General features: G+C 42.3%; 4 protein-coding genes, 2 long non-coding RNA genes and 2 pseudogenes across 7 annotated transcripts; 3 read left to right on the top strand and 5 right to left on the bottom strand.

The window, feature by feature from the left end:
• Positions 1 to 1557: 1557 nt before the first annotated feature.
• LOC134759237 (uncharacterized) lies at positions 1558 to 19580 on the bottom strand. The gene is made up of 2 exons (XR_010135278.1): positions 19387 to 19580; positions 1558 to 3932 (listed from the first exon to the last, which is right to left on the bottom strand). It is a non-coding gene; the product is annotated as an uncharacterized lncRNA (long non-coding RNA).
• A 43621-nt stretch (positions 19581 to 63201) lies between these two features.
• Positions 63202 to 67516, bottom strand: LOC101147887 (uncharacterized). Its single transcript, XR_008673054.2, has 2 exons — positions 67376 to 67516; positions 63202 to 64469 (listed from the first exon to the last, which is right to left on the bottom strand). It is a non-coding gene; the product is annotated as an uncharacterized lncRNA (long non-coding RNA).
• Positions 67517 to 124019: 56503 nt separating this feature from the next.
• On the top strand, positions 124020 to 342685 carry ACBD6 (acyl-CoA binding domain containing 6). Its single transcript, XM_004027995.5, has 8 exons — positions 124020 to 127667; positions 134230 to 134294; positions 137398 to 137494; positions 199215 to 199297; positions 216025 to 216130; positions 231913 to 232002; positions 314466 to 314496; positions 342398 to 342685. Exons 1-8 carry the CDS (start codon positions 127446 to 127448, stop codon positions 342550 to 342552), a joined length of 849 nt encoding a protein of 282 aa, XP_004028044.2. The 5' UTR covers positions 124020 to 127445; the 3' UTR covers positions 342553 to 342685.
• LOC109028245 (voltage-dependent anion-selective channel protein 1-like) lies at positions 193483 to 198918 on the bottom strand (annotated as a pseudogene).
• On the top strand, positions 280243 to 280336 carry LOC115932231 (uncharacterized; annotated as a pseudogene).
• Positions 342686 to 351917: 9232 nt separating the features above from the next.
• On the bottom strand, positions 351918 to 400611 carry LHX4 (LIM homeobox 4). The gene is made up of 6 exons (XM_004027996.5): positions 400270 to 400611; positions 382419 to 382590; positions 364310 to 364512; positions 359381 to 359535; positions 358909 to 359080; positions 351918 to 356736 (listed from the first exon to the last, which is right to left on the bottom strand). The coding sequence occupies exons 1-6, from the start codon at positions 400343 to 400345 to the stop codon at positions 356342 to 356344; spliced, it is 1173 nt and encodes a 390-aa protein (XP_004028045.1). The 5' UTR covers positions 400346 to 400611; the 3' UTR covers positions 351918 to 356341.
• A 32248-nt stretch (positions 400612 to 432859) lies between these two features.
• QSOX1 (quiescin sulfhydryl oxidase 1) lies at positions 432860 to 476224 on the bottom strand. 2 transcript variants are annotated; one of them, XM_019027371.4, is made up of 13 exons: positions 475839 to 476224; positions 464422 to 464522; positions 455648 to 455693; positions 454981 to 455083; positions 452115 to 452205; positions 448693 to 448838; positions 446961 to 447095; positions 444815 to 444944; positions 441326 to 441448; positions 440319 to 440466; positions 436499 to 436678; positions 434296 to 434633; positions 432860 to 433562 (listed from the first exon to the last, which is right to left on the bottom strand). In XM_019027371.4, the coding sequence occupies exons 1-13, from the start codon at positions 476101 to 476103 to the stop codon at positions 433554 to 433556; spliced, it is 1815 nt and encodes a 604-aa protein (XP_018882916.1). In that variant the 5' UTR covers positions 476104 to 476224; the 3' UTR covers positions 432860 to 433553. The 2 variants fall into 2 exon arrangements, with proteins under 2 accessions (XP_018882916.1, XP_004028043.2); XM_004027994.5 differs by having other exon boundaries at positions 432860 to 434633; positions 475839 to 476220.
• On the top strand, positions 437051 to 439914 carry LOC134759238 (uncharacterized). The gene is made up of 2 exons (XM_063710400.1): positions 437051 to 437470; positions 438886 to 439914. The coding sequence occupies exons 1-2, from the start codon at positions 437437 to 437439 to the stop codon at positions 439590 to 439592; spliced, it is 741 nt and encodes a 246-aa protein (XP_063566470.1). The 5' UTR covers positions 437051 to 437436; the 3' UTR covers positions 439593 to 439914.
• Positions 476225 to 513312: the final 37088 nt, after the last annotated feature.

Below are 513312 nucleotides of genomic sequence, written 5' to 3' on the forward strand. Positions count from 1 at the left end.
GGTGGGTGGATCATTTGAGGTCAGGAGTTCAAGACCAGCCTGGCCAACATGGTGAAAACCCATCTCTACTAAAAATACAAAAAAAAAAGAAAAAATTATCCAGGCTTGGTGGCACATGCCTGCAATCCCAGCTACTCAGGAGGCTGAGGCATGAGAATCACTTGAACTCAGGAGGCAGAGGTTGCAGTGAGCCGAGATTGCACCACTGCACTCCAGCCTGGGAGACAGAGCAAGACTCTCTCTCTCAAACAAAAAAAAAAAAAGATGGGCAGATAGACCAATAGCTCTTAGACTACAGTGCGATACATGCTATAATTGACGTATGTGTAAAGAAACAAACATCCAAGGATCAGAGAAGCTGATTTTGAAATCCAGTCTTAGTCAATCATCTGACAGGGAAAAAGACACCCCAAAGATTCCCTAAGGCAAAAGGCAAAGTCAGAATTGTTAAAGAATGACGAGAAATTTTCTGACCAGAGTATCCTTTAAGGCAGCCGAATGCCCCCTCTCAAAGAAACGGTCTGATACAGTTTGGCTGTGTCCCCACCCAAATCTTATCTTGAATCTTAGTTCCCATAATCCCCATATGTCTTGGGAGGGACCTGGTGGCAAGTAATTGAATCATGGAGGCAGGTTTTCCCATGCTGTTCTTGTGATAGTGGATAAGTCTCATGAGATCTGATGGTTTTATAAAGGGCAGCTCCCCTGCACATACTCTCTTGCCTGCTGCCACATAAGACGTGCCTTTGCTCCTTCTTCACATTCCACCATGATTGTGAAGCCTCCCTAGCCATGTGGAACTGTGAGTCCATTAAACCTCTTTTCCTTTATAAGTTATCTAGTCTTGGGTATGTCTTTATTAGCAGCATGAAAACGGACTAATACACTCTCCCTGCTCCTGTCCCTTGTCTTCCCAGTCTGGGTCCCACATTGCCTGAGTGCACTCCCCTTACTGTATTGTCAATAATAGTTTGTATCAGACTATGAGGTCCTTGAAGATAAACTGCTCGTCTCTTGTTTTCTCCAATTTAGCACAGTGCCTGGCACTCAGGCATTCAATAAAGGTTGAAGGAACAAAGGAAAAGAGGCCAACAGAGGGAGAAGGAAGAAGGAAACAGGAGGCCACATGGAGTAAAGTTGTAGGAAATATAGTTAAGTTGCAACAAGATTGTGAAGGAATAGTTCCTGACGGCATAGGCAGTGTGAGGTCTTTGAAGAAGGTTAAGCAGTGAGTGACTAACTTAAGTTTGGAAAAGCAGGCTAGTGTAGCTTCCTGGTTTTGAGCACTAGCTCTGGGAGTAAACAGGCCTGAATTAAAATCCCAACTCTGGCATTTACAAACTATGTGACCTTCGGCAAAGTGCACTAGCTCTTAAAGCCCCAGTTTCCTCCTCTCTTAAATGGGTATTATCACACCTCCCTCACAAGTTGTTTGGAGAATTAAATGAGATTCTGCATATAAAACACTGAACATAATGACTGGCCCCTGATTTAACATAAAAATTGGTAACCCCTCAAAAACATCTGTCAGCAGTGTGAAGGATGGACTAGGGCAGGGACAAACTCAAGACCAATTTATTAACAAGCAGCTATGTAACACTTACGATGTGCCAGGCACTGTTCTAAGCACTTTACAAATATAAATGTATTTAATCTTCACAAGAACTCTAAGAAGTAGCTACTATTGTTATCTTCATTTTATAGATGAGTAAAGTTAGACATAGAGGTTAAGCATCTTACTCAAGAGCACCCCCCTAGTGAGTAATAGACCTGGGTCTGAGCCCTGGCAACCCAGATGCAGAGTCCTTGCTCTTGAGTACTATGAGTATTATGCTGACTGTGGATGCAACAGCTCCAGCCAATCAGGATCATGGACAGAAGGAGATGTGACGTGTGACTCTAACTGTAGTGATTGGGTAGATGCTGCTGTCAGGAACTGAGACGAGAAATGAAAGTAGAGAGCAGGTCTGGGGTTCCATGAGATGTGGGAAATATGAAGGAATCAATGGAACATGCATTACTCCAGTTGGAAATACTGATCTAGAGCTCTAGAAAGAGAAGTTAAGACTGAAAACTGAGGAACTATTTGCATGTAAGTGATAATTAAGTCTGGTAAATCTGCCGAGAGAGAGAATAGAGTGAAAAGGAAAAGAGCCCAAGGGAACGTCCTCCCGTGAGCCTGATAAAGAAGATGGGTCAAGGAGGGAGGCTGAGATGTGGTCAGGGTGGGCAGCAAGACTATCAGGAGACAGTAGTGTCAAGGAAGCCATAAAAAGATGAAAATTTCATAAAGGAGGCAGTGATCAACAATGTCAAATGTCATAGAGAAGTTGAGTAGGGTGACTTCTAAGCCATTGGGTTTAGCAAGTAGAGAGTCATTAGTAACCTCAGAAAAATGGCTTCAATAGCACAAAGGGCTACAAACGGCTGAACAGTGAACAGCATTTTGTTTTTGTATATCATAAACTGTGTTTATTCCAGGTACATGTTTTAAGATGACCAGGAATGAGAACTTAATAGTATACTCAGCAATTTATCTAGAAATTCATAAGTGCTGAGTTGGAACACTTTATATTTATCACACATAATGCTAAGTTCTGGAAGAGTTATACTTACCACAAAGTAACTGTTCTAAAACTTAGAATTATATGTGATAAATATAAAGTCAAATTGTTGCTTGAAAAAACAAGACTGGGGATCATGCTGAAAGGTGAAGAACTGATCTGCAGAGAGATAAAATCTTAGGCAATATCTCCCATTGAATCTGAATAAGCTAAGGTGTCTCAGGAGTAAATATCACATTTTCAGTTCAGCTCAGACTCAGAATTACACGGGACCCAGCTCAGTTTTAAAATACAATAGACTTATCAACCCAATATCTGTTTGAGTCCCTGCGCTCAGTTCTTTTGGGCATACATCCAGCAGTGGAATTGTCAGATCATATGGGAATTCTATGTTTAACCTTTTGAGGAAATGAAGGTTTTTGAGTGACATCTTTAATCAGATAAATCATACACTTTTTTTTTACTAAGTGGAAAATAGTCTTCAGGGGAGAGAAGGAAGAAGCAAGGTATATTAGGTTTCCTAGGGCTACCATAACAAATTACCCCAAACTGGGTGCTTAAAACAGCAGAAATGTATTCTCTCGCAGTTCTGGAGGCCAGAAGTCTAAAAATCAAGGTTTCGGCAGGCTTGTGCTTTCTCACAGACTGTAGCAAAGAATCCGTTCCACAACTTTCTCTTAGCTTCTATTGTCACTGGCAATCTGTGGCATTCTTTGGCTTGTAGATACGTAACTCCAGTCTCTGCCTCCATCATCACATGCTGTTCTCCCACCATGTGTCTCAGCATCTTCACATGGTGTTCTCATTCCTCATGTCTGTTTTCTCTTCTTATAAAGACATCAGTCTTATTGGAGTAGAACTCACCTTAATCCAGTATGACTTCATCTTAACTTGATTACATTGGCAAAGACCTTTTTTCCAAATAAGATTACATTCAGAGGTACCAAGGATGAGGATTTCTATTTATCTTTTTGTGGAAACACGGTCCACCCACAACACGGGGAGTGTAATGGCACTACTGAAATAATCCAAGGAAGAGATGATGGTGGTTTTGATCAGAGGGTAAGCAACAGAGGTGAAAAGAAACAGTTGGAAATTCAATATATTTTGAAGGTAGATTGAACTGGATTTGTTGGCAGATTAGATGTGGGATGTGACAAAAAAGAGAGGCATCAAGGATGACTCCAAGATCTTTTGTCTGAGTGACCAGAACAATAAGGTTGGGAATATTGCAGAAGAAGCAGGTTTGGAGTGGAGGGAGGAACTCGAGAATTCAGTTTCAGGTATGTTATGTTGAGGATGCAGGTCAAATGTGCAGGTGGAAATGTCCAATAGGCAACTTGGCATCTGGAGGTCAGCAGAGAAGCCCTGGATAGAAATATAAATATATGAGTCAACAGAATAAGATTAGTATTTAAAGCCACAAAACTCCATGAGATCACCCAGAGAGTGAGTGTAGACAGAAAAGAGAAGAATGACTGGGCATGATGGCTCACACCTGTAATCCCAGCACTTTGGGAGGCCAAGGTGAAAGGATTGTTTGATGCCAGGAGTTCACGAAAAGAGAAGAGGTTGTAAGACAGATCCCTGGGCAATGCTTAAAGGTTGGGAAGATGATGAGAAATTCACAAAGGAGACTGGAGGAGATGAAATCCATGCAGTGAAATTCATCATTATTTCAAGAAACTTTTCCATAAGAGGGAGCAGAGTAATAAGGTGACATCAAATAAAAGAGGGTGCTTTTCAAATGGGAGAAATAACATCGGGTATGTATTCTGATAGGAATGATTCAGTGAAGAAAGAAAAAAATGATTATACAGGAAAGAAAGGGGATATACATTTTCTCTATGTAAAACCAGATACAGAATACACATGGGTTAGAACAGGGAGACAACATCAAGAATGATGTTCAGAATGGTTATCTCTGTGTTAGAGATTTCAAGTGATTTTTACTCCTGGCACTTTTTTATGTTGCTTTTAATTTTTACAAGATACCTTTATCAAATCTACAAAAACAATAAGGGTTCTATTTAATAACCCAGTGGTATCCAATAAGTGTCACAAAGTGTCTGTGCAGCATTTGATACTGCAAGTCACAGAGACGAAACCAGTAGACTAAGAGATGCGGAAAATCCAGGCCAGGCCTGGTGGCTCACACCTGTAATCTCCACACTTTGGGAGGCCAAGGTGGATGGATCACTTGAGATCAGGAGTTTGAGACCAGCCTGGCCAACACTGCAAAACCCTGTCTCTACTAAAAATACAAAAATTAGCTAGCCATGGTGGTATGCGCCTATAATCCCAGCTATTCAGGAGGCTGAGGCATGAGAATCGCTTGAACCCGGAGGCAGAGGTTGCACTGAGCCGGGATCACACCACTGCACTCCAGCCTGGGTGACAGAGCAAGACTCCGTCTCAAAAAAAAAAAAAGAAAGAAAGAAGAAAATCCAGGGAGGGAAGCCCAAGCAAGTGCCCAGAGAAGGCAAACTAGTCCAGACAGAGGGAGGGATTGGCCCTTAAAAGGAGGAGAGACCCGACATCACTTCTGACCTGGGAGTGGGGATGATAGCAATAATTAGCACAAATATACATGAGTTAGTGGGTGGATGGGGGGGAATTTAAGGGAGTTTACATGCAAAGTCTGTCTTTCCTCCATCAAGGAGACAAGTTAATCCACTGGTTCTCGAGGAAATGGGAACAGAGCTGGGCAAGAGGTATGCAGGCAGCACTGAGGGCCCCTTGTGGTTGTGATTCTATTACAAATGATTGTAACTGGGATGATTTTACTAGTTATTCCAGCAATCCAGAGCAGGAATTGAGGGGAAGGATAGTTGGATTGATCCAAGATTAGGAATTGCAGAAATTGCTTCAGGACATTGAGGTAGTAATAAAAACAATAAAAACTAAGATTTATTGCATTTTACATGCATTATTTAATTTAATCCTCAGCAATGGATAAGGATGAAAAGGATATTCAGATAAAATATCATAGCAAAGGACAAGGATTTTAAAAGGGTATTGTTGTTTCCATTGTACAGATGAGAAAACTGAGGCTTAGAGGGTGTGGTAGACATCTGTCAGGTTTTGCCTATCTGCATTCTTCCTAGATGGAAGGATCCCCCATCTCTCAAGTCTTGTTGGGAGGCAAGATCCAAGTTCACTGTGCCTGAAGTGAGCATGTAACCCTATCCCAATTCCTTGACAAGAAGCATGTGGCCCAGATTTGGCCAAACAGATGCTTCTGTCAGGGATTTTGCCTCATGTGTAAGTACTCAATGACAGCAATAGGCAGAGAACATTCTCAGAGGCTGCAGCAGATTTAAGAGTCCAGGAGTGGCTGGGCACAGTGGTTCATTCTTGTAATCCCAGCACTTTGGGAGGCCAAGGCATGTGGATCACCTGAGGTCAGGAGTTCAAGATCAGCCTGGCCAACACGGTGAAACACCGTCTCTACTAAAAAAAGCTGGGTGTGGTGGCAGGCACCTGTAATCCCAGCTTCTTGGGAGGGTGAGGCAGGAGAATCACTTGAACCAACGGGGGGCAGGAGGGGGCGGAGGTTGCAGTGAGCTGAGATCACGCCATTGCACTGCTGCCTGTGCGACAGAGTGAGACTCCATCTTAAAAAAAATAAATAAAAGAGTCCAGCAGTGAAAATGGCAGTAGTGTCCCAAGTTGGACTACCAGAGTCAAGGTCCTAACCTGACTTCCTCTGGCATGACCTCTGTTCTGTTCTTAACTATAAAACTTTCTTGGGCTCTGCCTTTTCCTTAGAGTCATTTACCTACCTTCACATTCATACTGAGAGCTACCCAAAGCCATCCAATCAAATCTATTTCTGCTTAAATTAACTTGAGTCAGATTTTCCTATTTGTAGCCAAAAACCCTGAATGGGTCTTAGGGATTAAGAATTTTACCCACAGCTCTTATCAAAAAGACATCCAATAATCAGATACACAAAATTCTTTTCTATAGATGTCAGTTAACCTCTTTCCCCAGTCACCCTGGGGCTTAGTCAATGGGCTCATGGATAATGTAGCCATAGTAACAGAGATGGAAGATATGCAAGGGCTCAAAAAATATTGCCTTCCTTCACCCAGGCTGGTTTGGCAACTGCTGATTGTTTAACCTGATGGTGACAGAAACCAACTTTGAGTCCCTAATATAATACCATATTCGAAGTAGAAGTAGATCAGTCAAATATATGGTGGCAGGTTAATTACATCAATTTCTTTTCATCATGGAGGCAAGGGAGAGAAGCAGTTATTTATCATCACTGGAATATGATACTCATTATAGATGAATATTTGACTTTCCTGCCAGCTATGTTTCTGCCAGCCATACTGACTGTGAACGCCTTTATTCATCACCACAGAAACAGTGTCCCATTCAGCATTGCTTCTACCAAAGAAGTGAGAGAAAGAGATGTCTATGGATTTCACTGGTCTCACCATGTGTCCCATCACCTACAAGCACATGCCCTTGCAGAATGGTAGAATAACCTACTGGAGACTCAGTTATGGTACCAGCTAGTCAACAGCAGCCTGATAAATTGGGGTGCTGTGCTATAGAATGAGATAATGCTCTAACCAATAGCCAATACATAGTGCTGCTTCTCCCAGTATAACGGCAGGAGTCTAGAAATGAAGAACTGGTAGTATCACCTTCCATTATTTCATATAAGGACCCAACCACAAAGGTTTTGTACCTGTTTCTTGTGGCTCTTGGCTCTCTGCTGACTTAGAAGGCTTAATAATGAGAAAAAGACGGCTTCCACCTAGAGACTCAACAGGCAGGATCAGGAAGGGTTCAAACCCCTTAAAACGAAAGTTTGAGTTACTGCATCAGGTAAAGTAGCATGATTAGCTGAGGTGCTGGCTGAGGGTAAAAAAGGAACATGAGCTGGAAGTAGAAGAAAGTCAAAAATATCAACTATGGGCTTGGGACCAGATGCAGAAATATGGTCTGTCCTAGCTACTCCAATTTTCTTCCTTGCTTTGTTATGAATACAGTAATAAATTTCCTTTGTTTAGTTTTTCCTCTTTCTGTAGCATTTTATATTACTGTGTTGGAGGTAGTCAACTTTTTAAGTTATACCTCAGGTTATAGGATATAAAAGTGCCATTGTGAGCAAACTAGAATAGGAATGAACATCCCCTTGGAGTGAGGAATTTCTCTTGGGCCTTCCTGATTTCTCAGACAGCAGCCCACTCCTCCAGCCCTTCTAATGAATTTGTAAGCACCTCATTCCCCGTATTTAGCCCTTCCTGCTTAAAATTGCTAGAGTGGTTTTCTGTTATCTGCATGCAAGCTCTGACCAAAAAGCAAAACAAACAAAACAATCATACACACAATGAAAAGGCAAAAGGCATGGTTATTTTGTTATTGAATCGAAGTGATTAGGGAACAGTGGTTTAGATGGTTTCTTTCAGTTACTTAAAAGAGCTTTTTGCTTTTTATTCAGGCTATAAAAATTGCCGTAGGCCATTATGTAGCTCCCTTTGACATGGCTTTGTCTTTTATGAGTCTCACAGATGTTTTGATTAAAGGAAAGAATCACTATTTTCTGCCAACACTTAAATCTTTAAAGTTGGAGAAATAATCTTTCCCAAATTGCAGCTAGCTCCTCAGGGATAGGAATCATGCCTATGTTATTCACTCCTAACAGCACTTAATGCAGTAGACTCCACATAGCAACATGAATAGTTTCTTCAATATATGCTTTTATTTTTTCCTGGAGTAATAAGCATGGTGATTTGAGGGTCTATGACCTCCTAGATTTCTGGGCCTGTGATCTGGGGCGGCCTCAAAGATCTCTGAAATGCCTTTGGGGTCTTTCTCCCATTGCCTTATGAATAGCCTCTGGCTCCCTTCCATCTGAACCAATCTTTCAGCAAAGGGTCGAGAACATGCTTCTTCACTCTACATGGCCCATCTGCAAATTTTCCAAATCTTGCCATTCTCCTTCTCTTTTAGCTATAAATTATGTCTTTAAGTCATATCTTTGCACTCACATCTCACTGCATGCAGTTCAAAGTAGCCACGCAGCAGCCTGAATGCTTTGCTGCTTAGGTATTTCTTCTGCCGTATATCTCAGCTTATTGCTCTTAAATTCTACATTCCATGGAGTCCTAGGATATGAACACAATTCAGCCAAGGTCTTTGTTACTTTATAACAAGGATGGCCTGTACTCCAGTTTCCAATACCTTGCTCCACATCTCCAACCGAGACCTCATCAGATCATTTCCACTTGAGACCTAATCAGAAAGGCCTTTACTGTCCATTTTTCTGCCAACATTCTGGTCACAACCACTTAAGTAATCTCTAGGAAGTTCAATACTTTCCCTAGTCTTCTCTTCTGAGCCCTCACCAGGATCATGCTTAATGCTCTGTTAATGACAACCTAGTCTTTTTCTATCCTGCTTCTCTAAAGTCTTCTAGCTTCTACCCATTAATCCAGTTTCAAAGCCCTTTCCACATTTTCAGGTGTCCATTATAGCAGCAACTCCACTTCTGGTACCAATTTTCTGTCTTAGTCCATTTTCTGCTGTTATAATGGAATATCACTGTCTGGGTAATTTACAAAGAACAGATATTTATTTGGATCATAGCTTTGGAGGCTTGGAAGTCCAAGATCATGCTGCTGGCATCTGGAGAGGGTAATCCCAATGGCAGAAGGTGGAAGGTGAGCACATAAGGAAGAGAAAGGCAGCAGGGGCTGGACTCATTTTGTAACAACCCACTCTTGTGATAACTAACCTGCTCTCACAATAGTGACATTAATCTGTTCATGAAGGCTCTGACATAATGACCCAATTACTTCTTTTTAGGTCTCACCTCTCAACACCGTTGCACTGGGATTCAGTTTTCAACACATGAACTTTTGGGGGGCATATTCAAGCCACAGCACTTCCCATGGCCACAGAGAATCTGGCTCTTGTTCTCTCTCTCCATCATCTTTTTCCACCCGACTCCTGTGCTTCCACTGTGCTCCAGTTTCACTAGTCTTTCTTTAAGGCATCAAGCTCTTTTCTTTTCCTTTTAGAGACAGGGTTCTGCTCTGTCACTGGCTGGAGTGCCGTGCCATGATCATAGCTCACTGTAAGCTCAAAATACTGGGCTCAAGTAATCCTTCTGCCTAAGCCTCCCAAGTAGTTGGGACTACAGGTGCATGGCACCACACTCGGCTAATTTTTAATTTTTTTTTTTTTTATAGAGGCAGGGTCTCACTATGTTGCCCAGCCTGGTCTCAAACTCCTGACTATAAGTGATCCTCCTGCTTCAGCCTCCCAAAGCACTGGGATTACAGTCATAAGCCACCAAACCCGACTAGCAAGCTCTTATCTATGTTAGGTCTTTTGCATGTATTATTTTTCTGCATGAGATGTTCTCCTCCTTTTCTTCCTGCACAACCTTCAAACTTCAACTTAGCTATTACTGACTATTCATGCCCATTCTAACTCAGGTTCTCCCTATCGTACATAGGACCCTGTACATTTCTTTTACCCTTCTTATTACAGTTTGTGGATATATATTATTTCTAAGATTGTTAAGGTCTGGGTCCTCCACCCGGATAACGGATTCTTAGTAGGTAGAGATTTTGTTTGTTTTGCTTCTGTTGTCTTCTTTTCTATGCCCTAGATGCAGAGTAGGTAGATACTCAGTGTTTCTAGAATGGATGATTTATCCAAGGGTTTGAAGAGCTTAAACTAATAATTACCAAAAAAGTAATTCCCTGTGTCTGTTTTCTGCTAATGCAGAACACATAAGAAACACCTAATAAATATTTGTTGGTTAATTAATTGGCTAACTAACCTTAGGCTGATATTTTGGGTGGGAAGAAAGATATCACACCTAGAGGTAGGTTAGGATCAAAGATACCCAGATATAATGACAGTCAAACCTTTTCTGATTGTGATGGAAGTATAAATTATCATAGTGAGGATTAGGTACAAACATTTATAATTACTTTAATGATAGGAGCTCTCATAAGAAAAAGAAAGCAAGATGTGCTACAGCTGAATATTACTGGGCATGGTTATGTTACATGCAATGAGAGGCTATCATTGACTAGAAGGGGCTGTGGACTGAAATCAAACATCTCAGTTTATTCAGCAGGCCTGGAAAAAGAAGGAGAGTAGACATTAAATGTGAGGGGCATAGAGAAAGCCCTTTCTACTTGGGCAGAAGATGATATTTTATATCTTCAGCAGCAGTCCCAGTTGATAGCCCAATCCAACAGTTATTGATGATAAGCCTCATGCTGTGGTTAAATATTTTGTGGTATAATTAATTTAAATATATCATGGGAAGCTATAGTCTTGGCTTGAGAAACTAAGTTGCATTTACCCTAGGATTCTTGTTAATATTTCAGGACATGTCCAGGTATAGCAGAAGTTTATTTGTACCAAGAGGCCCCGTAACAGCCATCATACCAGGGGAAAAGAGAAGTGAGGCTCACAAGTTTGGTTCAAGGTCAGTATCAGCAGGAGGGATAATTAAGTCCCAGACAGCATCTGTCATTCTGATTGTCCCCTAGTCCAGTGGAGCTTAGGGACAATCAGAGGAGTGGACAAAAACAAAGCATAATGTAGAGCACTACTTTGCAATAGACAAAATGACTGGGGACTAATGGGAAGGCGGGCAGGTTGCAATGTGGAGCAAGTGAGAACTCAGAATTGACACAGCAGAATAACCTATAGCTTGGATCAGAGAGGGCACAGGACTGGAGACCAGGCTGCAGTAGCATCAAGAAGCCCCTGGTACTTTTGGTGGGCATTGTCCCTCTGATGCTTCTTTGCAGCTTGGGAAGCATTTGCAGCAGTATATTGACCTTGGCAGCAGGAAGGGAGACAGTGCTGTAAGAAATCAAAACAGGAGAGGGGAAATGCATGCGGAAACAAAGAATACTAGCTTGTGACCACCCAGGAGCGGTCCTGGGCACTTTCAGAACTAATTGGAAGGAGTTTATTATGGGTTGAATTGTGTGCCCTGGAAAGATATATTAGAGGCCTAACTGCCAGTACCTCAGAATATGACCTTATTTGGAAATAAGGTCATTGCAGATGTAATCAAGTTAGGATGAGGCCATTAGGGTGGGCCCCAGTCCGATATTACTGGTGTCCTTATAAGAAGATTAAAATGCCATGTGAAGACAGAGATGCACAGACAATGCCACGTGACTACAGAGGCAGAGACTGGAGTGATGAAGCTGCAAGCCAAGGTGTGCCAAGGATTGGCAACCACTACCAGATGCTAGGAAGAGGCAAGGACAGGGCCTCCTCTACAGGTTTCAGAGGGAACATGGCCCTGCTGACACCTTGATTTCAGACTAGCCTCCAGAACTGTGAGACAATCACTTCCTGTTGGTTTAAGCCACTGGGTTTGTGGTGTTTTGCTCCAGCGGTCCTGGGGAACTAACACAGAATTTCAGGAGGAGAGTTTTTCAGAGTGAATAGGACAGAGTCATTTTGACCCTAATTTTCCCCCATAGATTTGCGAAGCCACAGAAACACAGCTTACATATAAAACTATAAAAATAAACATGCCAAAGAGCTAAGTTTTTATTTGCTGACTTGAATTTGGCCAATGTGCCACTAACTAGTACATTTCATGCAACTTTAAGACCAGCCTGCATCTAATTAAATGAGATAATGTCTGTAAAGCTCTTAAAACAGTACCTGGCACCTAGTTAAGGCTTCAATATATGTTGGATAATATCAGTAATATTACCATCTGATTATCCTGATCCTCGAGCTCTGAGCTGCTCATCTCCTCTGCATCTAAGATCTGCTGAAAGCTGCTGAGAAAACCTCACACCTAGGCAATCTGGTGTCACTAAAAAGTAAATATCACCAAACTCACAGAGTCCTTCACCCTGCCTTGGTTTCCCTAGTAAGTGCCCTCTCCTATTCACTACGATGTGTTCTAAATTGTGGTTCCTCAAACCTCCACCACCCCCATTTCTCAGCTCATCCCCAGCAGGGCATTCCTAGCACTGAACAAATATAAAACCTTAGAAAAAATATCCCTCAACTGTCACCACTAAACCTATCAACCCGCGTGTACCCACAGCTCTCGTGGATTCCTCCCTGTTATTTGGACAAAAAAGCACTTTTCTAGTCCAGATCGTCATTCTTTATTCTTCCCTCTTCCTCATTCACACTTTCAATCCATAAGCAAATGTTAAGTCTACCTACCAGATAGCCTGCCAAGCCACACATTTTTGCTTCTCTCCATGACCACCAGCTTGGCCCATACAAGCCTCATTGTGTCATTGTTCTGCTTAAACTGTTTCAGTGATTTCCTACTGCCGTACCGATCAAGAAAATCCTTCACATATTTTCAAGACTTCTCTCCAGGCTGGGTCCCTCACAATCCAAGCTCTATCAGCTTTTCTAAGCTCACCTCTTACTCTGCTCTGTTCTTCCAACATGCTACACTCTAGGCTAGAGAGTAACTCAAAATACTGTCACTTCCTCATTAAAATAATAACATTCACATAATGCTTACTGTGAACCGGGCATATAGCAACTCATTTATCAGGGCAACAATGAGATTAGTACTATTGCTATCGCCATTTAACGATAAGGAAACGGAGGCACAGAAGTTAAGTGATTTGCCCAAAGTACAAGGAAAGTAATGACAAGCCAGGATTTGAACCAAGAGTGCTGGTGGTGCAGTCCTGTTCTGTTCTCTGATCTTGCCTGCATGCCTCTAGACTCCTCCCTGAGTCCCAGCATTCACTACCACCCTTTATATTTGGCCGATTCCTATAATCCCTTCATGACTCAGTATAAACATCCCTTCCTCAGCGTCAGATCTCCTTGCTCTGTCTCATATCTTCCCATCCTCCATATTATAATATTATTAAATATCTATCTCCTCTGCCACATTGTCAGTTTCATGAGGACAGGAAACATATCTGCTCTATTTATAGCCACACCCTCACTTTTTAGCACATACCTAACAGATGGTAGGTGCTCATTAAGCATTTTTTGATTGAATGAAATAACGAGTAATAACTAATCACCTTGAAGAACTTCTGTGTATATAGAACACATAACATCATACCTGGCACATAACATGGACTTGATAAATATTTATTTGATATTGTGTTCCAGAAATGGCAAGGAATCCAGTTTGACTAGTGTCAAGGGTGTGAAAAGAGGTTTTGGCAAATGGTCGAGCCAAAAGAGGAGGGAGTTCCATGATAGAAGGAAGGGGTTATCAGCAGTATATAATCTTGCAAAGGCAAATATTAGCATTTCAAAATCCCTCCTTCCCAGCCCAAGATGGTTCTAAATTTTTCTTTTAAACACACCATCCAACCGTGTTACAGCAGACTTCAGCAAAGTGTAATTGGTATGCTCATGGGACCTTGGCATAAGAGACTCACGCACTAATGACCGAGGTGAAAATAAAGGTCTACTTGGGTGTGTTTATGTAACACAAACAGCTACCTCCTCCCTACTTAGTAAGGGTCTGATTATCAAAAAAATCTAATCTCTATGAGCACAATAAAAGATTTCCTATTCCTATCTCCTTTGGAGAAAGTAAATTTATTATCCTCAAAAGGCTTCCTGGAACACTGGGTTAATCCCTTTAAAAAGATACATCTGGACACCCTAACTTCATTACAATTCTAGACTTGAATGCTACCAGGTATATTTTTTTTCTTCCCCCAACTGAGTGGTGCCAGGGAGTCTAGAGACAGCAGTCAGCAAACCAGGTTCAAATCATTGTCTCTTTGAGGCTGTGTTTTGGCAGCCCTGGCGACAGCAGACTGAGCCTTCAAGGAGCAGTAAACTTCTTGTCACCCTCGAGTGACCCTCTACGGAAAAACTGGAAAGAGAAGAGGATAACTTCCAGGGAAAACAGCCGATTTACCACCTGTGCAAACATGCATCTAACTGGCCTGCCATGAGAGTCCTTGGGAAAGGCTTTGGTAAAACAGCAATTGCCAACATGTGGAGTCAAGCAGCTGCACTCTATACAGGCCAGAACCACAAAAGATTGTGCTATGTGTCAGAAACCACCACCATTACAAAGGTGCTTTATCCCAAACCATTTAGTTAAATCAAATCCCCACCAACTATAGGGTGATGAGTGTATAGGACTCTTGTCATAGGATCAGCGTCTTTGGTCCTATTTTCACACCACAGGAGACATTTATGCCTTTACAACATTCTGATCTATGGCTAGCTGTTAATTATATTTGCCGCCAAGAACCCGTTAATGAAGGGCTATTTCGTGGCCTTTGGCGAAAACCTCAGACTCAGCAACCAAGGAGCTGAAAGCCCTGACCTCAAGGCAATCTCCACACCAGCCTCCTGCCTGATGCATATTTCAAAGGTTTCCAGGTTTTAAAGCGTGGATTACCTTTGCGAATGAAAAATTGAACAAGCAGAAGCATTTAGTGACATGTTATTACAGTTCCAATGATTTTGAAAAGGCTGCTCAGTTTAACCAGAGGCAGAATTTCAAATGAACATAGAAATAATTATTCACTGCTTTTTTCATCATTTTCTGTTTATTCTACTAGGATTTAAAATATAGTACATATTGATTCCCACCTAAGGTTTCTTGCCATTATGCATATATCAATCTACTGAAAAATCATGCATATTGATAAAATATTTAATGCTTCAGGGGCATTCAATATTCACCCACCTCCCAAATAGGTTGTTTGTTTGTTTTATCTAAATAGGATCTTGCATGGTAATGAAATTTTAAACTCCAGTCAAAAGGTAGAGTTTTATTTTTTCAAATATTTCAAACTTTTCATTTATGAGAAAAATGATGAAAACAGAAAGTAAAAGAAAGCAGTGTTGTCTTCGCCAGTAGAGAGCATTTAATCATTACCTGCCAGGTACATGGCATTCTACTAGATGCCATTTATCAAAATACATTCATTGTGCACCTATGATCTACTAGGCACTTCCTCAGATGAAAAGATTATAGACACACAGTCTCTGTTCCATACAGTTCAAATCTAGAAGGAGAAACAAGTAGTTACAACATAATGTGGTATTATGGGAGTACAATACATGTTTGCTGTACTAGATGTATAGATGTATAAACGAAGAAATGAATGAATGGGCATGGAAAATTTCAGAACATAATAAAATCAACATGAAGGGCAGGCAATAAATACACAGTATTCAGGCTGGACGCAGTGTCTCATGCCTGTAATCCCAGCACTTTGGGAGGCCGAGGCAGGCAGATCACCTGAGGTCAGGAGTTCAAAATCAACCTGGCCAACGTAGCGAAATTCCATCTCTACTAAAAATACAAAAAAATTAGCGGGGTGTGGTGGTGGGTGCCTGTAATCCCAGCTACTCAGGAGGCTGAGGCAGGAGAATCTCTTGAACCCTGGAGGTGGAGGTTGCAGTGAGCTGAGACCACGCCACTGAACTCCTCCAGTCTGAGTGACAGAGCAAGACTCTGTCTCAAAAAAAAAAAAAAAACAAAAAACCGTATAATCTGTAATACCAGCACTTTGGGAGGCCAAGGTGGGTGGATCACCTGAGGTCAGGAGTTCGAGACCAGCCTGCCCAACATGGTGAAACCCTGTCTCTACTAAACATACAAAATTAGCCAGGCATGGTGGCGTGTGCCTGTAATCCCAGCTACTTGGGAGGTCGAAGCTGGAGAATCACTTGAACCCAGGAGGCAGAGGTTACAGTGAGCCAAGGTCACGCCACTGCACTCCAGCCTGGATGACAATAGTGAAACCCCATCTCAAAAAATAAATAATAATTAACAAATTCAGTATTCAACAATAATAATAGAGGATGGGCTATTTTATTTTATTTATTTATTTTTTAGATTTTAGCTCCTACTTAGATGAGAGAGCATGAACTATTTCTCCATTTTAAATGGAGAACATTTCAAGAGGATTCTAAAGACTAAAATCTTTTAGATGTAGGATTACAAAAGAAATGAGAAGCCCTATATTCAATTTACTAATGATGTGTTGGTAAAACCGAACAAACATGAAACACATGATAGTAAAGAACTAAACTGCATAATATAGGAAAAATAAGAGGGATGGAAATCAGATTGTTACACAATGGTATTATTACTCAAGCTCTTATTTTGAAATTATGTCTTCTTTAGATTCAATTATTATGACATTCCCATGTTAATCTCTTCACTGTAACTGCAATTAACCACAGTGTAAGTCACTCCAAGTGAAGGTATTGGAAAGTGGTATAAGGCAAAATTGGGCCAATTCACTCCCTTTGGGCATTCAAAGTGCAATATAATATCAATTTTCACCACAAAGGGAACAAAACCCTCATTTATCACTCTTTCAGAAGAAAGATTTTAAAAATTATACATCAAACAAAACTTTTCAAAGACTTCTACGGACTCTTAACTCAGTGCCAGGGAAAAGAAAGAAAATAAAGATAAGTTTACGCCTAAAAATATGATTAGTTTTTGGTCTAAAGAACTGTGTTACAATTTTATTATTACTTTGCTATGTGACCTTGGTCTTCATTGCCTCCTTAATAAAACAGGAATAATAATCATGCCTACCTACCTGATAATAATGCATGCTTATCAAGTAAAAGAACAGTTCTAAAATGTTTGAAAACATTGTAAAAATATTAAAATCCTATATTAGATTTGTTGTACATTTGAATGATAAAGTTCAAATAGGATGGTATTTTTCATCTATAAAGGATGGGATGGCTTTGTTTAGGGAAAGGAAAAGCATATTGTAAAGTACATAATCCTCCAACAATCTATGCAATAATAGAAATGAAGTAGTAAAAATATTACAATTTTTTCTCTTTTAACAGATGCATCTATTTCTAGTTCCAGGGTATAGTTAGTTTTCACATTACTCTTTTTTTTTCTTGCTAAACCTTTCATCATATTTTCATAAACATTACCAAGGTTACTTCTTGACTTTGCCTTTAAAATATTATTTTGATTATCAAATCTTATGTGAAAACCTGAAGGAAAAAACCATAAACCTGTTCTTTCCTCTAACAAAACCTGGCCTTGCTTCTGCCAAGAACATCTAGAAGTCGTTAAAAATAGCACAGTTCTTTATTTGGACTCAATTGACTTGTACTTCTGTAGACCTGTCAAAACGTTAAATAATAAATTGTTATCTCTGAATAGATTCGTCTTTGCCCAAGATACAGTTGAAAAACGTGTTTTAGATGAGTCATTTAACCGGAATAATCTTCCTTTGGATTACTGGAGTCATTAGGGGGAAAAAAATACAAAATCATGTGAGTAATTTTCCATGTATCTAGGGTTCAATATCTCAAATGTTTCACAGGCCTTCTGCATCACAAGGCAGTTTATTTAAAAATACAGGCACATCCTCCTCTCTGCTTCTCCATGTCACTTCCTCTTTAGCAGCTGAAGGCAGGCCTATCATCGATGAACAGAGTGTCAGCCAATGCCCCTTGTGCTTCTGTGTCATCATTCTAAGATAGAAATGAGCATGAGCATATTTGAAAGGCCCAAGGCAGAGAGCTCTCTTCCTCTTCTCATCATTTTAACAACAACAACAAGAAACAAAAGTTATTAACAACAATTAAAACAGCACGGGCACAATGCAAAGGTATAGCCTCTATAGCTACATAGAGCTGCAGCCAAATAGCCACCCACATATTTGCTGCTGTTGCTGGGGAAGAAAGGAAATGTTGCTTTGGTTCAAAGAAGAGGGGAGGGGCCGGGGGTGATGGCTCATGCCTGAAATCCCAGCACTTTGGGAGGCCAACGCAGGCAGATTGCTTGAGCTCAGGAGTTGGAAACCAGACTGGTACATCCACCATAGCAACATGGTGAAACCCTGTCTCTACAAATAATTTTTTTTTTAATTAGCTGGGCATGGTGGGACCACCTGTAGTCCCAGCTACACAGGAGGCTGAGGTGGGAGGATTGCTTGAGCCTGGGAGGTCGAGGCTGCAGTGAGCCATGATCATGCCACTGCACTCCAGCCTGAGTGGCACAGTGAGACTGTCTAAAAAAGTTAAAATAAAGAACCATGGAGGAAGATGTGGACGCAAACAAGAGAAAGGGGCAGAACACTGTGTTTGACACGAGTGTTCCAACTGAGAAGATCATTTCTCACCCTCAGTGAGGAGCAGGTGAACCACAGAAACAGATAGGAGAGCGTGTTGTTTGTGACCTCTGCCAGAAGTTGCAAGGAGATTAAGACACTCATCAGGAGGGGCAGTGCCCTGCATGGAGATCTCAAGCTTTGTTTTCTTGGGTGAAGGAACTATTTCAAAAGGAATGCATAGCCAACATTCCTACCATTAGCCTGTCTTGCTATTGTATATTGCATGGCTGTCCTGCTAGGGAAATTTGATCAATATATTAGATTCCTGGCAGAAAGATGCTATCAGACAATGCACGTATGCCTTGACATAGCTCAATTTCCACCTATCCAAGAAGGTATTGATTTTTCTCTCCCCGAAGCGCACACACACATACTAAGAGCGCTTACAGAGGATGGGGGTTGGGTAGGCACTTAGTCAAGAACAGACAGTTCTGCCATTCCCCAAATGCATTCAAAATACCGTCTGGCTTGGTGACTTAATATTTGGATGATCTATATAAACTCCTCACATCAGGATTAAATCAATGGCTGATGAGCAAAAACACTCTTTGAATGCTCACTCTTTAAATGTTAAGAACTCTATCAGCTTCAGAAACATTTCAGAAAATGTGGCCCTTCTTGGATTCCTGTTCCAGAGTTACTTCATATGAAATACCATCCTGAAGCCACATCTTTCTAACACAACTGAAATTAATTCTCTATTACTTGATCACAGCCTTCTTGCCTAATACCTGGAGTCGTGTCAACACTTCCGTTACCACTCCACTGTTTCTTCTCTTGTTTCCATCTGTCTCAAGTTGCTCGCAGAACATTTCCAGCTTTTCACCTTCCGGTGTGATTATACTTCCTGATCCCCGTGTGGTTGGGTGGGGCCATGTGACCAGTTCTAACCCATGAGCTGTCAGCAGAAGTAATCTGTGTCATTTCTAGGTTGAGCTTTCAGTGGCCAATGAGAGACCTTCCAGAAGTCTCTTCCCTCCAGAAAGGCAACCAGAAATTATCAAAATAGCAGTTGCCCCATCAGCCTGAGAACTTGAGTGATTATGAGGACAAAGTTCATGGTCACTGTGATGAACTCTTTCTGAGGGAAAAAGTTAAAAGGTAAGAACCAAACTAAGAGAAACTGGTATCAAAATACATAACAAAAAGCTAGTAACTGTACATAGAGTCTACAAATCAGTAGAAAAGTGTGCCTCAGATATAAATAGGTATTTCACAGTAGGAGAAATATAAGTAGTCAATAAATATATTAAAAGATTCTTAACCTCGGGCCGGGCACGGTGGCTCACACCTGTAATTCCAGCACTTTGGGAGGCCGAGGCAGGCAGATCATGAGGCCAGGAGATTGAGACCATCCTGGCTAACACAGTGAAACCTCGTCTCTTCCAAAAATACAAAAAATTAGCTAGGCATGGTGGCACGCATTTGTAGTCCCAGCTACTCGGGGGAGGCTGAGGCAGGAGAATCTCGAACCTGGGAGGTGGAGGTTGCAGTGAGCCAAGATCGTGCCACTGCACTCCACCCTGGGCCACAGAGTGAGACTCCGTCTCAAAAAAATAAAAAGATACTTAACTTCAGTTGTAATTTAGAGAAATGAAAATCATAACAACAAGATGCCATTCTTACCTATGAGATAGACAAAAGTTAAAACTTAAAAAGCTTAATAAGTGTAGTCCCAGCTATTCAGGAGGCTGAGGCAGGAGGATTGCTTGAGTGCAGGAGTCTGAGCTATTATTGTGCCACTGCACTCCAGCCTGGAAAATAAAGCAAGACCCTGTCTCTGAAAAACAAACAAAAAAAAGCTTAATAATTTCCAGAACTGGCCAAGCTGTGGGAAAATTGACATTCTCATTCCTGCTGGTATAACCTTATTGGAGGGCAATTAGTAAAAAATTTTTTTTTTTTTTTTTTTGAGATGGAGTCTCACTCTGCCACCTAGGCTGGAGTGCAGTGGCGCGACCTTGGCTCACTGCAACCCCCGCCTCCCAGGTTCAAGCGATTCTCCCGCCTCAGCCTCCCGCATAGCTGGGATTACAGGTGTGTGCCACCACGCCAGGCTAATTTTTTTTTTTTTTTTTGAGACAGATTCTTGCTCTGTTGCCAGGCTGGAGTGCAGTGATAAGATCTTGGCTCACTGCAACCTCTGCCTTCCAGGTTCAAGCAATTTTCCTGCCTCAGCCTCCCAAGTAGCTGGGATTACAGGCGTGTGCCACCACGCCCGGTTAATTTTTATATTTTTAGTAGAGACGGGGTTTCACCATGTTGGCCAGGCTGGTCTTGAATTCCTGACCTCAGGTTATCTGCCCGCCTCGGCCTCCCAAAGTGCTAGGATTATAGGCGTGAGCCACCATGCCCGGGCCCAGCAATATTTTTAAAATATAAATACCTTGACCCAAAATTCTGTTTTTAGTAATCTAAACTATAGAAACATTTACATATAATATTAACAATATTTACTGAACACATGCCATGTGTCAATCCCCATCTAACTGCTTTATTTATATTAATCATTATCCCTGAGAGTTTTCTATTCCTTTTCTATTTTACAGATGAAGAAACAGGATAAGCAACTGGCTTAACTAGGAAGTTGCTGTGCAGGGATTCAGATAAAGTGCTCTCTTCACACTAGAGTGTCTCTCTCAGAGAAATATGCATGGGGATTTTCATTGTACCATTATTCATAATCAATAAAAAATGAATAAAATGTAAATGTTTGGCCGGGCGCGGTGGCTCACGCCTGTAATCCCAGCACTTTGGGAGGCCGAGGCGGGTGGATCACGAGGTCAGGAGATCGAGACCATCCTGGCTAACACGGTGAAACCCCGTCTCTACTAAAAATACTAAAAATTAGCCGGGCGTGGTGGCGGGCGCCTGTAGTCCCAGCTACTCGGGAGGCTGAGGCAGGAGAATGGCGTGAACCCAGGAGGCGGAGCTTGCAGTGAGCCGAGATCGCGCCACTGCACTCCAGCCTGGGCGACAGAGCGAGACTCCGTCTCAAAAAAAAAAAAAAAAAAAAAAAAAAGTAAATGTTCATCAATTTGAGAAATGGTTACAAATGGTAAATTCAGATTATAGAATATTATGCAGTAATTCAAAAGAATGAGCCCAAAAGAATTGAAAACATACAGCCACACAAAAACATGTAGAATGTTCATAGTAGCATTATTCATGATAATCAAAAAGTAGGAACAACCCAATGTCCATCAACTGATGAATGAACAACAAAATGTGGCATATACATACAATGGATATCTATGAGGTATCAAAAGAAATGAAGTACTATTCAGTGCTAGCATATGTATGAACGTTGAAAACATTATGCTTAGTAAAAGAAGTCAGACATAAAAGTCCACATATTGCATGATTCCATTTATATGAAATGTCCAGAGTAGGCAAATCTAGACAGACATGAAGTAGATTAGTGGTTGCCATGGGATTGAAAAGATGCGGGGAATTGGGACTAACTGCTAATAGGTACAGGATGCGATGGTTAACTTTATTGCCAACTTGACTAAGTTAAGTGATGCCAAGTTCTCTGGTAGTGCATTATGTTGGGTTGTATCTGCGAGGGTGTTTCCAGAAGAGAGTAGCATTTGAATCAGTAGACTGAAGGAAGAGGATCTGCCCTCGCTAATGTGGGTGGCCAACATCCAATCCATTGAGGGTCCAAACAGACCAAAAAGACAGAGTAAGGCTGAATTCTCTCTCTCCATCTCTGAGTTGTGACATCCATCTTCTCCCATCCTTAGAGATTGGAGCTCCTGGTTCTTGGACCTTTAACCTTTAGATTCTGGGACTTACACCAGCAACACCTCCCCAGCCCTTCCCTGGTTCTCAAGCCTTTGGTCTCACACTAAATTGTTGCTACCCTTCCCGGTTCTCTAACTTTCAGATGGCATATTGTAGGACTTCTTGGCCTCTATGATTGCATGAGCCAATTTCCATAATAAATTTCATTTTATACGTATCTATGTATATTTACACACATCTACATGTATCTACATATCTATATATCTAGAGCTACATCTAGATCTATCCTATTGGTTTTGTTTCTCTGAAGAAACATGACTAATACCAGGGCTTCTTTCGGATGATGGAAATGTTCTGGAATTAAGGTGGTAATGAAGGTTGCAAAACATAGTGAGTATGCTAAAAACCATTGAATTGTACACTTTAAAATGATTAATTTTATATTATGTGGATTATAGCTCAATTTTTAAGAAGAATGGGATTGGTATCTTTGTACCATTGTAGTAGAATGTTAAATGAAAAAAGCAAGCCTCAGAACAACATGAATAATATGTTTCCACTTATGAAAAAGAAAACAATATATGTGCTTATAAATGCATGGGGAAATTTAGGAGGAATACACAATAGTTCATTAACAGAGGTTTCCACTAGAGAGAAAATGTATCTACTGAAAGAGAGAAGTTAAAGGGAGACTTATTCTCCTGCTGTAAATTTCTTTGCAATGAAAGCAACAAAAATGAAGACAAAAGCATTTAAATATAAATAAGCAATTAAGCAAATATAACCTCTGAAAAGAAACCATAAGTAAAATAATAGGACATAATGGGAAAGCCCTGGACTCACAGCTGGGAAGCATACCAGTTCTACCTTAATGCACTGGGCATCTAAGGAAAATTTATCCAGCATCTCTGGTGCTCAGTTTCCTTGTCTTTCAAACAAGGGGACCACCATGAACTCTTAAGCTGTTAAAATCCTTGTTTTCCACAATAAGCCATTCTCCTTACTTGCTTTGTTGCTAAGGTTACTTGCAGCTCCAGCATTTCAGGCCACGTTTTAGACAAGGCATCAAATACAGTCATGAATTTACAAACATTCTAAGATCATAACCTTAAGGGAAAAGGATCATCAACCTCATTGCCCAGCTTCTGCTTAATTATGACCCTTTTTGTTTTATCTGATCGCAGTTAGTTACATGGACCTTATGGCTAAATTGAGTAATAAAATAATTCTTGGACAAAGAAGATAATTAGCCAGACAGGTCATTTTTTTGTTTGTTTAATACATTGAAATCTCATTTCAGAAAGCATGCTATCCTGAAATAATTTATTTTCCTTTCATCATGTACATAACCTCCCAGTTGTCTTTTCATTAAATTCTACTGGCCCTAGACTAAGAGGAAGTTAAAAGAAAGAGAGAGAGAGAGACTCACAATTGCCCTGGGAAATCAGAGATGCAGAGGAGAAAGGCTCAAGCAAGTAATGTACATGAATGAACAAATGACTGTATGAGAGAATGAGAGACATTTCTGTTCTCTTCTCCACCAGCATTCCAGTTCCTCTGGCAGTCAGGCCACTATGGTGAATAGTGGAGATTAGGGGCATATCTAAAGAGCCTAGAAAGAATCCCCCAGAAACAGAAGCTCATTCTCAAACAGCTGGACCGACTCCATCAAGCAGAGTGCTGGCACCAGGAGATGCTCCAAAAGTGCTAGCATCCCACCCTTTCCCATCTTCCCTGGGAGACACTGAAGTCCAGTAGAAAGAACTCAGACTTGAGACCCTGTAACACCTGGGCCCATATCCTGTCTCTGCCACTCACTATCTACATGACCTTGTAGAATCTACTGTAGAAACAACGAGGACTGTCATGAAGGTCAAACAAGATAACATGTGTGAAATTTCTCCCACAATGCCTGGTACACAGTAGGCAATTAACGAAAAACATACTTGCTTTTCATCTCTGAATTCCTGGGGGGCCTGGGCCTTGTGTTTTGCCCAAAGTGGGCCTCAAGGCCTGCTTCACCAGGATTTGTTTTCAAGAGTAATGGCACGATTTTTTTCCTTTAAATAATTTGGTACTTTTAATGCCATCTTTTCCTACTTTCTGAAAAAGGGGCCCCACATTTGCATTTTGTACTGGATCCCACAAATTAGTTAGCCAGTCATGAGGATGTGTGAAATTAGCTGAGTATTTCCTTGACGCCTCTTCCCCTGGGCCTAAGATGAAGGGGGAACCCAACTCCCATCTCCCACAGACAAGGCAGGATCCACATCACACCACCTGCCATCTCCCAGTCAGCTTCTTTCCCCTCACTCTTTTATAGAGCAGAGATAGGTAATGGCTAGGCTGGCAGGTTCTGCATAGGTGGTCTAGCACCTTGTTTTGGAATGCATAGGTACTTGGGGCTTTTTTTTTTTTTTTTTGTCCTTTGCATTTGGAACTTTGAGACTGTAACTAGAAGAATACCATTTTATCTTTATTTTGAGACAGGGTCTCACTCTGTCCCCCAGGCTGGAGTGCAGTGATGTGATTATAGCTCACTGCAACCTGGAACTCCTGGGCTCAATTGATCCTCCAGCCTCAGCCTCCTCAGTAGCTAGGACTACAGGCACAAGCCACCACACCTGGCTAACTTTTTTTTTTTTTTTGAGAGACAGGGTCTCACTATGTTGTCCAGACTTGTCTCAATATCTTGGCCTCAAGTGATCCCCTGACCTCAACCTCCCAAGGATCCCATTTTAATATCTTCTTATTCATCAATGTACAGAAAGCACTGGGTGTGTAAGGTCCTGCAGGACTTAAACTCATTTATGTGTGCCAGAAGTTTTAGGATGCTCTCTCTCTCTCTCACTCTCTCTCTCTGAGTGTGTGTCTGTGTGTGTGTGTACAGGTATATACAAGAATGTGCAGATGAAACTTAGTTCTTTCTGCATGTAAAAAGCTAAGTTCCACAGAGTTTCTTACATCTTCATGTTCTCAATGTACAGTGGAGGCACAAATGTGATTTTTTTTCGCCTCTACACAACCCCTCTCCTTCTCTATTACACTTCTAGATTTGATTTTATTCTAAGATGGGTTTACTTTTATACCAAATGGTTAAATAGGTGACACTAGGGGATCTGTGTATGTAGGAGAGATGAACTTAGTATATCCACGTGGCAGAGTTGTGTGTGTGCCCAGCCCACTTTTAAGCTAAGTCTCCTTGGCCTTTTGAGCATAACACTGCTGTGTTGACCACTGATTCAGAGGCTATAACAGGGTAGGCAGGGTGAGCCTCATGTGCCTGGGGAATTTATGAAATGTGCAGCTTCCCACCTGGGATGCAGGTTATGGTGAGGTCGTGCATTGGTAGGCATGCCAGGCCCTGCATCAGCAAGAATCAGAAGGGGCATATTATAAAACATGTGATCATTACTTTGTAATACCCTGCCCTGACTAGCAGAGGCCAATTTGGGGCATTCAGTCATCCCAAGAAGGAAATGATAAACTCTGGCAGACAGGTAGCTGTGTATCCAGATCAGAATGCAATAACTAGCAAAGTGAAGCTGAAGCACCCACAGGGCCTAGGCTCTAAGGGACCTTTGGCCCTGTGCAACCACAAGAGTGCCAGAACATTCCAAGGAAGGTAGCTGGACAGGTAAGGAAGGAGGTGGGATCCCCTCAGTCCTGGCTGGCTTCCTTCTCTGCTGAGAGAACATGATATTTCTTTGTGGAAGTGGGGTTCCCCAAGCAAGACACCTTTGTACAGAGTGGTACTTCATTCCAGACAACCATGGCAGCTGTGCCCTCAGCCCCTTAACAGTCTCAGGCAGCTCACTGTGGAGCATCCAGCCAGGCTGTTGGAAATGAAACTCAGAGCAGTACTGCTCCAGGCAGGTCACGGGCCAGGATCCAGAGGCCTGTTGCAGAGTGGCTGATAAGGTCTTAACCCTGCTGGAGTTTGTGAAGGGCTCAGCCAGTACTCCTCACTTGGATCAAACTTCCATACACGAAGCACAGCCTGCCCAAGAATGCGTCACGTTATGTATGGCAGAGAGACCAGGAAAGCCACATGCTCGGTCCCCACTGGAAAATGGGCAGCCTGGGTTATAAGGGTCACAAGAATTTCCAGTTGTAGCAGGAAGCCCAGCAAGCAGACTGGGTCTCCATCAGGGTTCAATCAGGACAGAGCTGATGTGCAGCAAGTGGGGAGATTGGTCTTGATCATGTAAAATAATAATTCCTCCATGTAGTCTTCTATTCTCCTGTCAAATTCAGGTATGTCCACAGACTGACAGATGAGTTGAAGGGATGTTAAGATTCTTTCATTCTGCCCGGTGTGGTGGCTCACGCCTGTCATCCCAACACTTTGGGAGGCCAAGGCAGGCGGATCACAAGGTCAGGAGTTTGAGACCTGCCTGACCAACATGGTGAAACCTCATCTCATCATCAAAATACAAAAATTAGCCAGGGATGGCAGCACGCACCTACAATCCTGGCTACTCAGGAGGCTGAGGCACGAGAATCACTTGAACCCGGAGGCAGAGGTTGCAGTGAGCCAGGATCACACCAATGCACTCCAGCCTGGGTGACAGAGCCAGACTCCAACTCAAAAAATAAATAAATAAATAAAGATTCTTCCATTCTGACTCCCCCAGTGTCCTAAGGACAGTGCATCTGACCCCTGGCCTGGAACCAAGGCAGGTCCTGGTAATGCTGGTCTTAACCACCAGGATTGATTGTCAGCCTGGATAATAAGAGATGATCCTTATTGGCTGAAGCACTGCTGGAGAAAATCGTACACTGGTGCAGGAGGTACTGGTACACGTGCTGAGTCTTTAGCTTCTACAGGTCTTGCAGTGCTACTCCATAATCCTGTTCCTTGCTTAATTCACTTTACCTTTCACCTGAGTGGCCACCAAACCTTCGCAAGTTTTCAAACCTCTTGCCCAACCTAACTTTCAGGTTCCTAACTCTCAGGGGAATCCTTACCTCCTACAAACTTAGTTGTACTGATCCTTATTATCATCTCCTTCCCTCTTGCCTTAGAGGGTGAGATCCCTTCCCTTGGTCAAGGCCTCCATCTATGTCCTCAACCCCTTTCCACTCCACCTATGGGAAATGTGTCCCAGCAGTCTTGCCTCCTCTCTTCTACCTTTAACATCCTCTACTGGGTTTTTTTTCCCCTCTAACCGGTTTCTCTCAGAGTGAAATTGCTTCTTTGGCTCAATCCTTCTCTATCACTGCCTTATATCTCTCCTTATGAACAAATTCTGTTCCAAACTTTGGCAAAATGGGAGGCTCAGGGAAGCCAGGAGCCAGGGTGGGTGCTCAGATGGAAAGGGAGTAGGGTAGAGCTCAGGCCATGAAACAAAAAGGGAACTGAAGATAGTGTTCCAGGTGAAATAGGGTCAGAACCAAAGAGACAGCCACACACTGTATAAATCTAAAATGAGCTGGGCAAAGAGGAAAAAAATGGATGGGAGTTAAAAGATCGGTAAGTAAGGATAGAAGAATAGAACCAAAAGTTTAGAAAGCTGGATGAGAGCCAGAGCAGAAAGAATTCTCAAAGTGTAGATAGCTAAGTCAAGCTTGCATTTATAGGTTGACTGTAGCCTTGCCCATGGGTGAAGAGGGAGCATTTAAGGGTGCCAAGCCTTCCTGGACACTTCCTCCTCTGCTAATCTCTTTAAGAGGGTTAGCAACAATCACTGCTCCACTTCCTTAGTTCAACCTCATTTCTAAACACATTGCAGTCTCAATTCTATCTCTACCTTCCCACTGAAACCTCTTGGGAAAGGATTGCCAGTTGTCTCTATATTGGTCTCTTCTCTGAGTGTTCCTCCACGAGTTCCTTCTCCTCCTTCTCTGTTGCCCAGTGTTTAAGCATTTGTATCTACAGAATTTCTTCTAGGATCTTCTAACCACCCTTACAATCATTGGGCATCTTCCTCTACTTTTGCAGATTTTAAATCAGCAGTTTTGTTAACTTCCAAATCTGTATCTCTGGTCCCTACCTCTCTACTGGCCATCAGACTCACACCTGAACTGTTTGGCTCTGCGGTCCTTCAAATGTTCTGGTGTCTAGATTGCTGTGCAGGCATGGTAGGTGGCAAACAGGAGAGTGGGAAGAGCTGTAGGATAAGGAAAGAAAAGTAATGGGTGATTAGCTAAAAGCAAGCTGCTGTTATCAACTTATTTCTAAAAGAACGGGGCTTTTTAAACTCCTCTCCGAAGTGCTTGCACACACCAAAACCACCTGTGTTGGATAACTAAGTTAAGAAATCCTTGAGTGTATGCTCAGCTTTACCTATTTCCTAACTATGGGACCAAGAGTGGACTTGGGTCACAGAATTGTCATTCTGGGGCACTGTCATTAAGGGAACTCACTCTGCAAGTGGGTTCTTCTCTCCAACTAGCAAATTCTTTTGATTCTATTAGTTTCAATTTCTCTGAAAGAGAATTTGATTGGCCCAGCTAATCTTTTCATGCTAGGACCTCATTAGATGGGTCGCCTTGGGTCAGGCACATACCCCCAAGTCTAATCCAAAGTTACCTTTATGCAAAGAACATCCTAGCATTAATTCCCTGGGAACGAGCTGAGAGCAGTGCACTTTATGATGGAAGGCAAAGTTGCTCATGGCTGACACATCCAGCGCTTAGCTGTGGAACATATAGAGGAAGTTCCTACCACTGCCTGGGAAATTAGGAAAGGCTTCATCATGGCTGTGACATTTGAGAAGGCCTTAAAGGATAGTAGGTATTATGTGTGATTTGTGTGGCAATTTCAAAATGTTGCAGCATTATTCCAAACCTAGGATCTTCATTCAGTTATTGCTCGTTCACTTTTTTCCTTTTCTAAATCATGAGTCACTTTCATTCTTAGGAAACTCCACACCTGAAGGAACTGGAACTTTCTCCTTTCTTCTCTCTTTTCTCTCTTTCTCTTCTCCTTTCTCTCTCTTTTCACCCTCTCTGTCTCTGTTTTTCTTTTACTGTCTCTCTCATTTTGTGTGGACATTAAACAAAGTCTAGAATAATATTCCCTAATTCTTTCATTTATTCACTCAATATTCAGTGCCTACTATATGCTAGAGCATTTTATAGATCATAAAATGCATTTTATAGATCATTTTGTTTAGGCCTTATCACAAGCCTATTAAGCGGTTATTATTACAAAATACATTTAATTCAAACAACCGAGGCTTAAGGGGGTTAAGTAATTGATCCAAAATCAAATTGGAAGTATAGTGGGAGAGGGGAGATTTGAACCTAAGTGGAATCTCTAAAACCTATATACTTTTCACTATACCACACTGGGATGACTCACAAATCACAGAAAAACATGACGTTAGATCTGATATGATTAATTGAACAACATCAGGAATTTGCCATTAAATGCTACCGATTAACATCTGTCATATTCTTGCTGAGCATTTTCCTAAACTGAGGGTTCAGGTTACGTAACTAAAATGAGTAATCTTCCAAAATAAGTCTGTGAGTTTGAAAAAGTTCTCCAATTAAATTAAATAAGTTTATTGAGTTTATTGTTTAACAAGTTAATTTTTTAAATGAGAAATAGAAAATTCTTTCTCTCTGGCATTTGTTCTTTGCTTCTGCCCTTAGAACCCTATCCTGTGTATGTAATATTTATTAATATATAACAATGCTACCTTTTACAGTATGTACAGTCCATTCCCCATTGGTAAGCTTCTTGTGTTTGCATTTGGATAGCTCAGCTAGTTTGACTGTAGGACTAAGAAATCAGTTGAATTTTTTGGAGCGACTTTATTTTTGCACCCCCATTCCCTTTCAGATTCGAAAGTAACAGACGCTTATTGTATAAAAGGCAAACCATACAGATGTCTTAGAAAGTAAAAAGCCCTGGCAATTCCACCCTCAGACATAACAGTTATTAATAATGTGGTGCATAGTGTTTCAAATTCCTTCTACTCAAATACTAACACATACTATATTTACACATATTTTTACATAAATGGGATCTGCCATACGTACTATCTGGCAATTTCTGTTTGTTTGTTTGTTTGTTTTTGACTTAACATCTTAACTATCTTTGTCAGTACCTACAGATTGATCTTAGCTTTCAGATGGCCTTTGACAAAGCAAAACATCCATTTCACAGAAAGAGAATGCATTTCAAATGTTTTGCGAATGCACGCCTTAATTAAAGCAAAGTCAAGGTGAGAAAGTGGGAATACTGCTATGTATTGTACCCATTGTCACTCCTGAAAAAAAAAGTAGATTAACAGTTGCTACTACTAAACAGTACATTGTTGTAACTAACTCAGCCCTTGAAAAAAAAACTTAATTACATCCACTTTTTGAATTCGCAGCCAATGGACAAGAGCTGAAAGTAGGGATGTTTTGGAAACTATCCTCTCCTGGAGTTGCCTTCAGGTCGTGAATTGTAAGGCTTTGAGGCATTTTCATCAGCTTGCTGTTTGCTAGAAACACACTTCCCAACACCTCAGCGCTGATCTGTTAAAGCCTCTCATTTAGTAAGAAACACAAGACAGATGATTCAGTGTGCTGGGTAATTCATTAACCCGTCAAGGGCTTTTTTTCCTGAGCCTGGGATAACAGGCAGAAAAAGGAATGTAATCCTTAACGAGCAATAAAGGGCACTGCTGGAGGGATGGGAACACACACAGACAAGACACGAGATGGGCTCTCCTTTTCCATCTGGAACAACCAGTTGTCTCTGAACTTACACAGATTTTTACCATAGATTGATCCTGCCTGGCAGCAAAATAATTTTTTTTTTTCCTAGCTGTCTTGGAAATGGGAAGTGACATGTTTGGTAGACCACACTCACAGAAGGCCATATGTCTGGTATCTCAGGGCTTGGACTGTCCATAAAGAACCAAGGAAGCTGGCCAAGCCCTGCCAGTATTTCACAGGACACCAAAGAGAATATATGTTCTCAGGTTGAGCCACAAAAATCAACATTAGTCCATGGACTATCTAAAATTTGGCCTGCTAGAACCCAAGTCACAGACCTCAGAAAACTGACTCTGCTATCTTCTTTTTCATTGCTTTTATGTAACTTCTGGACTTATTAAAGAATGCTGAGCCTAGATTTACTGGAAACAAATGTTTTGTGATAATGTTCTCTACTATTTTCTAACACTTTTTCCTCTCTTCATATTATTTCTGTATCCCATGAGATATTTTGATATCCAACTATGATTCCTGGTTTGGGAATCTCCCCTTTTTCAGCTGAAAAGTTGAATAGTGCTAAACATTTAGAAGAGGATTCTCCCCCTTTCCCCCCAGATTTTGTGTTTGTTGTCATTAACGCAAGATCCAACAAGAAGATTGCTGGAAGATTCATCTACTCTTTCACGGTGATACACTATGGGAGTAATAAAGTAGGCTTTGGAAGGAAAAAAGGAGGATAATTGAAATTTCTTAAGTTATTTGCAGAACTGTCAATTTTTCAATGATCTTATTCTCACTGATGATGTTTATATTAATAATTATTAGGGTGACCAAATGTTCCAGTTTGCCCAGGAGTAGTCCTGGTTTATGCCTGTGGTTCCAGCATGATAATTAATCGAATCTACTTTCTCTCTCAAAAGTGTTCTGGTTTGGCTGCTAAATAATATGGTCACTCCATCAATCATAGAAGACAGTATTCTGCCATCACAGTGGCAGCAGAGTCATATAACAACTGTATATTAAATAATGACAGTTTTCTGTCAAAATTTTAAGTGTACATATAATTCATCCTATACATCTTCTTTCTATGAATCTATTCTACAGAAATTCTCATGTTATAAACAGAAGACACACACACATACACAGAGGGAGGGAGAGAGAAAGAGAGAGAGAGGAATGCTTAGTGAAAACTGGAAAACATCTAAATGTTTATCAATAGGAGATTAATTAAATGCAGTGGAATTCAATGTAACTATTATAAAAGAAGGTGGTAGATCTCTATGTGTTGGTGACATGGTAAAACGTTCAAGACATTTTTAAGTCAAAAAAGCAGGTTGTGGAAATAGGTGGCAGTGCTTGCCATAGCTGGCTCAGGAAAGCCTTTAGCTCCTCCCATAATTTCCTCCAGCCCCCATTCCCACAAAAGACGCCAAATCAATTCAATCTAAAATACTAACTGCTTACTATGAAAAGGCAGCTTCTCTCCTAGCCTTCCCATTTAACTAGATGTCTCCCCTGAGCCTCTCCAATATAGAAATTCTGGAGATGCCACGGTCTATAGTACAATCTTCTTGTATAATACATACATATATTGGAAAGAGATCCACAAAGTTGTTGACTGTAATTACTTCTGGGGAGTGACTGTTATTCCCTCTGTACTTTTATTTTAATCTATAAGTATACAGCACTTATACTTTTTTTTTGAGATGGAGTCTCGCTCTGTCACCCAGACTGGAGTGCAGTGGTGTGATCTCGGCTCACTATAACCTCTGCCTCCCAGGTTCAAGCGATTCTCGTGCCTCAGCCTCCCAAGTGTCTGGGATTACAGCTGTGCGCCACCACGCCCGACTAATTTTTGTATTTTTAGTAGAGACAGGGTTTTGCCATGTTGGCCAGGCTGGTCTCAAACTCCTGACCTCAGGTGATCCATCTGCCTCAGCTTCCCAAAGTGCTAGGATTGCAGGCGTGAGCCACCACTATGCCCAGCCTAGCACTTATGCTTTTAAAAATGAACTTAAAAGGAATACACCTATAGTCAGTTTGCTATATAAAAAATAAATTTGGCCAGGCGTGGTGGCTCACGCCTGTAATCCCAACACTTTGGGAGGCCGAGGTGGGTGGATCACGAGGTCAGGAGTTCGAGACCAGCCTGACCAACATGGTGAAACCCCATCTCTACTAAAAATACAAAAATTAGCTGGGCGTGGTGGCGCACACCTGTAATCCCAACTACTCTGGAGGCTGAGGCAGGAGAATCACTTGAACCCGGGAGGCGGAGGTTACAGTGAGCCGAGATCATGCCATTGCACTCCAACTTGGGCAACAAGAGTGAAACTCCACCTCAAAAAAAAAAAAGAAATATATATATATATATACACATAATATAATATATTTTAGGTGCATTTTGGGCACCTGGAAATGCTTTATTTAGAGCTAAAGAATAGACAACCAGATCTCTGGCATTTTTCCTATAAATATGCTTTAGAGTGGATGTGGCATGCTCTGTAGTTATCTCCCAATTATCAGGCTAATTGAGGAAAGGAATAGCTTGGGGAAATAAAGTTGAAATGTAGCTTTTCGTTTCTAACTTTTTCACAATCATTTTAACCGGATCAGTTAAACAGATACATTAATTGTTTCCTCTGAGTCTTTTTGGAAGTAGATTATAAAACATTAACTACTTAAAAATGAGTGATTTTCACTTTTTTTTCCTTGCATTTCTCTGATCCATCTTCTAGGACAAATGTGAATCCAAAAATCTAGGAGCAGAGAACTGAAGATTTGAAGAAGCTTAACTGTGTGAAATGAACAGGTCATAGTATACCGTTTCCATTTTCAAGGGTTACAAAATGTTGTTTGCACTTAGTTTTGATTTTAGAGTTAAATGAGAAACAAAAGAAAAATAAGCTAATGTAAAAACATAAAAATCTAGGGTTGGAATGCTCCAAAGTAGAGGAGAGTTCATCTCCCTCTCCTCTCCTGCACCTCACTTAGCCACTCGGTTAACTAATTATCCTTGAAGCCCTTCCTCCAGGGTCACCTGTGCCTCCCCGCCTCACAGCTTCCTGCCTCTCCACCCACCCAATTCCCACCTGTGCCTCAGTCCTGGCAGGAGGACTTCAACACTTCCTTGTCCCTGTTCTTTTATCTTCTCTTATAGGACTTAATTGATTGTATTACTGTTTGCTCCATCATTTGCACCTGTGCCCATTGCCACCCACTAACTGAATTTCAGCTTCTTTTAGAGCAGGGACTGAGCCATATTCATACTAGAAACCTCAGTACCTGGCATAATACTCAGTACATAGTAGATACTTGTAAATGTTTAATGCACGAAACTGAGAAAGAGAGAGTGAGAGAGCACCCCGAGAGCAAGAGAGCACCCCAACCTCTGCTTTACAGAAAGAAAGAAAGCCTCTAAGCCATTTTAAATGTCCCCCAGGGAAGGGATTTCCTTGGACAGGTAAAGCCTGGTTTTGAACTGGCTCGCTGGCTGGAGTTCAGAGCGTGTCTGCATTTCTTCCCCTGTTGGGTATTGGTTTGAAGTGTTTTTGTAACTGCCACACGTTGCAGTTTCCCTAACCTTTTTTCTGGGAAATCAGAATAGATCTTCAGGACTAATGGGGTGAGATAATGTGTATTCTGTGTACACCTATTGTTATTTGTTGGCTTAGCTGTGCACAACATTCTGGATAAGCTGGCTTAGGAGATGCAGTGACTCATGTCATTTTCTCCGTAACCAGGGGTGACCTAGAGCACTTCAGGCTGGAGGAAATTGGTTTCTCGCACTCTAGCTTTGTAGCTCCCACTGCAGATGAGTCTAGGCACCATCTCGGCGTCCATCAACATGACTGAATTAGTTACTGCTCTATCTGATATTAATGGTGATGGCGCCTGGCTGCAGGAAACCCTTCCTGCTTGGCTAAAAGAGGTTGTGACCTACTTGCACATAGATTTAATGCGAGCGGGAAAATCTGCATTCGACTATAGCTTTGATATCACCAATTAGAGACACTAACATTAATTGGGCAACCTCTTTTAAAACTCAGTGAGTATGAAGCTATTAGCTACTCATTCAAATGTTGTGAATGAGTTTAATATTTATTAGCTCTGTTTCTAACATCCAGCTGAGATCTTCCTGGGAAGTAAGTAGGCATTTGGATGGAGGGTGGGAAATGGGAGACTGTAGGAGAGACAGAGAAGTGATTTGGGAGCACAGACTTGGTTACTAAAGACCACAGACTTGGCACTGCAGAGAGGACTGCAGGGACTCAGAGGCTGTCCCGAGCACTTGGAGAATGAGTTGAGTATTCGAGAAGTGTTCAGGAAAGGATTCTGAAAGGGAGACTCAGAGGGCCCTAAACTGTGTATGAAGTGGTCCCTTATTGCGTGTGCAGTCCCCTAGTCTAGGAAGATGAGAGTAGTAAGATGATCTAGAGTGAAACTTGCAGAAAACACTAGTGCAGGTAAGAGCCACATGGGTGAAACTGTGAGGGCCTCATAATTTTTAAAATAATGTAGTTTTTTCAAAAATTATTTTCAGAAGTAATATATATGCAGAAAATTTGGAAAATATAAAAAAAGCACAAAGGTCCCGACACATCAACAAAACCAGAAGAAGGCTGGGCACAGTGGCTCACGCCTGTAATCCCAATACTTTGGGAGGCTGAGGCAGGCGGATCACCTGAGGTCAGGAGTTCGAGACCAGCCTGTCCAACATGGTGAAACCCTGTCTCTACTAAAAATACAAAAATTAGCCCAGCATGGTGGCGGATGCCTGTAATCCCAGCTACTCGGGAGGCTGAGGCAAGAGAATCACTTGAAACCGGAGAATCGCTCTGGGAGGCGGAGGTTGCAGTGAGCCAAGAGCGTGCCAATGCACTCCAGCCTGGGTGACAGAACAAGACCCTGTCTCAAAAACAAAAACAAAAACAAAAAAACAGAAGTAATTCCAACCCCCAGAGGTAACAAGCCTTACCATTTTTGGCAGCACGAGCTTTTGTCTGTCCATACTTAACGCATGTGCAGACCTTTTGTAGACTGCAACTCTATCTCCAGCACACACTGTCCTGCAGTCTAGGCCTGGCATATCTTGAAACGTGCCAGTAAGCTGGCTGTGAGCAATTTTTTTCTATCTTTCTGTTCCATACACCCTGTCCTTCCCACCCTCCTTCACTGCCCTTCTGCAGGGAGGTAGATCTCTCAGAGACTGATCACTATAAACTGATCCTGCTCACCCAGGGGCCTCTTTGTTCATTGACAGGGTACAAGGGCGCAGCTTAAAACAATGACAAGTCTCTGCTTTGTACATTACTTTGCATATATTTTCTTTCTAAGTACAAGGAGCTTTTAAGTAAGCATGTAAGATAAAACAAAATAGATTGATTAATGTAATCCACAGCCTAACATTCAGGGCACCCCGTTTGTGAAACTAAACCTTGTAATCACAGCCTGGGGTAACAAAGCCGAGTCTGCACACAGAGGAAAAAGCTGAGATATACCAAAGGAGACACGCTAACAGCATGCGCAAGGCCTCTGCTCTATGCCTTCTTTTCCTAGCCCATCTCTTGTGTTTTGTGCTGTTGATACCGGCCAGTGGGGCCATAAGTGTTGAGCCTGAATATTTCTCCATTGGGCCCTATCTCTCCTTCCCTACTACCACTGCCTTAATTTAGCTGCTGGTCTCTCATGTGGATTAGTGCAAAACCCTCCTACCTTGTCTTTCTGTTCCCAGTCTTGTCCCCTTCAACTCCATCTTTACCATTTGCAGTTCAGTGAACTTTCTAAATAGCTGTCTGTTCCCATTACCCATCACTGTGTAACAAGTCACCCCAAAATTTAGTAACATAAAACAACCACCATTTCATTATGCTTGCAGATTCTGTGGGGCAGGAATTCAGACAGGGCATAGCAGGGTTGGTTTTTCTCTGCCCCATGATATCTAGAGCTGAGATGGCTTGAATGGCTGGGAGTGGAACAGCTGGAGTTAGAAGAGGTACTCCTTACATTTTTCTTTATGCACATGTCCTGCCACCTGGCCTGCAATGCTGAAGGATGGGTTCAGCTGGCACTGACCTATGTGTGTCCTCCCCAATATCATGTCCTCGGGGTAGTCACACTTCTTTCATGGTGGCCTGATGCTTCAAATGCTAGTGTCCCCAGGGATCAAGGTGGAAGCTTCATGCCTTTTAGGACCCTGCTTCATAAGTCACAACCTTCATTCCCACTGTATTCCACTGGTCAAAGCAGTCACAAGCCTGCACCAATTCAAGGGAAGGGAACATAAACGCCACCTCTTGATAGAAAAAATGTCAAACATTGTGTAGCTATGTTTTATTTATTTGTTTATTTTATTTTATTTTTTGATACGGTGTTCCTCTCTGTTACCCAGGCTGGAGTGCAGTGGCACAAGCACAGCTTACTGCAGCCTTGACCTCCCTGGCTCAAGTGATCCTCTAACCTCAGCCTCCTGAGTAGCTAGGACTACAGGCACATGGCACCACGCCTGGCTAATTTTTAAATTTTTTGTAGAAACCGTAGGATCTCTCTATGTTGTCCAAGCTGGTCTTGAACTCCTGGGTTTAAGCAATCTTCCTGCCTCGCCCTCCCAAATTGTTGGGATTACGGTGTGAGCCACTGCACCTGGCCATAGCTATGTTTTACAATCACCTGTCTATCTATCGTCTGTATTTGTATAACCATAACAAATTTTTGAAAGATACACATCAAACTGTTATAGTTGAAAGGTGGAAGGAGAATTTTCTCTCCTTATTCTCTATACTTCCAAAGGAGAAAAGAAAAAAAACTATTGGAATTATGAATGATTTTCATTTTTTAAAGAAAATTGCTTCCTCTATTTTCTCAACTCTTCAAAGGCTAAGAATACTAAGGTAGGTCATACACTGGCACATTCTAAAAATTTTGCTAGACCAATTTTTAATAGAATTGCTAGACCCCTTAGCTATGTTCAGGGCACACAAAGAGATTGTGAACTGGGCTCTGTCAGTATAAGCCCATTACCCACCTTAGGCTATGGAAGAGAGGCTAGAAACATCCTTTGGGGGCTTAAGAAGCCAGATCAAGGTCTTCTTTATAGACAGTGGTCCTGGTGCACTGTTCCAAACCCACCCTACTCCTGCCATAGGAAACACCACCTCCCTTTAAGCCAAGTGAGGAGGTTTCACAAGAGTCATTTGGAGTGAGTCCTTGATCTGTGTCTCCTGGAGTTTGAGAGACACAGGACTGACTTTCACCAGAGGAAGCCTGAAGGTGAAAGTCTAGAAGGGCCTGCCCTGCAACAGAATAAAGAGAGAGGACTCATTGGCAGGGAGCTGCACTTTTATTGACGAGTGGGCCATGGAATGAGGGGACCCATTCACAGTCCATGTCAAAGGGAAAACCACCTGCAGGGTGAAGCTACCTGGCAGGAGGGTACTCTAGCCAGGGGTCCCTAGTAGAAGGATCTCCAAGGTGCGAATGGCACACCATATGACAACTGTGTCAGTCACATAAATCTGAGTAGTTTGCCCCTAATCCATCCCCAGAGGCCTAAGGAAAGAGCAGCTAGTGGGTAGAAGAGGGAAAAAGCTGACTGTGCACCCTTCCTTCACTGCAAGCTTCCAAGACTAAAGCAAGCCTAGCCAGACGGATGAGAAGTTTTTCAATGAATAAAATATTGAAGGTGTAATATTACACTTCACACAACTTTTGCAGTACTCAAATGAGAGCATTTTTGTGACAGAATGGGATCAGAAAAGCAAGGATTTTATCCTAGAATGGATTTTTCTGAAGCAATAGGAAAGAATAAATAAAAAGGTCATGTCATGAATGTCCAGGACACACTATAGGTCTAAGAATGTTTTCAATAACATCTGTTACACTTTTTTTGTGCTTTTCTGATTTTCCAGATTTTGTTTGGAACACATATTGCTTGTTATTATTCAACTGCACATCTGATCATATCACTTCTGTGCTTAAACCTCTCTGATGTCTTTGCATTGCCCTCATGATCAAAGCTAATTTAAAAACCTGGCTTACAAGGCTCTTCATGATCCAGCCCCTGCCTACCTCTCTATTCGCTTTTTCCAGCTTCCTGTGAGCCACATACACTCTGTAGTCCAGCTATATGGACATAAATGTTCTAAATGCATCATGATCTTCTGGGTCTCTCCTCAGTTCAGGTTATTCCTTCTTTACTTTAATTTTTTTTTTTTTTTTTTTTTTTTTTGAGACAGGATCTCACTCTGTCTCCCAGGCTCAAGCGTAGTGGCATAATCATAGCTTACAGAAGCCTCAACCTCCTGGGCTCAAGCAATCCTCCCAGCTCAGCCTCCCAAAGTGGTAGGATTACAGGTGTGAGCCACAGCACTTGGCTGATTCTTTTGGTTTGAAATATCCATCACCCTCACCTCTTATCCGAGGGGCTGGCTTTGATTCACCCTTCAGCTCAGGCACCACCACCTTTGCAGGCCAAACCTCAGTTGGAGAGCTCCTTTAGCTGAGAGATTGGGCTTTCTAGTTGGCACTTCCAGTGCCTCTAACCAGGTAACACAGCAGGCATTCTGCTTCCAATCCCATAAACAAACTAACACACAAATAATGGTTGGTGCCCAATGTTCAGTAACCAAGGAAAGTCAGGGAAGGCCAAGAAGCATTCTTTGATCATCTGACCGGAGATGGGCAAAGGTGCTAAGTTTTCTGTGTGGAAGCAAGGCAGAGAGTACTAGGGAAGGCTTTGGAGAGAAAAGAATGCTGGAGTATGTCCTCTGCCCAAACAGTGGCCACTTTTACTTGAAATCTGAAAGGCTCCATTCTTGGGGTTGATCATTGCTCTGTTTTAATTTGGCCTCAGTATATCTACTCTTTAGATTTCTGACTTGTTGATCTTTCTTCTGAGCCCTGCAGGGATTTGATCATATTTGAGGTAATAGATGTGGGGTGCTAAGGAATCTCCTGGATGTGAACAAATGATCCAGAAGCCAAGTATGTTGAGAAAATGGGATTGTACAGAATTTTAGTAACTGATGATTTTGTTTAGAAGTTTATGCCACGCTTAGATCACATTCTTCTTTTTGCATTTCAATATAATGAAACACATTTGTGTTTTTATGTTTTGTTTGTTTTGTTTTACTGCAAGCCATTATTTCCTGATTAAATAGGAGGTTGTTACCTAGTCCAGAATCAGCTTCTGAAGTTACAGACTTCAACTTTAACTTAATCTAGACCTGCCTCTTGGAATTTCTTCACTGTTACTGTGATAGGCAGCCACGGAGTTCTCAGATTCTTAGATTGAAAGGAGTATAACACTTTATATTTGTGAAATTCTAACAGGTTTACAAACATTCTTGAGTTTTAAAGCACATTACATAATCTGAATTTCACAAAAACTTATAAACTTATTATCATCATTTTAAAGATTTTATACCAGGAGTTCAAGACCAGCCTCACAACATAGCAAGACCACACCTCTACCAAAAAAAAAGAAGATTTTATAGATGAAAGTGAGTGAAAGTGAGGTCAGGGTGGTGGCTCATGCCTGTAATCCCAGCACTTTAAGAGGTCAAGGCAGGAGGATCACTGCCAGAAGTTCGAGACTAGCCTGGCCAAAACAGTGAGACCCCAACTCTTAAAAAAGAGAAAGAATGGCTGAGCACGGTGGCTCATGCCTGTAATCCCAGCACTCTGGGAGGCCAAGGCGGGTGGATCACGAGGCAGGAGATCGAGACCATCCTGGCTAACATGGTGAAACCGTGTCTCTACTAAGATTACAAAAAATTAGCCAGGCCTGGTGGCGGGCGCCTGTAGTCCCAGCTACTTGGGAGGCTAAGGCAGGTGAATCACTCGAACACGGGAGGCGGAGGTTGCAGTGAGCCAAGATGGCGCCACCGCACTCCAGCTTGGGGGACAGAGTGAGACTCTGTCAAAAAAAAAAAAAAAAAACAGAAAAGAAAAGAAAGAGAGAGAATCAGAAAGGTTAGGAGATTTGTCTGAGGTTACAGAGTTAATTAGTGCCAAGTCTAAGACTTTGCTAACTTTGCTAACACCATAGCTTTCTCTATCTTGGTTAGCACATGTCAATATGATAAGGTCATTAATAACAGACTTCATAGTTGCTTGTGGTTGAGAGTTCAGAACAAAATCAACAATGACCATATCTCCTAAATGACTGTTTCAAAACCCTTTACAAGGCAGCCAGGCCCACGTGAAGTATCTAAGGAAGGATAAATTATATCAGTAAGTGTTAGAAATGTAAAATGTTTGTTCTTTGGTGCCACAAGGAAAAATCAGCATTTAGACAAAAAGTTGTCTTAGCAAGGCAATTTTTACTTTCTGCAGAAAGGGTGTCCCTTGCAGATGGGACAATGGCAAGGGCACACACAGAATAAACAGACACCAGAATATTTATTCCTTACACATGAGGTCCTTATTGCTGTGTCCTGTCTCCATTGGCTGGAGCCAGACCTCATAAAACCTGACTGGCTAATAATTTAAAACTTTAAAAAATAGGTAGAAAAGTAATAATATTTCTAAGTAAGGAAGGGACACAGGCTGTGAGCTGGGACATGCCTATGAGCACATCCAACACAAATATTTTGGTTAAGATTCAAGGACATAGAATGTGCTATGCCTGTGAGCATGTCTAACAGCTACATAGGATAGGGCTTAACAAAGAGTTATTAGCATAAAGCAAGGGGGCTTGAAGGAAGTTAGTCTTTAAAAGAAACTATTATTTGTAACACTTAAGATTTATTTTTAAACTTTGAAGAGGAAACTTGTAACTTTCTACAGTAAGTCACTTCGTGTGTTGTTTTTCTTGAAGCCAGCTGAATTGTTGGTTCAAATCATTCTGAAGATGAAGTCAAAAGCATGCCCTGTATCTTTAATAATGAGTCACATTCCCTTTCTTTCCCTTGGCAGAAAAACTTGGCCATTGACATATTGGAAAGAGAGTTATACCTTCTTAGAGGGCTTCTTCTGTCTCCTGGGGTACATTTGCAGGACAAGTTAAGGAGAATTTTCATTATGGAAAATTTGACATTAATTCATTTACTCTAGTTATGCATTCTTGTTTTTATGTATTTAAAAAGAAAAAACATTTCCTCTGAATAAATGGAACAATAATATGGCTTGTTAAATGTAACTGACAGGATTCGAGCTCCTGTTCTATCAATTACTGGCAGTGTACACCCCTGAGCCCTAGTTTCCTCATCTATCAAAGTGGAACACTAACACTCACAAGGGTTATGAAAATTTTTTGTTGCTTGCTTTGCATCTATTCCCCAAATTTCCATCTGGAGATCCTTCTCCCCTAGTCTCTATCCTTCTGGTCTAGTTAAGGCTCCTCCACCTCCCTCCAGGAATGGAGGCCGGACACAGTGGCTCACGCCAGTAATCCCAGCACTTTGGGAAGCCAAGGCAGGAGGATTACTTGAGCCCAGGAGTTTGACACCAGTCTGGGCAACATGGTGAAACCCCACCTCTACAATAAATACAAAAATTAGTCGGGCATGGTGGAGTGCACCTGTAGTCCCAGCTACCCTGGGGGCTGAGGTGGGAGGATCCCTTGAGCCCAGGAGGTCAAGGCTGCAGTAAGCAGTGATTGCACCACTGCATTCCAGCCTGGGCAACAGAGACAAAAAAAAAAAAGTCTAAAAAAAATAGTAAGAAGAAGAATGCAGACCATGACTCAGGACAGACTCTTCAAAGCCCCTGGCCATGAGGCCAATTCAGAGATGAGCATGTGATGCTGTCTAATTAGAGTACATCTGAGCACTCAGGAGGAAGCTGAGTGCCACTCCTGAGTGCTGCTTTCTACTTCCTGCTGAAATGGAGATGCTGGAAGACTGTCTGGCTGGAGCAGCTCCAGCCACCTACCCCCACGGGGAACCTGAGAACAAAGCCAACACACAAAGGAAGGTGGAGCCATGCCAGGAGATGGAGGGAGTCAAGGTTCTGATAATGTTGTTTGAGTCCAGTCATGTATGAAGGCAGCCCTATTCCTGAGCTTCCCAGTTTTGTAAACCAATAAATGCTCTTTGCTTTTACACCCATTTGGTTTAGGTCTATCAAGAGGATCCTAAATGATATTCTACCTAAATTTAAGAATTAAAGAAAATAATGTAAAGTGCTTAGCAAAATACCTGGTATAGTAAGTGCTCAGTAAAGGTTAGCTTAATTGTGCCTATTATGGAGTTTAGTTCAGAAAAGAGAGGACTCCATAATTATTGTGAATATCAAGTGAACTCCTTCAGGCATGGCAAAGAGCCAGTCTTATTGGTAGGTTGAATCTCACGAGATACGAAATAAGCAATTTCAAGAAGTCTTTCCTATCCTTAACACCTCTCTGCCTCCTTGGCACTGAGAGCCCCAGATGTCAAAAATTGTCATCAATCCCTTTGTTTTCAGACATTTAAAGAGAAGTTTCTCTTTTAGCTATAGCACCTGCACGAATGAGTCCATGAGCTCCATTCCTGAGGGCGGATTTTGAGAGTGGCCTATAGAGATAGCAGAGTCCCCTGGCTGCCCTGAGAGATGAAGAGAGACACAGCCACACCCAGAAGAGGTGATGGACGGAAACTCCTGCCATCTTCCTATGCAGTTTTGGCCTGGCTGTCCTTGCCAGGCACCCTCAAGAAGCTCCAGCCTCAGATTTTAAAAGCTGCGTAACTTTTTGAACTCAAAGAAGGATCTTTGGCTAAAATGGCCCCCCAAAACCTTTGTTAAACAAGCACAGTATGTAACCCAGTCCTCTTCTTCTGCCCGGGCATCCCCCAGATACTGCCCTTTGCAGTAGAAGCAGCCCAAGGTGTTGGGGCCCATGACAAGGGAATCAAAACTTTTCTCTTGTCAGGTGTGTGTGAGGAGGTACCTTGGTCATCTGTGATTCTTGCCTTGCCAAGCAGATGGCTGGAGACTAAGAATGGAGAAGCTGCCTAGAGGGAGTACAGAGTAAATATTTTAAAGTTCTGTCGGAACAAGGTCAGACATGCTCCTGGGTAAGGACCTGAGTCATATTTCAAAGAAATGAGGCAGAGCTTCCTGGAAGCCACAGTCGAAACAACTTCAGACATCCAGTTTAATCCGAGAAGTTTGAATTCCTTCCTTTCTCTTATCTTTCTTTCCTTTTTTCTTTTGTTCACTTTTAGCTCCAGTTTTCTTTCTTTCTTTTTTTTTTGAGACAGAGTCGCACTCTGTCACCCAGGCTGGAGTGCAGTGGCGCGATCTCGGCTCACTGCAAACTCCGCCTCCCAGGTTCAAATGATTCTCCTGCCTCAGCCTCCCGAGTAGCTGGGATTACAGGTGCCCACCACCACAGCTAAGTTTTGTATTTTTAATAGAGATAGAGTTTCACCATGTTGGCCAGGCTTGTCTCGAACTCCCGACCTCAGGTGATCTGCCTGCCTCAGCCTCCCAAAGTGTTGGGATTAGAGGCATGAGCCACCGTTCTCAGCCAGTTTTCTTCTTTTTAATCATACATACCACCCCGTGCCAAAGTCTCATTCTGTCGATGTGTGTAATTTCCAGCTCAAAGTCCCATTCTGTGGCTACATCGACATTTTTTGTTGCTTTTCATCACTAACACTGGTAAGGCAGCAAAATGCCAAATATTTGTACCACGTACTTTGCTTAAATGGCTGTAAGCCACTGCCAGCTAGGTCAGCTAGCACAGAACTCCAGAGAAGGTGGAATGCCACTTTCTGAGCCTGATGACTTGAGGAAATGGACCATTTACAATAATTGAGAAGAATCGTAAAGGGAATAAGCTTCTTGTACATTAGTGTTATTTAAGGCTAAATACCTGTAGCATCTGAAATTATTTTGGATTTCCTCCCCTTACTCTGTGATAAATTACATTCTAAATATCTTATTTCTTACTTCCTATTCTTTCATCCTCTCCCCCTCTATCTCACTGCCTGTATTTGAATACATTTTCTGTATGCACCCCCTAAATAGTATTAGCCCCGGTACAAATTAGCATTTCCAAGTATCCATACCTCTATATAACATGCGTAAGATAATTTGTCTGGCTGGGTGCAGTGGCTCACACCTGTAATCCCAGCACTTTGGGAGGCTGAGGAGGGGGGGTCACCTGAGGTCAGGAGTTCGAGACCAGCCTGGCTAATACAAAAATTAGCCAGGCATGGTGTCAGGCGCCTGTAATCCCAGCTACTCAGGAGGATGAGGCAGGAGAGTCATTTGAACGCGGGAGGCGGATGTTGCAGTGAGCCAAGATCGCGCCATTGCACTCCAGCCCAGGCGACAAGAGTAAGACTCCGCCTCAAAAAAAAAAAAAAAAAAAAAAATGACAGCAAGAAAACGTATGCCTGATACACAGCAGTGAAAAAATGATTTGTCACAGGTACCATAGGATAAAATATGAGACTTAACATCAAATTAGGGTATTTTAGCTCCCTCAAAATCACATTCTTTTTTTCTTTTTTTTTTTTTTTGAGACCGAGTCTCGCTTTTCCGCCCAGGCCGGACTGCAGTGGTGCAATCTCGGCTCACTGCAAGCTCCGCCTCCCGGGTTCAGGCCATTCTCCTGCCTCAGCCTCCTGAGTAGCTGGGACTACAGGCGCCCGCCACCGCGCCCAGCTGATTTTTTTTTTTTTTTTTTTTGTATTTTTAGTAGAGACGGGATTTCACCATGTTGCCCAGGATGGTCTCAATCTCCTGACCTCGTGATCCACCCGCCTTGGCGTCCCAAAGTGCCGAGATTATAGGCGTGAGCCACCGCGCCCGGCCAAAATCACATTCTGTATCAGACAACTTCTTACTTAAATTGATAAGCAACCCGATCCTACTATTTAGAAATATTTTTCATATGCTAAGGAATCTGTTAACTGGCTCTATGATGAAAGTAATGATTTTAGTTAAAGTATAAGCAGTGGCAGTTCTGAGGGCTCAAAATAGTAGCACATTGGAATGATGAAAAGATTCATTTAACATACACTTACTGTGCAACTACGATGTGCCAGCACTGTCTAGACGAGGAAAGGTCAGGGAGACTGACCCTGCTTTGGAGGATCAGGAAGTCTTACAGTTCAGTCAAGCTCTCTAAGAAGAAAAAGAGTTTATAAGATTATCCAGGACAGTAGGATACTTCAGGCAGGGGGAACAGCATGTGCAAAGTCATGGAGGACTGCTCTGGGAAATGTGAGTGGTTCGATGTGGCTAGAGTGAAAGGCTGTTATAAAGGAGTGTGGCAGAATATGAAGCTGAAGAAGTAGGTAGAGGCCAGCTCACGCAAGCCTTATAGGTTGGGGTGCACACATTATAGGTTGGGCTGTCATCACATTTGCCATTTCTTCTTACTGCTAACAGAGTTTTGATTTTGTTCAGGTGGTAGAGTGCCCAGGGACAGAGTATAAACTGCAACTGGCCTAAGCCAATTGTCTTAGTTTGTTCTGTGCTGCTATAACAGAATGTCAGAGATTGAGTAGTTTATAAAGAAAAGATATTTATTTCTTACAGGTCTGGAGGTGGGGAAGTCCAAGATTGAGGGGCCAGCATCTTGAAATGACCTTCCTACTCCGTCATCCCGTGGCAGAAGGCTGAAGGGCAAGAGAGGATGAGAGAGAGAGAGCGGAAAAAGGGGGCTGAACTCATCTTCTTATAGGGAACCCACTCCCAAGGTAATGAATCCATTCCCAAGATAACAGCATTAATCTATTATTGAGACTAATGGTGCCCCCATGACCCAAACACCTTCCATTAGGCCACACCTCCCAGCACCACCACATTAAGGATCAGGTTTTCAACACAAGAACTTAGGAGAGCCCAGTCAAGCCATAGCACCATTCATAGCAATCCCCTTTACTTTTGATGATAATGCATGGTTTAGGGCTGTGTATGGCATTCAATTCTGGCCTAAAATATAAGAAGTCTGGAGGAAGGCATCAAGGAAAGAATTTCCTCCCTGATTAAAAACAGAAGAATTCTGTAACAGAGCTCTTCCTTTGCTCCTTCCCTTCCTTTGTGATCTGGATGCTGACACATGAGAATGCAGTATCTAGAGTTACAGTCGTCATCTTACAACCATAGTAAGAATGAGAAGCCTGAGGATCCAAACCTCACCCTAAGGATGAAAGAGAAAGGACAGGCTAGACACGGTGGCTCCTGCCTGTAATCCCAGCACTTTGGGAGGCTGAGGTGGGCGGATCACTTGAGGTCAGGAGTTCGAGACCAGCCTGGCCAACATGGTGAAACCCCGTCTCTACTAAAAATACAAAAATTAGCCAGGCGTGGTGGTGCGTGCCTGTAATCCCACCTACTCAGGAGTCTGAGGCAGGAAAATCACTTGAACCCAGGAGGCAGAAGTTGTGGTGAGCTGAGATCGTGCCACTGCACTCCAGCCTTAGTGAACGAGCAAGACTCTGTCTCAAAAAAAAAAAAAAAAAAAGAGAAAGGACAGAAAACATTCAGGTCTTCAACAATATCACAGAATCACCAAAACAAGTTTAAGACTGCCTATATTAGAACATTTAAGAAAATAATAAAAGTCTTTATAGTTAAAGCCACCATCAGTTGTGCCTGCAGTCACATTTGTTATAACTGCTGTCATTCCAAGGATGGAACTTACCATGAAGAGGAATGGGAGCTGTGCAAACGTTTAGGTGGGGGAATGAGTTGTCAGATTTGTGCTTAGAAATTATTACACTGGCTACTGTGTGCAGAATGGACTGGCAATGGATAAACCAAGGAAAGAGACCAGTTTTGAAGTTATTGCAACTGTTCGAGAGATTAGGTAGAACCTCAGCAAAAGCAGAAGCAATGATCATTGGAAAGGAGGAGATAAGCCTGAGAGCTATTTTTAAGTCAAAATAACATAACTTAGTGACTCAGTGGATGTGAGAGTGGAGAAGCTAGGATAATCAAGGATTGCTTGGTCTTCTGGTTTGGCTGGGAGGAGATCTGAGTCTAATTCTGACTTTGCCACAAGCTAGTTGAGCAGTTCTAGGCTGGTTTCCTCATTTCTAGTGGGTCAGATTAAAAATATGATAGCAGACTTACTTTATCTCCCCTGACCCCTCCAATGCCCAGGAGGTCTTTTTATAGAGAGAGAGAGATGGGGGTCTCGCTATGTTACCCCAGACTGGTCTCGAACTTCTGGGCTCAAGCAATCCTCCTGCCTAGTCCTCCAGAACACCTGGGATTATAGGTGTGAGCCACCGTGCCTGGCCAGGAGCTCTTTTTTGCTGAGAGTACTAAAAGAGGTTAGGCCATTCTGGGGAAGAAAAAACCCCCCTTCCTCTGCCAGATTTATTTGTGCAGAGCTGTTTGGTGGGCAACGTTGAGCTTTTGTCTGCCTTTCAGCTTAGACTGACAACAATTTGTAATGATTTGAGAAGTGGAGCAGAGGGCTCAATGATGGGTGATGACCAAGTATGTGAATTAAAACCAGCAAACCATCATTTCCCTCATGCATTCAAGGGTTATTCTTTTTTTTTTTTTTTTCTGAAGACAAGTCTCACTCTGTTGCCCAGGCCAAAAGGCAGTGGCATGATCATGATCATAGCTCACTGCAGCCTCCAACTCCTGGGCTCAAGCAATCCTCCTGCCTCAGCTTCCTGAAGAGCTAGGACTACAGGTGCGTACCAAGTTAAAATTTTTATTTTTATTTTGTACATATAGGATCTCTCTATGTTGCCCAGGCTAGTCTTGACCTCCTGGCCTCAAAGGGTCCTCCTGCCTCGGCCTTTCAAAGTGCTGGAGTTATAGGCATGAGCCACCATGCCCAGCCAGGAGTTACTCTTTTTTTTTTTTCTGAGACGGAGTCTCTCTCTGTCTCGATTCTCTTGCCTTAGCCCCTCGAGTAGCTGGGATTATAGGCATGCACCACCACGTCTGGCTAATTTTTGTATTTTCAGTAAAGACGGGGTTTCACCATGTTGGCCAAGCTGGTCTCAAACTCTTGACCTCAGGTGATCCACTTACCTCGGCCTCCCAAAGTGCTGGGATTACAGGCATGAGCCTCCATGCCTGGCCGAGTTATTCTTCACCAAAGTTATTGTAAAAGCCTTGTCCACATCTCCTTGGATTTGCTACTGGGCATGAGGGTCTTTCCCCTCAGCAGTTTGTTTATCACCCAGACCTGCCAGCCTAGAAGGGCAGCCATGTGCACTCAGACAAATAGTCATTCCTTTTCTTCTGAGGGTAAGACACAACAGAACAGGTAAAAGTGGTGTGATCACCCTGAGGGAATGAGGCAAACCAGGCAAAAGGCCCAGAGACTGTTGCCAGGATACTGGGTTGCTGGGTGGCAGAGGTCACAGAGCCATGGGAAGGGTTTCACAAATGACTAATTAGTTTTGTTTTATTTGTCCTTATAAAAGGATTGCCTCACCAAACTCACTACACTTCAAATAATTTTTCTCTCCCATTTCTATACCACGTTTTATATTAATTTCTCACATTATCTCCTTTGATGGGCAGAGGGGCTGAGGGATGCAAGTCCAGACCCTTCCCTCTATTCAGCGCAGCTCCACAGGGTCATCCAAGCTCCAGAACTCCCCAGAGGAGCAGCTGAGGCCTCTGCTGCCACAGCATCATCATTCATCTCCTTTTTTCAATCTGCTTTCGCCCACACCTTTAGAGGTGTTGTTTCTGGTAGCACTTCCCAATACAATTCCTGGGTAGTAGTTAAAGTGATAAAAACAGATTTCATTCAGGAACTATCGTAGCAGGGAGAAAGAGGCCTCAGTATAGAACAGGACTCAGTTTTGAACACAACAAGGACAAGTGTGGATTTATAGGCCAAGAACAGGGTTGGAGTTCAGTGGGTGAAAAATCACCAAGATGAAAAATTAGGGGTAAGAGTATCTGGCTATACCGACTCAACAAGATTCTTGCTGAAGGCTGACAAGGGTGATCAGATACTACTTAGGAGATGGTGGGGGATGAGGAATTTGATTTGATATCAAGTGTGATCAAATAAAGAGAGTAGTAGATTCTCTCTGAACTGAATTAACAGGATTCTTGCTAAACTGGGTGATGTGACTCTGACAAGAAAGAACACTGAAGCCCAAGGTCAAAGCCTAGTTGAGGAAAGGGGTTAGTGAAGCCTTACTAAAGTTTAGTCAGGGAGAGAGGATTTGTCACATGTATGTTCCTTGGGGAAACTGACCTATGAAGCCAACATAGAAACATTGGTCAATTCTATTTTACCAGGCATGAAAATGTGTGCACATGCATGCACACACACACGATTCTATCTATTATTACTTTATTATTTTAAAAAGATACTTTAAGTCCAATAAAGAAAGAATCACAATCTCAAAATAAATTCAAATGCTTTGAATTAAATAAGCATAGTTTAAAAACAAAATCACTGATTAAAGATTTCTTCGATAGGACACAAAAAGCATGAAGCATAAAAGGAACATTTGATAAATTGGACTTTATCAAAATTTAAAACTCTACTCACTGTCACTCAAAGACAAACTACGGATTAAGAGGAAAATATATGATAAAAATATATCCAATAAAGGACTTGTATCTAGAATATATAAAGCACCGTCACAAAACAATAAGAATATAAACAGCCCAATTTGTTAAATGAACAAAAGATCCCTTCATTAAAGAAGAGACATGGGTGGCAAGTAAGGCCATAAAAATATGCTAAACATCATTAATTATTAAGGAAATGCAAATTAAAACCACAATAAAATATTGCTACACACCCTTTAAAAGGGCAAAACAAACAAACAAACATTGATAATCCAAGTACTGACACAGATGTGGAGTATCTTGAATTGTCATACATTGCTGATAATACAAAATGGCATAGCAACATTGGAGAAGAGTTTGGCAGTTTTTTGTAAGATTAAACATACATTAACCATACGACCCAGCATTCCTACTCCTTACTATTCACCCAAGAGAAATAAAAACATATGTCCACAGAGACCTGTACACAAATATTTATAGCAGCCATTCTTACATAGCTATAAAAAAAAAAAAAACTAGAGACTGGGTAATTTATAAAGAAAAAAGGTTAAACTGGCTCATGGTTCTACAGGCTGTATGTACAAGCACAGTGCTGGCATCTGCTTGGCTTCTGGGGAGGCCTCAGGGAGCTTTTATTCACAGCACAAGACAAAGGGGGAACCAGCATCTCACATGGCAAGAATGGGAGCAAGATGTGTTGGCTGGTGGGGAGGTGCCACACTTTACAACAACTAGATCTCATGAAAACTCACTCAATGTCTCAATGACAGCATCAAGCCAGGAGGGATCTACCCCCATGACCCAAACACCTCCCACCAGGCCCCACCTCCAACACTGGGGATTACAATTCAACATGAGATTTGGCGGGCTGGCTATGGTGGGTGGCTCACACTTGTAATCCCAGCCCTTTAGAAGGCTGAGGAGGGAGTATCGCTTGAGGCCAGGAGTTCAAGACAAGCCTGGGCAACAAAGCAAGACTCCTGTCTCTACCAAAAATATATATACAAAAACTTTAGCTGGGCATCATGGCACACACTTGTAGTCCTCACCACTTGTGGGGGCTGAGGTGGGAGGATTGCCTGAGGCCAGGAGCTGGGGGCTGCAGTGAGCTAGGATTGTGCTGCTATACTCTAGCCTAGACAACAGAGTGAGACCTTATCTCTAAAAACAAAACAAACAAACAAAAACCACCTCAATGCATTATCCTTATTCTTATTCATTTATTAATGTTATTGATTATGCCACAGACTAGGGAAAATCTCATCACTTACAACTCTTGCTTGTGGCTAGGAAGGGAATGAGGGAGAGCAGGCAGGGGCTACGGGACTAAAGGAGGGTTTTCCTAGACAGGTGGAGTCTGGAGCATGTATTTAGGTGAAGGAAATGAGTTAATTTTGAGGGGAGAGACCAAAGTTACTGGAAAGAGAGGAGAGCTGACTGACAGATAACAACACTAATCAGAATTCTTGGTGGCAAACAACAGAAACCCAATTCAAACAACCTTAAGCCAAAAGAGAAATTTTTGGCTCACGTAACTGAAAACTCCAAGGCTTTAAAAACAATGTTGTCAGGGCTCTAGCTCTGTATTTCTTGGCATCATTAGCCTCTCCTTGGCTTTGTTCTCAGGCAGACTCACCCTGTATAAGATGGTCAGGCTTATACTGGGCAGATAGGTGCAATCCCAAAGAAAATAACGCAACTGACTCTGCCCACCAGGGCCCATATCCACCCTTGAAACAGACTCTAATTGGCCTTGTTTGGGACATGGGCCAACCCATGCTAGGCAGGCAAAATCATATTACTGGCAGCCCAAAGCATATGGAAAGGGGAAGCGGGAATTAGAAAAGGAAGGAATGCCCTGAAGAGAGAAAAAAATGACAGTAGGTGTTTGTCACAGACCTACAGATTTGGGAAAGCATGAAATTCAAAGGAGAAATTCAAAGGAAAATTCAAAGGTCGAATCCTAGGGGATTACTTTTATGACAGTTAATTTTTTTCAACTTGACTGAGCTAAGAGTTGGCCAGGTACCTCGTAAAAACGTAATTCCTGGGTGTGTCTGTGATCCTCTCCCACCAATGTGTGCAGGCACCATCCGATCCTTCAAGGGCCAAATAGAACAAAAAGGCGGGAGAAGGGTGCATTTACTCTCTCTCTTCTTGAACTAGGACATCCATCTTCTCCTGCTCTTGGACATCAGTGCTTCTGGTTCTCGGGCCTTTGAAATATAGCACTTACAACAGTGGCCGCCCAGGTTCTCCGACCTTTAGCCTTGGACTGGGAGATGTACCATTGGCTCCCCTGGTCCCCAGGCCTTCAGACCCAGAATGAATTAGACCTGCTTCTCCAGCTTGCAAACAACAGATTGTGGAACTTCTCTGCCTCCATAATTGTGTAAGCTAATTCTCATAACATATATCTATATAAATTCCAAAAATTATATATATATATATATATATACCTCAAATCCATCTCCTCAGGAAGTTTAGGGCTAGGGTTTTTAAGGGTTTTGGAGTGGGCTGAAGTGTCACCATTGACCGGTCCAAGAGTGCAGGGTGAAGTCTTAGGACAGGGAGATGAAGAAACTCTATTCTCATGTGGAACTGATTCCTCCTTGAGAGCCTCTAAACTGGTTGTTAGCTGTTCTCCTGGAATTCAGGATCTGCTTAAACAACTCTTAAATGAAAGCCTTATGATTCTGTCAGAAATTCTATCTATTGGCATAATGGGGATACATACGGTTAGTATCTAGGGTTATGTGACTTTCGGTTACAAGTAAGTGAGTCAACGTGCAGCCTGAATAATGCTTAATTATAACTATATTTCTGTCCAGAATTCTTGTTAACACTGGAAGGATGGCTTCAGTAAGGATGGATGAAATGTAGAAAGGTGGGGTGGTTTTACTGGGGAGAGGTGAGTGTGGTCAGGAAAATGAGGTCATGCAGGGCTGGCAGTCCCTATTTTCTCTATCTAAAGTAAGAGGGAAGGTCATTTTCTGAGAGTGAAGGGAGGAAAGCAGAAGTAGGGGACTTGAAAGACTGGTGAAAGGCTTAGAAAGGGGGGTGTTGGGGAAAGGACACATAGGGGAGAAATAAAAGAATTGCTAGAGGGCACTGAGGTTGAGGTTGTTATTTGTCTAAGTAGGAACACACAAGGAGGCGTGAACATTGGATTTAATTTCCATATATACTATTAGTGCTGTCGTCTTTGACATGTCATGGCACTGAGGTTGGCGATGAAACATTCTACCCACTGCTCAAGGCAAAAGTAAAATATATTCTCCACTAGATTGTACGCCTATCTCACACTCTTCCAAGCTTCATAGCATTTGGGGCCACTCTTATAGCCCTTATCATGTTACATAGTACTAAAGTATCCTGCCAGCCACACCGATCAGGTTCCTGAATTTGGAGACTGATTTTGAATGGTGTGTCCAAGTACCGATGACTGGAGGTTCTTGAGTTTTGGAAAGCAAGTAGTAAAAGCTGGGATGGAGATGGATTTATTCTAAAATGTATCTGAATCTATTTAATTCTTGGGTTTAGGTAGCAAAAATTTTAAGATTGAATTAGATTAGTGAGGATAATACGTGTGTGTGTGTGTGTGTGTGTGTGTGTGTGTGTATTAACTTGCCTGCAGTATTGTGCTCACTTGAAGGCAGACCTTTTATCTGACTAATCATCATGTTTCCACAGGTCCCAATGTGGTGCTTTCCATGTGGTGGGTGCTAAATATTTATTGAATGAATAAATAAAAACTTCTAGGCCAGGCATAGTGGCCCACATCTGTAATCTCAGCACTTTGGGAAGCTGAGGCAGGAGGATTGCTTGAGCCCTCAAGAACAGCCTGGGCAACATAACGACTCCTACTAAAAAATAAAAAAAAAGTAGCTAGTTGTAGTGGTGGACACCTGTAATCCCAGATACTTGGGAGGCTGAGGCAGGAAGATCTTTTGAGCCTAGGAATTTGAGGTTGAAGTGGGCTATGATCATGCCATTGCACTCCAACCTGGGTGAAAGACCCTGTCAAAGGAAAGAAAGAAAGAAAGAGAAAGAAAGAAAGAAAGAAAGAAAGAAAGAAAGAAAGAAAGAAAGAAAGAAAGAAAGAAAAGAAAAGAAAAGAAAAGAAGGAAAGAGAAAGGAAGGAAGGAAGGAGGTAGAAAAGAAAAGAAAAGACAAAAGAAGAGAAAAGAGAAACTTCCAGGTTTCCTTTTCCCACTTTTCCTTGTTCCTACTAAACTGTACTCTCCCATTAAGATAATTTAAGGTGAAACCAAAAGAATAATTTTAAAGAACTGCTCTTGTAACTGGGACTGCTTCCAAGTGCAATTATAATCACGTGCTTTTCATTTTCCTTTTCCACCCCTCCTATAAGAGAAAACCTGAATCAATTTCAAGAGATGAATTCCACTGCTTGTGTAAAATGTTCTGGCTTGTAGTCAAATGCACATTGCAGGAGTATATAAAAATGACTTTGTTTTCCACACAAGTGAATTCATTTAGGCAGTACCCGGTTTCTATTTCTTATTACCTTTTGGGAGGGCAGAGCATTAGGAAATTAAAAGGTAGCATTTTTGTACGAAAACTGCTGAATAAGGAATACCTGAGTGGTAAACAACTGGCTGAACCACCTTTGTGCTTCTGAGATAAGGGAGCACATTGTTTATTGTACCTGAAACCTGTTTCCAATACAATGATTATATCTGCCTTGCTTCAGAAGGAACAATAATAGCATGCAACCTTGAACATACACATACAGCTCTTTTCCTTGTTCTTCATTTGTAACTGTATCCTTAGACAAAGCTGAATCTCCTTGGCTCTAACAAAAAGATTAAAAGGTTCTGATAATGGCTGAAATATCTTGGTTTCTGCATGTTTATGTGTCAATTAGGCATTAACACAGAGCTGTGTTTAACAAATATTCATTGAAGAAGTGGAGGAGTAAAGAAACAGACTCCGCTGGTAGAGAACAATGATAACGTTTTTCCAGGAGGAGGCAAAGACTTTAGACTCTATCTTTAGACTCTATCTTGCCCAAGCTGGAGTGCATTGGTGCAATCATGGCTCCCTGGAGTCTTGAACTCCTGGACTCAAGCAATCCTCTCTCATAGCTAAGACTACAGGCACACACCATTAATTTTTAAATATTTTTTGTAGAGATGGGGGTCTCACTATGTTGCCCAGGCTGGTCTGAAACTACTGGGCACAGTGGCTCTCCCACCTTTGCCTCCCAAAGTGCTAGGATTACAAGCATGAGCCACTGTGCTCAGCCTAGACTTTTTTTTTTTTTTTGAGATGGAGTTTTGCTTTTGTTGCACAGGCTGGAGTGCAATGGTGCAAACTCGGCTCACTGCAACCTCCGCCTTGTGGGTTCAAACGATCCTTCTGCCTCAGCCTCCCAAGCACCTGAGACTACAGGCATGTGCCACCATGATCAGCTAATTTTGTATTTTTAGTAGAGACGGGGTTTCACCATGTTGGTCAGGCTGGTCTCAAACTCTTGACCTCAGGTGATCCACCTGCCTCTGCCTCCCAGAGTGCCGTGATTACAGGCGCGAGCCACAATGCCTGGACAAGACTCTGTTTTTTGTAAGTACCCTAGAAATGTGTTCGTAGACTCAAGAATGTGGTGGAAGAGAAGAAATACACACCACCGATAATAGACTTAGGATGAAGGTTAATCAACTCCAAAGTGGGTGCATCCACATTTCAATTCAAAACAGCCATAAATGTTATTTGTCTAAGTAGGAACACACAAAAAGTCACGAATATTGGATTTAATTTCCATTTGTACTATTAGCACTGTGGTCTTTGACATGTCATGCAATTCTTCTGAGCCTGTTTCCCCATATAAATGACATATAAACATGTGTAGGATTGAGCCTGGCATATTTATTTACTCAACAAATATTCATGTGCCAGGCATATGAGATAAAAAAGCAAAAAAAAAAAAAAAAAAAAAAGACAAGATCCCAGCCTTTGAAGAGCTTGTAGTATAGTGGGAAAGATATACAAATACATGAGTACTGAGATAATTACGGATGGTGTATTAGGGCAGTAAAAGGAAGAATGCCTAAATCAGACTGGGGAACCCAGGAAATCTTCCTTGCGGAGGCAGTGCTCACACTGAGATTTGAAGAAGTAGGAATTAGACAAAAATGGGAAGGTCATTTCAGACTGAATGGGCAGCTGTGCAGGGGCAGAGTGGCATGCATCAGCTGACTGTTTAGGGAACTGTTACCCATAGTTCAGCACCATTGGACTGGATCAAAGGTTGTGTGGTAGGGAGAGGTAGCACATGGAGCAGGAGAGGCAGGCAGAGGCCAGATTCTGAAGAGCCTCGGGTGCTATGCTTAAACAGAGTGAACTTTACCACCAAAGGTATGGGGAAACCCCTTTACTACCAAAGGTACAGAGAAACCCAGGAGTTCAAAGGAGGGGTAGGTGAAAATTAGGTTTCTCTTCACCAAGAGCACTCTGGGCACAAGGTAGGGAAAAGACTGTAGTGGGGACAACTTGGAGGTAGGAGGTCCGGTTTAAGGCCCCTATAGTAATCCAGACCAGCAAAAAAATGAGTCTCAGCTAAAGTCATGGGGATGGGGAGGAGGAGATTTGCAGGGGTGGCACTCTCAGAGCAGGGAGAGAGGACAGGCAGTGAAGGAAATGCAAGAGTCTAAGATGATTCTCATCCAAGTAGATGAATGACATTACCATTCACTGAGGTGGTGATCACAGGAGGAGGAGCAGGTCTGGGACGGGAGTAGGTGGGGAAGCACAACACTTTCCATTTAGGGCTGGTTTTGTTTAGCTGTGTGTGAGTCATCTGTGTAGAGGTGTCCAGAAGACAATTGACTACATGGGTGTGGACTAGAAGTATAGATTGGAAATAGCAACCAAGGTTGCCAGTTGTCCCCTAATATTTGTTTATTCTTATTTCATGATAATAGGATTCCTTCCCTCCCTTCGCTTTTCTGTGGGGGGCAGGGTGCATGGCCACCTGGAATAAAAACTACATTTCCCCATTTCACTTGCAACTGAGTATGGTCCTCTGACTAAGACATGTATGATTAAGACTGAGTATGGTCATATGACTAAGACAATGAGAAGTTCTGAAAACCTTACTTAAGATTCAGCCCACGTGTACCCTGCGCCCCTTCATCTGCCTCTGTCCCTTCTGCCATTTTCCTTCCTGGAAGATAAATGCTGCCATCTTGGACAACACAGATGAGACCACTTAAAGAAGACAAGAGAGAAGGGTCCTGGGCAGGGCCATCACATTGCTCTACTCCAGAAGGAACCACTCACGCTGTCTATGGGAATCGCGCTCACTAGAGCTGCTCGGCACTCAGCCTCTGAGGCTGTAAAGGGAGGCCCAGAGAGAGGATCTCAGACCTCACGGAGCTTCTGGACTGTTTACTCAGACGTTATGTGAGAAAGAAAAAGACATTCTAAAACTTAGCTTTTGCTTAAGCTTTTAAGCTCCCAGTATTTTAGTTTCCTTTTCCTCTTGCAGCCACATGTAATCCTAAATCACACAGGGAATCACCAACCTATGGGAGGAAGTTGAAACCACAGTAAACGATCAGGTCAGCCAAGGACCTCGTAGAGTGAGAGGGCAAAGGATGATGACAGAGGCTGGGGGCAGGCACTTGAAACGTCCCTCACACTCTTTCCTTCGGCCATTGGGAAATGTTCCTTTAGCATTTGCTCTTTTCCTTCTCACCCTGCCTCTGGAATGAGAATGTCTTCTCTACTCACCCAGCTGTTAAACCATCACCATTACATCACAGGCTTCTTCAGTCTAACCTTATAGAATCACGGTTGGCTGTGGGGTGAGAAAATCAACAGCAATGAGTTCTACGGCTTCCTTGAGATATCATTTACATACCAAATAATTCACCCATTGAAGTGCATGATTCAATATTTTTGACTATTTTCATGGAGTTATTCAGTCATCACCACAATCTAATTTTAGAACATTTTTGCCTGCAAAAAGAAATGACATTCAATTATTCACTAGCAGCCACTCCCCATTCCACAGTAATGATTTTTGACTATGCCATTGTTGGTTCCTTCTAAATCAGAACTAAACCAACTAGTGAAATCAATTGCCTTAGGTGTAGAAAAGCAGAGAATGATAAAGCTGAGGAGACTGAGGTTCAGAAAGGTTAAGTTACCTGCCCAAGGGGACCCAGAGAGTGGCAGAACCAGGTACCCTGGCTTTCCCTCCAATGTCCTTTCACTTTCTGAATGGGAATTCCATAAGTACTTTTTGAATGAAAGTTACAGGGTACCATGGTAGAATAATTATCTTTTTTCTTTTTAACTTTTCATTTAGAAATAATTTCAAACTTATAAAAATGTTGCAAGAATGCTACAACAAACTCCTATATGCCCTTTACCTAGATTCCTTAATTGTTAACATTTTACCACATTTGTCTTTCAATCTTTCTGCGTATTTTTATAAATTATTGTGCTGAACAATTTGAGAGGCAGGTGCAGACATAATGTCTCATTATCTCTTAATACTTTAGTGTGCATTTCCTAAAAGCAGGACATTCTCCTACATAACTAAGTAGAAACATCAATACAATGTCACCATTTATTCACAAACTTCCAATTTTACCATCTGTCCTGATAATATCCTTTATGGGTCCAGAATGCAGTTGAGGATTGGTTGTTGGAAGCAATTAATTTGGAACAGTTTCTCAGCCTTTCCCTGTCCTGCATGCCTCTGACATTTTCAAAGGGTACAGCCAGTTATCTGTAGAATACTCCTCAGTTCAGGTTTGTCTGATACTGCCTCATGATTAGCTTTAGGTCATGCATTTTTGGCAGGAACACCACAGAGTAATGCTTTGTTCTCAGTCTATCATATCAAGGGTACATGATGTCAATTTGTCCCATTACTGGTAACGTTAAATTAAAAATGAGTAATAAGAGTTAACAAGTATTTTGTTGGAAGACACTGTGAGATGATGTAAAGATGCTGTTTCTCATCAAACTGTCATCCACTAGTTTTTGCATCCATTGATGATTCTTGTCCAAATTAATTTCCATTCTGATGGTTGCCAAATGGTGATATTCTAATTCCATTTCTCTTTCTTTCTTTTCTCTCTCTCTCCTTTCTTTTTTTGAGACAGGATCTTGCTCTGTTGCTCAGGCTGGAGTGCAGTGGCACAATCACGGCTCACTGCAACCTGACCATCCTGGGCTCAAGCAATCCTCCCGCCTCAGCCTCCTGAATAGCTAGGACTACAGGCACATACTACCATGCCCGGCTAATTTTTGTAATTTTTGGTAGAGATGGGGTTTCACCATGTTGGTCAGGTTGGTCTCGAACTCCTGACCTTAGGTGATCCACCAGCCTTGGCCTCCCAAAGTGCTGGGATTATAGGGATGAGCCACCGTGCCCAACTTTTATTCTTGATATTCCCTTTGATTCTTTATTGCCCTCACTTTGGCCCATGGAAGTCCCTTCAGGCTGGTCCCTGTGTCCTTTTTCATCCTGAGCATCACCTCACTTTCTGGCTCAAGAAGATGCTCCAGGCTCATCTTGGACATTCCCTGCCCCAGGCCTGTATATTAGCTTCCTTTGACTGCCATCTCAAATTACCACAGATTTGGAAACAACAGAAACCATTCCCTTACAAATTTGGAGGCCAGGAGTCTGAAACCAATATTAATGGGCTGAAATTAGCTATTGGCAGAACCACACTCCCTCCAGAGGCTCTAGGGGAGAATCTGTCTATTGCCCCTTCCAGCTTGGGGTAACTGCTGGCACTCCTTGACTTGTGACTGAATCACTGCCTCCATAGTCACGCTGTCTCCTCTTCTGTCTGTAATCTCCCCCGTCTCTCTCTTATAAAGACACTTGTGATGGCATTTAGGACCCACCTGGCTAATCCAGGATAATCTCCTCATTTAAAAATCTTTAACTTAATCACATCTGCAAAAATCCTTTTTCCAAATAAGGTAACATTTACAGGTTCCAGGGGTTAAGATGTAGATATCTTCGAGTGGACCAGTTTTAAAACTACCACATCCTGGAATCAGCTATTTCCTGATGGAGTCCTACTTCCTTTTAATAAAGAATAATATCTAGAAGCCATGATGTGGATGCTAGGTATGCTTATTGCTACTTGGGTGCCTTTACTTTCAGGCACTCGGTGCAGATAGAGCTAGGAAATTAGGTATATAGATAGATAAATATGTCTATGCATGTATATGTGTATCTCTATATATGTATATATTTATATATACACACATAATACACATAAATCTTTGTTATATATTTACGTTAAAAACCAGGAGTTCACACCAATACTTTCAGTTCTATTCCAACACCACAGCATTTATTCTAGCCTTCTTTCGTTCTATATTTGTAACTCAAATATAGATCTCTCCAACAGTGAGCGGCCTGGCTCCCATCATTTTCAATATGTTTACTTATTTGCTCAATTCCCCTGTAACCAATCTCCTGATCATACCAGCTAAATCTACTCAGCCCTGTTACTGCCAACCACAGCTTTAGGGGATGAATCCCTTCAGCCCTAGGAAAGGGGAAGGGCGAAGAAACCTTTTAATAAAAAAAGAGGCACAATATGATTTTATTAGAGAAGTAGAAATGTCAGTGTTGAAGATAAACCTTTCTTCCATTAAGCTCAAGGCACCTTCATTTGTGATCGCACATTTGTTATGCTCAGAGACATGTCCTTAAGTCCCAGAAATGAGAGAATGACTTTTATAATCCAACATCCTCAAGAGCTTCCCTCTTAAAGGCTTCAAGATGACAGTGAAAGGTTCAGAAATTCCCCAACACAGCGTACATAAACACATTTCATGCTGCATTTTCTCTTCCTTAAAAAAATGTGCATTGCCAGACATGCTGAATCTCAAATTGCTTATAGATATAGAATTTTTTCAGTTGGATGAACACCTTTATGCTTAAAAACCCTAGAAGGTCCTGGGGGGAGCAATTTCAACATCCATGCAGAGACAATCACAGATGATTTTGCCCCTCACTAACTATCTCTCTGATGTTGTTAATGGGAGGAAGGATGGAGTTCAGCAGTGCCATTTACATTATCCTAGACAAACACTGGATTTATATTTCTATTGTGTGGCATCATTGTCTAACACCTAACATGGTTTTCCTGTGGGAAAGTCGAGATGGGGTGGTGAAGGCTGGGGTGGCAAGCAGAGGGAAATCAGTGGATTCAATGCATTTGGGTGCCTCTTCCGGACAAGTTTCTCCTTGCTCTCTGGATTTAAGAGTTGCTCTTTGCTCTCTAGTGAGAAAAAAGTTGGGGGTGGGGATCCCTATCTTAGCTGTCGCAATCCCTGGGCTGCTTCAGTGTTAATAACATTCCAAAAATGCAACAGACTTTGTTTTTGCTGCTATCGCGTATGCCAGGCATCTGGGGTGAGAGAAGGAAAATGGAAACCTGAAAGCGTGTGAAACTGTGGAATGATCGTGGTAGATTTTGGTAGCAGGGACTGGGTCTAATTTTCCTGTGTCGATGACAAAGGTTCAGGAATCAAAGGGGAAAAAAAATTAAAAAGGAAAAAAAATCTCTGCTTACTACACATCAGTGTTCTAAAAAGACATATATCTGGACATAGAGGAAATGGCAAGGCGGATTTGCAATCATTAAGCCTTTTTTACAATGTCCATATTTGTGGTGTGGCCATAAAACAAAGAGAATTTCTTTAACACCAAACAACTTACTTAAACATTCAAAGGAATTGAATCCCTTCAAAGTGGCTACCCAGCCAGTCTGTGCACAATTCTAAGGAGAATGTGGTCACTCAGAACATTTTGGAAACATCTTTTGGAGTGAACTTCAGAGTCATTTAACGAACCACACAAAATTGTAGGATAGTGACTATAGCAACAGTTTTTTTTCCCTCTAAAACTAGAACGGCCAGCCATTTATTATCCACTTCTATTCTCTTAATTTGACTTTAAAAGACATGAGATTCTAAAAAAAAAAAAAAAAAAAATCATCCTAAAACATCTCTAAGGAAAAGACATATCATTAGTGATAGTTCCAATCTTGGTAACTACTAGCTTCTTGAGATATGCAGACATTTTGCATTCATTTTTTCTTATCTTTTTTCTCCTTTTACCATTGAGGAAACTGAGGCTCAGAAAGATGTTAAACAATTAGGTCAAAGCGGCAACAGCTAAAATGTGGCAGAATGTGATTTGCATCCAGATCACCTGCTTCCAAAGCTTATACTCCTTTCCGCTGCACTGAATGAGTACCTCCCAATTTTTGGAGCCAAGGTATTAGCCCCAGAAGCATGTGTATTTTAGCCCTAGAAGCATGGCCCCCAAAAGTGGCCATTTCAAAGGCATGATGCTCCTTTGCTTGCAAAAATTCTTATCTAATTTGTTTAAAATCTATTGTTTCATTGGTCTCATCTCATATTTTATTTCACATAGAAAATGTTTACAACTGAAATAATGGAAAGTTATCCATGAGTGAACGTGGCAAATGTTAATATTACCATTTGGAACAATGAGTCTCAGGAACTGGAGATGGGAGGGGTGCTTGTGCTGACCCACAAGAATCTCAAGGGCAGCGGCTTGGGGCCTGATTTGAAAACAAAGCAGTGCTTTCTTCTTGTGCTTTTGTGTCCCCTGATATTTATTTTGAATTTCAGAAAATGACAGAAGGGCATGAAACGTTTTAAAATTTATTAAAGGGCACAGGTTTTCAAAAGCTTGTAAAATATTATATAAGAAGACATCCGTTTCAGTGTTATACATATCTTAGCCTTGGTACAAGAAAACACTGACTGGTAAAAGCTAGAAGTACAGAGGTCAAAGAAAACATATTTTTCAATACCCATTGTTTAATAATTCAATGCAAACCTTCCTTATTACGCCTCTAAAAAAAATTTCCATTGTTCTGAGAGGAGAACTGGGGAGAGGTTGCAGCCGCCTCTGGGCACTGAAGACACAGCTTGTGAAGTTCTAGGAGCCGAAGACGTTCAAACCTGCTCTCTTGTCCTGACTGCAACCCTGGTGGTGAGAGACAAATACTCTTGCACATCTGCTCGATAGACAGTTGTGGATGGTGGGGGATTCTTTCTGAACAGATTTGTAGCTGCTGTGTAAACAGCTGGGTTTAAGAAATAGCTCCATTTGCACTAGCCTATTGTTTGAATAAAGAATTTGAGTGTGTGGCCTTGCACCTCAGGAAGGCCAAAGGGATTGATTATTGGCTGGGTGAAATGCTGCCTTTAAAAAGCACTGTAATCTCTTTCGGCCTTTTGGCTAAGATCAAATGTAAAGGGCACTGTATGTTCAGGGACTTCAATCTCACCCTCATTCTGCTTGAGTATTTCCGTCCCACTTGTCCTTCAGATTCTTCTTATTTTTATTATTTGTGGCTAGATGGTAAGATTCATAGGCTCCAGGGACCATATCTGTTTTATTTGCCAGTGTACACTCAGCATATAGCATAGTATTTGGCACATGGTAGGTACTCAGTGGATGAGTAAAGCAAATAATCTTGCTGTATCCTGCTCAGGGCTCTGTGCTGGTCATTGTCCAGAGTTTATTCAAGTTCATTGGGTTGAATTCCAAACGAAGCAGGAGAGTCCATTTTTAATGATACATGGACAGGGTGCCACTGCCAGGCCCTTCTTATTACCATTTGGAAAGCAAACCACTGCTACCCCTTTCTGCTGCTGTCAACGGTATCCTCCCCAGCTTGTTAGAAAGAAATTGGCACTTTGATACACAAGGCTCCATCAATCCCTGCACTGGAAATGCAAAATCTGGATTCTCTCTAAGGCTAAGTGTCTGGAGCTTGGACTCCTTGGGGTGGAGCCCTGGACAGTGGCCAGTGTCATCAGTATAGGCTGCAGAGACAGTTCTCCAGAGGGGGTCTTCAGTCCAAGCCAATAGGACGGACACTTGATGGGTCTGAAAGGAAACCAGCTGCAAAATGGAAATTGACACGTTATAAACAGAGAAGGAGGAGACAAGGAAAGCCAAAGCTGAAGAGAGGCTTAAGCAGGAGGGAGGAGAAGGGAGGCTTGGAGAGAGCCAGGAGTCAGCACAAGACAAGGTCATGGAAGGACAAGGAACCCTTCTGGGCAAATCCCATCCATGCCACCATTTTAACACAGAACAGGTGCTCCAGTCATATTTTCTGGGCTATAAAATGTCCAATACTACAAAGAGGGTATTTAAAGGAGAAGAATTAAACAAGAACTGATGCCACTGGGAACAGAGCGAGGGCATAGGACAACGGTTCTCATTAGAACCTTAAAATCACCTGGGAACTTTTGGGAACCCATGGATGCCACAGCCTGCCCCTGGAGATCCCGATTTAATTGGTCTTGAGTGGGGCTCAAACATCAATGGGTTTACAAGCTCCCCAGGCAATTCTAATATGCAGCCAGGGGTGAGAACCACTGGCCTAGGAGATCAAGCAAAGGTGAACATCGAGCGGGGAGAAGATGCTTATCTACTAAGCTCCTTGTCACACAACTGAGGACACTCACCTGCTGGCCTGGCTCACCCCAAGCACTGGGACTAGTCCCAGCCTATTCCTAGTTCAGAGACATTTAACAAAGCTGATTTTAGTGGCTCAGGTGACTGGTCCAATTGGAACAGATGCCTCAATTTTCTCCTTTTGCTAACCAGACTATGTCCTAAATCATTTGGAGCCTAAAAGACTTACATCATAAGCAGGATGACAGAATTGAATACAACACAGTAGTTTAACTTTAGACTAGTTAAACTAGTCTAACCCTAGTTAGACTAGGGTTGTCAGCAGCAAATAAGAATACAGAATGCCCAGTGAAATTTTAATTTCAAATAAACCGTGATAATTTTTAGTATGTCTTATGAAATATTTAGGACATACTTATACTTACAAGTATTCATTTATCTGAAATTCAAATTTAACAGAGCATCTTGTATTTTAACTGGCAATCCGACTTTAGACTCAAATGCTGTGTTTTAATTTAAGAGCATGGCTAGCTTTTTAGAAAAAATGGAAAGGATTGGGTTACCATATATGAGTTGGATGGCTGTAGATATTGATTATCCAGAGACATCCACATTCACACCTGTTTTGCCAACATAACTAATAGTGCCCCCCTTCACTCTCAAAAGTGTCTAGTAGTTTGAATGATAAATTATATGGTCATCCTGTTACAGTAGGTAGCTAGTCAGACACAAACAGGACAGAAGAGGGCCCCCACACCACACCGGGAAAGTCAGGCGACCATCGAGTGATGGTCGGGCCATTGTTAACTGTCTCTCTAAAATAATAATTGGTTGCAGCCAGCTCCAGGGAAAGGCAGTCTCCCTATAGATAGAAGAAACCTGAAACTGGTGATCATCAGCTTCCTGATAAGATCCCAGGAGTTGGGCGTGCGGACTCACACATGAGCACCAAGAGGCAAAATGGCGGAGTTTAACTGGTATTTGATCTTCTGGGGGCATGTCACCAGAAAAGGGAAGAATGTTTCAAGTGAGCATAAGTACAACTCCAGTAAACACACTGCGCATGCTCACCTCCTAATTGCTAGCAGGTCACTACACATATGGACAAACCACCCTCAACGAAAGAATCAGGGGAGAAGACCCCAGAAGTATGCCAACATATAAAACCCTAAGTCAAACCGCACTTGTCCTTCAAGTCGCCCGTTTGGACCTCTTCTAAGTGTCCTTTCCTTCCAATCCTGCTCTAAAGCTTTTTAATAAACTTTCACTCCTGCTCTAAAACTTGCCTGGGTCTCTCCCTCTGCCTTATGCCCCAATTGAGGTTGCTGCCGACCCGTACGGATTCTCCACTGCTAACAATTCCATTCACAGTGACCCAAACTGTGAATACTTGGCTATACTCAGTAAGACAAGATTATACTTGGTTAGTCCTACATAAGAGATCTCTGGTTTTCTTTCTGGAAGCCTGAGGAAACAGAACGTGAACTCCACCCCGGCTGTTACTGTTAAACCCATTATAACTTGCTGACTCACTGTTGTCCTTCTCTGACTAGACCCAGGCCATCCTAGGGCCTGCAGGAGGCTGGGAAGGCAAGTCTCCTCTCTGCCATAAGCATGCCCTGAACCCTGCTGGGAGTAGCTCTAAACCTTTACTCTCTCTTGGAGTGGGAGACTCCTTACTTGCCCACCAGAACTGAAAACGAAGGGAAGTAGCAGTAAAGCTGCTTTCGTGTTTATCTATAGCTGGTGTCTTTAATCTGCCAGTAAAGGACCACTTGGCTAGAGGAAAAAAACATGTTCTCAGTTTTATCTTTGTGACTAGGAAATTAGTCTAACCAGATGAACACACTCAACACTAAACTGATTCTGCTGTTTGTTCTATTCTGTCACTCTGTCTGTGTCACTCTAACTATAGTGGCCTGCTCACATATCATGCCTTAGGCATTTCAGAAAATATCAGCCCTGGGCCATGGCCCTGATTCAGATATTTGTCCAGCCTTCCTCTCTGTGCACACCCCATCCACTACTGAATACCTTGTGTCCCTTGACAGCCTCACTTCATATTCAGCACCTGATGGCAGCCTCAGGTTTGTCTCCTTGCTTTGATCACCAGGCTTTCTTCTCTGGGTTATCAAATTTGCCCCTTTTTCCACCTGTGCCTCTGCTTGACTTAGGGCTTTATAGATCCCTGAGTTACAGCATTCATACAGCTCTAAGAGGCATAAAAGATACACCTGTTATCTTTGCTTTCATGGGACCCCTCAGGACATTATACCTGAGACCCTCGATACCTTAGTTCCCTACCTATCACTTAACTGGGATAAACATTCTGTCTAGGTAACATCATTCACAGTATAGCCATATTATTCAAGTGTCCCAGACCTCACCATTCTGGGAGTACCACATATAGTCACAGTTCTTGTTCAGAACAGCAGTCAGTTCAGTCTTTTCTCTTCTTTCTGTACCTCTCCCCCAAAATGCCTGAGTTACCTCCCTTGTCTGCATATTGGCCTCCATACAGCTGCCGCCTGAAAAGAAAATAGGAGCTCTGATGAGTACTTGCAAGCCAATCTCCATACCTACTGATTTCCAGACTGACCAGAAAGCCTCGCTGCCATAGCCAAAGTTGATGGCTGGTCCTCCTGCTGACACCTGCGCAGTCTAGGAAGGCCAAAAAGGAAAAGCGAACTCTAATTTTTTTTTTTTTTTTTTGAGATGGAGTTTCACTCTTCTCGCCCAGGCTGGAGTGCAGTGGTGCAATCTCAGCTCACTGCAACCTCAGCATCCCTGGTTCAAGCAATTCTCTTGCCTCAGCCTCTCAAGTAGCTGGGATTACAGGTGCTCGCCATCATGTCCGGCTAATTTTTGTATTATTAGTAGAGATGGGATTTCACCACTTTAGCCAGGCTGATCTCAAACTCCTGGCTTCAGGTTATCTGCCAGCCTCTGCCTCCCAAAGTGCTAGGATTACAGGCGTGAGCTGCTGTGCCTGGCCAGAACTCTAATTAAAAAAATAAAATTAAAATTATTATGACCAAATTATTATGACCCACTTGCTGGTCTTCGATTTTCCAGACCAACTTGTTGGGGTTTTATCTTCCCACTGAGCCGTAGGCGCACCTACAGCTTCTCACAGATCAAGATGAACAATGACAGAGAAAGTTCTCCCAGACAAGCCTCAGCCAGGCTGAGTACCCAACCACTCCAGGCAAAGCAACTGCTCTGAGCTGCCAGATAACCCGATGCTGAGAGCTGTCAGCATGTGTAGATCTCCATGGATCTCCTATTCCCCAAATCCCTGCTGTGTGCTCCACCCATCTCCTGCAACACCACCTGTTACCCTGACTGGATTGTTCTGACAGCAAATGCCAGGTCCCTAATGCCCACTGCATCCTCTGTGGTCATGGAGATTCCCTTCCTTGGCCACTTCTTGCCATACCTGCAGCTGGGGCTGCCACTAAGTATCTGGTCACTACTGTGGTTTGGGTTTGGTCTTTCCAAGTACACTTCAGTCAAATGCCTTCTGAGCAACCCTTCCAACAGTATGCTGGGGTAAAAAACAACACAGATGGAAAAGAGGAGCATGCTCAGGCAGGAGCAACTGAGAGGTGCCGGGGAGAGCAGAGCAAATATACCAGATAACCCTGGTTCCTGATAGCCTTTTTGTGCCCTTTTCTATTATCACTAATTCACTAAGCCTGGAACGCAGTGACTCAAGCCCCACCGTAGGACTGAAAATAGAAAGGCCAATTCAGATTTTCCCTACCCTAAGATGACTTACCATATAAAACCTTTAAAAAATGCAAGCATGGCGTTCTTTGGTATTCCTAGAACAAGTTGAATTCAGCAGATATTTAAAACATAATTTAATTTGCCAAAATCTATACACTTCTAAAAGGAGTTTGATTACTATGTAAGTTACTAACTATAGAAGTATTATTTTATAAGCTGTTAGGTTAGTACTAACATAATTTGTTGGAGGGCAAAGTTGCAACAGCTTGTAAACTAAGTAAATACTGCTGAACATTTAGTGGGCTGAATGTTCTCTCTGCTAACTTAGCCAGTAAAGGTGTAGGTTATACAAAGTCATTTCTAATGTATGTGAACTATGTAGATCTATAAAATAAAACCATTTCAGTAATTGCTGGGCCAGAGAAGAGACATATCTTTATTTCTTTGGAACTCTGAGGTACAGCTAAAAATCCAAATGCCAGGTATCTCTAAATGTAACTTCTAGTGTGTCTTCTTTTTTTGAGACACCCTAGGAGGAACAGCTAAACGGTAGGGTAATGCCCTGTGCACTCTAGACTTTGTATGATCCTGGTTCTATGACCTCGCATTCCTGTAGATTCTAACTACCTCCTGGCTGGCACAGTGCCTCCCAGGAACTGCCCTTGCTCTGAAGAGATACACAGTTCTCATATCGAGTGCTTGTGGGCTTCATTTTCTGAACTACTCGATATCACCTACTTTATCTCTGTACCTCACCCTCATTCTCTTGATCCCTTTCACCTCCACCCTGGATGCCCTTACATTCTTATTTTGTTTTGCTCCCTCAGCTCATATCTTGGGGAGACAAAATAGCATTTTGATTCCATTTCTGCCACTTACTAATTCTTGTCAACTTACCCTCTCTAAGCCTCACTTTTTTCCTCTGTAATAATACTAATGTATCTTCTCATATGGTTATTATGAAAGTTAAAGGAGACAAAGCATGGAAGATGCTTAGCAAACTGCCTGGCACATAGTAACCACTCAATCAATGTTAGCTATTATTACTATTATTTTGCTTTCCTGAGGTGGCTATGGTTTCAGTCATTCTTTTTTTTTTTTTTTTTAAACGGAGTCTGGCTCTGTCACCCAGGCTGGAGTGCAGTGTCATGATCTTGGCTCACTGCAACCTCCGCCTCCTGGGTTCAAGTGATTCTCCTGCCTCAGCCTCCTGAGTAGCTGGGATTACAGGCACACACCACCACGCCCAGCTAATTTTTGTATTTTTAGTAGAGACGGGGTTTCACCATGTTGGTCAGGCTGGTCTCGAACTCCTGACCTCGCGATCCGCCCACCTCGGCCTCTCAAAGTGCTGGAATTACAGGCATGAACCACCGTGCCTGGCCGGGTTTTTCTTTTCCACTGCATTGTCAGGCTGCAAATTTTCTGAACTTTTATGCTCTGTTTCCCTTTTAAAATGGAATGCTTTTAACAGCACCCAAGTCACCTCTTGAATGCTTTGCTGCTCAGAAATTTCTTCTACCAGATACCTGAAATTGTCTCTCTTAAGTTCAAAGTTCCACAAATCTCTAGGGCAGGGGCAAAAATGCTGCCAGTCTATTTGCTAAAACATAACAAGTGCTTTGCTCCAGTTCCCAACAAGTTCCTCATCTCCATCTGAGACCACCTCAGCCTGGACCTTATTGTCCATATCACTATCAGCATTTTTATCAGTCATTCACCAAGTCTCTAGGAGGTTCCAAACTTTCCCACATTTTCCCGTCTTCTTCTGAGCCCTCCAAACTGTTCCAACCTTTGCCTGTTACCCAGTTCCAAAGTTGCTTCCACTTTTTGGGGTATCTTTTCAGCAACGCCCCACTCTACTGGTACCAATTTACTGTATTAGTCCGTTTTCATACTGCTGATAAAGACATATCTGAGACTGGGAAGAAAAAGGTTTATTTAATTGGACTTACAGTTCCACGTGGCTGGGGAGGCCTCAGAGTCATGGCAGGGTGTGGGGGTGGTGAAAGGCACTTCTTACATGGCAGTGGCAAGAGAAAATGAGGAAGAAGCAAAAGTGGAAACTCTTGATAAACCCATCAGATCTCGTGGGACTTATTCATTATCATGAGAATAGCACAGGAAAGACCAGCCTCCGTGATTCAATTACCTCCCCCTGGGTCCCTCCCACAACACATGGGAATTCTGGGAGATACAATTCAAGTTGAGATTTAGGTGGGGACACAGTCAAACCACATCAACATGGAAGGAAGCAGTAGAGATAAGTCTTACATGATCACTTCATGATCACAAATGCCAAATTTTATTAAATCAAGAAGCACAGGCTAGGCACAGTAGCTAACACCTGTAATCCCAGAATTTTGGGAGACCAAGGCAGGCGGATTGCTTGAGCTCAGGAGTTCAAGACCAGCCCGAACAATATGACAAAACCCAATCTCTACAAAAAAAAAAATATAAAAAATTAATTGGGTGTGGTGGCACACACCTGTAGTCCCAGCTACCCTGGAAGCTGAGGTAGATCACCTAAGCCCAGGAGTTGAAGCTGCAGTGAGCTGTGATTGCACCACTGCACTCCAGCCTGGGCGACATAGTGAAACCCTGTCTCAAAAACAAAAACAAAAAAGTACATTTTGAGGGTTTTTATCATAAATGTCAAACTCGGGATGATCTAATGTTGATCTTATCAAGAATAGCACCTATGAAATTCTCCAAATGGGTACACTGAAATACTTATTTATTTATTTATTTATTTATTTATTTATTTATTTATTTATTTTTGAGATGGAGTCTCATTCTGTCACCCAGGCTGGAGTGCAGTGGCGCGATCTCGGCTGACTGCAACCTCCGCTTCCTGGGTTCAAGCGATTCACCTGCCTCACCTTCCTGAGTAGCTGGGATTACAGCTGCCTGTCAACATGTTGGCTACTTTTTTGTATTTTTAGTAGAGGCAGGGTTTCACCGTGTTGGCCAGGCTGGTCTCGAACTCCTGACCTCAAGTGATGTGCCCATCTCAGCCTCTCAAAGTGCTGGGATTACAGGCGTGAACCACCGTACCTGGCCTGAAATACTTTTACAGTCAGTAATGCTTTCAGCTGATTGTTGACTCCATTTATGAAATTTAAATCTAAATAGTAACCCATGAAACTGCAGAGAAGTATGCTTTCTATAATCCTACAAATTCATCTAATATTAGTCTAAGTTAAAGTGGTAGTTGGGGGAGACTTTACTATGACTTGGGTTTGAGCCGCCACAAATTTTTCTGTTTGAAGAATAGCATACTTTCATTCATGGCCCATTTGTTCACTTTGAGATAGAATGGAAGCCTCTTTGTATGTCATTTCCAGAAAAATATTGACATTTGGCCACCAAGCATCTATGTTAAGCATGGTGTTTATGTGATCATTTTAAACTCTTTGATATTCTACCTGTTGAGAGGTTGGATCTATGTCCCTTTTACTTGAATCTGGGCATGTATAGACAATAGGGTTTGGTGAAAATTTTTTTGCAAGATTAGGAATAGGGTGAATCAAGGGAGGTGCCTAGGGTGCAAAACTGATAGGCACTCACTATTAGGACCATGAAAGTGCAGGTATTAATGTGTGATAAAAAATCCTTACGCATGTGCCCGTGTCTACATCCAGCCACATGCCCTCACCCCAGACCTCCTTGTCTTCAGTCATTTTGTCTTTTTTCTTCTTCTAAGCCCCTGATCAGATCCACTCTCTGGGAACCTGTATGTATTCTTACCTTGAATGCCTTCTTCCACATACACTGGATGCCAGGTATACTGCTCTCTGGACCTCCCATTGGGAAGATTTTCCCTTTTCAGCTGTCTTTCAAGGCCACCCCTTAAAACACCCACAAATAAAACTCACCAGTTTATAAGCTAAACTTAGGCAGGTCTTTCAGCTGGTCCAGTGGGATCTCCTATATGATCACAACTACAACTCAGTGCAACTATAGTGGGTGACATGGGGCTCTAGGCTACCTGGTCATGCAGCTGTCTCATACCCTCAGGTCCTGCCTGGGCTCAATCCTGAATGTACCACTGTTAACTTATGCTGCTTTGCTGGGACTATCTGACTTTATGACTTGGTGTATGTGACAAACCCAGCTCATAGTTAACAGTTCCAGAATCATAGTCACTTGGTGTTTCATGATCAAGTGCTCTATCCCTGCTAGTAACACACCAAGAGCTGTTTTTCAAAGGGCACATCGTTTCTGATGTAGATGGCGTGAACTTACTCCAGAATCTCAGAGGTCTGCACTGGGGTCATTCTTTCTGGAGCTTGCCATAAACTTCTTACTGCATGTTTCCTTACCTATGATACTTCCAATAACATAAGATCTGATAGATTATGTGGCCCAGGTGGCATGGTTGATTGCAGCAAAGCCTGGACTTGCTGCAGAGTCTTTCTGCTCTGGGCTCTACTCAAAAACTAGAAACCTTTGGTGTCATCTTGAATATTGGCTGGAGCGACATTTCTAGGTGTGAAGTGGGTTGCCTCCAAAACCCAAAGTGGGCAGACCAGGAGCTGTGTTTTCTTCCTTTTGGTAGAGAATGCAAAGTGCAGCAATTTCTTTTACTTTGATTTCATTGATCTTCCCTATTCTTCTTTTGCCTCTCCTATAATGGATAAGGTTGAATGTAATAAACTCATTACCAGGTGGCTGCTGGGTACCCCCAGGAACTCCGCGTTGGTCCCTGCTGTTGGCAAATGAGACACTTAACAATGGCAGTAGCCATATCGACCTTGGTGAGAAGTTGGTGTAGTTGAGCCCACAACTACTTAGGGCATGGACCCATCGAGTAAGGACTGGAGTGTCTGAGAGCCACAGAATACTTCCACCTATCACTTTGATTTTTTGATGGCCTTCTCTGCAGTGAGCATACACAAGGGAAACAAATATCCTCATACCCCATGCCCACTTCAAGATGTCTATCCTTATGCCATTTTCCTGTTCTCCAGTCACCAATCTTCCAATCCTGTTCTTTCCAATTCTCTGACCACCCATCCACTGTCTATGAATGACTGCCTATTTGCAGTCCTGACAGGGTGGGTAACCAAATGTACTTCTCTCAATTTTGCCTATTGGAAGAATTTCTCTTTACTACTCTCTTACATGCACCTGATTTGGGCTGTAATGCTGCAGCAGTCTACTTCTGGAACCATTTGTAAACTAAATATGAGTTTTTCTCCCTCAGTCAGCTGATTAAAAGAAACTCCCCATGACACCATAAGGTTTGTACTGAGAAACAGGAGGCAATGCCACAGGACTAGGTGCTACATGAGTCTAAGGCACTGCTCATGTAACTTACTTGTGTTTTTAGGATCTTCTTGAGTCCTATCTCATTATTATTTTCATGTAGTGATAGATTAATGCTGAGTATACTCCCAACTTAGAACCTGCTGGACCAGATACCACCAAGTTCGTGATAAGCATCTTGGTTTACATTGTCACTTGTTGCCTCTAGCAAAGTGCAATAGCAAGTGAGGAATTGTTTCATGGGATGAGAATTGTCATCTTAAGAAGAGAACACAGCTTTGCCCACAAATCCTAGGAGTCTGCACTGTGACTCTCTTGTTGGGAATTGCCAAAAGTGTCCCTATTTGCCACAGATACTTTGAGTACCACTGGATCTGCCAGGTCATATGACCACAGATTGCTGTAGAACCTTCTCTTCTTTTGAGCCCCATTCAAAACTGGCAGCCTTTGGGTTATTCAGTAAACAGCTTGTAGTAACCCACCAAAATTAGGTGCATAAAAAGATCCATAAAATCTTTTTAAAAAATCCATAAAATCTAAGATCCATAAAAAGATGCATTTTCATGAGGTTTATATCATGCTACTCTATAGCATGCATGTATTTAGCTAATGTCTTTGGTGCTTGCTATCTCCTGCTGCTCAGGCCTAATTAGCAAATTATCAATTAATGGAGCATCATAATGTTACATGGAGTGGTAAGATGACTAAGGTATCTTCAGCCTAGATGATTGCAGAAAGCAAAAGTGTTGATATAACCTTGAGGCAAATCCTTGCCAATTGGAAACAAACTTTGCTGGTGGGTCTTTTAAATTGATTTGGAGAAAAAAGCACCCACCAGATCAATAGCTGTATGTTGGGAGCCAAGGTCTGAGACGATTTGCCCCAATATATATACCAAATTGGGAAAAACAGCTACAAAACAAAAAGCCAATTAATTTATACTAATCTATAGTCGTTCTCTAAAATGTATCTACCTCTTGCACAATCCAAACAGGTGAGTTAAATGGGGATGTGATAGTGATCACTGCCTTGGGATCTTTCCGGTTTTGGATGGTATCACTAAAATTGACAGTTGCCCCGGGGTGCAGTATTGGTTTTCATTTACTATTCTGATTAGGAGAGAATGCTCCAAGATGCTCTACTTGCTGTTCCTACTATGATAGCCACAACTCCATGGGTCAGGAAGCCAATGTGGATATTCTGTCAGTTGCCTAGCATGTCTATTCCGATTATACATTTAGGAACTTGGAAAATAACCACACATGGGTCCATGGATCTACGGGGCTCACTGTGGGATGGACTTATGCCAACATGTCATTTGTTTACCTGACCTCCATATTCCCCCTGGTGGGCTTCTGGGTCCTCAGAGATCAGCATCAAGTTAGAACCTGTATTAATTTCCTAGGGCTGCAATAACAAATTACCACAAATTTGGTGGTTTTAAACAACAGAAATATATTCTCTCATAGTTCTGGAGGCCAGAAGTCTAAAATTAAGGTGTTGGCCGGGCTACTCTCTCTCCAAATGCTGTAGGGGAGGATCCTTCCAGCTTCTGTTGGCTCCTGGTAGCTCTTGGCAGCTCCTAGAAGTCCTTGGCTTATGGCTGTATAACTCCAAACTTTGCCTCCATCTACACATGGCCTTCTTCCCTTACTCTCTATCTCATAAAAGAGTATTTTCATAGATTTGAGTCCTCCTCTAATCCAGTATGACCTCATTTTGACCGTTACTTTATAATAACATCTGTAAAGACTCTATTTCCATATAGATCACATTCTGAGGCTCCAAGTGGAAATGAATTTGGGGGGACATTGTTCAACCTACTACAGAGCCAGTGTCCCATAATTTCATAAAATTATGGGTTTTTTCCCTTTTTCATACGTACAAACAGTCTAGTAAGAGAATGTAGATCCTTTGTAAAAGGGTTATAGGAAGATTTATGCTATCTTTTTGTTGCAGCATTGTAGTATTCTTCTTCAAAATGGCCCAATCTCCTTTTCAGCCAAGGGGCTGTGGATCGCTGAATTGGCTTAGATATGGCAACTGACTGAGGGGACACATGAAATTAATTCTGGGGGCAACAAACACTAAATTACTGCAGCATACACCTAAAAGAACTTCAAAAGACATTTTTTAAAATAGCTAACTTTAGGTTGCAGAATTTTTCAGTATACTGAACAGTTGGCAAGGAACTGGCTGCTTTGGTTCATGAAGGGTATAGTTGCGGCCGGGCACAGTGTCTTATGCCTGTAATCCCAACACTTTGGGAGGCCGAGGCGGGTGGATCACCTGAGGTCAGAAGTTCAAGAACAGCTGGCCAACATGGTGAAATTCCGTCTCTGCTAAAAATAAAATAACTAGCCAAGTATGGCGGTGGGTGCCTGTAATCCCAGCTACTGGGGAGGCCGAGGCAGGTGAATAGCTTGAACCCGGGAGGCAGAGGTTGCAGTGAGCCGAGATCTCACCACTGCACTCTAGCCTGGGTGACAGAGTGAGACTCTGTCTCAAAAACTAAATAAATAAATAAATAAATAAATAAATAGTATAGTTGCAAAACAAGTAGAGCATAACAGTTAAAATAACAAAAAGAAAAAATGAACAGAAACAAAAAACAAGGCAATAGCCCATAGCCCACGAGGCTTTATCATACTTTCTTACCCTGAGCTCCTAATTATGTTTTCCTTTGTCTTGATCAAACTTTGGATTAAGGAGTGTACCAGCTGTGCAGATGCCCAGGGCACCTATTAATAAGTAGGCAAGAAAACATCAATAGAGTACATTGGCTATATGGTGGCAGTTAATGCAGGTCTCCACAAGAGAATTTTTATATAGTTGTCTAAAATAAAATTCAGTCGTACTCTCATCAAACCAGATAGTAATCTCAAGTGGAAATTTTAAAATATTTCTCTCCCACAAAATAAATATTGAATGAACATCTAAAGAGCATTGGTTTGAAGAGGGACTAAATTATTAGCCTTCCGGACCTGTCTTGGTCTAGTCTTGCCTACCTGCCCTTGTCCACACTATGACTCTCAACTGGTTTTCTTTATGTCCTAGCTATTATCAAAATTCCTCTTGAGTTAATCTCTTTTCCATTTGGTGTCCTGGTAAATACTTGCGGGGTATTTAAAGTAACAGGCCTTAAAATGTGGAATTTGCTGAACTGAGTTTGCTAGCACCTCCCTCTTTCTCTAGAGGGAAGATGGCAACCCTTTCAGAAGGTAGCAAAGCAACTGGTTGAATTGTTCCCTATTGTTTCATGGGGTTCAGACAATGTGCCTCCTAAGGCTGGAAATTTAGAGCACTTTGTAAAAAGGTATCAGGTAGGATTTTGGATATGTTGGCTGCTTCTGAAAGCTTTCAATTATGTCTTTAAAAAAAAACTTCTATTTTAACTGGTCCATCTGAGAACAGAAAGAAAAAATAGGCAGTTTTATTAAAGAGAAGCCCTTTCTGCATGGCCAGAAAAGTCATGCACCTTACAGAATTGTCAAAGCTGAATTTTCTTGTCCAACCTAAAGTTAGTGTGAACAAAGTCAGGCATGCTGACTCATCATAAGGAATCATAAGACAAAGCCCTGGGTAGAGCCAGAGTAATGGGAAGGACATGGTCCCCAAGTCACTATGGGTCACCATATAACATAGTGCCCAGGCTGTGTTAAAATGTATGGAGCATTGACACACCAAGGGCAAGGGTGGTTGGAGCAGTTCACCCCAGATGCAGACAATAAAATGATGCATTGTCTGTAGAGAACATGGAAGTGTAAATGCCTATACTACTGAGGAATCATTAAAGCTCTCTTCTGCTGCAGTGCATGTCTTTAACCCTGTGGAACACATGTTCGTGTCTTTAAAAAGTAGATTTGAAATTAACTAGAAAAGTATAGCAATTGTAAAAGTTAAAAAAAAAAAAAGAACTTGAGATACTTCAATTCTGTCATTCTATGTGACATTTTGGAATGTTTATTTCTGCTTAAAATTGAAAAACACTGAAACAGAATGAACTGCAAGGTGTAATTTTATTGTTGATAAGTATAAACTGTAGTTCATACCTGAAACATTTTACTGATTTTGAATATCTTTAAAATAGAAATGTATTTTCCTTTCTTGATTATTAATTATTGTAAAAACTGAAGAATGGATCAAGAAAATAAAATATGACATTTTGGCTAGGCACGATGGCTCATGCCTATAATCACAGCAGTTTGGGAGGCCGAGGCAGGCAGATCGCTTGAGCTCAGGAGTTTGAGAGCAGCCTGGGCAACATGGCGAAACCCTATCTCTACTAAAAATACAAAAATTAGCCAGGCATGATGGTGTACCTGTAGTGCCAGCTACTCGGGAGGCTGAGGCACGAGGATCACTTAAGCCAGGGAAGCAGATGTTATAGTGAGCTGAGATTGCACCACTGCACTCCAGCCTCGGTGACAGAGAAAGACCTTGATTAAAAAAAAAAAAAAAAAATATATATATATATATATATATATATGCCTTATGATTTCAGTTTTATTAATATTTACTGATTAGCTAGTGGACACTTATGTGCATAATGTACTATTATATCAGACTGTAACCAAACGGTCAAAGTTTAAACTGCTAGGGAAATATAAACATTATTGAATAAATATTGTGCCTCTTTTTTTTTAGTATTATAATTTTTTTTTACTGACATGATTACATCTATAAAGTTCAATAAAAGAAAATTTTCACCTTCTGCATTTCTATTCTGATCATTACTATTGTTTGTTTCATTTCATAAGGATTACCAAAAATAACTTCATCTTATAGAGGAGGGGAGTGTTTAAAATGACTGTTCTGGGCATCAAATGTAGTTGGGCATCAATTGAGTTGATAATATGGAAGCTCTGTGATAGGTTCATGGAGGTTTATTATACTACCTTCTCTACTTCGACATATTTTTTCATAATAAAAAGTTTTTAAAAATTATGGAGACCAAATGCAAGCTATAGAGTGCTTATATCTGGAGGCATCACAAGGTTGGGATTATAAATGTAGCCAGCAGTGGGATGAAACAGTAAATAGAGACTGGACCTGAGTGAATTCCTGGACAGACATTATTTAATGTGCCTGCTTGAGTATAGTGAATGCAAAGGTAGCTACATTCAAAAAAGAATGGAACAGATTGAGAGAAATTCATGATTGTTAATATGAGGTTGGAAATTACAAAAGTAGTTCCAAGATTATTACTATTGTGCATACCCTTGGGATTCTAGAGACCCCAGGATGAAAGAATCTAGAATAGCTATATAAATTGTTATTTTCCTTTGTGGACTATATCCAAGAAGTTAATTAGGGTAAAGGGAATAGCAATAATTGAGGCCCACCAATAACAGCGGGAACTGAAGAGTTCCAGTGGTAATCTTCCTCTGGAGCCTGCTTTAATTAATTAGATCCTTTATAGTCATAGGAGTTATCATATCCCAGTAAAGTAAAATTCCTGAAAGCCTAAAATAAAGAACAAAGAACCAGGGCTGTAGAGTCCAGAGTAAAGGCCAGTCGAGACAACAGTGATGATGTCTGCTTCATTGCTTCCTCTCAGTACAGCCATGCCATGTGTAGTAATTTCCAAGAATCTGCATTTGTAGGACTGTTTGCTAAACGCAGGGTCTCCTGTTGAGATGTATCGAATTGCAGTTTTTTTTTTTATGTTCTGAGAAAACAAGCTATTTGTAAATAGATTTCAATGTAATAGGTTCCTGGGTTGTTTCCTTAGAACCAATTTTTTTTTTTTTTTTTTTTTTTGAGACAGAGTCTCGCTCTGTCGCCAGCCTGGAGTGCAGTGGCATGATCTTGGCTCACTGAAATCTCCGCCTCCCAGGTTCAAGCGATTCCCTTGCCTCAGCCTCCAGAGTAGCAGGGACTACAGGAGCGCACCAACACGCCCAGTTAAATTTTTTTTTTTTTTTTTTTTTTGTATTTTAGTAGAGACAGGGTTTCACCATATTGGCCAGGATGGTCTCCATCTCCTGACCTTGTGATCCACCCACGTCGGCCTCCCAAAGTGCTGGGATTAAAGGGGTGAGCCACCACGCCCGGCCAGAACCAATTTTTTACTGTTATCTTTGTTTACTTCACGGTAAGCTTTCCTCCATATTAGCCCCAAGGGAAGGCTGGTTGGGTAGCCCTTTGACTAAAAGTTTTGGATGATGATGGGCAAAGAGTAAAATCACACCATAGCCCAACAAACTCCTTAGAATCCACTAGCACATATTTCTGTTCTAAACAGTAAGTGGTTGGCCAGCCCTTTGAGCATATTGCGCTAGCCCTGGCTTCCACCTTACTGGGCTTTGTAGCTCTTAATCTCTTCCCTCTCTTTCCTATTTTCCCTGCCAGTTAGCACTCTTATATTGAATCACAGAATTTTAGAGGCTATAGGTGCTTTAGAATTAATTTAATCCAAACCTCTCATTTAATAGATGAGGACACGGAAGTCCTGAGAGGTGGGGCAATTTGCCTGAGACATCTCAGCAAGGCTATGACAGAGCTGGACCTAAAAATGAGGTTTTGCTTCCTAATCTAGGACTCCTGCACAAAGCTGTGCTGTTGCCATGGTTCTGAAACTAGCAAGTCAGACAGATTTGAGGTGCTTATGGATGGATGAATGCACAGCATCAAACAATAGCTCTGTCGATGAAAAGAAAACCTGGCTGATAATTGAAGCCGCTGAACCACAAGCGGGTGAAAGAAGTAAAAGGCTCTGTGGGCTGCTGCCCCACTTGGGAGATGGGGGGAGGGGGGCAGGAGGAGTTGAAAGTGGATGGACAGAGACTTGGGTGAGGCCCTGGCTCCACTGTGTCCCAGATGGATCATGTGGGAAGCCCTTTGGTTGCGTGACACTGTTGTAGGCACCCTGTGGATTTTACATCACCCAAAGCTATAAATGGTTTGCACGAGGGGAAAAAAAAAAAAAAAGAATTACAGGTCTCCCACAGCCCACAAAAATATGCTCCACCTAAAAAGAAGCCCATAATTTGGCTGCATCCAGCCGGGTTAGACAAAATTGGAGCCAAGGTTGCCCTGGATTGTCCTGAGAGGTGGCCTAGCATTAGCAGGAATGAAAGAAATGTGAAATTGCTCACAATGGACTAGATTTTCTTCATAGGGAAAGCTCTAATAGTTACACAGCAAGACCCTTGGCATCAGCCAGGTTAGGTCTACTAGCTACATTAAAATCACTCCAAGCTATTATTTATAATTTCATACCATCTCACATTTGCAAATTGCCTAGTGACTAATTGAGGCAGTTTCTTACAACAATTCTGAGCGTGAGGTTCAGATTTTAACCCTTCTTTTACTAAGACACAAATAAATTGAGACAAATAATATACATCAACCATAAAAATACCTGGACAGTCTATTCATTTTGGCTATGGCCTGAGTTCTGTGACTTGGCCTGCTCTCGGGTGACCAAATGTTCCAGTTTGCCTGGGACCAAGGTGTTTCCTGGGATGTGGGACTTACAGTGCTAAAACCCAGACAGTACTGGGAAAACTGAGGCAATTGGTCACCTTAAACCCTGTGCATGGCACTAATACTTGGCAATTTCTATCTGCATATCTTAAATGAATATGGGTCTATATTTTTTTATCCTAATCTGTCTTATATGGCTGTGTTTAAGAAGGCAGAGCCTGAAACTGGGTTTTTTGCTGCCTTAAAATCCCTTAGGCCGGGCGCAGTGGTTCATGCCTGTAATCCCAGCACTTTGGGAGGCTGAGGTGGGTGGATCACCTGAGGTCAGGAGTTCGATACCAGCCTGGCCAACATGGTGAAACCCCTTTTCTACTAAAAATACAAAAATTCCCCAGGCATGGTGGCACGCGTCTGTAATCCCAGCTACTCGGGAGGCTGAGGCAGGAGAATCGCTTGAACCCGGGAGGCGGAGGTCGCAGTGAGCCGAGATCACACAACCGCACTCCAGGCTGGGTGACAGAGCAAGACTCCACCTCAAAAAAAAAATCCCTTAAAAATAGTATTTACTAGTTGATTGTTTGTTGTTGCTTCATTTGAGGGGATTCAGATGCCTGCTACTGACCTCTGAAATGCTTTTGGTACTGTGTGTCAAAAAAATGGCTTGAAGAAAAATGCAAGTAAGAGAATATGATTCTATTTTTATATTAAGTAATCCAACCTGGATACCATTCTCTGTCTCCCTAGAATACCTTAGCCAAAAGTCACACTTTATATCTGAGATATTTTCTTTGACAGAAAAATGTTTAAACTTATACAATTCAGATGGCCACCAGTATAGATATAAAGAAACAATTTACCTCTGGCCAAGAAACCCCTTGAGTCAAAATCGTTTCCAACTGGAATCACAGACTATTTTATCACTAGCCAAGAGGATATGAAAGGGCCATGCATGCCAACATTGTTATTAGTGGGATGCCATCAATTGGATAAAGCTTTCATTAGCATTACAGGATTGAAAATCCAAAAGGGTCTCAGTGAGGCAGTCACTGGAAAGGCCTAGTGGTGTGAGGCCTAAGGTCAATGGGCAAGCAGGCTCCAAACACACAGCAGGTAACAGTGAAAAAATCAGAGTGGGCTTTATCTGCAGAATTCTATTCTTAACACATTCATTCCATTGCCCTCTGGTGGGAGATAGCATGACCTATTTAAAGAAGGTTAGGGAAGCAGAGAGGGTGCAAAGAAGCAATGGCACAGATGCAGAACTGGGTTGAGGGGCAGGCAGGACAGCTGCCTTAGGAGTCAATTTCTAAAGACCACTTTTAAGAATTAAGTAGATGGCCAGGCCCGGTGGTTCATGCCTGTAATCCCAGCACTTTGGGAGGCCGAGGCAGGTGGATCACTTGAGGTCAGGAGTTCAAGACCACCCTGGCCAACATGGTGAAATCCTGTCTGTACTAAAATTACAAGAATTAGCTGGGCATGGTGGTGCGCGCCTGTGGTCCCAGCTACTCAGGAGGCTGAGGCAGAAGAATCGCTTGAACCCGGCAGATGGCAGATGGTGGTTGTAGTGAGCCGAGATCGCACCACTGCACTCCAGCCTGGAAACAGAGCAAGACTCCGTTTCAGAAAAAGAAAAAAAAAAATTAGCTGGGCATGGTGGCGGGTGCCTGTAATCCCAGCTACCTGGGAGTCTGAGGCAAGAGAATCGCTTGAACCTAGGAGGCGGAGGTTGCAGTGAGCAGAGATCATGCCACTGCACTGCAGCCTGGGCAACAGAGCAAGACTCTGTCTCAAAAAAAAAAAAAGAATAAAGTAGAAATACAGTGCCAGCTAAGTCCAATACAAGACTCCACATATAACTGGAAAAAATGCAAATTGGCCTTACTTCAGTGAAGTAGACCATGTGCTTCAGTGAAAATAAGACGACACCTTTCCCCACTGTCACCCCTCACCAGCACTAAGTCAATTGGAAAGGCACTTAATTCTTAACCCAACTGGGATCCCCATATTTCTTAATCTGCTGTATAGAAAATCCTAGAGTATTTCTCATGCCAGGTGCATGCTGGTTAAGAGTGCCCTGCCTCCACTTCTGAGTACCAGGTTGTCTTTCTTGAAACCTGTTCTCTGAAGCATTCAGATGGAAACAGTGTGGTATAACACTGTGGGCCTTGAGAAAGGTGCTTAAAAGTTATGACAGCCTATCTATCATATGTCTAGAGGTGACTAAGGTCATTCTGCAGCATCTTTTTTCTCTCTTGTATAGTCCCTGCCTGGTTAGTCAGCTGTGGCTGTGCACAAGCATCTGTTACCTTGGGGGAAGGGGTAATATAGGTCTTTTTATGATCTGCCAAAGCCAATCAATGATACTTTTAGCTCAAATATCTTTATTTATTTATTTTTTGTTTGTTTGTTTGGTTTGAGACAGGGTCTTGCTCTGACACCCAGGCTGGAGTGCAGTGGTATGATCATGGTTCACTGCAGCCTCAACCTTCCAGGCTCAAGCAATCCTCCCATCTCAGCCTCCCAAGCAGCTGACACTATAAGCACACACTACCATAGCTGGCTAATTTTTAAAATTTTTTGTAGAGATGGAGGTCTCACTATGTTGCCCAGGCTGGTCTCAAACTCCTGCAGCCAAACAATCCTCCTGCTTTGGTCTCCCAAATCACTGGGATTACAGGCGTGAGCCATTGCAGCCCAGCTGAAAAATCTTTGGATCTCAGCACAAAGCCCGGGTAACCAGCTCCAAATCTTCCTTCTGTCCTGGTGAGTCTCTCTTTGGGGGTTACACAGAAAAAATAAACTGTTTTTCCCTATACTCATGCTCACTACAGAGCACTTCTGACGCCAGATGTGTGGGATTTTTTTTCCCAACACCTATTCCTCACTTCTCAGAAGACACCAACCAGGTGTTCCACAAGTTAACTCAATTCTGACACTATCTACCTGAAGTTAGCATCTGTTCTCACAAGCTAAGGGCATGATTTCATGAGACTGCCCCCTACCCTAGATGTCAACTGCAAGTGGTGAGTCCCCAGTTGACCCATAACTTTGCCTGACTTGGCTCCAGATCAGAGGTTCCCAGGACCCTCTCCACAGGTTTGACCGTTTGCTATTGCAGCTTACAGAACTCAGGAGAACAGTTTCCTTACTAGATTACCAGTTTATTAGGACATATTAAAGAATACAGACAAACAACCCCATGAAGAGACACATAGGGCAAGGTCTGGAAGGGTCTTGAGCATAGGAATCTTCTGTCTCCATGAACGAGTTCTGCCACCCTCTCAGTATGTGGGTCCAGTCTCGCTCTCCAAACCCCATACTTTAGGGATTTGTATGGAGGCTTCATTAGGTAGGCATTACTAACTCAATCTCTAGCTCCTCTCCCCTCCCTGAAGGACAAAGGATGGGACTAAAAGTTTCCAGTGTCTACTCATGGGGTCCCAGAGGGCAGAGACCAAATATGTATTTCTCTCTCTATCTCTCTGTTTTTTTGTTTTGTTTTGTTTTTTGTGTTGTTGTTGTTGTTGTTTGTTTAGACAGGGTCTTGCTTTGTCACCATGCTGGAGTGCAGTGGCACAGCCATGGCCCACTACAACCTTGACCTCCAGGGTTCAATCGATCCTCTCACCTCAGCCTCCCAAGTAGCTGGGACTACAGGAGTGTACCACCACGCCCAGCTAATTTTTGTACTTTTTGTAGAGACAGTTTTTGCTATGTTGCCCAGTCCAGTCATGAACTCCTGGGTTCAAGCAATCCTCCCGCCTCTGCCACTCAAAGTGCTGGGATTACAGGCATGAGCCACTGCGCCCAGCCCAAATATGTATTTCTTACGCGTCACAGGAATATTCTTTCCTCAGAGGGACTGGTTCATCCCTACCACAGCAGATCCAAAAGTATTATCTGAGACCTGGCTCTGACAAACCCAGTCGGCTCCATTTCCCTGGAACCTTGGCAGTGCTCTGGTGAACATGTGGCACAGGCAGGAAGCCCCTCGGCATGTAGCTGCCCTGGCTGGGTACTGAGAGTGTGAACAAACCTCAGAGCCAGGCCAGGAGTCCATCGCAGCAGGGACCTGAGCTGGCAAGGACGTTGCTGCAGAGTAAACAAGTTCTGTTGGATTGTGCAGTGCCAGCTTTTGACAGCCCTGATTGACCGGCTTGGGTCATTTGCCTGCCCTGAACTAATGACAATGGTCAGAATGATGGTGTACTCAGATTGGCCAATCTGGGTCAGCATATTTCCCACTGGAGCCAGAAGAGGGATGGGGTACTGTGATTGACAACCTCACCAGGGCCTGAGGGGGTGAGGAGGGATATATTCCTAAAGAAAAGAGGGAGCGTGTCATTAAAATAAAAGGGGAACTGCCGGCCAGGGGCGGTGGCTCACGCCTGTAATCCCAGCACTTTGGGAGGCCGAGGCGGGCGGATTACCTGAGGTCAGGAGTTTGAGACCAGCCTGACCAACATGGAGAAACCCCGTCTCTACTAAAAATACAAAATTAGGCAGGTGTGGTGGTGCGTGACTGTAATCCCAGCTACTCGGGAGGCTGAGGCTGGAGAATCGGTTGAACCCGGGAGGCAGAGGTTGCGGTGAGCCGAAATCACACCATTGCACTCCAGCCTGGGCAAAAAGAGCACAACTCCGTCTCAAAAAAACTAAAAAGTAAAAGGGGAACTACCATTTCTTGGTGAACTATTCTTTCAATGCTTTCTCATTGCCCATGCAAGTCCAGTGTTTCTGCAAGATTCCCATTTCTTGCAGCAAGTGGAAGACTGACAAAGGGATGCTATATTTCTTCCTGCTCCAAGAAAAAGATTAACATTATTTTACTACAACCCACTTGGAACATTGCTCTGTTGAACTGTTAGTGGGAATACAACCTAGCTTTTCTTTACAAATATGGTTGAGTTACAAAATAATATGATGGACTAAAATAGAAAGGAAACCAAATTCCTTTATGCTTCTCAAAATCAGGTGATTAATGGAAAAGACATCTGAGGAGAATATGGGAAGAAAATGGCATCATTGCCACGGCACAGAAAGGGGTCTTCTTCCAGGGGGCCAGGTGCAGTCACTATTTTATTAATTTTTATAAAATCCCAGAGTAGGGAGGGAAAAGATAAATATAGAAGTATGATTCTTCCTCTCCCTCTCCCTCTCCCCCTCCTCCCCCTCCCCTCTTCTTCTCTCCCCCTTTTTCTCCCTCCCCCCTCCTCCCCTCTTCTTCTCTCTCTCCCCCTCCTCCTCTCCCTCTCTCTCTCAATCCATTTCAGAAATTCAGGAACTGAGGCCAAGGTGGCACAGAGGAGTGTTCTTGGTTGCTATGGATATGTTCAGCATCTGACATTTTTTTCTGAGTGGGGCCTGGGAGAGAAGAGATGTCTCTGATGCCTGAGTCATTAAGGGAATGTAGGTACTTTAGTCTTCCTCAGAGTGCCGTCTGAGAATAGACATGGCTGCATACTCTTCATCCACTTCTATTTGTCCAGTAGATTCAGAGAAACAGTGCTCAGCCACGTTGTAGGTAATTTAAGTTTGTTTTCATCCTCCCTATGCCCAGGGCCCTCTGCTGTCTCTAGTTTTTGCCAGCAAGGGAAGGAAGAACGTGATCTTAGTCCTTTCTGCATTAGGGTGAATAAGCTGCAGTCATAGCCAAGAATTTTAACACTGTAAACTGAGCTCTAGATGTGGAAAAGAAAGACCTCACCCCTTTGGGTAGAATTTTAGGTAAAGAAAGAGGGAGGGGAAATATTTTGGGAGCAGAGACAGCCCTTCCCAAGCCTCCCACAATCACACCATGCCTGTTCCTAAAAAGCACTGTTAGGAGAATCTTGTCATTTTAGGGCATGTGAACTCCAGAGAAAACAGTAATTTCTATTTTTTTCTCCCTACACGTTTTCTCTGTTTCCAGAGGAAAGACTAGCCAAAGACTAGCCCTGCTCTGCTGGAGAGAGGCTAGCACATTCCAAGAAGCAACGGGGGTGTAACATGGCCTGGATGGCACCCAGCGAGCAGAGGTGGAATCCTGCAGCCTGTGTCTCGGTTGGATCTCTCTCCTCTTCCCCCAGTTCTTGACAGAGCACTGGTCTGTCTCACTTTACAGCCCTCTCTTTCCCCCAGACTCCAGGATACAGAATTCACTTTCACCAGAAACTCTCACCACCTCCAGCCCCGGTAATGTTCACCTCTGGTCCAGGTTTCAATCGCCCCTCATGGCCTCCCTTGCTATCAGTATTCAATCCGTTGCTCATGGCCTACCAATCTTGAGTTTCTACTGCCAAAAACTTTTGGTCAGCAACTTTTTTTGTTTTTTGTTTTTTGTTTTTGGCATGAGAGCTAATTCAGTAAAATAGAGAAAAAAACAGGAGACACTGCCATATGCCCACCCCCCATATCCATAATTATGAAGTTTTTGCTACATGTATTTGATCTATCCTCCCTTTTTTGTTTATTTTTTATTTGCTGAGCTCCTTTCACGCAAATTCCAGACCTTATATTATTTCACCTCTGAATCTCTCAAAATATTTTTTTTGAAAACAAAATAAGTAAATAACCAAAATGCCATTATCACACCTAACAAAAGTAACCACAGTGCTTTGGTATTATGGCTACCCAGTCTGTAATTAAGGTTCCCCAATTGTCTCTAAAATGTCTTCTTATAGTTGCTTTGTTTGACTCAGGACCCAAACAAGGTCCCCACATTACATTTTGGCTATCATTAAGCATCCCTGATTTGTTTCATTTTGAGGTATATTTTCGTTTTTAAAAAAGCAATCTGAATAGCATATAGAGGCAGTATTTGATTAGAATGCTTGGGGGCGGGAGTGTTGCTGTTATTGTTGTTTATTTTTCGATGAGATGAGACCTGGTAGGCTGGGTGTGGCATGGTTGAAGAGGGGCATTGAGATACTGGCGTCTGAAGAGACAAGTGGCACTGCATCTGTCTTCAGACCAGAGACAAAAATAACAACTATAGCTAGCATGTAGTCAGTGCTGAATATGCGCCAGGCATTGTTCTAAGTGCTTCGTGTGTGATTATCTCATTTTAAAAAGATAACTTCATTGGGAGATTTTCAGGGGCTGGTGAAAGTGCGCTCTTTTTTGGTTGAGGGGAGGTTATCAAAATGGGTCAGAGTTTGTGAGTGTGTCAGGCCAGGGAGCATTCGCTGATGCAAAATACTCTACAAGGTGGCTGAACTGTCTCCTCAACTTCCAAATAGAAGTCACGTCGAGGAAATGTTTTTGCTGTCACCAGGTCTCAGGAGGTGAGTGTAGTCCTGGTGACCTTTGAATCCTTTGCCCTGGACAGATCTTATGTCTTCTCTTTCTCACCTCCACTCCCATCCTGTGTCTTAAGTTGTATGTGCAGAGTCCCAAAATGTCCCATCTCTGGCAGCAGCCTCTGTGATTCATCACCGGTGGTGGCGGCTGAAGGCTGCCTGGAATTGCTTAGCCTGGCAAGGTTTTCTTAATGTTCCTGTGAATCAGTGGGGTTATTATTCATCGACTATAATAATTTTGGTTTCTTACCCATGAAATGGGATCACAGGGGATATTGCAAAGCTTGGAGGGATATGTTTTGTTAAATATTGCATTCTTAAGATACTCTGAGGTCAGACCTCAAAAAAATAAGGAGTAGACAGTGAAGCCAAAACTGCAGCTGAAGGACTCTAGGTAGAGGCACCACGGGAGATGGGCCTAGGCACAGGGAAACCTCTGAGCTCCAGGTGAGTCAGAGTGAGGGGCTCACAGGGGAACTTAACTACTGGGACACTGTCAAGATAAAGTCAGGGGCAGGCCAAGATTGGTGCTGGGAAAGCCTGGGCTGGACCCTAGAATCTAGTCCATGAAACCGAAGTAGAGTTGATACAGTCCAAGGTTCGGTACCTGCTTAAATCAGAATCCCAGGTATATATATATAACCAAAGGGTATATCTGTGAACAAGCTGGCAAAATATGTCAGGAAGATAAGGCATAAAATTGGGATGGCACCAGTCAGCATAGACCCATTAAAATTCTTTTCCGTCTGTCCCCTGCTGAAGACCAGAGGACCTGACACTGTTAGCAGGCCTACTTCCTTTCTTTCCTTCTTTCCTTCTTTCTTTCTCTTTCTTTCTTTCTTTTTCTTTCTTTCTTTCTTTCCTTCGTTCGTTCTGTTGTTTCTTTCGACAGAGTCTCACTCTGTTACCCAGGCTGGAGTGCAGTGGTGCAATCTTGGCTCACTTCAACCTCCGCCTCCCAGGTTCAAGCGATTCTCCTGCCTCAGCCTCCCGAGTAGCTGGGATTACAGGCGCATGCCACCAGGCCTGGCTAATTTTTGTATTTTTAGTAGAGATAGGGTCTCACCATGTTGGCCAGGCTGTATATGTACTTTAAAGGCGCTGCTCTCTGAGCCCAGTGTCTTCCCCATAGGCCTGCCCTGCAGGCCCTTTCCCAACCTACCTCCTCTTGCTGTCAGTGTCCACAGAGCTGAACGTTGCTGCTTGGCCAGGTGGATGAGTATGAGGTAAGAACTGCTTATCCTGGCCAGTCCCTGGGCATTTTTCTTAACTGAGAAATAAAACAAGGAGCCATTGTTCAGGCAAAATATTTGGGTGTAAGCTTCCACCTCTTGTTGTAGCCCTAGTTACTTTATCCATTAAGATCTTTAGAAAAAAAAAATACATTTTTAAGATCCATAAATGCCAACATCTTCTTTTCTGCCTTAGGGACACAAATCTATATCGAGATCCACAACCAAAATAAGTAGGAATTTAAATCGAATGGGCTTGCACACCTAATGACCCCCTTCAGTGGTAGAAATATTTAATGATAGCTTAGTTTGTGGAAAACCCCAGCGACCAGGTTCCAAACAGTCTCAGCTGGGAAACCCAAGCCTTTTTCGTTTGGAAATTCTCGATGATAGGTTTTCAAAGCAGCTGATAAAACAGTTAATTATAGTGAGGTGTTTGGCTTCTCTGTAACATACACTTTCAACTGGTCTATGATTGGAGCTTCTTGTCATGTACTCTGAGCAGGGCCAACTAATGCTACCGTACTTTTTTTTTCCTTTGGGGGAGAGGCTTCTTAAATTACTACATAAGTAGAACTTCAGATAAAAATGCGACGTCTAGCATGAGCATTCAATAGAGCCCCTCCAATCTCCGCTATCGCTTCTTTTTCTCTGGTGCATTTCACTTTAGTTATGCTGGGCTTGTACAAGCCTGGCACAAGCTCAGCACAAACCCACTAGATTTTTCCTCCTGCTCAGTAGCTCTCAAATTTTAGGGAACACCAGAACCCTCCAGTGAAAGATTGCTGGGCCTTCCAGGGTTTCAGATGGGACCTGAAAATGTGTATTTCCAACAGGTTCCCAGATCATGTTAATGCTCTTTGTCTTGACAGGGAATCACATTTTGAGAACTATCACTCTAGCTGTTCCTTCTGCCTGAAGCTCCTTCTCCATAAATCTGCTTGACTCACTCCTTCACCTCTTTCAAGCCTTTCTTACATGTTACCATATCAGTGAAGCCCAGCTTGACCACCCTATTTTATATTGCCACCTAATATCTCAAACTCCTGGTGCTTTGGATCACCCTACCCTACTGTAGTATGTCTTTTCTATTGTACTCATAACCTTCTAACATTCTGTATAATTTATTTATTATGTTTAGTGGCAGTCTCACCCAATAGCATGTAAGCTCCTCAACCTTTTAATTTGTCCACTAATGCATCCCTAGCACTTAGAGTAGTGCCTGGCACGTAGTAGGTGCTCAATGAATATTTTCTGCATGCATGATTCAATGCTTAATGTTCCTGTAAATTACAAGGGGAAAAATTCTAATTTCTTCACAGGCTTCAAAAGAGACTTTTTTTTCCTGCCTGTGTTCCTATTTTCATGCTAACCCCTTTATATAAAATGTCTCCTTTCAATTGCTTCTCCTTAAATCTATTTATTTTTTAAGTCAGATCATTCTCTTTTAATTCCTTTCTTCTTCGATGGTAGCTCAGCTGCTTCTAACCGTTCTCATTGGTTTCCTAGGTGTCATTTTGGGATCCCTGGTTATAAAGTCTCTGAGCACAGAGATCATGTTCTGAATAAATGGCCAAATAGTAGGATCTGAATAAATGCATGTTAGGTAATTGAACATTCTTTTCATAGTACTATAAAGAGTGTTTCATAAAAGAATGGCTATTATATTCACAAATAAAAAATTGACAGTTTGCAAGATCCCTTCACATTAAATTCTTTTCATCTTCATAAGAACTCTTTAGGCTAGGTAGGAAAGGTATTACACTCATGTTATTTCTGGGTAAAGTAAACAGGTTAAATTTAGATAACAGCCACTTCATCAAGATTAAATGACAAAAGTCATGGAAGTTTCTGGCACAAAGCTGGAACTCAAGATAGGTTAGTTTTCCTTCTCTAAGAGATCTTAGAAAAGGCTTTTAGATAAATGCGTATATATTGTGTGTGTTCTTACAATGTGCGAAGAGCTTATAACAAATCTTCAATTCTGTGTCTGAATCTGAAGCTACAATTTCTGTGAAGTATTGTTTAGTCTTATTTACTAACAAAGTTAACAGATTCAGAAAAGTTAAGTAACTTGCACAAAGTCACTCTAGCAAATGATGGAGTCAGAATTTGAACTCAGCTCCAAAAGCATGATTTTTTTCACTTCTGTAGTGCATAATGCCTCCTTGATGGCATGGAACTCATGTTTTTTGATTCACAGTCTGAGACTCTTCTGTGTACACCAACCACTAATTGTTATGCTAACCCTGTGCTAATTGCCTGAAAAATATTAATACTGATTCTCTTGATTCTGCTACACGGCAGTAAGTCAATAGCTCCTGCAAGATATTTTTTCTCCTTTGGTTTTACATACACAGAATCATAAAAAGTTAGAGCTGAAAAGGACATCAGAAGTCATTGGTCCTACCCTTTTGTTTCAAGAATCAGAAAAATAAGGTCCAAAAAGTATAAATGGCTTGCTTAAAATCAAAGCTGGGGACGAGGGAAACCAAGGTATGTTTTGCTCTCTGTGCAGACTTTATTTTGTGGAGTGCCTTTGTGGCAGCTTTTGCATCAAGCTGGACATCTGGGTTTGCGGTTGCATGTAAAGCTGCTTGGCAATGCTGGTGTTGTCAGGTAGCAATGGAAGCCTGGCCCCTTCCTCCTCTGGTGGCTGCGGCTGTTGCTCCTCCAGTTTCCTGTCATAATCACTGCATGATGGTGCATTGACCCGTATCTGCATCACAGAACAGTTCCCATGCCTGGAGAAATAATGGATAGAAGCAGCCAAGACACACACACTTGATGCAGCACCCAGAGGACCAAGCTCAGAGGGACAGAAGGTAGCAAGGGACACACCAAACACTGGCTGAGAATCTGACCAGCTCCTGTCTGCAGTAAGAGGCTGATGTACTATTGGTGTGAGCAGGATGTAAGACCGCAGGTATGCTCCTTCCATTTGCTAGAAGTGGACAGGGACATGGAATCCTGTCCATTGTGAACCACAGTGCTTAGGGCATTTCTGTTAACCAGATTATACAATGCTGACTGTGCTAGAGGCTGATATTTGACCTCAACCTTTGTGGAGACATTGAAACGGAGGTAGTGGGGCATCTCTCAGAGCAAGTCTTGGTGTTAGAAACAGGGCAAATGCCTAATTAGCCAAAAATCTGGCTCTTCTGCCTACTCAGGTTTAGAATCCTGGAAAGGCTTCTGGCAAATTCCTTGAACGGTTCTCTAATTGATTGTAACTTTAATACTGAGTGTAATCTTGGGAGCAGTTTTAAAAGCAGTACTTGCTTCACCCCTACCATCTCATCAGCACTTCTGTATAACCTTGATCATGTCAATAAAATGGGGTTTAAAAGCAGCTGCTTCTCTTCACTGTAATATATCAATATTTCAGTTTGGAGCCTTGGGGCTTTTCAGACATCACCAATGCACAGAGTAGAAGCTCAACACATATTTTTAAAATAACTTTGAAAACTACTTCCTCATTTGAAATGAAAGCTGATCAAAAGTATGAACTTTTTTTTTTTTTTTTTTTTGAGACAGGGTCTCGCTCAAAGATTGGAGTGCAGTGGCATGATCTTGGCTTACTACAACCTCTGCCTCCTGGGCTCAAGCAATCCTCCTACCTCAGCCTCCCAGGTAGCTGGAACTACAAACATGTGCAACCATGCCTAGATCATTTTTGTATATAGAGATGGGATGGGGTTTCACCATGTTGCCCAGGCTGGTCTCAAACTCCTGAGCCCAAGTGATCTGCCTGCCTTGGCCTCCCAAAGTGCTGAACCTTTTTATTTTTTTTAATCCTGTGAAAGGAAAATAAATTTTGGGACCCCCAAATCGCTAAGCCAAAGGGAAAAGCCAAGCTGGGAGCTGCTTAGGGCAAACCTGCCTCCCATGCTATTCCTTAAAAAGATAGCTACTAAGACTTAAAAAAAGCGACATACCTTCCTTACAATTTGATCACAAGGAAATTCTTTGTGGACAAAGGACAGATAGACTCAAAGTCATCCCTCTGCTCACGTGAGACAAATGCATATCTGATTGTCTCCTTCGCGCTATTGTTTCACTAAGCCAGACTAAAGTGTAGTGACTATTCCTATAAATCATGTATTCAGAGAAAGGCAAATCAGAAACTAAAAAGAATGCAACCATTTGTCTTTTATCTGCCTATGACCTGGAAGGCTCCTCCCTGCTTTGAGTTGTCCCACCTTTCCTGACCGAACCAATGTTCATCTTACATATGTTGATTGATGTCTCATGTCTCCCTAAAATATATAAAACCAAGCTGTCACCTGACCACTTTGGGCACATGTTGTTAGGACCTCCTGAGGCTGTGTCACAGGTGTGTCCTTAACCTTGGCAAGATAAACTTTCTTTTTTTGTTGTTTTTTTTTGAGACGGAGTCGCACTCTGTTGCCTAGGCTGGAGTGCAGTGGCGCGATCTTGGCTCACTGCAACCTCAGCCTCCCAGGTTCAAGCAATTTTCCTGCCTCAGCCTCCCAAGTAGCTGGGACTACAGGAGCCCGCCACCACGCCTTGCTAATTTTTGTATTTTTAGTAGAGACAGGGTTTCACCGTATTGGCCAGGCTGATCTCGAACTCCTGACCTTGTGATCTGCCAGCCTCGGCCTCCCAGAGTGCTGGGATTACAGGCATGAGCCACCGTGCCCAGACAAGATAAACTTTCTAAATTGATTGAGACTTATTTCAGATACCCTTGGTTTACAATCCTTTAAAAGTTCATCTCTTGGCTAGGCGCAGTGGCTCACACCTGTAATCCCACACTATGGAAGGCCAAGGCAGGAGTACTTCTTGAGCTCAAGAGTTCGAGACCAGCCTGGGCAACATGGTAAAACCCTGTCTCTACAAAAATATACAAAAATTATCCAGGCATGTTGGTGCATGCTTATAGTTCCAGCTACTTGGGAGGCTGAGGTGGGAGGGTCACTTGAGCTCAGGAGGTTGAGGCTGCAGTGAGCAGTACCACTGCACTCCAGCCTGGGCAACAGAGCAAGACCCTGTCTCAAAAAAAAAAAAAGGTTCATTTCTTGTGCTCACATATGCAAAACCCTTTGCTCAGTGCTGAGCATATAATAGTCCATGCATATTTGATGGCTAAATGAATAAATTACAGGAACAGAGGAAGTAGGCATGATTTACAGCCCTGTTCTTACGGGTTTGTATTCCCTTGCTGTGTTCTCCCTCCCCACCTCAGGAACTCAAACCATTACACGCATATTCAATGCACACCCTCTGCCATCCACCCCAGGCCCTGGCACCAGTGAGGGCCACCTGAGTACTTTTTCTGTGTGGATTCACCCAGGGGTAGAACCCTGCCAAATAATTACTTTCTAGGAACCATATGACTCTGTTCTGTTTCTGTAATGCAGCCAGAGTGATGTGCCAACATGTGCAAAGATGGATCTCACTCGTTCATGACACCGTATCAGAAAAATCTACCATCGGGCTGTTTGCCCATTAATTAAATTGCCTGGTGAGCATGGAAGGGTGGGGAAAGGATCTGGGCAAGCTGTTTATTCCCGTGTTTAAGTGAATTTTTATTAAACTTTGAAAGGGAATTGTGATTTTTTTTCTTCCCTGAGTTAAAACCATTTTATGAGCACACACAGGAAAATAATGTGATTCTGTGATTTCCTTTTTCTATTGAATTATTTGTACTGCTATTTGTTTTTTGGCTGTCTTCATTAAACAATGATCTTCCTGCAAAATAAAAGCTGGATTTTATTTCGGCATGATTGGAGGAAAGAGCACTGACCAAAGAATCAGAAAGCCTGCCCCTTCAGAGCCATTTGAGGTTTAAACATTGATTTAACCTCCCCAAGCCAAGGTGTCTGTTCTGAAACAGGTGATCACCATGGCTGCCCTGCCTACATCCTTCCAAGAGATAGTACTCCTGAATACTCCTTGAAAAACGGTATGAGTGCAATGTAGCATTTTTCCATATGTTAAGAATGCCACCCTTTGTTTCTTTTTAAATGAACTGCAGAGATTGGTAATGACCATTCTATTATAATATAGAGAGACCAGAAACCAGGTCAAACACCTAAGAGAGAAGGCAGGCGGGAAAATGGCGATGGGAAGGGACAGAGGCATTAGACTGCCCCCAAGTGGCGACTTGGGCATGATGCCTTGAAAGCGGTGGGGAGGGATGACCCCGCTAGGGTGACTATAATGAAAAAAGGAAACAATCTAAGAAGAGGTCATACTCATTTCTCATAAGAGCATTTAAATGCCATCAAAAAAAACAGGCAATAATAATATATTTCACGCAAATGATGCTCCGACTCACTGGCTTCCCTTTTAAGGTCTGCCACTTTATATTCAATTCGCTGCTCTGGTGAACACAATGAAATGTTTAGACTCCATTAAGAAACCTCAGAGAAAACAAACCTTGGGCCTTTAGAGTTAGCAGGAAAGCTCTTTAAATGCTTCTCACAAGCTGTCATTTGTGCATTCAGAAAACCATTAGGACTTCCTCCTTTGGAAATATGTGTGATTCTTTAGCTTCTCATTTGAAACATTAATATTTTCTTACAGTGACCCTTATCCTCGAGAACAAATTTCCTATGCTTCACCAGACAATGCAATCAATTTCTGAGATGCTGAGATGTGAACTGGGTTGGTAACAGTAAAGCAGCATATCTGATGGGAGGAAAACTGGAGTTAGGAGTTGGGAAAGTGGGTAGCATATATATCCTGAGTACTTAGAAATGCAGTAGATGCACCAGGGCTTTGGGAGAGCCTTGTGGCTGAGAAGGGTGCTTGCCAATTGTAGTGAAGATATCAGGAGACCAGACAGATTCACAGTGGAAAACATCTACTCTTCCCTCCTAACTCTGTCAAGAAATGGGACTTGGGTAGACACTGGAGAGGCATCGTGAAGTGGCTGGCAGAATCATGCAAACTCAGGGCAATTTCTTAGATTCGACCCCCTGTTCTGTCTCTAGTTGCATGGGCTGGGAAGCCAGAGAGTGGTGTCTTCAGTAGCCCTGAGAGCAAAGTAATTCCTATCAGATTCCACAGTCTCCTATTTAACAAGACTAATACCCCTCTTTTTACTCAACAAACCTGGTTTGACTAAGTTCATGAATTGGATGTGCCTTCCCGGTTCTCCCTGTAAAGGAAGGAGTATGTATGGGTAGCTGTGAAGAGTGTGGGCTTTGGAGCCAGACTGCCAGAGTTCAAATGCCAGCCCCACCACTTAGTAGGTAGCCACATACTGTCTCAATTTCTTCATCTGTAAACTGGGAATAATAATAATTTCTAGCTCAGGGTTGTTGTGAGGATTAAATCCAATAATATATACATATGTACATATATACACACACACATACACACATACATACATACTTCTTAACACACTACCTGGCACAGAATAAGTACTCAATAAATTATAACTATAGTAATAATAATAATTTTTATTCTTAATATTTGAAACATGATATGATTCTTGGTCAAGCTGAGGAAAATTGGAATGTCAAAGACATCCTCTATATAAATGTTTAAATCAAAAGTTTTTTCATAGAGTGTTTGACCTTCATATCTCTCTTTTAAAAAATGAAATTAGTTGCATTTATTCCTAATCAGAAAGTGATACTTGAATGCAATATAAAATCTGGATATTTCAGAAAAGCACAGACATACCCATTGTAATTGTTTGATATGTGACAACCCTTAAATATGCAGATATATGTATATATCTTAAACAAAACCACTTCATACTTACAGTTTTATAAGCAGCTTTTTTCACTCAACAATGTTGTGTGAATACTGTGAAATTTGTTCTTTGAAAAAACATGATGTTTAATTTCTGCATACATTTGACTGATGACTATGGAATCACTTAATGCTGTGTTGTTGAACATTTAGATTGTTTCCAGTTTTTAACCTATTAAACTTATAATGCATATTTCTTCAGTATAATATTTCAGTAGAGAAAGTTATGAACCTTTTATGACTTTTGGTTCATGTTGCCAGATTTCCCACTAGAGCAGTGGTACCAATATACATTCTTCTAGTAGTATTTGAGTATTGAGTATTGACTTTTTAAATGTCGATTTTTCTGAATACTATAAAAATGTTTAGCCTGGGCAACATAGAAAGACCTCGTCTGTACAAAAATTTTTTTTTAAATTAGCTGAGCATGGTGGTGCACCTGTAGTCCCAACTACTCAGGAGGATGGGGTGGGAGGATTGCTTGAGCCCAAGAGGTCGAGGCTTCAGTGAGCCATGATCGCACCACTACACTTCAGCCTGGGTGATAAAGACGCTGTCTTTTTTTTTTTTTAAAAAAAAAGGCCGGGACTGTAATCCCAGCATTTAGGGAGGCTGAGGCGGGCAGCTGGCTTGAGCCCAGGAGTTCGAGACCAGCCTGGGCAGCATGGCAAAACCCTGTCTCTACAAAAAATACAAAAATTAGCCAGGCATGGTGGTGTTTGGGCCTGTAGTCCCAGCTACTCAGGAGGCTGAGGTGGGAGGATCCATTGAGCGCAGGAGGTCGAGGCTGTAATGAGCAGTAATCATTCCACTACACTCCAGCCTAGACAAAAAAGTGAGACCTTGTTTTTATTAAAAAGAAAAAAAAAGGAATTGGCTGGGCTTGGTGGCTCACGCCTGTAATCCCAGCACTTTGGGAAGCTGAGGAGGGTTGATTGCCTCAGGTCAGGAGTTTGTGACCAGCCTGGCCAACATGGTGAAACCCTTTCTCTACTAAAAACACAAAAATTAGCCAGGTGTGGTGGCACATGCCTGTAATCCCAGCTACTCAGGAGGCTGAGGCAGGGGAATTGCTTGAACCAGGGAGGTGGAGGTTGCAGTGAGCCAAGATCGTGCCGCTGCACTCCAGCCTGGGCGACAGAGCGAGACTCCATCTCAAAAACACACACACACACACACACAAAAAGAATCAAGACTTTAGGCTTCTGGTTGATATGAGATTCCAGCAGCTAAACGTGGGCAATGAGTAGAGAAAGTGGTGCTTTGGTTAAACTCTGCCCTCCTGCTATTGCTACATGGCATTTCCTTACAGTACAGAGTCAAAAGGGAATTTCCGGGATTGCTTTGTCTCTTGGCTTGTTAGGAGTGCAGCAAATGTGGTCCCACAACTATGTGAAGAGGAGGCTTGCTGGTAGGGAGTGGTCAGGACTGGCGGTCAGGAAACCTGAGTTTCCTGCAAATGGACAAAGGCATTTGTTAAGTAATATTGAAAAGTAGCTAAGAAATAATATTCCATTTAGTAAGATTGAGGTCACAGTTGCCAACGTATTAAGATCAACTATTGTTAATGATTTTGCCTTAATGAAAATAAGTTAGAAATCCAGCTCTTTGAGGATAAGCTCTAAGTAGGGACTGAGCGATTGGGATTTAGGGTACCTCATGCTTTAGGCAGCAAAGCCAGTTATTGGGAGATTGTCGTATCGACTTTGCCTTGAAGGGTTCTCTCTTTGCCTGAATATCAGATCATGGCCTTCTTAGAAAAGTGCTCCGTGACATTTTATTGATCAGCCTTCAAAACAGAGCACAGCAGTAGGGAGAGGTCGGGCCAATCTCCCTCAGTCCTCTGGGCCGGCCGAAGCCCAGACACCTTCACAGGATGATGGAGACTTGGCAAAATGCTGTATTCACCTGGGAGGGTCCTTGTGTACCCGACTACAATTCTGAAGATACTCAGTATGGTTGCCTGAGACTTCTCCTGGTCAGCTCCTCCCAATATTCTTTTCTCCTCCCTTTCTGACACCCTCCCCTTAACACCTCCCCACTCTGCCACCCCCATATCACTTGCTGGAACACCTATTTCCTTATCTTATTTGAAAAAATGTATTATATTGTCAAATAAATCAAACTGTTCAGGAGGTGTAGCAGAAAAAGCCCTTTGTCCCCATACAGAAGGCACTTATAAAAATCTCACCCATTATCTTCCAGGTAATTTTTCCTTTAAATACTTTTCTTTCATGGAGAACATTCCAAGTGACAGTAAAAACAGAAATAGTTCATTTGGAAGACACAATATAACAGTATTTTCTTAGGGTATTAAATAATGATCCTCTAATTGCTGAACTTAAATCACACAAAAATGCTAGACATAAAAGTTGCCTTTTAAAAGGAAGCTTTGCACATACCTCATTTTCCCCCAAATAGCCACCTCTATGATTCCTTTGTGTTGCAGAAAAACCTGTCATTTACAAAGTGCTTTTGTATACATTTTGTCACTTGGTCATTACGTGTTAAGGCAGGCTAGAGCACAAATCTTAGCTCACTGTAGCTTCAAATTTGTGGGCTCAAGTGATCCTCCCACCTCAGCCTCCCGAGTAGCTGAGACTACAGGTACACACCACCATGTCCAGTTAATTTTTTATTTTTTTAAATTTTTTGTAGAGATGAGGTCTCTCTGTGTTGCCCAGGCTGGTCTCAAACGATCCGCCTGCCTCGACCTCCCATAGTGCTGGGATTACAGGCGTGAGCCCCTATGCCCAGCCGCTCATTTTCTAAATGAAGATGCTCGGAGAGGTTGGGTGAGTTGGCCAAGGACACCCAGCTCCCTGCAGCTCGGGTTTGCTTGCTCCTGGTTCTGTGCATGTTCTCAGCTCCCTGCTGCATTTCATTGCTTAAAACAAAATGGAAAACAGTGTATTACCCTTGGCACTACTTTGTGGCTAGGTTATACTTGGCTTAGCTTTGCACCTAGGCACCCTTTGAAATGTGATTCTGAGCTAGGAAAAAGGCTATTTTAATACATCCAAATGAGGCTTAGTTGAATTTTCCCTCCTATGTGCCTGTGACTAAGAGAACACAATGTCTCGAGTAGTTGTTCCTTTAGTACTCTAGTGTTTGTTTTGCTTTTTATTTTGCTGAAGTCATGAAGTGAGAATTAATTTCCTTTCTAAATACACTGGAAATGTATAGTAACCATTTAGGAAAGCTAGGTTGGTTAAAAAACATTTTTAAAATATGATAAGTATAGAGAGCTTCCTGTATGTTTTGAGTCAGAGGTAGCTAGTATTCCTCAATAGAAAATACTGAAAAACAAAAGCATCTTCCATAGAAAATATCAGAAAAGCAAAACAATCTTCCTGCTTCTGTCATGGAGGTGAGACTGCCTCAGTGCTGGGAAACTACCATACAAGCCACCTCCGTGAACACAAACCCTGGAACTCAGAGACAGAGGACGGCGCTCATCTGCAACTGCAGTCTAATCCTCAAGAAATGCGTGGCTAACAACGTGAAACCCCATCTCTACTAAACACACACACACACACACACACACACACACACACACAAAATTAGCCGGGCGTGGTGGTGGGCACCTGTAGTCCCAGCTACTCGGGAGGCTGAGGCAGGAGAATGGCATGAACCCAGGAGGCGGAGCTTGCAGTGAGCTGAGATCCTGCCACTGCACTCCAGCCTGGGCAACAGAGCGAGACTCCATCTCAAAAAACAAAAAATAAAACAAACAAACAAACAAAACACACCCCACATCAACTGCGGATGTGAAATCACCAAGACATTTGTGTAGCACTCATTAAAGAGGGCAACACTAGGCGTGGTGGCTCACGCCTGTAATCCCAGCACTTTGGGAGGCCAAAGTGGACAGATCACCTGAGGTCAGGAGTTCGAGACCAGCCTGGCCAACATGGCAAAACCCCGTCTCTACTAAAAATAGAAAAATTAGCTGGGTGTGGTGGTGCGCACCTATAATCCCAGCTACTAGGGAGGCTGAGGCAGGAAAATGGCTTGAACCTGGGAGGTGGAGGTTGTAGTGAGCCGAGATCACACCACTGCACTCCAGCCTAGACAACAAAGTGAGAGTCCGTCTCAAGAAAAAAAAAAGAGGACAACAATGTTTCCTAACAGGATTAGCCTCCTCGTAGAGATATTTCCTGGCTCCAAATAGCTCTGAAGTGTTTTAAAACAGGGGGAAGGTTAGTGACCAATTCTGACAAAGTCAAAATCATAAATGATGCTATGCTTAGTAATTAAGATTTAACCAGGTTTTTTTTAGGTTTTCCAAAGATTAGAGTCCTGAACCACAGCATTAAATCAATGGAGTTTCCAGCAAATGAGGGTGAGAATTTTGACAGGGCTCGGATTCACCTTGACCTCCTCAGGGTCACTGAGCACTGGGGTCACTGAACACTAAATTGAGAGTCTGAGTCTCTTGCTTTATTCTTGAGGTCTTTAAAAACAGAAAATAATAATAATCAGTTATGTGTCCACTATTATGTGGCAGCTGTAAAGAAAGCCAAGTGAATGAGTCATTGTCCCTTGAATACACCATTCACATTCCTGCCCCCGCACCTTTGCTCATGCCATTCTCCACACCAGACTCTGTACGTCCTTCCCCCTCTGGCCTACTGAAGAAGGCTATGCACAAGCCTTATCTCTTCTCAGTGAAAGTCTCCTTGTCCTTTCCCAGGTCAGTGCTGCCTCCCCTCTCTGAACTCCCGGAGCCCTTGCTGTCTACCTAACACATTTATAACTTGGCATGTCATCTCCGGAACGGATAATTATTCTTTTCTATCCTATCTTTGGAAACAGGCTGTAAATTCCATCAGTGCAGCTTATCTTTCAGCCTTTCTTTCTTTTTTTTTTTAATGTCTCTGATAGCATGCCTCCTACCAAATTGGTTCTCAAAAAAACCCATTGATTGGTTCATGCCTTCATGTAACCAACTGCTGTCATTGTCATCTCTTGGTACCTAGAGATGGGGCTATATATTAGTTTGGGTTGCTTCTCACCATCCTCTGGGTTAAGGTCTCTGTGGGACTGTGGATTTGTTTTGTGACAGTGTATAGAGCAAGGTCAGGGAGGAGAACCACGGTGTGTACTTTATAACTCCATTTGAATGTCTGCTCCCTTTTATCTGTGGCTGTTATCCCAACTAGCGGCAAGGACATAGTTAAGAATTATGAGGATTCAGGAGGGCTGAAAGTCCTGGCTTAATGGAGTGCCAAGCTCAGGAAGAAAATATGGCTTCGGGTTGGGAGGGGTCCCCCTTCTCTCCCACACCACTGAAAAAGGCACCTGAGAAATTCAGTGCAGAGTCCACCGTCCTGTTGCCTTATCTATGGGGCTTGATTTCCTTGCTTCAAGATGGGAGGGAGGCAAATGGATCCTAGTTCCTGGCATTAAATGAGGCTCTTTCCTTAGAAGAGCTGACAAAGCAGCGAAAAGGGCAGTGGGGGAAGCAGAGACAGCAGAAAGTTATCTAGAAGTGTAAGTGAGGAGAAACACTTCAGCACAAAGGAGATCAGAGTGAATATGAAACTTATCTCGGGAGAGGGAGGGCCGTTTTTGCAAGGGAGCTCTTGGAGAAGGGATTCAATTGCATGGAAGAAAATGTTAGGGAAAAATTTTACCTGACTCTACAGAAAGCTTTGCTGAGTTAAGGGGTAAAGTAATAGATTTCAATTCTGATGACCTAAGGGAATGAGAAGACTAGGACTACACAGGGAGACAGCAAGTGTTGCAGTGAGGAGCATGGGTGTGGGGCAGAAGGAACTGGATGCAAATCTCAGCAGTGGGTTCCTGGCCAGGTTACCATCTCTGAGACTCAGTTTCCTCATCTGTAAAATAGGAATGTATACCACAGAATACTGCTGAGAGGATTGAGAGAATCAGACTGTTAGCGCTTTCAGTCCCTGGCATGTAATACATGGTAGTTCCATCCATACGGAAGGATATTTCTTGATCTCTTTTTAGGCAATTCTGGCATTGGAGTGCCTGGGGGTGCCAAGGAGGGACACAGATAGAAAGAAATTCCTCATGGAGGGAATGGCCAATGCATTTCTAGAAACAATCATCTCTGACATTGTATTTGAAATTATTTCCTACCCCAGGCTATAATAGCTCTGTCTGTTCTCATTAGTTATGACATCTTCAGAAAAATCTGTTTCATGCAACTGCTCTGTGTTAGTGGTGCTCTGCAACAGAGAGGAGACAGGCTGTGTCTGCTTTGGCTACCTCGAGAGGGAGGAAAGAGCAAGCAGCAAGGATTGAGCAGGAAGCAGGATTCCAGAGCCAGAGGTGATGGATGCATTAAAGGGCAACGGTGTTTCCACAATGAATAGCAAAGGCAGGAGGCCTCAGAAGCAAACTGGACTTGGTAACATCCAGGTTACAATTACATTCGTAACTGAAACAGGAAGAAGAAATCAGGAAATACCATTAGTTGTTGAACGAATCAACCCAGAGCTGAAAGTTGGTAAGAAGGCTTTCTCAGGTCCTTTGCCTAACAGCAGTTTATCCCTTACTAAGTTAGGTGACTCACCTGAAGTAGCTCTAGCACGTTCTAATTAGTCTGTACCTGTCCAGTTTACGAGGCCAGCATCGCCAAGTGTCAGATGTTGCTCCATGCACTCATACTTCTCCTGTCTGTGACAGGAGTGTTTCCCCAGGTGGCCAGCCTCAGGTCTAAGCAAGGGGGCAAATTAATAATAGCACAACAATGATTTGGCTCCAAATGAGGAAGGATTTCTAAGATGGCTCACAACTGCTGTTGTGTTGTGTCCAGGGCAGCAGTGACCCTTCCTTGACTGGCTGCTCCAGCAGCTACCAATGAAATAATTCACAAAGCCCCTCAGATGATGAACCAGCCACTGTGGCCACTACCCTCATGATTGACTTCCCTCTAGGGCAGTGCCCTTGCACATATGGGCTTCCTTTGCCTGGGGCTGGGGGCAGGGCCCACCCTCATAATACAGGCAGGAGCAGGGCCTTGCTATTCTCAGGCTCTCACCTCATCATGTGGTACTGTTGAGTCTCCTTACTCTGCCTGCGATGTCTTCTGGAAGGTAAGCAGCTGTGCTAAGGGCAGGAGTGAACTGCTGTCACTCATTTTTTCCTACTTCTTTCAAGGAACCCAGTCCACCCTCACACGTGGCTGGAAAGCCTTTGCAGGCCTCAGTCCTAAGTCTTTAGAATCTCTCCAGACCCTCTCCCACTTGCTCACTCTGCCAGTCATTAGTCATTCTCAGCTTTCCCATCAGTGACCTCTGCTTTCCTACCCATCCTCCTCCCTACTTCTGATTCCACATGTCAGCTTCTGTCCTTCATATTAGGAACTCATTTCTCTGGCTCAAACGCCAGCACCCGTTTGGACAGAGTCCCAGCTTTCCTCCACCTCAAACACTTAGGGGTGGACTAAAGCCTTTGAAACCTCTAAGCGATGAAATATGTAAACTATACATTTTACATTATAAATTATAAAATAAATATAAACCCCAACAAATTAAATGATGACCCTTTAAATGCTTTCTTAACTGTCAAAAGCTCCTCCTGCTCAAATATTTTGGAGGCCTGATTTTCTGATACCAAAAGCCCATGCTTACCCTGCCCACTGGTGATGGATGCATGTTCCTCTCTAGCCCCATGCTCAGCTGACCAAAGGCGCCTGTAAGGACTAACCAGCTGGGCTGCCCTGTTCAGCCTTCCTTGTGGAGTGAGGGGTCAGTCCAGCTTGTGGGTTCACCACATACCTTGCTCCTAGCTCATTCCCCTAGCAAAGCCACCTCTTCTCTTCCTTCCCATCTGCCCAAGACAGTGTGACAATACGTGTATCTGTTTTGTCCCTTCAACTCATTCTCGTTGACTTGATTGCTGCTCATTGGTTTTGCAACAAAGATGACTAAAACACCTGGTGGTAGGCATTACGGTAGATGTATGTATTGACTTAACAGTCCCTCCTCCAGCCAGGCCCAACGTGATGCTAGGAATAGAGAGAGCAATTTGGGCAACAGGCTGAGACAATGGTTCTGAATCCAAGCAAATTTACATGGGTCACCAGAACGTCCATCATTTCTCACTACAGGTACCTGAATGCCAGCGGAGAAGGTTATGAATAATTTATTATCTAATTGATTGACTAAAAGGCCATGAGAGGAATAACAGGCATGCCCAGGAGGCTGCTCGCTCTCTCCTTCCCTTCCTCCCTCCTTTGTTCTCTGTCTCCCTCTCCCCAACCCTTCTCTTTCTTTTTTTTTCAAAGTGAATTCAAACCTGGGCCTACTTTTTATGCATAACTCAAAATCTTGATCTCATGACTTCATTCTTTGTGGCACAATCCTCCCTAAACTCCTTCTCACACCTTCCTTTGAACAAAGTGGAACAGTTGTACCACTTATGGCTCTGTCTTTACTCTTGAATAATTGCCATTGCAGGCAGTTTTCTCATCATAATTTAGAGAGGATTTAGAGATTTTTACCCAAGAAGAGAGAATTTGATTGCATCACAACAAAAGAGGTCCTCAGATGGACAATGGGGCATGGATCAGATGGAGGAAACAAAACATACAGGCCTGAGCAGTGTGTGTTTTCTAGGGCTGCTGTAACAAAGAACCACAGACTAAGGGGCTTAAAACAAGATACATTTATTGTCTTACAGTTCAAGTGGCTAGAAGTCCAAAACCAAGATGTTGGCAGGGCCATGCTCAAACTGAAATGCGGAGGAGAGAATCCTTCCTTGCCTCTTCTGGCTACTGGTGGTTCGCTGGCAGTCCTTAGCATTCTTTGGCTAGCAGCTGCACCACCTCAATCTCTGCTTGCATTGTCACATGGTGTTCTCTCTGTGTGTCTCTCTTCACATGGCCATCTCCTTATAAGGACATCTCCTTATACAGTGGCACCTTCTTAGGGCCCACCATAATCCAGTATGACCTCATCTTAATTAATTACATTTGCAGTGACCTTATTTCCACATCAGGTCACATTCTCAGGTACAGGGATCAGAACTTCAACATATTTTTTTTTGTGGGGGGGTGGGGACAAAATCCAACCCCTAACAAGAAACATGCCTATTCTGAGAATGGCCGGTAGTTCCATTTGGCTGGAAAGTTGGGCATGACTAGAGTGTGGTGGGAGAGGAAAACAATCTAGCAACTAAAATAAGGGGAAAGCAAAGCTGTGGACTTATTAGCTTAGTTTACTGTGGTGAAGGTCTCTGCATCTCTCATTCCAGTCCAATAGCTTGCAATTTTTTGCCATTGGTCAAGAGAAAGATAGAGAACTATCATGCAGGTGAGTCAATAATGTCTTCTCTATCTGTCATTCATTCATGTATTTATTCAATAATATTTATTGAGCACCATGTGCCAGGAACCATGCCAAGCAATAGGGATTCAGTGGCAAACCAGACAGACATGACTTCTGTTCTCCTAGAAAAACAGCTCCAAGTATGGTTTAACTTGTCTTCAGTCATGACCTTCCTTATCAACATGTAACAATGTCTAGAAGGAATTCCAAGGTAGATTAATTAAAAATAGACGGGTGGCAAAGTTGTGAAACAAAACAGGAAATCATTTTAAAAGCAGAAAATAAGTAGACATATCCCCAGGCGAATGACAAGCCTGTGCAAAGTTCTTTCTATGTCAAAGCCAGTGTCCTTTCCGGTATCAGATAACTAACTCCTCCAAATTGCTAAGGCATGCTCATCATTCCCGTCATTCCGGTAATGCAAATAGAAAACCCTCATGTAACCCTGCCAGAAGGTGACAGTGTAACACATTGCCCAGTCCTCAATCAGTAGCTGAAGATCAAGGGGCACAGTGGGAAGTACATAGCTTCTTCTCCCATGCATTAAGGTTAAGTGATCATGCCTGGACAAGCACCATAGATTGGAAGAAAGCCTTAGACTGGAATCTGGTCAGCACACTTGTTGATAAATTGCAAAATATCTCATGTTTCCGTGGAAAACAGGGCACTACTGACATGTGGCTCAGTGTAATTATAGTCACTAAAGTTAATATTTTCCATAAACTATAGATGGTCTCTGAATTGGGCTACATTTGCAGAAATTGTGCTGTAGTCCTTGAAAACACCGCATGGAATTACCTTTCAAACTAATAATGTGCATGAGGTATCTCACCTCTTATTATTCAGCAAGTGATCCTATCCCGGCAGGGAGTTTTCCATTAAATAATATTATATGTTTATACAAAAAGGAGGTAAGAAGGAAGAGAAAAGAAAAAGAACGTCCCTAATGACATTCACAAATACTCTGGCTTTCCTCTCTTTCCAGGAATGTAGTAAGATTGCACGTCACTGCCCCCTTTGAAGTTAGGTTTGACCATGTGACTCACTTTGACTGATGAAATGTGTGCAGAAGTGACCTAAGTCCTTCCTGAGTGAAAGCTTTAAGAGCCACAATATGCTACATTCTCCTTTACTGCTGCCTTCGAGATTGTGTGAGCAGATGTCAAGATGGGTCTTGTCAGCATGCTTCCCCCAATGATGCTGACGAGCAGAGCAACAGAGTGCAAGCAAAAATAAAAGATTTGCTGGGTGCGGTGGCTCATGCCTGTAATCCCAAATTACAGGCAAATTATGCCTGTAATTTGCTGGGATTGGGAGGGCAAGGTGGGCAGATCACCTGAGGTCAGGAGTTCAAGACCAGCCTGGCCAACATGGTGAAACCCTGTCTCTACTAAAAATACAAAAAATTAGCCAGATGTGGTGGCAGGTGCCTGTAATCCCAGCTACTCGGGAGGCTGAGGCAGGATAATCGCTTGAATCCGGGAGGCGGAGGTTGCAGTGAGCTGAGATTGCACCATTATACTCCAGCCTGGGAGACACAGCAAAACTCTTTCTCAAAAAAAAAAATAAATAAAATAAAATAAAATAAAAGATTTGTGGTGTTAAGCAATTGAAGTTTTGAGTTTTTTTGTTGTTGTTGCTGTTGTTGCTGCCACATAACCTGTCCTGTCCTGACTAAAATTGACAGTGAATTCTGCATGTTAACTCCTATGGACCAACTAACCAACACCGCCAGTGTTAATGAGACAGAGTTATCAGATGCATGAAAGGGGCTCCCTAGAGCAGATTCTCCTGGGTATTCACCTGCCAGGGCAGATCTGTCAGGAAGGCCAAGGTTGGGCTCCAGAGAGGCTGTACAGGTTTTAGTAGGAAGTACTAGAACACATTTATTTTAACTACTCAGTTGTAATGGATGCATTGGATAACTATGAAATACTTTGATATGATAAAGGTTAATACAATTTCATTCTAGCCAATACTGAGCAATAAAGTCCTGAGCATATTATGAAGAGCAAAGGGATAAAGGAAAAAGGAAAAAGAAAAACAAGTCAGCGGAATGCCATTTTAATAGATGGATTGTAGTCATCAAATTAAATTAATGTCAAAGTCATCCATCCTTCCCGTTCTCAATTATTTTAACTAAGCCAAAATTCTACTCCAACACTTCGACAATAACTTTCATAGCTACCTAAAATTACTTCCAGGGGGCCAGGAGTGGTGGTGCATGCCTGTAGTCCCAGTTATTTGGGAGGCTGAGACAGGAGGATTGCTTGAGCACAGGGGTTCGAGGCTCTAGTGAGCTATGATAGTGGCACTGAACTCCAGCCTGGGTGACAGGGTAAGACCCGGTCTCAATCAACAAATAAACAACTTCCAGGGGGAAGGCAGGGTACTAATGAAAGACCAGACTAAAACTATTTCTTTATCCTCGGAAAACTGGAGGTTTATTCTACTATGGCTTTATCATTTCACTGCTCATTTTTCCTTTTCCCTCCCAGCTTCCCAATCAATTCATTTTACCCTAAACCACTGTCCTGCAAGTGCGCCCTAATGGCTTTCTCACATGCCTTCACTCACCTGCCAAATGCCCATCTCTCTCACTTTTTTCTATTCAAATCTCACCATCCCTCTGGGCTAGCTCCCATCTCCAGGAAGCACTGGCCTCTCTCTCAACTCAGGCCTCACAGATCTTTCCTGTTTCCTGAATTCCTGAGGCAGCAACAATTCTGAGCACACGATTTAGTGCTGACTTACATAACGGTTCTCTCTCTTTCATGTGTGGCAGTCCTGTCTCTCAATCACTCTACGGCAGGGACCCCAGCCCTGAGCCCTGCTCCTGTCAGATCAGCAGTGGTATTAGATTGTCATAGGACCACAAGCCCTATTGTGAAGTGCAAGGGATCTGGGTTGCACGCTCCTTATGAGAATCTAACGCCTGATGATCGGAGGTGGAACAGTTCATCCTGAAACCACCTGCCCTCTTGTCTTCCACAAAATCCATCCCTGGTGCCAAAAAGGTTGGGGACTACTGCTATATGCATCTGTGCACACCTCAAGAATTCTCTTCCTTTTCCAACTCTTCTTTCTCAGTCTTCTCTCTTCATAAACAACTCACCCTGTACCATGCATCGAAATGCAACAGGAAACAGACCTTACTATTAAAAAGGGCATGACGGCTGGGCGCGGTGGCTAACGCCTGTAATCCCAGCACTTTCCAAGGCCGGTGGGGGGGTGCAGATCATGAGGTCAAGAGATCGAGACCATCCTGGTCAACATGGTGAAACCTCATCTCTACTAAAAATACAAAAATTAGCTGAGCGTGGTGATGCACGCTTGTGGTCCCAGCTACTCAGGAGGCTGAGGCAAGAGAATCACTTGAACCCGGGAGGCAGAGGTTGCAGTGAGCCGAGATCACGCCACTGCACTCCAGCCTGGTAACAGAGCAAGACTCCGTCAAAAAAAAAAAAAAGAGCATGACAACATAATGTACTCAAAATAATTCAAATATTACCTTTACTTATGATAGATAACATGCCCTTTCATAAAAGTATGATCTATGTAAGATGACTATCACATGGAAGCTATTTCACTGTTAAAAAGCAAGAAAAAGGCTGGTCCAAGTGCAGTGGTGTTTACAACTAATGGATCACACAATCAGTTACAGATTTCTTTGTTCCTTCTCCACTCCCACTGCTTCACTTGACTAGGCTTAAAAAAATAATAAAAATGAAAGCAAGAAAAGAACAAACTACTTATTTAGGATAAAATATCACAAATACACTTTATTTCTATCTTCTGGATATTTTATATGAAATTATGTCTCTTTGAAACATTTTTAAAACATGCCAATTAAATAGAAATTTGGGGAGCCTTTCACTGATATGTTATGCTTTTATTATATTAAGTACAAATATAGGCTCAATATGTTAGTTATATTAAGTATAAACATAGACTCAATGCCTTTGATGCTTTTATATACTCATAGACTCAGAAGTGGTAATTAACATGTGGGCAATTGTCAATAAATTCTTGCTGATTATTCACCTTCCATACAAAGTGATTTTTTTCACCAAGTCTTTTCAAAAAGCTCTGGCTTTCATATGCTAGCTTTTACTGACGCTGTATATGTGATGTGATGTGTGTGTGTGTGTGTGTATATATACATATATGTAAGTCATATGTAATTTGTGTTTGTGTGTATTTATTTATTTATTTTGAGACAGGGTCTTGCTCTGTCACCCAGGCTGGAGTGCAGTGGCACAATCGCAGCTCGCTGCAGCCTCAACCTCCTGGGACTCAAGCGATCCCTCCCACCTCAGCCTCCTGAGTAGCTGGAACCACAGGTGCGTGCCACCATTCCTGGCTAATTTTTTTGATTTTTTTGTAGAGAGGGGTCTTGCCATGTTTCCCAGGCTGTTCTCAACTCCTGGGGTCAAGCAGTCCACTTGCCTCGACCTCCCAACGTGCTGGGATTACAGGCATGAGCCACTGCATCTGGCCATTTATTTTTATTTGAAAAAATATAGTTTTTTTGAGACAGGGTCTTGCTCTGTCACCCAGGCTGGAGTGTAGTGGTACAATCATGGCTCACTGTAGCCTGAACCTCCTGGGTTCAAGTGATCCTCCCACCTCAGCCTCTCAAGTAGCTGAGACTACAGGTGTGAGCCACCATGCCCTGCTAATTTTTGTATATATTTATATTTTTTTTTGGTAGAGATTGGTTTTCGTCATGTTGCCCAGGCTGGACCCGAACTCCTAACCTCAAACAGTTCTCCCACCTTGGCCTCCCAGGGTGCTAGGATTACAGGCATGAGCCACCATGTCTGGCCTGTGTGTGTATTTAAAAGCTTTCTTTGAAAAATGGGAAATTTGGGCCGGGCGTGGTGGCTCACACCTGTAATCCCAGCTCTTTGGGAGGCCAAGGCGGGCAGATCATGAGGTCAGGAGTTCGAGACCAGCCTGGCCAACATGGTGAAACCCCGTCTCTATTAAAACTACAAAAATTAGCTGGGCATGGTGGCTGGTGTAATCCCAGCTACTCAGGAGGCTGAAGCAGGAGAATCATTTGAACCCGGGAGGTGGAGGTTGCAGTGAGCTGAGATCACGCCATTGTACTCCAGCCTGGGCAACAAGAGTGAAATTCCATCCCCGCCCCCAAAAAAAAGAAATATGGGAAATTTGAATACAAAGGACTGCATTCTAGATGATATTTGTCAATTTTCTTAGGTATGATAATGTCATATTATGGCTCTATAATAGAATTTATTTTTAGAAGATACATACTACAGAATTCAGGATTGAAATATCATAATGTCTGCAACTTATTTTCAAGTCTTTTATCAAAAATATTGGTAGATAGATAATGCAAATATGGCAAAATGTTAACAATTGTTGAATTCAGGAAGTGAATTCAATATGAGTGATCATTTACTATTCTGTCAACTTTTCTATATGTTTGAGAATTTTCATAATGGTTTATTTAAAAAAACAAGTTATCATGAAAAAAACATCAGAAGCAGAAACATCAATATTCAGGCCAATTAAAAGAACCAGTGTTCTGTGTGTGTGTGTGTGTGTGTGTGTGCGCGCGCGTGTGTGTGTGATGGTATATCTGCCTGTAAGGTTTACAGTGCTGTCACTTCAAAGCCATATTTGATGCACTCAAATAAATGTTACTATTTTCTTGACTCATCTGGAGGATGAGGGAAAAGAGCTTTAATTCTACAGCCAAAATAATGGCCTAAAGGTATTCATAGTCATATGACATTTGAAGCAATAGAAATTTAAAACTTATAATCAGACTTCAACCAGAAAAATAAATGGGTAATTTTATTTTTAATCTAAAGACATTTTTTGAATGTCTTCAGAACCATTTGAATGTTATTTCCTGTTCTTAAGGTAAAATAAACAAAATTGTTTATATCTGATTGTGTATGCCTGACCAGATTTTCTTGATGATAAAAACCATTCCCAGCTTTTGAAGACTGATGTCTGATTAACTCTTTCAAACATAAATGCCACAAAATTAATCAAAGCTGTGGTTTTTTCCCAGGATGATACTCAGCTGTGGACATTAGTATCAACAAAGAAGGGATATTTTGATGAATACAAACTTAAAGAAAATTTAGCATATAAAAAATTTTAGTTTTTAGTATATTTTCATTTGCAGTTTTTAAACTTTAGTAAACATATGTTAACATATACATGCTAAACATTTCATCTTCTTGTGCATATTTTAGAATGTCAATTTTAAATTTAAAGTTCCCCAAAATATTCGGGAGAAGAGGGTGAGGCACAGGAACTGGGGAATGGTAAAAATGTTAATATATACATAAGGAAAGAAAATCCAAACGAAAGCAAAAACAACAATCCAAAGGGAGTAATGATATAGGTTCAGAGCTAAGTTGATCTCAGCCTACACTGTATGACTTTTATTTCTCACTGTTACAACATTCAGAATGGTAAGTGGACTTGTCAGAGCATGTTTTTTAAAACCAAGCACATCTTAACAAAGCCTGTTTTCGTCTTTACTCTCAGTTCCTGGGTTCTAAGTCTAAAGAAGAAACACAATTAGGGTTTGGCTGCTGTTTAAAATAAAGATATAGTTACATAAACAATTTGTTCCATTTACTGTGCCATACAACGTGCAAGGCCTCTCTTTCCTAAGCCTAAGGACCCAAAGAACAAAGATAATCTCAGCCAGCCCGTTACACGGGCAGAACCCAAACCTAGCTCCATGCCGCCATCATCTGGTCAATATGTATATTCCACTTGCACTCCGGCAGTGCCCAGAAGACAATGGATATCCGGAATCCTGAACCACCCAGAGTGGAATTCAAACTCACGGGACTCATTTTTCATGCAAAGAAATTATATTTTATGAAGGCACAATATAAAATTATATATTCTGTCTTACTGAGGCCCTTTGTTCTTCAAACCAGTAACTGAAACCAGAAAAATATTGCAGAAATGGATAAAAAAATTTCAGTTTCTTAGCTTCAAGTTCAGGGAGACTTTCCTTAAAGATCTTTACTTCAGGCCAGGTTCAGTGGCTCATGCCTGTAATCCCAGTGCTTTGGGTGGCTGAGGCGGGAGCATCGCTTGAGGCCAGGAGTTTAAAGTTACATTGAGCTATGATCTTGTCACTACACTCCAGTCTGCATGACAGAATGAGACCCTGTCTCTAAAAAAAAAAAACAAAAAAAAAACTTTACTGCAAATGCATCTGCAAATAGTTCAATAGCACCTTCTGCCAATTGAGCAGAATGTGTTTTAGTAGATATGAAAGGCCCACACTCCTTAGAAGACCTGGGAGTTAGATCCACTTGGTCACTCACCTAAATGTAAGGCCTAAGGCAAGTCACCTAATATTTAGGGGCCTCTTCTGGAAAATAATGGGGCTCAACTGAGACCTTTTTATGGAGAGGATATCCAGCTTAAAAAATCCTATTATTATTTAACTTCAGTTTGTACCACAAAATTTAGTACTTAATTTTACTGTCTTGCTGGATTTTCTAATTGTTTCATGAGCACTAATTTTGTTTTTCCAACTAAAATTTAGGTTACTTAATGGCAAGGATGATATCAGACTCCCCAGTCTGTGTACTTTTTACTGTATTACATCACCTGAAAGATCAGTATCAGCATTTAATAAGTTATTGTTGATTAATTTTTAGAAAGTCAAAATGATATGAAAATTTAAAAATATATTTACTAATAAATACACGCTGAACACATTTAATATAATAGCTACTGTATTTACAACAACAAAAATGTTGCAAATGTGGGCAGAAGTCAGCTAGCCACTATGCCCTTAATTGAGTCCACCAATTTTGCCTTCCTCAGTGGTTCCATACTTATCAAGCACAATGAAATCTCTTCAGGACTGGTGTCTAAGAGAATGCTAGGCTTTTATAATCTAATCCTATTTTGCTTTGTGGCATTTGATTTACCCCTATATTTGTATCATGTAATGATAAATAACATCTCTAAAGTCAGTTTGTAAACCCACAAACACATTTCCCAGAAGTCTTTCTTATTCATGCTGGGTTAAGTTGTCCATCATCATCAAACAGCCTCTGCCGAGGGGGTTTCAAAGTTAATGACATTTCCATTTCCCCCTCCTCCTCCCCTCCTCCTCCTCCTCCCCCCCACCTCCTCCTCCTCTTCCTCCCCACCCCCCCGCTCTTCCTCCTCCTTCTCTCTGAAACCTGTCACCCAGGCTGGAGTGCAGTGGCATTATCACAGCTCACCGCAGCCTCCACCTCCTGGGCTCAAGAAATCTTCCCACCTCAGCCTCCAGAGTAGCTGGGACCACAGGTGCATCCCACCACGCCCACCTAATTTTTGTATTTTTTGTAGAGACAGCGATATGTTTCTCAGGCTGGTCTTGAACTCCTGGACTCAAGCGATCCACCCATCTTGGCCTCCCACAGTGCCGGGATTACAGGCATGAGCCACCACGCCTGGCCCATTTCTTCTTCTTAATTTTTAGTAGGAAATACCTATTTCTGAGAACTTGAAGATGTGATGTTTTTCATTAAATTTTGCTCATTATACAGATTTCACAAAGACTCCAAGTTCAAGACTCTGGTTTTCTTGTTGTGATTCCTTTTTTTGCATTTAATAAAATTCTGTAATTATTTTATTTGAAGGTTGTCAAATGAACTTCCAGATTATGCAAATTAGATAACGCTGTCTAATATCTCTACCTGCTTATCTGCCTATATGCTAGAGTCCTCCTAACGTGCTTAAAGAGTTGGATTAGAGGTCATGGATTTCCTAGGAGATTATGTCTTAGGTAAATACTGCCAATTTGAGTTAGTGCAGTAAAAATATGAGACTTTATTTCAGTGAACAGTTTGCAAATCAGGAATATACAGCTTCCATTGTGAAACCAAGGTGCCTTTCAGAGAATAAAATGAGGGTTTGGCTTTTATAAAGTTCCTGCCCTGGTTTCCAATCAGATCAGTTTAAGCAAATGAATGATTCAAATTTGCTTAGTTCCGATTGATTGACAGCTGAGCCCTGATTGGCAGAGGTAGTGAGACCTAATTTGTCTGTTTGGGTGAGCTCTGATTGGTTGGTTCAGTTGAGCTCTGAAACTGCCAGAATTGAACAGAGGTGTGGACTTCTGGGGAACTCAGGGTACATGTATGACTTACAGTCAGCAAATGACTGCTTGGCTCGATTTTAAATTTAGGCCCAGGTAGCTGCTCCGGATTTATCTTGAAGGATTGGGTCTTTCAGGTTCACATTTGTTTACATAAAACACATCCCAATTATAAATGTATACTAGATAAGAGAGGAAAACAGCTAACTGCTTTTCTGCTGTTTGCTTATTGAATCTTATTTTCAAGTGAAAACAAGCAACACTTGTTGCTGTTTTTGCACTACTACTATGCTTTTACCCATGCAACTCCTGCCTGACATGCCCTTTTCTGCATCACTTGCAGTATTTTATTGACCTTATTAATTTACTATCTATAAACCCTTAAAGAATGATGACTGCAGCTGGGCACGGTGGCTCACGCCTGTAATCCCAGCACTTTGGAAGGCTGAGGCGGGCGGATCACAAGGTCAGGAGATCGAGACCATCCTGGCTAACACGGTGAAACCCCGTCTCTACTAAAAATACACAAAAAAATTAGCTGGGCATTGTGGCGGGCGCCTGTAGTCCCAGCTACTCGGGAGACTGAGGCAGGAGAATGGCATGAACCCGGCAGGTGGAGCAGCCTGGGCGACAGAGCGAGACTCCATCTCAAAGAAAAAAAAAAAAGGCCAACGACTGTGTCTTTTACACATTCACTCATTTATTTATTCAATAAAGATTTAGCTGGCTGGGCGAAGTGGGTCACACCTGTAATTCCAGCACTTTGGGAGGCCAAGGCAGGCAGATCACTTGAGGTCAGGAGTTGGAGACCAGCCTGGGCAACATGGCGAAACCCCATCTCTACCAAAATTCAAAAGTTACACAGGCGTGGTGGTGGTGCACGCGTGTAGTCCCAGCTACACAGGAGGCTGAGGTGGGAGGATTGCTTGAGTCCAGGAGGGGGAGATTGCAGTGTTACAAGAGTTATTAAGAAATTATGTTAGGCAGATAGAGAGGAAAACGGGTTGTTGTAAAGTTATTTCTTTTAAAGCAGCTCCAGAAACATTTCTTGTCTAGCAGGAAAGCCCTGGCTCTTAGAGCTAGGCCAGCAACCTTTGATACGCAAATGCAGGCCATTAGAAACCGGGTCCAAACATGGCAATTCCTGCCCCCTTCTTCTTGCCCTTGCCCAAACATGTGCCTGGTAACATGGCTGCCCCCACATATCCCTACCTGTGTGGAACATCATGGCACCCTGAATTTGCATCTTAAAAGGCTAGGGTGGGATGGCCAGTTTTTTCCTCAGGCTACCATGAAAGACGTGGCTGATCAAACCAATCCCCTGAGCCCTATGCAAATCAGACACCACTTCCTCCAGTCTACTCGTGTAAGCAGCCACTTTTCCATGGCTTGTGGAGTTTCATCTCTCCACTTTGGAGCCCCTCCGCCCCCTCCCCCTCGTCTGTGCATGGGGGAGCTTCTTCCTCCTTACTTGCCTATTAAACTCTCTGCTCCTGAAAACCACTATGTGTGTCCATGCCGTTTTATCTAATTTGACTCGAGACGAAGAACCCTGGTGTTCCTCCACTCATTGGAACCGTATCAGCAGCAAGACAAGATCGTGTCACTGCATTCCAGCCTGGGTGACACACTGAGACCCCATCTCAAAAAAAAAAAAAGAAAATATTTAGCTATGTGTCAACTCTGGAGAGTACAGCAGCAATAAAAACTGACAAAAATCCCTTCCCTCATGAAACTTATATAGATTAGATGTAATAAATGAGTAAAAGATACCACGTATTAGATGCAACAAGTGCTAAAGAAGTAGAATAGAGAGTGTTGCTGGGAGTCGGGTCGCAAGTTTTTAATATGGTTGTCAAGGAAGCTTTTATTAATGTGACATTTGAGCAAAGACCTGAAAGAGATGAGGGCAAACTGTGGATATTTTGGGGCAGAGTGTTCCAGAATGAGGGAATAACAAGTCCAAGGATACTAAAATGGTAATATGTTGGATCATGCTTGACTTGTAGAAGAGCTACAGGGAGGTTCATGTGGCTGGAGTAGAGTGAGGGAAAGAATAATTTTGTTCATTGTAGTATTCTTAGGAGTTAGCACTGTGTCTGAATCATATCAGGAATTAATGTATTTTTAATGGATCAGTCAGTATTTTGGTGCTAATGTAAAAAAAGTTGCCAAACATCAACATCATTTTTCACAGAATTAGAAAAAACAATTCTAAAATTCATATGGAACGAAAAAAGAGCCCCAGTAGCCAAAGCAATCCTAATCAAAAAGAACAAATCTGGAGGCATCACATTATCGAGCTTCAAATTATGCTATAAAACTGCAGTTACCAAAACAGCATGGTACTGGTATAAAAGTAGGCACACAGACCAATAAAACAGAACAGAGAACCCAGAAATAAACCCAAATACATGCAGCCAACCGATCTTTGACAAAGCATACAAAAACATCAATCGGGAAATGGACATCCTATTTAATAAACGATGCTGGGGAAACTGGCAAGCCACATGTAGAAGAATGAAATTGGATCCCTATCTCATCTTATACAAATATCAACTCAAGATGAATCAAATACTTAAATATAAGACCAGAAACCATAAAAATTCTAGAAGACAACATTGTAAAAACTCTTCTAGTCATCAGCCTTGGCAAAGTATTCATGACTAAGACCCCAAAAGCAAATGCAACAAAAACAAAAATAAATAAATGGGACCTAATTAAACTAAAAAGCTTCTTCATAGCAAAAAAATAATAATCAGAGTAAACAGACAACCCAGAGTGGGAGAAAATATTTGTAAACTATGCATCCCACATAGGACTAGTGTCAAGAATCTACATGGAACCCAAACAAATCAGCAAGAAAAAAAAAAGTCCCATCCAAAAGTGGGCAAAGGACATGCATGGACATTTCCAAAAGAAGATATACAAATGGCCAACAAACATGTGAAAAATGCTCAACATTACTAATCATCAGGGAAATGCAAATTAAAACCACAATGAGTTACTGCCTTACTCCTGTAAGAACGGCCATTATTAAAAAGTCAAAACACAATAGATGCTGGCATGGATGTGGGAAAAAGGGAATGCTTATTCACTGCTGGTGGGAATGCAAATTAATACAACCTCTATAGAAAACGGTATGGAGATTCCTTAAAGAACTAAAAATAGGTCGACCATTTGATCCAGCAAGCCCACTACTGTATGTACCCAAAGGAAAAGAAGTCATTTATTTGAAAAACACTTGCACACACATTTATGGTAGCACAAATGCAAAAGATGTGGAACCAACCTAAGTGCCCATCAACCAATGACTAAAGAAAATGTGGTATATAGACACCACGGAATACCACTCAGCCATGAAAAGGAATAAAACAATGTCTTTGGCAGCAACTTGTATGGAGCTGGAAGCCATTATTTTAAATGAAGTAACTCAGGAGTGGGAAACCAAAACCTGTATGTTCTCGCTTGTAAGCGGGAGCTAAGCTTTGAGTACATGAAGACATACAGAGTGGTATAATGGAGTTTAGAGACTCAGCAGGGGGAGGGTGGGAATGGGGTTAGAGATAAATAACCACATATTAAGTACAATGTACACTACATGGGTGACAGGTGCACTAAAATCTCAGAAGTCACCACTACATTATTCATCCATATAACAAAAAAAAATGTGTATCTCAAAAGGTATTGACACAAAAATTTTTTAAATGTCAATATTTCACAAAAACCTAAATTGTACTAAACCCAGTGCAGTTACTTTTGTAACAAGGAAAATATTTTGTCTGGTTGCCCTGACTTCAGTAATCTACTGAAACAGTTATTGTGTCTGCAATTGGTGGGTTCTTGATCTCACTGACTTCAAGAATGAAGACGTGGACCCTCACAGTGAGTGTTACAGTTCTTAAAGATGGTGTGTCGGGATTTTGTTCCTTCTGATGTTCAGACGTGTTTGGAGTTTCTTCCTTCTGGTGGGTTCGTGATCTCACTGGCTTCAGCAGTGAAGCTGCAGACCTCCGCGGTGAGTGTTACAGCTCTTACGGCGGTGCGTCTGGAGTTGTTCATTCCTCCCAGTGGGTTCGTGATCTCGCTGGCCTCCGGAGTGAAGCTGCAGACCTTCGCCATCAGTGTCGCAGCTCACAAAGACAGTGCGGACCCAAACAGTCAGCACTAGCAAGAGTTATTGCAGAGAGCAAAACAACTAAGCTGGAGACCTGAGCGAGTTGCGTGCAGCTGGCTCTGGCAGCCTGCTTTTATTCTCTTATCTGGCCCCACCCGCATCCTGCTGATTGGTCCATTTTACAGAGAGCTGATTGGTCCGTTTTGACAGGGTGCGGATTGGTGCATTTACAATCCCTGAGCTAGACACAAAAGTTCTCCAAGTCCCCCACTAGATTAGCCAGACACAGAGCACTGATTGATGCATTTACAAAGCCTGAGCTAGATACAGACTGCTGATTGGTGCATTCACAAACCTTGAGCTAGACACAGGGTGCTGATTGGTGCATTTACAATCGTCCAGCTAGACATAAAAGTTCTCCAAGTCCCACCTCCCTCCCTCCACCCAACTCAGGAGGTCAGCTGGCTTAGCCTGATGGATCCCGTGCCAGGGCAGCAGACGGAGCTGTTCAACCAGTCCGGCGCTGCGTGCCTGCGGGCTCCTCAGCCCTTGGGCGGTAGATGGGACCGGGTGCTGCGGAGCAGGGGGCGGCGCTCATTGGGGAGGCTAGGGCTGCGCAGGAGCCCATGGCTGGGTGGGGGAAGGCTCCGGCATGGTGGGCTGCAGGTCCTTAGCCCTGCCCTGTGGGGAAGCAGCTGCGGCCCTGTGAGGATTCGAGCGCAGTGCCGGTGCCCGGTACTGCTGGGGGACCCGGCACATCCTCTGCAGCTGCTGGCCTGGGTGCTAAGCCGCTCACTGCCCGGGGCCAGTGTTTCCGATCTGCCGCTCCAAGTGCAGGACCCACAGATCCCATGCCCGCCCAGAACTCACGCTGGCCTGCGAGCGCCACGCGCAGCCCCGGTTCCAGCCTGCGCCTCTCCCTCCACACCTCCCCGCAAGCAGAGGGAGCCGGCTCTAACCTTGGCCAGCCCAGAGAGGGGCTCCCACAGTGCAGCGGCAGGCTGAAGGGCTCCTCAAGCACCGCCGAGGCCGAGGAGGTGCCGACAGCCAGCCCTCTGCGAGGGCTGCCAGCAGGCCGTCACCTCTCATTATGACTTTTGTTAATTCAGATGTTTAGATCAGTTCAGATGTTATGTTGGGAAGTATTTTACAACAATCACATATTTTTCTCTTTGCATTTCTTCTTGAAATACTTAGAACTGTAGTTTATAATGAATATAAACACTGGAAAATGCCACAACATTGTTGGGTAGTATTCTAATAACATAACGTTCAGACCTCCTAGCAAGGTTAATAGAACTACTCAGCATCACTTAAACAAACTGCCAGTCTGAGGACTTATTTTGCTTCTAATTTCTTAGAACATGACTCATAGAATTTTATTTATTATGCATATCATGTCATCAATATTTATTTTACTTGCAAGAATGACTCATTGTTACCAGAAGATGGGGCTGTGAACACCATATGCAACATGGCCACCATCATGAGCGAGACTGATTAGATCTTCACTACTTCTTTCCTGCCTGCTCCTTTTTCTGCTCACTTTAGACTCCTTTTGTCAGTGTTTCCTGCCATTGCTTTTCACTTGTTAGCGGGTTTGTTTGAATCTGTATGTTGACTGCTAAACTTCAATTCCTGCAGAACTGTAATACTTTCTTTTGACTTCCTGATTTCTTGGCTGATTTTTCTTGGGATTCAAAGAAACATAAACAGTTAAGCTTTGAACAACTCAGCAATAAGGGGATCGACCCCTAAGCAGTCAACTACTGTTGACTGCAAGCCATGCCAAGAACACAAACAGTTGAGTAACACATATTTTGTATATGTACTATGTACTGTCTTCTTGAAATAAAGTAAGCTAGAGAAAAGAAAATGTCATTAAGAAAACCATAAGGAAGAGAAAATACATTTATAGTAATTATTATTATTGTACTTATTTACCAATACTGTAAGTTTATTTCTTTTGCTTACAAGATGAATCCCTGCCTGAAGTGGCAGCAACCACAGCTGCAGACCTCAATCTACAGTACTTATTAAGCAATTAAACTTTTCCTTGTAATGACTATTCTCTGCTTCTTGGGAGCACTTACAGCATCGCTAGTGACACTTTGTATAGGTACCACGGTGTTATTCAAGGTTTATGGCAGTGCACTAAACACGATGAAAAATACACAGGAACCGTGAGTGATCACTTTTTACTATGATACACAATTTACTGGAGAGACAACTGCTCTTGTGGAGATGATTAACATCACGAAGTGTTTTAAGTGGATAAATTCAAAACACTTGAGCTCACTGCAATAGCAATGAGAGGTGCCATGAAATTAGTACAGCACTACAGTATGTATGAGTTATATGCAGTTATGATTTAATGCTGCATCGTTATGTTTGTTTCAATTTCTCTCAACTGTTAATGGTGCCACGGTCTGTGTTATTGTGTGTATGTTTTGATAAATTTTAACTTTTTATAATACATTTGTGGGCCGGGAGCAGTGGCTCACACCTGTAATCCAGCACGAGGCGGGTAGATCACCTGAGGTCAGGAGTTCAAGACCAGACTTACCAACATGGTGAAACCCCATCTCTACTAAAAATACAAAAATTAGCTGTGCGTGGTGGCGGGCACCTGTAATCCCAGCTACTCGGGAGGCTGAGGCAGGAGAATCCTTGAACCTGGGAGGCAGAGGTTGCAGTGAGCCAAGATCGCTTCATTGCACTCCAGCCTGGGCAACAAGAGTGAGGCTCCGTCTCAAAAAAAAGTTATATTTGTGTATATTTTAGGGTATTAAATGATAAAAGATGAGTATCTACATATTTTATGCATTAATGACATACTGTTCTTAATTTTTCAATATTTCTAGGCTATACAGTTTATCTGTTTTTTAAATTGTTGCAAATATCCAAAACTTTTTCCAATATATGTAGAAAAAACCCGTGTATAAATGTATGCAGAGTTCAAACTTGTGTTGTTCCAGGGTCAACTGTACTATCTTTCCCAAAAAATGAGTGAAGGGAAACACTAACGGTAAAATATCTGTCTCCTCAGTGTCACCAGATCCTGAGAGTTTTGGGATTTCGACAGACTCTTCGAGAAATAAAAGCTTCTCAAGTGTCAATGTCCTTTGGGCAGAGACCTCCAGGAACACATCTGTAGTTAACCAAGTTGGAACTATTTCTGGTTGCAGTGAGGAAGAACACACACCTTGAGGAAGAATGGGCTGCCTCGGTAAAAGGGTGTAAAGAAAGAACCTATTATGAGATTTGGGCTTTGTGGTGATTTGGGGGAGCATCTAAGGAAGCCGGAATATGCTCTTAATTGGATGCAGTCAGAAAGCTGGGGGAAGTCTATGATTGTGTCAGCAGGGAAACGTATCCGAGTCACACGACTTCAAAACAGTAATACCAGTGGTGAATCCCTTGGGGTCTGCAGCACCCTCAATTCTGGCCTCCTCCGAATAAAGTATTCAACTGACGGTCGTAAGGCAGAAGGAGAGACCCAGGCAAGTTTTAGAGCAGGAGTAAAAGTTTATTAAAAAGCTTTAGAGCAGGAACGAAAAGAAGGAAAGTATGCTTGGAAAAAAGCCAAACAGGCAACTTGAAAGGCAAGTACACAGCTTGATATTTTGACTTGGGGTTTGTTTTTGTTTGTTTGTTTTGAGACAGATTCTTGCTCTGTTGCCTAGGCTGGAGTGTAGTAGCGCGATCTTGGCTTGCAACCTCCACCTCCCAGGTTCAAGCAATTCTTGTGCCTCAGCCTCCTGAGTAGTTAATTTTTTTTTGTTTTTTTTTTGTTTTTTGTATTTTTAGTAGAGACAGGGTTTCACCACGTTGGCCAGGCTGGTCTCAAACTCCTGACCTCAGATGATCCGCCCTTCTCGGCCCTGCAAAGTGCTGGGATTACAGGCGTGAGCCACTGTGTGCCTGGCCTTGGGGTTTTATATATTGGCTTACTTCTGGGGTCTTGCATTACTTCTCCCCGATTCTTCCCTTGGGGTGGGCTGTCCGCATGCACATGCTTGAGCCCACTCGCCCCACTCCTGAGATCTTATCGGGAAGCTGCTGATCACTAGTTTCAGGTGTTTTCTATCAGGAGCCTGCTGTTCCCTGGTGCCAGCTGTGATCAATTATTATTTTAGTGAGACAGTTAACAACCGCTTGACCATCACCTGATGGTTGCCCGACATTCCTGATACGTGTGTGTGGTGCGGAGCCCTCTCCTGCCCTGCTCATTCCTGACTAGCTACCCACTGTAACAAGATTGAGATCTTGGGCATCTCAGTCTTATCTATAGAGAAGTGGCTAGCATGAGAATAAAGCTGCAATTTTAAAGAAGTAGTAGTTGTTTGTTTGGGCCAAGAAAAAGGTGTTGTATTTTGTAGTCAGTAAAGTGAGCTTTTTGTCTGTGCTTAGAAAAGCTTAATGAAGTGGTTTGCTTTGTATCATTGTATCATGATTTCAGAGTGACCTTGTCTGCAGTTGCTATTTTGTGAGATTATTTCTCTTCAATAGGAGAATAACAAGGCGTAGCTGTGAGTGTCAAGCCAGCTTCTCAATGTTAAGGACTCTTTCCTTTTTCTTTCTTACATGTTAGTTTTATAATACATTTTTCATTCAAATATACATACAGAAAAGTACATAAATTATAAATGAATTTTCATAAAGTGAACACATCAGTGTACTAATGTTCGGCTTAAGAAACAACATATCCAACTTCCAGAAGTCCCCTTCATGCACCCTTCAGATCACTAACCCTGAAGTTACCCACTATCCTGAGTCTAACACCACAGATTAGTTTTGCCTGATTTTGAATTTCTTATGACTAGAAACATGTAATATGCACTTTTTTGAGTATAGGCTTATACTCAACATTATGTTTGAGATTCATTCATGTTATTCTGTGTCATTGTAATTAGTTCATTCTCACTGATGAATAGTATTCCATCATGTAAGCACACCAGTTTATCTCCATTCTAGTGCTGATGGACATTCGGGAGCTTCCAGTTTGGAGCAATTAGGAATTAGTTCATAGTGCTGCTATCAATGTTCTCGTACATGTTTTTGGTGAATGCCATGTATATATTCCCGCTGGGGAGGAGTCAACTTGTTGTATATTTATGTTCAGCTTTAGTAGATAGTGCCAAACATTTTTCCACAGTGATTGTACCAATTTATGCTCACACCAGCAGTGTAAAAGAATTCTGGTTGCTCTCTTTCCCATGTTATGTAAACTCTTCCAGAATACAGAAAAAGATGAAAACTTCTAAATGCATTCTACAAGGATTCTATTACCTTGATACAAAATTGAGAAAGTATAGAAAAGGAAAACTATAGGTTAATGACATCTTTAAGTGGAACTGTAAAGATAATGAAAATATTAGCAAACTGAACCTATAAATTTTTTAAAAAAACCAAACCAGGACCAGAATGGGTTTATTCCAAGAACAGAAGTAATGCTCAAAACTAGGAGGTTTTGAAATAATGCATACTAATTTATCAATGTTAGCTATTATATAATTCATTAAATCCCAAATTTATTTTTGTTAATATAATTCATTAAAATAGAAACTGTTAATATAATTCCTTTCGAAGACTAGAGGAGAAAAGCAGATAATCTCCAAAGATGCCAAAAAAGCCGTTGATAATATTCAATTCTCACTTTAATAAAAATTCTAGAAACAAAGATATAAAAGTCCATGTTATCTCTCCTTCAGTCTACTTGTCGGGTTCATCATCCATTATTACCCCACATGAAAGCTAACTTCTTTTTCCTTGCTCCTCCATTTGCTAGCTGTGCAGCCTTTGACAAGTTACTTAACCACTCTGCGCTGATTTCCTATGTGTAAAATAAGAGTACCTACCTTATGTTGTAATGATCAAGTCCTCAATACATTATTCTTAATCACTTTTTAATTGCAAGAATTTGGTCATTAAACATCCCTTTGACTGGATTGCGAGCACCTTGACAGCAGGGACTAACAGTGGAACTTTCTGGAGACTTAAGGAATGTTTGTTGAATCCTGATGCAAGCTTTCTCACCTTCCTGTGTTCTCTCATTGCTTCCTCATCCTGTCCAGCCGTCCGTCCACCCGTCGCAAGCCTAACCCCAGTCAATAACCACTGTTTACAACACTTTCTTTGTACCCTTCTTATAGTGCTTATTACATTGTTTTGAATACTAAATGAATATATAGTGCGTCGTTGTGTTTAACATTTAGGACATAACCACTCATAATGTTACAGTTAAAAAAATAGTTTTGTGCATTCCTCTAGGGCCGAACTGTGCCGTACTTCTGGTTTCACTGTATAGTGTCTACAAAGCACAGTGTCAAAGACAGAGCTCGGGATGAGAACTGGGCTAAGGCGCGCCCCGCACTCCCCAAACCCTATTATTCAGGGCCCGGAGAGGTGCGGGCTCCGAAGGTGTGGAGAGCAAAACACGCAGAGCAGTGATTCCACTCATCAGTCACACAGTAAGGCGGGACAGCCCCATCTCGCAGTTTTTCATTATTCAACACAGAGCCCAACGCGCACGCAACAGATCCGCGCGCAGGGCTGTTTGGGGGCGCTTGGGGCGCACAATCTGGGGCAGGCGGAACCTTAGTCCTCAGCCCCGCGTTTCCCGCGACTCCGCTCTCACCGCTACACTACCACACAAACGGCCTCCTTCCCCCACCCCCGGGGGCCCATCCCGGTGGCGGGCTCCGGAGCTCGGGACTGCTAATTTCAGCGAAACGATTAAAAGACGCCTCTACAGCTGACAGCACTTTCTCTCCTCCGGCAGGGAAGGACGTCCAGCGTAGCGTCGCCCACGCTTCCCCGCCGGCGCAGAGCAGGCCTCACAGAAGCGCACGCCGCTGGCACGCACGCCGCCCCGCCCCCACGGCCCAGCGCCAGCCGCGCCCCGCGCTCGCACGCATCCCGGCCTCACTGCCCCTCGACTCCTGTTCCGTTGGAGGGGCCTGAGGCGAGCCTGAGCGCGCTGTTGGCCGGAGGGAAGCCGGAGGAGACCGGGTCGACTGGGCAGAGCGGCAGAGGGTCGAGGAGCCTGCTCTGCACGCCCAGGGAGTAGAAGTGGGCAGGGAGCAGGGTCAAGTGAGGGAGCGCGCCGCGACTGAGCTTGGGTCCGACTGGAGCTCAGGCTCGCGACCCAGACTGGTGGGCCAGGCCTCCAAGCCGGCCTTACACCCAATCCAAGGAGGACAGACCGGACACAGAGGGACGGAGCGAGCAAGGAGACATGGCTTCATCATTCCTGCCCGCGGGGGCCATCACCGGCGACAGCGGTGGAGAGCTGAGCTCAGGGGACGACTCCGGGGAGGTGGAGTTCCCCCATAGCCCTGAGATCGAGGAGACCAGTTGCCTGGCCGAGCTGTTTGAGAAGGCTGCCGCGCACCTGCAAGGCCTGATCCAGGTGGCCAGCAGGGAGCAGCTCTTGTACCTGTATGCCAGGTACAAACAGGTAAAGTAGCAGGGAGAGAGAGGGTGGATGGAGGAGAAAGACACGGAGCCTTCTTCCTCAACAACTGATAGCAAGCATGTATGGTTAATAGCTAGGTGTAATGAAGCTTGTGTATGTGTATTTTGTTTGTTTGTTTGTTTGTTTTTTGACCATCTGCTGGGGATGAGCATCATCCTGAACGTGGAAAAGATGTTTGCTTTCCTAGGAGTGATGTTTATTTAGCTGGACACTGGACATTGTTTTTCTGTTTTTTTCTCTGACTTATTCAGTGATCTTGCATTTTACCAGCCCAAGAACCTTTACAAAATGAGGATAAAATAAGATATATCATTCATTTACTCTTTCCCAGAGGGCTACATGGAAGTAAATACGGTAAAGTTAATAAAACTATATAGAGATCCAAAAAGATAATGGGATTGTAATAATGTGATGCAGGGCTGGGCGTGGTTGCTCACAGCTGTAATCCCAGCACTTTGGGAGGCCGAGGCGGGAGGATCACCTGAGGTCGGGAGTTGGAGACCAGCCTGACCAACATGGAGAAACCCCGTCTCTACTAAGTTAGCCGGGCGTGGTGGCGCATGCCTGTAATCCCAGCTACTCGGGAGGCTGAGGAGGCGGAGGTTGCGGTGAGCGAAGATTGTGCGCCATTGCACTCCAGCCTGGGCAACAAGAGCGAAGAAACTCCACCTCAAATAATAATAATAATAATGTGATGCAATGCAAAATGCAGTATTACAACTTTTATTGTGATTTTTATAAAATCCTAAATATCTTTGATTTATGTTTTCGTTGAGTATGTCTTCCTTTCTGTTTGATACAATCTAAAAATTTTAGAGCTATGAACACCAGAGGAAATAATGCGCTTCTTTTACAGTAAAGGAAACTGAAGGCCATAGAGAGTAGGCACCTTTCCTAGGGTCATACAACTACATCAGTCAGAACTGGATTGTAGCTCCTGACTCAGTCTAAGGCTGTGAACTTTACCTGGAAATAGGGAGGTGTATAGACACGTTTAATTTATAATTCAAGGTGACATTGGTTGGTACCAGAAGGAAAATAATTGCTTTATCATAAGCAACATATATTTGTTCAGCAGCTTTTATGTGCAAGACACTTGGGTATAATGCCTACAGAGAATGCAGAGAAGCAAAAACATCATGACACTTTGCAGAGAAGCAAAAACATCATGACACTCACTTTTTTTTTTTTTTTTTTTTTTTACAGAGGGTCTGGGTTTCACCACATTTCCCAGGCTGGTCTTGAACTCCTGAGCTCAGGCGATCCACCTGCCCAAAGTGCTGGGATTACAGGCATGAGCCACTGCACCTGGCTGACACTTTTTTTTTTTTTTTTTTTTTTTTTGAGATGGAGTTTTGCTCCTGTTGCCCAGGCTGGAATGCAGTGGCTGGATCTTAGCTCACTGCAACCTCTACCTCCCCGGTTCAAGCGATTGTCCTGTCCCAGCCTCCCGAGTAGCTGGGATTACAGGTGCCTGCCGCCATGCCCGAGTAATTTCTTGTATTTTTAGAAGAGATAGGGTTTCATCATGTTCGCCAGGCTGATCTTGAACTCCTGACCTTAGGTGATCTGCCTGCCTTGGCCTCCCAAAGTGCTGGGATTGCAGGTGTGAGCCACCACGCCCCGCCAACATTTGCTTTAAGAGACTTAAAGTACTTGAGGAGTCTAGGTTTGAACATACCTGAAAAATTGCTGACAAGTGTTAAATAACAGTTCAGGAAAATTACAGCTCTTTGAAACACTAGAGGAAAGGAAATTCTGGATAATAGCCTATTTTGTTTTATTAAAAATGTGTAACCTTTTTTTCTTTTTGCCTCTTGACATAGTTACATATTTTCCCCTCTATTTGTTAAAGGAAAAATAAGTTGGGGGAGAGGTCCTGCTGTGTTCTTTTTTTTTTTTTTTTTTTTTTTAACTAAAAAAGTTTTTTTTAGAGACAGGATCTTGTTTCGTTGCTCAGGCTGGAGGGCAGTTACACACTCATAGCTCACTGCAGCCTTGAAGCTTCTGGCTTCAAGCGATCCTCTTGCTTACGCCTCCTGAAGTACTGTTATTACAGACATGATCCCGCATGCCCAGCCCCACTGTGTTCTTAAACTGGATGTACTGAGTAAAAATGAACCTTGTTTTGAAGGTTGATGGTCATTATTATGAATATCAGTTAATGTGACCTGAGAGAGAAAGCTGTAGGAACAAATGGTATAAATTATAGTGTCGAATGAAAATTACCTCCAAATTGGCCTTGGAATTAGCTTTCTTGGAAAAGTTGTAGATATCTGTTTTCTCTTTGGTCATTTGTTATACTTTGTCCTAATAACATTAGAGTGAAACTTTTGATTATTTAACAAATATTTACTGAGAATCATGTTTTAGGACCTGTAATATGTCTGATGATTCTCTGGGCAGTATGAGACTAATTTTCCCCAAATTCCCTAGAAAATATTATTTTTCGTTCTAGGATATATCTTTATTTATTGATATTGGTGTCATTATTAAATACTATATTTCTAAGTCATCAGTGAACTGTAGTCACCTATCGACTTGGGAACCATTTTGTCTCAGGTATACTCACTTCATCCAGATAATATGAAGGAGGGATGTCCCTCATCCTTTCAAGAACTTGACTTTATGGTGTTTAGAGATATTCTGTATCTGAAAATAAAATTCTGCATTATTAGAGAATAATATGCTTACTTATATATGACACTGGGCCACAGTTTTCATCAGTCTCCTAAATATTTTTGACAAAATTGTGAGATAGTGTTAAGAATAGCATCTTTGATAGAATAATAAAGTTGGAAGTCCAATATCATTTCTGCATATTGGATCAAAATTTATAAAATAACGTTTTGTATTCAGAATAGCACCCTATTTTGTAGGCTGGATGAGGTTGTTGGCAGGAAGATAATAAAAATAAGCTGAAATATGAACCTTATTTTCTCAGGGAGAACTCTAAACTTAGCATCATAGCTTTATTAGTCTCAGATAAGCCTATGGCTTCAAAATAATATTTTAATAAAGTTTCAACAAAATCAAATGAATGAACAATTTTTTGGTCCTTCTTTACATCAGCCTACACTCTCCCTCCTAAAGATAGCTAATTGACAGCTGTGAAAACTGGAGAGTAATGAAAATTTGTGAATTCCTGTTGACTTCATAAGATACTGTTTAATAACATATATATATATATATATATATATTTTTTTTTTGAGACAGTTTTGCTCTGTCATCCAGGCTGGAATGCAGTGGCGTAATCTGGGCTCCCTGCAACCTCCGCCTCCTAGGTTCAAGCGATTCTCTTGCCTCAGCTTCCCGAGTAGCTGTGATTACAGGTGTCTGCCACCGCACCTGACTAATTTTTGTTATTTTTAGTAGAGATGGGGTTTCACCATGTTGGCCATGGTTGACCAGGCTGGTCTCCTGATCTCAGGTGATCCACCTGCCTTGGCCTCCCAAAGTGCTGGGATTACAGGCATGAGCCACCGTGCCTTAATACTACTTTATTAAATATTAACCCTTGAGTCAAGTCTTACATTTTGTGTGATGAGATGGGAAGTACACACAAAGTAATTCTGCTGCATACTGAATTATGTTAACTATTTTGAGGAAAAGCACTTGTGTAATTTCTGAGTCGCAAAATGAACTATATTCTTTTCCATTTTTACTTAACAGAACAACTCACAGATAATTATACCTACTCAAATTTGGGTATTTGGCAGGTAGTTTCTTAAAAATGAACGAAATAAGCCTGTCACTTTAAGGAAAACAACTCAAAGTGTTTGTTGCCAGTAATAACATTTGAACCTTCAAGTGAAAATGAGAAATTTGGAAAATCTGTATCTGCCACCATGAGCTTGACAGCTTCCCAGTACTTAAAAACTTTTTTTGATGAGATAAGTGGTGACAGTCATGAATGTGAACGTTTGCTATTATATCATGAAATGTGTCAACATTTGAAAAGTCTGTGTAACTCAGTAAACCATATTTTCTAAATATTTCATGGAATGATGTTACAAATTATGTGTTGGTAAAAGATGCCTTTCAAAGTGCAAGTCAGACCAATGGATTTCAGTGTTAACAGTATGAAAAATTCATTGATATGAGTTCAGATTCCTCGTTGCAACTGACCTTAAACTACCATCTGTTAGGTTTTGGCATAGTATCAAAGAAGAATATCTACAATTATCTGAAAATGCTGCTAAAATACTTCTCTCTTTTTCTAACAACATATCTGCGTGAAGCCGAATTTTCTTCATATACTTCAACCAAAACAACATATTGCAGTAGACTGGATGCAGCATTAGATATGCAAATGCAACTGGCTTCTACTAAGCGAGACATTAAAAAAATTTAAAAATGTATAACAGTGCTACTTTTCTCACTAATTTTTTTAGAATATGTAGTTATTTTGCATGAAATGTTATTTATGCTAACATCTAATGGGTTTATTATTTTTAAATGAATTAATACACATTTTTTAAATGTCCCAGTTTTAATTTCTCATGTGGTAAATATCGATAGATATAACCCATATAAATGATGGCTCTTTAGGATCCTTAATTTCTGAGAGTATAAAGGGATTACAAGACTAAAAAATTTGAAAACTGCTGCCCTAAGTTCCTTTTTCATGGTCAGAGGTGGCTTACCATCACCACATGTATATCCTATCCAGAGCAAAGGGAAAGGGGAAGACAAGCTCCTTTTCTTTTTAAGGAAGGTATTTGTATCACTCTTCCACACATCCAGTCCCCAGAACCTAGGCAGAAGTTGGATGGCCATGTATAATGTTTAGCCGGATGATCATGTGTCCAGCTGAGACTTCTGTTACTATAGGAGAAATGGAGAACTATTGGCATTTGTTTCTGCCACTGGATAGTGTCTGGATAAAAAACAAAAATAGTTATAATTGCTATTTTTATGTCTTAAAGTTTGTATAATTTATCTCATTTATTATTTCTAACAGTCTGGTAGTTCATGTGATTTTAGAGAGTCCAGAATTGAAGCCCAGACTCTATTTAGCATTTAAGACAGAATGATGTAGTAAAGGGATATTGAGCTTTGGAGTCAAACACTCTTTGATTTAAATCCGGACTACTAATTCAGGATATACTAATGTGTGAACTGAGACAACCCTCCTGAGCTTCTCTCTTCATTTATAAAATGAGTTTGTGATGGCATACCTAGCAGGATTTTTTTTTTTTTTTGGCCCATTGGAGATAAAATATGTGAAGTGTTTGGTCTATCGTGATTGTTCAAGAAATGAGGCTCCTTCTTTTTCACCCTTTCTTCTCTCTATTCCATCATAACAGGGCTGCTTCTATGTAAGTATACATTTTAATAACAGCATAGGGCCATGCAATTAATCACTAAGCAAATGATAGAGGTGGTAATTGTTATGAATTCAGAGGTAGATGAGATCATTGTAGACTGAAAGGGTTCTTAGAATCTGAAATTTGAGTAGAACTGGAAGGTCGTGCAGCATCTTGAAAAGCTGAGGAAAGAAGAAAAGGCATTTCAGGTGAGTGGAGTAACAAGCAAAACCCTGAACTAGGAATACCTAAGGCAGTCAGTAGATCATTCTGGTTAGATGAAGGCATCAGTTAGAGTAATGGGAAACAGTGGGAAAATCCCTGAGAAGTAGATAGGTTCTGTGGATGAGTTAAGAACAGTTACAGGCTCTATTCTAATAGAAAGATGAGACTTTACACAAAACTTTCTAAACACATGGTAGAAAAAGTGAAAAGTACCATAAAAGATATATAGAGTAAATGCTCTAAGAGTTCATAAGGAAGGAAGATGACTTCTGGCAGTGGGAATCAGGGCCTGTATAGTGAATTCTGCACTTGTGTGAATTTCATTTATGCTTATTCTCAATGAAAATTTCACTGTGCAGTTTAACTACAAATGTCATTTGAGGATTAAAATTAAGTATTGACCTCAAACAAAAGATGATAAGACTATTGTAGAAAAACAGAATTGTATTTTTGAGAACCCCTGAAATTTTTTGCATGGCTTTTGGCATCCAAATTTATATTGATGAATTTCATAATAGGGCACTTTAAAAGTAGTACACTGTTTTCCCTGGAATTTTGGAGAGTTAAAATGCTAATAGAGTTATGAGAATCAGCATGAAGAAACAGTGTTATGAATTCTGATAAATTATGAATTCTAAACCTTATTAATTTCATATTAAAAATTCTTTTACTTTATACATGGTAATAAAGAGTATATAATCTATATTGATAACTTGTCTTATATATAGTCTACTAACTTCGAAATGCAACCGTTTATCACAGTTTTTCTGTATTACAGTATTAGATAATAGTTGTTTTATGCAGTAAGCCAAAGTAGGCTGTATGTAATGTTTGATTCTGTTTGGTTGTTTTTGTTTGCTTTGGCAAAGACTGTTAAATTTTGCTATTCCATATAGATGCAAATATTTTCCAACCTATGGTTACTGAATATACATAATACATTTGAAAAGGAGAAGTTTCCCAGACATTTCTTTGAAAAATAAGTTCTTGATTTTCCTTCCCTCATTTAGGTCAAAGTTGGAAATTGTAATACTCCTAAACCAAGCTTCTTTGATTTTGAAGGAAAGCAAAAATGGTAAGAAATTCTTGGAATCTTTAATGAGGTTGTTGGAATGGCTTTGGTGTTTAGGAATTAGAAAGCAGTGAGCTGATTAAAGAATTATTTTTATATTAATCTCTCTGCTGTAGATTGTACTAATGACAGGCAATTGGGAGAGATTAAAGAAATCTACTTTTAGCTAAGTCTCCTGAAGGATTCTTATGCTAGCATGTTGGAATATAAGTGGTTCACGACAGACATACGTGCCTTTCATTTTAATACCATGAGAGCTATTGCTTGAGATTTTTCTTTTCTGTCATTCAGCCGCTAATGGATCACCACTTCTCCCCTCTGGAGGGATTTTTGGAAGAAGGCCAGAATGATGGGAAGGGCAGAAGAGCAGGATAAATCCCCATTTTTCACCCATCTTCCTTGTCCCAGTTTTATCTCCCTGTCTGTTGCTACTTACTCTTGTGTTCCTTGCCCCACCCATGCCACAGTAAATAACTGCTTATAGTACTCTTGGGAAGAAGGGAAAATTTCAGTGAAAAGCCAAAACCAGATACTAACTTCTCTTTTTCTCTGAATATATAAAAAAAAGAGTATACTTTTGCAAACTTTTTTAACTTATAATTCAGAAGTTCCCCCTTGTCATTTATGAGACCTTATCTTCTCTTACCTTGTCTAAGTGAAAAAAGAGAAATTGCATACAACTGGGAATCTTAGTTATAGAAGGGAAGGCTTTGGAGCATCAGCCCTGGAATTAAAAGAAGGTTAGAAGGTAGAGTTAGAAAAGAAAAAAGATAAAATATGGTTATAGAGAGAGGAAGTGATAAAATATGGGTTCTTACTTTACATTCTAGAGCAGTCCCACATAAAATCTGGTCCCCTGGATACATTTCCTGCCTGCCAACCGTTTGTTACCCAACTGTTAGGAGATACAGAGCTTGAACCCAGATATAAATCACGTATGTCACTAACCACGCTGTTTAGTTCAGCTGATATTTTTTCGTATAGGACAGTCTCAGTGAAGGAAGCAGTGCATTGATTATATTCTTGCACAAGTTTTTTGGTTGATGATAACCAGCCAATGTATTATTACTGTTCTAAAGAATACCTGATGTTAACGTTGACTGTGAGTTTTTTGTTATAATTTATGAAATTTTATACCTTTATTTTTTTCTGTGCTTTGCCTGTTTCTCCATTGTTTTTAGCAATTAAAAAATTTAGATTTTATAGCCACCATAATAATAGTTTATGCAAGAACATCAATGAATGATTAAATATTAGATGACAAAATATTGGGTAACTATTAGAGAAAAACTATTGAGGAAAATTGTTGTTAAAATGCTAGGTGAAAAACTATTGGGGAGCAAAACCGTGGGTTACAGGCTGACCCACCATTTACTTTTTAATTATGAGAGAGAAACCTGACAGTTACTGCCGTTACCAAACCATGAATCTTATTGATGATGGGACAGACTGACATCACGTGCCCCCAGTGTGATGCATTGAAAAGGGCATGTCACCTATATATTACTCTGCTGAAATAATTTAACCCAATTCTAATCATGATTAATCATTTTTGGCAAGAACACTATGTAGGTAAGGAAACAATTAGACAAATTCAAATTGAGGGATATGTTATAAAACAGTTGGACTCTTAAAAAATACCAACAATGTGGAAGACAAAAAAGCTGAAGATACATGAAACTCAATGCTGTGTGTGGATCTTGATTGGTTCCTGGTGTGGGAGAAGAAAGCCGTAAAGGACATTATTGGGACAATCAGGAAAATCTGAATGTATAGCCTCTATATTGTATAATAGTAATTGATGATAAATTTCCTGAGTTTGTGTAAGCTGATCTATTTAGGGATGAAGTGTTATGATGCATATAAGTAATTCTTAAGGAATTCAGTGAAAATAAATTTAGAAAACCTCAGAAAGATGTTATATTCATCATAGAAGCAGGAAGGTAGTGAAAAAATGTGGGATTGAGTTCTGTTTCACAGCAAATTAGGGAAATCGAGAAACACTGGTTGGAATTTAGAAAGAACTGGCAGGGAAAAACCAAGAAGAAGCCCTGTCCTGGCTGCCTGTTGGGGGGGCAGCGGGGTAGATGACCCAAAAGGAAGCTCAGGACTAAAATGTTGCTTTTGCCATTTATATTGTAGGAAGTCCCTAACTTACTCATTAGTATTCTTTAGTTGCTGCTGTTGTTTTTTTTTTTTGGTTTTTTTTTTTTTTTTTTTTTTGAGACAGAATTTTGCTCTGTTGCCCAGGCTGGAGTGTGGTGGTGCCATCTCAGCTTACTGCAACCTCCGCCTCCCAGGTTCAAGCAATTCTCCTGCCTCGGCCTCCAGAGTAGCTGGACTACAGGCGCACACCACCACGCCTGGCTAATTTTTGTATCTTTAGTAGAGATGGGGTTTCACCATGTTGGCCAGGCTGGTCTCAAACTCCTGACCTCAGGTGGTCCACCTGCCTCAGCCTCCGAAAGTGCTGGGATTACAGGCGTGAGCCACCAAGCCTGGCCAGTATTCTTATTTCTGCCCTCACTATCCCTTACTTTTGAAGTCCCAGACTAAGTCCCCAGGATCAGTTACTAGAAGCTTATAGATGAGATAACAGCAGAAAGGGAAGGTGGACTTCTTGTATCTTAGTAAGAAGTTTGATGCATTTTCCTTGGGAATATTGTTTTTTATGTGATGATTAGTTTCTGTACGACCAAAATGCCATAAGCACAGTTAATTTATGAGAATAATCTCTATTAGTCTGTAGATCATATATCCTCAATAGGGGTGAAATTTTGTTTGAGGAAATTATAAAATCTTAGATTACAGTGGTTTGTGGTCTTTCAAAATTTAATAGCTATGCATCGTATCTGTGTTTTTAAAATTTCACGGGGAGGACGATTAGGAAAAAAAAATGTCTGAAAAGTCTGCTTAGTTAGGGCAATAAGGTCTGTATAGCTCTAGACCAATGTAAATGCAAAAAGACAGAGCTTCTCTATCCATAGTTTATTATCTCTATATTCAGAGACCCTTGAAATGTGCATACAATTTTTTTAATAATAAGAAAAATGCTGTTTGTGTTATTTGCATAATGACAGGCCATTTTGGATATTCCATATTGTAGGGAAGCATGGAAAGCACTTGGTGATTCAAGCCCCAGCCAAGCAATGCAGGAATATATCGCAGTAGTTAAAAAACTAGATCCAGGTTGGAATCCTCAGGTAAGACTTAATGATTGTAAATAATACTTTCCAAAAACTTATGATACTTCTCTGAAATAAATGTCTAAAACTAAGCTTAGTTTTAAGTAACATGCTTAAAGTTTTACTTTCTTGAAATATTTTAAAGTTATTGTAATATTTATCTAATAAAATAATTGCTGGCCAGGTGTGGTGGCTCATACCTGTAATCCCAGCACTCTGGGAGGCCAAGCCAGGTGGTTCACCTGAGGTGAGAGTTCAAGACCGGCCTGGCCAGCATGGTGAAATCTCATCTCTACTAAAAATACAAAAATTAGCTGGTCGTGGTGGTACACACCTGTAATCCCAGCTACTCAGGAAGCTGAGGCAGGAGAATTGATTGAACCTGGGAGGCTGAGGCTGCAGTGAGCCAAAATCAGGCCACTGTACTCCAGCCTGGGTGACAGTGTGAGACTCCATCTCAGAAAAATAAAAAAAATTAATAATAATTACTTAAATAGTAATATAACCAGCTACTGATGCTGAGAACTTCTCTGAGTTGCAGAGTTTTTGAAAGCAGAAAAATTTGAATTACATAAGAATTGGAAAGAGTTTAACTTGAGATTATCATGCTGGAAAAAAGGTTACTCTTGGATTTCGTTTTTATGATCACCTTCTATGCAAGGGCAAAATGCTTATTAGGGATAAAAGATGAATAAGACATGATTTCTGCCATTATGTAGTTTAAAGTGTAATAGAGAAGATAAAACATATCAAAATATATATCTTTAATAGTATAAAACAATAATAATGTAAATGCTAGGGAATCCAGCAGGAAAAGGGATTGCTTTGGACTTTGGAAGCATTGGATATTGTTCACTTAAATATACCCTGTTTTTCTCATATACTTATTGGAGAACATCTAGAAAGAATTTAATAAAGGTGAGGTTACTATTTAAGAATATTGTTAAATGATTAACAGGTATTTCAGTGAGATAGAGGTTGCATTGTACCACGTAAAAAATGCAAATTGAATTTTTTTCAATAAAAATATTAAGGCCAAACATTTTAGCAGTTAATGAATTAAACAATTTTCAATGTTTTTGTAATAATTACATAATTTCATGGGTACATAGTTGTTACTGGTATGAAGGAATTTGTTCCATTAATCATGGAATCTTAAAAATCTCAGACTTGTTAGGAACTTTAAAAGATTATATATTATGACATATTAAAAATGTATCTTAAGAGTACAAAGTGGGAGAGATAACCAACTTTGGATATCTTTAATGATATGACTGCCTTTTAGAAGTCATTGAAAAATATCCTTTTTTTTTTTTTTTTTTTTTTTTTTTTATATGAGACAGAGTCTCACTCTATCACTCAGACTGGAGCACAGTAGTAGGATCTTGGCTCAGTGTAACCTCCACCTCCCAGGTTCAAGTGATTCTCCCACTTCAGCCTCTGGGACTATAGGTGCACACCACTACACCTGGCTAATTTTTAAATTTTTTTTCTTTTTTTTTTTTTTGAGACAGAGTCTCACTCTGTCACCCAGGCTGGAGTGCAGTGGTGCGATCTCGGCTCACTGTAAGCTCTGCCTCCTGGGTTCACGCCATTCTCCTGCCTCAGCCTCCTGAGTAGCTGGGACTACAGGCGTCCACCACCACACCCGGTTAATTTTTTTATTTTTATTTTTATCTTTAGTAGAGACGGGGTTTCACCGTGTTAGCCAAGATGGTCTCCATCTCCTGACCTCGTGATCTGTCCGCCTCGGCCTCCCAAAGTGCTGGGATTACAGGGGTGAGCCACTGCGCCTGGCCTCTTTTTTTTTTTTTTTTAGTAGAGATAGGGTTTTGCCATGTTGGCCAGGCTGATCTTGAACTCCTGATCTCATGTGATCCACCCGCTTCGGCCTCCCAAAGTGCTGGGATTATAGGCGTGAGAAATTTCCTTATGTTTCTGATCTGCATGAGTCTTCATTTTCAGAAATTTTCTATTTTATTATCTTTTATAAGACACCAAATATGCATACAAATATGTTTCTCAAGGTTCTGAGGGCTTAAAATCTGAAAATCAGTGCTCAAAACAGGTGCCCCCTGAGCTGAACTCAGCCTGAACAACTGTTGCACAATGTTTAGAAATGAAACAAAACTTGAATGTGAGTGCCTTTAGGCAGAGTATTTTTCAGGTCCAGTCACTGTGTTCTCATCCTTCCCTGTTGATTTATACTACACTATTGGTGATGCTTGGCCTATGAAGGCATTTTAGTTTATAAATTCTGATAAAAGACAGAATTTATGATTTCTTACCTTCAGTACTTTAGTAAAATTTTGTTAACTATTACTCTTAAAATGCTTGCAGGCCAAGCGCAGTGGCTCACGCCTGTAATCCCAACACTTTGGGAGGCTGAGGCGGGTGGATCACCTGAGGTCAGGAGTTCGAGACCAGCCTGACCAACATGGTGAAACCCCGTCTCTACTAAAAAATGCAAAAATTAGCCAGTAATGGTGGCAAGTGCCTGTAGTCCCAGCTATGCGGGAGCCTGAGGCAGGAGAATTGCTTGAACCCGGGAGGCAGAGGTTGCAGTGAGCCGAGGTTGTGCCATTGCACTCCAGCCTGGGCGACAGAGCAAGACTCCATCTCAAAAAAAAAAAAGACTTGCAGATTCCAAACAGGTGTTGAGGATGCTTTTTAAAAATGTCTAAATCTAACCTATTGAACATACACTTGAGTAAACCAAGCAGAACCAAAGGCACTTTCATATTCTTTAATTAATTATTTAATACATTAAATAACAAACTTTTAAAAATTAATATATTTAATACATTAAATAACATTAAAAGAATATATAACGTACTATTCTAAAAGTATTTTAACATTGGAATCCAGTTGTAAGGAGGAATTTTATTTTTTATTTACATTTTAGTTTTTAGTTTAAACACTGAGCTGGTCCCCTTTGACTCATAGCTTTTTTTTTTGTCTTTACTTTTAAACTGTTAGGAGGCAGATCATAACCTCCATCTCAGAAGAGATTTGGCATTTAGTTCATTATCTTTTAGGTTAAATAATAACTTTCTTTTGATATTCTAAAAAATAAAATAAAATAAGAACAATACTCATTCTGAATGTGCTGAGTTTTTTTTAATTTTTTTGAGTTGGAGTCTCTCTCTGTCACCCAGGCTGGAGTGCAGTGGCACAATCTCAGCTTACTGCACCCTCCGCCTCCCAGGTTCAAACAATTCTTCTGCCTCAGCCTCCTGAATAGCTAGCATGAGCCACTGCACCTGGCCTGAATGTGCTGAGTTCTTTACATGTATTGTCTTTTGATATCTTCACAAAAAGTCTTCACAGTTAGAAACTACTATAATCTGCATTTCAAAAACGAGGAAATTCAGACACAGACAGATTTAGTAACTTGCCTAAAATTAGCCAGCTAAGGCCAGGTGTGGTGGCTCACTCCTATAATTCCTATAATTTGGGAGGCTGAGGCAGGAGGATCACTTGAGGCCAGGAGTTTGAGAGCAGCCTGGGCAGGCAACAAAGCAAGACCCCATCTCTATTTAAAAAAAAAAAAAAAAAAAAAAAATTAGCCAGGCACAGTGGTGTGCCCTGTAGTCTCAGCTACCTGGGAGACTGAGGTGGGAGAATCCATTGAATGTAGGAGTTCAGGGTTGCAGTCAGCTGTGATTGCACCACTGCACTCCAGTCTGGGTGACAGAGTGAGACCCCATCTCAAAAAAAAAAGCCAACTAACAAAAGATGGCACTGGATTTAGACCTATATTTATATGAGTCCAGAGCCCTGTTGTTAACCACTCTGCTATCTGTTCTACAGCTGATATTGGAAATGTATCTATAAGGTGTAAACTTAAGTGTATGTATACGTGTAAAAAATTCAAGGCAGCTATTTTTGTCAAAGCTCTGTGGTACCTTGAGGTATAAAACAATGCTTTAAAATTCATCTTTAAAAATAACTATGTTTTCTGTTATGTGTTTCATCTTATCTCAAGAATGTGTTGTTCAGTGTCTACTATAATTAAGGCAATTATTTTGCCTTTGTTTTGGGGGGAGGGTAAGTTTTTTTTTTGTTTTGTTTTTACAGTTTCGAATAATATAAGGAACTTCTGTAAGGCCTTTATCCAGCTTCACTGCTGGTTATATTTGCTTTATCATTCTCTTTCTTTACACATAGACACACATGTATGTAACACACACACACACACACACACACACACACACACAACACACACATAAATACATTTTTTCCAAATTGTTTGAGATAAGTTGGAGACATCATGTTCCTTTATCACTGGTTCAGGATTTTTTTCCTAAGAAAAAGAACCTTTTCTTATGCAGTGGTCCCTCCTTATCAGGGGATACATTCCAAGACCCCCCAGTGAGTACCTGAAACTGTGGCTAGTACTAACCTGATTGCTGTCAGTTGGAAAACATTTCTGTGCATGTCTTCAATCCACAAAGTAAATGTTTTTGTCTTCTATACTGAGTACTTTTGTTGCATTATGGCTGTAACTTTTGTAGTTTAAGGTGTGACAGGAAAACTAGCACAAGTTTTTTTTTTCTTCACAATTTCTTGGGTAGAAGATTTGTTCTTACTATAGACCTTAGTAACCTCAGCATATGATTTTTTTCTTTCCTTAAGTTGAGAACTTTTACCTTTTCACCGAAAGGAAGCAATTTATGGCTTCTCTTTGGCACACTGAATTGCCATTATCACAACTCTTGTACTTTGGGGCCATTATTAAGTAAAATAATGGTTACTTGAACACAAACATAGTACTGCAGCAGTCGACAGTCGATCTGATAACCTTGAAGGGAACTAAGTGACTAATGGGCAGGTAGCATATACAGTGCGACTATACTGGCTAGACAAAAGGATGATTTGTGTTCTAGGCGGGATGGAGTGGGTTGGAGTGGAGGGCGTGAGATGGTGTGAAATTTCATCACACTGCCCAGAATGGTGCACAGTTTAAAACTTAGGAATGGTTTATTTCTCGAATTTTCCATTTAATATTTTGGGTTGGCAGTGGGTAACTGAAATGGTGAAAAGTGAAACTGTGGATAAAGGAGGGCTACTGTATAAGTATACTATAATGATCAAAATCAGCGATTTTAACATTGATTTAGTATTTTCAAGTCTGTAGTCCATATTCAAATTTATTATTATAATGATAATGTCCTTAATAATGCCCTTCATAATTATTCTTCAAATGCTGATCCATCTTCTAACGCAGGGTCATGCATCGTATTTAGTTGTCATGTATCTTTAGTCTCCTCTAATGGAGCAGTTTCTCAGCCGTTTTTTTTCCCTTTCTTGCCCATGATACTTTTGCAGATTACAGACCAGTTGTTTTGTAGAATGTCCCTTATTTTGGGTTTGCCTGGTGTTTCCTTATAATTAGATTTAGATTATACATTTTCAGGAAGAATACCACACAATTTTGTCCTCCTCAATGCATCATACCAGGAGGTACATGATATCTGTTTGTCCCAATATTGGGATGTTAACTTTGATCACTTGGGTAAGGTGTTGTCTGCCAGACTTCTCTACTATGAAGTTCCTATTTTTCCCTTTGTAATTAATGGGAAGTTAATTCCTTTTGTAATTAATTAATGAGTACTTTGTGGGGAAACAGTTTGAGACTATGTAAATATCCTTTTCCTAGTCAGATTTCACCCACTAGTTTTAATATTTGTGAATTATTTTTTAACTCCATAATTTTGTCTTCATTTATTATTTAGCATTCCACTGTAAGGATGGACTTTCCCTTTCTGCCCATTTATTCATTGTTGAGAACTTTCCTCCCATTTATTTATTTATTCGTTGTCAAGAACTGTGAAAGGTCTGAGATTTTACTCTACCTGGAACCTGGTAAGTTAGCCTGTTACTGTTTCTTAGATGCTGGCAGAAAGCGGAAGACTCTTGGGTCAGAGCCAAAGGGCTTTATTATCCATGGCATGGCAAACTGTATGAGCTTCATTTGGTTTGCATTGATTTTTTTGTGTCCCTCAAATTCCACAGGGATGATGCAGGTGGTCCTAGCTGGATTCTTACATATGCAGTGTATTGTGCTATAGGGAAGGAGCACTGAGCTATGGGGATTGACCACTTTTTTAGCAAGCCTGATTGTTGTCAGGGGATGGAGATACGTTACCTCATCCCTGAAGATGGCTTCCTGTGTACACAATCCTGAGAAATGGCCCGGGTAAAGAATGGTCAGGGCCTGGTCTATTGAACAAGAATGTGTAGGGACACTCGGGGCTCATAGTAGATTGCCTCTCTCAACATTCATGTGTTTATATCAGTTTAGGCTCATGGATTTTTATTCAGTGGGATATAAAAATCCATTAAAATCATTATTTTTTTTGCTACTGGGAGTACCTTCAAGATGGCTCCTGTATTTATATTGGTATAAACTCATGGATTTCTCTTTTATTCAGTGGGGTATAATTCATTAAGAGCATTTATTTGGCCATTTGGAGCTTTTTCAAGATGGCTTCTATGTCCTTTTTGATATATCCCCATCATTGAGCATTTTCTTACTTCTTGGCACAAGACGTTTCAAGCAGTGTTAGTTTCCTAGGGCTACTGTAGTAAAGTACCACAGACGAGCACATTGTGGTTTAAAACAACAGAAAATTATTCTCTCACAGTTGTGGAGGTGTTGGAAAGAAGATGTTAGTAGAGCCATGCTCCCTGTGAAGGTTGTAGAGAAGAATCATTTCTTGCCTCTTCCAGCTTATGGTGGCCCCAGGCATTGTTTGACTTGTGGCAGCCCAGCTCCATTCTTAGCCTCTGTCTTCACATGGCTTTCTTCCCTATGTTTCTATATCCAAATCTCCCTCTCCTTTTTCTGGTAGACACTAGTAATTGAATTTAGGGCCCACCTTAATCCAGTATGACCTCATTTTAACTTACATCTGCCAAGATTCTATTTCCAACTAAGGTCTCATTGACAGGTACTTGGGATTAAGATTTCGGCATACCTTTTTGGGGGTCACAATTTAACTCACTACACAGATTTATCTGATGTTTGCCCTGCCCTATCCCTGGAATTGGCTGCTTCTCTTTAACTCTTTAGTAGAGAATAGTATTTAGAAACCAAGGTCTGGATGCTAGGGTATGTTCATTGCTACTGGAGTGTCTGGAGTGTCATTGCTTCTAGGCCCTCTCAGAAGACAGATCTAAAATTACATACCCTCAAATGTATGTATCTATAGATACACACACTTTTTTTTTTTTTTTTAAGACAGAGTCTCGCTCTGTTGCCCAGGCTGGACAGATTTGCAGTTGTGCAATCTCGGCTCACTGCAACCCCCGCCTTCCGGGTTCAAGCAGTTCTCTGCCTCAGCCTCCTGAGTAGCTGGTAGCTGGGATTACAGGCGCCCACCACCACGCCCAGCTAATTTTTGTATTTTTAGTAGAGACGGGGTTTCACCATGTTGGCCAGGCTGGTCTTGAACTCCTGACCTCGTGATCCACCCGCCTCAGCCTCCCAAAGTGCTGGGATTAAAGGTGTGAGCCACCGCGCCCAGCCATACACACATTTTGTATATACATGCATACATAACATATGTCTGTATACGTATACATACATACGTAGATACACATGTTGAATACATATTCATTGTAGACACAGACATGTGTATACATGTATTAATACTTACATTACTCTGACACTTGTATATCGTATATCAGTATTTATATATTTATCTACTTGTATACTAAAAACCATAAGTTTATATTCATACCTGTAATTCCAACCCAACACTACAGGGTACATGATAGCCTTCCCTCTTTCATATTTGTAACTCCTTTCTCCAACAGAACAACCCTGCTCCCAGTATCCTCAATGTAGTTACTCATTTGCTTAAGTCTAGAATATACAGAAAGTAGTTTCAGGATTTCTAACCTATACCACTGTGAAAAGAAAATTTACCAATAAAGTTCTCAATAGGAGTCTTACTTTGTTTTTTGGCAAAATTTATGTATAGTGAAATGTACAAACATTAAGTGTGTAATTCAATGAGTTTTGACAAATAATAAGGCAGTTTTGTAAAAACTTTGGTGAAATTGGAAAATAACCGCACCCCGGTCACCTTGTTTTTTTGGCTACTACTAAATTGACTCTGATCACATGGAAGTGTAATAATTTTCTTTAGTGTGAATGCCCTGAGCCATGAGGTAACCCTGTTCTGAAGTGGTTTCCTTGCTTGTAAATAATGTTGACATGTAAAGCAGGACCACCAAACTGTAAGTCTTGTAGTAATTTTAATGTATTTTCCACTCTGGACAAAAAGATGTGTTTTTATTCCTGATAAATATTAATAGTTCTAGAAGAGGACATTTTCCAAATTAAAGAATTAGGTATTTTTTCATAATTCCCGGGTAGTATCTGATATTTTCCATAGCTCTTTGGAGAAGATTCTTGTTCAAGATGCATGGGTACTATTTCTTTTGAGTCCTATTATACAAAAACTTTCAAGTACTAATAGCAGAATGATTACATTTGAGTGTATTTGGTATCTTAGTCATATACACTAGGCAAAAACAGAAAAGCAGCCCATTAATGACATTAATGATCTCTCTCCAGATATCACTGATTAAAAGATTAATAGTATGTATTTTACATATATAATTGTATCCTAATCTGTAATAGATTACCATTTTATATTGAACCAAATATAAAATGAGGCATTTTGTTCTTTTTTCTACCATGTATTAAGGTATTATTGATACTAGTCAGTCATTTATTTCACACATTAATTTTATACTTACTGTGTGCAAGTTGTAGTTCTAGGGGCTGGGGATTTAGCACTGAACACAGCAGAACAACCCCTGCTCTTAGGAAGCTTACAGTCGGACAGAGATAAGTAATAAAGTAAATATTATAGTAAATATTAATAATGTATTAGTAAAGTTGTAGTGTCTTAGAAAGTGATTAGCACTGTGGAGAGAAAGCAGGGAAGAAGGATAGGGCACACAGGAGGCAGGGGTACCTTCTTAATTTAAAATAAGATGATCAGGAGAGGCTCACTGAAAAGGTAACATTGAGCATAGATTGAAATTAAGTGAAAGAATGAGCCATACAGGGGGAAGAACATTCTGTATAGAGGAAACAGCCAGTGCAAGTCTCTAAAGTAGGATCATGCCTGACGTGCTCTAGAAACTGCAATAAGGACTAAATGTATATGAGAACGAGGGGTGGAGAAATAGAAAATGAGGCAGAGTTGGGCACATGGTATATAGCCTGCTGTAATAAGGATTGTGGCTTTTACTCTGAGAAGCGAAATATACTGATTGTAAACTTGTAAAAAGACTTAGGTATTCCTCCACATTGTCCACTAAATAATATTTTCATGAAAATAATAGAGGCTTATGGAAACAAAAATTCAAACAGTATGGAAGAGTATAAAATGAAACTTTTAGAACAAGTACCTTGCCCCACACACTCACACACTTTCAGTCCCATTCCCTAGAAGTATCTTTTCACTTGTGACTTTCTGTAATCCTCAGAGCTACCTACGTAACACTGAGCTCTAAATTCTTCTTTTAAAAACGTTTTCTTTGAAAAGTGAACGTTTGTCTGATATATAGATGAAAGTTAACTTAGTTTCTGCAATTCCACTTCTCTTTTGTCCTCTTCCTCCGTTTCTACTCGCATCTAGTAAAACCTTTAGTGACCACCAGAGGGAGCAAAGTTCAACATAAATAAGATGCGTTTTTATTCTCGGGAATTTCTAGTGTTTTCTGTGTGTTTCAGTGGTATTGTTAATACCTTGGTTCTCTCTTGCTTTTTTTTTTTTTAACTTCTTAGATCTTTAAAACTTTTATATTTACTCGGGATCTTATTATTAACTTCATTTCTCTTCACCTCACTGATCTGATGATGTTTAGACTAGCATCCGTTGTTATTTGTGTGTTGTCCATGGAGAAAAATAGCATAGATGGGAGAACTGACACTCTCCTTGCTTTAGTTCCAGCAGCCAAATAAGTGGTTGTCTAGCTGTCCAGTATCCATCTAGCCTTTTGCAAAATTGGCTGCTATTCATCTGTGGTTTTTGTAACATCAGCTAGTTATCTTTTACCTATAAAAATTATTGAAAGATAGATAAATTTATACCTGTTGTTTATACTTACCTATGAAGGCAGTCATAACTTTTATAATTTATATTTAAAAAAATAACTAAACAGATTTGTTTGTTTTTGACAAAAATTTACCTTTGACTTTTTTCTTGTTATTCATATCTAATTTTTGTTGACTATAAGGTATTAAATTGAGGTTCTCTAGCTGCCTTATGCTAGAGAATAATTCTTTAAGTTATATATTTCTCATGTATTAAAACTCTCATCTCAGAAAGAAATTCACCTGACTGTTGAACTTGATAGTACTCCATCCAGCCCATAGACTCTTCAAGGCAAGGACCGTGTCAGATTCGCCTTTGTGTTACTATTTACCACCTACAAAGTTCAGCACAGGGCCATACCGTAGAGGATACCTAGATTATTCTAATTTCCTTCTAATTCTCTTTTCCAGGGTAAATAACATGAATCCATTACATTTCTCTCTTAGAGTGTATTTCCAACCTTCTGGTTCTTCTTTTGTTTCTTCAAGTTCCAGGGCATAACTTATGGTCAGTATAAGGGGAATACTTTATTTAATTTAATTAGCATTTTTAGAGCATATAGATATGTAGGATGCTATTAGCAATTCCTGAAAAAAGCTACCTGGGAATAAATAGAAAACTTAGCATTTTTGGTTAAAGACTAACAGTGTTGCTGAAGAAATTAAAATATACACAGGGAAAGTGAATTTTGAATTAAGATTTGAGTATGGTAAAGGCCACTTTTAAGGTAATAGAAATATTATAAAGCACAAAGTCTGCATGATTAAGTATTTTTTTGCCCCAAGATTCAGCCTGTGTTGATGATTTTCAAAACTGTGTCTCTCCCTGTCATTCTTGCAGTTTTAACCACAGTCTATATTGATTCTAAATTTATTTTTTAGCCCTGATCTTTTCTGTGATCCTGATCAGGGATTAGGGTTTTTAGACCAGGGTCACAAAAAAAAAAAAAAATCAAAAACAAGTGCCTTCATGGGCCAGGCCATTAACATAAGTGAATGAAGTCGGTTTTGATTTATATAGAGAGAATCACAAGGTTGTGGTTTGCAGTGAAGTGCATGCCCTATTTAAAGAGGGGAATTGGGCGTTAGCTCCAGCCAGTTATTGCCATGAATGCTCAGTAGTGCCAGATCTGATATAAAATCTTGTGTTTTTTTTTTGAGACGGAGTCTCACTCTGTTGTCAGGCTGGAGTACAGTGGTGCGATCTCGGCTCACTGCAGACTCTGCCTCCTGGGTTCCAGCAGTTCTCCTGCCTCAGCCTCCTGGATAGCTGGGACTACAGGCACATGCCACCATGCCCAGTTAATTTTTGTATTTTCAGTAGAGACGAGGCCTCACCATGTCGGTTAGGCTGGTCTCGAACTCCTGACCTCAAGTCATCCACCCACCTCGGCCTCCCAAAGTGCTAGATTACAGGCATGAGCCACCGTGCCCAGCCTGAAATCTCATTTTTTAAGTGACATCTTCTGATTTTTTTTAAAGTTAAACATAATGTGAGCCTAATCAAGTACTTCTACAAGCTCCATTTGACTTGAAGAACTCTGCCTTTTTGGCTTTGAGTTTCATGTGCTGGAATACTTATTGAACATTTCTGTTTAGCGTTGCATTGGCACTTCAAACTCAACAGGTCTAAAATAGAACTTATCAACTGTCTACCCCCTTACCCTGCCTTCAGATGCTTTCTTCTGCTTCTTTCCTTATTTAATGGTACTGCCATATACTGAGTTCATTCAAGTGAGAAACCTAGCAGTGATCCCTGAATCTTTTCTTACTGCTTTTTCTTAGTGACCTATTTAATTAGTTACCAAGTGTCACTAATTTTATCTTTTAAGTAATCTGCATCTATCACTTTCTTTCTACCCCTACTGCCTCTTTCTTAATATATCATCATCTCTTGCCTAGGCTGTTGCAATGCCTCCTGTATTCTCCTTGTTTTGAGTGTGGTCCCTCTTAGTTCTGTTTTCCACATTGCTTCTGACGTGACTTATCTGAATGTATATCTGACCATGTTTACCCCATTTAAAAGTGGTTCCCCTTTACTTACAGGCTAAATTAGCATGATATACAAAGTCCACCATAATCTGGTTTATATCCACATTTGAGTCCCACCTTTTATCCCTCTTCATCTTTTATTTTAGATTCCAGTACTATCAGACTGCTTGTATTTTCTGCTTGTATTTTCTTTTTTTCTTTGGTTTTGAGACAGGGTCTGGCTCTATCACCCAGGCTGGAGTGCAGTGGTGCGATCTCTGCTCACTGCACCCTCTGCCTCCGGGGCTCAAGCCATCCTCCCACCTCAGCCTCCTGAATACCTGGGATTACAGGTGCGTGTCACCACACCCAGCTAGTTTTTTGTATTTTTAATAGGGACAGGGTTTCGCCATGTTGCCCAGGCCAGTCTCGAACTCCTGGACTCAAGCAATCCACCCGCCTCGGCCTCCAAGTGCTGGGATTACAGGCGTACCTGCCATACTGCTTGTATTTTCCTACAAATATATGGGGTACCTGTGAAATTTTGTTACATGTATATAGTGCTGTACTGATCAGATCAGGGCATTTCGGGTATCTGTACATTTTTGTCAAGTGTAGTCCCTCTACTCTGCTATCAAACATTGAATTTATTCCTTCTTTCTTACTGTATGTTTATACCCTTTAACCCACTTCTCTTCATTTTCCCCTCTTCCCCCTACTTGCCCCTCCCACTCTCTGTTATGTGTCTTTCTACTCTTTACCTCCATGTGATCAAATTTTTTAGCTCATATATATAAATGAGAACAAGTGATATTTGTCTTTTTGTGTCTGGCTTATTTCACTTAAGGTAATGACCTCAAGTTCCATCCATGTTGCTGCAAATAACATTTCATTCTTTTTTATAGCTGCATAATATTTCATTGTGTATATATACCACATTTTATTTATTCATTCATCCGTGATAGACATTTAGGTTGACTTTTTATCTTTGCCATTGTGAATAGTGCTGCAATAAGCATGCAAGTATTGATTTCTTTAGAGAAGAGGCTTTAAATGAGATTGATGAATATTTTGTTTGTTTTTAGAGACAAGGTCTTGCTGTGTTGCCCAGGCTGGAGTGCAGTGGTGCAATCCTAGCTCATTGCAGCCTCAAACTCCTGGGCTCAAGTGATCTTCCCACCTTGGCCTCCTGAGTAGCTGGGACTACAGGTGTGTGCCATCACACCAGCGAATTTTCTTTTTCTTTTTCTTTGGTAGAGATGGGGTCTTGCATGTTGCCTGGGCTGGTCTTGAACACCTGGGCTCAAGTGATCCTCCTGCCTTGGCCTCTCAAAGTGCTGGTGTTACAGGTGTGAGCCACTGTGCCCAGCCAAATGGATATTTGAAATAGGCATTTCTCTAGTATAAACTTCTTTTTTTAAAAGGGATTTATAGGTCGGGTGCGGTGACTCATGCCTGTAATCCCAGCACTTTGGGAGGCCAAGGTGGGCAGATCATCTGAGGTCAGGAGTTTGAGACCAGCCTGACCAACATGGTGAAACCCCGTCTCTACTAAAAATACAAAAATTAGCCAGCAATGGTGGTACTGTAATCCCAGCTACTTGGGAGGCTGAGGCAGGAGAATTGCTTGAACCTGGGAGGCAGAGGTTGCAGTGAGCCGAGATTGGGCCATTGCACTCCAGCCTGGGTGACACAGCATGACTCCGTCTCAAAAAAAAAAAAAAGAGATTTATAGAGCGGGAAAATTTTGCTTCAGGAACGAGGCAGAAAGTCCAAAATTCCTTGTCTAGATTGTATTGTTCTAAGTATTATAAATTGAATTGTTGTTTAATTCAGTGGACTATAGAGGGCAGTGTTTCACAGTTTAAAGTTACTGATTTTTCTGTGAAACTAAATACACTTCAATTATGCTTATTTTGTGTATTTCTCTAATAGACACACAATAAAAACTATAAGATTAGAAATTATTTTTTAGCTGTACTTAATAAATAAAAATACATTTTAATGTAAAATTATAATAATTTCAATAAAGATAATCTTATTATCTTTACATCCCAAAATGATGTACTTTTGGGATAATAGATTAGAACTAAAAATGACATTGTTTTCTTATTCAATCCATGTAAGTTAAGAAAAATAAGCATCATATGGTGATCTAAATTTATTAGAAAATTTAGAGAACATTAGTATCCTGTGCAACTAAAATTTTCTTTTGCAAAAGAATTTTTTTTTTTTTTTTTTAAGGAGATGGAGTCTCACTATGTTGCCTAGGCTAGACCTGAACTCCTGGGCTCAAGTGATCCTCCTGCCTCATCCTTCCAAGTAGCTGGGACTACAGGTGCACACTGCCTTGCCCAGCTCGCAGAAGACTTTTTAAGACTTCTTATTTGTGCATTAGAGCAGAATAAGCTTTTTGCAGATACAACAGTTACACATTTTAGTAGATTAATTGAATTATGATGTTAAAGCAATAGCTAAAAGAAATAATCTAGAAATAGTTTCTTTCCTGATTTTAATAAAACATTTCTGACTTATTTTAGTAAAAAAGTAACCTGTGTGTATTAGTTGGGAATTAAGAACTAGAACTGCATTTTATCTGTTTTTTAAATTATAAGGAGATTATTTTTTCTACTGAAAAAAAACATTCGTTCTAATGATAAACTCTATTATGACGTGTTTTGTTACTAAGAACAGAGATTGATTATATTTTGGGCCAAATTTATTAACCTCCATATAGAGATAATTTTCAGTACAGAAAAGCATGGTGTGTTATTAAAAACATTTAATGGTCTATCCTACTGACTTTATAAAGAGTTACGCAATATTTAGGAACTGTAGGATTCTTAATGCTTGTGTGTATGCTCTTATATGTGTGTATGTGTTTGTTAGTGGTCCCTGTTTGTGGTTTAAAAATGTATAGCAGTCCTCCCTGATCTATAGTTTTGCTTTCTGAGGGGTTTCAGTCACCTGAGGTCAACGGTGGTCCAAAAATATTAAGTGGAAAATTCCAGAAGTAAACAATTGATAAGTTTTAAATTGCACGCCCTGTTGTGATAAAATCTCTCCTGTCCCACTCCATACATCCCTTTGTCAAGATGTATCCATTACCTGTTCCTATATAGGAAAAAACATAGTATATATAGGGCTCTGTAGTGTCTACAGTTTCAGGCATCTACTAGGGGTCTTAGAATACATACCCCATGGATAAAGGGGTATAATGTTATACAAAGCATTATATTGTGTAATGTTTTGGTTAGCTTCAGAGGGGAACTGGTGAATAGATATAATAATCTGATATATTCGTTGGATATTTTCCCATTTCTTCCATCCATGTACTTGTGTTGTTTTTGAGTTTTCTTGGTTTTTTTTTTTGTTTGTTTGTTTTGAGACAGAGTCTCACTCTGTTGCCCAGGCTGAGCGCAATGGCATGATCTCAGCTCACTGCAACCTCTGTCTCCCGGGTTCAAGCAATTCTCCTGCCTCAGCCTCCCAAGTAGCTGGGATTACAGGTGCCCGCCACCACGCCCGGCTCATTTTTGTATTTTTTGTAGAGACGGGGTTTCACCATGTTGACCAGGCTGGTCTCAAACTCCCGACCTCAGGTGATCCGCCCGCCATGGCCTTCCAAAGTGCTGGATTATAGGCGTGAGCCACTGTGCCCGGCTGAGTTTTCTTGTTTTATTTGCCAATTGTACTTTTAAATTTTCTTTTGTGATACTTGTCAGTTGAGGAAAAGAAGCATTGTATTAGCCTATATGTGTGCATAGGCAAAAACCTTTGAGTGACAACTTCATTCTTTTTTTAAAAAAAAAAATTTAACCCATTTATGCCTAGTGTTCCATTATTGGAATGCAAAGCTTGTGGGAGTTATTTATATCCTACTGCTCAAGGTCATTGCCAAGGTCTGATTTTCACAAAAAAAATTTTCAACCTCCGGCATAAATGAGTTAATGATATAACTTAAACAGAACTTGTGAATGCTTTTTGGCTTCACATTCCATCTTTAAATAACACCATAGTTTTGCATCAGAGATCTCAAATGATTTTACCTGGGGATAAACTTCTAGTCTTTTCATTTGTGTTGGTAGGATTGGGTTGCATTGGAACCAGATTCAGATTTTGGTATGTGATAGTTGTTTGTTTTGCTATTTTCCCCTAGCCATAATATATACCTGAGTGCCTACACATGATAAATGTTATCTTCCAGTTGTCCCGTTTTTCCTTAGGTTGAATTTTAATATATTCGATAACAAATTTAGTGAAACTCTTAATAATCCGTGTTGTTGATTTAAGTAAAAGGGAAAATGAAAAGTGCCCCACCAACTCTTTCTAGGTGTTATAGCATTTTCCATCATATGGTAAACACTAGGTCATTTTACTTTATTTTTTTACATGAATGTTCATAGTCACTTTATTTATAATAACCCCAAACTGCAAACCAAAATTTCCATCAACAGGAGAAGGCTAAACAAATTATGGTGTATCTACAGAATGGAATACTAAATAGGACCAAACTATTGGTATACATAACATGGTGGCTCATGCCTGTAATCCCAGCACTTCGGGAGGCCAGGATGGGAGGACTGCTTGAGCATAAGAGTTCAAGACCAGCCTGGGCAATACAGCAAGACTTCATCTCTACAAAAATAAAAAATTAGCTGAGTGTGGTGGTTTACACCTGTGCTCCCAGTTACTCAGGAGGTTGAGATGGGAGGATCGCTTGAGCCCAGGAGGTTGAGGCTATAGTGAACTCTGATCATGCCATGGCACTCCAGCCTGGGCCACAGAGTGGGACCCCATGTCAAAAATAAATAAATAAATAAAATTCTAGAAAATGCAAACTACAGTGACAGAAACCAGATCAGTGGTTGCCCGGGGATACAAAGTAGGAATAAACAGCAGGGATTACAAAAGGGACACAAGGAAACTTTCCGAGATGGTGGATATATATGTTCATCATCTCGACTGTGGCAGTGGTTTCACCAATATACATCAAAACTCATCAAACTGTACAATTTAAATATGCACAGTTATTATATGTCAATTATATTTCATTTAGGCTGTTAAAATAGCACCACCTTTCACTGTCAAAACTATCTCAGTTTGAATGCTGGTAATATTCTATTTCTTGATCTGGATGCTGGCTTAATGGATTTTTAAATCTGGGTGTTGATTTCATATTTATTCAGTTTGTGAAAACCCCCTTAAAATATGTACATTTTTCTGTATACGTGTTAACTTCAACTCCTTTCCTCTCCACAAAAAGCCTGAAAGAATCCCTGAAAGGGACATGTAGAAAATGTCCCAGTTGGACAGTAAATTACAGGGAGACAACACTGGATCATTTTAAATGTAGATCCTGAAAGTCTGTTGATTTGGATTTGAAATCCAGTGAAGGAGGATATTTTTTAATTCTCCATTTGTTTTAAAAATACACTGGTACAAAAGTAGGTGAAATTATATAACACAGACTTAATGAATGTATTATTTCTATTCTAATATATTTGATAGCTAAAAAGTTTTTAGGTAAAAAGCCAGAAAGATTCTATTAGTCTCAATTAGTCCTTTTAACAATCTTGTAGAGAAAATAATTCCCCTCTTACAGATGAGGAAGCTAAGGATCAGAGAGGTTAAGTAACCCAGCCCATAGCCAGAATGTCCAAAAGCAAAATTTCAGGCCTAGGCTTGCTTAACTTAGATACCTGAATTATTTTCTCCACATGACATTACACATTTTAGAAGATTTGTTTTTTAGCTTTTCAGATATATTTTATGTTTTATGTTGTATTTCTTTAAATATCAGCTATTTGGCCATATTTTATTGGAGGCTGGTGCTCTTTTCTAGGGCTGCATACCCTTTTAAAAGCAAGTATGAATTTCACCTATATTTAAGCTATTCTAATATACCTCTCATTTTATAACTTTTTAAAGAGCAATATACTCCACATGTGTTTCAGGATGGCTTTATAGCTTTCTGTGCTACCTTGACAACATAGTGCTATCTCTTCTTGTATTTCTCCCTGCGTATAAGTGAATATTAGCAGAATTATGAATAAATTGGAAATTGTAAATGAATAGAAAAGTGGTCTTTAATTCAGTAAGAATTGGTAGTCTTTGGAAGTATTTTGAAATACTACTTTTAGATTTACAGGGAGGCAAAATCTCAACATGGAATGAATATTATAATTTCATAATTTTAACCCTATTATGTATAAGATTGACTATGGGTGTGTGTATGTATATACGTATATATACAGGTGTTAATATGGACGTTACTTTTTAGTACAAGTAAAAGGTTATAAGAAATATTTTAATCAAGTGAATCCAGAACTTATTTTGGCGGTGGTGATGGTTTCATTTGTATGTTTATGTGTGTGTGTATATGTGCATATGTGTGGGTTTAATCTCTCTGTGCTACTGTTATTATGTACCATTCAATATCAGTAACTATAGCAAAGGGAGTTTGATGGTATTAGCAACAACTTAGACACAGTAAAAAGCTGAAAAACAGCAAAATTGTGTATACATATATTACTGACTTGTATTCCAAACAATCCTATCTATATTGCCTCAATTTTTTAAAATGTGTGGACAATTTATCTCTTTTTACAGTTTTTGAAATTCTTAACATTTTGGGATATTAAAATTTTGTATTACAAAGTTAGATAGAGACATTTTAAAGTTGATTTCTTTCCCCTTCGCCCTCCCCTCCACTCCTGCCAAATTTGACTCGTGTAAAAGTTTTACATATTGAGAGACTAAATGTTTAAAATATCTAATATTTATACAATAGCTGATTAAATCATTTTTACCACTATCTTAATCTTTGTGCTTTTTCTACATACAAATTTTTATAGTCCATGGAGCATTTCACTTGTATATATTTTATTCTATGGAATTATTCTATGCTTTTGTTCAGTAGTATTCTACTAGATTCCTATACTTCCAAGTACTGTATAGTCTTTGTTTTCATATCTATTTGTGTTGCAAAACTAGGGGGTGACTATGTTAATTTGTCCCTTGAGATTCAGTTCAGCTAAGATTTATTGAACCTCTTCAGGCTGTATTACTTAGCATAAACTAATGCTGTTTCTTGCTGAAGTCTTATAATAATAATAATGATTAATTATATGTCATCTTCTTAAATTTTTAAAGAATTAATGTACTTTAGAATGTGTTTTTCCTAGTAAACTCAGGATACCAAATTACTCAGCCTTTAGCTTTTTTCTTTAACATTCCTGCTGATCAGTGTAACATGAAATCATCCAGTTCAATTACTGTATTATTGGACTATGATTTTGAAAAACTGATTTAGATTTTATTAATTTTTTAATCGTTATTGATGATATACACACCCGCACACCCCCCCACACACAACCACCCAGCCTGCCTTTGTGTTTGTAGTGTCTTCCATGGAAATTTAAATTGGGGAAGTTTCTCTCTAGACCAACAACTACCCTCTGGCTTTATTATCCAGAGATTCCAGGAATGCCTGATGAAGTACTTCAGCTACATCTACCCTAAATCACAATGCTGTTGTCCTCTGATACTCTGATCCATTCTTGTTTACCAATAAAGTGTGTGCCATTCATTCATAGTATAATTTTTTGCCACACATCACCTAAACGTTACACATCAACTCTTGAATAGTGAAGTAATGGAGAGTTAACAAATTTGGTACCCAAATGGGCCCAGCAGAGGATACCTTAACTTAAAGGAGGGGTTTGACACTATAGTGGGACTGACCAAGATAGAGCAAAGATATTTTGGAGCTCCTCAGGTCTGGCCTTGCCCTATACGTACCTATGTTCCTAAAATGTCAGCACCTTAGAAATAATATCATTAAGTGAATAACTTTAGTCATTAGAGATAGAAACATTTTTCTTTGTTTATAAATATCTGCATGCATGTGTGGGAGAGAGATTTTTGAGGAAACTCATTGGTATAAACCTCTGCTGAGGCAGAAGACCATGTATTTTGAATAATTTGCTATACCAGCCATACTTGGTTTTTGTTTGATCATTTTTATGCTTAAATAAAATCTGGAATTTTAAATTTTATTACCTTATACCTATTGGGAAAGAGTAAAGTGCCAATTTTCTTGATGTGGTGTGGCTGTGTCCCCACCCAAATCTTAATTTGAATTGTATCTCCCAGAATTCCCATGGGTTGTGGGAGGGACCCAGGGGGAGGTAATTGAATCATGGGGGCTGGTCTTTCCCATGCTATTCTCGTGATACTGAATAAGTCTCACAAGATCTGTTGGGCTTATCAGGGGTATTCGCTTTTGCTTCTTCATTTTTCTCTTGCCGTCACCATGTAAGAAGTGCCTTTTGCCCCCCACCATGATTTTGAGGCCTCCCCAGCCATGTGGAACTGTAAGTCCAATTAAACCTCTTTTTCTCCCCAGTCTCAGGTATGTTTTTATCAGCAGCATGAAAACAGACTAATTCATATCTCCTTCCAAGTTGACAGATAAACTTTTTTTTTTTTTCCCTTAAAATCTCACTCTGTGTTGCCCAGGCTGGAGTGCAGTGGCACAATGATGTCTCACTGCAGCCTTGACCTCTCCAGTCTCAGGTGATCCTCCCACCTCAGCCTCTCGAGTAGCTGGTACTACAGCCACATGCTACCACGCCTGGCTAATTTTCGTATTTTTTTGTAGAGACGTGGTTTTGCCATGTTGTCCAGGTTGGTCTTGAACTCCTGGGCTTAAGAGATCTGCCCACCTCAGCCTCCCAAAGTGCTGGGATTACAAGAGTGAGCCACTGCACCTGGCCAACAGATAAACTTTCAATTATTTGCGTCACTTAGGAACAAGGAAATATCAATTGCAAAAAGAACAGAAGAACAAATTCTTAAGTTGCAAATTTCTATTTATGTTATATTCACAGGTTAATACAAAAAGTTCTGAAACTTTAGAAAACAGAATATTTTTCTTTAAGAGACGGATTTATTTCATCAAAGAAATTGAGCAGTCAATTATTTTTACCCATCTTCACACAGTGGTATTTGGTCTTAAATACCATTTTAATTATGTGCTTTAAAAAATCAATTCAATTTAACTTTATTTAAAAAAATACTTTTTGTGAGCACAAACAAAGTGACCTCTTAATGCCCGGATATGATGAAATGTGGATGTAGCACTTGTTGGTACGCAAATAGTTAAAACTGTGGTGTTGTCTTTTCTAGGTGTTTAGCAAAGATTTTTCTGTATTCTAGAGTTCCTTGTCAACTGTGTGATCATAGAATCATGGGAGGCTTGAGATCTTCTAGGCACTGTTTGAAATATTGTAATATATACCGTAGTTTAAGTATGTGCTGTTTTGCAGATAGCCCTCATTTCATGCAGAGCCCTGTATTTAAATAACTCAGTTCATTGCTATTCTAAGTAGTGCTTTTGCAGTCAAACATCTGAAAGGCGATTGACTTTTTTCCTATAGCACCATAATTTATAAGAAAACATAAAATGAAAAGACTAGACCAAGATGATTCTGGTACATGGTTGTAATCTTAATATCAGTTTAGAGAGTAAAGACTAAGTCTGTTCAGAATAGACTGTTTAACCAGCTGATCAGCTGGAATTTCATATAACTTCATGGTTCTTGTGGGTATTTTTTTTGCTGTTTTTTATCTTTATGTTTAGGTGTTGGGTGTCTTTGATTTTATGTCTTCTGAGAAATTTATGATCCTATGCTTTATTTATGACACTAGTCTCAGCTTAGGCAATTGATTGAAATACGATATAGGGAAATTTAGCATGCATTTTTTAGCAGCTTAAATTGGAAAAATGAACCAACAATGTTAATGTGGAATTGTTTTGGAGCAAGGTAAGAAGGGAACAATAGGTTAATTTCTTTCTATTTGTATTAGTCTTTTATTGTTAAAATCTTATTTATTATATTTGACATAATTTGCTTTTGGAGATTAGTAGTGTATTATGCTTTAAAGTTGTGAAGGAAGATTGTAATTCATTGAAATTATATATGTAGAAAACAAATTTGTAAACTGTAGAGTGCAATGCAAGTATAAATTTTATATCAAATATGATACTTAACTGAGGCAAGTATTTTATTAATATGCCACCGAAAAATAAACGGGATGCAATGTTAGTGTTGCTGAGGATATTAGTGAATGATAACCTGCACATGGTAGGCTATGGTAAATAAATGACCAGGTTGAAATTATAGAGAAATTATTCACAGGGAAACATTAATACATTTCCCTTAATGTGGCTGTACCATGGCAAACCTCGATTCTTACGGGATCAATTTAGTTGTCTAACTCATATTCCTTTAATTTAGAGTTGGAAAATTATTTTCTTCATCTATATTGAATCTGTCAGTTGCATGAATTAGATTTTATTAACCAAGTTGAAAATGAATTCAGTTTTTGAAAATGTTTTTAAAGGCCTAGATTTAAAACTCTGTAGAATTACTATATTGTTTTCAGGCTCACTATAGAGTATCCTGCTTCTAGAGGCAGTGGAATTTTATTTTCTTTACAAAGCATGTGAAATACGACTTCTAGTTATTTGACACAATTTCTACTTCAAGACCAAAAATATTACTAACTTTACAGCTTTACTTTCAAAACTACCAATGTTTGTTGGACTTTGAATTCTTGGAGTATGGCAAAGATGAAAAGGGGGAGAGTTAGGGGATGGGTTGACCTTTGCATACAATGCAGAATCAAATCTAAAAAAACAATCAGGGTAATTCTTGACAGGTAAAAGGAGCCTAAGAGGAAAAATAGAAGATGCTATTACAAATTTGGGTCTGAATTTCTCAATGTGTATCTGTTGATGGAAAAGGACTATATATTATTAAACATGGTTATCTTATGGTCAAAACCCTGTAGTAATAAAATAAATTCGAGCACTGGAAGTGCAGCTTGGTTGGTGTATAGATAGAGGTGATGGCAAGCAGGTGTTGTTCTGTTTGATACTGAAGCATTCTAGCCACAAGTTGAGGACATATGGAAAACTGGGTGGAATTGCAAATTTTTCTTAAATGTCAGAGTTTCCCTAACCCTACAAAATGTAGTTGTGGAAACTAGGATAAGGCAGTCGTCATGTTTTTGCCTTGTCTTCCTCTGTGGTATCTATGGAAAGAATAACCAGCAAAGATTTTTATGGTGTTAAGCTAATTGATAGCCTTAAATATCTGATTTAGGGGTAACTTGAAGTAATTTTTGGAAATAGGGCAGAACCGAGATTAACAGAACCTTGTAGTTTATAGACTCATAATGGAAGGGTGAGACATTTGTAAAAATAGTCTGTCTCCAGGAGAAATAACAAATGCCAATAAACAGAGAAAGATGTTCAACCTCACTAATAATCAAGAAATGTAAGATAAAACAGTATATACTACTTCTTATCTGACAGATTGGATTAGAAGACTTGTTGGCAGAGCATGAGAAAATAAACCCAGTCACGCATCTTTAGTGGAGTGTAAATTGGCAGCAGTCTTCTAGGATATAGTTTCTTTGCCTCCTTAAACCAGTGGCCTTCTTAGCCTCCTTTGGTGTGAGGACCCGCGTCAGCAGGACCTCCTATCCAGCCAAACTCATGGAGGCTTTGACTCCTACTGCTTCTGGGCTTAGGACATGGGGGACAAAGGTGGCAGAATCTCTATCCTCAGTAATTGCTTGGAGGAATTACCTAGCAAGCCCAGAAGTTCAAGAGGCAAACTTTGCCCAAGGATAGGCAGGAGATAGGAAAAGACTGGCAGATGATTCCTTTTTTCTTTCTTCCTTTTCTTGCTGGTTCTGAGCTACATTGGTCCATAGCCTGGCTGGAAAAAATCCTATGTGACCTAGATCACTCAAGCCAGTACCATCTTTTGTTTGCTTTTCCTCCACTCCTGCCACACCCCCGTTTTCCTCTCATCCTTCATATTCTGGGATTTTACTTTCCAAGAATTCCTTAGCTTGGGAGCTTTGCCTCAGGTTTTGTTCTTTAGGGCTAAGTAGCTAACAGTCCCATTTTTGGGACTCTGAAAATATCTGCAGGTTTTAGAAGATTTATGTACATGTTTACATTGTAGCATTGTTTGCTTTACTGAAAAATTAGAAACAATCTAAATGGATCTCAATAGGGGAATGGTTAAATAATGATATATCATACAGTGAAATACTATCCAGCAATAAAAAGAATGATATGGAAAGTTGTTCATGGTGTATTAAATGAGATAAAGTGCAGGTCAGTATGTTTAGATTGATCTCATTTTGGGAAATTAAGCCCTTTATTTTATTTTTTTAGAGACAGGGTCTTGCTGTCACCCAGCTGCAGTGCAGTAGCGTGATCATAGCTCCCTGCGGCCTCAAACTCCTGGGCTTAAGTGGTTCTCCTGCCTCAGCCTCCTGAGTAGCTAGAGACTACCAGCATATACCACCATGTACAGCTAATTTAAGTTTTTTTGTTTGTTTGTTTTTGTTTTTTTTTTTTTTTTTTTTTTTTTGCAGAGATGGAGTCTAACTATATTGCCCAGTTTGGTCTTGAATTCCTGGGCTGAAGTGATCCTCCCACCTCAGCCTCCCAAAGTCCTGGGGTTACAGGCATGAGCTACCATGCCTGGCCTACTTTTCACTTTATATACTTCTATAAGATTAAATTTTTTTGCATGTTGAATATCAATAAAACGATGGAAAAAGAATTTACTACATGCTGGGTGTGGTAGCATGTGTCTGTAGTCCCAGCTACTCAGAAGGCTGAGATGGGAGGATCACTTGAATACAGGAATTAGCGCAGCCTCAGAAACATAGTGATACCTTGGCTCTAAAAAAATAAAAGATATAAAAGAATTTGCTACTTAAAGATATAAGCACTGAAATAATTATTTAAAATGGAGAACAAATATGTTTAAGAGATAGAAAACTATACTAGAGTCCTTAGACTCTAGTGTTAATCTTTGGGGATCATATAGGAACTAAAATTTAAACTTTATTTTAGATGTTTTTACAGGTACATCTATACATATTTATATAGATATATATGGGTTTACCTTAAACTGGGGCATTATTTTAAGTGCTTTATATGTATTATCTTATTTACCGGTCACAATAACTCTTTGAGGTAGGTGCTGTTGTTACTCCTTTTTCACAGACTGGGAACCAAAGCCTAGAAAACTTTAAGAAAGAAAAAAACAAAACCATGCTTGATGTTGTATGTACTTAAAATGACAGCAGATAAAGTTTTTGACATTCATGAGCTATATAATGGACATTTTGTGCATAGGCAAACTATTAATTAAAGGTAAATTTTAATGAAGTTTATCCCAGTTGTTTTAATAATAAAACAAATTATTTAAAAAATATAAATACACCCAATAATAAGTCATTAATTTCATTCACCAGCAAGTCAGAGAAACAAGCAAGCGTTGGGAAAGTGTCAAGCTCTCATTGCATGAACACTATAAGCAAACTGCCAGACCACCTACCAAATAGTAAATATTAGTTTGGTGCAAAAGTAATAGGCAAAACCACAATTACTTTTGTACTAACCTAATACCTAGTAAATATTTTAATAGAAATGTGGCCACAAATAGTCCCAGAAAATTCCTTTGACTATGTTATGTTTACATTTCAATTTTATGTTGTTGGTTTATTGCTTTAACACTGAATATAATTAGAATAAAAATATGCTAATACTTTAATTTTATATTTTGAGTCAAAGCTTACTAAATTAAACCTTTACTCCCAAAATAGTATCTGAAGTAAATATATGCAGTTTGCCCACTTTATTTTTTCTTTTAAAAAATTTTTATTTCAGGTTTACGGGTACATGTGAAGGTTTGTTACATTGATAAACACATATCATAGGGATTTGTTGTACATATTATTACATCACTCAGGTATTAAGCTCAATACCCAATAATTATCTTTTCGGCTCCCACCCTCCCCCCTCAAGTAGACTCCAGTGTCTGTTGCTTCCTTCCTTGTGTTCATGAGTTCTTATGTAGCTCCCACTTATAAGTGAGAACATATGGTATTTGGTTTTCTGTTCCTGTGTGTGTTTGCTAAGGATGATAGCCTCCAGCTCTATCCATGTTCCTATAAAAGGCATCTCATTCTTTTTAATGGCTCCATAATATTCTGTGATGTATGTGTACTGCATTTTCTTTATCTCCTCTGTCATTCGTAAGCATTTAGGTTAATTCCATGTCTTTGCTATTGTGAACAGTGCTGCAGTGAACATTCATGTGCATGTGTCTTTGGGTAAAATGCTTTATATTCCTCCGGGTATATACCCAGTAATGAGATTACTGGGTTGAATGGTAGTTCTGTTTTCAGCTCTTTGAGGAATTGCCATCCTGCTTTCTTCAATGGTTGAACTAATTTACACTCCCACCAACAGTGTATAAGGGTTTCCTTTTCTCTGAAACCTCACCAGCATCTGATTTTTTTTGAGTTTTTCATAATGGTCATGTTGACTGGTGTCAGATGGTATCTTATTGTGGATTTGATTTGCATTTCTTGAATGATCAGTGATGTTGAGCTTTTCTTTCATCCTTCTTGGCCACATGTATGTCTTCTTTTGAAAAGTGTCTTTTCATGTCCTTTGCCTACTTTTTAATGGTGCGGTTTTTCGCTTGTTGATCTGTTTAAGTTCCTAATAGATGCTGGATATTAGAGCTTGTCAGATGTATAGTTTTCAGATATTCTCTCCCGTTCTGTAGATTTTCTGTTGATAGTTTCTTTTTCTGTGCAGAAGCTCTTAAGTTTAATTAGATCCCTTTTGTCAAGTTTTGCTTTCGTTGCAATCGCTTTTGGTTTCTTTGTCATGAAATCTTTGCTGTGTCCAGGATGGCATTGCCGAGGTTGTCTTCCAGGGTTTTTATGGTTTTGAGTTTTACATTTAAGTTTTTAATCCATCTTGAATTGATTTTTGTATACGATGTAAGGAAGGGGTTCAGCTTCAATCTTCTATATATGGCTAGCCAGTTATCCCAGCACCATTTATTGAATAGGGAGTCTTTTCCTCATTGCTTTTGTCAGCTTTGTCAAAGATCAGTTGGTCATAGACATGAGGCCTTATTTCTGGGCTCTCTATTTGGTTCCATTGGTCTATATGCCTGTTTTTATACCAGTACCATGCTGTTTTGGTCACTGTAGCCTTGTAGTATAGTTTCAAGTTGGGTAATGTGATTTCTCTGGCTTTTTTCTTTTTGCTTAGGATTGTCTTGGCTATTTGGGCCCTCTTTTTGGTTCCATATAAAATTTAAAATAATTTTTTTTAGTTCTGTGAAGAATGTCATTGGTAGTTTGATAGGAATAGCATTTAATCTGTAAATTGCTTTGGGTAGTGTAACCATTTTAATGATATTGATTCTTCCTGTCCATGAGCATGGGGTGTTTTTTCATTTGTTTGTGTCTGATTTCTTTGAGCAGTGTTTTGTAATTCTCATTGTAGAGATCTTTCACCTCCTTGGTTAGCTGTTTCCTAGGTACTTTGTTTATTTTTTTGTGACAGTTGTGAATGGGATTGCCTTTCTGATTTAGCTCTTCATTTTGTTGGTGGTGGTGTATAGGAATGCTAGTGATTTTTGTACATTGATTTTGTATCCTGCAACTTCGCTGAAGTTGTTTATCAGCTGAAGGAGCTTTGGGGCCTAGACTATGGGGTTTTCTAGATATGGAATCATGTCGTCTGCAAACAGATAGTTTGACTTCCTCTCATACTATTTGAATGCCCTTTCTTTCTTTTTCTTGCCTGATTGCTCTGGCCAGGACTTCCAATACTATGTTGAATAGAAATGGTGAGAGTTGTGCTGATTTTCAAGGGGAGCGCTTCCAGCTTTTGCTCAGTTAGTATAATGTTGGCTGTGGGTTTGTCATAGATGGCTCATACTATTTTGAGGTCTGTTTCTTCAACACCTAGTTTATTGAGAGTTTTTAACATGAAGGGATGTTGAGTTTTATCGAAATCCTTTTCTGCATCTATTGAGATAATGTGGTTTTTTTCTTTAGTTCTATTTATGTGATGAATCACATTTATTGATTTGCATATGTTGAACCAACCTTGCATCCCAGGGATGAAGCCTACTTGATCATGGTGGATAAGCTTTTTGATGTGCTGCTGGATTCAGTTTGCCAGTATTTTGCTGAGGATTTTGCACTGATGTTCATCGAGGATATTGGCCTGAAATTTTCTTTTTTTGTTGTGTCTCTGCCAGGTTTTGGTAGCAGGATGATGTTGGCCTCATGGAATGAGTTAGGGAGGACTCCCTCCTTTTCAGTTTTTTTGAAATAGTTTCAGTAGAAATGGTACCAGCTCTTCTTTGTACCTCTGATAGAATTCAGCTGTGAATCTGTCTGGTCCTGGGTTTTTTTTTGATTGGTAGACTACTTATTGCTACCTCAACTTCAGAGCTCGTTATTCGTCTTTTTAGGGATTCAGTCTCTTCCTGGTTCATTCTGGGGAGAGTGTATGTGTTCAGGAATTTATCCATTTCTTGTAGAGTTTTTAGTTTATATGCATAGTGGTATTTGTAATATTCTCTGATGGTCATTTGTATTTCTGTGGGGTCAGTGGTAATATCTCATTATTTCTGATTGTGTTTATTTGAATCTTTTTTCTTTTTTATTCTAGCTAGCAGTCTATTTTATTAATTTTTTCAAAAAACCAGCTTCTGGATTCATCGATCTTTTGAATGAGTTTTATGTCTATATCCTTCAGTTCAGCTCTGATTTTGGTTATTTCTTGACTTCTGCTAGCTTTGTGATTTGTTTGCTCTTGGTTCTCTATTTCTTTTAGTTGTTAGGTTGTTAACTTGAGATCTTTCTAACTTTCTGATGTGGGCATTTTAGCGCTATAAATTTCCCTTTTAACACTGCCTTAGCTGTGTCCTAGAGATCTGGTACATTGTATCTTTGTTCTCATTAGTTTCAAAGAACTTCTTGATTTCTGCCTTAATTTCATTATTTACCCAAAAGTTATTCAGGAGCAAGGTATTTAATTTCCATGTAATTGTATGGTTTTGAGTGAATTTCTTAGTCTTAGGTTCTAATTTGATTGTGCTGTGGTCCGAGAGACTGTTTGCTATGATTTCAGTTTAGCATTTGCTGAGGAGTGTTTTACTTCTGATTATGTGACCGATTTTAGAGTAAGTGCCATGTAGCATTGAGAAAAATGCATATTCTGTTGTTTTGGGATGGAGAGTTCTGTAGATACTTATCAGGTCCATTTGATCCAGAGCTGAGTTCAGGTCCTGAATTTCTTTGTTAATTTTTCATCTCAGTGATCTATCTAATATCGTCAGTGGGGTGTTAAAGTCTCCCAGTATTATTGTGTGAGGGTCTAAGTCTCTTTAAAGGTCTCCAAAAACTTGCTTTATGAATCTGGGTGCTCCTGTGTTGGGTGCATATATATTTAGGATAATTAGCTCTTCTTGTTGAATTGAACCCCTTAACATTATGTAAAGCCCTTTATCTTTTTTGATCTTGATGATTTATAGTCTGTTGGAAACTTAAGATTGTAACTCCTTTTCTTTTCTGTTTTCTATTTGCCTGGTAAATTTTCCTCCATCCCTTTATTTTGAGCCTATGTGAGTCATTGCATGTGAGATGAGTCTCTTGCAGACAGCATACCAATGGGTCCTGGTTCTTTATCCAGCTTGCCACACTGTGTCTTTTAATTGAGGCATTTAGCCCATTTTTTTTTTCTTTTTTGAGACGGAGTCTCACTGTGTCGTCCAGGCTGGAGTGCCATGGCACAATCTTGGGTCACTACAACCTCTGCTTCCCGAGTTCAAGTAATTCTCCTGCTTCAGCCTCCCAAATAGCTGGGACTACAGGTCTGTGCCACCACGCCCAGCTAATTTTTGTATTTTTAGTAGAGATGGGGTTTTACCATGTTGGCCAGGCTGGTCTCAAATTCCTGACCTCAAGTGATCCGCCTGCCTCAGCTTCCCAAAGTTTTTGGATTACAAGTGTGAGCCACCGTGCCCAGCCTACCCCATTTACATTTAAGGTTAGTATTGTTATGTGTGGATTCGATCCTGTCATCATGATGCTACCTGGTTATTTTGCAGACTTGTTTATGTGGTTGCTTCGTAGTGTCACTGGTCTGTGTACTTCAGTGTGTTTTTGTAGTGGCTGGTAGTGGTTTTTCCTTTTCATATTTAGTGCTTCCTTCAGGAGCTCCTGCAAGGACCTCCTGCAAGGCATGTTGGGTGCTAACGAAGTCCCTTAGCATTTACTTTTCTGAAAAGGATCTTATTTCTCCTTTGCTTATGAAGCTTAGTTTGGTTGGATATGAAATTCTAGGTTGGAATTAGTTTTCTTTAAGATGTTAAATATTGGCCTCAAATCTCTTCTGGCTTGCAGGGTTTCCATTGAGAGGTCTACTGCTAGTGTGATGGGCTTCCCTTTGTAGACTACCTGACCTTTCTCTCTGGCTGCCTTTAACATTTTTTCTGTCATTTCAACCTTGGAGAATCTGATGATTATGTGTCTTGGAGATGATCTTCTCGTGAGGTATCTTACTGGGGTTCTCTGCATTTCCTGTCTGCATTTCCTGAATTTGAGTGTTGGTCTGTCTAGTAAGGTTGGGAAAGTTCTCAAGGATGATATCCTGAAATACGTTTTCCAAATTGGTTCCCTTCTCCCTAGCTCTTTCGGGTACACCAGTCAGTCATAGATTTGGTCTTTTTATATAATCCCATATTTCTCAGAGGTTTTGTTCATTACTTTTTACTTTTTTTTCTCTATTTTTGCCTGCTTGTCTTATTTCAGAAACATAGTCTTCAAGCTCTAAAATTGTTTCCTCCACTTGGTCTCTTCTGCTATTAATACTTGCAATTGTATTATTAAATTCTTGTATTGTGTTTTTCAGCTGTATCAGGTTGGTCGTGTTCTTCCCTATCTTGGATATTTTGTTTGTCAGCTCCTGCAATGTTCTATTATGGTTTTTAGCTTCCTTGCATTGAGTTAGAATGTGCTCCTTTAGCTCAGTGGAGTTCATTTTTATCCACGTGGTGAGGTCTGTTTCTGTTGTTTCAGCCATGTCAGCCTCAGCCACATTCCGAACCCTTGCTGGAGCAGCGATGTTGTCATTTGGAGGAGAGAGGCCACTCTGGCTTTTTGAGTTTTCAGTGTTTTTGTGCTAATTATTTCTTATCTTTGTGGGCATACTACCTGAATCTTTGAGGTTGCTGACCTGTGGATGGGATTTTTGGTTTTTGTTGTTTTGTTTTTTAAGAGTCTGGCCACTTTTTTGTAGGGCTGCTGTGGTTTGCTAGGTATCAGTCCGTAGTTGCCTCAGATTTTCCAATACCTGGAGGTATCACCAGCGAAGGCTGTGAAACAGCAAAGATGGCAGCCTGCCCCTTCCTCTGGGAGCTCCATCCCAGGGAGGGTACAGACTTGTTGCTGACTTGAATGCACCTGTAGGAGGTAGCTGGAGACCCTGGTTGGGAGGTCTCGCCCAGCCAGGAAGAACGGGATCAGGGACCTGCTTAAAGAAGCAGTCTAGCCTCACTTTCATAGAGCAGCCATGCTGTGCTGGGGTACCGTTTCTGCGACCTGTTGGGTTGGGCTCTCCAAAGCCTGGAGGCTGGAACGGCTAAGTTGCTAAAACAGCAAAGATGGCAGCCTGCCCCTGCGCTAGGAACTTTGTTCCAGGAAGTTTTCAAACTTCTGTCAGGCAGAGAACAATGGTGGGAGTGGCTTGAGGCCCCTGTTGGTAAGTCCCACCCAGTGAAGAGGAACAGATTGGGGACCCACTTAAGGAACATCACACACCAGGGCCTGCTGTGGGGTAGGGGGAGGGGGGAGGGATAGCATTAGGAGATATATCTAATGTTAAATGATGAGTTAATGGGTGCAGCACACCAACATGGCACATGTATACATATGTAACAAAGCTGCACGTTGTGCACATGTACCCTAAAACTTAAAGTATAATTAAAAAAAAAAAAAAAGGAAGCAGTCTGGTCATGCTTTTGTAGAATAGCTGTGCTGTGCCGGGGTACTGCTTCCATCCCTAAATGGTTCGGACTCCCCTAAGCCCACAGGCTGGAACCAGTTTACCAGTTTTAAATGTTTTTTTGAGGTCATATGTGTTTGATATTTTCCCTTTGTAAAATTTAAGAGTATATATCTGGATGTGTAACAATCTTTTCCCTGTATAAACATCACTCATTTAATAGAATTTAGAAGATGAATTTATGAATTAAATAACAAATTGACTTTAATTTTTTCTTATCTTCATAGAATTTGAGAAACTTGACATTTCACATAGATTGCCAGAGACTACCAAACCCCTTTTACTCTGTAGGTTATAAACTAAAATGAATGTGGGAAAACGTTTTAAAATGTACTAACAACTATTAGTGAGAGCCCTTGTCCTAGTAAACAGACCCTTATACTTGTACTATAATTGTCACAAAGGCCCAGTTTTATCATTTGCCTATCTTCATCAGGATGTTCATTAGGTGTGTGTGAGTTGCAGGACCTAATTAGAGCTGAGTTTCCTTAGCTATGCTAGAATTGAATATTTCAGTCTATGGCTTTATGAGCTGCTATTGCTATGCAAGGATACCTTTAACAAACGGGTCAGATATACTTAGCGGGGAGTGTTAGTAAATAGAACAGTAATTATAATTATGGAAAAAGTGCAAAAAGAGTTAAATTACTGACCATGGTTTCAAATTTAAAAACATTAAGTTGAACTGGAGCCAAATTACTAAAATATTAGAGATTTCTTTTGAATAACGGGAATATTTTAAGTTATCTGTTAGACTACCAGATTGTCTAACGAACCTATCATTTTCAGCATCTTACGAATAACTTTAGTGCTTTAATATGAATTATTTTTAGTGTTTTACACTACCGAGATCTTGAAAAAATATCATTACTTTTATTAGAACTTTGAGGTTCTAATAAAACTTCTAATAAAACTTTCTAATAAAACCTTTAAAAAATTTGTTACATTCTAAGTGTGATTGTACTGCATATGGAGATAAACAGTTTTATAATGGAACATATGCCTTTTTTTTAATAATGAAGTTTAATAGGAAAATGACAAAGATTTTATGCCAGACTTTTTAGGAATCATTATTTAAATCTAAGTTTTTAGTTCTTTGAAGGTCCTTTGTAGTATGTACTTCTCTTCCCAATATTATGAATCCAGACTTAGCTCTAACTTTACACACTGTAAATTTGATTGCCATTTGATATAACTTTTCATTACCCCTCAACTATAGTGGATTTATTATGCCTTTTTTTAACTCATGCTGTTTTCTGAAATGCCTTTATTACTGTTCCTACCTATGGTTTTGTTTTTTTTTTAAGCCCTGGTTAATTCCTGTTTATTCCGTGAAGCCTTCAGTCCACACTACCTTCTCCCTTTCTGCAAATGAATCACATTTATTATTTATGGCAAATGTTTCAATATTTGATCTTATTTGTCTTATATTGTTTCTTATCTATATTATATGACAACATACCTAAATTCCTGTTTATACTGAATGTCTTGATAGCAGGTGTCTTGATTAATATACTTTACAGTGATGAGCTCAGTGTTTAAGACAGTAGGTTCTTAAAAGTACTTATGCTGTTGCATTGAGTTGAACTGAAATAGGTTGGGGATATTTCTTAACATAAATTATGCCCCATAATATGGCATGTGTGCTTTTTGAATGTGGTTCTAACAATTATGTGTATTTTTCATTGTCTTTTTGAAAACATTCCAGTTGCTGAATCATGCTTATTTATTGAAGGACTATTTTGAGCCATGCCGTAGGAAAGATGTATTAGGATTATACTATCAACATTGGTAAAAAGTTAATTTTTGGCCGGGCATGGTGGCTCACACCTGTAATCCCAGCACTTTGGGAGGCCAAGGTGAGTGGATCACCTGAGGTCAGGAGTTTGAGACCAGCCTGGCCAACATGGTGAAATCCTGTCTCTACTTAACAAAATACAAAAATTAGCTGGGTTTGGTGGTGGGCGCCTGTAATCCCAGCTACTCAGGAGGCTGAGACAGGAGAATCACTTGAACCTGGGAGGTGAATGTTGCAGTGAGCTGAGATAATGCCATTGTACTCCAGGCTGGGTGACAAGAGCGAAACTCCATCTCAAAAAAAAAAAAACAGTTAATTTTTGTGGTACAGTAGACTTTTTTGGAATAATGCATTTAGTGTTTGTGTATGCCTATATGTCTTTATATTTTATTATGTGAATATTCTCTGGTTTCTTCTATTAATTTTGCTTCCCTCAAAATAACCCACTCATTCTGATTCATGTTAGCCTCTTGCTCTCCTTAAATGGTTGTAATTTTTCTCTGCCCTTTGATTGTAAGATTCCTTAGCACTAGGTCTGGCTTTTGAGATCTTTTGAGCAGAACTCAGGTCTGACAGGTTAAGGGAGATCTAATTTTTTCCTAGTCTTGTAGGTTAGTGATCCCTACTGAGACAAGATGAGATGGAGTAAGAGAGACGTTTCTCCCCTTAGGACTATCCGGGTGAATGCTGAGTAAAGGTAGGTCAGTCTGCAACAAAGAGATTGAGAACAGTTCAGCCTACCAGCATAGTTTGGGACTGCCAGAGTAAGCAGGATTTACCATATGTAGAAATTATATGTAGCATGTAGCAAATGTGGCCCCTCTCTGCTTGCTAAGGTAATCTACCTTCACCAGGCAGTTGGACCCTTTTGAAGGTTCAGGTTTTACTGCCTGAGTAAATTTCTGTTCTCACCTTTGGGCCCGTGGATCTCTTGCCCCTACATGCTCTCCTTTAGGTACACTGGGCTTGTTTCAGTTTTTGATATGCCATACTGGGGAGAGGGAGCCAAGGGTATGTGTTTACATCTTCCTATTATTGTTTATAGGAAAAGTTTGCTGTTTCTACTGTCTTTCTATGGTTTCTAGGTTTGCAAGGCTTTTTAGTCAATATAGTTTTTTAAATACTTGTTATAGTGTGATGTTATAAAATATGTTTGTTTGTAAAGATGAATATTCTAGCAAATATTCTCTACCAAAAAATTTAAAAATAGCCAGGCATGGTGGCACACACCTGTAGTCCCAGCTACTTGGGAGGGTGAGGCAGGAGGATCACTTGAGCCCAGGAGGCTGAGGCTGAGGCTGCAGTGAGCCCTGATCATGCCACTGTACTCCAACCTGGGCAACAGAGAAAGACGGTGTAAAAAAAAAAAAAAAAAATTTTAAAGATCAACATTTAGTCACATTCATTGTGTGAATTTTTCTGATATTCTTCATAGCTAGTTGGAAAGTATAGGTGGAAATACCTTTCAGAATTGCATGTTTGTTGTTGCTGTTTCATGATGTATCAGTCTCTCATCAAAGAAATGTTCTGTGTGCCTATAACTATCACGTTTACACTTCTCATGTGCTTTCTTAGGGTGGAATTCCTTGACCAGTGGCAACCTAGGTTAAGTTTGCTATGGATCCTCTTTGAGCCGATCCTCAATAAAATACCAGAGCAATTACTGTACCCACATTAATGGTCTTCTAATCTCCAACCTTGCATGTAATTGCTACTGTCACATACAATTGCTGTCTGCCCAAGTTTCTTTCCCTGGGGACACTTGTGCCGTGCCTTGATATAGAGTTAGAAAATGAAAAGAGAGTTTTTGAAACTTTTTGAGGGTTTGGCTTTTAAATCTGTCTACTTTGAGATTTAAAACTATAAAATTAAGTCACTTTTTTTTTTTTTTGAAATGGTGTCTCACTCTGTTGCCTAGGCTGTAGAGCAGTGGTGCAGTCTTGGCTCACTGCAACCTCCGCCTCCTAGGTTCATGTGATTCCCCTGCCTCAGCCTCCCGAGTAGCTGGGACTATAGGCATGTGTCACCACGTCCAGTTAATTTTTTGTATTTTTAGTAGGGACAGGATTTCACCATGTTGGCCCAGCTGGTCTCGAACTCCTGACCTCAGGTGATCCGCCCGCCTTGGCCTCACCTTTTTTACTTTTGTTGGACTGACCCGAATAAGTCTGACAATAATAACAGATGATAAAAAAGATTTCAAGTTTCATTGATTGTAATTATATTTCTGAAGAATTAATTATGAATACATTTCCTTTATGGATTAGGACCATATTGGCCACAGTTCAAAAAATGTAATTCTAAGACGGTGTTATTTTTTAAAAAGTGTATATAAAAAGTGCATAATCTAGAATTAATTCAATTTATGGTTGTGGTAATAGGACAAGATCATAATCTAGTGGCTCTAGATTGGGGATTACCTATTAAAGTAATGCCTTCTTTACCCCAGATTTGGAGAATGAATTCTACAGAGTGAATTTTTCAGCAAATCAAACCTACCTTTTCAAGTATCTAAACTTTTTTTCACTTTTAGGTAATCTTTGTAAAGTGATAATAAGTTTCCTAGTTTCTTTTTTTTTAAATTATACTTCAAGTTCTGGGATACATGTGCAGAACATGCAGGTTTGTTACATACATATACATGTGCCATGATGATTTGCTGCACCCATCAACCCATCATCAGCATTAGATATTTCTTCTAATGCTATCCCTCCCCCTGTCCCCCAGCCCCCAATAGGCCCTGGTGTGTGATGTTCCCCTCCCTGTGTCCATGTGTTTTCATTGTTCAACTCCCACTTATGAATGAGAACATGTGGCGTTTGGTTTTCTGTTCCTGTGTTAGTTTGCTGAGAATGATGGTTTCCAGCTTCATCCATGTCCCTGTAAAGGACATGAACTCATCGTTTTTTATGGCTGCATAATATTCCATGGTGTATATGTGCCACATTTTCTTAATCCAGTCTATCACTGATGGGCATTTGAGTTGGTTCCAAGTCTTTGCTATTGTGAATAGTGCCTCAGTAAACATACGTGTGCATGTGTCTTTATAGCAGCATGATTTATACTCCTTTGGGTATATACCCAGTAATGGGATGGCTGGGTCAAATGGTATTTCTAGTTCTAGATCCCTGAGGAATCACCACACTGACTTCCACAATGGCTGAACTAGTTTACAGTCCCACCAACAGTGTAAAAGTGTTCCTATTTCTCCACATCCTCTCCAGCACCTGTTGTTTCCTGACTTTTTAATGATTGCCATTCTAACTGGTGTGAGATGGTATCTCATTGTGGTTTTGATTTGCATTTCCCTAATGACCAGTGATGATGAGCTTTTTTTCATATGTTTGTTGGCTGCGTAAATGTCTTCTTTTGAGAAGTCTCTGTTCATATCCTTTGCCCACTTTTTGATGGGGTTGTTTTTTTTTCTTGTAAATTTGTTTAAGTTCCTTGTAGATTCCAGATATTAGCCCTTTGTCAGATGGATAGATTGCAAAAATTTTCTCCCATTTTGTAGACTGCCTCTTCACTCTGATAGATAGTTTCTTTTGCTGTGCAGAAGCTCTTTAGTTTAATTAGATCCCACTTGTCAATTTTGGCTTTTGTTGCCATTGCTTTTGGTGTTTTAGTCATAAAGTCTTTGCCCATGCCTATGTCCTGAATGGTATTGGCTAGGTTTTCTTCTAGGGTTTTTATAGTTTTAGGTCTTACATTTAAGTCTTTAATCCGTCTTGAGTTAATTTTTGTATAAGGTGTAAGGAAGGGGTCCAATTTCAGTTTTCTGCATATGGCTAGCCAGTTTTCCCAATACCATTTATTAAATAGGGAATCCTTTCCCCATTGCTTGTTTTTGTCAGGTTTGTCAAAGATCAGATGGTTGTAGATATGTGGTGTTATTTCTGAGGTGTCTGTTCTGTTTCATTGGTCTGTCTCTCTGTTTTGGTACCAGTACCATGCTGTTTTGGTTACTGTAGCCTTGTAGTATAGTTTGAAGTCAGGTAGCATGATGCCTCCAGCTTTGTTCTTTTTGCTTAGGATTGTCTTGTCTATATGGGCTCTTTTTTGGTTCCATATGAAATTTAAGGTAGTTTTTTCTAATTCTTTGAAGAAAGTCAATGGTAGCTTGATGGGGATAGCATTGAATCTATAAATTACTTTTCACGACATTGATTCTTCCTATCCATGTGCATGGAATGTTTTTCCATTTGTTTATGTCCTCTCTTATTTCCTTGAGCAGTGGTTTGTAGTTCTCTTTGAAGAGGTCCTTCACATCCCTTGTAAGTTATATTCTTAGGTATTCTCTTTGTAGCAGTTTTGAATGGAATTTCACTCATGATTTGGCTCTCTGTTTGTCTATTATTGGTTTATAGGAATGCTTGTGATTTTTGCACATTGATTTTTGTATCCTGAGACTTTGCTAAAGTTGCTTATCAGCTTTAGGAGATTTTGGGCTGTGACAATGGGGTTTTCTAAATATACAATCATGCCATCTGTAAACAGAGACAATCTGACTTCCTCTCTTCCTATTTGAATACCCTTTATTTCTTTCTCTTGCCTGATTGCCCTGGCCAGAACTTCCACTACTATGTTGAATAGGAGTGGTGAGAGAGGGCATCCTTGTCTTCCACCAGTTTTCAAAGGGAATGCTTCTAGCTTTTGCCCATTCAGTATGATATTGGCTGTGGGTTTGTAATAAATAGCTGTTATTATTTTGAGATACATTCCATCAATACCTAGTTTATTGAGAGTTTTTAGCATCGAAAGCCTTTTCTGCATCTATTGAGATAATCATGTGGTTTTTGTCATTGGTTCTGTTTATGTGATGGATTATATTTATTGATTTGCATATGTTGAACCAGCCTTGCATCCCAGAGATGAAGCCAGCTTGATCGTGGTGGATAAGCTTTTTGATGTGCTGCTGGATTCGATTTGCTAGTATTTTATTGAAGATTTTTGCATCGATGTTCATCAGGGATACTGGCCTGAAATTTTCTTTTTCTGTTGTGTCTCTGCCGGGTTTTGATATCAGGTTGATGCTGGCCTCATAAAATGAGTTAGGGAGGTTTACGTCTTTTTCTCTTGTTTGGAGTAGTTTCAGAAGGAGTGGTATGAGCTCCTCTTTGTACCTCTGGTAGATTTCGTCAGCTGTGAATCCGTCTGGTTCTGGGCTTTTTTGGTTGGTAGGCTATTAATTACTGCCTCAATTTCAGAACTTGTTATTGGTCTATTCAGGGATTCGACTTCTTCCTGATTTAGTCTTGGGAGGGTGTATGTGTCCAGGAATTTATCCATTTCTTCTAGATATTCTAGTTTATTTGCGTAGAGGTGTTTATAGTATTCTCTGATAGTAGCTTGTATTTCTATAGGATCAGTGGTGATATCCCCTTTATCATTTTTTGTTGTGTCTATTTGATTCTTCTCTCTTTTCTTCTTTATTAGTCTTGCTAGCAGTCTACTTTGTTAATCTTTTCAAAAAATCAGCTCCTGTATTCATTTATTTTTTTGAAGGATTTTTCATGTCTCTGTCTCCTTCAGTTCTGCTCTGATCTTAGTTATTTCTTGTCTTCTGCTAGCTTTTGAATTTGTTTGCTCTTGCTTCTCTAGTTGTTTTTATTATTATTATTATTTAATTTTTTGCGATGGAGTCTCACTCTGTTGCCCAGGCTGGAGTACAGTGGCATGAGCTCGGCTCACCGCAACCTTTGCCTCCTAGGTTTCAAGTGATTCTCCTGCCTCAGCCTCCCGAGTAGCTGGGACTACTGGCATGTGCCACCATGCCCAGGTAATTTTTGTATTTTTAGTAGAGATGAGGTTTCACTATATTGGCCAGGCTGGTCTCAATCTCTTGACCTCGTGATCTGCCCACGTCAGCCTCCCAAAGTGCTGGGATTACAGGTCTGAGCCACCCACGTAGTTGTTTTAATTGTGATGTTAGGGTGTCGATTTTAGATCTTACCCGCTTTCTCCTGTGGGCATTTAGTGCTATAAATTTCCCTCTAAACACTGCTTTAGCTGTGTCCCAGAGATTTTGGTACGTTGTGTCTTTGTTCTCACTGTTTTCAAAGAACTTGTTTATTTCTGCCTTAATTTCATTATTTACCCATTAGTCATTCAGGAGCAGGTTGTTCAGATAGAAATGATCCCTGAAAGTATAGTCTTTCCTAGTTTTTTTAAATGTAGTTTACAGAACACATTTTTTCATTTTTCTCTGCTTTTTAAATTGAGACATTAAAATTCACCCACTGTGTTCTCCCATTTAAGTGTACAATTCAGTGGTTTTTAGCATATTCATGAAGTTGTACAACCATCATTACAATTCATCTTAGAACATTTTCATCCCCTCAAAAAGAAACTCCATACCCTTTAGCTCTTAGTTTCAGTCTCCTCATTTCCCTCAGCCCTAAGCAACCATTAATCTAGTTTCTGTTTCTATAGATTTGCCTATTCTGGTTTCAAATGGAATATCACAGGTAGTCTTTTATGACTGACTTTTTTTATTAGTATGTTTTCAGGGTGTTCTTTCACATTGTAGCATGTATCAATACTTCATTCCTTTTTATGGATGAATAGTATTCTATTGTATGGATATGCCACATTTTGTTTATCCATTCATCTTTTTTTGGACATTTGGGTTCTTTCCGCCTTTTGGCTGTTTTGAATAATGTTGCTGTGAACATTTGTGTGCAAGTTTTTGTGTGTACATATATCTTTATTTCTAATGGATATATATCCAGAAGTGGAATTGCTGGATTGAATGGTAATTCTGTGTTTAACTTTGAAGAACCATTGGACTGTCTTCTAAAATGGCTACAACATTTTACAGTCCTGTCAACAGTGTATGAGGGTTCTGATTTATTTTCTGCCTTTTTGATTATAGCCATCCTAGTGGGTCTGAAATGGTATCTTGTTGTGATTTCAATTTGCATTTCCCTGATGACTGATGATATTGACCACCTTTTAATGTACACATTGGCCATTTGTATATCTTTTTAAAGTTACATTTCCCTTTCTTCTCTTGTTGTAAGCTTGTAATCTCATTATTAGAATGAATTTATTGGTTATTTAGACTAATTTTCTGTCTCCAGATTATTCTAGCATACAGTCTTTTAGCTTCTATTGGAAGACTCTTAATGAAGGGAAATTTACTATTTGTGAAGAAATTGGCCCAATTTTTGAAGAACTCCAGTTGTTAGAAGCTTCTTTTTATATTAAGCCAAAATTTATTTCACTGTTTTGGTATCGTTATTGTTTTCTAATCTGTTATATTTTTGCTTTTTGGGCCCACATAGACGATGTTCAGTTTTTTATATGAGTCTTTCAGAAGTTTTGTTTGTTTGTTTGTTTTGTTTTTTTGACAGAGTCTCACTGTCGCCCAGGCTGGAGTGCAGTGGCGCAATCTCGGCTCACTGCAAGTTCCACCTCCTGGTTTCACGCCATTCTTCTGCCTCAGCCTCCCGAATAGCTGGGACTACAGGCGCCTGCCACCATGCCTGGCTAATTTTTTTGTATTTTTTAGTAGAGACGGAGTTTCACCGTGTTAGCCAGGATGGTCTCGATCTCCTGACCTCGTGATCCACCTGCCTCGGCCTCCCAAAGTGCTGGGATTACAGGCATGGGCCACCGCACCCGGCCGAGTCTTTCAGAAGTTTTAAGACAGCTTTTAAGTCTCCTCATCTCCAGGCCAAATATTTCTGATTTCTAAAATTGTTCTTCATCTTCTTCACCATCAAGTCCCACTACCTTCCCAGTCATTCTTGTGTGAACAAATTTCAGTTTCTCAACACCTCTTTTAGAGTATGGCCTTTGGAATTGAACAGACTGTTTTAGGCATAGTGTGACCACTACAGAATAGAACTTTTCTCTCTTTAGAACACTATACTTGCACTGATTGTGGCTTAAAATTACCTTAACACTTCTTGCAACCACATTACAATGTTAATTATTCTTTAACTTTCAGTAAACTAAAATCCTGTCTTTTTTTATACATTCTGTTATGCAATGTCTGTTGTGTACTAAGTTCAGTACTTTATGTGTACCCATATTAAATTTCATTTTATTTTATTCAACATCTTATTCCCACATTGAAGATTTTTGGGGTGGAGGGGTCCTGAATGTGACATCTAGTGTGTCAACTGTCTTTCATTGACCCTGTCATCAGGAAATTAGATTAGCATGCTTTTTTTTTTAAGTTTTTTTTTTTTTTTAATTAAGTTCTAGGGTACATGTGCACAACGTGCAGGTTTGTTACATAGGTGAACATGTGTCATGTTGGTTTGCTGCACCCATTAACTTGTCATTTGCATTAGGTGTTTCTCTTAGTGCTATCCCTCCACCTGCCCCCCACCCTACGACAGGCCCCGGTGTGTGATGTTCCCCACCCTGTGTCCAAGTGTTATCATTGTTCAATTCCCACCTATGAGTGAGAACATGCGGTGTTTGGTTTGGGAGGCCGAGGAGGGCAGATCACTTGAGGTCAGGAGTTCAAGACCAGCCTGGCCAACATGGTGAAACCTTGTCGCTACTGAAAATACAAAAACTAGCCGGGCGTGGTGGTGGGCACCTGTAATCCCAGCTACTCAGGAGGCTGAGGCAGGAAAATCACTTGAACCTGTGGTGGAGGTTACAGTGAGCTGAGATCACACCACTGAACTCCAGCCTGGGTGAAAGAGTGAGACTCTGTCTCAAAAAAAAAAAAAAAAAAGTGCGAGTTGTAGGTGAGTGATATGTTGCTCCATTTTGTATCCATATGGGTTGCTTGCACATTTAGTTTATGGAATGTAGATAATGGGCCTGCACATCATAGCTTCAAGAAAGTCTAAGAAATAAGATTTTGAGAATTCTGCTTTAGAAGTTGGGATTCACAGTTTCGGAAACTATTAAAATGTTGAGATAGTATTCATACTTTGGTAAGCTACAAATAACTGATGTTCACTGAACTTGTGTTGTCGGTCTCTAAATCTCTCTTTCATGAAATCATGCAACTAAGATAGTTGCATGGAGACAAAAATAATGGAAAAGAGAATGGAATGGAAACATACCAACTTTAGCAATACTAATCTATTTGTGTATTCCTATTCATGTGTTACATTAAAAATTATTTATGGTATTTTAATTCTGGGAAGATGGTAGTGTCTGTAGCATAGTTTTTGAATAGTCCTGCTTCCTTAACAGAATAACTAGGATAGCATAATCAAAAGCTCTTGAGCAATATCTGTAACAAAATTAGTTGATTAGAGAAAATAGGGACAAACCACCAACAGCTACCAGATTTATATTTTTAAAAAAATGAAAGAAAAAAGATTTGTGTGGCATTGGCATCTCTTCAGAAGGAAGCAGAAGGAGGCAGTAGAGTACCTATGAGTACCTTACTGTCTTGAGAATGGCAGATTTCTAAAATAGCCAACAGGTAAAGCTAAAAGGGGTTTTTATGCACTTCAATTCATGGCTGAGTACAAGAGGTTCATGGTAAGGTTCTCTAGAGCTGCCTAGGCTCTAAGCTTCTAAAATTAACTAGCCAAAACTTTCTTCCAGTATAAAGCTTCATACTAAGAGCAATCTACTGGGAATTTAATCAAAATCAAGTAGGACAACAAGGACAATAAAACAAGGACAACAAGGACAATAAAGACAAAAGGAAAAGGAAGAACCAGAGGGGGCAAGAGCTAAGTATCCTAGGGGCCAAAATTTTTACCACTTCATGAAAACAATAGAAAAGGGAGATAGAGATCTAAAAATCTATCCTGACCTATGTTTCTGTCTTAAAAATTTAAGAACATTAAATTTAGGTAAAGATGACCAACAAAAAAGATTGTTGTTGAATCTCATACCAAGTTGCAATAGTTAAGGATTGTATGTTTTTCTTATAATATCCAGAAGTTATATTATTGGTGAAAATAATTAATATGTGCTTAATATTTTTATGGGTCTTGGTAGGATTGCCATATACTTTCCAAAAGACTAATACCGTTTTACAAGGCCATTAGGGCCATTAGCTTATTAGTACCTGTTTCACTGTAATTTTACTACCTTATTTATTCTAATGTAGCTAGTTAAACATTCATTGTTCATTGTTGCTTTAATTTGCATTTTGCAAATTATTAAGGGATGTTAAGCATTTTCCCAAGTATTGGTGTATGTGAGTAGAACCCTAAACCCATGGGTAACTTCAAGTATCTAACTGTTGCCTACTTATAATCATGGTCTGTTTATCCATTGGGTCTTAATGATTTTTTTTTGTACACATGAGATCATTTGGATACATTATAGAAATATTAACCATTTGTTTTGCTGCTTAAAATACAGTTTCTTCTTTTCCTGTTTATTTTTGAGACGTTATTACAGAAATGCTGGTTTAAATATTTGAATCTTTTGATGTTTTATGATTTCCTTTGGTGTTTAAAATCCAAAAAAAGTTATAATTTCTGAACAGCTATGATAAATACTATATTAAAGATAATTTTCTAAAGAAAATCTAAATTTTGATCAGTGTTATATTTCTAGAAAATTAGTCATAATAACCTGAAGGTAGTTTTCCATGATAGCCATTTTAAAACAGTGTTAAATTGAGTAAAAATACTAACAAATACAAATGACTTACATATTGCACCTTAGTTTTAAAGTGTGCTGGAACCAAGACAATTGACAAAAGCCAAGAAATCGACAAGAGTAATATAATATTTATTCTTAAATTCTATTGTGGGGTGGTAGAAAGCAATTTACCATTTTTGGTTTGTTGTTACAAAGTGATGACATTTACTTGGTGGACTATAAGAGAATCTTCGGAGTTCTGTTGACCATATTAATTATATGTAAAAATTATCTCATATTTTTGTGATGTAAAGTGTTTGGTTAAAAGAAAAGTGTTCTTCAGTCTTTTAATCTTTAAAAAATGTGTTAGCTAGTGTATGTAGTATATATACAAAAAATATTAGGAAAGGCTGAAATTTGGAGGATTGGATAAAATACTTGTTCATATCATTTCTGTTCTCATTGCTTTTATTTAAAATTATTTTCCAATGCTAATTTAAGCATTTATGCAACATTTCTAGAGAACTGACATTTTTATAAATGTCTGGGTTTTTTTGTTTGTTTGTTTTGGGACGGAGTCTCACTCTATCACCCAGGCTGGACTGTCGGGGGTTATCTCAGCTCACTACAACCTCTCCCTCCCGGGTTCAAGCAATTCTCCTGCTTCAGCCTCCCAAGTAGCTGGGATTACAGATGTGCACCACCATGCCCAGCTAATTTTTGTATTTTTAGTAGAGATGGGGTTTTACCATGTTGGCCAGGCTGGTCTCAAACTCCTAACCTCAGGTAATCCACCTGCCTCTGCCTCCCAAAGTGCTAGGATTACAGGCATGAGACTGCACCTGGCTAAATGTCTGTTTTTTAAAGGTTGTAGGAGATGATTTTTTAAAATATTGCTGTGTGTTTGTAATTTTAAGAGAAACAGGTTAAAAACATACATTTATGGAGTTCCCCTTTCTTGAAAAATTTTATAAATATTACTGTTATAAGTAGCAACCAACAATATTTTCATGGTAAAGTTTTCTTTTTAATGCTGTGACAAATGGTAGATGAGATGAAACCAATATTCTTACTTTTCTACTTGAAATGAATAGCTATTCATGTTTCAGGAAAAAAAATTTAGTATTTCAAAAGGATTATCAGAAAAGTGTTCCTCTTTTAAGGGTTTAGAATGGTAGTATTAATCTATCAACTAAATTATGCATAATTTATCAGAATAATTTTGCTTCAAAAATGTTTAAAGTTTTCTCTTTGAACTAATGGAGTACTTTATGTAAACATTTTAAAAGTACACTTAAGGCTGGGTGTGGTGGCTCACACCTGTAATCTCAGCACTTAGGGAGGCTGAGGTGGGTAGATCGCTTGAGCCCAGGAGTTAAAGACCAGCATGGGTGACATGGTAAAACCCCGTCTCTACCAAAAATACAAAAAAAAAAAAAAAAAAAAAATTATCCCGGCATGATGGTGCTTGGACCAGAAGGTCCCAGCTACTTGGGAGGCTGAGGTGGGAGGGGATCCCTTGAGCCTGGGAAGCAGAAGTTGAATGAGCCAAGATCACCCACTGTACTCCAGCCTGGGTGACAGAATGAGACCCCATCCCCCCCAAAAAAAAATACACTTAAGAAACAGACAAAATTTTAATTTAGAATATTGTCAGTATGTAATAATGGTTTCCAAAATAGCTTGGAGAAGTAATATAATTTAATTTAATAGAACACAGGCTTTGGAATATCAAAGTATCTTGGTGTGAATCCCAATTCTGCCACTTATGTGGCATTGGATACTTCACCTCTTTTCAGTTTTTGAATCTGTAAAATAAATATTTACTTATATTTCATCAAATCTTTTTTTTTTTCTTTTGTAGAGACAGGGTCTCACCATGTTGTCTAGGCTGGTTTTGAACTCCTGAGCTCAAGTGATCCTCCTTCCTCAGCCTTTCAAAGTGCTGGAATTAAAGGCATGAGCCACTGCACCTGGCCAAATCTAAGGCAGATATTTATTCAGTTTTTAATATTTTTGAAATCTGTGTGAGTCTTAGATAGTGTATTATATTTAATTGGCTAGTTTTTCTTTCTGAACATTACAGAAAATAATGGTGCTTCTTATAATTGAGGATATCTTAGATTAAATAAAATACAGTGATAATGCCAGCTTTATAGACTCGTTTTGAAGTGGAAATTGGATAGTATAAGCACATAGAAAATATTCCTTAAGTATTAGTTTTCTTTCTCTTTTTCTTATAACAAAGTATGTTAGAGTTTTTATGATTGGTTTGTTTGGGGGATTTGTTGTTGTTTTATCAAGAGAATCAGAAGTTTAGAGCTATTAGGTAAAGACCATAGGTCAATATTTTAAGTCCCCACATCACAACATCTTGTATCTATATTGCTGAAACACTTTTGCGTTGGAGTAATGGCCATGTTTTGGGCAATAATAATTATTGTATTAGCTAACACTTACAAAATGGCCACTTTGCACTGGATACTGTTTTATTTATGTATAAATATAAATAGGTATGAAATAGGTACTATTATTCCCATTTTTACAAATGAGGAAACTGAGGCAAAGAAGTAGATTAATTTTCCCAGCATTCTACAGTTAGACTATAAATGAATTAAACAAAACAGTAAAACAAATCCAAAAAAGGTAGCACACAGAAGCAAGAAACCTCTTTGCATCGATTAGCTTGATAATCTTAGGAATAGAAGAAAAAGTTTCACAAGGCTTTAAATCTTGACTCTAAAACTGACTAAGGTGGAGTCTGAATCAAGTGATGAAGATTTAGCCAACAACTTATCCTTTCCCTTTTGAGTGAAGGAGCATTTTAGTTTCTCAACTAATAGAGTCTCAGGCAATATAAGAACTGGCAAATTTTATCCTGTTCGCTGCCAAATTGGACTCTATTTAATTGCTGATGCAACATAAAAGTGACTTAATGGATTTTGAGTAGAGAGAAATGGAATAAACTTCTAAGCCTCTATGAAAGAAATTTCACTGGAGTGGATATCAAGAGGGTAAAGTAGCCAGAGTTTATCCACTCTGGTAGATGAAGTGTATAGAAAGGAAAACTAACGCATCTTTGGCATCTTTATTCTGGATTCAATCTGATAATGGCAGGTTATTTTTAAAATATTATTTCTGCCTAAGATATAATCTTTTTATTTCCCCACAAAACATTGTGACCATGTGTATTCTAACATGTGTATTTGTGCAGTTGCATTAGAAACAGGAACTAATCCCAGGAAAGGGGAATGTATTTAGAATATACCATAATCAAATTATGGGGTCAGTTTTTTTTCTAAAGATTTTAATTAAAAGTACTTTCTTTTTTTTTTTTTTGGAGAGACGGAATCTCACTCTGTCGCCCAGACTGGAGTGCAGTGGCCTAAAAGTACTTTATTTCTTATTTTTAAAAATATTCATTATGTCTGTTTATGAGTGAAAAAAATGAAAATAACCTAATATACAACTGTTAGATAATGGTTAAGTAAATTATATTACATTACTGCATGGAATATTATGCTGGGTTTAAAATTAATGTTTGTAGGACTTATGTTCCTGGGAATGGTGGAGTAACAGGGACGAGATTTACCCTTTTGCCAAAAACAGGAAGAAAACCAGATGCATGGCTAAAATTACTGGATGAAACAGTAATTTTCAGACATTGTATTATAAGTAGTGTAAAGTTACAAAAGAAGGGAAATGGCCAGGCACGATGGCTCACACCTATAATCCCAGCACTTTGGGAGGCCGAGGCAGGCAGATCACGAGGTCAGGAGATCGAGACCATCCTGACTAACACAGTGAAACCCTGTCTCTACTAAAAATACAAAAAAAAAAAAAAAAAAAAAATTAGCTGGGCGTGGTGGCGGGTGTCTGTAGTCCCAGCTACTCGGGAGGCTGAGGCGGGAGAATGGTGTCAACCCAGGAGGCGGAGCTTGCAGGGAGCCAAGATTGCACCACTGCACTCCAGCCTGGGCGACAGAGTGGGACTTCATCTGAAAACAAAACAAAACAAAAAAGACAAGCTGTGCCTTGCAGGTGCGTCCGTTTATTACCTGGCAGCATTTTCCAGGCTGCAAGGAGGGGGATCCCAAAATGGCCTGGCAGTCTCACCATTTTGAACTAGAATTTGCAGGGCTGAATACCAGAGAGGATGATCCTATATTGACAGTTCCAGAGGTCTGCAGAGGGGTCCCTTTGGCTGAATACTGATCTATGCATGTATAACAGGAAACTATTAATAACAGGCCGGGGAAAGAAACATAAGAAAGCAGTAGGCCAATTTCTGGAGCTGACATAGGACTGAGAATATTTTGTTTCCTACCAGTCAGGAGTAGAATGAAAATGTAATATGTGGGGCATATGGTAGAGGCTTCAGAAGGGTTTCACTTCAGTAGCTGTGCTAAATTACATGCTATATCAAAGGCTGCTTTGCCCTTGCCTTAACACTGCTTAAAATTGAGCCTCAAAAGGATCAGACTAATTCCAAGTAACTTAATGCATGCCAAAACAAAGTCCAACATAATTTAAAGGAACACAACAAAATCCAGCAAGCAAGAATGTAAAATTTACTACAATGCCTTGCTTAGAATAGAGGTCTTTAAAGCTTGCCAAAAAGGAAAAACAAAAAGTGGGGGCAGGAAAATATGACCCAGGAGAAAAACCTGTCAATAAAAGTAGATGGTGGAAATGATAAAGATGATAAAATAACAGACAAGGACATGAAAACACTTACTTTACAAATATATACTATATATTCAAGAAAGTAGAGGAAAAAGTGAACATATGTAGAGAGAAATGGAAGATACAAAAGTATCAAAATGGAACTTTTAGATAGGGAAAAATATCTGAAGTAAAAAATATACTGGATATGATTAACAGCAGATTAGACATTGCATAAGATCAGTGAACTTGAAGCTCGAAGATGGAGCAAGTGAAACTAATCAAAATGAAGCACAGAGCATAAAAAGACTGAACAAAAAAAGAACAGAACTTCAATGAGCTGTGGGAAAATACAAAGCAATGTAGCATTCATATAATTGGAGACCCAGAAAGGAGAAAAAAAGTGAGAGAAGACAGAAACAAAATTTAGTTAATAATGGTTGAAATTTCAAACAGTTCATAAACTATAAACCAGAGTTTTTCAATCTTTGCTCCATTGATATTCTGGGCCAGAAAATTCTTCTTTATGGAGGATATCCTGTACATTGTAGGACATTTAGCAGTGACTCTGTTCTCTATTCACTAGATGTGAATAGCACTGCATAGTGTGACAGCTAAAAAATTGCCCCAGACATGCCAAATATCTGTGGATGGAGATGGCAAAAAAAAAAGTGCCCCTAGTTGAGAGTCACTGCCATAGACCCATAGATCCAAGAAGCTCAATGAACCCCATGCAGAAGGAATGTAATGAAACCATACAATACATAACAAATTTTTGAATGCCAGTGAAAAAGAGAAAAAAGCAGACAGAAAACATGATGAAGATAAACAAGGTAGAACTACAGCAGACTTCTTTTCAGAAATCTGAAGTCAATAGGTTGACAAGAAAAGGAAAAGACGATCAACCTGTAATTCTATACTCAGTTAAGTTATAATAGCTTTCAAAAATGAAGGTAAACTTTACTTAACATAATGGGTATTTATGAAAAACCCAGAGGTAGATCAGGAATAAGACAAGGATGCTTGCTTTCACCACTCCTGTTCAACATTGTATACATAAATTCTAGCCAGAGCAATTAGACAAGAAAAATAAAGAAACAGCATCCAAATTGGAAAGGAGGAAATAAAAATGTTAATTGGTGACATGATCCTACACAGTATATAAGAATCCACAAAGACACCGCTAGAGTTAATATGTTAATTCAGCAAAGTTGCAAGATATAAGATCATAAGATCAGCATGCAGAAATCATTGTGTTCTTTAGACCATCAGCGGATACTCTGAAATGGAAACAAACAAAAAAATCCCATTTACAATAGCCTTCAAAAGAATTAAAAACAAAAACCTGGGAATTTTAACCATGGATGTGAAAGATTTTAGACTGAAAACTATATTGCCGAAAGAAATTAAAGAATACCTAAGTTAATGGAAATTCATTTTGTGTTCATGGATTGGAAGATTTAATTTTATTTAGATGGCAGCACTGTCCAAGTCAATCTGATTTATATGGAATTGCAAAGGGCCCCAAATAGTCAAAGTATTGAAAAAGAGCAAAACTAGTGGATTCAAACTTTGCAATTTCAAAATTTACTATAAAGCTACAGTAATTAAAACAGTATGGTACTGGTATAAGGATAGACATATGGAAAAGAATTGAGAGTGCAGAAATGAACTCTCAAGTTTATGGTCAGTTGATTTTCAACAGGGCCACTTCATACCCAGTAGTGTGTCCGCAATAAAAAAGATAATAACAAGTTTTGGCAGGGATGTAGAGACATTGAAACTGTCTTAGATTGCTGCTAGGACTGTACAATGGTGCAGCTGCCATAAAAGACAGTTTGGTGGTTCCTCAAAAAGTTAAAAATAGAATTACCAATTCTTTTGGGTATATACAGGAGTGGAATTGCTGGCTAATTTGGTACTCAAATACCTGTATACAAATGATCATAGCAGCAGTATTCACAATAGCCAAAAGTGCAAACAACCCAAATGTCCATTAACTGATGAGTGGATAAGCAAAATTTGGCATTGTTATATACATATAATAGACTATTAATCATAAAAAGGAATGAAGAACCGATACATGCTATAATATAGATGAGCCTTGAAAACATTAAACCAAGTGAGAGGCCAGACATGAAAGATTACATAGTGTATGACTCAATTTATATGAAATATCCAGAATGGTTAAATCCATAGAGACAGAAAGCAGATTGGTGTTGCCAAGGTTTTGGGGGAGAGGGGTATGGGGAGTGACTGCTTAGTGGGTTCAAGGCTAAAGGTTTGGGGGAGAGGGGAATGGGGAGTGACTGCTTGGTGGGTTCAAGGCTAAAGGTTTGGGGGAGAGGGGAATGGGGAGTGACTGCTTAGTGGGTTCAGGGCTTTTTGGGGGGAATAACAAATATGTTGTGGAACTAGATGCAGTTGGTTGCACAATATTGTGAATGTATTAAATGTCATTCAATTGTACATGTTAAACTGGTTAATTTTATGTGAATCTCATGTCAATACAAAAAGAAGTAAACGTGAAATAAAGACTTTTCAAGGCTGGATCTGGTGGCTCATGCCTGTAATCCCAATACTTTGGGAGGCTGAGACGGGCAGATCACTTGAGGTCAGGAGTTCGAGACCAGGCTGAACAACACATTGCAACCCCATCTCTACTAAAAATGCAAAAATTAGCCGGGTGTCATGGTGGGCATCTGTAATCCCAGCTACTCTGGAGACTGAAGCAGGAGAATCGCTTGAACCCAGGAGGCAGAGGTTGTAGTGAGCTGAGATTGCACCACTGCACTCCAGCCTGGGCCACAGAGTGAGACTTCATCTAAAAAATAAAAATAAATAAATAAAAACTTTTTCCAAATAAACAAAAGCAGGTAATTCATTGCCAACTGAACTGAACTATAGTAAATTTTAAAGGAACTTCACATGAAAGGAAAATTATATAAGATGGAAATTTGGACCTCCATAAAGGAATGAAGAGTCCTGGAAGTGCTAAATATATGGGTAAATTTAAAGACTTTTTTTAAATTTTAAAATCTCTTTAAAAGATCACTGAACTTCCAGTTTCAGCCTCAACATGTGAAGAACCTGCAAGTTATCACTCCTCTCCTTAACAATAACAGTAATCTGACCAAACTGAAAATCAAAGACTGTTCTAGATCCATCAGAGATTGAGGTACCAGTTCAAACTGCCATCCCCAAAACTGGAGAGACAGGTGAATACAGAGAATCATAACCAAGATAACAGAAGATGCTTGGGCCATAAACTGGTAGAAACACTTCAATGGTAATGGATGAATTGCTTGAGGCTGAGTGTGGACTAGGGAGTCAAAAACTCCTCCCCAGTATTTTTTTTTTTTTTTTGAGACAGAGTCTTGCTGTGTCGCCCAGGCTGGAGTGCAGTGGCGCAATCTTGGCTCACTGCAAGTTCTGCCTCCTGGGTTCCACCATTCTCCTGCCTCAGCCTCCCGAGTAACTGGGACTACAGGCGCCCACCACCATGCCCAGCTAATTTTGTTGTTGTTTTATTTTTAGTAGAGACGGGGTTTCACCATGTTAGCCAGGATGGTCTCGATCTTCTGACCTTGTGATCCACCCGCCTCGGCCTCCCCCAGTGCTGGGATTACAGGCGTGAGCCCCCATACCCGGCCCCTCCCCAGTCTTAGTAGGGCCTTCCACTTTGGTAGGTTTTATCTCCCAGAATCCCATTTACGGTAAAGATTCAAGAAAAATCTTGTGTTTTGGGCCAGGGGAAGGAGCATATAGTTAACACTACTGAGTTAAATACCAAAAATGGTTAAAATGGTAAATTTTATGTTTACAACAATTTAAAATTTTTAAAAAGAAATGAGCTATTAGATCATGAAAAGACATGGAGGAACCTTAAATGCATAATGCTAAGTGAAAGAAGCCAATCTGAAAAGGCTGCATACTGTATGAGTCTAATCATTTGACATTCTGGAAAGAGTAAAACAAGGCAGTGAAAAGATCACTAGTTGCCGTGGGTTCAGAGTATGGAGGAGAGTGGGGAGGGAGGGAAGGGTGAATAGGTAGAGTACGGGATTTTTAGGGCAGTGAAACTATTCTGAATGGTAGCGCAGTGGTGGGTACATGTCATTATATGTTTGTCAAACCCATAGAATGTTCGATACAAGAGTGAACCCTAATGTAAACTATGGACTTTCATTAATAATAGTGTATTAATATAGACTCATCAGCTGTAACAAATGTGCCACTCAATGCAAGATGTTAGTAATGGGGGCAGTGGATGGGAGAGTTGTATACATGTGAGAGGTATGAGATAACCCTATTTTTTGTTCATTTTTCTGTAAACCTAAACTTGCTTTAAAAAGAAGGCTAAATAAAAAAGAAAAAAGAACTATACTTATTTTTTTTGAACTGCCACATAACTCTTAATTAGTAGTCTTTATTTCACAGCAAATAATTACCAAGTGGACCATAGCTATCTCTTCCCAATTGTCTATTTCACTTTAAGAGAGTCAATGAATGGCGCCAAAAGAAGCTATGATTGTCTCATGAACAACCTTTTCTTCTTGCTTCTTAAATGGTTATGTCCTTTGCCTATTCTATTTAAGACACCCTGTACCTTAAATAGAGTAGGCAAAGGACAGAAACATTTTAAGTTCTCTAACACAGCAGTCCCCAACCTTTTTGGCACCAGGGACTGGTTTAGTGGAAGACCATTTTTCTGCAGTAGGGATTAGGGGGCCGGTGTTGGAGGGGGATGGTTTCAGGATTAAACCATTTGACTTCACATCATCAGGCATTAGATTCTCATAAGGAGTGCATAACCTAGACCCCTCACATGTGCAGTTCACAATAGTCTTCACAGTCCTGTGAGACTCTAATGCTATTGCTGATCTCACAGGAGGTGGAGCTCAGGTGGTAATGCTTGCTCAACCGCCGCTCATCTCCTGCTGTGCGGCCAGGTTCCTGACAGGCCATGTATTGCTACTGGCCTGTGGCCCAGGGGTTGGGGACCCCTACTCTAACATTCTGTGCATACCCTCATCATAGGGCCTTTGCACTGGCTTTTTCCTATGGCTGGAACAGTCTACTCCAGATATCTGCAAGACTCACTTCTTCACTTCCTTTGTCTTTATTCAAAGGGCCTTCTCTAGAAGGCTTTCCCCAACCATCTTATTCCAAATTATAACCTTGTTCCTGGACCTGTTTTTTTTTTTCATAATACTCTTTAGGTTTTAATATTGGAAAACTTATTCATTTATTGTCTGTCTCTGTCAGACCTAACCTGATTTTTGTGTGACGATTTTGTATCCTGCAACTTTGCTGAATAACAGATTGGGTGGAATCTTTAGGATTTTTTTACATATAAAATCCTGTTGTCTGTGAACAGATAACTTTACCTCTTCCTTTCCAATTTGGATGCCATTTTAGGAAAAACTTTCAAACCGTGTTTTTCCTCTGCTCTCATACCACTACAACAACAGAAGACTTCTGTGACCAAATACATGGGGATTTCTCCCCAACATTATGTGAGCAGTTCTGCAGCAGACACCAACTGGGTATCCTCCTAATCAGTTCTGACACTAGGTGCCTAGAGATAGTGTCAGATTCCACAGGTTGAGGACTCAGTCCCCAGGACTGCCTCCCACCCCTTGACCAGTCACAAGCCCCGGTCTCCAGAATTTCTTACCAACTGGCTTCAAGTTGTGGTTCCCATGACCCCCTCTTTGGGTTCAACCAATTTTCTGGAGTGGCTTACAGAACTCAGGGAAACACATTTGCCAGTTTATTATAAAGGATGTTACAAAGGATACAGATGAAGATGTCGAGGAAAAAAAGCCAAACTGCAAAGTATTTGAAGAGATTTATTCTGCACCAAATGTGAAGACCATGACCCATGACACAGCCTCAGAAGGTCTTGAGAACATGTACCCAAGCTGATGGGGTTACAGCTTGATTTTATATCCTTTAGGGAGATATGATAGCATTAACATTGGCCTGGATACCATCTTGAATAGAAGTGATGAGAATAGATATCCTTGCCTTGTTCCTGATCTTAGAAGGAAAGCTTTCAGTTTTTCACCACTGAGTATGTTGTTAACTGTGGCCTTTTCATATATGGCCTTTATTATTTTGAGGTAGTTTTGTTTTTGTTTTTGTTTTTTGAGGTTTCAATATTTTATTCAGGTTTTTTTAAAGTGATGTTAATTACAGCATTTGAAGGGGAGGATCTAATTCCACACAAAATGGAAGACTCTAAAATGTACCCATTAAACTGCTAAAAAACAAATTGAGTGGTGAGAATACAACAGAAGTCCAATTTAGATTCTGAGTGTTGTCACCATGTGATTACAATCACACAGACACTTCTAAGCTTATAGCTGGAGCTCCTGGAAGCTATTTCATACTCTGGTGCAAGGGCAAAAAAACACAACGCAAGAAGGAATAAGTCCTGAATTATTGGCTTTATCATGTCCACCCTCTCCACCCCAAAATGGCACAAAAGAATCGTGACCACACCACTCTGCAGAAGTTTTGGTGTAAAAGAGGTGACGATGAACTGGGGTGGGAACAGGTCATGAAGATATGTCTAAAAAAAATCCCATTCAGGTGAGTTTGTACACACCATCAAGTAGTGAGCTTCTCATCAATTAGGGTTAGATAAACAGGGTTCGATTCTCAGGAAATCACAATTTCTTTCATTTACTCAATATGAATTTACAGAGTGCCTACATATTATCAGCTTCCACTTGCAGCCATTTCTAGATAAAAAAGAAACCTGATATCTCAAAGGGGCCACCAAGTTACCCCCAAGTCTACCACTGAAAGGACCTTTTTTGGAAATGGTTTTCTTTTGTACCTCTGAAAGGGTAACATCTTAAAGCTGAATCATCTTTAACCTGGAGGTCTAACATATTTAGCAATACTTGCATTCCAGACATACAACATTAAACGATACAGTAAATTCTGAAGGTAGCTATGCTGCAAAATAGTTTAAAATTAAACAATTGTACAGTATTCATTTATGCTTGAAATTCCAGGCCTAAACTAAGCTTGTGGCCACCACCATTGACGTTCTTGCCATCCAGAAGAGCTGACAGTGTCAATTTGATACCTGGTTTTAGGGTCTGAGTGTATCCTAAACCCATCAGGCTGGAGTTATTCACTTTAGCCGAGAAACAGCTGTCAGAGTCAGTCTGATACTTGGCTGCTATTCTGAAGTGCATGTTACTGTTTCCTGCTGCCCAGGTGAGATTGACAGCGGTCTCTAACTTCTTGTTCACCTTCTGGTAAATGGAGCTGCCAAACTCTGTCCCGTCATTCATATTAGTATGAAGCTGGAATTCATAAGTCTTGTAGCCAACTGCAAAGTTGCTCTGGGTTACTCGGGACTTTGCAGTCTCAAAATTCATCCAGGCTGGGCATGGTGGCTCATGCCTGTAATCCCAGCACTTTGGGAGGCCAAGGCGGGTGGATCACGAGGTCAGGAGATCGAGACCATCCTGGCTAACGGTGAAACCCCGTCTCTACTAAAAAAAAAAAAAAAAAAAAAAATTAGCCAGGCGTGGTGGCGGGCGCCTGTAGTCCCAGTTACTTGGGAGGCCGAGGCAGGAGAATGGCATGAACCCAGGAGGCGGAGCTTGCAGTGAGCTGAGATCCTGCCACTGCACTCCAAGCTGGGCGACAGAGCAAGACTCCGTCTCAAAAAAAAAAAAAAAAGCATCTGGTAGCCGGCCAGCCAGCCCTCGTAACCCAGCACCAGAGTACCCCAGATGGAAAGGCCAGCAATGTTGAAATCCATGTCGCAGCCCAGGTTAATGTGCTTCCGCTTGTACCCTGTCTTGATTTTAACCTTTTTTTCCCCAGTGTTAGGTGAGAAGGATGAATCGAAGGTAAGCTTCAGACCATGTGCAAGCTGACCTTCCACGGTAATCTCGGTGCCTAGTGTATTGTCGGTGTTCCATTTCTCTGTAAACGTCAGGCTGTACTCAGTCCATCTGTACTTGGTTTACAGACTGCCCATGACTTTGGTGGTCTCAGTGTTGGCTGAGCCTGAGCTTGTAAATTCCAATTCATTCTCAGATTTTGTTTTCAAATCAAGCCAAATCCATAACCCTTGGTGAAGACATCCCTGGCAGATTTGCCAAGATTGGCATTCGTGGGTGGCACAACCACCTTCTGCTTAGAGGCATTGGTGGCAGGCTCGGTTGCGGCTATGGCCTGTTGAGGTAGTTTTACTCTATTCCTAGTTTATTAATACATTGGTTTGGTTTGGAAAGACAGGACAACTCGAAGCAGCGACTTATCATAGGTAGATTCAAAGATTTTCTGATTGGCAGTTGGTTGAGAGTTAAGTTATTATCTAAAAGCTTGGAATTAATAGAAAGGAATATCTGAGTTAAGGATTTGTGGAGACCAAGGTTCTTACTATATAGATGAAGTCTCATAGGTGGCCACTGTTAGATGCAATAGATGACAATTGTTTCCTATTCAGATCTTTAAAAGATTCTTCAGATCTCTCAGCTAATCTCTTTAGGATCAGAAAAAGACCTGGAAAGGGAACAGGATTCTTTACATAATGTAAAATTTCCCTTTTAAGAGATGGCTTTGCAGGGCCATTTCAAAATATGTCAAATATATTTTGGGATAAGATATTTTGATTTCTTCCAGGGTCTGCTCTCTGTCATGTGATACTATACTAGAGTCAGGTTGGAATTTGATATCTTATTGATACAAAGAGTCTTTTTTGTCAGTTGTGAGATCTCTGTTTTAATGTTAATGCTGGTCAGTTGTTCCTGAATGCTAAAGGGAGGAAAGTATAATGAGGCATGTCCAGACCCCGACTTCCCATCATGGCCTGAACTAGTTTTTCAGGTTTCTTTGGAGAAACCTTAGCTGAGAGGAGGGGTTCATCCAGATGGTTGTAGGGCTTAGAACTTTATTTTTGGTTTACAAGGAGATGTGTAGGGTGAGGCATGGAGGAAGGGACATGGCGCTTTCATGATCTCTCTGGGCATGCCACCCTCCAGGAACCTCCATGTGTTCCACTATCCCCAAGCTCCCAGCACCCATTCCTCTTGGGTTTCATGATGTCAGTATTCCTTCCCCTAGGGTATAGGGCAGGACACTCTCTCTCGGGATTGTGACCCACAATCAGAAAGGGTAACTTGGGGCAGGTAAAAGGAGGGCAGGAGAAAGTCCCATAGATTCTCTTTCCTGAGGCTTGCTCCTGAGGCCTGACACACCTAATTATGTAACAAAAGACTGTAACAAGGGCAATAGGAGTTAGAAACCAGGAACCATGGACAAAAACAAATCTCTTTTGTGCGCACTCTCTCACTCTCGCTCTCTCTCTGTACACACATACACACAGCATAACACCACAAATGCCTTTTATTTCTTGTCTGATCGCTCTGGCTTGGGATACCATCTTGAAAAGAAGTGATGAGAATGGATATCCTTGCCTTGTTCCTGATCTTAGAAAGAAAGCTTTCAGTTTTCCACCACTGAGTATGTTGTTAGCTGTGGCCTTTTCATATATAGCCTTTATTGTGTTGAGGTAGTTTTATTCTATTCCTAGTTTATTTAGTGTTTTTATCATGAACACATGTTGAATTTTGTCAGATGCTTTTTCTGTATCAATTGAGATGATCATGTGGGTTTTGTCCTTCATTGTATTAATATGCTGTGTTATATGATTGATTTTTGTATGTTGAACCATCTTTGCATTCCAGGAATAAATCCCAGTTGATCATGATGTATAATCCTTTTAATGTAATGTTAAATTCAGTTTATTAATATTTAGTTGATTTTTTGGATTAATATTCATCAGGGATATTGGTTTTAGTTTTCTTGTAGTAGTTTTGGCTTTGATATGAGGATAAGACCTCATAAAATGAGTTAGAAGTGTTCCCTTTAATTATTTTGATGTTTGAAGAGGATTGGTGTTAATTCTTTAAATATCTGATAGAATTCTCCAGTGAAGTGATCTGGTTCTGGGCTTTTCTTTGTAGGGAAGTTTTTTTTTTTTATTACTGATTCACTCTCTTTCTTGGTGATAGGTCTGTCAGATTTTTAATTTCTTCGTGATTCAGTCATCATAGATTGTATGTTTCCAGGAATTTATTCATTTCTTCTAGGTTATCCAGTTTTTTGGCATGTAATTGTTCATAGTTATCTCTTATGATTCTTTGTATTTCTGTGGCATTAACTGTAACATCTCCACTTTCATTTCTGAGTTATTTGACTATTCTTTTTTCTTAGTTAACCTAGAATAGCTCATTTCTTTGTGTTGCTGAATAATATCCTATTTTATGGGTGTATCATTTGCTTATTAATCTATTTAAGGACATATTGGATTTTAGCCATTCCAATAGGTGTGTAGTGGTTTCTCATTTTTGTTTTCATTTGCATTTCTTTAATGACATGATGTTTAAACATCTTGTCACTCGCTTATTTGCTATCTCTGTATCTTCTTTGGTAAGTTGCCTATTTAGATCTTTTACTCATTTTTCATTGGGTAACTTATTTTCTTAGTGTTGAGTTTTAAGAATTCTTTGAATATTTTGGATACCAGTCTTTTATTAGATATGTGTTTTGCAAATTTTCTTTCAGTTTATGGCTGGTCATTGCATTGTCTGAACAATATCTTTCACAGAGCAGAAATTTTCAATTTTAATAAAGACCTACTAATCAATTTTTTTCTCTCATGGATTATAATTTTTTTTTTTTTTTGAGACAGAATCTTGCTCTATTGCCAGGCTGGAGTGCAGTGGCATGATCTTGGCTCACTGCAGCTTCTGCATCCCAGGCTGAAGCAATTCTTGTGCTTCAGCCTCCTAGGTAGCTGGTACTACAGTCACGCACCACCATGCCTGGCTAGTTTTTTGCATTTTTAGTAGAGGTGGTATTTTGCCATGTTGGCCAGGCTGGTCTCAAACTCCTGGCTTCAAGAGATCCACCTGCCTCAGCCTCCCAAAGTGCAGGGATTATAGGTGTGAGCCATTGCACCTGGCCTGTCATGGATTATACTTTTGATATTGCATGTAAAAAGTCATTGCGAAACCCAATATCACCTAGATTTTCCGCCGTGTTACCTTCTAGGAGTCATTCTTTTTTAAGAAGCTATGCTTGCCACTTCATACTTGGTTCTATCTCTATTTTTTTTCCTTTAGTATCCAGTTTTCTCATTTTTAGTTTTATTTATTTAGTTATCATCTCGAGCGCCAAGTATGTTTTAGTTTTATCCTATCAATGGAACATGTATTTGGAATATAATTGGATTAAGTAAAATAAGTTCTCCCTTTGTACATGTTCCTCAACTTATAATGAGAATACATACTGGTAAATCTATTATAAGTCAAAAATATCATAAATCGAACCATTGTAAGTTGGGGATCATCTCTACTTTTTTTTGGCATAAAGAAATACATTATCTATCCCAGAAATTCTTCATAGCATTTATTCTCTAAAAATGGCCCTCAGAGCACAGAGAAATCTGTCATTTACCTAGTGCTTCTTGTTTGCTAGCATCATACTAATACACTTTATATACTTTGTCATTTAATCATGTTAATAGTTGTCGTCTATGATTTTATAACTTTGTTTCTATTACAAGTTGATAACTGACTTGATTCATCTCCTCAAAAATTTACAACATTTTTTGAAACCTTAGTTCCCCCAGTAGTGTTAGGAACAGATAGAATATGCTATCTCCGGGGAAGGGGGTCTTTTTCCTCAGCCCAGTGATCCACAGACTGAAACAAACAATTAAAAAAAAACCAAAACTCGTACTTCTCTTAAGTACTGAAAAAATGTATATGGGGATTGACTGTATTTTATTTGAAGTAAAACTAGGCTTTTTGCAGTCAAATTAAATAATAATGTAATTTTGATTCTAAAGGAATATTTATGTCCGGAATCAGAGTTTTGACTTTTGCAGGGTGTCCTGTACTAAACGCTGTCAATACATGGGGTTTTGCAGAGGTTGCACTTTGATCCTTGCAGACAGTATTATCCAGGTTCATTGCTTCCACATTACATGTTTTAGAAGAATCTTATTACTAAATTAATTTTACTCTTGTGTGTTTTGAGAACATAGAGGGGCAAGACGTGTTGAATCCTTGAGTTTGGAAAGTATTTCTGTGCAGTTTGCTTCTTTTTTCTTTTATTTGAGATATAAACCTCCTTTCCTATCCCTCTTCTACCTTTTCTCCTTCCTTTTTTTTTTTTAACCCAAAAACATTTTCTTTATAATTAAATTTGAACTTTTACTGTAATGTAGCTTCTTATTTGGGAACTTTTATTTTATAAATCTAGATACGATTTTGCTGATCACATTCATGTCTGGGATTTATTTTTCTTTTTCTCACCTGAACATCCATATTTACCACATTGAACATCATCTCACAGTCAGCTAGGAGAATTGTTTTTTGGTGGCTCCAGAAGGCTGTACTGGAATACCTTAGATTGCCAGCCAGGTACCCATTCCACTCCTGTGATGACCTGAGAATCCTATTGCCTTTCTGTTACCACCTTAAAAGTTTTACTAGGGTTTGAAGAGATGGTTGAGGGTAAAATCCTTAGTCTTTCTTAGCAAAATAACATTTTGTAACTGATTTAAATACCTATCGTTTTAACCCATTTGTCTTTTTTTCACTTTTTTTTCCCCTTCCCACAGATACCAGAGAAGAAAGGAAAAGAAGCAAATACAGGTTTTGGTGGGCCAGTTATTAGTTCTCTATATCATGAAGAAACCATCAGGTAATTTCTCTTCTGATCTTTGATAATAGAAATATATATGCCTGTGTGTGTGCATGTGTGTGTATGTATGTGCTTATGTATGTGTATATGTGTACTATATATTTTTAATCCTGAAATCTTCAATTTGTGAAGCATTCCTTCTTAACATGAAACTGATTTGGTGGTATTTGCCAGCAGGACAATAAATGACAAGAAATAATTTTTTAGGTGTATAATCTTTAAAATCAATTAAATGTCTGAACCAGTGCCAGATAAGTCTGAATAAGTGATAATAATTACTTTTCATTGGTGTCTAGTGACAACTGTCTCATTCAGTGACTTTCCCCACACAAGTAGTTGGTGGGACAAGATGTTGTGTCTCAATCTAAAGCTAAGGATTTTTGTGTTAATTTTCCTCAAAATACTATTATTTATTTTAAATATTTTAATTTTTTAATTTAATTAAAAGTTAATTTAATTTGCTCTAAATTAAAAGTAATTTTGGAGTATAAAATGATACAGCCACTGTGGAAAACGGAAGTTTCCTCAGGAAGTTAAAATAGAATTACCATATGATCCACCAATTCTGTTTCTCAAGAAGCAGAAACAAGAAAGCAGAATCTCAAAGACATATTTGCACACCCATGTTCATAGCAGCATTCTATACAGTAGCCAATAGGTGGAAGCATCTGTTGACGGATGGATAAACAAAATGTGGTATATACAATGGAATATTATTCAGCCTTAAAAAGGAAGGAAATTTTGACAGCTGTTGCAACATGTATGAACCTTGAGGATATTATGCTAAGTGAAATAAGCCAGTCACAAGAACACAAACACTTTGCGATTATACTTACATAAGGTATTTAGAGTAGTCAAACTCACAGAAACAGAAAGGATTCAAAAATCAGAGAGACAGTAAAATGGTGGTTGCCAGGAGCTGGGGGTAGGGGAAATGGGAAGTTGTTTAATGGGGACAGAGTTTCAGTTTTACAAGATGAAAAAGTTACGGGGATTGCACAACAGTGTGAATATACTTAACACTACCGAACTGTATACTTAGAAATACTTTTAGCTTTTAGTTTTTGATAGTGAAGATCATATTTTACCCATCTTTGCATTCTCACTATCTGAGGAAGGCCCCCAAACTTAGATCTTCAGTGAAAGTGCTCAGAACTTGGGAGGTAGCCACAGCTGCTTCCCTTGAAGAGCTGATAGTTTAGTGACTATTGCTTATGTAGAGTTAGCCTAAGAGCCCTATTGTAAGACAGAGAGCTGCTGGTTTGTTTCTTCTGTGATATGCCTATCCTCACCTCTTTCTCTTCAGCAATAAAAAATGTATAGGCCATTTTTCTTTCCTAGTTAGGTAAATAAATTGAGATAGTTTCTTGACTTTCCTTTTAAAAAAATTACTAAGCTTAAGTTTCTAACAATATCAGTCACTTATCTGTAAATCATAATGATCTTTATTTTGTATGCCATTTTCCTTAAGGGCTCCCATACTCTAGTATTTTTAAAAATGACAAACTGAATACATTTTCTTTTCAAATGTCTGATTACGTGACTGATCACAGCAGCCCTACAGAACACGAAGCAAATCAAATGTACTCCAGTTGTAGTGAGAGTAGAAATCCTGAGATAGAGTTAAACTGTATTGAAAGGGTTAATCTTCCTTCCTTTATCCCCCACCCAATTGCTAGTGAAGTGATTCTTAGATTTAAATCAGTATTTAGAATTTTGACAGTGATGAACAATGACAAAGAATAATACAGTTTATTTTTGTAGAGATTTAAATTCAATTCAACACACATTTATTATGAACCTATAATGACAGAAAACATTGTGAATATTTGTGCTTTTCAACTTCTTCACTTTTGAATAATATGTTCTTACTACTTTTGGCATTTTCATGAAAGTATGTTTAATAAATATTATTAATTGAATGAAATATGAACCTTTGTGGACAAAATTGGTTAGACTTGGCCTTTTTTTCATGAAGTCTTCAGTAAGTGTTAGTCTTATGATATCATCTAAATCTTCATATTCTGAACATATTGTTAAGAAAGAGTAAGAAACATGAATGTGAGCAAGCCATTGAAAGCTGTTTAACTATTACAAACACAGTAATTTTGTTACTACTACAGCAGATCAGAAATTACAGCAACTAATCATACTCTTGTATTGGGAGAGTTCTTTTTATAGTGTAGAATTCCATTATAACAAATTAGGCCATAATGAAAATTCGTTGTTTTTTGTTTTTTGTTTTTTTTTTGAGACAGAGTCTTGCTCTGTCACCAAGCTAGAGTGCAGTGGTACGATCTCGGCTCACTGCAACATCTGCCTCCTGGATTCAAGCGATTCCCCCGCCTCAGCCTCCTGAGTAGCTGGAACTACAGGCGCACCACCATGCCCAACTAATTTTTGTATTTTTAGTAGAGACAGGGTTTCACCATGTTAGCCAGGATGGTCTCGATCTCTTGACCTCGTGATCCACCCGCCTTGGCCTCCCCAAAGTGCTGGGATTACAGGCGTGAGCCACTGTGCCTGGCATGAAAATTCTTATGTACTGAAATGTTGGATTATTCCAGTGAAGAGCCAGATGTAGTCCCTGTGGTTTCTTACGTATCAGAATGCAATTGCAACAATGAAAATGGGTTATTTCTTGAAGTTATGTAATCAAATTATGCTTGTATTTTGGTGAAATATATCTGGTGTTTTATTTTTCTAAGAGAAAGTTGTGCTTTAATTGATATTAATTGCAATTTCTTGGCAGAATTATGTTTAACTGAGGCGAAAGTGACAGTAGGTTTTAGAGTTTTAGAAGCATCAAATGGTAGACTTGGATGAAAGCAAAAATTCTTTTCTATGGAACTGTTGTTTTTAAAAAAGGACATAAAATAATGTATTTTGAAGGTTTGTTTTGATACTTTATAACTCCAGATTTTTTTACATTTGTAAAGATCAGGCAAATCAGTATCTAATAAATCCATTTGGTTAAGTTTGGGTTCCATTGTTGTGGCAGCTTTTCTGACGAATGTGTATTGTATAATAGATGATGAGTTATGAGTTTGTTTTAGTTTTAAGGTAAATGTTCTTGAGCCAAGGGCCAGTGGGGCCAATTCTGAGCTTGCTTCCTGCTTTCTACTCTGTCATAGAAAGTATCAGTATAATGTCAGAGGTTCAGATCTCTGTGTTAATATTGCAGAGCTCTGACATCAGTTTCTCATTCTGAAGCAAGTTAATTGTTCTGTAATATAATTGAGGGGGTGTAGGGGGATTCTAATTAGGTACAAAAAATTATGGAGCCAAACCGCTGGCATTCAAACGCTAGTTCCACCACTTACTAGCTGTGTGATCTTGGGCAAGTTACTTACCTGTAAAATGGGGATAATTATAGTACTTGTCTCACTTGATACTTAGCAGATTATGTGAATACATAGACATCCTCGAACAGTACCTGGTGCAAAATAAGTTACTGTGTAACTGTTAGCTTTTATAAACAGTATTGTTATTCGGCAGAGGGAGTCCCTACAGAGGAGCCAGGAGCTGATGTTAGGAGCTACAATAACATGGCATTCTGGTTATATAATTAAATGCAAGTTGTTTGCTTTTGCAAAAGAAAATGGAAAACAAGGAAGGGAGAGCCAATATTTTTAGAACTATAGAAACGAGTGTAACAAATCTTATAACAGGGAGTAACCTCTGGTTTTGCGATCAGCTGTGTTTTTCATTTATACTGCAGATGGGCAGAAAAAGTACTGGTTAATAAGCATAGGGGTTTGTAGAGTAAGATGATTCTGCACTACATATACAAGAAATTGCTTCTGGTTACTTGCATGCTTCAAAGGTTTGATCTAGAAGTTTGCACATAAATTGAGAAATTAGGGTAAGAATTAAAAATGTAGTAAATGAAGATTGAACAGTACCCACACCACCCTGCAATAAGATTTGGTCCTCCCTGTTATATTTTGTAGCTTGATGTCATGTAATCTATTAGAATTTTATTAATTCTGCTTACACAGACAGCCATCTGGATCTTCTCTAAGCAAGACCAGTCCTAGTATACAACTGAAATGATTGATGGGTTCTGGAATTGATTAGTTGTTCTGTGAGACAAATGAAGTGTTTTGGCAGAAAATACCAGAGGTTGCTGCTTGTGGTCAGACACAAAAGCCTGTAGAATTTCAAAGAGATGCTTTAATCATTGACTTATAAAGTTTCCATTTTTAAACAATAATGGATTTTGAAAATATTTCCCAAATATCTTTTCATTGGCTGCTGTCTAGTCCTGATTATAAATGGAAGAATAAAAGTATAAAAATTAGAATGAAAGTGATTGTTTTATGCTTTAATTTTGTATTCTTGGTGAAATATGAACTAACTTGGAAGTAGCATAAAAGCCTGTCATGCATAAATTATACTCTAAAATTTTCCTGAAAGAGATATGATTGGAGAAAAAGCTGTAACGTGTATAGTTTTATTGTAAATTACTTCTAAAATCAGATGTTATAAAATTCTATTTATTTATTCAAAGCTTCACATTGTTAGATTGCAGCCTGTTTTTAACAAATCTACTTAAAGATTCTTAAGCTTCAAGAGTATGTGTTCTACATATTTGTGTTTTAAAAAATGAATATTTGGATTTTTATGCATTTAACAGGCCGTCATTCTGGAACACCACTATCCTAATGATACCACTGCCTTTAGCACCAAAAAGCTTCCCTCCATCTGTTTGGCTGGTGGTAGTGTAATACTTCTCTATTTCACCATGTTGCCTATGATCAACATTGTGTTAACACCTTGGTGATAGGTGATAAATTGGATGACATATGTCTTGTTAAATTCTGGTTATTCTTTGAGGACTACACAAGTGTGTATAGGCAAGTGGGCAACTCCCCCTGGAGAATCTGACTGCTCAGAATGAACTTGAGTTATGGATTTATTCAGCCTGTAAAACCTCAGCTGGCATAAATAATTGAGAAAGCAAAGGTTTGTCTTTGGTGCATACCTCAGGGACTCATGGCTCCCTTCCTCCTCTCTACCTCCCTTTCTTATGAAAATGATTCCAGTTGCACTCCTAGATAATAACACACCAAGCAATTAAAAGCCATGGGTGGCTGGAGAGAGGAGAAAAGGTTTAGTTAATGAGCTTTTCCTCTTCCAGTGCCCATGAGAACCTCAAGAATGACAAGGCGATTAAAGAGAAGAGATAATTATAGATTATGTGAAAATGGGTCCCCTGGGACATGTGGGTCTTGACATAAACAGTAACTGTTGTAAGAGTCTCCTGGCTCTCATGTTCACCCTTTTCTAGCGTGCTTCATTTACCTCCTGTGTGCTCAGTGTCATGATGCCAACCAAGCATGTACACAAATCTAGCCCTTTCTGAACCAAGGGTCATTCATCAACTGAAACCATCACCTTTTCTTCCTCTCTGTTTTCTTCTTTTTTCTTCTCCTCTTCCTTTTTCCAGTTTTGTTCTCTCTTTCCTGTCTACCCCATCTAATTTTTCTTTCTCTTCTTCCCATATCCTTATCTGTATGTGGTACCTACGAAATGCTTGTTTACAAAATTTGGTGTGTGTATGTATGTGTGCATATATAAAGATATATAGAGGTGTGGGTATACTGTATCCATTACAGTAATGAGAAGCGGAATATGCATTACAAATAATATGAACAGGACCCCTTACCATCTCATCTAATGCCAGTTTTCCGCTCACCCCCTTTTTCACTCTGTTCCAACCACATTGGCTTATTTTTTTCCTTGAAGTTCTAATTAATATTTATTAGATTAATTGACACTTACATAGGGTATGAGGAATGACCTCCAGCTTACAACATATGCTGAATTCTTAAGATAATAATAATGAGTTAACATTTATTGACCATTTATTATATGCTAGTATAGTAACCATACTATATGTATTACTTCTCTTAATCTTTAGGATGACCCTATTAAATACAGATGCTATTAATATTCTTTTTTTTACAGATAAGGAAACTGAAATTCAGAGAAGTTAGCTTACTTGCCCAGGGTCACATAGTTAGTAACTCTGCTGTTAATTACTGTGCTATGCTGGCTCTGGAAATGTTTGAGGAATCATAATCTCTAGTTAATGAAATTGAGTCTGATAGTTGTTACTATTTAATATGGTGAGTATCTTCAGTTAAAATTTTTAAAATAAAATTTCTTTTCCATTTAATGTTTTAAAAAAACGTACTTTACTGGTAAAATTGGAGACTTTGGTCTTTCATTTATCAATGTACTGATGATGATATTTCCTTTGGATCGATTATCTTACTGATTTTAGACTTACCTTAATGGTTAAGAATGAAACTCAGCTCTGTAGAGACTTTTAGGAAAGCGGATCTGTGCTTTTTCTGATACGGCAACTGATTTTCCAGAGATTTATTAGAACTTAACTACATTTTATGTTATTGGCATTTAAAGTATCAGAAATTTTCAGTCAAGTTTGTTTAAGGTTAAGCAGCTTTTAAGGGGTGAAAATACATTTTTAGTAAATGGTGTCTTTATAAGTTATGGTTATGTAACTTCTCCAGTATAACTAATTATCTGTAAGAAATATCTGGGTCATTGATTTTTTCTTTGTCAATACTTTATTGAAAGATTGTGAGAAAAATACATAAAAATATATGTAGTTTTATTTGAAGGGACCCTTATCAACGTAAATAGTATAACAAATGGAAGTTTCAATTTGAAGGCTTTAAGAATTTTCTAGACCTAGAACTAAGTACCTTGCATATATTAATATAATTCAGTCTGAAAATAGTTATGTAGTAGAAGAAGATGTTGCCATTATCATATAACAGGAAGGGGGAAAACTAACTGGTTTGTTTCTATAACTGTCTGAAATCAGTTGCAGATATGGCACTGTGAGTGCAGGAATTGTGATTCAAAATATAATTTCTGCTCAAAAAACACAGGTTGTGACTGCATAGGTCCACTTATACGTTGATGTTTTTCAGTAAATACATTGGAAACTTTTTTGGAAATTTGCAACAATTTGAAAACACTTGCAGATGAACTATGTAGCCTAAAATATCCAAAAAATTAAGAAAAAGATATGGCATGAATGCATAAAATATATGTAGATACTAGTCCATTTTTTCATTTACTACCATAAAATATACACAAATCTGTTATAAAAAGTTCATCACAATGTAGGCACATAAACACTAGCGGACCATATCTGGTGCCATTCTCAATCCAGAAAAATGTAAAAAAAAAAGCAAAGATGCAGTATTAAATCATAACTGCATGAAATTAACTGTAGTACATACTATACTACTGCAGTAATTTTGTAGCTACCTCCTATGGCTAGTGTGGTGAGCTCAAGTGTTGCTAGTATCCACTTAAAATGCCAAGACACTAATCATCTCCAAATGAGCAGTTTGTCCCTCCAGTAAACTGCGTATAACAGTAAACAGTGATCTCTTATGGTTTTTGAGTATTTTATCATTGTATGTAGCACTATACTCTAAACCTTGAATAACACCATGAGACCCATATGAAGTACCACTAGTGATGCTGGAAGTACTCCCGAAAAGCAGAGAAAAGTCATGACATTATAAGAAAAAGTTGAATTGCTTAATACGTATTGTAGATTGAGGTCTGCAGCTGTGGTTGTCTGCCATTTCAGGGTAAATTAATTCAGCATTAAGGACTTCTGTAAAAAAGAAAAGGGATGGGCCAGGTGTGGTGGCTCACAGGGTGGCCTTGGGAGCACCTTCGAAGGCCAAGACGGGTGGATCACCTGAGGTCAGGAGTTCGAGACCAGCGTGGCCAACATGGTGAAACCCCATCTCTGCAAAAATACAAAAATTAGCCGTGAGTGGTGGTGTGCACTTGTAATCCTAGCTGCTAAGAAGGCAGAGGCAGGAGAATTGCTTGAACCCGGGAGGTGGAGGTTGCAGTGAGCCGAAATCATGCCACTGCACTGCAGCCTGGGTGAAAGAGCGAGACTCCATCTCAAAAAAAAAAAAAAGAAAAAAGAAAAGGGAATTCATGAACCATCACCGCAGCCGCACTGGCAAGTACAAGAACCTTGCACATTTTGTGCAATATCTTTTTATCTCATATTGTAAGTTCAGCTTTTATGTAGGTGTAGTATTGCTATGGGAAAGGCATACTTAGAGACTCTACTATGATTTGAGAAAAAAGTCATTCTGTGACAAAGCAAAAGGAAGGTGAAGGATCTATACCTGGAAAATGTAATGCCAGCAAAGGATGATTTGATAAGTTTAGAAAGAGGTTTGACTTTAGAAAAGTCAAGATGATAGGAGAAACAGCTTCTTCTCACCAAGAGGCAACAAATAAGCAAATTTACAAGAAAAAAAACATTAGAAAGTGGGCAAAAGACATGAACAGACACTTTTCAAAAGAAGATGTACATGCAGCCAACAAACATATGAAAAAAAGCTCAACATCACTGATCGTTGGAGAAATGCAAATCAAAACCATAATGAGATGCCTTCTCATGCCTCTCTTTTAGTAACAGTCAGAATGGCTGTTATTAAAAAGTCAAAAAACAACAGATTCTGGTGAGATTGTGGAGAAAAAGGAACACTTTATACATTGTTGGTGGGAGTGCAAATTGATTCAACCATTGTGGAAGACAGTGTGACAATTCCTCCAAGACCTAGAGGCAGAAATAACATTTGACTCAGCAATCCCTTTACTGGGTATATACCCAAAGGAATATAAATCATTCTGTTATAAAGTTACGTGCATGCATATGTTCATCACAGCACTATTCACAATAGCAAAGACATGGGATCAACCTAAACACCCATCAATGATAGACTGGGTAAAGAAAATGTAGAATACTATGCAGCCATAAAAAGGAACAAGATCATGTCCTTTGCAGGGACATGGATGGAGTTGGAAGCCATTATCCTTAGTAAACCAACACAGGAAGAGAAAACCAAACACCACATGTTCTCACTTGTAAGTGGGAGCTGAATGATGAGAACACATGGACACATGGAGGGAAACAACACACACTAGGCTCCTTGGGGAGTAGGGGGAGGGAGAGCATCAGGTGGAACAGCTAGCTAATGGATGCTGGGCTTAATACCTAGGTAATGAGACAGTTTGTGCAGCAAACCACCATGGCACCTATTTACATATGTAGCAAACCTGCACATCCTGTACATGTACCCCGAACTTGAAAAAAAAATCATTGAGGAGAAAGGATATCTATTTGCATGAACAGGTGTTTAATGTAGACAGAAATGCCATATTCTGGGGGAGGAAAAAATGCCACAAAGGATATTTATTAGTAAGGGAGAGAAGCAAGCACCAGGATTTAAGGCAGGAAGGGATAGGCTACCTCTGTTTTCTGCAAATTCAGGCGGGTTTATGATCAACACTATACTTACCTATAAAACTGCTAACCCCTGTGCCTTGAAGGGAAAAGGTAAACACCGTCTTCTGGTCTTTTGGTTGTACAATAAGAAGCCCCGGACAATGAGAACCCTTTTTCTGGATTGGTTCCATTGATTCTTTTTCCCTGAAGTCAGGAGGTACCTTTCTAGTAAGAGACCGCCTTTCAAAGTTCTTTCAATATTGGACAGTTTGCCAGCCACTCAGAAACTCATGAGTTCAACACTGAAGGCATCTACTGCAATCTACTGGCTCCCAAACACAACATCTCTAATTTACCCTCTAGATCAGGGGGTTATAAGGACCTTTAAGGCTCATTACACATGGTACTCTATGGAAAGGATTGTCAACACCACGAAAGAGAACCCTGGTAGAACATCATGAAGGTCGGGAAGGATCCATTGGAGATGCTGTCATTATAGAAACGGCGGTGAAAACCGTCATGCCTGAAGCAATAAATTTCTGCTGGAGAAAACTGTCTACATGTTATATGTGACTTCACAGGATTTACGACAGAGCCAATCAAGGAAATCATGAAAGATTGTGAGTATGGCAAAAATGTGTGGCAGGGCAGGGCAGAGAGTTGGTTTTAAGATATAGATCTTGAAGAAATTAAAGAGCTAATAGACACCACACTAGAGGAATTAACAGAAGACGACTTGATGGAAATGATTGCTTCCAAACCAGATAGATATGATGAGGAACAAGATGTAGAATAAATAATGCCCCAAACAGATTGACATTAGACAGTCTTGCAGAAGCGTTCTGATTATTTAAGACTGCTTTTGACTTTTACTACATGGAGCCTTCTATGATATGGGCACACAAACTTAAGCAAATGATGAAAGGATTGGTACTGTATAAAAACTTTTAGAGAAACAAACTAAAAAGGGAGAAATTGTGGTGTATTTTCACAAAGCTACACTGAGTGTGCCTGCCTCACCTGCCACCTCTTCTGCCTCTGCCAGTGCTGAGACAGCAAGACCAGCCCCTCTTCAGCCTGTGAAGACAACAGGGTGAAGACCTTTATGATGATCCACTTCCACTTAATGAATGTATATTTTCCTTATGATTTTCTTAGTAACATTTTCTTTTCTCTAGCTTACTTTATTATAAGAATATACTATATAACACAAATAAAAATTTATCAACTGTTTATCGATAAGGCTTCAGGTCAACAGTAGCCTACTAGTAGTTTTTGGGGAGTCTAGTTACATGCAGATTTTTGACTATGTAGGGGGTCAGTGCCCCCCACCCTCCATGTTGTTTAAGGGTCAACTTATACGAATTCCTTTGGTCATTCACTAGTCCATTGGGTACTGTGTATTTTGAACCTACCTTATTACCTCCTTGATTCCTGCACACCGTTATTTAAATACCATTATAAGAAAAACATGCCATCATTTAATTGTAAGATGCTGCAAATTATAAGATTCATAGGAGATGTTAACATGAAAAAAATTTGCATTTAGAATCAATGAAATATGACAAGGTAATAGTTTCCAAATGTCTATTTGTCATCCAGGATTTCAAGAACAATATATATATTTTTTTGAGACGGAGTCTCGCTCTGTCACCCAGGCTGGAGTGCAGTGGCGCGATCTCTGCTCACTGCAAGCTCCGCCTCCTGGGTTCACGCCATTCTCCTGCCTCAGCCTCCCGAGTAGCTGGGACTACAGGCGCCCACCACCATGCCTGGCTAATTTTTTGTATTTTTAGTAGAGATGGGGTTTCACCGTGTTAGCAAGGATGGTCTCGATCTCCTGACCTCGTGATCCACCCGCCTCGGCCTCCCGAAGTGCTGGGATTACAGGCATGAGCCACCGCGCCCGGCCTCAAGAATGATTTTAAGAACAGCACAACACACAAAAAAACACTTTATTAAGTACTTTGTTTTGAAGGCTAGACTTCTTACGTGTGGTTACTGCCCAAGCAATGTTTTGCCTCTTCCAGGGATTAAACCAAGGTTTTTCAGAAAGGAGGTACTATTTGCAAGATTTTACCTGAGGATCATAGTATAGATTCTCATTTGTTGTCTTTGGTAAGATTGAGAGTCAAAAACAGTATCCTACAATGTGAAATCAACATCTGTAATTTTAATTAGATATTAATTAGAAGTGGGGGTTTTCAGTGTGCTAAGTATGGCAGCCATGACTATTTAATCCTTGATTTAGGATTTGATTTTACCTATTTTGCTTCTCGCAGATAAGTCTTTTTTTTTTTTCTTTTTTAAGAGACAGGATCTTTCTCTGTTGCCTAGGCTGGAGTGGAGTGGTGTGATTACAGCTCACCGTAACCTCAAACTCCTGTGCTTAATTGATCTTATCACCTTAGCTTCCCAAATAGGTAGGACTACAGGCACTCACCACCACACCCAGCTAATTTGAAATTTTTTTTATAGAGGTAGGGTCTTGCTGTGTTGCCCAGGCTGGTCTCAAACTCCTGGGCTCAAGTGATCCTCCCTCCTTGACCTCCTGAAGTGCTGGGATTATAGGTTTGAGCCACCACACACTACCCCATATAAGTCTTAAACGAGCTTCACTAAACACCTTTGAGTAAGAATAGATTCTTTTTTTCAGGGAGAAAAACATCTGTAAGTAAAATTAATATATGCCTGTATGATTGTTTTATATTTATAAATTAAAACATACTTTTTAATCTCAACTTATAAAATATTGATGGTTTCCTCAGATAAAGATTATATAAAAATTGTATTATTTATAAAATTAAGATTAGATATGTGAAAGATTATATTAAAAAGAATCAACATTAGACTTTGAGTTTTATATTTGGCATATACAGAATGTTGAAAAACATAGTTGAAATCAGTGAGATGACAGCATTATTTTCTAACATTATATTTGAACAGAATACATTTCTTTGCCTTTCAGATCAACAACTTCTGGCCATACATCCAACAAGTAAATCAGGAACTTAAATTCCTACAAAGAAGTAATATTCACTAGCAGTATGACTGAATTTTGGAAGATAGTGTGCAGTGCCAGCTTTTATCCTAGAAAGACTACCTCCAAAGAAACTTCACAGAGTGGCATTTTTGGTGAATTACCATTGATCAGAGTCCATTCTTCAACCTCAAAGATGTAGAAAAAAGATCCATAGATCAAGCAGACCCTTAGAAACAGAGTAGGAATAATAAAATTGGCCCAAAACTGAGGTGTAAACTAAAATGCTTGTTTGCTTACCAAAGGGACTATGTCTTTGTAGTGATTGAAGTGCTGGGTCCCTCCTTTCTGAGAATTGAGGAGTCCAGAAAAACAGATTAATAGTTAAATGATTATTTGTGAGCATAAAAATAGAGCCAGGGAAAGTGTATCATTTTGAGGATTGCCTTAGCCATGGTCCTAATGAGACCTCATGAACAAACTGTCTTTCTCCAGATAAATCACTCAGAATGCTTTTTTGCCTCCGTCTTTTGGTTATACTTCCTGAAGTATACTAACTATAGTAAGGAGAGAGGTGTAATGCCTCTCCTTTACAAACGAGGAGAAGAATGTTTGAGCAGAGGGAATGTGGAAAAGGAGAATGGTAATGAAATATTTGCCACAGGAACCCTTTCAGGTAGATCAGTTTAGTAAAGAATACATTTATCTAGAAGTTGAAGAGCTGGAAATTGAGTCACTTAAAATGATCTATACCTGCATATCTCTTTAAAGGAGTTTATGTACCCTAGAGCCCACAAATACACATTCCTTAGTTTGAGGAATTATGGCATTTGTTTTTATCTTTGTAGATATTGGCTTACTTTCTTTGGATTTTCATTCAGCAATAAATACTTATTCATTGTCTATTTACTAGAATACTGTGTTTTATATCTGATTTCCAGTTGCTTAGTAAATATATGAATTGAATTGAATATTTGTTGAACGTGCCTATTAAATAGATTTCCAAGCTAGTTCCTTCCATAATTTTTGTAGCTAAATGGACTTTATATGTCTTGCCATGACACCTATTTGAAATATTATTTTGATAAGAAAATGCCATCTGAGTAGAAAATGGTACAGATAACATATTTAGGAATGGGCAAGGATCTTCCTGTGATTGGGTGAAAAAGCCGTACTTAAACACTATCCCTCTTTCCCATAGAGTGTGCTCTTATATTTCAAAAGAATGTCAAAACCAGTGATTATTCCTTCAGGAATATAAATGTATTTGCTGTCAATTTCAGAAAAAAGTTGTAGTAACCTGAAGAAGAGACTTTCTGTTTTGTGCTAGAGATAACATGGGACATCCTTTAGGGTAGCATCATAAACATAACTCACAGTCATCTATAGATAATGAATATGATAATTTTGAGATTCACAAAGAGAGGGAACAAGATACCTGAGTAAAAAATCAAGAAAGGAAAATAAAGATATGGAGAGACACATTTATTTATTAAAGGCTCTACTGTGTTTCATAATGGTTGGATTCATTTGCATGTTATTTTATTTCAAATAAGCATGGATATAGTGGGCAAGATTGACTATGGAAGGCTGTATTGAGCTCTTAGAAAATGGTAGAGGGAGAAAGTTTGATTTATACATTGTACATAATTTTGTTAGGGGGCAAGAAAGGAAATATGGAATGATATTGCTGTAGATGTTTCTTCATTTTGGCCACTAGATGGTGACATTGTATAAAAACAGCTTGGTTGTAGAAGGTAAGATACTCAAAATTTGGTGTGGGATTGGATAGCTGTATTTAACAAGTAAGCCCAAGAGTGTCACTTAATTTTTTTATATTCGTCATTCAGCCTTGTAGCGCATTTTTGGCGAATTTATTGAACTTCTCTTTTTGGTATTTAATTTATATGTGTATACTATCCTGAAGTATTTTGTTAATATCTCTGTGCCTAGCATATTTGGTGATGATAAACTATATACGATAAACAAATACTTAAACAAATGCTACCTGCCCTCCAAAAAATTCACATAGCAAAAAAAAGCTAGTTGATATATTTGATGTGTCTAAGAAACATATTTAAGATACATTAAACAAAATAGAAATTTATATGTGTTTGTACTGTGTTTACTTTTTTACCGCTTACAACATAGGTATACATGCACATTTGGAAGTTGGACTCAGGAAGAGGGGCCACTCCAAAGGTCCTCTCATCTGTGAATAACCTTTACATATTACTGGGTATGCGTAACCCACATGCCAAGGATCCTTCTGCTTTCCTTTCTGTGCCCTACCACCAACTTCCCATTATTTTCCAATTCAGAAACAATTGGCGAGTAGCACTGTAGTATTGCTATGACTTTAAAAGACATAGTTCTTTCTGTAACAGTTGAAGTTGGTGCCTCTTGAATTAGTGGGTTTTCTGTTACTGGATTGGAAGAAAGTAGGTCCCTATTATCCTTAAGTTGGAACTCTGAAGGTATTCTTTCATAGACATGGTGTTTTTTTTGCGTGTGTTTGTTTGTTTGAGACGGAGTCTCGCTCTGTCACCCAGGCTGGAGTGCTGTGGTATGATCTCGGCTCACTGCAACCTCTGCCTCCTGGGTTCAAGTGATTCTCCTGCCTCAGCCTCCTGAGTAGCTGGGATTACAGGCACATGTCACCACGCCTGGCTAATTTGTGTATTTTTAGTAGAAACGGGGTTTCACCATGTTGGTCAGGCTAGTTTCGAACTCCTGACCTTGTGATCCACCCGCCTTGGCCTCCCCAAATGCAGACCTGATGTTTGTTTTTGTTTTTTTTGTTTGTCTGTTTGTTTTTTGTTTTTGTTTTATTTTTTTGAGATGGAGTCTCGCTCTGTTGCCCAGGCTGGAGTGCAGTGGCGCGATCTCGGCTCACTGCAAGCTCTGCCTCCCGGGTTCACGCCATTCTGATGCCTCAGCCTCCCGAAACATGGTGTTTTTAATGGTGGTTAAATATGGCTAAAGTGGTATTATTTGCAGCTCTACTTTTTAAAATCAGAATTCTCTTTTCTGGGGTTTGACCTCACTTCTTATTTTCTTTACAGAATAAGTGATCGAAAAAGCATTTTCTCTTCTGTTTAACAGGGCCTCTTCAAGTGACCATATAGTCCTATTAAACATGATTTCTTAAAACCTACTTCATTTTCTCTAGCTTTGAAGCAAGTTGTTTCTCCTCTTCTGTTATAGTCCTTTTTAAGGATCCAACTTTTACCTTATGTTAATCCTGTGTAGATTTTTGTCATCCCAACTATACTGTTTGGGTCCTAAAGGCAAACTTTCTTGCTTAGCCTTTTATCTGTTATCAACAAATTCTTGTCCAGTGCCTTACATGTAGTAGGTGCTCAATAAAATACTTAAGCGGCTTAAAGAACACTTAGATGGCTGATGCTAAAGTAGTGTCTTTTAAGAAAATTAGCTATGACTGGAAATAACTTTCTGTATGACACAAGATGTTTAGATTGGCTTTTAGGATAGAAGAACTCCTATGACCAGGTGTTTTGCTTTCTGATGAATGGATGCTCTGGCATTGCAGGTTATAAAACACATTAGTTTGATTTTTGGAACGCAAAATGCATTTCTTTACACTTGTTCATAAAATTCAGTCCACATATGGGGCAGTTTGATTGTTGGTATTCTAAATTACTGATCGTTATGGGAGTCACTGATTCTTTTGAGAATCCGATTGAAACAATTCTCCCCCCTATACATACAACATCCGGAAAAATGCACTTGCATTATAAAGATAATTCTGTACATTATTTAGAGAGCTCATAGATGTCATGTTAAGAACTTCTGCTTCAGATTTTGGAATAGACTGCAGCTGATTAGTCAAAAGGCAGCATAATATAATGGAAAAATGTACTGTATACAAAATCAGTTGGTCTAAGTGAGTTCTAGCTCTTATTCCACCTTTGATAAATGTAGTACCATTTGGCAGGTCATTTAACGTCTCCTTTTTGCCTGTTTTTTTCATTTGTAAAGTGAAGTTGCATGAAAGATTAAGTGAATTAGCACATGCAATATACTTAGAAGAGTGCTGGGTATGTAGTATGCTTCCCAGCTTTTCTTTCTAGTCTTTGATTCTACTATCTTATAAAGGATTTTTGAATTTTTTAATGCCCCCCTCATTTTTTCTAATTGATTTTCTTTGCTTTAAGAAAATCACTTTCATATATATTTTTAAAAGTTGAGTAACACTTTATTCTCTTATCCTGTAAGGCAAGTAGGAAACTAAGAACTTTAGTCTTTTCAGGAGTTGGATATATTACAGCTACTGAAAAACTGTTACTGTTCATGTAAAATTTTTTTGTAAGCAGAGTCCATTAACATCTATGTCAGCAGCAAACAGATTGTGTTGAAAATATGTAACTTTTATGTATTACCCAGTAAAAAAAGACCTTTCTTTTTTTATTCTAGGGAAGAAGACAAAAATATATTTGATTACTGCAGGGAAAACAACATTGACCATATAACCAAAGCCATCAAATCGAAAAATGTGGATGTGAATGTGAAAGATGAAGAGGTATGAAAAACATGCCATGTTAATTATTTTCCTATGCATGGTTGTTCTGCCCCAATGCCTTTTCCTAAATGGTAGGCCAATGAACTACAACTCAAAGTATAGTATGGTTAAGAGTATATCAGAATATCTAAATGAGATGGTGTTACCTAGTTAAGATACGTTCTGTGATTATGTCCAACATATTTTTATCTGTGTTTTAGAAGTTACTACCTGAAATTTGTAGGAGTCTGATAGCTTCCATATGTTTATGCTAAAGGGAGAGATTATTCACATAATAAGTGAAATCTACAGGTAATAGCAAAATCTCATTTATACATAGCTTTCGTGTCTTCTGTTATTATACCTTGAACAGCTAGGTATATTGTTCTTTGCTCAATAAATACATCTTTAGAAAACTGTCAGAATTTTGGTAAATCAATAATTTAAATGCTGGCCTACTAATTAAAGGAATCCTATAGTAAATTATTTTATAAAATATATTACTCCTTTTTTTGGAGGGAGAGACAGGGTCTCACTCTGTTGCCCAGGCTGGAGTGCATGGGTGCGCTCATAGCTCACTGCATCCTCAAACCCATGGGCTTATGCAGTCCTCTTGCCTCAGCCTCCCAAGTAGCCAGGACTACAGGCATGTGCTGTCACTCCTGGCTAATTTTTTTATTTTTGGGGGAGATGGGGTCTTGCTATGTCGCCCGGGTTGGTCTTGTCCTCCTGGCCTCAAATGATCCTCCTCCCTCAGCTTCCCAAAGTTTTGGGATTATAGGCATGAGCCACTGTGCCTTGTGTATTACTTGTTAATTTATTTGTGTTGTGAATAATACCATTCACATACTGAGTTTTAACTGACCCTGAATTATAGTTGTTAAAAGAGCAAAATTTGCTAACTCACTTCTAATCATTTTCTCATTCTTTGGTGATGCTGTGAAAGATTACTGAAATGGCCAAAGGTAGTAATTGTTAGGAAGAAAGCATTAAATGATCATAGATAATCTGTAGAATAGATAATAATCAACTTATATGTAATTCAGAGCTCCCTATACAAAAGGTTAGCCGTTAATATTATCTCACCTTTAGGCAACATCTTTCCTGTGATAATATTGTCAATGGTGTCTGGAATTGAAAATGTAAGACTATGATACTGCACAAAGGGACTAGTAATACTATGTGTTTTTCACTAAGTAGTGAAACAAAATAATACCAGGTCTTCTGATTCTAATTAGGTTTGTGGTTTTTTGTTTTTTGGGTTTTTTTTTTTTGTGCCTTTCAGAATCAAAATACAGGCATACCTCTGAAATATTGCAGATTCAGTTCCAGACCACTGCAATAAAGTGACTATCGCAATAAAGTGAGTCACATGAAATTTTTGGTTTCCCAGTGCATATAAAAGTTGTGTTTACTGGCCAGACACGGTGGCTCACGCCTGTAATCCCAGCACTTTGGGAGGCCGAGGCGGGCGGATCACAAGGCCAGGAGCTTGAGACCAGCCTGGCCAACATAGTGAGATCCCATCTCTACTAAAAATACAAAGAACAATTAGCCAGGCGTGGTGGTAGGTGCCTGTAATCCCAGCTACTCGGGGGAGGCTGCAGTAGGAGAAACGCTTGAACCTGGGAGGCAGAGGTTGCAGTGAGCCTAGATCGTGCCATGGCACTCCAGCCTGGGCAACAGAGCGAGACTCCATCTCAAAAAACAAACAAACAAAAAAGTTGTGTTTACACTGTACTGTAGTCTGTTAAGTGTAGAGTAGCATTATATCTTTAACAAAGTACATACCTTAATTTAAAATACTTTATTACTAAAAAATTCTGACAATCATCAGACTTGGCTTCAGCAAGTCGTAATCTTCTTGCGGTAAAAGGTCTTGCTTCGGTGTTGATGGCTGCTGACCGATCACAGTGGTAGTCACTGAAGGTTGGGGTGGCTGTGGCAATGTCTTAAGTCAACAGTGAAGATAGCTACATTGATTGAGTCTTCCTTCGTAAAAGATTACTCTGTACATGCAATGCTGTTTGATAGCATTTTACCCACAGTGAAACTTCTTTCAAAATTGTAGTCAATCCTTTCAAACCCTGCCACTGCTTTATCAACTGAGTTTATGTTGTATTTTAAAATTTTTGTTGTTATTTCAACAACGTTCACAACATCTTCGCCGGAGTAGATTCTGTCTTAAGAAACCACTTTCTTTGCTTATCCATAAGAAGCAACTCCTCATCTGTTCAAGTTTTATCATGAAATCGTAGCAATTCCATCACATCTTCAGGTTCCACTTCTAATTTTAGTTCTCTTGCAGTTACATCTGCAAGTAACTTTTCCACTGAAGTCTTGAATCCTTATCTGTGTCATCCATGAAGGTTGGAATCAACTTCTTCCAGACTCCTGTTAATGTTTATATTTTGACCTCCTCCCATCACACGTGTTCTTAATGGCATCTGGAATGGTGAATCCTTTCCAGAAGGTTTTCAGTTTGCCCAGATCTATCAGAGCAATCATTGTCTATGGCAGCTATAGCCTTATAGAATGTATTTCTTTAATAATAAAAGTTGGAAGTCAAAATTATTCCTTGATCCATGGACTGCAAAATGAATGTTGTGTTAGCAAACAAGAAAACAACATTAATTTCCTTATGCATTTCCATGAGCACTCTTGGATGACCAAGCACATTGTCAATGAGCAGTAATATTTTGAAAGGAATCTTTTTTTTTTCCTGAGCAGTGGGTATCAACAGTAGGCTTAAAATATTCAGTAAACCATTTTGTAAAGTAAACAGATATACTGTCATCTAGGCTTTGTTTTCCCATTTCAAAAGCACAGGCAGAATAGATTAAGCATAATTTTTAAGGGCCCTAGGATTTTCAGAATGGTAAATGAGCATTAGTTTCAGCTTAAAATCAATGGCTGCATTAGCCCCTAACAAGAGTGTCAGTCTATCTTTTGAAGCTTTGAGGCCAGGTATTGACTTCTCTCCAGCCGTGAAAGTCATGGATGGCATCTTCTCTCCGTAGTAGGAGTAGTCTATTTTCTCTACATTGAGGATCGTTGTTGAGTGTAGTCTCCTTTATCGGTTACTTTAACTAGGTCTTCTGGATGACTTGCTGCAGCTTCTGCATCAGCACTTGGTGCTTCACCTTGTACTTTTATGTTATGGAGATGGCCTCTTTACTTTAACCACATGAACCAGCCTCTGCTAGCTTCAGACTTTTCTTCTGCAGCCCCCTTACCTTTCTCAACCTTCATAGACTTGAAGAGAACTAGGGCTTTGCCCTGGATCAGGCTTTGGCTTAAGGGAATGTTGTGGCTGGTTGAATCCAGACCACTCACTTTTTCCATATCAGCAATAAGGCCTTTTTACTTTTCTATCATTTGTATGCTCACTGAAATAGCACTTTTAATTTCCTCAAGAAGTTTTCTCTGACATTCACAAATTGGCAGTTTGGCATAAGAGGCCTAGCTTTTGGCCTGTGTTGGTTTTCAGTATGCCTTCCTCACTAAGCTTAATCATTTCTGGCATTTGATTGAAGGTGAGAGATGTTGCAGCCCTTTTCCTTTCACTTGATACTAGGTTTTACTTGAAACTTAGAGATTATTGTATTATTGGCTAATAATTTCAATATTTTTGTGTCTCAGTGAATAGGGAAGCCTGAAGAGAGGGGGAGAGACCAGGAACAGCCAGTCAGTGGAGCAGTCAGAACACACAAAGTATCTGTTGGTTAAATTTGCCATCTTTCTCAGTGTGGTTTGTAGCACTCCAAAACAGTTACAATAGTAACATCAAAGATCACTGATCATTACCCTAACAGATATAATAATAATGAAAAACTTTGAAATATTGCAAGAATTACCTCAGTGTGACACAGACATGAAGTGAGCACATCTTGTTGGAAAAATGGCACCAATAGTTGGCTTAACTCAGGGTTGCTACAAATCTTCAATTTACAAAAAACAGTATTTGCAAAGTGCAATGAAGCATAGTGCAATAGAACAAGGTATGCCTGTATAGCTTTCTTTTTTAAATAAATTTGGCATGATTGCTTCCCTTGATTTTTTTAATTGTAGTTTTTTATCTTTGTGCTTGTGAGTTAAAATTTTTATAAAGTTAATACATTCGTTTTTTAAAAAAATCAAATGTTACTGTTAGTCTTATAAACAAAAAAATTCTCTCTTACCTGCATCCTTCTTACATTTTATTCTAGCTCCTTTAAGGCAAAAATTTTCTCTTTTTTTTAGACAGATTCTCAGGCTGGAGTGCAGTGGCATGATCAGGGCTCACTGTAGCCTCTGCATCCTGGGCTCAAGCGATCCTCCCACCTCAGCCCCCAGGTAGCTAGGACCACAGGTGTGCACTACCATGCCTGGCTAATTTTTGTATTTTTAGTAGAGATGGGGTTTCACCATGTTGGCCAGGCTGGTCTCGAACTCCTGAGCTTTAGTAATCTGCCTGCCTCAGCCTCCCAAAGTGTTAGGGTTACAGATGTGAGCCACTGCACCCGGCCAGACTTCCAGTTCTTTTAATGTGTCTTTAGCACCTTACCTACATAATTCTAAATAATATACTTCTATTTCTTGATTTTTCAACTTTAGACATTATTGATTTGTTTCTGTGTTATATTTAGATTTAACTGTTTTACTCATCTTCCCTCTCTCTCTCTGACCCTTCTAACGTAATTATATCACAACTTTTTTTTTAATTTTGTTATTATTATACTTTAAGTTTTAGGGTACATGTGCACAATGTGCAGGTTAGTTACATATGTATACATGTGCCGTGCTGGTGTGCTGCACCCATTAACTCATCATTTAGCATTAGGTATATCTCCTAATGCTCTCCGTCCCCCCTCCCCTCACCCCACAACAGTCCCCAGAGTGTGATGTTCCCCTTCCTGTGTCCATGTGTTCTCATTGTTCAATTCCCACCTATGAGTGAGAACATGCAGTGTTTGATTTTTTATCTTTGCGATAGTTTACTGAGAATGATGATTTCCAATTTCATCCATGTCCCTACAAAGGACATGAACTCATCATTTTTTATGGCTGCATAGTATTCCATGGTGTATATGATATCACAACTTTTAATTTCAGCTTTCTGATTGAATCTCTGTTGAATCAATATTAATATTATTATGACTATGTAAATACTCATTGCTAAGCTGTGGATTGTACTTGTGTGTATCAGTCAGCTTTTGCTGTGGCACAACCCCCAAATTTCAGTTGCTTACAGCAACAAACATTTGTTTTTTTGCTTATATCACTGTCTCATGAGATGAGTGACACCATCTCATTTATATATTCTGATAATGCTCTTACTTGATTTCTTTATGTTTATCTGATATTTCAAAAGGGTTTTGGATCAGTTGAGACAGTCTGTATATTTTATCTACTTTTATTATTAATAGTATGAGTGAAGGATGATGATAATATAACAAATCAATAAGTAGGCCACTTAACTTTTCAAAGTCACAGTTTTTTCACTGGAAGTATCTTGTGTGTACTATATGGTGCCTGTTAATATTTATCTTTCAAATAACACATAATACTTTATACAATGCATGTGATAGTTTACAGAGTACTTTCACTTATTACTATATTATCTCTACAACAGTTCTCTAAGGCAGATATTGTCCTTGTTTTACAGACAGGAACTGAAGTTCAGAGACCTACATTTACTTGCTCAAATCCATATAACTGCTAAGTAGAAACCAGGTCTGGAAGAGTATTCTTCCTACCACTAGATTTTAGAAGGATAAATAAAAAGAAGAAAAAGAAGGATAAGCAGTTGTCATTTGGCCTTCCTTGTGTTATGCTCTGGTTTTCAACAATTTCTTTTATAAAATATTACTGGAAGTCAAATCCACATGTGACCTCCACAAAGATCATTGGATGGACAACAGTGATAGGGGTGGAATAAGTGCCTAGAACACAGATAGCTTACACTAAATAACACATATTTTGTGTGTGTAAAGACAAGGAAAACTTGGCAAAATGTATTGTTTCTGCCATTTTGTTACTTTGATGTAGTGCTGCTTTCCAGATCTTCCAGTTTGTTAACCATGCAGCTACCTTTACCCTCAGCCTGCCAGAACGTTGTATTTCATGAACAGATGAAGTGCTTACACATTCATAGACTGAGACGCCAAGAATTCAGTTGGGTTCTCTCATTGCTCCAAGCAGATTTCTGCCCTCTCAGCCATGACAATTCAGGCTGAGCTTTGAATACTGATGGCAAACCCTTTTATTATTAATCAGGGATTTGTATGAATTAATTTAAGAACATAAGGGAGGTGGGAGCTTAAAATCAAAATCAAACTTAACATCCCAAAATAAAATAAATAGTATTGCTTCATCACATTTAAAGCTCTAGCAAATAAAACAATTTGGTAAGCTTTGATGATGGACTGAAAGTGTGTAGCCTCAAAGTTAAACTTCTAGTTAAATACTTGTAACCCTTTCTGTCCTTTTGACATTTTCTTATTATGAGTTGGGTAACAATTATAGTTTTGAAAGGACATTCAGTTCTTTTTTGTATTTATCTGATATTTGAAATTGAGATATTTCCCTACTGATTCCCTAAGATTCTCTGGGATAATATATGTTTTTACTTAAAATCTTAATTCAGCAGGTTCAACCTAATTTTACGACTAAAAGTCATGTTTATTGCACTTAAAATTTGCTGTGAGCACATAAAGAAATTTAATTATAATAATAAAATAAGCTACATTTATTCCCACACGTTGAAATAAATACATTATTCACTGATATCTATGAATCTATAATTTATAAATTATTATTTGAAATACATACATTTGGATCTAAGTATATGCATATGAACAAATATATATGAAATGCCTTTTAAATAAAATGTATTTGTATTTCATAATGAAGTTATTTTATTGTACATAAGTATAATTCCTAGTGTACATCTTTTGTTCATTTAAGTTGTAATTACTACAGGTTGGATATTCCTCATCTGAAAATCCAAAATCTGGAATGATCCAAAATCTGAAACTTTTTAGCAACAGTGTGACACTCCAAGGAAATGTTCTTTGGAGCACTTTGGATTTCAGACTTTTGGATTAAGGAGGGGCCATCAATAAGTATATAATGTAAATATTCCAAATTTTTTTTAATCTAAAATTTTAAACACTTCTGGTCCCCAGCATTTGGGATAAGGGATACTCAACCTATGCTAATATAGTAAGGCATATATTTCTAATTTGAGAAAATTACCTGGTATTTCCTACTGGTATAGTAATTAGGGGACATTGTCTGTATTTTGCATAATATAAAAAAGTTTCATAGTTATGCTTAGATGTTTTAGGGTCCAAGTTTGTAACACCATGGTGTGATACGTACTTTTTTAAAAAATTAAATTACAACTTTTATTGTGTTTTCAGTCATTTGAGAAATGCTTGAAAATTGAATTCAAAATATGAGGGGAAAAGTTAAAGAGAAGATCTTAAAGCCTATTTATTTTTTAAATGGCGGTTCAATTTTTATCTTTGACCCACATTAGTACAGCTCTTCACACATACCAAATATTTATGGTTCTTCCAAGAAAATATTTTTTAAGGGGCAGGGATGATTTCAATAATTTGTGAAGTGTATTTAAAGTATGGGGAGAATATTTGCTATCAAACATCAGGCTCAAATTATGTTTACATAATTCTTGTCACACGTTATTTCTCAGATTAGTGTACTATACAATCAACACTAAATACATGCTTATTGATAGTATTTAAATAGTATTTTAAATCTTTGAAGTAATTTAAATGTTTTAGATCAAATGTAACAGTGTAATATTTTAGCAAAATAGATGACCATCCAGTGCAACTGTTTATCATCAGTCCCCCCAAGAGCATTCATACATAGTTCATTGGTTTTCCATAGATTCTTATCTAATGCACTCCCAAATTCCACTTTCACTGGGCTGCTTCTTTAGTTACATTCTTTCCTTTTCTGTCCTTTTGACAGTTTAATTGTTGTCATTAGCCATTTTCCATAGTCTATTGATTCTTTCAGATACTTTGAAGAAAGTCACCTTTCTCTTGACTACTGTTCCTTTCCTTTTCTACTTTGTTTTAAATCTGTGGCTCCTAACAGAATACAATTTGCATGCTTTTGGCTTGAGAAACTGCTGCAAACTCTGGTGAAACTGTGACAGTACTAAGTAACAGAAAAGCAAAAGATTTAAGAGGCAGGGTCGGTATACTGAGACTAAATTTATGCAGTTATATGAGATTTGAGAAAGGAAGGAAGAAAAAATGCATCCTCTTAAATCACTTTCTATATCAGGGTATATGTTATTTTGGTTATATAGTTGATTAAGATGTTAATTTGAAGGAACTTTATTCACACTAATGACTGAGAAATGCGTTACAAATTGTCTATTATGCTTATTTGCATTCATGTAGGCAGTGCCATTTAAAAATCAAGTCTATGGTCATGCATTGCATCAGAAACTTAGATTTAATACAAAATCAGAAAATAGTGAAAGTAGCTTAAATCCTATGAGCTTTGGCAACTTATTTTGGGTATTTTTTAATTGTGGTAAAATATACATAAAATGTATCATTTTAATTATTTTTAAATCTACAGTTCTCTGTCATTAAATATGCTCACATGAGGCCGGGTGCTGTGGCTCACGCTTGTCATCCTAGCACTTTGGGAGGCCAAGGCAGGTGGATCACCTGAGGTCAGGAGTTCAAGACCAGCCTGGCCAACATAGTGAAACCCCGTCTCTACTAAAAATACAAAAATTAGCTGAGCATAGTGGCACATGCCTGTAGTCCCAGCTGCTTGGGAGGCTGAGGCAAGAGAATCACTTGAACCAAGGAGGCAGAGGTTGCAATGAGCTGAGATCGTGCCACTGGACTCCAGCCTGGGCGACAAAGTGAGACTCTGTCTCAAAAATATACATATATATATATATATATATATATATATATATTTTTTTTTTTTTTTTTTTTTTTTTTTCTCATGAGCCAAGTGTAGTGGCTCATGCTTTCAGGCACAAGGAATTCTTGAGCACAGGAGTTTAAGACTAGGCTGAGCAACATAGTGAGATCCCGTCTCGTAATAAAAAATGAATAAATAAAACAATACATTCACATGTGTAACCACCACCACCATACAACTTTTTTATCTTCCCCAATTGAAACTCTGTACCAAGCCAGGTGTGGTAGCTGATGCCTTAATCCCAGCACTTTGGGAGGCTGAGGTGGGCAGATCACCTGAGGTCAGGAGTTCGAGACCAGCTTGGCCAACATGGTGAAACCCCGTTTCTACTGAAAATACAAAAATTAGTCAGGCGTGGTGCTGAACTTCTGTAATCCCAGCTACTCGGGAGGCTGAGGCAGGAGAATCTCTTGAACCCAGGAGGTGGAGGTTGCAGTGAGCCGAGATCGCACCACTGCACTCCAGCCTGGGTGACAGAGTGAGACTTTGTCTCAAAAAAAAAAAAAGAAACTCTGTACCCATTAAACACCCCCCATTCCTCCCTTCCCCTGGCCCCTGGCAACTACCATTCTATTTTCTGTCTCTGAATTTGACTACTCCAGGTACTTCATTTAAGTGGAGTCATAACAATATTTGTCCCTTTTGACTGGCTTATTTCACTCAGTGTAACGTCTTCAAGGTTCGTTCATGTTGTAGCATGTGTCAGTTTCCTTGCTTTGTAAGATGAATAATATTCCATTGTATGCATATACCACGTTTTGTTTATTCAGATATCCATTGATGGACACTTGGTTTGCTTTTACCTTTTGACTGTTGTGAATTATGCTCTGAACATAGGTGTACAAATTTTTGTTTGATTTTTTCCCCAAGAATCTATTATGAAAAATGTTAAACATACAGAGAAGTTGAATTTTACAATGAACATCCATATTTCTACCATCTCGATTCTACCATTAATATTTTACTATGCTTGCTTTATCAATATCTAGCCATTCATCAAATCTTTTTTATTTTTTGATACATTTTAGAGTACACAGACAACAGTACACTTTCTTCTAAATATTTTAACATGCATATAACTAACTAGAATTCAGTATTTGGTTTTTCTTTTAAAATAATATTTATATATAATGAAATGCACAAGTCTTAAGTACACATTTGATGAACTTTGACAAATACATATACCTGTGTAACTGAAGTGCCTATCAAGATATAGGACGTTGCTGTTGCCCCAGAAAGTTTCCTCATGCCCCTTCCCAGCCACTGTTTTCTTTTAATCCCAAAAAGGTAACCACCGTTTTGATATTATTCTACCATAGATAAGTTCTGCTTGTTCTCGAACTTTATATATATGGGATTATACATATGTACTCCTCTGTGTAGGGCATCTTTCATTCAGCATAATGTTTTTGAGACTCATCCATATTGCTATAGTTCAGTACTTCCTTCTTTTATACTGCTGAATATGTTCCATCATGTGAATATACCATTGTCTTATGATGGATACCTGGGCTGTTTTCATGGCAACTTCCTATTATTATTGTTGTTAATTACCTCCTTTATACAGGATGAAATAATACCTCCCTTTCATATTCCTTCACCCTTAAGTCACTGATATTATAGCTTAGTAATTTCTTGTGAAGGGATTTTTTTTTTCTTTTGAGACAGAGTGTCACTGTGTTGCCCAGGCTGGAGTACAGTGACGTCGATCACGGCTCACTGCAGCCATGACTTCACGGGCTTAAGTGATTCTCCTGTTGAGCCGAGCCTCCTGAGTAGCTGGGACTACAGAAGTGTGCCACCATGCCCAGCTAATTTTTGTAGAGACGGGGTTTCACCATGTTCCCCAGGCTGGTCTCATACTTGCCCGCTTTGGCTTTCCAAAATACTGGGACTATGGGCATGAGCCACCGCACCCAGCCAGATTTTTTAAAGTAGTGTATTCAAAATCTTTCTCAATTTCCTGACAAATAAGCAACACCATTTTTCCCTACCCTAGATCTTTGCCAGTGAAAGAGATCAAGATCCAGTAGTTGCTGATTTTAAGTGTGTATCATACATACTGGTGTGTGATTTTCTTTTTAATGCTTGTAAGTAAATTATCCCACAAGCAGTCATTGGCTTCCATGCTAGGTATATCTTGAGATGTTAGACTATCTTTCAATCTTATTCCTAAGTGTTTGAAACAACATTGTCATTTCACTATGGACAGGGAAGTGAAAGAAGGGGGCATTGTGTAATTTCTGGTGATTGCAGGTAGGGGAGTTCTCACTATGACCAGCTGCTACAGTAGTAGCAGCAAAAGGTAGAAGATAGTACAGAGGAGATGGGGACATTACAGGTTGTTGGTAGTTGAAGTCAAGCTCTACTACAATTATAAATTGATACCCAATTTTTTTGCAGAGAGAAATTCAGATCTACCTGTTTGCAGTATTTCATTTGCTAATTAGACAGTACCATACCATATACTATATGTGTTTGATAGAATGACAGAAGGACAACTCTTACAAATTTAAATATACCAAATTTGCCATGTTTTTATCTGTTATATGTATGGTATACATACTTTGTATTTGATCTCAAAATACCATAAGAACATCAAGACTCATTTTATAATAGAATCTCCTTCCTTCCCTCCTCTCCCCTCCCCTTACCATTTTTTTTTTTTCTGGACAGAATTTTGCTCTGTTGCCCATGCTGGAGTACAGTGGCACAATCTCATCTCACTGCAACCTCCACCTCCCAGGTTCAGGCGATTCTCCTGCCTTCACCCTCCCAAGTAGCTGGGATTACAGGCACGCGCACCACCACACCCCACTAATTTTTTGTATTTCTAGTAGAGACAGCATTTCACCATGTTGGCCAGACTTGTTGCGAACTCCTCATCTCAGGTGATCTTCCCTCCTCGGACTCCCAGAGTGCTGAGATTACAGATATAAGCCACCGCGCCTGGCCAGAATCTCTTCTCTTTTTTTAAATTTTGTGATATTGAGGAGAAAAGTCTAATTAAAAAAAAATTCTACATGGTTTATGGACGAGTTACTAAGGAAATCAGAGAAGCATTTCATATATTAAGATGTACTCTCTGTATTTTCCAGAAGGTATGAAAGTAATACCACTTAATAGGTTAGCTGCTACCCTGCACTTTCAAAGCACTTTAGAGTCATTCATCTGTCTGAGGTAGGACAGTGTTAGCACCCTTGGTTAATAGATGAGAACTCTTATTCTCCCTGCATCTTACTGTATTTGAGTTCCAGAATTTATTCAGGGCTCTCCAGTGTTCGTGGTCTTCTGGTGGCCTAACAAAGGTTCCTTTTAATAATGGCTCTCCCTCACCAATCTCCTGAATACTTCTGAGATATTTTTCCAGAAGAGTTTTAAAAATTAGAAACAAAGAATTGTCACTTATTTTGCTAGCAATAAAAATAAATTTAACTTGAAAATTTATAAGAGATTATATTACTCATGGAAAAAGATAAAACAATTATATAGACAAATATGTAAAATAGTTCATAAATTTAGATAAAATCTTAGAAGATATAGCTTTAATGCACACCTAAGTCATGGTTTTCCTTCTGGAGGAGAGATTATGGAATTCTTTACCTAAAATAGTTTAATAATTGTATTGTTCTAGGTGTGTTTGAGAGAAAGGAAAAGAAACCGCAGGTGTTTATTTCCTGATTTTGTCATGATTAATTATAAGGATAGCATCTCTGCAAATTACTGGTTATGTTAGTGAGTGAATAATAATCTTAAATTAGAGCATGTTTATAGGAATTTTATAATTTGAAGAAGTAAAAGGTATCACAGACACCTCATTTTGCTGGTTTTTGTTCATTTAAATATAGAGCATCTTGAAGGTTAAAATTCCAAAGCCTGATTTGTTTTGTCTGTGTTTATTTACAAGTATGTTTAATCCTACTCTTGTTTTTGAGCTTTTTAATACTGCATGGAATATTAATCATTAGGTGGTCTTAATGTAGATATCTTCAGTGCTTCTACAGAAAGTCATTGTCAGAGAATTCATTCTAATTCAAGGTTAATTAGTGTACCATTAAAATAATGTGTTACAAGAATTAATTGCATTGCAGGTCAGAAAATGTGTTAAAAAGTATGGTGTAAATGTCTGAGAGCACATCATCCTTCTTAAAACATTGCTATACATGTGCCCCGCTTCTGGAAAATATATCCAAAGTGAAAATCACTATGGAGGTCCAGTCATAGGTGTTTCCCCTAAAGTAAATTTTTGGCATCACATGGAAAATTTAAAATATGGGAAATTTAAAATATAACTCCCATTAACAGTAAAGTGTGTTGCTTGTCAGCTTTACCATTGAAACAGCTAAGGATTTATATTTTAGCTTTAGTTGATATAACCCTATTGGGTCAAACCTAAGGAAAATTCAGGAACGTGGCTGAGAGATAGAAATTATCTATACATCTTATGGTAAAAGTACAAGACATATTATGTTGTCCTACTTAACTATTACGTAGTTTTTGTAAGTACCCTATGTAAATATATCACACATCGTCTTAACTATGTAGTAACTCTTGTCAATAGTTTAACCTAATAGCCATAAAATGCACACTTACAATTAGAACTAAAAATGATAGACTTTGAAATTTTGTCTGATTCTTTTAATGTATTAATAAATGCTGTGAAACAATAACATGGACCTGTAGAATATTTTATTCATTAGTATTTATTCGGAGTCTTATTAAAATATCTAATTGTTCATATTGAGGATTTCTGAATTAGAGCCCTAGTAACAGCAGGTCACATTAGAGCTACAAAAATTTTAACATAGGAAACTGCTCTAGTACTCAACAATACATTTTCACCTGGACTTTTAGAATTGTCTCCACTGAAAAATAACTCCTGGCTCAGCGTGGTGGTTCACGCCTGTAATCCCAGCACTTTGGGAGGCCAAGGCAGGCGGATCACAAGGTCAGGAGTTCGAGACCAGCCTGGCCAGCATGGTGAAACCCCATCTCTACTAAAAAGAAATACAAAAATTAGCTGGGCATGGTGGCGGGTCCCTGTAATCCCAGCTATTTGGGAGGCTGAGGCAGAACTGCTTGAAACCGGAAGGCGGAGGTTGCAGTAAGCGGAGATCCCGCCACTGCACTCCAGCCTCGGCAAAAGAGCAAAACTCTGTCTCTAAATAAATAAATAAATAAATAAATAATAACTCCTAGTGGGCTCTGAACAAGGCAAAATAAATTTTTTTTATTTTGATACTACAATAAATTGTGAATCATTCGACCACATTTTTTCTCTGCTTTCCTCCCTCTTAGGATTTTGTGTAAGCCTATTAGAAAACAGATATTTACAGGTAAATAAAAGTAAATCAAGCAAATGAAAGCAAAAGAAGAAGACAATTTGTAGGGAAGAAGTTTTCCTACTTTGTTTTTTGTTTAAAGAATAGATCCTAGTTTAATTATTTCAAATAATAGGTATGTGAAGAGAGTCTGAATGATAAAAAGAATGTAGGCAGTTTTAGAAAAGCTATTCTTGAAAGGTGCTTTTTACTTTAAATCAATCCTTGCCCTAGCTTATATCTATTTAAATCTTTTCTAAAATGACGTAAAGTAGGGATGTCAACTTACTGTGGAAAAACATTCCATTCTTTATAAATGACAACATCATCACCATCCTCAGAAAGTAGTAAGCCATACATCACTCATTTATTCAGAAAAGCCCTTAGCTTTTGGGGTTTTGTTTATTCTTTTGAACCAAGTAGGCTTTTTTTCATTAACTAAAACAAGATTTTCTGGCAGTAGAGAATAGAAATAACACACGTAATAGTAACTGTGAGTCTTTGGTAGACAAGTGTTAAAATTAATATTTCATATTTAGTACTTTATCTCCTAATATTTAGTCATCCATTCTCTTTTACAAGTGGCTTTCACAGTCAACTGTTTGGTGATAGACACTGATAGATTGTACTAGTGTTTTTGAGGTATTTCAGAGTGTAAACTTGCAATAGTAAGGAGAAATGCTTATTTTCAAACTGGTTAAATAATCTTTTTAAGGAATGAACTTGAGGAAATTTAGTTATCATACATTTAGATTATGATTTCTACCTAGGTTTAAGTGTTTGCTTTTTTATTCTTATGATTTCTTTCCAGAAAAAAAGAAGAAATGGACATAATATTTAAGAAAACTATACTTTATATTTAAAGTACAGTTTACAAAGCATTTTCTTATAGTTCATTTAGCAGGTATTATTTATATTATTGTTGTTATTACTATCATTATCTCCACTCTGTAAGTGAACTGATTGAGCTGAAAGCAGGCATTGGGCTAGTACAGACCCAGAAGTAGATATTGGGGCTTCCTGTTGATTGTTTTCATTGTTGTTGTTGTTGTTGTTGTTGTAGTTTTTGAGATGGAGTTTTGCCCTGTCACCCAGGCTGGAGTGCAGTGGTACAATCTCGGCCCACTGCAGCCTCCGCCTCCCGAGTTCAAGCAATTCTCCTGCCTCATCCTCCCAAGTAGCTGGGATTACAAGCACCCATCACCATGCCCAGCTAATTTTTGTATTTTTAGCAGAGACAGTGTTTCACCATGTTGGCCAGGCTGGTCTCGAACTCTTGACCTCAAGTGATCCACCCGCCTCGGCCTTTCAAAGTGCTGGGATTACAGGCATGAGCCACCATGCCCTGCCCCATTGATTGTTTATTGCTTTTTCCATAGTGCATTTTTTATATCAATCATTCTTAGAATAATTAACCCATAATTTTTTATATTTCCTTGTCTTTCTTAAAACATTATATCTTTTACATGGCTCCACAACTGAGATAACAAATTCATTTATCTTCTGTGTTTTTAGGGTAGGGCTCTACTTCACTGGGCCTGTGATCGAGGACATAAGGAACTAGTCACAGTCTTGCTGCAACATAAAGCTGACATTAACTGTCAGGTAAGAGTGATAAGGAAGAGCTTTTATTTTTTAAATTGAAGTATAATTCGCATAACATAAAATTTACCAGATTAACTCTTTTGAAATGTGTAATTCAGTGGCGTTTAGTACATTTCACAATGTTGTGTAATCATTGCTACTATATAGTTCCGTAATACTGTTGTCACCGCAAAAGAAAACCCTGTTCCCACTAAGCAGTCACTTTTTAACATTTTTTTTATTTCTCGCCTTGCCCCAGACCTTGGCAACCACTAATCTGCTTTCTGTTTCTATAGATTTGCCTATTCTGGATATTTTATATAAATGGGAATCATAAAATTTATGGTTGTGTTTGACTTCTTTTACTTAGCATAAAGTTTTGAAGGTGTATCTATATTGTAACATGTAACAATACCTCATTCCTTTTTATGGCTGAATTTTTTTGATATCCCACATGTTGTTTATCCATTAATCAATTGATGGGCAGCTTGAGTTGTTTCTCTCTTTTGGCAGTTGTGAATAATGCCACTGTGAACATTTGTGTCCTTGTATTTTTATTTGAATACCTGTTGTCAGTTCTTTTGGTTGTAGACATAGGAGTGGAGTTACTGGGTCATATGGTAATTTGATGTTTAACTTTTTGAGCAACTGACAAACTGTTTTCCATAGGAGCTACACCATTTTTCATGCCCAGCAGCTGTGTATGATGCTTCCAGTTTCACCACATTCTCACCAATACTTGTTATTTTTGCTTTTTTAAAAATAACTATCTTAGTGGGTATGAAGTGATATCTCATCATGGTATAATTTTGATTTACGTTTCCCTAATGACTAATGATATGGAGTACCTTTTCATATGCTTGTTGACTATTTGCATATCTTTTTTGGAGAAATGTCTGTTTAAGTCTTTGCCCATTTTAAAGTGATTTCTCTTTTTGTTGTTGAGTTGTAGGAGTGCTTTATATATTCTGGATACTAGACCCTTATCAGATACATGATTTGCAAGTGTCTTCTCCCTTTTTGTGGGTTTTCTCTTTATTTTCTTGATAGTGTCTTTTGATGCACAGGTTGTAAATTTTGATGAACTCTAATTTATCATTTGTTTTCTCTTTTTTCCTTTTGTTTATGGTGTCATACTTTAGAAACCATTGCCAAATCCAAGGTCATTAAAATTTACCCCTTTCCAGAACCTAAGGTTTTGGTTTTCTTCCTCTTTTTTATTGTGGTAAAATACTCATAGCATAAAATTTACCATTTTAACAATTTTAAGTGTATAGTTATGTGGCATTAAATACATTTATATTGTGTGTGCCCATCACCACCACCCATCTCCAGAACTTTTTCATCTCCCCCAACTGAAACTCTAACCATTAAACACTAATTTCCCATTCCTCCATTCCCTCAGCCCCTGGCAACTACCATTCTACTTTCTATTTCTGTGAATTTGACTACTCTAGGTACCTCATATAAGTGGAATCATACAATATTTGTCCCTTTTTGACTGGCTTATTTCACTCAGCATAACATCATCAAGGTTCGTCCATGTGGTTGCATGTGTCAAAATTTCCTTCCCTTTTAAAGCCGAATATTATTTGTATGTATTTACCATACTTTGTTTATTCCAATATCTGTGGCACTTGGTTTGCTTTTACCTTTTGGCGATTATGAATAAGGATGCTGTGAACATGGGTGTACAAATGTCTGTTCAAGTCCCTGCTTTCACTTCTTTTGAGTATATACCCTAGAAATAGAATTGCTCGATCATATGATAATTCTACATTTAATTTTTTGAGGAATTGCCATATTGTTTCCCACAGTAGCTGCACCATTTTACATTCCCACCAGTAATACACAGATATTCAAATTTCTCCGCATCCTTGTCCACACTTGTTATTTTCTGTGCTTTTGACAATAGACATCCTAATGACTGATTTGGGTACCTTTTATTTCATTTTCTTGCCTAATTGCTCTGGCTGGGCCTTTCAGTACTAGGTTGAATAGAAGTGGTAACATAGGCATCTTTGTCTTTTTACACTTAGGTTCTGGAAAAAGCTAAAAATAAAAATAAAAAAAATCACACAACACTGGTGTTACCATAAATCATGGTAATATCATCATTAAATTTGACTACCTAATCTTCTGGTCTTTATCTTCAGAATACCTCCTATTTCACAGAGAAAGTAGAATAAATGTTTATCACCAACCCAGATCTCAGCCAGTAGCTCCAGACACACATATCTCTTCTTTGAGGGACACTTCAAACGCACAATATCTAACACTAAACACCAGCATCCCTCAACAGTCCACCCTTCCCCGCCCACTACTCACCATAATTGGCACCATCATCCAACCAGTTCCCAGGAGAATGTATCATAATTTAGTTAACTAGTACCATGTAAATGGACTGTAACAATTTATACTTCCACCAGCAGTGTGTGAAAGAATTCCTGTTTCTCTAGCCATGCCAAATAGTTCATCATAACACTTTTTGTTCTCTGCCTGTTTGATGAATGATGAATGGTATATCATATTTTTAATATAGCTTTTCCTCAGTTTCCCATTGTATTGATGGTATTTTTCTCCTTACAGGAACTTTTTATGTAGTAAGGAAAATTTGCATTCTTTGTGATATAGTTGTTTAAATTTTCCCCCACATTTTCTTCTAGTGCTTTCATTATTTAGTGGTTTTTATCAACTCATCTATAATTGATATATGTATCCTATGTATGTAATAGGAATTTTACTTTTGTCCAGATGGTGCCAACTTTATTTTTTGTCCAGATGACTAGCCAGTTCCAGTAATGTTTATGGAATAATTGGTATCTTTTCTATAGCAATTTGAACTGTCTTATCATAGTCTCAATTCTTTTATGTATTTCAGTCTATCTTGGGGGCTTGTTCTTCCTTTCCATTGCTCTGGTTTTCTGTTCATGTATTTGTGCTACACTGTTTTAAGTATTATAGCTTCAAAATATATTTTTAAATCTGGTTGGGCAAATTCCTTCACTACTCATTCAAAATACTTTCTACTATTTTTGCTTATTTATTTTTCTATGTAAATTTCAAAGTCATTTTTTCAACATCCAGCTTTCCCCAACCACTATTACCACTAAATTAAAACAACAAAGAAAAAAAAAAACTGGCCAGATGCAATGGCTCATGCCTGTAATTCTAGCACTTTAGGGGGCTGAGTCAGGAGGATCACTTGAGGCCAGGAGTTTGAGACCAGCCTGGGCAACATAGTGAGACCTCATCTCCACACAATTTTTTTTTTAATTAGATGTAGTGGTGGGTGCCTGTAGTCCTAACTACTCTGGAGGCTCTGGTGGGAGGATCACTTGAGCCCAGGAGTTTGAGGTTACAGTGAACTATGATTGTCCCACTGCATTCCATCCTGGGTGACAGAGCACAAGACCCTGTCTCTAAAAAACAACAAAACAGTTTTTTTAATCAAACACATTGTTTGGAGGTATTGTATATGGAAATTTCCCCAAGTTAGGCATTGCCTGAGGTTTTTGCCTTGCGGATTTCTTACGTTCTATTTGTTTGGATAGTGTGAGACAAACAATCCAAAAACTATAGGTGGCTTTATAGAACATTCTTTACTAAACACTAAGCTTTAATGCAAAGTAAAAGTTCCGTGTAGGTTTTTAGGACGGATCTGTTAGAATTATATGCCTGGCACAGTGTTTTCCTTTGTATTCACATGACCATTGTGTGTAGCCACCAGCTTTGATTCTCTTTTGACAGTCATAATCTATACAATCTAACTTTAGTTAATGGGATGCTTTTGGCTTTTCCAGTTTGAGTTGCTAACATGCTTCGAAGTCAGAGGGCTTCTGGAGATTAGCACTCAGAATAACTCTTTTGCTTGTAATATCTTCTTTGGTTTTGTTATTGAAAACGCTTTTCAAATATAGACAATACAAACATAATAAATGGAAGGAAAGGTTCATCTCCCTCATGACTCTATATTTCTTAAACAACATTATTATTGACTGGCCTATTGGTTGCCAAAAAGGAAAATCAATTTTATTAGAAGTATTTGCTTGGCCACAGATCTTGGTACTAACTCAGCACAGACAGTCTGATGTTATCAACTATCTGAAGGCTAATTTTTACCATTAGTCTGAAACGAAGCAGTAATTAGAGATATGTCAAAGTCTACTCTGTGTTTTCCTGTCATTTTTTACCCTTCAGTCTATCTCATACATTTTTTTTTATACTGCGGCTTCTATGTTGTGTGACTGTGATGGAATTGAAACTTGAAATTTTATTTCTAAGAAAGATGCTGTATAGATTTCATTTGTTATCTGACAGCATTATGGATACAGTTTTGTCTCTTCCACTGCTTGGTATTGATTTTTAATTCCACTCTGGAAGTTAGGTTCTTGCCACATTTGGGATTAGGATATGGCTTACGTGCGTGCGCGCGCACACACACACACCCTTCTCTGACTTCTTGAGTAGCTTTGATTTTTCAAGCCCTGAAGAAAGATTAAAACTACCCCCCAAAGCACATTAAAAGGTATTTGAATGCTGAACATTTATTGGTAGGAGGAGTAGGAGCATCTGTGGTGTATGTGTCAGTACTGTGTATGTGTCAGTACTGTGTACTGGTGTTATGCAGTTTAAAAGAAAAACATTTTGTTTTAAGTGGTACAGAAATGTGTAAAGGCTTTATGACATATAAATTGTATAAGCTTACGGTTTATAGACTAGCCCTGTGCCCTCTCAGTGAATACCTTGTGCCTGTCTGTGTCTTATAAAAGATTTCAAAAACATGAGAAAAGTATAAAGCAATAAATAAAACCATCTGTAATCCCATTACATAGTACATATCTGTGTGGGGAGGGGTGGGTTGGGTAGGATATAACAAGTATTTAGTGTTTACTATGTGTCAAGAATTTTATGTGCATTGTCTCTTTTAGTCATTGCATCAATCCCATAATGTGCGTATATTATGCTCTACATTTTACTGGTGAAGAAATAGGAGCCTAAAGAAGTTATAGAGCTAGTGAAGGCCAAAGCCTAGATTTGAATATTCTGACTCCAAAGCCCAAGCTCTTAACCTGTTCACTGTAAAATTTGTATATATTTCATTTTCATCTTTTTTCTACTTACATGTATATATTTTAAAGCTATTTAGTATAATATTATACATACAGTTTTTTCTTCATTATTTAAAATTATCAAGTCTAAAATAAATTCAGTGAGGTAATGTACACAAATCTTAAGGATACAGCACAGTGTGTTTTACATACATATACACACACACACACACATCTATACACATACACATACCCTTGTGTAACTACCACCTATTTCAAATTAGAACATTCCTGGAACCTCTAGAAAGTTTGTTCCCTAAAGTTACTTCCTGTCAATATGCATCCTTCACTTCCACCCTGAGGTGACTATTATTCTGAACTTCTGTGACCCCTGATTAGTTCTAACTCTTCTTAAAATTCAAATATTTGGAATAATAAAGTGTATATACTTTTGGATTAAGCTTATTATGTTCAACATAACATTTGTGAGAGTCATTCATGTTACATGTATCATTTGTTCCCTTATTGCTGTATAACATTTCATTGCGTGTATATACCACGATTTTATCTGTTCTGTTGATGGACATTTAGGTGTCTTTTTTTCCCTTCAGTGTCTGGCTATTATGAATAAAGGGGCTGTGAGCTTTCTTGAATGTAGACATATACACATATATTTTCATTCCTCTTAAGATATATACCTAGGAGTAGAATTGCTGGGTCATAGCATAAGTCTATGTTTAACCTTTTGAGGAACTGCTTGTTGTTTTTCAGAGAGGCTGCACCATTTTATATTCTCAGCAGTGATGTATGAGAGTTCTAGTTTCTCCACATCCTTGCCAATACTTGTTATCATCTGTCTTGTTGATTATAGCCACCCTAAGGTATGGGAAGTAGCATCTCACTGCGGTTTTGATTTTCATTTCCTTGATGGTTAATGATATTGAGCATCTTTTCATGTACTCATTGGTCATTTGTATATGTTCATTGTGGAAATTTCTATTCAGATTTTGTGCTTATTTTTAAAATTGTGTTATTTGTCTCTTTATTATTGAGTTATAAGAGTTATATGTTTTGGATACAAGTCCCGTTTCAGATGTATGATTTGCAGATACTTTCTTCAGTTCATCGAATTGTCTTTTTACTTGCTTGATAGTGTCCTTTAAAACATAAAAGTTTTAAATTTTTATGATCTTATTTATTTTTGTTGTTGTTGTTTGTGGTTTTAAGAAATCATTGTCTAATCAAAGATCATGATGATTAAGCCTTTTTCTTCTAAGAATTTTATAGTGTTATCTCTTACATTGAAGTCTTTGATTATTTTGAGTTAATTGGGTAGAGTGTGAAGTAGGGGTCTTAACTTCATTCTTTTACATATGGATATCCAGTTGTTTCACCACCATTATTGAAAAGACTGTTCTTTCCCCCATTAAGTCATTGTAGCACTCTTGTCAAAAATAAATTTGTTTATAAATATGAGGGTTTATTTCTAGATTCTTAATTTTATTCCGTTGATCAGTATGTCTTTCCTTATGTTAATACCACACAGTCTTGATTACTATGGCTTTGTAGTAAGTTTTGAAATTGAGAAGTGTTATTTTTCCGCCTTTTTTCAAGGTTGTTTTGGCTATTCTGGGCCCCGTGAATTTCCATGTGAATTTTAGGATCAGTTTGTTCATTTTTGCCAAAAAGGCAGTGAAGATTTTAATAAGAATTGTGTGAACTCCCATTCACAATTGTTTCAAAGAGAATAAAATACCTAGGAATACAACTTACAAGGGACGTGAAGGACCTCTTCAAGGAGAACTACAAACCACTGCTCAATGAAATAAAAGAGGATACAAACAAATGGAAGAACATTCCATGCTCATGGGTAGGAAGAATCAATATCGTGAAAATGGCCATACTGCCCAAGGTCATTTATAGATTCAATGCCATCCCCATCAAGCTACTAATGACTTTCTTCACAGAATTGGGAAAACCTACTTTAAAGTTCATATGGAACCAAAAAAGAGCCTGCATCTTCAAGTCAATCCTAAGCCAAAAGAACAAAGCTGGAGGCATCACGCTACCTGACTTCAAACTATGCTACAAGGCTACAGTAACCAAAACAGCATGGTACTGGTACCAAAACAGAGATATAGATCAATGGAACAGAACAGAGCCCTCAGAAATAATGCCGCGTATCTACAACTATCTGATCTTTGACAAACCTGAGAAAAATAAGCAATGGGGAAAGGATTCCCTATTTAATAAATGGTGCTGGGAAAACTGGCTAGCCATATGTAGAAAGCTGAAACTGGATTCCTTCCTTACACCTTATACAAAAATTAATTCAAGATGGATTAAAGACTTAAACGTTAGACCTAAAACCATAAAAATCCTAGAAGAAAACCTAGGCATTACCATTCAGGACATAGGCATGGGCAAGAACTTCATGTCTAAAACACCAAAAGCAATGGCAACAAAAGCCAAAATTAACAAATGGGATCTAATTAAACTAAAGAGCTTCTGCACAGCAAAAGAAACTACTATCAGAGTGAACAGGCAACCTACAAAATGGGAGAAAATTTTTGCAACCTGCTCATCTGACAAAGGGCTAATATCCAGAATCTACAATGAACTCAAACAAATTTACAAGAAAAAAACAAACAACCCCATCAAAAAGTGGGCGAAGGACATGAACAGACACTTCTCAAAAGAAGTCATTTATGCAGCCAAAACACACATGAAAAAATGCTCACTATCACTGGCCATCAGAGAAATGCAAATCAAAACCACAATGAGATACCATCTCACACCAGTTAGAATGGCAATCATTAAAAAGTCAGGAAACAACAGGTGCTGGAGAGGATGTGGAGAAATAGGAACACTTTTACACTGTTGGTGGGACTGTAAACTAGTTCAACCATTGTGGAAGTCAGTGTGGCAATTCCTCAGGGATCTAGAACTAGAAATATCATTTGACCCAGCCATCCCATTACTGGGTATATACCCAAAGGACTATAAATCATGCTGCTATAAAGACACATGCACACATATGTTTACTGAGGCACTATTCACAATAGCAAAGACTTGGAACCAACCCAAATGTCCAACAGTGATAGACTGGATTAAGAAAATGTGGCACATATACACCATGGAATACTGTGCAGCCATAAAAAATGATGAGTTCATGTCGTTTGTAGGGACATGGATGAAATTGGAAATCATCATTCTCAGTAAACTATTGCAAGGATGAAAAACCAAGCACTGCACGTTCTCACTCATAGGTAGGAATTGAACAATGAGAATATTTGGACACAGGAAGGGGAACATCACACTCTGGGGCCTGTTGTGGGGTGGGGGAGGGGGGAGGGATAACATTAGGAGATATACCTAATGCTAAATGACGAGTCAATGGGTGCAGCACACCAGCATGGCACATGTATACATATGAAACTAACCTGCACGTTGTGCACATGTACCCTAAAACTTAAAAGTATAATAATAATAAAAAATTGCATTGAATCTATAGATCAGCTTGGGGAATAGTACCATCTTAAAATATTAAGTCCATGAATACAAGATGCCTTCCCATTTATTTAGGTCTTATTTAATTTCTTTCATTGATGTTTTATAGTTTTCAGTGTACAAGTCTTGCACTTCTTCTGTTAAATTTATTACTAAGTATTTTATATTTTTAATGTTATAAATGAAATTGTTTTCTTCATTTCCTTTTCTGATTGTTCATTTTTAATGTATAGAGATACAATTAATTTTTGGCCAGGCATGATGGGTCACACCTGTAATCCCAGCACTTTGGAAGGCCAAGGCAGGAGGATCACTTGAGGCCAGGAGTTTGAGACTGGCCTGGGCAACATAGTGACTCTGTGTTGCTACAAAAATTAAAAAAAAAAAAATTGATCTGTGTTTATTGATCTGTATCCTGCATTCTTTCTGAATGCTTCTATTAGTTCTTACAGTTTGTTAGTGGATTCCTTATAATTTTTATATACAAGATTATATCATTTGCAAATAGAGATAGTTGTATTAGCTGCGTAAAACCAGATGGGAAATACTCCTTTATTCTCTGAAAGAGTGCATTTAAGATTAGTATTAACTATTCTTTAATGCTTAGATGAGGGGTCTTCAGTTCCGGATAAGACTTATTTCTGCCTGTTCTTCCTATTCAGTTCAGATTTAAAACCCTGGACATACACAGCAAATAAACATAAGAAGACTAAAGGGTTAGAAGAAGAGAGCTGACTGACTAGGGACCTCAAGAATTGAGAAATGACCCTGTGGTGATTTCTCTGGGTTTTCTTTCTTTTTTTTTTTTTTTTTTTTTTTTGAGATGGAGTCTCGCTCTGTCACCCAGGCTGGAGTGCCGTGGCGCGATCTTGGCTCACTGCAAGGTCCGCCTCCTGGGTTCACGCCATTCTCCTGCCTCAGCCTCCCGAGTAGCTGGGACTACAGGTGCCCACCATCACGCCCGGCTAATTTTTTTGTATTTTTAGTAGAGACGGGGTTTCATCATGTTAACCAGGATGGTCTCAATCTCTTGACCTTGTGATCCGCCCGCCTCAGCCTCCCAAAGTGGTGGGATTACAGGTGTGAGCCACTGTGCCCGGCTTCTCTGGGTTTTCTTTTTGTTTCTTTATAAGCTGAAGTGGGCTCTGGAGAAGCCCACAACCCAGAAATACCAACGGGTGCAGATAAGAAAAGCCTGTTATCTCTTGCCAAAGGACAGGAAAAGGGGCAATCTAAAAGAGCAGAACTTTTCAACAATACCACCCTAAGCCAGCCAAATACATGGAGGAAGAATATGCCACCCCCTTGCTTGGAGGCTGAAAGGGAAGCCTACACATCCTCTGGCTGGTGGTAGCAAGCAGTGCTTCTCTTCCCCATCAAGGTATTATCAACAGATGCTGAATGAGTACCCTGAGCTTTCAGTTCCTGCCCAGTGGTAGCAGGGAGTGATTTCCTTTCCTCACCAGGGTGGTGCCAGAAGAGGCCAAATGGGAAGCCTAGACTTTCATCTCCTGCCCAGAGGTAGCAGATGATACTCCCCTTCTGTCATAAGTGTGGTGTCAGTGGAGACCAAGTGGTAAGCTTGGATATCCATCATCTCCCACCCTGGAATTAAAAGCAATAATAAGGTAGTACTTCTCCCCTTCCCAAATAGGGAGTGATGGTGTGGGGGAGAATTTTAGAGAGGAGGGAGCTGGAGAAAACGATGCTTTAAACTTGTATGTAGAGTCCTGGAAAGATCCCAGAGTGACTCGTACATTATACTGACCAAAATTAACATGACAGAAGGGTTGAGAACTGAACTACAGTGTGGAATAGTGCCTACATTTTCACATTGACCTCTAAGTAGCACACAAGCAAGGCAGACCCAAATAGTACTGTAAGGGCTCTGAAAATGAAATTATTATTGGAACTACAACTCCTAAAAGTATATCAGGAGCTGCACAAGAAACCCAAATAGAGAAACTGCCTGCTAAACTAGAAGATTTAAATAGAATACAGATTCGCATGCTCAAAATTGAAAATTACTCATCATACCAACAACCTGGGAAATCACAACTCGAATGGTAAAAGGAGGTCAACATACACCAAACAGTGAGATGTTGAAATTATCTGACAAAGATTTTAGAGCAGTCATCATAAAAATGTTTCAATGAGTAGTTACAAACATTCTTGAAACAAGTGGAAAAAACAGAAAATCTCAGCAAAGGAATAGGAGATCTAAAAAGGAACTAAATAGAAATTATAGAATTGCAAATATAATAGCTGAAATAAAAATTCACTGGATGCACTCAATACTAGATGGAAATGATAAAAAGATCAGTGAACTTAAAGCAATAGAAAGTATATAATTTGAATAACAGAGAGAAGTAGATGGAAAAGAAATTAACAGAGGCTCCAGGACTGTGGGACAATTGTAAAAGATCTAACTTTTTTTGTCATCAGAGTGCTAGAAGGAGAGGAGAAAGAGTGTGGAACTACAAGAAATATTCAAAGAGTTACTGGCTGAAAACTTCCCAAATTTGATAAAAGGCATAAACCTATAGATTTAAGAAGCTGAGAGAACCATAGACAGATATACCTGACAAAATCCACAGCAAGACACATTAAAATCAAGCTTTGGAAAATTAATGAGAAAACAACAACAACAACATTGAAAGCAGTTAGAAGGAAAAAGTACACTGCAGATGCTCCTCAACTTATGATGGGCTTACATCCTGATAAACCCATCATAAGTTGAAAATATCATAAGTTGAAAATACACTTAATACACCTAACTTATCTCATAGCTTAACTACTGAATGCGGTTTTTGTTTGTTTTTTGAGACAGTGTCTAGCTCTGTCGCCCAGGCTGGAGTGCAGTGATGCAATCTTGGCTCACTGCAACCTCTGCCTCTTGGGTTCAAGCTATTCTCCAACCTCAGCCTCTAGAGTAGCTGGGGCTACAGGTACGCACCACCATGCCTGGCTAATTTTTGTATTTTTAGTAGAGACAGGGTTTCACCATGTTGGCCAGGCTGGCCTCAAACTTCTGACCTCAAGTGGTCCACCCGCCTCGGCCTCCCAAAGTGCTGGGATTACAGGTGTGAGCCATTGTGCCCAGCCTTTTCTATCCTTTTACTTGTACCCTATGTGTATGTGTTAGTCTACTTGGTCCGCTGTAACAAAATACACAGACTGAATAGCATAAACAACAGACATTTATTCCCACAGTTCTGGAGGTTCTAAATCAAAGATAAAGGCGCCAACAGGGTTGGTTTCTGGTGAGGCCTCTCAACTTGGCTTGTAGATAGCCACCATCTTGCTGGGTCCTCATGGGCCTTTCCTCTGTGCTCATATATGGAGAGATCTCTAGTGTCTCTCTCTCTTCTTGTAAGGGAACCAGCCCTATCACATTAAGGCCCCACCTTTATAACCTAATTTGACCTTAATTAGCTCTTTAAAGGCCCTATTTCTAAATATAGTCATATTGAGTGTTAGGGCTTCAACATAGAAATTGGGTGTGGGGGAGCACAATTTAGTCCATAACACTGTATCTTTATATTTAAGGCACGTCTCTTATAAACAGTGTGTAGTTGGGTTTTGGTCTTTATCTAGTATGATAATCTTTGTCTTTTAATTGCAGTGTTTAATTCATTTACATTTAATGTAATTACTGGTATGGTTGTGTTTAAGTCTACCAGCTTGCTATTTGTTTTCTGTTTGTCCCATCTGCTCTGTTTCTCTATTTTTTTCTTTCCTGACTTCTTTTGTGTTTATAAGTATTTTGTTGCATGTATAGAATGTGTAATGATAAGTCAGGGTATTTGGGGTATCCATAACCTGGAGAACATTTCAGGTTCTCTTTTCTAACTGCTTTGAAATATACAATGCATTGTTGCTAACTGTAGTAACCCTACTCTGCTATGAAACATTATACCTTCTATCTAACTGTATGTTTATACCTATTGATCAAACTCTTTTCATCACTACCTCCCACCAGCACACTTTTTCCAGCCTCTGGTATCAGTCCTTCTACCCACTACCTTCATGAGATCAACTTTTTTAGCTCCTACATATGAATGAGAACATGTAAAATTCGTCTTTCTGTGTCTGGCTTATTTCACTTGACATAAGGGCCTCCAGTTCTATCCACATTGCTGCAAATGTCATGATTTCATTCTTTTTCATAGCTGACTAGTATTCCATTGTGTATGCATACCACATTTTCTTTATCCATTCATCTGTAGATGGACACTTCAATTGATTCCATATCTTTGGTATTGTGAATAGTGCTACAGTGAACATCAAAGTGCAGGTGTACCTTTGGATACACTTATTTATTTTCCTTTCGATAAATACCCGGTAGTGGGATTGCTGAAGTGTATGTTAGTTCTGTTTTTAGTTTTTTATGAAATCTTCATACTGTTGCCCCATAGTGGCTGTACTAATTTACATTCTCACTAACCATGTATAAGAGTTTTTCTCTGCATCCTTGCCAGCATCTGTTAATTTTTAATCTTTTAATAATAACCATTCTAACTGGGATAAGATGGTATCTCGTGGTCTTGATTTACATTTCCCTGATGATTAGTGATGTTAAGCATTTCTTTCATGTAGCTGTTAGCTATTTGTTTGTCTGCTTTTGAGAAATGTCTATTCACATCCTTTACTCATTTTTTAATAGGATTATTATTTTTTAACTATTGAATGGTTTGAGTTTCTTGTATATTCTGGATATTAGTCCCTTGTCAGATAATTTGCAGATATTTCCTCACATTCTACAGGTTGACTCTTTACTCTTTTGATTGTTTGCTGTGCAGAAGCTTTGTAGTTTAATATAGTCTCATTTAGCTATTTTTGTTTTTTTTTTAAATCTCTGCTTTCAAAGTCTTAGCCATAAAACCATTGTCTAGACCAAGTTCCGTATGTTTTCATCTAGTAGTTTTATAGTTGCAGGCCTTGTATTTAGGTATTTGATTCATCTTGAGTTGATTTTTATATATGGTGAGAGATGGGAATCCAGTTTATTCCCTTGCATGTGGATATCCAGTTTTTCCAGCACCATTTATTGAAAAGGATGGCCTTCCCTCAATGTATATCCTTGGCATCTTTGTTGAGTATCAGTTGACTCTAAATACCTAGATTTACTTCTGGATTCCCTATTCTGTTCCACTGGTCTGTGTGTCTGGTTTTATACCAATACCATGTTTTTTTGGTTACTATAGCATTATAATATATTTTGAAGTCAGACAGTGTGATGCCTCCAGCTTTGTTCTTTTTGCTCAGGATTGCTTTAGCTATTTGGGCTCTTTTCTGGTTCCATACACATTTTACAATTATTTTTTCTATTTCTGTGAAAAATGACGTCAATATTTTGATAGGGGTTGCATTGAATCTGTAGATTACTTTGGGCAGTATGGTCATTTAAACAGTATTCTTCTAACTCATGAGCATGGCATGTCTTTCTATTTTTTTGTGAATTTCTTTTGTCAGTTTTGTAGTTTTCCTTATAGAGATCTTTCACCTCCTTGGTTAAATTTATTCCCAGGTATTTTTTTTATAGCTGTTGTAAATGGGATTGCTTTCTTGATTTCTTTCTCAGCTAATTCATTATTGGGGTACGGAAACCCTACTGATTTTTTATATGTTGATTTTGTATTCAACTTGACTGAATTTGTTTATTAGATCTAAGAGATTTTTGGTGGAGCCTATAGGTTTTTCTAGATATAAGATCATATCATTGTCAAAGAAGGACAGTTTGACTTCAAGTTTTCCTGTTTGGATGGTTTTTCTTTCTTTCTCTTTCCTAATTGCTCTCACTAACACTTCCAGTACTGTGTTGAATAGGAGTGGTGAAAGTGGGCATTCTTGGCTTGTTCCAGTTCTTGGGGGAAAGGTTTTCCGATTTTTCCCCATTTGGTATGATGTTAGCTGTGCGTTTGTCATATAGCTTTTATATGTTGAGGTATGTTCCGTCTATGCCTAGTTTGTTGAGTGTTTTTTGAAGAGATGTTGAATTCTATCAAATGCTTTTTCTGTGTCTGTTGAGATGGTCGTATGGTTTTTGTCCTTCATTTTATTGATGTGATGTATCACATTTATTAATTTGTGTATGTTGGACCATCCTTACATCCCTGGGATAAGTCCCATTTGATCATGATGTATTCTGTACTGTTGGATTTGGTTTGCTAGTATTTTGTTGAGAATTTTTACATTTATGTTCATCAGGGATATTGGCCTGTAGTTTTCTTTTTTTGTTGAGCCCTTATCTGATTTTGATATCAGGTAATGCTGGCCTTGTAGAATGAATTAGGGGGAATGCCTTACTCTTTAGGTTTTTTTTAAAGAATGGTTTGAGAACTGGTGTTAGTTCTTTTTTGAAAGTTTGGTAGAATTCAGCAGTGAAGCCATCCAGTCCTGGACTTTTCTTTGTTGAGAGACTTTTTATCACTGATTCAATCTCATTACTCACTATTGGTCTATTCAGGTTTTATTTTTCTTCCAGATTCAATCTTGGCAGTTTGTGTTGTCCAGGAAGTTACCCATTTTCTCTAGGTTTTCTAGTTTTTTTATTGTGTAATTGTTCATAATTGTCTCTGATGATCCTTTGTATTTCTATGGTATCAGTTTCAATGTCTCCTTTTCGTTTCTGATTTTGTTTATTTGGGTCTTCTCTCTTTTTTTCTTGGTTAGTCTAGCAAGTGGTTTATTAACTTCTGTTTATCTTTTCAGAAAACCAACTTTTCATTTTGTTGATTCTTTGGTTTTGGGTTTTTTGTTTGTTTGTTTTTTAGTCTCTTGTTTAGTTTTGCTGTGATTTATTATTTCTTATACTAATTTGGGGTTTGGTTTGTTCTTGTTTCTCCTTTTCTTTTCTTTTCTTTTTTTTTTTTTTTTTTTTGAGATGCAGTCTTGTTCTGTCACCCAGGCTGGAGTGCAGTGGTGCAATCTCGGCTCACTGCAACCTCTGCCTCCTGGGTTCAAGCTATTTTCCTGCCTCAGCCTCCCTGGTAGCTGGGATTACAGGCATGCACCACCACGCCCGGCTAATTTTTGTATTTTTTAGTAGAGATGGGGTTTCACCATGTTGGCCAGGCTGGTCTCAAACTCCTGACCTCAGGTGATCTGCCCACCTCGGCCTCCCAAAGTGCTGGGATTACAGGCCTGAGCCACTGCACCTGGGTGTTCTTGTTTTTCTAGTTCCTTGAGGTGACTTGTTAGATTGTTCATTTGAAATATTTCTACTTTTTTGATGAAGGTTTATATTGCTATAAACTTCCTTCTTAACACTGTTTTTACTGTATCCCATAGGTTTTGGTACCTTGTGTTTTGATTTTCATTTGGTTCAATAAATTTTTTTTATTTCCTCCTTAATTTTTCTCTTGACCCAATGGTGATTCAGGAGCATGTTGTTTAATTTCCATGTATTTATACAGTTTCCAAAGTTCCTGTTGTTATTGATTTCTAGTTTTATTCCATTGTGGATTGAGAAGATACTTGATATGATTTCAGTTTTTTAAAATTTCTTGAGACTTGTTTTGTGACCTAACGTATGGTCTGTCCTGGAGAATTTTCTGCATGCTGATGAGAAGAATGTGTATTTTGTAGCTGTTGGACAAAACGTTCTGTAAATATCTCTTAAGTCCTTTTGGTCTAATGTGCAGTTTAAATCCAGTATTTCTTTGTTGACTTTCTGTCTAGATGATTTCTGTCTGGTGGCGAGAATGGTGTATTAAAGTCCCCAATTGTTATTGTATTGGAGTTTATCCCGCCCTTTAAATCTAATAATATTTGCTTGATATAATATCTGGGTGCTGCGGTGTTGGGTGTATGTTTACAATTGTAACCTCTTTCTAAATTAATCCTTTATTATTGTATAATGACCTTCATTGTCTCTTTTTACTGGTTTTGACTTAAAGTTCATTTTGTCTGATAAAAGTATAGCTACTCCTGCTTGCTTTTGGTTTCTGTTTGCGTGGAATATCTTTTTCATCCTCTCATATTGAGGCTGTATGTGTCTTTACAGGTGAGATGAGTTTCTTGTAGGCAGTATATAGTTGAGTCATTTTTAAAAGCCATTCAGCCACTGTGTATCTTTAAAGTGGAAAATTTAATTTACTCACATTTAAGGTTATTATTGATATATGAGAGCTTATTCCTACCATTTTATTGCTTGATTTCTGGTTGTTTTGTATATCCTTTGTTCCTTTATTTCTCTCTTATTTTTTATCATTGTAGTTTAGTGGTATTCTGTAGTGGTAACATTTGAGGTTTTTCTCTTTCTTGATTTGTGTGTTTGCTCCACCAGTGGTTTTTATATTTTCGTGTGTCTTCATGATGGTAGTTATTGTTGTTTCACTTCTGGGTGTAGGACTCCCTTAACCATTTTTTTTTTTTAACTTTTAAAAACCTATACAGCATGTTATTATACTGAGTATCCCTTAAGCATGTCTTGTAGGACCTGTCTAGGGTGATGAATTCCCTCAGCTTTTGCTTGTCTGAGAACAACTTTATTTCTTTTTCATTTCCGAAGGATAATTGTGCTGGGTATAATATCCTTGGGCAATTTTTTTCCTTCAGGACTTTGAATATATCATCCAATTCTCTCCTGGCCTGTAAGGTTTCTACTGAGAAATCTGTTGTTATTCTGATGGGGGTTCCTGTGTAGGTGATTAGATGCTTTTCTCTCTCTGGTTTTAGAATTTTGTCTTTGATTGTTCTTTGTTTGTTTTGTTTTGTTTTTGTTTTTGTTTGTTTTTGCCACATGATCTCACTCTGTCACCCAGTAGCATGATAATGGCTCACTGCAGCCATGATTTCCCAGGCTCAAGCAATCTTCTTGCCTCAGCCTCCCAAGTAGCTGGGACTGCAGATGAGTGTCACCATGCTCAACTAACTTGTTTATTTTTTGTAGAAATGGAGTTTCACCATATTGCCCAGGCTGGTCTCGAACTACTGGGTTCAAGTGATCCTCCTACCTCACCTCTCAAAGTGCTGGAATTGTAGGCATGAGCCGCTATGCTTGGCCTGTCTTTGACTTTTGACAGTTTGACTATAATGTGGTGTGGAGAAAACATTTTTACATTGTTTCTATTTGGGGATCTTTGAGCTACCTATATCTGGATGTCTAAATTTCTTGCTAGACTTGGGAAATTTTCACTTATTATTATAGTTTTTCTAACCTTTTGTTTTCTCTTTGCCTTCTGGGGTTCCAATACTTTGCCTATTTGGTCATTTTATGGTGGCCCATATGTCACAGAGGTTTTGCTCATTGTTTTTTTGTTCTCTTTTCTTTATATTTGTTTGGCTGAGGTATCTGCGAAGACCTGTCTTCAAGTTCTGAGATTTTTTTTCTTCTGTTTGATCTATTCTGTTGTTGAAGCTTTTGAATGTATTTTGTATTTTATTCAATGAATTCTTCAGTTTCAGAATTTCTGTTTAGTTCTTTTTTATTATATCTACCTCTGACAAATTTCTCATTCATATCCTGAATTGTTTTTCTGATTTCTGTGTGTTGTTTTTCAGAATTCCCTTGTATTTCACTGAGCTTATTTAGTATCAATTTTTTGAATTCTTTTTCAGGAATTTCACGAGTTTCTTTATGATTGGGATATGTTGCTGGATAATTATTATGTTCCTTTGGAAGTATCATATTCCTTTGCTTTTTCATGTTTCTTAGGTCCTTACATTGATACCTGCAATCTGTTGTGACAGTCACTTCTTCCAGTTTTTGAATTTGCTTTTGTAGGAGAGAACTTTTTCCTACAGATATATCTATGGTGTTGGTTAGGTAGGGCACTTTGGTTTTGATTCTGGTAGTGTAATTTCTGGATGATTTCTTCAACTGTAAATAGCATCAGTGTTACCTGTGATTTCCTTGGTGGCTTAGCATACAGTTGTTAGTGAAGTTTTTCTGGGGACTGGGATGCCAAGTGGGCCAGTCTTTAGACCCCAGGGTGGTGTACCCTGGCATTGGTATTAGCAGGTCCAGGCAGGCTGACTTGTAGGCTTCCAGGTAACTTGCTTGGGTGCCAAAAATGGCAGTGGTGGGTCAGTCAGGTGGGTGTGTTCTCGAGTCCCTAGGTAATGAGTGTGACATGGGCAGTGGCAGTAGCAGTGGTGGGACAACCCTCTGGGACCCAAGCAGAGGGTCCCCACTGGTGGTGGTGGTGGCTGTGATGGGTGGAGTGAGCCAGTGCCCAAACCTGCAGGTAGCACATGCTGGGGGGTGCCATCTATGGTGGCAGTGGTGGGCTGGGTGAGCCCAACCTCAAACCCCAGCAGGGAGTGCTCAGGTGCCACTTATAGTGGGCTGGGCTGGGGACATTCCCTAGGCCTCTGGAGCTATTTCCTACTTTCTGTCTTGAATCCAACATTAACAGTTTACACTGGAATTTTTTTCATTTTTTATTTGGAAATAATTTTAGACTCTACAGAAAAGTTGCAAAAGCAGTGCAGAGTTCCTGTATACTACTCATCTAGCTTTCCCTAATAATTAACTTCTTGTATAACCATAATATAACTGTCAAAATTAGGACATTAACATTGGTATGATACTATTGTTTAAATTACAGACCTTATTTGAATTTCAACAGTTTTTCTACTAATATCAAGAATGTTTTCTGTTCCAAGATCCTATCCAGTATTGTAATTTGGATTTAGTTATTCAGTTCCTTAGTCGTTCCTTATACTTTAATTATCCTTATGCTTTTGAAGATAACTAATTAGTTTGTTCCTCACTTGGGTTTGTCTGATGTTTTCTCTTGATTGGAATTAGGTTATGCATTTTTGGCAAGAATATCACAGAAGTGATATGCCCTTCTTAGTGCATTATATTAAGGGATTCATAATATTATGTCTGATTACTGGAGATGTTAACCTTGATCACTTCATTATGATAGTGTCTGCCTGATTTCTTTACTGTAAAGTTGCTGTCTTTTCTTTGTAGTTAATAAATATGGGGTGGAGTGAGATACTTGAACACTATGCAAATCCTGTTTCTCCTCAAACTTATGGCTATTATTATTATTATTATTATTTTGAGACAGAGTTTTGTTCTTGTTGCCCAGGCTGGAGTGCAGTGGAGCAATCACGGCCCACTGCAACCTCCACCTCCTGGGTTCAAGCGAATCTCCTGCCTTGGCCTCCCGAGTAGCTGGGGTTACAGGCATGTGCCACCATGCCCAGCTAATTTTGCATTTTTAGTAGAGACGGGGTTTCTCCATGTTGGTCAGGCTGGTCTCAAACTCCCGACCTCAGGTGATCCACCCACCTTGGCCTCCCAAAGTGCTGGGATAACAGGCATGAGCCACCATGCCTGGCCTATGCCCATTAATTTTAGCGTCCATCAATGAGTTGTGTCTCCAACAGTTGTTATTGTGGTATTTGCCTAATGGTGATTTTCTGTTTTCCTCTTTTCTTTTACATTTACTAATTGGAACCCTCTATAAGGAAGAACTGGCTATTTCCCCCGATTCTAGGTTCATCTTATATTTTTCCCTACTCTAGTCCTGGCACCAACCATTTCTCCAAGGATCACTGGTTCCCTTTATTAGAAAATGTGTTTAAAAACTAAGAGCTGGACACTAGATGTGCTCAATCCTGTTGGAACGGTATTGTTTCTTGGTTCTCTTAATGGCCAGAGCTACAAAATATATGTATATGTAGAAAATGTATGTATGTATACTAATCCATGCATGTACACATACTCTATTTCTGTATCTCTGTATCTGTATTTGTATTGAATATCGTGTGTTTACACTGATAATTTGATTATAATAAAAAATTACAGGGTTTAGTTTAGCCTTTCCTTATTTATAACTTTTTCTCACAGAAACTCAGCTCTTATTTGCAGTTTTTTTTTTCTGTTCAACTCTAGTATATACGCATAAAGGAGTTTCAGAATTGTTAACTCATACCTCTGTGTGAAACATTTACTAACTATGTTAAAACATTTATGTATATTTCATTTTGCCATTAGCCTTACGGTTTCCAGTCAACATACTGTTTTCCAAAGTTACTTATGTTTGTTTCTTCCCCACTCCCTTCAGTATAGTTAAGTTATTCAGGTCAGGTTCATTTGTGGGTGTTTGTATGCGATTTTAGATTCACTTCAAATACATGGTTGGCTTTAATGTTTTGTTTATTTGGGGTGTATCTGAAACATTACTATAGATATGAGCATCAGAGGTGTATAAATAGATGTACACAGAGATTGTTATTTTTTCCCCCGTTCCTGCTACCTGAGTGCCATCTCCGTCTTTTCAGTCCTTTTTCACCTACTCCCTACAGGTAACCAGTCTCCTTTGTTTCTGATTTATCTTTTCTATATTTCTTTTGCACTAGTGAGAGAGTACGTGCACATTTTCATATCCCATTTTTTTTACATGAAAGGTAACATACTATAGATACTCTTTTGCTCATCACTTTTTCACCTAACAGTGTATCCTAGAGTTACTCCATATCACTTCATGAAGATTTTTATTTACAGCTGCATAGTACTCCCTTATGTGGATGTGCCATAGTTTATTGAAACACTCTCCTATTCTGTGGGCATTTAGGTAGTGTCTAACGCTTTGCAATTACAAACAGTGCTGCAAATAATAACCTTGTACATATGTATTTTCATGTTGTTGGAGGTGTACCTTCAGGATAGATTCCTGTAAGTGGAATTACTGGGTGAAAAGGTAGGTGCATATGTAGTGTTTTGTTAGATGTTGCCAAATTTCCCTCTAGAAGGGTTTACTAATTTATATTCCCATTAGCAGTTCATAAGAGAGCCTGTTTCCTTATAGCTTTTTCAATAGATTGTGCTCTCTCACATTTTAGAATTTTTGCCCTGATAGAGAAATGGCATCTCAGTGTTGTTTTAGTTTTCATTTCTCTAATTATGAGTGAGTTCTTATTTTTATCTATTTCAGGGCCATTTTTATATCCTGGTTTTGGTGAACTATCTGTTCACATTTTTTCCCATTTTTATATCAGGTTTTTGGCCTTTCGTGACTCAATTTTTTCAGAGTTCTTTATATACCATGGATATTAACCCTTTGTCTGTGGTATATGTTGTAGATATTTTTGCCCATTTTTGTTTCATTTGTCTGTTGATTTTGTTTATGGTATCTTTCATCATGCAAGAACTTTTTATTTTTATATAATCAAATTTATTAGTCATTTTATTGCCTCTGGATTTTAAGTCATAATTAAAAGCCTTTTCAAGAGGGATTCCATATTTTCTTCTAGTACTCGTATGGTTTCATAGTTTACACTTAGATTCCGAAATGTATGATTGGAGATGTGGATCTAATTTTGTCTTTTTCCAAGTGGCTTACCTGTTGTCCTGGCACCATTTATTTAAAAGTCTATTCCAGCTGGGCATAGTGGCTCACGCCTATAATTCCAGCACTTTGGGAGGTCAAGGCAGGATGATCCCTTGAGCCTGGGAGCTCAAGAACAGCCTGGACAACAAAAGCAAGACCCCATCTCTACAGATAACAAAAAAATTAGCCAGGCATGGTGGTGTGCACCTCTCGTCCCAGCTACTCATGAGGCTGAAGCAGGAGGATCACCTGAGCCCAGGAGATCGAGACTGCAGTTAGCTGTCATTGTGCCACTGCATTCCAGCCTGGGTGACAGAGACCTTGTCTCAAAAAAAAAAAAGTCTGTTCCCTCATGATTTGAGATGCCACCTTTGTCTTATATTGTATTTCCTTATGTTTTGGGGTTTAATTTTGGACTTCATAACCTCTTCCACTGGTTCTTTTGTGCATGTACATTATTTTAATTAAAAGGCTTTATAATAGGTATTAATGTCTAGAATAGGTATTTCTCTTTCATAGTTTTTCTTTTTAAGTGTTTTCCTGGTTATTGCACTCTTTGAAATATGAAGTTTCATAATAATTTATGTAACTCCATAAAATAGCTTATTGGTATTTTTATTGGGATTGCATTGAATTTATAAGTTAGGGAAAACTGACATCTTTATAATATTGAGTCACCAATACAAGAATATAGGGTGTCTTTCCATTTGATCTAGTCTAATTTGCATCTTTCAGGAGTTTTACATTTTTTTCTCATATAGGTTTTTACACATTTCTTATTAAATTCTTAAATGTTTAATATTTTTGCTATAAAATGTTTACTGTTTTTAAGTTTTTCATGTTTGAGGTTTTTAGATCTCTAATTTCTATACTTCAATATAATTCTTATACCATTTATATGATGTTAAGTCATTGTCTATATTCAAATATTTTATCTGTAAGTGAAGGTGTAAATATGTTTCCTGTTTTCCGTCACATAGTGTCTTTGTGATTTTAATTCAAGAGTCTTTTGAAAAGTCTGGGCTAATGTGTTAAGTCACCTGTTGATTTTCTAAAGAATTGCTTTAATTCCACTTAAGAATAGGCAGGTCAGCGAAAGTCAGGTGTGAAAACAGAAGCTCTTTACCAAAAACACAATACATTTTGTCAGTTGATCTTCTTTTTCTGCTGAGTGGGTAATTGTGAAAACACTCTTAGCCTTCAAATTATTTTCTTAATCCTTGATTCTCTCACACATTGTAAACAGTCTCTCCATATCAGTTTTACTTCCTTCCTAGATTACTACTATGTTTCAGGTACTGAGGAAGAAATGTTTACTAGCACTTGAGTGTAGCACCTTTCCATAGTAAAATACTAAACTCTTCTCTAAAATGAGTGAAAGTTTTACATACTCTGCAGCGAGTGTGCATGTGAGAGTAAGGGGGGAGAGGGGCATGTGGAGATTAAATCCAGTTGCTGTACTTAAAAAATATGTAATGGTTTATTTTTCATTATGGGAATCACTTTCATGCATGCCAGTTTCTTTTCTACAAGATTATTTGATGAGAAAACTTCCATTTTTAATGGTTTGATAAAACACTGATTTATTATGTTGTGGCATATCTTTTTGCACTAAGGATGTGCCTTCCAAATATACTTGTAATTCTTGCCAATTTAAGGGCAGAGTTTATGTGTTAATTTTGCATTGCTTTTAATATTGAAATCACTACCTGGGCATTCTAATTAAATATTTTCTTTATGTTACCTGGAGCCAATCAAAAATTAGAATTTCAATAAATAAATAAGTAAAAGGGTTTTTACTACATCAAAAATATCAATTGATAATGTATGTGGCTTTAGGATTTTCTTTACACTTTCTAAAAATTTTATAATTTCATTATCAAATACCAAAAACTATGTCCCAGAATGCAAAGATTCTTAAATAATATTCTTTACATTTTTAAATTACTTTTTTTAATGTCTGGAGGTTAAATAATAAAATTAGGACCATGTAGTATATTTAGCAATTTCTGATCCCGCTAGTCATTGTTAGTATCAACATGATTTAGAATTGCCACTGGCCAGTATGTAATCTGGTCCCAATGGATTATGGGTTAAACATAAATGTATTTTACACATTCTTGTTCTTTGTAAGCTTGGATATTGCTCTTGCAGTGACATTCTATTTGTCTGCTTTTTATGCATTAGCCAGCTATAGGAAAAGTGCATTTAGGTAAAGGCTAGTACTCTTTTCCCTAGATGATGATATGTTTTTTTCTTGATGCTCTTAGATTATTGAATGTTTTAAGTTACATTTTTGCAAATGACTGCTTTGATGAGTTACTCTCTAATGAAACTCTGAAATAGCAGCAAAGTGCTAAAATGGCAAGTACTTTGATTTTTGTATTCAAAGAACATGTTTGGAAAGCTGAAATTAGGAGAAATTTCAGTGAATGAAAAGAAATAAAAAATAAATGAGGTAATCAAAGTCAGAGAAATTGATATTGGCAGGTTCTGAGTGATGTTTCTAGATGAGCAATATTTCAAAATACTTCTTGTACATTGCTGCTATTCCTTTATTTATTATTAAAATAACATGATCCATGAGGAGCTCGGGGTGACTCTCGGCCTAGCTAATTCTAATTAATCCAGTCAGGGAGAGCAGTAGGGTAAGTGGAGCAGTCTATCGGATTGAAATTCATAACTTAATTGAGGTCAAAGTCCCGGTCTGGGAGAACAAAAGTCTTTTGCTAGGACCAGGCAGATCAATAGCAATAAATATCTGGCTTGGATACAAGTAGCTTATAGTGACAGATTATCTGACACTGGCCAGAGGTCTTGGTTCTGTTAAGGGCAAAGTCTTGAGCATGCCATGGTTCTTGCTGATGTTCAGTCTGTACCCATGACACTTGGAAAGAAGTGATACTCTCAAGAACACTGGAAAATCTTATGGAAGCACTATGTATGAAATTCCAAGTGACTTATACTTGTTATCAAATGAACATTCTCTAAGGATGCATTTTTTACATGACAGAGGAGCTTCTCTCACATTGCCGGTAAAATCCAAAGGATTTGTGAAGTTGATTAATCTTGAGAACTAACTTTCCCACTAATAATTCAAAAATAATGTATAGAATTGCTTTATGGGAGAAAAATAACAGGCCTATATTATCATGATTTATACATAACCATAAAAGTTAAGAGGACCATGTAACATTAATTTCACGGAATTAGCATTAAGTCTTTTAGGTGTAACAATGGTATTGTGGTTACATAGGAATATGTTTTTGTTTTTAGGTGCATACTGATATATTTAGAGACAAGATGTCATGATGTCTGTAACTTATTTAATCTACTTCAGCAAAGATAGATAGGACAGAAAGTTAATTGTTGAATCTGTGTAATAGGTGTCTACTTTTCTGTATATATAAATATTTATATAATAAAAAGTAACAACAAAAGAACCATGTGTATTAAAACCATTAGGCTAGTATGTTACTAGGAAAGGTTTCCCTCTGTCCCATTCTGTTCATAACCTTAAATTCCTATTGAGTTATCAAAATCTTGGTTGTTCTTTTATGTGGTATATTGTTGTTTATCCATCATCATCACCATCGTAACTTAATTAGTATAACACTTTGGTATTCTGTTTATCATTTGATAACATTATTGCCACTCAGGTTCAACTACCACGTGACTGTGGGGAAAGGAATTCTTGTGATCTGCAGTTGTTGACCTTGTAAGGTGTGAAGAGCTTCATAGTAAATATTCCACTCCTGTTGATACTTCACTAGTCCAAACTATCATTTCTTCATGTGTGAATTATTGTGGCAACTTCTTATGTGACTTTTTTTAATCCTAAATAATTGTGACAGATTAGTCTTCCATAAACTTCATTGTCTAGATTCTACTTCATATCTAAATGATTCTGTGATCAAAAACCTCTAGTGGTTTTCTTATCTATGAATCATTTCTCAATTTTTATGATTAACTCTCAAGGCCCTACGTCTTATGACCAAACATTTTTATACAGTGTTCCTCACTTTGGTGAAATTGGTGAGCTTACTTTGTATATCTCAGAAGTTCTGAAACCTGGATCACCAAGAGTCGACTATAGATCTTTTAAAAAATAGGCCCCAACTCCAGAAATTAGGACTCAGAGGGTAGGTTAGGAGAGAGCTGTCGGGAAGATGAGAATTTCAAAATTATAAAATATCCACATCTAATTTTGTGGTATCAGGTTTGTAATTCTAAACTCTCTATCTACCTGCCAGACCTTCAGTGCTTCCTATCTCAAGTAGGAGTTAGGAGAAAAACAATCAGGTTAAACTGATTCATTCGTGTGATGAATCACTAACAACTGTCTAGAATTCCCATATACAGTTGTATTTTTAAAGAAAAGATGCAAATTTAGATATAATCCTATTGGCTGAGCACTTGTTATTTGTAAAATAATTGTACAAAATATATATATATATATTTGATCTCTTTTTTCCTTATAATCATCTGTGAAATGTTTTTTTCTTTATAAAATAACCCAAAGTCACAGAGCTACTATACAGTCAAGATTCAAATCCAAGTTTTCCAATACCAAATGATCTATGATAAATTTTCAGTTTATCAATTTTCAGCTAGTTTGTCAAAATAAAGTGAAAAAAATTAAGGCATTTTAGAGAACATTTTTTAAACAGAACTAGTAAGGCAGTCCAACATCAGATTGTTTTTCAGCATGTTTTCTTTTTAAACAGTTTCTGCCCTTTATTTGTCTTGGAACCCACATGTTTTCCATAAGTTTGCATACACATTAAAATAATAATAAAACAACTCCTCTCTGATGGCAAATTGGAGAACATAGGTGGAGTTTTTTAATGGGTCATTTGGAAGCCAAATGAAGTCAGAGACTACATTTGTATACCTGAGTTTGAGAAAGCATAGTAGAAAATGTATAACTAAGTAATTTAAAATTTAGACAAGCAACCTCTGCTCTCAGAAAAACACACACACATGATAGTTCCATAATACAGAACTGTTGGAGAATGATATATATGAATACACTTTATATGTATATAATACTTGTGTAAATGTATATTTGTACAAAAATATAAAATCTATATTTAACTAATGTTACTGTATTATATTTACTTCATCGTCCACTTTGTGTTGTCTTTCCAGTGGATTGTAAGTTCTTTGAATGCAGGGACCATGTTTTCTGTTTCTTCAATATTCCTAGTGGTCTCTTGTGTAATGTTTGACATACAGTATTATAAAATATGCAAAATGATTGTTCCTTTGTAGATAGATACTCCCTCAGCCTAAAACACATGTACATGTGCATATGCACACACACAAACACACAATTCTTTTCCCCATACCCTCTTTACTAAAGTTTTCACCTTTCTGAGGAAGACCCTGACCTAACCTCACTCCTTTTCCTCTAACTACAACCTCCCTTTAAACCCCCCTCTTTTGTGCTTCTGTGATATCCTTTGTTTAATCTGTCATGTAATTTATCATTCTTTATTACAGTTGTCTCCATCTATTAGACTCCAGGGTCCTTGAGAATAGGGACTTTGATATTTTTCCTTTTCTTAACTCCTAACATACTACTTGGCACATCACTTAATATGTTTGATATAAGCTAAGAATACTTAGAGTAGAAATAATATTGCCTCAAAGAAATGATGCATCCAAATTTATGGAAAAGAAAAAAAGAATTCAGATTATGAATACTCAATCTTAAGTTTATTTGAATGCTTCGTGACTTTCTTGATATATCTGGTCAATATGCTTATTTGTTCTCTAGAAACTTGTGTGTGGCAGGAATAAATAAGTATGCTGTAACACATATATCAGATAGACATTCTTGAGTGGTGGATGCTAAATACTTTGTTCTAAAGATAAATTTGATGTACTCTTAGATGAAGGTTATGCATTAGAGACCACAGTGCCCATGTTGACATGACTTACTGCTCAGAAATCTCTGCAATGGACTGATTTTGTTTCATGCAACTGTTACTTGTCTAACAGTTTTTTATTTTTTAGAAATTTTTTTTATTTTAACATTTTAAAAACTGAGTAAGTTGAAGGAAATATAGAGAATCTCTTTAAACTGTAGTAGAAGGTATTAGTTTAGAGATGGAAGAAGAAAGCTGAGGTATACGATAATCATCTCTCTCTGTCTCTCTTTTATTTCTCCCTTCCCAAAATATAAAATTTATAGCTGCTTAGTACTTTTAAAATCACATCTTCCATCAGTTATGCAGTGGACTTTATATAGAGACAAGTCCAAATGACCCAGCTCACTCTCAGGATCAACCAACGGCAGATCTTGCTGTTGATACATGTGCCCCTAGGCCTGAAGGGTGGCCAAGGGGCAAGTGAGCGAAAGGTGAGGGAGTGTGTTGCATTTGGACATGTAAACTGAAATGTCTATACTCACGTCTGTGAGGACCTTTGTGATATGGGTTGGAGCCCTGCGTAGACTGCTCCGTTTATACTCTTGCCCCAGGCCCACACAAATGTTGGGGGAGGCCTGCCTACCAGCGTGGTAGTTTCAAACTGTTCTGTGAATTCCTACAGAGATGCCTAAAGGTTTTCTTCCTTTGAACATTCTTCCTTGAACCTTTACTTATTTTTAGATTAGACTTCTGAATAAGATTTGTTTTTAAAATGAGTTCCCTATAAAGGATTATAAACTCCTTTTTTAAGGATTGAGATTATGAAGGTAGATACTAAATCTAGTCCTCGCTGTGTGCAGTAGCCTTTCTTATCCATGGTTTCACTTTCTGCAGTTTCAGTTACCTGTGATACAGCATAATAAGATGTTTTGAGAGAGAGGAAAGGATACCACATACACATAACTTTTATGACACTATGTTGTTATAATTGTTCTATTTTATTAGTGATTGTTGCTGATCTCTTACTGTGCCTAATTATAATTTAAACATATATATATATATATGAGAAAAAATAATATATGTAGGATTTGGTACTATCCACCATTCAGGCATTCACTGGGGATTTTGAAATGCATCCCCCTGAAAAGACTTCCTATTCAGTAAATGGTGCTGGGATAACTGGCTAGCCATATGCAGAAGATTGAAGTTGGACCCCTTCCTTACACCACATACAAAAATTAACTCAAGATGGATTAAAGACTTAAAAGTAAAACCCAAAACTATTATAACCCTGGAAGACAACCTAGGCAATACCATCCTGGACATAGAAACTGGCAAAGATTTCATGATAAAGACATCAAAAGCAATTGCAACAAAAGCAAAAATTGACAGATAGGATCTAATTAACTTAAGAGCCTCTGCACAGCAAAAGAAACTGTCAACAGAGTAAATAGACAACTTATAGAATGGGAGAAAATATTTGCAAACTATGCATCTAACAAAGGTCTAATACCCAGCATCTGTAAATAACTTAAATTTACAAGAGAGAACCCCATTAAAAAGTGGACAAAAAACAGGGACAGACACTTCAAAAGAAGACATACATGAAGCCAACAAGCATATGAAAAAAAAGGTCAATATCACTGATCACTAGAGAAATGCAAATCAAACCCACAAGATACCGTCTCACACAAGTCAGAATAGCTATTATTAAAAAGTCAGAAAATAACTGATGCTGGCAAGGTTGTGGAGAACAGGGAACACGTATTCACTGTTGGTGGGAGTGTAAATTAGTTCAACCATTATGGAAAGCAGTATGGCGATTCCTCAAAGAGCTAAAAGCAGAACTACCATTCAACCCAGCAATCCCATTACTGGGTATATACCAAGAGGTACATAAATCATTCTACCATAAAGACACATGCACGTGAATGTTCACTGCAGTACTATTCACAATAGCAAAGACATGGAATCAACCTAAATGCCCATCAGTGACAGACTAGATAAAGAAAATGTGGTACATATACATCACAGAATACTATGCAGCCATAAAAAAGAACAAGATCATGTATTTTGCAGGAACGTGGATGGAGCTGGAGGCTATTACCCATAGCAAACTAATGCAGGAATAGAAAACCAAATACTGCACATTCTCATTTATAAGTGGGAGCTATATAATGAGAATTCATGAACACAAGGAAGGGAACAATAGACACTGACTGGGGTCTGCTTAAGGGTGGAGGGTGAAGGGTGGGAGGAGGGAGAGGAGAAGAAAAGATAACTGTTGAGTACTGGGCTTAATACCTGATGAAATAATTTGTACAACAAACCCCTATGACACGAGTTAACTATGTAACAAACCTTCACATGTACCCCCAAATCTAAAATAAAAGTTTTTTAAAAAAGGAAAGAAATGTATCCCCCTCGGATAGAAGGGGACTGCTGTACCAAGACTTTAGTATTATTTAAGTCCTGGAACTTGGAGTCATTTTGTAAGTATTTGTTGACTAATGAAACAAATTTATTCATTCCCTTATGCAAAGAAATCTCTACATCTGCAAAAACATAGGCAGAGTTTCTGGGTTAACAAAAAGACAAATGCCAATGCAAAGGAAGTCTGAAAATTGTGAACAAAGATGATTAAACCAGTATTTACAGATCGAACATTTTAATCATGTTTCTATTCTGCAAAGTATGTTTTTCTGTATTAGCTCATTTTATCCTTACAGGAATCTGTGTAGCATTATCTTCATTTTACAGTTGAGGAAACTAAAGCTCAGAGAGGTTATGTGAATTGCTTGAGGACACAAAGCTAGTAAGTGGTGTAACCAGGGTTCACAGCCCCCTGGTATTTTCACTGCAGATTCCACCCTTTTTTTCCTGCATTGTGTTGCCATCATAGTTTATCATACTGATTCAGTGCTTCTAGAATTCATAGCTATCGGATGCATTTTATGAGGATATAGTAATAAGTTCCTCATGTCTTCTATATTATATATAATGAAATTCATATATGTAGATGACATTTTATTCATCAGGCTTTTCCTTTCAGTGTAACTTTTAACCCATATTCCTGTTCACAATTTTGTTTAATCAGTTATTTCTCTGTCATTTTTGTATTGAATAGTCACTTCTTTTGCTAAGTTTATATCTGAGAATGAACAGCTGGCTCACAGTACAGTGTGAATCAAGTTCAAATTACTCTGAGTTCAGAGAACACCCAGTGTCATCTTATTTTTACATCTAACTGAATTATAGGACACTGTCAAAGTGTTATGACCTGCTATAGTAAATTGCTCCTCCTTAATGGTCCCCTGGCTACATTCTCTCTTGGTACTGCTATTAACCAGAAATTGTTGACATTTTGCACTATTGTAAGCTTGAAAACAAAAGAATTAGTTTTTATCCCCAGGAAAACCTACCGTCTTCACCATAAAGGTTTCTAAATGTCTAAGCTACCTACAACTGAATCATCACATTTTGTAGTCTAAAGTTGATGGTACCCTCAGAATTGAATTAATTCTGTAATTCTTTAAATTTTTAAAATGTCAGGCAATTCTTCCTCATTGAATTCAGGAAATTAGTTAATCATCTGCCTTAAAAGAACTAACTTGTTTGAATGTTGAACTGGTGGCTCATTGATGGTTTCTGAGATGTACTATTTAAGTATGTGCATGTTATAAAATATATTTGGCTATGCCTAGTGTTGCTAAATTTTAAATGTTCTTTTAAATGTAACATTATAAGAACCAATTAATGATGAAGGAATTACACAGAATAACAAAATGCTTGCAAATGAGACCAAGCAATTTGCTTAGTTATACTAAGTAAACAGAGTAAGTTCTAGAAATGGTCAATATTGCTTTTGATCAAACTGATATACTCAGAGTGATTAATGCCTGAAAGATGGGAAAAAGATAAGAAAAAAAAGACTCTTCAAAGAAAAGTAATTTTTCCGTGAAATAATTATAGAATATGGAGCATATTTAAATATACTTGTGGACCATATGCATGTATACATGTATAAAGATTGTTTATGCACAAATATCATCAGTAGAAAATTTGACGGCTATTGTGGACCGTAGGTAAACAATGAGATGGCAATGTAGTGTTGCTCTTACAAAGCAAATTTAATGCTGCCATTATAGTAATAGGAATATAATCTGTAAAGGCCAGGGCAAAGTACTGTTATATACATAGCAATTATTAGGATGTAATTAATATAAAACATAAAGCTTAGATTTTTGTATTTCAAAAAGGATGTTGATAAATTTGAAGACTCCAGAGAAGGATTTTTTAAAATCAGTAGTTTGGAAATGGAGTTTTTGAGTAAAGTCTCATGGTCACAAAACAGTATAAGTCATGTGCAGCCCATAGAACTGTTTTTGTTTGACACCTGTAGTGTTAGTCCACAATTTATTTATAACTAACTGTCAGTTAATTTCATATAAAAGTACAGATTTTAGACTTCTCTTGAAAAATCTGCAAATATGGCAATCGTGGGCACGTTCTCCTATCAACTAGAGCTGAGTACCTACTGCCCTCTGTTGACAGGCTTTGAACTCTTCAGTTTCCCTGACCCAGTTGACCTCAGTCTTTTATATTTTTGCCTGAAGACTTTTGAGGAGTTTATAACCTTGTGTTTGGAAAGACTGTGTTTGGAGTCACGTTACCTGAATTCCAATTTCTATTCTGCCACTAACTATGACCTTGAATAAATAATAATTGTAAAATCTTAAAAGTAGGAATTGGCCAGGCGCGGTGGCTCATGCCCGTAATCCCAGCACTTTGGGAGGTCAAGGTGAGCGGATCACGAGGTCAGAAGATTGAGACCATCCTAGCTAACACGGCGAAACCCCGTCTCTACTAAAACTACAGAAAATTAGCCAGGCGTTGTGGCACACGCCTATAGTCCCAGCTACTCGGGAGGCTGAGGCAGGAGAATCACTTGAACCCAGGAGGCAGAGGTTGCAGTGAGCCAAGATCGTGCTACTGCACTCCAGCCAGGGCGACAGAGCAAGACTCCATCTCAAAAAAAAAAAAAAAAAGATAGAAAGGAATTTAAAGATCATCTGGTTCAACTCCCACCTAATGCAGGACTCCTCTCCACTAAATTTCCAAAAGATGGTTAAGCCAGCTAGCCTGTCTGAAGATTTCTGTTTACTTCACAAAATAGCCTATTCTGTTTCAGAAAGTGCTAATTATTAGAAATTTCTCCTACCTGTTAAATCTATGTCTGCCTACCTATAACTCACTCTCGTTTTAGTTCTGACTCTTAAAACTATGAAGAAAAGTTGTATCTCCTCCCTTCCAGGTGTCAACCGTTCTGTTATTTGAAGACAGTAGACATTTTCTTCCTAAGTCTTCTCCAAACTAGTTTCACCAACCTAGTGGCTCATTACTTAATCAATGTCCCTTTTTAAGCATGTAACACTAAAAATGTACATTATATAAGATGTCTTATCACTGGTAGGGAACAAAGTAGAGCTGTAACTTAATAGATGTGACATCAAAGGCAAGGTGTCTGCCTTTACTGTTCCTCTTAAAGTGTAGCTTATTTGTAAAATGTGCTAGGCCATTAATAAGTGAATGGTTTTATAGCAAATCACTGTATAGATGTAGATATTATATTAGCCCAATATTAGCCAGACAAGTTATAGAGTTTCTTTGTAGACTTAGTGCCCAGTCTTTATTGTAGCATTGTTTTAAATATTTGCCATCCCTTTTTTTTAAAAGGTAAAGAAAAAGCAGGAAAAAAGGCTTAGACACATCTTGTATTCTTGTTGGTATCATGGCATTTGTCAGTGTGTTCATACTTTTTAATTTTCTAGTACTTGCCGACTTAATCCCATGAGCTTACTTCTAATATCAGTAAAGGGTATGAGCTGTCTATGTGGTTCAAGCTGCCACTTGAGGGTTTCTCCATTTTGTGGAGCTTTCTAATGGAATTCAAGGTTCTCTCTAAGGATGAGCATTACAAAGCCTTCCCTGGCTGCTGTGGGAGGAGGAAGTGCACCATAGGTTCAAGGACACATGTGAAGTTTAATGTGCACAAGCATGCTCCCGCTCCTGCTCCTGCTCCTGCTTACTCTGATTGGCAAGGTTAACTCTGAGAAGCTGCTGCTTTTTAAAGTGATTTGATTAGACCCATCACTTCATTCCTTTCACTCCTCCCTCCCAAGGACCAAACCACCACTTTGTCTTTGCAGTCTTTGCTTTGCCCGTTACATTTTCTCTCCTTTTTTCCTGCTTTTTCATCAACTTTTAACATTTTGTAAAACAAAATAAGGAACTCAAAAGTAAACTAACTCGCCTCACTGAAAGCTTTGACATGAAAAATTTCCATACTTTTGTTTTCTACACTCGTAAATTACAAAACTTTTATTTCATTTTCACTTAGCTCATAAGGAAAAATAGAATTATTATTCACATTAGTTCACTTAGATAATTCCACAGTCCTCTATCAAAATTTATTTTGTACATAATGAATTCTTTTCTCACAATCGTTTTAAAAATAACCTTTTAATTACAAAAACTTCAACAAGGTACAAAAATAAAGAGAATATCTAGTTTCAGCAATTACCAATTTGTGGCCAATCCTGTTTAATCTGTACTGCTATCTCACAACAGTGGTCTTTAACCATTTTAGGAAGAATATGAGGAAAGTTATGAACACCAGAGGAAAAGGACGTACATGTTAAATTTTTGCAAAATATGTTAATAAGTTAATACATTTGCCAGAGCCCTTCTTTGGCTATCCTAGGAATGCAAGAATTCAGAGTGAGAATCCCTGCATCCCAGCAAAGAGAATATTAAAGTTTCTCAACTTCTCTAGTCACCTGAGTGTTGGAATTTGGGATTAGCATAGGTTCTATGCCAACAGTGATGAAGTTAAGCCAATGGCAGGATCTTTGTAATGATTAAATATTCATTACATAATCGCTTTTCTAAATATACTTCCTTACTGTCATGTTTAGCTTCTTTCCCTTTGGTTGCTTATTAGTTTGTCTTTTTAAAATTAGTAGTATTTTTACCAGTGTTGATAGATTTGGTGACTTTGAACCATCTCAACTTTTAAGGCCTAACAACTCAGAATTTTATCTGGAGCTTCTGAGTTGTCATTGCCAACAGCTAAGAAAGAAAAACTACATCTCTCTGTATAAAGGATAGAATGATTAATAGTGAATGCATTAGGAACTTAAGTAGTAAAGCTGGGATTTCCATAAAAGAACATACTAGCACTTGAATATGAATTCTAATTATTAAAGCATATTTATTTAAGGTATAGGGATAGCTGATTGTTACATGACAAAACAGTCATCTTTTTTTTTCCCATCCTGTTTCACCTTCTTTTGTCAGTTGGCATTTGGTCTCCCTCTGGAGCAGCTGTGGTCATAGGGTGGACTCAAAACATAGCAGTTAGTAAAGTGGCACTAGCAGCCTGAGGATTTCCCTGTAGAACTATGTCATTGTTGAATCTCATACCATCTGGCCCTGTTGTGAGCTAAAAGTACTTTTTAAATGCACGTAATAAAAGAATAGTTGACATAACTTAATTATTCATTATCCCATTTGAAAATACTAAGTATTTTGCCTTTAGCACAGTTTCTTTTGTCTCTCTCTCTCCCTCTCTCTTTTTCTCTTCATTTGGTGTGGGGAGCTAGGGAATGGATAATGTACATTTCTCTCATTTTAGTATGATTAAAGATATTTCTATTAAGGTGATGATTCAGGAGAGGAACCACCTTCATTTATAGATAGTCACGTGTCTATCTCGGAATAGATTCTCATTTTTTAAAAGTTCCCTATTGTGTTCCCTCTATAACATTTTGTGGTTGGCAGTACTTTTAATATTTTATTGAATGGGGGTGGGGGGAATCAACAGCAACAATATAAAACCTAGAATGTTCAATAAATACAGCAAAATAAATATATGTTCAGAGAAAGTAAGTGTAAACCACCTCTTTATTATGTTTCTAAGGATGTATGTAATCCATATAACATATAAATAACCCTGGTTTTATTGATTGATGTTTCTGTGGTATTTTGAAAGTTGTAAAATGTGGGGTTTTACCCCATTATAGGCATTTATCTGCATGGCTTGGGAATACAGTATCTGCATTTGCTAGATGCTGTCTCTATTGGAAGGCCGTTGAATGCCTAATCTCTGTGCTCTCCTTTGAGGGTTGGCTTTCTTCAAGACCAAATCCCGTAAGAAATTATTCAAGAAGCTCAACAGAGAAGCATCACTTATAGAATTACTAATCATTACTTTTAATACATTTTAAAACATTTTCTTTTAAAAAAGTGTCTGTAAAATTTGTTTGAAATATTTTACAGATTCCATTATGTGTTTACAGATTTTACAGATACTTTACAGATTCTATTATTTGTTTGTTATTTGGACTGAGGTCTAGTTCTCTGCTCTTTAAGGTAGCACCCTGACATTCTCTCAATATAAAGAAGCCTAAGCATATCTAAGCACCTGTTTAAAAAAAAAAAAAAGGAAAAAAAAAGTTGCTTGTAACAAAAACTATCCCCACCTACAATTTATTAAACCTTGACATACTGCATTACTTAAGAGTTCTCAGAGAAAATTAAAACCCTTTTGACTGGGCTTTGCAAAGCAGGGAAATTTTTAGTGACATTTAAAAGGTTTCTCTTGTGTTCCTCTAATGGGATAAATAAAAAAGGCTTGTTTTAGCCCAGCAAATGGGGGGACAATCCAATTTCCTTGATTCCATCAAGACACTCTTAAAGCATTAGCCTGTGCAGTAAAAAAAATTCAACTGACCCCCCTTTGCGTGATGGCTTTGAAAAGTGTCCTGATGTGTAGGTATTTGCCCAACACAGCATACTTGGTTATTACTCTTCCAACACATCCGTTGATGGAAAAACCTTATGTGAAGCTCCAATAAATGTCAGTTTATGTTATAGAACTATAAAAACAGTGTACCAGACTATAATGCTCTCCTTGATGGGTAGCCTTTCACTTGAAGATGAAAAGAAATTCTGCCAAGTATGTTTAAATTTTAAAATTAAGGAATAAGATAATATTATTTAAAATAATATTTTAATAATTTTTTTGTCACATGTAATTACTTCACAAAGGTTGACTTCTGTTTGTCCAAAAGATAGTGCTCCTTTACAGAGAATTTACTAGCATAGGGCAGTGGTTCTCGAATGTTAGATTCCATTAGAATTACATAGAGCTTGTTAAAACAAATTGCTGGGCCCCACCCCAGCGTTTGTGATTCATTAGGTCTCTGGTGGAGCCTGAGAATTTCCATTTTTAACAAGTTCCCAGGTGAAACTGATACTGCTGATCTGGGACCCACAGTTGGAGAACCACTGGCCAAGGGCATGTGTGAAAAGAGATACCTCTGGATTAGTGGTTCAGATTTTGAATCAAATCAGTTAGTTCTGAAAGTCATTAACATCTGAGAGCATCCTAATAGGTGAAAAATGTGCTGATGGATACCAATATAGTCTTGAGTGGATGGGCATTTTTTGGACATTTGTCTCCTTAATTGGCAGTTTTTAAAACCCAGTCTGAAGGGGGGAAATAACATGAAGATAAAACTTTCATTTTAGAGAAGGTGCAGAAGAGAAAACTTAGGTCCCTGTGTGTTCTTTAAAGAATAGAAACTGAATGTGTTTTCTATAACCAATTGCATAATAAAGCTGTTGTTTATATCCTATTTAAAAAGTTCTTTTTATCAAAACTTCTGCCTTTATCTATGTAAAAACCCGAAGTACCTTGTTATTCAATAAAAAATTAAAAAGTATGTTTGATATTCTGATTTTTTAAAATTATTTTTGCGTAGTAAATAATAATGTTATCCGGAATATCTCACTTTCTATGTCTGTAATATTTTACTTAAAAATACTTAGAATTGACATAATGGTCTTCTCTAGAGTCTAGAATTACATGCCATTTATTCATCTGTTCTTAAAATGAACTTTGGAAATAAATAGGAGACAAAAAAACACCATTATTTGACAAGGAGAAATTCTAAGAGAGGGATTTGTTGACTTATCTGAAAGTCATAACAGCAAAACAAGAATAAAAGAGGCTTAGGAACCAGAATGGACCCCACTGAAAGAAGGTAGTGCAGCAACCAGTCTCATTTTCTTCTGGTGGAAAAATACATATGATGATGAGTACATGTATATCTTCTAAATGTCTAAATGCTTGGTAGTAATTCATAATTTTCTTTTGTTTAACACTTTTCTTCCATCAGTCCAAGTAAATTCCATCCTAACAAATCCTTTTCATAAAATAATACAGGCATCTTATATTTGCGTGACACTTTATATTTTTACAGGGGGTTTTACATGCATTGATTTCATGTCATCCTCAAAGCTATTTTTTTAATGGTTTCCTTCTAAAGTCCTGGAAATACTGTATAATAGCGATAGAGGGGGGCCAAAAAAATCCATCTCACTCAGTATTATAAATATTTTTGTTTTATTTATTGGCACTGTCACCTTTTAAAAAATATACGTTGAATTTGTGGCTAGCTTTCAAGTAAAATAAATGTTATTTTAAAAGAGTTATCAGTCGCTTTGTGCTTCCTTTGGGATTAAGGGTACTATCTGCATTACTTAAAACTCAGTTTGAAAATAATTAAAGGTGACTTTGAAATTGCCGTGGGTTAAATGAATGAAATCAGGTAATCAGCACTTTTCTGGAGCCGTTCTGCATTTCCCTAGAGTCCTCGGAGCCCTGTATTTTGTGATTCCCTTCCAGCACCACCTTTCTTCTTTTTTTTATCCTCAGCAAAGGATAGGTAAATCAAGTCAAATGATGATTTTCCACATTGTACTGGTATTATTAAGCTAAAGTTTACTTCTGGTGCAGTAAGTACTGAAGATGGAGTCCAGAGAAGACTGCATAGAGGAGGTCAGTGCAGAAGTGGTAGCAGTTAATCTCTCCACTGCTCTGATATCCGACAGCTGGTCTGACATGGGCCTGGTGCCAGCAGTGTCTTTACAGGCTTTGTGGCAGAGATTATTCAAAGGAGATTAATCCCTCTAAACCCCTTATATTTTAATTATTTCTGTATGTATTTATAAAACCTGCAGTCTGCTAGTTTCAGGACACAACTGTTCAAGCCCTCATCTTTAACCTGGTTTCCATAATCAGACAAAATATATTTCTTTTACCAAAAAGAGTACATCATTGATTTGATTTTGTTATTAAAATTTTTTTTATTTTGGGGTTTTTTTGGGGTTTCTGTATGATATTGCTAATGTTACTTTTTTTTTTAAGGATAACCAAAGTTAATATGACTTATTTTAGAATACATGCTAAAATGCTGTGAGTTTTTTGTTGTTGTTGTTGTTTTTGAGACGGAGTCTTGCTCTGTTGCCCAGGCTGAAGTGCAATGGCACAATCTCGGCTCACCGCAACCCCCGCCTCCTGGGTTCAAGCAATTCTCCTGCCTCAGCCAACTGAGTAGCTGGGATTACAGGCATGCGCCACCATGCCCAGCTAATTTTTGTATTTTTAGTAGAGCTGGGGTTTCACCATGTTGGTCAGGCTGGTCTTGAACTCCTGACCTCATGATCCGCCCACCTCGGCCTCCCAAAGTGCTGGGATTACAGGCGTAAGCCACCGCACTCGGCCCTAAAGTGCTGTTTTTGTATTACATGATAGAAGTCTAAAGTTGCAGACATGTAGAATGTGAAAACCTCTTTGTTAAAAACAACATGACTTTCAAGGAATTTTTCTTTTTAATGGCTACCATACTTTCCAGCATTGTTAGGCAACTTTATCCCTGACCAAGGTATCCAGAACAATGATTTCTGTATGCCCAATTTATGTTATTGAGGGCTATAAAATTTTACCCCAAATTCAAGAGTTAACACAATATGAACGACCAAAGAATTACAAGAGCTTATGAAATAAGCTCTGCTGGCAAGAGCATCAAGTCTCTAGCACCATGAAAGTCTTGCCAAGTCTTTCACCTGTAGGGAAGCAGTTCTGCTTCTTCATGCACACTGTTGCTCCTTCTTTCATATACTGAGAAGAGGAAGACTTTGAGGATCATCTTCCTGAAGGTCTTCCAGCTTCTAGGGAACCTCTAGTGAGACCTGTCTTGATGTGTGCTGGTGATAGAATGTGTTTGTGATATTTGTATCTTCAAAACACTTGTTTTAGATCATTTAATCTTAGTATAAAGTTACCTTTTTTGATTATTGAGGCTGTCCTTTCTTCTCTTAGTTGGATTTCTTCATGCTTATCTGAATGAATGTCAGCAGCATATTTGGGGCAGGGATGCAGAGGGATCTTGGCTAGCCAGAATATTAGTAGCTTGTGTTTTATTATCCAAATTGAACAATAACTTTTGCTTGTGCTCTAAAAATGGGAATTAGACATTAATATCTCAAGACTTGCCGTTTCTTTACTTATTCCATTTGTATCGAGGAACATAAATTTAAGCCCTAACTCTGCTGTTTGGCATGCTATCATTTGGGGGCAGGTCATTTAATCTTGTTGAACTTGAGTTTCCTTATCCACGAAATATAGCTACTATTAACCTACCTTACTTATTTCAGGATGTTAGTTTCAAATGAGTTGGCACATATAAAGTGTTGTGTAAAAAGATATATAAATATGTTTTAATGTTCTTAAAGAACAGCATGTCTGAATCAAGAAAGATCTGTGGAAAGCTCAGTAGTGTCATTAAAAATCTTTTATGCTGTCGATATCTTGTGAATTATTTTTTAAATTGGTGTTAGTTGAGCTTTTTCCTTGTCTCTTTCCAAATAATGTAATCTTCTCTTCCTGTCATTGTTAGTTTTCAAAAGTGTCTTTTACTGTAATGGTTATGATAGAAGTGTAACCATAAGGAATTAGATTATAATATATAATATCATAATACCGAATATAAACAATCTTTGTTTTTTGTTTTTTTTTTTTTTTGAGACAAGGTCTGGCTCTGTTGCCCAGGCTGGAGTGCAAGTGGCTCAATCTTAGCTCATTGCAACCTCCGCCGCCCATGCTCAAGCCATCCTCCCACCTCAGCCTCCCAAGTAGCTGAGACTACAGGCACACACCACCACAACCTGGCTAATTTTTGTATTTTTTTTGTAGAGATGGGGTTTCGCCATACTGCCCAGGTTGGTCTTGAACTTACGAACTCAAGCAATCCACCTGCCGCAGCCTCCCAAAGTGCTGGGATTACAGGCAGAAACCAGCACGCCCAGCCAACAATCTATTTTCATTATACAATATATTATCATATTTGAACTGATCTAAACTTCCTGTATATACGATGTTAATTTAAAAAATTATAACAATAGGCCGGGTGCAGTGGTTCACACCTGTAATCCCAGCACTTTGGGAGGCTGAGGCAGGTGGATAGCTTGAGCCCAGATGTTCAAGACCAGTCTGGGCGACACGGTAAAACCCCATCTCTACAAAAAGTACAAAAAATAGCTGGGCATGGTGGCACACACCTGTAGTTTCAGCTACTTGGAAGGCTGAGGTGGCAGGATCACCTGAGTCCAGGGAGGTCAAGGCTGCAGTGAGTCGTGATCATGCCACTGCACTCCAGCCTGGGTGACAGAGTAAGACCCTGTCTTAAAAATTGTAACAATAGGCCGGGCACGGTGGCTCACGCCTGTAATCCCAGCACTTTGGGAGGCCGAGGCACATGGATCACCTGAGGTCAGGAGTTCGAGACCAGCCTGACCAATATGGTGAAACCCCGTTTCTACTAAAAATACAAAAAAAAAAATTAGCCGGGCGTGGTGGCGTGTGCCTGTAGTCCCAGCTACTCGGGAGGCTGAGACAGGAGAATTGCTTGAACCCGGGAGGCAGAGGTTGTAGTGAGCTGAGATCACGCCACTGCACACCAGCCTGGGCAACAGAGCAAGACTCCATCTCAAAAAAAAAAAAAAATTTTAGCAATATGACAGATTCTGTTCAAAGCTAGGGAAATCCGTAGTTAGAAATTCTTGTATGACTTGAAGACAGTTGGAATAAGCTTCAAAGTTTTAAACAGAGTAGTGGCATGCATAAGACAATGCTTGCAAAAGGGATGGGAGACTAGATAAATTATTAAGGAAGCTCTTGTAGGAGTTAGTGGATTAGGAAGTGAGGGCCTGGATAGAGTTCATTACTGTGGAAAAAGAAAGAACCAGAGATATATATATTACAGAAGGAGAATTCAATCAACCTCACTTGATGAAAGATAATATAAAAAATAAAAGAGAAGTTGAACATGACTTCAAAGCCATGGGCAAAAAAATAATGAGCTCTGGTTTTGACATGGCTAATTTTAGTGAGCTATTATGACATCCTTGCTGAAATGTCCTAAAGAAAAAGAAAAGTCAGTACAGGACATGCACTTAAAGATGTTTTCCCAAAAGAATGGTAGCATACTCAAAGAGAAGAATGAATCTTAAGATTAGAATACTGTAAAACCTCCATATACGTATGAAGATACACAGAGAAACCCATGAAATCCCAGTCATAGTTAAGAGCATAAGGTTGGGAGCCAGAGACCTTCTAAGTTCTGACTCTGCCACTTACAAATCATGTGACCTTGGACAAGTTACTTAACCTAAGCGTGCGTTTCTTCATTTGTGAAATGAGATAACTTAGTACCTATTTCATAAGGTGGTTGGATGGGATTAATAAAAGAACTCATGTAAAAATTGCCTAGTGCAGTAAACAGCATTAGCCACTACTATCGTTTTTACTCACAATTGACATAAATCTTTTTTGTTGTTGTTACATTGACAGTATACAGCATGCAGAAAGGTATACAAAATAAGGTATTATTAAAGCCACCTGGAATACTGCATCTTTGTGTGCTTTACTATTCAGAGACAATGTTGCATATGTCTTTATTATAGAATTCTAATTCATAAGTGACTTGGAGGACGTGTTTTATTCTTATTTTTAAAAAACTATATCAGAAATAAGACCTTCTTATTTGGTTCTTAGTTGTACAGTCATACACAAAAGTTGTTAAATTACAGAAGGGCTGGTAGATAGAGGTGCAGCAGGGGAATAAACTAAAGCTAACATTTATTGAGAATCTATTCCCTTTAATACAGTCATTCATTCTCCTTAAAACCAGTCACTTATAATAGAAAAAATAGCTCAAAATAGTTTTATCTTTGAATGCATGGGTTTTGTTACTTTTCTTTCATTGGCAGTCCTACTTTATTGGGGCCCTAAATAAAACAGCTTATTTAACTTTTTTTTAGGAGACCCAGGAAAGAATTTAGGCGGCAAGACTAATGTGTACAGTAAAAATTGAAATAAAAATCTTTTCATGTTTTTAAACATTTTTTAAAATTACCATATCCCCTAGTCCATGGCAAGTGTTTAAAAAAAAATACCATAAAGGGGGATGAAAGCTTGTGGGTGGTGATGAAACCACATTTGATAATATTTATAGGCAAATAGTTATGAATAAATTACAGTACTCAAAACTGACATTGTAGCTTCAGGGTAAATAGAGGGTTAAATCTCTGAGCTGTAGAAGCAGATTGTGTTTTCCTTTTGTGATCTGGGCTGACAAGACATCAGTATTCTATTCATCTGTTGGGAATTAGGCTGTTAATCCAATCAATGACTCTTGAGTGAGCTGTGGCGTACCTCCCCCACTAGGGAACAATCGGATCAAACTGCAGATTGTTTAAGAGCACAGTGCTGTCCTCATGTCAGGTGGAATTTTCAAATGTTCCCTGGTGAATTGGGGATAGGGAAAGCTGTCTTGGCCCATTTATCCTGCTCCTTAAATAACCAGGTATCTGCCTCATCCATACGAAAGCATTTGGTAGTAGTGACAACAGGAATGCAATAGAAATCCATTAACTTTAGCTCATAAAAGTGTGGATGAAAGGGAGGAAATGTTTTCAAACACTCACAAAATTATCTATATTAAAATGTTTTTGCTTTATTAATATTTTTTCTATTCCTTAAACCTTAAATCATTTTCTTTGCTGGGCTTTTTTTTTTTTTTGTGGTTGTTAACTGTTTTATGTCATTGAATTTTTTTAACCACCACAAGCTCTTTTTGTATCTTTACCCTGCCCTGCATATATTTTTGTAAGTCAGCAGGATACAGATAAATTTTTAATATAGATTATGGGAAGACTAATTAAATAAAATTTTAATTTTAAAATATATTTCTCTGAGGAATGCTAATTAAATACAATTTTAATTTTAAAATATCTTAGTCTGAGCATACATAATTCTGACATCTTTTGCAGCCTAGCAAAATTTGATTTCTAATTACTGATTTAATAGGCCATTAAGTACATTTGGAAATTATTATTGAACTGATTGGATAGATGTTCAGAGTTGCAGTTGTCTTCTATGAAATGCTGCCCAAATTTTTTCTGTTAACCAGTAAGGTGACATGGGCTATCACAGAGTGAAACATCTAAAATGACAAAAAGAAATTCTCAAGAAGTATTTGCTAACCAATCTCAGTGAAGAAAAGCTTAAAGAATAATTTTATTATTTTCTATCTATATTACATAAGAATATTCCAAAAAGAATTTCATAAGTCAGCCAAATTTATCCATTCATTCTGTGGATATTTAGTGCCTACCTTTTATGTACCCCATACCTCTTCTAGGCATTAGAATTATAGTAAACAAGACAAGATTCACGTTCTTTTAGAGCATACATTCTAATGAAGAAAATATGCCAAAATTAATATCAGTTAAGTTCTAAGAAATAAAATAGTGGTGGTTACTTTAAACAGTGATCAGGTAAGACTTTACTGAGAAAGTGACAAGCTGAGAATTCAATGAAGAGAAGTTGCTGTAAGTCGTAATAAAAAGATCCCTGAAGTAGGAATGAGCTTGACATACCACGAACAAGCTACTTACAGGTACACTATTCTCTGGGACAGTAAGTTTCAGACCTGGTAAAGTATTTAATTTTCTTGGGAACTTTGTAAAAATAAAGGTATCTGAGCCTTCATCCCTAGATATGCTGATTCAGCAGGGCTGAATGGGATGTACTCTGTGTATAAAGTGCAGTGAACAGTATTGAAAAATCTTATCTCTAGTTAATGTAGTTTCTTTCCTTGAACATATCACACACTTGTTCCATCTGTGCCTTTGCTCATGTTTGTTCTTTACCTGTATTGTTTACCCTTACTGTCTCTCACATGCTTCCATCCTCACTGTCTCAAATGCCGTCTGCTTTTTAAGGCCCCCTCTCAGTAGGAAGCAGAGTAATACTTGTATTCTTCCAAAAAATGTTGAACCCAAATCTAACAAAACCTATAAAAAATATGGCTGGGTGCGGAGGCTCACACCTGTAATCCCAGCTTTTCGGAGGCTGAGGCGAGTGGATCACCTTAGGTCAGGAGTAAGAGACCAACCTGGCCAACGTGGTGAAAACCTCCTGATCCTCAGGAGCCTAAGGCAGGAGGATCACTTGAGCCTAGGAGTTTGAGGCCAGCCTGGACAACATAGCAAGACCTCATCTCTAAAATAATAATAATAATAATATTAACAATAAAGCATTCATTTATTCATCCATTCACATTGTTGTGCAATCATTACCATCGTCTATCTCCAGAACTTTTTTATCTTCCCAAACTGAAAGTCTGTGCTCATTAAACAATAAATGCCCATTATCCCCACCCCGCCTCCTGGCCACCATAATTCTACTTTCTGTCTCTCTGAATTTGACTACATGTACCTTATGTAAATGGAATTGTAGCATATTTGTCCTTTTGTGTCTGGCTTATTTTATTTAGCATAATGTCTTCAAGGTTTATGTTGTAGCATGTGTCAGAATTGCATTCCTTTTTGAGGCCGAATAATACTCACTTTGTATGTATATACCATATTTTGTTTATCCTTTCATCTGCTGATGGATATTCATATTGTTCCCACCTTTTGGTTATTGTATATGATGCCACTGTGAACATGGATATAAAAATACCTGTTCAAGTCCCTGCTTTCAATTCTGGAAAGTGGAATTGCTGGATCATTCTCTGTTTAATTTGTTGAGGAATTGCCAAGCCATTTTCACAGCAGGTGCACCATTTTACATTCTCATTAGCAATACTTGAAGGTTCCACTTTCCCCAAATCCTAGCCAACACTTGTCATTTTCTGTGTTTTTGATACTAGCCATCTTAATAGAGATGTGAAGTGGTATCTCAATGCCCTATCAAAAAAAAAAAAACGTAATATCGGGCCAGGCACAGTGACTCACACCTGTAATTCCAGCACTTTGGGAGGCTGAGGCAGGTGGATCACAAGGTCAGATCGAGACCATCATGGCTAACACAGTGAAACCCTGTCTCTACTAAAAAATACAAAAAATTAGCCAGGCGTGGTGGCACGCACCTGTAGTCCCAGCTAGTCGGGAGGCCGAGGCAGGAGAATTGCTTGAACCCAGGAGGCAGAGGTTGCAGTGAGCCGGGATTGTGCCATTGTACTCCAGCCTGGGTGACAGAGCAAGACTGTCTCAAAAAAAAAAAAAAAAAAAAAAAAAAAAAAAAAAAAAGTAATATCTGGCAGGTAACTGACAGCACCCAGATTAAAGGGATACCTGAAAAGTAATATAAGCTATAGAATGACATAAAGATGTCTAGATTGAGAATAAACCTATATATTTTTATCAGTTTTCTATGGAAATAGATATCTGCAATTCACCTATATTATATTTCATAGGATTATTTATTATGGTTAAGAGTAGTTACTAGAAATTCTGCATACAGATTACCATAAGAATAAAATCAGCAATATAAACATAGGAAAAGTAACAGCCCTGAAATTATTAAATTTAACTCAAATATTTTATTAAATACTTACTCCATGACCTGGATGCAACAAGACATTAGGAGACACAAGAGGTACAAACTGTGGTTCCTGCCCTGACATCGCTTACTATCTGAGACAGTAGAAAACTCGTTAAATTATTAAAGAACAATTATGAGCCAGACTATAACCAAATCCCATAATGAGAGATCATCTGCAAGTGCATTGGAAGAGGTAATAGGAAAAAAAGGGAGAGATTACTAGGGAGCACCGTAGTTGGAGACATCTTCAGTTATGAATTGTGGCCTATCTTGTACTGTAAAGGCTAAGTGATATTTGAAGGATGCTGAGGTGTGGAAAGGGATAGGTAGCAGAAACAGCTCGGGCAGACTATGGAAGCCATAAATACTCAGAGTAAGGAATTTGGGTGAGTGTGGGTGTGTTTTAAATGAGGAGTATAAGGAATTTTTTAGAGTGATTAGTAACAGTGTACTGTTACTAGGGAGAAAGGGAATAGGAAGGAATACCAGTGAAGATACCGTTGTATTAATTTTGGTTATTGATGTTGAATTGACCAAGGATTTATGTTTCGGTAACAACAATAGAAAATATAGATCGATTTCTCAAATACCTGAACTAGGGTCTCTTAACACATTGAGTGAAATGCTGGGAAGAAATCAGAATTAGGAGTCGGCCAGGCATGGTGGCTCACACCTGTAATCCAAGCACTTTGGGTGGCCAAGGTGGAAGAATCGCTTGAGCTTAGAAGTTGGAGACCAGCCTGAGCAACATAGCAAGACCTTATCTTTTCTATTAATACAAGTAAAAAATATTTAGCCAGGCATAATGGCCTGCATTTATAGTCCCAGCTACTTTGGAGGCTGAGGCAGGGAGATCGCTTGAGCCCAGGAGATCGAGGCTGCAGTGAGCTATGATCGCACCACTGTACTCCAGCCTGGGCGACAGAGCAAGACTCTGCTCAAAAAAAAAAAAAAAAAAAAAAAAAAAGGTCACTGGAGAGGATTGAAACACCTTTAGTTGTACTATTATTGTGTAGCCTGGTTGATTACATCAAAATTATGCAGTTGTTAGGAGGAGGAAATTAGAATACAAATAGAAAAAAAAATATTTACGTGATTTTATGATAGCTTAAAGATTTCAAGACTTGAGGAAAAAAAATCAGTTTTACAGTGATATTTAGAGGAAAAACCAAAGAGGATTTGAAACATTAATAAAAACTCTATGCAGGATAGAAAGAGAAGCTAACAAGAATAGGAAGTGATTTATTTCAGGATAAAACAATATTAAAGAGAAAGGCCCACTAATAAACAAGGTCATACGACTCTAACAGAGCCCATCTTTAATGGAAAAATTAAATCCATTTTTAAAAGCTAACTTGAGTGGTTGCTTTGGCAACACATAAAATTTATTATACTAAAAAAATTTTATTTATTTTTTTATACTAAAGAAATTAAAAGGCTGGGCACGGTGGCTCACGCCTGTAATCCCAGCATTTTGGGAGGCCGAGGCAGGTGGATCACGAGGTCAGGAGATTGAGACCATCCTGGCTACCCCATCTCTACTAAAAATACAAAAAATTAGCCAGGCGTGGTGGCGGGTGCCTGTAGTCCCAGCTACTCGGGAGGCTGAGGCAGGAGAATGGCGTGAACCTGGGAGGCAGAGCTTGCAGTGAGCCGAGATCGCCGTGAGCCAGCCTGGGTGACAGAGTGAGACGTTTCCAAAAAAAAAAAAGAAATTAAAATTTTTTATTTATATTTTTTATTATACTAAAAAAATGGAATGATACAGAGAAGATTAGCATGGCCCCTGACATGCAAGTTCGTGAAGCGTTCTATTTTTTTTATAAGTAAATAAAAACTTACTTTATAAGAAAAATTAAGTTAAATAAAGGATACAAAGTTATATTAAACAAGTGATACTGCTCTCGCAACATCCTAAAATGGGTTAAAAAAAACTCAGGAAAAAATTGCCCCTTCGCCTATAAATGCTGTGAATAACATTTTTAGTGAAAAGGGTAATATTCAGTTATATTTTTGATTCCTAATGATATTTTGTCCTATTAACCTGAGAGAAAAAAATTATAAGAGCAAAAAGAAAGCTTATTCAGATTTTATTTGTTGATATGTTGCCTAATAAGTTTGTGATAAGTTCTTAGTAAAAGCAGTTGAATAAGTAGAAAATAAAGGTTTAGAAGGCTATGGAATATAGCAGACAAGAAATAAGGAACATTTGTATATCAAAAAAATGAATTAGACTGTTTAAAAATTGATAGCTTTTTGGACTGGATTTTTAATTAATGGAGGGGCAGGCTTACAATTTACTTCTCCATTCTATCTAAAGCTATCCTTATTCAGACACTTCAGCATTCATACTAACACCTACCAATCCTTGGTCTGTGAAAACCCCTCAACCCTGGCTACATTCATTTATACTCCATTTTAACTTACTTGAACACTTAACATCTTTGAGCTTGCTTCCTGTCACAACCTCAAATTCTGAAAATTCTCTAGATCTTAATACTCTTAATAGCTCCCATTTCCTCAGTTCTCCTGATCCTACACTTCTTCCTGCCTCAACGTGCCTTCTAACTCAGCCTGAACCCCAGGACTGATCATTTCCGTTCATTTTTTGCACCAAAAGTGGTAGTGCCAAGACTAAAACTCACAGTCCAGAGCTCTTGTCACTTCTCTATATTGATTTATTTGCTACAAAAAGACATACTTCTTTCTCCCACAGATAGCTGCTGCTACTTTCATTGCCATCAAGGTTTTATTTTTAATTTGCCCAAAAGGAGCATTAAAAGGCAATTAGATCGTAGGATATTAATATTCTCATTTTTTCTTTCATTATATTTTTCTTTTGTGCATTTATTCATTCAACAAATATTTATTGGCTGCCTACAGTACACTAGGCACTGCAAATATTTATGCTGTAAATAGAAGTACCTCTTTATACACATACAGTATTTAAAGATGGAAATGCCTAAGAGAGAGACAAGATTATTAATCAGGCCATCTAGAAATGCTTAGAATCTCTTTTTTTTTTGAGACGGGGTCTCGCTGTGTCGCCCAGTGGCGCAATCTCGGCTCACTGCAAGCTCCGCCTCCCAGGTTCACGCCATTCTCCTGCCTCAGCCTCCCGAGTAGCTACCGGCGCCCGCCACCACGCCCGGCTAATTTTTTGTATTTTTAGTAGAGATGGGGTTTCACCGTGTTAGCCAGGATGGTCTTGATCTCTTGACCTCGTGATCCACCCGCCTCAGCCTCCCAAAGTGCTGGGATTACAGACGTGAGCCACCGCACCCGGCCTAGAACCTCTTTATATGTGCCTGCTTATCAGTCGTCCATCTAAGCTTGAAAATTTTCAAGGATAGGGAATTGAAGGAACATTATGGTAGCCGTTTTAAGTTTGAAAAGATCTTTCTACCAGCTGGGCCAACATGGTGAAACCCTGTTTCTACTAAATTAGCTGGCCATGATGGCAGGCACCTTTAATCCTTGCTACTGGGGAGGCTGAGGCAGGAGAATTGCTTCAACCCCCAGGAGGGGGAGGCTGCAGTGAGCCAAGATCGCGCCACTTTACTCCAGCCTAGGCGACAAAGCATGACTCTGTCTCAGAAAAAAAAAAAAAAAACTTTCTGTTGAAAAATTAAGTGTTTGACTCCCTATAATTTTCTCATACTCTTCCTACTTCTAAAATGTGTAGCCGTATAGAAGCAAACAGTTTTATTGTTTTCAGATATTTCGTCTTTCGTTCCTAACATGACATGATTTAAAGTTACTTTACCATCCAGCCAAAGCCTATTTCAGGCTCTTTATGTATATCTTTCAAGGTACTTTTCACCCACAGCTCTTTACTACTAACACTGCAGGAATTATCTGACCCTAGAAAAGAATAGCTCTGTATTAGTTTGGGTTTGGATTTTTTTCGTTTTTCATTATTTTTGTTTTGTTTTGTTTTGTTTTTTGTTATTGAGACAAGGTCTCACTATCACCCTGGGTGGAGTGCAGTGGCATGGTCACAGCTCACTGCAGCCTCGACCTCCTAGCCTCAAGCAATCCTCCCACCTCAGCCTCCCAGGTAGCTGGGACTACAGGTGCACACTATGCCTGGCTAATTTTTGTATTTTTTGTAGATGGGGTCTTGCCATGTTGCCCAGGCTCAAGTGATTCTCCTGCCCTGGCCTCCCAAAGTATTGGGATTACAGGCATGAGCTACCATGCCCAGCCTGTATCAGTTTTCTATTGCTGCATAATAAATTACCACAAATTTAGCAACTTAACACACTTTTGTTTTCTCACAGTCTCCATGGGTCAAGCATTATGGCATGGCTTATCTGGTTCCTCTGCTCAAGGCTTCATAAGTCTTCATTCTCATCTAGAGTTTGCAGTCCTCTTAGTTACTTGAGGCCCTCATTCCTAGACACCATCCCTCTCCTTAGGCAGTTCACAAAATGGTCAACATGGCTATTTGTTTCTTTGAGGCCAGCTCTCTCCATTCCATCTCTGCCCTCCATCATGAAAGTGGTTTCCCATCACATTCACTGGTGCCACCGTCACTCAAGGCAAGGGAATTATACAAGGGCCTGGGTCATTGGGGCTTACTTTGGATTTCTGCCTACCACAAGCACTATCACTTTCCTCATTCTAATAGTATGTACCTATTAATATATTTCTAAAATTTAATTTGCTTTTGAGTAGTTACATCAAAATTCACTGAGCTCACATTCTACTAAAGCCCCTAAATCTTCTATTTATGTTTCTCCTAAGATTACTCCACGATGTAGTTTGTGACTACTTGGTCCTTGGTACGGGATCTTTTCTCTATGTCTGTTAAATTCCATCTTGTTAGATCTAACCGATCTAGCCTGTCAACACTTGCTACCTATATCCCTCATCCAGTATGCTTACCATATCTCTCAAGCTGGATGGGATTTCTAAAATTTTAGCTTCAGAATTTCAGATCTCCAGCACTTGCTGCTGGTTTTCAGGGAGCTGCTACAGGCTAGGGAGCTGCTACAGGCTAGGTTTTGCTACATTGTAAAACAATGTAACTTTAAAATTTCAAGGTTTTAAAATTTTTCATTACAAAGATAGCACTTGTTCATAATAGAAATATCAGAATATGCGGAAAAGTTAAAAAAAAAACCACATAGACATACTGTTTACATTGTGGTAGGTTTTTAAAACATTTTTAAATATACAGTGTTTTTTGGTTTATTTGCTTGCTTTATATAGTTTAGATCTTAGTATAAAAACATTTTTTATAATTCCATTTTACATTAATAATATTGTAATGATGTTCTAAGTTATAAATGTTTTATGACCATCATTTGAAATTGCTGCATAATAATCGACTCAACTTTCCCTGTGTTGTTGGACACTTAGATTGTTTCTAATTCCTTGCTATTCTGGATAATACTGGAATAAACTTTTTTATAAGGTTTTTTAAATATTTGAAGTATTTTTAGGATACCTTTCTAGAAATGCTAAGTGAAAGGAAATGATTTTATTTTTTCTAAAAGATTTATAAATCTTTTCATTTTCTAAATGATTTATACTAATGTATGCTCCTAACAACTAATGAAAGTGCCTATTTCATAGCACCTTCTGTAGAGGAGGAACTGTTTTGTGGGCCTAACAGACTATGTAAATTTTCACTGTAAAAGTGAAAGATGAATGAGAATATGAATGAAAATAATTATTTCCTGGATTTCTCTTTTTTACTTCTGGTCATTCACCATCAAGGGATTTAGAATAGAGTGGATTAAGGTATATTGAGTTTTTACTGAATAGTGTTATAGAAACGGTATGCAGTAAGCAAGACACCCTTCAAAGAGTTTGGCTTTGTTCTTATTTACCTAACTTTGAATGCTAGACCAGCTCGGTAAATTAATACAAATATAGAGACTAAGCTCCAGCTTCTCAAAATATGTATAACTTGAAAAAGTATAGCAATCAACTGATGCAGAGGTAAAGAAGAGTGTATAGTGTTGAAGAGTAAGATTATTCACTCTCTGATGATATGTCAGTTTTGAGATTTTGGTAATAGGAATTACACAAGCATGCTATATGTGATACCATAACTTAGGCCACCTATTATCTTTAACCTGAAAAAAATAAAAAATTTTAACTGCATTTCTTTTTATTTGTATTATCTGTGTTGATTCTCCTTTCTCTTTTCTAGTAGCAGAGTTGAGAAAATACAGATTGTGTTGTTAGAAGGGCCTGGGACCTTAGGCAAGTTATATAATGTCTCTGAGCATCATTTTACTCATTTTGAAAATGGGAATAATAGTGTTTACGTAATAGGGTTGTTGTGAGAATGAAAAGAAATGATGTTGTAAAATTTCCAGCACACAGTGGGTATTCGGTCAATGTTTGCTCCTTTTTCTTTCTTTACAGCAGTGAAGTCTCAACTCTGTAGCACTGGAAGGTTAAACATTCTAGATAAGTGTTCTTTTCAGTTAGCTGAACAGTTACATTCTGCCTTTTATTTTTTAACTGTTTTTCTATGAAATACTTTTTTAAAAATATATTCCATACTTCATTACTTCCTTCTTAAATCATTTTACTATACCATGGGTATTTATAACTGGTGTGAGACATAAGGCTGAAGCTTCTCTTTCTCTCTTGCAATTGCTAAAACCTACTGGTTGGCATGCAGCCCAGTCCTCTTTATGGCTGGCTATTCTCTGTGGTCTAAAATGTCTACAAGTTGCCACCTCTGTCATAGCTTCTAATTTCTGCTGCCTGCTACTGTTGCTACCCCATTCCTTCTAATTACCATTAGGCTCTGCTGGCCTCTTACCCATTTATGCTCTTTACTCTTTGCTGTTTTTTAACTGTTCAGTCTCTTTTTCCACTGTTGCATCTCATATTTCATAGGCAAAGACAGGCCTTTCATTGCTTTCTCAAACCAGCTAGAAGAATTCTTCTATACAGAGCCAACTGGTCACAATGTGTCTAATATGGTCCTCATCAGCATTTTTTCCCTACTCTGGGCCCTATTCCAGGTACTTGAAAATGCCAAAAATCAAGAAAGCCAACTATATTTACTTTTCTTGCAAGTAGTTTATTTTTCTTTTGAGATAGGGTGTCTTTCTGTCACCCAGGCCGGTCTCAAACTCCTGGGCTCAAGCGATTCACCTGCCTCGGCCACCCAAAGTGCTGGATTACAGGCGTGAACCACCACACCTGGCCTGTTTGTTTTTGTTTTGTTTTGTTTTGTTTTGTTTTTATGCTTACTTTTACTATATGCGAAGTTTTGTGCAGATACAAAGGATAAAAGAAATTGTAGTCTATAAAGTTAAATTATACCATGATCCTTACCTTCAAAGGAGCAGAAGAACACAAACATAATACAGTTAAAAGATGAAGGAGGTCGTGGGAGACAGTTTTAAGTAAGGATTGTGAAGGCTGAAGGTTCTGCTTAAACTTATAAAGAGGAGTAGCTGTTTTTGAATACAGTCTCAAAGTGTTGGGTGATAGTTTAGAATCCTGTAAGAGTCAGAACAGAGAAAAACAGGCCAAATGGAAGGGAGCTTCCATGATTCTCTACCATTTTAAAGGTATGATAAAGAATCATTTAGGAGGATTATGGGTACTTTTTGCCTTTCCTTGTTTGAGAATCTGAGTCTTTAAACTTTGTATATTATTTTATCATTTGTGTATATTGCTTATAGGTTTTTAATATTTATTTGGAAACAGGATATGGAGGTGGAATAAACTCTTTTTTACAAGATTTTTTAAATATTTGAAGTATTTAGGTTATGTGTTTTTATGCTTTCATAGCTTCAATTTTAAGCATGCTTGAATTTTTTTACATTTTAACTCTATTATGTAATTTTGTTTATTTTTAATTCAGTTGGGTATTTTTATTTTACCCTAATGTTTCATCTATTAAAAAGATTTCAAACATATAACCTATTTTAATTCATTAGAATAGTTTCTGCTGCTGTTTATAACAACTTCATATTGATTAAATTTGAACATTTCCTTTAAGATAAACAGAAGGGAAAAACATAAATAATCATGACAAACAACCTTTTCTGGTGTAGTCATTTGAAATGAAACAACAAAAAAAATTCAATCAATTTAAATCTAGAAAAATTAGCTGATATAAGTTGTAAACCAGATGAGTAAAAGCTTTCACTTATTCATTCTTGACGTTCAATTCCATTTATTCTTTGTAATATATTTTAAAACAGAATGTCTGCAAAGACTAAGGTTTAGGTTCCTATATTCTATTCTGAGATTATTGAGAAAAAATGTTTGGGCTTATACTCATGCTTTAATATCAATTCCATTTTAACACACAAAGAAGACTAACAGGGTAAAGATTTTATAGAGACATGGTGATGTGGTTTATTAAGGCATCATAATTATAATAGTAAGTGTATTATAGTAGACTTAAGATAATTATTAATAATAATTTAAAACTGAACAGGCTTTATATTAGTGAGTCATAATCATTCCAAATAATTATGTTCATGATTGAATATTCCTTAAGTGCCTATTGTATGCTAGGCATACAAAAAATGAGTAAGAGAAGAACAACTTACATTTGGGTCCCTAAACACTACAGTTGGATTAGATAATAATTTAAGATAATTGTCTTTTCTTTGTTTCACTCAAGTACCTATCCTTTATCAAAGTGCTTAGATGCATACAAACAATTCAGAGTTGAAAAATCTTGATATCTTTTTTAAAGACTGATCCTTTTCTCTACTACTCTTGGAAGGCAGAATAGATAATCTAATTAGAGGACTGTCTGGTTGGCCTCCTGTCTTTCTATTCCCCACTTGCCAGTCAATTCTGTAATTGGAGTCATGGTTCTTATGTTCATGTCCTTGCTCTAATTGATTTCTAGGTAGACATTCCCTAAATTGAAAGATCAAAAATCTCAACATTTCACATTAAACAGTAGAACACTTCAGCCCACAGCATCTGAACACAAAAGCTCCAAATTAGGCATGGTGATCTGAGGAACACAGCAAACAAGAAATGGATTGGGAAGTGGTAGGTAAGCCTATCATGCTTGTAATTGTAAAGAGCTACTTATAAGTAACCATGATTTTAGTCGGTTTGATGAGTTTTTCCTTGGAACAGCTAAGTAATAATTAAATCACTGAAGAAGTTTGTAAACGTGTAGATGGTATTCCAATTCAGAGAGTGTACCAACAATACCATGACCACAGAGAGCATAAAAATAAATTTTAACTGTAACTTTTTCTTATTACAAAGTAATAATATATTTTATAAATTTTTACAAAAACAAGTGATTGGTTTTCCTGACAATAACAGGAAGAATAGTGGAAGTGAACATCTGATTCAAGTGGGTTCAAGAGATAATGGGAAGGAGGAATTAGAGTATAGACAACGCTTTCATGAATTTTGCTGTAAAGAGGAGAGAAATGGGGCATTAGAGGGATGGTTAAGGTTTGGAGAGATAGCAGCATATTTATATCCTGATGGAACCTATACAGAAAATAGGGAAAACTGATAATGCAAACAAAAGAAAATCTTTGTCATCTATAATATTATCCTCAAGGTAATCCCTGTTTTCATTCTCATGCTTTTAAAATCTTTTTCCTATAGGTAGAGATACAATTTTAAAACAAAAATGGGACCATGCTCTACATAGTTTTATAACCTACTTTATTATTAATATTTTCTCATATCCATATTCTTTTTAACATAATTTCTTATGACTACCTAGTATCGTATAATATGCCTGCAGTGTACTATACTTGTAGCCATTCCACTGTTAAGATATATAGGTTGTTTCTATTTTGCAATATGTAAACTACGTTGTAAACTCCATAAAGGCAAAGACTGTAACTTGGCTTGTTTATTGCTGTGTCCCTGGTATATAGTAGACTTTCAGAAAGCAGATATTTAAATGAATTCTACTCTTCCAAACCTCCACCCATGCAGCTAAATATGGCTGGAAAAAAATACACAACCATGCTCACTCCATGTTTATAACCACTAATCTCAGCAGTGACACTACATTTCCTTATCCCATGAACTCTACCAGTTAGATGACTTTTTCATATTTTCTCTTCTCTCCTCAAAATTTAGATATCTGGATCCTCATCATCATTCTGTGCTGGTGACCTTCCTTCCCGTTTAACTGATGAAACAGGAGCCATTAAAAAAGAACTTCCGCAAATTCTCACTACCATATCTACTGACTTACCTGCATCTGTGCTTTTATAGTTCACTTTCCTTTGTATTAGTGTGGATGAACTATCTGGGCTTCTGGTTAAGGCCCTCCCCTCTGCTTATGTACTATATCTCATCCTGCTCAAGGATCTTACTCCATAGTTAAACCCCCCACCCCTGTTTTTGTGTTTTTGTTTTCGCATTATCAGTTTTCTCTCTCTTCTGTGTAGATTTCCGTCAGGATACAGTTATACTGCTATCCTCTAGCCCCTTGCCCATTTATGTAATGCTCCATTTCTTTCCTCCTTTTTACAACAAAATCCCATGAAAGAGTTCTTTATACTCTAATTCCTTCTTTCCCATAATCTCTTGAACCCACTTGATCTCAAATGTTCACTTCCACCATTCTTCCTGTTCTTATCAGGAAAACCAGTGACTTCCACTTTGCTAAATCTAGTGACTATTTCTTAGTCTTTACCATACCTGACCTATCAGCAGCATGTGGCACAGTTGATCACTCCTTCTATTTTCAACCTAGCAGCCAGAGTGATCCTCTTAACCCATAAGTGAAGTCAAGCTATTCCTCTGCTCACAACCCTTCAGTGGCCTCTCACTGAATTAAACATAAAAGCCAAAATCCTTAGAATGGCTTACAAGGCCCTATGCCATCTGGCCCTTTATTACCTCTCTCTTCCCTCATCTCCTATTACTAATCTAACTTCCTTTCATTGCTTCAGTAACACACTGGCCTCCTCTCAGTTCCTCAGACATGCTGGGTACATAACCATTTCAGGGTCTTTGCACTTGCTCATCTTGTTCCCTCCTATTGCTTTTCCCCCAGATATTTAGACAGCTTATTCCCTTACCATCTTCACGTTTTTCTCCCCTAGTTGTCTCAGTAAGGTCTACTCTGCCTACCTTATTTTAAGTTGATACCCAATCTGCCCTACCTCCCAGGATTCTGTATCTTTCTTTCCTGCTTTATTTTTCTCTGTAGCTCGTACCATCATCTAGTATACTATATTTTACTTAGCTTGTTTTCTGTTCCCCCTCTCCCAATTAGGGCGAGATTTTTGTCTTGTTTGCTGTCCTTAGAACAGTGCCTAACACGTAGTTGATACTCAATAAGTATTTCTTTTTTTCTTTTTTTAATTATACTTTAAGTTTTAGGGTGCATGTGCACAACGTGCAGGTTTGTCACATATGTATACATGTGCCATGTTGGTGTGCTGAACCCATTAACTCGTCATTTACATCAGGTATATCTCCTAACGCTGTCCCTCCCTCCTCCTTCCACCCTACAACAGGCTCCGGGGTGTAATGTTCCCCTTCCTGTGTCCAAATATTCTCATTGTTCAATTCCCACCTATGAGTGAGAACATGCGGTGTTTGGTTTTTTGTCCTTGTGATAGTTTGCTAAGAATGACGGTTTCCAGCTTCATCCATGTCCCTACAAAGGACATGAACTCATCATTTTTTATGGCTGCATAGTATTCCATGGTGTATATGTGCCACATTTTCTTAATCCAGTCTGTCATTGATGGACATTTGGGTTGGTTCCAAGTCTTTGGTATTGTGAATAGTGCCTCAGTAAACATACGTGTGCATGTGTCTTTATAGCAGCATGATTTATAGTCCTTTGGGTATATACCCAGTAATGGGATGGCTGGGTCAAATGATATTTCTAGTTCTAGATCCCTGAGGAATTGCCACACTGACTTCCACAATGGTTGAGCTACAGTCCCACCAACAGTGTAAAAGTGTTCCTATTTCTCCACATCCTCTCTAGCACCTGTTGTTTCCTGACTTTTTAATGATTGCCATTCTAACTGGTGTGAGATGGTATCTCATTGTGGTTTTGATTTGCATTTCTCTGATGGCCAGTGATGATGAGCATCTTTTCATGTGTCTTTTGGCTGCATAAATGTCTTCTTTTGAGAAGTGTCTATTGATATCCTTTGCCCACTTTTTGATGGGGTTGTTTGTTTTTTTCTTATAAATTTGTTTGAGTTCTTTGTAGATTCTGGATATTAACCCTTTGTCAGATGAGTAGATTGCAAACATTTTCTCCCATTCTGTAGGTTGCCTGTTCACTCTGATGGTAGTTTCTTTTGCTGTGCAGAAGCTCTTTAGTTTTTAATTAGATCCCATTTGTCAATTTTGGCTTTTGTTGCCATTGCCATTGGTGTTTTAGACATGAAGTCCTTGCCCATGCCTATGTCCTGAATGGTATTGCCTAGGTTTTCTTCTAGGGTTTTTATGGTTTTAGGTCTAACATTTACGTCTTTAATCCATCTTGAATTAATTTTTGTATAAGGTGTAAGGAAGGGATCCAGTTTCAGCTTTCTACATATGGCTAGCCAGTTTTCCCAGCACCATTTATTAAATAGGGAATCCTTTCCCCATTGCTTGTTTTTCTCAGGTTTGTCAAAGATCAGATAGTTGTAGATGTGTGGCATTATTTCTGAGGGCTCTGTTCTGTTCCATTGGTCCATATCTCTGTTTTGATACCAGTACCATGCTGTTTTGGTTACTGTTTGTAGTATAGTTTGAAGTCAGGTAGTGTGATGCCTCCAGCTTTGTTCTTTTGGCTTAGGATTGACTTGGCAATGTGGGCTCTTTTTTTGGTTCCATATGAACTTTAAAGTAGTTTTTTCCAATTCTGTGAAGAAAGTCATTGGTAGCTTGATGGGGATGGCATTGAATCTATAAATTACCTTGGGCAGTGTGGCCATTTTCACGATATTGATTCTTCCTATCCATGAGCATTTGTTTGGATGTTCTTCCATTGTTTGGATCCTCTTGTTCTTCCATTTGTTTGGATCCTCTTTTATTTGATTGAGCAGTGGTTTGTAGTTCTCCTTGAAGAGGTCCTTCACATCCCTTGTAAGTTGTATTCCTAGGTATTTTATTCTCTTCGAAGCAGTTGCGAATGGGAGTTCACTCATGATTTGGCTCTCTGTTTGTCTGTTATTGTTGTATAAGAATGCTTGTGATTTTTGCACATTGATTTTGTACCCTGAGACTTTGCTGAAGTTGCTTATCAGCTTAAGGAGATTTTGGGCTGAGACGATGGGGTTTTCTAGATATACAATCATGTCATCTGCAAACAGGGACAATTTGATTTCCTCTTTTCCTAATTGAATACCCTTTATTTCCTTTTCCTGCCTGATTGCCCTGGCCAGAACTTCCAACACTGTGTTGAATAGGAGTGGTGAGAGAGGGCATCCCTGTCTTGTGCCAGTTTTCAAAGGGAATGCTTCCAGTTTTTGCCAGTTCAGTATGATATTGGCTGTGGGTTTGTCATAGATAGCTCTTATTATTTTGAGATACATCCCATCAATACCTAATTTATTGAGAGTTTTTAGCATGAAGGGCTGTTGAATTTTGTTAAAGGCCTTTTCTGCATCTATTGAGATAATCATGTGGTTTTTGTCATTGGTTCTGTTTATATGCTGGGTTACGTTTATTGATTTGCGTATGTTGAACCAGCCTTGCATCCCAGGGATGAAGCCCACTTGATCACGGTGGATAAGCTTTTTGATGTGCTGCTGGATTCCGTTTTTCAGTATTATATTGAGGATTTTTGCATCGATGTTCATCAGGGATATTGGTCTAAAATTCTCTTTTTTTGTTGTGTCTCTGCCAGGCTTTGGTATCAGGATGATGCTGGCCTCATAAAATGAGTTAGGGAGGATTCCCTCTTTTTCTATTGATTGGAATAGTTTCAGAAGGAATGGTATCAGCTCCTCCTTGTACCTCTGGTGGAATTCAGCTGTGAATGTCTGGTCCTGGACTTTTTTTGGTTGGTGAGCTATTAATTATTGCCTCAATTTCAGAGCCTGTTATTGGTCTCTTCAGAGATTCAGCTTCTTCCTGGTTTAGTCTTGGGAGGGTGTATGTGTCGAGGAATTTATCCATTTCTTCTAGATTTTCTAGTTTATTTGCGTAGAGGTGTTTATAGTATTCTCTGATGATAGTTTGTATTTCTGTGGGATCAGTGGTGATGTCCCCTTTATCATTTTTTATTGCGTCTATTTGATTCTTCTCTCTTTTCTTCTTTATTAGTCTTGCTAGCAGTCTATCAATTTTTTTTCAAAAAACCAGCTCCTGGATTCATTGATTTTTTGGAGGGTTTTTTTTTTTTGTCTCTATTTCCTTCAGTTCTGCTCTGATCTTAGTTATTTCTTGCCTTCTGCTAGCTTTTGAATGTGTTTGCTCTTGCTTCTCTAGTTCTTTTAATTGTGATGTTGGGGTGTCAATTCTAGATTTTTCCTGCTTTCTCTTGTGGGCATTTAGTGCTATAAATTTTCCTCTACACACTGCTTTGAATGTGTCCCAGAGATTCTGGTATGTTGTGTCTTTGTTCTCATTGGTTTCAAAGATCATCTTTATTTCTGCCTTCATTTCGTTATGTACCCAATAGTCATTCAGGAGCAGGTTGTTCAGTTTCCATGTAGTTGAGTGGTTTTGAATGAGTTTCTTAATCCTGAGTTCTAGTTTGATTGCACTGTGGTCTGAGAGACAGTTTGTTATAATTTCTGTTCTTTTACATTTGCTGAGGAGTGCTTTACTTCCAACTATGTGATCAGTTTTGGAATAAGTGCAGTGTGATGCTGAGAGGAATGTATATTCTGTTGATTTGGGGTGGAGAGTTCTGTAGATGTCTGTTAGGTCCTCTTGGTGCAGAGCTGAGTTCAATTCCTGGATATCCTTGTTAACTTTCTGTCTCGTGGATCTGTCTAATGTTGACAGTGGGGTGTTAAAGTCTCCCATCATTATTGTGTGGGAGTCTAAGTCTCTTTCTAGGTCTCTAAGGACTTGCTTTATGAATCTGGGTGCTCCTGTATTGGGTGCATATATATTTAGGATAGTTAGCTCTTCTTGTTGAATTGATCCCTTTACCATTATGTAATGGCCTTCTTTGTCTCTTTTGATCTTTGTTGGTTTAAAGTCTGTTTTATCAGAGATTAGGATTGCAACCCCTGCCTTTTTTTGTTTTCCATTTGCTTGGTAGTTCTTCCTCCATCCCTTTATTTTGAGCTTATGTGTGTCACTGCATGTGAGATGGGTTTCCTGAATACAGCACACTGATGGGTCTTGACTCTACCCAATTTGCCAGTCTGTGTCTTTTAATTGGAGCATTTAGCCCATTTACATTTAAGGTGAATATTGTTATGTGTGAATTTGATCCTGTCATTATGATGTTAGCTGGTTATTTTGCTCATTAGTTGATGCAGTTTCTTCATAGCCTCGATGGTCTTTACAATTTGGCATGTTTTTGCAGCGGCTGGTACCGGTTGTTCCTTTCCATGTTTAGTGCTTCCTTCGGGAGCTCTTTTAGGGCAGGCCTGGTGGTGACAAAATCTCTCAGCATTTGCTTGTCTGTAAAGTATTTTATTTCTCCTTCACTTATGAAGCTTAGTTTGGCTGGATATGAAATTCTGGGTTGAAAATTCTTTTCTTTAAGAATGTTGAATATTGGCCCCCACTCTCTCCTGGCTTGTAGAGTTTCTGCCGAGAGATCAGCTGTTAGTATGACGGGCTTCCCTTTGTGGGTTACCTGACCTTTCTCTCTGGCCGCCCTTAACATTTTTTCCTTCATTTCAACTTTGGTGAATCTGACAATTATGTGTCTTGGGGATGTTCTTCTCGAGGAGTATCTTTGTGGCATTCTCTGTATTTCCTGAATTTGAATGTTGGCCTGCCTTGCTAGTTTGGGGAAGTTCTCCTGGATAATATCCTGCAGAGTGTTTTCCAACTTGGTTCCCTTCTCCCTGTCACTTTCAGGTACACCAATCAGAAGTAGATTTGGTCTTTTCACGTAGTCCCATATTTCTTGGAGGCTTTGTTCGTTTCTTTTTATTCTTTTTTCTCTAAACTTCTCTTCTCTCTTCATTTCATTCATTTGATCTTCTATCACTGATACCCTTTCTTCCAGTTGATCGAATCGGCTACTGAGGCTTGTGCATTTGTCACATAGTTCTCGTGCCATGGTTTTCAGCTCCATCAGGTCCTTTAAGGACTTCTCTGCGTTGGTTATTCTAGTTAGCCATTCATCTAATTTTTCTTCAAGGTTCTTAACTTCTTTGCCATGGGTTCGCACTTCCTCCTTTAGCTCAAAGTAGTTTGATCATCTGAAGCTTTCTTCTCTCAGCTCATCAAAGTCATTCTCCGTCCAGCTTTCTTCCATTGCCGGTGAGGAGCTGCGTTCCTTTGGAGGAGGAGAGGCGCTCGATTTTTAGAGTTTCCAGTTTTTCTGCTCTGTTTTTTTCCCATCTTTGTGGTTTTATCTACCTTTGATCTTTGATGATGGTGACGTACAGATGGGGTTTTGGTGTGGGTGTCCTTTCTGTTTGTTAGTTTTCCTTTTGACAGTCAGGACCTTCAGCTGCAGGTCTGTAGGAGTTTACTGGAGGTCCACTCCAGACCCTGTTTGCCTGGGTATCAGCAGCGGCGCTGCAGAACAGTGGATATTGGTGAACAGCAAATGTTGCTGCCTGATCGTTCCTCTGGAAGTTGTGTCTCAGAGGAGTACCCGGCCATGTGAGGTGTCAATCTGCCCCTGCTGGGGGGTGCCTCCTAGTTAGGCTACTCGAGGGTCAGGGACCCACTTGAGGAGGCGGTCTGTCCGTTCTCAGATCTCCAGCTGTGTGCTGGGAGAACCACTACTCTCTTCAAAGCTGTCAGACAGGGACATTTAAGTCTGCAGAGGTTTCTGCTGCCTTTTGTTTGACTATGCCCTGCCCCCAGAGGTGGAGTCTACAGAGGCAGGCAGGCCTCCTTGAGCTGCGGTGGGCTCCACCCAGTTGGAGCTTCCCAGCCGCTTTGTTTACCTACTCAAGCCTCGGCAATGGCGGGCGCCCCTCCCCCAGCCTCACTGCTGCCTTGCAGTTTGATCTCAGACTGCTGTGCTAGCAATGAGCAAGGCTCTGTGGGCATAGGACCCTTTGAGCCATGCGTGGGATATAATCTCCTGGTGTGCTGTTTGCTAAGACCATTGGAAAAGTGCAGTATTAGAGTGGGAGTGACCCGATTTTCCAGATGCCGGCTGTCACCCCTTTCTTTTGACTAGGAAAGGGAATTCCCTGACCCCTTGCGCTTCCCGGGTGAGACGATGCCTCACCCTGCTTTGGCTCACGCTCGGTGCGCTGCACTCACTGTCCTGCACCCACTTTCTGACACTCCCCAGTGAGATGACCCCGGTACCTCAGTTGAAATGCAGAAATCACCCGTCTTCTGCATCACTCACACTGGGAGCTGTCAGTATTTCTTGAATGAATGAATTTAAGCCATGAACATCCTTGCAGATAAATATTTACATAAATCTATGAATCATTTATTCACTCAGTGAAATTTTTTGAGTGCAGCGGGTCTGTGAGGTCAGAATTATTTTATAATTCCAAGACATTATTTGCCTTTTTCATACTCATTGTCATGAGCATGCAGTAGCATATTTCAAAAGCTGTATCACTTGTGTTGTCACAACAGATTGAATGCAGAACTAGATATGCATATCCAATTATTTTCTATTTAACCAGGTATTAAAGAAATTTGCAAAAATCTAAAATGATACCACTCTTCTCATTGTGTTTTTTTTTAATCTGGAAAAATATTTTCATTTTTAAAATTATGTTACGTATAATTTATGTTAAGTGTAAAACATGTAACATGTTTTTATGTTATATGTAAAATATATAGTAACATGATGGTTTTTAAATTTACTGGCATTAATTTCTAATATGGTAAATATTGATAGATTTAAACCGCATAAACAAAAGTTCTTTGAGGTCCTCAGTAATTCTGAAGAGTAACTCCAAAGAGTTACTATAAAGGGATCCTGAAACCAAAATGTTTTAAGAACTGCTATTCTAGGCCATGGTAAGAGTTTTGAACTTTATTCTAAAAACAGTAAGAAGCTGTTGAAGGATTTAAAAGCAAGGTAATGACATAATCTGGCTTAACTTTTGAAAAGGTCATTTATCTAACTCAGTGGTCCCCAACCTTTTTGACACCAGGGACAGGTTTCGTGGAAGACAATTTTACGATGGACTGGGGTCGGGGGGATGGTTTCAGGATGATTCAAATGCATTACATTTATTTTGCACTTTATATTATTATTACATTGCAATATATTATGAGATAATTATACAACTCACTATAATATAGAATCAGTGGAAGCCCTGAGCTTGTTTTCCTACAACTAGATGGTCCCATCTAGGGGTGATGGGAGGCACTGTCAGATCATCAGGCATTAGATTCTCATAAGGAGCATACAACTTAGATCCCTCATATGTGCAGTTCACAATAAGGGTTGGCATTCCTGTGAGAATCTAATGCTGCCACTGATCTGACAAGAGGCAGAGCTCAGATGGTAATGTGAGTGATGGGGAACAACTGTAAATACAGATGAAGCTTTGCTCACTTGCCTGCCACTCACCTCCTGTTGTGTAGCCCAGTTCCTAACAGGCCACGGACAGGTAACAGGGATTGGGGACCCCTGTTTTAACTGCTGTCTGAAGAATAGATTGTAGTGGGGAAGGGGAACAAATATGAAGTTACTGCCTTTGTCTAGGTAGGAAATGGTGGAGGTTTGTACTGATATGGGGTATTAATTTCCTAGGACAGCTGTAACAAAGTGCCACAAACTAGGTGGCTTAAAACAACAGAAATGTATTGTTAGCAGGGCCATTCTCCCTCTGAAACCTGTAGGGGAGAATCCTTTGCCTCTTCGGGCTTCTGGTGTTTGCTGGCAATTCTTGGCATTCCTTGTGTGTTTCCAAATAAGGTACCCATTGTGAGGTACAAGGAGTTAGAACTTTAACATATTTTTGGGAGACACAATTAAACTCATAACAGGTAGTAACAATGAGGTAAAGAGAAATGGATAATTAGACATCATATATTTTAGAATATACTCTCTAGTAGGAGTTGTTTGTGGATTCAATATAGAGGATGAGGAAAGTAGAATTCAAGGATGGAGCCCAAATTCTTGACTTGAGCAGCTGGGTAATAGAGCCAAATGACATACCATTTATTAACATGAAGTCTTGGGGTTGGGACAATTTTCCTTGGGGGAAAAATTTACAGAAGTGGAATTGCAAAGTCCCCTATTTCCTTAAATATCCTCATGCATCTCTTTGTCCAGATATGCTGTAGCATTGTTATATTGTTTTAGTATTATTCTATCAGATCCCCCTGGTTTAAACAATCAGATGTAGCAAAATATATTGTAGCCCAATTCACTTAGGTATACTTACGTAAAAAGAAAATAACAAAGGAACAAGGAACATGTGCTGTGGGAGAAATTCTTATAGTCAAAGTGGAACAGACAGAGTTGGCAAAGTCCTATGATATCCCCCAAAGTATTTCAAATTAAACTTCGATATGGAAATTCTGATTATATAAGTTTGATACCATATTAGGATATTGACTACATTTTCCCCTGCTGAATGAAAATCTGGCTTTAGATTAAAATGGCTATCTAAGTTATTTGGTAACCTGATGGGGTTAAGGATGTTAGTTATATTACTAAGTAACATTATAACAAAAATGACCCCTTGATTGGTAAATTAATTTGGACTGGGAAGAACTGCAAAGGAATGATAAATACCTGATGGGGACACTGTACTTTGGAATGTCCTGAGTTACTTGTAATTGGCATACCCCTTGTGTGACCCTAGAAGCTACTGTTATATTGTGGCACTTGTGAAGTACCAGGGCTTCTAAGCCAAGATAGACCCCACATCTGCTGATATGGATCTCTTCCCCTAATATCCTGAGTATCTCAGGAGAGAAGAAACCTCCTGGGTGGCTGGATAAGCTGTCACATGAATTACCTCAAGGACTCCAGTCTGACACTACCCTGATGGCAAATTTGGAATGGTTTCTGTCTGAAATATTTCTGAATAATTGATGCTAATTGTACCCAACAGTAGTTTTGTGAGTCTGAATGATTAGAAGACCACCGTGTGGATAGAGCACATATATTATCCATTCTTTAGTTTCAACTGCTTGTTTACACTGTACCTATTTTACTCCAATTCCTCTCTCTCCAGCAATTTTAATATGATGTTAAAGTAAATGTAGTTGTTTTAGCTGCAGTTCCCAAAGCAAACTTGCTCTTAAGAATATCTGCGTAGATGTACATTTGATCAGTTGCCTTAAAAGGGATGAATAATCAGTAATACTGCCTTTGATTGTTTTCCTTTTAGTTGTTTGCTTGTCATGTTTACAGTAGCTATTTATCAATTTGGATATCATCTATTTAAGTTAGCTTTTACTGTTGTAGCCCATGTGGAGAAAGAGTTTGAAATGCCCATTTATATTTGATCACAGATGTATGGTTTTTCAAATAAGGTTTTTTTTGTGATTTTGGTTTCATTTTGTTAGTTTGTTTGTTTGTTTATTTTTGAAACAGAGTGTCACTCTGTTACCCAGGCTGGAGTGCAGTGGTATAATCATGGCTCACCGCAGCCTCAGTCTCCTGGGCTCAGGAGATCCTCCCACCTCAACCTCTCAAATAGCTGGGACCAGAGGTGTGCACCACCACACCTGGCTTTAAAAAAAAAAAAAAATTCTTATAGATTCAAGGTCTCCCTGTGTTGCCCAGGCTGATCTCAAACTCCTAGGCTCAAGCAGTTCTCCCACCTCAGCCTCTCAAAGTACTGGAATTAGAGTCATGAGCCACCATGCCCAGCCTTCAAATGAAGTTTTGATCCTTAATTATTGCTTACACCCAATGAGAAAGACGTCCAGAGAATCAAGTCCTTGTATTTTGCTGTATTTTGTCAGCTTTTTGGAATATATACTGTTACTTTCTGTTTTTTATTCATAGAGAAAACTTAAGAAAACTGAGGAGTGGGCTGGTCAGAAAGTTATCTTGTAACTATTGATTAACAAGTTAGTTCCATTATTTTGTGGAGGATTAGACAAATGTCCGGAAACAGAAAGACAGCCAGTAAAAAGAGTTACCTCTGACTTGTCGAAAGACATGTTACCCATTTGTGGTGACACTGATGGCAACTGGTAGAGAGGCAAGAAGGCGAAGTGTGCACGGGCTACAGATCACCACCCAGAGCAGTGCCACTTTAATGTTGGCTTTATTTACTTGTCATTCCAGATTCTATTTGAATACAAGCTTCCATAGAATGTTAAAAAAAATTGAAAATCACTGATTAAGAATATAGTCTATGCTTAGAAGTGCTCCCCAAAAGTTTAAAAAAAGAATATAGCCTAAAACCAAGATAAAACCAACATGAACATAAAATACACAGATCTATAATAAAGCTTTCTACAAATCATGTTGTGAGACCATTCCCAGACTATCAATCAGAGACAGTTTCCCAGTTTTAGACACAGCTTGAGGAACTTGCTTGTCTGATTTCCAGTCCTTAGCAGATGAGAGGTAGAAAATTTTAAAGAGTTCAGGTACACTGATAATAATAAAGGATAAATGAATATCCTATGGCTGAGGAAAAGCTGCTTAAAAAAGAAAAAGACAAAAATCAAACTCAACAAAAAGTAAAAGTGGTCTGGGGCCATTTGGTGAAAGACCAAATAGCCTTATATACCTTAGTGCACTGTAAAGCCATCTTTTATAGTGTGTACAATAAATGATGTTTTTGTTCAATCATATTCCCAGACATTTACTTGGTGCCACAAATTGAGGGATATAATCAGTTTGTGATGTTGACTGCGAATCGTCAGAAAAAGGTTAAATCATTGTCCATGTTCTCCATATAGAGTAATGAGAAGTAAGATGTGTTAGAAATAATTATATGCAAAAGTTTACAGGGATGATGTTTTTAATTTTTGGATGCTGAAATGTTAATGTTCCAATTATTTGAAAAATCTACTGATATATACTCCCTCATTCCATAAAGATGCCAGTTAAATAAGATGTTACTGTATCTACATTGTTTCCTCAAAAGAAAGGAAAATACCTAGAACCTGCAGCTGAAAGCTTAACTTATATATATAGAGAGAGAGAAAAATAATCATAAAAGGCATTTGCAAGCTTTTAAATTGTCAGATTAATCATCTGTTATAGAGTCACAGATCTCATAAGGAGAGACAATACATTCCAGGCTTAGAAATACTATTAAAATTTACGTAAAACTATATTACTAACTCAAAATTTTTTATTACTACTTCGAATTTCTCACAGCCAATTTGCTTGAGTGCCTCACTTATCATACATTCACTTGAAACACTGTTTTTTAAATAAAATTTATATTTTAAGTAAATTACTGGATATAACAAAATTTTCTCATTAGCCATATCATGGGAAAATCTAGCCCCTCTATGCAGCTTTGTTATTACTCTTGTATCTTTAGAGCTGACATAGTAGAGATGATAGATCAAGTGTGAATTGAATTAGAGCATCAGAATCATGGTCAAAAAAAAAAATCCAGTTACACTGAAGAGAATTTTCCACTTGGAATATATATGTGTGTATATATACGTTGCCTGTATATATACAAGCTGTAAGAACAGCTTGGAATATATATGTGTGTATGTATGTGTGTGTGTGTGTGTACATATATATACACACACCTATAAAGGAATATACATATATATGTATATATACATATATGTGTGTATATATGTATGTATCTTAATCTAGGAATATGGCTCTTGATTCAGTGTGATAAAATGTATTTAGCAGTTAAAAACCAGGGGCTACACAATTTTATGCAGAAGAAACAGCAGTGTTACCAGTGGCTTAGTGTTAAAGAGATAAAATAAATGATAGTTTCCTTGTACCAATCCTGAGCTATGTATTTAATATTTTCATCAACACCTCATTTGGTAGAATAAAAGCATATTATATTTGATGAGGCACACAATTTGGAGATACAAGAAAACTCAGTCCTTAAAGGAAATATTCCTAAAATGGAGATATGATCAAAAATAAGAAAGAATTGCTGCAGAGTACATGTGGGGAAAGAAATAATCTGTTTAACTTCAGGAGCACATGTGGAAGAAAAAAGAATCCAGAAATCAAACAGAATATAGTAGTGATTTTGCAGCTAGTAACTATAAGCTAAATATCCTGTTCATCATTGTTTAGACCTTCATTGTATTATCATGTCTGACATTGCACTCCACACTGTAGGAAATAAATGGGAACATTCTTCTAAAGGGTTTAAGTAAAAGGAAAAAGGTTAAATTAAAGACTAAAATTAATTAGTCTTTAAATTGGTTTAAAGAATAAACTGAATGTGGAGCAAGATTGCCAAATAGGCCCCTCCACCAATTGTCCCCCCAGCAGGAACACCACATTTTAACAAATAACTACACATAAAAGAGCACTGTCATAAGAACCAAAAATCAGATGAGCAATCACAGTACCTGGTTTTAACTTCATATTATTAAAAGAGGCACTGAAGAGGGTAGGAAACACAGTCTTAAATCGCTGACACCACCCCTTCTCAATCCCGCAGCAGCCCTGTGGCGTGGAGAGAGAATCTGTGCACTTGGAGAGGGAGAACACAGCAACTGGGAGATTTGGCATTGAACTCAGAGAGCAAAGCCAGGCAGGGCTCAGCCAGCACCCACACATAGAAGGAGCATTTGGACTAGCCCTAGCCAGAGGGTAATCGTCCGTCCCAGTGGTCGGAACTTGAGTTTTGATAAACCTCACCACTGCGGGCCAAAGATATCTGGGGTCCTAAATATACTTGAAAGGCAGTCTAGGCCACAGGACTGTAATTCCTAGGCAAGTCCTAGTGCTGCGGTGGGCTTAGAGACAGTGGACCAGGGCGGCACATGACCTAGGGAGACATCAGCTAGGGCAACAAAGGGAGTGCTCGTGCCATCCCTCTGACTCCTTCCTTCTGTTGGAGAAAAGGGGAGCAAAGAGTAAGGAGGACTTTGTCTTACATCTTGGATACCTGCTCAGCCACAGTAGGATAGGGCACTGGGCAGAGTCTTGAAGCCCCCATTCCAGGGCCTAGCTCCCAGATGACATTTCTAGACACATCCTGGGTCAGAAGGGAACCCACTGCCTTGAAGGGAAGGAGCCAGTCCTGCAGGATTCATCACCTGCAGACTAAAGAGCCCTTGGGTCCTCAATAGCCAACAGCAATGCCCAGTTAGTATGCTGTGGGCCTTGGGTGATACTCTGAGATGTGCTGGCTTCAGGTGAGACCCAGCACATTACCAGCTGTGGTAGCTACAGTAAAAGACTCCTTCTGCTTCAGAAAAGTAGAGGGAAAAGTAAAGTGGACTTTACCTTGTACCGTAGGTACCAGCTCAGCCACAATGGGCTAGAACGCCAAGCGGGCTGTTGGGGTCCCTGATTCCATGCCTAGGCTCTTGGACAGCTTTGGACCAGACAAGCCTTGGATAGCCTTCTGGACTTGTCGTGGGCCAGAGGGGAGCCCACTGCCCTGAAGGGTGAGTTCTGGGGTTGGCAGCATTCACCACAGCTGACTGAAGAGCACTTGGGCTTTCAGTGAATATTGGCAGTGGCCTGGCAGAGCTCTCCATGGGCTGGCGGTGGTGGTGGCAACTGGGAGAGGCTCCTCTGCCTGTGGAAAAGGGAGGAAAGGACTGACTTGTCTTACGGTTTTAGGGCCAGCTTAGCCTCAGTAAAATAGAACACCAGGTAGATTTCTAAGGTTTTTTCCTCCAATCCCTAGCTCCCAGACAGCATCTCTGGACCCACCCAGGGCCTGGGGTAACTTGCTTCCCTGAAGGAAAGGACAAAAACCTGGCTGGCTTCCCCACCTGCTAATTGTAGAGCCCTAGGGCCTTGAGTAAAGATAGGTGGTAGCCAGGTAGTGATTGCAGTGGGCCTTGGGCGAGACCCAGTGCTGTACTGGCTCCAGATACAACCCAGTGCAGTCCCAGTGGTGGTGGCCACAGGGTTTTTGCATCACTCCACCCCAGGATCCAAGTGGCTCAGCACAGGAGAGACTCCATTTGTTTGGGAGAAAATAAGGGAAGAGAACAAGAGTCTCTGTCTGATAATCCAGATAATTCTTCTGGATCTTATCCAAGACTACCATGTCACTACCTTTGTGAGTTTTCAAGAACCACAGTGTTATTCGGCTTGGGACCCAATTCTCTTCTAATACCTGGAAAACCTTACCAAGAAAAATGGGCACAAACGTGCCCAAATTGCGAAGACTACAATAAATTCTAACTCTTCAATGTTTAAACGCCAATGACTATCCACAATCATCGAGACCATCCAGGAAAACACAACCTCACCAAACAAACTAAATAAGACACCAGGGACCAGTCCTGGAGAAAGAGATATGCAACCTTCCAGAGAATTCAAAATAACTGTTTTGAGGAAACTCAAAGAAATTTAAGATAACACAGAAAACAAATTCAGAATTCTATCATATAAATATAAAAAAGAGATTGAAATAATTAAAAAGAATCAAGCAGAAATTCTAGAGTTGAAAAATGGAATTGACATAGTGAAGAATGCATCAGTCTCTTAATAGCAGAATTAAGCAGAAGAATTTGTGAGCTTGAAGACAGACTACTTAAAAATACACAGAGGAAACAAAAGAATAAAAAAGAATAAAACACACTTAAAAGATCTAGAAAACAGCCTCAAAAGGGCAAATCTAAGAGTTATTGGCCTTAAGGAGAAGATCGAGAAAGAGACAGGGATAGAAAGTTTATTCAGAGGGATAGTATCAGAGAACTTCCCAAATCTAGAAAAAGATACCAACATTCAAGCACAAGAAGGTTATAGAACAGTTTTAACCTAAAGAAGACTACCTCAAGGCATTTAATAATCAAGCTCCCAGAGGTCAAGGGTAAAGAAAGCATCCTAAAAGCATCAAGAAAAAAAGAAACAACATATAATGGAGCTCCAATACATCTGGCAGCAGACTTTTCAGTGGAAACCTAAACAGGCTAGGAGAGAGTGGCATGACATATTTAAAGTGCTAAAGGAAAAACAAACAAACAAAAATTTACCCTAGAACAGTGTATCTGGTGAAAATATCCTTCAAGCATGAAGAAGAAATAAAGACTGTCAGACAAACAAAAGCTGAGGGATTTTGTCAGCACTACACCTGTCCTATAAGAAATGCTAAAGGGAATTCTTCAGTCAGTAGGAAAAGCATGTTAATGAGCAATAAGAAATTATATGAAGGTACAAAACTCACTGGTAATAGTAAACACACAAATCAGAATATTATAACACTGTAATTATGGTTTGTAAACTACTCTTAAGTAGAAAGACTAGTTGATGAACCAATCAAAAATAATAACTAGGATAACTTTTCAAAACATGGGACAATAAGACATAAGCAACAAAAAGTTAAAAAGTCAGGGAATTAAGTGAAAATGTTTTTATTAGTTTTTTTTTTGCCTATTTATTCAATCAGTGTTAAGTTGTCGTCAGCTTAATAATAATGGGTTGTAAGATATTTGCAAGCCTCATGATAACCTCAAATCAAAAAACATGTATACAAAAATAAAAAGCAATACATGAAAATATACCAACAGAGAAAACTACCTTCACTAAAGGAAGACAGGAAACAAGGAAAGAAGAAAGAGAAGACCAGAAAACAAATAACAGAATGGCAGGAGCAAGTCCTTACCTAATCAATAATGACATTGAATGTAAATGGACTAAAAACTCTCCTATCAAAAGACATAGAGTAACTGAGTGGATTAAAAAATCAAGACCCAATGATCTGTTGCCTACAAGAGACACACTTCACCTATAAAGTTACACACAGACTGAAAATAAAGGAATGCAAAAAGATATTCCACCCCAGTGGAAACAAAAAAAGAGCAGGAGTAGCTATAGTTATATCAGACAAAATAGATTTCAAGACAAAAACTATAAGAAGAGACAAGGTCATTATATAATGATAAAGGGGTCAATTCAGCAAAAGGATATAATAATTATAAATATATATGCATCCAACACTGAAGCACCCAGATACATAAAGGAAATATTATTAGAGGTAAAGAGAGAGAGAGACCCCAATACAATAGTAGCTGGAGACTCCAGCATACCACTGTCAGCATTGGACGGATCTTTCAGACAGAAAATCAAAGAAACATCAGACTTAGTCTATACTGTACAACAGTGAATCGAACAGATATTTACAGAACATTTCATCGAATGATTGTACGGTACACATTCTTCTCGGCACATAAATCATTCTCAAGGATAGACCATATGTTAGGCCACAAAATAAGTCTTATTCAAAAACTGAAATAATATTAAGCATCTTCTCTGACCACAATCAAATGAAACTACAGAATTTAGTTTGCTACTATTTTGTTGAGGATTTCTGAATCAATATTCATCAGAGATACTGGCCTGTAAATAACAAGAATAATTTTGGAAACTATACAGACACATGGAAATTAAACAGTATGCTCTTGAATGACCAGTGAGTCAATGAAGAAATTAAGAAAATTGAAAAATTTCTTAAACAGTGGTGAAAACGAAATATACCAAAACCTGTAAGATACAGTGAAAGCAGTACCAAGAAAGAAGTTTATAGCACCTGCATCAAAAAAGAAGAAAAACTTCCAATAACCTAATGGTGCATCCTAAAGAACCAGAAAAGCAAGAGTAAACAAACCCAAAATTAGTAGAAGAAAAGAAATAATAAAATAATAAATAAAATAAAAATCAGAGCAGAAATAAATAAATCAAACTGAAATGAAGGAAAGAATACAGTCATCAAAATGAAAACTTGGTGTTTTGAAAAGACAAATAAAATTGACAAACTTTTAGCCAGACTAAAAAAAAAAAAGAGAAGACCCAAATAAAATCAGAGATGAAAAGGTAGACATTACAGCCAATACCACTGAAATTCAAAGGATCATTAAGTGACTACTGTGAGCAACTAACTATATGTCAATAAATTAGAAAATCTAGAGAAAATGGGGAAATTTGTAGACACATACAACCTACCAAGATTGAACCATGAAGAAATCCAAAACCTTAACAGACCAGTAACACATAACAAGATAGAAGCTGAAATAAAGTTTTCCAGTAAAGAAAAGGCTAGGACCTCGTGGCTTCACTGCTGAATTCTACCAAACATTTAAAAAAGAACTAATACCAGTCCTTCTCAAACTATTCCAAAAAAATAGAGGAGGGAAGACTTCCAAACTCATTCTATAAGGCCAGTATTATCATGATACCAAAACCAGACAAAGATCAAAAAAAGAAAACTGCAGGCCAGTATCTCTGATGAATATTGATTCAGAAATCCTCAACAAAATAGTAGCAAACTAAATTCAATGATACATTAAAAAGATCACTCATCATAACCAAGTTGGTTTTATTACAGGGATGCAAGGATGGCTCAACATGTGCGAATAAATCAGTGTGATACATTATATCATCAGAATGAAGGACAAAGACCATATGATCATTTCAATTGATGCTGAAAAAGTATTTGATAAAATTCAATATTCCTTCATGAAAAAATCCTTAACAAGCTAGATATAGAAGGAACATCTTACCTCAACATAGTAAAAGTCTTATATGACAGACCCAAAGCTAGTATCATAGTGAATGGGGAAAAACAGCCTTTCCTGTAAGATCTGGAACATGACAAGGAAACCCATTTTCACCACTGTTATTCAACATGATACTGGAAGACCTAGCTAGAGCAATCAGACAAGAAAAAGAAATAAAGGGCATCCAAATTGGAAAGGAAGAAGTCAAATTATCTTTGTTTAATTTATCATAAGATTATAGGATCTTATATTTTGGAAAACCTAAAGACTCCACCGTAAAACAATGAGAACTGATAAACAAATTCAGTAAAGTTGCAGGATACAAATCAACATACAAAAATCAGTAGCATTTCTTTTTTTTTATTTTTGAGACAGAGTCTTGCTCTGTCACCCAGGCTGAAGTGCAGTGGCACAATCTTGGCTTACAAAAATCAGTAGCATTTCTATATGCCAACAGCAAACAGTCTGAAAAAGAAATTTTAAAAGTAATTCCATTTACAGTAGCCACAGATAAAATTAAATACCCAGGAATTAACCAAAGAAGTGAAAGATCTCTACAATGAAAACTACAAAACATTGATGCAAGAAATTGAAGGGAACACACAAAGGTGGAAAGATATTCCATATTCATGGATTGGAAGAATCAATATTGTTAAAATGTCCATACTACCCAAAGTAATCTATAAATTCAATGCAATTTCTATGAAAATACCAATGACATTCTTCACAGAAGTAGAAAAACCATCCTAAAATTTATATGCAACTACAAAAGACCCAGTATAGCCAAAGCTATGCTGAGCAAAAAGAACAAAACTGGAAGGGTCACATTATCTGACTTCAAATTATACTACAAAACTATAGTAACAAAAACTGCTTGGTATTGACATAAAAATAGACACATAGATGAATGGAACAGAATAGAGAACCCAGAAACAAATCTATACACCTATAGTGAACCCTTTTTCAACAAAAGTACCAAAAACATACATTGGGGAAAAGACAGCCTCTTTAATAAACGGTGCTGGGAAAACTAGATACCCGTATGCAGAAGAATGAAACTAGTTACCCTGTCTCTCACCATGTACAAAAGTCAAACCAAATGGATTAAAGACTTAGATCTGAGATCTCAAACTATGAAACTACTACAAGAAAACATTGGGGAAACTCTCCAGGACTTTGGTCTCCGTAAAAATTTCTTAAAACCCCACAAACACAGGCAACCAAAGCAAAAATGAACAACTGAGATCACATCAAGTTGAAAAGCTTCTGCACAGCAAAGGAAACAATCAACAAAGTGAAAGACAACCCACAGAATGGGAGAAAATATACAAGAGATTAATAACCAGAAGGAGCAAAAAAAACCTAATAATCTGGTTTTATTTTATATTCATTTTTTTATTTTTATTTTTTGAGACAGGATCTTGCTCTGTCACCCAGGCTGGAGTGCAGTGGCATGATCTCAGCTCACTGCAACCCCTACCTCCCAGATTCAAGCATTTCTCCAACCTCAGCCTCCCAGGTAGCTGGGATTACAGGTGTGAGCCACTGTGCGTGGCTAATTTTTTAATATTTTTTAATAGAGATGGGGTTTCACCATGTTGGCCAGGCTGCTCTTGAACTCCTGGCCTCAAGTGATCCATCTGCCTCAGCCTCCCAAAGTGCTAGAATTACAGGCGTGACCCACACGCTTGGCCTAATAATCAGATTTTAAAATGGGCAAATGATTTGAATAGATCTTTCTCGAAAGAAGACATAAAAATGGCAATCAGTTATATGAAAAGGTGGTCAATATCATTGATGATCAGAGAAATGCAAATGAAAATACAATGACGTATCATCTTACTCCAGTGAAAATGGCTTATATCCAAAAGACAGGCAATAACAAATACTGGCAAAGATGTGGAAAAAAGGGAAATCTTATACACTGTTGTGGGAATGTAAATTAGTACAGCCACTATGGAGAACCGTTTGGAGGTTTCTCAAACAACTAAAAATAGAGGTATCATAGGATCCAGCAATCCCACTGCTGGGTATATACCCCAAAGAAAGGAAATCAGTATGTTGAAGGGATATACATACACCCATGTTTGTTGCAGCACTGTTTGCAATAGCCAGGATTTGGAGGCAACCTAAGTGTCCATCAGCAAACGAATGGATAAAGAAAATATGGTACTTATATACAATGGAGTATTAGTCATTAAAAGAATGAGATCTTGTCATTTGCAACAACATGGATAGACCCTGGAGATCATTATGTTAAGTGAAATAAGCCACGCACAGACAAACTTTGCATATTCTCATTTATTTGTAGGAGCTAAAAATTAAAATAGTTGAACTCATGGAGATAGAGAGTAGGAGGATGGTGACCACTAGAGGCTGGGAAGGGTTGCAGGGGTGTAGGGGAGAAGTGGGATGGTTAATGGGTATGAAAAGTAGTTAGAATGACTAAGACCTAATATTTGATAGCATAACAGGGTGACTATGGTCAATAATAATTTAATTGTACATTTTAAAATGAGTACAAACTAAAAGCACAATTGGATTGCTTATAACACAAAGGATAAATGCTTGAGGGGATGGATACCCCGTTTATCATGATGTGAATATTACACATAGCATGCCTATATCAGTATCTCATGTACCCCACAAATATATATACCTACTGTGTACCCACAAAAATTAAAAAATTTTGAGTTTAAAGAAAAAAACAGGAAAAATTAAAGTAGTGTATTCATTCTCTCATTTCATGAACATTTATTGAGCACACAGTATATGCAAGACACTGAGCTAGGCACTGGATGAAAGACGTAGTACTTGCCTACAAGAAGTTTATAGTCTCAGTGGAAGAGATAGATAAGAACATAAAGTATGTGTTGTGCCACAGTAGTAGAAAAGAGGAGCACCTGACCCTACTTGAGGAGTCAGGGGAGGTTTCCTTAAGAAGGTGAACTGAGTCTTAAAGGTTGGGGGATTTCATTTTCCTGCAGGATTCCAGACTAATAATAATCTCAAAATTCTCCCACCACAAAACACTCAGAAATGCAGAATAAAATATAATAAGCACCTCTTTAAATGCATAGACAAGCTTACAAAAAAGCAACTCAACTCTCCAAGGGCCAAAATAAGCATAGCTAAAAACAAAATAGGAAGCTTTAAAATAGTTTTTTAAATAAACAAAGCTTTAAAAACAAAGTGGTAAGTTTAAACCAACACTGGGCTGCCCTGAAAGGATTTGGCAATCTCAATACCTATGGGGTAGAGATCTCAAATAATACCAACCACCCTCAGAGTAGACTGAAAAATTCTACCCACTGACAGAGAATTGGCATAGAGAGTTTGTCTTAGCCTGTGCTCCAAGTCCGGGGTTGGGGTGGCAGTGAAGGTGGGTTTGCTCTTTTTAAATTTGCACTTCTTAAGTTTTCAAAAATCCCCAAGCTAAGAAGTCAACTAAGTGATCTTAAGCTGATAATATATCTGGGATGCTTGACAGAAACAAAAGCAAAATTATTCTGGAGGGACAGACCCTCAATCTAGGGAGCACAGCACAGATTTTTTCAAAGATAAAACCCCCCTTAAAATAAACTTATAGTCCAGAATCAAAAAGCATATAGGAATCAATAAGTAGGTGTCAGCCAGCACAACAAACATCACTCTGCTTCTCCTCCCTCAGTTCAAATAAAAGAAATATAGGGACTATAAAATAAGTCAATTTAAAATGTTCAAATATATCAAAGAATTTTTTAAACATGAGAAAAGAGCAAGATTTTATCTTTAAAATGTTGAGGGACAGTTTCCAGGTAGAGCAAGGAGCATTCACAGCTATGGGAGTCCAGATAAATATTCTTTTTTTTTCTTTCTTTCTTTTTTTTGGGGTTGGGGTAGGCGGGGGGGAGATGGAATCTTACTCTGTCACCCAGGCTGGAGTGCAGTGACGCTATCTCAGCTCACTGCAACCTCCATCTCCTGGGTTCAAGCAATCCCGAGTAGCTGGGACTACAGGCACACGCCACCACGCCTGGCTAATTTTTTGTATTTTAGTAGAGACAGGGTTTCATCATGTTGCCCAGGCTGGTCTGGAACTGCTGAGCTCAGGCAATCTGCCCACCTTGGCCTTCCAAAGTGCCAGGATTACAGGCATGAGCCACCGCTCCAGGCCCCAGATAAGTATTCTTATAGGAATTGGCAGTCACAAAATTGGGAAGAGAAGGTATTGGGAGAGAGATGAGCAAGGCTTGGTTCATGAAATGCCTTGCATTCTGGGTTAGTGAAGACTCTTGTTTACAAGTGACAAAAAGATCACGCTTGTCTAGGGAGTATTTTGCTGTTATTGGCTTACCTAACCAAGAAAAAATATTGTTGAAATGACAAGAACCAGAGACCCTCATTCTCTCTCCATGTCTCACCACTACTTTTTTCTTTGTGAATACTTATTCTCTTCTACTGCAGACTGATTTTCACCCCAAAGTAGAGAACATTGCCACTTGCAGTTTTTGGCTCATACCCTTTGCTAATTTTCTTTCTTTTTTATTGTGGTAAAATATATGTGGAATTTACCATTTTAACCATTTTTACATGTACAGTTCAGTGACATTAAGTACATTCACATTATTGTGCAGTTATCACCACTGTTCATCTCCAGAACTTTTCCACCATCCCAAACTGAAACTCTGTACCCATTAGACAAGAACTCCCCATGCTTCCCTCCTCCCTGCCCCTGGTAACCACTATTCTATTTCATGTTCCTATGAATTTGACTACTCTAGGTATCTCTTATAAATGGAATCACACAATATTTGTCCTTTTGTGTCTAGCTTCTTTGACCACACTCTCTTTTTTAAAATTGACACATAATAATTGTACATATTTATAGGGTTGCACTCTTTACTTTTGGTCAGAGAGGAAAGAACCTTCTGTGTGCACACACTTCTATCTTATAGCTTCATTTTGAAAAATTTTGAAAGAAAACTAATTGGCTTGGCTTGAGTAACTTGCATACTTTCAGACAAGGAAGATGACCAGTGCTGTGATTTGCCCATTTTGGGTTGCGTGACCACCTTAGTATCTTCCCCAGTTCTCTGTGTAAACATACCTTCTTATAGAGTCCTTTGTCCTTTCTATCTAAAATAGCACCCACATCAGTCTCGTCTCTCACTCTGTTTTGATTGTTTTCCAGCGTACTCATCACTTCCTAGTATTAAATATATTTATTTGCTTATTGATTCCCTAGCCACTACAACATAAGATTTATAACATTAGAGACCTTCTCTGTCTCATTCATCTCATTGTTTCCAGTGCCTAGAACAGTGACTGGAACATAATTGGAGCTCAGTAACTATTTTTAACTAATTAATTAGAAATTGAGGTAGAGATATAGATTTAGTATTCACTGGTAAATGTGATTAAAAGAAATTGATTATGCTTTCTTCCACCTCCATAGTCAAGATGAAGAATTAGAAATTGAAAGGAAATGAACTTTTAAGTGTATATGAACACAGTAATTAAACATGAAAGTTATGCACAAATAGTGAAAGAACTATGCTTTCTAAAGATACATAATTGTGGAAAATACAACCTTGCATGATGGATGCCTAAGTAGAATCCTGAAATTGCGGTAGATTAAGCTCTTTCTGAAATTGCTTCCTAATGCAGGACATTCACATTTAAACTATAAATGTGAATGTATAAACCCATCAGGAGTTTGCATGTATGTGTGTGTGTGCGCGAGCGCACTCACACACACACACTTTCATTGATTAACATTGGAAGCTGACAAATATAGATATGAGTCTTAAGCCATAATGGTCAGTACTGTTCTTTTGAAATTGCCCTTAGCTTTCCCAATCAAGACAACATTCTCTTGAGCAGAACTTCACATTGTCAGGCTGCCCTGCATAAGAATCACTCAGATACTATTCACTATAGCTGCCTTAGCTCTCTTCCCCTACTTGTTCTTAATCTCAAGGGCAGGGCAGGTCAAAGGGGAGCAAGATAAAGGTTGTATCTAAAAAGACAAGAAAAAAAAGTAGGCAAAAATGATCTCCTGTGTTTCCTGACTTTTTCATGCTGCTTTCCATCTTTTACTTTTCTTAGAGTTTATTATCTTTATGATGCTTCCTGGACATCCCAAACTTAGCCATAGTTGCATCTTAGCCAAGTGTACCCTACCCCGACTCCCTGCTAAAATTACTTCTTTCATATCTCCTCTCACCCATGTAATAAGCACCTTACCTCCAAATCCAATCAGACCTTCATTCCATAGTAGGAAAACAAACTACATTGCCTCAAGGTTGTCCCCCTGCCATGACTTTTTTCTTACTACCTATCTGAACCATAAAATAAGTTCTCTGTGGCAGCTTCTTGCTTTTCTTTCTAGGAGATAAATAGGGAGACCCATTGCCAAAAAGTTTCAGAGCCAACCTCCACCCCTACATTCAGCTGTTAGGAAGTGGGAAAAGCAGATATGGGTACCCAAGAATAGTTTGGCTGGCATAACATCACCCTTCCAAGTTATTCAGATTAACAGTTTCACATTTATTCTCAATTACCAGGGGCATGATGGCCATGCATATTACAAAGTGCTTATGAAGTTAATTACTAAATTCTGCTTTTCACTTATGTACTTTGATTATTTGTTGCTCATGTAATGTGATTAGCTGCTCTCAGTTTAAGAGGTGGCATTGCTAAAAAGTACTCAACTGCACTACAATTAATAGTATATATAGTTTTCTTGGTTTTAAAGGAAAATAACTGAAATGTTGGAATTTCCTAAGTATTCTACAGCAACTTTTGGCTTTCTTAACAACTTCTGGGACTTTGTATGCTTTGAAGTCACATTACTTTAAGATATTTGATTTGGTTGTGAAACCCGGTGTTATTAGCCTGGAATTTGTGAGTCTTTGAAAAGGGATAAAAAGCTATCCACTATAAATCACAGAATCGCTAGATAGATTTGGGGACAAGCTTAGGAAAAAAAAAATCCTAATACTGGCCAAGATAAATGAGACATAGTGTCAATTTTTCTGCCATGAACTAGGTAACCAAACTGCCTCACTTTAAGAATTTCTCTTTGGATTATTACCTGCAGATATCTGGAGTAACTGGTCATCCTGTTACTCCTTTGTAGCTGCTACAGTGTACAAGTTATCATTCTTTATTCTTCAGGATGGTGAGCTTGGTCAAAAGTTACTGTGAAGCTCAGTTAACTGACTTCTTTTCCTAAGTCTGATAAACCTATGGAACTTTGGTATATCAGATAAATTTGCTACAGTTTATGTACTTTCATACTTTTGCAATTACTTAGACTTCTAAAATGTATTATTTGTTTCTTTTATAGGACAATGAAGGCCAAACAGCTCTACATTATGGTAAGAAGTTTCTAAATTATTAAATAATCATATTTGAACATATTCTGTATTTGTTTATTTCAACTTTGTCCATTCCTATATAGTGCTTAGATAGGTACCTGGCAGCTAGCAGAGATACAATAACTTTTTGTTCAAAACATGTATTAGGCCGGGCGTGGTGGCTCACGCCTGTAATCCCAGCACTTTGGGAGGCTGAGGCGGGCAGATCACTTGAGGTCAGGAGTTCAAGACCAGCCTGGCCAACATGCTGAAACCCTGTCTCTACTAAAAATACAAAAATTAGCCAGGGCTGATGGCGGGCACCTGTAATCCCAGCTACTCAGGAGGCTGAGACAGGAGAATCGCTTGAATCTGGGAGGTGGAGGTTGCAGTGAGCCGAGATTGCACCACTGCACTCCAGCCTGGGTGACAGAGTGAGACTCCATCTCAAAAAAAAATATTAATAACTTAGTAAGTTGAAGACGTATTAAAATTCTTATGGTCACATTTATAATAAATTGTTTCTATACTAGCAACAGAAATAGAGACCGTGCCAGCCCCCTTTGAAAATTCATTATTTCATTCTTAGTTCTATTAATGAGTGACAAGAAAGGTGTTAAAATCATGGTCACTGTAAAATCTGGCATCTCTCCTACAAGAAATATTTTCTTGATCTAATTGAAGAAAAAGAAATTTGATTTTTTAACTAATTTCTTCTACTAACTGATTAGCTTAAGTAATCTGTAAAATAGAAAAAAAATCTGTAAGATGGAAATAATATGGCTCTTAGAGAGCTGCTTGGTAAATTCAGTGAGATAAAAGATATTACAGTATTTTGTAAAATGTAAAGTCCTAGTAAATATGATTTAAAGAGTCTGTGTAGAGTTGGGCGCAGTGGTGCACGTCTGTAGTCCCAGCTACCAGGAGGCTGAGGCAGGAGGATCACTCAAATCCAGGAGTTGGAGGCCAGCCTGAGCAACACAGACCTTGTCTCCAAAGAAAAAAGATTCTATTTGGGTGTGAATATGGCTGAATGAAAGACAGCCATCAGTATTTACACCAGATTATGGATCAACCTTTTGGGAAGGAATACACTTGCCAGTCTTGGCAACCTTAGACTGCGATTCAGTAACAAGTGGCTCAAATGACCCTGGACACTTTTGTCTACTGCTTTGGACTTTAAATTTGCACTCAAGTGTTCAAAAATCCCAAGCTAAAAAATCAACTAAGGTATTTCAAGCTGATAGTGTCTCTGGGATGCTTGGCGGAAACAAAAGCAGAATCATTCTGGAGGGATAATGCTGGAGAAACCTCGCTGTGCTATCTAGGAGTCTTAACCTATTGGACTAGCTATTATACTGCCTACATATGTCAGCCTAATAATTGAGGTTGAAATATCTGTCACCAACTGCCAGCCTCAACTCACTTATGAATTTGTCTAGCATAACCTGTTTACCAAAACCAGCAGGAGAAAGGAAAATTGTGAGTCAGTCTTACTTTTGAGCATAGAGGCAAAAATCTGAAATAAAATATTAGCAAATGAAATCCATCAACATATTTTTAAAAGAAAGAAAGATATGTGCTGACCAAGTTGGGTTCATCCCAGGAATTCAAGGATGACTTAACATTTAAAAAATCTATTAATGTAACCTTCCACATCAGCAAATTAGGTAAAAAAACTGCATGATCAAATCAAATGCAGAAAAAAGTATTTGAGGATGTTCAACAGTCATTTTAAGAGTGGTAAAGTAGTTAATTAAGCCTGCTCGTAAGCCAGACTTCTGCGTTCAAATTCTAGTTCTACCCCTGACCTGGGACAAAATACTTAACTTACACTGTACCTCAGTTTACTCATGATGAAATAGGGATAGTAACTTCAGAGATTTGTTATAATGAGTTAATCTGTGTAAAGTGCTTGGAACAATGTCTGACGCCTGGCATATACTCAATAAATGTTAGTTAATTATTTTTATGATAAAAGCTCTTAAACTAGGAATAGAAGGAGACTTCCATGGCCTGATTTACTCATCAAAAACCCAGAGCAAACATTATTATTAAAGATGGAATGTGTGAAGCATTTTCTTTAAAATCCGAAACAAGAAAAACATGCATACCATAACTGTGTCTCTTCAATACTGTATTAGAATTGTAGATAACACAAAATGAAAAACAAAATAAATAAAAGGTACATGAGATGGATAAAACAAAATCATCATCATTCTCAAACAATACAGTTAGCTACATAGAAATCCAAGAAACTCTACAAATTATAAAAACTATACAATTTAGCAGGGATGCTGAATGCATTAGTTTTTTTAAGTTTATTCTTAAGCATTATTGTAAAAAGCTAAAAAAAATTTAAAACATTTTTCCAATATTATTTACAATAGCAACAAAATCCTAGGACTCAACCTAACAAAAGGCACGTAAAACCTTCCTAGAAAAAAATAGAATTTTTAAAAGACATTTTTAAAGGACCTAAGTAGAAGGAGAAATAATCCATGTTAATGAATAGGAAGACTCAATTTCATAAAAATCATTTCTGCCAAGTCAAACTACAAATTCAGAGAATTCTCATAAGAATTCCAGCAGATACTTTGTTGAATTTAACAAGCTTGCCCTAAAATTCATATGGAAGATAAAGGAGCCAGGAATATCTAAGGCAATTTGAAGAAAAACAAGAAAGAAGGACTTGTTCTTCCAAATATCAAGATGTTATCTTACAGCTATAATAATGAAGGCAGAGACTGACTTCCAACATGACAATGTGAGAAGCTCCACTGATATGCTCCCTTGTCAAACTGGTGAAAATTATTTTTGGAACTACAGACATTTAATAGCTTCTAGAAATGGTACTAAGGACAAAAAGCAAATGAAGAGACATCTATTCAAGAAAATCTACAAAAATTTGGTAAGAAGGAAAACTTTGTGATATTTGAACCAAGATCATTCCCTCCTTTCTGTCTTCCCAGGTCAGCGATGTGGAGACTCCACTCCACAATGCTGTAGCCAAGAACACAGAGCTCCCTCTCCTCCCAGCTGCTAGTCAGAGGGCTTTCTTCCTGGGAGAAGCAGGACAAACATTTTCTGCCTTGCCTCCAGCTACCTTTTGCTAAGGCTGTCCTGGGCAAATATGATCCCAACTACTTGAGAGGCTGAGGTGGGAAAATCACTTGAGTCCAGGAGTTGGAGGCTGCAGTGAGTCATGATTATGCCACTGCACTCCAGCTTGGTTGACAGAGTAAGACCCTGTCTCAAAAAAATAAAAATAAAAGTAAAAAAGAAAGAACTAAGAATAGTCTGAGATTGTATTTTGCTTACAAGCTAGCAAGTTAGCCTGACAGTTTGATGGTTGCTGGCAAAAGACACAAAACTTTTGGATCAGAGACGAAAGACTTTCTTATCCATGGCACAGCTAGCAGCATGAGCTTCATGTTTTTGTCATTTCCTCTTGCCTCCAAAGTCCCATCAGAGCGATGCAGAGAGGCCCACGTAGATACTACACACACCATGTGTCATGGCTTAGGAATCCTAATCTTAGGGAACTCTCATCTTTTATAATGGGTTGCAAGCAAACCTTTGCTCAGGAGGAGGTATTATGTTTATTATTCTGGATGGTAAACCTGCCCTCTGTTCTGGAAAGAAACACTATCTCTGTTGTCAAATCTGTTCATTACACAAACATCCTTGAAAGTTAGTCTAGAACAAAAGCCGTCTTATGTCTTCTGCATGTCTTAGGTACCTTTGTACATAAGACGTGCAGAAACACGAGAGACCCTTCAAGAATTGTCTCCCAACAATAATTAATTGGGGAATGCAGATTAAAACATTTAGATACAACTTCATACCAATCAGATTGGCAACATGTAAAGGTCTACAAATATTAATATTAGACTGTAGAACAACAAGAATTCTCATACATTGCTGATGAGAGTGTCAACTGTTACAGCCATTTTGAGATCAGTTTATTAAGATTTAGTAAAGTTCAAGGTACACATACTCTACAACCCAGTAATTCTGGTTCTAGGTACATACCAGAGAAAAACTCCTGAACATCTGTATAATGAAACATGATTTAGAACATTTATTGCAGCATATTTGTAGTAGTCAACAACTTGTTTTATTAGCCTCTCTATTCCTCTGCATGCCATGCTTGTAATATTTGTTAATTAAAATTGCACATATATACATATATGCACATACAAATACATATTTTATGGTATCAAATGCCTTTGAAAGAACCATTAAAATGAGCATATAAAATAGTAAAATAATAAACTATTTAATCTGTAAGCCCCTGTCTATAAATAGGCCTCTAGTAGGGTTTTTTTGTTTGTTTGTTTGTGAGTCAGTGTTTCACTCTTGTCGCCCAGGCTAGAGTGTAGTGGCGCAATCATGGCTCACTGCAGCCTTGAACTCCTGTCCTTGAGCAATCCTTCTGCCTCAGCCTCCCAAGCAGCTGGGACTACAGGCACGCACCACTACACCTGGCTAAGTTATTTTGTTTTTGTTGAGACAGGATCTAGCCCAGGCTGGTCTCAAATTCTTGGCCTCCAGCGATTTTCCCACATCAGTCTCCCAAAGCATATGTAGTAGTTATTTTTTTTTATAAATGAGGAAACCAAAACTCAAAGAGATTAACAAGCTTGCCTAAGGGAATTGGAAATTCAAACCCATGTGTCTATATTTACTAGGAAAAGACAGAAAAATTAATGCTTTCCCATGCCTCCTACCACAGCATTCACATCACTTACTCCTCAGACATGTTTATATAGTATTTCTGTCATATGATTCCTCTTGTATTATCAAGAGCTGGCTGTTCTAAACCCTAATTTTCCACCCAGAAAAAAATTTGTCTCAGCCACCCCCACAGCTGTGATGGCAATCTGGGATAACCAGGCTTAAGTCAAATAACCGGAGAGTCAAAAAAGAGGAAAAATAAACTCTTCACAGTGGTTGTGAGGCCTTCAGCACAAAATTCAAGGCTACTCATTTTTCCTGATGCCTTGCTTCAAGATGCCAGCCTTCTTTTACTCCAAAATATTTGCCCTACGGTCTAGAGTTCACTGCTCTGCTTATAAAGACAACCACTGCCAGTGCACCCACATGCCCTGCTGAATCAGCTCTTACTTCCATCCCCTTATTCCTTCTTTCATTCCCTCATTCAGGTGTTTTTCAGTGCCTTCTCTGTGGCATGTGCTGTGTTTTCCTTTTATTTCTCCCTTCTAGAAACTGTAGCAACAGCTAAACCAGATTGAATGTGCCCTTGAGAATTTAGATGAGTCACTCTGTCATCCCTAGTTAACCATTAGGAGTGAATGCCTTTATGGATGTAGGAATGTGTCCATTTAATTTTGATATATTTAAAATGCATTTATAGATAGCAACAGGGTAGGGATTTTTCAAGAAGCATTTCTGACTGGATTCAAATAAGCTCTATTTTCTTTATGTACTGGTACAGAAAAATCTCTTAACATATATTGTTGAGCAAAAAGGTTAAGGTGTAGCACGGTGTATATAGTGTGCTGCCATGAATATATCTATACATACTTGCTAGTAAATATATATCTCTGGGAGGATACATAAAAAGCTAATAATGTTAATTGCCTTAGGGAAGAGGAGCTGTGGGGCTAGAAATACAAGAATAAGATGAAAACCTTTTTCTGTAAACCCTTTTATAACTTCTGTATTGGACCTATATGCATATATTATCTGTTCAAAAATTAAATTATTTTAAATTTAAGTATCGTAGGTTCTATTAGTACTATGAATATGATACACCTTAATTATATTTCATTCATTCAACAAATATTTGAATGCCTACTATTTGCTGGATAAAATACATCAAACATTCTTTTTAAGATAAGAGATGTCCCCAGGTTCATTTACTTCCCACCCAATAAAGAACCCAGTATCTATAGCGGTAAATGGGTGAGCAAACACTCTAACTGGGAGAACTCTGAGCTTGGATTTCAATGCCAACGCAACCTGGAAATAAGGCCTCTTGAACTAGAAGTAATCAGGACTCAAAACTGAGATCCTGCACGTGAGCCAGGACCTTCAAAAGGCTATATCCTTGGTTTAAAAGAGGAGGCAAAGGGGTAGAGATTAGAACAAGTTGGCCTATTGGTAAAAAGAAGACAAAGAAGCTTCTCTGCTTCAGACTAGCATTTGGGTGGAAACAAAAGCCCTATAAGTTTGGGGTTCACATTTATATTCTGATTATTTCAGGAATCCTTAAGTCAAGAAATTAACGTAAGTGTACTGGGCTGATGAATGCTAAACTTCCCTTGAGAAACACATCCTCAACCTATACAGTACAAAGTTCCTCCAGAATGAAGCCCCACTGAGAATAATATTGTTCACAATCCAAAATTACAAAATACACTTGAGTGAATGACAGCAGACATAGTAAACTACAGTATTAGACTTTGAGGAACTTCAGTAAAACTTGGATAAAAATTATCAGAATAAATCTGTATAAAATCAAGGAATCAAAAACACAAGAAAAGACATTCCAAAAAAGAACAGGCAGATTTGGAAGAGAACCAAATAGAACTTATGTAAATAAAAAAAATACAGAAATTTTACAGCGGATAAGTTAAAGTGAAGAATTGACACAAGTTAAAAAAATTTGGTGAAAATATTTGTCTAAAGAAATTGCCAAAAAGGCAGCACAGAAAGGTAAAGAAATGATAAATGTAAAGAGATATTAAGAGTGGAACAAGAGAGTTCAGCATTTATTTATCTTAATTTGTTTTTTGAGACAGAGTCTTGCTCTGTCACCCAGGCTGGAGTGCAGTGGTGTGATCTCAACTCACTGCACCCTCCGCCTCCCAGGTTCAAGCGAGTCTCCTGCCTCACCCTCCAGAGTAGCTGGGACTACAGGCATGCGCCACCATACCCAGCTAGTTTTTGTATTTTTAGTAGAGACGGGGTTTTACCATGTTGACCAGGCTGGTCTCAAACTCCTGGCCTCAAATGATCCGCTTGCCTTGGCCTCCCAAAGTGCTGGGATTACAGGCATGAGCCACTTTACCCAGCCTAATTTTTTTATTTTTAATTTTTGTGGGTGCATAGTAGATGCATATTTATGGGGTACATGAGATACTTTGATACAGGGATCCAGTGTGTAATAATCACATCATGATAAATGGGGTGTCCATTCCCTCAAGCATTTATCCTTTGTGTTACAAACAATCTAATTAAACTCTTTTACTTATTTTGAAATATACAATTAAATTATTATTGACTATAATCATCCTGTTGTGCTGTCAAATACTGGGTCTTATTCTCTGTAACAATTTTTTTGTACCCATTAACCATCCCCATTTCCGCCCTCATGTCCCTACAACCCTTCCCAGCCTCTCGTAACCATCCCTCTACTCTCTATCTATGTAGCTTCCATTGTTTTTGTTTTTAGCCCCCACAAATAAGTGAGAATATGTGAAGTTTGCCTTTCTGTGCCTGGCATATTTCACTTAATATAATGACCTCCAGTCCATCTATGTTGTTGCAGATGACAGAATCTCACTCTTTTTTATGGCTGAATAGTGTTCCATTGTGCATATATACCACATTTTCTTTATCCATTCATCTGTTGATGGACACTTAGGTTGCTTCCAAATCTTAGCTATTGTGAACAGTGCTGCAACAAACATGGCAGTGCAGATATCTCTTTGATATGCTGATTTCCTTTCTTTTGGGTGTATACCCAGGATTGGGATTGCTGGATCGTATAGTAGCCTATTTTCAGTTTTTTGAGGAGCCTCCAAACTGTTCTCCATAGTGATTGTACTAATTTACATTCCCACCAATGGTGTACAAGGGCTCCCTTTTCTCCACATCCTCGCCAGCGTTTGTTATTGCTTGTCTTTTGGATAAAAGCCACGTTCAGTATTTTTAATAGGAGTTCCAGAAGGAGAGATTGCAAAAAATTAATATTTGAAGATATACTTACTAATAATTCCTAGAATTGATTTAAACATTGGGACCTTCAGATTCAGAAATTATGAGCTCTGGTTAGTAATAATCTGTGATGTTCATCTGCTAGAATACTATACAGCAGTGAGAATAAGCTACATCTACATGCAATAACGTAAATGAATCTTACACATGCTATTGAGCTGAGATGCCAGACACAAAAGAGTGCATACAGTATGGTTTCCATTTATATAAAGGCCAAAAATGGGAAAAACTTATCTCTAGCATTAGTAAAGGGGATAATGATTACCTTGGGTGAAGGAGGTAGCAGGCAACTAGAAGGGGTTAACAGGGCACGCATGCTTCTGAGAGTCTAATAATGACCTGAATGTTGATATGTGCTAGTTACATGGATAAATTTCCTTAAGAAAATTTATATACAGTTGACCCTTGAACAACATAGGTGTGAACTGTGTGTGTCCACTTATATGCAAGGTTTTTTTGTTTTGTTTTGTTTGGTTGGTTTTGTTTTTTGTTTTTTTTTTATTATACTTTAAGTTTTAGGGTACATGTGCACAACGTGCAGTTTAGTTCCATATGTATACATGTGCCATGTTGGTGTGCTGCACCCATCAACTCATCATTTAACATTGGGTATATCTCCTAATGCTATCCCTCCCCCCTCCCCCCACCCCACAACAGGCCCCGGGGTGTGATGTTCCCCTTCCTGTGTCCACGTGTTCTCATTGTTCAGTTCCCACCTATGAGTGAGAATATGCGGTGTTTGGTTTTTTGTCCTTGCGATAGTTTGCTGAGAATGATGGTTTCCAGCTTCATCCATGTCACTACAAAGGACATGAACTCATCATTTTTTATGGCTGCATAGTATTCCATGGTGTATATGTGCCACATTTTCTTAATCCTGTCTATCATTGTTGCACATTTGGGTTGGTTCCAAGTCTTTGGTATTGTGAATAGTGCCTCAGTAAACATACGTGTGCATGTGTCTTTATAGCAGCATGATTTATAGTCCTTTGGGTATATACCCAGTAATGGGATGGCTGGGTCAAATGGTATTTCTAGTTCTAGATCCCTGAGGAATTGCCACACTGACTTCCACAATGGCGGAACTAGTTTACAGTCCCACCAACAGTGTAAAAGTGTTTCTATTTCTCCACATCCTCTCCAGCACCTGTTGTTTCCTGACTTTTTAATGATTGCCATTCTAACTGGTGTGAGATGGTATCTCATTGTGGTTTTGATTTGCATTTCTCTGATGGCCAGTGATGATGAGCATCTTTTCATGTGTCTTTTGGCTGCATAAATGTCTTCTTTTGAGAAGCATCTATTGATATCCTTTGCCCACTTTTTGATGGGGTTGTTTGGTTTTTTTCTTGTAGATTTGTTTGAGTTCATTATAGATTCTGGATATTAGCCCTTTGTCAGATGAGTAGATTGCAAAAATTTTCTCCCATTCTGTAGGTTACCTGTTCACTCTGATGGTAGTTTCTTTTGCTGTGCAGAAGCTCTTTAGTTTAATTAGATCCCATTTGTCATTTTTGGCTTTTGTTGCCATTGCTTTTGGGTGTTTTAGACATGAAGTCCTTGCCCATGCCTATGTCCTGAATGGTATTGCCTAGGTTTTAATCTAGGGTTTTTATGGTTTTAGGTCTAACATTTACATCTTTAATCCATCTTGAATTAATTTTTGTATAAGGTGTAAGGAAGGGATCCAGTTTCAGCTTTCTACATATGGCTAGCCAGTTTTCCCAGCACCATTTATTAAATAGGGAATCCTTTCCCCATTTCTTGTTTTTGTCAGGTTTGTCACAGATCAGATGGTTATAGATATGCGGCATTATTTCTGAGGGCTCTGTTCTGTTCCATTGATCTATATCTCTGTTTTGGTACCAGTACCATGCTGTTTTGGTTACTGTAGCCTTGTAGTATAGTTTGAAGTCAGGTAGTGTGATGCCTCCAGCTTTGTTCTTTTGGCTTAGGATTGACTTGGCAATGTGGGCTCTTTTTTGGTTCCATATGAACTTTAAAGTAGTTTTTTCCAATTCTGTGAGGAAAGTCATTGGTAGCTTGATGGGGATGGCATTGAATCTATAAATTACCTTGGGCAGTGTGGCCATTTTCACGATATTGATTCTTCCTACCCGTGAGCATGGAATGTTCTTCCATTTGTTTGTATCCTCTTTTATTTCATTGAGCAGTGGTTTGTAGTTCTCCTTGAAGAGGTCCTTCACATCCCTTGTAAGTTGTATTCCTAGGTATTTTATTCTCTTTGAAGCAATTGTGAATGGGAGTTCACTCATGATTTGGCTCTCTGTCTGTTATTGTTGTATAAGAATGCTTGTGATTTTTGCACATTGATTTTGTATCCTGAGACTTTGCTCAAGTTGCCTATCAGCTTAAGGAGATTTTAGACTGAGACGATGGGGTTTTCTAGATACACAGTCCTGTCATCTGCAAACAGGGACAATTTGACTTCCTCTTTTCCTAATTGAATACCCTTTATTTCCTTCTCCTGCCTGATTGCCCTGGCCAGAACTTCCAACACTATGTTGAATAGGAGTGGTGAGAGAGGGCATCCCTGTCTTGTGCCCATTTTCAAAGGGAATGTTTCCAGGTTTTGCCCATTCAGTATGATATTGGCTGTGGGTTTGTCATAGATAGCTCTTATTATTATGAGATACATCCCATCAATACCTAATTTATTGAGAGTTTTTAGCATGAAGCATTGTTGAATTTTGTCAAAGGCCTTTTCTGCATCTACTGAGATAATCATATGGTTTTTGTCATTGGTTCTGTTTATATGCTGGGTTACGTTTATTGATTTGTGTATGTTGAACCAGCCTTGCATCCCAGGGATGAAGCCCACTTAATCATGGTGGATAAGCTTCTTGATGTGCTGCTGGATTCGATTTGCCAGTATTTTATTGATGATTTTTGCATCAGTATTCATCAGGGATATTGGTCTAAAATTCTCTTTTTTTGTTGTGTCTCTGCCAGGCTTTGGTATCAGGATGATGCTGGCCTCATAAAATGAGTTAGGGAGGATTCCATCTTTTTCTATTGATTGGAATAGTTTCAGAAGGAATGGTACCAGCTCCTCCTTGTACCTCTGGTGGAACTCGGCTGTGAATCCATCCGGTCCTGGACTTTTTTTGGTTGGTGAGCTATTAATTTTTGCCTCAATTTCAGATCCTGTTATTGATCTCTTCAGAGGTTCAACTTCTTCCTGGTTTAGTCTTGGGAGGGTGTATGTGTCGAGGAATTTATCCATTTCTTCTAGATTTTCTAGTTTATTTGCGTAGAGGTGTTTATAATATTCTCTGATGGTAGTTTGTATTTCTGTGGGATTGGTGGTGATGTCCCCTTTATCATTTTTTATTGCGTCTATTTGATTCTTCTCTCTTTTCTTCTTTATTAGTCTTGCTAGCAGTCTATCAATTTTGTTGATCTTTTCAAAAAACCAGCTCCTGGATTCATTGAGTTTTTGAAGGGTTTTTTGTGTCTCTATCTCCTTCAGTTCTGCTCTGATCTTAGTTATTTCTTGCCTTCTGCTAGCTTTTGAATGTGTTTGCTCTTGCTTCTCTAGTTCTTTTAATTGTGATGTTAGGGTGTCAATTTTAGATCTTTCCTGCTTTCTCTTGTGGGCATTTAGTGCTATAAATTTTCCTCTACACACTGCTTTGAATGTGTCCCAGAGATTCTGGTATGTTGTATCTTTGTTCTCATTGGTTTCAAAGAACATCTTTATTTCTGCCTTCATTTCGTTATGTACTCAATAGTCATTCAGGAGCAGGTTGTTCAGTTTCCACGTAGTTGAGTGGTTTTGAGTGAGTTTCTTAATCCTGAGTTCTAGTTTGATTGCGGTCTGAGAGACAATTTGTTATAATTTCTCTTCTTTTACATTTGCTGAGGAGTGCTTTACTTCCAACTATGTGATCAATTTTGGAATAAATGTGGTGTGGTGCTGAGAAGAATGTATATTCTGTTGATTTGGGGTGGAGAGTTCTGTAGATGTCTGTTAGGTCCTCTTGGTGCAGAGCTGAGTTCAATTCCTGGATATCCTTATTGACTTTCTGTCTCATGGATCTGTCTAATGTTGACAGTGGGGTGTTAAAGTCTCCCATTATTATTGTGTGGGAGTCTAAGTCTCTTTCTAGGTCTCTAAGGATTTGCATAGGCTCAAAATAAAGGGATGGAGGAAGATCTACCAAGCAAATGGAAAACAAAAAAAGACAGGGGTTGCAATCCTAGTCTCTGATAAAACAGACTTTAAACCAACAAAGATCAAAAGAGACAAAGAAGGCCATTACATAATGGTAAAGGGATCAATTCAACAGGAAGAGTGAACTATCCTAAATATATATGCACCCAATACAGGAGCACCCAGATTCATATGCAGGGTTTTTTTTTAAATGAATATATTGGAAAATATTTTGGAGATTCCCGACAACTTGAAAAAAACTCAATTTTGCAGCCTAGAAATATCAAAAAATTAAGGAAAAGTTACATGTCATGAATGCATAAAATATATGTAGATACTAGTCTATTTCATCATTTACCATCATAAAATACACACAAATCTATTTTTTTAAATTATACTCTAAGTTCTAGGTTACATGTGCACAACGTGCAGGTTTGTTACATATGTATACATGTGCCATGTTTGTGTGCTGCACCCATTAACTCATCATTTACATTAGGTTTATCTCCTAATGCTATCCCTCCACCCTCCACCCCCAATAAATCTATTATAAAAAGTTAAAATTTATCAAAACTTACACACTCAAACACAGACCGTTCATGGCACCAAAGCCGAGAAAAGTGTAAATGATTGTAAAAATGCAATATTAAATCATAACTGCATAAAATTAACTGTAGTACATACTGTTTTATAGTAATTTTGTATATACCTCCTGTTGCTATTACAGTGAGCTCAAGTGTTGCCAGTCTGTGCTTAAAGTGCCAGGTGATGCTGGTCATCTCTACATGAGCAGTTTGTCCCTCCAGTAAATTGTGTATTACAGTAAAAAAGTGATCTCGCAGTTCTTGTGTATTTTTTGTGTTTAGTACACTACCATAAACCTTGAATAACACAAGGGGGCCCATACAAAATGCCACTAGTGATGCTGGAAGTGTTCCCGAGAAGGAAAGTATGAAATTACAAGAAAAAGTAAAGTTGCTTGATATGTACCATAGCTTGAGGTCTGCCACCACAGTAGCCACCATTTCAAACAGATGATTCATCTTGGAAACAGGCAACATAAACATACAGCATCAATAAATACAGTACAGTACTATACATGTATTTTATCTTATGATTTTCTTAATATTTTCTATGGCTTATTGTTAAGAAGACATATAACATACAAAATATGTGTTAACTGACAGTTTATTTACTGGTAAGGCTACTAGTCAGCCATAGAATATTAGTAGTTAAGTTTTTGGAGAGTCAGCAGTTATATGTGGCTTTTCTAATTCATGTGGAGTTGGCACACCTAACCCCCATGTTGTTCAAGACTCAACTGTATATGATTTTGGTACTCTTCTGTGTGCATTTTATACTCTTTAAAAAGTATACAGACACCAAAAAAGTCTAAACCTAGGCAGATATACAGTAGCAGTGTTATTGTTTCTGTGTAAAATCTCATTTAGCCTTTTCTACAAATGTTTGAACTAGGTACTGCCTTCCCCCATTTTTAGATGAAAAACTACAGTTCAGAGATGTTACCTTGACAGGGTAATCCAAGCTGTAGGTTGCAGAGCCAAGACACTTGTATAGGTCTTCTGATTCTACATCCAGACCTCTTTTCACAATTTCATAAATAACTGCAGTCCTGCTGTCTTTTTAAGGAAGACATTATTTTGTGGAAGATAATCTTTCATAGAAATCAAATTAAAGAATATCTTTTCTTATTGGTTACCTTGGTCAGTGATTCAAGGCTAGTTTTCAAGACTGTACTTGGGAGTAAATGTATATCAATATTTCTGTCTATCTGTGTGCTTTTATATTTTTATTTCTGTTCACCAAGAGTTTATACATTAATAAAAATTATCCCTGATTCAGAAATCTTGCCTAAAATTGATCTAGAACTTCTGTTTCTCTCAGGTTATATTAATCATCATGGAAAGAACAAAACAAATGCCATATATGTTAAAATCAAGATAATCAAATACTAAATATCCCTATAAGTTCTGGCATTACAAATATATAAAACTAAAATATTCTGACAATTCAGGAATATTTAATAAAAATTACTATTTTAAGTTTAATTCATAATCACTTATAGGAGTGGGTTATTTTTAATTTATAATTTTCACTAGGTCACTGGATTCTTGCCAGTTTTTAAGGTAGTCAAAACAGTCTTGCATGTAATAATAATAATAACGATTTATTAAGCACCTATTATATGCCAGAGGATCTGCTGGGCATATTTGTTATTCATTTAATCACTTAATATTATTTAACCCTTTTTATTTAGTGGGCAGTCAGTTACTATTTGTTGATTTTATTTTATTTCAGGACTCTTAACCTACTCTTGGAACTTTCATAAAACTATAAGTATCGTTAAATCCAGTGAGTGCAGACACGTGTTGGGGATGTCTTTGGGGACTTAGTTATTATTTTTTATGAATTATGGTTGGGCTTGACAGCTGTCCTTGTGTTGACAGCTCTTCTGATTATAGCAGTTGTCAAACTCCATCCTTAAGCAGGTTGTAAATCCTGGCTTCTTCCGATTAAAACTGGGTCAGAGCCAATCGCAGGTTAACTAGAGGCCGGTATTCTACTACTGCATGTCCTTACTAGTTCATTCTAAATAGGCTTTGTGTGGCAGCATACTAAAACCCTTATGTGCCTATATTTTACCTGGGTTTTTTTTAATCTTCAGATATTGGTCCTCCTGTTACTTCATGATTAAACATGGTCCTTGCTGAAGAGTATATTGGTATAAGTATGGTCTTACTTATAAATGGCCTGTTAGCCTTCCCCTCCTCTTCCTCCACTGGGAATACTAATATCATTGCATCTGTGTCTCCCAGGGGAAATCAAGGCTTTTCCTTGCACGTGCAGTCATGTGATTTCAGAGTGGGCAGGCTTTGTATCCTCATGAGCCCTCAGTCTTCCACGCAAAGCACCATCTGTTCTGTTACCTCCACACTGTTACAGGGCAGTGGGAGGAGGCATTAGAGTGAAAATAAATAAAATAAAAAAAGAAAGAAATTCATTATCAAAACCCTGAGGATTAATGGAGTCAGAAGGCTCACTGCTCTGAATGGAAATTCATCTTCACCTGTGCCAGTGTCAGGGCTGCCTCTATGGCACTTGACAAATAGAGGTTCCCAGGGTACCATAAATTCAGCAACTGTTCTAATCCCTATAGACTTGCTCAAGCTTTTCTGAGATGGGCTTATGACTGTTTTTGTATTTCCCAGCACATTGTGGGCACCAGTATATCACCTCATTAATTTGGTAAAATGTTAGCACCCTTTCCTCCTCATTTTTCTCTCATATTCTTTGCCTTTGTCTGTTTTGAAAGGGTGGGCAGAGTACACATTTCTGAAAGATGACTCTACATTATGACTTGTGTTTCACTGAACATGCCAAAGGCAGAGAAATCAATTAACTAATGAATTTTGAGCAAACAGTAAGTGCCCAGCATTATGCTAGATGGAGAAGAGAATACAAAAAGAAGCATATACTCAAGTAGTTCAGCATCTCATTGTGGGGTACAAAGCATATTTTTTCAACAACTATTTGTTGGGCAACTATATGTGCAAGTAGGCTCTGTGCTAACATAAACATAATGGATGCCTCTCAACAGTGAGTCTCCAGCAGATACTGCAAGTGGCCTCCTCATATCAGGATAAGATGCACCCGTGTGGTTTAAAAGGACCCTTGTCCTTTAAGTTATTCAGTCTCATTCTTTTTTATCTATATAACTTCCTCATTGTTTATGCTGTCATGTAAGTCTGTCTTTGCATAACTCCCAGGCATTTGTTAATAAAACCCCTTTCATATGAATGCCGTATTTCTTGCTCTGAATTACTGTTTTGCCACCTTAAATTCCAAATTCATATCTCACATTATAGTTAGACCTGAGCTAAAATTTCATTCACATCTGTCAAGTTAGGGAATTATTATTAGCCTCAGGTAGCATTTTCATAGCTGGTTGACTAGAGTTCCCTAGATGTGGAACTTAAATTCTTAAGCTCCATACCTGGGTTGGTGCCCATAGATTATATCATATCTCACCGCTGGAATGGTCACATCATCATACAGCATAAATGTAATTAATGTCCCTTTGTCTGAGATGGCCATCTTTTGTGTCTTCAGCCATAGCACACATCTACTTAGCCCTGATCTTCTCGCGTAACTGTTGGGTTGGAATTGAGCCAAGCGTGATCTGACAGATCATGATGGTTATTATTGTGTATTATAGATTTATACAATGGGAAGTTTATTCCCGTGATACTGATAAAGGTCCTATTTTAAAGCCTAAGTGTTTCTTACAATAAGTTGAGACTAATAACTGCAGTGTAAAGGTTAAAGTAGCTAGTTCTATGCAGGATAAATAGCCTTTTTTTCACAGCTACTTGATACAAGGCAATGTGTCTTCAACTTTGTTGTATTTTATAAGAGATTGTCTTTCATTTTAATCCAATTTGGTATACAGTGATTCATGATAAAACCCTTCAGAAGTTTAAAATTAAAATGTTGACTAAAATTATTTTTGGGCCAGTCACAGTGGCTCATGCCTGTTATCCCAGCACTTTGGGAGGCCAAGGCAGGTGGGTCACCTGAGGTCAGGAGTTTGAGACCAGCCTGGCCAACATGGTGAAACCCCATCTCTACTAAAAAATACAAAAACAGTTAGCTGTGCTTGGTGGTGGGCACCTGTAATCCCAGCTACTCAGAAGGCTGAGGCAGGAGAATCGCTCGAACCCGGGAGTCAGAGGTTGCAGTGAACCAAGATCGTGCCATTGCACTCCAGCCTGGGCGACAAGAGTAAGACTCCATCTCAAAAAATGATAATAATGATAAAATTATTTTGGGAGGCAATTTTAAAGTCTCAAAAAGATACTATAATCCTAAACACTCTCTTGAATCCTCGGCCTTGGTAAAGATGATACCGTCTCTTCCTCCCTGTCTGTGGCATCCCTCAAGATGCAGAATAGCTCTTGAGTCTCTGGAGCTACCCAAAACTATGATCTCAGCCAATCAGCAGTGACCCTGGGGTTGGAACAGGCAATTCTTGCCTCCCTCTATGTTTTCTCCTATTCTCCATTCATCAGATATTAATATCTGTATCTTGATAGCCTTCTAAGAAACCCCACATCACTGAAGGCAGAGATAGCATTCACAAATGCTCTGATTTTAGCTCACAAAAAAATCTGCCCTCCACTTTGGTTCACTTAGAAGCACCTCTGAGCTTATATGGTTATGGATTAGAGTTTGGTGCCTAAGCTTGTCAGGATAAGTAATGTAAAGGATCACAAAATATATCCCAAGTACCTATCACAACCTGGTTTTGGCTGTCGGCTCTGTGCACACTTCACAGCACATAGCCGTGAAGCCCTGAGCTGGAAGTACCCACACAAGGAGAAAAGATGGTCAAGGGAACCAGAGAAACTACTTTATCTTTACCTAAGTACTGTTAGAGAGCAAAAGAAGAAATATCACTGCTAAATCATTTAAAACAAACCCCTGGGGAGTTCTGCTTCCACTATTAAGACGTAGAAAACTGCAAGAGAACTTCATTCTCACCCTAACAAAAGAAAAAGATAGTCTACAAAATCATAACTTTTTGTGAACACATCGGAGAGCAGAGGTTTCACGGCAGCCAAATAAACTGAATTTCAAAGAGTGACAAGCCCCTATAAGACACACAAACTGTTTCACCTTTGGCAGAACACCTGAAGAAGAGGCAGCCACCATAAAAATAGGTAGGAAGAAAGCAGCTAAGATTAACAAATTGTTAAAGTGAGCTAGCATGACATGTTAGAGTAACTGGGAGCCTGAGACCCAAAAGGAGTCCTCAGTTGCATTCTTTTTCATTAACTGGGTGCTCATGAGAGAAATTTCTTTAGAAGAGAGAAAGCCTCTTCAGTGGCACACAGACATGAAACATTTCCACTTCCCTGTATCCTTCTTTTTTAATTAATTAAATTTTTGACATATAAACATTGTATTTGTTTCAAAATATGATGTTTTGAAATATGTATACATTGTAGAATGGCTGAATTGAGCTGATTAATAGATGCATTGCCTGACATACTTATCATTTTTTGTGGTGAGAACACTTAAAATTACTCTCAACAATTTTCAAGAATATGGTAAGTTATTATCAACTATAGTCACCGTGTTGTACAATACTAAACTCTTATTTCATTCAAAGCCAAATCCTTAAGCCATAGAGGAGGAGCTGAAAGCCTTTCTGGCCACCCCTCCTGCTGCTCCTGGGCTCAAGTAGATATCTACTGCTTTTGAAGTTAGAGTAAAAGCAAAATCTGCCTTCAGGGAGGAACAGGAAAGCCCTGGGCTTAGGACTCTTACAGTGATATAAAGCAGAGATTCCCCCACCACTGAAGGCAGTGCAGGAAAGTCTCTCCCACCCAAGGCACCCACAACTACCAACACCACATACACACACACCACAGCGTTTGGCTGACATTTGGGGGAGGGGTGTGTAGGAACAATGAGAAATCACCATCCCTGAGGTCTTGCCTAAGACTGAAACCAGCCCAAAAGGACAAAGAACTCCATCTTACTCCCGCCATGAGCCAAGCCCTGAGTAATAAGCAAGAGTAGTCCATTGATGGAGGAGGGAAAAGAATGTAGAGAGAGAGAGACTTCCTCTGTGGTACAGATATGCAGAGACTGCTGAAAGCTAAGGGTGGAGCAAGAATAGTGAAAAAAAAAAAAAACCCAGCACCCTAGCCCCACACTAAGCATAAGGTAGCAGCATCCTATCACTGGAGGAGTTTGAAGGCAGTGATGCACTGAATTTATCTATCACAACAACAAACCCAAACCCAGTTCAGCTACTGACATTCATCTCTGTACACTTTCATCAGAGCTCTTGGATGAGTAGGTGCATTGTCAATGAGAGTAATGTTTTGAAAGGAATCTGTTTTCCTGAGCAGTAGGTCTCAACGGTGGGCATAAAATATTTAGTAAACCATGTTGTAAACAGATATGCCATCATCCAGGCTTTGTCATTGCATTTATCGAGTATAGGCAGAGTAGATTTAGCATAATTCTTAAGGGCCCTAGGATTTTTGGAATGGTTTATGAGCATTGTCTTCAACTTAAAGTCACCAGTTGCATTAGCCCCTATCACCTGTTCTTTTTTTTTTTTTTTGCTCTGTTGCCCAGGCTGGAGTACAGTGGTGCAATCTCAGCTCACTGCAACCTCCGCCTCCCGGGTTCAAGCTATTCTCCTGCCTCAGCCTCCCGAGTAGCTGGGACTATAGGCACAAGCCACCACACCCAGCTAATTTTTTGCATTTTTAGTAAAGATGGCGTTTCACCGTGTTAGCCAGGATGGTTTCGATCTCCTGACCTTGTGATCTGCCCACCTTGGCCTCCCAAAGTGCTGGGATTACAGGCGTGAGCCACTGCGCCTGGCTGAGAGTTCACCTATTCTTTGAAGGCAGGCATTGTTTTCTCCTTTCTAGTTATGAAAATCCTAGATGGCATCTTTTTCCAGTATGAGGCTGGTTTGTCTACACTGAAAATCTGTTGGCTGGACATGATGGCTCATGCCTGTAATCCCAGCACTTTGGGAGCCCCGGGTGGGCGGGTCACTTGAGGTCAAGATTTCGAGACCAGCCTGGCCAACATGGTGAAACCCCTTCTCTACCAAAAATACAAAAATTAGCCAGTCATGGTGGCACATGGCCAGTAATCTCACGTACTCAGGAGGCTGAGGTACGAGAATCGCTTGAGCCCAGGAGGCAAAGGTTGCAGGGAGCCAAGATCGCGCCACTGCACTCCAACCTGGGCGACAGAGTGAAACTCTGTCTAATAGAAAAGAAAAAAAGAAAATCTGTTGTGTAGTATAGCCATCCTCATCAGTTATCTTTATCTTAGTTAGATCTTCTGGATAATGCTCTCACTTCTGCATCAGCACTTACTGCTTTACCTTGCACTTTTATTTTATGGAGACAACTTTCCTTCAACCTCATGAGTCAGCCTCTGCCATCTCCTAACTTTTCTTCTGCAGTTTCTTCATCTCTTTCAGTCTTCGTAGAATGAAAGAGCCAGAACCTTGCTGTGGATTAGACTTTGGCTTCAGGGGATGTTGTGGCTGGTTTGATCTTCTACCCAGACCACTCAGACTTTTTCTAAATCAGCAATAAGGCTGTTTTGCTTTCCTGTCATTTGTATGTTCACTGGAATAGTGCTTTAATTTTCTTCAAGAACTTTTACTTGGCATTCACAAGTTGGCTGACTGGCACAAAAGCCTAGCTTTTGTCCTATGTTGGTTTTTGACATGCCTTCATTACTAAGCTTAATCATTTCTAGCTTTTGATTGAAAATGAGAGATGTGTGACTCTTCCTTTTACTTGAACACTTGGAGTTCATTGTAGGGTTATTGGCCTAATTTCAATATTATTGTGTCTCAGGGAATAGGGAGACCCAAGGAGAGGGATAGACGAGGGATTGGCTGTTCCATGGTACACTCAGAACACATACAACATTGGTCGATGAAATTCATATTATATGGGTGCAGTTCATGGCACCCCCAAAAAATTACAATAGTAACATCAAAGATCATTTATCATAGATCCTCACAACAGAAATAACAATAATGAAAAGTTTGAAATATTGTGAGAATCCCCACAGTGTGACACAGAGACACAAAATGAACAAATGCTGTTGGGAAAATGGCACCGATAGACTTGCTTAAATATAGAGTTGCCACAAATCTTTAATTTGAAAAAAAATGCATTATCTGTGATGCACAGTAAAGTGAAGCACAATAAAATAAGTTATGCCTATATAAAATATTTTGAACTGAATGAAAATGAAAACACTCTTGTCAAAACTTGTGGGATGCTTGGGAGGCTGAGGCAGGAGAATCGCTTAAGCCAGGCCAGGGAGGCAGAGGTTGCAGCAAGCCAAGACTGCACCACTGCACTTCAGCCTGGGCGACAGAGCAAGACTCCGCCTCAAAAAAAAAAAAAAAAATTGGGGGATGCAGCTAAACCAGTGCTTTAAAGGAAATTAAATACGATTATTAGAAAAGAAGAAAGATTTCATATCAGTGATCCAAGCTTCTACCTCAAAAAAAGAAGGGCAAATTAAGCCCAAAGTAAGTGTGAAATGATAAAGATCAGAGCAGAAATCATTGAAATAGAAAATCAGAAAACAGAAAATTAGTGAAATCAAAAACTGGTTGTTTGTAAAGATCAATAAAACATAGTCCTCTAGCCAGACCAAGGAAGAAAAAAAAGAGAAGAAACAGGCTGGGTGCTGTGGCTCACACCTGTAATCCCAGCACTTTGGGAGACCAGTGCAGAAGGATCACTTGAGACTAAGAGTTCGAGACCCAGCCTGGGCAACATAGCAAGACCCCATCTCTACAACAAATGTTTTAAAACATGCCAGGCATAGTTGTTTGAGCCTGTAAGTCCCAGCTACTCAGGAGGCTGAGGCAGGAGGATCACTCGTGCCCAGGAGTTCCAGGATGCAGTGAGTTATGATTGTGCCACCGCACTCCAGCCTGAGTAACAAAGTGAGATGCGACACCAAAAAAAAAACAAAAGGCAAATTACCAATTTCAGGAATGAACGGATATCAGTACATATCCTAAAGATATTATAAAGCAAATAAGGAAACATTATACACAATTTTATACCAATGAAATAGATAACTTAGATGAAATGGACAAATTATTATTATTATTATTATTATTATTATTATTATATATTTTTTTAAGTCAGGGTCTCACTCAGTCACCCAGGCTGGAGTGCAGTGGTGCGATCTCAGCCTGCTCACACTTCAGGCTCCACCTCCCAGGTTCAAGCGATTCTCCTGTCTCAGCCTCCCAAGTAGCTGGGATTACAGGAATGCGCCACCATGCCCGGCTAATTTTTGTATGTTTAGTACAGACAGGGTTTCACCATGTTGCCCAGGCTGGTCTCAAACTCCTGACCTCAGGCAATCTGCCTGCCTTGGCCTCCCAAAATGCTACTGCTAGGATTACAGGCATGAGCCACCACACCTGGCCAGGACAAATTTTTTTAAAGACACAAACTACCAAAGTTTTCTGAAAAAGAAATAGAAAGCCAGGTGTGGTGGCTCACACCTGTGATCCCAGCACTTTGGGAGGCTGGGGCAGACGGATCACCTGAGGTCAGGAGTTCGAGATCAGCCTGGCCAACATGGTGAAACCCTGTCTCTACTACATACACAAAAATTAGCCAGATGTGGTGCGCACCTGTAATCCCAGCTGCTCGGGAGCCTGAAGCAGGAGAATCACTTGAACCTGGGAGGCGGAGATTTCACTGAGCCAAGATCGTGCCACTGCACTCCAGCCTGGGCAACAGAGCCAGACTTCATCTCAAAAAAAAAAAAGGAAATAGAAGTGCATGCCTTTAGTCCCAGCTGGGAGGCTTGGGGAAGAGGATCACTTGGAGCCAGGAGTTCAACACTGCACCGCACTATGATCATGCTTGTGAATAGCCACTACATCTAGCTAGGGCAACATAGCCTGACTCCATCTTAAAAAAAAAACAAAAATAAAAAATAGAAAATCTGGATAGCTCTATATTTATTAAAGAGATTGAATTTGTAGCTAGAAACTTTCCCACAACAAGATTTCCAGGCCTTGATTACTTCACTGGTGAATTCTACTGAGTATTTAAGGATGAAATTGGCCAGGCACAGTGGCTCATGCCTATAATCCTAGCACTTTGAGAGGTGAGGCAGGCGGATCACCTGAGGTCAGGAGTTTGAGACTAGCCTGGCCAACGTGGCAAAACCCCGTCTCTACTAAAAATACAAAAATTAGCTGGGTGTGGTGGTGGGCACCTGTAATCTCAGCTACTCGGGAGGCTGAGGCAGGAGAATTGCTTGAACCCAGGAGGTAGAGGTTGCAGTGAGCCAAGATCATGCCATTTGCACCATTGCACTCCAGCCTGGGCAACAGAGTGAGACTTTGTCTCAAAAAAAAAAAAAAAAATTCTACACACAAACGCTTCCAGAAAATAGAAGGGGAGGGAGCGCTGCCCAGCTCATTCTGTGAAGCCAGAATTACCCTGATAACCAAATCCAGACAAAGACCTTAGAGGAAAAGAAAACAACAGGCCAGTATTCCTTATGAACATAGATGCAAAAATGTTTAATAAGATGTTAGCAAATTGAACCTAGTAAATACAAAAAGGTTAATAAATTTTGTGCAAGTGTGTTTATCCTAGGAATGCAAGGTTTGTTTGGCAATTGAGAACCATAGTATTTCACCATATGAACAGATCAAAAAAACAAAATGTGATTTTATCAATTTATGTAGAAAAGGCTGACAAAATTCAGCTTCCCTTCATGATTAAAACAACAACAACAAAAACTCACAACAAAATAGAAATAGGAAATAGTAGGGAATTTCTTTAGCCTGAGAAAATCGACAGTTAATATCGTCCTTGATGATGAAAGGCTGAACGCTTTCCCTCTAAGACTGTGGACAAAGATATCCACTCTCTCCACTTTGATCCAACATTGTATTAAAAGTTCTAGCCAATGCATTAAGGCAAGAAAAAGAAATGAAAGCCACGTAGATTTAAAAAGAAGAAATAAAACTTCCTTTTCTCGTAGGTGATGTGTCCATCTATGTATAAGACCCCAAGAATCTATTTAAAAAAAAAAAAACCTAGAATAAGTGAATTCACCAAGTTCACAGGATGTAAAATCAATATACAAAAATGAAAAGTATTCCTATATACTAGTAATGAACAATTGAAAATTAAAATTCAAAAACACCAGGGATAGTATACAAATCTTAATTGTTTTTCTTTATGCTTACAGTAAATTGAATTTTAAAAAGATATTATTTGCAGTAGCCTCAAAAACATGAAATTCTTAGGGATACATCAAACAAAATAAGTGTAAGATTTGTATGCGTATAATTCCTAAATATTATCGAAATTAAGGAAAATTTAAATGGAAAGAGATACCATTGTTCGTGGATCAAAAGACTCAGTATTGTTCAGCTGTCCATTCTTTCCAAATTGATTCATAGATTCAGCAGGGTCCCAATCAGAATCCCAGCAGGATCTTTGTAAAAACTTATAAGTTGATTCTAAAATTTATATGGAAAAGCAAAGGACCTAGAATAATCAAAACAACTTTGAAAAAGAATAAAGTTGGAGGCCCCACACTGGTTTCAGGACTTACTATAAAGTACAGAAATCAAGGCAATGTTGTATTGGTATAAGAATAGGTATATAGATCAAAGGAACATGATAGATAACCTAGAAATAGATCCAATCACAAATGGTCAGCTGATTTTTGACAAAAATGCCAACATAAAATTCAGTGGAGAGAAGAATAGCCTTTTCAACGTATAGAGCTGTAACAATTGGACATCAAAATGCAAAACAAAACAAAACAAAAAGGTGAGCCTGAAGTCTACTCAGAAATTAACTGGGAAGGTAAGATCTTAGATGTATATGTAAGAGGAATAATGATAAAGAACTAGAAGAATATCTTTGTGATCTTGGTGTAGGCAAAGTTTTTTTTAGATGGAACACAAGCACAAACTATAAAAGAAAAAATAAATTGCACTTTATCAAAATTAAAAACTTCCACTCTTCAAGATACTCTTAAGAAAAATGAGAAGTCACATACTAGGAGAAAATATTTATAAAACATATATTTGGAAAAAAAAATTTTGTATCCACAACATATAAAGACCTCTTATAAGAAAATGACAACCTTATTAACAAATGAACAAAAGATTTGAACAGATAAATCACCAAAGATAGATAGTTGGCAAATAAGCACATGAGAAATGTTCATTGTTAGACATTAGGGAAGTACAGATTAGAAATCACAATGAAAAGCCACCATAGACCTAACTAGAATGGCTAAAAAATATTTTTAATAATAGTAAAGTGCTGGTAAGGGAGCAAAGGAACTGGAATTTATACTTATTGGTGTGAGTGAAAACTTTAGAAAAGTTTGGTAGTTTCCTGGAAAGTTAAACATTCACTTGCCATATGACTTAGCAATTCTACTTCTAGATATTTACCCACAAGCTGTGAAAACATAAAACAGGACAACACAAAGACCTTTACCCAACTGTTCGTAAGATCCCTGTTCATAATGCCAAAAATTGGAAGCAGCCCAGATGACTGCATACATCCATACAGTAGAATACTACTCAGCAATCAAAAGGAAAGAACTGATACTTGAAGCAATGTGGATGGATCACAAAAGCAACATGCTAACTGAAAGAGACCAGATACAAAAGACCATGCTATATGATTTCTATTTCTGGAAAAAGACAAAACTATAGGGACAGAAATCAGATCGGTGCTTGCCAAATTATGCCACTCCACTCCTCATAAATGCCTGTGGATCACTTGACAAAACTCAGACTTCTTAGTGTGACCGATTCAAGGCCCTAGATAACTTGACTTCAATCCAACCTCTGTACTTTCAACTCTTTGTACTGCTTCCCTGAGCCAGCAGAGACAGTTCTCCAGCATTCCTTGTCATGCCTCTGCTAGTGGTATTTTCGCATTCTGCAATGCCTTTCCTTCTCAGAAATTTTGCTCGATCCTTCAAAGCTCATCTTACATCTTACTACCAATTTGTAGTGTTTCCTGATCCCTCAGTCTCCTCCTTCCTCCCTGCCTTTTGCAGTGTATGTAGTTCTGCCACATTTCTTATTCATTCTTTTGTGTTAGAATTGGTTGTTTACATATTTACAATCCATTCTGAATAGCAGGAATCTTACCTGTATTCCTGACAGAACTGGTACAGTATGTGCTCAATAAAATGGCTATAGGGCCGGGTGCAGTGGTGTATGCCTGTAATCCCAGCACTTTGGGAGGCCAAGGCGGGAGGATTGCCTGAGCCTAGAAGTTTGAGACCAGCCTGGGCAACAAAGTGAGACTACCAAAGTGAGAGCCAAGCATGGTAGCACACACCTATAGTTATAACTACTCAGGAAGCTGAGGTGGGAGGATTTGCTTGAGCCCAGAAGGTCAAGGCTGCAGTGAGCCATGATCTCGCCACTGCACTCCAGGTTGGGAGACAGAGCCAGACCCTGTCTCAAAAAGTCCGTGAAATTCAGCTCCATACCCTTTCTTTCTCTTAAAACAAACGAGCAACAACAACAACAAAAACCCACACACTGTGTTGTGTGATAATCATGCTGCAAAAGAGTATATAAAATGTATATGAAGAATTTAAACAAAGCTTTTAAAAATTTACCCACTACTTAGCTTAAGAAATAGAACATCACCAATATCTTTGAGCCTCCTGTGCATGCCTCTCAAATCATATGGCCTTCCCTAGTGATAATCTTTGAGAGATTACCACTATCCCAAATTTTATATTAATTAATGATTTCCTTTGTAGTTTCAGTACATATTTGTATGTCTGAATCATATTCTTTAGTTTTACTGGTTTGCAAAATTTTGTTTAAATGAAATCATATCATATGTATTCTTCTCACTTGTTTTTTTCCCTTCAACATTATGTTTTGGAGATAAACCCATGTTGTGTGAAGCTATAGTTCATTAGTTTCCAGTGTTCTACAGGATTTCATTGTACAAGTGATCAATACTTTATTTATATGTTACCATTAATGAGCGTTTGGGCTGTTTACATTTGGGGTCTGCTGTGTACATGCTTGCAAATATCTCCTGGAGAACATATGCAAAAGTATATAACTGGAAGTAGAATTGCTAGGTTGGAGGGTATATGTGTGTTTAGGTTTAACCTGTAATGCTCTAGTGTTGTCTAAAATAGCAACACCAGTGTACACTCTGACATCTAAAGGGGTTTCTCTGCTCCAGTCCTTATCAGTGCTTGGCATTGTCAAAGTTAGTTTTCACCAATCTAGTGGGTATGAAATGGTATCTCCTGGTTTTAATTTTCATTTCCCTGATAATGTGGAATGCTCATCTTTTTATATGTTTATTGCCATTTATGTTTCATCTGGTGCCTCTTTTTGCCTTTAGTGAGTCCAGTTGTCTCTACACCATCTAATCATTGGGTCTTTATTTCCCCATTGATCTGCCAGCTTTGTCATGAATTAAGTTTTCATATGTGTGCAGAAGAATAGATCACCCTCTGTTCTAAGCTTCTGGTCTGTTTTTCCATTTGGGGGCAATACCATACCATATTTATAAGTCTTGATATCTCTACGCCCTTTTTTCCCCTTCCTATACCTTGAACTTATCAGTTACACCCATTGGTGCCCTTTTTTTTTTTTTTTTTTTTTTTAGTTCCTGTAGAAGAATGGTCTGATTACTGGGCCAGCTTTTTTTTTTAAAAATTTACAAATTGTAAAGTTCAGTTAGTTACCCACTTATCCCCTCTTCAAAAACAAAACAAAACCTTTTATTTGACATTTACAGTATTTTTAGCCTTTTGACATATCCTGCACATGTATCATTATTCTGAAATAAAGATCAAAGTAAAATAGATACTTAAATACTATTTTTTATTCCTTTCCTTAATCCCATTCTTAAAGACTAGAGCCCAAAAGCCTCACAATTTAGAATATATATTTGTTTGTGTGTGTGTTCCTAGACAACCAAAAAGGTAAATTTGATTTTCCTAAGGCTTGAAAATCTAGCATAATACCACAGTTCTCATTACCAGGCCTGATCATCCTTCAGCCACTGTAACATTGCTCATTGTTCAGTATTCCTTATTGCTCAGCACTTTCCTTTCCTGCTGAAGTAGAGGAGTTTCTCTGTCTCGTGGTAAACTTGTTTTCATATTTGTCAATTTTCCTTTCAGCCTCTGCCTGTGAGTTTCTGGATATTGTAGAGCTGCTGCTCCAGTCTGGTGCTGACCCCACTCTCCGAGACCAGGATGGCTGCCTGCCAGAGGAGGTGACAGGCTGCAAAACAGTTTCTTTGGTGCTGCAGCAGCACACAACTGGCAAGGCTTAATCAAAAGACTGGAAAACTGCAGTCTGTAATAGCATAAGGCTTCCATTATGAAAGAAAACTACAAAAATAATACCTCTTTTCCACCCGTCTTTGGTATGTATTGGCTAATAAAATCAGTTCTGTGGAACTGGAATTTTGAAGTCTCAGCAATTCATTCTTCTTGCATACATTCTAGGCAGTACAGTTTTGGTGATGAACATGTGTACTGTGCATAATATAATCCAATTCTGCTGAGCATGCTCTGAAATTTATCACTGCTTTAGAGGGTGGGCAGAAGAGGAGACAGATCATATTTCACAATATTAAACATGGCTGCTTTTTTAAAAAACATACAGAAGCAAATGTAACCATTAGGGAAAGTTTCATGCGATCCCAACATGGTAGAGATCAAATTATCTTTTGTAGCATTTTGTACACATGGTCTGAATAGGCAGCTAAGATGTCTATTCTTTTGGCAGACATAATTGGGAAGATAGGAAAGAAGAGGGGTGTTAAGAAAAACAAAGCAAAGGAGAAAGCAGAATTTTGTCACGTAAGGGGTGTAGAAGTCAGAACAACTAGATTTACTGAAAATCTCAAAACCCGGGGGCATTTTAGAATAGTACTCTGTTTTCACTCTAGGATTGAAACAGATTCTGGAGGATTCATCAGGGTTAGGTCAGATTCCTTAAACTCACCTTCACTAAACAAGAAAGGAATTTCTTTAGGGCTCTTTTAATTGTCTATAATGACCATGTCATATGTAGCAGCAGTCTCTGTTAAAAAAAAAAAAAAAAAGCTTAGATCTGAACTGTTAGGTCTATTTGGGTCTATCTAATATGTTAATGTGAAGTTACTTCTGGATACCAGAAGAGCTTTTGTTTTTTATTAAAAATGTAGACAAGTATGCTATCATTTTAATTTAAAGGATAGACCAGTATGCCACTTTTTTTTTTTTTGAGACAGGGTCTCGCTATGTCACCCAGGCTGAAGTGCAGTGGTGTGATCATGGTTCACTACAGCCTCAACCTCCTGGGCTCAAGGAATCCTCCCACCTCAGCCTCCTGTGTAGCTGAGATAGCTGGGACTACAGGTGCGTGCCGCCACACCCCACTAATTTTTGTATCTTTTGTACAGATAGGGTCTCTCTGTGTTCCTCAAGGTGGTCTCAAACTCCTGGCCTCAAGCAGTTTTCAGGCCTCTTAAAGTGCTGAGATTACAGGTGTGAGCCACTGTGCCCAGCCAGGTATGCCACTCTTGAAACTGGCTCCCAACATTTTCCCTGTAAGCCCCAAAAGCTCCATCTGGGGAATTCACTGACTTTTACTATTATATAAGGAAAGTAGATAGTTGACATAGGAAGAGAAATGAAATAAAAAATGAGTTGAGATGCAAAGATAACCACTTAAAAGATAATTTTTCTAACAGGTGTTACTATTAAAATAATGAGTAATAAACTTGCTTAGTATAGTTCTCAACGGTGAAGAAGATTTTCATTAGCGTGAACTAACCTGTTCTTTGGAATAAGCCCCTCTATAACAGAAATGAGGCATATTAGTGCTGTTTATTTTGTGATTTTTCTATCTTAACTTCTTATTTTCTGAGATATAAACCAAAATCATTCACCAAGATGATTCATTTTTGAAATAATTTAATTAATCTGTGGAAGTGATACGCATATTAGTACATACTGAAATGCTGTAATTCTAGTAGAGCATTCTCTTCACTGTCTGTTCTTTCACCACAATCCTTGCTACATTGCAACCTGCTGTTTAGCTTAAGTCTTTCACATTCCACACTAATTGAATGTGTTTTAAGAAACATACATTAGTTATAGTGAAGTCACCAGGATGATGCCTACAGTTTTTAATTGGTATTACTTTGTGCATTTTTTAAGACATTAGCAAATCAAAAACCATTTATTCATTTTTAATTTACAGGGTATTTGAGCAAGAAGCTATTAAGGAACTCCTTTTTTCATCTCTCTTTTGCAATTCGAATTTGATATTTCTTAGACAAGTTTTTTATTACCTGTTTTGCCGCATCTAAAACTGTATAGATTTTAAGCAAAGAATATAACTTATCTTTTATTTTATTTTAAAGGTTTCAAATTTATATTCAAAGCTATCACTAAAAACAGCCATCAACTTAACATTTTCAAATACATTCTAAAGCCAATTTCCAAAATCTCTATTCTTTATTCATGAGTGTCTGAATTTTGAGAAACCTTGCTATCATATAATAATCTATAGATCATCTCTCTGTGCCTTAAAACACTGTTCTAGGCCCATGGCATTCCCTTTTCTCAGTATTATGTATATTTAGAATTAATATACTACATGGGATATTAATATACTACGTGAGATATCTTGAAAAGTCTCATAGAAAGTAGTGAATTACCAATCAGAAACTAACTAAATCTTTTAAACCTATTACAATTATGTTTCTAATAAAGATGTAAGAAGTCAGCCAACTGGCCACATATAATCTCTTATGCTTGTCAGGTAGAAGGGTAACAACCAACGTAAAATATCTGGAATTGTATCTAGTATATCTTTTTTTAATGTTTCAGCATTTTCCAGCTAAAAGGTTGCTATAATCCAGTGAACCTTTCTATTAAATAGGTATTTCTTAGCTTCCTGCCAGGTTTAACTACTTGGCTATGGGTTATTATTCCATGTACACTACAGCATCTCTGAGATTAATGAATAATGTGTGTGATTGTAGCAGAGCTGAGCTTGGGTTGCAGAAGAGTTGAGCGTCCAGACAAATATATGCTTCAGTTGAACATGAAAGCTTTTATCAAACTTCAAGCCCTTAAAAATTCCCCTCCATAAATAAATATTTATCATAGAATAGGTATGTAACCCATCAGCTACAATTTAGTAATGAAAATATTGAGTTTAAATATTTATGAGTGAATTTCAAATCCCAGTTCCTAAGGTGATTTGAGTCAAATGTTTTCATCATAGTTACAATATTATATTTGATCAGTTCTGACATGCACCTATTTTCACTTTTTTTTGAGACAAGGTCTCACTCTGTCTCCCAGGCTAGAGTGCAGTTCTCATTTTAACATATCCAAAATTGGATGGCTTTTATAAACAATGGCATATCGTAGTTCAGTTGCCAGCATTTTTTCTTAGTGATACATAAACTTATGTTTCTTATAATCAATTATATCTTAGCTTCAATGAAATAACAGAAGTTACGCTGTTTTTTTGGGTTTTTTCCTCTTTTTGAGTCAGGGTCTCGCTCTTGTCATCTAGGCTGGAGTGCAGTGGCACCATGATAGCTCACTGCAGACTTGACTTCCCTGGCTCAAGCAATCCTCCCACCTCAGCCTCCCAAGTAGCTGGGACCACAGGTGCACACCATGAGGCTCAACTAATTTCTTTTTTTCTCCCTGTATTGCCCAGGCTGATCTAGAACTCCTGGTCTTAAGTGATCTGCCCGCATCGGCCTCCCAAAGTGCTGGGATTACAGGCAAGAGCCACCAGGCTTGGCCACATGATCTTATTTATTCAAAATCAGGGTAATTATCCAAGCCTTTCATATCAAGTCCAAAAGCTTCTCTGAACTATGTTATCAGGATAAGCAAAAGCAAAAACAAAAGCAGCCATACTCAAAGGTGCATTATCAGGCCTCTTGGTGGATTTTATATATACACATTGAGCTTTCGTTTTGTACCATAAAGACCTTAATATCGGCCAGGCTTGGTGGCTCATGCCTGTAATTCCACCACTTTGGGAGGCTGAGGCGGGCGGATCACCTGAGGTCAGGAGCTTGAGACCAGCCTGGCCAACATAAAGTGAAAAACCCCATCTCTACCAGAAAATACAAAAATTAGCTGAGCATGGTGGCGCATGCCTGTAGTCCCAGCTACTTGGGAAGCTAAGGCAGGAGAATCACTTGAACTCGGGAGGCAGAGGTCACTGTGAGCCAAGATCGCGCCACTGCACTCCAGCCTGGATGACAGAGCAAGACTCCGTCTCTCAAAAAAAAAAAAAAAGACCTTAATACCATCTTTCGTAATCATGTGATTTGAAAAGTTGTTATGATTATTATTGGAACTTTACCTTGAGTATCTTTAATTACTTTAGTAATCATTCACAATTTCTTCACCAGAGAGATGTTGGATTAAAGTATAGTGATTATCAGACTCAAGAAAAAATATGCTTCCTTCTTATGCTTGTCAGCCAGTGTTTATTATGCACCAAGTATGGTCAATTTTCAAATATGCATTAATTGGCATTACACTAGAGGATTGAACAGGTAAAGCTATTTAACCTAATCTTTATTCACTTGTCCTTGAAATATTCCTGTCATGATTTTTGTATGGATCACTTCGCATGAATCATGTATAGTTATTGGGAATTCACAGCTTATTTCTTAGTCCAGGGAGACGAGTCCTTATCCGAAATGCTTGATTTCTGGTTTTTTGGGTGTTTTTTTTAATTTTGGAATGTTTGCATTATATACATACCAGTTGAACATCCCTAATCCAAAAGGCCAAAATCCAAAATGCTTCAATGAGAATTTCCTTTGACATGTAAGCGCTGAAAAAGTTTTGGGTTTTGGAGCATTTAGGATTTTGGTTTTCAGATTAGGGATACTCAACCTGTATTTTTCTTTTATACTTGAATTCTTCAAAATTTTCTTTCGTGTGTTTTGTTGTATCACTTTTTCTTAGCACAATTACAAAACAAATGTAATTATTTCACATTTTTCACTCTCTTGTGGGATGCATGTACTGGAATTACTTCTGGGGACACTATTCCTTCCTTTGTATTCCTGGTCCTAAAAACCAGGTCAGGGTGTTCACAAGTTACAGACTGGTTTCTATGCATGACAGAATCTTTTGCTGATTTTATTCCTAAATGATAGAACACCGAAGTTAAAAACCAGGTGAGAAAACCAGGGGAGGAGCTGCCCAACAGCATGCACTTGTCTCATGGTGGAGCTCTAGGCGCTCAGGGTGGGTTTTTCTCAGAGGTGGGAAAGTCACCATTTGAACCTAATGCTACTGGATGCAGTGGCTGAACATGTGGGACTATGAGGGCATTAAGGAGTCAACAGGTGACTTCCAATGGACTGCACTAGGCAGCAGCCACATTTATACGCACTAAAAGCAGGATTTATTTTTCCTCTCACTTGCGTAGCAATCTCGGTTTCCATTTTAATATTTAGAAGGTAAGTTCAGTTGATGGACACTTTGTGTAATAAAAGGCTTTTTTAAAGTACATGCTTATGCACACACACAGGATAAAAAGTGGCACTTCCTGTGCCCATGGCTTTCATGGAGTACATTTGTGGAGCCCAAAGCTTAGTCCTGGATATGTTTATAGCACTTTAGCTCCGTTTGTGAGTTTGGAACCCTTCCAAAAAAAAAAAAACAGAAAGACATATATTATTGTTTATAATCTGCTTTATTCCGCCAAACCTTGACTGAACAGACTTGTGCATTGCTGTTTAAATCCCTCAGTGCCTTTAACTACCGATACAGAAAGTGGTTAATGCGCATTCTAAACGAAGCTTGGCATCCACTCCAGGGAATCACTTTAATTGAGGAGCATTAAATATTAAAATGATTTTTTTTTAAAAGCCAGTACACACATACTGAGTATAGAAGTTCTGGCCCACCAGTAATGTAGTTTCTTAGTTATTGTATTCCTCCAGCTTTAAGCCCTGCAGTTGACAGGTGTCAAAAAAGTGACTTTCAATTCCCTAGGCCACTATCTGCAGGCAGCTGGCCAGTGAGGAGGCAACCTTCAAGGATTCCACTTCAGAGGAGGGGAGGGAGCTGTCAACTTTATGGATGTTTGTTTTTCTGAAATAATAAACTAGTCCCAGGTGACTAAAATATGAGATTTAACCCCAAAGTTCTTGCCTGGGCTCTCCATTGCTGTGCAGAAGCCATCTGTTGAAATCTATTTACCATTTTAATGGTCTCTCTTGCTCTTTTTTTTTAACTGCTTATTTCCAACTCCAAATGTGTGCCAAGACCACTTTTTTGGGTCTATATTTTATCTTTCAGAAAGCAATTCCCAGCCTTTCCCAAATCCCCAACCCCTCCCAGCCAACAGGAGATCCTGGTCCAGGGTTGGCAAGCAAGAGAAAGATAAATCATTATATTTTTTTTAAAAAGCCTCTCCTACAACTCTAGAGGCAGCTCAGCCTCTATGAGCCTTGTAAGCTCTGACCAGTTCAGGGACACCCTGTAACTTGCCCAATTTAGTTACAGAATAACATACCAGTTTGTGTGTAATACTTTTATTCAATTTTTGTGTTTTTGGAGATGGCTAAAGGAAAATCACCAAAAAGAAAGGGTTCTAAAGGAAAATCCTGAAATCACAATGGCAAAAATGACAGAAGAAAATGAATTAAAAAATCAAAAGAGACAGATGTTACATGCAGAAGCCCACGTCTGCTTTCTCTGAGAGGATGTGATATACTCTTCCCCGGGCAGGAGCTGATCATTTAAAAGACCTTTATTTAATAGTTTCGGATGGTTTATTTGTATTACTCCTTTTAGAAGGATGATAATAAAATTTCCCTTTTCCTAATGATTTGGCCCCATTTTATAAATATTGATTTTTTTTTTCTCCCTCCTAACTCAATACTTCTCCACAGTAGTGGCTGAACTATTTACTTCCCTGTGGCAGTCATGAGACAAATAATCATCCATACAGAGCTTGATCAGTGCTCCCTGCACAGCCAGGCAAAGGGACTTTATGAAGAAAGGCATTAGGAATTCTGAATAAAAATGAAATAGCATTCTTCTAAGCAAGTGTGGCAAAGGACACACTTTCAGACTGTAAAGGACAATTTTTAAACTGTGCCTCACATAACAAATCTTAGGAAATACATGCAGATACATTGAGGATCACCTCTCAAGATGTTACTTGCAGTTTAGCCATCAGTTAAAATGTGCAACACACTGACTTGCCTTTCATTTCTTTTTTCCTTTTGTGATTTTAGCTGAGTAGAATCCTGGGCCCAAGGGGAAAGGACAGGAAAGCAATGGAACACCGACTGCGGAGCTTCCATTTGTTCTCCTGAGTGAGTCTTGCTTACTTCTTTCTGGCTAGTGATATCTTTCCTTTATTCTTTAAGCAGCTGTCTTTTTGGAAAACCACTGTCAGAAAGAAAATCAGACTGCTCAGATGCCAGTCTCCAGTGACCAAACTAAAATAAGGGGGTTGTTGTTGGGGGGACCAGATCTTCTCTCCTTTGTGAGCTGCAGCCATTTTATAATCCCAGGAAGTTATTACTAGGTTAGCATTGTGGTGGAAGCTGTGTACACTAGAGGATAAAGTGGAAGCGGTCCAATGAACCTGCTATACTCGAAAACAGTTGATAGTATGTTGAAAGATGCAGCATAGGCTGGTGATGAGGGGCTGAGAATGGAAGACAAGTTAGGCTACCCAAAAACATGGTATATACTGCATAAACTAGCCAAAATTCTCATGCCCATTACCAGTGCCTCAGCAATGAGTAACCAAGTTTAGGAGCAACAGAGCCCTTCCTAGCCACATTGTGAATTTCCCTAACCACCACCCAAGAGACTGGGCTAGTGAAGAAAAAAAGACCTTATGTACAGCACCTTCTGTATTCCCCTACCAATATCTTCACTCCCATTTGAACTTCTCATCTTCTCCACCCTTCCTTGGTATATAACCTAGCAAGATCTCTTGCCTTTCTCAGCCTAATAAAGCACTTAACACGGGAGATGATTTTGGCAAAGGATCATGACTCTCATTGATAGCAGAGGGGGTCTCCACTAAAAGACCTTTAATCCCTCCAAGAATCCCACTGGGCATTCTGCCTGGGAGGTACTAACTTTCCGGTTTAAGTGGGTAGACTTTAGGGGACAAAGCAGTTGTAGGACTTAGGTTAAGTCACAACAACCCAGTGGCAGCATTAGAGAACTCAGAGGTCCAGAGCCCAACCTCCTGCTTTGTACCTAAGTAAATTGTTCTATGTAATGCTTTTTTTTTTTTTTTAAGTTTTCTCTATCCAGGAAGGAGAAAAAACAAAGGGGGAGAGGGAAATGCCACACACACAGTAAGGTGGCAGAGAAGTTGGCACTGCCACTGTCTAAGGAGTCTCAGAATATTTCACCAAGTATTCCAGGATAATTAATAGCTAAACATGTGATGAATGAGATTTCCTTGCCCACTCTCCCTAACGAGACTCTATGAGCACCGTCCAGTAGAGCCATCTGCAATGATAGAACTGTTTTATATCAGTGTTGTCCAAATACAGTAGCCACTGGTCACATGAAGCTGTTGAGCACCTAAAATGTGTCTAGTGTAAGGAACTGAACTTTTAGTTTTATTTAATACTAATTTAAATTTAAATAGCCATGTGTGGCTAGTAGCTACCATATTGGACAATGCCACTGCTTTGGAGCTTCTCTTCAGCCAAACAAAACTAATGACTAGTGGGGAAAAGAAACACGCTGTAGTTTTTCCACAGTGGAATCCCAGCTGTAAAGAAATGCTATGACTTTTTTTTTTTTTTTAATGTAATGAAAAAGTCTCTGTTGCTGTTTCCATTCCAGCTAAACTTAGGGTCTGCACACTAATAAAGAAAGACTCCTGCAGAGAAAAAAAACCTAAATGGAGATTCTCCTAGAAAATGTTTGTCCAGGAGCCCTGATGACTCTGATGAGGTGTTTCTGTCCCTCTGTAAATATAGACATTTGCATATACTTTCTCTAGAAAGAAAAATGTATGAGTGTGAAGGACTTTTAAAATGCTACTGGACAGGCCGGGCATGGTGGCTCACACCTGTAATTCCAGCACTTTGGGAGGCCCAGGTGGGCAGATCACTTGAGGTCAGGAGTTCGAGACCAGCCTGGCCAACGTGGCAAAACCCCGTCTCTACTAAAAATACAAAAAATTAGCCAGGCGTGTTTGCGCATGCCTGTAATCCCACGTACTCTGGAGGCTGAGGCACGAAAATCACTCGAACCCAGGAAGCAGAGGTTGCAGTAAGCTGAGATCACACCACTGCACTCCAGCCTGGGCAACAGAGCAAGACTCTGTCTCAAAAAAAATTTTTTAAATGCCACTGAACAAACAGGAACTAAAAGTTATATGGTCAACATTTCTACTGCTCATTTCCTAAGTCTGGGGGCAGAGGATTGTGCCCAGGAAATGACTATTAGAAAAACCAGGGAACTTCCTCTAATCAATCCTTTATTGAGTGGTTCTGGTATTTCATGGCTCTAAGTATAATAGTTCTGGCATTCAGAGTTGGCATTCAGAGTTTGGTTTCCTTCTGATGATAAAAGGACTTCACATCACTCAGTTTTTATTCTATTTATGTCAAGAGAAAAAACTTCCAGCAAACCAAATGAAAAGCAAGACACATCAGCATCTAAAGAATTTCCATATTTATTTTACATAATTTTACCGTACACATCTCATGCCAACACACAGGAGGCATATACAAACAAACGCACCAGCTTCTGTTTTCCAAAGTCATATGGCAATAAATAAGGATGGGTGGGTCCTTTTTTTTTTTTCTTTTTTTTTTTTCTTTCCCCAGGAAACGAGACTTCATTTCTCTTTAACTGTACAAAATTTACATTGTGAAGGATGAGGGCAACGATCCAGAGCTGAGGGGATCTGGGGCTTTGAGGTCTGATTGCAAGCTCAGAGCAACTTCTGGAATCCCGCAGCCCTGAACCTGCTTGTTTGGCTGAACACAGTCCTCAAGTGGGAAAGTTGGTGTGATTCTTGCCTTTCAGTGGGCAATAGATGAGAGTGGGGGTGTCCTTCCTCTGTTCACCTGTGCTCTGCCTCCCTAAGCAAAGGAATGCTTGGTGCACCTCCCAAACCTGCAGCTGTCTCCTTACCAGAGCTAGCAGCATGAAACTGTGCTTTTAGTGTGGTCCTACCAAGCAGAGTGTGGATGGGATGGCTTTGCTGAGCTCTCTCTTTTTGGCTCCAGTCACTCACTGTGTTTAGAACAGTTGGAGCAACTACTGCAAAAAGGGCCAATTGACCAATCCAAGAAAGAGAGAGCCAGTGATGTGCTTTTCATTTAGCTTTCAGCATGCCCAGAGCCCTTCAGCAGCAGGCAATAAAACAAAACTCATTTCCGCTTAATTGAATTTTTCTTCATCTCACGGTTTCCAATTTTTAAAGTGCAGTGTTTAAAAATGAGCCTCCTCAGGCCTTCCAGACCCTGCTGGCTGGGGAGGTATGGTCATTATTTTCATGGTTATAACCAAGTTGTCAGTCATGGCATGTGGAAGTGTAGGTGCAGAGAGTGGACTGTCATACAACACACAGCCTTTGCTCATCAGAAGCCTTGAGCCCCCTCCTGTAAAGAGGCAGTTGGAAATCACCAGCTTGAGCTTCTGAGATAGGAATGTCTCTTGTTTTACAGATTTCTTACACTTCCTTGCAAAGTGAGTTTAATGATGAAGATCTAATGGCCCAATTATCTTACTAGGTTTCATGTTTTACACTGCCCCCCCCCAAAAAAGTTTAAGGACACTGCCAAATGCTTTTCTTGTGTCTTAATTTTTTCCTCTTTCCCTGATGTTTCACAGTATTCATTTGCAGGAACAGTGTTATCAATGATAGTTGATCTTTATTTTACGTTATATTCATAACTGTCAGATGAGACAAGAAAGAGAAAGCACAAAGACTGACAGGAATTTGCCTGAGGTTGCATAGCAAGTCCTTGAAGGGCCAAGAACCTGACTCCCAACACTGATTTACCCATCGGGCCAGCTTCTTAGCCCTTAAATCTGGTATTTCCTCCATGGTTTCATTACGTTCCAACAAACAGAGATTCCTCCATAGCCCCTCAGTTTCCATTTTGCTTATACCAGTTACCACTGGAACTTGGGGTTTTAACTAATTTGCTCCTGGATTCAAGAGCTTCCTACTCTAAAGTCGACCAGCCAGGCACTGCAGATAATGGTTGCCTCTAGAAGGTCTCATTTCATTTTTAAAATTCATCCATGTCATTTGAGCAAGGGGGGAAACAGCTACCATGTAGCACCTTATACCCCATAATAGACTTCCAAGCAATAGAGGAGTGCCTCTAAGAGAAGCTAAAAGTAATTAATGAATGCCCGGCTTTTCTCCATTTCCAACCCCAGAAGAGTCTTGTCATGCAATGGCTCATTAGTGGCACCAGCTCACCCATAATGCTAACCCAACCTGTAGGGAGATCCATTTAAAATCTTAGACCTACTGTGGCTGTGCTTCTAAACAGGCAGCAATGTTTGTTTGCTGCTTTCTGGGGAGGTGGCTCTGGAAAACAAAGCTCTCCTGGTTTTCAGGCCAGTGCTCTCAAGGGTTTTTCCAGCTAACCAGCCCTACTGACGCCAAAGAACTATTGACCTCGTCAACTGCTCACTGAGTTCCTCAAGAGATTTATTATATTAGTATAAATGAGGAAGGCCTCTCCTTCCACTGTTGAACTGGGAATTAGTATGATTGATTAACTTACAAAAACTGGTCAACTTACAGTGATCTTAAATAGTGCTACACAGAGGAGGATGCCCCCTGCCTTTTAAAAAGCCTGCTCTCCCCCACACTATACTCACCAAAAACTTCAAGGGCCTCTGAAATCCCATGAGTTGCTAAGCCAAATAGTCAACCTGCAACAGTGATCTGGGTGGGCAGCTTTTCAACTGGTTCATTGCCCAGCAGAGCCTTTTCTCCTGTGTATTTTAAGCAGCCTGCTAAGAAGGGTGTATTTAAAAAGCCATCCTCCAAAAAGACGACTGCATTTTCCTTTCCTCACATGGCATTTGTGTCTTCCTCCCCACCCCAATGTTCATGATTGGAGAATTCCCAATAGCACAGAATTGGCTAGGATTAACACAACATCATCCATAAACATGGAACCTCAAGAGAAGTGTCTATGTTTGCAGACTTCTCAAGCAAAAATCATGACCACTGTAGCACACCAAAAAATGAGGGTACACTATAAAATTGGTCAGAGAAGAGGGCCCGAAGGCTGATCCCAGAATTTACTGTTTTAAAGAACTTAATTGAACTTAGTTTAGTCCTGGAAAAGGGCTTACAAAAGATGTAGCAGTCCAAGAGGAACTGTGTATTCTTCCTTTAGTCTGCCTATGACATGCCTAAGTCTTTGCAGTCCTCAAAAGGTGATCAACCATTCGTAGAAGGAAGGGTCCTTAGGATCTCTGGCCCCATCACTTCATGTGATAGGCAATGCCTTCTCACCCTTTCCTACTCTGCTGATCTCATTTAAGAGAATGGGAGGCCAGAAGAAGCAAACCACAGCTTCCCAGAGGGACAGGAATAAATTCCAGCTGGCTAAATTCCAGTTTGCACATGGAGAGCTTCCTGATGGTAGATGGGTGCACAAGGTGGGTGGGAGCTGCAGCACCATTCAGGACAGCATTTCCCACAGCAGTGCAGTCTGTCGCAGGAGTGGCAACTCGTAAAGCGGGGGTTGGCCTTGCTCTGGCCTCAGGCTTAGTGATTTGCTACTGCAAACCTGCACAACGGGGAGTCCCTGCACCACCACTGGCCAGAGAGTTCTGGCTTTCTGACCATGGGACTGCAACCCAAGGCATGGCAGGTGTCCAGCCAGCAATCCAGAGAGATGCAGCCCAAGAACCACTTAGAACCCTTTGGACAAATTTTAGGGCTGCTCCCTAAATTACTCTTCCCAACCAAGGTAGGCCAAAAAAAAATTGCTGGTTCCTGGAAATGACCAAAACTGTCCTCCAATTGAGTCAGCTAGGACAGCCAGAGAAAGCTTTCATTATTAAGGGGGCAGAGGGGTAGACTTGCAAGCTCATCTAAACCAACTCCTTCAAAACAGACTCCAAATATTTCACCCTACAAGGGATGGGGAACTCTGGAAGACTGGCATCAGCTGATATGGCTGAACAGACTGCAGGTTTGGAATCCAAATGTGTCTACAAATGTTCACTGATTGTCATTTTGTTCTCCCCACATTTTAGTTTTGCTCATTTTACAGCCCACAGCCTGTCTTGTGGAATAAATGATACAAGCAATTGAAGAAGGCACACTGTGCACCAAGGGGACGACTCAGGCAGTCTGCAGCGGTGGTCCAGGGCTACTCAGCTCAGCCTCAGTCACCTGCAATGAAAACCACCTCTTGCCATCAGAGTCAATGATATAGATGGGACTTAAAAACCAAAACAAGTTCATATTCTCTGGTTTGTAGGAAAGAATTCATATCTTCACAGCAACAATAAAAATAAAAAAGGAGGGGGCATGTTTTTAATATCAAACTGGCCATCAAAGTGTTCACTGACCTTTAATAACTGATCTTTTCATTTTGAAATATAGGGTTCAATAAGGATGGTCCAGAAATCACTTTTATTTTACTCAAGGGCTGTGAGGCCTCTACCTTAGGAGTCTCAGTTCTGGTGAGAGCAGTGTTTTGGGAGGCATTGTGTGAGACACACCAGTTGGAGCAAAGTTCCCAAAGGCCAAGGGGGCCTATCACAGTCACCTTGTGCTACCAAAGCACTGAGCAGCCAAGCCCCTAAGCAGAACAGCAGGGGAGAGACCCAACAAGCCAGTGTCCCTAGAGCTCTAGGCCATTACCCCCTGTGCTGTGTTCTGAGATGAGGCTGCTCTCCCACTGCTTCCCCAGGGAAACAATGCCCTAGTGTGGTCTCACAGCCTTCTAGGAATCAGCGGAGGACTTCCATTGAAAATAATGGAAATTCACATTGGCGTACTTTCCATCCTTAAAAGGCAAGTCTCTTTTGATCCTTGAAGATATTCTCTCAAGCCAGGGGGGCAGGTAGGGTGGGGAGGAGAGAAGTTTAAAAAGGAGGATGATCCATTTCATCGAGCCAAGAGCCTGGGCTAGTTGGAAAGTCGGGATAGCCTACACTGCTTCCTGTGGAGATGTCAGAGGTGGGTCCCCCAGCCATGGCTCTCAGCGTCTGGCTTACTCCCTGCCCTGCATGCGCAACGATGCCCAAATTACTGTCCACCGTGTAATCCAGCCCATTGAGCAAAGGAGCGTGGGATGGCAGGGACGATATGGAGGATGGAGACTGGGGGATTCCATAGGGGCTCCCATCCCTCAAGTCCTGATAGGATTGTCCTGTCCCGTCCATGGAGAAGCTCCCATTCATTAACTGTCCGCCTGTAACGTCCCCCACGTTGCCATAAATCCTATTGGTGTGGCCAAGTTCTGAGAGAATTTGATCCTCTGTGGACAAAAGAACGGAGATTTATTGTCAGCTGCCAGGACTCTGATGGTCCCCTGCTCTTCACAACCTAGGAACACGCATGACCAGGAAAGATGCCCAAGGATGGCAGCTGCCTTGCAGCCAAGCATGGGTCAGACACACCAATATGGCAGCCTGATACCCAGAGGCCAACCCAGGCCAAGGAGAAAAACAAGAAACACCTGCAAAGACTAAATTCCCAGGTCCCAGAAGGATGGACAAATGTTTGGTGAGCTCGTTGGTCCCTTGTGGCTCGTGTACTAATACTCTGGCTACACTGAGGAGGATGAATGCCTAAGGCTGGGTGGGTCAGATGTCTCCACATCACAAATGGAAACTACATGCTGACATTTACCCTGAAAGCTTTCAAGCTGAGAAAGGGCTTGGTTTAGTTGGTTGGGAAGCAAGCAGGCCCGTATGGTCAGGGAAGCTGAGGACCACTCTTAGACATCTGTACAAAATCCTTCTGGTCTATCTGGAAGAGAGGTTCAATATCAAAGGACTTGGTTTCTGTCTGTATTCAATAAGCTCTTCACTGGGGACAAAGAATTGACTTGATTAAGGCAAATGAACCTTCTTTTTTCTTAAAGAATTTCATTAAGGGGATCTAATGGAATCTTTGCCACTTGAAAGAATTCATCTCTCCAACAGAGGTGAGCAGTTTTAGTCTTTGAGAAATTATTCCCAGAGAAACCAATGATAGGTCAGCCCAGGGACCCACCTGCACCCAACAGAAATGAGCATAACAATCCAGTATGTTCTAGGTGTTGACTTCAACAGCCCAGATGAGATTGACTTTCCCAATCCTGCCAAGAAGCCTAAAAGGTGAGTATTAGTCCCATGAGCTGTCCCCAAGGCCTCACGGCCCCTGTGTTCTCAGAGGAGGCTGCCCTCTAGGGCTCAGCTGACCTCTGGGCTGAACTACAGTCCTCCCAGGGCATCGTTGTCCTGGCAGGCAACTTGTTCCATCCTCTGTCCCACAAACTTCCTTTTCTATTTCCACCTGGGCCTCTGCACCAATCCCTAAATAAGGCCTCCCCAGACTAGACTTCAACACCCCATCCCTTCTGAGGCCTGCCCCCCATTCCCCCTATGAAAAAACATGGTGGGGGGAGCTCATGCTCTTTAAAGGGAGCAGGAAGATGAAGGCTCCACTCCATTGTCAAATGGCCATGAGTTAGCCTTTTCCCTATACCTGTCATCCCGAATGACCAGGGCCCTCTGCGGGAGCCACACGCTCCCTGTGGGAACGATCATGCCTTCCAGGTATACAAATGTGCCAGGCTTTCCCCAAGCACATCCACGGTTGTGTTCATTGATCCCCACAACGCAGTGAGACGGGCAAAGATATGGTATTCCTCTTGGGAATACTGGGGCTCAAGAGAAGTGAATCGATTTGATAGAGCTGCACTGGAAACCAGGTCTCTGATCGCCAGTTGAGTACTCTTCCCTTTCCCCCCTCCGCAGAAGACCTTCCACATTTGAGAACTCAGTACCTGAGAACAGTTATGATTCTTTGCAAACAACCTGAGGATTCATAACATGCAGTAATTTACAATTTTGCTGATGCACGAATTTGAATATAGCGCATGCTGCAAAGCTTGTGTGCAGGGGACAGAATGAAGTGAGTGGTGGGGAAAGGGATTTCGGAAGTGAAGCCAGTTCCCCATCTCACATGCACTCACAGTACTGATTTCCCAGGAAAAAACCTGTGGAGCGTGACCTCCCCACCACCAGGACTGGAGGAAGGGGTGGCTCTAGGGGACTATGGGAGTAGGCCAGTGTCCCAGCAAAGGGGACAAAGATGGGAGAGGGGCTAGGGGCACAAGGCTGGGACCCAGTCATTTGTTCATAGCTGTGTGGGCTGATGAGGGAGGCCCCAGTCAGCAGGAGGGGAGGGGAGACCTTGGGGCCACAGGACGGGGCCTGGCCCATCCCAGCTTCCAGACCTCAGCAATCTTGTTTCCTACTCCTGTCCCATGGTAAAGGGCCACTACCATTTCCCCCACCCTTCACTGCAAGTCTTAAGGAAAAGCCTGTGTTCAGGAGGGAGTTGCCAAGGCCTCAAGAAAGATCCCTCCTGAGGGCCAGGGATTACAGATTCCCAGGGGACTTTCCTAAGGCCTCGGCCTGGCCCCTCCAGCCCTGCTCACCTCGGAAGCTCAGCTCACTGTCACTAACCCCACAGTCCTCTGCAGAGCTCTCCTTCTCCTGCTTGCTGCTGCCCCGGCTCCTCTTGACGCTCTTATAGAACTGCCCCCAGCGGTGCCGCCCTGCGTCCTTCTTCAGACGTTTCTCTTTGGCCCTTCTGTTCTGAAACCAAACCTGCCACACAAGCACAAGGGACATACTCAGGGGGCGTCCACCACAAACCCAAAGCCCCCAGGACCCCCTAGGCGGGTGGCTGGAAGCAGACTGAAGCCTGAATGGAGCACAGGTCTGGGAGTGCGATGCGCCCCACCCCCTCTCCCCAGGTGGGCCTCAGAACTCTGTCTTCAGTTCTGGCAAAAGCCCTGGGGTCAAGCCCCAAGCCCAACCACCCGTGAGCTGATGTCACTCAGGACACCTTCCACCCCTGTCCCGGGCCTGGGATCCCCGGAGGGCACAGGAGTGCTGGCATCTCACCTGTACGACCCTCATGTCCAGGCCTGTCTCTGAGGACAGCTGCTCCCTCACGTGCCGGGCAGGCTTGGGGGAGTTCTTGTATGCATTCTTTAATGTCTCCAGCTGCTTGGCTGTGATGGTGGTCCGGGGCCGCTTAGCTCCAGCCTCTGAGTCATCTGCAAGGAAAAACCACTGCTTACTGGCTTCGGCCTATCTGCAGTAGATGCGCCTCCTCCCACACCCTCCCTTCCATCCTTTCTGCACCTAAGCCTGCCTGCTGTAGGCAGGACAGCGCGAGGCACAGGGGTCATCAGAGTGGAGAGGTCCCCACTCTCATGGCACTGACTCCTGCACCACGGGCCTTCCCAAGCCACTGAAAAGTGAGGACAGCAGTCCTTTCTCTGCTCAGCTCCCTGCCTCAACCCTCCCCTGCCAGCCCAGCTGCACAGAAGTCTCATCAGATTGAATGTACCCAATTCCACACGTCCCTGTCATGACAAACACTCTGCTCACACATCCTCATGAGTTCTTGCCAGAGCTGTGAAGGTGAACAGCCAGGTTGAAGTCATGTTCAAAGTCGCCCCAGATGCCCTCCTCTCTGTCTTATCGGGAGTCTCCCATTTCCCCACAGCCATGTCACCTTTGCCCTGGCGTCGCTGGGCTCACAGCCAGGGGTGAGCTTGCACACCCAACAGTGTCTAAGCAGGTTTCTAAACTATAGGTCAGAACCCACTCGTGGGCTGTAAAGTCAACTTAGTGGATCAAAACTAAAACAGGAAATCAGATGAAGAGAATGGGATGGAATGGCAAGATCATTTCATTAAACTTTAGTTTTTATTGTATAAATATGTGTACTGAGATGAAATGTAAAATGAGTTTTACTGTGGATTGTAGTCAAAATTTTTTGAGAAAACTAGTCTAAGGAATGTTCTGGGCAACACACTGACTGATCAACACAAAGTCCTAGACAGATTTTGAGTGAACAAGCTCAAGTTCCTGTTAGTTAAAGTCTGGTTTGTTCCATTCAAAGTCAGGTACAGAGAGAGGCGCGTGCGTGTGTTCGGAAGCACAGGTGAATGTAAAGGTTTGTTTCCTCTCCCAGCACTTAGGCTTACTGCCCTTTTCTCCACAGTGCCCCTGGAGGACACACAGAATAAAGTCAGCAGCTGGCCTGGGCAGCTCTGCTCTCTCTGCTTGCTCACCTGTGTGCCCCGGAAAGTGTCTCTGTGACATTCCTGACTTCCTCTCTGTCTTTTCTCCTTTCTTTCCATTCAAGAAAACCCTCTCTTAGAAACAACAGTAGCCAACATGTGTTAGCACCTACCATGTGCTGGTGTTGACTAAGGACTTTATATGCATTCGGTCACAATCTACAAGGCTCTCCCTGGAGTCAGCAGACCTGGCTTCAGTGTTCTTGATGAGTGACTTGGGCCAGTAACGCACTTCCCCCTTGGAAGTCCAGAGGGCAACACGGCCTGCCCTGATCTTGGGAGGCACTAGAGGAATGAAGCAGCTGTGCGGCCAGGACATGTGTGCACACAGTGAGGGGGGACACACCCGTGCCTTCCCTTCTCCTTGGGCTGTTTTCTTCTCTCACGTGGCCACTGTCATCCCGGAACTACTGTGGCCCAACTCCCTCCCTGAAGCCCTGAACCCGAAGGGTAGGGATTCCGGAGCCCCTGCCGCAGAGACTACACTACTTAGAGAGTCATTCCAAAAGACAAAGGGGAACCTCCAAAATGCCTTCCTTTTCATTCTAAGGAGTCTGTCCCTTCTGTGCATATTTATAGTCTACACGGGAGTGTCTGATGCAACTTTGAATTATGCAAATGGGAAATAGTGCACTTGTGTACAATCTTTATATTAAAAAATGTGAAATAATGCAATCACCAAAAATGTTTTAATTTCTCGAGAATCACTTAATTTCAAAATAGCTTGGCCTACGGAATTATAAATTCTTTTCACCACAGCCAGATGGTAGCGCCACTGGGATAGACCCGTCATCCTGGTTGGTGGCCCGCTGGTTCGGCACTGCTACACACACAGGATTTTCTTCTTGCAATGATGGGGACTAATATGCTGTTATTTTAACATTCACTGTTATTATAATTTAAAATCTTTTTTATATCCCATAACAATGTCATCCAAGTATTCATTAAGTAGCAGTAGCAGTGCTCGTGCTGAAAAATGTACCCAAAAATCAATAACTTTGGTACGGAAGTTAAATGTGATAAAACACTATGAGGAAGGCCAAGGGAGCCCATGATACCCTGGGCTGTTAATTTAGGACAGAGCGTTCTGCAAGGTATTCAAGATAATGCTGAGAAAATAAAAAGTAGCATTAAGGCAAAGATACACTTCACTGGTTATGGATTTATGCGCTCTCAGAATATACCACCCCCCCCACACACTCTACATTAATTCCTATGGGAAAATTAGTCTTAAAATATGTTAGTTTTGAATGATGCAGGGTCTCCTAGAACTTGTCCCTGGCATAAAACGCAATCTCATTATATTGAAAATGCAAATATCCAGGGAGACAGAACAAGTGAACAAAATCATTCACACTAAGGTGCAAGTAACTGCTCTGAGATCCTTTGTTTAGCTAATGGGAGGGAACTGTAAGCCTGCAGGAGGGCTGAGAGTAGCAAGGAGGAATTAAAACAACCTGAAAAGACAGCCAGGCATTCTGCAGTGGACAGAACTCCCCGCTGCTCCAAGGATCACCGATTGCCCAGGACAGAGGAGCCCTGCCTTGCTCACAGCCAGGGTGGGGTCAGGAAAGGACCCGGGGAACAGGCCAGAAATACTGTGTAACATTCCGCTGCTTTAAAACCTCAAGCACACCTCACCTCCCTGTTTGCACTTCTCTTCCACGTCAGTCTCTTATTTCACATCCCATTTCACAAGCCTCATCCTATTTAAACCTCAGGAAAACAGCCCTACGTGGCAGATGCTATGATCCCCCATAGACAGCTGAGAAGCCGAGGGTCAGCCAGTTCTATAACTTGCCAGGAGATCTCCCTGTGTGGGGGGATGCTCAGCGAGCTTCTGACAGCAAGTCCGGCATCTTCCCATCATCCTGCAGAGGTCTGCTGTGGTGCAAATATTCCTCGATAAAACTGTGAGCACCACAATGTCATTCCCACCTCCCCAGCCAGATTCTGACCAATCTACATCTGTTTCTCTTGTCTCTTGAACCACACACAACATCAGGAGATGCTGAGCTGACAGTGCTCAGAGTCCAAATGAGGCCTCTGATGAGAACCAGCTGCAGGCCGGGGAGGTCGTGCCATCTTAGTATCTCTGATGAACGGCACTAGACTTCCAAAGGTGTCTTGGTATCTCTGAGTCCATCTGCTGTGATGGTTCATCCCTGACAAGTTGCCCTAATCTCCCGTGACATCACAATTGACTTGAAGGCAATAGCATGGAGTGAGTTTTAAGAAACCAGAGCAGATTAGTACATGCAGGCAAAGAGCCTTGGGATGGGTTTGCAGAGGCCCCAGGTCTCTGGAGGAAGGAGGTCAAAGGCCTCTGTCCACCCTGAAAGGCCAGAGCTGTGGGGGTGGTGGGAGGGAAGGTCCTCAAAGAGACAGGAAGCCCTGCCCACTCCTGCCATGGACCAAAGCCAAACCCAGCTCCAGCTGGCTCACCTAAAGGGCCCTTATGAATCCCCTCTGCTTCCTCACCACCACAATCCCCTTATTTTATACTGTGTTCATTGAACAAAAAACCAGTTTCTCCATTATTGATGAGATCTGTATGTGTGTGGGCCCAGAAAAGATCTAGAAGGAGATACATAAAATTGTTAATTTTTTTTCTCATCAAGCCCAGAGCTGTCAACAAGAGCCATTTTTGCACAGTAACACCCTGAGTTGATCAAAATTCTAGTCAAAGGCCAAGGAACTTCATGTTTTGTGTGTTCACACCTCTGAGATTATCATGTTGGGTTTGGCCAAATCCCAGATTCAGAGCCAGGGCCTGACCCCGCGACCATGTGGGTGCATCTGGGAGTGAGAAGCCAGAGGTAGGGCTGCAGGAATAAAAGCGTCCACCTTGGCTTTGCGAGGGGAGCATGGGGAATGTGTTGTTCTGGGCTCTACGCTGGAAAGTCCCCGGGCTGCCCAAGAGCATGGCATGTAGGGCAAGAGCCGCTGCTGCCAGGCCAAGCTAGGCCTTTCCAGGGGTGGCTGCTAAATGCGGGACCTGACTTCAGCCTCCACCATGCAGAGCTCCTGCTGCCACCATGGGCAGTGGCCCTGCAGTGGTTGTGGTGAAGGGGGTGGGGGCAGCTATACTGAAGTGGGTGGAGGGAGCTATATTGCTGAGATGGAGCCTCCCTGAATCTGGCATGTGTCCTGCCTCTTCTTTTAGCACTCACTGGGCACTTGCTGCAGAAACACCAGGAGGCCCTGCCCTAGAGGAGCCCACAGTCTGAGAGGCGAACAGAACACAATTAACAGAAATACAAGATGTATGAAGTGTGCAGAGGCCAGTGCTGGGCTCTCACCACGGTCTTTGAGGCAGGGGCTGCTGAGAGGTCCATGTGCACCCTGATGTGCAAAACTAAGCGGCAGCCCCACGTGTCCAATACAGACCAAGCTCCCAGCCACCCCTCAGCACCCCAGCCTCCACCCAGGGGAGGAGGCCACCACCATGGTAACAACCAGGTTCTTGGCTGCTTCTGAGCCTACCACGGAGACAGGCAGGCTCTCAGGAACCATGGCTGGATGAACACTTCCATGAAGCCGGCGAGTGCTAACGGCCGGGGAGGTGTTCAGCATTTACTCTCAGTGTGGAGATCTGGGACACTTCTCAGAGGTGGCGGTGCATAAGTAGGGCTCTGAGGGATGGGCAGGTGGGACGCTATGAAAAGGGCACCTCAGGCAGAGGGCATGGCCCAAACAAAGGCCTGGAGAGGGCACCATGCGGGGCCATGCTGCTTACCGTTCTGCTTGGCTGTCTCGTAGTCTTCCTTGCACACCAGCCGCCCGTCCTCCATGAGGTAGAATTCGTCCCCCGTGGCCAGCTGCCGGTTGCAGATGATGCAAGCAAAGCAGTGCAGGTGGTAGACAAAGTCCTGGGCCTTGCGGACCACCTGGGTTGGGGGGATACCCTGCTGGCAGGCCGTGCATTTTGTGCCGAAGCGCCTGTCAGGGCAGCAGGAAAGGATTAGGGCACACAGGGAGCGAGGGATCTGGCTTCCCCCAACTTGCTGGAGCAGCCTCCCTCCTACCCCACCACTCCGGGACTCCATGAGCCTCACCCCCCAGCCACCCAGAGCTTACCGTCTGGTCCTCTCTGCCTCCATCTAGCTTCATTGCTTTGTGCCTGGGACTCTTCAACCACCAAAGAAGGGACTGATGAGAACTAGAGTCTCCCTCAGGTACCTTTTCCAAAGCTGATGCCCCCAGATTCCAGCTGCCTGATTAACACCCATCAATTCACAGGGGGAGCAGGTGGACTTTCTAAGTCCCTCAAAGCAGGCTGTCTCCCCCTCCACCTCCCAGCTTCCTCACCCTTATGGTTGATCCCAGAGGACATCCTCACAGGGAACTGTGTGTGCCACAGGCTGTGTGTATAAAGCACCCAGCAACACCTTTTCACACACTCCCAGGGAGGAGGCCCCGCCTGGCCAGGGGACAGCACGCTGCAGAGAAAATGCACTTTGTCAGCAGAGCAAGGCTGTCCTAACAGCTGTTCTCTCTCCTTTGCCTCCATTTCTCCCCTCACCTCCATTCTGCACACACAAAGCCCTCCAAGCCTGCCTCCATCCCCTTCCTATGCACGCACACAGCCTGGGGCATGGTGGTTTGGGAAGGGCCCAGGAAGCTGCACTTTTCAGCCCCTACGGCATTCGCGACAAGGAGTCTGCAGACTACAGTTTGGAAAATGCTGCTTCAGACCTCTCCTTGGTCAGCACCTTTCCAGAACAACACCGAGGCAAGAGGAAGCTACCTGCTACCACCAAGGCAGCTTCTACCAAGGAAGCCACCCCCTGCCAAGGCCGGGAAGGAAGGAGAAATTGACACGTTAAAAGTATCGTCCAGTGGGGTTGTTTCCACTCCCTTTCCCCATTCTGGTCATAGAGATCAACAGAGGCACACCGATGGTCATAGGAGACGAGGGAAATTTGGGGGCCGACAGGGACAGTGAAGGAGGGTGCGTGGCTGCAGGTGAGCCTTCCCCGCTTCAGGAGGGAGGCAGGAGGCATTGGGAAAGCAAGGGCAGAGTTTAAAACAGCAATCAACCTAATTATTCATGACATTTCACACAGCAGAACTTTATCTTCTTCAGGATGAAAGACTTCGCCTAATGGATCTGGGGAAGGTTTGATTTTAATGGTCCTTTTAACTAATGCTTATAGGCAGCCTGATTTCCCCTGAAAGGACAGTACATATTTCATCCACATTAATACCAAATAAATTAATTATGGTCATGGCTATCATGATGAATACCAGATTAATGCAGAATGATGGGTCTCTTATGCAGTAATGATACCTGCTGAGGGGGTTATGGGGGCCCGGAACAGGCATGGCCAGCAGCAGCCTCAGATGCCCCCCACCAGGGACACAGCATCCTAGAGAAAAGTGGGGGTTCTCTAAGTCTGCATGGGTAATCCTGAAAGACCCAGAGTGTACTTCAGGGAACACTCTTCTGAGATGGGTATAAGAAGGGTGTTGGGGTGTGAGGGGCTGAGAGGTGGTGGCTTGGGAGGACCCCAGGCTTCTGAATTCCTGGAATGCCTCTTGGTTTTCAGAGAGATGGGGCCCATTTAGAGCAGGAGTTCTCTGCCTGAGGGTCAGCATAGGCCTGTAAACCACCTGCTAAGTTGTTCAAAATTGTGCCTCAGGAGGGGACCTGGGCTTTCATCAGATTCTTAAAGGGATTCAGGACCCAGGAAAGTAGAGTTAATATTTGTTGAATAAATAAATCAGCAGATAAAGCACCATACTTGTAGAGGATGTGCACGGAGATTGCCGAACCTGAGGATGTAGAACAAAGCACACAGTCGGCTCTGGATGGTTCTGGACCTCCCAGAACACGGGTGAGAACCAGGTCCTCCACAACTGCTGTGTAACCACGTCACCTGGATCAAAGAGGAAGGCTGGCAGGCACCCACCTCTACTGTGTGTGTGTGTGTGTGTGGTATGTGTGTGTGTATAACAGAGAAAGGAAGCCTACACATGTGTTACTAGAGAGTGTTTTCAAAAGGCCTGTATATTTAATATCCAATCCCAGCCAATTTGCAAAGCAGGTACTAAAATGAAACAAGGCACCAGGTGTGGTGGCTCATGCCTGTAATCCCAGCACTTTGGGAGGCTGAGGCAGGAGGATCACTTGAGCCCAGCCTGGGCAATATGGTGAATCCCTGCCTCTACAAAAAATGCAAAAAATTAGCCGGGTGTAGTGGTGTGCACCTGTAGTCCCAGCTACCTGGGAGGCTGAGATGGGAGGATCACCTGAGCCCAGGGAGGTTGAGGCTACAGTGAGCCGAGATCACGCCACTGCACTCCAGCCTGGGCAACAGAGTGATACCCTGTCTCTAAATTAATTAATTAAAATGAAACAAGGCTTTCATCATGCTTGTTGCGAACCCTCCCAACAAACCACCCAAATCTGGAGAATGTATCCTAACCAGAGATCCAAGGAGAGGAGGGCTGAAAGGAGACCCTGGAACAGAGGGAAGACCCTTCAGCAGCCTCCTCCACAGGGGCTACACTTTCTCCCACTAAAAAGCAGGCAGGGGGCTTTCAGTCACCGGAGGCCCAGTTGACACCAGCACACCAGAGACATGAAAGATAACGGGGGTATAAATTTAATCTACATACCGACAGTGATTCATGCATGAGGGTGGCAAGCGCACAAGAAAAATGAAAAATAAATGAACTTCCCCACCAGCGTTTTTTAGCAATTGAAGCAATTTTCCTGATTGTGGGATTTATACTGAAGGGAAGTGGAAGTGGCTCCTCATTACCTTTTCCCCTGGAGCACAGCCAGCGGGACCCTCGCCGAGGGAACCACATGCACCTTCTTGGCCCACAAGGCTCCCCCAGCCCAGCCCAGCCCTGCAGGTCACCCTCCACCCCATCTCCAGTCAGAGCCAGTGTATCTAGAATACAGGGCATCCTACAGGGGTGTGTCTGTGATGGAGACACTGTCCCCATTCCCAGATCTTAGAATAGCCAGAGTCACAGGTTAGAAGGCCAAAGCCTGGCAGGTCACATGACTTGCCCTGCGACAGGCAATAATGAGACACACGGTCATGCCTAGAATTCCCTGGCCCCACACGGAGGTAAAACTGTGAACCCAGCTGCTACACAGAGAACCAGAAATCTAACCAACTGAACCAAATATGAAGGGCGCTGGGGGTAAAGAGGGAAAGGCTGGACTCCAGCCAAGGAAGAGGGCTCCCAAGGGCTTTTCCAAGCAGCACCCCTTAACACCGATCACCGGGCACCCATGCAGGGGCACCAAGGGCACTGGCCTCACCCTTCAGAAAGAAAAGCCTGGTGCCCAGTCCTGCTAGCCAGGCCTCTGGGGACAACCAGTCCCCCCAGGAGAGCAGCTGGAGCTGATCCAAAACCACAGAGAAAATGCAAGGAAGGACTTGCTAATGGCTCATATTATTTTCATCCTCTAACCAACACCACTGGAAATTGTCTTATCCCTGCCCAGCACATAGTAGGCAAGCCACAAAGACCCAATGAATGAATGAATGAATGAACGAATGAGCAAACGAACGAGTGAACGAACGAACTGCTTCTTAAAACATTTGCCTGAGTAGTCAGGGGAGGCTTGGCTCTCCATAACGGCAGCTCTTTTCTTTTCTTTTTTTTTTTTTTTTCAAGTTTGGTATTAACTTTGTTCTATTTTTGGTCTAACTTTAAGTACCTAAAGATTTATTTCCACAGGCCTCAGAAAATGGGTAGAAATCACAGGACAATCCCTCTTCCCACCAAAAAAAGTTGCATACTTTGGTAAGTGTTGATCCTAGAGGGAAAAAGCTGAAATTTACATTAGCAGTGCTGTGCAAGATTCTGACATAAATCACGACCTCAAACCAGCCTGCAGTGGAGGTTCTAGTCTTCTGTTCAGGCACTTGGACAGAAGCCATAGCTGATGAGCATGACAGGGAAAAGGAGGCAGTGAAGACAGGTGACAGGCACCTTGTAGGGAAGGAGGATTCAGGAATGCCAGGCTCCTTGGAATGGTGTGCTGTTTTTCCTTTTTTTTTTTTTTCCTTTTAAAGTCATCTCTGTAGGAAGGTGCTGGGCAGCGATCCCAGAGAAAGAAAGATCCAAGACTCCTTTAACTGTCCTGGATGAAGGGCAGTGCTACAGCAGCTAGTACCGGAGACTCTCCTATCTCATGGTTGAGGCAGACCCAGGATAGAATAGAGAATAAAAGGAATGCTTATAGGAAACCATTTTGCGTGGAATGCTAGATGGCCAAGCCTCAGCCTTTGGTCCAGTGCAACCCTTGCCTCACTTGTCAACAGTGAAAAATTAGTTTGGTTAGAGGAACCATCTGGAAACACACCAGCTTCTGCTAGCTTCATGTTCATTGCTAGAAAAAGATTAACCAGTGTGAACATTCTGATCTGTTAATTCCTGGGACTGTTTTCTTCCCAATGGACTGTTTGTTGGTAGGATAACCCCCAAAAGCTCAAAGCTAAAATGCATCATCAGTCCTGGTCGGCAGTTCCTTAAGAATGGACTGGCAGCGTGAGCAAGCTGATATGGACAAGCTGCCCCTTCCTGCAGAACATCAACTGACCTGCTATCTCACCCCAAATCTCTGCCTGAGGTATATTTCAGTGAAGGCAGTTAGTTGTGCTTCTCAGAGCAGAGAAGCAGTTTTAAGCTCTTTTCTTTAGGGGTGAGGGGATCTCACTTGGTTGCCCAGGCTGGAGTGCAGTGCCACAATCATAGCTCACTGCACTCGAACTCTCAGTCTTCCCACCTCGGCCTCCTGAGCAGCTAGGATCACAGGCACATGCCACCATGCCCAGCTCATCTTTTAAGACATGTTTTGTAGTGATTGGGTCCTACTATATTGACGAGGCTGGCCTTGAATTCCTGGTCTCAAGTGATCCTCCCACCTTGGCCCCCAAAGCACTGGAATTACAGGTGTGAGCCATCCCCTTTGCCTCTGCTGTCATTAGCTTCCCCTCTGCTGGCTCCTTCCATCCACGTACAGGCATGCTATGATCCCTGCCTGCCTCCCTTCTCTACTGCCCACTCCCTGCACCCTTCAGGGCAGCGCCCCACTCATCCAGAGCTGTGCTGCAGCCCAGCGGTCAGCTCCCCTCTCCCCGGCCTCCCGAGCCTCCCGACACACCTGCTCGCCGCCTCCTCCCACCTTGGCCCCCAAAGCACTGGAATTACAGGTGTGAGCCACTGTGCCCAGCCAAAAGCTTTTCCAAGAAGGGCATTAAGTCCTGGGTTGAAATGAGGCCCATGGTTTACTAAACCACAAGACTTTACATCCCACTTGCTGTCGCCATCACACTGCCTCCAGACTGTCTCCTGAGCTCCTAGCCTGAAAGGTGGGTACTGTGACACCTTTTAACAGATAAGAACTGGGGCTCGGACAGGTGAGGTGCCGACCCCTAGCTCCCAAGGGCAACGAGCGAGAGAACCGGGGTTTGCAGTCGGTGCTTCTGACACAACACAGCGGACATGCGGCGGGCTTCAAGGGCAGCAAACCCGGCCTTGGTGCCCTGACCTAGGCTGGAGCTCGAGGAGAGGGCCTGTCCCCCTCATGCGGCTCTGAGCCCCCTGCATGAGGCTCCCAGCCCTGCAGTGCTGGGGTGGCCAGGGAAGCCCTCACCCCCCCAGTGTGTTAACCCCAACGCATGTAACTGGCCCGCTGTCCACCTTCCACATCCTCCGGCTGGCCCAGGTGTGGGCAGAGAAGAGCTGAGACTTCGACTCTCATGGGCCACTCTGGACCCCAGGAGAGGACCAGGTCTTGTGTGCTGGGTCCCAGCCTCTGCACCTGAGCTCCGCCTGAGCTCCTGCTGCTGTTGATTTGTCCACCCCTGCTGCTCCCGACCACCTGGCTGGGCTGCTCACCAGTGCAGGACAGGCTTGAGGGTCTGGACCCTGTAGAAAGGGGGCAGCAGGCAGGCCCTGCAAGGATCGAGCCTTCTAGAACCAGGGGTACATAAATCCTACACCCTGGCTGTCTGGCACATTCCTGATGATAAGTTCCGATCTCTGAGCAGACCCGCATGATGTACAACAAGTGGGTCACTGAGACACTGGTAATAAAGGCAGCTGCCATTCTCCTAGCACCAACCTGTGTCCTGTGCAGAGTGGGCCCTGCACATGTGATCTCATCTGACCCTCACCTCCAGCCCTCAGCCCAATGCCCCGGCACTCACCCCGTGGCTGCACTGCCACCCTGCTCCACTTGCTTCCCGCCTGGGTGACTTTAGCTCAGGCTCACCCTCACTCCCACCACACCCTTGGTGACTGCAGTCCCCACATAGACCATCCTTCCAGGCCCTCCCTCTCAATTCTTTGACCTCCTGAAGGCTGTGGCCTCCACCCTCCCTCCCACCGCTCACTCCCCCAGACCTTGTTGTTACCAGCAACTGCCACAGCTCCAGGGGTCACTTCCAACCCTCCCACCATTGGACCCCCCCCCCCAAGTTCTTCCAGCTCCCCAGGGCACTGACTCACACAACCCAGGGACTGCCCTTCCCCCTGGGCTTGTCACTGTCCCTCGCTTCCCTCCTTCCTTACCCAGCAGACCCCAGGGCGATCCCACCTGTCCCTCCCCACACACCCTGGACCCTGCCCTCTCTCCGCCCTGCGCCTGCCCCACCCCAGCACGGGCATCCACAGAGCCAGAAAAGCAGCCCCTGCCCACCAGACTGATGGTGCCTCGGGGGCCGGGAGTCAGAATGCACTTCCCACCCGCTCCCCCGCTGAGCCCGAGGCTCAGCTGCTGGCGCCCTCCCATTTCCCATGGAAGAGGGAAGCCCGGCTTGGACCCTCCCCACCTCCCATTGTGCCTTCCACTCGCACACCCGCACACCCGGGGCCCCAGCCCCTGCCTGCCACCCACAGGTGAACCGTGCACCTCCACCAGACACAGCTCATTCCTTCTCACCTAATGAGACTCCCAGCAACCATCCCCTTTGCCTTCTGTGTCATTAGCTTCACCTCTGCTGGCTCCTTCCACCCATGTACAGGCATTCTATGATCCCTGCCTGCCTCCCTTCTCTACTGCCCACTTCCTGCACCCTTCAGGGTAGTGCCCTACCCACCCAGAGCTGTGCTGCAGCCCAACGGTCAGCTCCCCTCTCCCCGGCCTCCCAAGCCTCCCAACACACCTGCTCGCCGCCTCCTACACTGTGCTCTCCGGCCTCTGCTCCTCTGCTCCTGCTCCTCCTCCTCCCACACCTCTTCTCTGCCCACCCCGCTCCCCTGGGGATCTCACCTCCAGCCCAGACCCCTGGGCTCCAGACTGGGGCTCCACTGCCTCTACAGCACATGGATTTGGAGTCCAAAACCAAACTCCTACCAACACCCCCCGCACCCTCTGCTCCTCCCATAGCCCTTCCCATCTCAGACCACTGTAACTTCATTCTTCCCACGGCTCAGGCCAAAACCTTTGGGCATCCATCCCCATCTGATCTGTCAGCAAATCCTGTTGACTCTACTCAGAATAATAATAATTATTATTACTATCATTATTATTACTATTATTATTTGGAGACAGGGTCTCGCTCTGTTGCCCAGACTGGAGTGCAGTGGTGCAATCACAGCTCACTGCAAGCTTGAATTCCTGGGCTCAAGAGATCCTCCCGCCTCAGCCTCCTGCGTAGGTGAGACAATAGAAGTGAACTACCACGCCCAGCTTCTACTCAAAATTATATCATGTTGGGGACCACTTCTCACACCCACACCGCCCTCCCTAGCTTGGGCTGCCATCAGCCAGCACCTACAGCTGCCTCCTAACAGTCTCCCTGCTTCCGCCCATGCCCCTACAGGCGCTTCCGCACATGGTCGCCACAGTGGGCCTAAGTCACACCCTCGCCCTCCCCTGCTGAAACCTTCCAGTGGCTTCTACCTCACTCAGGGTCAAAGCCACAGGCCCCCTAACGGCCACCAAGGCACTATGGCATCCCAGCCCCATCGCCTTTCCACCCTCCCTCCTCCACTGCCCAGTCCACTCCGCCTCCTCCTGGGGCCCGGGCACTGCTTCCCTGCTGGCACGCTCTCCCCCCAGGTACCTGCATTTCCTGCAGGAATGCTCACTCCTGCATTTCCTGCAGTGGTCCCCTGAAATGTCACCTGCTCAGGGGGACACCCCTGGACCCCTCCCCCTCAGCACTTCCTTCCCTGCTCCACAGCACTCATCTCAGTAGATGCGCTGTGCACTTATTTCTTGCTGACCGTGTTTCCCCCTCTCTAGAAGGCAAGTTCTACAACAGCAGGGTCTTTATCCGTCTTGTTCACTACTGAATCCAGCGCCCAGAGCAGGACCTGGCCGAGGATATGTGCTCAGTGCATGTATGATGAATAAATCAGTGAGTGACCCAGTCCTGCGGAATGCTTGAAGGCCTGTTCTTCATTTGGACATGAGGACTCTGAAGTTCAGAGAGGGTTAGTAACTGCCCCAGACCTCACAGACAAACAGTGGAGCTGGGATTTGAACTCAGTGCCTCTCCTCTGGGATGTCTCCCTTACTCTTGGCTATTGAAGGCAGCCGGTGGGGACCAGCCCAGGACCCATGTCAGCCTCCTGCACGTGGAGCTGCCATGGAACGGTGCACCGCCCTGAGGAAACAAAATACTGCACAAGTTGATTTTATGCTTTAATTGCTTGGCGGTGATTTACTGCTGGCCGTATATTTTTTTCCCAGCTGACACTTCCTTACATGTATTTCTTTTATCTATCACCACACTTGACAGGAAAGTTGCTGATATTTACTGTTACTGTATGTACCAATATTTCCAACATATATCACCGCCCACTCTAAGGCCACAGCCACGTCATGGGCACATAAAGTTCTGCCCCAGAATGGGCAGCCTTCTCCAGACACAGACGGGGGTCCTATTTGGAGAAGGCCTGACACCAGAGAATCTTAGAGCCTCGGGGGCTGGGGACACAGCCCCCATGTCACATGCACACAATCACACATATACCTCCCAGCCCATGGGAACAGCTCCTCAGCAATCTGCTTTTTATCAGGATTTTAATCTAATGTTTTTATTTTTAAAGAATATTAGATATTATCATGTTGAGATGAATGCTGCTGGAAAAGCTTTAAAACCAGTGACCTAGTCCAAGGCCCTAATTTCACAGAGGAGGAAATGGGGGCCCAGAGACAAGCAGTGACTTGCCCAAGATCACACAGCTCCATCCATGGCAGGAAGTGGACGAGAGCCCAGCTCTCCTGTCCATTTGGCCTCAAGTCCTCTCCTTCCCTGCTGGGGGCAGATTTCCTTGAAGAGGCAACGGGACATGCAGGACCTGAATCCCTTCTAGAAGAGTCCAGACCACCAGGTGTTTTTGGTAAACAAGCACGGAGCATGTCATATGCACCAGGCAACTTCATGTGAGGCATCTCATTCAAACCACACACCTGCCCTTGTAGGGAGGGATTAGTATTCCCTTCTTTCTGGCAGCCACAGGCTTGGAGCAGTCAGCTGCCTGGCCCAAGGTCACCCTCCCTCCTCTCCCTTACTTCCCCCAGCACCTCATCTGCCCTTCTCACTACAGGCCAATCAGCCTCTGCCAAGCTGCTAGCTCAGCTGTGAGCAAACTCCCCCGAGCGGGAGACGCATCGGGGGTGCTTACTGAGAGAAAAGCCACCCCTGACTCCCACTTTGGGGCCCAGAACCCACACTTTCCAGCCCCATGGATGGCCCAGTGCAGCAGTGGCACAGACCGCTCCTACAGAAATCCTGTCACCTATGCTCTTAGCCCACCTGGGCATCTGCAGGTCACTCATCAATTGTCAGAATCCCAAAGTCCCTCAAGACTGAGGGCCTCATTCTCCAAACGGCGCGTGGCAGACACCCGCAGGAACTGGAATGGGTGTGTGGGAGAGAGGCCCCCAGGCTGACCTGCTGTCTCACCCACAGTGCCCACCAGAGACCAGCCCTGTGGAGAAGCTCGTGGCTTCTCAGAGTGGGGCTTCTAGAGACACGAAGGCCTCCGGGGACCAGAGTGACAAACTAGACACTGGCTCTAATGGGACCCTGGTGTGACCTTGGCCAGAGGACCAGCAGGGAGTAAGGCTGAGCCAGATCATGGGCCCTTGAATGCCCAGCCAGGATGCAATGGGGACAACATGACCAGATGGGCGGAGGGAAGAGCCAGACAGGCTGAGGAGGGAAGGAGGGGAAAGGACCGCAATTAGAGAAGTTACAGTGGTGCAGAGGCCCAAAGACAAGGGCCTGAAGGTACAGAGGCTGCAGGAATGTCCAGAGAGGGCCTTTTGGAGTGGGGAACCCCATGGCATGGCACCTGAATGGCCAGGGTAGGGGTGAGAAGAGGAAACCGATCTTCAGCAACAGAGGGAAGGCAGGTGCCGCTGGCTGCTGTGCTGTGCCTGGGCCAAAAGAGGGCTGCCCACAGCTTCCACTCCCATGTCACCCAGATCCCACTGGGGACCCCGTTTCCACAGCCCAGATGCATCTGATCCCCAGACTAATTTGCAGCTAGGTGATTCCAAACAGATTCCTCTAAGCCAGAAAGTCCCTGAGATGTGTCTTCCACAGATGTCAGGAGGCCCTCACCCCAGGCCCCACTCGGGGAGGGTGGCCCAGGTGACTGCAGCTGAACTGCACGCTCTGGGGCAGGCAGACAATCCTCCTCCGACTCATCACCTCCTGATTTACGGCCTCGGTCCCTGGGGGAGCTTCGGGACTAAGTAATTGCTTCTGCCTTGATTACAGGCCGGCACAAATGACTGTGGGCCTGGTCCCACCAGTGTGTTTGAATCTTTCAAATGTCCACACGCACAGCCACTATCCGGACCATCTGATCGTTACCTTAAAAGGTTTAATTTGCTTAGCGAGGAAATTAGACTATAAACTATTCAGAAATTATGGAAAGTCACACATCAAAGAGACCCACCCCTGTGCATTCCTTAAGCACATTCTGCTAGAGCACTGTGTGTGTGCATGTGTATGCACGCGTATGCGTGTGTGTATGCATGTGTGTGTGCATGTATACATGTGTGTGCATGTGTGCATGTGTGTGTGTACGCACGATCATGCCTGCATGGCCTGGCAGGTGTGTGGTTATCAGAAATAATAAGTGGCTCAGCAAAAGTCTGACTCCACACTGACTCTACGACCAACCCCAGAACTGAGGCTGCCTCTTTCTAGGGCAACAGGGCACAAGAAAGCTTGAGACAGTGGAAAGCCACCCAGGCGCGGGCTGCTGCCTCCCACCAGGCTGGCCCCGCTCTTTGATGCGAGCGAGCGCTGAGAGCTGTGGTTCCTGCCCACAGCTCTGGACCACACAGGGAGGGAGAGCATCCCATGAGGAAAATGCAGGCCGGCTCCTCACTGAAGGGTGGGCCTTTGTTCACTCCCCTGACCACCACTACCACTGACACAGCCTGGCCAGCAACCCCAGGACCCCGTCCTTGCCAGCCTGGTCCCAGGCCCTCCTGCTGTCTTCTTTCCTCCTCCCTATGTGGGGCACCATGTAGATGCCCCTCGTGGCCTTCCTAAGAATGGACTAAGCACTTCCTTGCTGCTTCTGACTCAGTCCTCACAGTCGCTCAGAAAAGTCAGTATTTTTCTTCCCCCTGTAGAGATGGGAAAGCGAGGCTTGGTGATGTCTAACGCCCCAAGTTCACGCTGAGCCTGGCCTCAAAACCCCGCACCTGCTCTCCATGAAGCCCACCCCGCAGAGGGGTCGAGCCTGTTTTTCCCCATATTAGCCAATGTCCTGTGGGCAGCTGCCCCCTGCAAGATGAGGAGCAGAGGCCCTGGTCACCAGAGTGGGCTAAAGTCACCAGTGAAGCCCTGTCTGCAGCCAGCACCACCACCCTGCAGCCACGCCAGGCAGAAATGCGCTGTTCTGGACTGCGGGGATAAATGGGAGCAGCTCCCGGGCTCCCAAGGACGCTGCCTACCTGCCCTTGGCGGACAGCCCACCTACGGCCTGCAGACTGGCAGGCTGGGGGAGGGGCACCGCGGGGAGCAGAGGGAGATCCTGGCCTGGCCCAGCAGCCGCACAGCTCCCCTGCGACACAGCGGCCTCCATCCCGCTGCCGGGAGCCTCTGGCGCACCCATCTCTGCCTGCCTGCCTTGTGAGGGCCTCAGGGGCAGGGAGACCCCTGAGAAGCATGACGTTTTAGACAGGAACCTCCTGGAGTGGCAGCACCCTCAGAACACCCGAGAGTCGCTCCACGCCCCCTGAAGGGGAGATGGAAATATGGAGCCCCAGTGGCTGGGGGCACAGCTTGAAGCCCCCACAAGCCTGGATTGTCCTTGAAGGCTTTGCCCTTGACCTTACAAACGTGTAGGAACATTGCCCTCGCTTCAATTCCACAGCTCTGTTTGTTTTCACTCCATAATGGTTTGTTTCTCAACTCTTCGCAGAGATCCACATGGCAGGTTTCTCCCATGGACCACAGCCCACCCCGTTCTGCCAGGCTAACCCACCACTAACTGAGGAGCTCCAGGCAGTTAAAAGTCATCTCCATGGGAAGCTCTCAAGGCTGGTACAGGGGAGACCAGGAAAGCCAGCGCAGGCCCCACCCTGAGGGAACTCTGACTACCTGACCCTGCAGGGCTGCAGGTCAAGGGGCCACATGGCAGGGCCTGAAACCCGGCAGTGTTTACAAAGCACCTAGCATTCTGCTGGACCCGGGTCACACACGTCTTCTTCCTAGCTCGGTGGGTTAGCGTGAGCTCCTCTCCACAGACAAGGGAATGAGGCTCAGAAAGACGTAGTTACCTGTGCTGACAAACTGCTAATGAAAGATAGGACAGGAATTCAACTGAGCTCCTTTTGGGTTCACCAAAAGGAAAATCACTGCTGAGAAAATCACTCCTTTTGAGAAATGCTCCTGGGTGCCATGGCTCTTAGACAGGCACTGTGAAGAGGACATAGATGCTCAGAGATGCAAAGAAACTTGCCTAGGGGCACCCAGCTGGCTGCCAACAGGCAACACTTGAACCCAGCTCCAAGAGGTCTGTGCTGTGCTCCAGAGGAAGGGAGCTGCCTGGCTCCTTCCAGGACCCACCTGGTGATAGCAAGGGGACCCATAAACCCCACTCCTAGATCCCCACTCTCTCTGGGCCCTGGTCCCTTTTTGAGGAGATATGAGAAGGATCCATGACATGCTGGACACATGGTCTGGATAGGACCTGCTTAGCAAATGCGACACGAGGAGTCATTGCCCCGCAGCTTGGGATTCAAATTATAACAGGGCTCGGGACACCCTTTGCACCAGGGGTGGGCTCTCCTGATGTTTGAAGCCGCCACTGAACTCAGAACAAATCACGGTCCCCACTGTGCTCCCTTAGTCAACTCAGTGCCTTTCTTCTTGGGTCTCAATTTTATTTCGTTTGGAAAAAGGAGAGCCAAGGACACAAGCAGCAAAAACAACAAACAACAGCAAAAATCAGTCAATGTTACTGAGCAAGACAGAGCTCAACAGCCCCCAAAGAAAAATGCAACCACAGAGTACAATTTCCCAACAATCCTTCTTGCCTCCTCTGTGTCCACACCAACATCGCCCCCTGCTGCCAGTTACCAGGATCGCCACATGCCCCTGTGGAAGGCTGGGGAAGTCCTGACCTCCCGGCCTCCTTCCACTTTTGAGATATTACAAGGTACTACCCACCTCCAGTGGGTACTCTCCGTATCTCCGTATTGATCTGCAGAACTTCACATAGAATATGACAGGAGGATGCCCCCTGGAGTTGTGCAAAGCAGTGGCCCTCTTCCTTGTTATGGGCAAAGAGATTAAAGTATTGATCCAGGAACTTAGGACCACAGTGCTAATCAGGGAACCAATGAGCCCTGCCCCCACCTCTGAACAGGGCTAGGACGAGGTACCAGAAAAGGACATGCTTTTTCTTTTTTCTTTTTCTTCAAGGAGCGTGGAAAAGGGACTCTCCCTAGCTCTGACCAGCTGTCTTCCAAACTCCACAGCTAAGAGCATCAGAGGTCTGATGGGCAAATTCAAGTATGTGGCACCCGCTGTCCCTCTCACAAGGTGGCCACAGATGTGACTTCTATAGCCGAGGGTGAGCCAGGGAGGGACCTGGGGTTCCACGGACTGCTTGCCCCCTCCTGCCCCAGCACGGTCTCTGTCCTTACTGCACCTCCACTGTGTATGTGCCCCCATGTGCCCTCTGAAAGAGGTGCCTGGTGACATCTAATGAGATGGGATGAGGAGCAGGCTGCCCCAGAGCCCCAGGTGGCCAGCAAGTCCCAAGACCCCTGGGGATGGGAGGTGGGACCACTCAGATGCTGGACAGCCTGCTGCCTCCCTGTCTGTACCTAGGATGGAGCCTGCAGCTGTGCCTTCCTGTACCAAACAGCCCTGGTCCCCAAGAGCTTGGTGAGGGCTATGAATCCACCCACTGAGGACTTCAGAGCCGCCTGGTCTTCATCTCGGGTTGGCCCTCCATTGACAGGAGGGAGAATCACTTCAGCTTTGAACTCCCCTCCTCACAGCACCCCATCACAGAGTCAATGGCCCAAACTCAGCACTGAATCCGTGGCCAGATGGCCTGCATTACAGAAGGACCCAGCCCTGAGAGTAGGTCATTTCATGAAGCAGAGCAGTGCCGGGAACAAGGGAAGTCACCGTGGCTAAATGATGGGCCTGAGCATTTGCAAGCAGCCTGGGCCTCCCTCACTCAAAGACGCCTTGCAACATACAGAAGAAACTGGTCACCAAAGCTCGTGTAAACTCACTGGATAATTTACTTGTTGCAGCATCAAACCCAGCAATGGCCTATGGACAAAGCGCAGAGCCAGGGGCTTACACAGGGGACAGAAAAATGAGTAACAGGCCTTTTCCTCAAGCCAGCAAGGAAGATAAACCAGGCACACGAGAAATGGGCAAACCAAAGCATTCTGTGCTGGGTCACCCGGGAGAGGGGAGAGACAGGAAGTGATGGCTCCACTGGGGATCCTGTCTGCCGCGGAGCTGGACTCTGAGAACCCTGGAAGGATGGAAGCCCTGGAGGGTGGGCACCGTCCCTGGAGGATGAAACAGCCTGGGCTGGCGTGTGGAGGCTGCAGCCCACCAAGCATGCCTGGGAATGGAGCATCCTGTTTGGTGGGCGTCAGGTACCCGAGGAAAGCAGTGGGCTAGGACTGGAAGGGAGCGCCGGCAGGAGGCTCTGATGTGCCAATGCCTCTGGCAGGCTCTGTGGCATATTCAGGGAAGGGGCAGGCCCGGGCCTGGGCTGTGGGGTGGAAGGCTCACCTGGTGGGAAGGCCCACCTGGCGGAAGACTCACTGGGTGGGAAGGGTTGCAGACTACAGGGAGGTGAGTGGAGGGACTAGCCAGAAGGTTTCTGCTGAGTAAGGCCCTGAAAGGATCCAAAAGAGGGCCACGGCGTGGGGCAGTGGAGCCAGGGGCAAGGCCCAGGTGAGGAGCTGTTCTTGTTATTTCTGGTCTTGGGCCTTTGGCTCATAGGCCCGTGGGGATCCCTCCTCAGCACACACTGTGGGCGCTTCCTGGGTCTAGGGAGACCCTCTTTCCTGGTCATTACTTCTCCCAAACCCAACCCCACGCCTGCGCTGCCACCACCTTCGTCTCCACCCTCCCTTTCCAAACCAGAGCCAGCCACTCAGGGTCCAAAAATCAGACAGGGCCCTGAGGAAGCACTGGGGGGTGCACGGCAGCCCTCTGGCGATGAAGTCCTGGGTCAGTGGCCCTGCCAGGCTTTGCTCATACCCCACAGGCTTCCCTGAGCTGCCACACTGGACCAGCCAGAAACCAGTGGGTTCTGAGGTCTGACTCGGACATCCAGCACCTACCCTGCCCCGAGACGGGCAAGCGGAGGCATGGCCTCTTGGCTTCCCAAAGGTGCAGGCATACACATCTGCACACACCTCATCACAGAAGCAGGGCAGCTCACCCGACCCCAAGGCTAGGCCCTCCCACCTGCCTCCTCCTGCCCTCTTCACACACACAGTATGTTCACATATGCACCCGGGTACATATGTCAACCCACGCACACACACACACACAAACACACAGTGAAATTCACCCCACCCAGGGTCCCATAACAGCTGCTGTGGTGCTTGGCCAGGACATCATAGAGGAAGGAAAATAGAGGCAAACTCCTGTTGCCCACTGGGAAAGGATGTGGCTAGAGGGAATGGAATTGCATGAATGCCAGAGAAAAGGAAACTAGAGGAGGGTCAGAGGTGGGAAAGCAACAGGAAGATTGTGAGAAAGAAGAGCAGTACACAAAAAGCTCAGAGGAAGGACCAGAGGTCTGTCCTTCCACCCAAACATCAAGGACTTGCTGGGCACCCATGTCACCTGCTGCCCCTGCCTTCCTGTAGTCAACACACATTCACACGCTCACTCACACACAACACTCACACTCTCACACTCACACAACACTCACTCACCCACACACACTCTCACACACAGTCTGTCACACACACACTCATACACACACTCATACATGCACACACTCACACGTAGGGAGCAGCACATATCTGAGCAAAGTACCGTGGTGACAGTGAGTGCACCCTCTGCACACAGGTGGGGAGGCGGCCCCACGCACTGGTTACCAAGATCTTTAATGTGCTCTTCAACTCACTGCACTAAAGAAATGTGAGAATCCTCAGATATTCAAATCACTTATTCTCCATAGTGAAACCTTTGGGAAGATGTGGGAGAAATTGTGTTCTGTATCCAGCACTCACATTTCTCCCCATTACTCCCCCTCAACCCCCATCTTCCGAATACACAGCTTCAGCATGAGGTGCCTCTATGGGGCTTGGTTATCTGGGCTGGGTGTGTTCAGCCTTTGACAAGCCTCCCTGGCACCCCCTGGGCCACCCAGGCTGGTGTGACTGAACACAGGGCTCAGCGTCACTGATCCCTAACCCCCACCTCCGGCTCTTGGCTTTGCTTGCTGCCAGCTGCTCCACATTGGCTAAGGCACCAACATCACTGCCTTGGGTAATAGATTCTGGGAGAGAAGTCAAGGACTAAATGCCACGGAAAACACCTTCCAGGAGGTCTTCTCACCCTGACCCAAAGCTCCAACAGGAAGTTTTTGATGAACCCCACCCCAGAAAGGAAAATCTCAGACAGTCTTAAGAGCTAACACTCAAGTGTCAGGCACTGTCCTGAGGACTTGATGCATAAATAGACTTATTTAAAGCTAATAAAAACCTCATGAGGTAGGGACTACTACTGTAAGCCCCATTTTACAGATAAACAAACGGAGGCATAGAGAAGTTAAGTAACCTGCCCAACAGCACACCGCCAATAAGTGGGTTCGAATACAGGCAGAGCCTGGACTCAACCGTCACATGAAACTGCCTCTTTCTTGGTCATGTTTCCATATAAAGTGACGACATTGACCGAGCCTGGCTTGCCTCCTGCCAGAAGCAACTCTTGCAAGCCTCTAAGGCCCTTGAAGCAGGCTGGGCAAACACAGTCACAGAGATGCCTCTGGATGTGGACATGAACCTAAAAGCAGCTGCTCTGAAAGTTGTGGGAATGTTACAACCACATGCCCTGAAGCACCAATATATCAGGACAGAAAGAGCAACAGAGGAGATCTGCAGAACTTTGTCAACCACCCTGGAGAAATCTAGCCCAAGGCCTCTGGCTCCTCACCCCTGCCCCATGCAGAGATCAAATGAGGTCTAGAGGCTGAACCTCTGGCAGTGATGGGCCAGTGATCAGAAGGAGGACCTCAACAAGGGGCATCCTCTCAGCTCCAGGATTTACCTGCCCCTCCCAGAGTGGACTCTCCACCCTCCCTGGCCTACCCTGCTGCAAACTTCCCCCTCACTGCATGGGGAGAGGCAGAGACAGGCCAGGGCCACGAGACGGACCGTTCTGACTTACTTGAAGAAGTCCTCCTTGCAGTAGACGCTCCCAGCCCTGGAGAAGCACCTGTCCGCCAGCTGCATCTGGCAGTCTGCACACTTGAGGCAGGAGCTGTGCCAGTGTCTGTCCAGGACCTTCAGGATGAACTTGTCCAGGATGTGCTGGTTGCAGCCAGCACACTGGGGAATCTCTGTGAGGAAGAGGAGAGAGAGGCACTGTGAGCCTTCCACACAGCCCTGCTAACCAGGCCAGGCCCTGGCGGGTGCCTTCCCACTCTGCTGATGGTGGAAACAGACATGGCCCAACCGCAGAGCTGTTGCATATAGTTGTACAGGTTATACATTGCACACAAACGTACGTAGTCAAGGAACAAGTGGGGACTGAAAGCCAACCCTTGCTTTGCTGGCCAGGCTGTGTATTCTGGCTTGGGGTGACTTTGGCCCAGAGGAATCACTTGTTTCTAAGGGCACCACAAGGCTAGCAGCAGCAGCTAACCCATTTATGTCAGCTGCAGTTCCACAGCCAACAGGCCAGGAAGGCTCAGCAACATCCACCTCTGTTTCCACGATTTTCACAAGTGATCGGAAGCTCTGCTGAAAACATCAGCCCCCAAAGTGAGCCCTGCCCAGGCCTGGACTGAAAGGCCATCTGTCCTGAAAAGCAAATGATAAATATGGTGTGGGGGAGGGGGCGGGCAGTGATCAAGGTCCAAGCCTGAGGGTGCTCTTGTAGAGAAAATCTCAATATTTTAATGAACTGCAACTGATACCATAGATTGGCTGGATCAATACCTCATCCTAATGTGCCTTCCGGTGCTGCAGATAGGAAAGCTAGAAACTGCTTTTCCAGATGCCCTAGCGGCTCACATTTTGAAGATGATTGAGTCTTCCAATCAAACGCTCTTGGGAAAGACTTGAATTCAGAACTGAGCTAAATGTCAGGATAGCTGAGGGGCAGGCTCCCACTGTGCTGGTGTGCGTCACGGCGGAGGCGATGAAGTGCTGTGTTGGGTATTGCACTGTCCTGATCAGTCACAGCAGAGGCAGTGAAATTCTGGGGGCTGAGAGTTATCCTGGAAGCTCCAACCAGCTGGCTCCACTGAGTTGAAAGTCACCTGCCACCTGATGATTAACCACTTTTCACTTAAATAGTGAAAGAAGATTCTATTGTCTGCAACAGAACCCTAACCACTGCCCCATCCGGTTCCTGTCCTGGGTGACTCCCTATCTGAGGTCTGTTTCTCCACCATCCCATCTTTCCAAGGGATTGCTTGTGAATTTGATAGTATTTTGAGTCACTGACTGTTTCAAAATCTACAAAATGGTCAGGTTTCCCTGGTTGGATGAACAAACAGTACTAGGATCTCTAGCCATTTTCCCCTGTGCTTTTCAAAAAAGGAAGGTAACAAATCAACAAGTATTAAGAAGAAAAACAAAAGTGCAAGCGTTTGGCCTCCTACAGTATCCTCCTGATACAGCACTCACGAGGCTGGCAACCCCAGGGTTTACCACCCCTATTATAAAAGACACCTTTGCTCGTTGTTTGTCTAAATGGTCACTGCCTAGCACGGTGCCTGGCACACAAGGGTAATGCCACAGATGTTTATCACTAAATAATAAATTGATCAAATCCTGTCTGAGAAGCTCACCTTGAAACAGCTTTTCACTAGTATCTCCTGTACACTCCAAAATGTCAACAGCAGTAAAACCAAATCTCTCATGAATCATACGTGGTTTTTTTTTGTTTGTTTTGTTTTGTTTTGAGACAGAGTCTTGCTCTGTCATCCAGCCTGGAGTGCAGTGGCACAATCTCAGCTCAGTGTAACCTTCACCTCCTGGGTTCAAGTGATTCTCTTGCCTCAGCCTCCTGAGTAGCTGGCATTACAGGCGCATGCCACCACACCCGGCTACTTTTTGTATTTTTAGTAGAGATGGGTTTCACTATGTTGGCCAGGCTGGGTCTCAAACTCCTGACCTCAGGTGATCCGCCTGCCTCGGCCTCCCAAAATGCTGGGATTACAGGCGTGAGCCACCATGCCTGGCCTCATACATGTTTTTGATTCATATCATATTTGTTGGTTGTGATATAATTTAAAAAGTGTCAACATAAAGGAATTACCCTCAATGCACTAAGAAAAATTTTAAACACATCTAAACCTATGTAGAGAGAAGGCTTTCTTGACTATTAAGACATTTGTACTTAAACCCTATAAATAGGCTATTGGGACACTCACTAAATGCCATCACTAGCCCTGTACACAGAAGTGCCAACCTTGGGCCCAATTAAACCCCAACCCAAGCCTATTCCCTTCATGGCCCCAGCACTTCCAGTATTTGTGTGGAAGTCAGGCCTGATATACATGCTTTGCCTGTTGACCCCTTTCTCAGACCAAAATATCCCATGAAAACTATCAGGTGTCCCACTTGCTAATTGTCCCAGTACATACAGGATTCTTTTTTTTTTTTTCTATCTCCACAGTTTTCCTCCTTGAGAAATACACTGTCCAGTCAATCGGTACTTACCCAGGAGTTCCAGTGTGCCCAGCAAAGTACTGAACAATGACGGCCACAGGGGTTTCCACCCAGTGAGGGCATGGGCAGGACACGGGGTGGGAATGTGGATTCTGGAGCTCAGCTGCCTGGGTTTGGATCCTGGCTCTGCTTTTTAAACTTGGAAAAATGACTTAGCCTCTCTCTGCCTCAGTTTCCTCACCTGTAAAAGGGGGTGATGATGACAATAGTGCCTGTAGGATTGTTGTGAAGAGCAAACGGATTGACACATGGACAATTTTTAGGACAGGCCCTGGTATACAGTAGGTGCTCAAGACAGGCTTGCTATTATTAGGAGATAACTGTCATGCCCACGGAAAGGCAAGTTAGGCACCCACGTTCGTGGGCATTTTCTTATGGAGCCCTCATAAGAATCCCTGCAGAGATGTCATGACTCTCCCGTGGAGGCCGAGTGGCCGCCTCACACAGCAATTATGCCAGCGGCTTGGGGCCATGCCTGTCTGCCCCATGCAGGTACTCACTCAGCCACACCCCTGGTCTCCCTCCAGGGGCCATCAGGGGCTGGCTGGAATCCCTGGAGGGCCCTGGAAGGTCTTGGTGAGGAGGTGACACGTGAGCCCGCCAGTCTATGAAGGGTGGATAGCCAGAAACTCCTTTGGTGTGACGCCCCCCAGTCTGAAGCAGGAGAAAGTAGGGGACAACTCAGGTCAGGAGGGTTATGAAGGGCAAGGGGGAGCGGGTTTCTCCAGCATGAGCTGAGTTCAGTGCCCTTGCGGTCTGCTGAGCAGAAGAAAGGCTGAGGGAGGAGGGGTCAGGGAGGACTGCCCAGGCCTCCTCTTGCAGGGGAGAGGAGGGGAGACCCAACCAGGAAGCCCTCCCAGCTCAGGGAAGTGAGTTAAGTACAAAGGGCATGCAGAGCCAGCAGGAATGTGTGAACAAGGCCTGCTGTGTGCCACAGGGCAGTGCTGTGTGCCCACTGAGCCCCGACAGCGGGGCACAGCCGTGGCAGGAGGCTGCTAGGCACAGCTGTGCAGGGCTTCATGCCCCAGTGGCACAGCCGCACCTCTGCCCTGGGAGTCAGGTCAGGGACTTCTTTGTGTGATCTGGATTTCCAGGAGCTGGACTCCCAGGGGGGCAATTAACCTTTTGAGAACCCAGATGAAGCACCATCTTCTCTGGCCCTTGGCATGCAGGCTGGGAGCTAGCCCAACTCCTTGCACCTCCCTTGGCTCCTGGGCAAGAGGGGCCGCAGATTCCTACCTAATTGTTGTTTGGCCAGCCCTCTGAGAAGAGATTTGGCTATATTTCTCCTCCCAGCCACAAATACATGGGATGAGGGTGAGGATATATGCCCATAAAATTTATTTTGAGCAAGATATCTAGTGGGAGCCTTAATCTGATGAGTATTCAAGAGAGAATACATTAGGGCTAATGTATGCAGGGAATGGTGGGCAGGGGAGTTTTAGAGGCTTGTAAGCAGAGACAGCATCACGTTGAGGAACAACACTAAAAGCAGACAGACAAGTCGTTTCAGCCTCGAGCTTGGAGGAGAGGATCCGCGCTGGGTCACTCTGGGCTGCCCAAACTAGAAGTCCTCACAGAGAGGCCTTGGGACCAAACCGGGGCCCTCTGGCTTGGCAAAAACGGAAGGGGCCTACCAAGGGTGCCCTTTAAGTTAAAAATTAAAAACCTTTTCTATTCCACTGTAGATTTTGACGGGGGGATTAAACAAAGATAATTTGGAAATGCTCTAAAAGATCTCCAATATGCCAATCACAGTAATACACGCAGGCATCAGAAGCCTGTTATGAGCCACGTCAGGGCTTGAGTGTGTATTACCTCAGTGAGCCACTCTCAACGAGGAAGGAATTATCATCCCCATTTTACAGATGAGGAAACTGAGCCTTCGCGAGATCAGGCAATGTGCCCAAGGCTGACGGTGGGGGAGCCAGAATTCCAACCAATAGACTGTGCTGCTGCTTTCCTGAAGATGGACTAACCCAACCTGAGAGCTCAAGGGGCCTGAATCATCCCCTTATTTGGCTTGAGCCTGTCATTTTTTTAGATAGGAAATTGTGGCAGAGAGAGTCTCAACACGATTCCATGTACAGCAACAAGGGATTATAAGACCACTAGCCTCTTGAGCTCCCTAACAGCTGGGTAAATGGAAATGTTGGAGGCACAAACTGAGATGACACAGGCATCTAGTGTGCATGTGTCATATGGGATGGATGCCTAATGTCCACAGGAGGGCGGGAAGCAGCAGCCTCTGTCCACAATCTCCTCCCCCAGCTACAAGGTGTCTGCCTGTTGATGGCACCCATCCCTACTTGTGAGGATGTGGAGACCTGTGAACTCAGACCCCACACTCCAGGCAACATGGCCCCTATTTAATTATTTAGATTAGTAAAAAATATAAACTATCTGGAAATTTTTCAAAGAGCAACAACATAAGCCTCTTAATTAAACCTATAATAAATTATTATTTTTACAGTTTAGAAAGGCTAAACAGGACAGAGTTTAACTAGGTTTCCTACCAGAAATAAAGTTCTGGTGCATGAACCGGGTCTCCTCCTCCTGAGGGAGGAGGCGTCGAGGAAGACTACCTTGGCCTCCTCTTGCAGGGGAGAGGAGGGGAGAACTCCTCCCCTCCTCTCCCCTTACAGAGGTACAGTGGCTCACATCTGTAATCCTGGCACTTTAGGAGGCCGAGACAGGCAGATCATTTGAGGCCGGGAGTTTGAGACCAGCCTGGCCAACATGGTGAAATCCCGTCTCTACTAAAAAAACAAAAATTAGCCAGGCATGGTGGTGCATGCCTATAATCCCAGCTACCCAGGAGGCTGAGGCATGAGAATCACTTGAACCCAGGAGGTGGAAATTGCAGTGAGCCCAGATAGCACCCCTGCACTCCAGCCTGGATGACAGAGCAAAAAAATGAAAGAAAAGAAAGAAAGTTGTAACCAAAATTTCCAAGGGGCAAGACAATTTCCAAATCCCCAATAAGCTCAATGTATTTCATGTAGTATTTAGTATCTCAAAATTCCACATTAAAACTGCAATTTACGTAGATGCTTGGAGTCACTAAAGACAAAATTTGATCTATTAATATCAACTCAATATGAGGAGTCGTTTCACTTAAAATGAAAGTTTTTCTCTTATCTGCCCATAAGCATTTCGTGACGATGCTCTCTGCTGGGGCTCTGCAGAGGGTAAACTCAGAAACAAAAAAGTAATGTCCCTGGAACAGCCAAAGAATCTTTGGAAATGCTAAACCACATAGAACAACACACTACCCATGTGCAAGGCCCGCCCACCAGAGCATTCCTAGTCATGCAGAGGGACATAGTCGAGGCATAGACCTAAGCCCACATGTACCTGCATGAACACATACAGACATCCTCACACGCACTCACATACACACTCAATATACACGCAGATATATATATACACGCCCACACCATACTTATATACATAGACATGCATATAACACAGACACGTACATACACATACAGAGAAACACAGACAATCACAAATAAAGATACACCTTGAGACACATACATTCCTACATATACAAAGGCACACTCATGTACCAGTCACATGTACAGACAAATGTACATGCATATTCACATATACTCAAATACACATACTCACATGTACACAAACACACACACACAAACACATGCACTCACATCCTCATACATGGGATGAGGCATTGCCACTCTGGAAAAAAAAGCCAATTCTGAAATCAAGCTCTGTCTGTGGAAAGGAAGGCTTAGCTGAATGAGGGAGCTGTCCAATCCTGAAGCAGTGGGGAGAGTAGGGAGTGAGTGAACTAGAAAAGCAGAAGGAAGTAGAAACATTGTTTCAAATACTTTTTTGGAAAGGGCTCAAAAATACTGGGAGATCAGCCTGGGCAACATAGTGAGACCCTGTCTCTACAGAAAAAAAAAAAATCGCCAGGCATAGTCGGGTGCACCTGTAGTCCCAGCTACTTGTCAGGCTGAGGCAAGAGGATCGCTTGAGCCCAGGAGTCCAAGACTGCAGTGAGCCGTGATTGCAGTACTGCATTCCAGTCTGGGCAACAGAGTAAGACTCTGTCTCAAAAACAAAAACAAAACAAAAAGAAAAAAACCACAAAAACAAAACAAATCAAAACAAAAATTTAAAAATATTGGGAGAATTTGAAAGTTTTCTGTTCTGATCAGAGTTTAGATCTGCAAATCTTTAGGTCTTCCAAATGCCAATAAATCCCAGATCTAGTCAGACCTGAGCTCAGATCCTAATTCCACCCTGTATGTGATCTTGGGCAAATTGCTTAATGTCTTCGAGCCTTGATTTTCATATCTATAAAATGGGGATAATCATACCACTCTTTTGAGGTAGCTGTGTTATGGCCACATCAGGTAATGCATGTAAAACACTGAGCCCTCACAGTGCCACTGTCCAAGGCCAGTGGTTAGCTCTCTCCTTCACTGTCTCATAGCCAGTTGCCAACAAGATGCATGTCTATAAAGTGTATCAAAATTAATTCATGCTTCATTATTTCCCAATATACCTTTTCCCTCCCTCAACCCCCTCCTAAACACTCAGAACTCTCCTCCACTCCCTTAATTCTAAAGCATTCCAAAGACACACACTCTTTTTTAATCAACATGATCCTGGAGTATAAACAGCAGACAATGCAGTATTCCAAGGGCTCAGTCTTTCTGGAATAAAGGGATCTGGCAGACTCTTTCCTCTGCAGAATGAGGACAAAGTTGCCAGATCTTGGTCTCCCCGAACATGTGGATGGTAAAAATGAGGAGGTTGAGGCCACAACTGCCTGATCTTACTTCACTGTTGCTGTAATGTACCCAGGTGAGGGTAGATTGGGTTGAAATTGACGTTTGGGGCTTCTAGCATTTTTTCCTAGAGACAACTAAATGCCCAAAGGAAAAGAGGCTATTTCTTACTTGATAAGAAATGGCTACAGACCCTTCCCCGGTAGCCATAATCTCCTTCTTCATCGAGGAAGCTTTTAAAACTCACAACATGATAGCCAGCCCTCAAAGCACCTGAAGCATTGTGACAGAGGCACATTGGGCTTATTTTTCACAGCGGCCCATCAGAAACTGGATTCCATTTTTAAATCCCCAAATTCCTCCATTAATGGTTTCTGAAAGCTGGGAAGTGGAAGAGATCAAAAGGTCTGATGTGATCCATGGCAGACCAAACTGCCCACACCCCTCTGGTGAGAGATAATAAATATCATGCATTTGTATTCCCCACTCACGTTTCTTCATTTCCAAGAAACTGCTCTCAAGGAACCAGGGGCCACCATGAAACATTTCACAGAGCGTTTGTGTTTGTTTGATCGATTTTAATTATTTGAAAAATGGTGTTTTCTATCCCTTTCGTCACGGAAGATCAAAAGGGTAAAGGAAAAAAAATTCCACTAAAGAGACTAATATGAGAGCCAACATATCTGACAATGACTTCTAAAATATATTTAAGAAAAGGCACCTTTCTGGGGGAAAGGAGTCAGAATTTCAGATCTTTCCATTGGAATCATAATGCTGATGTGCTACTTAAATATTTTTAAAACTAAGTTACTTTGTACTGATAGGAATGTTTAGGCCGGGCACGGTGGCTCACACCTGTAATCCCAGCACTTTGGGAGGCCAAGGTGAGAGGATTACTTGAACCCAGAAGTTCGAGACCAGTCTGGGCAACATAGTGAGCCCCTATCTCTATTATAATAATTTTAAAAGGGAATAATGTTTATTTAACGATGCTCTGAGACCAGATTAATATTTTGTAAAATTTGTACTTTGATGTGCCAGCTTGATGTGCCTCCTGTGAGGCTTTTGCTCTTTAACTCCCTTTGCTTTTTAACTGCCTTTTGGATGAAGTGTTCTTTTTGTTTCATGCTTTGACTTGACAGCCTAATGCTCAGGACAAGGTTTTTCTTGCTCCTTTCGAGAAAAGGAGCTGGGTCCATGGGAGCCACTTCCGGGTCTCCCTGTTTGCAGACCCCACAGTATTCCCCCTCGGGTGGCCATCCTCTCGGGACAGCCAGCAGTGCTCCCAGGGGCGGCTGTGTCTGTGAAATGGGAGCTGCGATCCCAGTCTCTGAGTGCCTTAAGACCACCAGCACTCCAAACTTGGTCAAGTACTTTCAAATTGGCAAGCTCATTCCCTCCTCCCAGACACCCTGTGAAGCGGACATTCATCGTCTACGTTTAAAAGGTTCTGAGAATAAGGGGCTTCCCTACGGGTACACAGTTTGAGGCCGAATTAGGACTAAACCTTCTTTTACTCTGGGTCTGATGGCTTCCACCTGTGCTCAATCAAAGCCACCTCCATCTGGGATTTTTGCCCAAAACCTTTTTGCTGGTGATTTCCCTCCAGAAGTAAGCAGTTTTTTGAGCTCTGTCTCAAATAACATTTGGCCAATATATATTTCCAAAAACGTTTAATTTTATTTATTTGTTAAGTTTCTTTACTGACTACTAACTGAAAGGAGACGCCAAATGGGGCTTTAAGGAATCACATATGCAACTGAAATATTATGCAAATGTTTTTCTTGAAATTTTCCATTCCTTTCCCACATGTAAGGAAGAGAAAACAACAAATTGCAGACATTGCTGTTCTGTTGCCTCAGGTTCCCTGAGTAAGAAAGAAGGAAGATGGTTTTCTAAAGGCAGGCTTGGAAAATACTGTCAGTGGGGGGCTCATTGATTTAGTCGGGGAATAACTAATTCTAAAATGCATCAACAAGGTGAAGCCACAGGATATACCAAGCTGTGGCACACCTGCCTAAACACATACCTGAGTTCTGAAATGTCCAGGTCAAAGATTTATAACGGAGGTATAGTTACATTAAAATTAAATTAACTAAGAGGTCTATTACTGGATAAATATTTCAAAAATAAAACTTTCCATTTCAAAGTAGCCACCATCACCGCTGATGATAAAATCCTGTTTTCTGGTCACAATTCCCCTTTTAAATCACCTGGTAATTGTGACCAAAGGAAGAAGGCCTGATTCATCCATGCAGTCCCCACGCAGGGAAAATCTGAGGCCCACGACTCAGTTTTCCATGACAAATCTGGTGTGTGCCGCCCCCCAACCCTGGCTCTTTGTCATTAAAGAACATTCATTTTTGTTGAACCGTTTATAGTTCTCGTTTTTATATTTTCACTTATTCTAAATCAGCGTATCTTGAAGAGACAATAACAAAATTTTCCAAAATGTTTTTATAAAATTCCTCTTAAGGGATTTTCACAACCTAGTAATAATCACATAACACAGCTAAAGCACAAAATTCCAACATTAATTCTTTAAAACAAAGAGAAAAGGCACACTGAACATCAAGGTAGTTCATGATGACAGCAGCATTAAAGAAAGAGAGCTGGGCCAGCCACAAAAATATTAGAAAAATTCTAATTTTAAAAATTAGCATCGCATTGAAGGTAAATCATATTCTCTATCATCATATGCACTGACATGTTTTAAAATGCATCAGTGTACTCACGTCTTTTTATCTAATTTCTAGTTTTTTCTAGTTTGTCTTGACAAATGACTAGCAACCAGAAAAAAAGTCAGAAAATCCTTCTTACATCAGAAATGATCACACCTGAAGCCGTCCTTTCCCTTCACTTGCTTTCCGGAATCCTTCCCACTTTTACTGTTTGCTTTATTTGGTGGCTTGGGGTGCCTTTGAAAATCTCCTTTGTTCTTTTTTGGCTTAGTCAAAAACAGAAACCTCTTCAATAAAAGAACAAATTCAAAAGTAAACTGGAGATAATTTCGATGTTATCATTTTAAGGCTGTAATTTGGATATTTTAACATAAGGAGTCGAGTAACAAATGAAATACACAATGTAAATATGTATTTGCAGGGATTATCTCCTAGGTGATATATTGTCACGTAATTAGTATTCTTCAGTAGGATATCAAATATCTCAGTAATTGCAAATAAAACAGAAAATTACATTAAACAAATCCATGTTTGTATATGGAAATGTAGACACATCTATTTCCACTCCATTTTCACATTTAATCATTGCTAAATCTCTACAATGTATTTTTCTAATGTCTTACTCTGTAACAGTATTCCATATGTTTGGCAATCTTTCCCTCATAGCAAGAAACTTTCAATTAATTTGGCTGCAAGTTTTGTCTCTATTAAGCTATTCCCAGAACCAATCTCTTAACCCCCTAACATCATAATTAAAGCAAATTATACTTTAAAGACATGTGGGGGTGAGGTACTGCAGTAAAACATCTGTGGCTAGACCCAGACTGACAGAGGGAACAGGGTGGGGAGATCTGAGAAAAGAAATCCACCAAAATTACTGCAGGAGGTAGGACTCACCTCCCAAGACGACTTTCCAGTCAGCCGCTCATACAGTTAACCCCAAAGTCCATTTTCCAAGGGAGAATCCATTTCATTTCACCAATTAAACCCAACCTGTCCACCTACCCCCAAAAGCAATGCCTCAAAATGGTTGACTTGTGCTCCATTTTGATCAGGGATCCTATAAAATTGAGGACTAAATAAGGTAAAACCTCACAGTGGCATCTAATTTTAGTTGATTTCTTCCTACCACAAACAATAAGAGCCCAGCTCCAGGGCGGCTTCTGTCCTATACCCAGCACCTGTGCTTCTCTCCCAGGGCGCCTAGAAAGAGAGATGGATCCACCACGGTGCAGCCTGCTGGACACACGACCGCCCCCCTGCCGAGTAAAACCCCTGTGCCGTGAATTCCTGCACAATCCCATGTTTCTCCCTGCAAAGATTTTGCAAAGGAAGGAAGGGATAGACAGAAGAAGTTGGGGGAACAGGGGAAGGAGAAGGAGGGAGGAAGAAAGAGAAATTCAAGCCACCAGACCGTGATGGAATTTTACTAAAAGCAGTGGACCCTATTTGCCCACATCTCTGTTATGGGCATTGTTAACACTCATTCCAGGAAGGGAGAAAGGCAAAACATTGTTACAAAAGTAAAATCGCCTCAACGGCACCCCAGCCAGCCCTCTCCAAATTCAGCCGTCTATGCAGTCATGTATTTGGTGCTGCCACAGCAAACTGCTACTTCAGTCTGTCTCCAACCGTGGGTTTCTCAAAGTGGGTAATATTACTCCTTTTGTCCTCTCTTCAGCTAAACTGGTTCCAAGTCCCTATGCGTCCCAAAGCTCCTCAGCTCTATTCCTGAAAAATGTCCTTAATTGAAAGAAAAGGCACAAGGTCCCTTTATCCGATTCCACCTACCCGCCCCCCATCCAGAACTCTTCAATAGGAAGAGGACACAAGTTTCCCAGCCAGAGAAATCCACTAAATACCCACCATTCCCGCCCAAAACAAGAAGCTCAAAGCAGATTTCATAACGAGGTAATAGAAAGAACAGTTAATTCCTGTTAACTAATTTTCCATCCCTGCAGCACTGCAAGCCCCATCCTCCTTCCCCCGGCTCCTCCTCTCCTCCCAGCGCTGGGGTCTCTGGCTTCAGTCTGCTAATGTGGGTGCTAAGTAATCACTAATTGACTGTAACGCAGAGTGAAAGGGCATTAAAATCCGAGGCAACTGGGAAGTTAGGACAATGCAAATATTTAGGACTTGAGGCTGTCTACACCTGGCCAGCGGGGTCATCGGGTCACTGTTCAAAATACAAGATGCCCCTGTGGCCCAAGTTTTTGTCTACTCAATGGAAAGAAATTGCTTTGCTGGTTTCCCGGCTCTCCCACCCCCACCCCACCTCTAGGAGCACTCGATTTTTAAAAATGGACCCTGGTATTTGCAGCCCTGTAGGCGGTCTCCGAGACGTCTTGAGGGCTCGCGTTACCCTAATCCTCACAGCATTTAGTCTACATTCTTGCCTTAACCCCCCTTTGTTTTTGGCGTGTCAAGAGGCAGGTGCAGATACACCTAGCTTCGGTCGTCCTTCCTTCAACTTCCTGCTGCTCCCGGTTTTATCCCTCCACGGCTTTTCTAGTAATTCATTTCCTTTTTCATTAGTTTCACCCTTCAGATCCCTTTAAAAGACACGTTTGTCCCACTGTCTAAAAATAATAAGGTCCCATCCTGCACAAAGCAAACCCCCTGAGACACAGGGATGCGCTCGGTCCCAGTCCAGCAGCGGCCTCTCGTGCGGTGGGTGCACCCAGTGGCCCGCGCCACCTCGCCTTCCCCGGCGGCGCACAGTGCCACCAACTCCCTTCCCTGGTCGATTTTAATTGACATCCTCAGCCGCCTAGGTAGAGACTCTCTCTCTCTGGAGCCTGACACGTTTCCAGCGCTCGTCAAGGTCCACTAAGCTGCGGAACCGAGTGGGGAGCCGAGGCTCGAACACCCGCAGAACGCGCGGGCCGGGCACACCCGCCGGCGGCCTCCCCGCTCCGAGGAAGAGGAGCCCCTTCGAAAATGGGAGCATCGCTTTCCCAGGGTTAAACACTCACATTAGACTCGAGCCGCCGGGGTTGGGGTTTAATTTTGTCATTCCAAATGCTTGGAACGAAATGGGTCTGGAGAGGAAGAGAGGTTTTCACCCGGCCTCCTCCTAATGGGCGCGCCGTCCGCACTCGCGCCTGCCGCGCCTATCCTTGCTGGAAAAGTCCCTGCCACCACTCTAAAGGGCAGCAAAGGGGTCCCAGGCCTGGCTAATTCCAGCTCAGTCGGACCTCTGGGCTACCTGAGATAATAAGCTCCGAAAACGGGCGCGAACCTCTGGGCGGATGGACTGCAAGGGCCAAGGCGCAGGAACCTCTATTGCAGCGCACCGGGGAGAGAGAGGCGGTCCCTCTATTGCAGCGCACCGGGGAGAGAGAGGCGGTCCCTCCCTTGCCCCCTTTCTGGGCTACGACCTTTACCCACGGCTGCGGGACGCAGTAAGCGCAAAGCCGGCTACCCGCGAAGGGCCGGCCGCCCTGTCCACATCTACCTCAACCGGCGAGTCCCCCAAAACCCAGAGCACGCCCGGGATTCCCAGGCGAGTGCCCAGGATCGTGCGCCGCCCACGGGTGCGCAGCAAACGCTCATTTAAAGAATTCATCGTCTGTTCCCCGGGCCACCCAGGCCGGCATCTGCCCGCGGGGCGGAGGAGCCCTGCCCCGGTCGTAGCGAGGTCATGTGGGTCCCGCTCCCAGACCCTAGGACGCCACTCCTGCTCAGCCCTGCGTAGCCCCGCCTAGCTCTGGTTTTCCGCGAGCCCGGACCTCGGCCAAGAGAGGAAATAAACTTGAGTTAGGTCCTGCTTCTTCTCAGTCCCGACTTTACGACTTCCCGGGACACTGCGGACCGCTCAATTGCAGACCTTTGCCCCTCACCTGCTGCACCTGCGTGCTCCGTGTCCGGCTTTAACAGTTAATTCCGCATGCGGAGCGCACTGGGACAGCGGCTTTCCAAGCTTCCCTCCGTGCTAACGGCCCTCTCAGATAACAAGGCCCTGGAAAGGAGGAGGCCGGAGCCCTCTCGCCCCTTGGGAGTCCTCAGCCACCCGCTGTCCCAAGCGGGGCGCTGCCGCGCTTACCCGGGTTTCTCCAAACTCCCTTCTATGTGGTGCACAGCTCTGGCCAGGGGCTGGAACGGGATCCTAGCAGTTAGGACATCGGAACCCCCAACCCATCAGGCCCAAATCGGCCGGCGGGGACAGCTGACCTCATCTGTAAAAATTGTCTCCCGCCTGAGAATATATTCTCGCGACGCAGGGAGGGAGGTCTATGGTGCCTACAGCTGCTATGTCAGAATGTTCGGAATATGATAGAATCTCAATCTATTACATATATATATATATACACATATATATATAATTTGTGTGTGTTGTGTGTGTCTGTTTCTCGCACTAGGAGACAAGGCAGGAATGGAAAGAAGAGCGAACAGCACCAGCGTTTGAGTGAACTCCTGTCTTGGACAGTGAATCCATCTCACCCCCTTAAGAAATGTCCTGCAAGAAGGACGGTCAACAACCCCGGGGACTCGGATCTGCAACTCGACCTGCGCTGGGACATTACCCCACGCACCCCGGAGGAGCCCCAGGAGGGGAAGTCCCAGGGAAAACCTTCATCCCGACCCTACCAAACACCAAATAAAATACCTTTTTCCTACAGCTTCGGGGTTCGCCAGAGCTTGCCGGAAGCATTTTAGGAGACAAGGAGGGGGACAGAGACCCCCAGGCCTGCATTCCAATTACCACCCCCAGCCGAGACCCCGCGGGGCTCCTCCTTCTCCCGTGAGGGCTGCCCTCTCTCCCGCCAGCGATCCGGGCGGCGGGCTTCCGTCGTCCTTTCCCTCGGTGCCTGGGGAGACTACATGGCAGATGGGTCAAAACCGAGGCGGATAAAACGCCCCACCTTCCTATATGCCCCGCGCTTTTCCGCGTCTCCTCAGAGAGCAGGGCCGGCCAGCAGGGCCCCGACGCGTGGAGGGACTGCTGAGGTCCGGGGGGAGAGTTTTGGAGGCGGCTCGGAAGGTTCTCGCCGTACCCATACCCAACACGGCCCCGGGTCAGGCGCTGTGAGGATTCGGATCTCGACGTCCCTATAGCCCGGAGGGAGGTGGCAGGGACGAGCTGTCGGTGCGGGCCGTACGGACAGCTGTAGGGCTGTCGGAGCGACGAGGCCCGCACCGGGGGCCGCGCGACCAAGGCGCGGTAAAAAACCAGGAGGGCTACGGCGCAAACTGCTAAGTCCGCACGGGAGCCTGCGGGGGCGGGAGGCCGGGACAGAGTGGCGAGGAAGAGGCCAAGTCTGGAGCAAGACCAGAGATGAGAGAGAAATTATTACATCATTTGGAAACGTTTTCCTAAAGGGTATGCCCCTCACCCATCCCCAGATAAGCAAAGGAATAGTCCAGCTGCCGCCGAAATAAGCTGGATTTAAATCACTTCTTCTAAAATGCCCCTAGAGGGGAGGGCACTAGAGGCACCGAGCTTGGGGACACCTAGACCTGCGTCCCCAAGTGCTCCATTCGTGGTGACTCCATGTGATGAAAAGGCAAACATGTCTGTGTTGAGAGGGAAACCCTTCTAGTTGGCGACTGGAGGGACCCCTGTGGGAGAGCGTTTCTTTTGTCTCCCCTCCTCTAGGGTTTAAGAGCCTACTGTCCCGGAAGGCCCAAGGGTGTGCCCCACAACCCCTCGAGCTTCCCCCCTTCTTAGGCCACTGGGCCCAGTCCCAAGAAAGCTAATAGTTGTGTATACGTGGGTGATGGGGACCTATCCCGCGGTCCCAGCACCAACAGCCTAACAGCCAGAGGCCAGATGTGCTGCAAGGGAGGCTACAATCCATTCACATTCCAAGAGGAAATAAAAGCTGGATCCGGAAGTCTTCAGGGAATGGGCCCCTCAATTTTGGCCGATGCCTCCTCCAACCAAGGTCACGAAACTCGGACAAAGGGAGGACTGACCACCCCCTCTAGATTAGACATTGCCTCCCTGGGCCACCCTGGGGGGGTGGGGGTGGAAGTTCCTTTGTACACCTCAAGTTTTCCACAGTGTGAACCTAGACTCAGTCTTGGCAAACTGTAGCTCTGAAGGTGAGTTCTGGGCATTTTAGCAAAGCGACTCCCTGACGTCGAACATCAAAGTTGTCTCTGAACAGGGGAAGCAAAAAGTGAGACAATCAGAGTGTCACTCATCACAAGAAAGGCCGTCAGAGCAGAGACCATCTTCCTTCATTGGGGTCCCAACAGACAGGTCACCTACGGACCACAGCCATGAAAGCACAGACGTACTGGGTACCAAGGACACTAGTAACACACACACACCCTTCCCCCACTCATGCAGTCTCCTCACTCGCGCAGAGCTACAAGCAGCTTAAGGACTCGGTGCACCTTTGCAGGGTTTCTGTTTCCGTCTTTGCAGGGGCTGAGAACCCACTCTGTCCCTGCCTGTGTGCGGGGTGTGGGGAGTAGTGAATCTCCAATGCCTTCTATGAAAACATCTTAGTGGTAAACTCCCCAAGGCTCAACACAGACGTGGAACTGTTTGCCAGCAGTTGACACAAAAACACGCAAAGAATAACTGTAGAATACAGCCAAGAAACAATCTAAATAGGCTTGGATGAAGCTATTCTTTTCTAGTCCCTTCTCAAAAACTTCCCAGGGAAGCCCACGGTACGCCTGCCCTCCGAAGGATCGCTGGACAGAAACCCTGCCATAGAAACCCTGCCATGGAAACCCGAGGCGCAGGAGGGCGCGCTCGTGCGCCCTAGTTTGTAGGTAGTCACCATCCCTGGATGAGCCGGCCTTTACTTAAAGTAAACCCCGAAGATGTAGCTACCGCACCACTAAAGAAGTCGCAGGCGGAAGTACAACTCCTTGGCAAGCGGAGCGAGGAACTCCTTGGTCTCTCCAGGGTGCCCGGGGCGCCCTGCTGAGCGTGCGAGCCACCGGGGCAGGACTCTCCCGGCGCTTGTCGCGCGCGCGCGCGCGCGACGACTGGGCACCTGTTCTGGCCTCTGCACAGATTCCCTCTCGGGGACTCTCGCTCAGGAGTGAAGCACAGAGACGGATTCCCTTCGGGAATGTGTGCGCGCGCACACCCATACACACAGAGAGAGACTTGGGGACAAACACGCCGCGAGTTCCGGCTGTCTCGCTAATTTCGGGCGCGGGAAGAAAGGGGGCGGGCAGGCTAGCAAAGTGCCCACACACCCCCGTCTCTACCCCTCCAAACCCGAGCCACCCTGAGCACTTGCCCTCGCGTGCGCAAAGGCTGAACCCGGAATTCACAACTTGCGGTCGCTTCTCCCTCCCCTGCATTCCTAGGCTAGCTGGAATGCGCGAGCAGATTCCCTCACAAGGAGCAGTCAGTTTCCGGCGGCGCACGCGGCGGGCGCCGCGGGCAGTAGCGGCTGGGGACTCACCTGGCACGCACGCCCGGGGCGCGGGCCGCAGGGACTAAGAGTGTGGCCGGGGCTTCTCCGCCGCCAGCCCCAGGGGCGAGAGACGCGCTCTCCAACTTCCCGCCAGCTGGGGTGAAGTTGCACTAGCGGTCCTGCAAGCGCTGACTGTCACGCCGGCGAAAGAAGATTTGTGGGGACCACCCTCGCCCTCAGGCCTGGCCTACAGCTCGTACCCCTGGGTGTCCCCAAACAGCACTCTCCCCAGCGTTCCAAGAAAAGCCTTGGGCTGGAGATGCGGGGTTCGGTACTCGGCTCGCCTCAAGCATGATCCAGGAGGCGTTCACATTCGGCCCCAAACAGCCAAGAGCCTGGCCCCCTCAAACGCACTCTGGCTGGTGCCCCTGCTCTGTGACCGCCTCTGCGCCCCGGCCGCCAGCCCCTCCCGGCCCCTGAGCGGCGTCCGGCCCGCCCCGCAGCGGCTGAGGCTGCTAGCTGTCTTGTTAGAATTAAATCAGCGAGAAAGGGGGGTGTCTTACGTTGCATCGGCACACCTAGCATCTCCGGGAGCCCCTTGACAGCCCCTTCCGCGGGGACAGTCGCACTCTGCATCATCTCGGAGCGAGAGCCAGCGAGTCGCAGTCTACGGAGATCTCTCGCTTTCTCGCTCTAGCTCGATTCAGAAATTTCAAAATAATAATTAAAACCCCAAGCAGGCCGCTGGAGTCACGGTGGAAGCCGGGCCCTCCGCTTCTCAGGGAGGACTCCACAGGCTGGCCGGCCCCCTCCCCCCGCCAGTCCCCAGTCTGTTTCCAGTCCCTTTGATCTCGCTCTCCGGGGTTGGTGCACATCCCAGGTTGAGACGCTGTTGCTGCAGCTCTGGCTTTTTTCCTCTCCTCCCTCCCCCGCCCGCTCCTTCCCCCTCCCCCTCCACCCTTCGCGTGCCGGCCGCCCGGGAGGCCGCGGTCACCCGGGCGTTTTGATTCATTCACACTGCAGGAGCGGCCGTGACGTCGCTTTCCGCAGGGAGGCCCGCCCTTCGGCACATCCCCCAACCCGGCAGCGGGCAGCCGACCCCGGCGGGAGTGGGGGTCCCGGCGCCCGGAGTGAGGCCGGCGGGGCGGAGGGGGGCGGGGCGGCAGGGAGCGGGGCGGGGCCTCGCAAGCCGGCACCCCCCCACCCCGGCCTCCGCCTCCGCCCAGCCGTGACGGGCTCGCGCCCTGGGTATAAATTCTGCTGATGGCCTGCCGCGGCAGCAGGTGGTCGGAGACGGCGGCTCCCTGGGTTTGCGGGTCTTCGTGGGTTCCAAGCCCGCGCAGCTCGTGTCCTCCTCACTCCTCCGTTCGGACCCAGGGGCGGGGCGGAGCCGGGGCCGAGCGGGGCAGGCGGTCCGGAGGCCGGGGCCGCCTCGCTGTGTCTTCGCCTTGCGCGCTCTCGGTCCCCGGCTTCGCTCCGCCGGACGGAGCGCGCTCCGTAACCGATGACTCCATCTATCTTCCTCCTCCTCTTTCCCCTGGCCAATTCCTTTCCTGCCGGCACTTCCCAGCCCCTGCTCTCTCTCCCCCGCGTCTGGCTGAGGCTGGGCCAAGGGACAGCCCGTACTCGGCCCGGAACGCGCGAGTCACGCGGCGGGCGGCGCCGGCCCGGGCTGGGGAAGGCGGCCAGGGGCTGTGCGCGGAGGTGGCGGGACGCAAGCCCCCCGCGCGCGTTCCCGCAGACCGCGGCCTGCAGCCGGAGTCCGCACTTGCCTCCAGCTCCGCAGGGCAGGGGGCCCAAACGTCCCCGCGGCGGGGCCTCCCCGGCCGCCCTGCCACCAGTCGTCCAGCTCGGCCCTGTCTTAGGTCCCCAGAGCCCGCTCTGCCTTTCCGGCTGCCACCGCGGGTGCTTTGAACCATCCGCGACCTCGTGCGTGCAGGGCGGCAGTGAGCACACGGACGCCGGGGCTAACCAGCGAAAGGGCTTGCCATGCTTACTGTATTTACGAGATGCATGGACAGGTAGAGAAACGCTTAAAACAAATTCTCCTCAACGCGAGTTTCTGGCAGAAATACAACAGAAGGCCCAACGCTGGGACGAGGTCTCCTCTGACGCTCCATCAGGCGCTCGACGCCTCCGGGCTGCAGGCGCGGGAAGCCCACCCCGTCTGCCCCAAGACCCAGCCGCTCTCCTGCCCCCAGCCCTCACAGCATTTCCTTCCAGAAATGCAGACATACGCGTCCTTCCAGCCTAGTGGGGTTCAGCTTAGGCGGGAAGGGGGACTGTGTGCCCTCCCCAGCCTTCCAGAACCTTCCCTGCTGTTTCCCCTGGTGTCATCTCCAAACAAGGGACACCTGCTCACCTTTAAGGGAGGAGCATGGGGCGGGGGAGAATGGCCTGGTCGTCTGCGCTGCTTAGAATTTGTCTCCAATGAGGTCACAGTGACTTGTGTGTGTCCTGGTACTGGGTTGGCATCATCTCTTCCCTTGTTTACCTGCGAGGTGACTCCGCGCGCGAGACAATATACACAAGAAGAAAAAAGCAAAAGAACCCAGTGACATTTTTAGTGTTTACCAAAATGTGTTCTATAGAAATATAACTAGTGAGCAAACACGGGGAAACGCCAGCCTCATTTGCAGTGAAAAACACGCAAGACAAAACAACACTTGCACAGCTTTTTCTGTTTGTGAGATGACCGACGCGCGGGAGGGGCATCCTAGAGTTCAGGACTGGCGAAGGGGCTTGGACACTCACCAATACTGCTGGGTGCTTATAAACTCTTAACATCCGTTTGGAAAGAAATTTGGCAATATGTATCAAACTCATAAATTTTTCATACCCTTTAGTTTATGTAGTACTTTTGAGTGTCTATTCCACGGAAATAATCTGGAATTTTTTATAAAAGTTTCATGCGTGAAAATGTTTATTACAGTATTATGTTTTGGAGAAAAATAACCTAAATAGCCAACAAAAGAAAAGTGGCTTAGGGAAGTAGATTAAATTGTTTCGTAGTATGTTATGGAATCATGGAAACCAATTATGAAACCCAATAACATGGGGATGCTTGTGAAATACTGATTTTTTAAAAAGCACAATGCAATAGCATAGGATTATAAATATGTAAAAATCTTAGTCAAATGTAAGGGCAATTAATACCCATTGTTGGTTAGGCTGTGGGGAAATTAGAAAACAATTTCCTGGTGGGGATTGCAAAGAGGGGAAATGTCTTCTCAGGACGTTTTGGCTACAAATGTGATGCATTTGACCCAATCTCTATAGAAATTTATCCAAAGAAAATAATCAAGAATGTTTGTAAAGATGTAGTTACAAGGATGTTTATAAGGTTTTTAAAAGGGAAAACCTAAATATCCAACAATAGGGGATAGTAAATAAGTTACAGTAAATTATTAAGTAAAATGGAATGTTATGAAGTCTTAGAAATAATACAACAGAAGAATATTTAATGTAGAAAAGGGTTTGAGATTTATTAGGAAATGTGAAAAAGATATGAAGCGGTATGAACTTCAGGAACTTTTCTTAAAAAAAGCATAAACACTGTACACTTAAAAATGGTAAAGATGGTAAATTATATGTATATTTTACCTCAATAAAAAATTGTTTAAAGTAGGAGGAGTAAAAAAAATGCCAAAGTGTACAAGTGGTTATCTGTGCAGTGGATATTTTATTTTATTCTCTTTGCTTTTTTCAGTTTTCTCAATGAGCACATTATTTTATAAAGCAGAAAAATCTAATAAAATGCTTTTTAAAATATTAGGGAAAAGGTAAGGAAAGATACCAAAATAGTATTCAAAAGAATATTAGGAAAAAGGTATATTAGGGAGATGTATTATGGAATTTTTTCCTTTCTCTTTTCCAGATTTTCTGTAAAGTGATTATTTTTCAGTAACATTAGTAAAAGATAACATTCAAATGCAGTGAATGTAAAGCATATATAGTAATTACTTTTATAATTTAAAATTATATTTTAAAAATGCTCTCTGCAGCTCCTGCTTCCCTGATTTGAACCTGCTGGGGTCCTGCCCTTTTCCCATTGCATGTCACTAGCCTGTCACTAGGTGAGGAACAGCCTTACTGTGGTGGGGACTTATCTCTGCCCAAGACTGATTCCGGGGATACCACTTTCACCTGTGTCATTTGGCAGACAAGCCCAGGAAAGTCAGCTTAGCTCTCAGTTCTTGCACGTGTAAGCAGCAGCTCCAACATACCTTGCACCCCCATGCCCACACACACAGTGCAGCTCAGCCAATAAATGCCCTTTCCACATTCTGAGGAGGTTTTTTTCTTTCTTTTTTTTTTTTTTTTTTTTTTTTGAGACGGAGTCTCGCTCTGTCGCCCAAGCTGGAGTGCAGTGGCGTGATCGCAGCCCACTGCAAGCTCCACCTCCTCCCGGATTCACGCTATTCTGCCTTAGCCTCCCGAGCAGCTGGGATTACAGGTGCGCACCACCACGCCCAGCTAATTACTGTATTTTTAGTAGAGACGGGGGTCTCACCATGTTGGCCAGGTTGGTCCCAGTCTCTTGACCTCGTGATCTGCCCGCCTCGGCCTCCCAAAGTGCTGGTATTATAGGCGTGAGCCACCACGCCCGACCATTCTGAGGCTTTTCTAAAAGCATTTGCCTCTTGTATGAGCTGGGTCCCATTCCCAAGGTCCTCCAATAGCATCTATACCAGCCAAGACACTTGACTTCCCCTGGGACCTCAGCTTTCCCATCTGCAAATGAGGAACCCCTAGCAAAAAGCTTTCCTTAAACAGATTTTAGTGCCTACTGTTGTTGATGGTAATAATAATAATAATAATAATAATAACAACATAGTAGCATATGGTAGTAATAATAACAACTAATATTTATTGAAAGTTTGCAACTGTACCAGGCACCAAGGCAAGTGCTTCTACCTGCATAATTCTACCTATTCTTCATGAGGAACTGATGCATGGTTTCATCATACCTACTTGGTGGATGAAAAAACCGAGGCTAGCAGGGGCTAAGCTGTTTTCTACCCCCAGAGAATAGGAGAATGGCTGAATCCCACAGAAGTCCATTAATCTCTACTATGGAATGGCCCAGAAAGACCCCTGGGGTGGGACTCAGTTTGGAGTAAAATCCCTGAGCTGACTCAGCAGGGCTTTTCTCACCACAATGCACCCAGGGCTGGCAGGTGACCTCCCAGGAATGTTCCTCAGAGCCAGCCATGTCCCTTTGGGCCAGGACCTGGTTGGAGGGTGAGCACTACAGGATGGGCCTGTGGTGGGGTGATGTGGCTTTCTTCAGGTCTATGTTCTGTCAGAGAACTTGAACAATAGCCAGTACAAAGTATCCAGTACTTGCTAGACATTTATACATTCCATTTCTGGAAACCAAACCCAACATGTCAGGGGATCCAATTCAGAGGCAAGACACTCAATTTAGGAAAATGATTATAGCTTACCTTCATCTAGCATTTTACATTTTACAAAGTTCCTCCACATATTTTATCTCCTATTATCTTCATAATTATGCCCGGGCTTGGGTATGATTATCAGGAAACAGAGAGGTTAAGTGGTTTGCCCAAGGTCACACAGCTAATAAATTGCAGTGCCAACTGGAAATTAAATCCAATCTTTTGACTCTCAACCTGGTGTTCTTTCCACTCGGCACAGCAGTCTAGTGTGTCTTCTAACCCTTCCATTTTAAGAGCTTCACAGAGTAGGCAAGTTCACTCTCAGATGCCAGGAATCCTGAACCCCAGGCTCTTTCTCCACTGAGGGACGAATCTGACTGCCCCTGCTCCCCTCCCTGTCATCCCAGCTCTAATCATCTCCTCCTCATCCTCATTCCTCTCAAGGCCCCTTTCATCATTTGCATTTTGAAACTGTTTCCTTAATTATTCTCCTGCTGTTGGAAACCTGCTCTCCCGGGGCTCTGTGGCATCCTTTGATTTATCTCTGTCTGGATAACAGCTCCCCAATTCTCCTTGGGGAATTCAATTTTCATTCATTTTTCTGCTGGGCTAGATTGATATAGACCCTCTGCCCCAGTCCGTATTACTCATCCCAGCAGAGAGAACCAGGGAGACCAACCCTAAGCCCGGCCCCTGGGGAGCCACTGTCTTGTTCAGGGAGCCACAAGGAGTTCTCCAATAAAAGGACAGGGGCCTTTGCTCTTCTCCATCTGTCCACCCAGTCCTTCCAGTCATTTGTCACAGGGCCTTTCATGGGCCCACCACTTTGTCATTTGTCTCATTCTCTTCCCAGAACCTTGCAGGGATCTCTCCCCACCAGGAGGCTGATCAGAAGGCCGTCACTGCTCATCTTAAACCTGCCCTGTGTCCTTGACACAGGAATTTAAGGGATATGGGAAAGAGATGGTCCTGTACTTGGCCATCTAACTCTCAAGATAAAATTCTGTCTCAGTTAGCGGCTAAGAAACAGGACAAGAAAAGGGCAGTGGGATCCTTAGAGGAAGACGGAAAGTAACAATGGCTCACACTTACATTGCCAGCCCTGTTCTAATGCTGCATGTATATTCCTCATGAAACCCCCACAGATCCTTAGAGGCAGGTACTATCATTATCCCCATTCTACAGATGAGGAAAATGAGGCACAGAGAGGTCAAGTAATGTGCCCAAGGTTGCACAGGTGGTAAGCAGCAGAGCTAGGATATGGTCACAGGTAGTTTGGCTCTATCCTTGCAGCATCACCAGCATCATCAAATAATCCTTATTTAAGGGTTCCTGGGCATGGCCAGGTGAGGGGTCCATGCAGAGTACATGACCCAACAAGGCCAAGTCCTCTAAGCCCATCTCTGAAGCTATCACATCCCATGGCTGTATGGGGGAGCTGGGGAGTTTAGTCTTGTTCCAATTTCAGAGTTAATTCTCTTTATCTCTCAAAAGTCTATAGTACCGGCTGGGCATGGTGGCTCATGCCTGTAATCCCAGCACTTTGGGACCAGCCTGGCCAACATGGTGAAACCCTGTCTCTACTAAAAATACAAAAATTAGCCAGGCGCGGTGGCAGGTGCATGTAATCCCGGCTACCGAGGAGGCTGAGGCAGGAGAATTGCTTGAACCCGGGAGGTGGAGGTAGCAGTGAACCGAGATCACGCCACTGCACTCCAGCCTGGGCGACAGAGTGAGACCCTGTCTCAAAAGAAAAAAAAAAAAAGTCTACCTAGATCATTCCTTAATTCGTGCATTCATCGGGCATCTATTGTATGCCAGCTCCATGACAGGCCCTGGAAGGCAATGACCTGGAGTGCCAAGTGCAGACAGTTCACAGCTTACTTTGCTCCAGGACTGGCAACATTCCCATAAAATTATGTCAGCAAAGTTCTCCAGATGCCTGTCTTCCTTGTGTTGGGAAGGGGTTGGAGAACTGGGTTAGTAAATGTTTGGGTTCTGGGCTTAGATGACGTGCATTCAAATCCCAACTTGGATACATTCTGGCAAGTTCCTTTTCTGCTGTCCCTAAAGTCACATAGCTAATAAATTGTAGTGCCAACTGGAAATTAAATCCAGTCTTTTGACTAAATGGGGTTAACAATAGCACTCTACTCACAGATTGTTACCCACCGCACCTAGTAAGCATCATGATTATACCCTCTGCAATATTTTGCTTTTTTTTTTCTTTTCCTTGTTTTACATTTATAGGAGAAACCAAGGGACAAGAAACTCTCTTGGGTGTTCTTAAGTGAAGACTAGACTTTGGGAGCTCTTCTTTCTTAAGCATGCATTTGGGATAGAGAGAGCCCCATGGCCATGGACTGTTCTTGGTTTTCTCCTTTTTGCAGATGGAGGAAACCTGCTCTTTCAATTCTGGTACAAGCTGAGGTCAATGTGCCAGAATTGCTTCTTGGGTGAAATTTTAGCTATCTTGTGAAAAGCTCCACTCCGTCATGGCAACAGACACCTTGCTTATACGAAGCAAAGGGGACAGGAAGGTATAGCTGGGCTGAGTCTGTATTTTTCCTTCGGAAGCTGTTCTGCCCACACTGCCTTGCACCTATGTTCTCTTTGTTTTTGTTTGTTTTCTGATTTGACTTAATCTCCAAATTTATGTAAAGAAGGAGCTTAGATTCCAGATGCTGCACAACTGCCACCTTCCCCGCTTCCCCCTTTCCTCATCTTCCCTCCAGGATTCAGCGGCATCTCAAATCCAAGAATGGTCTTAGTGACCAACATTTTTTATAGTGCTTGACAGTTTACTAGGTGCCTTTCCATACCCCTTCTCACCGAAGCCTCACAAGTCTCACCGAAGCAGGTAGATCACGTCATACTCCAACCACTCTCTAGATGAGGAAACCAAAGCACAGAAAAGTCGTGCTGTCTGGGCTTGACCTAGGGCTCTGTCTCAGAGCTTCTAACCAGATGATCCATTTCTCAGCTCTTGAAGAGGACGCTAGAAATGGTAAGGAGAAGGGGTGGAAAGCCCAGCCTGGCTCCATTTTAAATAGCTGCAGGTGTCAAAGCTAATCTATAAAACAATCCCGTCATTGTCTTGGCGAAAGATTTTTACTAGAGGAGCCTAATTCAACAGTTTCCCTACAGGAACTGACTTATAACCAAAACATGTAAATGTGTTCGATGTGGGCAGAGGGAACAGGAGGAAGGCCCAGGAGGTGTGTGTGAGGACAGGCTGTGAGGCAGGGGCCAGACTCCCGATTCTGGAATCCGACAGACTTCAGTGTGGGTTCCAGCCATGCTGCCTGCAGGGTGTGACCCCATGTGAGCTTCCATTTACTTATTTGTGTAATGGGATAGTGACAATTCCTACCTAATACCATTGGCAAAGGAGGAATAAAGCCTTTAGCACAAGGCCTGGTGCAAGCAAGCCCCCATAATTGTGATGCTGTTTATTGTCCAAGAACAGGGGGTTCCCTGCTTGGCCTCTTCTCACTTCTCACATCCTGGCTCACTATGAAGAGCTTGCCACTGGTCACCAAAACTTTCTACTTGAAAACACTGACCTGCAGAAAAGGGACCAGGTCACTAGAACTGTGGCCACTTTTGGTGGTCAAGGAGGAAATATTGAGAGTTTTGGGGGGGGCAAAGGATTTCCCCCCAGACCTCACCTGAGGAGGTACTCTGCAGAGAACATAAAACCTGGCTCTAATCTACATCTGAGTTTTATGTCTGTGGGAAGTTAAACCCTGGGAGCCTCTGTTTTCCTGTGCTTAAATGGGGGTGATACTCCCATAATTATCCTGAGAAGAGGCTGTTGGGGATCAGGAGATCCCACAGGCAAAGCTCCTAAGGCAAATGCTCCACGAATATTCCTTCTACTACCGGGCCTTTCACTGAGCTCCTCAGACTTTCCCATGCATATCATCACCGGGTGCTGTTCAAATGCAGGCTCTGACGCCATATATCTGGGGCCTAGGATTCTGCATTTCTAAGGAGTTTCCCAGGGATGCTGATGCTGCTGGCCTCTGGACCTCAGGGTATGTGAGGACGCTCCAGTACTCCGCTGCCCAGAAAGCAGCTGCTAGCCACATGTGGCTGCTGACCACTGAAATGTGGCTGTGAGAATTGAGATGGGCTGTAAATTGAATCATGTACTGGATTTTGAAGGCTTCATACAAAGAAAAGGATGTAAAATATTTCATTAAGATATTTTAAAATTATATGTAGAAATAATAATTTAAATATATTGGGTTAATCTATTGTTCACATTAATTTCATTTGTTTCTTATTTGAGCGTGGCTACTAGAATATTTAAAATTACATAAGTGGTGGCCGGGCGTGGTGGCTCACACCTGTAATCCCAGCACTTTGGGAGGCCGAGGCAGGTGGATCACGAGGTCAGGAGATCGAGACCATCCTGGCTAACACGGTGAAAACCCCTTCTCTACTAAAAAAAAGTACAAAAAATTAGCCAGGCATGGTAGTGGACGCCTGTAGTCCCAGCTACTCGGGAGGCTGAGGCGGGAGAATGGCGTGAACCCAGGAGGTGGAGCTTGCGGTGAGCCGAGATCGCGCCACTGCACTCCAGCCTAGGCGACAGAGCGAGACTCTGTCTCAGATAAATAAATAAATAAACAAATAAATAAAAATTACATAAGTGGCTGACTATATTTCCATTGTGCAGCGCTGTTCTAGGGTGCTCTGACTTGTATGGTAATTTAAAAAAAATGGATTCGGGGGTACCTGTGTGAGTTTGTTATATGGGTGTATTGTGTAATGCTGGGGTTTGGGCTTCTATTGAACCCATCACCCAAATAGTGAACATCATACCCAGTAGGTAGTTTTTCACACAGTTGTGTCCTCCCTCCTACCGCCTTTTGGAGTCCCACTCAGGTGTATGGTACTGTCCACACACACACGCACTCATACACAGAGCAGTCCCCTTTCCTCCTATCCCCTAGCACAGTTCCTGGTACCAAGTAAGGGCCTAATAAGCGCTGCCAGGTGGAGGAATGGAAGGCTGCCCACAGATGGAGCCACATGAACAATGGGCCCACCTCACACTGAGGAGGAGATGTCAGCTGCACAGGTGGGAGCTGAGCAGGTGGCTGTGCCTGAAGAATGACAATCTCCCCCTTGCAGTTGACCCTGACCTGCCACCCACCCATTCTTTGTCATCCTCCGCCCCACACTCTGCTTTTTTCAAGACTCTGGTGGCAAAGAAAAAGGAATTCCAGTGCTCCCTCCCCAGGTTTTGCCAGATAAAAGGACAGGGCTAGAGAGGGATGGGTCACGGGATTGCCTGAAGTCCTGGAACACTGCATCCTGCAGGCTTCCTGCTAAACGGGAAAGCCGCCCAGGATGACCCCATGGGCCCCAGTCCTTTCCTCTGCTCCCCTCCTACAGTTCACATCACCTCCTCAGCTTCTCTTTGGGGTCCTCGCCCCACCTCTGCCTGGGGTAAACTCATGGCCATGGGGCACAGGCCAGACATGAACCTGCACAGCCCTCCCTAAGCCTCTGTTACCTGGGAGAAGAAGCCCCAAGCAGCCCAGAGGAGTTTCACAGAAAGAGCTGGAGCGCCGCATCTGAAGATGCACCACCTCCCACCCGGAAAGAATGTGCACCCCGAGCCTGGACCTCCACGGCGGCCCTGCCTCCCACCCAGAAAGAACGTGCACCCTGAGCCTGGACCTCCATGGCGGCCCTGCCTCCCACCCAGAAAGAACGTGCACCCCGAGCCTGGACCCCCACGGCAGCCCACTCCCAGTGACCAGGTCAGGTTTCAGGGCCTGAGATCTGAGGTCTGTGGTGGGGGTCATCTGGAGGGAAATCCAGCCTCGGGAGAGGCACTGGTGAGCCAGGAGGCGGCCCAGGGCGCTCGAGAGCTGGGCTGCACCCCAAACTGCAGGGCTCTGAGTGGATCTCTGCCCCTCCACAGAGGCCCCTGCTTGTGTGTCCACGTCGCCCACCCCTCCTTCTGACTAGTCCCCCTCAGTAAGCGCAGGGCACTAAGCAGGACAAAGAGAATTCTCGAAGCATGTGCACTTACCAGAGGTCAGGGGAAGAATCTGCCTTCACGGTGAGGGTTTGGAGGAGGAACAGCCTGGGAGCAGAGATCCTGGCAGGGCCCAGGGCTCTAGAGAAATCAGGGCGTTTGTAAGTGGAGGTAGCCTCCCTGTGGGGAGGAACCTGGAGAAGGGGTGCCCTGGGTGGGCCAGGGCATTCCCCAGGAGGAGGCCAAACCTGAGGGAGCGCACAGAGCCCCGAGGATGCCCCGCTCCTCTTTTCTCTAAGAGAAGGTGCTCTGCTCCCCCTCGGAAGCTGGGGAAATGAGGGTCTGCCTAGGGGGAGGGTAGCAGAGGGGCTGGAGACCGCCTCAGAGAAAATTAAATTGCACTTGAGGGCAAATTCTATTAGGGAATAGAGCCTGTCTCTCAACAGCCTGCGTCCATTTAGGTGATTAGCTCGGCCCAACACTTCCACCCAGAGCCTGGTGAGCTCTGTCCCTCCGCTGGGGAAGCCAGGCCGGAGGTCCAGCTGACCCGCTCCCCTCTCAATCCCCCTCTCACCATTCATAGCCCCCAAGCTCTTTGACAGTGGCCCAGAGGGACAAGCACCTTGAGTCTCTTCTGGAGCACAGAGGGGGTGGGCAGCTTCATGGAACACATGGAGAAAAGGACAAGCAGCACCCCAGGGACAGAGACAGATTTACCCTGCTTCAGTCTGGAGCAGGGACAAGGGAGGTCAGAGGTCAGGTGGGGGAGAGCACTGGGCACTGGGGTAGTCAGGGGGCTGGACTTGAGGGGCTGGGAGGCAGGAAGGATGGGGACAGGTGGAGGAGACGACGGGGGAGCAAGAGGCCAGGAATACAAGTGAGGAGATGGGCTAGAGAGAGAGTCTAAGTCAGCAGGGTTCGGACCCAGGGAGTAGGAACGGAGAAGACAAGTGGCTGGCGTCTGATGATGCCGTGTAATGGTAAACTAACGGAACATAATGGTAAATGGTCAAATAAATCCACCCGTGAGTGGGCATCATAAAAATAACATGCACCTTAGGCTACTGTGTTGCTTTAGCACACGTTCTAAGAGTTCAGCAAATGTTGGCCAGGTGCAGTGGCTCGTGCCTGTAATCCCAGCACTTTGGGAGGCCAAGGCTGGTGGATCAGTTCAGGCCAGGAGCTTGAGACCGGCCTGGCCAACAAGGCGAAACCCCGTCTCTACTAAAAATACAAAAATTAGCAGGGCGTGGTGATGCGCGCCTGGAGGCTGAGGCAGGAGAACCACTTGAACCTGGGAGGCCAAGGTTGCAGTGCGCCGAGATGGTGCCACTGCACTCCAGCCTGGGCAACAGAGAGATATTCTGTCTCAAAAACAAACAAACAAAAAACAAAATCAAAAAACCACAAATGTCAGGACCATCGTGAGCTGTTGGCCGTATGTTCATACACTTCACACTGTCTCCACACTTTGGCAGAAGGGTCTAGATCTGAGGCCCTTCCAGGGCCCACTTGCCAATCCATTATTTCCTAGCAGCAGTAGCACCACAGGCCCCTGATCCACAGGCCCGTCTCAGCCAGCTGGGCCGTCCTCTGGGGCCATCTGTCCATGAGAAGATGCTCCCTCCTGTCCTTCATGTTGATCAGTGAAAGAGTTTGCTTGATTTCCCTCAATTTCTGACTATAAAATTATTTCATTTGCTTAACAAAACTTTATTATGCACACACAGTGTGTTCTGAGGAGAGCCAGTGCTGTTTCTAGAACATGGAGAAACATAAGCACAAGCAATTTAAAATGAGTTCTGAGCAGGAGCATGGATGGAGCTGGAGGCCATCATCTTACACAAACTAACTTGGGAACTAAATCAAATACCGCGTGCTCTCACTTATAAGTGGGAGCTACATGATGAGAACACATGGACACACAGAGGGGAACAACACTGGGGTCTATCAGGAAATGGAGGGTGGCAGGCGGGAGAAGATCAGGAAAAATCACTACTGGGTACTTAGGCTTAATACCTGGGTGACGCAGTAATCTATACAACGAACCCCTATGACACAAGTTTACTAATATAACAAACCTGCACATGGACTCCTGAGCTGAAAATAAAAGTCAAATAAAATGAGCTCTGAGAACACGTAGTGGTGTATAAAGCATTGTCTCTGGCCGGTGGCATGAGTTATTCTAGTTTAGGGGGCCCTCTCTTGCAGGCTCTCCTGAGGCCCACCATGTGCCCTGAATTCCAGGCCCAAGTGAGCTTCACCCTTAAACCAAAGTACTCATATTGCTGGGGTGGTTGCACTACCCCAAAGAGCAAGGGATCTGTGTTCTTTGGGGGAGCGAAGGGGAGGGGGTGCTCAGAAAGGGAAGACCCCTGAGGGAGGGAAAGAGAGTATGCAGATGTTCCCCAGCTGTGTTAGCTGCGCAGTGGGTTGTGGCCTGTTCTGCCGACACTCTCCAGCCCAGGGTCTCCCTTGAGGGGCGGCTCCTGCCCAGAGATGGGTTCCAATGAGCCCCTCCCCAACCCCTGACGCTTGCCCAATTTCCAGGGCGCAGGCTTAGCATCTGAAGGCACGTGAGGAGTCCAGGAAGCTGGCTGGGGTTGCAGATGGCCTGGCACCCTCCCAGTGGAGGCTGTTCAAGTTTCTTTGGACACACCAAATAGCACTGACAACTGACAAGGCCCGTTTCCTGAGAACACTCTCTCCCCCAACCCCTGTGAGCATAGGGGTCAGTTCCCTCCTTGGGATTCCAGCCATCTTCATGACAACACCCCCCCGATAAAACATGCTCCCGTCCTTCATGGGGCTGGGGAACTTCCACCATGTCCCAGCCACCCACTCCTGGGGACCCTCTCCAGTGGCTCTTAGAAAGCATTTGAGAACCGCTGATTCACATTAGCTTCACTCTCCAAGGACAATCAGTGCCCCAGCTCTGGGTGGACGCTTCCCACCAGCTTGGAGACCTTGGGCAAGTTATTTAACCACACAGATGACTTCCTCGTAGGGAAACAGAGAGGGAGTCCCTGGCTGTCAGGGGCAGACATGAAATCACTGTGCCAAGACAGTGATTTGTTATACTAGTAAAAGGGTCCTCGGGCCCTTTTACTCCTCTCTACTGACAGCTAAGATGTGGTCTAGCACACTGTTATATTTCCAGCTCGAAGTACAGCGCCTGGCGTATTATGACTTCTTAGTAAATATCTGTTACGAGATTGAAGTGAGTGAAAGAATTTCTAAGTGATCCAATCCACTGCTCAGGCCCAAGAATGGAAGAAACCTGAGCGCATCTTCCCTGGGTCAGCAGGGCTGCAGAGGTGGCATCCGCTCTCGGGAGCAGCTGAGCAGCCTGTGGTGGCTCTGTCGGGCCTTGTTAGACGACTGGGCCTGTTATTGGTGTGGGCAGCTGGCTAGATCCTCACAGTGCTGCTGCTGTCAAGGCCCCACTTACCCCTCATCTGTAATGGTTCCTGGCTTTTTATGTACTTCCTGCTCTTCCGCGGCACTCTACAGACTCTATTACATTTGCCACATGGTCTCCTGTGATGAACACTCGGGAAGAAAGGAAAAGCTTTTGAAAACGATCCAGAAACCGAGGCACCAGCCTTCGACTTCAGCCACTGGTAGCTGGAATAAGGCTGGAGTTCTGGCCTATGCACTTTCTGTGTGATTCTCTGGGCCCAGGAGGCCTGTCCCGCTCTTGCCGCATTTCCAAGTCCTGGCCGTTCCTCCAGCCAGCTCAGGAATCAAGACTCATGCACCTCTTAGTATCACAGGATCATATCATCAGATTGGAAGGCATCTTAGAGGTCTTCAAGCCCAACTGCCCAACCCTTGCCGAATTATGTCTGCGGCATCCCTGGATGACAGCCATCTGGCCTCCTCGTGAACATAGCAGGTCTCAGGGGCTGTCTGTTTTCAGAGACAGCCAGGACCATTGCTAGGCAGTTCTACAGCAGGACTACTTCTTCCCACAAAGTTTTGCCTTTGAATAAAGTAACTTGAAGGTTTGATTTTCCTGGGTTGTATGTGTGTGTGTTATTTAAGTGCTAATTTAGTTAGCACTTAAATTACTGTAAATCAGTACTTTCAAAATGACTTTAACATCTGGAGTTGCTTGTTTTTTCCACTATTTCTTTAACCCACAATAATAAGAGTAAGAGTTGATCTCCAAACTTCCACATTAGATCTTTGCTTTTTCAAAGTGGACAGCTGATTTTTAACTAAATTTAAAATTGTTTACTCTTTTCTTTTCTGAGACCGGGTCTTGTTCTGTTGCCCAGGCTGGAGTCCAGTAGTATAATCATGGCTCACTGGAGCCTCAACCAATCCTCCCACCCTCAGCCCCCTGAGTAGCTGGAACTATAGGCTTGCACCACCATGCCAGGCTGATTTTTGTATTTTTTGTACAGATGGGGTTTCACCGTGTTGCCCAGGCTGGTCTCAAACTCCTGGGCTCAAGGGATTCACCTGCCTCAGGCTCCCAAAGTGCTGGGATTACAGGCGTGAGTCACTGTGCCTGGCCCATTATTTTATTTAAAAACAAAAATGAGAGGGTGTTTCCATAGTGTACTGGTTATCACATTCACCTAACACGCGAAAGGTCCTTGGTTTGAAACCAGGCAGAAACAAGCAGTTATTTTCCTTCTGGCTGGATGCGGTGCCTCACGCCTGTAATCTCAGCACTTAAAAAAAAATTGCTCTAAAACATTGGGTTGCCACTTACATGATCACACCCTTAAAGATTACACAACATTGGCCAGGCGCAGTGGCTCACTCCTGTAATCCCAGCACTTGGGGAGGTCGAGGCGGGCAGATCATGAGGTCAAGAGATAGAGACCATCTTGGCCAATATGGTGAAACGCTGTCTCAACTGAAAATACAAAAATTAGCTGGGTGTGGTGGCACGCGCCTGTAGTCCCAGCTACTTGGGAGGCTGAGGCAGGAGAATTGCTTGAACCTGGGAGGCGGAGGTTGCAGTAAGCTGAGATCACGCAGTGCACTGCACCCCAGCCTGGCGACAGAGTGAGACTCTGCCTCAAAAAAAAAAAAAAAAAAAAAAAAAAAAAAATTACACAACATTATGTGTGCAACACAGCATTCTCCCATATGGAGTAGGCCCTTGGTGTTTATACTGCTCAGAAGAGGCCATGGCACTGTGTTGCACAGGTGGCCCCAATGAACCACATCTCTGATATTTGAATGTTCCTGTGGAGTCCTTTTTTCTTGAGTCTGGACTGGACCTGTGATTTGCTTTAACCGACAGAATGTACCAGAAGTAACACTGTGCCCATTCTGGGACTAAGTTTTAAGATGGCATGGCACTTTAGGGAGCTTTGAGCCCGCATCTGTGCAAGAAGTCCAACTACTTTACCAGAGAGACCTTGGGCCTTGTGGAGACACTATATGGCGGGGAGTGGGGAGAGAGACGGGGGTGGGGAGAGAAACGCCCAGCTGTCCTGTGAGTTCAGCTAAGCCCAGCCTTCAGCCTGCCCGCCAGCTGAATGCAGCCACATTAATGACCCTGGCAAGACCTGCAGAAGAGCTGCCCAGCTGAAACTAGCCCAGACTGCAGAGTCATGAGCAAAGAAAATGAGTGTTGTTTGAAGCTAAGACATTTTGGGGTGGTTTGCCAGATAGCAGTAGAGAATTGAAATAGGCCAGAATACAATGCCGCATCAGATTAACCCCCAAATCTCAGTGGCATAACAAAAGTACAGTGTTTGGCAGGTGGCTCTAACATTTTATATCTAGAATGTGTGGTTTCCTTTGTGGCCAAGACAGACGAAGGGAAACTGGAGAGTTGAGCACCTTAGCCCGCTCTAAGTGACCGGCATCATTTCCTTTCCGGGAGGTGGCGCTCGCTTCCATCTCATTGGCTAGAATTAGTCACGTGACCCTGACTCCCGGCTGGGGCCTGAAAATCTGGGGAGCCGATGGACTGGCGGAAGCATGATTGCCTCTGCCAGTGTTCTTGGACTTAACATTCAAATGTTCAAATATGTGTGAGTGACTTGGAAATGCTCTGATAAGTAGGAGATAGTAGTTTTGCTGAAGTAGAAATTTTCCCCGTTTTATTTTTCTTGCAGAAGTAATACACATGCTTTGCAAATAATTCAAACATCTAAGCGTCTATAGTAGCAAATGAATATCCCCCCACTACTGTAAAATTCTATTCTGCAGAAGTAACTACCAGTAGGAATTTGATGGATAATGTTTCAAGCTTTTCTTCTAAGTTCCTAACAGATAGGAATGCACATATAAACCAATATCTTTTTAATTCAAACATGTTTACTGTTTTCAGTAAATCCATACTGTTCATACTGTTTCAGTAATCCATACTGTTCTTTGGTTTGCTTTTATAATTGAATAATCTATTATGGATGTTGTGTCATGTCAGTGCATATTTGGTTTTCTTTACCTTTTTTTTTTTTTTTTTTTTGAGACAGAGTCTGGCTTTGTCACCCAGGCTAAAGTGCAGTGGCGAGATCTCGGCTCACTGCAACCTCTGTGTGCCGGGTTCAAGCAATTCTCTGCCTCAGCCTCCCGAGTAGCTGGGATTACAGGTGCCCGCCACCACACCTGCCTAATTTTTTTGTATTTTTAGTAGAGATGGGTGGGGGTTTCACCATCTTGGCCAGGCTGGTCTTGAACTCCTGACCTTGTTATCCACTAGCCTTGGCCTCCCAAAGTGCTAGGATTACAGGCGTGAGCCACTGCGCCTGGCTGGTTTTCTTTGCTTTGCTTTTTTGTTTTTGAGCCAGGGTCTCACTCTGTTTCCCAGGCTGGAGTGCAGTGCAATCATGGCTCACTGCAGCCTTGAACTCCTGGGCTCAAACAATCCTCCCACCTCAGCCTCCTGAGTAGCTAGGAGTATAGGCATGCACCACCATTCCCAGCTAATTAAAAAATTTTTTTTGTGTGTGGAGATGGGGGTCTCGATATTTTACCCAGGCTGGTCTTGAACTCCTTGCCTCAAGCGATCCTACCACCTTAGCCTTCCAAAGTCCTGGGATTACAGGCATGAGCCACCATACCCTGCCATTTGTTTTTCAGTGGTTGTTGGATGTTCCACAATGTTACTATATAATAATGTTGTCACCTGTTGATGGGCAGATTATTTTTTGCTACTACAGATGCTGTCATGAACATTCTTGTACAAATATTTTTCCATACATATGCATATATTCCTACAGGTTAGATCCTGGAAATGGATTTCCTGGATAAGGGCAGGTACCTTTACCATTCTGAAAGATTACTGCCCAAAAGCAGCATATTCGGTAAACTCCAGAAAGGGTTTACCATGTACAAATCTAATGCTGTTTCTGAGAACCTAAATATCCTTTTAAAAATACTTTTTGGTATCTCTCCTCTTCCCAGGATGCTGAGTGAAACCAGATGAGAGGGAGTTTAGTCGGCCTGGGGCAATTGAGTCGTAGCAAAATCAGGAAGTGTTTTACTTAGTGGTGGGAGTTGGAGGCTGTGTGTTCATTTGTCAACCATTAACTGAGCAGCCAGGGTGACAGAGAGTTACAGGATGGAGAAGATGAGCTCCTGCCTTCCTGGAGTTCACAGTCTGACAGGGAAGGCCGACGAGTTGCCACACGACTTCAACAATGCGACAGGAACTGAAAGGGGACAGGGATGGTGCTCACTATGGCCTACCCACCGGAAGGAGAGCCTGGCTGCAGCGAGGGCAAGGTGCCCAGGGAAGGCTTCCAGAGGAGGTGGCATGTGAACCCAGGCAGGAGTTTGGTAGGGAAGAATTTGTGGTGGGGAGAAGAGCACATACAAAGGCCCAGGAGTGAGAGAGCCTGAGACTCAGGGGACCCACAGATCCTACAGTCCTGCCTGGGTTGAGGGGCGCTGGTGGGGCTGGGCAGAGGGGCAGCTGGAGAGGTAGGCAGTGGCAGAGCGCCCACAGCAAGGTCCTGCCACTACGCACGAGTTAGAAAAACTTGGTCCTGAAGCCTGGACTTCTTGACCAGGACATCTTCCTAAAAAATACCTGAGGCGGTGCCCTCTCCTGCTGGAACACCCCAGTGGCCCCGCTGCCCACAGGATCCAGCCCACTTCTAGGCTGTTCCTTCACTCCCACGTCCCACCTACTCACTCTTAGTCACTCCCCGGCTGTCCCCATCCCCGCCACTCACGCTAACCTCCTGGCAAGCCCCCTGCTCTTCCTGCGTGAGCCCCACACCCCCACCTCTCCCGCACCCCACCACCAAGAGGAGGAGGCAGCTGCTCAGGACTCCCACAGCCGCTGGTTGCCCGTGTCTGTCCCCTCTCCTCTGGACTCCACACTCCCTGAGAGCAGAGGACCTCATCAATATTTGCTGTGAATGTTACCACGCCCCGTCTTTCTTCTCCCTCAGGAGAAGCCCACCCAAAGCTCTCCTCTGGAGGGGGACAAAGTTTCAGGAACAGCACTTCTGTAGGAGACTTTCTCCCATGGTTGGAAGCATCTGTGACTGTGGCCTCCAGTAACAAGTTTTTAAAACATGTTCCAGACAGGCTCAGTGGCTCACATCTGTAATGTTCCAGCCAGTCTCGGTGGCTCACACCTATAATCCCAGCACTTTGGGAGGCCAAGATGGGAGCATCGCTTGAGCCCAGGAGTTTGAGACCAGTTTGGTCAAAATAGCAAGACCTCATCTCTACAAAAAAAATTTTAAAAAATTAGCTGGGCGTGGTGAAGAACATCTGTAGTCCCAGCTACTTAGGAGGCTGAGGTTGGAGGATCCCTTGAGCCCAGGAGTTTGAGGCTGCAGTGAGCCACGATCACACCCCTGCACTCCAGCCTGGGTGACAGAGTGAGACCCTATCTCAAGAAAACAAAACAAAAAAACACATCCAGACATTCTTTGACACCTCCCTCCCCTTAGCCCCCAACACACACACATGGATTTATTCTTTTCAGTCACAGGAATGAGACAATGGTGACAAGGAGTGTTGCTGGAGCCACAGGCTGGACACAGAAAGGAATTCTTTCACAGAGAAACAGAATCAGCCCCGCTCTGTCCCTCAGGCCTGGGAGGTGGCAGCTTCCTTCAGGCTGGTAATCCACCATGAAGGCCGCATTTCACACTTGTGCCCTGGGATAGGCCAGCAGGGAATTGTTTCTGGAGAGTGAAAATTGGAACTCATCAGGGTAATTTGTCTGTTTTACCACACACATTTCAGGGTTGGTGCTCAGCCTCTGTGCTGTGGCAGCCGTGACTGAAGCTAGTATCAGAGAGATGGAGGGCGGAACCTCTTTACTCTTGTTGGAGAGGCTTGGCCAGCTGACCACAAACCTGGCTGCAGGCCCTGGCACGTCATTCACCTGCAGTGTCATCTGGATTATTCATCTTAGTGCCTGGACCCTCCCTGATGGGAGGTAGAGGGGAGAGAATCTCCTGCCAGGCCTACTGGACAGGCTTGTCCTGGGGTCTACAGGATGATGGTGGCAGCAGCTTTGGACACTGCAAATATCTTCTTCCAGAGAGGAGGATCACTTGAGACCAGGAGTTCAAGACCAGCCTGGGCAACATAGGGAGACTCCATCTCTACAAAAAAATGAAAAAACTTAGCTGGGTGGGGTCATACATGACTGTAGTCCCAGCATCTTGGGACACTGAGGCAGGAAGATCGCTGGGGCCCAGGAGTTTCAGGCTGTAGGGAGCCAAGATCAGGCCACTGCACTCTAGCCGGGGCAGCAGAGTGAGACCTTGTCTTAAAAAAAAAAAAATCAGAATAAGATTGTTGAGTTCTATTTAAAAAAAATCCATGCGGACTTTTGATTGGTGTTACATTGGATTTTAGATTATTTGGAAAACTTTGATCTTTACAATCTTAAGCTGTCCATCCATATGCATAGAATCTCTGTTTAGTGAGCTCTTTATGTACTTTGTAAGAATGTCTTATCACTATGAGAGATCGTTGTTCATTTCTTCACCTGATTATAATCTGTCTCCTTGTATTAGTCCGTTCTCATGCTGCTATGAAGAAATATCTGAGACTGGATAATTAATAAGGGAAAGAGGTTTAATTGACTCACCATTTCACATGGCTGGAGAGGCCTCAGGAAACTTACAATCATGGCAGAAGGCACCTCTTCACGGGGTGACAACAGACAGAACAAGTGCCGAGCAAAGGGGGAAGCCCCTTATAAAACCATCAGATCTCGTGAGAACTCACTCACTGTGATGAGAACAGCATGGGGGAAACCGCCTCCATGATTCAATTATCTCCACCTGGTCCTGCCCTTCATATGTGCAGATTATTACAATTCAAGGTGAGATTTGGGTGGGGACACAGAACCAAACCATATCACTCCTCCTATCATCTTGCCACAGAAATGTAATCAGAGACCTCTTTTATTTACCTCTATTCCCCCCTCCAGCCCCCCAGTGCCTGGATGTTACTGGCTCTACTTTACTAATGAAAAAACTGAGATTTAGAAAAGTTGGGCCAGGCGTGGTGGTTCACGCCCATAATCCCAACACTTTGGGAGGCCAAAGGGGGGGGGTGGATTACCTGAGATCAGGAATTCGAGACCAGCCTGGCCAACATGGTGAAACCCCATCTCTACTAAAAATACAAAAATAAGCCAGGCATGGTGGTGCACACCTGTAGTCCAGCTACTCAGGAGGCTGAGGCAGGAGAATCACTTGAACCCAGGAGGCAGAGGTTGCAGTGAGCCAAGATTGTGCCACTGCACTCCAGCCTGGGCGACAGAGTGAGACTCCGTTTCAAAAAAAAAAGGAAAGTTGAACTTCCCAAGGTGGCACAGGTCATCAGCCACAGGGCCATGGTTTGTAGTGGAAGAAAAGGGAGAAGAGTGTGTAGGGGCCAGCTGGTGGAAGGCATGGTGCTACACTAAGCGGTTTGGCCTTTACCCCATAGGTGAAAGGGAGATTCTAAAAGATTGTGAGCAGGGGCCAGATGACAGGAAAGAGGCTCTACAGGCAGTGAAGCAGAAGCAAGACAGGGTAGATTCCAGGAGGCACGGTGGAGAGTCAGCAAAAAGAGGAAGAGAGGCAGGAGAGGCCTCAGAGCAAACGGAACCCATCAGGAAGATGGGAAGAGGCGCCTGCTAGTCCTGGGGAGAGGGAAGGAAACTGTGGGGGGGGGCCAAGAGAGGAAACAGGTTTTGAGAGGAAGACAAGGAGCTTGACTTTAGACACCTGGAGAGTTGAGTAGCCAGAGATGTGCCATGGAAACTAGCAAGTGGCAGCCTAAGATAGAAATGGAGTTCAGCAGTGAGACCAGGAGCAGCTGGAGATTGGAGAGCCAGACAGCGCCACTCCGCCCGTTGCCTATGCTGACATGGAAGGGTCTGCAAGGTACAGGATTAAGTGAGAAAGATCAGGTGCTGAGTGGGGTTGATAGTGTGTGTCTTTCCTTGTATTTGCATAGAACAGGCCTGTAAGGACACCAAAGAACTGTTTCAAGGAGGGGAGCTAAGTGGCTGGGAGGCAGACAGGGCAGAGACACTCTGCCCTTTTGAATATTTTGAATACCTAAACATGCATTACCTATTCAAAACAATTAATGAAATTAAATTTTTTTCAAAAAAAGGATGAGAGCCGGGCGCGGTGGCTCACGCCTGTAATCCCAGCACTTTGGGAGGCCGAGGCGGGCGGATCACGAGGTCAGGAGATCGAGACCAAGGTGAAACCCCGTCTCTACTAAAAATACAAAAAGTTAGCCGGGCGTAGTGGCGGGCGCCTGTAGTCCCAGCTACTCGGGAGGCTGAGGCAGGAGAATGGCGTGAACCCGGGAGGCGGAGCTTGCAGTGAGCCGAGACGGTGCCACTGCACTCCAGCCTGGGTGACAGAGCGAGACTCCGTCTCAAAAAAAAAAAAAAAAAAAAAGGATGAGAAAGGACTTTGGGATGCATAAAGGACTTTGAAAACATAGTGGTTTTGCCTTTGAAGGGTGGTACTGAGCCTCTGGAGAAAGGCCCTCTATGGAATTCCCCAGGGGCAAGGCAGCACCCTAATTTCTGGTGCTCTTCGGCCATAATGGAGTGGTCAGGACACAATGTCACATCTAATGCCCAGTGCCCAGCACCTCCTGCAGCCGGCTCATGCTGCTCCTAATGGTGCTGGCTACCTGGTTGTCCTTTGTTGCTTGAGTAAGTCCAGCCCAATTCCTGGCCCACTGTGATTGGTAAAGAAGACTGATGATACCGGTGATAAGAACATGTATGGAACTCCTTCTATGTGTTGGACACTGTTAGCCATACCTTTAACCCTATATTATCTCTCCTCTCTCTCTCTCTCTCTCTCGACAGGGTCTCTCTTTGCTCTGTTACCCAGGCTGGAGTGCAGTGGTGCAATCTCGGCTCACAGCAACCCCCACCTCCCAGGTTCAAATGATCCTCCCATCTCAGCCTCCCAAGTAGCTGGGACTACAGGCCTTCACCATTACACCCGGCTAATTTTTGTATTTTTTTGTAGAGACAGGGTTTGTTGCACAGACTGATCTCAAACTCCTGGGCTCAAGTGATCCGCCTGCCTCGGCCTCCCAAAGTGTTGGGATTACAGGCATGAGCCACAGCCCAGCTACATTATCTTCTTTACAGATGAAGGAAACTCAGCTTCAGAAAAGCCAGTGCCCAAAGTTCCATGACAAGTATCAGGATTTGAACCTCAGTCTCCTTGACCCTGAAATCATTCTTTTTCCACAATGGTAGCTGCTTCCTAATAATTTGTTATTCACTCATTTAACCTTAATAATCATCTCTGATGCTCAGAGCTCCGTGCATAGCACTGAAGGAGTATAAAGATGAATGATGAGTTTTGAGAGATCTACATCCTAGAATGTAGAATTCTGTTCACTGAAGAGATATTTATTGAACCTCTATTATGTGTGAGGGCCCATGTTAAGCTCAGGGGCTGCAGTGAGAGAGAAGACTGTCCCGCCCTGGTGAAGCTTAGAGGAGGTGGAGGAGACAACAGCCAGGTAGCCACGCTGCAGTGTGCTAAGCACTCCGATGAAGGCAGCCAAGGGTGCTCCCGCAGCTTGAAGAGGGGTACCTGGCTCAGGCTTGGGAGGCCCAGGGCTTGCCAGAGGGAGTGATGTATCAGCTGAGTCTAAAATAAGAGTCACAACTCAGATGGCTATAGGTCAGGCCCCTGAGGTAAATGAGTGAAGTAAAGGTCCATTCTTAGGCATAGATGTTCTCTTCCTAAATACCAAATACATAGCAACATGCTTCACTTCTATATAGATAATGCTTTTTTCCATTTTTCTTAAAATATGGCCCATCCCAGCACTCTGGGAGGCTTAGGTGGGAGGACTGCTTGAGCCCAGGAGTTCAAGAACAGCCTGGGCAACACAGGGAGACCCCCATCTCTCCAAAAAATAAAAAAAATTAGCCTAGTGTGGTGGCACACACCTGTGGTCCCAGCTACTCTGAAGGCTGAGGTGGGAGGAGTGCTTGAACCTGGGAGGTTGAGGCTGCAGTGAACTGTGTTTGTGTCACTGCACTCCAGCCTGGGCAACAAAGCAAGAACCTGCCTAAAGGAAACAAGCCAAAAAAAAAAAAAAAAAAAATGACCCATGCAGTTAGAGACACAGTGCAGGGAAATATTTCCCTCTTCCAAATCAACAGCACAAATGTGATGATAAATGGTAATTGCCCCTTGGCCTTCGTATTGGGAAGCAAAAGGGGGAGATGCGGACTATGGCCCTGGGTGAGGAAGGGGGCCCAGCTGACTCTTGCCCTGGGAATTGGGCCCATGTGGATATGTCTTCTGATTGGATTTGTAGATTGCTCCAAGTTCTAGTCAATATCTCTGATTATTTCCTTAGGATAGATTTTGAACACTAAAATAACTGAACCAATGGGCATAAACTTTTTAAGGTTGATACATATCATCATATTATTTCTCAGATATACTATACAGTATAATTGCATTATCACCTTTCCAGTACCAAACTGTACTGCTGCATACTATATAAAAATGATATCGCACTAATCTTTCACCTCTTTGATTATTGTTCAACAAGTAGAGTACTGTTTCACGTAAGTATTGCTCTTTGTATTTCTTCTTTTGTAAGCTGACGGTTCATATTCTTGGCTCATTAAAAGTGTTTAATTATATACTAATAAATATTTAATAAAGGTGAGAAAATACAGATAAATAAAAAGAAAAACAAACAGCCATAATCCCACCAGGGACCATTAACCACTATTAATGTTTTGGTGTCTTTATCCCAGTTTTCATCCATGCATTCAATATCCTTAAATATATGTATTTTCTTTTTTAAAAAATAAGATTGGCCGGGTGCAGTGGCTCAGGCCTGTAATCTCAGCACTTTGGGAGGCTGAGGCGGGCAGATCACGAGATCAGGAGACTGAGACCATCCTGGCTAACACGGTAAAACCCTGTCTCTACAAAAAATACAAAAATTAGCCAGGCGTGGTGGCGGGCGCCTGTAGTCCCAGCTACTCAGGAGGCTGAGGTAGGAGAATGGCGAGAACCCGGGAGGCGGAGCTTGCAGTGAGCCGAGATCACGCCACCGCACTCCAGCCTGTGCGACAGTGCGAGACTCCGTCTCAAAATAAATAAAAAATAAATAAAATAAGATCATACTATACAGAACTGTTTTTGTAACAATATTTTCCATTAACAGTGTGGTGTGAAAATTATTTCAGGATAAAAATATATACATTCAAATAATTTGTATTTATTTTTTATTGTTTAGAGACAGAGTCTCACTCTATGAAGTGGAGTGATCATCGGTCATTGCAGCCTTGAGCTTCTGGGCTCAAGCAGTCTTCTCACCTTGGCCTCCCAAAGTGCTGAGATTACAGGCATGAGCCAACATGCCCAGCCCTCAAATCATTTTTAGATGTTATATTGTATTCCATTGTAATTGTGTACCAGAATTTACTCAATATCCCATTTTGGACTTTAGGTTAATCTTATTTTGATACTATAAATATTTATCATGTAGCAAATATTTACTAAATATTCTCAATTACTTCCTTAGGATAAATTCCAGAAATAGAATTGCTGGATTAAAGGTTATATATTTTCTTAAGGCTTTTAAAAATATATTACCAATTACATTACATTATGAATTATCTATTTCCCAAAACTTGTATCAGTTTATACTACCACTAACAGTATATGAGAGGACTGGGGCGGGGGCAGATTGTATTTTCTTAAGATGGCTGCAACAGTATCTCCCATCTCACAGTGTTCCAGAACTCTGTCACACCCGTCAAAGGTGAAGCCCAAGGTTCCCCTCCTTGAACCTGTTCAGGCCTTTCTATCTGAATCCTGGGCGAGCCATTACATCAACCTCAACCAACAGAGAATCGTAAAAGTCATGCTAGGTGGCTTCTGAGGCTAGCACATGAAAAGGCCACCCTGAAGGGCCCAGCCACCATGCCGTGAGGAAGCCTGAGCAGCCCATGGAGAGGCCCATGGGGAGAGGACTGGAGGCCCCTCCCACAGCCCCAGCTAAGCTTCCAGGCAGCAGCCAACACCAACTTGCCAAATGAACTGTGCCTAGATACCCTGCACGGAGCAGCCAGGAGCTGTTTTCTGCTGAGCTCTGATCATGTTACCAATTCATGAGCAAAATGAGTGACTGTTGTTTCAAACCATTAAGTCTGGGAATGGCTGTCACATAGCAATGGATAACTGATACATCTCATTTCCCCTCACTCCAGCAACACTAGGTATCATCATCATCATCATTTCTTTGCCAATAGGTTAGCCAAAAAAAATTGCATCTCTCATTCAGTCTTTAGGCCCTTTATTTTCAGTAGGGATTTAGTGCTTTTATTATTTACAACAGAAGTTGTTAAAAACCAAAATTATAACAAATTTTAAAATCTTACTTGGCTTTTATGTATGATTCAGTAATTGGACAGCCCTCAGAACCCAGAACAGGTTCAAAGAACTTCAGGGCTGCAGTGTACTCAGACAGAATTTAGGGACAGAAAACAGCAAGTGGGATATACAGTTTAACTGGATTGCCTTATCTGAATCTATTGGCCACCTACAATTGACTAAAGCTCAGAGGCTGTAACTGACACTTAGCCACTTGTTATATGAATACACTCCTAACTAGTTTCATTTAGCATGAATGACTCCATATTGGTTTGGTCTGTTGGTTACATCATAGGAGCCTAGGCCAAATCAGTGGCCTCCTACAAATTCTATTGAATGGGCTTTAGTATCCTTTAATCCTATTTATTTTCCTTGCTATTTTTGCCTTCCAAAAGAAATATTTTATTACAAACATTTGAAAACATATTTAAGTGAAAGCCAGGACTAGGGCGAGGCTACTGAGACACTCAGTCAGGGGCTCTGCAGTTGTGGGCCCCTGAGGTCAGGTGTCTCCTTAACTTTTGCATCCTGGCACCTCACTTGCCTTGCTCTAGTCCGAGCCCTGACTTAAGTCCATCCTAATGTCGCTTTCTAAATATAACTGCTATTCACAGTTTGGTGTGTATTTTTCTAGACTTTTTCTAGACAAACATTAGCATATATATAACAATAGTAACTTATGTTTATAGAAATGTGTCCTTCTTGGGACATTTTATCAGGTCAATAAATGCAGACCTAGCTCATTCTTAAAATGGTATGTTGCAAAAGAGTCACAGCCCTTTGTCATATTTACAGCATATATTTCCCCAGCTTTTAAATATGCAGCTTTATTTTATTTTTTTATTTTTATTTATTTATTTATTTTTTTGAGACAGAGTCTCGCTCTGTCCCCCAGGCTGGAGTGCAATGGCGCGATCTCAGCTCACTGCAACCTCCAGCTCCCAGGTTCAAGCGATTCTCCTGCCTCAGCCTCCTGAGTAGCTGGGATTACAGATGTGTGCCACAATGCCTGGGTAATATTTTAGTAGAGATGGGGGTTTCACCATGTTGGCCAAGCTGGTCTCAAACTCCTGACCTCCTGATCCACCCACCTCGGCCTCCCAAAGTGCTAGGATTACAAGCGTGAGCCACCGTGCCTGGCCTTATTTCTTAAAAGTGACGTCAAGTAGATGGATCACTCACATCAGTTGCATTTTCCATTGTTTTCATGCTTTCAAAAACAGTGAAGTATTCAATTATATTTCCCTCTTTTTTTTTTTTTTGCATTAGCTTACTAATCTACTGAGATGTATTTTGGTATATGGTATGAAGGTGAGATCTTACCTGAATTTTCCCCCAAATAATCACTATTCTCAACATCATTTGCTAAGCAATTCCTCCCTCCCCAGGGCAGAACTCTGTGACCATTGGAACCCGGGATGGTTAAGAACTTGATGGGGACATTGCAGAGCAGATTCAAACTAGGTAAAAATTTTAGCCCCTTCCAAATGTGAGCTGCTCTTCCGTGGTGGGCAGAGGTTCACAGGTAGACACAGGTGAAAGGCATCAAAGCACTGCAGCAGGGGAGGCAGGAGGTTTAATAGGCAGCACCTGAAGCCCACTTTCCTATGGAAGAACATGCAGCCCCAGGAAAAGAGCTTTTGCTCTCTCAGTATAGAGACGAACAAGTCTTGCCAAAGCAGCAGCTGGAGCTACCAGCGCTATCAGGAGGATCTCACCCTAGCCCTAGAGTCTGTAGATGTTCCCTGAGTCCTCCTCACCTAAGTAAGCTCAATGCCCCCATGGACTGCCCCTTAACTTTGTTCTCTCACATTGGCAGAGGTCTCCTCCTCTGCCTTGTGATTTCCAGACTCTCTTCCACTGTGACCCAGGCCTGGCACAAACCCCCTGGGCAGCAGTGCAACCTGGAGTGATGGGGCCAGTGAGGGTGGCCAGAGAGACTCAGCCAGCGGCTATGCAGTCCAACTGACCCTCGCCGAGGCCACTGGCTCCCACGGCCATTGGTGAGTGAGTTACAGGGAATTCTTCTGCAGGGCAGAGGCCAAGGCTGTGAGTAGGGCCTCCTCTGCAGCAAACAGTGAACTGTGTCACCGAGACCCCAGGAACTGGGGTCCCATGGCCTGGCCCCTCTCTATGGAGAAGACTGTGCTGCTGGGGCCAGGCAGAGGGCAGAGGCCCAGGGTGGGAGAGGAAGGGATGAGAGGGCAGCTTCTTACCCTCTTGGGTGTGAATGACCCTTGAGGGCAGCAGAGAAAGGGAAAGCAAGGGTCAGAGACAGGCCAGGTGTGACACCCAGGAGAAGCCAGGGCTCTGTCCTGCACAACAGCATGCCTGAGGAGGGACAAGGAGTCAGGTATGAAGATTAAATTGCTCCTCTTGAAGTTTGGTTTAGTTCTTAAAGCTAGGGGTGGGAATCCTATCGCCCTGCCCAAGGAGCAGCCTTTCTTTTCAGAGGTGGTGGAGGGAGGGGTGAAAGGGGTGTTGAAGGGGAAGAGGAGGGATGCTGTGGAAGGATACTGGGCCCACCCTGGAGCTTCCTTGGCACCTGAGGGAGAATGAGGCAGTGATAGGGCTGCAGAGGCCTATGGGGCACTCTGCCCCCAAGACTGTCAGGCTGGTGTGAGTGAGCTCTCCCCTCTCACACCTGGCCTGGGATTCTATCAGGATATTGATCTTATAGGCTGTGATTTCCTCTGGCCAAGAATCCTTTCTCTGGAAGGCCCTGCAGGAAAAACCTCTCCTCTCCACTCTACATGGAGCTGGCAATACATGGATGGGAATCCCAGGAAGAGGGAGAGGAATTTAGCAGGGACCCACAAACTAAGTCTGCGGCCCCCATTTCACATACGAGCTGAGCCAAGGTCACGCCCAACGAACCTGGTTTCTTCCCCTCCTTCAAACAAGGCCTAAAAACAAGGACCCGAGACAGGGCACTTCAGCCTCGATGTAGGGAATGGAGTGAGAGCTCTAGAAAAGGCGGATTCCTTCAGGGTGTCCCCACTCCTTGACACCAACACACAACAGTGGTTACTGCCACTGTTGGAGGGAAGAAGGGCTGGCACCCAGCAGCACCACCACATAAAGTCTCAGGAAAGTGTGTAACTCTACCGATGGAACAGGATGTGAAACAGAATCACATGTGTTAGAAGGGGTAGAGACTGCAGCTCCAGGGTTGAGTGGGTGGGATCTGGGGTCAAGTTCTGGATCTACCTCTCACCATTTGGGAGAATAGGGCAAATGTATTTATTTTGGTGGGAGTAAAGGGGATAGGATGTTTCTTAATCTCTTTAAGCCTCAGCTTCTTCATCTTGCGTTGTTGGAGGATTAAATGAGATTTAAATGAGTGCAAAGTACAATAAATCATACACATCAATTCTCCAACAGCATACACATTTCAGGCATTTTAGGAGCCCCATCTCATGAAGGAAATCCATACTACTGTGGCAGATGGGGATGGGGAGGCACTTTCCACTCAACATCTCAGTTCAACTCTGGACAGTGGCACCTGCCGGGGTGGCTTGGGGCTTGCCACCTGGAGGCCCAGCTCCAGGGACACCCTTCACAGAATATCCTGTGGGAACGGCACCCCCACCCAAGCACAACAGGGCCCCTTGAGTTTTCAGGTATTAAGACAGGAGACGACACGACACGAGCAGTGGGCTACCATTATTAAGTACTTAGTGTTTGCCCAGCATGGTACAACAATCTGGTAGGTGGGTAGTTTATCTCCAATGACACATGGGGACAAGGGGATAAGTTATCTTGCCCAAAGTCACACAGCCAGTGAGTGTTGGAAGCTGGATTCAAACCCAGACGTCAGATTCCAGAGTCCATTCTCTTCAAGGCTGGACTTGACCCCACCCTGACCCAGGGCCCAGATTTGAGGGCTCTCTCTGAGCCCACCTGACTTTCCTCCAGGGTCAAGGCTGGCTGGGTCCCCTGGAGCCCTCTCCTCCACCCCCACACCCAGAGGACAGGCTGCATCAGGGGTCTTCCCACCCCCACCCCATACCAAGGCTGCTGGAGAGGAGCCTGGCCCAAGGTGGGGCTGCCCCTCTTGGACCTCCAAGAATGCCACATGGAGCAGCCCCTCAGGGCTGTAGTCCCTCTACACCTGCCCTGTGGCCCCTCCAGCCTGGACCCCCACCCCTCCCACTTCCTGGCTTCCCATCCTTCAGGTCTCGTAGAAGCCTCCTCAACACTCTCCCTGCTTGGTCTCTATCCTTCAGAACCCTCATCACAACCTGTCCTTGCCTCTAGAACGGAAGCCCCATAGCAGCAGGGACCACGGATCTGTTTTAGCTTCAGTTTCTAGCCCAGTGCAGCATTGTGACAATCCTTAGTAATATTTTTAAAAAGTTTTTGAATTCTACTTTTCTTTGCTGACTTGGTATGTGCTTTCTCCTCTGCCCGTAACCCCCGTTCCTCCTTATTTCCTTGCTAACACCTACTCATCTTTCAAAGCTCCATGCCACTGTCTCCTTGAGGAAATTGTTCCTGTGCCCGCAGTAGGTAACACACCAGACAGAGGCGAGATTCTCTATCCCGCCCCAGACAAGGAGCCTTTGCTTTGCAGGGCTCCCCTTGGGACCCTCTCTTGCCAGGAGAGCCTCTAGAGAAGCCATCTAGAAGGGCATTCAAGACTCAGCAAGCCCCAGCTCCCAGCCTGGCAGACTGGGTGGGGGAGGGCCCAGCTGGTGGGCGAGGCTGGTTTATCGATGTTGCCGAGAGCCCTGGGGAAATCAAGGTGAAAGGCAGCCACGCTGCTGAGGAGGCCCACCCGTTTATCAACCAGAGGGGCTGGGGCCAGGCGAAAAGAGGCTCGGCTGCCAGAGGCAGCTGTGAGGTGGGAGGTCCACAGCACTCCGTGGACCTGGAGGCTGGGCTACACGCTGTGCAGCCCGGGCTGCTGCGACAGTGTTTCCAACATGGCGCTAATTCTAGGTAACTAAGTTTGGCTTTAGAAATACCGTCACTGGAGCCACAGGGCTTGCTGACAGAAATCCCCAGCACTTGGCATTGGGCAAGGAGCCCTTAGGGGGTGAAGGGCAGGCTTATTCAGTGGCCTTGGTGCAGTGGGCACACAGGGCACCGGCCCTGGGAGCCTCTGTCTTCCTCTTGCAGGCCAGGGTTGCCTCCTGATTGTGGGTTCCTGTCTGTCTCTCAGGCCCCCAGCCAGGGCCAGCCCAAGGGAGCAGGGGGTGCAGAGCACAACCAGGAGGATGGAGCCAATGGGTGCCTGGAGCAGGGGCACAGAGAGGGAATCCAACCCAGGAGCCCAGCAAGGCGCTGCAGCTAAAGAGGTCGAGGGAAACATGCAGGGAGACTGCCATCCCTCCCCAGCCCCAGCTGCCCCATAGCAGGAGTGGCCTTGGCATCCCACCTGCTCCACATAGCACCCAGGCCATCTGAGCAGAGTGAAGATGTCAAAGAGAAAACCAAATCGGATTGAGGCTCCTGCTCCCCCTTAATGAGGTTCATTATCAGCAGCTCTGATCCTTGCAAAACCCAGCAGGCCGGATTAGGGGCAGGCTCTCTAATCCTGGCTGACTCCTCCCCACCGAGTGGCCAGCCCTGCAGCTCTGACAAACAAGCCCTTCCTTCCTGGAGGAGCTGGAATTAGGCAGGTGCAGACAGGCTCCTCCCTCACCAGCCCAGGGCACTGAGGCAGGAGCTCGCAGGGAGGATTGGGGCAGGGGGTGGCAAGGCTGCACATCCAGAGGCCTGTGTCCGTGCATGAAAAGGCCATGGGGTTTGGATGCGGACAGTTCTATGGGCAGTCTGTGGCCAGGAGCTGTGTGTGCTGAGGGACATCAAGTCTGGCTGCATTCCAGGTGAGGCTGGTCTCTGTGCATTCTGTCCAGACTGGACACTAGGTCTCCAAGTAGCAAGTTAAAGAACACACCAATGCTTGCCTTAACAAAAATAATTTATTCCACGCACCTCCCAAGGCAGGGGGTAGCGTGGGAATCAAGCATGTGTAAGGCACTGCCCGCCCCCGGACCCTTCTAACTTCTGCACACTGGAAGGTGAAACCTGGAGAGAGAAGACACTCCCCTCCCTAGCTTCTACCTGGCACCCTCCAAAGATGAGCATTCATCTTCGAGACCAAAATAAAAAAGGACAAAAGACCAGGCTCAGAGGGAGCAGAGCTCAATGGGGGGAAGTGAAAGCGGCCATCTTCTCCTGCAGCTAAGCCAGGGCAAGGCACTAGAGACTCACATCCTTCCCATGCCACCAACTCATCAGGTCCCACCAAGCAAGCCACTCACCCTACAGCCCAGCAACCATGGCTTGCCTCACCTGGGAGACCAGCACGACTTCCAGAAGCTTCCAAACCCCACCCTGAAGCCAAACCCCACCCAGGAGGTCTGAGGAGCTGGAGGCTGGCCAGGCATAGAGGGCCCGGGGTGGTCCTTCCTCCCAGGGTGCAAAGGCTTCTTCATTGTCCGGAAGGGAGCAGGGTGGGCAGAGCCCCAGCAGCTAGTGAGGAGTTCCATTCCAGCCCACCCAGCTGGGGGACCCTCCTCTGGCTTCACTTGCCCCAATTTAGGGCCAAGACCAAGCAGGAGAGACTGAGGCTCCAGTGAGAATGAGGCAGGACTTCAAATAAGCTGAAAAACAGGAATGTGGTGCTAAGAGGCCAGGGACTGAGCTGCCCTATGCCCGTTGCCCGGGGCTGCCCTCCCTGCGCAGCAGGGGAACCTGGACCCTGCTCCTGTCTTTTGTGTCAAAGGAGCTCTCTGTCCTAGCAGCCCCAAGAAGCTTCACTGGAGCAACTGGTTTTCCTGAATTTCCCACACTTCTAGGCCAGACAAGGAGCAAGGGGTGGGAGGGGAGGGAATGGGGTCAGGGTGCTCGAGGTGCCTAGAGATGGCAGCTCCCTCTCCCGCCTCCTCCCCAGGTGGTTCAGGCTGCAGGGTGGCCAGCATGGCCCTTCAGGGCCCTTATCTTGGCCTGGAAGTAGGTGTACATGGCCAGCAGGCCCATGAAGGACAGGGAATAGAGCCCCACACAGAGGCTGATGTCCAGGTAAGAGAAGCCCCCTCCCAGCACCTGCAGCCACTGGCCTCGGCCCCACCCAGCTCGGGCCTCCAGCTGGCCCTCAGGGATGTCGACCAGCTGCTTGGAGCTGCGGCCCACGCGCCTGACCTCCAAAGGGCCCCAGAGGCGGTTCTTCTCCGCCCTGGACTCAGCCAGCAATGCAGCCCCTGTGTCTCGCTTGCTCAAGTGCCACTGCCCAAGCGGCTGCTCCTGCTCATTCCTCTGAAGCTCTGCCATGTGCTCAGGAGGCTCCTGGCCTGGTGCAGCTCCGAGGCCAGGGCGTAGCTTCGGGGGTCGACTTGCCTCAGGTCCCTCAGCCGGCACATCTGGGGTGGTGTTTGTGGGGGACTTCATCATCTCAGGCTTCCCAGGGTCCAGAGTTGAATTCCGGCTTTCCAGCTCCAGGGCTCCCATCGCCAGCTCTGGGGCGGCTGCCACATTCTGCACATCCCTCCGGGCAGCTGACCCAGCTGCAGGGAAGTCCAGGATGATGTTGCTTGGGGAGAAGTGGGCCTTGAGGAAGTTGAGGGTGGCTTCCACGTCCCACACGGGCACATCCAGGCGTTCATTGTGGCAGGCAGAACAAAGTTCACGGGGTGGCCACTGCACCTTGGGGAACTGGGGGTCCTCGCTGGGGGCACCTACAGAGGGAAGCATACACAGGCTGGTGGTGACATCGGTCCCACCCAAAAGCCCAGACCACACTCCTCCACTCAGAACGCCAGCTTCCTTGTCTGCAGAAAGGGCTCGCCACTGCCCTTCCAGAGGATGGGTAATTAGAAAATACAGATTATAAACACTAGCCCACAGTGGGAGCTCAACAGATGGCAGCATGGAGGAGGAGGCGGATCCACCTACCCCTCAGCCCTGGCCCTCCGTGGTTTTCCAGGGAAGCGTGAAGAGCGCCATCTCAGTCATTTCCCGGTGTTGGCCAGACCCACTGTCCTGCTATGTGGACTTTACAACCAGCCTTTACCCCAGTACCAGACATGGGAAAGGGCAAGAATACTCATTTTGATCTGTTTTGCAGTCTTTGGTTGGTCTGCTCGTGTTTGTCTTTTTTTGCATTTTTCTGACATTTTCCAAATTATACAAACTGCGCAAATAGGTTACTTTGTCAATTCAAGGGAAAATGCGTTTTCAAGCAAGAGGCAGCTGCTCATGGCAATCCTTGCTTTTACCCAGCAGCAGCCCTCTGGGGTAGGGGTGGGCTCCAAGGGGTAGTTGGGGGGAGACCTGAGGGGTACTTGGAAGAGTCAGGATGCTGCTGGGGCTGCAGGCTGTTGGTACCCCAGGTGGGGCCAGCCCTCTAGGCAGCCTCTGGATGAGTCCCAGAGGGTGAGCCATGGCCACCAGCCCCTCACGCAGTGTTGCCCAGGGAATGCATCAGCCCATCCCTTCTGTAGAAGCACCTCTCCTAAAGGTTTTAATAGGGGGACAAGTTGTTGACTACAAGGAAGCAGGAGCAGCAGCAGCAAGTGGCATGCAAGTCAGAATGGTTATTTTGGGGAGGGGACAACAAGCAGAGTCAAGGGTCCAGTCATGAGTCATAGTGATCAGGCCTTGTGGAGGGGGCTCTCAGCTTGTGCCTGGTAATTTTGAGTTTCTTCTGAAAGGACCCCACCAGAGAGGGGAGGGAACCACCCTGCTTCTGGCCTCTCAGGGACAGGCCCAGGCTCCTGGCCCTCCAGCAGCAGCTGGGAGCCTGCCGAGGTCAAGGGGCTGAAGGGTCAAATGGAGCATTTGGTGGCAGGGGCGGGGTGGGGGAAGAAGACAGGCACATGTCTTCTTTCAAAGTTCGATAGGAGGCCCCAGGAGACCACGACCAAGTGCAGGCGCCTGAACGACCACCTGCTCCATTCAGCTCCTTTAACCTCGGCTCCGCCCTGGTCTCCCGCCCCTGGGAGGCTGTCACAGCCACGTGCACCGCTCCCTCCCGACACACAAACCGCCTCCTGTCCACAGATGGCTCCCTCCCGACCCAGCTCCCTGGAGTTTAATGTGTTTGCCTGTTAGAGCCATCAGACTCCTGATGAGGAAAAGGAAGCACCATAATGAGGGAACACAGAGGGCAAGGCTCCCTCCTGGGAGCCGGTGCCTGGTATTTCCAGGAACGACCTGGTCTCCTCCAGCCCCTTCTCTCATCAGACCCTTCCCAGGGAGAGAGAACCCCAGCTCCCTCTGCCCTAGCAGTTTGAGTAAGGGGCCAACAGCCAGAAGACGGAGCAGGGGAGGCGGGAGAGGGACCCCAGTAGGCTAGAGAGGGGCCCTAGAGCAGGGAAAAAGTGAGCAACGGCATGGGAAGACCAGGGTCTTACAGTGTCAAAGCCTTGGCTTCCTCATGTCAAAAATGGGGCTGATGATACTGGCATTGGTTAACAGGCCTGGGCTGTGACTGAGGGGACAATGAGTGTCCCTTCCCCAACTTTTGGCCTAAGACTCCCAAGTATCCTCACCCCCTCGTCCCCCACAGGTGACTCCAGCCTTGGGGATGGTCCTTCCTTACCTGCAAGGCGAGCATTGACCCTGTTGTGGCTAGACCAGAGCCAGAGGACAGCGGCGTTGGGACTCCCCACCCGGTGCATGGAGGCAGCAGCCATCTGCTCGAAGTGGCTAGCGCAGTCTCGGCAGCCGAAGAAGTAGTGCACGTAGCCTCGGATGGCTGGGAGGACCTCCTTGGCCTTGGCTACAGGGCAGAGGAGACGCCACGCACCAGCCCTTCAGGCTGCCAGCCCCACAGCCGTGGCCTCCCCAGGCCACCTGCCGCCCCCCATCCTGCCGTGGCCACCCCTGCACAGGTGCCACACACCCCAGCCTATGCCAGCAGAGGCCCAGTGTCCCCTTGTCTATTTCTCTACCTGCCATGGTCACTTTACAGGAGACCCCATCCCCCCAAAACTCCTAAACCTGGATCCCCTTCCCTGCCACTAATCTGGGTGCTTGTCACTCACACCCAGGACAAAGTCCACACTCCTTGGCAGGACACTCAGGCTCTTTGTGACATGGTGAGAGAGGTCAGCAGGGGCCACAGGGCCACCGCCCTAGCCCCTGGCCCCTCCTCCCCTGCCCACTCATGCTGCCTGTCCGACTTGCTTCCACCATGCCTCACCTCCCTCGGGCCTGGACCTGGCCTGCACGTGCCCTTCCTAATCTGTCTCCATCTCTCCTCGCTCTCCCCTTCCATTCCCCCCACCCCCTCCCACCCACTGGACCCTCTGGACTGGCATCAGCAAAGGCCTGTTAACCAGCCCCACTTTCTTGCTCTAACTGAAACCAGGCTCCCCGCTGAAGACACCACTCCTAATCCAACACGCCCCTCCTAAGCCCTTCACCCTCAGGCTCCAGGGCTGCTGGTGCTTGCCTCCAAGCTCGCTCCTTCCTACCGCAAACCTCTCCCAGGCCTTTAGAAGCCAATCTCCTGCTTTTACCCCTCCACGCAGCAGGATGTTGGCACCCTACTCTCCTCACTCCTGGCAAGGTGAGACCCGCAGCAGCCCACACCTGCCTCTCTCTCTCTCCTCTGCCTTCTCAGCTTGTTCTTCTGCACCCAGCACAGGTGCCCACCTCCCCACCACAAGGCCTCACCACACGGCCCTGGCATTGCTCAGCCTCTGTCTCCGCTGCTGCTCGGGTTACCCCACTCCTCACCTCCAGGATTTCACTCCCATTAATGTTTTTTCTTTACTGCGTCATCCATTTATCCCCTGATAAGGATCATTCCAACTGGGGAAAAGGATGATCATAAAGAAGTTCCCTCTAACCCAGTCATGCCCCAGTTCCTGCTCATTATCTCCAGAATCTTGCCTCCTGGTCTCTCTTCAGCCGAATCCAACAAGGCCATTAACCTCCACTACGCCACTGACACAGCCCTTGCTAGAGATGTCCTCATCTTGCGCCACCTCCAGCAGCACTGGCCCCAGTGACTACACCTCTATCTTGAAACACTGAACTCTGGGGCCCCCTTGAAATCACCATGGCCTCCCACTTTCAGCCTCCTTTGCTGGTGGTTTGATGCTCAGGATTCAGTCCTCAGCACTCTTCTCTACCTCCCTGCCAGGGAGCTCATCCAGTCCCACAGCTTGAGCTCTGATGCTACTAATGACTACAAAGCTAATCTCTCTATTCCCCACCTCTCCCTGGAACTCCAGACTCAGCTGTGCACACCTCCATTGGGAGGTCTATTGACACAAAGCGGGCCATTGATTCCACCATCCCAACCCGAGCCCCTGACTCCTCAGCTTACGGGACCATCATCCACCAGAGGCTCAGGCCCCACAACCCTGGAGTCCACCCGAGTCCTGCTTCCCACATACCCTTCCTCCAATCTATCAGTAAGTCCCTCAGCTCTGCCTTTAACATATCCCCAAATCTGACCACTTCCTCCAGGGGCACACTGACAACCCTAGTCCAGGCCCGACCACCACTGCTGGGCGAGCATGCAGCTTGCTCCTCAGCTGCCCTGCCTCCCCCTGCCTGCAGTAGCCCATCCTCCACCTTTCTAAAGTGTTAACCATCTGTCACTTCCGTTAGCCTCTCCAGTGGCTTCTCAAAATGCCAACACCAACCTCCAAACCTGCCCTCGCCAAGGCCTCTGAGCCCACGAGCGCTCACCTCCACCCCCGGCCTGTCTCTGCAGCCTCGCCTCCCTCCCTCCGGCCACAGCAGCAGCCTTCTTTCAGTGCTGCCCACACACCAGGCTTGTCCTTTACACCTGCTGGTCTCCGGCCTGTGCTATGGGCTGAATTATGTCCCCCCAAATTCCTATGTTGAAGCCCTAATCCCCAGCCTCTCAGAATGTGGCCATATTTGGAGACAGGGTCTTTAAAGAGGTAATGAAGGTAAAATAAGGTCATTAGGGTGGGCCCTAATCCAATAGGACTGGTGTCCTTGCAGGAAGAGGAAATTTGGATGTGGATTGGGGAGGGACAACTGCATGGAGACACAGGGAGAAGACGACCACCGCCCAGCCAAGGAGAGGCTCGAAGAAACCAGCACCGACACCTCCACCTTGCACTTCAGCCTCCAGAACTCAGACAACAGACGTCTACTGTCTGAGCCCCAGCCTGACATTTGTCAGCGCAGCCCAAGGACACCAACACAGCCTGGGAGACTCTCTTCCCAGACGTCCCACACTGCCTTCTCCTCTCCACATGGGTCCCAGCACAGGGCCCTCCACAGGGAAGCCTTTCCCAGACCCCTCTCCAGACAGCACCCGCTCCGGCACTGCTTTGCTTTGTCTTCCTCAGCATTTGTCATCATGGCTGAAGCCATCCCTCTGTGTCTGTCTCCTGCCACTCAGATACTGGCCCTGTGGGGGCAGGGACCTGTCTCATATGCTGCTGTGTCCCCGGCACCTGCAGCGCCACATGGCATGGTGGAGATGCTCCATACACACTGGCTTCCCACACCACTGCCTGGCAGTTCCTCTGATTCATGGGGCTCCACACAGGCTGCTCCCTCTGCTGGGATGCTCCTCTCCTGGCAGAATCCCTACTCACCCATCACCCCTCAACTCACCCCGTAAGGCCTTGGGCCCCTTCCCAATGGCGTCGAGCCTGCCCTCTCTTCACCCCACATCTTTCTCTCCACCACGGCCCTAGCCCTGGTGCACTGCAGGCCTCTCTGTCCCCCTGCCTCACACTAGAGGTCCACCAAGAGCGGGCACTGTCGCCCTTTTCACCCATGTATCTATCCTCCAAGCCAAGCCAAGCCACAGCCTGGTATAAACCGGGTTCCTTAATCAGTGTGGACTGAATTGGATGCGCATCCTTTCAGTCTTCAAAAGCAGGTGTGGGGCAGCGTGGCCGGAGAACATGGTGGTGCAGTTTGTGGACAATCTGAGGCAGCAGGGGAAACGTGTTTCCCCAACTTCCCCCCAGGAAATTGTTTTTCAGTGGGAAGCGCAATAAAATTGCTCAAAGCGCCTGCTATGTATCAGCTATGTAAACTGTAAAATACACGTTTTTTTCTTTGTTAAGAGTATAAAAAAACAGAATCACAATTTTTTCATGAAGACTGAAAGCAAAGCAAACTATAAGCCCGGAGAAAGCCAGGGAGAAGCCTCAGCCCCAGAGCTCCCGGGGCCGAGAACAGGACTGGTTGAATTCCCAAAGTCTGCTCCCTCCTGGGATTGGTTCTATTCTGGCCGTGTGGGGCTACCTGCAGATACAGCAATCCAGCCAGAGCCCCAAGGCTGACTCTCCCCATCCTCTGGCAGCTGGGAGCCAGTGGGGCAATTCAAGGGAGCTTCCCTGCCCTCTCTCCCCTTGGAGGGCCGAACAGAGCAGGGTTGGAGGCACAGTGGGGTGAACGGGCCCTGGACGTACCTGCTTCCTGTGAGTGGTCTACATTTTGCCGAGCTGCCTGCACAGTCAAGAAGTGGAAGAGGACCCACAGGGAGCAGGGAAAGCCCCGGAAATGCGGCTCACTCCCCTGGCAGCCAATCCAGTTCACCTTCTTGGCAAGAACGGCACCCTGAGGGACACACGAGTGTGAGTGCACATATGGAGAAGGAAAAGGATGGGAGAGGCAGAGAGAGAAGCTTCTAGGAGACAGCCCTAAGACAAATGAGGTCCCTCAGTCTATCACCTCGAAGGTGGCATTTCCCTTTCACCAGCTCCACCCACTGAAGCAGCAGCAGACCTAAAAAGCTGTGACCCAGATCAAGCTGCATCCCGTTCCAGCCTCAACTTCCCCAGCTGTAACACAAGGGCGTTATCCATCCCGTTCCAGCCTCAACTTCCCCAGCTGTAACACAAGGGCGTTATCCATCCCGTTCCAGCCTCAACTTCCCCAGCTGTAACACAAGGGGGTTATCTCTGAGGTCCCTTCGAGATTTAACACCCTACAAGTCTACAAGGTTTTACACCTCTGCTGGCTGCAGTGACCCACTTTTGCAAATAGCAGCATGAGCAGGAGCCCAGAAGGTGCCCTGGAGAGGGCCAGGGAGGCCATGCTGAGCAGCACCACAAACTAAGAGGCAGCACAGGGTAGTTGTTAAAAACTCTGGTGTCTCACCAAGTTTTCATCCCAGCCCAAACACTTATTGGCTCCACGAACCCAGACAAGTTGCTTAACCTTTTCAAAGTACTGTTTCTTCATCTGCTAAATGGGGAGAATATCTACCTTCCACTAACATTATGAGGATTAAATGAGATGTGCGCATAGAGAGCTCAATCAATAGTCATTTATTGATTATTAATGTTAGGACCCAACCAAGATCACTGACTCCCTCGTGCAAACTGGCGAAGGAGGTCGGAAATAACAGGGTTAACCCCTTGCACTCTCATAAATATGGAGGATGGAGAGATCTTTATTTGCTTCCCAGACTCACCTCTTTCCTGTCGTCCAGGGCAGTTTTAAAGAAACTGTAGGGAATTTTATTTCTCTTCTGCCTCTTGAGCCATTCATTCACGGAGTGCAGGAAGTTCTGGACTAAGGGCCGGCCAGGGAAATACTGTGGGGAGGAACAAGCGGAAGCTGGAGAGTGAAAAGCAATTCCCCAAGTTCCCCATCCTGCAGATGGTAGGAAGCTATGCAGAAGAAGGCGGGGGGCGGGGGGCGGGGGGCGGTGGGGAGGAGGTGGTGCAAAGTTCCAAAACCACCAGGAAAACACTCTAACTAAGACACAAATATGACTTCTGTACTACCTTTGCTCTGGGACACCTGGTAAGGCTAGAAGACAGGGTAGGGAAGGTGCTCGCTCTAAATGGGGTGGGGTCCTGGAAGTCTCCCTCTCTCAGACCTCAGGCTCCTGTGCAGCACCCCCCGACCATGTGCCACCACTGGGAGGAAGGCTGGAGCACTTGTGCCCCTTGCCACGGCTGCTGGGAGCCCTGGGCCACACAGTCCTGTCTTTGGGTGGTCCTCGGATAGAGCTGACTTGCCAACTGACTGGCCAGCTGGGTTAGGTGGGCATGAGACCTTTCATTTGGATTCCACGGGCTGCCAGTGAGGACCAGCCAGGCCAGGGGCTCACAGCCAAGATCCAGATCTTGATGGTAACTCCCAGTGGTCTCTGAGGAGCATGAAAAGCTACTCTGACAATAAGTCAACTCAAATCTGATTAGTATCAGCACTTTAAAACCACAAGGACTCCAGGGAGGAGGACATATGTGTGTATGTGTGTGTATGCGTGTGTGCACGTGCACAGCACAAGGGGCGGAGGGCAGGAGAAAGAGGGGCACAGCAGCGAGCTGGTCAGATAAAACCACAAAGAGGCTGGCCGAGGGGATGAGGACCCTGAGAAACTCACAGCAAAGAAAGCAAAGACAAACATTTGAGAGGAAAAGGATACTGGAGACACGAATGGTAACTAAACAGGAAAACCTGCTAACAGATCCATTCCTCTGAGAAAGCCATTAAATATTCCTATCAAACGTTGGGCTGGACACCTTCCCCCAGAGTGAGAAGTGGCCGGAAAAGACCACGCTTTGACACGTGCCCTCCTGGTGAGCCCACACGGGCCTTTGGAACTCACACACAAATTTACAGCTTGAAGTCAGCATTTCTCACTGACCTTCGCCATCATCCTGACTTAGAAACTTCCGCCTTCTAAGGTGACAGTGCCAGAAGGATGGATGAATTAAGGAGCTCTGGACAACTGGGAGCAAGGAAACCCTGGTGCCCACACGCCACCCAGTGGCCGCTCCTACCAGCTGCTCACAGGAGGGAGCACAGGCCGGGAGAGGCCGGGTGGGAAGGCACCGGCAGGACATGCAGAGGGCCTCCTGACTGACCGGGCACCTGCGGGGCTGGCAGCTCGCCAGGGGGAGCCAGCAGTGTGCGCTGGCACCCTTAGGCATTCGGGCCTGTGAGCACCATGCACTTGGTGGTAATGGGCATGGGCTGGATGCGAGTGGGTGTGGCTCCCTGCCCAGCCCCTCACTAGCTGGAGGACCCTGGCAAGGTGCTTTAGTTCTCTGGGGCTCTGTTTCACCTTCTATGAAATGGAGATCATACTAGAAGCCATGCTGTGGAATCTGCTCTGAGAAACAGAATGAGGAGCTAATATACAAAGAACACTGCAGGCACCGGCAGGGCTGAAGAAATGGTAGCTGCTAGGATACTACTATTCAGGAAGAAGCTACCCAAGCAAGGCAAGGGCCAGAATACTCTACAGACCCCAGGGGATGTGCGGGCAAAACCCAAACAGAGGGTCTCCAGGCCCATGCCCCCGATGCCTCTGCTGCTACTGCAGGGCATACCTGGCTTCCCTCTGTCCTCCACCCCACTGCCAGCCCTACCCTGAGGGCCCTGGCTCTGGCAGGGCAGGCACCTTCATCTCAAGCTCATTCCCAGCCCTTGCTGAAGGCAGAGACTCAGCAGGCACAGAGAGGGTGATGCCTCTGCCCAGCTCAGGGACTTTTCTGTATCTCATTCTTTTCCCCCATACCGGCTGCAAACAGCCCCACTGGGGACAAAGAAAATAGCAGGTTTGAGCACAGGTGAGAGATGCGAGTGACACACAAGCTGATCTTCCTGGGGTGACTCCTTTGGAGAGTACTGGACTAGGGTGGTGGGGTGTCTGAGGCATGCCGGGAAAGCATGCTGGGGGCTCCCCCTCATGGGTCAGGAGGAGGGACTGTACGTGGGACCGTTCTGGATTTTTCCCCTCTAAGTCTCTAGGTTGTCAACCCCAGGCCTCTGCACCGTGAGGACCAAACAGCTCTCAGCCTTGGAGGAAAGGTCTCTATTATGGCAATGGACTGAAGAACAAGGGCTCATTTTGCATGGGACTTCAGTGAGGGGCCAACGACTGTCCTGCCTTAGGCTGAAATGTCCCTGTCAGGCCCTCTCAGTGTCACCACGCATGCATGTGACCAAGCCAGGGGGCCAGGACAGGGAGGTGGGAAGGAGGGATCAGGCTGGCAGGAAGTTCCCAAGGAGAGGCACAAATCACCCGAGGGCAGCCCCAGCTTCCTGCAGACCCACACTGAGGAGGGCGGGCTCAGATCCGGGCCCCAGGGCCAAGGGAGGCTGAGCCAGCGGCCAAACCTGAAGCGCCCAGAGCCGCATCTGACTCAGCAGTACTGAGCAGCAGAGTCCCGGGTTTCCAGCAGGGACGCAATGGCCAGGATCTGGAACCAAAGGGAAGGGCGCAGAGAGGGAATGGCAGCCACCTCTCACCTTCAGAGAGGAAGGAGCGCAGGCTCAAGGCCTGACCAGAACACCTCCAGGCTGGCAGAACGAAGGCATGGCACTTGAGCTCCCTGGGCCTCTTAAATCGGGGTGGACAAAATAAACCACCCACCTCGCAGAGTAGTTAAAAGGATTAAATCCTAGACAAACATCAGGTCCTCAATAAATAGGAGCTACCCTTCGTGGAGTAGCCACCTTCCTGGGGAAATTATAAAGGAATAAGGAAGGCATGGCCAGGGCCAGGGATTGGGTCAGACTGGGAGGGAAGCAAGGAGTATCAGAAGAGCATCCTCTCCTTCGCCAGGGTGTCCTAGGGGTCCTGCTTTCCCAGTGACCACGGCAAGGGGTGGGAAGCCACACTCGGGCTCTGACTGAGGACTCAGGCAGGCAGAGCCACAGTCGCTGAATCAGCTGGAAATATCCCCAGGTCGGGGACACGGGCCCTGTGTCCCACCCACACTGCTGCATGGGGCAGGGTTGTCCCTGGCAGTGTGGGGCTGGTGTGGGGTATGGCTGAGGCTGGAGGGTATCACCTATGGTGGACAGGGAGAGCTGTGGGTTCAGGTGTCCAGCCAGACCATGGGTTTCTGGAGGGAGCGGCTGACGGGGTACCCAGCTTACAGGAACGCACACTGACCATCCGTAGAATTGCACAGACAAGGGAAGCCATGGCCCTGCTCACCTTGGCCAGCACTGCCACAAACTTTTTCAGGGCCACCAGGCGCTGCCCTTCCAGGACCGGGAACCTGCCCACTTCTATCCGCAGGATGTAGTGCAGTGCAGATTCCAGGTCAGCCATGTAGATCTTGGAGCTGAGGACCCAGAGGGAGATAGACAGAGAAAGAAGTATTAACCATGGTGCAGGGGCTGCAAGGAGCATGCAGGGCTAAAGGGAGAGAAGAGAAGGGGCACTGCTGATGGTCACAGAGTCTTGTAAGTTACCACTGGCTTCTGCCAGAAATGTGCTGTGTGACCTTGGGTAAATTACCTAATTTCTCTGAGCCTCAATTCCTCATCTGTAAGATATGAATAACACATTGCTCACCGGTAAGTTGCTGAGAGGATCGAATAAAAGCACAAATGTAAAAAACTCTCAGCAGCTCCTGGCAGGGAGTAGGAGTTTTCTCTCTCCAGGCCCACAGCCGCCCCTCCTGCAACTCACTAATCAGGCCAGCTCCGAGCCAAGACCACTAGACATAATCAGACCAGCAGGTTCATACACACGACATGGCTCTGAAAAAACTGGGCCCTCTCTGAAAGACCAGGGTTTAGCTGCCCACCAAGGCTGGGAAATGGCGGCTGGGGGCAGGAGGGGAAGCAGGGCCTGTATTTCTTTCAGGGCTGATGTGCTCACAGCTGCCGGACCTCACGTCTCAGGTGGGCCCATCTCACACCTCTCCGCAGCCTTCACGGAAGGGCCGGAGGCTCCATGCTGGCCCCAGGCCCATCATGCTGGGGTCCAGGCTCAGGGTTCTGATGTCAGGGCCAGGAAAGTTGGGTGCCTCTTCCCCTGTCTCTTGAGACCTGGGTTCTGGCCTCAGTTTGACTGTGAGCTAGTTTGTGAGCTTGGGCAACTCAGTTGACTTTCCTGGGCCTCAGTCAGCTCACCTGTAAAACACATGACTTGCTCCTGACTCCTCCATGACAACCTCCTGAGGTTGGAAAGAGCCAATAAGGTCAACTAACGGGGTACGCACTGTGGCTGCCTATGCTCCCCCTCAGGGCAAGGTCTCCTCTGTGTTCCACTTTGGTGTCCTTGGGCCTCAGTTTACCTCTCCACTCCTGTGCCCTGCCTCCAGAAGTGGCCCCATGACTGAATGAGGTAACACAGGGAAGGTGCCCAGCACAGAGCCTGGCACATACACCAGCCCAAGCTATTACAAGAACGTCAATGGTCTGCATAATTGTAATGATCGAATGATTATGATGATCATTCATAATGACGGAATGATCTTAATGATCACACCACCCCTCACTCTCTCTTTCCTTCTCCCTTGATCTACTAAAAGTCTCTACATTTGGCACTTTCCACTCATGCTTAAAGTCCACTTAAAGTCCCTCATGCTAGGATGCAAAGTCCTTCTTGCAATCACCTTTCCCCCACTGTCTCGTGCATCCCCTTGTGAGGGGCACCGTCCTGGCCAGCTCTGAGCTCCCTGGTCAGACATTTCCACCTGGTATGCAGCTGGTACCAGTGCAGGAGGTCTACAGCTCTGTCTCACTGCCCAACCACAACAGAAAAGGCAAGGAGCCTCAGAGAGAAGAGCAGCGCTCTCATGCTTACGACTGTGGACACACACACAGGTGACCTGAAAAGGCAGTGAGCTCACTGACACCACAGGCATTCAAGTGAGGTTGGGTGCCTTCCTAGAAGGGATGCCGTAGGGTCTGCACAAGCAGAGAATGCATCTGCCTGTACATATCTGCCACCACAGTGCCTAGCACATAGTGAGTACTCAAAAATATTGACTGCACAAATAATTGCTTGGGTGGGAAGTTGGTCTAGAGGCCTCAGAGTGTCCTTGCACGCAGATTCCCCATTTGTGAGCAGAGTTAAGCTGAAGGAGCGTGGGCATGGAAGGTGTTCATTCCCCAGTCAGCCCCGGCCCCGCAACAGACACCAGAGACACCGCAGCTAAATGCCGCTCCCACACATTGAAGGTCCCTGAGCATGGCCAGCCCCCAGGGTGGGGGACAGCCTGGCTCAGAATGTACACACTAATCATATGACAAGGAAGAAGAATGAGCAAGAGGGCGTGGGTGTGAAGGTGTGGTGGTCTGTGATCAGAGGAAGGAGAAGAAGTGAGGAGAACCAGGCGTAGCCTTACCGATCTGCAAATTTCCAAACAGTGGGAGCTATCTTGTTAGCAGTGGTTGGTGCAACTGTGGTCTGGGCAGCGTCCCTGGTGAGCCCAGAGAGTCTCTGCAGGTAAGCGGTATAGAAGGACCTGGATTCCATGAGCCTGTGAGGGCACAGAACCAGGGAGGAGAGGCAGTAAGTGCAGAGAACAAGATTAGAGCTAACCAATGTCAGAAGAGGAAGAAGGGTGGCTCATCGGACAGGAAGGTTTATTAAATATGTGAACGAGATTCCATCTTGCCCTCCGTGAGGCCAGAAGATGGCACCCAGGCCTTGCTGTAACCTTTCTAATCACTGCACATGCTCTGGAAAGCCTCTCTGACACCAGCCTGATGTCAAACCTCACCTGGTAAGGCAATTGGGCCCGAGAATTCCCCCAGTGGCCCTCTGGCTCCAGGCAGGGCATGGAAAGGCACGGGACAGGCCGGTGCCCACAGACAGGAACGGCGGGGTGTGACTCCCTTCCCCAAGGACCCCGAGATTCAAAATGGCAGCTGCCCATCCATAAGCTCGCCCTGAGGTACTGTGAGTGACATTACCCCCTAAGAAGTCCAGGGAGTTTGATATGGGATTTTTCAAAAAACAGGTAACAACAATGACAAAAAGCCTCCAGAATTCTCTAAATCTTTTTACGGCCTTTTTGGTTTCTTTCTTTTTTCCGACAGGGAGGAGTCCTCCAGGGCACGGGATACCTCCTGAGTGCATATTCCCTCTCACCCACAGCCAGGGCACCTGCAGAGAGAGACGCCGGGTCCAGCAGCAGCGTGAGGGCTGCCCCGGGGGGAGCTGGCATGGGACGCACGGCTTCATTCCACTCCACCATCCTGGGTTTCTCGGTGAGCAGATGGCTCGGGAGGCAGCATCGTCACAAACAATTTTCCCCTCCACCAACTCCGAGAGAGGAGACAATGCCTTCTCTCCCCACCATCACTGGCACTTTCTGGGTCTGCCCGGAAAGCGAGTGCCTCCCTGTCCTTGGTGGCATCGTGCCTCCTGGGCCCTCTAGCAGGTTATCTGGGCCAGGGTGACGCCAAGTGGCCACCCTGCCCGGCGCCATGTGGGTCGGCACTGAGGGCCCCGAGGAGCAGCTCACCAGGCACCACAGGCAAGCCTTGCCTCCCTGGCCCAATGCTCCTGCCTGCGGGGCCTGGCTGACATCAATCATCTGCCCAGGGAGGGCACCAAGGCACCATCTGGTGCCATTAACGGGCCATTCAGCAGTGGGAGCCTGGCAGAGGGGCTGAGGCTGGCCTGATTGTTTTCTCTCGGCATTTTGGAACTGGCTATTGTCTGGCTGCTAATGAACTTTTCTGCAATTAGAAAACCAAAGGGAGGGAGGGTCAGGCATATATGAGTGCTTGCCAGGCCTGTAGCCTGCCAACGAGTCTGCCTGCGAACAGAAGAGGGTGGGGAAGAGGGCCAGGGCTGTGGTGGGGACGTAATGAGGGTGGAGGCGACACTGGGTGCGGGGGGCTGAGGCCTTTGAGGTCTCTGAGCTGCGGAACAGGGTTAGCGTTTCAGGCCCAGGCTCCTGACGGTGGAGGTGCTGGCCCCGCAGACAGCAGACTGCAGCTTCTCCTGAGGGGGCTCTTCAGAAAGAACATGTTGGCCACTGTGAAAGGCGGGCAGCCCCTCTGGGCAAGAAGGAAGAATGAGCACAGGGAGGGAGGAGAGGGGACGCCAGGAGACAGGATACTCACACGGGGACTCGGGAGACAGAGCCGTTCCGGAACAGCAGGTAGCAAGAGGGGAAGTCGGTGACACCAAACTTTCTCACCACATTGGCCTCTGTGTTCAGCACCCTGCGCACCGCCACGCCTTTGTGCTGGGACAGGTCCAGAGCCACCTGCAGGGACAGCAGGACATCTGGGGGCCAGGCCACCGGGTGGAGGGAGCCAGGGCTGGGTCCCAGCTTGGTGCCCTGTGAAGGCACCTAGATGGCAGCTGTGCTCCTTCCAGACTCTAAACCCACAAAGAGTGGACCACAGTGATGCGCGAGAGATACTCGCCATCAACAGCAGCTAACCAGTAGGTAGCAAGTGCCAATCACTGCCCAGGAGGAGAGGCCTTGGAGCTGTGCACACCACACACGCTTTAATTTCTTACGACAGTCCCAACTGGGTAGCATTTTCTTTCTAATGAAAGCAATATGTAAAGAGCACAATAAAATGTGGTTTCATTTTAATTCTCGTTTGTTTTTTGCACTGAGCCAGCACGTTCTTGTCTTTAAGACCTTCACACCCCAAGACTGCTGATGTCCAGGATTCCCCAGGGCCTTCTCATAACATTTTTCTAAAGGGAAAAGATCCCTTTAGAAATTACTAATTATTGGTTGTCTGAAATATCAATTGTTGGCAAGAGCAGTCTTCCTTATGGAAGCTTGAGTCACAGATATTTAAAGAACTGTGATTTTATTGCGTTCAAATACATATGGTAACAAATTTCATGGGTAGGATACAAACAAAATAAACCTTTGGAATTGGGCAAACTTCTAAACAGCAGGCTAACTTTGAGCCCAGTATGTGCAGTAGTCAGAGGGGCCCTTTGGTCAATGTGTATAGTTATAAGAAGATCTGAAAACGTTTCTTAACGTGGGGCTCTCTGAAGGCAACAAGAGGCCTTGTTGAGATGACAATGTCCCCACATTAGAAATGGGAAGAGAAGTTCTGAGCATAATCGGACAGGCCATCTGCAAATGGCAGGCACGGACTTCTGTTACTGACGTCTCACTCTTCACCATGGAGCAGGTGGCGCCCCCTAGCCTTTATTCTTATATTTATAAAGCTTCCTATCTAGACTCCAAATCAGAAAAATATACATCAGTCATCATTATTTTTTTTAGAAAGAAATAAGAGAAAGCACTAGCTAACCTGTATTGCATAGGTATTATGTAGTGTCCACACAGATTGCCTCATTTACCTTCAGAGAAACACTGAAATAGCAGCTATTCTCAGGAGACTAAGAGATGCGGCACCGTACACTACAGTTGCCTGCATTGGAATCCTGGCCCCACTGCACCAAACCTCTCCCTGACCCAATTTCCTTACTTGCAAAATAATAATAACAACAATAATAATACCACCAACTTCAGGGGGGCTGTTCTGAGAACTGAAGGGGTTAATGTTATTAAAATGCCATAACAGTGACTAGCACATAGTAGGTACATAAGCGTTTACTTAAAAATAAAGCTCCCAGGCCGGGCGTGGTGGCTCACGCCTGTAATTCCAGCATTTTGGGAGGCCAAGGCGGTCAGATCACAAGGTCAGGAGATCAAGACCATCCTTACCAACATGGTGAAACCCCGTCTCTACTAAAAATATAAAAAAATTAGCCTGGTGTGGTGGCGGGTGCCTGTAGTCCCAGCTACTCAGGAGGCTGAGGCAGGAGAATGGCATGAACCTGACAGGTGGAGCTTGCAGTGAGCCAAGATTGTGCCACTGCACTCCAGCCTGGGCGACAGAGCGAGACTCCATCTCAAAATAATAAAAATAAAGTTCCTGATTGGGCGCAGTGGCTCACGTCTGTAATCCCAGCATTATGGGAGGCCAAGGTGGGCGGATCTCCTGAGGTCAGGAGTTTGAGACCAGCCTGACCAAAATGGTGAAACCCCGTCTCTACTGAAAATACAAAATTAGCCAGGCATGGTGGTGTGTGCCTGTAATCCCAGCTAATTGGGAGGCTGAGGAAGGAGAAATGCTTGCACCTGGGAGGTGGAGGTTGCAGCGAGCCAAGACAGTGCCATTGCACTCCAGCCTGGGCAACAAGAGTGAAACTCCGTCTCAAAAAAATCAAAATAAATAAATAAATATAAAGCTCCTATCTTGTAGCTGGAGAAACTGAGGCTTAGAAGTGAAATCATGCCTCCAGTTCACATAGCTTGCATATGCCTGAACTGTGCTACAAATCCCAGCTTAGTGTGGCTCCAGAACCTGGGCCCTTAGCCACTGGTCCCACGCTGAGCACCCCTGCATGGGCATGGGGCACTTGGCTCCAACCACTGGGACCCCAGCCCCTTGGTACTCAAGGACTGTGGTGAGAGGGGAGGGAAAAGACCTGATTCCAATCACCATTTATCACCTCTACGTAACAGGCATGACCCCGGGCATGAACTGGGACCCCAGAGGGTCAGGCACTCCTTCAGCCAAGCTGTCTTTCCCCTCCCATACCCCTGTGCCTCCTCTCTCAGGGCTGAGAGGCCTGGAGACAGCATCTGGCTTCAGCTCAGACTCTCAGCTGTGCTTGTTGAGTTTCAGCAGGAAAATCACTCAGGCTGACAGTGCAGTTTAATTTCATGCCTACTCTCATGCCTATCTCCCTGCACTGACTTGGAGTATCTCCCATGCACTGGCACGTCCCACCTTTGCAGCTGGGAAAAGCTCACAATTGGTCTATGGAGAAGTCCATGAACCAATGGCAGAATGGTGAGCTCTCTGCGTTAGGCGAGGGGAATGGATCTTTATAAAGCACCTACTATGTGTCAGCTGCAATCCAGGCCCTTTACATAAACTGCTGCATTTGACTTTCCCAACAATACTATGGAGAAACGTAATCATCCCTGCTCTCTAGACAGGGCACTGCAGCTGGAAGCACCAGGGAGCTGGCTCACGGATGCCCCACATGAGACAGAGCAGCATCTGGGTAAAGGACCCCATTTCCTCTGGTGGGGCTAGGGCGTCGCTAATGTTCCCTCCCTCCCAAATATTTCACTCCAGTCCCATGGAGTGGGACACTGTGGAAACAACATTGGCTTTGGAGCCAGACGGACCTGGTTCAAAGCCCTCTTCTATCAACTTACTAGCTGTGTGATCTTGGGCATGCTATCTGATCACCTTCATTAATTTTGGGGATTAGCAGCTACGTGTGTCAGCAATCTGGTCCAATGCTCAATAACAGCAGGTGTTATATTTGATTTCCGTGAACGAGATAAGAATAAACAGCAAGGTTTTTAAACGAAGGTCCAGCTCCTGCACTTCCCATGGCTCCCAGCAGGGGTCAGGCCAATGCCAGGCTAAAAGACCCAGGCAGCCAAGACCCTAGAATTGGCAGGAAAAGCCCTGCTCCCAAACTGGGGCTCTCTCTCCATGGCTATCCAGGAATTGCAGGGAACTTCAGGGCAGCTCACCTCTCTACCCAGGTAGGAGCCTCCCTTTTCAAAGATCAGAGCCAGGTACTCTTCGTTATTTCTCGCAAAGAATCCATCAATCTCCTCCAGCCTGCAAGAGACAACTCTGGCAGTCACTCTGCACAGCCAGCAGAAATAAGACAAAACCGCTGGCAACGCCAGACGCTGGTGATGCAGTGCTGCAGGTACGGCCATCCCGCCCTCCTCCGCTTCCACACAGGGCCCTCTAAGGGAGTCAACCAAACCTTTAGTCTCAAAGGATGTTGCTCTTGTTATCTAACCCTGGCTCTTCATCTGACCTACCTTGGGTGCTTGGTTTTGTTTTTGCTTCCTGGCTCTTTTTAAGAGTCAGGAGTGGGCCAGGTGCGGTGGCTCACGCCTGTAATCCCAACACTTTGGGAGGCTGAGGCGGGCGGATCACCTGAGGTCTGGAGTTCGAGACCAGCCTGGCCAACATGGTGAAAGCCCGTCTCTACTAAAAATACAAAATTTAGCTGGGTGTGGTGGCGGGCACCTGTAATCCCAGCTGAGGCAGGAGAATCACTTGAACCCCGGGAGTGGAGGTTGCAGTGAGCTGGGATTGCGCCATTGCACTCCAGCCTGGGCTACAAGAGCAAAACTCCGTCTCCAAAAAACAAACAAACAAACAAAAAGAGTCGGGAGTGGGTAGGAGGCCGTGTGGGGAGGGGGACTGGGAAGGGCTGCTTTGAGACCAGTTGTCTCCACGTGCTGGGGCAGGCCCAGGCTGACTGGATGTGGTTTTTATTGGTCCCCTGAGAGCTGGGGGGTATTAGAACCCAACAGCTATAAGTCTGGAACTGTGACAAGTCACGACCAAGGGGGAGATGTGTTCTTTCCTCCCTAGAGCAGGCATTAAAAAGCAATGAAAGAATCAGAAAGCCTTGGGTTCGGGAGACCTTAGAAGCCATCTGTATCTCTAACCCAATCTCCTTATTTTAAGATGAGGAAACTGAGGCCCAGTTTCCAAAACAAAACAAAACATATCCAAAACAAAACAAAACAAACAAAAACATGGTATTGATGCTGGAGCCCAGCCAGTGACAGTCCAAATGGATATGCTAGACAGGTGAGGGCCAGAGTGCACCCCGCTGGGGTGGAGGAAAAGAGGTGTTGAGCCTTTAGGGTGGCATCAGGTGGCCAGCATCTCAGACCTCTTCCCTGGGTCTTCCCTAGGCTGGCAGAAGAGCACAACCTACATGGGGGCCAGTACCCCTTTCCCCACTCCCACCCTCAGACTTCAGAAGAGGCAGCTCACCTTTCATCACACACCTCTACCTTCTTCCTAAAGTTCTTTAAAAGGATTGCTTTGGGCTGGGTGCAGTGGCTTATGCCTGTAATTCCAGTACTTTGGGAGGCCAAGGCAGGCGGATTGCCTGAGCTGAGGAGTTTGAGACCACCCTGGGCAACATGGTGAAACCCCATCTCTACTAAAAATACAAAAAACTAGCCAGGCTTGGTGGCAGGCGCCTGTAGTCCCAGCTACTCGGGAGGCTGAGGCGGCAGAATTGCTTGAACCCAGGAGGTGGAGGTTGCAGTGAGCCAAGATCGTGCCGCTGCACTCCCAGCCTGGGCAACAGAGCGAGATTCTGTCCTCCAAAAAACAAAAACAAAAACAAAAAAACAAAAAAGGATCACTTTGAGAAACCTTGGCAGGATTGCTTGATCTGTTGCTTTTGAGATACCCCAGGGCCGAAAATGTGCCATGAGGATGTACGTGTGTGTGTAAGGAGGGAGATGGAGACACAGTCATTGAGAAATAGAAGAAGCAAGGACCAGGGCACAGGCTGACATGGGTGTTTTCTGGAGAGACAGGGTCTGGCTGTGGAACCCCAAACCACATAAAGACTATGCTACATCCAGGGTCCCCTGGAGGCCCTCTGGAGGATGGAAAATTGGGAAAGATGACGAAGGAGTCATTGTGAGTTGGATTCAACCCCAACTGACACTTGGAAACACAGTCTCTCAGCAGGGCCATGTCTCTGAAAGCACCTGCACACAAACTTTTAAGAGAGCCTCTGCGCACCAACAGCGGCCTCGTGAGGCCTTCTTAGCACCTGGGGCCTCCACTGTGTACAAGGCTGGGCTCCCTCTAGCAGCTCCTGCTGGTACATGGATTTGTTCCTTCTTGGCAAGAGTCCTCCGAGGTGGGCATCATCCTCTCTTGAGTTCTGATCCAGAAGTGGGGGGCCTAGTGTTTTTAATCTAGCTGCCTCTTCTTTGGGAGAGTATGGGCAAGACCATGCACCTTACTGTCTTCATTTTCCTGGAAAACAGGCAAGCTGGGAAGCTTGCCTGGTTGACAGATACAGAGCACCGGCCACTGCACCTGATGCTCTGCCGTACAGAGAGCCAGGGGCCCACCCCCATGCCCCAGGCATGACCACCTTCTCTCCACCTCCCCCAATTTCCCTCAAAATATTTGATCTCCTTTTTCCTCCTCATGCCATTCTGACTCTCAGTGGCCTTCCCGGGGATAGAGCATGTGAAATCCTGCTGCGTCCCACAAACATTTTGAGGGAAGGTAGCAAGAAACAGCAGCAGGTACAACCTGGAGAAGCCCCATCCATCTTTTCCTTCCCACCTGGTGGGATGGACCCTTGCACCATCAGTCAGCCCCAGAAAAACAGGGCTCTTCAGCAGGACCTGAGCAATAGGAAGCCCACCACCAGCTATCAGCTGCCACTTGGTTCTGGAGTAGCTCCAGCAGACTGGTGTGTGAGCCCCACAGGCAAAGGCAGCAAGGAAAATAAACTGGGGTCCCCGCCCTGCTGTTCCCACCGCCCTCTCACTCCCAGGCCTGGGATCCTGGCCCACAATGCACTAAGCCTGCCCCAGCCCAAAGTACTTGGCAGGCTCCAGTGGGGGACAGGCTGGGGGCCACGTGTCATGATGGGACTCCAGGGCGTCAATGAGCCTCTCCCGCAGCGTCTGCACGTCAGCACCAGCCACTGTAAATGAAAACAGGCGTGAGCGGAGTGTCAGGAGAGCAGAGCTGCTTCCACAGCACACTGGCCACCTTCACTCCCAGAAACAAAGGGCCGAGGGCACAGCCAGCTCTGACAGAGACAGACGAGGTGTCAGTCCTTCCCTGTGCTAGAAGAATGGGGCTTGAGTGGTCCTCCTGTGGCCCCAGGTAATGCAAGGACACCCATCCCTCAGACAGGAAAGAATCCCTCAGAACTGGGAGTCATCAGGACTTTCCCCAAGGGCTCTGGTCTGCTCTCTGGGCGCCAACCCCATTGTGAGAGGAGAGCTCTTCTGGGAACATGGTGCCCCTGCCCCGACCCTAGGGCCCTGGATATGTCCAACCTGAAGGGCTTCTTCAACCTGCCTTTCCCTAAGGCTGACTGGGAGGACAGTTTTGGGAAGACACAAGTTAGGCTTCCCGTGGGGACCGCCTCACCCTCGACCCTGCCGACTGCCAGGGCTTTCTCCACCCCAATAGAAACCCAGGTGAAGAGGGAAGTTGGGGGAGGAAGATGCTAACAGGACAACCAGAGCTGGGCACCCACCTGGAAATACTGCTCCCGAGCCGTTCTTGGTAAAGGCCTTGAAGAACTGGAAGCAAACACACAGGTGGGCATCAGTGATAGATAGTGGCCAAGAGTGCAGCCACGCAGGCCTGCTCTGAAAATCTGCCTACTTATTCAATGCGGCGGCTGGGCAAATCACTTAATGTTGTTGAGCCTGTTTCTTTTTTCTTTCTTTCTTTCTTTTTTTTTTTTGAGACAGAGTCTCGCTCTGTCGCTCAGGCTGGAGTGCAGTGGCGCGATCTCGGCTCACTGCAAGCTCTGCCTCCCGGGTTCAAGGGACTCTCCTGCCTCAGCTTCCCAGGTAGCTGGGACTACAGGCGTCCGCCACCACACCCGACTAATTTTTTGTGTGTGTATTTTTAGTAGAGATGGGGTTTCACTGTGTTGGCAAGGCTGATCTCGAACTCCTGACCTGTGATCTGCCCACCTCAGCCTCCCAAAGTGTCAGGATTACAGGCGCCTGGCCGACCTGTTTCTTCATCTGTAAAATGGTGAGTTGGGGGGAGTTGGGGGGAGGTTGCTCTAGGAGCTGGACACTGGCTCCCTCCCCTGTTACCCTCCCACACCCCTCAGAAGCATCCATGGATCCTGTGGGCAGCAGTTCATACACTTTCCTCGAGGGCCATTTCTATGCAGCACAGTACCTAGCATGTAATTACTAACCAATATTTATCGAATGGATGAGTGACGAAGTACCATTGCTGTTTTCCTTTGCAGACCCATCTGAAAACATGAAGTGCAGGCACTTCCTACGTCCCTTGGGAAATGTCAGCTTGCTTCTATGTCAATGTGCCCTTGCTCCTTACTTGGGAAAAGGGGCTTACAGGCTGCTGTCTCTGTCCACTGAGAAGTCCCAGCCCAGCACAGCAGACACAATCAAGGAAGGGGTCTCCAGAACAGGTTCTCTTGAAGGGGGGACCTGAGTCCCTGGGGAAACATGCCTTGCTACAGACTAGCTGATTTAACTCATCACTTTGTCCTCTTTTCCCATGTACATGACACCCCAAGCCTAGTCTGTCACCTCCTTGGGGCAAGAGGACAGACCGAACAGAGCCTGACTCCTGGCAATCTGGGCTTCTGCCCAGGCGGCAAGACAGCTGCCAAGGCTTTTGCCTGCGCTCTTCCGATTCAGGAGGGAACACAGTTGAGTTGTCCTGGAAGCCCGCCACTGAACTGCCTAGGGGAGAGCCTGCAGGCTGGGAAGAGGCTTCTTCCTGTGGGACTCTAGCCTCGGGGCCACTTTTCACTACCTTGGACTTCTGCCTCCAACAGCCAAACACTGGTTTCCTTCTCCCTCCTTGGGATAGAGCTGTTTGGCCTTATCCCAAGCTGGCAGCTGAGAACAGGCCCTGGGCTCTGGCAGACCTCGTTCAAGGACTGGTTCTGCTTTGCTCTTGCTGTGTGACCTTGGGCAACGCGTCAATTGCTCCGAACCTTTGTGTTCTCATCTTTGAAATGAGGATGACACCATCTACCTTGAAGACTTATGAGGATTCCATGACCATACACCTAAAGTGCTTAGCATGGTACCTAGTGCATACATCAAGGAACTGGTACATGTTAACTGTACCATCATCACCCACCACCAGCATCCCCTTCCCTCCTTCATACCTTTTAAACACTAGGAACCATGATCAGCTAGGACTTGTTTGTTACAGACATTTGTAGGCAGAAAATCTGGAAGCCACCTGCTACCCTCTCCCACATGAGGAACAAAGGCTGCAGAGAAGCCACCTGTCTCTCCCCATCTGCAACCTTCTGCTCCCTGTGACCTCCTCCGGGCCCTTACTCCTGCTCACTGCTTTACTCTCTCTTTTCAAAACATTAATATAAACTTTTATTGTGGATGAAAACCATCCACTTATACATACCACACATATTTAAATAGCGTTCTTTACAGTTATTTAATTTTATTGGCCTATTAAAATTATGTTATCCTAATACTTAAGAAAATGATCATAAATTTCCTTGATTATGAGATCGTATTGATAATGTAAGTTACGGCATTTATGGACTGACACTTCTTCATGAACAAAATTGAAGATACATCTATTTGGGGTTTGGTTTGCCGACAAATAATAAACCAGGTCAGGTGCAGTGGCTCGCACCTGTAATCCCAGCACTTTAGGAGACCTAGGAGGGAGGATCACTTGAACCCTGGAGTTCAAGACCACCCTAGGCAACACAGTGAGGCCCCATCTCTACAAAAAGTTAAAAATTAAAAATAAATAAAATTTAAAAACAAAAAAGAAACCCGAGGGTGATGTTGCGCTGTAGTTATTCATGGTGATGGTGCTCTTGTTTATTTACAGACAGGTTACACTTTGACTGGTTTCTACACATATGAGAACAACACTGACATCATGAAGCCTTGAGATGGGTGGCTTTCCCACAGTTACAGCCGTTATTTTCACCTCTGAAAAGTAATATGGTCATTTTTTGTCATCAACCATCAGGTCACCCACATCTGAGCAGGTGCCCATATTAAAAGAGGCTCGCATTACTTCTACCAAAAGGCAGCCTCTCCAGGACGGGTGCAGTGGCTCATGCCGGTAATCCCAGCACTTTGGGAGGCCGAGGTGGGCGGATCACTTGAGGTCAGGAGTTTGAGACCAGCCTGGCCAACAGGGTAAAACCCCGTCTCTACTAAAAATATAAAAATTAGCCAAATTTGGTGACATGCACCTATATCCCAGCTACTCAGGAGACTGAGGCAGGAGAATTGCTTGAACCTGGGAGGTGGAGGTTACAGTGAGCCGAGATCACGCCACTGCACTCCAGCCTGGGCGACAGAGAGAGACTCTGTCTCAAAAAATAAAAAAATTTTAAAAAGGCAACCCCTCAAGATCTCAGCAGCCACAAGCAGCTTGGAGTCTGACCAGGAACCTCGCTCAGCCACAGTGGCCCAGGGGGATGCAGGGACCCCAAGAGCCTCTCCCCAGGATGCAGGCTGAAGGGAAGGCCTTGCTGCACCTCAGCTGTTCCCTTCTGTCCTCAGAAGCTTCGCACCCACCTCCCAGGCCAATGTCTCCTCCGAGTTCTGGCTCCCACGCCTCACGCTCTTCAGGAACTTCTTCCTAGCCATCTCTCATCATTCCTCTTTTCTACTACAGCCGCCCAACTAGGCCTACAGATAGATTCGAATCCTTCTAGTCTAACCCTTAAAAAAGGAAAGGATGGGAAGGGAAGGAGGATGGGGATGAAGAAAGGCCCTCCTTCCTTCTCGAGTAACCGCATTTCCTTCCCGTGTCCCCATGCTGCCAACGTTCCTGGAACAGCGTCTGCCCTTGCTCCTCAGACTGCTCTCTGGCCATCCCCACAACCCTCAGCTGAAGCCGTTCTAGGGAAGCTCCTTGGTGACCTTCTCTTCAGCCACTCCAGTGATCTCTCCCCACCCTCCTGGCCTCTCTGTGGTACAGATGTTATTACTGCCTGCTTTGTCTTCCCATGGCGAGCATTTGTCATCTTTCGTGCCACATTTTGTGGTTGCTCTCCTTTGTTGCTTTCACGTTGCCACCCTCCCCTGGTTGGCTTGACACTGACCAGCCTTACTTGGCCCCCATGCCCTGGTCCTAGCTTCACTTTCGACTGCTCTCCTGTGCCCACTGCCCACCCCCATCTCCTACCCCGGTCTCTCCTACAGACACATGTCAGGTCCTGACACTCTTCTGTTTAAAAAGCTGTTGAAGGCACTGTCACAAAGAAGTTGCTCAATCTTGCTTCTAAATGATGAGTGGATAAAGGGATCAATGAACAAACCTATCATTTCTCCCTTGCCAAAGCCAATGACTTTGTCCAAATGATTTGCCATCTAAACCCTCTGCATCTCAGACCTCACCTGTCCTAGACTCCTGGTTCTTCCTGGTGGCCTCCACTCAGGTGTCTGGATACAGCCCCTCCCCCACCATCCCCAAGACTGAATCACCCCTCTCCCAACCTGCTTTGCCACCTGTGTTTACCTCACCCAGCAACCGGTTCCCCTCCCTGCCACCCACACCATACCCCTCTTCAAAAACCCGTCATCCAGTTAGCTGACAAGTCCTATGAATTTGACCTCCGTGTTACCTCTTCAAAAGTCCTCTCCTTCTCCACCTGCCTTGTCTAGACCAGGCCCGACAGATGATGACGTATTTTTGGGTCACTGCATCAGTCCCCACCTTTCATGCTCTCAGAAGTTTTAGTATGCTCAATCTTTTCATACTCCAGCTATCTTCCTCACTGCTACTAAGGTTAGTTTTCTAAGGCACAGTTCTGGTCTGAACATTTTGCTCCTCCTCAAATCTCTTCCATGACTCCCCACTGTCAATGAATAATGTCCAAACTCACTGCATTCAAGGCCTTCCAGGCTCCAAACCCAAACTCACCTCACATTGCCCTCCATTCCCGCCACTCCAGCTGCAATGAACTTCAACCTGAATCCACCACTCACCCATGCACCCACCTTTGACCAGGAAGCAGGACGACATTTTATTTATCTCTGCGAGCTCCACAGTGTCTGGCATCTCTCAATAGACATCTGTTCAGCTGAACAGAGAATCTCTGCCCTTTGACCATGCTGGAAGCCCATGTGGAAATCAAGTCAGGGCACATTTTTGTCCTCTGATTAAAATGTATCCTTATTAAGTCAACCACTGGGGTGTGTGCCCTGCCCAAGGGAAACCACCACAGCTCCCTGGAAGCAGGCAATTAAGACTTTGGGAGTGTGTTGCTTTTCTCCAGGAGCAGTCAGCACCCAGCCCTTTTCTTTCAACACTTTACACAGGAGCTACTGGAAGACCTCCAGCTGCTCCCTAATGGCAGAAAACCAGGCAACACCAGCCTGGTCTTCACGAAACTATGGAGTGACTGCTTTCTTGGGGCCAAAAGAGCTCAAGAGAAAGCACACTTCCCAGGGGTGACACCGATGGCATTCAATTCCAGCTTTTATAACGTTTTAAGGAAAATGGTCCAGCCTCCAGATATTTTTATGGTAAGCCCATGAGGATCCATTACCTTAACCACTTCCAACACCGTAGATTATCCATGGAGAAGACCCCAAAAACAGCAGCTGACTGCTGAGAAAGGGGCCCACCTCCTTTTTCCAGAGAGAGACAGGAGACATCCTGGAGTCCTGTCTTCCTCCCTGACATCTCACCTTCTAGCAAAAGCCACAGAAGGTAACAGCCCAGACTCTGTACCCTCACAGGGCGTCCCTGCTTCCAAACCTGCATTCAAGGACCTGCCATTTCTGGGCTCCCTCCTCCCCCAGCTCTGCCTCATCCCTCAACATGAGCCTCTGCCCAGCTGGACGAGTCTCCTCAACATGCCACATCGCCCTGCCCACAGAGGGCCTTGGCTCTCACCTTCTCGCCTGCCTATAAGGCCTGCCCACATTCCTCCTCTCTCCCAGCCAAACCCCATCTGTCCTTCAACACCAAGTAGAAGTCCCCTCCTACACAAACTCCTCTCTGACCAGTGAAAGAGCTCCGTGAGCCCAGCAAACTCCTGTGGCATTCCCTGGGTACCTATCCCTGGCCGCCTCTCACTGGCCATGGGCTCTGGGGATCTCATGCTCCTGGCCATGCCTGCAGTGGTGAGTGCGGTGCTGGGCACCCAGCAAGTAGGCCAGCAGTGGCTGCTGACAGATGGATGGACTGCCACACAGTCCAGCAGCAGCCACACACCAGCTACCAGCAGCCCCATGGGTGGCCCAGGAGAGAGATGGGACAACGGGAAGGAAGCAAACTAACTTTTACTGAAGTCCAAATCACACTAGCATGGTGGCACTTGCATATGGGAGACCTCACTTCACACTTGGCAACAGTCCTCTTAGGTGGATGTTATCATCCCATGTTTACAGACAAGGAAACCGGGGCCCATGGCTGGGGCACTGATAAGTGACTTTCCAAGCCACATACAGTAAGCAGAGAGGCCTGGATTTGAAACCACATCACTGATCTCCTCAGAGCCTCGAAGAGAGAAGACCCGCCCTTCCCCACCCCTATGCTGCTGTGCTGTGTACCCCTTGCTCCAGCCAGGCCTTCGGCCATAAAAAGTCCCATTCTATTCCCACTGAAGGGCACTCCTGAGGCCCACGGAGAAGCCCCTTGACCCGGAAGTTCCAGCCTCTAGGTTGCCAAGCTCCAGCCAGAACCTGCAACCTACCAGCCCCTCCCTCTCCCACACCTTTGTTTCCTTCCGGCTGGGCTCTGGCTCCAACCTGATGGGGACCTGACACAGCTGGCCCGCCCTTCAGGGCCCAGGTGTTTGCTAAACAGGCTGGGCTGGTAGAAGCTCACTGTTTGCTCATAGTGACAAGGGGCTGGAGGCAGAAGAAAAGGACAGTCACACATGCAACTCGGGGAGGCCAGACTTGTGTGTGGGCCTGTCCCCATCATACCAAAAGCACTCTCTCCTCCCCCTGCTTCGCATGGGCCCTCGCCTTTCAGCTCTTCATGGACAGAGTGCAAGGACAGGCTCCAGCCCCCAGAGGGCAGCAGGCAGGGCAACAGGGCTATGTCTCTGGCCCACCAGCAGTCTCCAGGTCAGCCTCTGCCAAGGGCACACAGGTTCTTCATGGCCCCAAATCTCTGGATATTGGAATCTGTTTGAGTAGTGTTTTCCAAACACTAGAAACAACCTTGTAATGAGCTGTCAAATCAATGTATTTAATCACAGCCGTATTTAAAAAAAAATAGAACAGAAAATATCACAGTTTAACTAAACTTAGTAAGAATCTTGTTTTATGAAACTTTTGGTTTAATGATAATAGATACATACCAACTTTGGGATCACAATGTAAAAATGTGTATTGCTTACAGTTGGTCACAGTAAGAAACTATTTGAGAGCCGCTGCATAGGACCTCAGAGCAGAGACCTGCCAGCTCAAGCCACTTGGCCTATGGACTGGGGACTGGGTGCCTCCCCCTGGCCAAAACTGAGCCACAGGTTCCTCAGGAGAGGCAGGAAAGGCTTTGCCGGGGGAGGCCACCGTGTTGGTCTGTGGACAGATGACTACCAGACTGGCCCTGCCAGGTGCTGCCCGTCTGGAGGCAGGGGAGGGCTGAGGAGCCCAGCAAGGGCCCTCCCAGTGCCCCTCCCACAGCCAGCCAGGCAGTTCAGGAGATGGTGACTCACCTGAGGCATCCAGGCTGCGTGCGCTGCGTGACATGGGGTGGCGCTGAGGAGCCTCTGACCTCCTGGGCCTAGGCCGCCTCCTTCATCCCTGCTGTGCCCAGCCTCTCCCAGGCAGAGTCAGAAAGCTCAGGTGTCAGGCCCTACAGAACTCCAATCGGTTGTCTTGCCCTGGCTGCCGTACCAGTGTCAACCCCTCCCCTGGGGGCTGGGCAGTGGCTGCACCCCTGTGGCTCATGCTCACTGGGAGAAAAATATCAGCCTGTGAATGATGGTTCCTTGTGCCACACTAACTTGCCCACAGCTTCCCACTCAGGGCCACTCACCCTGGTTCAGCCAAAGGAACAGAGTGCCCTGTTTGAATATTCTCAATTACACACCTTACGGCCAAGGATAGCACCATGTCCCTGCCAGGAAGGCCTTTCATTTCAAAGGGATGATTGACATGCAGTCTCTCTGCTGCCACTTTTCAATGACGCGGCAGTAGCTGTTGGTTCGCTACCAGGAGACCAACCTGGTCTCAGCTAAACCTGGGGCCTGGGGGGCCCTGACCCTATGTGGTAACAGTTTAGGAAGGGACTTCTATTAGGTGTGGAAACCCTGAATCCAGTGGGGGTTGCACTGGGCTCGAGTAACAGAAAGGTCACATGGAGTTAGAGTTGGATGTTCCTGGTGGAGCCACGGCCTTACTTCCCGGATGGATGTTGCTGGGGTAATTAAGCTGAGTTCTGGCTCACAGTTCTGCTTGAAACTTGGCCGCCCCTACCCCCAGCTCAGAGGTATCTTGTTCCAGGGACAATGCTTGGCATTTCAGCTTTCAAAGGCATTTCCTAATAATCCTTAATGGCTACAGAAGAAACTGCTTTTCTAGATGCCATTCTGGTAGGAGGGTACATATTATTTATAGCTGGTGCTACAGAGACAGAGATTTGAATTTGGCTTCTCTAATCTGGAAGAAAACTAATTGGATTGGAGCCAGGCCTGAGCCCAGGGGAGGGCCCTCACCATAACTGCAGCAGCCTTGCTGCCCTGGGCTATCCAGGGCCTCCTATTTGAGAGCCTTGGAAGCTGTTCAGACGTTAATTAAGCTGTTAATGCCCTGCACTGGGCAGGCTGGCAGGTAAGGCATCATCAGAGATCTCGTGCCACTTTCCACCAGAGCGGGGGTGACAAAGCCCTCATGCCTTGGGTGTGATAACTCCCGTGCCGGGGATCCCTGCTGCCTGAGGCACTGACATTCTGACAGTGGGGTGAGGCTACCCTGACAGGTCCCTTCTTAGCTACCTGTGGTTCAAGGCATTTTTGCCTGAGGAAGCTGAGGCTTGCCAGAGTGTCTGGGGTCCCTTTGTGGGGGACCACTAGGCTTCTAGAGTCTGACCCTGCCCACAGGTGGGTCAGAGCCTGAATCCTGGTTTTATAGAGTTAGATCAGACCTCTTAAGGCTTGGAGGTCAAGAGGGAGAGCAACTGAAGAGGACCTTGGGAGGTGGGAGCTCTCACCAGCCCAAGTGATGATCACCTCCCAGCTCAAATCAGAGCAGCTGAAATCTGCCCATCCCGACACATCCCACATGGTCCCTTTCCCTTATAAAGGGAAACAAAGCAGGCCCAGCCTGCCTTCCCCTCCTGTCAGTCACACACCCTCACAGTCGGGAAGCCAGGGATGTTGAAGTCTCTGCAGACTGCACTGTTGGTCTCCTCAGCACAGTCCAGGGCGGCGAGATACAGGGCCGGCCTCCAGGCTGAAAGGACAAAAAACCCAGGGGTAAATAAGAGGGGCTGGTACTCCCTCTGCCCGCCCATCTCCCCCAGTGCAATGCCTCACCCCTGCCAACCCCAAAGCACCTGATCCCAAAGCTCTTATGACAAAGGTCACACCTTCCTTGGAAAAGGACCTCTGAGATATTCCAGTTGGTCTGCATTTCTAGCGTCTCACAAAAGGGAACCTGTGTTTTGGATGATTAGCATAAGTCATACTGCCTCATAAAGGTATCTGTTTCCCCATTACTAATCGGGGCCAGGGATGGGGGCTGAGAGATGTTCAAGGAGTTTGCCCTGCTCCTCGTCATTCCCCCAGCCCCCCACCCCCCAGGAAAAGCCCTGGTATTGCCTTTGTCCCTGGGGCTCTAAATGGGATCAGTTCCAGAGGGTGGAGAACATGCCTTAGGGGATCTGGAATTCCCCAGGGGACCCTTAGGGAAGTTTCCTGGGGCCAGAGATACTGGTAGTGGGCAGAGCTTGAGTGACTGGGGTAAAGGGTATCAGGAACTGGGTCCCCAGACAGAAACAGGAGCATCTGGAATCCAGGAACTGCGGGGAAAGAAGCCTTGAGGCCAGAGTCTGGCCCCTGCATCTGGCCCCTGCATCAGGCCCCAGGCCACAAGGCTGCTGGCCGCTGAAACATTGGCAGAGAGAATAATGGCACCATTCTGGGCCACAGCCCAGGATCTGAGAAGAAACAAGCTCATATACCAGGCAGCTCTCCTGAGCTCAGGTTCCAGGTCAGGTGCCCCGTGAGCATCCACCAAAGTTCCACCCACATGGAGGCTGCTCCAGCTGGAAGCCAAGGTGCGCACAGAGGAAGACACACAAGCCGTGAGAGGGCAGTGACAGGGGCCAAATCACGTGGCACAGAACTCTCAAGTTTGGAGAGGTCGGCCCTGCAGACCAAGGCATGGGCTCAGCAGGAAAGGTGGAAACAGAGTTGAACCCAGACCATCGGTCCAGTGGGCAGGGAACTGCCTGAGCAAGGTGGAGTAGGAGAGGACTGGCAGAAACCAGGCTGCCTGGAGAGGAGGGTTTTTGGGAGGCATGGGAGCCAGAATAGAAGGGAGCAAGAAGAGACCAGACTGGGAGTGTCTGCCTGGACAGCTCAGGATGACGTCCATGGCAGCTGGACCCACATGCGTCTCTGAGGCAGATGAGAGGAGGAGGAGGCCTGCCTGGTGGCAGGCGCAATTCCCATTTGAAGCTCATGCCCCAGGGGCAGGGAGTGGAATTTACACAGGCAGCCCACCCAGCACCCATTAAGTACAGAACACTAATATCTGAATAACATCCCTGATGGTCACAGTTTTAGCAGGACCTCTGACCCCACCTGATATGGTCTGGATCTTGTCCCCTCCAAATCTCATGTTGAAATGTGATCTCCAATGTTAGATGAGGTGAAAGGTATTAGATTAGGTAGTGAAAGGTATTAGATCTTGGGGGCAGATCCCTCATGAACAGCTCGGCACTGTCCCCTTGGTAACGAGTGAGTTCTCACTCTGAGTTCTCATAAGATCTGATTGCTTAAAATACGGTGGCACTTCCCAACCCCCTCCTGCTTCCTCTCCTGCTTTGCCTTCTGTCATGAGTAAAAGCTCCCTGAGGCCTCCCCAGAAGCTAAGCAGATGCTGTGTACAGCCTCCAGAACCCTGAGCCAATTAAACCTCTTTTCTTTATAAATTACCTAGCCTCAGGTACTTACTTTCAGCAATGCAAAAGCACCCTAATACTCCACCCTAGAACTTACTCCTTATGATGTCTCAGAAGAACACAATTTCAGAAGGTATCAGAGCTCCTAAGAACACTTTACGCCTGGGGAAGGAGTGTTACCCTCACCTCCACGAGAGAGATGCAGGAAGAGCCTGGCACACCCTGACGCATCCCTGGAAAGAAGGCAACTAAGCTGGCCCTTCTTGGGGCTGATACAAGGGAGGGGGCTCTGGGAGCTGGGAGGAAGGCCTGTGGCCACAACACCCCCTTCTTTCCCCCACCTTTCTTGCTGGTAGTCTGCTTTTGGCATTGTAGCTTCTGGACTCCTCGAAGGAGGGAGGTGGGTGGGGGGTTGGGAAGAGGAAGTAGATGGAGGTATTTACCAGAGTCAGACTTCAAAAGTATTTAGCAGAGTGAGGTGAGCTACATCCTATGATGCCATTTCCCCAACCTCCTCAACAACCCCCCACCACACACTTTTTGGGGAGCCTTCTTGACTCCCTTAGCACACAAGGATAGCAACTTGAGCCTATCCAAGTATCTGCAAGCTGGGGTGCATCCTTTGGCTTTAAACCTCACCTGCAAGGCAGCCTGCACAAAGGCAGGTATGGTCAGGGCCTGTTGCATGCCAGGCCCAGGATGCAATCCCTCTGCCCCTACTGGGGATTGCTGATCCCCACCTGCCTCCACATCCTGTCCACTCTCCTCTGAAGTCTCTTCCCTCACCCAAACCTCCATCTCTTCATGCCTGTCCTAGGTTGGCATGAACCCGTGATCTGGTTTTTTACTGACCTCACCTCCAACCTACCCTCCGTGTCCCATGAGCTAGTACAGGTTCTCATGGCAGGGCTTCCAGAGAAACATCAACATATTATTTCTCTCCTGGTGAGGTTCTAATGTGCTCCACCCCTCACTGGCCTCTCTAGCCACCAAATGATCTTTTCTTTCTGTGGATCTGATTATGTCAATCTCTATTCAACATTCTCTGGGGGCTCTAACTGACTTTAGAAGAAAATCTACAACCAGAAGGCAGTTCTTCATTTGGCCCCTGTCCAAATATCCAGCCTCCTCTTATGGTTATTTTACGTTAAATTAAGTCATAGATATTCATAAAATATCATTTCTAAGTAAATTAAAATACTGAAACATTAATTGCTGAACATAAGTTTAAAGTATATATGCTTTGGCATCTTGTTTTTGTATGGCATAGAGAATATAATTGGGTCTGTAATAAGCATGAAAAGCTGAGGAAACATGTTTCTAGAAATTATGAAATGGTGAATGTTAATAGAAGACAGTTCACAATGCTTGCTAGTTTTCACTAGAAATTAAGATTACTAAGGAGTAAAAACTAATTAATATGAGCAACTAAAACTAAAAATAATAAGGGACATAATTCTGTATGGCACGGTTTATAAAGGAAGTCATAAAATGTAAGGATGTATTTTAATTAAGGGAAAAAGAGAGTCATTTTGTTCTAAAGTAGAGTGACTGGTTATTTCACAATGAGAAAGAGGAACAGTACAGGACAAACCAATGGATACAAGGAAGTTGTGAAGAGAAAAGAACTTCGAGTGTGGTCGAATGGGCTAACTTATAGTTTTTGTGTTTTTTTTTTTGATGAGCCTTAATATCAAAAGTACACTGATGAAAAATCAGAGTTTGGTCCTCTCTGTTAAAACAAGGTTTTCTTGAAGTATTGATCTGTTCTTAAAAGGAAACAGTGAAAGGTTTTTCTGTACCTTTTAGGTAATTCTCCTAAAGAAAGATCCTTTGTTTCATCAAGATGATTCCCTGTGCTTCATGTTGTCTTTATTAGGTCCTTGATTACTTAAGAAAATGGAGTCCTCTCTATAAAAGAGCTGTTTTTTCTGCAACAATGTAACATTCTATATTTTCCTTTTGAAGTCTTTTAATTATCATTCTGGTTAGATGAATGACTGTGACTTAACAGTGACCTGTGATCCTATTTTGATCAAGTGATTTTTTTGTTTTGCTTTTTTGTTTTTGTTTTGAGATAAGGTCTCACTATGTCATCCAGGCTGGAGTGCAGTGGTGCGATCGTGGCTCACTTGTCCTCAATCTCCTGGGCTCAAGTAATTCTCCCACCTCAGCTGCTTAGGTAGCTGGTACCACAGGTGCACACCACCACACCTGGCTAATTTTTTAAAATTTTAATATAGAAATGGGGTCTTCCTATGTTGCCCAGACTGGTCTCGAACCCCTAGGCTCAAGGTATCCTCCTGCCTCGGCCTCCCAAAGTGTTGGGATTACCGTCATGAGCCACCATGCCCAGCCTGATTAAGTATTTTAATTTTAAACCTTTGACATTTTGTACAAATTTCCCAAAATCAAATTCTAAATTAAGGCTTTCTGAACTTGAAGTAACTTTGGAACATTTCAGGGGGCCCTGGAACATCTCAAAGATTCTGCAAAGGAGAGATACTAAACTAGTTAGGCTCATTTGATGTATTAATTATACGGGAAGCATTGTCAAACAAGAAATGATGTTTAATCTTCTTTGAGTTATATTTATTGATGTATGTTTATACTTGCTATTAAGGTGTATCCCCAAAATTATATGATATTCCTAGAAATATGATGATACATTATCAGCCTTAATTTTGGTTATTAGGTTAAAACGTTGTATGCACAGCAACAACCAAATTTCCTTGTCAATTGTGTCATTATTACTATGAACTCTCATCAGATCTTTAACCACAACCATTTTAAGTCTTATTGTCTACAGTTAATTGCTTTATTCTGATGTTTTTCTAAAAGCTTTTTTCTAAGCAACTATAATCCTAAAGTGCTTCATCTTCAAGGAGATCCACGGCAAAGTCTCTGATAAGTACCATTTCTGATAACTTTGAGATAATATGATTGGACTGGGAAAGAATTTCCAGAACTCTAATGAAAAAAACTGATGGGTCTGCAAAACTGATAACCAAGATCAAGCACAACAAGAATGAATTACATGAGACTAAATGAACTAATGAAGAATTATGGGTTTTTCTGGTTTTTAAATTTGAAACGTTGATGGTTCTTTTTAATGTTTTGTTGTCCAGATTTAAGAAAACTTACTTTCTTTTAAGCTATCTATAGTTTACAGCAATTTGGTAAGTATACTTTTGTGAACAAAAATGGAAACATTTTCTCCCTACAAGACCTCTCTGGAATTCAGAAACTATTTGTGAATATTCCTATTTTTATGGCAATACTGTTATTTGCATAAGTTCAATAAATATCTGTTCTCTTTACAACAGGATACAATAGGAAACACTGGTCATATTACCAAGGTTTTGAGTATGATGCCATACTTGAGAATATACCTATGATGAATCTATAGGTACTGCAGGTGAAATCTGAAGTTGGGCTTGGGTTGACTTCCTAGCCTTGAGAAGTTGTTAAAAGTCCAATCTGAGATTCCTTATCGATAAGTTCTAGCAAAGCAAACTTAAGAAGAGCCTACGTGGTCAATCACTATTCTTGCTACACTTATGTAAATAATTAGGCCAAGTCTGATGAGACTAAACATATTCTGCAAGCAAATTAGTCTGAATTTTATTTTATTTTATTTATTTTATTTTATTTTAGATGGAGTCTTGCTCTGTCATCCAGGCTGGAGTGCAGTGGTGCAATCTTGGCTCACTGTGACCTCTGCCTCCCGCTTACCCTGATTATCTTTGGTAGAAATGGGGGTGACTATAGAGAGAAAAAATATGTTCCTAAAGAAAAACTATAGTACATCTGTTATTAGATTGTAGCCTTGTTGATCATTTTCAAGTTTTTATCATCTACCTATAAGATGGATTGAATTCTGAATTCTTCCAGTTTCTTCCAATAACTAGCTACAATTCTCCAACGAAGAATAGGAACTGTTCTGTGCCTAAAGCCCTATAAGCAGAAGCTGAACAACTTGATGTACATTTCAAGGGACAAGTCTCATGCCTGATGTGTACGCTACACAAAGAGTTCACCAAAATGCCCAATGCCATAACCAGAGACAATCAAACTGCAAACCAGGACAAGAAGTTGACAACTTCATGCTTTCCCAAAACTTCTGAACAAGAGTTTCATTGGAATAAGACTTCCACTTTATCCTTGATTACATCTACCTTTTTTTGTCTGGCAGGATAATGCTGCAGTTAGAATTTCACAATCAGTGGCTTCTGTGGGTAACTTCACAAACTGTTGGATTTGTCACGCTAAACCCAGATCTTTACATGACCAAAGGGATCCTTTAGTCCGCCCAGTGGGTAACTTCAGCAACATCCCTAACACAACTGTTGTTCAAACTGTACTAGTTGTCCCTTTTATAGAGTCAGACTTTTAGACCCATGTGTTCTCACCTCCTGCTTTAATTTAACCCAGTCATGGGATACTAGATAATAGAACTGCTACCTACTAGCGAACAGGGAATCTGTGCAATTGCTGACACTTTCTGTCGCACATGGATAGACACATAGTGTATTGAGACTCAGTTGCAAAAAAATGAACAAATAGTACTTGCTTAAAAAGGGTAAATTCCTCATCTGGCTCATTCTTTGATCTCTTCAATTTTAGTTGGTTTGGTTCATGGGTCCCTGGCTAAGCGTCATATTGTAAACTCTTAGTATTATCCTGGGGAGAGTCATTATAGTAGTTTCCCTGTTACACTGTATCCTCTCAAAGAGTCTTAAATGTCTATATGCAGCCCTCTGCTGAATGCTAAATGGTCTCTCTCCAGCTGGAATGATAAAACTCCAAGAAACGCATGATAATGAGGACACCTTAACCTATAAATGATGTGTTAAGACCAAAAACCCAAAACGATGATTACTGAGAGTAGTGCTGATGCTCTGTTTTAGTAACACTCTCACCTAGGTGAGAACCTGACCAAAAGGGGAGAATTGTTAAATAATATTTCTAGGAGGCCATTGGTTGGGACTGAGCTCCTGCACAAGGCCCAAGAGACCAAACCAAGATGGAGTCCCTCAAGCTGAAGTTCCACGCCACCAAGCCAAAACTAAGCTGTCGATCTGACCTTCCAAGATCAGGAGAGAGTGAGTTAACAGTCAAATCTTCAAACAAGCCAGTTTCAGCCAACATACAGAAGTCTCCTCTGCTTTAACCTTTAAAAGGGACCGAAATAACCAATCAGATTTTTGATCTGTTTCTACTTTCTTCAGCCTTTTTCTGTCTATAAAGCCAAACTCCTCTGCTCAGCTCATCAGAATACTCATTCTGTAAGACAGAATGTGGTGTTGTCTGATTCCAGAATCACAAATAGAAGCCAGTTAAGATTTTTGAATGTGGTGTAATTTTGTCTTTTGACAAGTAACAGGAGATGGAATAGAGACGGTCCTTATGTGAGTGCTCCATTGTTAAAGCAAAGCTGCATTTAAGCTTTACTGTCAACGCAAGGCAGAGCTGGGTGACAGAGGCTTTTTGAAGTGTCAGGTGTCTTAAATGCCTAACACCAAAATGATCAGTAGTATCAGTCTAGCTCTACTACTGGGGAGAAAACCTTTTCCTGGTGCAATTATTGCTCTGAACAGCGTAATTTTTCTACCAACCACAGAATAAATGGACTAATGGAGAGGAGAAGGGTGGCGAGGCAAGAGAAGTTGGACAGCTGTAAATCTTGGATTGATGGGTGAGGGGATGCCCTCTGGTAGGGGGTGTTGTGGGGATTCTGCTGAGCCCCCACTGGGGGCTTGGTCTGGGGTCAAGGGCAGCGTCCCCTGCCCCACTCACAAGTGCAGGGAGGGCACTGGGTGGAGCAGGAAGCCTTGCTTGGAGTTTAACTGGCTGCAGCACCGTGAGCTCCACATGTCTCTCTGGACCTCTGCTTCCTCCTGGATCAGCGAGGGCCAGGATGAATGATCTCTAATGCCCCTTCCAGCTCTGACAACCATTCAGGTGCTGGATGGCAAACAACTCTTAACAAGAAACATGCAGCCTCCGAGTGTTAAGTGGGTCTGGACTTCCATGAAGACAGAGGCACAGATTTACCCAAACCACCAAGAGCCAGTCAGACCTGGTGGTCTAGTGACTAGAATCTACTGACCCTCAGCTCTGGACTCTACACCGAAGAATTCAGGAGCTCTCCTGACACAGAGAGTTAGTTTATGCCCTGTCCAGCTAGTCAGCACTATGCGGTTACCAACTCATGCCTTCCTTCCTCCTTGCTGACAGTTTCTGGGCAGTGACGTCACTGGATGGACAAAATGCCTTCTCTACCCCTCACACCTGGCTGACACCCCCGGTCTGAGTCAAGAGGATCCATGGCACCAGCAGAAGGTTCTACACTCACGCTGTCATTTGGAATCCTGTGAGGCTCAGGCCACTGGCCACCATGAACGTGCAGTGGGCTCCTACTCTGCACCAGGCTCTGTGCTGGGAATCACAGGTACACATAGCAGATGTGGCCTGTGCCGTGGAAGAGAAAGGGGGCAAAACCAACACTGCTCACTGTCACTCAAACACACGCCTTACGAACCTCACCTCCATAGCTCGGCACATGCTGTTTTTCCACCTGGAGTATCCTTCCTCCTCCACCCACCTCTCTACCTGCCCAGGCTCCAGAGAGCCAAAAAGAGCTGGAGTCAATGACCTCCTCCAGCATCTGTGTAAACCTAGAAAGTTACTTACCTGTTTTAAAAAAAGAGGAAGACAATATCCGTAGTTCAGATATTTTCCCGGGTAAGGATTGTCATAATAATGGCCTGTGAAGGCCCTTAGCAAAGTGCTGGCATAAGGCAAGTGTATAATAAATAACTACTGGCATGAAGGCCTTTGGTGATCAGATTAGCCCTCTGTGACTTTCCCCTCCCCTGGGTTCCCATAAGAAATGGCTGAACCACTCCTTTGGCCTTTTTCAAACACAGCTTTGTAACAGTTGCCAATTTTCCTTCTATGAGTAGCTCATTTCCCCAACTGCAATGCAAACAATGCTTATCACTCAACAAATATTTGCTTATTGATTAGCCAGTGAATAGCAATGAAGGTCTAAATTGGATACAACCAGTTTCCAAAACATACAGTGAGACAACCGGAGCTGCTCTGGAATAGAAAGGGGATAAACCAGGTTCTCAGAAACACATGCTCTGCCCTGAGGCAGCAGGTGCCTAGAGAATCTACTGCCCTAGTCACTGAAGAAATGAACCCTATTCAGTCAGATTAAATGCCTGAAGCCAGCCAAATACAGCTGCAAAATTCTTCTCTCTCCCTGTGACCTTCACTCTGTCTCTGTTCCTGCCTCAAGATACAGGTGTCCTCAGCAGAGGGCATGGGCAGTACTCACACAGCCCAGGGTGGGATGAGCACAGCCCTCTGCGGGCCCACAACCAACCTTTCTCAAGAAACCTCAGGACACAGAGATGAAGCGAGACCAACCCTAGCTTCTCAGCAGGGCCTCACCAGGGAACACCCCTTTGGGTTAGAGTGGAGGACATTCTTCATTGCAGGCTGACAGCAGATTCTGCCAGTGCCCTCCCAACACGATCTGGCTCAAGGACTGACTCACACCAATGGCTCACAGGAGACCTCCAGTTTCCACTGAAATCTCCCACCTCCCATTTACCCTGGCTCACCCCCACAGACTTTGATCCTTCCATTTCCTTTTCAGAGGTTAAATTCTGATTTCGCTTTCTTATTTTAGAGAAAGGCTCCATGCACTGGGGAATCCTGTTTGGAAGTGGTAACCCTCATCCAGGAGCAGAATGGGTCAGTATCTAGACATGCAACTCATAGGAAAACTAAAAACTCTGCATTGCAAGAGGCCAAACATGTGAGTCAGCTGGAAGCTAATCCTTCCCTCCAGCACTCTCAAGAAGGAAGAAATTCTAGAATAAGTCCATCTGCAGCCACTGAACACCTCTTATAACCTCAAAGTGGAAAGTGATCTGGGAATTTTTATGATGTTCATGCCCACAATGTCCCCTGAGATTACCTTCTCTTAGGTGTTCCAGTTCCATGATCCATGTTCTTCCTCCCTCCTCCCCTGACCAGATGTGTTGACATCACTCCTCCCCTGACCAAATGTGTTGAAATGGTGTGAAGCACTGCTCAGAAAGGCACGTTCAGCTAATGGGACCAGTGAGGCATGTAGGCAAGTGTAAACTGGAGGTCAAAACAGCTTATAAGTTTCATTTAAAAATAATTTTCCAGGACCATATGGCTAAAAGACGTACACATGGTTCCATCTCGCCTCTTCAGAAACCAATCTGCAAGCTGCTCAGGAAAAGAGGGAGGGTGAGTCTGAAAACTAACATCTACAAAGGCACTGTTCTACCACAAAGAGTTGAATTTATCAAGAAATACCAACAGTGGAACAATGGTTCCAGTTCCCCTTTCTCTAGAAGGAGGCCTATTTCCAAAGATGCCCACAGTTCTCATTCAATGACCATTTCAGGGCAGGAGGCCGTGCTAGCGACCTAGTACCAGAGTCAGGAAGTAACTCCAGAGGCAGCAAGTCAGGAACAAATCACTATCACTATACCACTCCTGCCCGCCAAATACCCACTACCTGGGTTAGGTGGATGTGCGACACCACAGGAATCTTTAAATTGTGGAAAGGAAACTATGAGACAATGTATGCCGAGTACTTAGTAAGGTGCCTGAAATGATAGGTGCTCCGTAAATATTAATTACTATTATTACCATATTTCCTCGACTCTAAGTCTTAAGTGTTTCAAAATTTTAGCATTTCTGTAATAGAGTTCACCTTCAAATCTTTATACATGTAGTGGTTTTTTCCTATCCTTCTACCCCTTGGGCTGTCATAAAATGAACAGTGTGTCTCACAGTTGATGGTGTCTTGGAATTCAGGAAATATAGTTTTGGTGCCCCAACCAGGGATTGGGAACATGGAGCAAGAGCCAAACATGCACCAAAGGCCTCTGGGTGCATGGGGTTAAAATATAAGGGTGTGAGCGCGGGAAGAGAGAGAAGGATGTGGCCCAGAAGCTAAGGAGCTGGAGGCGGCAGGTCAGGAGAGGCCCGGAACAGAGATAGGAAAACTGCCAGGTGGGCATACCCACATCAAAGACAAAAATGAGAAAGGAAGTCTATGTACCACCTGGTCAACCAGTCGAGGGAGTGGAGAAAGGTGGCAGGGAGGCAAAATGGATGTCCGTTCCCTTTTCTCCCCAGCACTGACCCACAGCAGCTACGGAACCTGGCAGGAAGATGACATGGGTCCCTGGACGAGAGGAAGAGGACTGCCACAAGGCTGGACCAGGAAACGGTAAGGTGTCAGCGGACCATGCGGAGGAAGGAACAAAGGAGACCTCTCGCAGGGAAGGAGGCAGTAACCTGGCGGGGGACGAACCGGGCGAGCAAGGCAGGTCTGGGGGCCCAGGCCGCGGAGAGGGAAAGAAGCTCGGGAAGAGGGCCAAGAGGAAAAGGCAAGGGAGCGGGAGGCAAAAATGGAGCTGAGAAACATGAAGGTGGGGGGCGTGGGATGCGCGGAGAGGAAGAGGTGGGCGGAGGTGACTGGAAGAGGGACGCGCTCCCGGAGTAGGGGGCTGCCCACCGGGCAGGTGGAGGGGTCCGGGCGGCGGGGCACGGGGGAGCGGGCCGCCCCCGCTTCTCACCTTTGACGTCTTCGGCCAGCGCCTTCCACGTCGGGGCGAAGGCGATGCAGTGGCCGCACCAGGAGGCGAAGAACTCCACGGCCCAGGCGCTGCGGGAGCCCAGCACCGCGCCGCGCACCGTGTCCGCCTGCAGCAGCGTCAGCGGGTCGGAAGGCGAATAGAGCGCCGAGCGCGGGGCCGCGTTAGCGCCGGGAACCGCGAGCAGCCACAGCAGCAGTAGCAGCAGCGACGGCGGCGGCCCGGAGCCGCGGTTGCACCTACCCATCCTCGGCGCTGCGCTCACCACCACACGCAAGCACCGGATGAGTCGGGTCCCGGCGCCGCCGCACCGCCTGCCTCCGCCCGCAAGGAGGAGCCACGCGGCCCCGCCCCTGAGCCCCCGCCCCCGAGCCCCCGCCCCCGAGGCCGGCCTAGCCACCCCGCCCCGCCGGCCGCTCCTGGGCGCGGGAGCGGGCGGGGCTGAGCTTGTTGCAGGGGATGGCCCTGGCCGGGCGGTGAGCCATCCTTTCGCGGTCCGCCGAGGCCTCAGAGCAGCGCGACCCGGGTTCCCGCCTCAGGCCCCAGGAGGCGAGGTATACAGTCCGGTAAAGGAATGGAGCGCCCGCCGAGCGGTCGCTGCGGGGGTAGCCTCGCGGAGGTTGTTTGGCCTCTCACGGCCCCCGTATCCAACGGAAGAGGAGTCCGTTGGAATAGACGACCCGGATTTCGGCTGTTGTAGGGCAGTTCCTGGGCTCCCGCAGAGCGATGAGACGTTGTGAATTAGATGTGAGAAGAGGGACGCTTGGTCTGCGACCACCAAGACCCCACAGGATCGATGCACCCACCCCGGCTGATGACCATGACCATCTAAAGGGGAACATCATTTGAGGGGCCCTACTCATGGATCAGAAGCCCCTCTTCACTGTGGGGTGTGCTGGGTTGGCGGGCAGTTGCCGTGGAATCAGTTTCCTCAGGACCCATATCTGACCACCCTCATAAGGTTGTTAGGGCGATTCCAACATTCGGGGTTCCCAGCAGCCCAGATCCTCCACATCCAGCTCTTCAGCCTACTCAGAGCTCTCCACGCTCACTCACATGTCCCTCTCGCAAGTAGCCCGATCAACTCACCTGGTGTCATGGGCACTAAGGTGTTAATGGATTTTCTCTGGTCACCTTTGCAGCTCCACTGTTTTGAGTGAGTTATTTTAAGGGGAGAAGGTGCTCCTCAGACGGTTGTCACAGTGATATTTTTCCTTTGTGACTGCCAGGTTAGCCCCTTTCACCTGTAAGAGCTTTGAGCCTAGATTTGTTATTCATTTATTCAAGTTTTACTGAGTGGTGTCATGCCAGGCACTTGTTTAGGTATAAGGATAAGGCAGTAAACAAAATATAGACTCTAGGGACGTGGAACTTACATTCCAGTGGGGGTAAAGAGATGATACATAAGTAAATGTAGATCAGATGGTGACCGATGTTATGAAGAAATGTAGACTGGGGTAAGAATAGAGTGGCAGAGGAGGTGCTATTTTACACACGAAGATCAGGGACAGGTCTACCCTTAATATTTGCAAGAACTGAGTCAGTAGTACAAATGGAGGCCCACATATCATGTCTACATATTTTAAAACTACAAATTAAACGGTGATGTAAAATTCCTATCCTTTTATCTTGACATGTATACCTTCATCATAATCTGGAAGGCCACATTTAAGTTTAGGATTCTTGGACCCTTCTGAGATACGCCCTCGAACGTAGTGCTTTGGAGGGGGAACATGTCCTTGGCCCTCAGCCTTCCTTCTTCTCTTGGCGCCCCAGCTCTGTCCCATACTTCAGATGGCCTTTTGCCCACACCTATAACAACGACATCTGCACATCAGAGTTTTGTCCACACCTCCTGCAAATAGCCTCCCCTTGACCACCCCTTGCTCCTCAGGAGGATAGACCTTGGGAAAAGGCTGAGGCAGCCTGTAGCTGGTGACCTGTTGCTATTGGGGCACTATTTTCTAGGGTCCCAGGAACTCACAGTATGCTCTAAAAAGGAGAGGGGCAAGAGCTCTGAGTGAGTACATCCCGTTGGCCCGTGGGCTTTCTTGCCCTATGGAAAGGAACATGGACGGAAGAGAATCAGGTGCTCAGAGCCCTAGATTGGGGCTCCTCTTGCCCCAGTCTTGAGGCAGTTCTAAAGAGGTAACATTTGAGCCAAAGATCTAAATGAAGTATGGGAGGAAGCCCTGTGGGAGTCTGGGTTAGGAGCACTCCAGGAAGTGGTCCAGAGGTTGGAGTTTTTACTCCCTTCATGTGTTCATATCTGTCTGCCTGAAGTCTTAAGCTGCATAGAGAAATTATGTGTTAGCCAATTGGAGTGTTAGTACCTTGCTAACTCTCCTCCCCATGACGCAGCCAATTCCAGTTGCTGGGTACTCCTTCCCGGGACTCAGTCCCTGTACAGCTTCTGCTCTCCAACTTTTCTCGCCCCTAGCAGCCTCTGGAACCAGAATGGACGGTCCTCTAGTAACGCTGGATTCTATGGGTTGGAAGTACTGCAGCGGCTGGATCAGGTTCCAGTAAAGTTTTGTACCTTCAAATGTCTCTATTGTTAAACAGTGTTGTAGTTATCTTTCCCATGGGCCTAGAAATTAAGGAGACAAATGTCTATTGAACATGCTGAGTGCTTGAGAAAGACACTCCAGATAAATACATAAAGACTTGCTTGTTTGAATATCTGTTTCAGAGCATCAGAAATGGCAAAGAATACAAACTATTTGAATGGAATAGAGAAAAGTTTCTTGGCAATGGTGCCAAAGAGGTTTAGGACTGAGAGTTTTAAAGTCTGGGGTTTCTGTATCTCATCAGAAGGGGGATTTTCGACTTTTTAAAGTCTTGGAAACCATTGTTCAAACAGAATCTTGAAACTTAAACAGATAAGAGCAATAACAAAGATATAATAACCTAGAGCAAAACCCACTTTCTGTGGTCAGTGGGGCTCCCTAGGCCTCTATTTGACAATCACTGGTTTAGAATTAAGAGCAGAAAACATAAGAATCGCAATTGCCCTTCTTGCCCTTCCTGGAACTTCCTGGGATGAAAAGGTTGCGGAAAAGGAAATCTACTCAGAAATGGGTGTTGAGAGAGGAAGGGGTGCTGCGGAAAACCCCGGAAGCTGGAGGGAGCACTTAGAAATTCCTACCGAAGTCCCCTTTTCCCCCTTCCTACATATAAATTGTAGGAAAGGGGGCCGAGATGAATCAGATGAGCAAATACTCATGGTGTGGGCTAGCACTTTGCACCTGCTGCTCTAAGGATTACAGATGGTACTCATTTAGTCCTCACACCAACCCTCAATATGAGGGTTGATATTATACCAACTCTGAACCTCAACGTGAGGTTGATAAACCATTTTTACAGATGGGGACTGAAGCGGAAGGGGCCCTGTTGACTTTACCACTTGTGAATCATTCATGTGTTATGCATGAATAAAAGAGAGGGAATTTGGAAGTCTGCCACCCCAAAATGAAATAAATTGTGAGAGGAACGCAGCTTATACACAATTCACATAATTATAGTGAGCAATAGAAGAGTGTTTGGTAAAATATGTCACCCAGTAGCATTAGATGACTTTCCCCTTACTCATTCGCACCAAGGATCAGAGAAGGTGTATGCAGCTGGAGGCAGGTGCCCAGCAACAGAAAAGAGACCCTTGCTTTGTCCCTCAAAACTCTAGGTCTTCCAGATGAACCTTTCCACAGCTGGGACAGTTAGAACCCTAATTCTGAAAGTTGGAAGAAAAATAGCAAGAGTGTGTATCAGTTAGATATGAAAGGAAAGAGAAGGCACGTTCCAAGGGTCTACTGAAAATGGTTTACTGGAAGGACTATTCACAAGGTTGTGTGCAGGACAGAGGGAACTAATCTAGGGACTGGCAACAGCAAAAAGCCTTTCTAGCACTCCTGGACCAGAGCAGAGAAAGGGAGGGAATTTTGTGATGAAAACCAGTGACAGCAGGAAGTGAGGGAGAGGGGCTGCCCAACTGGTGTTGCAACCACATGATGCCACCACTGCCAGAAACACAGGGAGGCACTGGGAGAGTATGACTTCCACTTTTTTCTCCTGCAATCCTCCAATCCTTCTTGCCATTGTCTCCCACTGGCCAAACCCAATCAAAGCCAGAGGGTGAACATGCCCTGATTATATAGTCTGTAGAAGTTGGCTTCCAAGACAAAAGGCAGGACAGTGGAGGGTGGAGAATGGAGAATAATGTACTTAGTACAGGGTCCCCAAATTTGGGCCCTTCGAGGCCTTAGAAATAAGAATGGAAAACACAGAAATCCCTGAACATCCTTCTGTGAGTCTCCTGAGTAGGAGTTGGGGGCTAGAAATCTATCTGACCATTAAAGAAAGCAAGCCGGAGGAAGAGGGTAACAGAGATTCCTTCCCAGCTGCTCATCCTTTCCTATCCACACTTAGTCTAATTGCCCTATTCTGTATCTGTAGAGGAAACTGAGGCCCAGAAAAGCGGAGTGTCTTGCTAAAGGCCACGCGGGAAGGTAATGGCAGAGCCATTTTTGCCAGGCTTTCCAATAAAGCCATAGAAGTATTGAGAAGGGGACGTCTGTGAAAAGGATATGTGGGCAGACTCCCATGTTCAGGTCAACCTTCCCTGGTCCCCAGGTCACCTGATGGCAATTCAAAGGGCGTAGGCACACACACCCGCACACACACACACACTACACACACACACACACACACACACACACACACAGAGCTAATTATTTAGAGTAGAATGAAGATACAAGACTATAGACTCAAGAAGACCTTGTTGTCTGTGGTCTTTGGCTTAATATCAGGGGTGAGGCCTTTTGGGAACCTGCAAGTCATCAAATGAGGCCTAAAGTCAGAGACAGGAAAGCCACATTGTGGATTTGCTGGGATACAGGGTGCTAACCTTCCACAGAGAAGATTTCTGGGGACCTTGGCAACGTGATGCTATTATAAGATTTATTTGGGGAAACTTTAAGCTTCTGGAGTGGATGTTCTAATTTGGAATATTTCCTACCGTGACTTAAGGATGTATACGGCAGTTCTTCTATAACAGATAAATACTCACAACTCTAAATAAGGTACTATACAACACTATGACTGCAAATGGACAGAATTTATCAACTTTTTAAATAACAAGAGCATTCTCAGAATTTCCCTGAAGAGAAGGTAATAATGTTATCAGTACATGTTAGAAGCTGCATTAAATGTGTGTGTGGAGGGAGAAGGGTGGGAGGAGCAGGGACAAGTCGAAAGAGGGCAGTCAGCTGAAGCTAGGTTGGGCTCATCCTCCTTCCCCAAAGCCACCAGTTTAACTCTCGTGGTAGATCCTGGGGTATGGTAGGTGAACACTTGGTCTTTGGAGTCAGGATACTTGGGTCTCAGTCCTTGGCAACTCTCTGAGCTTCAGTCCCCTCATCTGTAAAATGGGCAAGCAGTCATTTTAAGTGTGTAGTTCCCACCTATGAGTGCTATGGTGATTGTTATATGTTCAGCTCTGGCTCTACTAGTGGTTCCCATTACCTATCCGATCCCCAGGCTAGTCTAGACGCCTGACAGAGTTTACCAGTCCAAGGGTGAAAAGCAGTTTCCTTTTTCTTTTTTTCTTTCTTTCTTTTTTTTTTTTTTTTTTTTTTTGAGACAGAGTGTCACTCAGTTGCCTAGGCTGGAGTGCAGTGGCACAATCTTGGCTCACTACAACCTCTGCCTCTAGGGTTCAAGCAATTCTCATGCCTCAGCTTCATTAGTAGCTGGGATTACAGATGTACACCACCACGCCCAGCTAACTTTTGTATTTTTAGTAGAGATGAGGTTTCGCCATGTTGGCCAGGCTGGTCTCGAACTCCTGACCTCAAGTGATCTGCCCATCTCCATCTCAGCCTCCCAAAGTGCTGGGCTTACAGGCATGAGCCACTGTGCCCGGCCTGGAAAGCAGTTTTCTATTTTTCCTATTTTTAAAATATTAGATGTTTCTTTTAAAAATACGATGATGGAGGGTGGAATGAATAGGTGGAATACGGAGACTTTTTAGGGCATTGAACTTAACTGGCGTCGCCTTGTGTTCTCTTTGGGGAGGTTGTGTAGAGACTGAAAACTTTAATTTTCTGACCCCGTTTCATTAAAAATTTTTTTTGGCCGGGCGCGGTGGCTCACGCCTGTAATCCCAGCACTTTGGGAGGCTGAGGCAGGCAGATCACGAGGTCAGGAGATCGAGACCATCCTGGCTAACAGGGTGAAACCCCGTCTCTACTAAAAATTCAAAAAAAAAAAAATTAGCCGGGCGTGGTGGCAGGCACCTGTAGTCCCAGCTACTCAGGAGGCTGAGGCAGGAGAATGGCATGGACCCAGGAGGCGGAGGTTGCAGTGAGCTGAGATTGCGCCACTGCACTCCAGCATGGGCAACACAGCGAGACTCCGTCTCAAAAAAAAAAAAATTTTTTTTCATGCCCATGTATTACTTCTAAAAATCAACTTTATTAACGTATAATTTACACACAATAAAATTGACCCACTTTAAGTTCACATTTCCATGTGTTTTGAGAAATGTGCATACCTGTATAACCAACAGCGCAATCAAAATGTAGATCAGGCCGGGCTCAGTAGCTCACTCCTGTAATCCCAGCACTTTGGGAGGCTGAGGTGGGCCAATCACCTGAGGTCAAGAGTTCGAGACCAGCCTGGCCAAGATAGTGAAATCCCATCTCTACTAAAAATACAAGAAATTAGCTGGGCATGGTGATGCATGCCTGTAATTCCAGCTACTCAGGAGGCTGAGGTGGGAGGATCGCTAGAACTCCGGGAGGTAGAGGTCGCAGTGAGGTGAAATCATAACACTGCACTCCAGACTGGGTGGCACAGGGACACCCTGTCAAAAAGAAAAAAAATGAGTCATCAGACCTTTTCTTGAGTGATTATGCCACTTTATATTCCTGCCAACAATGTAGGAGAGTTCTGGATGCACAACATGCTTGCCAATATTTGGTGGTGTCAGTCTTTTTGAGTGTTAATCATTCTGGTATGTGGGTAATACATCTCATTTAGGTTTTAATTTGCATTTCCCTGGTAACTAACAGTTAAACATCTTTTCATGGCTATTCTTAAATATTCGTGTGTGTGTGTGTGAAGTATCTGTTGAAATCTTTTGCTCCTTTTAAAAAGTTAGGTTGTCTTATTATCGAATTGTAAGAGTTCTGTATGTATAGGTATATATGTACTTAAATTTACGTATATACATATATATGCTGGATGCAAATCCTTTGTCAGATATATGTTTTGCAAACATTTTCTATCAGTCAATAGCTTGTGTATTAATTTTCTTTCTTTTTATTATTATTTTTTTGAGACGGAATCTTGTTCTGTCGCCCAGGCTGGAGTGCAGTGGTGCAATCTCGACTCACTGCAACCTCCATCTCCCGGGTTCAAGTGATTCTCCTGCCTCAGCCTCCCAAGTAGCTGGGATTACAGGCACACGCCACCACGACTGGCCAATTTTCGTATTTTTAGTAGAGACGGGGTTTCACCATGTTGGCCAGGCTGGTCTCAAACTCCTGACCTCAGGTGATCCACCTGCCTCAGCTTCCCAAAGTGCTGGGATTACAGGTGTGAGCCACTGCACCCAGCCTATTCATTTTCTTAATGGTATCTCTTGATCAGCAGAAGGTTTTTGTTTTTATGAAATCTATTTATCTTTTTTTTTCTATTGTGGTTTGCACTTTTTGTGTCCTAAGAAATCTTTGCTTATTCCAAGGCCACAAAGATGTTTTTGTATGTTTTCTTTTCTTTCTTTTTTTTTATGAGACAGGGTCTTGCTCTGCCACCCAGGCTGGAGTGCAGTGGCACGATCACAGCTCCCTGCAGCCTCGACCTCCTAGGCTCAAGCGATCCTCCCACCTCGGCCTCTGAGTAGCTGGGACCACAGGCACTCTACAATGCCCAGCTAATTTTTTATTTTTTTATAGCAGCATGGTCTCACTATGTTGTCCAGACTGGTCTTGAACTTCTAGGCTCAAGCAATCCTCTCATGTCATCCTCCCAAAGTGCTGGGATTACTGGCATGAGCCACCATGCCCAGCCTTTTCTTGTATGTTTTCTTTTATAAATTTTATAGTTTTAACTCTTACATTTAGGTCTTTGATTCATATCAAGTTAATTTTTGTGTATGAGGGTAAGGGTCAAAGTTCATTTATCTCCATAGAAATATCCAGTTGTCTTAGCAACATTTATTGAAAGGACTATCTTTTCCTTATGGAAGTGCCTTGGCAGAGTTTTCAAAAAATAATTTACCATATATGTGTGAATCTGTTTCTAGACACAATTCTGTTCCACTAAAATACATGTGTATATGACACATATGGTATCCTTGTGCTGGTATCACACTGCCTTGATTACTATAGCATCATAGTAAGTCTTTTAATGAGATAAAATTTATATACCATAAAATTTACCCCTTTAAAGTATACAATTCAGTGGTTTTTAGTATAGTCACAAAGTTGTGCCACCATCATCATTATCTAACTTCAGAACATTTTTGTAACTCCAAAAGGAACCCATTAGCAATTACTCCCCACTTCCTGTTGACCCCTGAAAACCACTAACCTAATTTCTGTGTCTAAAATGGAATCTTAGAATATGTAGCCTTTTGTGTTTGGATGCTTTTACTTAGCATAATATTTTCGAGGGTCATCCCTGTTGGAGCATGTGTCAGCATTTCACTCCTTTAAGTGACCCAATAACATTCCATTGAGTTTTATTAGTTGAGTTGTTTTCACCTTTTGGCTATATAAATAATGCTGCTATGAACATTTGTGTATATGTTTTTGTATGAACATATGTTTCAGTCCACTTGGGTATATTCCTAGGAGTGGAATTGCTGGAGAGATATTTATTTATTTATTTATTTATTTATTTATTTGAGATGGAGTTTCATTCTTGTCGCCCAGGCTGGAGTGCAGTGGCACAGTCTCAGCTCACTGCAACCTCCATCTCCCAGGTTCAAGCAATTCTCCTGCCTCAGCCTCCTCAGTAGCTGGGATTACAGGCATGCGCCACTACACCCAGCTAATTTTTGTATTTTTAGTTGAGACAGGGTTTTGCCATGTTGGCCAGGCTGGTCTCAAACTCCTGACCTCAGGTGATCCACCCGCCTCAGCCTCCCAAAGTGCTGGGATCACAGGCGTGAGCCACTGTGCCTGGCCTGTAATTCTTTATATTAATTGGTAGCAATCCCCTAGTTTTATTTCTCTTTTTTGAATTGTTTTGGTTATTCTAGTTCTTAGCATTTCCATATGAATTTTAGAATCAGCTTGTTGGCTTCTTTTAAAAAATAGGAAGCCTATTGAGATTTTGATTGGGTTTGCATTACATTTATAGATCAATTTAGTTTGCTACATTTTAATTTTTTAATTAGTTAATTTTTTAAACTATGTCCTCTGTGTGGGGTCAGACTCATAGTTAGGAAGCCAGGAATCCAGACTGGATTGCTAAAATCTTTTGCCACATCTTCAGGATGAGAATGAAGCAATTTTCAGATAGCTTATGAGGTAGAATAGGCCCGCAGGCCCCGAAGCAATCTAGCTGAAGACTTCTCTATCATCTTGTCTGTTTTGTACATTTGTTACCTCATGTTGTTTGTTTCCTTGCTGTTACCACTCAGAATTTTAGTTAGTTCTTTGATAATCTACCCTGTCTTAACAGTGCTAACATGGATACTTGATTCTGAGCTCTGAGCATTTGGTTCAGAGATCTGTGCTGGAGCCAGTGTGGAGGGGGAAGCTAAGGAGGAAGCAAGAGAACTTCAAGGGCATGTCAGACTCGGGAACAAAAGCTGAGCCTCTTGCCAGCTGAAGGGGCTCCCTGAGATTCTGGGATTTGTCTGTATAAAGGAGTGCCTTAGACAGGACTCTCAGTTACACTCAAAAAGATGCTAAATTGAACTAGCTGTGGCAGGAAAGGGGAACCAATTGCCTCAAAGAGCCAAATAGAGGGTAGGGGAAAGCCGTGACACCATCTTTCCTCTCTGCACTTCTAGTCTCTGTACTTTGGCTTCATTCTCTCAGCGTAGCTGCTTCCAGAAGGCTAGAACTCTGGTCACACGCTTTCATTTTTGAGGTCAGAGAGAAAAGACAGAGCTTCTCTGCTGACCCTAGTTAGAAAAACACTGGGGGCAACTGATTGGCCAGGTTTGGGTTATGTGTTCATGCCTAGATCAGTCGCTATAGTCAGGGAGATGGGTCGTCCGGGGCAATGTGCTCATTCCTATAGGTAGGAGAGTAAGCATTGTGATTGGCAGCCTTCACTAGTACTGCATGTTTGGAGTAAGGAAGGCGTACTGTTACCAGAGGAAGAGGTCATGTGGAGCTGTACAGACCAAAGCGGACAATGACCACCACTGGGAGGGATAAGGTTGTACGGATCAAATGGGAGAATGAAAGAGTCCAGCACAGGGCTTGAGACAGAATAGGGCTAAACTCATAGGAAAGGCTGAGGTGTGAGTACATCTGGAGGCCACAATACCCATGTTAAGATGCGTCATGAATGTACTGAGATTTCCAGGTGTTTAGGAAAACTTGACTTAAGCCACTTGAGTGCAAAGAAGGGGGAGAGAAGCATACAGAGAAAAAAGAATGTCTTGCAAGAATTTGCCTAGCCCACGTAGGCATTCAAGTAATGCTTGCTGAATAATTGCCCAAGTGAAATATTGAGTGTTTTTATGGTCCCAGGTGATGACCACATTAGCATCCAGATGTCTCATTCTTACTTTAAGACAGCCTTGCTCTCAGCAGACATTCTAAAGGATTCTTGAGGCTCCACCCCTTCTTCGTTATTTACCCAGTTGCTCCGTGCTGTTGTCTGTGGAACAAGTCTCCTTTAGAGGATGCTTCTGTTGGACATATGGGCTTTCTGGGCTGGCTGTGTGCAGACATAGCCATTCATATGCCAAGCTCTGCAGTTGGTGGTTGGCCCTGCCTCGCCTGCAGCTGGGTACTGCAACTTCTGGTCTAGTAGGGGGAGTTGGAATGTCTTGTCTACTACTGTACTTTTATAAAAACATAAAATACCCTGTCAGCCACTTGGTGAGCTCAAATTTTTCTAGCTGACATTAGGGGCTCCTCTTTGTAACTTTGCCTTACTACCTGAAACAAGTTACCTTTCTGCCTGTCCTTTCTGGCAACTTGTTTATATTATTAATCTTGTCTTAAAAGTAATCACAAGCCAGGTCAGTGGCTCACATCTGTAATCCCAGTACTTTGGGAGGCCAAAGCAGGAGGATCACTTAAGCTCAGGAGTTCAAGACCAGCCCGAGCAACATTGCAAGAACCCATCTCTACCAAAAAATCAAAATATAAGCCGAGCATGGTGGTGGCATGCCTGTGCTCCCAGCTACTCAGGAGGCTGAGGTGGGAAGATCGCTTGAGCCCAGGAATTCAAGGCTGCAGTGAGCTGTGATCACACCACTGCACTCCAGCCTGGGTGACAGAGCAAGACCCTGTCTCAAAAAAAAAAAAAAAAAAAAAAAGTAATGACAGCTGCGATTGTCTCCCTTACCATTCACTAATTGTATGAGACCAGATCTCTCTTGTCCTTGCTTGTCTTTGCACGTCCTTGTAGATGCTCAGGAAATGTTGGTTTAAAATAAAAATTATCATAATAGCCATGAATCATGGAGCATCTATATAACCAGCATGATGCCAGGTGCTGGCAATATAGTGATGAACAAAGATGGGCATACTGAGCAGCTAATGAGGATGAAGCTCACCCACAAAGCCCATGTGAGTGCTCGGAGGTGTAGAATGTTTTAGGTAGAGAGAGGAAGCCTGGCTACCTTCAGAAAACACTTCAGTGTTTCTGCTAAATTGTCTAAGTGAACTCCTCAAAGGGGACCTAACCTCTTAAGATCTAGGAATTTGTTGTGATCCTGATTCTCTAAATGAATACTCATTTATATTTAATTGTGTATTGTAATTGTGTATTTATTTTCTTAAAGAGAGCCTCCCTCCCCACCAACCCCTATCCCCCTGCTTCCCCAATGGTAAAATATTCAGACTGCAGAAAACCCAAATCCGCCCCTGGTAGTAAATGCAAGACTTGGTCCTTGCTCTCTAGTAGTTTACAGTTCAGAGGAAGAGACACTGATCAAAGAGTTGCACAAACAAGTATATCATTGTAAAGTGTGAGAAGGTAACAAAGAAGAACTGTGGAGTGCCGGGGGTGCAGTAATAGAGGAGTCAGAGAAGCTTCCCTAGGCTGAGAGCTGAAGTTGGGGGAGTAGGCAGCAGTTAGGCAGGGGAGGGGATTCTTTTTTGAGATGGAATTTTGCTCTGTTGCCCAGGCTGGAGTGCAGTGGTGTGATCTCGGCTCACTGCAACCTCCACCTCCTGGGTTCAAGTGATTTTCCTGCCTCAGCCTCCCAAGTAGCTGGAATTACAGGCGTGTGCCACCACGCCCAGCTAATTTTTGTATTTTTAGTGGAGATGAGGTTTCACCACGTTGGCCAGGCTGGTCTCAAACTCCTGACCTAAAGTGATCTGCCCGCGTCAGCCTCCCAAAGTGCTGAGATTACAGGTGTGAACCACCACGCTCGGCCAGGAGGGGATTCTTAATGCTTCTGCTGCACTGTCACCAGAGTTCTGTGCCCAACTCAGATCTGAAGTAGGTTTCTAGGACACAGAGAGGCAAAGAGGCTGTCCTAGCCTGTTGGTCCCAGAATTCTTCCTGGTCTTTCCCCTCTAGAGTCTTTCCCAGAGCACCTCAGTCCCTGCTTAAAACTTTCCAGTGACTTTCCATCCACTTAGAAAATTCACATTCTGTGTAGACCTACAGATACTGCCTGCCTCTCAGACAGGGTCTCCCACTCCCCCTGCCCTGCGCTTCTCACGCCACACCACCAACCTGTGACCACTGGGGTGGTCTTAAGACTACCATTGGCTTAAGTAGTGTTAACTTGGTAGCCCCTCCCCCATGTCATATTCAAATGCACTATCATCTTTCAATATTTTTTTCTGAATAAAATCTTTGGAAGCAATGTTTAGAATTTTGCATTGGAAATTAACTTTGAGAAACTCCTTTATTTTATAATTGGCTATGATTTCTCAGCAGTTACTTTGCACATGGAGAAGTTACTACAGAGCCAGAAAGTCTAACCAACAAATTGTGCTCAAATGTAATGCATTTTTTTATGATTAATACATGTAATAGGTAGTAAAGACTTAATTACATCTAGACCATTTAGATAGATGTTTATTAATATGAATTTTGTGAGATCATTCCCTCTCCTCATCTGCAGGTATGTTCTGAAGGCCTAGGAAAGCCCACTGGCCCGGGTGCTGTGGCCGCCATGCCTACAGGATGTCTCTGCTGGCTACTGCCTCAGGCCCCCGTCCCCGCTGTTCTTTCTGCCTTCATGTTCTTCCTGTGGCTCCTTGAAACGAGTCAGGGAAGGGGAATGCTAAGTGGCCCACTCCCCTTATTTACTCTGTTACTCAAATAGTTTCCTTGGGCTGCCCTTAACAAAGTACCACAAACTGGGTGACTTCAACAAGGCCAGAAGTTCAAGATGAGTGCTTCAAAAATGTATTTGCTCATAGGTCTGGAGCCAGAAGGCCCAAATCCAAGTGTCTTCAGGGTTGGCTTCTTCTGAGGGCTGTGAGGGAGGGTGTGTTCAGGCCTCCCTGGTAGCTCGGGCTCTCTCTTAGCCTCAGCCATTCCCTAGCTTGCAAACACAAACTCCTGGTGCTTCCCAGCGCCTTCCCTCTGTCTCCAAAGTTCTCCTTTGTGTAAAGACACTGTCATATGGGATTAGGACCATCCTAATGACCTCATCTTAACTTGATTACCTCTGTAAAGATCCTATCTCCAAATAAGGTCGCATTTTGAGGTATGGGATGGGGTTAGTATTTCAGTTTTGTTTTTTATTTTTGAGGCAAGGCAGGGTCTTGCTCTGCTGCCCAGGCTGGAGTGCAGTGGTAAGATCATGGCTCACTGCAGCCTTGAATTCCCGGGCTTAAGCAATCCTCCCGCCTCAGCCTCCCAGGTAGCTGGGACTACAGGTGTGCACCACCATGCCCAGCTAATTTTTGTATTTTTTGTAGAGGTGATATTTCACCATGTTGCCCAGGCTGGTCTCAAACTCCTGGGCTCAAGCAATCTACCCACCTTGGCCTCCCAAAGTGCTGGGATTACAGGCATGGACCACCGGGCCCCAGCCTAGGACCGCAACATCTTTTGGGGAAGTACTATTCAACCGATAACACGTTTGTTTATTTGATTTTACAATTGGCCTTCTGTTCTGTACCCGAGGATTCAACCAACCATGGATTGCAAATATTCAGGGTGAAAAAATTCCACAAAGTTACAAAAAGTAAAACTTGAATTTGCACGTGGTGATTACTACACTAATTCCACATGAATGAAGTGATGTGGAGGCATTGTAATAGGTACTATAAGCAATCTAGAGATGATTTAAAGTATATGGGAAGATGTGCATACGTTATGTGCAAATACTATGCCATTTTATATCAGGCACCTGAGCATCGGTGGATTTGGGTATCTTCAGGGATCCTGGAACCAATCCCCCATGGATAGAGAGGGACAACTGTATACCTCCTCATTAATTAGGTCTTAGTTCAAATGTTCTCTCCTGAGAGCTTTTCGTCACCAGCCTCTTTAGAATCCCCTTCCTCCTGCATTACTATATCTTTTCCTTAGCAATGTCATTGTAACAAGAAGCCTCTACATTGGTACTTATAAACTTCTAATTCCATGTTCAAATAAATATATTTCCTCCCTACACTGGCTTGAAAAATGTTTATTCTGATTTTCTGTGTGTTGTTTTCTTTGAGCCATGAATTATTGAGAAATAAATTATTTAATTTCCAAATATTTGGGATTTTCTTAAATATCTTAATGTGATTAATTTCCAATTTAATTGTATTGGGGGTTATTTTATTTTGTTAATTAGTTTATTTTAGAATCAGATTCTCACCCTGTCACCCAGGCAGAGTGCAGTGGCATAATCATAGCTCAGTGTAGCCTCAACCTCATGTGCTTAATTAAGTGATCCTCCTGCCTCAGCCTCCCAAGTAGCTGGGACTACAGCAATGTGCCACTATAACTGGATAATTTTTTTAATTTAGTTTTTGTAGAGATGGGGTCTTGCTGTATCACCCAGGCTGGTCTTGAACTCCTGGCCTCAAGTGATCCTCCCACCTTGGTCTCCGGAAGCATGGGGATCATGGGCATGAGCCACTGCACCCGGCCTGAAGTTGTATTTCAAAATGTGTATAGTTTTAACTCTTCTCAATTTCTTGAGCTTTGTTTTTGTGGTCCTGCATATGGTCACTCTTGGTAAAGATGCCACACTCACTTTAGAGTGATGTGCATTCTACAGTTGTTGAGTGTTGTGTTCTGTAATTATCAGTTAGGTCAAGGCAGTTGACAGTGTTGTCCAACCATCTTGTCTTTACTGACTTGTTCTATCAATTGCTGAGAGAGAGAGAGAGAGATTAAAAATCTCTTACTGTAATTGTGGGACTGTCTTTTTCTCTTTTGTTGATTTTTTTTTTTTTTTTTTTTTGGAGATGGGGTCTTGCTCTGTCACCCAGGCTGAAGTGCAGTGGCGCGATCTCAGCTCACTGCAACCTCCACCTCCTGGGTTCAAGCGATTCTCCTGGCTCAGCCTCCCGAGTAGCTGGGACTACAGGTGCCTGCCACCATGCCTGCCTAATTTTTTGTATTTTTAGTAGAGACAGAGTTTCACCATGTTAGCCAGGATGGTCTCGATCTCCTGACCTCCTGACCTCGTGATCTGCCCGCCTCAGCCTCCCAAAGTGCTGGGATTACAGGCGTGAGCCACCATGCCTGGCCTTTCTGTTGACTTTTGCTTCATGTATCTTAGTCTCTGTTATGAAGAAGAATGCACATGTTTATAATCGTTATGGCTTCCTGATGAATTGATCCTTCTATCATTACAAACTGTCTGTTTTTATCTGTGGTAGTACTTCTTAACCTTGAATTCTATTTTATCTGTTATTAATATATCCATTATTTTATCTGTTATTAATATATCTATTGCTGTTATTTATCTGTTATTAATATATCCATTGTATTGCTGCTGATAAAGGAGGATATATATATATATGAGGAGGATATATATAAAGGAGGATATGTAAATATGTATACATATATATACCCCACATATATATGTGTATATATACATATATACCCCACTTATATATATATACACACATATATGTATATATATACATATATATACCCCACTTATATATATACACACACATATATATGTGTGTATATATACATATATACCCCACTTATATATATATACACACCCACATATATATGTGTGTATATATACATATACCCCACTTATATATATATACACACATATATATGTATATATACACATATATACACACATATATATGCATATATACACATATATACACACATATATATGCATATATACACATATATACACACATATATATGTATATATACACATATATACACACATATATATGTATATATACACATATATACACACATATATATGTATATATACACATATATACACACATATATATGTATATATACACATATATACACACATATATATGTATATATACACATATATACACACATATATATGTATATATACACATATATACCCCACTTATATATATACACACACATATATATGTATATATATACATATATACCCCACTTTTATATATATATGTGTATATATATATATATATATATACCCCACTGCAGTCTTCTCAATCTTTTACAGTTTACATGGCATAGCTTTTTCTATTCGTTTACTTTCAAGTTATTTATGTCTTCATATTAAAAGTATGTCTTTTGAGACAACATGTAGTTGGGTCTTGCTTTTTCATTCATTCTCACAATCTCTGCCTTTTAATTGGAGTATCCAATTAACTAACAATGCAATATTGATATGGTTGGACTTATGTCTTGCTTTGTTATCTTCTGTTTTACTCTTCTGTTGTTTGTTTTTCCCTTTCCTGCCTTCTTTTGGACTATGTGAATGTTTTCTAGAATTCCATTTTAACGTATCTATTGGCTTTTTGGTTATGCCTCTGCAATTTTTAGTGGTTACGTTAGGGCATTGGTTCTTACGAGGGGGGCAGTGGACATTTGCCCCTCCAGTGGACAGTTGGCAATGTCTGGAGGCATTTTTAGTTGACACAGCTAGGTAGGGTGGCACTACTGACATTTAGTGGGTAGGGGTAGAAGCCAGAGATGCTAATAAACATCCTTCATTGCTCAGGACAGCCCCCCACCACAAAGAATTATCTGGCCAAAATGTGAATAGTGCTGCTATTGAGAGACACTAACTTCTCACAGTCCACTTAGAGTTAATATTATACTTTACATAAACTCTTCACAGTCTATTTAGAGCTAATATTGTACTTCACATAAAATGCAGAAACTTCATAATTGTGTAAGTCCATCTGCTACCCTGCTGCCTCTGTTCTTTATAACAGTGGTTCCTGTTATAAAGAACAGTTCCTGCCTGCTGCATATTTTGTACATAAAGTTTTATTGGAACACCGCCATGGCCATTATTTTTGGTTTTTATATGGCTACAAGTGGCAGAGTTGAGTCCTTGTGACAGAGATTCTATGGCCCCAATCCAAATATTTCCTATCTTGCCCTTTACAGAAAACGTTTGCCAACCCCTGCTTTATATTATAGTTGTCATATCTATTAATTATATCTACTTATAAAACCACCCACAAAAAATATTAGTTTTTAAAATTCAAATTGTAGTCATATATTTTTAAAGAAATTAAGAGGAAAAATAGTCTTTTCTATTTATTTAGATAGTAACCATTTTCAATACCCTTTATTCTTCCTTGAAGATCCAAGTGTTGATCTGGTATTATTTTCCTTTAGCATGAAGAAAAACTTTATAATTTCCTGTAGAGCTCTGATGGCAATGAGTTTTCTCAATTTTGTTTTATCTGAAAATGTCTTTATTTGCCCGCATTCTTGAAGGATATTTTCATTAGCTATAGAATTGAATGTATTTTTTCTTTCAGCACTTTAAGGATGTTTTTATGACTATTGATGAGAAATTAGCAGTCATTCACATATTTGTTCCTTGTATGTAATATGTTGTTTTTCTCTGACCGCTGTCTCATTCATTTTGCTTTTCAATAGTTTGACTATGATGTGCTTAGACATGGTCCTGTTCATAATTATTCTGCCTCAGGTTTATTGAGTTTCTTAAATCAATAAATTTATGTCTTTCATCATATTTGGGAAAGGTCCAGCCATTATTTCTTCTAATATTTTGTGTTACATTCTCTCATTCTTTTCCTTCTGTGACTTCAACTGTAAGTATGTTAGACACAGGTTCCACAGGTTCCACAGATTCCACAGGTCTCTGAAACCCTTTTCAGATTTTTTCAATTTTGTTTTTCTCTCTGTTCTCAGATTGAGTAATTTCTATTGACCCAACCTGAAGTTTATGGATTTTTTTCTTGATTCATCATCATTCTGTTAAGCCCATTCCATAATTTTTTCTTTTAGATCTTGTAATTTTTAGTCCTAGAATTTTACTTAATTATTTCTATGATGTCTATAGAAACTCTTGTAGATTCTTCTGAGATTCCCTACTTTTCCATTTATTGCAGGTATGTTTTTTCTTACCTCATCAATCATGCTTATATAGCTGCTTTAAAGTCGTGTTTCCTGATTCCAGGATCTGAGTCATTTTGTGATTCTTTTCCGTTGAGAATAGACTACATTTTCCTGGTTCTTTATATGTCAGATATTCTTGGATTTTTTCCAAGACATTGTCAGTGTTATGCTGTGGAGACTTTGGATTCTGTTGTTTTTTCCAGAGAGTTGGCTTTTTGGTTTGGTTTGGTTTTAGGAACAAGCGAGTTAACTTGGCTGGATGTTAGCTACAAATGCTGTATCTTGGGCAGCAGCTCAAAATCAGTTCACGTCTTCTAGCTCAAGCTGGGCTGGTTTTAATCTGTACCACATATGTGTGATCCAGGGCAGCCAGCGATGTGGGCAGTTTATACACAGAACTTGAGACTTCCCTTCTCTGACTCTCACTTCTGGGATTCCCTCCTCATTTTCTAAATGGCTTTAGGTGCCCTAAACTGTGTCTCCTGGTCTTCAGGCCAGAAAATATTGCTAATTTCCCACCAAAGTTTTAGCTGCTCTCTACACAGTACCAACTGCAGCCTGCCTTCAAATTAACTGTCATAAAAATGGGACACTTTATTTTATATTGCTTCCCTCTTCCAAATGTTGACTCTGCTTCAGAATCTGCCTGCCTTTTTCACTCTCCAGTGTCTGTATGCAGTTTGTGTGTGTGTGTGTGTGTGTGTGTTTTCCAAAGATTATAGTTTGTATATGTGAGAGGATGAATTCATAGGAAATTATTTGGTCATAGTGAAAACAGAAGACCAGATTTAAACATTTAAAAAATGTGTTTTTGTATAAATAAGACTATAGCAATAAACAGAGCTTGAAATAAAAAAATAAGTTATCCACAATCTTTTTTCTGCTCATCTATAGTCCCTTCCATGTCTTATCTTTATATTCATTTTTAACATTGTTATGACAATGGTACACTTATAATTTTGTATCTTTTTTATATATACCACTTACCAATGGTGTGCTGGAAAATGTTTTAACAACTTGCTCTCTGGGGATGGGGTGAGCCCTAATTGGTAGTGTTTGCCAATTTCTCTCGTGTAAATACTCCCACCATGGCTGATTTCATGCTACTGACATGACATCATGGAATGCAGATTTGGGAAGAATGCACACAGTTGGCTCTCTCAAGCCAGTATGGGCTGAGTCCAGCACACCACTAATTATAGTGGTTGCAAAATATTCTGCCAAATGAGTGGGTAAGAGTTTACTCCATTATTTCTACAACATTGAATATTACGGTTATTTTTAATGTTTTATAGTCATAAACATTTATGCATATCTTTGGTGTTTATCTCTTTTTCCTCAAAAAGTTCATTAGGTCAAAATATATATGAAAAATTTTGTGGTTCATGGTACAAATTGTTGTGGACAAGAGTGGCTTTTTTTTTTTTGAGACAGGGTTTTGTTCTGTCCCCCATGCTGGAGTGCAGTGGCATGATCTTAGTTCACTGCAACCTCGACCTTCTGGCTCAAACGATCCTCCTGCCTCAGCCTCCTGAATACCTGGGACTGAAGATGTGTGCCACCGTACCCAGCTACTTTTTTTTTTTAATAGAGATGAAGTCTTGCTATGTTGTCCAGGGTGGTCTCAAACTCCTTGGCTCAAGTGATCCTTCCACCTCGGCCTCCCAAAGTGCTGAGATTTACAGGCATTAGTCACTGTGCCCAGCCAAGAGTGACTTTATTTTAAATGCTAATCTACCTGACTAACTTCAAGTCCAGGAACAAAATGTCTAGTTGATGTATTACTCTTTCTGTGGGAATACCTATTCATTTCAAGTTTTGCTTTTCCTCCAAAGCAACACTTGATGCTGTTGCAGAAATAGGCTGTGATGCTGGTAGCCACCTACACTTCCCAGAGCACATATACTTCCAGATACATTATATTCCACATACACTTTCAGAGCACATACACTTTTTCCCCAAGATAGAGGCTCTGGGTTTTGGGGGTTGCAGTACAGAGACCTACATATCTCGTGGCTGCCCAAGAGCATGCTTCTGTCTTTAGGTTGCCCTAGTAAGTGACCTAAAATCAACAAACTGGATTTGACAGCCTCCTGCTTTGGTTTCTGGACTTCTTTGACACTTGGGCATCACTCTGCGTAAATGGCCCTTTCACGGAACAATTGTAATTTCCAAAAGTATTGTGCCAATTGATATGACCACAGCTCTGTACAAAGGTACCAACAATTTTTTGAAAGGGTGCCAACACCTTTTACCAGGATCCCACTGTAAATATAAAATAAATATTATCAGTGTATTCCTTCTCTTCTCATTTCTGTATTAAGATTCTAACATAAAACTCTGCCAAAGGAACGTTCTGGACTCAACATTATGTTCTTCCCCAGCTCCTTTTGGGAAACTTGGCCTTGAACAATGCAACAGTAAGTCCATAGAGCTGCCACATAACCAGCTTATGTCATCTACAAATATCACAAGTGGATAAAGAGTAGAAGTGAAGCGTTTGGCAAAATCCCTTGGAGGGGCTATGTGCTTGTTTCTCTTTATATAACTTATCCAGTTTCTTTCCTATGCCTTTCTCCTCCACTGTTTGAATGTTTCTGTGAGATCCGAACGAGTTCCATTTCACTTTCATCTCCCTAATAGTTTTGTTTCGTTTTGTTTTGTTTTGTTTTGTTTTGTTTGAGACAGAGTCTTGCTCTGTCGCCCAGGCTGGAGTGCAGTGGCGCAATCTCAGCTCACTGCAAACTCTGCCTCCTGGATTCAAGCGATTCTCTGCCTCAGCCTTTTGAGTAGCTGGGATTACAGGCGTGCACCACCACGCCTGGCTATTTTTTGTATTTTTAGTAGAGATCGATTTTCACCATGTTGGCCAGGCTGGTCTCAAACTCCTGACCTTGTGATCCGCCCATCTTGGGCTCCCAAAGTGCTGGGATTACAGGCGTGAGTCACCGCGCCGACCTCATCTCCCTGATAGTTTTATCTCCTACTTTCCATTTCGGGGAAAAATGGCGTTTGGGGATTGAGAGGAGGAGGAGAGAAGGTATTTGGAGAGGAGAATGTAGTATCTACTTGTGCTGTTATTTTCCTGATCCTTTTATCTTTGGTGACCAGGATGACATGTTGAACTCAGCATGGCTTTCAGCCAGAGCATAACTGTTTCCCATAGACCTCCGATTGGCAGGGGTTAATCATGAAACCGCCTCTCGGCCATCTAGGGGTGCTCCTTCCCCCGACCGTGAACTGCAAAGAGCAGGACCCCTGGTAAGCAAGTGCTTGGTAAATGCTGGCTCCTTCCCTCCTCTTCCCTTTGCTGGGAAGCAGGCAGGCTGGTTGGATCCAGGGAAGCAGTTTCGTATGGTAGAATAAAACATGAGCTTGGAGTCAAGTCAAACTAATTGGATTCCTAGGTCCTCAGCTGACCTGTGTTTGATCCCGGACAAAGTCCTTGAGCTCCCTGACTCCTGCTTTTCACTGGGAGAACGCTACCTCTCTTTGGTCACAATGAGGCTTATTGATCTATTTTTGTTTTGTTTTGTTTTGTTTCTAGATGGGGTTTTGCTCTGTTGCCCAGGCTGGAGTATAGTGGCACAGTTACAGCTCACTACAGCCTTGACCTCCCAGACTCAAGTGATCCTTCTACCTCAGCCTCTTGAGTAGCTGGGACAACAGCCACAGGCTACCAGGCATGGCTAATTTTAAAATTTTTTTGTAGAGATGGGGTCTTGTTATGTTGCCCAGGCTGGTCTTGAACTCCTGGGCTCAAGTAATCCTCCCACCTTGGCTGTCCAAAGTACTGGGATTAGAGGCATGAGCCACCCACCCAGCTTATCTGATTTTTGTAAAGTTGCCCCTTCCCAAATCACCTACACAAAAAGCCCTACGTCACCAAAGAACTTTTACAGGAAACTCACATTGGAAGACTTATTGCTTCTTCTTGGGCTACCCTGAAGGGTGATATTCAGCAAATGGCAGGACAGTATCAGGCCCTGGTTTCCCTTCCTTCATCTAGCCAGATGACAGCTGCAGACACTATGGCTGGAGGAGCACCCCATGGGGACCAAGCCTCTATGTGGATTCATATTACTATTGCCCCAGGAAAGCAAACCCAGGCTGGGAGTCTGTCAGGCCTCTTGGGGACCGGGTGGAGGTGGAAGTTACTGCTTACGCTTACGAAGGAAGCGATCTCAGAAGGCAGAGGCCATTGCTGCGAGCTAGACAGACGTTCTCTCTCTGTGCTCATCTCTAGCTTGCTGGGGATCTCCTCACTGGCCAGGTATTACAGGATGGACTCCATCCATAAGGAAAAAACCACGACTCCCACTCAGACAGCGCCTGACTGTCCATGCAGCACTTGCTGCCTCCTTTGATGGAAGTAGGCAGGGCAAGCGTGACTAAGATGATGGTGGTGAAGAGACCAAGGCTATAAAAGCTGCTCGGGGTACCTGCCTAGTGAATAAGAACATACTCCACAGCCCAACCTGAACCCAGCAGACCACCCCCAGGACCACGCCAGGAAGGTGAAAGAGGCAGCAGAGGCCAGTTCCTTCCTGGGGCAGTGGGCTCCGCTTCTATCATCAGGCTGCTTCCCAGGCTCCAGGGTGAGCCATTCTATACCCTTTTCTCACTCCTCAAGCCTCCAGCATGCTTTCTTCCCCCTTGTACATTCACACAAGACCTCACTTCAGTCACTTTGATGACAAAATAGAAGCCATCAGACTGGAACTCCTTTTCCTCCCACCATCAAGCTAGAAGCCACCTCGCGCCCAGACTCATCTTCTGTCTTCCCTCCTGCCCCTTCCTCCCATCAACACCGGCCCCTCCACCTGCACTCTGGATCTAACTTTGCTGCTGGTCCCCCAACCCCACTCGCAAATCTCATTTTTTCTCCCCCACAAGGTCAATTCCTTCAGCAAACAACCTGCTCTCTGTCTGTCACTAAAACGAAGTGGAACTCTTGTATGAACATACACCCTTCTCCAGATACTGCCCCATTTCCTCCCCCGTCTTCAAAACTTGACAAGAGTTGTCTGTCTTCACTGCATCATCACCCTGACCTTCATGGCCTGCCCCGCTCCCGTCTGCGTTCTGACCTCACCATTCCACTGAAACTGCTGGTCGAGGTCAGTGGCAGTCTCTGCGTTGCCCCATTCAAAGGTTATGTCTGTCTTCCTCTGACTCAACCTCTCAGCAGCTTGCGACACAGCCGATGGCCCCCTCCTTCTTGAAACACGTTCTTCCTTCAGCTTTTAGTTTAAACCACATACATTCACTGGCTTGCTGCAATAACAGATTACCACAGATTTTGTGGCTTACAACGATGCAAATTTATTATTTTATAGTTCTGTAGTTCAGAAATCCAACATGGGGCTCACTGGGCTAAAATCAGAGTGTTGGCAGAGTTAGATTCTTTGCCAGAGGTTCTAGGGGCAAATCCATTTCCTTAATCATTCAGCTTATTAGAAGAATTCAGTCCTTGCGGCTGAAGGACTGAGGTCCTGTGTCTGGGCTGGCTGTCAGCTGAGGGCCGTTCCCAGTTTCTAGAGGTCACCTGAATTTTTGGCTTCTCCATCTTGAGAGCTGGCAGTGGTGGGTCAATTCTTCCTCGTGTTTTACATCTTCTGTGCCCCTTTCATCATCACACCTCTCTGACTCCCACTGCTGCCTTGTGTATTTGTAAAGAATCGGGTGGTTAGATTGGGCCCACTGAGATAATCCAGGATAATTTCTCCATCCCAAACTCCTTAACCTCAGTTGCATCTGCAAGGTCCCTTTTGTCACCTAAGGTAACATATTCACACGTTCCTCAGATTAGGGTATGGACATTCTGGTGCCCACTGTTGAGCCTACCATGTCATCTGCTTGTTCTCTTCCTACTTCCCCAGCAACTCCTTCTCAGTCTCCTTTACTGGCTCTTAATCATCCCACAGCTCTAAATGTGAGAGGCCCTCAGCCATCAGCCTTCAGCCCTCTTATCTCCTACACATTCTCTGCAAGCAATCCCATCCGATTTTGTCCCTTGTAAATACCATCTGCAGGCTGGCGTAGTGGCTCATGCCTGTAATCCCAGCACTTTGGAAGCTAAGGTGAGTGGATTGCTTGAGCTCAGGAGTTTGAGACCAGCCTGGGCAACATGGAAAAAGCTGTCTCCACTAAAAATACAAAAAATTAGCCAGGTGTGGTGGTGCATGCCTGTAGTCCCAGCTCCTCAGGAGGCTGAGGTGGGAGGATGGCTTGAGCCCAGAAGATGCCACTGCACTCCAGCCTGGGTGACAGCAAGACTCTTGTCTCAAATAATAATAATAATAACATAAATAAATAAATACATCTGTGAACCAATGCTCCTAAATTTATATTTTTAGCCCTAAATTCACTCTTGAGTTCAAAATTCATGTATCTGACTCAATATTGCCATTGGAATAAATGACTGCCATCTTGAAGTTGACATGTCCTAACTGAAACTGTGGGTTTTCTTTACAAACTCTATTTCTCCCCTAGTCTTGACTCATTCAGTAAAGACATCACACCAGCTTGCTACTCAGGCCCCAGACCTAGGAGTCGTGCCAGAGCCCTGTTTATTTTTCTTTTTTTTTGAGACAGAGTCTCACTCTGTCACCCAGGCTGGAGTGCAGTGGTGCGATCTTGGCTCACTCCAACCTCCACTTCCCCAGACTCAAGCGATTCTCCTGCCTCAGCCTCCCAAGTAGCTGGGACTACAGGTGCATGCCACCACGCCTGGCTAATTTTTGTATTTTAGTAGAGATGGGGTTTCACCTTGTTGGCCACGCTGGTCTCGAACTCCTGACCTCAAGCGATCTGCCCGCCTCAGCCTCCCAAAGTGCCGAGATTATAGGCGTGAGCCACCGTGCCCGGCCTCATCAGCCGTTTCCTTGAACACCCTCTCCCTGATTCTTACACAGTCAATTCCTCCGCATTATTCAGGTCTCAGGTTTTTTGTTATTCGTTGTTTGTTTTCCCCGCTCAGGTCTCAGTTTTACGGTTGTCTCCTGAGAGAGGCCTTGGCAATCCTCCTGAGAGTAGTTCTTCCCTTCTGCCTGGCCCAGCCTGCACCCCACCTTCCTGCAGAGTCATTCTCTCTTGACTTTCCCTGTTTGATTTCCTTCACTCCCCTTGTCTCCATCTGGAATGATAATGCTTATTTCTTTGTTTCCTTGTTAAATATCTTCCTTCTCACCTCCCACCCTGACTGCTGTGCCAAGAAGGTGCATGAAGGCAAGAATCGCCGTCTGTCTTTCTCACTCCTGTTACTGGGGGCCTAGAAACATGCCTCCCTAGTGCATGTTTTTTGGGTGGATTCGCAGCGAATGCCCCACGTTCCCTCTATCCCACTCCCTTCTGCTCCCTGCTTTCCCACACTTTCTCTTCCTTTACAAGCTCTGGCCTGAGAACGGATGAGTTTTTTATTTTTTTTCCAGCACTCAATCTGTTAACGACTTTGAAGATCCCTGACTAAAACCAAATAATAATTACACTAATTACACTTAATTGTGAGCATTTATATCACACTTACTATTTCCGAGCACCGCCATAAGCACCTTACTCATCCTGAATAGGCACGCTGTTTCTCGGTTATTCCTCACTGTAATCATCTCCATTCACAGAGGAGGAAGGCGAGGCACAGAGAGACTAACGTGCCCTAAGTTCCACAATAAGGAAATGGTGGCAGCAACCTCCCAAGAACCAGGCCTGACGGGCCTCTGCCAGGGCCCCACGCTTTAGATGGCCTGCTCTGGCCCCTGTCTGGCGGTGCCCTCCCCACAAGGCAAGGAGTCCTCGGAGCCAAGGGGAAGGCCCACTTCCCGCTTGTGGACTACACTTGGGAGCAGACACTGTGGAATTCCAGCCCACACAGCCATGAGGCTGCTGCCAGGGCCTCTCCCCAGGCCTGTCTTCCTTTGGGTGCATGCTGCCACCTCAGTGGGCCCAAATGGTGGCCGCAGGGCAGCTCTTTATGAAAAGTGTGGACAGAATTTGAACCAGCAGTCTCACTGTCCACACGTGGCCCCTTTGAAGGTGTGACAGAGCAGGGCATGGGAAGAGGAGGGCGAGCCATGGGCCTCCCCACACTCCCTCCTCCAGACACAGAACTGTGTGGAGCCCCAGAGTTCTGCATTCACACCTGGCCTTCCAGGTCATTGAGAAGTTTATGTGTCAACGTAGGAGGGTGGAATGTATTCTCCTTATGTCTGTCGGCTTGACTGACAGCTTTAAAGCATTTTAAATATTTAGACATGTGGTCTGTGGCCTCCTTCCATCCTCCCCCCCGGGCCCACAGATCCTGGGGTGGGTCTGAGTGGCAGAGCTAGGTGTGGACCTGAGAAGCCTGGCCCGGGCTCCCTCCCATGCTGCACCCGGGAAGCCTTTGTGTTCTGAGCCACGCGCCTTCCCAGAGGACGCCCTGCAGCTCGGCTGTCCAGTCCTGTCCCCGACTTGCTTCTTTCCTGGGAGCTCAAATACGGGTCATTCCCACCATATCCAGCAAACTCCACGACGCTCTCTCACAGGAGGCCTGCTCTTGCTGGCGTCCTGAGCTGGTCACCAGTGATCTGTAGAGTGGTTCGAAGCGTATGTTTTGGGTTTGAATGCCAGTTCCACCACTTATTAACTGTGACATCAGGCAAATTATGTAAGCTCTTAGCCTATTTTGTGTTCTGTTTTCAAGGATTAAGTGGGAACGTCTACACATTCAGTAAATGTTTGTCATCGTCATGGCACTCCACCATTTACTCTGCGGTCTGGGGACAATGCCCTGTGGCTCAGCCATTTCTCCGGGAAGCTGCCTCAGGTGGACGCCAAGCACAGAGCTGGCAGGAACAGGGACTAAAATAAACAGCCACAGAGTCCCCAGTGGGAAGTCCTAGGCCCTGGGCACAGCTGAGCTGGAAGGGATGAGGTGACCCGTTTTCCCTGCAGCGCTCAAAGTGGGATTCTTATGAGCTGCTGGGAGCCATGCAGTCCTGGAACGTGGCAGGCACGTCACCACCTTGAGGATTCTCTATGTACTTCCCTGCAAAATTCTTCTGCCTGTGACATGTGCCACCTGCCACCTTCCCCTTTGCTAATAATGATTGCACCACACACTCAGACACAAACACACATTCACAGACATGCAAATTGTTTTCAATTCTTTTTTTTTTTTTTGAGGTGGAGTCTTGCTGTGTCGCCCAGGCTGGAGTGCAGTGGTGTGATCTTGGCTCACTGCAAGCTCCGCCTCCCGAGTTCACACCATTCTCCTGCCTCAGCCTCCCGAGTAGCTGGGACTACAGGCGTCCGCCACCATGCCTGGCTAATATTTTTGTATTTTTAGTAGAGTTGGGGTTTCACCGTGTTAGCCAGGATGATCTCGATCTCCTAACCTCGTGATCCACTCGCCTTGGCCTCCCAAAGTGCTGGGATTACAGGCGTGAGCCACCATGCCCGATCTGTTTTCGGTTCTTTTTAATGGCTAAATATAAAGCATCCCTTGACAAGAGTTTAATTTGTCATATTGAGAAATGAAGGCTGCCTTTCAACTCACTATGAAACCTACCTTGAGCAAAGTATTACAGTGGGTGGGGCTAAGGAAGAAAGCAGCAGGGATTTCTATAGAACAGGATGTTGAGGCTGACATTCTTTTCTTTACCCTATTTGGGAAGAAGTGGGGTCTGAATTCACGTGGCAGAACTGAACCTGCGCCATCCTAACCTGGGCCCAGTGGCTCTCAGAAGGGCGTGGTCCCAGTGCAGCCTGCAGACCCAGTTGGTTTTCTCTTTTCTCTGCTCCAACACCTGGAAGTCAGGCCTGAGTCATCTGTTTTCAGCAGATACAAGCTTTAGGTCTGAGATGTGAACCTGCTGGGCATCTGGGGATAGACGTGACAAATGGTTTCCGATCCAGCTCCACCACTTACTAGCTGATAATATTGAGCAAGTTAATTACCCTCCTGGTGCCTCAACCATCTCGTCCATTAAATATGTCTACTAACAGTTTCTGTTTCACAGGGTAATTTGTGGATTAGGTGAACAAATACTCGTAAAACAAGTGACTAGCAAGAGTAAACAGTCATGTTGCTTATCATCGCTATTAACAACGCCAAGAGACCAGGCCAGAGGCTGGGGAAATGCCACTATATTTGCATTTTCGATAGCCCCCAAGTGATCCCGACGCTGGCCTGAGGAGGGTGTGTAATGGGGACGTGAGCCCAGGCTGTGGGGGGTGCCTTGCAGCCCGCTAGGGGCTTGGGTTCTATTCTGAACAAATGGGGTGGCATGTAAAGATTCTAGTTTTGCCATGGAGAGTCCTTGGGGTCTTTTCTAGGATGTGGTGGTCTGGCTGGCGACTGAGGGTGTCCACTCAGAAGTGCCAAAGGAGGAGGTGGAACGTGTTCTGAGGCCCGAGGAAGATGTTCCAAGAAATGGAACAATGGACGAATAGAAACATAGGAGTAAAGACGTCTGGAGAGGGCCTGGCTGTGGGAGCCAGACAGACCCAGGTGAGGCCAGGTTGTGTCACTCACAAGCTCTGTGTTCTTGAGCAAGATCCTTAACCTTTTTAACTTCAGTTCCCTCACCTGTAGAATGGGGCTGACCTCAGAAGGTGGTCATGAGGGCTGCATACGATGATATATGTCAAGGGCTCCCGCGAGGTAAGCTTGGCGGGCAGCCCTATCTGTTGTGAAGGAATTTTTTTTTTTTTTTTTTTTGAGACAAGAGTCCTGCTCTGTCACCCAGGCTGGAGTGCAATGGTGCGATCTCAGCTCACTGCAACCTCTGCCTCCCGGGTTCAAGCAGTTCTCCTGCCTCAGCCTCCCGAGTAGCTGGGATTACAGGTGCGTCCCACCACATCTGGCTGATTTTTGTATTTTTAGTAGAGACGGGGTTTCACCACGTTGGCCACGCTGGTCTTGAACTCCTGACCTCAGGTGATCGACCCACCTCGGCTTCCCAAAGTGCTGGGATTACAGGTGTGAGCCACTGCGGCTGGCCTGTTGTGAAGGTTTTTGTTGGGCAGTTGGAGAGGTGAATGTGGCAGCTGTCAGGGTCAGCATTGTCCAGGAGGGAGAGAGGTGGCATGGAGACAGGAGCAGCCCAGGCATGAGTGGGAAGAGAGGATTTCCCGGGCCCACCATTCCTGGGTGAAATGCTCCTCAAGACTTGGCTGCATTTCTGTGCTAACCAAACTTACCACCAATTATTGCTGTGGCCTCGGGGGATAGGCAAGGGGAGGGGCATGGCTGTGGAAAGAGGATGGGGCAATTGGGATTCACTCTGAGTTAGTAAGGTGGCTTTCTGGCTCATTCTTCCAATTCACTTGATTTATTCTGACTTCTCCAGAGAGCCTGCTCATCTGTGGGAGCACGGATGTGTTCTGGTTTCTAACCCTATCAGGTTGGGGGGCAGACCCTGGTGGTGGCAAATTGTCCCAAGTAGTTAAGGCCCCTCAGTGAGGCCTCTTGACAGTGGCCAGTGGACCTTCCCCCAGCCACCTGCCTCCCACCACTCAGACGTTCTTCCCTGCCAGCACAGCTGTCACTGTGAGGTTGCTGAAGAACTGACAGGAGAAATCACTTGTTAAATGCAGCTTCAAATGTCCATGGTGTAGTCCCATCACACCTCTCCAGCCCCAATGCCCCAGCCTTCCAATCAAAACAGCCTGCCTTTCTGCTTCTGCTCACACCTCCCTCCGCATGAAACACCTCCTAGGCCTCCTCTTGAAAGGGCTCTTAGTACCATAAGCCACAGTTGTCTTTCCCACCGCGGAAGAACCTGAATCTATAAAAGCTGTGAGGCAGCCCAGCTCCAGTCTTCCTCATCTCCATCAACGGCACACCAGCCACCACGATGCTCAGGCCAAAGTCCTATTTCCCTCACCACCCATATTCAGTCCATGCCCTTCTAAAGACAGCCCATCTCTCCATTCACAGCCAACGCTCTAGCCCCGTTACTATCATTGCCTGCAATAGCTTCTTAATGCACGTTCTGCTTCAACACCTGACCTATTAAAATCCATTCTGCACTCAACTTGGTCATGTCGCTCTCCTCCTTACGACTCTCCAAGGTGGAATATTGTACCTCGAATAAATCCCAAACCATCCTGGGGCCCATGAGGCCCTGTTGGATCCTGACGGATCTCAGTGTCTACCACTCTCCCTTGCTCACTGTGCTGTGGCCGCACTGGTCTTCTTTCTATTCCTCATTCCATCTTAGAGCCTTTGCACTGGCCGTTCCCTTTGCCTGGAATGCTGTTCCATCAGATCTTTTCGCAACGGGCTTCTCATCTTTCAGGTCTTAGCGCCAGTGTTAGCTTCTCAGAAAGGCCTCCCCTGACCTTCTTGTATAAAGTAGCTCCTGGCTGGGCGCGGTGGCTCACGCCTGTAATCCCAGCACTTTGGGAGGCCGAGGCAGGTGAATCACGAGGTCAGGAGATCGAGACCATCCTGGCTAACACGGTGAAACCCAGTCTCTACTAAAAATACAAAAAATTAGCTGGGCGTGGTGGTGGGCTCCTGTAGTCCCAGGTACTCGGGAGGCTGAGGCAGGAGAATGGTGTGAACCCGGGAGGCGGAGCTTGCAGTGAGCCGAGATCGCGCCACTGCACTCCAGCCTGAGTGATAGAGCGAGACTCCGTCTCCAAAAAAGTAAATAAATAAAATAAAATAAAGTAGCTCCTGCCCCCCACCCCCTATTTTATATCATCCGTTCTAGGAGCTTCACAGATCTTACCACTGTTCTGTTTATGCAGTGGCTTACTAGCTTATTGTCTGTCTTCCTACACTGGAATGTAAGCTCTTACAAGAGGGATCTTGATTTCTTGTTTTCTTTTGGGATCCACAGTGCATAGACCAGTGCCAGCAAATAGTAGATATCTGTGGAATGAATGAATGAATGAACCCAGCCCTGGATGGGCATTACCTAATGGCATCCTTTACTTATTAATACGTGTGTGTTTTGTCTACACAGCCTGATCATAAGTCATGCTAGGGCAAGGACTGCCCTCCTGGGAAATTTGAAGACCTTCTGGCCGATGAATGAGGTCAGGAATGACGGCTTCTTCTCTGGTGCTTTAGGCTGGAGAAATTGCTCCATTTGGGGGCTGTTTGACATGCAGTTGTGCCCAAGGGTGGAGGGATGGAAAAGATGAGTGTTCAAGGCCCTTCTGGTCATAGTAGAACATGCGGAAGGGTGTTGGTGTGATGATGCAACAGGTCGGCAATGACTACTCAGTTACACCTTTATTTATTCATAAACTCATGATTTTGCCAAGAAAGTCAGCAGCTTAGGATACATTTATTCATTGGCAGACACTGCTGGTTGTGAAATTGACAGCTGTTTCCCCACTCTTCTTCTTTACCCAAAGAACCTACCTTCTACTTTTACAGCCCAAAGTTCTAGACACTTGCTCTCTGAGTCTCCCTTATGATTTGTGGTGATCATTTGTGAGCCCCATTCCTGGCCAATGACACATGAGGGCAAGTTTGCCAGGGACTCCTAAAAACATTTTTTTAATTTAAAAGAATTACTTTTTAAACTTTTTTGCTCTTATGAACACTTTCCTAACACAGTAATTTTAATGTTATTTTTTTAAATTGTCCATTTTTAAAAAAATTATTTGATTTATTTTAAAGGTGTTATTTCTCAGAATAATTTTACCCTCTGATGAAAGGAGGGAATAAGGTAACGAGATGTTCCCTCCCTCCCTTCTCACATTGGACCTTGTGTGAGGATGGGACACTGGAGCTGCTGTGGCCACCTGGACCAAGAGAATCAAGGAGGAGCTGACCCAAACCCTGATGCTGCAAAGCCATTGGCCAGCGCTGGTGTTGTCCGCCTCTGGAGTCCTTGTTACAAGAGAATTATAAACTCCTGTTGTTGAGACTTTGAGGCAAGTAACTTGTTTCTTACAGCTAAATGCATATTAGCTTGCCCTCAGGTCTTCTCAGTAATTTACTTTTCATAATGGTTATTTCACACATTGAGATCCTTAGCTTTTTCATTTATTTATTTATTTATTTATTTGAGAAGTAAAGAAACAAGAGAATGACTACTCTATAGGCAGAGAAACCCTTAGCTCTTTTTATAAACAAAGAGATAGAAACCGAAATGATCTTGTTTCCATTTGCTGGCCCCTCTTTGAAGAGCAAAACCCTTCAAGGGTTCAGCTTCTTCATTGGAAACCAGCAGATCCTCCCATCTTCTGTTCTGGGTCTCCCCAAATCATAAAAATCCTGCAAATACCTCTTAAACCCTCATGTTATGTATAGTTTAGGAAGTAGAATTAACAAGATAATGATCTCTCAAGTCAGAAGCAAGGATAATACAATCTTGCAGCTCCCAATGAATTCTTTATTTTTAATTTTTAATTTTTTTGAGGCAGGGTCTCATTCTGAGACCTCATTTGAGGCAGGCTGGAGTGCAGTGGCCTAATCACAGCTCACTGCAGCCTCGATCTTAGCACCCACCAACCCCAGTAGCTGGGGCTACAGGTGCACACTACCAAGCCCAGCTAATTTTTCTTTTTACTTTTAGTAGAGATGAGGTCTTGCTATGTTGCCCAGGACGGTCTTGAATGCCTGAGCTCAAGCAGTCCTCCCACCTTGTCCTCCCAAAGTGCTGGGATTACAGGTGTGAGCCACCACTCCCAGTCAGAGTTCTTGAGTAAGTGCCTTTTCTACCCCTTTTCTCTAAGTGAAGAAGTTCAACTTTGAGACTTGCAGTAGGAATTCAAAGTTCTAATTCCATTTGGCTCATCTAATTGTTTGAATTAATTTTCTCAAAACAGTAGCAGTAGCACTGACAGACCAGTTGGGGAAGTTATTTAGATGATTATTATTTTAAAAAATATTTTGACTGTATTTAAAATGGGTCATCACACATACCTGTTTGTGTTGTGGAAACTAAGAATCCTGTAATGCATTTAGAGTTAAAAGACTGGTTTTGAGTTTCCTGACATGTATTCTTCAGGTGAAAGGATAAGTTGCATAAAACATTTTCATGTGGTACTCCTTTTTTTTGCTTGAGACAGAGTCTTGCTCACTGCAATCTCTGCCTCCTAGGTTCAAGCGATTTTCCTGTCTCAGCCTCCCGAGTAGCTGGGATTACAGGGGTGTGCCACCACACCAGGCTAATTTTTGTATTTTTTAGTAGAGATGGGGTTTCACCCTGTTGGCCAGGCTGGTCTTAAACTCCTGACCTCAAGTGATCCACCCACTTTGGCCTCCCAGAGTGCTGGGATTACAGGCATGAGCCACCGTGCCCAGCCCATGTGGTACTCTTGTTCAAAACAGAAGCGCAAGAAAATGTGATACATACTCACAAAAGATGCCAGTATCACAACAACAAAATATACTTTAATAGAAAATAGAGTTACAGGCCGGGTGCGGTTGTTCATGCCTATAATCCCAGCACTTTGGGAGGCTGAGGCAGGCAGATCACCTAAGGTCAGGAGTTCAAGACCAGCCTGGCCAATATGATGAAACTCCATCTCTACTAAAAATACAAAATTAGTCAGGCATGGTGGCGGGTGCCTGTAATCCCAGCTACTCGGGAGGCTGAGGCAGGAGAATCGCTTGAACTGGAGGTGGAGGTTGCAGTGAGCCAAGATCGAGCCACTACACTCCAGCCTGGGCTACAAGAGCAAAACTCTGTCTCAAAAAAAAAAAAAAAAAAAAAAATTAGAGTTACAGAACCAAGAGAAAGAAATCTTGGTCTCCCTGGTGTAGTTCTACACAGATTGACACACGGAGGCTGCTGGTTAGTGACACAACCTGACAATTCTTTTCCCTATACTGTCTGCCTACACCAAATGCACATCTTTTTCTTTTAATACAAAAAAGCACTAAGAATGCTTGAATTGTGTTAAATATGCCACTTAAATTATGCACGACAGCAAAGCTTTTTAATTATTTTGAGTCTAATTTATACTTGAAATAAAAAATATTTAGTTTAAAAAGCCCCAACCCAAATTTAGCTTCTTAATTTCAGCAGATAATAGAATTGGAATAGTTTTTAAATTATAAAAGGGAGTATAATTTTATCTAAATGTGCCCCGTGCAGCACTTAGCAGAAAGGGAAATTAAGACATGTGGAATATGTCCTCTTTGGTGATGCTTTGTTATTTGGGAGAGAATATTAATTTTTATTATCAGATGATACTTGTACATAGCAAAAAAAGGTTTTTACACACACACACACAACATACACATACACACAGACACACACACACACACTGAGTCAATTTCAGCCCCATTCCTCTCATCATCATCCCACTTGCCAAGGGCACACATTGTTAACCACTTCATTTTAACGTCTTTGTTCTGGTGTTCAACTCTGTATTAAATATATATATATGCTGGCCAGGCACGGTGGCTCACGTCTGTAATCCCAGCACTTTGGGAGGCTGAAGCAGGCAGATCATCTGAGGTCAGGAGTTCAAGGCCAGCCTGGCCAACATGGTGTAACCCTGTCTCTACTAAAAATACAAAAATTAGCTGGGTGTGGTGTAATCCCAGCTACTCGGGAGGCTGAGGCAGGAGAATCACTTGAACCTGGGAGGCAGAGGTTGCAGTGAGCTGAGATCAGGCCACTACACTTCAGTCTGGGCAATAGAGCAAGACTCCCTCTCAAAAATAATAATAATAAATAAATAAAATAAAATAAAAATTAAAAATATATATGCTGACTCTTGAGTTGTTAGTTTCAGACTTTAGCTACTGACTTCCTGTATTACTCAAGGTTCCCCAGATAGCAGAACCAGTAGGATTTGCATGTACGTATACATATATGTGCATTTGTGTGTATGTGTGTGTGTGCACGTGTGAATTGGCTCATGCAGTTGTGACGGCTAGCAAGAAGCAAACTTGCAGAGCAGGCTGGCAGGCTGGAGACCCAGGAAAGAGTTGATGTGCAGCTGGAGTCTGCAGGCAGAGGCCCACCACATTGTGGAGGGGAATCTGCTTTATTCAAAATCTACCCATTTAACTGTTAATCTTACCTGAAAAATATCTTCACAGAAACATCTACACTGATGTTTGACCAAATAGCTGGGTATTGTTGTCTAGCCAAGTTGACACATAAAATTAACCATCACACTTCCTAATAGGGTAGATGCAGACTTAGCTGATACTTCCCTTCCTCTGTCTTCCCAAAGTAGTGACATCACAATATTCGATGTTTACATTATTGTAACTGTAAATATTGTTCATTGCTGAGCCAAGAAGCGCACCATGATTGTTCCTTACTTGTATGGTGCTTTGTTTTTCCTTTTATTATTATTATTTTTGAGACAGTCTTGCTCTGTCACTCAGGCTGGAGTGCAGTGGTGTGATCTTGGCTCACTGCAACTTCCACCTCCCACGCTCAAGCGATTCTCCTTTCTCAGCCTCCCGAGTAGTGGGGACTATAGGTGCCCACCACCACGCTCAGCTAATTTTTGTATGTTTTATAGAGATGGGGTTTCACCATGTTGGCCAGGCTGGTCTCAAATCCTCATTTTTTCATTGCTCGCTCTTCTTGGAATCTATTATTAAGTCTTTCCTCACTCTTTTTTCCTCATGTTGTTAAAAAATGAGTATTTGCTCCCCTCTCCTCCTTTCTTGCGGGAGACCTTCCTTCCTGTTCTGGACTGGACTGCTGGCTCTCTAGTCCTGCCAGACAGCGGTCATCCTGGGAATGTCCCTCACCCTCACGCTTTTCCCGGGTTGGATTGATTCCCTGCTTCTGGACCTCCAGTCTTTATGTTTCATGGTTGATGCCCTCTGAGAAAGGATGCATGGGAAGCATGCTTTTCTGAAAGCATGCATTTCTGAAAATGCCCATATTCTACCTTTACACTGGATTCATAGGTTGGCTGAAATAATTTTTACTGTTTTTGAAAATGTTGCTCTATTTTCTTAAGTCTCCAATGCTGCTCTTCAGGGCAGTAATGACATTTTATTCCTAACCTTTTACATGTGGTGTTTTATTTTTCCTCTTTAGAAACTTTTAGGATTTTTTTTTTTTTTGAGACAGAGTGGTCTCCGTTGCCTAGGCTGGAGTGTAGTGGCGTGATCTTGGTTTGCTACAACCTCCTCCTCCTGAGTTCAAGGGATTCTCCTACTCAGCCTCCTGAGTAGCTGGGATTACAGGCATGCACCACCATGCCTGGCTAATTTTTGTATTTTTAGAAGAGGTGGTGTTTCACCATGTTGGTCAGGCTGGTCTCAAACTCCTGACCTCGTGATCCACCTGCCTCAGCCTCCCAAAGTGTTGAGATTACAGGCGTGAGCCACTGTGTCCAGCCGGATAATTTCTTTACCTATGGAGTTGACATTTCATAATGATATGTCCTAGTGTGGGTTTATTTTCATTTATTATGCTGGGTACTCATTAGAACATTTCCAACTGGAAAATCATATATTTAAGTTCTGGAATTTTTTCTTGTATAGTTTTGTGTTTTCTCTATTCTTTTTAGATATCCAGTTAATTTGACATTGGATTTCCTGGATTGGTTCGCTAATTTTATCTATTTTTTGTTGTTGTTTTACTTTCCAGATTTCTTCAACTTTATTTTCAGACTTTCTATTGAATTTTAAATTATGGTTGCCTACTTTTAATTTTCAAGAGTTTAATCATGACTTCTGACTCGTTAATCTTTTAGGGCATCCTAATCCCATTTCATGATGCAATATTATTTCAGCTGAGGATTTTAATTATAGTTTGAAAATCTCTTATGAGGTTTTCTTCTGTGCCATGCAGTTGTTTCACCAGAATCCCTCTTTTTTCTTTTTGATTTGGCC

This window comes from Gorilla gorilla, chromosome 1, assembly GCF_029281585.2.
Source record: "Gorilla gorilla gorilla isolate KB3781 chromosome 1, NHGRI_mGorGor1-v2.1_pri, whole genome shotgun sequence".
Classification (NCBI taxonomy): domain Eukaryota; kingdom Metazoa; phylum Chordata; class Mammalia; order Primates; family Hominidae; genus Gorilla; species Gorilla gorilla.

What these genes read in the sequence shown, in the direction of transcription:
- QSOX1 (XM_004027994.5), bottom strand. Translation starts at nt 476,103, where the DNA reads ATGGGTAGGTGCAACCGCGGCTCCGGGCCGCCGCCGTCGCTGCTGCTA. An exon ending in TTGTGGCAGTGCTGGCCAAG is followed by an intron (nt 441,449 to 444,814) that starts GTGAGCAGGGCC and finishes TCCTCCCCACAG; the next exon opens with TATTTCCCTGGCCGGCCCTT. An exon ending in CCCTGGACGACAGGAAAGAG is followed by an intron (nt 440,467 to 441,325) that starts GTGAGTCTGGGA and finishes TGTGTCCCTCAG; the next exon opens with GGTGCCGTTCTTGCCAAGAA.
- LHX4 (XM_004027996.5), bottom strand. Translation starts at nt 400,345, where the DNA reads ATGATGCAGAGTGCGACTGTCCCCGCGGAAGGGGCTGTCAAGGGGCTC. An exon ending in TGCAAGGAGGACTTCTTCAA is followed by an intron (nt 364,513 to 382,418) that starts GTAAGTCAGAAC and finishes CTGCCCTGACAG; the next exon opens with GCGCTTCGGCACAAAATGCA. An exon ending in CAGTGAGCTGAGCTTCCGAG is followed by an intron (nt 356,737 to 358,908) that starts GTGAGCAGGGCT and finishes TTTTGTCCACAG; the next exon opens with AGGATCAAATTCTCTCAGAA.
- ACBD6 (XM_004027995.5), top strand. Translation starts at nt 127,446, where the DNA reads ATGGCTTCATCATTCCTGCCCGCGGGGGCCATCACCGGCGACAGCGGT. An exon ending in ATCCAGGTTGGAATCCTCAG is followed by an intron (nt 137,495 to 199,214) that starts GTAAGACTTAAT and finishes CCCTTCCCACAG; the next exon opens with ATACCAGAGAAGAAAGGAAA. An exon ending in AAGCTGACATTAACTGTCAG is followed by an intron (nt 232,003 to 314,465) that starts GTAAGAGTGATA and finishes TTTCTTTTATAG; the next exon opens with GACAATGAAGGCCAAACAGC.
- LOC134759238 (XM_063710400.1), top strand. Translation starts at nt 437,437, where the DNA reads ATGTTGGCACCCTACTCTCCTCACTCCTGGCAAG. An exon ending in CTCTCCTCACTCCTGGCAAG is followed by an intron (nt 437,471 to 438,885) that starts GTGAGACCCGCA and finishes GTGTCCTTGCAG; the next exon opens with GAAGAGGAAATTTGGATGTG.